This window comes from Nasonia vitripennis, chromosome 1 (genome assembly GCF_009193385.2).
Source record: "Nasonia vitripennis strain AsymCx chromosome 1, Nvit_psr_1.1, whole genome shotgun sequence".
NCBI lineage: Eukaryota > Metazoa > Arthropoda > Insecta > Hymenoptera > Pteromalidae > Nasonia > Nasonia vitripennis.
Genome location: NC_045757.1, coordinates 24910605 through 25453250, shown reverse-complemented (window position 1 = coordinate 25453250; position 542646 = coordinate 24910605). Strand labels below are relative to the sequence as shown.

General features: G+C 37.8%; 35 protein-coding genes, 6 long non-coding RNA genes and 2 pseudogenes across 99 annotated transcripts in view; 24 read left to right on the top strand and 19 right to left on the bottom strand.

The window, feature by feature from the left end:
* Or170 (odorant receptor 170) overlaps positions 1-21683 on the top strand; it is a 37389-nt gene extending 15706 nt beyond the window's left edge. Inside the window, exons 3-11 of one of the 2 annotated variants that reach the window (XM_031933509.1) lie at positions 457-659; positions 19146-19277; positions 19773-19890; positions 19957-20221; positions 20557-20685; positions 20758-20848; positions 21048-21184; positions 21263-21395; positions 21484-21683. In XM_031933509.1, coding sequence (XP_031789369.1) covers positions 457-659; positions 19146-19277; positions 19773-19890; positions 19957-20221; positions 20557-20685; positions 20758-20848; positions 21048-21184; positions 21263-21395; positions 21484-21534 — 1259 coding nt within the window. In that variant the 3' untranslated portion in view covers positions 21535-21683. Of the gene's footprint in view, positions 1-456; positions 660-19145; positions 19278-19772; positions 19891-19956; positions 20222-20556; positions 20686-20757; positions 20849-21047; positions 21185-21262; positions 21396-21483 lie in introns of those variants that run through there. The other variant, NM_001190627.1, reaches the window with a different exon arrangement.
* On the top strand, positions 28900-32364 carry Or171PSE (odorant receptor 171 pseudogene; annotated as a pseudogene).
* On the top strand, positions 32649-35484 carry LOC100115751 (40S ribosomal protein S3a). The gene is made up of 5 exons (XM_001601265.4): positions 32649-32805; positions 33440-33543; positions 34219-34541; positions 34798-34959; positions 35274-35484. The coding sequence occupies exons 1-5, from the start codon at positions 32744-32746 to the stop codon at positions 35424-35426; spliced, it is 804 nt and encodes a 267-aa protein (XP_001601315.1). The 5' UTR covers positions 32649-32743; the 3' UTR covers positions 35427-35484.
* On the bottom strand, positions 35310-51765 carry LOC100117837 (putative fatty acyl-CoA reductase CG5065). 2 transcript variants are annotated; one of them, XM_001601920.5, is made up of 9 exons: positions 51408-51765; positions 47198-47450; positions 38552-38715; positions 37810-37945; positions 37317-37516; positions 36961-37213; positions 36636-36826; positions 36045-36302; positions 35310-35962 (listed from the first exon to the last, which is right to left on the bottom strand). In XM_001601920.5, exons 2-9 carry the CDS (start codon positions 47411-47413, stop codon positions 35827-35829), a joined length of 1554 nt encoding a protein of 517 aa, XP_001601970.1. In that variant the 5' UTR covers positions 47414-47450; positions 51408-51765; the 3' UTR covers positions 35310-35826. The 2 variants fall into 2 exon arrangements, with proteins under 2 accessions (XP_001601970.1, XP_031789407.1); XM_031933547.2 differs by lacking the exon at positions 51408-51765 and adding an exon at positions 47644-48114 and having other exon boundaries at positions 35485-35962.
* A 7423-nt stretch (positions 51766-59188) lies between these two features.
* On the bottom strand, positions 59189-73255 carry LOC100117801 (putative fatty acyl-CoA reductase CG5065). 2 transcript variants are annotated; one of them, XM_008207487.4, is made up of 7 exons: positions 72987-73255; positions 70472-70739; positions 66378-66617; positions 65952-66216; positions 65065-65367; positions 61307-61514; positions 59189-60213 (listed from the first exon to the last, which is right to left on the bottom strand). In XM_008207487.4, the coding sequence occupies exons 2-7, from the start codon at positions 70673-70675 to the stop codon at positions 59904-59906; spliced, it is 1530 nt and encodes a 509-aa protein (XP_008205709.1). In that variant the 5' UTR covers positions 70676-70739; positions 72987-73255; the 3' UTR covers positions 59189-59903. The 2 variants fall into 2 exon arrangements, with proteins under 2 accessions (XP_008205709.1, XP_001601942.1); XM_001601892.6 differs by having other exon boundaries at positions 70472-70727.
* A 4139-nt stretch (positions 73256-77394) lies between these two features.
* On the bottom strand, positions 77395-81779 carry LOC100115711 (putative fatty acyl-CoA reductase CG8306). Its single transcript, XM_001601118.6, has 7 exons — positions 81233-81779; positions 80067-80318; positions 79688-79937; positions 79407-79599; positions 79083-79322; positions 78747-79004; positions 77395-78666 (listed from the first exon to the last, which is right to left on the bottom strand). Exons 1-7 carry the CDS (start codon positions 81422-81424, stop codon positions 78528-78530), a joined length of 1524 nt encoding a protein of 507 aa, XP_001601168.1. The 5' UTR covers positions 81425-81779; the 3' UTR covers positions 77395-78527.
* Positions 81780-83273: 1494 nt separating this feature from the next.
* On the bottom strand, positions 83274-90691 carry LOC100117760 (putative fatty acyl-CoA reductase CG8303). Of its 2 annotated transcripts, none has more exons than XM_016981312.3 (7): positions 89693-90691; positions 88581-88946; positions 87988-88241; positions 86392-86724; positions 85870-86127; positions 84084-84263; positions 83274-83517 (listed from the first exon to the last, which is right to left on the bottom strand). In XM_016981312.3, exons 1-6 carry the CDS (start codon positions 89885-89887, stop codon positions 84125-84127), a joined length of 1545 nt encoding a protein of 514 aa, XP_016836801.1. In that variant the 5' UTR covers positions 89888-90691; the 3' UTR covers positions 83274-83517; positions 84084-84124. The 2 variants fall into 2 exon arrangements, with proteins under 2 accessions (XP_016836801.1, XP_016836800.1); XM_016981311.3 differs by having other exon boundaries at positions 84088-84263; positions 89693-90688.
* A 3316-nt stretch (positions 90692-94007) lies between these two features.
* LOC100117683 (putative fatty acyl-CoA reductase CG5065) lies at positions 94008-129359 on the top strand. Of its 5 annotated transcripts, none has more exons than XM_016990064.3 (6): positions 94008-94682; positions 121390-122077; positions 122329-122577; positions 123101-123450; positions 123524-124120; positions 124207-129359. In XM_016990064.3, the coding sequence occupies exons 2-6, from the start codon at positions 121862-121864 to the stop codon at positions 124346-124348; spliced, it is 1554 nt and encodes a 517-aa protein (XP_016845553.1). In that variant the 5' UTR covers positions 94008-94682; positions 121390-121861; the 3' UTR covers positions 124349-129359. The 5 variants fall into 5 exon arrangements, with proteins under 5 accessions (XP_016845553.1, XP_016845551.1, XP_016845554.1 ...); XM_016990062.3 differs by lacking the exon at positions 94008-94682 and adding an exon at positions 105225-105523; XM_016990065.3 differs by lacking the exon at positions 94008-94682 and adding an exon at positions 113471-113631.
* A 3105-nt stretch (positions 129360-132464) lies between these two features.
* Positions 132465-145068, top strand: LOC100678630 (protein jim lovell). Of its 4 annotated transcripts, XM_031921043.2 has the most exons (8): positions 132465-132666; positions 133649-133818; positions 134160-134421; positions 134512-134598; positions 141978-142288; positions 142364-142711; positions 142807-143266; positions 143338-145068. In XM_031921043.2, the coding sequence occupies exons 2-8, from the start codon at positions 133657-133659 to the stop codon at positions 143607-143609; spliced, it is 1902 nt and encodes a 633-aa protein (XP_031776903.1). In that variant the 5' UTR covers positions 132465-132666; positions 133649-133656; the 3' UTR covers positions 143610-145068. The 4 variants fall into 4 exon arrangements, with proteins under 4 accessions (XP_031776903.1, XP_031776900.1, XP_031776901.1 ...); XM_031921040.2 differs by lacking the exons at positions 132465-132666; positions 133649-133818; positions 134160-134421; positions 134512-134598 and adding exons at positions 136972-137641; positions 141049-141136; positions 141223-141807; XM_031921041.2 differs by lacking the exons at positions 132465-132666; positions 133649-133818; positions 134160-134421; positions 134512-134598 and adding exons at positions 138576-138882; positions 141049-141136; positions 141223-141807.
* Positions 145069-148314: 3246 nt separating this feature from the next.
* On the top strand, positions 148315-156315 carry LOC100117560 (CUE domain-containing protein 2). 5 transcript variants are annotated; one of them, XM_031921048.2, is made up of 5 exons: positions 148315-148528; positions 149535-149624; positions 149757-150099; positions 150185-150358; positions 150700-156315. In XM_031921048.2, the coding sequence occupies exons 2-5, from the start codon at positions 149536-149538 to the stop codon at positions 150961-150963; spliced, it is 870 nt and encodes a 289-aa protein (XP_031776908.1). In that variant the 5' UTR covers positions 148315-148528; position 149535; the 3' UTR covers positions 150964-156315. The 5 variants fall into 5 exon arrangements, with proteins under 5 accessions (XP_031776908.1, XP_032452009.1, XP_031776909.1 ...); XM_032596118.1 differs by lacking the exon at positions 148315-148528 and adding an exon at positions 148585-148703; XM_031921049.2 differs by lacking the exon at positions 148315-148528 and adding an exon at positions 148933-149145.
* On the bottom strand, positions 155535-161617 carry LOC100117522 (chromatin-remodeling complex ATPase chain Iswi). Its single transcript, XM_031921045.2, has 6 exons — positions 160743-161617; positions 159994-160608; positions 159360-159919; positions 158653-159274; positions 158056-158526; positions 155535-157977 (listed from the first exon to the last, which is right to left on the bottom strand). The coding sequence occupies exons 1-6, from the start codon at positions 161266-161268 to the stop codon at positions 157700-157702; spliced, it is 3072 nt and encodes a 1023-aa protein (XP_031776905.1). The 5' UTR covers positions 161269-161617; the 3' UTR covers positions 155535-157699.
* Positions 161618-162563: 946 nt separating this feature from the next.
* On the bottom strand, positions 162564-166278 carry LOC100117482 (methylenetetrahydrofolate reductase). Of its 5 annotated transcripts, none has more exons than XM_008207474.4 (6): positions 165075-166278; positions 164963-165005; positions 163645-163871; positions 163172-163332; positions 162770-163092; positions 162564-162692 (listed from the first exon to the last, which is right to left on the bottom strand). In XM_008207474.4, exons 1-6 carry the CDS (start codon positions 165088-165090, stop codon positions 162614-162616), a joined length of 849 nt encoding a protein of 282 aa, XP_008205696.1. In that variant the 5' UTR covers positions 165091-166278; the 3' UTR covers positions 162564-162613. The 5 variants fall into 5 exon arrangements, with proteins under 5 accessions (XP_008205696.1, XP_016845555.1, XP_008205693.1 ...); XM_016990066.3 differs by having other exon boundaries at positions 163645-163862; XM_008207471.4 differs by having other exon boundaries at positions 164963-164992.
* A 685-nt stretch (positions 166279-166963) lies between these two features.
* On the top strand, positions 166964-174465 carry LOC107981895. Its single transcript, XM_031921046.2, has 9 exons — positions 166964-167174; positions 168060-168191; positions 171133-171250; positions 171321-171579; positions 172096-172212; positions 172299-172389; positions 172455-172591; positions 172739-172868; positions 173924-174465. Exons 1-9 carry the CDS (start codon positions 166986-166988, stop codon positions 173972-173974), a joined length of 1224 nt encoding a protein of 407 aa, XP_031776906.1. The 5' UTR covers positions 166964-166985; the 3' UTR covers positions 173975-174465.
* A 1668-nt stretch (positions 174466-176133) lies between these two features.
* On the top strand, positions 176134-180651 carry LOC103316018. Its single transcript, XM_008207469.4, has 4 exons — positions 176134-176496; positions 178188-178790; positions 179086-179361; positions 179975-180651. Exons 2-4 carry the CDS (start codon positions 178536-178538, stop codon positions 180176-180178), a joined length of 735 nt encoding a protein of 244 aa, XP_008205691.1. The 5' UTR covers positions 176134-176496; positions 178188-178535; the 3' UTR covers positions 180179-180651.
* Positions 180652-191788: 11137 nt separating this feature from the next.
* On the bottom strand, positions 191789-274217 carry LOC100679295 (microtubule-associated protein futsch). 4 transcript variants are annotated; one of them, XM_031921353.2, is made up of 10 exons: positions 273497-274217; positions 238037-238166; positions 212665-214868; positions 211180-211639; positions 210473-210573; positions 198722-206950; positions 197417-197880; positions 196521-197251; positions 196017-196385; positions 191789-195935 (listed from the first exon to the last, which is right to left on the bottom strand). In XM_031921353.2, exons 2-10 carry the CDS (start codon positions 238098-238100, stop codon positions 193990-193992), a joined length of 14568 nt encoding a protein of 4855 aa, XP_031777213.1. In that variant the 5' UTR covers positions 238101-238166; positions 273497-274217; the 3' UTR covers positions 191789-193989. The 4 variants fall into 4 exon arrangements, with proteins under 4 accessions (XP_031777213.1, XP_031777214.1, XP_003426224.3 ...); XM_031921354.2 differs by having other exon boundaries at positions 211186-211639; XM_003426176.5 differs by lacking the exon at positions 238037-238166.
* A 2807-nt stretch (positions 274218-277024) lies between these two features.
* On the top strand, positions 277025-297081 carry LOC100117219 (uncharacterized protein DDB_G0284459). 2 transcript variants are annotated; one of them, XM_008207466.3, is made up of 8 exons: positions 277025-277558; positions 288388-288577; positions 289273-289769; positions 290145-290309; positions 294282-294736; positions 295612-295727; positions 295813-295881; positions 295998-297081. In XM_008207466.3, the coding sequence occupies exons 2-7, from the start codon at positions 288397-288399 to the stop codon at positions 295857-295859; spliced, it is 1461 nt and encodes a 486-aa protein (XP_008205688.1). In that variant the 5' UTR covers positions 277025-277558; positions 288388-288396; the 3' UTR covers positions 295860-295881; positions 295998-297081. The 2 variants fall into 2 exon arrangements, with proteins under 2 accessions (XP_008205688.1, XP_016836707.1); XM_016981218.3 differs by having other exon boundaries at positions 295993-297081.
* On the bottom strand, positions 283185-297641 carry LOC116418382. The gene is made up of 2 exons (XR_004228397.1): positions 297335-297641; positions 283185-283512 (listed from the first exon to the last, which is right to left on the bottom strand). It is a non-coding gene; the product is annotated as an uncharacterized LOC116418382 (long non-coding RNA).
* A 4165-nt stretch (positions 297642-301806) lies between these two features.
* LOC100115668 lies at positions 301807-305994 on the top strand. Of its 2 annotated transcripts, none has more exons than XM_001600367.6 (5): positions 301807-302206; positions 302957-303053; positions 303142-303210; positions 303882-304291; positions 305052-305994. In XM_001600367.6, exons 1-5 carry the CDS (start codon positions 302042-302044, stop codon positions 305112-305114), a joined length of 804 nt encoding a protein of 267 aa, XP_001600417.2. In that variant the 5' UTR covers positions 301807-302041; the 3' UTR covers positions 305115-305994. The 2 variants fall into 2 exon arrangements, with proteins under 2 accessions (XP_001600417.2, XP_031789462.1); XM_031933602.2 differs by lacking the exon at positions 301807-302206 and adding an exon at positions 302463-302870.
* A 650-nt stretch (positions 305995-306644) lies between these two features.
* LOC116418376 lies at positions 306645-311335 on the bottom strand. The gene is made up of 2 exons (XR_004228390.1): positions 311123-311335; positions 306645-308146 (listed from the first exon to the last, which is right to left on the bottom strand). It is a non-coding gene; the product is annotated as an uncharacterized LOC116418376 (long non-coding RNA).
* LOC100679245 lies at positions 310094-314865 on the top strand. Its single transcript, XM_003426175.5, has 5 exons — positions 310094-310494; positions 311427-311535; positions 312702-312782; positions 313748-314034; positions 314163-314865. The coding sequence occupies exons 1-5, from the start codon at positions 310345-310347 to the stop codon at positions 314214-314216; spliced, it is 681 nt and encodes a 226-aa protein (XP_003426223.1). The 5' UTR covers positions 310094-310344; the 3' UTR covers positions 314217-314865.
* Positions 314866-315070: 205 nt separating this feature from the next.
* LOC100463241 (odorant receptor 49b) lies at positions 315071-323896 on the bottom strand. Of its 8 annotated transcripts, none has more exons than XM_016981325.3 (10): positions 323773-323896; positions 322930-323135; positions 321680-321808; positions 321337-321454; positions 320704-320965; positions 320445-320543; positions 320140-320230; positions 319935-320068; positions 319738-319870; positions 315071-315593 (listed from the first exon to the last, which is right to left on the bottom strand). In XM_016981325.3, exons 2-10 carry the CDS (start codon positions 323086-323088, stop codon positions 315543-315545), a joined length of 1176 nt encoding a protein of 391 aa, XP_016836814.1. In that variant the 5' UTR covers positions 323089-323135; positions 323773-323896; the 3' UTR covers positions 315071-315542. The 8 variants fall into 8 exon arrangements, with proteins under 8 accessions (XP_016836814.1, XP_031789458.1, XP_031789456.1 ...); XM_031933598.2 differs by having other exon boundaries at positions 322930-323118; positions 323773-323893; XM_031933596.2 differs by having other exon boundaries at positions 322930-323118; positions 323715-323881.
* A 15582-nt stretch (positions 323897-339478) lies between these two features.
* LOC100679204 lies at positions 339479-352493 on the top strand. Of its 18 annotated transcripts, none has more exons than XM_031921440.2 (16): positions 339479-339893; positions 339996-340616; positions 340691-340744; positions 340822-340916; positions 341005-341143; positions 341230-341337; positions 341659-341744; positions 343833-343925; positions 346955-347044; positions 347130-347303; positions 347486-347592; positions 347744-347896; positions 350724-350854; positions 351159-351459; positions 351562-351894; positions 352033-352493. In XM_031921440.2, the coding sequence occupies exons 1-5, from the start codon at positions 339656-339658 to the stop codon at positions 341011-341013; spliced, it is 1017 nt and encodes a 338-aa protein (XP_031777300.1). In that variant the 5' UTR covers positions 339479-339655; the 3' UTR covers positions 341014-341143; positions 341230-341337; positions 341659-341744; positions 343833-343925; positions 346955-347044; positions 347130-347303; positions 347486-347592; positions 347744-347896; positions 350724-350854; positions 351159-351459; positions 351562-351894; positions 352033-352493. The 18 variants fall into 18 exon arrangements, with proteins under 18 accessions (XP_031777300.1, XP_031777286.1, XP_031777294.1 ...); XM_031921426.2 differs by having other exon boundaries at positions 339491-339893; positions 340822-341143; positions 347744-347782; positions 347876-347896; XM_031921434.2 differs by having other exon boundaries at positions 339491-339893; positions 340822-341143; positions 351159-351346.
* Positions 352052-352360, top strand: LOC100679216 (coiled-coil domain-containing protein 115). Its single transcript, XM_031921024.1, has one exon. The coding sequence runs from the start codon at positions 352052-352054 to the stop codon at positions 352358-352360; it is 309 nt and encodes a 102-aa protein (XP_031776884.1).
* A 26286-nt stretch (positions 352494-378779) lies between the features above and the next one.
* LOC116415870 lies at positions 378780-385392 on the bottom strand. The gene is made up of 3 exons (XM_031921420.2): positions 379308-385392; positions 379066-379230; positions 378780-378990 (listed from the first exon to the last, which is right to left on the bottom strand). The coding sequence occupies exon 1, from the start codon at positions 380558-380560 to the stop codon at positions 379325-379327; it is 1236 nt and encodes a 411-aa protein (XP_031777280.1). The 5' UTR covers positions 380561-385392; the 3' UTR covers positions 378780-378990; positions 379066-379230; positions 379308-379324.
* A 43595-nt stretch (positions 385393-428987) lies between these two features.
* On the top strand, positions 428988-431414 carry LOC116415871. Its single transcript, XR_004226424.2, has 2 exons — positions 428988-429161; positions 430156-431414. It is a non-coding gene; the product is annotated as an uncharacterized LOC116415871 (long non-coding RNA).
* LOC116738482 lies at positions 430156-432021 on the bottom strand. Of its 2 annotated transcripts, none has more exons than XR_004344502.1 (2): positions 431546-432021; positions 430156-431458 (listed from the first exon to the last, which is right to left on the bottom strand). It is a non-coding gene; the product is annotated as an uncharacterized LOC116738482 (long non-coding RNA). The 2 variants fall into 2 exon arrangements; XR_004344503.1 differs by having other exon boundaries at positions 431560-432021.
* On the top strand, positions 432985-434652 carry Or185PSE (odorant receptor 185 pseudogene; annotated as a pseudogene).
* Or288 (odorant receptor 288) lies at positions 433808-439322 on the top strand. Its single transcript, NM_001190714.1, has 7 exons — positions 433808-433867; positions 437424-438047; positions 438133-438427; positions 438548-438647; positions 438711-438821; positions 438912-439067; positions 439138-439322. Exons 2-7 carry the CDS (start codon positions 437561-437563, stop codon positions 439186-439188), a joined length of 1200 nt encoding a protein of 399 aa, NP_001177643.1. The 5' UTR covers positions 433808-433867; positions 437424-437560; the 3' UTR covers positions 439189-439322.
* Positions 439323-446596: 7274 nt separating this feature from the next.
* Positions 446597-447715, bottom strand: LOC116738677. The gene has a single exon (XM_032602023.1). The coding sequence runs from the start codon at positions 447713-447715 to the stop codon at positions 446597-446599; it is 1119 nt and encodes a 372-aa protein (XP_032457914.1).
* A 2967-nt stretch (positions 447716-450682) lies between these two features.
* On the bottom strand, positions 450683-454745 carry LOC116738676. Its single transcript, XM_032602022.1, has 7 exons — positions 454697-454745; positions 453605-453784; positions 453273-453401; positions 452516-452650; positions 452067-452144; positions 451476-451613; positions 450683-450930 (listed from the first exon to the last, which is right to left on the bottom strand). Exons 1-7 carry the CDS (start codon positions 454743-454745, stop codon positions 450692-450694), a joined length of 948 nt encoding a protein of 315 aa, XP_032457913.1. The 3' UTR covers positions 450683-450691.
* An 11040-nt stretch (positions 454746-465785) lies between these two features.
* On the bottom strand, positions 465786-467550 carry LOC103316017. The gene is made up of 4 exons (XR_512171.4): positions 467014-467550; positions 466422-466940; positions 466155-466211; positions 465786-466079 (listed from the first exon to the last, which is right to left on the bottom strand). It is a non-coding gene; the product is annotated as an uncharacterized LOC103316017 (long non-coding RNA).
* A 598-nt stretch (positions 467551-468148) lies between these two features.
* On the top strand, positions 468149-473800 carry LOC100679129. Of its 5 annotated transcripts, none has more exons than XM_031933678.2 (8): positions 468159-468689; positions 468970-469057; positions 469425-469467; positions 469804-469988; positions 470268-470367; positions 471768-472257; positions 472548-472636; positions 472940-473800. In XM_031933678.2, exons 1-4 carry the CDS (start codon positions 468288-468290, stop codon positions 469916-469918), a joined length of 648 nt encoding a protein of 215 aa, XP_031789538.1. In that variant the 5' UTR covers positions 468159-468287; the 3' UTR covers positions 469919-469988; positions 470268-470367; positions 471768-472257; positions 472548-472636; positions 472940-473800. The 5 variants fall into 5 exon arrangements, with proteins under 5 accessions (XP_016836912.1, XP_031789538.1, XP_031789537.1 ...); XM_031933677.2 differs by having other exon boundaries at positions 471744-472257; XM_031933679.2 differs by lacking the exon at positions 470268-470367 and having other exon boundaries at positions 472940-473787.
* A 5972-nt stretch (positions 473801-479772) lies between these two features.
* LOC100679058 lies at positions 479773-483511 on the top strand. The gene is made up of 2 exons (XM_003426170.5): positions 479773-482891; positions 483088-483511. The coding sequence occupies exons 1-2, from the start codon at positions 482403-482405 to the stop codon at positions 483205-483207; spliced, it is 609 nt and encodes a 202-aa protein (XP_003426218.1). The 5' UTR covers positions 479773-482402; the 3' UTR covers positions 483208-483511.
* Positions 483512-486723: 3212 nt separating this feature from the next.
* Positions 486724-488325, top strand: LOC100116751. The gene is made up of 2 exons (XM_001601119.5): positions 486724-487475; positions 487702-488325. The coding sequence occupies exons 1-2, from the start codon at positions 486807-486809 to the stop codon at positions 487780-487782; spliced, it is 750 nt and encodes a 249-aa protein (XP_001601169.2). The 5' UTR covers positions 486724-486806; the 3' UTR covers positions 487783-488325.
* LOC100678992 lies at positions 487801-499716 on the top strand. The gene is made up of 7 exons (XM_032602019.1): positions 487801-487884; positions 489065-489634; positions 493583-493679; positions 496161-496206; positions 496475-497750; positions 497830-498693; positions 498957-499716. The coding sequence occupies exons 1-5, from the start codon at positions 487801-487803 to the stop codon at positions 496605-496607; spliced, it is 930 nt and encodes a 309-aa protein (XP_032457910.1). The 3' UTR covers positions 496608-497750; positions 497830-498693; positions 498957-499716.
* A 9929-nt stretch (positions 499717-509645) lies between these two features.
* Positions 509646-510480, bottom strand: LOC116415777. Of its 2 annotated transcripts, XR_004226352.1 has the most exons (3): positions 510370-510480; positions 510066-510203; positions 509646-510000 (listed from the first exon to the last, which is right to left on the bottom strand). It is a non-coding gene; the product is annotated as an uncharacterized LOC116415777 (long non-coding RNA). The 2 variants fall into 2 exon arrangements; XR_004344501.1 differs by having other exon boundaries at positions 510066-510468.
* A 5206-nt stretch (positions 510481-515686) lies between these two features.
* Positions 515687-519882, top strand: LOC100116636 (facilitated trehalose transporter Tret1). The gene is made up of 5 exons (XM_001601028.4): positions 515687-516175; positions 516243-516489; positions 516921-517141; positions 517814-518227; positions 518300-519882. Exons 2-5 carry the CDS (start codon positions 516455-516457, stop codon positions 519184-519186), a joined length of 1557 nt encoding a protein of 518 aa, XP_001601078.1. The 5' UTR covers positions 515687-516175; positions 516243-516454; the 3' UTR covers positions 519187-519882.
* Positions 519883-521054: 1172 nt separating this feature from the next.
* Positions 521055-522777, top strand: LOC103316026 (alcohol dehydrogenase 1-like). Its single transcript, XM_008207523.2, has 6 exons — positions 521055-521494; positions 521575-521707; positions 521780-521886; positions 521959-522132; positions 522219-522361; positions 522447-522777. The coding sequence occupies exons 1-6, from the start codon at positions 521402-521404 to the stop codon at positions 522586-522588; spliced, it is 792 nt and encodes a 263-aa protein (XP_008205745.1). The 5' UTR covers positions 521055-521401; the 3' UTR covers positions 522589-522777.
* A 536-nt stretch (positions 522778-523313) lies between these two features.
* LOC100116565 (transmembrane protein 214) lies at positions 523314-532072 on the top strand. Its single transcript, XM_001600974.6, has 9 exons — positions 523314-523623; positions 524231-524430; positions 524507-525190; positions 525273-525483; positions 525570-525715; positions 529423-529555; positions 529635-529900; positions 530712-530863; positions 531079-532072. The coding sequence occupies exons 1-9, from the start codon at positions 523491-523493 to the stop codon at positions 531203-531205; spliced, it is 2052 nt and encodes a 683-aa protein (XP_001601024.2). The 5' UTR covers positions 523314-523490; the 3' UTR covers positions 531206-532072.
* On the bottom strand, positions 531212-533736 carry LOC100116533 (putative deoxyribonuclease TATDN1). The gene is made up of 5 exons (XM_031921303.2): positions 533476-533736; positions 533063-533242; positions 532580-532973; positions 532248-532451; positions 531212-532172 (listed from the first exon to the last, which is right to left on the bottom strand). Exons 1-5 carry the CDS (start codon positions 533519-533521, stop codon positions 532067-532069), a joined length of 930 nt encoding a protein of 309 aa, XP_031777163.1. The 5' UTR covers positions 533522-533736; the 3' UTR covers positions 531212-532066.
* On the top strand, positions 533400-541516 carry LOC100678336 (telomerase reverse transcriptase). Of its 5 annotated transcripts, none has more exons than XM_031921301.1 (9): positions 533400-533455; positions 537886-538477; positions 538578-538885; positions 539175-539371; positions 539467-539657; positions 539734-539927; positions 540047-540271; positions 540360-540598; positions 540795-541516. In XM_031921301.1, the coding sequence occupies exons 2-9, from the start codon at positions 537944-537946 to the stop codon at positions 541004-541006; spliced, it is 2100 nt and encodes a 699-aa protein (XP_031777161.1). In that variant the 5' UTR covers positions 533400-533455; positions 537886-537943; the 3' UTR covers positions 541007-541516. The 5 variants fall into 5 exon arrangements, 4 of the variants coding, with proteins under 4 accessions (XP_031777161.1, XP_031777159.1, XP_031777160.1 ...); XM_031921299.2 differs by lacking the exon at positions 533400-533455 and adding an exon at positions 533977-534372; XM_031921300.1 differs by lacking the exon at positions 533400-533455 and adding an exon at positions 536164-536269.
* LOC116415835 (THAP domain-containing protein 11) lies at positions 534770-536947 on the bottom strand. The gene is made up of 4 exons (XM_031921304.2): positions 536864-536947; positions 535724-536212; positions 535202-535491; positions 534770-535127 (listed from the first exon to the last, which is right to left on the bottom strand). Exons 2-4 carry the CDS (start codon positions 535759-535761, stop codon positions 535120-535122), a joined length of 336 nt encoding a protein of 111 aa, XP_031777164.1. The 5' UTR covers positions 535762-536212; positions 536864-536947; the 3' UTR covers positions 534770-535119.
* LOC100116460 (dolichyl-diphosphooligosaccharide--protein glycosyltransferase subunit 1) overlaps positions 540615-542646 on the bottom strand; it is a 3184-nt gene continuing 1152 nt past the window's right edge. Inside the window, exons 2-3 of the mRNA XM_016990088.3 lie at positions 541944-542646; positions 540615-541737 (exon numbers count right to left, since the gene is read on the bottom strand). The exon at positions 541944-542646 is cut by the window's right edge and continues 122 nt beyond it. Of these exons, the coding sequence (XP_016845577.1) occupies positions 541508-541737; positions 541944-542646 (933 nt within the window). The 3' untranslated portion in view covers positions 540615-541507. The remainder of the gene's footprint in view (positions 541738-541943) is intronic.

The window sequence follows — 542646 nt, the reverse complement described above, 5'->3', positions numbered from 1 at the left end:
CTTTCAAGCCAAATACTACATGGAATCAATTTTTATTTCAATAAAAAAATTCTTTTGTATAAAAAGTCCAATAGAATACATTACAGATCATAACACAAGGAAGAATATAAAAAGAGTCTTGGCTTTAAAGCGTTGCAGTACATTCTATTGTAGTGATATCAATACCTTTAAGAATTTCATTAAAAAATCATAGTGGCAAACGCCACTCGTCCCTCGGTTTACCTTGCTTAGAGTTTTATAATATATTTCGAGCCAACTTCTATAACTGAAAAACGTATAAGGTCCGCTCGATTGAAAAGAAACTTTTCATTTATTATTCAAGAAGAACATACTGTTCGATTGTACAAACATACAAAGACCAATCATCATCATAGCAATTTAAATAATTGTGCGATTATAATAATAAAAAAAATAATAGTAATTTCTTTCCTGCGCTAACTCAGTGACTGATTGTAGTTCAAAAGACAATCATGGAGTTGAAGGTAGAAAGGAAAGCAAAATCAGGATTAAGGGAGGAAGATATTTTTAATAATAAATACTTTATACTAAACAAAAAATTGTTAGCATTAGTTGGACTTTGGCCTTACCAGGATGCTCGGTTAAAAAGAGTTGTAAGGATTTTACTAGTCTTATGCATTTACTCGATGATGATACCACAGGTATTTAATATTTATAAAACATTATTTTATTTCTGTATCTTGAAGATCAAGATGGACGATTAGCATTAACTTTTTCAATGAAATGCATTATTGGTTACTTTCATTTAATACCCATACCCGATTAATTAATACATCTATATTTTTATTCGATATAGTGATGCTACATAAACATTGCTTTATAAAAAATCAACCAAATGGTAGTTACGAGTGATTTCGTTTGAGAGATCGAAAATATTTAAGAAAAGTATACGCTTTTTTACTGGTCAGCAGTAGGCAACAAGAAACTTTTCTTTGTCCGCTAATTAAATTATTTTACTGCAAATTTTTTATTTTTTACCATATTTTAATATTTTTGAAAATTTTCTTTTTAAATTATTTATATACGTTTTATACAGTTTAATAATTTTTTCTAAATATTAATATTCTGAACTATATAAGTATATTATAAAAAACGTCTGATTTGAATCCGCTTCATAATCATGAAAAACGAAAAATTCATGTATGCGTTACAAAAACTATGATGAGCACCAAAAGCTAAGTCGGCTTATCGACCTCGTCTGGGCACTTAAAAAATAAATTAAACTCTTCACACTCAATGACAATTGTGACTCTTTTATGATCAGCGAAGTAAAATAGTACATTGTACAACAAGGGGCGAAAATGGGCTTTTCCAAGCGAGGATGATGTTTGAGCACGAGTGGTAGTCGAGGGCGCCCTAGGGGCGAAAACGACCTTTTTCGCTCCTCTCGATTTCCGATTCTCAAATTATTTTAGGCTCGTTCTACCTTATAGGGAGCGAAAGTGGATTAATTTATACATGTATTATGACCAGGGACTCTTGCTCTACATTTTGTTTGACGCTCGGGAAACCCTATTTTTGGTCCACTTTATAGGCGCCGAAGCAGTAAAATAGTATATCGTGTACCAGGGGCGTGAAGTGAGCTTTTTTTTAGACCAAGTGTGGAGCTTTGAGTACAAGGCAAGCCGAGCTAGCACGAGCCGAAGACGAGTACTGTAAGATTGGAACCACACGAGGTCAAAAAGCTAACTTAGCCCTCGGTGCAGACCATATTTTTTGTAAAGTGCGGATATATTTTTGTGTTCTTATACGTGTTGAGGGGGGATAACGTGACTTTTTGACATGGTAACCACGCTCTTGTTGGAACAATATAGTTAAGCAAAATTTTTCAACTTTTCAAAATCTATCTTTATCGGTGTCTATACATTTCTGATGTCTATTTTTATTATAACTCTTTATATTCAAGTCCACAGCTCTAATGGTTGTAAATTTATTTTCATGTCAGTCCATATTGGTTCCAGCACCTATACTTCTAGCTCTATTTATCTTTTTACTATATTCCTGTCTCTAAATACATTATCTTTATAAACATCTCCATGACAATTTTTTAATTTACCATTACCTTTACGTCTGTTTTGCTCTACGACTTATCTATGTCGTCATCTTTGTCTTTCTTGATCTTAAGACATATTTTTCTTAATACGTAAACATATTTATCTATATGATATTACTAAGTTTCTCTTCTAATTTACCTCAAATTTTGTTCATCTTACCCTGGTAGCAGCGTTCCCGAGAAAGTACCTGGAAACTACCGAGATTTTTCAAATCTAGCAGGTTTCCAGAGTAGAATCTAGACGAAAACCCCGATAAATCAGACATGATTTCTGGAAGAAATCTCGGTAGAATTTTTTCTCCACTATCATTTGTTCATATAACCTTACTTTTTACACCAATGGTCCTGCTCTTCATTGACATTGTTTGAAAATATTCATAAATTGATGAATATATATACCCTATAAATTCATCTACAATGTTTTTTAAAGGGGAAACATGATTTTTAAGGTGCACATTAATAGTGAAAACCTAATCCTACACATGCATGCTCTCATACATGACAGTATGTACAGCATTGTGTACTGACTGATTTTGTATTATTCGAGTACAATTACTGTGTCAAAAGTGTCATTGATGCACTCAAAGTCACCGATGATGAGGTTTGCACAGGTATTTCAATCTCATCAGTATGCAAGCCAGTTACTCTCAACCACCAAATCTTTCATAATCATGGTAAATCCATGATATTAAAGGTGGATGTCTGTTCTTTTGCGTTAAGACTTGTTCAATTATTTAGAAACAGACTGGCATATCAGTTTTTACTTAACAGTCTTGGTTCGGCTTTTCACCCTGAACACTATGGCTTCGGCGTCAAAAAATGCAGGTAGCTCTGTACATGAAAGTCGAATTCATATCAGCTAGAATTAATTCAACTCAATATATTGTTACAACATGCCAACACAAATTAAGTTGCAAAATTTCATCTCTCTAAGTATGATCGTTTTCAAATGAGAGCCAAAATAAAATTGTGAAAAAAGTAATCGAAATCAATAAAATTTGATTTTGCTCTCACTTGAAAACTATCATACCTAGAGGGCTGTGTATGGTTAGGTTTTCACTCTTAATGGGCGATTTGAAAATTATATTTTCCCTTCAAAATCATTCTAGATGAATTAATAGGCTAAATATTCATCATTCAACATTGACTGAAACTGTGAAAACTGTAGTTCTGTCTGCTATTGTATTCTGCTGTATAACATAGCAGACATCCTCTACAATACGCATCATATATTTCTAGTATGCCTATGCCTGACTTGAACCGTACGCGCATGCGCAAAAAATTAAGAGAACTTCTGCTACTCGGGTTTCAGCGTAGAAACTACGCATATTTCTTGACGACGGATTCTGGGTTTCATTTCTACCGAGTCGCTAGGGAGCGGATCAAAACTTATCGGCCATTTGCTACCAGGATAGTCTCTGTAATTATTCCTGAATCTATATATTATTCTATTTCTATCTATGCCTGTAGGGGGATAAGGAGAGCCTTAGGGTGGCTATTCTTCATAATATAAAAACAAACAAATTAGTGAATATATAGATATACTTTAATAAATAGGGTCTAATCGCTATGTGCGGAACCGAGAATTAGATCGCAGCGATCATTGTGATGGTTTCCGGTACTGTGGGGCCCACGATTACATTACTGTATGCAGGAAAGGAGTGAAAAATAATAAAATTGATGATTGTATCCTTCACGAAATGACGTCACGTTAACAAAGAACGCCTGGTGTAATAGTTGGATCTTTATTTTCTGGATAGTTAGCAAATACTGTATAATGAGCAATAAGTGTTGAAGTAACATAAGTCTCGATTATTTGCCAAACAAGTAAAAAATGTTTACATTGAACGCAAAGAAGCTAAAAGTGACAAGAAGAAAAAGACAAAGCAACAGACAAGTTATTAACCTGTTTTTTTAAATTTTCATGGCTTTTTAAGTATTAAGCATTAAGAAACCAGAATTGATTTAAATAAAGTATTAAGCAAAACATTTGAATTATATTGTTTAAAATTTTGTCAATTAAATAAGATGGTGAAAATAAGTTGAGAATAAACTCATTGCATAAGTTTAACTCATAATATACATCGTTTTTCTCTAATGTCCCTAGAAAATACCGATCAGCAGATCCTTTAAAACAACAGAATCCTCACATAGATTCTTTTTTAATTTGCCGTAGAAAAAATACCGTTTTACAAAAATAGAAAATAATTTGCGTATAAAGTTCTGTATACAGCGAATAGAACAAAAACCGAAACGCGATCTTTGTTTTTTAAGGCAACAATTCATTCTCTACGGTTTTAGTCAAATTCATGTCTCGAAGGGTGTGTACTTGATCTTCCAAGGATTCTATATCTATAAATTACCCTGGTAGAAACGGTATCCAAATTATTTGGAAGTATTGAGGTTGTCAATCTCAAAACTTGGTAGTTTTCATTGTCAGTTTTTGTTACAAGATGTAACGCTTTTTATCCTAGTTCTTTGGCAGTTTTTAGATTGAGTATTCTTAACTATTTTCTTCCAAAGATAGTTGGTGAAATAGTATGACACAGGTGCACGTGGTTAATGGCGATTCAAGGTTTTTTTTTTTTTTTACATGGCATTTGGAACTCGAAAGTTCATCGCCTCATCTACGCAAGCCTTTCACGCTGCCCTATCTTGTATCAACCCCACCCAAGATGCACCTCTCCGATCGACACCCACCCGTCCTATTTCTACTAGATCCGCTTTTACGTTGTCCTCCCATCTACGTATAGGTCTACCTAGAGGTCGCGTTACCATCGGCCTGCCCTTCATGACACGCGCTGCCGTACGGTCGTCTCCCATTCTCGCTACGTGCCCTGCCCATCCCAATCTGCGCGATTTTATTATTCTGTTAATATTTGGTGACGCGTACAGATTGTGTAACTCATCATTGTGTAGTCTCCTCCATTCCCCGGTTTCCTCATCTTTCTTCGGCCCGTATATTTTTCGCAAGACTTTATTTTCAAATACCCTAAAACGGTTGTCCGCCTGCTTAGTGAGAGCCCACGTTTCGCACCCGTACAGAACCACCGGCAGTATTATTGTCCTGTATATTCTTATTTTAACGTTTTTAGACAACAGCCTCGACTTAAGTAAATTACTCACGGCGTAGAAGCAAGCATTACCCGAATGGAGTCTCTTATTTATTTCGACATTAATCTCGTTTCTATCATTTATGGTCGTACCCAGATACCTGAATTCTCTAACCTTTTCAAAAGTAAAATTCCCAACTCTGAGATCTTCCTCCCCTCTGCAGATGCCTAGCTTATCCACAATCATGTACTTTGTTTTTGATTCACTCACTTCTAACCCTGTATACTCCACCGCTTTTATGAGGATTTCCGCGTTTCTTGCTACCGTTTCCCTACAATCCCCCAGTATATCCAAATCATCTGCGTAGCCTAGTATCTGCGTTGTTCCATTAAGCGTTGCACCCATCTGGCTAACCTGCATTTTTCTAACGGCATACTCTAACGTTAAGTTGAACAGCACCGTAGAGAGTCCATCCCCTTGTTTTAAACCATCGCGTATCATGAAGGGTTCTGATACATTACCGCCTACTCGGACCTTTCCCGTGCTTCCATTCAGACATATTTGAATTAATCTCACGAGTTTTTTCGGTACACCGAGAAGTACTAGAATTTGATACATTTTGCTTCGCTTAATAGAGTCGTAAGCTTTTTTAAAATCTATAAATAGTTGGTGTATGGTTTCGCAAAATTCCCACTTTTTCTCTAACAACTGTCTTATGGTAAACATTTGATCGCTCGTCGATCTGTTGCGCCGAAATCCGCACTGATAATCTCCTACTATATCTTCCGCGAATGGAGTGAGTCTAGCTTGTATTACGTTTGACAGAACTTTGTAGCACGTTGCTAAAAGTGAAATACCCCTATAGTTATTGCAGTCTGTCTTATCCCCCTTTTTAAAAATCGGTATAATGATAGATTCCTTCCAATTTTCGGGTATTGTTTCATTTTTCCAGATGGCACATACTAGTTTATAGATTTTGAAAGTGAGCTCGACGCCCCCATATTTGAGTAACTCAGCTGGTATAGAGTCATTTCCCGCGGCTTTGTTGTTTTTTAGTTTTTTAATCGCGGCCTCTACTTCTTGGTAGCTCGGTTCCTCCACGTGGGGTTCAGCAGTGTGAATTTCGTCCCCTAATTCTTCGCTATTTTCGTGCTCGTTTAATAATTTATCGAAATAATTTTTCCACAGCGACAGTAATTCGTTGTCATTTGTTACGAGGTCCCCGTTTTCGTCCTTCATCAATTGCGCTCTACTCCTAAAACCCTTTCTGATGGCGTTAATCCCTCTGTACATTTCGCGGGGGTTATTTTCCTTACTGTTAGTTTCTATTCTCCTAATAAGATTCTTTTGATACTCCCGCTTCTTATTTCTGTAGATCGCGCTCATCCGTTTCCTTGCGTTAGAATACTCTTCTACGGTCCTATCGCTTCTATTTTGTAAGCTATCTAATTTAGCCTTTTTGCGCCTTTCAAACCAGAGTTCGCACTCTTCGTCAAACCATGGTTTGCTCTTTGGCTTTTTCTTTTTACCCAGTACTTTGTTCGCGGCCTCTTTTATCGTTTTTTCGATGTCCCCCCATAAGCTATTCGGTTCGTCATTCCCCTCCGGCGATGTGTTTGCTTCAAGTGCCTGAAACCTATTATTAATTTCTATCTGGTACCTAATTCGCTCTGTTCTATCTCGTAGTTTCTCAATATCGAAGCTTTCTACCTTGTTTGCTCGCTTACTATTTTGATTCGCTACTAGTCTAGCTCTTAATTTGGCTACTACTAGGAAGTGGTCCGAGTCGCTATCTGCCCCTCTGTAAGCCCTTACGTCAAGAACATTAGTATGACGTCTTTTTTCAATGAGGAAATGATCAATTTGGTTCTGTGTGGCCCCGTCCGGCGATGTCCACGTTGCCTTGTGTATGTTCTTGTGCTTAAAACACGTAGTTTTGATTATAAGATCTTTTGCCGCCGCGAAATTTATGACCCTAATACCGTTATCATTGCTGGCTTCGTGCAGGCTTTCCTTACCTATAGTAGGCCTAAACATTTCCTCCCTACCTATTTTAGCATTGAAATCGCCTAATACTATTCTTGTGTCGTAAGACGCGAACTGGTCGATTACCTGCTCTAAAGTTTCGTAATAGAGATCCTTAGCTTCTTCTTCTTTGTCCTCCGTAGGACAGTGTACATTAATAAATACATATCTATACCATTCACCTTCGATAATGATGTACGAGAGCCTATCATTGACGGATTTGAAACTTTTAACCGAATGTATGATGCTTTTGCTTACGAGAAATCCGGTGCCTAGAGATCCCCCACTCCCGGCCCCATACAGGTACGTGAAGTTACCCGATGCTAGTACTCCGCCATCTGGCCACCGCGATTCCTGTATTGCTACACAAATCTAGATTGTACCTATCAGCTTCCTTTACGAGTTCTTTAAACGCACCTGCTCTGTATAGACTGCGAACATTCCAAGTTCCGACCCTTAAGTCCCTTTTGGTTCGGATTTTATTTTTTTTGAGCCATGATGTTATGTTAAACCCGCGCGCTTCGGATCCTGTTCCGATCGCAGGTGAGTCCACCGTTCTAGAGGTGATAACCCCCATACCTCTCTAGAACTAAGTATGAGAGCTTTCCGACTTTGACGAGGACAGTGTCAATTCGTCGTCAGACACACTACGGTTTCATTCTCGCATCCTAACGCCCCCCTGCAAGGCAGCGCGCCTTCGCTGGCATCGTTACCGCGTAAGACCAGGTGACGAATCATTCTATACATCCCCTTTCGGGGCAGTTGTCATCGCTCCCGCATCCTCCTCGGCAGCAGGATTTTGGCCCATTTTTGTAATGTGTGATGAAAGAGATAGATTGAGAGATAAGAGATAATGTGAAGTGTTTTTGTTGTTGTGGTGCTTGCGTAGTGTTTCTAGATGAATGCGTTCGACAGTGTGGGCTCATCACACCCACGCCTGTTCCTATCGGCTGTCCGCGGCTGCTTATTCAATTTATTCGCAGCTAACCTCTTTCTCAGGGGCTGTTCCTCTATCCGCAACCTAAGGACGCGCTGTGTAGTGGTGATAGGCACCCACCCGTCCGATCTGGACGACAACGCCCAAGACCCGCTTAGGGTAGCGGCATTGTAACAGGGCGATTCAAGGTTAGAATTGGAAAATCATTACTAGCAGGCTTGTATTCGAGTTTTTGTTTAATAAAAGTATATAAGAATAATGATTTGCATGCGAAATATCATCCGAAAAATTTCGAGTGACCGGGGACTCGAACCCGAGCCCTGCACAAGAATAGCCGCGCGCCTTAGCCAACCGAGCCAAGTAAACGTTGCCATTTGACCAACTATCTTGGGCATTACTTTTCAAAAACAGCTCGATCTAAGAACTGCCAAAGAACTAGGATAAAAAGCGTTACATCTTGTAACAAGAACTGGCAAATAAAACTACCAAGTTCTTAGCATTTTTACCATTTTAAATCGGCCAATTTCTACCAGGGTAGAACAGATAAAAATTTGAATAGTTTAATATAGCTCAGTATAGGCTTATTTAAGCCTTTAAGCATATTAATTGTTAACGAATTAGCCATATAATGACGCATAAACTGTAAACAATATTGTTAACGGGTGTACAGCCACACAGCTACGAGCAGGAAAGCAGAAAAGTACACTCCCTACAGACATTGTATCGGTGACTCTATACACTCAGGCATCATCCCTTTTAAAAACAGTTGATAGAGGCACCAAAAGCTGTGAAGGAGTATACTATGTCAATATTTTTGTGCGTAACTTTCTTTGACACCGTGAATTTGTTCAATATGGAAATTGTCATAAATCATTGTATTCTTGCGCGTTTAAGAGATGAAATTAATACTAATTAATTATATGACTTACATTTTTTTTTAATTTGATATTTTCATAATTTTTTATTCGATCATGCCCTATTATTTATTAGGATTTTCATTTAGCGCCATTAAAACAACCACTCATGGTGAATTTTTAGATATCAGCTACAGCGCCGCCATTAACCAATCGTATTTCTCGATTCATCAGAATTAACCAATCCATTTTTGGCTTCAATTTTCCGGTATTACTTTTTTAAAGAGGATTTTACTAATGATTGATACTATAAAACCTTTCGAAAAACTGTCATTGAGATTTAACTGACATACTTGATTTAATTAACGATTAAATGCTTATTATAGGTAATAAGGGCTTGTGAGGAATTTTATGCCGAAATCGTAAACTTAGCTATTATTATAGAATGTATAACTGGCGTATTTCTATGCTCAGCAATAACAGCAAGAATATTAACGATTATGCTGCAGGAATCAAAGGTAAATTTATGCAGAGACAACATTTCAGACATGATTTTATCAAAAAATACTATCTTAAAGTAAGTTTAAAATCAATATAAATATAGCGCAGTATATTTGTTAATGTTATGACGATACTTCGTAAAAAATAGCACGACATTTATATACTGTAAACCAAAGAAGTATCTTGGATACGAAGGGGTCTTATTGCTCTTGTGTGTTTTTTGTACCTGTTTCCGGCTTGCAATACGTATTGTACTGTGAACTCTTCACTTGGGCAATAAAAACTATCAAACTTTGTAGAGCCAGAAAAAAGTTTGATTGTATATACTTAAGTATTTAAGTTGTCTTTGTATAAACAAAAAATATATGTTTACCCTTAATAACTATATAACAAAAAATTTCGTGCAACAGATGCGATATATTTATGAAGAGATCACAAGACATTGGGAAGAAATAAATGATCCAGAGGAACATGCTATTCTTCAACGTATTTGCAATACTGGTCGTATATTAAGCATCCTTTACTGCGGTATAAAATGTTTATGTTTAACAATAATTACGTCTGTTGAACTTTGTAAAGAATTAAAATAATTTTTGCAGTTTATTGTCAAGTGACCGTTTTTATTTTTGTATGTACGCCTGCAATCGCTCCAATGATACTAAATTCATTACTAAATACAACTTATAAGAAGTCAACGTGCATATATGTTGAGTATTTTGTTGACCAAGATGAGTACTTTGTTTACATATTCAGTCATATAATGTTTGTCTCAGTGGTTGGAACATTACTTTTTACCACATTTGATTCAACATTTATTTTGATTGTGCAACACGCTGTTGCAATGTTAAAAGTTTTAAAGTAAGTATATCCTTATAAGTATATATTGTGTACCATAAGCGAAGGTGGGATATCACATAAGTACTAATCGCCCTTTAGCCCATGATACTTTTGCCCAATATCAAGAAATGGCTGAATCGAATATATTCGCTAGAGTGCATGTAACAAAGAGCGCAAAAGTAGCTATGTTTTTCTGCTTTAGAATAAAAAACGGCTTCTTTGATCGCATTTTACATGCGCATAATAAATATCATACTTTCGGTGCAGATGAAACAATTTTTTTTTTTATTATTTCGTATGCGCAATTTAAATCACGAAAAATAATGTTCGCTCAAGACTACAGAGTCATATGTGCGCCATATATGTTCAAGAGTAACATCTTAGTTGAATTAGCTTTAGCTTTAGCCACGTACAGTGTAGATAAATGTTAATATTTTACTCTTATTTGATAAAATGGAAAACAGTTTAACCAGACCTATACCCATTCTTTTTAACGAATTTACAAAAAACAACGAGGAATAAGTTATTTAAAATAAAACAAAGTGACATTTTCTAAATAAATTAGCAATTCATCATTACTACAATATAAAATTTAGATATTTTATTTTTTTAGGTATCGACTAAACAATTTATCGAAAATTTTTTATCAGTTGGAATATGATCACAGGGAAAATAATGATACACAAGAAGTGTCTTCAGTTTAGTATTTATAAGTGCATATCGCATTGAATCGCACGTTAATGTAAAATTAAAATGTATCAATGGAAATTTTATTACTGATTTCAGATTTATTAAAGTTATTGACAATGCGTATAACGCGTATCATTTTTTTTTATATTCAATGTTATTAACGGCTTTAAGTATTTTTACAATAGATGTAAGTATTCCACAAATACCCGATTATTATATAAGATGATATATATCATATAAAAACTTATAAATATGTCGTATACTCTGTTGCAGTTGATTATTAATAAACAAGACTATCTTCTGTTATTGAGATTAGGTTCATGTTGGATCGCTATTATAGTATATATGTTTTATTTTAATTGGCCAGGTCAAAAAATAATTGATGGGACCCAAGATATTTTTGTGAATATGTATGTTTTACATATTAAAATTCACCATATTTAATTTTTTTAATATTTTTAACTCGTTGTCACTCCGTACAAAGAATAACAGTTTAAATTTTCTAACGGAATCGAGCACAATTTGAAATTTGCCGCCAAAGAGTAGCACACTACAATTATGCTGCGAAGACTAGTATAACTCAGAAACTAACCCACAATTCGGGTATGCTCAATTGTGCTACTCTTCGCGGAAAATGCACTAGTTATGCTAGTCTTTGCGGCAAAAGCGTGAGTTCAGCGTTCGTCAAATGAGTTTTGTCATAGTATAAGTAAAAAATTTGAACGGTCTTCGTAGGAAGTGATGACATATTATAAGATAGTAACCGAGTTACTGATTTTTCTCCGAATATTTCTGCAACTGCAATTGGAAACAAACCAATTCATTCGTTCTGATGTGATGATATTGTAAATCACTTTATAAGCGGATAACTTGCAATATATAGCATTTTAATAGATAAATAGTTGTAATAATAAGTTTTTGATATAACATATAGAATTACTGTAGCCGGTGAACTATCTTAACATTAAGGTTAATTTCAACACACTATAAAAAATACAATCTTTTTACTAAACATAAGTCTTAATTTTATAGCTGTATGTGAGTTTAAGTTACGTTATTTTATATTTTTATATTTTATTATATAATTATATCCCAGAGAACTAGAGTCTCATGTTATTCTAAAGTTAATCAATAGAAACGTAATATTAAAATATTACCATGCATTTTCAGTTATCTTTCCAATTGGTATAGCTATCCCTTAAAAACTAGAAAATTAATAAAATTCATGTTTCTGCAAAGTAGTCATCGCACATTTTTAACATCTGGTATATTTGAAATGCGTTTGGAAACGGTCGGTCTAGTAAGTAAAAGAATATTTACTACAATTTATTTCGTTTATACATTTACAAAAAATAATTTAAAAATATGTAATCTAATCTTAATAAGTATATAGTCCTTTACAAGATATATCTATAACGATAGGCCCGCGGCAGGCTTTTTATAATAACATATTTTTATACCACTTTAACCCCAAAATGTCAACTTTAATGTGAATTTTCGGCTCTTGTGGTATAAAATATCGTTTGTAACATGTGCATAAAGATTGCATTTTCAAAACTCGTTACAGCACTCGTCTTCGGCTCGTGCTGTAAACTCTTGTTTTGCAAATGCAGACTTTCTGCACCCGTTGCATAATATACTATTAAACTTCAAATCTACTTATTGATTCAATTTGTAGCATTAAACAAATTATATACATTTCACATCAACCCGCCGTAGAAAATTTTTGCAAATTCCGTCAATCATGAGCTAATAAATATCAATAATCATCAAGACAGTTCTGGTTCGAAAAAAACTTAAAAGGCATAACAGATTAATGTAACTGTAACTTTGCACTTGGAATACTTATCTGAACATTCTTCTATACTTTTAGAGGTATTAGACAAGGAAAAAAAGTTCCAGACGGGATTTGAGAAAATTTTGCACGTCGTGACGTAAATTACATAATATATTATGTTTAAATTTATTGAATTTTATAACATGTACTATGTTGTATTCTCGATAATGAAGACAGCTTTATCGTACATGACTGTTTTTATTTCTTTTTTGCACTAAAATTATAAGAAACAAGATGTATTGTATAGTATAAATAAGAGAAAATTATCTTTTTTTCTGTTTCATAAATAAATCAAATAATAATATTGTTGTATCGATACTACAAAGAATGGCAGAAGTTAATTATAATGATGTAATGCAACGAAGAATATTGCAATTATTAATGGTTGATTATTTTGTTATTAAAGCTGTTTCAATATTAAAACACAAGTAAAAAACTAATTTTTTAATTGACCAAAATCTTCCAAAATATTCCTTGTCCTGATCCCATTTTTATATAGCTAATAAAAAATGCATTAATATTTAAAGCACTGTTTTCTTAGCCATTTAAAAAATATAAAAAATATGCTATATATAACAGAAGTACGAGAAACAGCTTGAATTTTAGGAAGAATATTTAGCTATATCTGCATAGGTAAAAAGCATAACCATGATGCATGCTAATTATGGATTTAATTTATCTCTTCAGATACAGATGAATAAACCAACCAGAAGTTTCGATCCATCTAAGATAATATAGTCGCTCCCTACAAAGAGTAGCACTGTTCAAATTTCCCGTCATAAGTAGCACAACTCATTTAACGCACGCTAGACTAGCACAACTCAAAATTTCTCTCGAAGACTAGCACAACTCAAACTTTAAACAACTAATTTCTATAAAAATTTCCCGATTTTTGAGAAACAATCACAAATAAACATTTTTAAATATTTACTATTTACAACTTTTTACCGAATTTAAAATTGTTTTCCCAAATCTATAAAGTTTTACAAACATTTTTTAAATTGGCGGTATTTCTGTCCTGTGCTACTCTTCGTAGGGAGCGACGATATAGTATATTACGATACGTGTGGCCTATAATTGGCACTTTATTAGATGGAACAGCCAATCAGAACAACTCTTCACTGTTGTGACGTATAAGCGCGTGATTCAAATTCTTATTAATAAAATCGAGTATATTCTATGTACATCTTATAAAATCATGTAGATAAAGTACAAAAGCATTTCTGTATTCTTGGTCACTTAACCGTTAAGAAAATAGAACATAAATTTAGAAGTAGTGGAAAGAAGGATGCCTTTGTGCAAGTATCGGCTCTCAGTTTTTATGTTTCATACGGACTGAGAGTTAGGGTGGTCAACACGTGTGCGCGAAGTGCGTCATCATGTGCTCGCCCGTTTTCCGAATTTTCCACCACCACGTAGGCCCAGCGGACCGACGCTGATTCAAGCTCGTAGTTCTGTAAGTCCGCGCGGAGTCGCTCTGATTTGTCAAAACTACATCCCTCCGTCAGGATCATGGGGAGAATTGACGCAACCAACATCAATGTGCAAGGTGACAGCAGATTACCACCTCTAGCTGTCACTCTCTCTTCCAGTGCGCTGGCCCGCTCCATCATCGTGGCCAAAGCCAGGAAACGCAAACTCCACACTAGCGAACTGGATGCTGCCCTACTGGAGGAAGCGAGAGCTCTCCACCCAAACCACCAGGGACTTATCAACATAAACGAGCTGCTTCCTCCAGACATTCACAAGCTGCGTATAAAGGCCTGGCTGGAGGCAAAGAAGAGGAGGGGGGGGATGCCGCTCTTTCGTGAGGGACGGGAGAGTCTACGTCCGTTCTGGCGAGGACAGCGAACGGGCCACCATCATCTCTACAGACGCTGATCTTGAGGCTTTTTTAGTCCGTACGCCGCCAACAACCAGCATGGATACCACACACTAACACATACACACATATCATTCCACCAAAACCACCATCTAAATCGTTCAACTCATCCACATCTGCCTCTAAAACGTATCTGTCCGAGGGTCTAAGGGTCTGTCATTTCAATGCGAATTCCCTTACGGGTTACATTGAGATGATCAGGCTCTTCTTGTCCACTCGTTCCCCCTTTCATGTAATAGCTGTAACTGAGACCTGGCTAAGTGACAAGATATCATCCATCCCTTCACTGGATGGTTACACTTTGCACAGACGGGACAGAAACAGGAACGGTGGAGGTGTGGTCCTCTACATTCATCTTTCATTGACGGCTAGTGTTATCTCGTCATCTGACGGCGAATGGTCAGGCAAGCTAGGTAAGCCGGAGTATCTTTTTTGTGAAATCACAGCTAAGGGAGTATCGCCCATCTTCGTGGGGGTTGTGTATCGCCCTCCTCACTCACCCTTTATCCAGGGATCTAATTTCATTGAACAACTAACAACACTTATGCACAACTACTCCACGAAGGTCATCATGAGTGACTTTAATGCTGAGCAGCTTTCTTCATCTGAAGACGCCAATTTCATCAGGGCCTTCATTGATGAGAACTCCCTCACTTCTGTGCCATATGGTGCAACCCATCACAGACAGGACTCTGACACCTGGCTTGACCTATGCTTAATTGATGAGCAGGATTGCCTGCTCTCATACTGGAAGACGAACACTCCTTTTATCAACGGACATGACCTTATCACGGCCACACTCGACGTACAGATTCCATGCCACGTACCTGCTACATACTCTTACAGAAACTACAAAGGTGTCTGTGCTGAGAAGCTAAGGGACTTCCTTAGCGCATGTGACTGGTCATCCTTCACCACGCCATCACTTGACGAATGCATTACCATTCTTAACGCTCACATTACGAACGCCATAAATCATCTTGCCCCATTAAAGACTGTGACACCTGGACGTAAACGTCACGCGTGGTTTACCGCGGCTCTTCGTGACCTTTTAACTGAAAGGAACAGACTCTACAGGCGCTTTCGCAGAAGTCGTTTAACTTGGGATCTATGCTTCTATAGAATTGCAAGGGACAACGCTCATAAACAGGTTGAGGAAGCCAGGCTGAATTACTACTATTCACGCTTGTCTACCTTGACCGACGTTGCAGAGATCTGGAAAGAGCTTGAAAATCTTGGTATTACTACCTCTAAATATCCTTCAACTGCTCGGTTCTCTTCAGATGCTGTCAACAAACACTTTAGCTCCATCTCAAACGACGCTCAAGCTCCATCTGTTGAGGAGTATCTGCGAACCCTGGAGAGTCTGGACCTCCCTGAACACTTCATCTTCAGTGCTATCACGGAGTCGGATGTGTCGGCTGCAGTATCACACTTTAACACCCAGGCCAAGGGAAGCGATGGCATCCCACAGGTTGTAATCTCCAAAGCACTGCCAATACTCGCTCCTTTACTTTGTCAAATTTTTAACCTGTCTCTGAGCGAGGCACGCTTTCCTTCAGCCTGGAAATCATCGATCGTAAGAGCACTAAACAAAGTTAACTCTCCAACAGCTGTAACTGACTACCGTCCGATCTCTCTACTCTGTTTCCTGTCCAAGGCGCTAGAGTGGCTGGTGCACAAGCAAATCTCTGAATATCTTGAAACAAGACTTTACCTTGACAATTTCCAAACTGGCTTTCGCACTGGCCACAGTACGCAGTCTGGCTTAATCAAGCTGACTGATGATGTGAGGCTTGAGATAGACAGGAAGAGGGTCACTCCGCTACTTCTATTTGATTTTAGCAAGGCGTTTGATACTGTGTGTCACGTCAAGCTACTCGGAAAGCTATCCTCTTTCGGCTTTTCCAAGCAGGTTATCTGCAGGCTTGCATCTTATCTCACGGGATGATAAGAGAACAGGCCGTCATTGGTGACAACAACGAGCTCTCAACTTTTCTACCATTAAACACCGGTGTTCCACAGGGGTCAGTTTTAGGCCCCCTGTTGTTCGCGTTGTACATCAATGATATTGGTTTTTGCCTAGATTCAGATGTGTCCCATCTAATCTATGCGGATGACCTGCAGATCTACGGCCAATGCCACCTCGAGGAGCTTGATTCCTGCTCTGTCAGGATGAGTGCTAACGCCGAGAGGATAATGGGCTGGGCTGCATCAAATAGTCTTAAACTTAATGTCCTTAAGACTAAAGCAATCGTCCTCGGCTCCCCCTACTATATAAATGCTCTACCTACTACTGCTAACATCTATATAAATATAGGGGGAGCTCGACGGGTCGACTACGAATCATCGGTGCGCAATCTGGGTTTGGTGCTAGACTCCAAACTCACGTGCTCACTCTTTAATGTACCGTCTCTATTCTTTTAGGAAGAGCACTAACCTGAGGTTGCGCCAACACTTGGTGCAAGCACTCCTATTTCCCATCATCGATTACTGTTCACTGGCTTACTGTGACCTAACACAGGAACTTGACTTGAGGCTGCAGAGGCTTGTCAACACGGGGATCCGTTATATCTACGGTGTGAGGAGGGACGAGCACATCTCCCCTTATAGGCGTGAGTTGCAATGGCTTACCACCGCCGGACGTAGGAAATACTTCATGGCCTGTTTTCTAAGGAAAATGGTCAACACCTCCGTACCTATCTACCTATTAGCCTATTTTGATTTACACGTCGCGCTCAGGCCTGTAAGGGGTGAGGTGACCCCCCTGGACATCCCGTCCTTCAGAACGGAGACGCTGAGGAACTCATTTTTCATCAGCGCTTCCTGTCTCTGGAATAGCCTACCATCTCACCTTCGCAACACACTATCCATATCACACTTTAAACAAACAGCTAAATCATATTTCTTTAAATTGGAAAATACACAAACATATACACCCATCCATCTCATTTGACCTCATTCCATTTACTCTTCACAATATCACTTCTTACACAACAATTGTTGATCTTATCTGTATTTTTACTATATTGAAATATGTACAACATAATGTACAACAATAAAAACATATAAATCTAAATCTAAATCTAAATCCCTCCATTCAAGGTCACGCCCTCAACTCCAGCAGCAGAGGTCTTGCAACATCACCGCTGCTCCGGAGGACAGTCAGAGTCGCGAGTCTGTAGAATCATCAGCTTAGCTTTAAAGTCAGATAATTAGTAGATTCTTGTATTTAGGTTCTTTGAGACAATATACATCCTTGAAACTGGTTTAACTACAAACACTGTTCTATTTTATTCACTACCTTGAAACCATTTCGTGATTGTAGAGAGTATTTCAATGCTCGTTTGAATAAGCCAAGATTAATATAGTTTGTGCTCCTAAAGACATCGCCTAGGTTTTGCGCGACGTCACATTGTCCTTCAAGATGGCGCGATAAATTTTTTAAGATAGGATTATATATGAAGTGAAATAATCTTGAAGGAAGCTACGTGCTAAAGAATTGGCAGCGGTTTTTTTAAATATCATACAGTGTTCATTTTAAATATTATCAAGTGTGAAAACTAGAATTTTTAACATTGTGTATCGAAATATTGATAGAAAGTGTTTAGATTTAAATATCCTCGAAACTTAAAAAAGTAAAAAACACCGCGCACATACATATACTGATAGCATTGAATTGAAATTTTCGATTGCTGTAACTTTCAAAAAAGCACAGATTGTCCAATCAAATTCTTATTTCCTTGATTAGTATTATGATTTTACATCATAACCTAGTTTTTCAAATAGATTTATGACATATTTTCTTCGTAATTATATCGATCTTTAAAGATATCTTTAAAGAACATACCGCTCAAGGGGTAAAAAATTATACAGAGTTATAGAGGACACTTAATAGAACATATTTAAAAAACTAGAAGATGGCTTAGCGAGCGTGCTGCACACATTGATTTTGTTGTTGTTGAGCTCTCTGAAGTTGCTCCCTGTTTCCACTGTACCCACCAATGAAATTTTTTGATAACGGTCTGTATTGGCTCTGTAAGAGCTTCAATTCGATACTATTGCAATCTCCTTTTTAGAAATGGATTTCAGCAATCTGTTGTCACGCGTGGATACACGTCACGGGTTTTCTAATTACTATAAGAGAGCGAGTAGAAGAGTGCAATTTTTTTTATAAATGATTTATTTGCTTAAAGATTACAATATGTGGATATACAATGGTGCAAACAAATAATTAAAAAAGCCAAATCGGTATGAGGAGTACGTAAATACGTGGTGGCGGTCAACAGAACGTCTGCCTGGAAAGCCAGAGGATCTCGGTTCAAACCCGGGGTCCGTCACTTTTTCGTTGCACTCTTCACTCGTAACACTGTATAAAAATTAATTTTTTGAGTGAACTACCTTAACACAGTTTTCATACCAGCGTCCTAATTTATCGCGTTATTTATTTGTTTTAGATGATGAAAGGCATTGAAGAATGTCGAGAGAAAAATCCCAACCCCGAGATTATTTTGGAAAATATTTCTGGTTTTTTTTATTTTCAAGGAGTAACTGCTAAATTTTTGACTGCAATCCTGACAGAAGATAAGGTAATCTTTTTTTTTTGTTGAAAAAAAAAAAGTATATCTATACGATAATTTATAATACTCTCATTGATGCCAAAATAATTGTTTTATGGATTGCAAAAAAATTAATCGAAATTTTAAATGTTTAAAAGGAATGATAGATTAGTATAGTAGCCAATTTTCGTCCAACTACATTAATCTAGGAATTGCTAGCTAGAAGATCAAATTCGCATTGCGCATCTATCTACCGAAATCTTGTTTTTTTTTTAATTATGTTATTATTGTTCATTATTTTAACAGAATTCACGATATGAAATTTATAATCTTTCTCCGTAGTATTGCTAGTATTCGAATAGGGACTTCTAAATTCTTAAATGACTTAGTTTTGTATAACATTTGTCTTTGTCTTAGATTCTACAGACATACACATACAGTTCATAATATAATATTAAAAATTGATAAGTTTAAGACTTTCTTAACTGTTCTATCATCTCACTTAATATTTTGTTTGTTCTGCAGCTTAAATACGTTTATGAAGAAGTTATGAAAGATTGGAAAAGGTTTACGGACAAAAATGAAATTGCAATTTTGTGTAAATTTGCTCATGTAGGACGCGTGCTAACAGTTGTTTGGTCAAGTAAAGAATTATTTGAGTCTCAACTAATTAATTTTATTTCTTTTTTACTATTATATTGTTTTATAGTATATGCCGCAATGAGCTGTCTATTATTTGTAACACTGCCTGCTGTAATACCAATGATTCTTAATATTATTTTAACAAGAAACGAAACGTTTAAAAAATCACTATGTATTTATTGTGAATATTATATTGACCAAGATAAATATTTTTTCTATATTTTCCTTCATCACATAATTGCTGGCATTGCGACAATATTCTTGACGATTGGTATTGACACTTCATATGTTAATTGTGTTCAACACGTACTTGCACTTTTTAATGTTTCGAGGTAAGAAGAATTTACATAACCCTAGAATATAAAGAAAGAAAAATATCGTAACTTGATTCTTGATTTTTCAATGAAATGAAAATCACATATTCATTTAAATAGTATATATTACACGATTAAGAGAGAAAGTTGGCTTTTTCAAATTTTAAAAGCTACGTTTCTCCTGTTGTACAATGTGTTTATTCTTTTACAAGGAATTCAGCATTTAAAATGGCCTGATTAGTATTTTTATAGCTTGAGAAATTTATTTGGCTTTAGTTGAGAAGCTCACTATTTCAGTCACTAGTTGTATTAACCAAATATTTTATTCTTTCTTATGTGTTTAAAAATTCTAGTTACAGATTAAAAGTAGCTTTTGATACAATACATCATTCTAAAAAGAACGATTACAATCTAAAAACTTTAGAAAACAACGTACATAGTTATGTTGTTAGTTCTATACGATTGCATCAGAGGTCAATAAAGTTAAGTAAAAGGTTGAAATATTATTGGATTAGTTGCCAATATATTTTCATAAAATTATCATTTTTTTATAGATTTGTAGACACTATTCAGAGTGCTTATAATATTGTATTTTTCATCGTATGCGCATTACTTCTTTTTGGAATAAGTATCATTACCGTTGATGTACGTATATATTATTATATGGCATTTGATAAAATTATAATTCATTTTTATTATTACACATAACAATGTGTACAAGAGTTACACTGATATTTTTATTATTGTATACTCAATTATTATAGGTTGTACAGCACATATTTATTAATTGTGCAACCTACTCCTATGCTCTTCCAAATTTTAATATTCATTATTTTATATATAGTTGGTATGGAATGTTCACAATCCAATAAACTTAATTAGAATCGCTTGTCTTTGGATGGGAACTATAATGTACATGTTCTATAGTAATTGGCCAGGGCAAAAGTTAATCGATAGCAGCAATGAACTTTTTGATGCGATGTAAATAAACTAATAAACAATAAATCAATAAATTTTTGCGCTTTATTATTACAATACTAATTTTAGTTATAATATTAGTTATACATGCGGCTGGTTCGAATTTCCAATGAAAACAAAAATATTAATCCGATTCATGCTACTTCGATCCATTGATCCATGTCGTTTAACAGCTGGTCCGCTACTTCAAATGAATTTTGAAAGTTGTAGTCTTGTGAGTTACACAAGTGAAGATTTTTTTAATCTTATAAACAGTAGTAATGTTTGGTAGAACAAGAATAATGTTTTTTATTTGTTTTCAGATACTTAGATCAGCAATGTCTTATTTTACTGTACTGGTTACTACCGGCTAGCAATAATAACATAAAAATGAAGTAGTATATTGATGTCTTAAAAATATGTGGATATGATATTTATTTGTTTGCCGTGTCAAACAATTAATGTTCTGCATGTATACACCCATTGTAAACATTTATCATATATATAACTAAATCTAAAAGTATATTAACGTAATATATCTTTAGCTTACTTACCTAAATCTATTTTAAAAATGCATACAATAATTTCATAATGCAAGGTGAGTATCAAACAACGCATATTTGAATAATAATAATTTACTGGAACCCAAGCTTGCACAAAAATGAGAAATTTATAATACTTATACTTATACAGATAAAATTTTGCAAAAAAAGAAATAATAACAGTGCATAAAACTGAATGAAAATTGCGGAGTTAGTTTCAAAAAGTAGGTGAAAGCTGTAAATTTTTTCAAGAGATGAGTCGACATGATACTTTAACGACCATTTCCCATACAGTGCAGAGAAACACGACACATGGTGTTTGTAGGCCCAACTCTGCCGATGACTCTCTGTTTTGACTTAGTTTAAAATGTACATCTTTTCTACCTTTAAATCTCGATATTTAAAAATTTAAGTTAAAAAAATCCTAATTTGTTTAACATAGACTTTTAACAACAACCATTATAAATAATAAGCAAAAACTAAACAATTACTAAACAAAAATTTAATAACTTAGCTTCTAATCAACATTTTTAAATCCTACAAATTCGAGCGAATACAAAAATTGTTAAAAACTCATTTTAAAAACAAATTTAAAGAAAACATTCGAAATTTTCAATCCGTAGGCCGAAAGACATCTAGAAATATTTGTTTAGTGCCTGGGAGGACCTCGGTCGGAACTCGATCACCTCTTTGAGACCCTGGAGACACCCTAACAAATTGTTTAAATAATCTAAAAAAAAATCTGCCGTATTCCTTGACTATTCGGCTACTACTAGGGGTCCACGGAAAATAGATACCTGAAGTTTGATGCAGAATGTGTCACCCTAATATATCTTCCTATATTATATAGTTATTTTGGCTATACTCCCCCCACACCCCCACACTCCCAAACCCCCGACAGCCCCCCATAAAATAACGTAATAATCGTTTATTTTTATGTTATTTTTAAAAATGTGTATGTCCCCCCCCCCCACAGCCCTTTACATAGCAATAACATGAATTTTATAGAATTAGCTTACTTAAAATGTACTGTTAGTTAACTGTCAATGTTTATGGTTTAAAATTATATAATATAACTGTCACTGTTTATGGTTTAAAATTATATACTATTTTATATAGTTATTTTGGATATAGTTATGAACGGTAAAAAGATAACCATCAGTAGACAGTTTTCCACACCACCCAAGGGGTACTGTCAGAAACACATTATTTCAGTCATAATGTACTTTGGGCGAGTTGATTTTTTTTTTATTTTATTGTATAAAAATCACCAATAATTTTCTGACATGATCAAATTATACTAAATTATAGTTATTGTTAAAAATGAATGAATTTTGTTCTTAAGATAATGCATTTGAAAATAAAATAATTAATACTGATTCATTTTTATACAATAATCTAAAAAAAAACGTGGAATCATCGCCGAGAGCCCTATAACCACGGGAATTTTTTCTGAAAAAAATAATGAAGTTATGGTAATTTTGAAAAGAAAATAATTTTATGGTTTCACTAATTTTGATAAATGTGATCTAATACATTGGCTATATTGATGATGTATTCAACATAAGACTCAGTATCATCTTTTAAAGCATTCGGGAATAAATTTTGTTTTTTACGAAACTTTAGAATATTTTGAATTGTTAATGTTATTTTTGTAGGAATTTCATCGAGTTCTGTAATTTTTTTTTGACGTGTTTTTTAATATTTCAAATTTTTCATTAAATTCAATTTCCGAATTTAAGTATCTCAAATCATTTTCATCATTTTCTAGTATCATCTATACTTAAGTTTCTTATTAACATAACAATTGCACCAATTTTCAAATTGATTTCATGTGGTGGTAATCTTTCACGAATCTTGTTTACTACTTCTATCGGAAAATTTATATAAATATTATCATCAGATTTGTCAACACCTTTGTATGTTGCAGTATCTATGCTATAATATATTTTTTCCTCGCTATCCATTTGACTTAAAATTTTTTTATTTAAAAAATACGTATATTCATTATGAGAAGTGAGTTTTACACTATTTAACGAAAAGTGACATTTTTTACCAAAAATTTTTGAACAAATCATTTGTTTTCCATTCATTTGGAATTTTAAATGTTGTAATATTTCCTTCTCTAATTTTCAGTAACAATTTTGAAAATTCGTTATAACATGAACGCATGTTTATATTTAACTTCAAAATATGGAAATTTGACCAAAGGTATGATGATTTTATAGTTTCTGCTATAATAGTGCTTCTATTACTATTTTTTAAAACAGGGAGAATTTGTTGAAAATCCCCCCCTAATACTATTAATTTATTTCCGAAAGGAATTTCGATATCACATAGATCACGTAATGTTTTGCCAACTATTTCTAAAGCCTTTTTTGGAATCATAGAAGCTTCATCCCAAATAATTAAATCCGTGTTTCGTAATTTTTCTTTGTCAGATTTAAATCTTAAAAATGAGACTTGGATATTGGTTAAATCTAAAGGTAAACGAAAAGTTCTATGACTGGTCATTCCCATTGGAAGTAATATCGAAGCTATACCAGTCCATGCCATAGATAAAATTTTTTTGTTTTGAGAAATAAAATAATAAATTAATGTTTTATATAAAAATGTTTTTCCCGTCAGGACATAATTAAATGTATATGACTATATGAATCAACTTTTTTGTAGAGTTTTGTCTAAAAAAATCAATTTTTAATCAATCAATCAATTTTTTTAAATAATTAAAGTTAAAGATATTACAAATCAAGTGGCGCGGGAGCGCCACGAAGGCGAGTTTGAGAAGCAGACGACGCCGCGGCGCCCGTGACACTATTTACTTCTATATTGGTCTCTCGAATTTTCAATTAAGGAAATAAATTATTTATCATTCATGTAACCAGCTAATTTTGATAAATGTTTATACTGGTATGCCAAACTATGATTTTAAACCAAAATATCAGCAATAAACCAGCTTTAACATAATAAACAAGTATGCAGGTGAACAAAAATGCTGAAATCACTTGCTTAATTTTTCTTCAGCCCAAAAAGTGGTAAGACCGTTAAGTTAGCTGCGTGCAGTTTGACCGAGTGGTTAGACTGTGAAGTTGGCCGCACAAGCTATTGAGCCTACATTGTCTGCTCCTCTGCTTGAATTATAAATGTGTGCTCCGTAGTATTCGGTGTTTTGGTGTAAAAATCTTTCAAGGAAGGTGTCTAGATAAATAGGGTAGCTGATGACGACGTCTAGGTGGTGCGCTCCGTGATTTTTGGTGTTTAGATAAATAAATCATAAGAGGACGGCATCTAGGTGTACAGGGCGGCCGATGGCGAGGTCTAGGTAGTTCGCACCGTGGTTTTTGGTGTCTAGGTGTAGAAATAATTCGAGGGCGGTACCTAGGTGTACAGGGTGGCCGATGACGAGGTCTAGGTAGTTCGCTCCGTGGCTTTTGGTGTCTAGGTGTAAAAATCATTTGAACGCGGTGTCCAGGTGTACAGGGTGGCCGATGACGAGGTCTAGGTCGTGCGCTCCGTGGCTTTTGGTGTTGAAATAATTCGAGGGCGGTGTCTAGGTGTACAGGGTGGCCGATGACGATGACAAAAAAGCTTTGATCTAAAGGTGCTAAATATGCTTATATTTTATTTCTACGACGTCGAATATGAAATACTCAAAAAATTTTACTAAAAATGATTGAAATCTCTAAAAAAAATAACTTTTAAAAAAGTAAAAAGTTAGGCAAGTTTAATATATTTCGCAACAAAATTACAGATTGAAAAGTACTAAGATCAATCAAACAAAGTCAAGTTTATTATATTTAATCGTGATGAAGCAAGGAACAACTCGCAAGATAATTACTACGTAACTTGCCATGCCCGTTTCATTGTACTTATGGTGTTTGTATGACGTTCTAATACATAAAAGGAAATTTTAGTTGTTCACCAATAAACAAAATTAAACGGGCATGGCAAGTTACGTAATAATTATCTTGAGAGTTGTTCCTTGCTTCATCACGATTAAATATAATAAACTTGACTTTGTTTGATTGATCTTAGTACTTTTCAATCTGTAATTTTGTTGCGAAATATATTAAACTTGCCTAACTTTTTACTTTTTTAAAAGTTATTTTTTTTAGAGATTAATAATTTTGGGTAAAATTTGAATATTAATATATATACATACAAAATACAATATTATTTAAAAAAATATTTATTTATCTTTTAAGATACATTGCTTGCTTAATATATATAGGAATGCCCTGACGACATCGAATCGAACTTCGTACTTTTTCTCGCTAGTGGGGTGCTATCGCACCACTTGATCTAAATAATGTACATACCTAAGACTTCAGAAAGGGATTTTCTTTTTATTTTCTCAACTTCGACAAACATTCAATCTTTTTTTATAATCCATAAAATTTATATAGAATAAAATTTTGAAAATAAAAATCATATAAAAACTACACTGGGGGGTTGGCGAGCGTAGCAAGCAGGGGGGCGAAGCCCCACTAGTGTGTATATATATATATATATATATATATATATATATATAGCCTCGGTGACGGACATTTTCTAAAAACGCACGGAACCGCACAGATATTTTCTAAAAACGCATGATTCGAACTCTAATACATAATTATTATTTTTTTATTTGGATGTTAAATTTTATACCGAAATGTCTTGGCCTACTCGATCATGTTTAATGTGGAACCCGAAAAAATGTGCTCCTCCCTGGTAGAAATGTAAGCCAACCCTTTGCCATTAGTAAGCCAACTGGAGTGCGTTGGCCAACAATTTTACAAACGGTCGGGTAAAAATGTACCTTATTTCGACATGGATTTATCAGGTTCATTGGCTTATAAATGGCTAATTTAAAAAATTAGTGAGAATGTTAATTACTCATGCTTTATAACTTAGAAATTTTCAAAAGTTTTTAAAATAAAAATTTTTTTTTAATTTTCCAACAAATTTTTTAATTTTTCCAAAAATTTGTTTAAAACATAATTTTAAAAAGTTTCTAACCGTTTGGTAACGGTTGGCTTATATCGAGGACAATCGTTGGCTTACGGGGTTGCCCAATAATTAGTAACCGAGTCATTTTAGTTGAGTTATTTTCTATCAGGGCTGGAATAACAATTTAGAGAAATTTCTAAAAAGCTAGTTAATTTATAACGCATTAATAGTAAAAACAGAGTACCGTACTATTATTTACTGCTACGATCTTATACGTATCAATTTAAAAATTAAAATCACTTCTTTGAAAACACTAAATTACTAGTCGTTTTGCCGTTAAAGCCACAAATGTATTTGTAACACTTAATTTCAAGATGTCTGAATATAAATACAAATTTTTTAAATATTAAAACTGTAATGTATAGCGATTGCTATGTTGTACAAATTTTATATATTTAATTCAATATTACTTTGCATACACTGAAATATAGTTCATCCATTCTTATACATTTATTTAAGTATGTAATTCACATCTAACTAACTCTTTGTTACAATAAATTCATAACAATATAATTATATAACACTAATATGAGGCATTACGATGATTCGCAAAATATCTGTAAGAATGTATTAATTATTACCAGATTAGAAAGATACTAAGGGTAAAAAAGATTTTTTCTCGCACTCTATACTCTGTATAACTGAAAACTGTATTGCTTAGATCTCAGCTTGCATTAAATAGATTTTAATCTACCCAGGCTTAATTCTTCTGTTTTTTTTTATATTATTTCATAGAAAAACAAGATTTTCGGTTTCGCATGTGCGTTTTTTTCGTGGGAATTTTTCGATTATCAGCGATTATAGACGCATTCCGCGAACCATCCTAACCGTTACAACTCGAATATAAGTATTGGACCTTGCAACAGGACCCAATGTCCCTGAGAAGCCGGCCTATTAGATTTGCGTTGCAACCGCTTGTTGCAACGCCCGCGGAGGCAGCGGTATTCGCGGCGAGGACGTATAGGGAACAGGAGAGAACAACTTGTGAAAATAAACTAATCTCGATATTAAAATAAAATAAAATAATGATATCGTCGCTCCCTACGAAGAGTAGCACTGTTCAAATTTTCTAGCGAAAAGTAGCACAATTCAGATTTGCCGTTTAAATTAATTAAAAAATGAAAAAATTGCATTTCCTATAAAAATCTTTAAAATGTTAAAATTTAAAAAACTTTTCGGCAAATTAATTAATTAATTTTGCCATTTTATTAGTTCTGCCTTAATAATATTTGTTTTTATTTAAAAAATAACGAATCTTTTCTGATTAAAAGAATCTGAATTTTCCTAGTCTTTGCGGCAAATCTGAATTGTGCTACTTTTCGCTGGAAAATTTACTGGAACAGTGCTACTCTTCGTAGGGAGAGATGATATATTGTGCGGCCAATCTTGTTTGTATACAAGTACACGCCGAGTCACATGAATGTTAACTCGGCGTGGAGAGTATCTTGCGAAGCATGCGCGCGCGAACGAGAAAACGGCTACTCGGTGCCGCTGCACCAAGTCGCAAAGACGCTGCTACTCCTGACGCGATATGCAGATAAAAGGGCTCAGCCCTACTTACTCACTGTCGACGTTTTCGGTAGGTGCCGCACCACAGACTCACATACACTCTGCGCCGGTGGTGTAGCTAGCTCACTAACAGGAGCCGACCTTTTTACAACCTTTCTTAAATAATTGCTGTAAATTCTTTGGCATGTAGCTTTTTTCAACATTATGTATTGCGCTTTGATATTTTTTTGCTTCTATTCTATTCTCCATACTTGCAGACTTTTAATACGACCTATTTTCGGTCTCAAGTCCGAAGGAAATGCTGAGAGAAAGCGTTGTGTGATTAAAAACCACGCCTTTATTAAATAAATTATAATCATACGACTCAAAAACGAACTTTAAGTTTTAAAGGCTAGATGAACTAACCTACATTTCTACACTCGGAACGTAGAAAAACCGTGACAGTTCAACTTATCTAAAATCTTACTATAATTAGTTTTATACAATGACGCTAAAATTAAAGTGTGCATAAATGCATCTAAGTAACTGAAAAAATTGTTGTTTCTGTAATGAATGCAACAAAATTTTACGTCTGATTGAAATTAATGTAAATCCATCACGATCTAAGATACGATTTTACTATTCTTGGTATTATAAATCACACTTGATAATATAACTGTATGATCATATTTATATTACTTTCTTTATTTATTTTAGATGATAAAAGGCATTAAGGAATGTCAAGAAAAAAATCCAAGTCCAGAAATCTGTTTGGAAAATCTTTCTGGTTTTTTTTTATTCCCAAATAATAAGTACAAAATTTGTTACGAGTATTCTGACCGAACACAAGGTAGGTGTTTAGTGTTTTACGTTAAGTTATATTATTATAACTTTAACTAGTTTCACTCATGCCAAACGTGTTAGTGGACTGTTCAACTAAATAACCACGATATTAAGATGGTCAGGGGCAACAATGTCTACATACTATACGATCAATCTGGATGGAACAAACTAAAAATTTTATTAAAAAAATTACTTATTTCTGTAATAGATTCTGACAACTCAGCGCTGATAGCTGCCAGATCTTGGTTAATTCTATAGGAAAAAGTATTGCTGTTAATGACATTTTTTACCGATGTATTTTTGATATAGATGACGCAGTAATTCTTTAAGATTAAAATTTCTTTTGTTCGCCAAGGTTAGGAACATAAGCACGCATCTATAGATATAGATCTACTTAGTGCAATATATCAAGTACAAAGAGCGAACTTTGTTAATAAATGAATTTTCACATAAACACATTAAACATTGTACACTAATTTATAATATTATTCTGAGGCGAATTAGTTTGCATTTAAAATTATCTAATAAAAATGTGTGTATCAAATTGATAGCACAGGCATACAATTCTTTTAGAAATAATTCAACGTATTAGGAATTTTATATGAATTAATTTTAATGAAAATCAGCTATAATTACTTAATGCTTATAGATAATGACGATGAATATATACCATACAGTGTTTATAGGATTATACTGTCCTATTTCCCTGAAATAAAATTGATCCAACCTAAATTCATAACAAAAATTATACTTGTTTTCCATGTTAAGACAAATATAAATAAGTAACAAACGTGGGAGAGTTAACCAGTAAATAATTCACTAAAACTATAATGTTAATGACCTTCGTTGGTGTGATATCTATATACTAACCTCCTCAGATCAAAATTAGAAAAATTACTAAGAGGAAATTCCTAGAATCAATCAAAGTGGGCTCACTCTCCCACGTTTGTGACTTCTTCATATTTGTGCATAACAAAAATGTTTTAACTTTCTACATTAATCTTTCTGTGTGCCAATGACAATCTCATATTATAGCAATTAATGCATTATGTAATACTAAAAAGAAGTCTCACATATTATAATATTTTGTTTATTACTATAGCTTAAATATGTTTACGAAAAAGGATTGGAAAGAGCTCTCAAACGAAAATGAAGTGGCGATTTTACGTACTTTCGCTATAATTGGACGCTTATTAACTCTAATTTGGTCAGGTGAAGAATTATTAAAATCTAAACTATAATTAGTTTTATTTCCTTTTTACCATTATGTTCTTTTACAGTGTATACCATAATTAGCGATTTAGCATTTGTAACAATGCCTGCTGTAATACCAATGCTTCTTAATGCGATTTTAGCAAGAAATAAAACGTTTGATAAATCACTGTGCATTTATTGTGAATACTTTGTTGACCAGGTGAAATACTTTTTCTACATTTTTACTTATCATATAATTACTGGCATTGTAACAATATTTATGACACTTGGCATTGATACTTCATACATGAATTGTATTCAAAACATACTTGCGCTTTTGAATATTACACGGTAAGAAATTTGTAAAGTATATTAATCAGAATATTGCATTTATAGAATAGTTAATGAGGAAGACCAATGTTGTCTTTGTCATTATATTACCCCCAAAAATGATGCTTGGAAATAAGAAACATTCGGGTTCCTCTTTGTTGTAGGCACTTGGCTGGAAAGCGAGCTCAAATTATTCCTGCCTTCCGTTATTTAAGGAAAATTTATTTATAATTTCGTAATTTTTCTTCCATTGAGTCGAAAAATAACATTTAATTGAATTCATCGCCGATACATAGATACAAGCAAATATCGAAATTGCGCAAATGCAAAAATTAGTTTGCAGAATTTTTATTTATAAAGTTGTAAAAAATCACCAACTACATTTTGCACAATTCAAACCCATAATTACACTAATTCGGGTTAGATTATATAAACCGAATTATTTCGAAAGTCATATATTGTTGACTGAAAATAATAACTATTGTTAACATCAAGGCTGTAGTACGTCATTTTGACTTTTATATGAGCCGGTATATCTATATTGTTGACATATTCAATAGTATATGCATTATACAACTTGCAAACAACGTACAAAAACGGGCTTTTGAATCAATAATGTTTGCCATACTGTTGAGCTGCTTTCTTTTTATACTTTTAATGTTTTAGGTACAGATTAAAAGTTGCCTTTGATACAATATCACATTATACTGCAAAAAAAGAATTAGACTTAAAAGTTATAGAAAACCAGACACATGATTACGTTGTCAGTTCTATAAGATTACATCAGAGATCAACAGAGTTAAGTAAAAAGTTTAAAATAATGTTATATGGTTATTTTAAACTAGATTATTAGAAAATTAATTTTTTTTTGTGTATGTTTATAGATACTATTCAAAGTGCTTATAATGTGGTATTTTTCATCGTATGCGTAATACTTCTCTTTGGAATAAGTACCTTGACCGCTGATGTATATATAAATATATATTACATGGCATTTGATAAAACCATGATTAATTTTTATTTATTTATTTTTTTTTAGACATGATTGCACAAAATTTACACTGATATTTTCATTATTGAATACTAAATCATTATAAGTTGTACAGCACATATTTATTAATTAAGCAACCTATACGCCTATGCAACCTTTTCTCAATTTTAATAATTATGTTATACATCGTCGCTCCCTACGAAGAGTAGCACTGTTCAAATTTCCCGTCATAAGTAGCACAACTCATTTCACGCACGCTGTACTAGCACAACTCAAAATTTCCCGCGAAGACTAGCACAACTCAAACTTTCTCACAACTTAAATAACGAATTTCTATACAAATTTCCCAATTTTTGCGAAACTGTCCCTAATGAACATTTTTAAATATTCACAATTTACAACTTTATAGCGAATTCAAAATTGTTTTCACAAATACAATAATTTTTTACAAACATTTTTTTAAATTATTCACTTTTTTTAGAAACCTTCTAAAATTTCCGAAATCTTTCTAAACTTTGAGGTTTGTCTGTCTTTGTCCAATGTTTTCATGAAATTAACCAACAAAATAACCCAATAAAAACGTAAAATACTCACATTTTAAGTAATATACAGTCGCGAGTTGTGCTACTCTTGACCGCATTTCTGAACTGTGCTACTCTTCGCGGCAAAACGTGAGTTGTGCTAGTTTTCGTTTGAAATTTTGAACTGTGCTAGTCTTCGTACGGAGCGACGATATATAGTTGATATGGAATTCACACATTCCAATAAACTTAATGAGAATCACTTGCCTTTGGATGGGTGCTATACTTTACATCTTCTATAGCATGTTCTATAGTGTCTAGTACACACAATATAGCAAACAAAGCAGTAATTCCTAGTTTACTTAAAAAAGGAGTACGTTAAGTAGTTATATTTATATAATTAAATCAGATCCTGATATTTGAGATTTTACAATCTTAATCTTTTGTTCTATTCGAAAGCGACACCTTGAAAATCTAAAATATTCTCACCAACTTATAATAAATCAAATAACCCGCTCGTACAATTCCAGATTTACTGACCTTACCGAGCGAGCGTCGTTGCTTCGATAGCTCGATACAGTCCACGTGAGCGAGTGCGTAGCATCGAGGCATCGACCAGCCATCTTCAGGTCGTGCCGCACCGCGTGCGGATTGCGCTCCTTTCCGTTTTCTAGCCTCAATCATGGCGGTGGGTAAAAATAAGGGGCTTTCGAAAGGAGGTAAAAAGGGAGTTAAGAAGAAGATGTGAGTAATCCATATTACCGTTAACTCATTATTTGATGCTTCTTTTAATTGAATTCACATAATGCGCCGATTAATGACCGGTGATGCACTTGATTTTTACGGATGAACTTAGGGATACGGGACTCGGTCTCCATGCTCCGTTTACGTTCTCTTACTCGACTTCGACTGTATCACTAAAATCCTGTACTTTACTATCGTAATACACTATTTCATTGTTTTTAAAATAACATACTCTTCTCATTGTTCTCGTTACGTATTTAAAAAAAATTGTCGGAGCTCGGAAAAACTTGTTTGTTGAACGTTAACCTATATGAGACTTGTTATTGATAGGTACCGCAAGAAGACGACGAGCGAACGATCTGTAATTTGTCTCGTCACTCTACTTGCGAAAAACAAATGCACTCACTTACCACATTACTTTATTTGTTTGGTATAGGTAATGTTATTTTGAGAATTGCTACAGTTTGGATATATTTAAAAGAAAATAGTAGTCACAAGTGTCAACGAGACGTTAACCTATAAAGCCGTTAATCGACAACTGTCCACATGTTTCGTTCAGAGCTTTTAGTGAAAATCCATGAAAAAAAGTTTGTCAGTGTTTCCTGAATACTAATGATGATTGTTTTTGTTTTAGTGTTGATCCTTTCACACGTAAGGACTGGTACGATGTTAAGGCACCGTCAGTTTTCACCCTCCGACAAGTTGGAAAAACCTTGGTCAACAGGACTCAGGGAACAAGTAAGTTAATTATTGTACTTATACTTTTTTTATATTTATTACTGAGATCATAGTCAACATCATTTTTGCTATCAGATTTTTGTGAATCCCTAATGTTTATTCCTTTAACTTGTTAGCTGGTATTCATTTGATTTGGCTTAATTTAATTGAAATAATTTTACAAAAGATTCCTTTTTTGATGCGTATTTTTTTTTATTTCATTTCCAATATTTTTGCCTTGCTTAACCTTTAATGAGCACATGGTAGTATACTATATTAAATTCTGACATTGGTATAATAAATATATATCTACCTGAAATATAAGTTTTTGTTTAATAAAAGTAATGTTAATGAATTTCTTTAATATTAGTAGAATCTCTGAAAGATTGTTCTTAAAAATGTATTTCTATTAAATTTGCAACTCCAGCTCCATGACAGTGTTTTTAACCGCTGTGGCGTTTCAAAGTTGCAAAATTAAATATAGTTTTTAGTTTTCGTCATTTTATTTCTAGAAATGGCATATTAAAAACTATTACATTGATTTCTGCAAATATAATTGTTTTGAAGTTTATGAATTAAAACTTTAGTATTTTAAAACCTTTTAATATAGAGTAAAAGTTAATAAATAACTTTTGCATCTCTACTTGCATTATAGTATTATTGCAGAGGTAATTAACACAAATTTTTAATTTTCAGAAATTGCTTCTGAGGGTCTTAAACACCGAGTGTTTGAAGTGTCCCTTGCTGATCTCCAGAGCGATAATGATGCCGAGAGGTCTTTCCGTAAATTCAGACTGATTGCTGAGGATGTCCAGGGACGTAATGTTCTCACCAACTTCCACGGTATGGACCTGACCACAGACAAGCTGAGGTCAATGGTCAAGAAATGGCAGACTTTGATTGAGGCTGTTGTTGATGTAAAAACCACCGATGGCTACAGCTTGAGGGTGTTCTGCATTGGTTTCACCAACAAAGACCCACAGAGCTCAAGAAAGACCTGCTACGCACAGCACGCTCAGGTTAGTTCAATAAATACAATAGTAAACCAAACCACATCCAATTTTCTTATTATAATACCGCAGGTCGACGATAGCCAAATGTCTTATTGTTTGTGCTGTCACTCTACTTGCGAAGAAAATATGCATTCTCTTACCACATTGCTTCATTTATCTTATATAAGCAGTGTTATTTTGTAATGCAACAGTGAAATTAAAAAAAAAATGTCATTATTAAATCTTATGGCCAAACATTTTTAGAACAACATTTTTTGTATAGGTCAGAAGCATCCGCAGGAAGATGGTTGAGCTTATTACCGATGAAGTTAACAAGAGCGACCTGAAGGGTGTTGTCAGCAAGCTGTTACCTGATGCCATTGCTAAGGACATCGAAAAGGCCTGCCAAGGCATCTACCCACTTCACGATGTTTACATTCGTAAAGTATGTACATTTTAATCACATAAGTTTTTTGCTTGATATGTTGAATTTTGTATTAACATAAGTGAAATAGTCAATTTGTGCTTATATACTCAAAGATATTATTTTTATATTTACAGCACTTAATGTATATTGAATGTATTTATGTCAATTTAACTATGTAACGTAAATTTTGATTTTTATTTCTTTTATTATTTTAACTTCTATTCAGTTTGCATATAAATTTTATTTTTCTTGAATATATCAAATCATTAATCCAATATTTTATTAAGAGTAGTGAAATGCATTTTCTACATAATATTTTTTTGCGTTTATAGGTTAAAGTATTGAAGAAGCCCCGTTTTGAATTGAGCAAGCTTCTCGAGCTTCACGGTGACGGTGGAAGCGCCAAGGGAGGAGAAGGTGGAGAAACCGGATCAAAGGTAGAGAGACCAGAAGGCTACGAACCGCCTGTACAAGAATCCGTCTAGGCGGGTAATGTTCATAACATCTTAAACGAAAATAAAATCCACTTAATAGTGAGACAAATGTGTTTTTAAAAATTTATTTTTTCCATCCATATTCTAAACATACATTATCTTTTATAAAATAGAAATAATATACAATGATTTCGTTTTAGATAGATATAAACACGAGTAGCCTCGCGAAAATTTCTTCATGATTCATATTTTTTCTTCAATTTTTCTTGTAAAAAGAAGCTTGAGGTATCTAGACCATGTATATGTACATACACAACTGTATTCGCGGAGAGGTATTCAGACTACTTTCCGTCTTAATCACCTCTGTTGCCTTAATTATTTAATATTTATTTGGTAAATTTACAATGTGAAGGTACTAAATATTAAAAAAAAAACTTTATTTGAGGGACAATTAATTAGTTAATGCCCGGTCGAGAAGCCGCCATCCACCGACAAGCAACGCCTTGAAACTATCGCTCCAGCAAGCCATTGTGTATATAAGCAGAACGAAAAACAGTATTTTCGTGACAATATCTACCCAGTACATTCTGCAATGAATAAAGTTACATTACATTAGTAATTAAATAAATTTTTCAAATCGCAAGTTTCATTATAAAACGTTGAACTTACACTCTCATATGTCGTCGAGCAGCAGGTAAAGTTTCCGGTGGTTCGTTCAAGATGAAAACCCTTGCAGCTCGTATGCAATTTTCAAAATAGTTGTCCAGATCCATGTCGTCCCCATGTAACTGGTAAAGTACTTTTTCTTTTTCATTTTGAAGTGATCTAAGTTCTGCTATATTTGCATTTTCAAAGTCCCATTGATTGTTTGCATAGTACTCGAATACTTCGAAGCCCTTTTGAATACGACGATGAACTCGGCACATTCTGCAATTGAGTCGACAATATGTTTACGTTGGATAAAGACAGTTGCATGGTATGGGTATACATAATATTGTATGATTTAGAAACTTTTTCGAGGAATCATTAATAGAAGATTCAAATTTGCTCGCGGATTCGAAATGATTCATAACTAACCAGTGAATAATTACAATAACTGAAATTTGTAAACGAAAACTTTATCTTTAGTGTCTGAACTGCCACAGAAATTTGCCAAAGTATAAATTATGAGAAGTACGCTTAAGAAAAATGAACTGAAATATGCGATTATGTCGATTGCATCAGTATGCAATATATATGTAAGAGTTATATAGAACTCACATGGGCTTGTGGCCGGCCAAAAATATGAGCATATCGATGAGGTATGCCGGTATCATGTGGAAGAAGAGCACGCAGATATTGTGCATCAGACGTGATTTCTTCATGCTGCCACCAGGGTACCAGACGACGCCGTTAAGCGGCACTTTCTCCGTGATTCGACGGCCTCGCTCGATAATCTCGGCCCACGAAACCTGCGAAATGACGTAAACTTTCAGACCTACATGTAAAACGCACATTACATTGCGTGTGATGCATTCAGACGTATAAGTATAGTCCGTTCTCGTTTTCTCTCTCGTATAAAACATTAAGGTTTATGCATAGTGACCTTGAATTCGCTGCTGCTGGTGAGATTGTAGACGCGCTTTTCGTGCTGCTTGTTGCCGATGTAGTTCCACGTGACGGCGAGGATCGCGTTTACACCGATGTCAACGGGCACGTAGTCCGCGTAGCCGTTCTCGTTGCAGTACATAGTTCGGATGACACCTTTGCCTGCGCCGATAAGCAGACCTGTTGGTCCGTTGATGTTGTCTGTCCAGCCGGCGACCGGCTCCTTCCAGATCGGAATCACAATACTTGGTCTGGAATTCACAGATTTTATGACGTGTACTTGTAATCATTTTGCGCTCTAAGTTTGCGAAGGGATCTACTTTCGAAAAATTTTGTTATAGTTTATATGCGCACCTCAGAATTATAGCAGGGATGTCGTTCATGACTTCTTCAACAAGTCCTTCTGATAGAGCCTTCGTGAAGGCGTATGTGTTCGGAAGATCTCCAAGAATTTTGTCCGTCATAGCTTCGACGACCTCGTCTTCCATCCATTCGACGCATTTGATTATTTTGTGCGGATCCGCCGGTGGAGGATATGGTTTTTCGCCCAAGACCTAGTAATGCCGTTATTTTACACTTTATATTCCTCACCCATTCATTTTATGTCAAATAGATGTGTCATGGAATATAATATAGTCTTAATGTCAGTACTTTCAATTAATCAAATTAAATTTTTAGGACTACGTTTAAATTTACACAATGATAAATCGTAAAATATTCTTCAGATTAAGAATATATACTAATATGTATATAATCTACAAGTAAATAACCAAAGGACTATGTACATACATTGCTAGTAAACTTTGACAGTCGTGTGTGAGAAATTGAAGCAAAATATAAAAATTACCTTCTCTTCAAGGTGGCAGTACGCCGTGCTTATGTGTGCAAAGAGTTCAAGTTTTTTCATATCTTTGGCCAGATCTAACATCTGTTTTGTGCCTCGTGTGTTTAAAATCACAGCCCGTTTCAGTAACTCGTCGAATCTATAAAATCAAAATTAATTAATTCTCGAAGTGATTGCTTTACATAATTACAATATTTTTGCTTTTAGACGCAGACAATTCGAGGTATCCGCATCACAACGCGTAATTTCGATTGAACAGCATAATGACAAAAACTTTCAGGTTTTGTCAATTTCAAAGACAAAATCAAGAGCATGAATTATTTTCTGATACAATGATTTGAATAATTATCATCATTAACCGAGTAATTATCTGAGTATTGCTGCTGTATGTGCGACAAAATCTTGGAATGATGTAAGCGAATTTTATTCAGAAAAAAGTTACAGCCAGTGATTCACCATAAGGATAACTACTCATGTAAGAGTTCAAGGGAAAATAAATGCATTCAAAAAACACATCTCATTCATTTATACGAAAAACTTTAGTTTATTTATTACCATGGCTCGATTGAAAATTTTTATCCGAGACAACAATTGCACATAAGCATCCTTCAGAAATCATTTTTGATTATCAGGTATGAAGGAATTTCATTCAGTACGAATATTCAAGTTATCATTACGGCTATCCAACTGAAATGTCAACCCTGCTTTGATCGAATTATTATACAAATACATGAAATATACAAACCTGACTGTGGCTGCTCCATGGTAAACTATGCTTATTCTTTCGCATAGCAATTTTCTATCCTCCGCTGAAATGCCCAAACCGGGATGCGAGACGTCGCCGCTGATTATCGTGACCTTCTTTTTCAGACCCTCGACGCCTCTTAGTTCTTTCACCTTTTCGAACAACTGAAAGCAAAGTATCAATGTAAATTAAACTTTCGCAGTAGTTTCATCTTTTACGATATTCATTCGTAATTTTTCTCAATGATTTTCAATTATACATGAGCAGGCATACGAAAACATAGTTTTCACGGTCAACTAATGATATCATCCTCATAAGCATATTTTTCATCTCCAATAAGCGTCTTCGAACGAATCTTTTCTTCCTCGTTTAAGATCGTACACGTATATATTACTTTGAAACATAATTTTCCAACAACTTTGTTCCTCAATTAGGCTCCGCATACGACAGTCAAAAAAGTTTCTTTATACATACGAACTAATCGGACGTCGATAAAAATTCATTTAAAAAAGTACGCACACGTGCGTTCGGTGATATCATCAAGCAGGTATTATTTACGGCTCAAATCTCGGACTATAAAAAGCCCGATAGGTGACGCAAACTTTTTTTCGAGCATACATAATAGCAATAATCCCGCGAGAGAATATTTTCAGTCAACATGCTCACTGTATCGGCTTCCGTGAAATATAAGTATCGGAGAAACCGCGCTGCGCATCTTCTGAGTCAACAACCTTGACAGCTGAGGTTGGCTGTAGTGAGGAGGTAAGGAGAACAACTTTTGATGTATATAGCGTAAGACTCGCTCTGATAAGCTCATGAATTATACGGGTTATTTTTATTGACACGCGCTCGATTAGAAAATGAGACGAAGTTTGGGCTACCTTGGCGAAAATCAAACGTCGTGTATCTGCGTATGAAAATTCTCAGACTCGTCGTTTTATGATGATAAACACGTATAAGAAGAAACTCCAGTGATCTATAAATTTGGCCGATTATGCAGGAGTGAACCGTGTTATTTATGAAGTTCTGGAATTTCATCGACGATGGCTTTAACCAACATCAACAAGTTAAAATTTCAATGAGCAAGTTCAGTGGTTATCTTAATTATATATTTCGTGTGCGAAATATAATAAACGACTATATGTATTTGCCTCTAAATTGAAATGCGCGACTTTGCTTCGTACACGCTTGGTTTTGCAACACCGAAAGTAGCCAATTTTCTTCTTACACCAACCTACTCGTCCGCGCACCATTTCTCTCTTCTTCGATTCCGTTTGCTGGAAGCTTCGCGAAATAAAAAGCCAAGGCTGGAGAAAACCGCCGGGGCTGCATCAACTGGTGCATCCGCACGGATTATATATACATGTATATAATATCGCCGACGGGCAGTTTTGCGAAACGCGCGCATTTACACGCCAGCTCTCTGTGTACAGCGAAACGAAAGAAAGAAGCCGATGCGTTCACGTAATTGGGCTGTATGCACTTGCCGCGTTTTCTATTACAGGTATAAGTATAATTTGTGCGTTTCGATGCGCGCGGGAATATTTATTATCTAACTTTGCGCGCCGAGAGGGATTTCGACATTTTGGGCCGCGGTCTACTGGCGAGAGATAGAGGGAAAACATGATTCTTCAATTGTATGTATAGCGTGTACGCGTACGTCGATAGTATAGGGACGTGCTTCTCGAATTCTGTGCTATGTGGAAAACGCGTAGCGATGTAGGGAATTGACGTGGAGCGTTGACCCTTTCATTTATGCCGCCAGATTATAACTCGTTTTTCAGAAATAAATTATAAGATTGTTGAATCATAAACTTTTTGTTGCGATAAAAACTCGTGGAGCAGGAAACACACTTTTGGCATAAAGATGTAATGTCAATAAATTGTATAAGCGCTGTAATAACTCGTGTAATATTGTAGGAAATTCCTGAATAAATTTTAAATCCTACTACTTGTATCCAGAACTATCATACATTATAATAACATACGTACCTGACACAAGGTTAACAAACTTATATTTGCATGAATATTATGTAACGACAATAATTACGGTTTTGAACGCGGTTGAAAAACGTATCAGCTGTAGCAAGTGCATTTTAGTATTATAAAAAATGAGTCTTTGCACATTCTCAGCTTTCTCGAGCTTTTCATATGCTCGAGTCGATTCATGCGCTCAACGTTATTATGTAACTCGAGGAAAAAACTTTTTTCAAGAATTACACACTGGGCCGACGTTATAAATATTTTATAAAAAAATCTGTTGATATTCAATCGTTTGCAACTATATCCTTCTCGCAGTCGATAACTTTAAATCGATCTTTCGCATTATAAATATAAAAGCAAGCTTGAACTTTTCCACGACTGCATCAGTCCAAGCTAACGCACAAGCATCGGATCCCATTCATTTCACGCGGACATTTTTAAACGTTCGCCGGCTACATTATGCGCGAAAAACATTAGCACGCTTGCAAATTCCTCGCGCGAGCCGCCGTGACCTCGATTACTTTCTCTGCCTCTGAGCCATGCATATAGGTATGTATACAAACGCGAACGCCGAATGCACCGATGGAAAAACTACCGGATACTAGATATACACTACCGGCTCTGCAAAAACACCTGTAAAAACGTTTCGTCGTTCGATGGCATAAATCATCCTGGCTATTGGACAATAGCTCCGTAAGACAACCGTTGTCGCTTAGTCTTAGGAGCTTTTCATTCCTTTTGTAGTTAGTGTAATTTTGAGGGTAGAAATAGATTCTTTTATTGCTTCGAGAACTTTATTTAATTTTCCCGTGAGTATACGTACAGTATTATATTGTGTTATTTAATGCAGACTGCACTTAACCTACTTTCTTTTCGAACGAGAATCCGCACGATCATCTGCGTTGCGCACATCAGCTGCGAGACGTTTTTCTCATTTGTGGTTTCAACATTAAAATATATATCGCCTCGCATAATCGTCCGGCATAATAGCACATGTGACAGCTTATTATCGAACCCTGAGATATTATAAACGACGTTTTTTACGCTTCGCGGGGCAATGTTGATTTTGAATCGAAAAAGCTGCTATAAAAGTAGTTTATTCTCTCGTTAAGTATACTTCGATCGAAAATCCAAACACTGGAATTTGCGCAGTGCGTCCTGCCTGTCAATGGAAATACAACGTTCGAAATTACACCGCTAACGAGCCGACTTTCTGCTTTGCCGCTAAACTTGATTGACTTCCGCGCTAGACAGTCCCGTAATGTATGTGCGCGCGGTTGAGACACCCGAGGCTATGGAACAGCTGTTATGCCTGTGACGATGGTACAGTCGATTCACATGCCACTAAAGTTTCGTGCACTTATTTGTACTATGTAATATTTCTCTGAAAAATATTCTTAACACAAGGGTTGCGATGAGGAAGTTTGGAAAAAAAATTGGCGTTCAGTGTGTGACAACGAATTTACGCGATCGACGCTGACAAAACTTCAAATGAATATAAATTAAAGGGAATGACTTGACGTCGATGATGTACACGCAATTATCGTCATCTGTACGCGAGCTTGAGGTGTTATCTAACAAAAAGAGAAATTGAATGATATTTTTTACCGACTCTTCCTTTCCCGCTCGCTTATTAGATTAAGCTGTACATAAATCATTCTAATTTTTGAAAGTGTTTTCGCGATTTCGAAAAGAGAGCCGCGGCTGAAAATCGATCATATACCTGTTAGGCGTTGCGCAAAATCTCTCTCGGCTTTTTATCTTGAGGAAAAAATCTTTTCTTAACACGTGCATGAAAAAGACCCGTTTCCATGCCTCTAAAGTGAATGGCAAGCTGCTCATTTCGAGCGTGCGGGAGGGAATTATTCCCTCCCGTTGCAGCGGGAGAGAATGGCTATTCCCTCCCGCTACTCATAAACACTCAAAAACACTCAAAAATAATAAAATTTAAAAAAATTTTTGAAAAATATTGATATTTTTTAAAAGAGTGTGGTTTACGACTCAAAATGCGCAACTTACCATTCCTATATGCATGAAAACGGATCTTTACAGGCACTTGTCAAAAAAAGTACAGTGTGCAACAAAGGGGGGGGGGGAGGACAATTTCTACCTCGGGTGAAATTTGAGCACTCCTCTCCGTCTCGGACGCTTTCGGCGCCCTCGATTCCAACTCGTGCTCAAATCTCACCCTCGTTAGAAATCGCCCTTCCCCCCCCCCCCCCTAGTTGCACAATATTATATTAGTTCATTCGTTAGATCGTTTTGTCATCGATTCGCGTCGATGGCTAGTAATTTAGAAGATAGTTGCGTAATTCCTCTTCTATTTTTAGAAGTAATACGTACTTTTAGCATCGTTTTTGCGTTATTCGTGATTTTGCATCGATGAATGAATGAGAAGTCTTATATATATGGTTTACGTTTGTATTATTTAAGAGAACGGACACGAATGGAGTAGTAAGAGATTGAGTATCTGCGACTAATTCCATAAAATATGGTGAACGTTTCGACCTCGACCTTTTCGATTATGACGTCCAATTTCCGTTACGTCAGTCGTCGTGCAAGACCGTGTCTATGCCAGTACTACGAAATAATCAATTAAAAAAAAAATGCTTTTTCGCTAATTGATAACGAATAAGCGAAAAAAATTCTATTTGCGAATGTCTGATCATATTTAATCTTTACTACTGGTTTCATTTATTTTATGCAGTTTCGAAGAATTCCCCTGCAGATCAATAATCGATGGAGCGATTCAATGTACGCCAACAAAGAATACACCTAAAAAATTAAGTATCCGAGATAAAATCACACATTGCAGTCACCAGCCAAGCATTGGCCTATAGTCTACAGTCGCTGTCCGAGAGACTTCAATGCGCGCGTGGTCGGTTCTGGGATAGGCGAAAGAGAAAGTGAAAAAAAGAGGCTGATTGAATCTCAGAGCCTACTATGCTTGTATCGTAAAGTTTAAGAAGGTGATTTTCTTTCTATAGTTTGTTGAAAAGCTTAGAACTTTTTGATTTATTAGAAAAAATGCACAGTCTTGCTTTAGTATTTTTCTGAATCTCGTTTTATATGGGGTGACCGTAAAAATGATACACTCAAAAAAGGTGCGAACAGCATGATCTCTGTTCACCTTAAAACAAAATGATCTCAAATAAAGTACAGTTATGATAAGTAGTATCGAGTATAAAATAACAAAAATGCGTATGAACAACAATTACGTAAAATTTGATGTCCCTACGCACACGAGCTGCATAATATAATTTAACTGGGTCATATATTTTTTACGGTTCTTTCGTCAACTGGAGAATAATGTATCAACCAGCAATCTTCTAAGAATGTTCCTCCCATAGTTGTCATCTCCAATAATTCGCTATATGTTCCACGAAATTCCTCAACATATAATTACACCAACACGCGCAAAATCACGGCGCATCCATACATCAATAACTGACACCACAAACCATACAGCCGCGTATAACCCAGAGAGCTGCTGAAAAAAGGCACACGGCGGCGCAGAAACAGAGTCAAGGCCTCTCGCGCGCATGCCGCGCCGGAGAGCATATTATCGCCCCGGCGGGTGAAAGTTATTCAAGAAGCGGTTAATACCGCGGTTATGTCACCTGCTCTCTCCACATTGGCAGCAGCCGGCGTGGCTGCTGCAATCGCGCTCGGCTCCGCTAACGCAACGCTGGACCGACCATTTTTCGCCAGTCACTCTCCTCTTGATGCCTGCCTCGATTCGAATATTATGCTGCTTCGCGTAACAAGGTTACACACGCGCGTACGACTATGGATTAGATTTTTTTGGAGGGAGCGACACGCGCGAAATTTTTTAATCGGATGATTTGGGAAACGAGCTATGTCGTTTGTAATTTTAGGAATTGCGGCAATCGCTGTTTTTTTTTTTTGGTACACGTGATTTGGAGACGAATTGAGCTTGTGTCGGCAAAATTATAAAGTATAAAAAGTTAAAAAAGTCACACACAACGAAAAAAGTGTATCCGTTTCGCAAACCACATAATATAACAAATTACTTTGCAGAAAATCTAAAGTGCGAAGTCAACGCCGTTCTAATCCATAAAAAGCTTGTGCAATTCGAAAAAAATGCGTATCCTGCAGTAACGAGCTAGAATGTAAAACAAAAAAAAATTAAATCACAATTATCCCTGCTCCGCTTTCCCTCCCAAATTGCCTCCCCCAAAATTACAACACTCCGCGTTGATCGTGCCGTTCACCGAATCCCATTATGATAATTTATCGCGTCTGTATGAGTCCGCGTATTTTCCTCGTCTGGTGTGTGACTCACTCAGATTTATGTATACACACGCTCTCTGTGAAATCCTGACGCAGACAGGATCCGCTGTGACGTCCCACACGAAACGAGAACAGAACTTCGTCGTTTGGAATTCCGAGCTGCGTCAGACCGGTCACGCGCGTGCCAAAATTCACGTCGTATATGTTGTGTTGATCTCCAGCAAAAACCGAAAGATATTCTGATAGATGATGAGGAAAGTGGAGACGTGATTTTGGTCACGATTTGAATTCTTGCTTGAGAAAAATAGAATACTCGTTAGAGATATACTCCTCTCTGCGGTTTGGGAAGGATTCGCGAGTAAATTAATTCTCCTTCCGAAAGCGTAAACACGAGTTCGACTGTACATATTCTCATGACGCGTGGACGGATGTCTAAAAATAAAATCGATCTAAAAATACACCACATCGCGACGATTTCACCATACGAATTACGTTGACAGTCTGGCGGAGATCATTCGTTTGCTTAGGTATACAAGAAAAACTCTTATACGCGGACTTGAATAATAATAATAAGTACATCGTGGATTCTACAGCCTCAGAAAACCTGAATTTCTATACTAATAATCCCGCGCTCGGATTGAGTCAATTCGCTACCTCAACACAGTACTTATATTCATTCATCTTTATGAATTCAGCGTTGCACAAGCTCCGAAAGCACGTGCGCGTATACATAAAAGAAAAGAAAAATTATTCACGCGTCAGAGCGAGAAGCGCAGAGAATCATCCGGCGCACATGCTTCACAGCCAGTCATAACCGCCGTACACAGAAGTCGAGCCTCCGGCTGAATAATAACTCCGAAATGTCAAATTCGGTCGTTGCGACATTCGCGATAATCTCTCTCTTTCGCGTTGCGCGAGTCTGTACGCCGCCACGGGGAGAAAAAGAGAAGCGTCTCTTTTGAGCATCGAGGCCAAACGCGCGGAGAGCTAAACACATCGCAGCAGCAGATAGAATGGCTTTACCGACGATGCTTGAGCAAGTGTATTGAGAGAAACGCAATGATATAAAAACTTGTACCTATCCTATACAATTGGCTCTGTGTTCGTGTAGGTTTTTTTATTCTTCGGGCCTCTTTTCACGGATACTTTCGCTCTTAATTTCGTAAGCGGTGTATTATAGGCGCCGTGTTCGCTTATTATATACTCGCGCGTGCGATTGAAGTATGTGCGTTATACAGTGGATATAATTACAAGCTCGTCATTAATTGCACAAGGGATAGCTCGAACTTCTTTTTACTTCTTAATTAACGCGACAAACGGGTTGGGTGAGGTGGTTTTTGGCTTTTAAATAGTGGCTCGTTAGCGAGAAGGTATGTTTAAGAGAGAGGCCGATTAACTCTCTGAAACGGCGAGAAGTCAATTCTTTTACACAAGTGTAGGTATTCCACGATCTTTTCTATGTGTATAAGCTTCAAGTTATACGATCGTGGAATACAGGTATGGAGTTGTATAAGGCGTGAATAATCGACTCTTAATTTTACTTTGTACATCGAATTCGAATGGTTTGAAGTCTTGAAGACACGGTGCTTTTACGTAACACGTAAACACGTTTATTCGCTGCACGCGAAGTACAGCCAAATAATTATAGACTTCAGATATTAGGATTATCGCGAAAATACCGAGCAAACTTTCAAAACAACTGTACATATTTAATAACGAATCGAAATACTTCAGGCGGTACAGGTCATTCTAATCCTCTTCAAAAAGAACTTTTACGACGATCGAAGTCTCAAGAGAAACCCCATGGGCGCATTATTGCGCACACATCCTGCCAATTATCGACAATGCACTCGCTCTTAATTAGCGTACACTTACATACACACCTCAACAAGCGAAAGTGATACATAGAAAGCGCGACATTTGACACGGCCAAACTTCCGTCTCGAAAAGAATCCGCTGCGCGATGTAGGTGGGTAAACAGGTGACTATGCGCACAGCGCGCCAGTGTGTGTATCGTCGAGTCGAGTTGCACAATTGCAAGGAGCTAGTGCGCGCGTGTTCGTGTAAAGTGGCCACACGTGTATAGCGAGAGAGACATCTCGCCGGCGAACGGACTTTCCCTCGGAGCAGCGCGACCCTTAATGCCCTATATTCTATTGCCACGCGCGCGTAACTCTTTCTGTGCGCTTTTGTCCATTCAGAGATTCGATCTGTGAAGTTTCTATGCGCTAAAGCTTCTGTGTTGCCGGTACCGCGTGTACCAATTTTGAAAATTACACTCTACAGGGATAATAGCGGTTTTTCCGGCGATCGACTATACGAAATAGTAATTAGCTTGTCCTCTTATAAAGTGGATCTTGTGGTGCTGACGCCTAATGACGAGGAGTGAAATTAATAAGCTTTACTCACCGCCGAGTTGAAAATGTCATCCAGTCTGTGCTTCGGGTCTTTGCCCTTTTTCGGCCTGACCAGCAGGTAAAGCTGATTAATCTCTGGCAGGCAACGCAGGAACTTTTCAACTAACACTTTTCCCAAAAATCCGGTTCCTCCGGTTATCAAGATGTCCCGACCTTTGAAAGTCGCTCCAATCCTATCGGGCAGGTCCTCCAAGCTCGTCGATGCCATTGTGTCTTGTCGAATCGATCTTCCCTCAAATTAGTCTCTGTGCAACAATCCAAAAGCAGCGATTGTTATTGAACGATATTATATTGCGCAATGAAGGAAAAAAATCTTCCCGACAAGTCGCTTCGACGCAAATTATACCTCACACGCGTATGAAAGTATGAAAAACAGTATGTATACTTCTGCGTGAAAATAGCATGCGAAATTGCAGTGTTCGGTGCGAGTGTACTTACATATTTTTATATCCCCCCGCCGATATACATGCACCAATTTCCCGCGCTGAAAATCACACAAACTAATGACGACCGATTTTTTTGCTTCCTTGTCCTCCAAACCATATTATAATCGCCAACAGATCGCGAAGAATAATGGAATAATTCCACACGTGCGCAATTGCACATCGGACAAAGGATATCGCGAGTTTCATAGGCCAAGGCAAAGTGAACTTCTGCTCGAGAGCAATTTTTGACGCGGCGGATTTTAAAATCCTCGCGAGATCTTATTGCACACTTTTATTATAACTGAGGCCGTCGCGCTCGTCATTTTTGCTCCGCCAAGCGAGCTATATGTCTCAAGAAATGTGGTTCACGGTTAATTCGCCGTGACACTTTTTCCGCGCCTGGCACTATATACAGACCGGTTTTTCGTCCGATCCGTTAACTTTTGTTTCGAACGAAAATTAAACGAATCGCGGTGGTGAATGAGTTAAGGAATTGTTTTTTTTTCAACGCAAAAACGTTGCGGAAAAAATGAGCAGCCTCACGCGCATATACCTATTATTAGCGTCAACCCGGTGATCTCGCGTGATTCCACGACAATTATGACTCTGCGTTTCTTCAAAATTCATTCCCAATCAGTACAATTCGAGTCGCGCGAGCATTGAGCAATACGATACAAAAAAAGCCACACAGCGTGCAAGTACTTCCTGAAAGCGTGAAATTCTTTCAACGAACAGATGAAATTTGTGAAAGTTCAAGCGGCAAAACTCTTTATTAGTCCCCTAAAATTAACGGAACGACAAAAGAAATCTAACCTTTGCGCAGTACCCATAGAGATAGTTAGAAGAAAAAGCACAACGTTGAGCCATTCATGTGCGAGCACGTGCACCGGTCACTAGCACTTTGTACCGTATTGTCCACGAAGCAGAACGACTATACACGTGAGCTCAAATTTTGGTGTACATTGTTATTCCTGCTGGTATAAGTATCATATATCATAAGAACAAAAGTGGAATGGAAACGGATTACGGAGATGATGGGAAAAATCTCGAAATTTCAGGTTCTATAGTCGCAAGCTCCAAGCGCAAGACTTTCTAAAACGTCATCAGATAAAGCATGGCGAATTTAGAAGAAAAAAATGCTCATCGTCATTACGAAAGTATACATACGTGTACGTGCATATGTATAAGCGGGCGAGCGGAGGATGATTGTTTGAGGAATTCACAGAACTCCCGCGACGGCATTACAGGTGAATGAATTATTTATTATACATAGGTACACGCTGAATCGGTGTTTATTTTTTGCTCACTTTTTGCTCCAATCAAATTTTGTTTTGATAGTTCAACGCTTGTTCGGTGTTGATTTTTCAAACAGTCAGTGAAAGTAAAACACTCGTATTGGTACATAGTGACTGAATAAATTACGCGAAGAGCACAGCACGGATTGTTGATTTTCGGTATAGATTTTCATTACAAAAACTACACACACGCATACGAGGAGATCTTCAAGTAAATAAAACGGTAAACTCATGGCGTTATATAAGCTCATTGTGATTATAATCATGGTATCGCAATAAACGCGCACGAAACTGCTTTTAATAGTATGATTAAACATATAGCTACCGCGAGAGATTCAGCTTTGTATAACGAATGTACTTGCAAAACAAAGCTAGCGTTGTGTAGTTTCGATGCATTGATTATCGCGCAAAAAATTGCCGCAACAAATTCTTCGAATTTTCAACAGCACGGTACGTTAACCTCGACATTTTGAAATCGCACTCCGAATACACGTCTTTTTCTCTTTTGCATTTCAGTATAGGTACAGACTGCTTAGTCATCGAAATTTCGACGAAGCGTTCGAATGTCGCGCTATACCTTCCGCGAAAGGCACGATGGAAATGATTAAACACAGACACAAGGTAAAAACCGTTAGAGACTTCCAACTACGAGATCACACAGATCATTATATTCCGGTCGTAAATCATCGATTTTTATAGGCGTTACAAAGTAATTTTTTGTCCACGCGATACACTCTCTCGCTGCATCTTTTTTTCGTCAACCTTTTTTAAGCACTTTTTATCCGGTAAAATTGAAATCCAAATGGTTCGTAGGGTGTTAGTTCCATGAGGAATTATACATATCTCCAGTACTCGTGTACTTATATATACTATTGATCTCGTGAACGCGAGAATTGGAGCGGGAGCGCGGGCCATGCATTTCGAGGAAACCTGACGCGCGCGCATTTTAAAATCGCAAGTGCTCGCGCTTACCTATGGAGAAAGAGACACGCGCCGTTATGTGACTCGAGGCTGCGATTCGAGAGACCGTATGCTGCGCCTGTGTGTGTGTACGGCGAAACCACGTTTCGCGAGATTTGCGCTGGTTATGTCGTTTATTTGGTCGTTGACTTTGCGATTTGGTTTTCGATTTGGTGGTGTGTATGTGTGTGGCTCGATAGAGGAAAACGCTTTTTTTATCATTATTCGGCCGATCGGAATATTTTCCAGACTCGCGAGCGCGATCGTATACGAGTCCTTTACGTAAGACCGTCAAAAGTAGCACGCGCGAACGTTTGTTCGGCGCGCATTATAGGTCATGTTTGTAGACCGTAAACGAATCTCACGGATGGATAATTCATTTTTTTATGCGTTATCGAGTGTTTTCTCGGCGGTTTTTTCGTCGTCTGTGGGAGAAAAAAATCGTCTAATGGGGCTGTGGAAAGTTCGGATCCATCGATCAATTTCTACTATTAGATCGGTACCGCAAATAAACAAAAGCAGCGGCGAAAAGTAATTAGCGGAAGAAGTGTCTATTAATAACCGGAATAGGTACATACATATAGACTCGTTGCATACATTCATTATTCATCGCGTTTATTAGAACGGTTGCATTTATCAGAGCGAATACAATGTTGGATTGCGCGCTGCGCCGATTTATATTGGCTTATTACGAAAAAGCGCTCGCGAGGCAAGTGCAATGAGAACATTTTGAAATCGCGAAATTATTTTTTGCACGACGGCGTTCGAAGTAATCGTTGCTTAAATTGAGACTTTATAATACTACTAGAAGGTTTGATATACTTCGTATGAATGTGGCTACTGGGAAATAATCGTTACATAAAAAACGACCATGCGACGCTAACGAATAATATCAAACCAGAAAACTTTTATTTTCATCACAGTTCTCGCTCTACACTCAAGGTTCACGTACCGAACACAATTTTCGAAACACACGCCGGGATTTCACTTTCAAGGCATTCCTCCTTTTTTATTTAGATCTAAAACGCTACATTTCGAGTATAATGCTTACAAAGATACGGAGGCTTGCTGTTTAGCATTTTTGCTGCTTTTTTATTTTTCTATTTCGACAAATGCGCATTGTCTTAATCGAGAAGACCTGCTCATTACTAAACGATCGTCGTTGTGCTCGGAATAAAAAGATGGAAGAATACAGCAAAATGTTAATTATACGGTGAATAATTTACGTAACGCCAAAGTTACAATGCTTTTTATCTGTTTTATTGCTGTAATATACACTGATTCAAATTTAATTCTTCTTTTTTTATAGACACAAAAAATATCTACACGTGTAAGATTCCTTGTACGCGATGGTCCTACAGACTGTTCCAAACGTTTTCCATCGGTAAAATTCCCGAGAAAAACCGTTGCGACACGACCTACCAATCTCCGTTCGAACGAAAACTTTTTCATCTCGGCTGGCTTCACGCACGGAAACTGCGTGTAAAATCTTAAAAATACAATGAATTACGATAAAACTTACGGTAGAGAGAAGCGATTCCCGCTGCAGGATCACCGGGCCACCTTGTATCGCTTGGTGCTCTTCTCCCGCGTCGACGCAGTAATTAAACTCTTTTCTCCCAATCAAGTACTCTACTCGGAAAAAATCAATTGAAGCTGGCCCCGCACGGCCGAAACAAAGTCGTGTGTGCGTGAATAAAGTCGAAGTACAATAAGTATCACCGAAAGCGTTGGTTTGCTTTCGACCGGCTGCTCGCACGAAACATCGAGTCCTTTCGCTCGAGCGCAATCGGTTGAACTGAGCCAACGAGTCGCGGCGAAAAACTGGCGAACGCCGTGCGAGCGCTCCGGTCCCAGGGCCGATCACGAGCGCGTGTGTGAGTGCGTGTGCGACGTGTATTATATCGGTGAGCTGTTCGCTTTTACTCCCAAACGGCGCTGCCCGAGAGCCCAGGGCCGCGCGAGAGATCGGTGAGGAGTCTCTTTTTCCCATCCCCGAACTGCGGACATTGTTCGTGTATGGCGGAGAGAAACCGATTGACCCCGGAGATTGATGATTTATGCGAAATTTCACTGATCTCGTTATCTTATATGGAGAGACGCGCTCGTATGAGCGCAATTCGTATGCACGACGCGAGGAGTGCTGTACCGCTTTTTTCTTTGCCGATTTTCGACAGTACCTCTTCATTCTGTTTATACTTATGGAGGAGCTTATTTTGACCCATCGGTTGAGAAGATGTTTGCGCAATCAGGCGCAGTACACCGTACGTTGCTCGTCGGCAGTATTTAAATACGCAAATAACAAGAAAATTAAACTTATTAAAAATTAAAATCTTATTTATGTTTATATGTTTCTGGGCTTGGTTTGCTATGCAAAAGTACATAAAACATATGTAAAAGATTATGTCTTTGCTATTATCGCGAAACACTTTCTAATTTTCGACTAATTTTGTTTTGGAATATTTTGTTTAAGGCATCAATCGACGTTGCATGCAAAGCTGGATGAAATGAGGAATATTATTATTCGTAAAAATAAAGATATTAGAAGATATAAGCACTTTCAAAACTTAATTGAGAATTAAGTATATGCATTTTATACGCGTGCATTTTACTTATTTGGATGCTTTTTGATATGGCTCACAGTTTATTTTACATTTACTTTTATAGCAGTGATTTCGATGCAGTACATTGATTTGATTTTTTCTTCGTGATTCAATTATATAATACTCTAAAGCTTCTTCAAAAAGTGATTGGTGTCAATATTTGCTGATCATTATTGGGCTACGTCGTTGCAAATATTAAGATTTCATAAGATATTGAAGCTCCATTACGCTGGCGCCAAGTGTGATATTTTTTTGAATTTTCTAGTACTGCTATGGATTACCGATTTAATGCCATATTTCTATGGTAATACAATAAAATGATACAGTCGATCGTCAAATATTAGTATACATGAATCAGAATGTAATAAAAACAAATATAATTTTTACTGGAATAAGCTTTAAAGTATACCTCTTCATATAAAAAACCAACATCTATTCAGTTGACTAACTAGTCTTTTAATTTATACTGAGTTCAAAAAGTTACACAATTGACAATATCACGGAGTTGTAAAGTAGATAGAATCAAACTTAATTGAAGTCGAATTATCCTTTTATCTCCTAAACTTTCACTTCTGAAGATTGCAAAATCATATTTACAAAATCTCTTCTTCGAAGCTATCAATTTTTTTTCATGCACCTGTAGACCTGATATGACAAACGTGTCATAATAAGGCTACTAAAAGACAGTTATCGATGGTAGAGACATACAGCGCATCAGTGTTTTTTTTTCTGTATGTGATACTTATCCGACACTTTCAAATATCATAAAACGTGTTTACTCGTCTTCCTTACTTAAAAGTTCTTTTATATCCATTCGTGCTTTTCACGAAACGTTTCGCAAAGCGCGATTAAGGTTCGCGAATTGCAGAAGAAATCCTGCTTTAGTGCGGGTGATAATGAACCAATCAAACATCATCAAACGCAATAAAGACCATACTCGTGCATCTCGATAAAAACATATTTCTCAAGAATGGAAAGCTGTTAATTATAATCTCAAGAAAAAATTTACTGAATAATTTTAACCTCCTTTATTCTTTTTAAAATGTATGATAATATAATATAACAGGTGCTCAATATTTAAGAACACTTTGACTGTATATGCTATAATTTTTTTCTATTATATAATATACACGATTATTCATTAACACGTTAAATCACAGGATAATTAATGAGGAATTAAATTAATGACTGGTTCTGATATGTAGTACGTATCTATATTATATTGAAAACAAGCATGCGTGCGACAATCCTAGAGATATCAATATATCACATCTTTAATTATCTACCATAATGCAACAGAATTATATTATGAATCGAATTATATTAGCTATATTATATTTTATACCGAATTAAATTCATATCACTTGCATAAAAGGATTCTTCCTTTGTTTTTACAAATCATAGTATATTGTGCAGGAATCGCATCTGTACGCTAATTTTAAATATAGCGTCGAGTACATCTATTTGTTCTTGAGCTTTTCTTATTACTAAACTTACTTTACTTCCGTTCAGAAAATAACTAACATAATTTTTTAATTTCAAATATAAGTTTGATGCATTTAATTCAACAAAATATTTATTAAACTTACGAGTATATTTGTTAACAGTATATTGTATTGTATATAATGAATAATTATAATTAGGAAATTTCGTAACGTATACTGTAGAAATGTTCAACGAAACATAAATTTTAAATGATGTCTGAAACTATTTCTTGCTTAGAATATCATTACCCTGTTATGCTTCATTTATTTCATACTCTTTTTGAGCGTACTTCTTGCATACGCGTAAGAAAAGAACAAAACCAAACTCAAGTCTTCATTTCTATATGTTGCAACGACATTAGAGAAAGTCGACTTGAGAAAAAAAGGGTAAGTCATGAAATTCACCAAAAATATTGCGTGAGTATATATCTTTTATTCGTATATGTTTTTATTTTTAATGCCATATTGCCATTTCCGTTACCTTTAAGTGAGACACAAGAATATTTTTGAGAAAACTTAGTTATTAGTACTAAAAATAAGGACTATATATTACTATATTATTATACTGGTATAGATTGCAATTAATCAAAATGCACAATCGTAATAAATAGCGAAACTTTTTAAGTTTGAATATGAAGAATATACACAATAATTCGACGCCTGAGAGGAACCAATCTCGACAGGGCGTTCAAAACCGCCGTATTCCGCCAGAGCTTTCAAAAATGTCTTGCCTTGTAAACACCTTATTTTAGAAAAATTTAACAATAACTGCCCTGCCCAAATACGTTTTGGCAGTTTTGGCATTGGTAGTACACCACTATATCTCGTGTCGGCGCGAATATTGTTATGAGATGGATCAAAAATTGCCCATGCACCACATATTTTCACTTTATCCAACTTATGTAAATTAAGTTTAATTTCGACTTGCAACAGTATTTAAAAAAAATTTTAGCACATAATAGGCTTCAAATTTGTATTCAAAAGGTCGAGATTCCCGCGACAGTAAAATAAAATACAACCATCTTTTTATCGAATTTTTTCAATTAGAGGATGAATAAATTATAATTACCATGTCTTTTCTAGAGCAAGAGGATTAAATAGCTAAGTCATAAAAATCGCATCGCTATGTGCGCTACACTTGGATGAATCAACTAAGTCAGTGTGTTGAAATACTGCAATATAAGTTAACAGAAGCATGTAGTCTTTTTCTTTCTTCTTTCTCGATATAGCTGTAGTCTTTTTCTTTCTTCTTTCTCGATATAGCTTTGTCATTCTTTGCACGATACATGTTCCGTTTACCTTCGGTTTTCCCTGACGCTTATAGATTTCAACAATAATAATTTCAGGTCCGCGGCGGTGACCTTTACCAAACGCTAGATTTCCGTGAACGAATTATTGCACGTAATCCTAAGCATGTATGCATCACGTAACACGAAATTCCGAAATCTATTCAGAGGAACTGATGCCACAAAAAAAAACTGAAAGCGTAAGAAGTGGCTGTATTGACGTGTTTGTTATTTAGGAACCAATTTTTCCGTTAACAATAAAATAAAGAGCTGAAAATATGCATTTCTCCTTCAAGCTTGAAACACGTTATGCTTTATTAAAAAACTTCGATTTGATTTTTATGTCATGCCTTCAAATCAGAAATAATGTTTATATGTTCACCTATAATTTTGTCAGTTATTATTGATTAAGAATTAAGTATGGAAGTTTTCATTATTTATTTATTCTAATAAATAGCAGTCTCCTTCGGTTTTTGATAACACTGTTATCTTTAGTCAACAATATTTTATTATGCATGCAATATTTTAGTATGAAATTTCCATACAAAATTTTTTTTAATTCGTCAAGCTATCTTGTATTATCTTTTATATCGTTATGAACAAAATCGAAGTAAAAAATAGTTCTATACATATTTTACAACGTATCTCAGCAAAGAACCTCGTCGAGTGTAAATATGTTTATTTGTACAATCATCAAATGATAAAATCCAGTGCAATCTTTCTAAACTGCACTTATGCTTTTTGTGCAGCTCAACTAATCGACCTATATTTCCTACTCGTACTACTCCCCTTGCATTACACGGTGCTCCAATCCTTTCTTTTTCTCCGCGCGCTATATTATTCAATTCTTCATTTTCTCTTGCCATCGCAATACAACAACAATCTACCGAAGGCGCAAAGTTAATATACTCCACCGCGCAAAAAAACACACACATCAGCAAGTCGGGTATTCCCCCACAAGCTCCGAAAGAGAAAAAGAAGGTCCACTCCCAGAATCCACAGGCTGACTTCGTGTAGTATGGCAGCATCGAAACCTCCGCGTACGCTCGGCGACGCTCGCACGTGACGCAATGGACTTTCGTGACCGCGCTCGCGGCTGGTGTCTAGTCGCTGTTTCGACACATTTCAGGATGCCAGACGGCTGGCTCATACGCACCTATACGCGCTCACACACAGATCTCCCCACGCGCTATCTAGTCTCTGCGCCATTGCTGACTTTTCCTCTCTTTTTCCTTCTTTTTTACTTTTCGATTTTATGTGCACACACCTCTCCGATATACGCGAGTGTATGGACCGAGGAAGAGAGAGAGAGAGAGAGAGAGAGAGAGAGGGAGAGAAAGTGGTCGGACGATTGAGCGAGACACCGGGTGTACTATAGAGAGTATTTGGTAGAGATATGCAAGTGCGTATATTGTTATTATTATATTATAGTGCGTATTGTTTCCATTTAGATTTTTTGAGACCGATAGTTGAGACAGATTCGAGAGCCTGTAGAAGTGTTGCCTGGTTGGCGCGAAATGCAAGAGATACGGTGATATTATTATCTACTGTAGGTATACATAGCTATACAGTATTGAAGAAAAAATTTCTTAAATATGACGAAAATGTTATTTCAGTTTGTACACATATATGCAGTATACTACAATCGTATGTCACCCTATTCACGTTATAAGTTTCCATAAATGTTTTATTGTATAATTACTTTGATTCATGATTATTGTTAAACAATTACATGGATTGCTCATTTATGGTTTAAGAATTTCTATAGTAAATATAAATATAATGTTCCGAGGGCGGCCACCAATTTATGTCGAATACGCGTAAAATACCTCGATGCACAGAGCGAATAAGTAGTATAAGAACTAGAATTATATGGAAAATGTTTTTTCTTAACACGTGCGTGAAAAAGACCCGTTTCCATGCCTCTAAAGTGAATGGCAATCTGCTCATTTCGAGGGAATGATTCCCTCCCGCTACTCATAAACACTCAAAAACACTCAAAAATAATCAAATTTTTGAAAATTTTTGAAAAATATTGATATTTTTTGAAGGAGAGTGGTTTACGACTCAAAATGCGCAACTTACCATTCACTCTATATGCATGAAAACGGGTCTTTACAGGCACTTGTCAAAAAAAGTACAGTTTGCAACAAGGGGGGAGGGCAATTTCTACCTCGGGTGAAATTTAAGCACTCGTCTCCGTCTCGGGCGCTTTCGGCGCCCTCGACTCCAACTCGTGCTCAAATCTCACCCTCGTTAGAAATCGCCCTTTCCCTCCCCTAGTTTAATCATTTAATCTTTATTATTAAAAAATGAATAAATTCCGTATGCAAAATTAAATATCATTATTACAATCGAAATTCTATTGCAACTGAATATACATATGTACTTCAAAAAGCAGGCCGACAAATTATTTCGTAATACCTTCCAACCAAAAACGCTCCGAAAGACGAAAGAACTATAGTGATATTTGGGCGCTATTCTTCATCGCGAATCGACATCGTCGCGTCGCAAGACGTGCCATTAACTCGCCATGCCGGAAGAACGATTACCTATGCTCTCGGATGCTGCTCCGTGAGCGCCTGTGTCAATATCACACTCGAATATCTATACGAGTGCATTAAAAAATGTCATGTCTCTTTGGAATTTTCATTCGTCGCTCGTCACTGCCTATTTTCCTCACTGATGCGCTTTTATATTCGCGTCTTCTAAATACTTCGCTACTTTCACAATGATGCGACGACTTTTGACGAGTAGCCCTTTAGTTTAAATTTCGCATTGCGAATCTGTGATGATGAATGATTGATCGAAAAGTTACGTCACTGATTCAGTCGTCTCTTCGTGATTCAGCAACAAAATTTGACTTTTATTTTTAATTTTCGTATGAGTTACATACTTAAAGCTGTTCTGAAAGCTTGCATTGAGTATATGGACAAAGTTTTATTAACCGGAAGTTTTGAAGACGTTAAAAAGATTAGTTGAGGAATAAATATCCGGCCTAAATATAGTTACAATTTTGAACTTCTAACCTCATTTAGCTAGTCGGTAATAGTACATTATGCAACAAAGGACTAAAGTCGTAGATTATTCCTACGGGTTAGTTTACTATAATCACCCAAGGAAATGATCGACTTTAGTTCCGTGGTGATACAAACTAAATTTAAAAAATTTTTAAATTTTACAAGATTTTTAGTTTTTTAAATTTTGATTTTTTTTATTCTTTTAAAAATCAAACATTTTTTAAATCATCAAAACTTTTATTCTTGTGTACACATAAATTCAACATAATATCGTCGCTTTCTAACGAAAAGTAGTACATTTCAGATTTTCCACGAACACTAGTACATTTCATTTTTGCCGCGAAGACTAGTACATTTCAGATCTTTCTCACATGAAAAAATCCAATTGTTTTGGAGAAAAACCAATCGTTATTTTGGTTAAAACTAATAAAATTGAAATATTTTCAAAGTTGGTAAAAAATTTTTTTTAAATTTCGAAATTTAAAAAGTTGTTATGAGATTATATTCGATATTTATTTTTTTTTAAATTAAAGTTTTAAATAAAAATTTTTCAAAAATTTTTTGGCAACTAAAAATATTGCAATGTTAGTAAATTCAACCAAAAAACTATTTTTTATTCTCCAAAACAATTGGATATTTTCACGTGGGAAAGATCTGAAATGTACTATGAACTAGCCTTCGCGGCAAAAATGAAATTTACTATAGTTTTCGTGGCAAATCTAAAATGTACTACTTTTCGTTAGGAGCGACTATACAATGTTGGTGTAGAGGCCGCATAATAGACTTATGTCAAAAAATTATTAAATTGTGAAATAAGGGTGTACAAATCAATAGAATAATAGTATTTTGTTTTTTGTTTTTTTCTTCTGTAGGATATCGATTAGGAACACAATAATAACAAAAATGATTTACGTTATATAATTTCTATTTAATTATTTATACCTAAATGTGAAATGACTTCTTTACAGCTGTATGTAAAAGTAAAAAAGCGCAATAAATACAATACATAAACAAAAATAAAAGATGTAATACTAATAGTACTTAAAAAAAATGCTATATGAAACATGAAATGTTAAAATTTATTTTAATTAATGATATGATAAAATTTTTAAAGGTTGCACAAAAGGCTGATTGTGTTTTGATCTTTAGTTGAATAGTATAGTACCTATACGAACTGGAATTATATGGAAAATGTTTTTAACTGTTTACGAATAACTATAATTTTTAATCATATTTACACATGAAAATATTGATAAATTAGTCAAATGATTCGAATTCCAACAATCTATGTAAAGTAACCGTTTTTGTCCCTATATACTTATGGTGAAGAATACAAGCATGGTACTACTATCAAAAGTAAATAGTATTGAGATTAAAACTCGTATATTTAATAATTTTCCTGCTCAAAGCTTCATGAATTAGAAAAAGTTTTTATCGTCTAATTTTGCTCTTTCTTTCATCATCTCCTTACGATCGATGTATCTGTATGTAAAAGGAAATCGTCTGGTAAACCCCGAAGCTTTTAAATTTAATAGATTCTAGCTGATTTAAATAAAAAATACGAGAATTCTATAACCTAATCGCGTATAACCGGACGTGTCTATTTATAGATCTTAAACACGTGTTTAGTGTATTGACATCGTCTCGAGCGCCGCACTGACAGTCATCTTGTAAGGTAATAAAAACCACGAGTAGATGAACCAGCAGCAGAGAAGACCGAAGCCAATCCTGACAACCAGATCGACAACGTAGAGGTAGGCAAAAACGCGTCGAGCCTGTGGTAGCGTCGAAGGGTCGTCCTTCAGGCAGTATTTGCGCGCTGCCAGGATATACGAGAGCAGATAGTCATCCCATACGATAACCTTGATGTCCATAAAGAATACCTTTCGGTCCTCTGGACTTAAGCTCTCTCGCATGGCTTTTAATCTGTCGTTCCTAAAATAAATGAACAAGATTATTATAAATTTATAGAATTTATTATTTTCAGAGACTATTTATCTGAATAGTTAATTTTGTCAGAACCTTTTAAATCAGTGTGTGACACTAAATGAAAGCTTGATAATTTACGAGACTATCGGTAAAAGGACCTTTAGTGCATAATTTAATGAAAATCTTCTCGAAAGAGAGCCTTTTAAAATTTAGATTTTCAAAATTAATTTCTAAATCAGAACTAAAAAAACGAGATTCGCATCCATATACGCTTTCACTGATTGCATAAGTACCTACACGTGCCTCAATTGCACCATAAAAATCAAACCTAATAAGTGTAAACAATTTGTCATCTCATTTGCAGTGAAAGCTGCACGCACCTAAGCGCAGTATAACAACTTTGCGCTCTTGCTAATATCCCGCGAAAGGTGACGAATAGAGAGACAAACCGCAGGCGTCAGTCGTATATAACAATGCACCCGCGGACGGTCGTAAAAAATTATCACCTTTGCAAACGCATTTACAAAAGCGCTTATTAATCACACGCATATACGAGCCGCTCTTATGGGCGCCGATTATTTTTAAATTGCAAATAGCCCACGTCGATTATTAACCTATTGACACCGAGACCTGTCGCCGCCGCGGTGTTCATGCGCAAATCTCGCGCGGCAGGAAAAACAAAAGAACAACAGAGAAAAATATGAATTGCAACCAGCGGATTGGTAATACTATACACGAAGCTATAATGACTTGCTACGATTGCAATTTCGTATGAAGCCGAAATGCTAATTTGTTCGGTGAACACGATTGATGCTTCTGAAACGGGTGGACGTTAATATGAAGTTGAACTTTGATTAGCATTAAATGAACGTATTGCAATTAGTCTGGTTTGAAGTTTATAAAACATTGTAGTTTCTGATAGATGGAAGAGATAATCACTTATTAAATTGAAAAATATTTGAAAAGATTATTGTTGTGCCTAGAATTTTTCTTAGGATTGCTCTTATTAATTAAGCGCTGCTTCTGAACAGATATTATTTGCTTGGAATTATTTCCACTTATTGTATTATTCTTAAACAAAAAAAAAATATTAACTTACTTGAAAATCCATTGTTTTGTAGTATAATAATAGACTAAATTGATTCCATAAGTAACTTTGGCTTGCACTTTTACCAGGAAAGGTTTGTTTCCAGTTAGTACGATGATACCATCCAAAAGGTAAGCAGGTATTGTGTGAAATAAGAAAACTGATATAAAATGAAGTAGTTTCGATCTAGTGAATCCTCCTCCTGGATACCATAGTGGACCTAGAAATCACAATTATTTTTTAGTATCCACACACTATGCATACTGAATTTGATCAAGGTATAATTTTCAATAATCACAGAATATTTTATTATAACTTAGTTAAGTAAATTAGTATCTGAAGTTTAAATGTAGACATTATAGAGATTTACATTAAATAACGAAAACAGTTCATGTTGTTCGCTAGTGCGCACTCAAAACTTCAGTTATACATCTTTTAAAAGCTTTTCATCAATGTATAGTTTAAAGCATTGAAATCTTAAATGAACATGGACAGACAATTAAAATGCATATGTATTCAAACACCGTTTATTTTTATCATTTACATCAAAAAATCAAAATGGGTCACATTGTTCACTAGTTCAAGAGCTTAAAATTTGAACTATCCATACTCTAGCAGCTTTTCATTGTGAAATTCGAAGTCAAAGTAAGCAATAAAAAATTGAAAGTTTACATGACCAGGTAATTAAGCTGCCTGTAATTAGTTTACGAAGAAAAAAACTAACAATTTAAGCACTACTCAACAGTAAGCTTTTTGTACCTTCGTCAAGCACATCCATTTTTAGAATAAGAGAAAAAATGAGTTTAAAGTTGTTTATCACAGTATTATTTTTGAAAAGCGTTCTTCTTGAACGGTATAACAATCTCAATTGACTGAATCATCTCTCGGAACACATAGAGCAAGTTGTGAAACCATATCAAGTACTGTTCTTTTTCTCGAATGATAATAAAATGTACGGAACAAAACCATAAACTAATAATTCAAAAAGTAAGTGAAAAAACACCATGTCGACATAGATGAAGTTCTTATGTAAAAAAGGAAAATCTTCCGTTAAGTCCTACAGTGTATCCAAAAATCAGAAACGTAAATTTAATAATCTTACTGGATAATGCAAATTCGAAAAGTAAAAGTCAAGCATTAGTAGATCTCTTAGTTGAGATATCGCCAAATGCAATCAGACCAAAGTTGTTACTTATATCCATGGATTCAATGTCTAAAGATAGTATTAACAAAATTTTGTAATACGCATGGTTACAGCAATTTTTAGACTTCACTATTTTAACAGTTCACTTTAATAATCAGGATCAATGTCCTGTTGATGCAATTTTGTATAATTATAATCCATATTATAACATTACTTCGGTTAAAAATTTTAGTTCCGGAAATCCCGTGTTTCCCTTTAAATTATCGAACGTAAACGGTTATCCTGCTAAATTCCGCAATCTGCAAAATCCTCCATTTTTAAAATTAATTCACCATAAGAATGGAACCGTTAAACAAATAGGATTTAATATTCCCTTCATCAAATTTTTCTATCAATCCATGAATTTTAACATGACATTTTTAAACGATGTATAGCCGTATTCTACGGTTGAAAAGTTCAGTAAACACATTATAATAAGTATCCAAAGAGGTGATACATAAATGTGGACATACCGATTGAATTTGCATGTACTCTTTAGATGGAAATATGGTATATCTATTTTGAATCATGAGTATGATAGTCTAGTTACGGTTGTTCGAATCTAATACGTCACAAAATTAAACTTTCCATATGATATTTTGATCTATATATTATGATGGGCATATATTCTTTTTTATTCTAACTTACGTAATTTGCTATTTTAAACTTATTCCTAACAAATGGACATTATTTGACATTTTCAAATTACTGTTGAACGGAGCGTCAGCCACAATAAAAACAACAACATTTTTTGAAAGAGTAATACATATCTCTATTATACTTTTATCAATGATTGGCGCTGGTTATTTACATGTGAGTCTCTTAAATATACAAGTTTTAAGTGAAGAGATACCTTTTGATACATATGATGATTTGATCAAAAGTAATCTTAGAATTAGTATTTTTCGCGCAGATTATGATCGCGTATTTAACCGCTTTAATGACGCTTCCTTGGTAAATATGAAAAACAAAGTGACCAAAGTGGAAATACTTAAGAATTGTTTAGAGAATTTATAAGACAAAATAAAAGTATTGCTTGTATTGCAAGCCGTTCCTTAGCAGAAATCTACACAGACCAATATCATGATTTTGATGGATCACCATTAATGAAGATAGAATAACCTGTTACTCCGTACGAAGACTAGCACAGTTCAAATTTTCACACGAAAACCAGCACAACTCACGATTTGCCGCGAAGAGTAGCACAGTTCAGAAATTCCGCCAAGAGTAGCACATTTTAGAATACCTCCCTTCACTCACGTATTTCCCGCGAAGACTAGCACAACTTGCGAATTATATTACTTAAAATGTGAATATTTTACGTTTTTTATTGGATTAGTTAAGTTCATAAAAACCTTTGACAAAGTCAGACAAACCTCTAAGTTTTAAAAATTTTCGAAAATTTCTTTAAAAAGTGAACAATTTAAAAAAATGCTTGCAAAAAATTATTGTATTTGTGAAAACAATTTTAAATTCGGTAAAAAGTTGTAAATTGTGAACATTTAAAAATGTTCATCAGGGACATTTTCGCAAAAATTGGGAAATTTTTATAGAAATTCGTTGTTTAAAGTTTGAGCTGTGCTAGTCTTCGCGGGAAGTTTTGAGTTGTGCTAGTCTATCGTGCGTAAAATGAGTTGTGCTACTTATGACGGGTAATTTGAACAGTGCTACTCTTCGTAGGGAGCAACGATATCTTCTCAAAGCAGGATCTGCTTACGCAGAAAAGTTTTTCGATACACAATCAAGAGTTTTGCAGTGCGGTATTTATTATAAGTTGAAACAATTGAAAGAAAAAAGCTCTAATAAAGCCATCAACTTGAAAAAAGTGACGATCATGTACATGTGAATCTTTTTAGAAAACAGTTGCTAGCCATAATAGTAGTAGCATATATCGTAGACGTGATTACTTTTGGATGCAAATTTTTGATTTGTAAAATGAAAACAACGATAATTGTGGCGAATAATAATGTATTTCCAAGCTTTAAAAATTTAAACTTAAATTTCATGTGTAATTTCATTTAATTAAATCGTTTCAAATTGCCAGTTTAATTAAGTGTATTATATTCATGGAATGGATTCTAATACATGACATAGACTACACGAGATTAATAGTGATTTTCAAAATCAAAACATATTAATAATAATGTTACGCATGATAGTTATAAGGTTTCTTCTAATAAATTAACATTTAAAGAGACTGGCTTTATTTAATTAGTCAATTCCAATCTTTAGAAGTTCAACATCCGAAACTTGATCGCCATTGTCCATCATAAAATCTTGAGTGCATCAATCGCCGAAATGCATTCTACAGCTAATGACAATTTTCGCAATGAATAATTATCCTGCTCCGGTATTTAAGTTCACTTTTATGAAAAAAAAAATGGTTTGCATTTAATTTATTAACTTTGCGTTTTAATTATTGAAGAATTAATTTAGCATATAACTGAAAGAGAGAGGTGTAAACTAATTTTCACAATTACCTGATCTGCTATCATTATAAAGTTTAATAAGCACAATTAATAAATATTGCAATATCTAAAAAGGGATCGAAGAATTACGCAAATTAAAAACAAACACATCGTCTTACCCGAAAATGGATTGGCAAGAGCATGTTTCTTTCCAGTCTCCAGAGCGTATTTCCATGTCATAGGATTATCGTGGCTCTCAGTGAGATTGATAACGACAGGCACTTCGGGCTGTTCAAGGCCGACCTTCCAGGCCAGTGCTATGGTCGCATTCACGGCCATGTCGCAGGGCATGATATCGACGTAATAGTCCGAGTTGCAGAGCATCGTTCGGATTACTCCTTTACTCGCACCAATCATCAGACCCGTTGGCCCATTCATGTTATCCACCCAACCCCTGTCTGGTTCCTTGTATGAACCGATGACTGGAAAATGAAAAATGAATTTGCTAAATTTTGACTCAACTTATTTTTTAGCGATGATCTTTGGTACTTTTTTTGCTCAAGCTTTGGTTCAGAAGATTAGAGAGTTATGATTAATTTGAAGACGGGAGACTATATAGTCTATCTATAAATATTCACATGAAACCTCTTGACTACAGTGAAAGTTCTGTTACTCTTTCAAAATAGTGTAAGCATTTTTGCGTGACACGTGCGTATGTATAAGAGGTAATATAACTCTCGCTAATAATTCATGAGTTCAAGTATATAAAATTCGTATTCTATAAAACGTTAGAATGATGCTTCAATACATTGTTACTTTTACATCCTATTGCGATAATGTTATGCTGTATACATGTTATGTATAAAAAAACATAATTAATCTGCAGCACACAATATAGGTTTATTAAAATACCAGAGGAAATCTCTACTATCATTCAATGGTACTGACGGTCCAAAGTATTTTTATAATGTCGTTTCAATTAACAATGACGCATCAGATACCGCGAAACCGGTAGTAGGAAAAATCGGTTAGTCTGCGATCTACTGCAAGATAAAATCTACGTTACCGATCGACGGTCGAGCGACACCTGCTGGTAAGCCACACCGTCTCACTAGCTCTTCACTTAAAGCTTTGGTAAAGGCGTAAGTATTTGGCTGGTCACCGAGAATCTTTGGAGTCATCGCTTTAAGAATCTCCTCGTCGGTATTGTTGACAATCTGCATCATTTCTTCGGGTGACGATGACATCGGGTAGAACTTTTCCTCGAGTACGGGTTCACCACAATGACAATAAGCAGTCGACACGTGGACGAACGAGTCCAACTTCTTAAACTGCAAACATGTGGTTGGATATTATAATTCCACCGTATATTTGCATATATATTTAAGAACTTTTTCCGGTGATTTAATTCATATTCAATTTATTAAAGGAAGCTTGTATTATCACGCATTCATTCAGTCAAGAATTAAAATAATAAATATCTTTATTTTACCTGTTTGATCAAATCAATGACGTTAGCGGTGCCTTTTGTATTCATATTGACGGCAGTCTTCAGAGGCAGATCAAACCGTACGTTGGCTGCCATGTTAATAACCACCGAAACATTGTTCTTTAAAATATCCGTTTCCTTCTCAGCAATTCCGAGTCCAGCGCACGTCGTGTCGCCGTTGACGGCAACTAGTTTTTTCAACATGTCCGGGTTATTCTCTCGCAGTAGTCTAAATGGTTCTTCCTGAAAATTCAAACCCGATATTAGAACTAATGCTATAAAATCGACTTGCGCATTCGTCATAGATATCGCATGATTTTCATTTGATTCATGCAAATCGAATTCTATTTCCTACTGTGATGATACAATGCGAAAGCTGAGTACATTGTTCGATCACAGGAAAAAACCTTCAGGAAGTTCATATATGGAAAATAATTTTTTTTTATCTCCGCTTAAGCAAACTGTTAATGAACTAATGGCTAATTCAGTTTTTCTGAAGCATTATTACAGTTTTGTTGATACGTCGAAATCTATACGAAGGAAGATATTCTAGCCATCGATCATCCGAATCGTAGTATATAATTGTACAAAAAAAATTAATCGTTCTTGACAAGAATTCAATATTTATTGCATGCCCACGTATTTCGTTTACTTTTTTCCTCATCATCATCAGACTTCTATAAGAAAAATATTTCAATATACCAGAGCGCACAAAGCAATTCACTTCAAAACCATCAAGTTCTACGTATACAGCTTATTCACAAAACTGAACAAGACAAAAGAGATCATCTGCATGCTGCGCACGCTCGCGCGTAGTCTGTCGCCAATTTTGACCCAAGTTTTTTGTTTCTCGACAAAAAAATCGGAAAGCTCCTGCGAATATTGTAAAACGTGAAGCTTATATAATTTTAACGACGAGCGAAGAACGCACTCGATCCGCTCTCGCGTGGACTCTGCAATGATGCGTTCCTCGTCAAAATTATACAAACGCGAACGACGTCACTTATATGGCTTATGCATTCGACGCTCGTTTACACTTGCGTATATCGACATCCTGAAACCGTTTGGACTTTACATCTAGAAACTTTTTAAACCTGTATGCAATAGCATTTTCGGCCTCTTACCCTTCTCTCGTCCGATTTCCAGCGTTTTTTTCTAACAGATTGCCTCATACGACTTCGATTTATTGAGTTAATCCGACGGATAAATGCGTTAGACATTCCACTGGGAAATTCTCGAGGCAAAGGAAAGGAAAACAGAAAGTCACTTGGTCATTAAGTCCGGCAATTACATTGCTTAACAGTTTTCTTGCTTGTTAGTTTCGGTTAATCAAGTGCGAGACTCCTATATGCTAAGGTGTTCCAGCAGTTCTCTAATACTATTTTTTTTTACAGTACGTAGTTTTCATGTAGTTTTTTTAAGAGAAAATACTTCAATTAAAAAACTCGTTGGTCTAATATTAGATACATGAGCAAGGTCCATGTACAAATCTTATTGCGTAAACTACAACTATAATAGTGTGGTATATCAAAAAAAGTCTCGGAAAAAGCGCTTCAACAATTATTATTAATTTTATAAAAAAACTATGAAGCATTTGATGTTTTTTCCTTAGTTTGCTAGTATTTCCGGTACTATACTTGATATTTCACTTTCAGTAATTTTTATTTTAAAAATGTTTTTATCACCGGATTATAATATCTGGTCCCGTGTATGTTATTATCTAATGTATTCCTGCGCTCACCTACACTGAAAAAAAAAAGACAGTCGTTTCTGCTGTAAAGTCCGGTAGTTTTAACCGTTCTGCCACCGTAACGACTGTTCAGTAAGAACAACGGTGTGCCACTGGTAGTTTTGTCGAGTCGCGACTCGTAAAATTGGTCGCTTACGCGGGACACCAGCAAAAACGACCGAACTGATTCTTTAAAACTGCTGAACTCTACGGTAATCTTGGCGAGTCTTCGTACAATGACGGATTACTGGTGCGAGTTCAGTTAAAATGGCTGTGTTTTTTTTCAGTGTAGATTATTCAACAATATGAGTGTAACACAGTAAACCACTACGTAAGAAACAAAAAAGGATCAAAACACCTCCAGATCCGTTCAAACTCGTTTCCTGACATAAACTATATACTATAACTTGTACGTTCCAATTTATGGATCGACTTATGAAATCATACTGTGCTTTGTTCGCTTGCCAAGACTTCGTGCTTTAATATGGCCTGTAATATTGATTGACTATGATGATAAATTATACAGTTTTTCCTTTAATGAACTTTTCAAATTTTACTATTATATGCTTTAAATTCCACTAAAAAGAAACATTGATTGATTCGTTTACAATCTGTTTTCCAAATTTTGATGTGCCAGTGCAAACAGGTTATTTTTCCAAACGATTCCATCAATTGATGTAGCAATTATTGTTTTAAAATTAACCCTGGCAGAAATTTTGTCCAGTGTTCACCAGTCATTGACCAATTCTGTCAAAATAGAGCAGTGACTGGCCAGTACTGGCTAATAACTGGACAATCTACTTATTTTTCTACCAGGAAATAATTTTCAGAGACCTAATGAAGCCAGACGAACCAAAGTAAAACGTTTAGTAAATCAAACTTCCCTGGTAGCTGCAGAGCATGTGTAAGTATTGTACCGAGAAAGCTTCGTTAAGACGCGAGACGACCTTCACCCCCCAGAAGAGCAACGACACGTACGATACTTTACTCGCATAATTTGCACGCACATTCTTCGTATTTACAAGAGCAACGTTTTGTTCATCAAAAAACAAGCAAGTCTACGGTGCAGGTGCACGCAGACTCGCCGATGCGATTAAAGCCGGTGCAGTTTAACGACCGGTCCGCGCTTGCAGGTCTCATATACAGATTCTTCGAAAGTCGATCTCGGAGTATACCCAATTCGCGTCTAACGATGTCAAGGATGTCCCAAGAGTATTCGATTTTTTATTTGCTTACTGCTCGGTCCCACCTTTGCGGATGCTAAAAGTATTTCCGCGCTGCGTAAAACTGCGCCATTGTGTTGTGGTCGATGAAAGAAGAGAAAGAGATTCTCCCAAGGCTATAAGGTATAGTATAAGTTCACCTCTGTGTTCCCCATGATTTTATCAAGGCTGCGTTGGATGTGCTGCGTATTTTTCGCGAGATGACGTTGATGATGTTGATGCTACTATACCGGCGCCGACTGCACCCGGGAATCCCAAGCGAGACTTGCTCACGCCTCTGGTAGATTTCCCCCCATGTTCGCGTCACGATGCAAAGTGGTTGGTCTCGGGTGATACTTAAACCGTTTTATTGGATTTGTGTGGCGCGCCACTGTGGTTTTATCTCCGAGACAGTTTACCGGCTAAAGGTATTTTCGAACCTTTTCCTCCTAGCTATGTGCATTTTGCTCCTTGATGTTTCTATGGGTAGCTCGATATATGTGGCATTTGGTTTATTTTTTGCTTATGTTATTAGTTACACTATTTGTATTTAAAGTTATTCTAAACTATAAGGATATTAATTCGTTCTTATAATGGAGGGGATTTTTTTGCACATTCGGCTTTGTATATTTATAAGCTACTTTTCCTTAATATTAATATTCATAAAATCACAATGGAAGGTAGATGACTTCGTCTAAAAATATGCAGGATAACCGAGCTTTATGATGTTTGTGTCAACGTCTGATGTGTCTGTGATAATAGGTAACCTTGAGTATAATTATATAATTTTTTTTAATTTCAAAAATATATAGCCAGAGATGCGACAAAACAAAATCATGTAGGTGAATTATTAAAACAAAATCTTTGGCATAAAATTATATGCATATTTTCAAAACATATAGTACTGACAATAACATGTTTTCGAAGCTAAACAAGAATCCGATATGTTGAAGAAATATCATGAAAATTTTAATTTTTATAAAATGTACACACTGCACCATCGAAGAACAAAATACGCTTAAATAATTTTGACTTCCACCATCGATGGTGCTTGGTAATTACTTGCTTCTCCATATAATAACAATGTCGATTATGATTATTTAAACATATTTTCTCCTTCACAGTATAAAATACAAAAGTCTAATAATAACCAAATTGTATCTTACCTGTATCAACTGTAGAAGTCTGGTTTTTGAGGATTGATTCCTCTTTTCTCTAATCACTACGTAGATTGTGTCAACATTTGGACAACTCATTAGTAATTTGGACAAGAGAACCTTTCCCATAAAGCCGGTACCACCAGTAACCATCACTTGTCTCCCACCAAACCATTCTGGAATAGTCGGTCTTTGCGTACTCGTATCAGCCATCTTTTTCCTTTGAAATTTATGTCCAATTTTGCAACTCTGTAGGGTATTTAACCTGCAAAAAAAACTTATAATAAAATTATAGTATATACATTAAAATATGATCAAAGCTTTAGAAAAAATACATTTGACTGAAGTTCAAAAAATAAAAGGCGTTTCGTATTCGCCCAATAAACTATACCATTGTGAATAAACAATAAGAGATCTATGCCATTCAAAACCGTTCTTATGATAAGATTGTATATTAGCAGGTCTAACTTAAATTTTTAGCCGGAGTTCTAGAATCAAATTTATGAACAGTAGAAAATTTGAGTTGAGTACACAGTCGTTAGCTATTCATTGTTTACGTTTTTTAACAAACGATAACATTTTCATTATTAAATGTGAAAGTATGAAAATACTTTATAAGAAAAATAAACGTTTTTCTATCATACGGACAAGCGTTTGAATTTGGCGCAATAACGAAATACCTAGAATAGTTTTTCTCTCTAACCAGCTGCAACTACTACACACACACACACACACAATATTACGTCAACGTCCAAATAATCAAGTGCGCTACATGTACGTACGTATATACGTATATAAATTCTTGCAGTGCACGCACCAATGATTTTCATAAGCTGACATAGCGTTGCCTCATTAGAACGTTTGACCGGCATCGGAGTGCGCGCGTATCTATTCCCGATTTACAGTCGCTATATACGTCAGCAAAACATTTTGGCCTTTGCGTATATATTGGCGTATTAAAATAAATTAAAATATCTTCTCGCAATAGACGACGCTAACAATCGAATTCGTCGAGCGATAACCGGTACAACTGCGTGTCAGGCTTTATTTAAAATTCATTATAATAATAGCTTTTTTGCTAGCGGATTTTGGTCAGGAAGTTTCCGAATTGGTTCCACATTTTCGGTTCATTAAGTGGTGATAAATGACAATGTTTCAATTTAAACGTCAACTTGTTATTCGTTCTGTTTTGCAGACACCGGGATTTTTTATGCCGGAATAAAATCAATTTGTTATTATAAACTTATGTCAGAAGTGAAATCAATAAAACCTTTATATTGTATGATTATAAATTGAATAATATCGCAATGCGGATTCTGCAAGTTTCTTGTAACAGAATTGCTTATAGGATGTATTCTTATTTATTGATGCGTTAACGCATCTGCTTCTGAATAAATTAATAAGAATACAAGGGTCACATTAACCTATCAAGCAATAACATTATTTAAATGTTGCAAACCACTTAATCTTACGTAAATGATTAAATTTTAAGATATTGTAATAAGTGTATAACTAAATTAATTTTGAAAAAAGTTCAAATATCTAAAAACAACGTAAATATGTTTAAGTTTAAGTTTTTGAAAAATTTTTTTCAAGTCTCGCCGAAAAAGTCAGCAAGGATAAAAGCGTGCGTGTGTACTTCTATACGTGATTTAAATACATGTTTTGATCCTGGACCAAAAAACTCCTATGCTTCCTTGATATGCCACAGTATTAATTACATTTTGACAACATCACTCAACATCAAAAAAGACTAGAATTCCATCTTAGTCTACGGAGGCAATTGCTTCGTAATACCATCTCAGTAAACAAGTCGCATTGCGTTCACGAATATTATTGCGCATATAACATAATGGAAGTTTACAAGCTCCTCGAATCGTAGTTCTAAAAAAATTGTTACAATCACGTGTGACTAGAATCTGATTCAATCCGACGAATAAATCTCCGAATAGATACGCATCCTATTCTAAGAATGAGAATACATACCTTCCGGTATAGACAAACTCGTTTATAGTAATTACACTCTACACGCACGGGATTTTCCTATTAGTATGCGATTTGCTAGGAAAAAAAAGACAAGTATCAGAGAATCAGCGAATCAATTAATAATGAAAATGTGTGAATATTAAGCTTATTCTAATTACTTGTTTTAGAAGACGATTTATAAAATACCGGCCAATTGATGAATTTCAATTACAATAATCTACACTAGAGTATACGAATCCGTCAATTGTAGACTTCAGAAAACATAAATTTGATTACTCGAACTGCAATCATTAGTAAGAGTCGCGTCAGTGCGCATACAACACATCACCCTACTGAACATTCGCATATCAAAAGTTTGCTACGTCTTATTGCCGTTACGGATTAAGGAAAAAAGAAGAATATACGGTGCAAACAAAAGCTATTTTTATAATAATATGCGACTGCCAAAAATAATGTTTTCAAACTGCCAAATACTTATAACTTCTTATAGCACTATATTTTATACAAGTGTAAAAAAGGTAAACGAAACATGAAATACCTGGCTAAAAACGCTGCGAAAAATGACTGTTTCAGTCTTCTAAACTACGGCTTCAAGAACTGCACGTGTGCTCGAGAACTTTAATGCGCTAGCCCGCATTTATCTAAATGTACTACGCAACACGTATCGGAACGCGATATCAGTAGCAAAGACCGTGCTGAGGTCCTCGCGATGTGTAGAACTACACTTCCAAAGGCCGAGACTGGACTGGCGAACGGCATGCGAGACGCGAGTACTTATTTACATCGGTCAACCGGTGACTGAGCTGCCTTCGGCGATCGGCTTACGCTTTATGTCCGCGTCTCGCGCGCTGCTCTCTGTTCAGGTGCTTATTTTTGCTAGAGGTGGGATTCCCCTTAATGAAAAGGTACTTGTTTTCGCCGAGGGTGGAATTTTTCTTAAGGAAAAGGTTTTGAACTGATGAATTATTCTTTTGAATCTCCCATTCTATTCTGTTATAATGATTCTGAGAAGTGTATACTCTGTAGATTAATTGTGTAAACTTTAGACTAAACATGCTGCGAGTAACTAATGAAAATGATTTTGTGTTTGTTGGCGCCTTTGGAAAAATTCGTATTAGAAGCCAATACGATCGTTGCGAATGCGTTGTGAATCATTAATAATGGACGAATGTTTAAGTTCGATGTTTGATCCCTAACAATTTTCTACAAACATAAATTAATTAATTGATTTATTCGATTGTTGGGTCAATGGTAATTATCAGTATTACCATGTGTAATGTATTATTTTCTGATGTACTTTTATACAATACGATGAATTATGAATTTTATATGGATAATACCGAAAGCATGTGCAATATCATTAATGTGCAAAAAAACAAGGTAAGGAAAGAATGCCATACGCATTTACGTATTAAAAGTAAAAGCATAAGAATAGAGGATATAAGTGTTTCGTGCACAGTCACTCTACCTTTGCAGAAATTTTCACATTTTTTACAACAAATGTTAATAATTATAAAAGCTCTATACATGTTGTATCATTATTTACTGACGCGCATAACAATGTCGTTTTTAAATAAAAATCTTTGAAAAAGGACTGGACAAAAAGTAAAGATTAATCAATTCAGAAAAGGTATTATCACGCTTTTGAATAATGTACATTTTGCAAAAATATTTGATAGCTACAATTCAGTTACATATTTCTAGTAAAGATGATTTGATAAGAAAAATATATGAGTGGTATGAAGGCATGTTTGAAACATAATAAGGACCTGAAAATATTTGCATTCCACGCACCCCAACCGAAAAGCCACTTTTCGCCTTTAAGAAGAGGGGTATTTATTATCGTAACTATTTATTTGTTTTTCAGTACATTACAATACAAGTGGCATAAATAGTCCATTACGGCACGTAGAGCTAAACACCGTACTGTGTCATATATACCATTTTTGCCACGAGTATAAGTATCGCATGCTATTTCACAGCACTCTCTATAAGCATAAATTCGCTGTCGCGCCTATCCGTGGAATCCCTAGTGGAAATAAACTAGCGCGCAAAACGCTTCGCGTTTTGCCTACAAAGCACGACCGCTAACGCCACGTCAGGCAGTCAATTAAAGCTTTTGGGCCAGATAGGGCGTGTCACACCGAAATTGTTATTCAATTATATGTACCAAAAATCGTTTCTAGGATTGTTGTTTATGTATAAGGATTTTGAAAAAATGTTTTTCACGGTAAAAAGTTGTGTATTTAAAATATCTACAACTTACGACCGCGATACGGAAGTGCCTTATTTTGTCATCGAAAAATGTGTGAGATGCGATATCTCACCCAATTTTCGACCGATTGGGCTGAAATTTTGGGAGGAGTCGCATCTTGCGCAAACCTAAAAACTAATTTTTTTTATCCCGAAAATTTGTATGCGAGCTCCTCTCGTAGTGCCAAATTTATTTTGGGCTCGATCCTGCATGTATACGCAGAATGCGGTCACATCCAAAAATCACTAAAAACAGTTTTTTGGCTCTAACTCGAATTCTATGCATTCTACAAAAAAAGTTATAGAGAAAAGTTGTAGATCTCGAAGAAATACAACTTTTTCCTATTTACACTTAAGCGTGAAAATGCTTTTAATTCGAGTTAACAGGCCAAAATTGATTTTTTTATAGCAATTAACAGTATTCATCATAAAACTTTGAGGCTATACATTATACATAAAAACTTTAAATATAAAAGTTGTAGATATTCTAAAAACACAACTTTTTACCGTGACAAACAATTTTTCGAAACGCTTATACATAAACAACAACCCTAAAAACGATTTTTGGAACATATAATTGAATAACGATTTCGGTGTGACACGCCCTATCTGGCCCAAAAACTTTAATCGATTGCCTGATGCTCGCGCTTCGCAAATATCGAGGCGAGCGCGCAGCGCGAACGTTAGCAGTCGTGCCTTACACGCAAAACGCTTCGCTTCGCGATGCAAGGCGGCAAGCCACCGTGCCCGTAGGCCCGCGTATGGCGCGCTAGTTTAGTTTCTTACTTCTGCTTACATCCTTTTACTTTTTCTTACAATTTCTTATGCATTGTTACATTTTATTATAAAATTAGTAATTAAAAAAATATATTGACTATATTAGGCGGTAATAAAATGTAATAAAATGTAAAAGAAAGGTACGAAATCCAACAAAAAGGTACAGTTTCTTACATTTTTTTACGTTTTATTACAATTTATTACAATTTATTACATTTTTTTTTGTCCACTAAAGATAAACAGTCTATTTTTGCACCATGCCGTTCCGCCCGACCGTAGCGAGTAACTTATTTTATTTTTCTGAACATTATAATTATAATAGTTTTTCTCATTAAAATTACTAATTCTGATTATCACAAGCAAAATAAAAGCGTTCGTCTTATTCCAAATTGTAGGAACAATAGCGCTACAACACAATGAATGCAAGGCTTTTTTTTACAGATAACAATTTATTGCTTTCATTACTTGCTCTTGATAGAATTTTCTTATTTTAATCATATGATATATAAAAGTTCCAAGCACTAATTTTTTCAATGTTTAAATAGCACATTACAAATTCAACACACTAGCGACCCCAGTGGGTTTGGCTCATACACTGCAAGCTTTCATAATATAAAAAGCTTTAACTAAACTACACAATGCTTCAAACTTTATCTTCTGTCGGTCAAGTAGGAAGTAAAATCATTTATTCTGCAGGTATCTTTCGTTGCAGTAAGTATTAAACTTTTTGAAATTAAAATTTTAAACTCATCAGATCAAAATAAATTACTGTTAAAAACAGTTTTAAATCTTTTTGTCTCGTAATTGTTTACATCTTTTATATCTGCTTATGATACTATAATCCAATACATATAATTAATTATTATAATTACAAATATTATTTTTAGGATCATTTTATTAAAGCAATATCAAATGAAAAATGTAACTGTTTGTCATAAAAGCTTGATCTAACTACAAAAATGAACTCTATGTTTTAATATCAGTGTAATACATTAAAGCTGTATTTTTGGATTGGCTAGCTTCTTTCTTTCGATAAAATTCTCTGAACATAACTTGTCTCGCTAAAATGTGCGCACGCTGCATTATAGCTAACAGTGAGCCATCTTGCCGATTATGTCACGATGAGATGGAATCAAACCCGCAGGTCACCAGCATGTCAATTGTATGCCTCACAGCCCGAGCTATATTTACTTTCGATATAATAAATTATGTGGATTCGCGGAAGAACCAAGTTAATTTTTTACGTTCTTGCAAGAACGTGACTTCCAATAATGTTTGCACGAACTGATCGGCAAGAGAACCAAATGAGTCGCCATAATTTAGCAGTTCAATCGCGTATTAATCATAGACTCGTAGAAGATGCAGCAGCACAATTTTTCAGAAAATCAGTATACACTTCTCTGAAATACTTTGTTGAATAAATGATTGTACAGCTGCAAGAACTTCTATCAGACTTGGCTTTTCAAAGCAAAATGTTGATATATATGTATATTTAGTGGCAAAATGAGGGCTTGTTCTGCGAAGTTTGATATACCTTCAAGTTTGAATCTTATAGGAGGTTCTTTTTGTAAGAATTTTAAATCTTATCTGATGTATAAGCTCGGAACGAACGAGATGAGATGTGATACTGACATATAGAGGTACTACTACTAGTAGTACTTCTACGGATACTGATTTACGATACTAATCAATCAACGGATTCAATGCACACCTCACAGGAGGCACCATGATTAATTGTGTAACTACCTAACCTTAGGTAGTTAAGTAATTTAGTTATATTTTAATGATTTTGTTTTTAGATGGATTTAAGGGTTTAAATTTAAGAAAACACAAAATTATGGGAAAAAGCCTTTTGGCATAAAAAACCCAGATTTATTGATTGCACAGCATTAGATTAAGTTCACAGAGATAATTAGTTAATCGAACAATAACGTTTCACACACACACACAAACTTTGTTCTCGCTTAGTTGGTATAGCCCGTTGGGCGCGATTTATAGATTTGAATCAAATCAAATCGGATAGCCCGATGGGCGTGATTTAGTCGTATTGCGATTCGTATGAAATCAATCAGCCCGGAAGGCGAAGGTGTATGTATAAGCCCGGAAGGCGTTGTATAAGCCCGGAAGGCAATAGTAGTTTCTGCCACCAAATGCAGTCAGAGTTTGAAGTATTCAAAATCTGAGAGCGAGGGAGGACCGCCCGCGAGTAATGACTGGTTTTGACAGACTGACTGCCTGCGCGTGAGCATGCCGTCGTGAAGCAGGCTAGCGCAGGGTGACCAGAACTACGACGGCGTAGTTCAAGGTTGCCACCGTGATGGTGTTTTGGACCTAGAAAAGGGTGCACATGCGCTCGTCATTGAAACTCATACATTCAGCGCGTTACAGAATAGGTTAGGTCGTAACAATGCACATATTATTTAACAGGGCGATATGACCAATATATAGTCATAAATTTGTTGCTTTGCGGAAACTCTTGAAAGAAAGAAAGATTGTTATGCTAGGAACTGCACTGGACTCATATAATATTAATTTAAATCATCAATATTTCTTTTAATTTTATTTTAATCAATCTAATGTATAAAATATAATAACTTTGTAAAAAAAAATCATGTTTAATGAGCAATATACTCGACAAAATTAATCAAACAATAAAACTTATGCACAAGTCAACTTACACCAGTCAATAGAACATAACACAAAATGTCTATTGCTTTGTTCATTCGTTACAAATAAATTAAAGATTCATAAAAGAAACCTCTATATAAGAAGATTTTTTAAAGATTCTATAACGAACTATTATACTTGTTTAAACATTATGCGCATCAACGAAAATAATAATATCGAACATTTAAACAATCATAAATGAAACAATATGAAATTACATTAATATTCAAAACGATTCATAAAGGTAGTGTTGTAAAAACTTTCTATATTGTATAAAAATCAATTCTCTCTTATAGGTTGTATCAATTTTAGTTGTTCATTAATTAATCTTAATTCTTACGTTACGCTTTTAAATGCAGTATAAAAAGTGTTAAATTTAAATTTACAAGAGACTCAAAATGTAATACGCTACTGGAACTATCATGCCAGTTTGTGTCCAAGTCATTCCAAGAATAGTTTTGAAAATCCACCAAATAAACGTCAACACGAACGCTTGTAACAAAAGGTGGAGTACCAGTAATCTAAAAAATAAATGACGATTTGATTAGTTCATAGTTTATGATGAAAAAAACATTGAACGTAAAGTAATTATAAATCTTACATTTTGTCTTTCCTCTTTGCCTTATTCAAATTCTTTAATGGCTCGTTATTTAAATAAACTCGTACGCCCTTCGTTAAATCTACAAAATAGGTTTCCCAATCAATCTGTCTTATATCCAAGGTGAACTTTTCTTTATCTACTTCAGAAAGTGAATCATGCAACTCCTGAGTTTGCTTGTTGTAAAACTTCCATTCTGTGAAAATGAACTTCTCCAGCCTTCCCAAAGATTTATTTACGTTTGTATGAAGACGAACCAATCTACAAATAGCATGAAAAGATGTTAGCATCAGTTGATAGAGAATGGTTTAAATGTTTAAGAAATTTGTAACAATTTACATGGGTCTTCCTCCAGCTACTTTAGTAACTGTATCTAAAATATAAGCCGGAATCATGTGTACGAAAAATGCAGAAATTTTGAACCACAGTAGGGAGGGTAAAAGTTTTAAATGAGGATACCAAACAGCACTAGCCAATGGATAACTATGCAAGTAACCATTTATTTTATCTGTAACGCTTTCCCACTTAAACGGCATGCATGTACTTGATGTTAGGTGGTACACTTTTACTGTTTTTAGCCTGAAACAAAATAATTATTTAATGTAGGAGATGACGGTTTGTATTACTACCTAAGATATCAATCAAATTCAAAGTAAAATTCACCTGTCTCTCTCAATTGAGTATGCAGCTACTAGGAGACTATTGACAACTACATCAACTGGAATATAGTCGTAAATAAGATTCTTAGCTACAGGTAAACGTCGCACAACGCCTTTGCTTGCTCCCATTAAAAATCCTTGTGGTCCATTTTTAGAAATTGTCCAACCAGGAATAGGTTCTTTCCAGGCTCCAACAACTGAAAAAATATTTCAAAAGTGTTAATTTAAAAAAAAAAAAACAGGTGTTGCTATATTCTCTAAATTAATTTTTATAGAAGTATTTACTCATTGATGGTCTGACAATTGCTGCAGCTAGCTTAGAGTTTGCTATCTCGTGCTCAGCTAATTGTTTTGTAAATGTGTACGGATTAGGATGATCCTTAATAATACTTGGTGTTGCTGCATTCAATTCTTCATCACTCAATTCTTCTACTTTTCTTAAAAGTTCTTTTACATCCATAGGAGCTGGATAAACACGTTCATGAGCCTCACTTAATGTTGAGTTCACGTATGCACTGGATACATGCACAAGGGCCTAGAATTTATTTGAAGTTATAATATTACATTATATTATTTATGATTTTTATTACATTAATGCATTTAAAAATATTGTTGTATTCAATATTATGAAGAAAAGAATAATAAAGAGCTAGAACTCGCTTACCTTCAGATTTCTTATTTCTTGACAGAATTCAACAACTCGTCGAGTACCAAGAAGGTTAATATTGACAGTGGATTTTAAATCTGCCTCGAAGTCCAATGTGGCTGCTGAATGAAATACAATTTGAACATGCTCCACCAAAGTCAGTCTATCTACAGAGGATAATCCTAAATGTTCTTCTCCGACATCTCCTCCAACAGCTATGATTTTTTTAAAAAGGTCAGTCTTTCCTTCTTGTTTAATTCTTTCGAACACCTGTTAGAAATTTAAAAAAATGAATTTTCCATTTTCAATTGCAAAGTTTTATATAAATCAAAATGAGTGAATTAATGAATCAATACAATTGTTAATTTAAAAAAGATAAATTAATTCAAAATAAGAGAAACTAAATTTGAATACTAAAAGCAGTAACTTGCTTGAAAATAGCTCAGCATAGAAATTGAAAGTGTTAAATAGCTATGGAGAAAGTAGCCTGGGCTTAAGAGTAAATAAGTTATGAAGTGGTTTTTTAAACAAAAGCTGTTTTTTCTTATTTCGCATAATTTTTAAAACTCTACATAAGATTCGTAATGACAACTTGCAATGAACAAATTCCAGAAATTAATATTATTTTACTACTCATGTACTTTCATTTATTATATTCAAGTTTCAAATAATGAAATAGTAAATATTAAGACAGAACAATCATAGTATTTATAGGAAATTCAATATCGATTCAAAAATGGAGATTCTATAATTACTATAATGCTCTGTGAGCAGAGTTTAAAATAGCTCTCTATTGATTTGTTTACACTGGCTAGAAATATTGATTGGAGTTCAGAGAAATTATACTAAAACGGAGCAACGTGACTCATTATTCAAAAGTTAATAATCCTCGAATAATAAACTACTTATGCGAAGAAGATTACATAATTATTCGCTGCACTCGCGGAAAGAGAAAAAAAGTAAACAAACGCGAGCGTTGCGATACACGCCTTGTAGGTAGTAGCCGCAATCAAGATAAGTAAACGTCGATAATGAAACCGCGATAATTCATCCGAGATCGGCACAGCGTCTATGGCATTGGCATACGCATCGACTAAAGAACCAGCTAATTCGCGAGTACAGGCACAAATGGCGCGAAAGTGCATATGCAAAGCATAACTCGCGGTCGGACATATTCAACTCACGGAGTTGTTGGTGACGTCCTGAAGTCTGTCCTGTGCGCTCTTGCCTTTCTTGGGCCTAATGAGCAGGTAAATGCTCATGACGTCCGGACAGCAGCGCAGAAGCTTCTCCACGAGTGAGATGCCCAGGAAACCGGTGCCGCCCGTCACGAAGACGCTCTTGTCGCGGAAGAACTCCGCCACCTGCGATGCCATCGCTGCTCAGCTGATGTACTCGCGTACCTGGCGATATACCTATACTCCGAAACGAAACTTAAACGGGAAACTAAACAAAAACACCGGCTGTTCGCGTCCGACAAACAGAGCACAATGTATAGCCGAGGAGACGAGGCGCGGACAAAAAAAGAGTCGCACACGTGCGTCGCCGGTTGCCAGGAGCCAACTGAGCCGCGAATGAATCGCCGCGCACGCGCTCGCCCTCGCGGAAATATTCGCGTAATACGAGCGAAACGTATGTAAGTACGTCAGCACTCAGCAGTGCGGCAGCTGCGCGTCGGGAGAGATGGAAAAGGAGTCGAGTCGGCTGTGTATACTATACGCTTCGGCGGCTATACTAGCCGTCTGCTGTGAGCGTATTCATCTTTTACTACAGCGCAGAGCAGAGCGGGAGTACCGTTCGTTCGCGAGAGGAGATGGAAAAAACGGTGATTTTTGAAAGACCACGCGAGGATTTTTAGGTTAGAATGCGGACGGAGAGATGCTGAGGAGGAGACTGGAAATTTGTGTGTATTGTATACGGCTTCGCGACGAGGTGAGTATGCTGTGCATATATATATATATATATATATATATATATATATATATATATACACACACACCTATACATAAAATAATACTGCGATGAGGCAACGTAGAGGCGAGAGCTACTGGCTCGCCGGCTATAAACGAGTTATGCGCTGGACGGCAAATTGAGGATGAAAAAAGCAAAGGAGGTGAGAGGGAAGGAAGAAAGAAATTTTCGAGACTTTGAAATGATGTTTGCTAATAGTATGTACCTACACGAGTCTCGGTTCAACAATGTGTTTCTTTTTCTTCGCTTGCACGGAGATCGACGTTGGGAAAGTTTTTTATAGGAGTGGAAATACCATAACTTGCATTGACGCTCGCGCTTTATAATTAGAATTCATAGTATACGGTTAAGCGATCGAGGATTCCCAGAATTTCTGAAATATAAATATAATGCACGATAGAAACTTGCAATTCAATTATTAAACGTTTGAAGAGCAATCCTGGTGGGAACCATTAAGTATTTCCAGACCTTTTGTTAATTTTTTGCAAAACATGCCATTAATAAACAATAATAAATCGATTACTCGAATAGAAAAAACAATAATAGCGCCGCGGAGAAGGAGAATGGAGTGAAAAAAGAAACTAAAAAAAGAACAATAATTATAGAGTGCACGTTCTACCTTGGGATAGCACTTTTTATTCAATTATTTGACATTGTGCAATTTGCTATGTAAGATTAAAAACTTTTAAAAAGTTAAAAATTGTTTGTGTAACAAACAAACAAAACTTCGTCAAAAGTATCAATACTCTAAGCGATATGATATTAATTAAGAGTCTGAGAGATTAATCTCGCGATAACGCCTAATTAATGCGTTTATTTCTGCCAACTTTGCCGCGTGTTTGATATCTAAAACAGTATAGACATTGAGAGCTGAATATTACCACGTTAATCGCCATAATGCTATCCATGTGAAAATCTTGCAGGCTCTTAATCTTTAAGCAATCTGTTGTTAAATTGTTTACACGCATAAACAATATATTTTACGCAAAAATAGGACAAAAACAAATAGAAAATTTGACCTATTTGTAAATTTTACAAACTCTGACAGCACAGCTGAATGTGTTCTCAAACATTAGAAAAAAATATTAGCTGTCATTGCGGAGAATGATGATGGAAGTGTGAAAACTGCCAGAGTTATAATTGCGTTTGCAAGAGAAATGAGTTCACGTGAAATTTCGCAGTTGTTTTCTTACCCAAAAAGTTCTAGATGTTACGAAAGTGTTTCTTAGGGTCATTACATGACATGTACATCAATGTATAAATAATTATTTTTTTTTATTAAATATATCATGTATTTATAAAATTTTATTGGTCAATACTATTCAAGTTCAGAAAATGTTGGATGATTTGCATGAAGCATTAAGTCTGCACTTCTTATCCTTAATCACTTTGCAATAACATGCTTGAGCATTTGATGTATATATGTATATAATTATAATAAGATATCCATATTATATAGCGTTGTAAACTTCATCAATAACAAAATTGTCGAATGAACCTGTAACAAAACAAATGCAGATGTATAATTTAAAAAACGTAGTACTGTAATTAGTTACCGTCGTATACACCACGACGCGGTTGTTCTTCAAAGCAACTTGTGCAGCAGTTACTATAGTTAGCTTCCCGTTAAGCCGGTCTCTGAACTATTTCTCCTTTTTTTCATTAAGATAACACTTAATTATTTTCGCGTTACAGTCTTTTTTCTATTTATTCTCGTAACCGTATACAAGTTCTGAGAAAGTTCTAGATCGAGTGCACTTTTCATATTTTCACCGATCTCTACGCCTTCGATACGTATTGTTGTGACCGAGCCTGAACGTTACGCGATTCGAACACCATGAATCGCGCATAGCTACCCTTAGCAACGAAATCAACGACGTCGCGAATGTTGTTGTTTAGTTAGAGTCTGATTCTGACAGCTGTTGAGAACAGTTGTGTTTACGTTTGAATAAAGAGTCCGAGTTCGAGTGATTTTCTATAAATAACGTGTTGTTATTTTTATTATCCGAACCCGGTCATAACAGTATATAAAATATGGATAAGTTAAAAACAGTTAAAAAATACCTACACGCATGATGTCCTCCGCAAAATCCGCATCAGCTCGTCTACAGCCAGACGAGTAGCATCACGACGAAGGCGGCTAGGGGCACAGCTATAGCCCAGTGAATACCCATGAGAAGCGCTAAACAGCCGCAGAGCCCGGTGAAACTCAAGACAGGCGAGAGCGCGGCAACTACGCGCAGCCTGCAAAAGTGAATTTTTAAGTGAGACGGCCAACAATCGCTAGCGCGGAGGGAAATAAGATTGCTGTCGCGGAAAAGCGTGACTAGTTTATAAGCGACGCCGTGTATTTGCTCGCTCGCTGCGGCGGAAATAACCGCGAGTAGAAAGCATCATTCGCGAAGTGTCGATGATTTTTTGCGAGGGTAATGCGAGTGATAATAATTATTTATTTTGATCAAGTTGATAGGAATATTTCTGATTTACTATGCGTAGAGTAAAGAGATATGAAAGACTGTAGCAGAACAAGTTTCTGATAAACATGAGCGAATAATAATGATATAGTTCATTTAAGCAGAGATTGACCGGAAAGACGAAGATAATAAAATAAGAGAAAGTTGACATTTAATTTATGCGGAATTTTTTACTTGAGAAGGATAAGGAACGTAAAAATTATCTCGCGTAATAAAGTAGATTCCAATATAAAAATTCAGTGTATATGGTATTTGTTAAATTATTATACTATTGTCGCAATTGCCCATTGTATGAAATTATTCTCTTAATTATCACTAGTTCATACTTTACTAATTGGTATATGTATATGTGCACGGACTACGGATTCGGTGTTAATCATGTGCAAGTGCTAATGGATATGAGCGCAGCATTAGAATTTGTGAAATATGTATACACACTATACACTTGTGATTTCAAATTACAAAACATGTCGATACACAACGAATGTGTTATTATTTTAGCTTGAACGAATAATAAGTTGCATAAAAGAGAATATTCAAACTTTTATAAAGTCGATTACATTGTTACATTATAGTCTCTTAAACAAGAATCACATATAAAACGATATAATTATATTATATTTATATTATTCATTCAGTATAACAATGTATTATTTATTGCGTTTTAGAATTACGAAAAATCAACATGAGTCGTTGATATTTTATAACGTTAGTATTGTCACTTTTATATTTAGAAATAATTTATTCACTTTGTTACTCCAAGTCAACAATAATTTTCGTATAAAAATTTAATCGTTGCAGTATATACATACGACTGAAGTTTGATACCTTATTGACATTTGCATATCACAATACCCGATTTCCTTATTTACGGTTTGTACAACAATATTATATTTTCCTGTAATCGTAACCTTTCATGCTTCCTCATTCGCATTCGGAACCGAGATATCCGCAATTTATTACTGGCATTATAATCGTAAATGACATCGACTTAGCTCGACAACATGTATAAGAAAATAACTTTTAAAATAACTGTACAATTGTAGAGATACAATTTAAAACTTTACTGAAAGATATAGCATCAAAAATTAGATTTTACGTAATAGACACATCTCATTCGTAAAACGTTCTGTCGAACCGGAAAACCAGATTCACGTCATCGGAGGCTGAATCGAATCAATTTTTTCATTCCATCGATCTTGGTCGGATTTTTAAAACTCAACGAACTTATGAGTGAGCCAACAAACTTTCCACAAAATCGATCCGCATCAGCAAATGCAAATTTGATCATTTCATTCAAATAACCGGAGATCTCGCACGCTTATATAACACAAAATCTACTAGATTAAAAAAAAAAACTTTTTCAACCAACTCACCTGGCCATTTGTCTCCTCGCCCTATCGGTGGTCTTAGCAGGTTCCTTGTGGAAGTAGGTCCTGGTGCCGATGACGCATCCCTCGAGGTACTTGTCCCAGTCAAGGAGCCTCGGATCCATAGGATGTCTATCGCGTTCTTCTTCCGTTAGCATAGCCGCGAGCTCGTCGCTCGTCTTCCTCGAAAACTGCCACTCGCGCACCGAGAAGTACGACGTGTACTTGCCGCCCTTAGCGTAACGCCGCTGAATGTCGATCAGCCTGCGGGCCGATCAGTGTTGTATGATTAGTTTTAAACTATAGTAGCTCGCGTGTGTGTGTGTGTGTATGTGTGTGTGTGTGAGTAAAGTTTTGATTGCTTCTGCTCTGCAGCTTTACGATATTATTATGTGTTGGGATATATGATCAATTATACTCATTTAAAAAATAAATTTAACGCTATCAGCCTAATGAGTAGTACAATAAATCCACAATGATTTATCAAAGTATGAAGTATCCGTCTAAAATGAAAGAAGAAAAACTCACGAATGCTCGGGCTTGGCGAGCTTGGCGAACAGGTGGATGAATATCGCGGGTATCATTTGAAAGATGAACATGACGAGCTCGGTCCTAAGGCGACTCTCTCGCAGAGTCGTGCGTGGATACCAGGCTACGGAGTGGCAAGGATGTTCCCTCGCGGCTTTGATGATGCCATCGGCGTATCGACCCCAGGTAAGGGGGTTGGCAGTACCGGAGGTGCAGTGAAGCACATGCAGACGCTCGGGTTCGAGCTCGGCCTTCCAGGCCGCAGCTAAAATCGTGGAGACCACCATGTCCACCGGTATCACGTCCATCACCATGTCTGCGCGTGCCTGGAAGCTGTAATAATCGTCGCGGGGGATGTATAGGCCTTGGATTATTATTGGATCGATGATGATCTGTGCCTCTGATGTTTGCTGTGCGAATACCTATGCTAATAGCGTGATTATGGTTGTTTTAGTCGTTTATGATACTTGCATTAGTGATACAGACAGTATAATGAGGCATAAAACAAAATGATGTGAACATAAAATATGTTTAAGTATTTATAGTATTCAAATGCAAGTATTAAAGTTTGTTTGTATTTCTAATAGTAAAAAATACTGGCATGGAAGTACAGTCAAAGGTTGGACACTATAATCCTTTTCTTGAATATTCTATAATGTTTTAGGACATAAAAAGTTGTTCTATCTTTTTTTTCTGTAATGCAATGCCCATAATACGTGGCTGAATTTACGTCTTTGAATCAGGATTGAAGTATTTTATCAACGTTACGCGAGGCCACTATCTACATACAGAGAAGTTTTATTAAATCTTGATGAAAATACCTTGATACCAAATTTTAAGTATTCAAACAGTGCGTGCAAAAAATACTAGGTATCTTTAATTTAGCGAATGCAAAGAATAGAAAATATTTTAACGAATATGATAATCCTTATACTAGATTATATGCATTTTTTTAGAAATCATAAAAATACAAGATAAAAAAGACTTTCTAAAATAAGATGACGTTACGCATAAAAATAATCTTCTTCCACATTGTCCGTAGAGTCTATGCGAAAACGTCCCTTCGATCACTATAATTTTGCGTATATTGGCTCAATAAAATAGATATAAAGGCTATACATTACAATCGATCGCTAACACGGTGTTTCGAAAGTTTTCTGAGTCATCAAACGCTTTTATACTCTCGGGGCTCAAATCTCGGAAACTCGAGGATTGTTGGTTTAAGCAGTGTCCCATCAACGTTGTTCTTTAAAGTTGTGAGAAAGAGAAAGACCGTCATAAGGCTCTTAAGGCTTTCTTCTTTATTCATTTTTCTCTTTTTCTGAGAGGATTGTATTTCACAATAATAGCTAAGAAGCGGTGGATTGAAAATTGTACACAATGTTTCAAAGATTTTCTTCGGTGCATAAATGAATTATTATCTATCAATAGGACTTTATAACTGATATTCATTAATTTCATCTTGAAAATTACAATTCAAATCTTTCCAGCATCATTTTTTATAACCCAATATATCTCACCCAAAAGATAAATCGTACTACAATTTACTGAATTTATCGTCTACGGATCAATGTCAAAAGATACCCGCCAACTCACGTGCAGAAAATTCCCTTGGCGACGCCGGCTATATATCCGCAAGCTCCGCTGTTAACGTTGTCGACCCAACCGACGAAAGGCTCTCGCCAGCTGTTCAAAATGACACTTGGCCGTACAATTGATAAAGGCACGTGACCCCTCTCCCGAGCTAGCAAATTCTCAGTCAAGTGTTTCGAGAAAGCGTAGGTATTTGGATGCCTCCTGATCAGTTCGCCGTATTCTTTCTCGACCTCTTGCGGGGACATGGTTGTCACCTGCAATTACGCGGATATTTATATTTCAATGAGTTTGAATATTCTTTACTTATACTGAGTATTTGATACGTTCTTATATTTTATGCTGTTGTGGAGCAACTGAGAAATTAAAATTTTTGGTAGTTTTTGTTTGCTTATAATTATAAAATCTCATTCATCATTTAATTTAAGAATTGTGAAATTAGCTATACATAATTGAACGGTTAATTACACGATTGAATTTAAAAATTCACCGTTTTCATTGCCGATTACATAGAATAAAAAATAATCATTTGGTACAATAATGTACGTTAATTACCCTAAAGTAAACCTTTAAATATAATGAACAAAACTACGCACCGCGTTCAAAACGTCAACCGGATCAACGTCGTACTCTACGGGATAGACTCTCTCCTCAAACTCGGAATTCTCAGTGCCGATGGTGCAATTGACGTAAGCCGAGGACACGTGCACCATCGCCCTAATCTTCTTCATTCTGCGAGCCAGATGCAGTACGGCTCGGCTTCCGCACAAGTTGATCCTGATGGCTTGTTCGAGTTGCGCCGCGAACGAGATGAAAGCTGCCGAGTGATAGACGTGCGTACAGTTGTCCACCAGGATTTGGACGTCTTTGGGACTCAGGCCGAGATCAGGCTCATTACTACCCACGTCGCCCTCCATTGCCTGGACACGTTGAAGCTTCGACGCTGGGATGCCTGAGAATAGCTTTGGGAGAAAAGTGTTGTTGTTGGGACTTTTATTTTAAGCTTTTTTGTTACCAAAATCTACGTCAAAAGACTGGTTGAAGTATTGAAAAAAAAAACATTTATTTTATCGATCTTAAATAATAATGGTATTATTTTAGATCCTATATAGCAATTCGCCTAAGTTATATATATTTACATTGACTAGTACACTACGGCAACTTATTATGTGTGAAGGTCAAAAGCCTGGACGATTACATCAGCATAGGCACATTAAAATTTCAACTATAAGGATGTAAGTACCGCAGAAGCATGTTATGAAATATTCCGCAATGAGAAATGATATTTTAGATAACTCAAAAGTCTCGCAAAGCGCAAACACAAATGCTTGCACGAAAAATTAACATCTGCACAAAACGTTCGATTTCTGAATTGTCAAAAGTGCACATTGTAAATATAGTCATGTATAAAAGGCGTCTGTAAATTTTACAGCTGATAATCCTACTCGTTCTTCCCGCAACAATGTAATTTATTTCGTATACAATATAAGATACCCTCCTCACGGCAGGTATTCTGCAGGATACGGAGATCGTAAATTTTACAGCACATGCGAGTAGGTTTGTGGCGCCGAGAGGGATCTCGCTGTTTATTGCCGATGCTCAGCAGATAGTGTATAAATACTGGCTCTGACCTTTTGTATACATTAAATCTCACACGTCGCCGCAAAATATTTTCTTTGATAACGATTATACGAAACATAAAACTTACCGGCGACGAGAACATCTTTTCCAATCGACTCTGAGGCTCGACCCCGAGTTTCCTGCGCACGAGTACGTAGACACGTGCTGGTCCAGGCTCGAGCTTGCAGATCCTCTCGAGGAGGCAACCACCGACGAAGCCGGTTACACCCGTCAGGAACACACAACTGTCTGCTGTCATCTCGCTGATCGATCTCGGAGGCATTTCTCTCTCGCTTTATAAAAAAAAAGAACAGCTTTCGAAATTTACGACACGCACACAATGATCGTCACGCGCTATCCGAAACAAGGCTCAGTCGGTTGTCAAAATCCATGTCCACGACGAACACACACGCCCAAGGCTTCCTCCGAGCAACGCGGACTTTCTATAACGAAAAGCCTGCTTCCTTCGGGCTACCGAGTCCCAAAACTAATGCTTACCGCGGGCCGCGGAACTCGACCGAGTGTAATACACGAGAGAGATCGAAATAAGCGCGGCTGTACTTCTCCCGTTCGTTGAACGGCGGCGGCGGCTCTCTCAACGACTCTCGGCGGTAGGTATGACTTATTCTTGTGCAACAGAGATGCGATGTACGCCCGAGAAATGCAGAGCCCAGCGAATTCCGGGCTGGGCTTTTTCGCGTGATGTTTTCAATCGCGGAACGGCTTGCGCAACCGCTCGGCGGTATAATCCCTTGTTGCATGATTCCTTGTGTTTATGTCGTTGTATATATAATATTGAAAAAAGGAGACGCCTTACGCGCGCGGTGAAACTTCCGATAGGAAAAAGAGTCGGTTTTGGTGATTGCCACGAGGCGCGATTTGAGTCACGGACTTTCACTGAATTTCTTTGACGTTAGAGTTACGATGCTAATGGTGTGTACGCTTTGGGCTCAGATTCACATAATCGCTGACGGATAGATGGAGGGGATTTACGAGCGGGATGTGGATTGAGCAAGTTTCGCGATGATAATAGGACGTCGGAGCTGTGCTCGCGCGTTGATCAGGATCACGCTTGTAGGCGATTAATAGACAGAAGGCGAGGTCGGGTTTAGTACGTCCGCATTAAAAAGCTGAGAATTATTTCGTTGTTTATTATTTTACGAGAGATCGTTAGGTGATCAGAGTAATTATTTATAATAATTTTAGGTCCAAGCGTGGAGTACGTTCGACGAAATTGCGTTTAGTTTCACTTTGACCAAAAAGTAGGCTTTTCTTGCGACGTCGCACGCTCGGCTACTTGCGCTGCTTATGCGATGATATCTGTAGAGTACACAGCAAATAAGCCAGTAATCAACGAGAGCCGCATGCCTTGAAATAATTCATAATGGCGTATGCACGTACCTACGCTGATTACCGCACTCTGCGCCACTCGGGATAGAAGATTTTGAAAACGAAGATACTTTAGTTTTATTTTGTACCTGTTTCTTATCAACGTCAATTTTTTAAAAGCATATGTGGTTCGATTTATTAAAAAATCAAGAAGATTGCTAAATAGATGGATTCTAATATTAAAAAACGTTGTCTGAAGTTGGTACGACTAACGCCGACTTTATCCGCCGAACACGCGACGTTTTCCACAGGCTTTCATTGCAATGAAACACGTTTACGTCAGATGTCGCGAGTTCCTGGACAGGTAAAGTCGATTCCTTCTTCTGCGCTTTATCTAAAATCACAGGTAAAAGTAATGCCTATTATGAATTCGACTACGTACATACATTGTTATGTACGTAGCAAGCTTGTATGTATAGACAATGCAGTATGTAAATAAAAAGTCTTGTTTTTTAAGTTTTTAAAATTTTGTTTCATATAATTTATTCATTTGTATGTTCGATTCAAATAATAACTTTTGTCACTATTATCGTTAATAGATGAAAAAACATACGCTTTGTTTAAAATAAAAATTTATATTTTTCACGACTTTCACATATTTTAAGCAAGTTTATCTGCTTACAAGTGACTCAAGCAAACTATTATACCGATTTACACGAAATAATTCCATTCATAATTCTTAAAATTCACTTCAATCACTTCTACCATGAAACTGACCTCAATACAATGGCATCGCGCGAGAAAAACCATCCTTTCATATCATACAGAGCCCATATTCACAGAATCCAAAAGACAGACGCGTCACTCAACAACACCTGCAAGCATCAAAAGGACAGATCGCTCAAGAAGAAAAACAAGAAAAATACCGGCGGGTAAAAAAGAATTCCCCAGCTCCGAAAAAAAAAATAAATTTGAAAAATTGATCGTGGCGTTTTGCCATCTCCGTTAGCGGTACAGCCAACCGCAAAGACGCTCGCGGTGATTGTACACAGCCTCTCGTGATTCGCTTCTTTTTTTCTCCTCGCTTTTTCCTCTCCTACTCGAGCGCAACTGCGATCCATAATAGGTAAAAGACCTCTCGGAATAATTTGACGTTAATGTGTCAATTATTGGCTCGAGCGAGAAACTAAGCCTACTCTGCGCATTACAATATCGAAGCGAACGAATTGGCTGGCCTTGTTCCACACTTGTACCGGAAAAATCGATTAAATCTCTATTTTTCGAATCGTCGTTTTTAAGTGCGGTTACGCGCTAAGATGAATAATAACCTGTGTACAGACGCAAGTCGAACGTAAACCTGTAACAACAACAACAGCCGCTAATAACAGCAAATTCATCTCGGCGCACCTTATACTTTCGATGCCGACGACTTTACAAAAGGAGTCAGGTGCATTACGAGCTATCCGTCCGCCAAGGATTCGACCGTGAGAGAAGCGTCCTGTCATTATATTCCGACAAGTACTCGAATTAGTCATCCCCGACATCAATCTCGAGCTCATTATCCTATATGGCTACTTATTAACGATTCCCTCAAGACTAGAATTTCCAAAGTCCGTAGCGTAATATCGCGCGAGTCGCTCACATATGAAGCAATTGAAGCAAGTGCGATTCCAAGATTTTTTTCTCATCCCCTCTCGATTGTCGCTTTGCATGCACACAGCCATACAACTGTCGCAAGTTGACATTTCGATGTTAGTAGGTCGTTTAGATATGCGTAACGAACTTATATATTATATAGAGGATATAATATCTGCATGAAAATCCACGGCGCGCGCGAACTATATATGACTTATTGCGCTGCGTCGTTTGGTGAAAGGATAATTAAGAAACGCAAAGAGAGAAAAATACATGTGTTTACGCGTACGCGTAAGAGAGCCGCGCTGTACAATAATGAGCGAGTGCATCGAACGCGGCGATGAGCGACGCAATCGCTGACGGATTTGGAAACTGTGCGTGAAGGACGTTTTGAATTCCACAGTTGATGAGTTTCTGAATTATTATAGAGAATTTCCATTATACGAATGAGCGAGTGCGTATCTATTCTTTTGTTTGCGAATAAGTTGAGCGAATGTGAGATATAAAAGTGTCGAACCTATATAATACTAGCGTTGTCATGAATTCCGAGAGATCTCTCGATGTTTCCGTTGGATTGGCTCGATTTGAATTTCATCCCGTCGGATGTTATAAACATGACTTTGATTGTGTAGGGGCCGATGCTGGCAGAGTCGTCTGGCGAGTGTGTACCAGAGCGTCTCTTGACTACGAATGAATGCATAGGTATTTTATGCATTTTTAAAAAAGCATCGGGAATCTCCTTCTGAGCTACTGTATCTCCTCAAATTCCGGAGTTGATTACTCGTTCGACTGAGAAAGAAAGCGCGTAACGATCTATTCATCAGGGACATGTTTTCGAAATCTTATTTTACAGCGTTAACTGATTTAGAGGTAGGATCGAGTACACACGCATTCTCGTCGATGTTAAACAAAGCCAGGGGGTATACGATCCGAATGACAGCCAAACAGCGAGGCCCGGTGTGCCAAAAACGAATAAAGACAGTCGAAGGAGACAATCCGAATAACGATTGCGATCGTAGCTCCGATTTGAAATTCAAAAGCCACACACTGAGAAAGTCAGTCCCTACGTCGAGCTATCGAACCACCTCGACTCTCGACTCACACCCCTCCCCTATCCGCGATTTCAACTTTCAAGCTCCTCTCGCAACTGCTGTAGAAACGAAAGCTCGAGCTCTCTCTCTCTCGTGCAAGCTCGCGCGAGGCTCGTCTCGACGAAGATGCTCCGAGCCCGAAATAAAGCCCTGGCCGGCTCTCTCTCTCTCTCTCTCTCTCTCTCTCTCTCTCTCTCTCTCTCTTTCTCTCTTTCTCATACACAAACGCGCTCGCGCGCCGCACCGCCTAACCCTACAGCCAGCATCGCAGACGCGGAAGCATATATCAAAAGACCGGAGAGGAGAGGGCCGTCGGTTGACCGAGCGGACGTCGAGCGGCGCCAGTATCGCCGCAAGCTCTGGCAGATGCGCGCGCTCGGCAGACGTGCAAGCTCTCGTGTCGCAGGCAGGCAGCGCTGAGAGAGAGGGCCGCGCTCTGTCTCTCGTCCAGAGATCCGAGCCTCCTACACGCGGCAGTGGACGAGCAGAGTGCGGGCGCGTCGTCTTCGTCGCGGACTCCTGCCAGAGAAACAGACGGAGAGAGAGAGAGAGAGCCGGTATCTGCTGCGTTGCGGTGCGGGTGTGCGACGTCGCCGGGTGGGTGGCGGGTGGCGCTATAATAGGGGGTGGCTTCGAGAGGAGCGAGCGAGAGCGAGAGAGAGCTGCAGCAGCAGCGGCAGCGGCGGCGGCAGCACAGTGTGCCAGTTGGCCCAAGATGGCGGACGACTCGGCGGTGGCCGCTGCGGGCGAGCTGGCCCTAGCGAGGAGCAGCAGCAGCGACCAGCAGCCGAGCTTCCGCGAGCGTGAGGCAGAAGCAGCAGCAGCATCGAGCCAGTGCAGCGAGTGTTGAGCGCAGGCAGAGCGGCTACACAGTGCAGCGAGCTTGCGAGCGTGTTCCACATCAAGTTCAGATCGGCGAGGGAGAGAGCCAGCCGCCGGCGGCAGCAGCACGTTCGGGGCCTCCAGCAGCAGCAGCAGCAGCAGCTGGCTCCTCATCTCTCGCGGGAGCGGGAGCTCGAAAAGGTGAGCGAGCACACTCTCTCTTTCTCTACCACCCTCGTTGTTCGCATAGGCGTTTATGGGGCGAAACACAGAGAGAGAGAGAGAGAGAGAGAGAGAGAGAGAGAGAGAGAGAGAGAGAGAGAGAGAGAGCGAGAGAGAGAGAGCGAGAGAGAGAGAGCGAGAGAGAGAGAGAGAGAGAGAGAGACAGAGAGAGCTTTGGGAGTGCGCGCGTGCACGCGCTCGATAGGCAGCCGCGCCTAACGCTCTCTCTCTCCCTCTCTTCCTCTGCTACCCTCTCGCGAGGCGCTTCCGTCCTCGGCGAGGCCGAGCTTTTTCAGCGAGCGCGTGAGCTCGATTTCGGGGGAGGCGCCCTCCACGTTGCCGCGACTGCCGCAACGGCTCGGAAAAAGTAGGTGTCGAGCTTTCGCTGACGGCTCTACTGCGAGCAGAGCTTCTCGCGGAACACCCGCGAAAGCGTGTACCGACGAGAGATTTGCTCCGGACAGAGACCATGAAAGCTCTCTCGGCTCGCTCGGGATTTTTTCTCCCATTTTCCGCGCTTGAATCCCTTCTAATGCTGGGGGTCTCTCTTGGCCTCTCCGCGCCAAGAGAGCAGATCTCGCAGAGGGACCAAGGAGCAGGAGGCTGCAGCGCCGAGGGAGAAAGACAGAGAGAGAGAATACAAAGTCGCCTCGCTGTTGTCTGCTAGAGCTCGTGCGCAAGCTCCGTCTCGCTACGCGCATCCCCTACTACTTATACTCTGCTGCACACTGCCGCTGCTCTCGCGACTGTCCTTCGCAAGCTCGCGGTGTTCTTTTCCGAGTACCGCCGCGACTATCTCTCTTTCTCTCTCTGGCATTTTGTCGAGAGCTCGTAGCGAGTCTCTCGTGACTGGGTTTGCTTGAATTTCTCTCGCCGCCACCACCCCCCGAAAGCTCTCTCGTTCGCGCAACCTCCTTCTCGCTCGCGGTACACGCACACTCGCCGCTGTACTTTTTGCGTTATTATTTTTCTAATCGATTAAGCGTTTGCTCGAGAGAGTGGAAGGGAGTGAAAGAGAGAGAGAGAGAGAGAGAGAGAGAGAGAGAGAGAGAGGGACTTTGTGTGCAGCTCCGCTCCGATTTTATTTTTCTCGCGGTTCCTACTGGGACCAGGCTGAGCTTTTTTCCATTTCGCAGTTTTTCTTGGTCAGCGAGGCGTGGGTGCGCTCGCTGATGTTTTGGCGCTGCGAATTGCCGGGTTCCATTAGTTGGCTGCCGTTTTGAATCCTACATACACCCTCCTCTTCGTTTAACGCATTGTTGATTTATTTTAACGAAAGCTCGCCTTTGTCGCGAGCGATTTTTTTTGCGACCCGGCTTGTCTCAAAGTCCTTTTTAAATCGTTGTTGAGCTGATCTTTGAAGCGGCTTTGCGGTGCGATAACGAGGGCCATTGCTTGAGGATAATGATGGTAAGCCGGTCCGAAAATTCAAACGTTACTCGTATAGTAATATAGTATGTACCAGTGCTTTTGCTGCGCTTCTGTGGAGAACAGGAGCTATCGCTGCAATCCTCACCGAGCATTGTTACTCGATGAACCTTTGTTACTACAGTCGAAAATTTTTTCATAGCGCGTGGATAAAAATGCACGTTCAGAGCTTTTTTTAATGCGATTCCCGCGTACTCTGGTTTATTGTAAGCGATTATTTTTACTACGAATTGAAAATCCATATCATAACTGGGAAACCAATGCTATCGGAAAATCAGCATCCGCAGCTCGCGCTGCACGTGTATCCGTATTTAGTACAGCATGTCACGTAGAAACTTGATTTAAGAATAACGATCGGCAGCGAATCCTCGCACACTCTCATCTCAGGAATACACTTTTCGAAAAATCTCATCATCTAAACGAAGAAGGCTATCTCGATCATTGCTGCGCACACGCAATCAAAAGAAAAGCTCGTCAACGGCGTCGCAAGCTCGCAAAAAAAGGATGAATATTTTAAGCTCGCGCTGTGTAGTAAAAAGACACACGAGACCAAAAGCTCGTACTCGAACGCGGAAGAGGAGAAGAACCGGAGAGAAAGGGAGAAGAGAAGCTATGTCTCGTGTCGGTCGTGCGATAATCTCGTTAAGTCATCGATATTCAGCGCCGAGTTGCGCGCGCGCAAGAGAGCGAAAGAGAGAGAGAGGCATACATGTGCGTGGGTGTCGTGTCTTTATCTACCGATCTCGAGAAAGCAGTGTGCAGCCTAGCTTTTTTTGCCGCCGCTACTTTTATCTCGAGCTTTTTTCTTATGCACCCACTGCATACACTTTGCGCGGAGTTTCGAACGTAATTTTCATGATGGAAAATCGCTGGTTGCAGTTTCCTTCGATAATAACTATGAAGAATACGAATGCTTATTTTTTTTTTTTTTTTGCCGAATACACATCGATCCTTCTTATTATTCTCGAACGAATCTTCTCGAGAATGTACGACGACAATCATGATTTATTTATTATTTTTCTATAAGAATGAGTAATAGGGGTACAAAAGAATGTGATTTCGCATAGGCATTGGCATGCTGCCCTGCGATGCGCTACTATAATTTTCCGATACTTTCAATTCGTGCATAAACTTCAAAACAAAAACTCTTCATTTCGAAATTCTGAGCTTAAGCGTATTTTAATGTCTGATGCGCGGCACAACCTTTTCGAAACAGCGCTACTTCTTGTTTCGCTGACGTTTTTCTCTCTCCCTCTCTCTTATATCTCGGCTAACACGGGCTACAAATTTGCTTCCCCGCTTACGAGAACGTCTGAGCTTTAAGAGTGCTACAAATCAAACTATTTGTGTTATATTTGGCAACGCGTATAGGTATTCCGTTATTACCTCGAGAGTCCCGTTGTAGCGGCGTTTCGGAACGTGGTGAGAAATGAAAAACGAACATTAAGTGATATTGGTATACTTTGAGAAAAAATGTTAGCAAAAACTAACATAAACTTGATTTCAATAGCATACAGTAAATCGAGAGCAGTTTTGGGCTTGCCTTTCTTTCGCAGATGAAACTCCGGGGTTCCGGACAGTGAAGATAGGTGGCGTACTGTTTCCCTTATCTTGATCAGCCCCAGTGAATTATACCTATAGTGGTGGGTCATCTGTGCCGAAACTGCCTTGTATTTCGTAAATGCTTGTGGGCCGCTTTTACTAGGGCTGCAGCTTGAGTATTATTGGACAGACTATTCCTGCAGTACACTGTCCTGGTGGTAGTCAAACTTTTAATCAATTTACAAGATATACTGACACGACGCAGGACCGAAAGTTTTCGCGCGCCGCGGGATTATATACGTGTACTTCTTAGCACTTTTTTTCTCCTCGCTCCACTTATCTTCCTCATATATTTTGTCTCTCTTATTCGCGCCGCTCGCTCTATCTATACAACGTCCAAGCGGCGGCGGCGTCTCAGTGACTTTATTGCTCATTCGCTCGTATCTTCGTCTTTTCACGGATGGACTGTGTCTGTGAGGTGTGTGTACATAGTAGACTCGTCTAGATTGACTCGTGTCTGGATACACATATATAGAGCAGTGTGTCTGAGTCATCAAGGATTAACGTATACCCTGTTGTGTGCTTTATATCCATTACTTATCTCTAGCGGCTTCTCGTTTTATCCAGTCTCCGGATCGCTGTATAATTGTTTCCTCATTTTTTTCCACGCTACTGCGGATGAAATATTATCTGCTTAATAGAGATCAGATGCGGATTTATGCTAATTGATCTGGATGAAATAATTAAATGAATCTCTATTTTTCGTTAAGTGTATTCGTTGAATAAACTACGAATTCAAAAGAGTATACACCAGTAGAGAACTGACCCAATCAGTCAAATACACCCGGAGAATGAAGTCGATTACCCGGGAACGCGTTTTTCGCCGATTTCCTATTCAACTTTACAGCGAATCCAGTTCTACTTAGTCGATTCTTTCCCTTTTTCTCGCAGTTCGAGCAGCGACGAGAGGGCGGCGACGGCAGCCCCTTTAATTTATTTTCGCTCATTCACAGAGCCTACTCTGTTCCTTCGCATTTAAAACGTGATGATCATCTATTCACGACTTTGGCTTTGCACTTGCGCCGCGCCAACTTTTTGCCTTTGCCCCAAGCCAAATTCCTCACTCGGTGTTCTGACATGTGTGTTTCTGCCTCTCTATATGAATTCTCTTTATGCGCTATACGAAGAGTGGAAATTAATTCTGTGTAATTAGATGTTTCGAGCTTTAATTAATTACGCGTATGCATTTTTTATTTTTGCATAGACGAAGCATCGCTGTGAATGTATAATTTTTAAGGATTTGTTTAGTTGCTTGGTCTGAGTTTATTATTATTATTTTCATGCATATACATTTTTATCACTTACATCTGTATGAAAAGTACTAATGTACAGATAATTTCTGCTAAATAAACACTTTATACAATCAATGTTAATGTTACCATGATACTAGTTGATGCGAATTAATAAAAAATTTATATATTTGTTACCATCGGTATCACTGGTTTGACTAGTGGTAATAAAAGATAAAGAAATCTATATTAAAATAGATTCAAGAAGGAAGTCTTATAAAGCTTACTTTTGGCGAAAATTACCTTATACATATCAAGGTGCTGTTATATCTCGTTAGATAATAAGACGATCAGAACCATTTGCTCACTCGTGTTTGATATTCAGAAGCTATAATGAAATAAAATTTAAAGTTTTTGTGCCTAATGCACTGCGAAAAATCATTGCCAAATACACGATATAATAAGTAGAATTGAATCAGAAGTTTTGATGATGATAAGTCTGCTGAGTTATTTGCGCTCGGATTAGTTATAGGTCCTGCAACTATTGGCGTTTCCATTTCAAGATCTATCTAGACCGGTGCAATAGAACTCGTACAACAGTCCAATTCACTAGCACTGAAACTTGATCTACAAGCAAGTCCAATGCACTTTCAGAGCGGTCGAGACACCTCGGAGAACAAGTCAATATTGACGCTTTCTCTATATAGTGACATATTCAGTTCAGATGCCCGAACGAAATAATTGTTTTGTGCCTCTGTGTCATCCGCTCCGCAAATAATGTGAACTGGAGATGTATTAAAAATACATCCCAACATGCGGAAATAAAGATTTTTGAATCCAGTATATTTTCAATAAATATACTGAAACATTTTTTAAACTGACGTTAATTCCTATAATCTGCGCAAAACAGAGACAATGCAAAAACTTTTTGAAATACAACCACAATTCTATTCGCCGTTAAACTATATCATTCAAGTCAGTTGCATTGTCGGGTACTACAATCTTCCGAACGGAAGAGCCCCGGGAGGGTGGCATTTCTGCCAGGGCAGTTGGGTGAACCCTGAGATTTCGGTAGCCTCGGTATACCCCCCACGAGAGGAAGGGGGAAGGATCAGTAATGTTCCGAGCTGTAACTAGTCCAGTGATTGAAGGACCATCCGGTTGGCGAAGATCAAAACTAGTATACCCAGGCCCTTGTAAGCTAGTCGGGCTCTAACTAGCTGCTTGGGACTCTAGCCCTGGGAACGCTCCGGCGTAATGTATGGTTGGCCAATGCCAGAACGAGTGGGACGTTTAGAACGTGGTAGCTTGCTTAGTACACTCCGGTGGAAATGTTTGTGAACTCTCTACTGGGGAGGATAAAATCAGTACCACGGGGTCGGAGAGCCGCAAGATAGAAATCCTGTCCCGACAGGGTAAAGGACTCGTGGTGGCGGTGGTTAGCCCGCATGCTGGGCAGAAAGTTTATATTTCGATGTGTGAGTTGCAGTGCACAACTCAGTGTGGGGAAGCTCAATGCATAGCCCGCACGTTAAACAACTGGATAATTAATGTCGGGTACTACAGTAAAAATATATCACAATAACGCTTAAATCTTCGCTTACATAACCGAGCCTGTTGACCCAATTTTCGTAATAATAAAAAATTACTCCCTTTTGTAACGTGCATGCAATTAAAAGCAACCGACGAGCATCAGCTCGCCATATTATTGCAAGCGAACTGGAGCGAACCTTTTGCCTCGAGCACAAGGCTTGTTAAATCGCACGAACAAGGTTTTTTTTCAGAATCCAAGTATATCGAAATCCGACAGTCCCCAATAAACCGGGGGAATCCCGAAATCACGTCGTCGCCGATAAAAGCACGTGAGCAGCGCACACTGCTCCATCTGGCGCGCGATCGATAACGACATTTCGCTCGCTCGTAAAATAATACCGGAAGAGAGTTGCGCGCATAAATAGCGCGCAGAGACACCCGCAAAGAGGCCCTTTCGATAAAATAAGGCCTTTTATCTTTTCAACGAACGAGAAAATCGAGAGATGATCTCATGCTTGATGGTCTGCGCACACGTTTTCGCGTCAAAGCTTTTTGGCTATATATAATATAAATATAGAAATGTCGTGTGGCATACAATGGTCTATACATAGTCACGTGCGTATACGAGCTTTTATACACGATTGAATTGGAGGACTCGTTATTTATGAGATGGTATTAGCTAAATTTGGACTTATACGTAGGCTATGGATTAACTTGGTTTCTTGGTTACAGAAGCGCGGGGCCTCTAAAGTTTGAACGGCCGAAATTTCAATAATTATGAATGAGAATTGATAAGCTCTTAAATTCAGTCCAATAACTATGGACATATATATATATATATATATATATATATATATATATATATATATATATATGTATACAGCTAGCGTAGTTCGAGTTCAATGCGAACTTTATTCGCATTTCGAATAGCCGATTCGTTTGCAAGCGAGATCAATACGGTCGTCATCAAATTCCACATACAATGTGTGTAACATATAATATTGATTTCTATTTTAAATCAGATTCAGCTAAACTAGCTTTAGTGTAAACGCACAGCACATTTTTGAAAAAAAAAAATCTTGAGAGGTACATAAAAATCGGTGCACATTATATCTATATATCCAGACCGCGATAATCCCGTAAAGCACGTAGTCTGTCGCGCGAGATCGATGCGGCTCTCGGCGTGTGTACATTCGCGAGAAAAAGAAGAATATGAGCAGTAGCGCAGTAGGTACGCGAGCTGCAAGTGCAGCACACAACAAGCCGGCGAAAAGAGGCAGTAGAAACGAGAAGCATATGTGCACACACGGGTTTCGAGAAGTGTTGTGCTGTAGAGTGTATGGTATATATTTTCTTTCGAGCAGTGGGAGCGTGTAGAACATTTTTATTCGAAATTTCTTTTAGGAAAAGTTAATTATTCAGTTTTATATTGAATTAATAATGAAATTATTGTTGCGCGTAACGATGGAAGTGCAAACAGTTTATAGTAGCAATATTCCATTTTATACATTCCATCGACAAAATCGGAGCATGTTCCTCTTGTTCAATCACGATTCACGAAGCAGTTCTATTTATATTCAGTGGGCAGTATTCATTCGTTGACTAGCTTACACTACCCCTAATACGGCATCAATGAGCGAAAATTACAATCTGCCTGGATTCTCTCCCCCCTCTCTCTCTCTCTCTCTCTCTCTCTCTCTCTCTCATCGAATACTTCACACAGACGTGTGAACAGTAGCAAACATGCCATTGTGGCATTAGCACCAAAATTCATATAGCTTGCTTTTTACGCTCGTATACCCAAAATATCCTAATGAACGAAGCAGAATATATATATATATATATATATATATATATATATATATATATATATATATATTCTTATCAATGCCTAAATGCGATGATTGAAAGAAAAAAACACACAAGAGTGAGCCATTACACATTAATTTGCAATAAAAAGAAGAGACGAGTAAATAAAACATTTAATAAGCCCGGTTTACAACAGAGCAACGCGTGCGAGTCGTTGAAAAAATTTATGAATGCAGCCGCATAGTAGCTATAAAAGCCGAGAGTAGACGAGCAGAACACAGCGTGAAAAATGTGTCGCGAGAAGGAAAGGAGCACCGCGGCAGAAATAACGACGAGAGAAAAGCAGTCTCGAGCGAGTGGGGGATATGAAAATTTTAAAAGGTGAAAATGGAGAAAACAGCGGTAGTCCGGCGCACAAAAAAAGCTCCTGATATATGCGAGGAGAAAGAAAATGACGAGCTTTTGTCTCACCTCATCCAGCGAGATCAATCGACCGAGAGCTTCTCCGCACATTTTTGGGCGCAGGCGAGTCCCTTCATTTTTTTCCCGTCGAGCCTCTATATTCTTCGCCAGCTAGTTCATTAAATACTTTCTTCATTCGGGTTTCCCTTACTTTGGGCGAGAGTAGACCTTCGGAAGTTTGGCAAAAAGGAGGAATAAGCTTATATCTCATTTTAAAGCGGTTTCGTCTTCGTTGATTAACCGTTTCGAAGAAGCAGTAGCTGCAGCTACGAGTTTGCGGCTTGTGATGTGATTACAGGTAGTAATGCTTCGTTGTGAATAAGTTTGAAAGTTTGCGTTTACACTTGTAATAACAGAGTTCGTGAGAACTACGGAGCATAAGCTCGAGGGTGCCGAATCGATTAGTGATCGTCATTTGGTTCGGCACGAGTTAGAGCTTCAGCTAATAAAGTTGAAATTGTTTGCGTGGAATCAAATATGGTCTTGGTTTAATGAAAAAATCGATTTAATTACACACTAGCTTGATTTTAAGTTGGTCGAAGGTTTCAGAACGTTGAATATTTTATCGCACAGTACACACTGCAGGAGAATACAGTATACAACTACTATTTCTTATACTTATTGAAATTGTCGCAAATTGCGTCGACATGTTAAGGTATTAATTTTAAAGTCAGACGAAACTAACAAAAATTTTTGATTTTCTATTCGCTTCTCAGAAATAAAAAGGAGCCTTTTCAACTGTGACGGAAAGCCTTATAGAACTAAGGCTAAAAGTCTAAATAAATAAAGTACGAGTTAATATTATTGTAAGTAGTAAATAAATAAAGTACGAGTTAATATTATTGTCAATTTTAAATATTAAAGGAGACAGTCAATTAAAGGGAAAATAGAAATGCATTTTTAAGGTAGAATATTAATAATAGAAAACTTCGTATACGCAGCAGCATAATAATGCGATTTAAATATTCAGTGTTAAAATCACATGATCAACAGTGACGTTAGTTGATATTAACAACACCGGACTTTCCTACGGCCGATCAATCGCAAATGAGTTCAAATAATAAATATTAATACCACGAAAAATTTACGAGCAACCTACAATTTTTTAGTGAAGTTAAACAATGGCTCAACGTCTTTCAAAGGAATGACGTAATCTTTGTCAGTTGACCGCAAGAAATTTTTAAATTATTAGTGAAAAAATTTTCACACTTACACGCGACACGCGCGATTTATAAAATACATTGGAAATTGACGTCAGGTCAAAAAAGGAAAGCAAAAAAATCACAGCTCAAGATCGAATCCACGAAAAAGGAACAAAAGTCGCAGGATATTCGACAAATTCGCTCGAAGCTTCCAATGTACGCGCGTGAAAGTGCAAAATCGTCGATCGCAAAGTGCGCAGTACATGCGTGCACAGAGTATCTGCTTCTTTCGCTTTTCACCTCCGACGTTTTCGCTCGGCTACCCCTGCGCTGCGATTTTCTCTTCGCTGCGGTATTTCCCGAGACGCCGTTCGCATAAGCCCTTGTACGGGTTTTGCCCAGGATGAGCGTATCGCCAAACAGCACACACGCGGTACTTCTTATATTGGATTTCTCGAGGCTCTCTTTTGCGACGTTTTCTTCTCGGCGCACGATATTTTCACTTAATTTCCTACCTCGTATTACAGAGTTGTTTATTAACTTAATGAGAAATGTATCACTCGTGCTTGTATGGAAGAAATAATTATTGAGTGCGTTGTGTAAAGAAAAGATGTAAAATTATTAGTAATTTCCCTACTCTATTCTTATGTCTGCTCGTAAATATGGATATAATATATAGCTATACCACTTTTTTAAAAATAAATCATTATTTCTCAACAATGAACACTCAAAACTTCAGCGACCTAAAATATGCTGCTCTAAGAATTTCTCGAGCAGAAGTATTTTTTTATGTTAATTTTTATTGTGAAATGACAAAAAAATTGGAAGTACTTTCTCCACACGTAGATTTGCCTATACGTAAAAAATTACGAAAACTCCTGTTATTAACATATGAAAATGCGCGAAAAATAAATTCGTTTCAAGTGACAAGTCCTGAAGGACCTTAGCGTATAAAACGCAAACAAAAGATTATAAAAAATTATTGACTCCTCGCATTGTTCAAAACAACAAGGAAAAACAACCACGAATCATTAGTTTTTTCTCAATGTTTTTCCACATTGCAATCATTTTGCCCAAGCTATTAATTTCACAAAAACCCTCGATCAAGAAAGAAAACTAAGCGACAACCAATCGTCCATCAATTCAAAGACAACTCGCGAATCTCCAGAAACATCTCCGTCCGCACATTGTACGTACCTCAGACGTCGCAGCTCCGATTTTCATTTCCGCTCTCACCATCTCCCTCGCATATACCGATACGTACACACACACACACACAACCTCTTTCTCTCGCACACGCGTCTCGAAGGTGCAGCTCGCGGTGGTGGGGCCGCGGTAGCGACGGTGGCGGCGCATCCCATTAGTCCGCTATAAGGGATATCGCGTCGGACCCAAGACTTCAGTACCGTCTTGTGGCGCTTTCGAGACGCGCGATCGTATATACACACCTCGACTTGCAGTTTCTCTGTCGCGAATACAGTTTGCACGTTTTGAACGACGGCACAGATTACACACGCTGTTGTCTGGAGTTTTTGGTTTTGATTTGAATATTGTGAGACTCGAGCTGGTGTGCAGTTTTCCTGGGACCTTCGATCGAGATGATGAACGCCGATCGGTTAGTTTCATTTTTTATTATACTTTGGGGCGAAAGTTCGATATGGTTCGATCGAAACTGATCTTCTTTTTTTTATATTAATACAGATCGGTAGGAGTGTTCAGCTTTCAATCGTTTATTGCAATGATAGAGAGACACGCACGGCTTTACGTGTAGATTGATGACGTTATATTATACCGCTGCAACTAGCGAACAATGACATCATGTAACTTTATTGAGCTACGCTCGATGACTCGATATGTGTCGGTTAATTTCAAGTGCAGGAGTATCCATGCAGGTATTTTCTTCGCGATGGCGTAGACTATTATTATCTCGGGAACACGTAAGCGCGCTAAAAGTCAAAAAATGTTCGCGATAAGGTTCAAATGTTCATCATCCTTTGAAATTCGTTCGAATGTCTAGCTGTCAACGCGAGACATCCATGATTCTAAGAGATACACTCGAGAAGGATTATTTTTGGATTCTCGCAGAGCATGTAAACTTATCAAAATTTAAACAAAGTTCTTGACGCAGGTCGTGATAAACAAATATCGCCACATATTGCCTTTGCAATCTTCTAAGTGACGACTATAGCAATCTAGTCACTTTGCACAAATTTTCGCATCGAACTAGGTATTTCTCGCAAATCGCTGATAACGTTTTCCACTATTTTTATCATTGAGTCGATAAGTCAATTTTTACAGACGTTCGTTGCACAAGAAAGAAAAAGACGAAGCACCAAGGCACGATCGAGACTCAATATCAAGATAAACATTCTATTAGGCAAAAACGAGCTGTACGCTTATAAATCCAAAATCGCGTGACTTACCAAAGTCTGTCTGGCGAATTTATCATGCCTCGAAAAATGGGCTATTTAGCGCACCAGAGCCAGAGCGCGCGCAGGTATCTATATATATATATATATATATATATATATATATATATATATATATATATATATATATATAAGCTTCTTCTCTCGTCGAGCTTGGCCGTGCCTTGTCTCGCTATCTCATCTTTCTCTTTCGCTCTCTGTGCCATGGCACTGAACTCGAGCACACCGTTACGTTCTCGCGCCTATAACACGCCTCTCTATACGTTCTTACACGAGCCGAAAAATCATCGGACGTATATGCTTTGAAATATGTCTGCGGGATTAATTTACTCGTTATTATAACGGGGCTGTGCAGAGTGAAATATATTTATTGATTTAAATAGTCTTCTATATAGTAGCATTTATTCACTGAGAAAACTAGATATTAAAATTTACCACATATGCAGGAAAAATTATTATATTATATAGTAACGGACGGTTATACTTGCTTTGTATTCAATTTTACTATCTCAGATAGTAATTTCTATACTGAAATTGAATTTTTTTAAATTTAATTTGTTTTTTGCTGGCCAATTTTACGCGCTTATTCGAATATGATTATTATTATTATTATTATTGATACTTAATGTTGTTAAGTGAAAGAAATAAACGAAAGAAAGAAATTTTTCTGCGGCGACGGGAATTTAACCTGGGCCTCTGGAATGTGAGTCGAGCGCGCTGACCACTTACCCAAACAGTACTGTTATGTACTAAATTTTAAATCTGATATATTAATCACATTTACTCGTGAGTTAATATTAATAATAAATTGACCAAAATTAATAAATAATAGCAGCGAATGATATTTTATCACTTAATAGTACCAGATAAACAAAAAATTATAGATTTTGGTCTCTGATTACTGCATAAATCAACTTTATAACCTCAAATTCTGTGACACGGAGAAATTCTTAAAATAATTTTTACTATGAATATAGTAAAAATCGTCATGGAGCGAGCATGACCTGCCGTTACTATCTAATGTAGTAATTTTTCCTACATATGTAGTAAATTTTAATATATATTTCTCTTAGTGTTAAATCAGATTAACGAAGCCAATCATTGTGTTAGAGTTCGTACATTTTTTACTGATAAGGTGAACGCCCGTTTTATTATGACTAAGTGCTAGTCTACGAAACTAACATTTTTATGCGATAAGGAGATTCCCTTCTGAGACACTCTGATGTCACCACGAGTGAGAATATAAAATTCAACTAGATGGCTAAATTTGATATTAGATCATTCCATAATCTTGAAATCTTGATTTGGGTCAACAGAGCAAAAGAAACCACGCCAATTTATGCGGAAATTTCTTAATTTCTACGTGTGTCTATTACGACTCCACAATAACCGAATTTCTTAATCGCCCAACTTTTTTAAATTCAGCACGAGTTCACCCTCGTGTACTTTATACACAAAAGCGTGCAGCCAATTGACCAGAAACAAGTCTATACTGGATCTACTGGTCAACTCGTAACTGAAGTTCCTGTGCTTGCATTTATAACGTTAGTTTCTTATCGCATTATTTTTTCATTCTTCCAGTTTGCCTTTGCGTGGGTTCCAAAGTGTGATTCTTTTATACGATGGATTAAGAGATATTATAATTCAACTGATACTTTGATTTCAAAAGATTTCCATTTTGTAATAATAGCTCTCAAATTAGTACTATAGAGTAGATGGTGAAACGTATAAAAATAGCTCTGACGAAGCAGAAAATGATCAAAAAGAAAGTCGAGTAGTTTTCGAAATCGAGATGACTTTTTATACCGTGGAATAATAACTTGTATTGCTCGTATAAAATCGTACGTCTGGAAAGGTATATAGAATTCCTATAATTACAAAACTTTCTATTTAGAATCGTGTTATTGGCACTTTTCCTATACAGGCCGTAGTTCAAAAATCATTGGAACTTTTATTTTTAACGGTTCAGGAAAACTGAAGCTAAACATTACTTTGACGTTTTCTTTTGTTGAAAAAAAGGTTTTAAAGCCAAAAAAATCATCATCTCTTTATCACTGAACTGCAGAAGAGGACAGAATTCTAATCGCGCAGTTTTACACACAATTTACCGTTGCGATTCTGCGTACACTACTGCAGCGGCACGTGACATCCGCAAACTATCGGAGCATCATTTCTCGCGCACATCAAAAGCGACGTTCTCGATTCGTGTTTCTTTCCTCCTCGCGTCTAATACACCGGCGTCGCGTTTTCTCTCCGAGTCGCCCGATTTTTATTGTTATGCATCTATATCCTAGTCCGAAGGTAGAGTGACGTAAAATAAAGAAGAAGAAAATCTCCACTTTTTTCCCCAGATTTTCGCCGACACAGGAGCGCCGGCTCTTCCATTGTGCGACGCGTCCACGGCATTTTTGCCCCTTCCTCTTTTTTGTTTCTTTCGCATTGTCGAGGACTGTGTGTGCACATAAGTAGGGCGTGACACCATTTCTCGCCGCTTGTCTTCTCTCGCTCGCTCGGTCGCTGGCGCGCGCAAAAAAGCCGCGCCTGCTCGCTTGGAATCATTTTTTTTTTATGAAAAGTTTTATTTTGAATCGTTTTTTTCTGCACGTCTTCTTGAGACTTGTCGGTGCAGGGTGAGGCGCTTTGATTTTTTTATTTCGATGAACTGACTAATTAGATTTCTATTATCGTTTAGGCTGTTTTCTATTGTAGATTAGTCGAATCACCTTCCCTGGTAGAAATGACCCTAAGAACTGGCCATTTATTAGGTAGTTACTAGGTTAAATCCCAAGAACTGACCAGTTACCTACTAGCCTGTTCTTAGACTCATTTCTACCAGGGTTATGTTTGTGATTTATTAATTCACTGCATGATAGCATTTTTTATAGTTTAGCAATCAAAGTCTCAAACTTAACTGTCGCGATATCTAGAGTAAAGCTTAAAAGCTTGCACAAAAGTTTCCATTCTTTGTCTCGTGTTGCTCTAATCTTTGTGCATTTATAGATTTCTGTCTCTTCTCTTCGTGAAATCGTTTAATTTTGAACTACTGAAAACTGACACAATATACTATTACGTCCCCTATTAGCTACTCACTGCTACTTTTGGCAAAGGATGACCGACCATCGAACCTGAAAGCTCGCCGTTCAGACGCATATGATTTCAGCGGTACACGAGGAAAGCCACTTAAAAAATAGCCACTCATTAAAGCGTTAATAACAAATTGAATTCTACAGGAAAATCTCATTGTATTATTGCTGGTAAACGTTTAATATACATCAACGTACCTTCAAGTACACAAACCGGACGTCATTGCACCGTCCAAACGAATGACGATTTTTCCTCAATCCATCGTCGACGATCATCCAGCTACACGTATACACCCGATCATAAAGAAACAATCACACATCCGGTGCATTATAAGCAGCATCGCGCATAATGACAGTATACTCCTAGCCTCGTACTCATCCATCCAAAACCATCCAACGCATCACTGTATTAATTAGCAAGCGACGATGATGATGATCGGGTCCGCGTCTCGATAATTGCCCTACGACGGAAGCTTTACCTTCACCTTTAGCGCGACTGCGAGCTCTCGACAGTCGACGCAAGGCCGACGAACTCTGTATAATGCACTCGCCGGCACCGCTGCTGCAGCCTATGCGATGATACCCCACGCGAGACCGGAACGCTCTCGATGTAACTGGATTGAGCGCCTCTCCTTTCGTGTACGTAATTTAATTGGACCAAGCGGCTATAGTGTTAACTCTACGTTTGAGAGATGATCTTTCGATGATCGGGACTGGAAATTCTCCGGTAGACAAGATTTTCTTATCTGGATAATACGTACTGCAATTTAATTCTAGATAAGATTTTGGCACGAGATCTCATCTAAGATCTTTCAATAGCGATCGGCGAACTCTGTTAATGGTTACAGAGCTGCTTAATTAAATACACATAAACACCCGCGACTGCATAGCCGGTTGGCGCCTCTCAATAGAAACTCCTTATTTACACGACAAAGTATCTGTTCGCGCGTTGCTTCGTTTTCGGAATTCCATTCACTCTGTATACCAGCTAATTACAAAGCTTTAGAATCGACCTTTTTCACTCTCCTCTATACCAACAATTAAATTTCGCATTTAATTAGCGCTTGTATTTGACACCTGCTTCCGCGCTCGTTAATTAAAAGCTTATATAGTCGGCGTAATGAAAACTTTTTAATTATTCCGTAAAGTGTGTACACAGACACGTATACGCACTTTTATATACACACTCTCGTGGCTTCACAACGTCAAAGCGCTTTGCGCAAGCTCGTAAAGGTCTTTACGATTGTTTTCTAAAATATACAGACAACGAAAAGAGTATAGCCTCAGTGAAATTAGCATCATCCTCGCGGCTTTAAGAGCACTCTGTTAACAGTACAGCGCCGGAAATTTATCCACCGTTGGACTAATATGGAAACAGATCGTCCTCGGTCACGTGTGCGAATCATCAAGAGCTGTGTAGAAAGCCGTTTTATAAACGGCAACGATTTTAGAGCGACGAATTGACTTTCTAAGCCAGTACGATCCTGCGATGACGAATGAAAAATGAACACGTCCGAGTAAACGGTATTTTTTATGACGTACACGTAGTATATATAACCGAACTCCACTTTCGGTTGTCCCGAATTCGTATGGTATACGCGGCGAGCAGCAGTGAAAATCTGTAACGAAATCGAGACAAAAAGTGTGTATGTAGTAACGGCTCGGGAAAAAAAAATCAAAAGCGAGGCAGAAAAAATTAGCAAAACAGGTTATTCGCAACACTTCAGAGGGAAGAGCCGCAGAAAGGATAAGAAAAAAGAAGCGCCGCAAAGAGGGTCAGCCGCAGAGACACATATTACGCCGGACTCTCCCGCGGCGAAAATAATCGGTCACGGGCGCTCGCGCACGTGTGTATTTATGTGTGTGTGTGTGTGTGTGTGTCCGAGTAACTGTGACACCAAACTGTTATACTGTTACTGTCGTTTCTAACGGTACACGCAGACTTTACCGGCTCTTCCTTACACTCGTCATACTATCTTCCGTGGCTGCGTATGAGTTTGCACATCAGGTGCTTACATTGAAATGCGCGAGACACCGGCTTGTTTGCATTCGCACCTTTCTTCCGAGGGAAAGAAAACGGATACACTTTCCTCATTGTCGCGAGAGAGTTCGCGCTTTATTTTTGTGCTGATTGGATATGCGATTGGCGGCCCAAGGTTTTCCTTTTCTTTAATTAACGATGACGCGATATTTTGTTCGCGGTGGTGGGAGGGAATCGAACATTATTGAAATTCCGTGGAGGATTTTATTTTTATTCGAGGTATTAAGAACAAATCGGGTATGGAAGTTGATTTCATTCGAAAAAACGGCGAAGCGACTTGCTCTGCGACAAGGAAAGTAAACAAGGAAAGCACGCGCGGATTTTTATGCCGAATGAGTAAAGTAGGTTTTTAGAGTAAAAGACTGCTTTACATTTCTGATACATGTACAGCTGCAGGACGTATTTCGCAAATCTCTAATCTGGACGAATTCTCGTTCACTCGAGCTGTGCGATGTAAATAAATTATAAATGCAATTTGGAATATTGACGAATCGGTGAAGAACTCTTCATTTCGATGTCGAATAATTTAAAAATGCAAATGAGCGACGCCGAAACAAACGAGTGCTGGTGTATTTATTTTCACACCTCGAAGTGTTGATAGCCTTAATAGATTCGTCAGAATATCGTGGGATAAGCAAATCAAAGTCTTTTTTTCCGATGAGAATAAATTTCGGCAAATTCTAGTTAATGTATTCTCGCGAACCAACGGAGCTTACACTTTGCTTCTTTTGACAATTTTTAGGTGACAGGTCGCCTTTTCATGATATTTGTTCTTTATTCCCGCTACTGTCTCGGGACACTCTCAAGAGCGCGCCTGCATTATTATTTTACTGGCATTCATGGATTATATGGATCAGGTCTTTGAACTCGTTCGTTATTTAAAACGAGATGATTCTCATAATTTACATAATTATCTGGCTGTTCAATTATCCGTTTCAGATTTGATATACATCGATCATGCGAGACTCAGATTCAAGACTCTCTGGTTCAACGAATTTATATAATAAAACACGCAGATCCATCCCTATTCCCCAGCAGCGGAAATTACAGCAGCTAATCTTATCGCGAATATAGTCAGCAAAGTAGTGCAGCCAAAAAATATGAAGCGCTCATACGGTGCAATCGATTGCCGAGTCTTATCGACGATTTTATCACTCAAAGCTGGAATTCCGAGCACGAGAGATCCCATCAATCAACCTTGGCTGATTCGAGGTATACGTTTCTCTTGGCGGATGTGAGTAATGGCGATAAACGCGTCGATCGCTTTACGTTTCACTCGCTCTTTTTTTCACGAGCTTTTTGGAATTCATCAATTGTACACTTGGACAATTTCAAAAAAGTGTATACATTCTTTATTAATTTTACAGCCACTTTGCGCTATCGAATCGATAAATTGCAAACAATGTCAAGTTCAAAACGGCAACTTGCAGACGGTATTCCGTCCTGTCTCTCATCACCCTTCGTTAATTGTGCTCCAATTAAATTCGTTTTCGCGAGAAGCGCAGTCGGCTGCGACAAATTGATGAAAAATAAATCAAATTTTGGCGTTTCAATTAGAGTATACTCGTATGTGGTCCACTACAGATCGACAACTGAATAAAGCTCTTTCGCATCGTCGGAATCCGCTGAAACTCGGTTACCCGTAAATAAAAATGACGACAATCACTCGATGAAATTTCGGAAAGAGTTTTTACCACCGCGCGAGAAAAAAGGTCTCGCGCAACAATAAAGTCGTCCCTCCACAATTACTTAACACAGAGTAGCAGCTCAATACACCTGCAGCATAGCAGTATATAGCGGTGTAGTTTCGGGAGGCTGTACATAGTGGGTGGGCTCGGTTCAAAGCTCCTATTACTTCCGATGACACGTCGTTAAGCGGCCACGACTTCCTCTCGCTCTTTTTTCCTGCCTCGTCTCTATATACATCGGAGAACAGCCATGACGACTTAATTAACGATGATAAGAGCTGGCGCGAGGTTGCGGAGATGATCGTGCAAGTCTGACAGTCGGTTCTCGCGACTCGTCGCGGTGCATCAGTGATGCCACTGTTTTTTCGGAAACAAGTCCGTTTGTGGAGACAGTGAAGTGCGCGCGTATAGCTGAATCCGTGCCAATGATGCAGGGACTTTTATTGATAACACTGCGCGAATTCTGTCGGGGAGAGATGACGGTATGTGTACACTATGGATAATTCGGATATTCGGATTATTAGTCACTTCTCCGATTCCTCAAAAGTAGGCTAATCGCGATCCTTCCTTCGCGGAACACATGTACAGTTAGATTCTTTCGCGACTCGATAACCTTTAGCTTCTCGGATGTTGCATAAATATAAAGCGGCTGCAGCCTCCCAAACCGATATCCTCGAGCGCATTCCTCGAGAGACGCGCGTGCATGCAGGTGCGGTTCTCCTCCTTTCTCTCCTCCTCGCACTGATCTCGCCACATCGCGTCACTCCAACCAACTATACATATATAGGTGTACATAGGCATACACGAGTGACTGTACGAAAAATCCCGGGTTACGGAGAGGACTCGAGCCGCGCGTCAACGGCCTCGAGCGACACACTTCGGGGTTATTAACATACATTCGCGGCTCTCCGGCGTGGTGTGCAGTGCACAGTATATATAGCACTGCCGGTATTTGCCTGCGATCTCCGCCTACTCTCTCCGCTCTTTCACTCGTCTATAGGTGTGTATATATAGGTATGTTTGCGCGCACACGTGCGCGACGATTCGCCGCGCGAGGAAACGCCTTGGCGTGTGCGGTTATTAGCCCCGTTTGTTAAGTTCGCGAAGTATATCGCTGTGATGTATTGCAGAGATAGCTTTGATGTTGCGCTGCGCTCTTCTTCTCAATTCGTTATATTAATGTTTGGCTTTTTTGTCTTCTGACTGGACGATTCTCCGCTGTGTGATTAGGAGAAAACAGTAAACGAGTGGATCGCTATCGATGCGTATGATATACCTTCGATCGACTTCCCATGACTCTCGAAATAAAGGCTCTCCTTATAGCCGTGAAAAAAAAAGCGCAGAATCATCGCCTACGGCTTATGTGGCAGTGAACTTCGACTACTATACCCAGCCGCGCGGTCATATCAAAAGGACACGGGTATACAGCTTGGATTTTGTTGGATAGATCGTCAAATATGTTAAGTTTGTCGCGTACTTCACAGCAGCAGAGTCCTTTGAACTCGCAGTTTCACGCGCGAATATCCAAAATCGGTGAATTAATTCGCGAGAGACCGGCTTTTCGCGCGTACACGCTAGATGAGCACATGCACGATGCGGAGGCGGTTATATTGCGTTTTGAAATTATAATATTGCTGCTGACGATGTCGGACTTTAACTTAACGGTTATTTGCTTAGGACGGATCATGTACAGAAATTTCAATAGTATACAATGAATTGTTTTGAGTGTATTGATTTTGCGATTGCGCGACATGGAATAATTTTGATTTACGATTGGATTCTCGCCTACAAGAAAAAAAAAATTTATCGCCATACTGACAAGCTGTTTACCAATTAATCAAACACTTGAAGCAAAAAAAAACAACAGGATAGCAGACGCGACCCGCGATAAAACAATTGACGCTTATCAAAATAATCGAGCAATCTTTTCTCACGATAGCGCATGAGCGCGCTATCGTAATCTTTCAATTAAAACAAGTTCCGCTTCGCAGGAGAGTCTTAGGCTACTCCAAATAACAGCTGCCAGTCCCATTTTCTAATCTTAATACTTACGTACAACATGTCACGAAAAAAGCGAAAATTCAAACTGATGGAGTGAGTCTATCGCAGTATAGATGCACATATCAGCATCGTCAGCTCTTTTTTGCCTCGCGTCTCCGGAGCAGCTCCGTAATACGGTACATAGTGTGCTTGCGTATACACATATATACGAGACACGCACGCACACACGTGTACCGTATGGCTCTGCCCCCTCTACGCGGTACTTTTTCTCTCCGTCTCTGTCTGGCTTGTCGAGTATAGAAAGAGAGAGAGAGAGAGAGAGAGAGAGAGAGAGAGAATCTCCCCCGTATAGTAGACGCCGAATAAAGAGGGTTCCCCGGGCCCTTACGGATTCAGTTTGTGGTGCTGCTCTGCCGCCGCTTCGTTATAACGCGAGAGCGCAGCTTTTCGATTTTCTCTATAACGTTACGCACTCGAGAATCGCGGGTGCCTATACGGGTGTGTTTGTATTTATTTATTATCATCGCGTTGCATCGAGCGAATCATTCGGGTAAGGCAGTATTTATTTCGCTGCGTGCGCTTGTGATTGTTGACAGTGCGATGAGTTGACAGTAGGTCCTATAGGAGAAGCAGATCACTGTACCTTTGTTCCTTCGACTCCGATTTCATTGTTCTCACTGTATTGGCGTCTGCGTCGACTGTGCGCCTCGCTGGCATTTAAACGTTCTCGGATGTGGTCTATAAGCAACGATGCCGGATCATGTAATGAAATTTGCGAAATGGTGAACGTATATACGCTCAAAATAAACACACGGCTTGCAAAATCACATAACCAGCGCCTCTATAGGCACGTGTCGTTCGGATCCCCGGACAACAACAACAATAACGCGTATGTAATAAAAGTTTCGCGAATGCAATCGGACTTTCCATATCGCGCAGACATACCTCTCGCCGCGCAACTGATGTATATAAGATGCCGAGAAACGTGAATAACCTCAGTCGCGTGCTGACACAATAATACAGCAGTGTATCGATTAAATGCGGCACATATTTTCACGGATGGTCTCTCCAAAAAATAAGCGGCTTTTTCTAGTGCCTCCCTGCCCCCGCGAGTGTACGTACACGCACGCACGCACAGCTCACATTCCTTGTGTTTCCGCCATAAAGAAGCTGCGGGGAAAGAGGCCCGACACGCGACGACGTTTCTTACACAATACACATCGAGTCGTTCCCGCAAAAATTACATAGATTTGTATGCCTAACGTTTTGTCGCGTGATTCACGCAGCCGGCTGCAATTACCCGCTTGCGAAAAGTTTTTTTTTCTTTCATATTAGGTGGTCGTGACCCCCTTAGTTGTGTCTTACGCGACGAAAAAAAAAACTGACCGATGTATAAGATACATATTCTGTAATGTTAACTTGTGTAATGCCAATCGAATAATAATGCAAGAGGCGCTATATTCGCGCGGATTTTTGCACTGCACACATACTTGTCGGGGTGTCGACGCGTCGCCTGCTATAATTGAGCCTAGCGACAAAGCTGAAGATCCTCTTAGTCTCTTCTTCTTCTTCTTCTTCTTCTCGCGCAGCGAAGAATGTTACAGCGACTCGTCTTCCCACATACATATATACAGCGTACGGTTACGTCACATACGTGTAAGCGTCGACGAGAGCGCTGCAATATGTATAACCTCATGTGCGCGCGATCGAAGAGCAGCGCGTGTATTATATCCTGCACGTGCGCGCGCCACCGACGTTGTTCTTCTCCTCTCCGCGGACGTGTACGTATCTTCTGATGTTCTGATGGTCGTCCGGCCAGATTTTTGTTTCGGATCTTTTTATGGGATTAGTTTGTATTTGGAGAACTTGTTGGGTGAGAAATTTAGTGCGCGCGAGTAGGTGATGCTGGATTTTTTTATTGTGGACGATCATCTTGTCTGTATCTATACTGTTAGATGCTTGCAGGAAGCTTGAACAATTTTTCGCGATTTTTGCGTTTGCACATAATTATATCGGGCTTAAAGAAAAAAGACGCCTATACGTGATTTTATTATTGCGTGAATGATTTGCAAAAATTTGTTGTTTGCTCGTCTATTTTTCCGAGTATTTTTTAACTTTTACATAACTCTACAATAAAGCTTACAGCCAAATCAATCCTGTTTTCAGTGAGGCAGCAAACTCCAAACTGAACTTCAATAATCCAGCCCCATTTAAAACCATTAAATCTCCTCCGTATACGTCCCAGAATCTACTTACCATCCTATAATTCATCGGACTTATCCGAAGGAACCGAGGTAAAATAATACCGCGTTACTTAATCGAATCTCATTAATCCCTACACACAGATCAGACGCTTAAACCGCAGTGCGCACCTAAAACAAACCAAAAAAAAAATTGAATCCTCATTTTCATCAAAATCTTGATCGATCGCTTTTCCAAGCCTCGCAAGCATCCCAGAGGGAGAGCTACGCGCAAGCGCGTCGTGGACTAAGTGTACTATATACACGTCTATCCCCCCGAAAACGCCAGCTCTGTACAAAAGCCCGAGCTGACTCTCTCGCTCGCTCTTGGCGATGCTGCATAACGGATCTCTCTCTCTCTCTCTCTCTCTCTCTCTCTCTCTCTCTCTCTCTCTCTCTCTCTCTCTCTCTCTCTCTCTCTCTCTCTCTCTCTCTCTCCGGCCGGCGAACGGGGTCGCCTTCCTGACCGAGAGCGCCGGCCTAGAATTCCGCGGGGATTATAGCACGCGCCAGCGAGAAATCCGCTTCTCTCTTTTTCTCTTCGATTATTCTTGCTCTTATATATATATATATATATATATATATATATATATATATGTGTGTGTGTGTGTGTGTGTGTGTGTATAATGTAAGGAGCTGTTGGGTGCGAGAGTCTTCTTGCTGAAATTATGGATGCGATTCGAATTGATATATACACGTAAACCTTGTGTATACTGTAAACGGATTATGCGTTAGAAGAGCGTCGTGATAGAACAATAACTTCAAACTCGATTACGTATCGTAAAATCGCTTCATACACAAACTCTTGAACGAGCTATGGCTATTACGAAAAAAGCTGTTGAAAGAAGCGACGATATCACACACGCATAAATTGCATTTGGAGCTAAAGTACCGTATTAAGTTTAGCCCAAGAATGCCAGCCGGCTATCCGGTAATCTTTGAGTTATCCAGTTGCGGTCTAAACTCGTATAATCTCTCTTTGGCGTTGCAGCGCTCCTGCACGCCATCGCCAAGCGGGCGCTAATTAAGTTTAAAAAGAGCTTGCAGACTCGGCTGTTTTGTACGCCCGAGCTTTTATTATTGCTTCGACTACGCGCTCGGCTGTACAACATAGCCCAGTGCTTCGCGTTTAATAACTGCGCAGCACTGCTGCTGCGCTCTGCGCATTCTTCTCTCGTTATAATCGCGCGAGCTTCCGGCCTCGAGTTTCTTTCTTTTTCCCGCTGGCTTTTTATTATCCTGCTTCCGATGCGCTTAATTTCGCCGCTGTTAATTATACGTGTATGCACTACTACTGTAGAGTGCATTTGATTGATCAGTCGCTATATCGGGATGATTAAAAAAGTCGCGTGAGCGTTGCGTATTATATGGTCCGTTAATGTGATTAAAAATCGCCTGCGAGATTTAAACTTCTTTTTTCAGTTTGCGCGTTACCTAGGTACTCGTTGTGCTACGCTTTCGTTCAATTAAAAAGAGGGATCTCCGAGTGGAAATGTGCTAATTGATTTGGCGATGCAACATAGCTGTATACTGAATATTTGTTTATCGAACATTATTTATACAATTTGATATGCGTGATATATTTAACGTTTATCTCTGGATCTCGTTTTACATTTATTTATTTATATATTCGCGTAATCGGGCTTCGAATAACAGCTAGTGTGTTTGTGTGTGTGTGTGTGTGTGTGGCTAGAAGCGTCTCCGATAAAAGCTTGAATTTTGGAGCCTACTCTCGGCGCGGTTATCGCGCGGTATTATTTGTACAAAGTGTGTACGCATCTATTGGCCTTTACTCATTTCAGTCGCGAAACGCGGTCGGCAATGTGCAAACATACTTTTGAATCGTTGCTTATTGACGATGACGATCTTCGCGAAGATAGACAAGAAGAAATGCAGATAATTTTCCGAAATCAAGTATGCATTTCACACGTAAACGCGGTATTTTCAACAACTACACGCAAACTGAATTACATCCTGTCTCGGAGTAGTTTCTGCGAATTCAATTTCTCCAGTAGGTAGGATATGAAATTCTCCAAGTTGGTTACAATTTAGCGCGAGGAAATCTTCGAGTCAAACTTTGCGTTGAGAGCCGGAGAGTTACACAGTTAAGTTCCGCGGAACTAAGATTAATGTACGAGGCGATGATTTTTCCTCTCATCCTCGCCTCAAAAGAACGTATAATTTTTTTACTCAACTCAAGAGCAAGAGAGAGTGCGGTTTGAGGCAAACGATAAACTGCGAGTTGACGGCTTACACGTGCGGCGCAGAGAAAGAGAGAATAAAGTCTTTATATTCGCACAATTGCGAGGGACATCCGCCTCCGCAGTTACACTTGACACGGAGTATTTTTCATGTAGTTAGGAATTTTTGTATACTTCCGCATTAAATCGAGAATAGCTGTGCGTCGCGCAGCGACTTCTTGTTTTATCGCGTGTATAAAAACTGAAACTCATTCGTATACGTATGTACTTCTGACTCTCGGTAATTGTAATGAGTACCTTGGCAGGTATACAAAATAACAACTTTGCGACTGTTTTCCTCACTTTCACTTGGCATCTCACATATGTTCATTTTATTTCTAAAAAATTTCCAATTCTCGGAATATAAGACGAGATTTTTCTCTCTCAACCAGTCGTGTATATAAAGAAGCGCGGAAAAATTCGCGAAATACCTCAATACACGCGAGACCTATAAGAAATAAAAAAACTCGCAGTCTTTATCATGTACCCGCGCGATAAGAAGCGCCGGCGTATAACACCTCGTGCACACGCCTTTTTCCGCGAGTATATAGCTATACACACACACACACACACACACATATATATATATATATATATATATATATATATATAAGGCACAGGCGAGCGGCGGCGCTACTGGAAAGACTCCGATTTTCAAGGCGACTATGCTGCAGAGTATAGGCGATCGATCGCGTTGTATGTATATGTATACAATATACATCCACGGTAGCTTTATGCTGTATATAGCGCACCGGCGAGTAGCGCATGCGGATGCGACGCGCCTGCGTGATAGAACATTGGTTATAACGAGATCGAGGGAGTCTGGGCTTTTTTGGTGGTTTCCGCTCGATCCATTGAATGTCAACGTGAAGTGCGAAGATGTATAGAAGAATCTTTTCGAATTCGTAATAACTGAGGTATTCATTTGGCTGTGAAAGTGATTGAATTTCTTGGAAAGTCACGTGAGGCCCGCTAATGAGGCGGATGTTAAAACACATGGAAATCCTCGGGGGTGGGGGGGGGGAGGGTGTGATACGCTTTGGGAATCGCTATATTACTTATTGTAGAAATAAAATTAATTAACACATTAAGGTTGAAGGGCGTATTGTTCAGCTTTAAAAACTTTATCCAAAGTACTAGTAATTAAGAGTATAGTTGCGATGCATTTCCTCATGAAAATCGTTTTGACGCTGTATAGCTAATGTAATTTCGTCTGTTTTATTCAAACCATTTATGTCGTTACTCAAATTTATCAAACAAAAATCATACATAAAATATTCATACGATAAGCAGTTATAAACTTCTATAATATGGTTGCAATTCCATTTTAATTATTATATCAACTTCTGCATACCCGAACATAATAATTCAGCGCTGCTCAAACCGCTAATCGCGCTTGAAATTATACACGTCGTTAACATTCGACAAACGATTAACATTTTCCTGCATCCGAGTTGGACCAATTACACGCGACATCGCACCTCTTCTCTCTGACATAGTTACCATATTTTTTCGTCGCCCACACACAACTCTCCTCAATTCCACGGCACCGCTTTAATTCAATCCCTGACTATACTGTACGCTCACTTGACTGACAGCTTAAACCGCTAAACGAATCACCTCGACCGAACGCAAAGTGGGTTAACAAAGTCCACGATTTCGGGGTTCCTTTTATTCGGAAACGTAGTGCGAAAAATTAATTTCAAAACCATCAATACAATACCTTATAATAATGTAAATTTTCCCTGTGTGCTTGCAGGCGCGGGACAGTCGCTGGTGCGAAATGAACGTGAACGTCGCGACGCAGCAGCATCATCTTCTCGCCAAGGTGTTGTCAGCACGGACGATTACCATCAGCAGCCGGCCTGAGGAGCAGCATCAGAGGGGCGTCTTTTTCCACGCATAGTAGTCTTCCTCGCTCAAAAAACGCACGTCCAACTTCTTCCCCTGAAAAGAGAAACTTGGTCTTCTGCAAGCAAATCTTCCTCTCAGCCACACACACACACACACACACACACACACACACACACAGAGGCGCAATCGAGCAGACTCAGAGTGAAAACGAGCGAAGAAGGATAGGTTGGCCGGACGAATTGGGTCTGGGTGCTGGTGGTGGCGGCGGTGGCGGTGGGGCCAGCAGTAGCAGCGGCGGCGCGAGCAGTAATAACGGTAGGGTGAGGAAGCGCAGGTGCCGCACAGGCAGGCGCTCCGCAGCAGCGAACAAGTGTAACATGGCGACGACGATGCCGGGGGTCGGCTACACATCCGTCAAGGAGTTCTACCGGGACCGCTCGATCTTCATCACCGGCGGGACCGGTTTCATGGGCAAAGTCCTCGTCGAGAAGCTTCTGAGGTCCTGTCCCGGAATCAAGAACATCTACCTGCTCATGAGGCCCAAACGCGGCCAGGGTGTGCAGCAGAGACTGCAGGAATTGCTCAATGCTCCCGTGAGTATAATTTATAGTCTTCTTTGTCTCGTTGCCTAATTTTCTACGGTCTGGGACACGTGAGAGTGTATGCCAAGCGAGCGATGCGCGGCGCGTCAAGCGCTTGTAAACCGTGTTCCGAGCTAGAGTGCGGAAATTAAAGTTCGTCATAATTACAGAGAGTTAATAATAAACGACGGCGACGGCCATGCCGCTGTGCTGCCAGATCATTATTATTATTTATGCAAGACTAACGGAGCTTGAAATTTCAGCTGTTCGAAAAGCTCCGACAAGACTGTCCGCATGAATTGTTGAAAATCGTGCCGGTGGCCGGGGATATTACGGAGCCGGAACTGGGCATCTCGGAAGCCGACCAGGAGCTTCTGATACGATGTGTCTCGGTGGTCTTCCACTCGGCTGCCACCGTCAAATTCGACGAGGCCCTCAAACTGTCCGTTACCATCAACATGCTCGGCACGAAGCGTCTCGTTCAGCTCTGCCATCGCATGCACAATCTTGAGGTGAGCTTTTGATTTCGATTTGAATTGTTATGATGCTATCTCTGCGGTGTCTCTTGGTCGTGTAATTCGAGATTGCTCGTTGGTCCATTATTCTTTTAGGATAAGTGTTTACCATAATTACTTTTTCTTTTTTTTTTATTCGCGAGTTTTAAGCAGTTACTGCAAAAAAATGTTCACTTCATCTGCAACTGGTTAATGAATTCGAGATCAAACTCCAACGTCTTCGATAACCCAATGTCCATGACTCAAATCTTTGTATATTCTTCGCCGAAAATTAGTGTAGCTGAAAACGACGTTGAGCTCACGCATTAATGACGAGCAATACGTCCAAGAATATTCGACAGCACTAGAGCCCTTTTCAATTCGCAATCACTCAACTGTAAAAAAAATTTTATTTTTCCAAAATATAGCTACTCAACAAAATCTCGTCAGTCAAAGTCAGCTCAGGCGAGTGACACATTCACCGACGAAAATCGAAACGCATAACAAAAACTGTATAAATAACTCGATTGTCTCGATGCAGGCCCTGATCCACGTATCGACAGCGTACTGCAACTGCGACCGTACCGACGTGGAGGAGATAATCTACCCGGCTCCTCACGATCCGGAGCAGATCATCTCCTGCACCACGTGGATGGACGACAGTCTCGTGGAGGAGCTGACGCCGAAGCTCATAGCCAACCGGCCAAACACCTACACCTTTACCAAAGCTCTGGCGGAGAGTATGCTACGGACCGAGTGCGGCAGTCTGCCCGTCGCCATCGTCAGGCCGTCCATCGTACTATCATCCTTCCGGGAGCCTGTGGCCGGCTGGGTCGACAACTGGAACGGCCCGACCGGTATCATCGCCGCCGCTGGCAAAGGTTTCTTCAGGTATGCATATCGTTGCCGAGAGAATTAAAAGCACGACATAATTCTTACTGGCAAGCAATTTCCTTCCCCTCAGAACGATGCTGTGCCACGAGGATAAGGTCGCAGACCTGGTGCCAGTGGACATCGTGATCAACCTGATGATCGTGGCGGCGTGGCGAACAGCGACGCACCGCACGGATCAGATAACCATATACAACTGCAGCACCGGCCAGCAGAATCCCATTACCTGGAAGCACTTTGTCGACCTGTCCTTCAAGTACAGTCGCATGCACCCGACGAACGGAGCGATCTGGTATCCGGGCGGCCGATGCCGGAGCTCGGCGTCGCTCAACCGCATCTGCGTCGCGTTCCAGCACATCGTCCCGGCGTACGCCCTCGATCTTCTGGCCAATTTGCGCGGCAGCAAGCCCATCATGATGCGCGTTCAGGCGAAGCTCCACAAGGCCGCCAAGTGTCTCGAGTACTTCAGCACGCAGCAGTGGAACTTCAAGGACGAGAACGTCAAGCGGTTGGGACAGCAGCTCAGCGCTGACGATCGGCAGACTTTCATGTTCGACGTCAAGCAAATCGACTGGCCAGCCTACCTCGAGAACTACATTCTTGGTATCAGGCAGTTCATACTCAAGGAGAGCCCGGAGACACTGCCAGCAGCTCGCTCACACATCACGAGGTTGGTAACACCTCATACCTGATAGGTCGCTTACATTTCTAACCTCAAAAATACTTTCTAATTTTTTATTTATCTTCTTTGCTCAGATTGTACTGGCTGCACAAAGCGGTCCAGGTGGGCACGGTGCTGCTCGTAATGCGGCTCCTGCTGTCGCATAGCACCTGGGCCCGAGGGGCCTGGTTCTCCCTCCTGTCGTTTGTGCTGCGCATGTGCCGCATGATTGTTTGACGACTCAGCAGTAGCGCGAGGCCGATCAAGGCGCCGCATAAGATCACCACCATAATTAACAACAGCAACCACATCAGCAACAGCAGCAGCGATAACTTCGAGCGGAAGACTATTATTAACAATAATCAACTGAACTCGGCTAGGAAGATAGAGCTGAAGATGCGCCTCCAGGTAGCAGCACCTCATCACAGCAGCAGCTTACGCGGTTTTGTACCCATACCTGACCTCAAGTTCTTGCTCACGTTCGTTCTGATGGCGACTTGAGCCGTGCCACCGCTGTTGACTCTCTGAACTTCGATACGACAAACGAGACCCTCACGCAACACTACTTTACAACAGTATATAAACAAATGCAGGCCAATGGAGAGGATGTCGGCTACACAGCGCCGGCCGTTTACGTAGATCGAGTCGAGAGTCGATTCAGAGCGAAGGGAAAAAATAAAAAGTATATAAAACGACAAAAAAATAATCATGGAATTGGATCTTGGTCTTTTTACCGCGGGACGACGAAGGAGCGTCTTACTGTGTAATAGTGAAGTATAAACGAAGGAATAACCGTATATGATAAATAGAGCACGCGCGCACGGGGGAAGAGAATTCTTATATGAGGCCGCGAGTTATTTAAGGTAACGGCTGATGAAAAAAAAAGTAAAGTATAACAAATAAGAAAATCGTACTACCCCGAGTGTGGTAAAACAAGTAGCTTCCAGTACCAAAAACACATAAATAAAAACGACAAAAAAAGAAGTATGCTTAAACAGATTTAACAAAAAGATAAATAATATAAAATAAAATCGACAAGCTTCGTAGTGCATTTTTTGTAGCGTGTCGACGTTATAAACAAAGAATTATAATGAGAAGTAAACAAAACAAAGAAAAAAACACACGAGGATATGAGTATCGCGCGTGCACTAGCGCGCGATGCGCAACTGATATTATAAGCGTTCGTTTTTAAAGCGCCGACGAAAATTTTCGAGAGGAGTGTGAACGAAGCCGAGAGCGAGAGAGCGAAAGAGAGCGAGAAAGTGTGTGTGTGAGAGAGAGAGAGAGGGAGAGAGAGAGAGAGAGAGAGAGAGAGAGCGAGTTATAAAAAGTTATTGATATTATATAATAAATTCAGAAAGAAGCCAGATTTTATGCTTCCGACACACATTTGTGAACGCGCCGCGCCACCACGCATTCGAACAAAAAAAGAGACACGTTGTAACATGCAGAACACGTACACGCGCATATACTTATTCCCGCTCGTCATTCTCCTCGAAGTCGATGAACAAGTTTAATAACGAGATATACATACCAGTGAAATATACTTATACAACAATACCATACGTTGCACCGGGTCAATTTTTTATAATGACGCTTGTAAAACGCGCGAGACGATGAAGACCGCGTGAAACACGCATCAACAATCACACACGAGATAACAAAAAATAATAATAATAATAAAAAGTAAAGAGAGCGAGCGGAAGAGCGAGAGAGAAAGAGATAAATAATAAAAACATATTTAATAAAGCGCACGCACGACGCGACGGTTCATAAAAAAGCGTCGTGCTCCCTCGGGTATTGTCGGTATCTGACATTCTTCTTATACTTTTACGCCGTGACGTAAGATACCTAGACGGATATTTTTTGCTACGTCCAATTTAGTAAAGATAAATAAAAATAAAAAACGAGAGAGAGAGAGAGAGAGAGAGAGAGAGAGAGAGAGAGAGAGAGAGAGAGAGAGAGATAGTAGAACAAAAATAATAATAACAAAGTATCGAGGTTGTTTGATCGTTGTCGTGCGCGCTTAGTATGTTTAAGAGAAGGTTTATTATATGAGAGAGAGAGAGTTTTTTGTCCAGGGCTTATCGCGCTGTAGTAGATAAATCGCGTTTTTTCGCAGCGTCACGCCCGATGTGTCTCATCGGTGTAGGCAGACGAGCGTGTATCGATTAAATTTTTAGATGTACATTTATTGAAAGAAAATATGCGAAAACTGGGTGACACACACGGTGTTGATTTTGGGAATTGCAACGAGATCTCGCGATCTCCTTGTATACTTTTTTCGTCGTTCTTTTGGAACGAAGATAATTCAAGCTCTATGTTGAATAGCCACGTTAGCTCCTTTCGCGACGGTCGTTCATGACCATTTTCTTCAATTCTGAGATGAAAGGGCGAACAAACTCGTGAAGCACAACACGCGTCTAGAGCAAAAATTTTTAGGACAATTTTCTCGATCTAAACCAGGCTTATGATACTTTTGTTTGTCGCTTTCAGTCGATGTAATTATTAGTATTTAATAAAGGCGTTAATACTAGTTCATTGACTTAACACATGGAACTTTATTAACGTGGACGACGCGGCAGCGATCGAGTTAACGTGACTTTTCGACCGGCCAATTGTTGTATTAAGTCGAGCTAATATACGCAGCAACACACACTTTTAAACAAAACGGCGCTCGGAGTAATTAATTCGATCTGCGCTTACAATTGCAGGTGCGAGTGTACCGCACGGGAAGTAACAAAATAATAAAGTATAAACATAAAAGTTTAGCGCAGCAAAAGTTATTAAACAAAGTATAAGAGATGGAAGCGGAATAATAATAATAAAAGCAGAAGCTATATCGCATACCTCGACCGAGAGTGAGGAAGACGTATATATTGTAATAATATTGTTGTTTGATTTTCATCGCAAAATACCTCTATGTATCTTACAGAACGCTATTATTATATTGCCGGAAATGTTATTGAACGTCACCCTCATTGCGTATACCCAGGCATGCATATTACACACATACACTTCATCGTTCATTCATCGCTTATCAATTTTGAAGACATTGGCAACTCGGCATAATAGTTACTACATACGTTGATATCGTGCGCGTCTTCGAGCGACCGTCCGCGTATACCCGCCCCCGATACCCTAAACAAATTTCTTTGTGTAATTGTACTAAGCTGCAGCGATTGATCTTATTATAAGTATATGAAAAAAAAAAACAACAAATGTAAACCGCAGCGGAGTCTCGCTCTCGTATTATTTGAAGAATAAAGAAAAAATGACGATTTAAGTATAAAAAGAAGTAAAGCGAGAAGTAAAAAAAAAGAAAATACTAGAAAGGTTAGATAAAATTGTGTAAATAATATATAAAGTAAAGTGACACCGATTATTAACTCGCGAGTTATTTAAAAAATAAAACGAATGTCATCGAGAATCTCACAATACTTGAGACACGACATACAATTGGCTCGATTATACTTGAGCGTGAAAGTGCGAGAGAGAGAGAGAGAGAGAGAGAGAGAGAGAGAGAGAGAGAGAGAGAGAGAGAGAGCGAGAAAGAGAGTTTTCTGCCTGATAAAAAGCCAGGGATCGACACGTCTAAATATTTCGGCCAATAATATATGATTTCCTTCGGTTATATTACATGCTATATATATATATAGTATGATATTGTTCGCGCTTGTAAATAATAGTTATTTAAGACTTGTATAACTTAACGTCATCAGCAGATTATAATGGTAGCACTATACTCTATAAGTTTGAAAGTCGTACGAAAAACTAATGACCATAAACAAGTTTGTACAAAATATTCAGATTTCCTAGTGACTAAGGATATTATATTGCATAGAGAGAGACTGCTAAAACGATTTTGTCACCTTTGCACAGTCATATTGATTATATTTCGTGAGCGTCCAAATAGATGTATTCGTAAAACTCTGCCAAATTACGGCGATATTATGAAGTCGTTGAATATATTTAGCATCTCTTTTATAATTTTTTAGTTCACCGTATACTACGTTGTGTGCGTACAATTATTTCATAATTTATATATATTACTATTGATATCGCATATAGCGTTAAGCTTATCATAGACTACGTTTGTATATAGGATGATTTTTGTATCGAGGTGACAAGTGTCCGGCTTTATATTATTATTATTATTATTATACAGATCCATGTTGCTTCATGTTTCGTTCTATTTATATTCTATTTATTCTATACTATGACTACAATTATACACGAACCGCTGAGTCAAGTAGAGCAAAAACGAAAGGGTCTTAAAACATTATTATTCGGCTGCAATTATATAAGTTGAAGAAAAAGGCGACGCTCGCCAAAACGAAAAATATTTAGACGCGTCCAGCTCTGCCTCTGTAATTTAGTTTTTCCTCCGGCGACTCACCAGGCGGATAACTTAACTAGAAAGACAGAAAGAGAGATCGAGTGCGTTCGTCATTCCAGTTTTCATCGCCGCGTGGCACGTGCGTGGTCCAGGACAGAAAATTAATAAAACGAAAATAAGAGAACACAAAAGTGAAGGATAAAGAAAGAAAAAAAGACTTTGCCTCGCTGCAGCAGCTCGTTTTCGCGAGACGAGCGATGGAGAGAGTTTAGAGAAGATTTTCGAGTGCGTCGCGACGTATGTATTCCGTATAATTATTATGTGACTTGGCGACGATAATGATATAATGATATTATTATTATTATTGTGCGCGCGGTTTTCCGAGTAACGAGGGGGAGAGAGAGGGCCGAAGCTCGTGCATTATAGCTTCGCAAAATATTATTATACGAATAAAGAAACGGAAACGTAAAAAGCTTCGATCACGCGCGAGAACAAAAAAATTATTATCATTATTATAATATATATATATATATATATATATATTACGATAAAGGGCTTGTGTTATATATTATATATTACGGCGTTTTTATCTTACGATGAACCTTTGTATACTTTCGTGCGAAATTCACGTTTTATTTTTCAATTGATGATGATCATATACCTATTTGTATTATACAAAGCATACTGTAATTATGTACGAGCATATATAATTATTCTATGATGTCGTATAGAGTTTTTCCTTTACGATATATTTTAAAAATGCGAGAGTATAAGTGAGAAAGAGAGAAAGAAAGAAAGAGAGAGAGAGAGAGAGAGAGAGAGAGAGCAGAGGGAATTTTATTTATGTGTATGTGTATTTATTGATTGTGAACCATTACGTATATATGAATAAAGGTTACAGACTAAAAATGCAAGTATACATGATTTTTCCCAGCTGTGCTTGCGCGAGAGTTCGTACATCACTGCTTCGGCCATCGCATGATTTATCTCCGTATAATATATATTATAACATATATTATACGGAGTATAATATACATTATAGTATACAATTTACTCTTCCGACGTAAATAAGTATAAATATGTGATTTCGTTTGTAATCGCCGATGTTTTCAAATCCAGATGCTCGAGTGAAGTGTGTAACAAACGAAACTGAAACTCTATCGTTATACATTATATGCATATAGTATGGTTTTCCTTCGATTTATAATTATAATTCAATATATACACACTCGCAATAACGGTATGAGTGCGTTTTTTAGATAAATCTATTAATATATATTTGTTGATTTTTCCTATCCTATACTGGACTGTATGTGAAACGAAAACAGAAAATAACAAATACTAACTTATGATAAACAATGAGAGTTTAGGCTTTGCGTCGCACGGGTCTTCCGCAAAGTTGCTTTATTCCGATGCTCGATCGATGGGAAAAACCGCGCGCCTCTTATTCTCCTGCATTTACATAAAAAAAGAGGCACGACCGAGAAGCCATTGTCTGCTCTGGAGAAAAACCGATTTCCCATACACTTTCGAGACGCGAAAGAGAGAACAATATATTAAAAAAAAAGAAAACAAGGAAGAAAAAGCAAACCACAGGCTTGAGTCCATATCCTGCGATTCGATGAACAAAAATAAAAAGACTTTTGGCCTTTCGACACGTACACATTGAGAGAGAGAGTGAGAGAGAGAGAGAGAGAGAGAGAGAGAGAGAGAGAGAGATTCGTCTTCTTTATATTATAAAACGAATAGATGCCAAGTAGCTTAAAGCGAGCAAATTTTGTAGTTTACGTTTACCCGCGTGTGTTTAAACAATAAGGAAAAGTTATGATAATAAAAGGAAACAGCAAAAAAATTGACTTTATTAAAAAAAGGCTTGCACAGCATTTCGCAAAGAGAAAAAGGAAGAAGAGCGAGAGATTTTGAGCGAAAGAGAGAAAGAGAGAAAGAGAGAGGAAGGGAATTGGTGATGTGTATAATTTGTGCCACTCGTTGCATGTGCCTTTAAGATGAACAAAAGCCGCAAAACCATTCGATTACGATTTTTATTCTTCCTTCAGCTTTTTTATTATTTGTAATTATATTATTATTATAGGAAAATATATACGAGAAACAAAAGGGGAAATGAGAATCTTGTCAGACGTGCATGTTTTTAATTTAAAACGAGTAGTAGTCGGCTGTTTCTAACCTCACATCCAATTATGCACCTCTTTTCCTTGACGTATGACCCTTTTACGAAAAATACTTTACGATTTGTCGTTCAACGCTGCCAAGAACACATAGAGAAAGAGAGAGAGGGTTAGAATATAGATGAAAAATGTAATTAACGAGATAAAAGTATAGGTATACGCGCAAGGATTTAAATGAGTTATTGCATTAAAAGACTTTGGAAAATAAAGCGAATATATGGGTGATCGTATACGCGCGCGCGCGCGTGTGTGTGTGTGAGCGTGCGCGATGAGAGAAAGAGAAACAATAAAAGAAAGTGAAACGGTATTAGCGCTATTACGAAGGTCACCAGCTAGTCTCGCCTGTAAAACTTACCCGGTCACACATGATGCATACAGCAAAATAATATTTGATATCATTAATTTAATTATCAACATTATACTGTATACACGATTATACACGAGATGCATTAAAAAAGAGAACAGAAAAGATGAAAATAAACTGGCTCATTCACTTACAAAACTCCTCACGACGGACGCACTGCTGCAATAGAACAAAATCACACCAAAGCGCGGTAAAAAAAAGTCGCGGAAAACATCTGCCGACACACACAGCTTCGGAAGCCATACACGTGAGTTTTAGCTTCGCGTGATTTTGACGCGTGCGAGAAAGCATGTACACCGGTGTATAAGTTCTTGGTCGCATCGGGAATAAACTATTATACAATGTATAGTATTATTCGCCTCTTTTCTTCAATCTTATGATAGGCTAGTATTGTCCAGCAGTGCAAGTACGAGATGAATTCGTTTATTTGTTATTACAGGTATACTACACACTTCGTTTTATTTAATTTTAAGGAAAATTTTGTTACATGAGAAAGCTATTCTGATTTTTGTCGCATTAACCTTTTTCTAAATATACATAAAAGAGTTTATTATTATTATGTAATGTTATTGTTTGCGTTTTACATTTTGTAGTTTAATATTAAATGCCAATTTCTGTACAATTTATCTTATTTGTTGTTATTTTTGTTTTTACATCACACTCCTCGACCTAACGCTTTACTTTGATTAATAATTAATAATTTTATTTATATACAATACATATCTATTTAGTACTGCGCCATAATGCGGATTGCAAAGTAAGTATGATAAGAAATTTACCGTGTATTATTCAGTTATATTATAAGGAATTATAAATATTTATAGGTATAGGTACACATGCATCGAATCTAAGTTATGGTAATCACCAATTATCATAATAGAATAGGAACATGCAAACAGTTATTAGGTGACTCTCTATATAACTAGTATAAGTGACATTTCATGTTTAGTACACGCCCACCACGCCCACTGAGCCGAGCCATTACGGCCTCACAAACATAAAAAAATTCGGTGCCAAAAGATGAAAAAGCCGTGTCACCAATCAACGGCACCACTTATAGATCGTACACCTATACGACGACTTTATTCAATTACTATCGCACACTCGCAACGTTCAATTAACGGCCCACTGCGTCATAAAAATATCACCTCAAACCGCACTTGCACGAGTTCATTCCATTCATACAGTAATCCACGGCTATTATCGTCCTCAAAAAAAAGAGTCGCATAAAAAATGCACACGCGCAGTGCAGCGTGCTCGATATAATAAAGCCTAATATAATAAAGTTACCCGAAATGCCCGGGTACCATTTATCGATCGCTGCGCTCAGCTACTCGACAACCGGGCCATCATAACGTCAGCTCTGTCGGTGCTGCGAAAGGAAAACAGTCACACGCGCTCCTCGTTGCCTTGGCTACTATACAGGTATAGTAGAGTGTACGTGCATGTGTGTGCGTACATAACAGTAGTGCGCAGTGCCGGATGCGCCGTGGCGCTGCAGACGCCGCTGCGACTTGGCCATTTTAAGCCATTTGCCATCAGTTGGAGCCCACGCGAACTGTTGCACGGATCCCCAGATTGTTCTAGAAGTGGAAGAACCTAGGAGTGTCCGTAAGAGGTCTTCGTGGCCTTTTTCGTGTGTTATTAGGAGAATCGGTTGAAAATCGTAAGTAAATACGTTGCCAAGGTCGTTCGTTAGAGTTGTGTGCCTGGTGTGTGCGTCGAGCTGAGAGACTGCTTGCGTTTTGATGCGTTTGATTTTGTGTTTAAAGAATTGGAGTATTTTTAAAATAGCTTGCAATTGATGAATGCGTTATCTGTGGGCATTAAGAGATAAGTGACGATTTTTATAGAACAAGCATGTACCTACACGAGATAAATTTTTATGCGGACAAGAAAGCGTCGGTTATATTGGATTACTGCCGGTCACGTTACGTTGCACATCATGACAGCAATTTTCACGCACGTATATTTGCCACGAGATTTGAATATTTGATTCTTTAGAAAATTATTAAAACTTACTGATATATTTTTTTTTAAATAAAGTTGAAAAATTATAAATTAATTAATTTTTTTAATTGTCGGATAACAAAAATAGCAGCTTGAGTGGATATTGTGTTAATGCCATCTGTCCTGACGCTTCTCGGATCTCGAATTAAAACGGTAAAGCTTTTCTCGGAAGAGTGCAATAAACTGCAGGTCAAGCCATTAGAATTTAGGACCTTTTCTGCTTGGTCTGTAGTATAGTACGGTTATAGTCTCTCGAGGGCTTTCTTTTGATTTTGCATCTGCAATATCCAAGTTTCCTTCATTATTTATTCTTTCTTGCTTTATGATTAGGGCTAACATGATCAATTGTCATATTATATTAAAATGGCACTAATTTTTGATAAATCTATTATAGTCTTGTGTAATTGAAAATTTGCAAGTATGTCTATTTCAAAAAATGAATTTTTTATTCATAAAATATAAATTAGTAAGTAGATCTGATCGCGAATTAAGCGAGGTTGACAATCGTACGCGCGTGATCGAACATTATTTTTAAACTCGTGCGCGTAAAGTCTGATTTGGCGCGAAACACGAAATAGTCATTTAATATACGGAGACAATAAATATTGTTTTTGATTATCTATTTAATTTGAATGCAGATAACAAGATGTCGACGGCAAGGAAATCCATAAAAACGTCGAGATCATATTACCCTACGGACGATGATGTAGAACATATTATAACACCTGTAGATATAAAAACAGAAATTTTTGACGACGTACCGACACACGCGCCACCTATGGTACCACGAATGATTGATGATCCAGAGGTAGGTGTAATTTGCAATAAACAAAAAGTAGTTCTTTGCAAAAATCTGCATAAGGTTTTTTCGGTATTTTTAAATTGTTACTGTTTTTAGAACTTTTTTCATAATTTTAATGTTTTACTGTATTAGTTTATGAAAACCCATAATTTCCTTTTGCTTCGCAAATCTGATACCCACTTTCTTAGCTCCGTTATAATTGCGATTATCATTAAGTTGAACAGGAATTAAGCTTCTCCAATGAATATATTTGTACAGCTTCAGTTCAAAAAATTTACACAATTAAAGCTTAACGCAAGCGTCCGAAAAATATATTCAAGGTTCCTCATTCATATTTTCTTTCGCAGATAGTAATATCAAACAAGGGCGGTCCGAAATTAATACACAAGGGCTATATGTATACTTTGCACAAGAGACAGCCAAACAGTATCCGCTGGCGATGCGTCTTGCGATCGCACCAGTGCCGCGGCAGTCTCATTACAAATCGCGAATGCAAAAAGCCTTACGTCAGAATGTGCCACAGTCATCATCCTGATTATGCAGCTGCCGAGGTAGCCAGGCAAAAGTGCAAGGCTTTCGGAGAGCCGCTTTCGCAGTTTTTTAACCCAGGTTAAGACTTGTAAATTAACTAATTGTTCAAGATCAATTAATTATTCTATGATATAGTATTTTATAATAATACAAATGCGCAAATTTCAGATGGAACGCTTATTACCCCGCCAGTCAATAAACCTTCGACAAACACTCCAAAGTATACCAAAACAATAGTTAACGACTTAACAATTGGTAAGTTTTTCTATCAACATTATATTGAAATGATTTGTCTCAATGTTGAAACTTTAATAATTAATTGATTTAGTATAATTGTAAGTAAAATGAAGTCTTTTTATGCCCATAGTGATTTAATTAGCATTAGGATTATTTATTATCTAAAAGGTATTTACAGAATACAATGCATAAAAATAAAATGCATGCTGAAAATATTTAATTTTAATACGTTGATATTAGAAAGTGCTAAAAATCGCTCAGTACTGATTTATTAAGCACATTATTTAAGGTACAATCAATACTTTACCATGCGATGTTATAATATTTTAGAGAAATGTATGTCATCACTATCGCCTGGCTGACCAGCTCTCGGACACATTTAGCTCTCTAATTCGCTAGCCATACAAACCACCGAACCCTAGTATAATGATTGCATCATATTAAAAATATTCGATATTATTCATTCGATCATTAAAAAAAAAGCTCAACGAGCCTCCGAACCTAAAGAAGACTCATCCGTCCACTCATACACACCGCCCCCCAAAAAAATCGTGCCATATCTCGATCGGAAATCGGAAATACCACGCATGCACACAAAGGCTCCGCTCCGCACATTGTCCCAACCGTCCTCGACGGTTCTCCGCCGCCATCGGGCTCTCATCGCAAGCAGCCACACGTGTACATGTATATACAGTCTAGCCAGCACTCACATATATAATAAAACGGGCCGTGCGCGCGAACGCGGCAACCGATCCCTCTCGCGCGCACGCACAATGCCGCATCAGGCGCCTGCGCCGGCAGCTGCCGGGCCGATCGATGGGGCCGCGCGCTCGGCCAGTACGTCGATCGAGCGAGCCTCCCCATATAGATATAGATATATATATATATATATATATATATATATATATATATATATATGTGTGTGTGAGTGTGTGTGTGTGTACACTTATGTGTATAAGCTGCTTTTCTTTCGACCTCGGCATGTGCGTGTGTATGTGTGGCTTAGTCGCGTGTGTATACCTATACGAGATAAAGGAGAACCGGAGGAGGAGGGTGCGCGATCCGGCCGCCGGGGTTGCTCTCGCTCTCTCGGGGGGTGCGAGGGGTGAATGTAGGGTGATGCCGAGTAGACCGTGTGGTGTATATAGTATACATGTATATATAACGTAAGACGCAATATCCGCGCCGTGCTGGTGGGGGGATGCTTTTGATATAGACTCGCCGTTGTGGACTCGATTTTTTGAGGATCGAATGCGTTGCTTGTATTTTTATCTTGAAAACGAGGCGAGTGATTTTACCATACAACGCACATTTAAGATTCCGTACATTGTCTGCGGCATTCGCCGTTATCGAAGGAAATTCGGTAATCGCGTGGCATAATCGAAGTGTATACTCGCGCGTTATCAAAAAATGTTTTACTGACACTGAAATAAATACAAGGCAGGCTCCTCAACATCAAGATATTGTACAATCGCACGTAAACAGTGTTACCGTTTGCGTCAGACACTCGAGGCTAATTTATTTTCACGTGTACTTAATAGTATAAAAGTAAAGTTGACGAATTTTTTTTTATCGACGAAATGAAATCGACGTCGCGACTTACAGACTCGAAGAGAAACTCTCCAGAAGACATCTGGCCGACAAAAAAGATCCGTCGAGATGCGCGGTGCATGCAGCATGCGAGGGCCATACAAGTCAGAGAGCGAGAGACCAAAGGCCGTCGTGTAACACACGTAACAAAACACAGGGAGCGATTCCGCGCGCATAAAGCGTTTTTATAATGGAAGAACGAGAAAGAGAGCAGAGGAGCATAATGGAGCCAAAATATGCGTGCAGGAAGCGACACTCACACACACACACACACACACACGAGGGACAGAGAGAGAGGGAGAGAGAGAGAGAGAGAGAGAGAGAGAGAGAGAGAGAGCACACACTTGTGAAATCGCGAGAGAATAGGAAGGAATAACGGCGAGGGCCGAGGAGCATGGCGTGCGCCGTCGACGTGAGGGTAAAAAGGATGCGTGTGTATGTATGTATGTTGGGAGCACACCTATATGTGGGACGAGAGAGAGAGAGAGAGAGAGAGAGAGAGAGTCAGCGGGAAGGAGTAGGACAAAGGGGATCTGGTCAAAAAAAGAGGATGAATGGAAGAAAACTGCGTTTCAGCGGAACGTGAATTTTTACGTACATACATAAAATAATATAACGTTCCGATGGAAGATAGAGCAAATTTTTACCATGAGTTTGTTCGAAAAATTTTAAATTCTGAAAATTCAGTTTAAACGAGACAGCCGATTGTGATTCACTCGCCGCGCGCGCGCGTATTTGCACAGTCCGAAAGATAGTATAGACAAAACCTACCTATACACCGCGATCTCCTGCCGAAAAAAGTCTCGCACGAAAAATCGTCGTAAATAAGAAAACCAAAGGCAACGATCACTCCCTCCAACCCCAAGCAGTATACAAGCAAGTAATCCCAACTCTTATTTCTCGCCATCCGTCGCTCTCGGCTGGCCTCATGCAAGTGGCATGTGCGCATCGTCGACGTACATATCGCAGAGCGGGAGAGAGAGAGAGAGAGAGAGAGAGAGAGAGAGAGAGAGAGAGAGAGAGAGAGAGAGAGAGAGAGAGAGAGAGAGAGAGAGAGAGAGAGAGAGAGAGAGAGAGAGAGAGAGAGAGAGAGCAGAGAGAAGGAGAGAGAACCCAGCGGCAGCGTATACAATATACTAGAGCAGCAGCAGCAGCCGACCGGCGGGCGGCTCGAGCCTCTGGCGCACATGCGCGCTTCGCTCGGCGCTCGCTTCGTCGTTGCTGCTTGCGGCTCGGCCGCCACCGATTTCGATTTTAGTCGTGGCCGGGTTCGGCTTGGGGGAAGAAATCGCTCTTTCCTCGCGCGGTATTCTTTCGCATCGAGCTCCCAGCAGACGCGCAGTGCCGTAGTTTTCTACTCCACGCTTTCGCCGCTACAGCCTGTCTACATCGATCGATCGTCGCATAGGAAGCTGACTGTGCCCAGCCGATTTTCCTCTCTCAAGTGGACTGCAGCGCTCAATATCGAAAAGTAAATATCGACGCCGGCTGACTCACGTTATCGCCTACGGATCGCGGTGCTCGATCGTCTTCCGTCAGCCGATTTTTCGCCTCGCGGCGCGGAAAAATCGTTAAAACCGACACCGCACACGAGGTACAAGCGAGAGACAGAGGCGTTGCGCGAGTATGAAAAACGAACGCACGAGGCAGTTCGGCGCGAGTGTATATATACATATATAAAGGAAGTATATAAAGCGAGAGGTCTCAGAGCACGTCGTCTCTTTTGTTCGACCGCGCGCGCGCGAGCGAGGCGGGCAAAAAAAGCGGGCGCTCCAGAGGAGAGGCACACCGAGAGAGTAGTATAGCGTATAGCAGACACCTATAGATCGGCGCGGCTAGTTTCGGCAATAGACGCTATAGGTATACGCAGGGTCGCTCGGCGCTGGCGGACCGGTTAGATTGTCGAGTTCCGCTCTGATCGCGCGTAGAGGCACACAACTGCAATATACACAAACTACTACCGGTCGTGTCCTTCTCTCTCTCTCTCTTACTCGCTCGCATACATACGCGCATCATCATCGTCCATTCCCGAGCGCGCGCGCGAACGAGACGACGAGCATCAGCATCACAGAGAGAGATAGAGAGAGCCCGTGGGTAAATCTGGAGGGACGGATATAGATAGCCGCCGGCGCGCAAACGCGAGGACCGCGCGAGAGAAGAGAGAGAGAGAGAGTCGGGGAAGTGCGGCAGAGGAAGGAACACCTGGTGGAAAATCGATCGCACCCTCGAACGCTCCACTCTCTCACTCGCGCAACGGTTCTCGATTTCCCGGACCGAGCGGCGGAGACGGCGGAGTAGGAGACACCGACGGCGCGTCTACTGCTCTCGCTCTGGCTGTGTGGGTTATTTGAGAGAGAAGGGAGAGAGAGGGGGCACGCGTATACACAGCAGACATAGGGGCAGAGAAGTCTTCCGCGTGTGTGTTATATACATACGAGTCGAGGGAGGGAGAGAGCCTATGCGCGCTCGGAGATCGGTCGATACACACGCGAAAGAGACGCGCGCGCGCGCGTGTTTTATGGACACTCGCTCTTTTTTTTCCGCGAAAATCGCGCCCAGTTTTTTCCCAGTGCGACAGTCCCGGCTGCTGGCCGCAGGTGCATCGCGGCACACACACACACACACACACACACCAAGGATCCCAGTGCGCGAGTGTCTTCCACCGAGTGGAACAAGTACGTGAGTGCAAAGCGCCGGCTGCGCGAACTGGAGGTACATACGCTTGATATTTGCGTGTATAGCTAACAGGCCGCAGTGAGAGTGTGTCATCCGTCTTTCTGCTGCCGGCTGCGCCGCTGATACACTCGCATGTACACCGATATATAATAATACAACGCACACAGGCCCCGCTGATAAGCTCTCTCGGATAAAAGTGGCGTAAACGCGCGCGCGGTAAGGGGACATCGTCGCGCGCGCGTTCGTTCGCTTTGCCGATAACGATTATTCGAGCACGGCGTTATATGTGTGATGCGACTCGGGCTGGCAGATGCGCAAACGCACTTTTTCGCCCTGTGTATATATATATATATATATATATATATATATATATATATACACACACACACGCACACACACACACACACATATACATAATATGGCAGGACGGGATATAAATATAATGGCTGCTGGAGTCTGCGCAGGGTTGCTCCGGACTCGTTGTTGTCGCCCGACGAGGTGTTGAGATTTTTACGTGCTACGTTGCTACGTGGAAAAGTTGTGCGCGGAAAACTCGTGCAGTGCCGAGGAAGTGGGTCATAACGATAACGTCCGCGAAAATTTGTAATGTATAATATAGGATCGGCTTGTGTGTATATTGTTTTTCCTCTCGCTCTCGCAATCGTTCACGCGCGTGTGTACTTGTTGTGTCGCTAATTAACGTCGCGCGCGACCTTTCGGGCACCTTTTCACGCGGTATTTCTCCTTTTTATTATTCGGACTCTAGCCTCTATATCGCCGAACAGAGGTTATTTTCGTCGGAGGGGTACACTGTTTATGTTTGTTTTCGATGGAGTTTATAAGGCCTGTGTAACACTGCGTGTCTCGACGACGCTCCAACGGTTGCATATGCGCGAAATTCGTTGGTTCTTTTATATTTGAGGTTATTTTTGGCCGTATCGGTCCACAAGTGTGCGCGAACTTTTTTGTTTTTCTTCTTTCCGCGCTTTTTTTAAAGAAATCTCCGACCCGATCGTTATAACGATATACTTGGCCACAGCGGCATCAGCGAGCAAATAAAGCTCGTTGCTCCGATTCGGCAAATTAAGAAGCTTGCGTTGTATTTTTGGGACTCGCGTGAGAGATTCGAGTTTTTCAGAGCGACTACTTTGCGGAAAACTTTAATAGTCGCTCGACTCGGCCGCGATAGTGTTGGAGTTATCTGTCTAATTGCGGAAATGGATATGGCGGGGTTACGATAAACAATACTGTGTGTACTATACCTCGGGAATTTTTCTCTCTTTCGTGTGTATTTTTTGCCGCTCTGTACGGCGCCTATTTTCGAGTTCTCGAGAAGCGATCGTTACGTAAGGACGACCGAATACCGATGTATCGACCGTCACGTATTTTCGGTGCCTTCGAAATCTGCATACAACGGAAGCAATTATATTTTTAGCGTGGAATCTGAGATGAGATTCACACGCCGGGACAGCTCCGATCGTCAAAGCGCCGCGTCGAGGAAATATAAAAACCGATACGTTCACGAAATCGGCAAGGCCACACGCGCAGCGACGACGACATCATCGTTCGATCGCAATCCCATTCATTCATCCACAGCGTGAGCGTCTGATCCTCTCGGTCTCGCATCTCACGTACGTACACGCGCACACAGTCCCTCGCACTCGAGAGCGTGTGAATTTCGCCGAGGCACGCGGGGCCAAACCTGGGGAAATTATCGCGATGGTCGTCGTTGCTTTTTATAGAACTCGCGGCAGCCGTGCTGCGAGCGATAGATACATGTGTGCATGTGTGCGTGTGTGCGCGCGTGTGTGCGTATGGGCGGGCAGAAGTATAGCGGGAGAGAGAGACCGGCAACGTCGCGCTCGACGAGCTTTCTGAAAAGATCGGCCGGCGGAAGCCGATAAGCCGCGTTGCCTCGCGGCGCGTTCGGACGATTTCGGAGCGCAACGCGCGAGTCGTCGCGATTCTGGCGTCGCGCTCGAAATGTTTTTTACTTTTTTAACCGCGATGTGTTTTTTTTTTTAAGAATTTTGAGCACGCAAAGGTGACCGTTTTTACTGGTGCGCTGGATCGGTGGCAGTTCATCACTGCTCTTTTTTTAGTTAAAAATCGGAAATTTCATTTGGCCACTGGTTAAATTGGTTACTTTGCATTCGATCGTCCGTTTCTCTGAATTAACCACGTAACCTTTTCTCCTTTTAGACGTTCTCATCCATGTCAAAGCTCTCGAAATCACGCCAAAGCGAATGGTTTAGAGTTCGGCTATGAGTAGAGGCTTAGTAAATTGAAGGTAAAAAAATATCCGAATTCAAACCTTAAAATCTGTTTAAAACGATCAAAAGCTGAACGCTATAAAAAAATTAAAAAATCACGCAGAATTCGAAGAACGAAACGCCGCTAGCGCCATGTCTCTAAAAAGCGGCAACCGGAACCTGGTCTCCACGGACTCGAAGCGCGCAGCCAAGACGATCTCCTGTATGCGAAACGGCAAAATCGCCTTTGGCAACTCATCCAACACCGCGTCTACCTCCCCAACCAAGCCCCACAACACCACTACACCGACCAACAACCCCAGCGACAACGACGAGGACGAGAAGAAGATGACGGCGACTACCCTCACCATGAAACAAGAGCCTGAGGACGAGGACGACTCCTGCTACTACGAGGAGGAGAACCTGATGCAATCACAGCAGCATCAGGCGAGCTCGCACTCGCGCGGCACCTATCCCATGCTGACCAGGGTGAGATCGCACTCGAGGAGCCTTCGAGCCATGGCTAACCCCAGTGCTGTCTGGGCACACTTCGATCTCTGCTCGAACGATCCGCTGAGAGCCCAGTGCAGGATCTGCGGAGCTGTGGTCGTCAGAGGTGGGGCTAATCCCAGACAGTGCGGTACCACTAATCTCCATCGGCACCTCAGGGTGCACCATGGCGGCCGGCTCATCGGCAGGAGATATCACGGTAATTCAGGAACTTTAAGCGCCTTCACACTGATTAATCCCGTTAATTTAGATACAGCTCATAAGATCCAAACGATCGGAGTTTGTACTTGGGCGAAAGACTTCATTTTACTTTACTATAATAACTAGGAGTTTTATTACTTAACTTAACAATTTCTTGCGAACTTTTAGTGATGAGCGAGTTCGGCAAGCGGGAGCACGACCAGCCGCAAGCCGCGAAGGCCCTGCGCCTAGCTACGCAGAATTTGGTGCGTCAGATGCGTCAGATCGCTCCTGCACCGATCGCCCAATCGAGTCCACAACAAACTCAGCAGCAGCAGACCTCGCAGCAACCGACGAAGACACTGGTGTTGAAGACCATACCACTCAAAGTGAAGCAGATCTCGCCGACGGCCATAAAAATGCAGCAGGCGAGACAGAACTTGCAGCCGGGGCAACCAGGAGTACCTCAGTCCATCTCGGCACACCAGCCACCTACTGAGGTGATTAGCTATTTTATGTTTTTAAATTGAATGTGAAATCATATAGTCGTGCTAACGTGAACCTTTGCACTCCAGGTCTGTCTAAGGTGGAACAGTTACCACAGCAACATGCAGCATAGCTTCCCGTCCCTGCTGGACAACGAGCAGTTCGTGGACGTTACTCTTGCCTGCGAGGGTCGCTCTCTCAAGTGCCACAAGATGATCCTTTCCTCGTGCAGTGACTATCTGGCTCAGTTGCTACGTGAAAATCCCTGCCAGCATCCGATCATCCTTATGAAGGATCTGAAATTCTGGGAAGTTGAAGCCCTGGTCAAGTTCATGTACCGGGGCGAGGTCAACGTGACCCACGATAAGCTGCCGCAGCTGCTCAACGCTGCCGAAGCTCTGCAGGTCAAGGGTTTGGCTGGTCCAAGTGGTTCTCAGGTAATTACTCCGAAAGCACTTCAGAAAGATCGGCATTACATTTAGTCTTCTAAAGATTTGAGATGATTGCAACTTTGTTCGTTTTTTTTTTCCAGCATCCAAAACCACCACTATTGATCCCACAAACCAGAAAAATAGTTCCTCAGCAAATAATTACCCGCGTCGCTAACGAAACCAAAGACAACAAGCCATCGACTTCGACTAGCAACAACACACCTAGCAGCACTACAGCTACTACCTCAACTCCGGCACCCAACGTCGCCAGCCCCAAGCGCGGCATAAAGCGTCGCCCTATACCCTCGGAGGTACCAGAAGCTCGTCCGTTTACCAAGATTCGTTTACAACGCCCGGTGTCACCTCAAAGCAAAGGCCAGTCGTCACCAATGGTAAAAGTCGAGCCGCTGGACATACCTCTGAGTCCCGGTGGAGGCATATACGCCGATGAGCATCGGGATGAAGAGGACAGCAGCTCGAATACCCAACAATTTGAGAGTATCATTGGCCTGCATGAAGACGACGATCCTGGCGGGGACATAGAACTCGCCGACGAATTAGGTATGTTAAAATCAATAAATTATCGCTATTTTTAGCACAGGTGAACTAAATTTTATTCACTTTTATTCCAGACCACAACGACGACTCGAACCAATATTCCGAAGATCAGATGGAATTTGTGCCAACGGATTTCCTCGAGCAAGAACAAGATATCACCGACGATCCTGAAGATCAGACGAATTGCGACAGTATACAGCTCACCGACGATGATTCCAAGCACAACAACGAGGAAGAGGAGGAGGAGGAAGAAGAGGACGACGACGACGATGAGGAAGAAGATGAAGGCGAAGAGAAAAGTGAAGAGGAATCGAGACCAGATCGCACAAAGAAAGACAAAACATAATAAGGGGCGTTGATGCGCTCATAGTCGTTGGCATTCTAAATTATATATGTAAAAAATATATTTTTTCCTTTTTTGGAAAGATGTGCGAAGTGAACTGTAGTTTCGCTATAGCGGAAGAGACAAATTACTCAGGAAAAGTATTAAGAGACTTTTTTTACACGAGCTTCTTTACTGAAGCTATTATGTTTTTTTTTTTTTTTTTTTGTTATACGGTTGTATAAATTCGTATGTAAAGATTAAATTTTTACATGTGATATTACAAAACGACATACAGTAATTTTTTATCGCTGATTCCGTTTTTTTGTAGTTAAGTGACGTTTTTTAAGTTTTGTATTCATGATTCGATCGTTTTGAGTAACTGCTGGATAATGATGAAAGTGAATTTTTCGTATGCATTTTCAAGCTTTTGAAATTCCTGAATAAGCGCTTGTATTTCGAATTATTTTTGTTGGCCAAACGTTTGATATTGTGATTTTCTTTATATTATTATTAATATGTGTACATATGAACAAATACGATTAGCATACAGTAATTTACTATTAAGTATGAATCGACATTTGATGAAGATAAATGCCATACTTTACTTTGAGATCTTTGTGTCTACTAGCATTGCCGAAGAATCATTTTAATATTTTATTCTCGACGTCGTTTGTATATGTAGAAAATGAATAATTTGTGAATTATTTAGCTAATAGAAGTATCTGCTAGAGCTGTATGATAGATAATATGATATTATACAAATGCCAAACTCCAGATTTTACAATTTGCTCATAACCAAGCTTATTTGATCAGAGTTGGAAATTTATTTGTATTAACGGAGCGCAAAGATTCTCAGAAGTATGATTTTTTAAACCAGTTTATTTATGAATTAATGTAGCTGTAATCGCGCTTATAATTGAAATAATAAGTACAACGTTAATTTTAGCTGTTAAAAATGCAAGTTTCTTATGATTTTTAAGTTATTATGGCATAATGAGCGATTATGCCATGCATCTTTTAAATAAATTACCAGCTCTGTATTGTATACCTGTGTGCCATTTGTAATGAAGTTTGCTTTAAGTTTAAAATTCTTGCATTTAAAGAGTAAGTTGCCGATAGTTTCAATAATGAATAATGTTCATTGAATGCGATCTACTACAGACCTGTATATTGCAGTGTTACATTTTATACTCTACAAAAACTTGACTATCTATACACATACAGTTCGTGTGTATCGTTCAGAGAACATCTAAGAGAATATATTTCTCTATGTTACAGTACATAGTAACCAAATCTATCTTTAACTTATTATAACAATGAGAGACTATTTAAGAGTCATTTAAAGTTGAGTATGTATGGAAAAATGCTATGTATAAGTATATACTGAATGAATGTTCATAACTTGTAAGTTTGTCAAAAGTTAAGAACATCATCCTGTATGAAACGATGACTTATAAATAAAAAAAAAGTGAAAGTAAAATAACGTTTAGTTTCTTTTTAATCACGAAAAATGATATTTAAAAACTATTACAAAAAAAAACAGAATGAGAATAAGCTTGAAGGAATATTCTTAATATCAGTTTGTAAATAGAGTGATTTAATTATTTTAGGATACTATACGCCACTTCTATCTCCGCGTTACTGCTGCACAATCCAATGAGAATATTTTTTCACGTATAGTTCAAGTCTCGGAACGTTTATTCGAAATATCGACTATTCAACATACATATGGAGCATGAACCGCGTATTTTACTTGCTAAAGGCCTTCGGAAAACGAGACAGCGATAACACTTTTCGATTCTCGGTTTGTTATAAAGTTCAGTTTTCACGAACGACGCTTTAATAAGGCGAAATACGCGTATCTATTCACGATAAATTTGTTTCAAATAAAAAATTGACTGAAATGCCTCGATAATAATCTTATTCGTCATCAGTAAAAACAAAAATCGATGTAATCGCAAAGTATATGCTGAAATATAAAATATTCCTGTAATGTATAGTTATTAGTTAAAATTCTTTTTCCCACAATAATTACATATTTATGACTTTAACAATGTAATATTTTAAACTTGTATTTTTTACTCTTTAAGGAAACGATGAATCTGTGCTATCTTTAAATTGTAAATCAAGGTTGCATTAAAGTCCATCCGTTGAACCTTAAAGAAATACAAAATCTCAGCGGAAAGTTTTCGAGCGATCTCAATCTCATATTTTCAATGCTCAAGTAACCTCGATAGTCCCAAAATTTTTCTGATGAAAACTTAATATATTCAAAATGCAATTTTTTCCTTAAAAACCCTTTATCAATATTATATCAATATAACAATCTAGAAGAAAAACAAAAAGATGCATTTTTCGATCACGTCAAAAAGCCCAACGAAAATCGTCGTACTTTCAATCTTCAATAAAAACTTTTCCAGAAAAAAGTAAGTACACAACATCTATACTCTTCGCAAGTCTGTCAGCAAACTTCGACACCAGCCCGCAACTCACCCATACATCCGCGACTAAGAAACTTGAAAACCCTTACAATTCGCCGAGAGCTTGAAAGCGCACCTAAAAATATAATATCCGCTCCAACTTGCTCTTTTTCCATCGCGTATCAAACTTCTGTACACCGCCGTTATACAGTATACATACAGCCGCGCCTATTAATAGTGCCCCGCAGCAGCGTATATAGTTCCGCAAAATTACACACCCGCGGCCTGAATAACCGACACGAAAATCCTCGTGGCCATCTCATAAACCACATCGCACTCGGGTCAAAGGGTCAAGGTTTTCGGCCGGGCTCCTCCCGGGACTTGTGGGGGTGGGCTTTTCGGAACAAAAAAATAAATAAGAGAAAATCCCCGCTACAGCAGTTCTCGCCGAGTGAGTGAGAGAGGGAGAGAGAGGTTATTGATCTCCGAGAGCGACCACAGGATTCTAGGAGAGCAGCGAACCTCTGTATGTGTTCGTCCTCCCCCGCGCTTCAAACTGTGTGTGTAGTAGTGTATACTGTCGCTTTTCCAACGCGGATACCCGATCGCCGGATGCTGTAATTATACGGTGAGCCGAGAACGCGCACTCACACCGGATTTGCCTGGAATGCTATACGCTGACTTTTTAATTTTTGCCCCCGTTGCTTTGTTGTTGTTGGATCGGCTATAGCAGCGTGCTATTGTTTACTGTGTAGCGTATTATTTTCAAGTTGCTTTGATGCTTACTTTTGACTCGTTATATCTTGTATGCGTAAATCGGGTTACGGTATTTTATTTTATTTTTATATTTCTTAGAGATTGATAAAAAATACTTTGAAGTTCATGTCTAAAGCGAATAATTTTATGCCTTAAACATATAATATATTATTCAATCTCAATATAAAAAAGTAGATCCACATGGTTTACTAATTCTAACACACCTATACTAAAATACTTCTTAAAAATACGATTTTTTTTTAAGGTATATTAAATAATATTCTTCTAGTTATAAGAAACCGTACACATTTATAACTTCATTTCTCTTCTATTTATAAAGTAATATATTGTTCAATGTCAGCTTCCACACCCCTTTAAGATCCATATAAACAGTCAGAATTCATGATCCCTTTCCATTAGCTTTTAATAATAAGTGTATATTACGTGCATTTAGAAAGGTTTTTTATATGAATTATTTTAAAGTTGTATGAAACAATAAATTAGAATACAATTAATATAAGACGACTTATCAAATTATAGATGTATCGCATCTATGCAATCGATTATTATTAAATTAATAGATGGCTTTAAAATGATGAAAATGTTTATTATTTGTGCGGCTTTTAAATTATTGTAATTATAATTTTCTCCAAAATAAACTAATAAGTATCACGCGGCGCTATAATCAATAATTGACTTGTAATAATAGATGGCATTATAAACACCGAGATCTCTGATCGTCTTCGAAGATTACTCAGATATCTCGTGAAAATCACATACATATGCTGCATTACGTACGTACCTACAATTACACCGAATAAACAAACACGACGAGCTATTATTATTATCCGCATTCGGATTTCATTTCGTAACATCGCGAATGAAGCATGTGATTCCCCGGATTCCATGCACCGTCGAAATAAGACAATAATTATTGGCTTAAGCCAATCTCCCCGAAAGCGATTACTTACTCGTCGAAATTCAATTTGCCAAACGCGCAGAACCGTGTCAGTTAGTTATTTTACGTACTATCTATTGTAGGTGAAATATACGAAATCCGCGGCGGGTAAAATTAGCTCGGGATATACAGAATTATACACCGCAAGCAAGTCCCTTGAAAAGCCCGATAGCTAGCAACACGATTTCTCCACCCCCGGCTTGCACAGCAGCAGCAGCAGCAGCGCACAGACTTTCCGAGGAGAGAGAGAGAGAGAGAGAGAGAGAGAGAGAGAGAGAGAGAGAGAGAGAGAGAGAGAGAGAGATAAAGACTCCACCCCCACCAATATCACAGCGCGCGCGGTAACAAACGGACAAACCCTCGGGTGCAGTGCCTGCGTATATATAGCAGTTGTATATATGTATACCTACATACACTCGGCTAAGTGGAGACTAAGTCACAGCCTATCTGGAGCACAGCGGAGCGAGACGGCGGCGGCGCAACGAGGACAGCGCATATACATTATACACATATAGATTCTATCCTCTCTCTCTCTCTCTCTCTCTCTCTCTCTCTCCACGATCAGACTGTGCGCGCGGACAAGCATCAGAGTCTGCCAGCTGCCTGCAGCGCCCTGCACCGAGCAGCAGTCGAGTAGCGGCGAGCAGAGCGAATTGTCAAAGCAGCGCCGCACATTCTCTCTCTGTTTGTAAACGCTGCGGTGCATCCTTCCGAACGTTCAGTTCTTCGGAGCCAAGTGTTTACCCTTATAATTCTGCTCTGCGATACTCGTCGAGTCGGTATCAGCGGCGTCCAGCGTCGAACAGGTTAGAAACAGCAACTGCAGCTTCTCTTTCTCTATACCTAAGTATAAGCGTATAGGTATATTCGATCCCTAGCTCTCGGCTGCCTTGCCTCCCCCCGAGAGAGATAGAGCAAAAGAGTCGTTCCACGTCGGCGTCCGCAGACTGTGTTGCGTGTGTTACCTGCATGATATTATAGGTACTCCGTTTGGCTGACGCAAGTGCGTTTTATTTGTGTTTTATTCCCGTGCAGCACAGCTTCGCTTTTCTGCATATAAGTATAGTATACATCAATCGGAACGACCCGGGGATAGGTCGTGCTCGCTCGCTCTCTATCTCTCTCTCTCTCTCTCTCTCTCTCTCTCTCTCTCTCTCTCTCTCTCTCTCTCTCGCTTACTCTCACTACCCAGTATATATATGTGTGTGTGTATGTACACCCAGTCGGTCGCGGGGTTGACGGAACGCAAATCGATCGAATAGACAGCCCCTTGGGCCACTGTCGATTTTTCTTAACCTACCTTTCTTATTCGACTCCTTTTACACCTGCGACGCGTTGCTTTGTCTCCTCTTTGTATTCGACTTCGTGCGCCTATTATCAGCTCTCAAGGACTGAGGTGTGTGCGCGTTTTTTTTTGGAGGAGGTTGGTTTCTTTGCCTGTTTTGTTTTGGGTGGACGACTGCCTATATATACTAAGTACCTACTGTCAAGTCGCGGAGAGCATTCGAGCGCTCGTGAGTCGTGGCGCTCGTTTTTCCACGCTTCGTTCCGTGAATTTGTAATAATTTCTATTTTTGTTACGCTGTCTACGTTGTACTGCTTAAGCTTTGACACTTTGGAGGGTATATTGAAAATCAATCGAGCTATTTGTGATCTGTGAAGCTGCAAGAGAGCTTGTAGTAGTGGCAGTAGTAGGTGGCAATTTATGAATCAAGGATTATTGTTTGCTAGCCCTTGACTATACTCAGTTCTTGGATATTGATGCAATTTCGTGTATGGGTTTTAGATTGTAAAGTTTTTATGGTTTTTTAGGATGAGCCGAACCATGAATGAGAAAGAGGAGCTGGTGAAGAAGTCATTGTTTAGTTTTGTTAGAAAGCAAGTGCCAACTGCCCAACTAAAGTGAGTGTAATTTTGTTTTTAGTATTATCAAGCCTGCTGTCACTCTTCACCTTGAAGATTGTAACAGTATCTGGGAAAGGCTTTGAGAAGAGAGATAGCGACAGCAGAAATAACATGATACTTTATTTACAGTTTGATAGATGATATTGTTCTGGGCTATGTGGTAAGCATGGTAGAAGAAAGCGCTCTAGAAGACGAACTGGATGTCGATGGTGTCAGCGAGATGGTATCTGCTTGTCTTCCTGAATTTTCCACTATTGAAAAAGATGCGGTATCTAAATGGCTTTTTGATATTGAGAGCCAGCTGCGCGAAGACAGCAAAGAAAGCAATGGAGGTGCTCAGCAACATGACCCATTGAGTTGTTTGAGTTTAGCAGCATTGCTTCCACCAGAACCACAGCGTACTGCCAGAGTTCATCATTTGTCAGAGACTAGTGATGCTGGTAGTGATTCCAGTGGAGAATATTTTGCTGAGGTATGAAATAGGGTGTTGCATTGTACTAATAAGAGTCTTTGCATATGTCAATATTCCACAACAAACATTTTCATGTGTTCGATAGGAGTCTTCCTGGGACCAGGTTGCACTTTTGCAAGAGATGTTTCCTGGTGCAAGCCCTGCAGAAGCTCGTCACTGCTTAGCAGTAGCTGGAGGTGATATTGCAAAGGCAGCTCAGCTTGCTCTTCATAGACAAGAAGCTGGACAGAGTATTGTTAGCAATCTTGCCTTCCTCACAGTAAGTAAATTATTTATACCTCAATTTCTGTGGATAAGATGTTTTGCAAAGAGATGAAAAATTCAAGGGTGTTTTTTAAAAATATAATTTAAGTCTTTTATATTTTTACTTTATCATATTGAGATAAGATTACAAGTTATCAACCAGTTTAAAGGTAAAACCAGGATTATTTTGCCTTCCAAAGTTAAATGCTATAGTTGATATTAATGTTCAACAAATTAAAACTGGGTTACCATGAAATAATGTCAATGCAATAAATAATTTCTTATGTAAAAAATTTTTCTTTCCATATTTTTGGGATCAAGTCATTCAATTGATAACTTCGCGGTTTTTTTTTACAGCCAAATAATCGAAATAAAGCACGTGTAAATGACGAGGAGCTGAAAGCCCGCATAATCAATCGCTACAGTTACGTGGATCGCGATGACGATTCTCGCGAGCACCGGCCAGTCGCCCCAAAGACCGAGCCGAAGAAGCTCGTGCGTTACCTGGATAACAAGATCGTGTCAGTGAAGGGTGAGCGCTTCACCGAGGTGAAGCGCGGTGGCGAAGACGAAGACGGCAACGAGGCAGGCCGTAAACCCCGGGGACACTGCCGCCCGTAACCAGTCACCCCGCCTCCACCCCCTGATCCACCCCCCTGGAGGCGCCTTCTGTTCGCTCGCGCGCCTCTTCCCTGGGACGATGGCGCACCGCGATTCTTTCTGCCGCCGCTGCTGCTGCCGCCACCGCCGATGCTGTTGTTGCTGCGTGACCGATCGTGAAACGAGGCTGTGGACGTCAAGGTGAACCCCGGCGAGGATTTCGCGGTTCATCCTCACCGATCCTCTCATCTCCGCCCGACTACTGCTTTATTGTTTCTCATTAAGTTTTGCTACCTTGTTTTGTAGTCTTTTATTTTATATTAATGACTGAGATATATAAGGATTCTCGAAGCTTTTATCACGACGAGTAAGAATGATAATGTTGCAATAACATTGCTCTCTTTTAAATATTCTTTATGTTAAAGATTCCATTACACTTGCATTTATGACAAATTATTGTATAATTTCTTGAACTGAAATTTTTACTTTGAGAATTAAAAGAGTGTGATAAAAAAGAAAATTTATGTTAATCGAGTATTCAGTTGATTGAAATATATGTATAAATTAATTAATTTTACTTTTAAATGATTTTAAAATTAGCATAACAAATAGCTGTGTGATTTCTTAAAATTTATACTTTTACGTGTTGAAAAAGTTATAAAATAGTATTTAATTAAAAGTGTGTATTGAAAATTAGATACTTATGTGATAAGAATACTTGGTACACAGTTCGTCAAAAATTCGAGAATTCTTTCCCTTGATTGTGGGAGCGAAGCTTTATTACTTGTTTAGTAACTTTATAGATGTTCCAATCATTAGTTATTACCGTATGTATCTGACGCATACGTGGACGCATTTACAACTGCTTTTGGTACAAAACCGATTGAAACACACAAATAATACGTGTATCAAATTTTGCAGTTTGTTATTTTTTGGTTCTCGTTTACAGAAAATCGTATTATAACACTCATACTATAAATTTTTCAATGTACTAGACAAAAATAACGTCTTGGATTTTGCATTTCAGTATAAGGAGAACTTCAAAATAACAAACGGCAAATTTTCATCTTTCCATTACTCGTTGTTCTTCATCTTACAAATTATATATTTGTACAGATCCTGTTGTAAAGTATTTATTTCTCTTAAGATGGTCTTTAATTTAACAATTATGTTTAATGATAAGTTTACGATGACATGCGTAATATCAAAGGAAAGTCCCTCCGATGTTAACTTTGACGTCCGGAGTTCTGTAAGTGTAAATACAGCGAGGACGTAGCGATTTATCCTTTCGCTCGAGCGTACAATGGCCGTGACGGCCGTCTGGTTGACTGCACACTTGCGTTTTTTTCACTTTTTATTTTTATTATTATTGTATCGATTTTCTCCGCATCGAAGCCTACATAGCTTTATTTTTGATTTATTAAGACTGATACGCGTATAATGGACTTTGTATTTATTTGTATCGCTCGTCAAAGTCTTGCTTTTTTTGCGGCGTTGCAAATTGAATGGAAATACATGAAACGGTTAAAAAAAATGTCTTGACTATGTTTTAAATCATTAAACAAAATGATAATATCGAAAACAAAAGATAAATAATGTATAAATGAGTAAGATGAGATTAGCCCTCCTACTCTAAAAAAAAATACATTGTAATCATTTTATTAGTTCTCTGATTGGCTGTTTGAGTGCATATGTTTGAATTTCTTAATAAGCGAAAATTGGCGAAAAAAATCACTTTACACGGATCTTACAATTTAATTTGCATCTTTGCTTGAAAATAACTGCAAAACTGCGTTTTATACTTTTACTAACAAAAAAGTTGTGTGATAACGCCAGCTTGCTGTAGTCTTTTTTTTTGTGGAACGGAAAATCAATGAAAATAACGCTTGTGTGCTGTCGTACCAACAGAATTGAAAAATGCGTTTTACCCGAATTGGGTATGTCCGTATCGTGAGTATTCAGAGCTCGAATATGCTATTGTATATAAGGCGACAGAATAACTAACTGAAGAAATCGATTTAGTAGTGATTGATAAAGACGCTTCGCATCGAAGTAGAAATGAAAGTTTGGTAAGACATACGCGCGCGCGGTTAAAGGTGATGATAAGAATAAGCTAGAAACGAATAAGGAAATTCCGGATAGGGGTGGATTATAATAAGCGGAAATAATGTGGGTGAGTGACGATGAGACGTACATACTCAAAACGACAAAAAATCGTTAGAATATTATTGCTGCGCGATCTTCCTCATGTCGATTCTACGTAAATACACTTTACACTCGCGATTCGCTTTTAAAATGAGCTGATAATCACAACCTTGATTGTTGATAATTTATGCCGAAGCTCGAAGAGTACATGTAGCCGAGTGTTATTGTGCCACATGTGGTCTCTTCAGATTTTTATAAATTGAAATAAAAAACGTTATGTTTTGTATTGGCAAAATTCTTGAAAAGTGGGTTGTATCATGCACGATTCGATTCGAGGAAGATCGATCCGTGACATAAATATCGCTTTTTAAGCTCGACAAGTCAATCGACCGACCGAATTCTACATCCAACTGAGATATTTGCATAAAAAATGACTTATGATGCTTAAGATCATCAATTTTACACTACGGTTGGCTATATTGCAATCTCGGTCACGTAATTTTTAAGTTATATAAAAAAGTATAATAATATAAGCGCGCTGCGCTCTCTCTCTCTCTCTCTCTCTTTCTCAAATAGCAGGCGCAAAGTCAGATTTAGTTTTTAATGCATAGCGATACAATTTTTTTTCTATTTTTATTTACACATATACGCGATATGTATCAAGAGAAAATCTTAGAAAAAAAGGAAATAAAAAAAGTGTATTGAATAAAACAAAATGAAAAAAAGGATAAACTAAAGCCTGTCGATCGTTGAGGCCGTGTACACGCTTTTAAAAAATTTGAAACTTCGCTGCTGACAGATGAGATCGTGATCCGTTTTGCAAGTAAATCAAACACTACGTAAAAAAAACTAAAACAATTTTATAGTCACGTAAGCGAACTTCAACCATTCAGCGGCAGAAGGTCTTTTAAGGGGGTTCTAAAGCGTTTGATAGAGCACAAAAATCATTCTATCTTCAGAATCGTCAAATTATAATAATCCGACTGACCTTTATAACAAAGTTGAATAAATATAAACTTCAATTTAAATTTAAACAATCGTCATCGTAGAGTACGAAGCGTTTCATAACATTTTTACGCTTTTTAAAAATCTTGCAACTAACTATCGTGCAAAATTTTATAGTGAATATGAACGTAATGGTAAAATAATATACTTATAGCGATTGATTTGTCACTGTTTTCGATCTGTCCTTTGGCAATTAATCGTAATACTAATCAAGTACTATCATTGTCGTAATTAAATAACTTGTCGACTGCACGTGGAAGAGAGCGCTCTTCGCCCACACAATATAGCTTTAGAGCCTCTTTAAGAAATAAGAGTAAACAAATATTGTGCCCCACAACGGATGCACTGACACTATGTGTTTCACTTTACGATGTAACGATTTTTTATATATACGTAGGACAAAAGGCCACAATAACGCCGAGCTGTGGGCGTCGACACGCGTATACATAGTCCACAAGGCTCTATTGATCTTGGGCGTTTTGAACTGTAAGAACAGGGGAAAAAATACGAAGAAGAGCTCTTTGAACTGTATATCAAGATGTCGATGCTACTTTAATACAGCACACCTTCGTGAGGACAACAAAATTCTTGCTAATAATATTGTACCTTTTTGCGAATTAAACGCCCGACGATTGATGCGTTTACAAAGCCATATTATTTACCAGTATTACTATTGATATATCTTCATCAATTATATTGCAAACTTTTGAGTATAGAAAAATCATGAAAATCCATAAGCGGATAACTGCAATGAATTGTTTCTTCTTCTCACCTCCTGTCACCACCGTTTATTAGCGGTAGGCTGAAATGTATTTTCTGTAGCACGATATAACTTATACGTAGAATGGTGAATATTTTACACTTTCCTTAAGAATAGTAGAGTTTTTAAATAATTGAAAACATTGGACGAATATTAGAGCAATATTGTTGCAAAAATATTTTCTAATGTTACTTTTATGTGTGATTTTTCTTTTTGTAACGCCAGATTACGACTAAATTTCATTTGAATAAACATATACGTATAATATTGTATTCAATTAAAAGAATGAGAAATTGTCTTATTGCTTTATTTACTTATATATTCCTAATAATTATTCCTAGATTTTTATAAATTTGTCTACCGCCGCCTGAAGATTGGATCAGACCGTTTTTTATCCAATCAATAATTATTACTTAGGCTTTAAGAGACAACCATGAAGAATTTGTAAGTTGCGTGATTTCTCGAAAATGTAGTCTGTCACACGCCCATTAGTTAGGCAAATTCAGTGTCTCAAGCATCCAACTCCTTATTAGGGTGCTTGTCATTAATCGTTAAGCAAACTTAAAAAGAAATTGTTCAAATGGAAAATAACTTGTTATTGTGTCCAAACTCTGATATTATCTAGGGTAAAAACACATGCGTATGTGCGCGACAAAAAACTTTTATGAATATGTCACACGCGTTTTTTTTTTTTTTTTTTTAATAATTTTGTGATGTGAAGCACCGAGATGTGCGTTGAATTATGACAGATTGTGGTTTGTTATGAATTTAACGGAAAGGTCTACATTTGAAAAGTAATATAATACAAATTGAATACAAATTTGTTTGTCTTTTCCTATTTGAAATAACAAAATATTAATCATCATGCCAACGTGAACAAATTGTACTAAATAGATGATTTGTATGTATTCAAAATATTTTTACGAATTTTCGTTTTACTTATACTCTGTAAATGAGTTGAAAATGTTGAATCGTTTGATATTTTATATTTGCTCTTTATCTAAATGGTCAAGAAAAACTCGCCAAGTGTTAACATTATAAACAGACTATTACAAATGTTCACGTTCACATAAACGCATTACCTACTGTACAATCGTCGTTTAAACTTTAAGGCGAAAGCAAATGTAAGGATTATAATAGTTTAAATGTAAAGGAAACATAAAAATCTATTTACAGAAACAGATTGTAATTGTTCACCGATGAACTGTAAAGAAAATTCTTTTACACTAAAAAGTAAACAAAGAAAGTTTGCAACGCATATAATTTTAATTATGTAAAATCAAATATTGCTTTGGAAGAATGTGTTTGGATTCAAACAAAACGAGCGTGGATGAAAATAATTTAGTAACTTGCATCACTTACTTTTTTAAATTTTCATTTTATTCTTCTAAATTAATAATACAACAACATCAGTGATAATTATAATTATGTTATTTGTATTAAAAATTATTTTATTTAACGAATCCTTATGAATGTTCTTTTTTTCCTGATTTTAGTAAGTATCAAAAGTATTTCATTAAAATTTTTTATTAAATACACGTGTTATTTTATGTTTTTTTGTAAGAAACAAAAAATAAACTCTCATTCATTTAACTAAAAAATTGTGCATCTTAAAATTCTTTTAGCTTAAGTTGATCAGACAGATTTGTTTTTGTATGTATATATACTTTCTCTAATTGTCGCTTTAATATTTACACGCATCTACTATCGATATTGAAAAATTCACTCGTAACCACATATATATTAATGACTTTACTTCTTTGAATGTTGAACTGCTATAGAGTATTATCCTCTGTGAATCTTTACAATAGAACTAACCATAAAACCATACAAATTTTTATTTGTACAATTTATTCAAGAGCTTGCTAATATGACATAATTTTTAAATTTTGTTTTGTATTCGCAGTATTTCATTTTTCTATTATACGTAGGCTCGGAGTTGTGCTGTTAAAAATAAGTATAGCAGCTGTAAAATAAGTATAAGCATGTATGGTGCAAATCTTTGTTTTTGTTTTATTCATTATTCGATTCCTTACATAGATTACACTAATACATTAAATAATGATAACATAAGTTGAAACCTTAAGGAAACATGAGTGTCAATGAATTGAAAAGTTATTGGCGTTTAATTGTCGTTTCGTTTAATCACAATATCTCACCAGAAACTGTTTTACGTGTGCATCGATTGTGATTTCAGTTCAGTCAACACACAATTTATGAATTTTCACTATAAAATTGATCGGACAGATGTGGGCATCTTGAATCCCGAAACTTTGAAACTGAGCTTTGTGTTAATTTACCAACATAGCATGCTTTTGTTCTAAAACTGGTAGCTATTATTGGAGTAACAAGCTCTGTAATCGATTACGATGGGTTATAATACTAGTTTTAAAATAAATTATAACTTTATAACAGTAAAAAGCAAAGAAAGCATAAATTGGAGTAGATCAATATACTACAATTGCATAATACATGATTCAATATTTCAATTATGATTTGGTAAATATCAAACTAACATATTGCAATGAGAATGTGATCTTACAATAAAATGTAAACTTACAGTGAATTCAAATTTCAATTAAAGTATTAGAGAAATTTAAATATTTCCTATCCCCTTCAAGTTCTTTATTACAACACAACTCACGCGTGTCATATTACTTAAGTAATTTACATGGAATAAAAGCTTTAAACGAAAACACGAATTTAATATTACCACAAAGGTTCTATTTCAAAGTCTAAAAGAAGTTTTCCCGCATCCGTCAAAAAGACACATTCTGTCGCACTTCACGGTATCACTCACTCAATTATGACTTAAGATTATTCGAAATACTTCAGTCGCCGCACACTCTACTTCTTTTTCTTTCTGGGCTGGGGAGCCGGCAGACTTTCAACCTTACGTTTCGACGTCGGCTTCGTACTCGTGTTTCCACCACCCTTCTTTTTTCTTTCTTGCCTCTCTCGTTCCTCTAATTCTTGGTTCTCCCTTTCGATCAACGTAATCAGTGTATTACATCTTCGCTGGAGTTCCAAGGCTGTACGTGATTTTACGAACCAGTCAAAACGGAACTGTGGTGCAGATCTCACCGTCGCCCTTAACTCTTCGTACACGTTCTCTTTGTCAAAACCTTATGAAAAACATGATTTTTAAATATTTTTTCGAATAATTATAAAAAAATTACTTGTAGGTTATTATCATTATTTACCTAATTTGTGAAGCATGCATACAAGGAATCGGTCTTCCTCCTCTGTATAGTTCTTGCCCTTGTTAGTACCATAAGCTATCCTCAGTTGATGGAATGGTGCACGGTACCTCGCCATTTTGGCATCCAAAGCTTTCTTGATACCGGCTCGACGCTGAATTTTTGCCTCACCTCGTTCAATTTGAGCCATCACACGGTCGATGTCTTGGAGCTCGTGGCAGCGCTCCCAGAAAACAGCGGAATATTCCATGACCTCTTCAGGTGTTTTACCCTCGACTTCTTTGGCGATATTCTCGATGTCATCTCTACCGTATTTTTCGTTTGCTTTTATAAATTGATTAAAGTCACGTTTGGTCCAATTGGTGAAACCCTGAGTGAGTAGCTTCTCTTTTTCGGCAACCTCTTCGTCAGTAAGTGGTTGAGCATCGTCGATCTTACGTTGCTCTTCCTTTTGTATTCTAGCAGCATCGGAGCCTGATAGAAATATTTTTATGATTATTTGAATAAAATGAAACTTATGAGTAAGATAGAATTATAGAATGAAGGTAATGTTTTGAATACTTTTAGTTTTTTTAAATATTACAGATTTTGATGGCTCACCTAATTCAGGATTCTTTGGCACCTTATAACCAACTGTTTGTCTGAAGTAGTAAATCTCCTGATCAAGAAGCTCAAAAAGCCTAGGCGGGAAGAACTGGAAGTCTTGCACAATTGGCTGTTTAGGTGGTCTAGGAGCCTTGGGCGCTTTAGGCTCTGATACACGCAGTGCCTCTCGGAAGTAGGCATCTACGGCATAATTTGCTTTACGCTCACGTTTTGGTGGTTCGATCCAATGGCCAATACCCAAGATTTTCTGCTTCTCTCTGTAATCCTGACCCTCAAACTGATAGACAGAGTCGGTAGGAGCGTCAACAGTGAAATTACGAAGGGAGGATTCTCCAAGGCTTTCGAGTTTCTGCTTCATCTCCTGAGTCTTCTCCTCGCCCTTTTGGAGGATAGTATCGATGTCTTCGTCAGTGATAGCACTATCCTTAGAAGCGAATACTTCATTCGCACCGTGACGAATGATGTTCAGCATTTCGTCCTTGTTGAGAGCGTTTTGTTTTGCATCGATTAGACGACCTTGTTGGATAACGAGCTTGTCCAGTCGAAGTTTTACTTCAGCACGCTCGACGATTTTTTCTTCTACTGTGTTCTCGGTGATGAAACGGAAGACGCGCACCTGAAAGAACAAAAAATTATGAATTAATTTCTAAAGGAACAAATTTCATTTTTTAATAAAGAGATAGTAACAAAAATTTTCTTACCTGCTTTTGCTGACCAATACGATGAGCACGATCCATAGCCTGAAGATCCATCTGAGGATTCCAGTCAGAGTCGTAAATGATGACGACGTCGGCAGTTGCCAAATTGATACCCAAGCCACCAGCGCGAGTAGACAACATAAAAATGAACTTCTCACTTCCTGGTGCATTGTACTCGTTGATCTGTCTTTGACGATCTTCGTGAGCTGTGTTACCGTCCAAACGGCAGTATTGATAGCAACGCCAATGGCAGTAATCTTCCAAAATGTCCAGCATACGCGTCATCTGACTGAAAATAAGTACACGAGATTGCTGCTGCTGAAGTTTCGGTAGCAATTTGTCGAGGATAACCAGTTTGCCGCAGTTGTAGACGAGATGCTCATCGGTAGTGTAAGGTGGTCCAGGTTCGGCGCCATCGAACAAGTATGGGTGATTACAGCATTTACGTAGCTGCATGAGGATGTTCTGAAGTCGCATCTTCTCAATCTTACCAGCACCGTTTACAATGTCGATGTCTTTCATGAGAACTTTTGTATACCATTCGCGCTGCATTTTGCTCAAACCTAAAAAGAATCAAACGTACGTTATGTAGACGATTTTAAAAACAAATACAGATTATAAAATAATTAATACCAACCTATATAGACTTTAATTTCTTTTTTTGGCTTCAGTGCCTTCTCTACTTCAGACTTCAACCTACGCAGCAAGAATGGACGAAGTACAGCGTGCAGTCTTTCAATGAGAGTATTATCTCCCAAGAAACTGTTTGTGTTGAACCAAGAATCAAAATCTTCAGAGCTATTGAAGACGTCAGGTAGTAGGAAATTCAACAGCGACCACAACTCGTGCAAGTTGTTCTGAAGCGGAGTACCAGTCAACAAAAGCCTGTTGGCTGTCTTGCACTCTCGTAAAATTTCGGAGAGCTTAGATTTTTCATTTTTCAATCTGTGAGCTTCATCAACCACCATATAACGCCAGTTGAACTTCTTGAATACCCATTTTTCCCTGAGTACCATTTCGTAAGATGTAACACATACGTCCCACTCTCCTGGCAACATTACATCCCTAATGAAGGCATTTCTGGTATCTGAGTCACCGATAAGAAAAACTGTTCTTAAACTAGGACACCACTTCTTGAATTCATTCATCCAATTAGCCAATGTTGTTTTAGGAACAACAACAATGTGAGGTCCATTTATATTTCTAAAATGCTTCATGTAACCAAGAAGTGAAATGGTTTGCAATGTTTTTCCTGAAATCAAGAGCGCAATCATGAGTATTTAGAAGTCTTTTGCAAAGACAGCTGATTGCTGTCAAATCCGCTATAGCGTTACAACAGAAGTTGTAATTGCATCATTGGTTAGAAGAGTTCAAACAGATTCTTACCTAAACCCATCTCATCTGCCAAGATACCGTTGATTCCATTCTCGTAGAGCGAAATCATCCAGTTGAGTCCTCTGATCTGGTAGTCCCTGAGCTCTCCAGACTTGATGTACGGCGGAGAGTTTTCAAACCTGGTAATAGGCAAGACAACATTGGAGTCAGCAGCAAGCAGCTCCTCGTCCTCCTCCTGCTCGGTCTTGCTGTGTCTGTGATCCGCAGCATCCTTGTCCTTGGCGTCTTTGGACTCCTTGGATTCCTTGGGCTCGGGTGGCTGGAGCTTCTCGTTGGGCGCGGGTGTCTTCCTGGGCCTGCCGGGCTTGACCTTTAGCGGACTGGTCTTATCCTTGGCATTGTTGGTCATGAAGTGAGAGAAGATCTCGGTCTGCTTGAGCAGGAAATCGAAACGCTTGCTGCGGTCGGTCTCGAGCTTCGTCTCGAAGTCGCCGCCGCCTCGCGACGAGGAAGTCTCCGCCGACGAGTCATTAGAATTATCGCCGGCGTCGCTCGCGTTCTCCTCCGCCTTCGACATCCCGAGGACGATCGAGTCGCGTCTCGCACAAGATGCTCGCTTGGCTGCGCTCGAAGTAACGTATAAACCTAGAGGCTTCCCGGGGACGACGCTGCACTGGTGCACTAGCTTGTTTTTGTTTTTTCGAGCTTCGGCTGGGTTGGCAGCTGCACGAGATGTCTCCCAGTGGACGACGGTAGTAGTCGCGGCTTCGGTCGCGCGTGCTATAGTACAGTCACTCACACGCTCTGCTGCCGATGATCGGGGAGCGATGCGACAACGCGGGTCGCGGCAAACGCCATCTTGATTCTCGAAAACGCGTCGCGGTCTCGAAGCGTGGCGCCTTTTTTCTGAATGTCGATTGTCGACGACGCCGCTCGGCGCCGCTGCGATGGAGTGCCCCGTTAGAAGCAGAGAGAGAGAGAGAGAGAGAGAGAGAGAGAGAGAGAGAGAGAGAGAGAGAGAGAGAGAGAGAGAGAGAGAGAGAGAGAGAGAGAGAGAGAGAGAGAGAGAGAGAGAGAAAGAGAGAGAGAGAGAGAGAGAGAGAGAGAGAGAGAGAGAGTACGGGTTAGTATTATACTTACGCAAAAAGTTTGAAGACAAATTAAGTAGCGGACCAATGAATGTCTCTTAAACGAAAACAATTCAATCCAGGTAAATGAAAAGGTTATGTTTGTTTGTTGACTTTTTTAGCCGTATACAGCAGCTATTTTTGTATCATTTGAAATTGCACTTCGGCATAGCATGTAAATATGAATATTTAGTTAAATACTTCAAAAATATAAAAATTGTATTAATTTTTTCAAATTATTGCTTTTATATTTTGGAATAGAGAAATTTCCAATACGTATAACTGAAATTATATATTTTTAGTTATTGGATTCGCATTGATTTCAATGTAACATACGTTTCGATTAATCGATGCGCCGCGATCGAACGATTGCCTGGCGCTACGCATGCGCAACTTTGAAAAAGGCGCGAAAATCTATTTTTTGGATAAAAATGCGCGCCAGCGCCTACTACTTTAGTCAGAGCGTATGCGCTTACATACACAGGGAAGCAAATACAAAGCAACAAATATCAATTATTACTAATAATATTCATTAAAAGTAAGATACGCAAGAACCGTTCAATCTGTTATTTACGTAAATGCAAATCAAATCGACGAAATTAAATAATTTTTGTTTTAACATTACATTTATACACTAATATTGTGTATACGTAAATATATTAATATAAATAAATTAGTTTCCGTAAAACTAAGTTATTACTTAATGTGTGATAGGAAAATTAATCATTCAAGTAATAAAAGAGCCTTTAGAATTTTCGATTCGCTTTTTATATAAAAAATAAATATAAAAATTTACTAGCTATTGCTCGCAACAAGTTGATCGATTTCATGCTGTGTATTCAGTTGGCGATGAACTTCGATTGCCGAGAAAGATCTGCAATAAAAACATAAAATTAAATTCAACCATCCACGTCGAAATATACATGCGCGTTTTAAGACACTAAAAGTTACCTGTTCAACGTATAAACGTGATATCCACAAAAATGTGCACTTTCTCTGATCTCCTTAATTAGTTTAACACTTAAATCTATCCCGAATTTACGGACCGCTTCGTCATCGTCTTCGATATGACGCAGCTCTTCCTGTATCCAGTCGGGAATGTTGGTATGGCAAATTTCAATCATTTTCCCGAGTAACTTGACATCAGTGAACGGATAGATTCCTGGAATTATAGGGACGCTTATTCCTACTTCCCGACAGTCGTTTACGAATTTTATGAACAGCTGAGATTCGAAGAAGAATTGAGTTAATATAAAATCCGCTCCTGCGTCCACCTGAAATTTAAAATATTTTTTTAACTGACTGTAGGAATAATAAAATAGTTTTGTTATATACAACAGATACAGATTGCACCTTAGCTTTGAGGTAGAAAATATCAAGTTCCTTGGAGGGCGAATGTGGATGCATTTCAGGATACCCAGCAACGCAGATACTGAATTGTTGACCATACCGTTCTCTAATGAACTTGACTAAATCGGATGCGTGATCGAAATCGCCATCATCCGAGCCCGAATCTGTAACAAAAGGAACAGTGTTACTTTTTGGATTAAAAAAAAGAACTTACATTTAAAAGAATCATCTAATATGATGTTATTTCTAATTACTCAACATCATCTTTTATAACACGTTATCTAAACCTATAGCGCGATAAAAGAGCCCTATCGCAACTTAGCTCTTGACCTTCGATCTCGTTCGACAAATAAAACCGTCAACGAACAATGTCCGTACACAATACATAATTACGCATCACACTTGTATTTTGACAATCCAATTCGTTCGTAAGGATACCTAATTGGTACCTTGACACGCATCTCTCGAAAGCTTACCTCCTTGAAGGGCAAAGATGTTAGCGATGCCAAGCTCTAGAGCTCGCGTTAAAATCATCTCGGCGTCGGTCTTTTTCAGTCCTTTCGCGGTGCAGTGGAGCAACGTGTTCCGGGGAAAGACTTCGGCGCTTTTCAAGGATGGAAATCGTTCTTCCCCGGTTGCCCAGCCCTCGTGCCAAGTGAGCGCGTAGAACAGCGGCTCGCATATCTGCGTGTCTCTGAAAAATCTTTTCGCGATTTTGTCGCTATTTATTTGGTTGCAATGCCTAAAAATTAATTTTGACTAAATTTCGTCAGATACATACATAGAAAGAAATGCGATCTTAAATTCAGAAGAAAACTCAACTTGCGACTTTTTTATACGTCGTATTTATTCAGCTAATTTATCACCTTCGAATTTCTTTCCTCAAAGATACGCGAGTGTCTCGTGTTTGATCCATAAAACATCGTTTTAATTATAATAACGAGTTGTTTTTAATAGTCTTTGCACACGGCATTATAAGAATGATAAAAATATACAATCGCGGAAACTATATTATTATGTAGTGTTTATCTATTTTTATGTTACAGAAAGAGCATCAATTAATAATAAGCGCTTGAAAGCCAATCGCTCGTGTTTATGAATGGGCGTTAATAATTTATGCATTACATAATTTTGGAGAAGCGTTTTCGATAACTTTGTCTGCAGAGTCTGCATATCACTTCAGCGGAGAAGTAAACAAAATAACAGTTTATTTATAACTTTTTCGATTTTAAATTCTGTACAAGTTTTTATAAACAAAATATTTAAGATATTTGTTCCAGCAGTTCTAAAGGATACGCGGGACTTTGATCGACCTTCATAAGCGTTAAAAATACATATTATAGATTTGCATTAAAGGAAGTTTGTTTATCAACAAAATCGTAGAATTTCAATGTTTGTAAACGAGATTCCGATAAATTTCAAGTTTTTGCGCGTTAGGCCCATCAGCGATTCACGGCCAAATTTAACTCTGCGCGTAAGCGAATCGATTAAAACGCTAATTCCTTAAATTTAACATAAAAGTGTCGTACAACTATACAGAGGCGTCGTTTCTTTTAATCGCATTAATATACACATAAGAATTCGATGATTATATTCAACTCTATCTATGTGCGAGTATAACAAACGATAACGAATTTCATTTGAAGTATATACTGCACGAGCAGATAAATGTTGTGCATGATACGCAGCGGACCCGTTAAAAACTCTATGCTGCTAGTCCAGTTTGAACAGAATATACTCCACGACCAACCGGAATCCCTCTCTACTCACCACTAGGCGTATATATCTATATACCTACACGCATCTCTACGTCTTCCTCTCCTCCTATAACATATACCTATATTATACATTTGCAAAGCCCCGACTATGAAAACATACAAAATAGCGTATGTTCGTTACAACATACCCCTGATAAACTCCATGGCACTTGGTCGGAAACAGCTCGTAGCTGCAGAAGCTCTCCCTCCTCTCGATCTTCTCCCTGATCAATCCTGCCAGATTGACGGGTGGTCCCGGGTCCAGAGTCGTCGCTGATGCTAAAACCGACTCCGACTCGTCGACTTGTGGCTCCTCGTCGCCGAGAACTCGGTGCCTCATTCCACGGGACGAGTCCAGACTGCGCCGAGACACTCGACCGACTGATGCCAGTCTACAGACGCGACGCAAATACATGACGCGATTTTGTCCGTATTTGTAAAAGTAGCTATATAGATGTGCGTGTGCGTATTATATGGAACACAATAGGCACACACTATATCGGAGCGACCGCGAACTCTCGCGAGCGACGAGAAAGTCTACTGCTGCTGCTGCCACTGTTTGCTGTGCTTCTGTTGTTGTAGTATAGACGCCGATGCAGTGTTGTCGTGATGCACATCGTACCGGTGAAAATGTGCATAGAAAGTGAGATACTGTATGTACACACGGGTTCGTCTCGTCCGGCTGATCGCGTGCTACTAGTGCGGCACGACAAGAGACGCGGCTTGTTATATGAATCGTAAGCGACGCTTTGAAATTTAAATGGCTGTACGAACAGCTGTTTTGGAGCGCGACGCCGCGAGATTTACGTGGGGAATAGCACGTACCACGTATATTGTGTATATCTATATATAGTGGCTGATGGCTCTGTTTGTAAACCGCACGCGCGGTGTGTGGGTAGATTCTATTATTGTTTGGAGGTGATGCTATATACACACGGCTTTTTGTCATCTCCGCGGGTGGCTATAGTTGCGAAAATTTATCAATGGATTGTTGTCGCGGTGAGATTTGTGTTCTATATTTATACGTATTAATTGCTGAACTTTACGAAAATGAGTTTTTTCTTGTTTTTATTGGTACATTACGACAGTAGTGGCGTAGGTAGAAGATCTTATTACACTACAGGACGGTGTGTTAAACGCCAAGCTATAAAGAGCAAATTATGATACAGGTAGATCAACTTTTTGCATGGTATTCATATTATTTTTTGTAAAATTTTGTGTTATTTCATTGTTAACATCGCACATGTTTTCTCGACAAAAAAGGCAGCGATAAAGTTTTTTTTTTAAATTATTATCATATTGAGCCATTATAGATTTATAATTGCGTTAACACAATAATATATAACATATTATTAATTTAATTCTAATTTTGCGCAAATGATCGATTATGATTTTAAGATGTGCACCATTAAACATATACCACGTACCATATTTTACAATTGTCTGTAGATTTATTTGAATACAAGCAATTTTGCAATTATGGTATATCACGCGCACCAGTTATAGCGAGGAAATAACCTGCGGATACTCCATATATTACGTGTAAATAGACACCCGAGCGCGAATGCTAGGGATGCAAACGCGTGATATGGGTTAACCGAATATCCAAGTACAATTTTTTTCTGATACCATAGAATGCACATATTTCTTTCCATACATCTGAAACAAATACAAATTTTATTTATCTTTCATTTAAATGAATATTCATGTTTTACTAACAAAAAACAAAATTTTAGTCACAGAGTTACTTACACCATTGACTTTAAAAAGTTCATTAAAAAATCATTGTCCCTCGGCTTGCCTCGCTTTCAGCTTTATAATATTTTTCGAACTTATGCTTCTATTATAACTGAAAACGCGAATGAGGCCTGCACGACTGAAAAGAAAATTTTCATTTATTATTTAAGAATAACGTTTTATTCAATTGCAGTGCAAACTCTTCGCAAAGACCAATCACCATCGCAGCAATTTAAATAATTTTACATTCATAGAATGCTACTAAACTGTGAAAGACTTTTTTTCTGCATTTTCAGTCACTGTTTTCAGTTCAAGAAAATAACATGGAGTTTAATATAGAAATTAAGAAAAAATCAGAACTAAAGGAGGAAGATATTTTCAGTAATAAATACTGCATATTTAACAAAAAATTGTTAAAAATAATAGGATTTTGGCCTTACCAAAGTACATGGGTAAAAAGAGCTATGAGAATTTTCATTATCGTGTCCATATGCTCGATAATGGTGCCGCAGGTATCTAATAGTTTTTAAACATTGTTATTTATGTATATGTTTTCAAGATTGAAATGGACAACTATATGATCGATTACTTGCGGTTAATGCGATCTAGGGAGGCACATACGCACTGCAACAGACAACCTGTGCGCGTTTGCACATGGATGTAATTTTTCTTCACTCTCATGCTTTGCTTGAAAAATTAAAGTACACTTGCTTAGCTGGATCAAGAGGGTGTGTGTGTGTGTGTGTGTGTGTGTGTGTGTGTATATATATATATATATTTATATATATATATATATATATATATATATATATATATATATATATATATATATATATATATATATATATATATATATATATATATATATATATATATATATATATGCTTGGACTTCTTGCCGCGTGTTACAGGTACGCTAAAGTATGCGATTGGCCTGCTTCCTGTACTGCAGATCTCTATTTCTTTTCATCAGATTTGATAATATATTTAGGTTAATTAAATAGTACATTACGATACGTGTGACTTAAATGGTTCTTTTTGACACGGCGCAGTTAGCACCCGAGCGTAGCGAGGGCGCTAAGCGCCGTGTAAAACTGAACCATTTAAGTCAAGAGTATCGTATAAAATTTTAATACACAGACTGCTAAAATCCGCAAGTCTCGCCTATTCGTGACTTAACAGCGGATTTTAGCCACACTGTGCTATAAAAGAATTTATACGTTCGATTTGTACATACTAACAATAAAAATAACTTAAATACTGTATTTAATATCAGTGTTTTTTGTACTCAATAAATAATTTACATAACATTTTACGTGCAACAGGATTTTACAAAACTGGATTGCCAAAAAACTTAATTTTTCATTCAATTAACTATTGAATGCTTATTATTGCAGGTAATAAAGGCTTATCAGGAGTGGTATGTCGAAATCGTGAACTTAGCTATTATTATCGAATGCGTGTCTAGCATTATTGTGTACGCAGCTATACTAGCAAGATTGGCCATGCTGGTAGTGCAGGAATCAAAGGTAAATGTATAGCTAGATGACATTGCATTTCCACGTTTTATATTTTATCGATAGTTTTTATAAGAGATATAAAGAGGTAAATTAAGATGGAATGTGATTGTACATTTTTCAATGTTTTGAAATCAGCAGTAATTTACCTTATAGATTTATAAACTTTATGGAATAAACGACATTTTTCGCTTAAAATAGCTGTATTGCAACTACTGGAATAGATACAATAATTTTTGTATACACGATTTTCGCGCTTTGCTTAACTTTGTGAACGGCACTACAGCGGCGTTTTCAGACCGGCCGTAAAAAATACAAAGCTGCAAATGTAATTGAATCATTTTGCCTGATGTTTACAACGTACAAAATGACAGAAGGTTCACTAGCAAATTATTAATTTTTGTGACACATATGAACAATTTCGGAGTTTTTTGTTTGTTTGGCCTATTAAGCAGATGTATTTCAGCCAAGCATGGTTTACTGCCTGCTATTCTTTTTTCAGTAAAATAATTAATTATTTTTAGTATAATATAACATAAACCTGATAGGAATTGATTATGACCTGATAAATTACTGGTGTATATGCAGTAGAATTGGTCAGTTTATGGTGATATTTCTACCAGGAAACATAAGTGATTGGAAAGTTACTAATCAAAATATAAAAGATTCATGGCACAGACGTATAGTAGTGATTCGTTTTATTTCTATTTATATTATTACGACGTATGAATCTTTATTCTTAAATCTTCAGTTAACTTTATTTTCTGGTGGTTGGACATCCTCTCATAATAAAACTAATTATAAACAAATAAAAATCTGAATCATATATAATTAAACGATTTATTATTATTTTTTTTTTTACATGGCATTTGGAACTCGAAAGTTCATCGCCTCATTTACGCAAGCCTTCCACGCTGCCCTATCTTGTGTCAACCCCACCCAAGATGCACCTCTCCGATCGACACCCACCCGTCCTATTTCTACTAGATCCGCTTTTACGTTGTCCTCCCATCTACGTCTAGGTCTACCTAGAGGTCGCGTTACCATCGGCCTGCCCTTCATGACACGCGCTGCCGTACGGTCGTCTCCCATTCTCGCTACGTGCCCTGCCCATCCCAATCTGCGCGATTTTATTATTCTGTTAATATTTGGTGACGCGTACAGATTGTGTAACTCATCATTGTGTAGTCTCCTCCATTCCCCGGTTTCCTCATCTTTCTTCGGCCCGTATATTTTTCGCAAGACTTTATTTTCAAATACCCTAAAACGGTTGTCCGCCTGCTTAGTGAGAGCCCACGTTTCGCACCCGTACAGAACCACCGGCAGTATTATTGTCCTGTATATTCTTATTTTAACGTTTTTAGACAACAGCCTCGACTTAAGTAAATTACTCACGGCGTAGAAGCAAGCATTACCCGAATGGAGTCTCTTATTTATTTCGACATTAATCTCGTTTCTATCATTTATGGTCGTACCCAGATACCTGAATTCGCTAACCTTTTCAAAAGTAAAATTCCCAACTCTGAGATCTTCCTCCCCTCTGCAGATGCCTAGCTTATCCACAATCATGTACTTTGTTTTTGATTCACTCACTTCTATAACCCTGTATACTCCACCGCTTTTATGAGGATTTCCGCGTTTCTTGCTACCGTTTCCCTACAATCCCCCAGTATATCCAAATCATCTGCGTAGCCTAGTATCTGCGTTGTTCCATTAAGCGTTACGCCCATCTGGCTAACCTGCATTTTTCTAACGGCATACTCTAACGTTAAGTTGAACAGCACCGTAGAGAGCCCATCCCCTTGTTTTAAACCATCGCGTATCATGAAGGGTTCTGATACATTACCGCCTACTCGGACCTTTCCCGTGCTTCCGTTCAGACATATTTGAATTAATCTCACGAGTTTTTTCGGTACACCGAGAAGTACTAGAATTTGATACATTTTGCTTCGCTTAATAGAGTCGTACGCTTTTTTAAAATCTATAAATAGTTGGTGTATGGTTTCGCAAAATTCCCACTTTTTCTCTAACAACTGTCTTATGGTAAACATTTGATCGCTCGTCGATCTGTTGCGCCGAAATCCGCACTGATAATCCATCTGGCCACCGCGATTCCTGTATTGCTACCAAATCTAGATTGTACCTATCAGCTTCCTTTACGAGTTCTTTAAACGCACCTGCTCTGTATAGACTGCGAACATTCCAAGTTCCGACCCTTAAGTCCTTTTTGGTTCGGATTTGATTTTTTTGAGCCATGATGTTATGTTAAACCCGCGCGCTTCGGATCCTGTTCCGATCGCAGGTGAGTCCACCGTTCTAGAGGTGATAACCCCCATACCTCTCTAGAACTAAGTATGAGAGCTTTCCGACTTTGACGAGGACAGTGTCAATTCGTCGTCAGACACACTACGGTTTCATTCTCGCATCCTAACGCCCCCCCTGCAAGGCAGCGCGCCTTCGCTGGCATCGTTACCGCGTAAGACCAGGTGACGAATCATTCTACACATCCCCTTTCGGGGCAGTTGTCATCGCTCCCGCATCCTCCTCGGCAGCAGGATTTTTACCCATTTTTGTAATGTGTGATGAAAGAGATAGATTGAGAGATAAGAGATAATGTGAAGTGTTTTTGTTGTTGTGGTGCTTGCGTAGTGTTTCTAGATGAATGCGTTCGACAGTGTAGGCTCATCGCACCCACGCCTGTTCCTATCGGCTTTCCGCGGCTGCTTATTCAATTTATTCGCAGCTAACCTCTTTCTCAGGGGCTGTTCCTCTATTCGCAACCTAAGGACGCGCTATGTAGTGGTGATAGGCACCCACCCGTCCGATCTGGACGACAACGCCCAAGACCCGCTTAGGGTAGCGGCATTGTAACAGAATCGATTTATTATAATATAATAAAAAATAAGAAACAACTATACATATATTATGACATAATAAAATTATTGTGCAACAGATGCGATATATTTATGAAGAGATCACGAGGGATTGGGAAGAAATAAACGATTCAGGGGAACGTGCGGTTCTTCAACGTTTTTGTAATATTGGTCGTAAACTGAGCATTTTTTACTTTGGTACAACATGTTTTATGAATAGTCTGTAAGAGTAGCTAATCTTTGTAAATAATCATAATAACTTTTATAGTTTATTGTCATCTTACCGTCTTCATTTTGACATGGACATCTGCATTAGGTCCAATGATTATAAATAAAATTTTGAATACAACATATAAGAAATCGCTCTGTATCTATGTTGAGTACTTCGTTGATGAAGATAAAAACTTTTATTATATATTTAGCCATGTATATATTTGCGCAGTGGTTGCAACATTTCTTTTTACTACATTTGATTCAACATTTGTTTTGATCGTGCAACATACTATTGGATTGTTAAAAGTTTTGAAGTAAGTATGCTTATAAGTGTATTTGCTCGCATAGTTCTGGCGCTAATAACGCCATGTTGCAAAGTGTTAAATATATTTTAGGTATGCAACTTTCATCGTCAAATATGTTGTGCACTATATTAAATGGGTCTTTTTGAAACCGTATAACATCGCGTTTTCTCCGCACTTGGTTTAATGTACATAACTTTATAAACCTTTTATAGGCAATACACCTACTATTTATGCATTTAATGTTGAAATGCCCCGAATAAAATAATAATAATAATAATAATAATAATAATAATAGTGTTTGGAGTCGAGGCAGGCACTACAGATGTTTAATACAGATACAAGTATTAAAAACATCTTATTCAGCCGAGCTATAAAATTAAATGTGCTTCTGTTAACTAATGTAAGGCATAATAAAGCCCTTTTTAAGCATTAGAAATGTAAAGGGACAGTAGCACATTTCTACTAAAAAAAGCAAGAAAAATTTGTAATTTATTTTACGATTTTAAGTTTGCTTTAACTTTTTAGGTATCAATTGAATCAATTATATAAAATTTTCGATTGGTCGAAATGTAGTCGCAAAGATGATATGATTATACATAACAATGTAAAGAGTTGCATAAAAATTCACGTGAAGGCTCTTGAGTTTAGTATATGTGTTAAAGACCAATTTTTTAAATAATCCAACGAAAAAATATATGCCAATAAAAATATTAATTCCAAATTTATAGATTCATTCAATTTATCGACAGTACGTATGACACGTACCATTGTTTTTTATATTCATTGGTTTTATCTGGTTTGAGTATTTTTACAATCGATGTAAGTATACGATATTGTTTATGCACTATAATAACCAGCTAATACTTTTGGTCACTGTATTACAGATAATTCTTAATAAAGACGACTTTTTTATTTTATTGAGACTAGTCCCATGTTTGGCTGCTGTCATAGTGTACATATTTTATTTTAACTGGCCAGGACAAAAAATAATTGAAATTAACGATGAAATTTTTACTACTATGTATGTTTTTTAGAATATCGCTAATAACTTTGCATTTATTATGATATTTTATATAACAATAGTCTGTAATTTATTTATCTAGATCGATCGCCCTTCCTGTAATTAAACCGCACATTATTTTATTACAAACTAACTATTAATTTTCAGATATCTTACTAATTGGTACTCTTTTCCATTACGAACTCAAAAATTAATGAAATTTATGTTTCTGCGAAGTGCTGATCACATATTTATAAAAGCTAGTATATTCGAAATGAGTTTTAAAACGTGCAGCATTGTGAGTAAAAAAATCTCTACTTGATTAATTTCGTGATATGTTCATTGCTACGTGTTTAATGAAGTTTTTATTACATCTGATCGCGCGATTTTCGTCTGTCTGTTATAAGACCAGCATCTATAATGCATACGAATATAAATAATGATATCTTGAGTTAGAAACATGGTGGTAAAAGATTTTATTCACTCCCGCAAAATGCGGGAATAAAGTAAATTTGCGGGAAATAAACTCTTTATTCCCGCAAAATTTTGGAAATTTTTGAAAATTTGAAAATTTTGAAAAAATGTTAAAAAGTGGACAAATTTATTTATTTTGTATAAATTATCATAATGATTGTTATTTTGTTTTATTATATATGAATTAAGTATAATAGAATAAATAGAAAATAATAAGAAACGTACATTTTCATTAAAAGGCCGATAGATGAGTATAGGTCCCACTTTTCAAGAAATAAAGTGACTACAACACAGTTCAGTCGTGAATAAAGCACTATATGCAAAACGAGAGTAAGGTCGATTATTCCCTTGGGTGATAAACTCTCACCCGCGGGAGTAATCAACGACTTTACTCCCTTGTTGCATAATGTACTATTGTAAATAAAAGTACGTAGTGTTCTATATACAATGCTAATAGTTATAATTTTAAATATACAAATATTAATTATTTAGTTTGGCAAGGCGCTCGATCGTCCTCGATCATACAGGTGTCAAGAAATCGCGTATGACACATGAAATTTCAGTTCATCAGATCAATAAAGAGCTAAAAAGTATGACTGTTCTTAAATTTTAGATATCACTTTTTCGAAGAAGGATAAATAGCAATCTACAGAAGAACAAAAAAAAAATTGTCTTTTAAGGCGTAAAAAATAGTACGCAGTAGGTGGCTTATGCTAGGCAGACTCGTTTTATAATTATTCTTCAAACTTGTCATAAATATTCTTGTTCTTATTAATTAAATTTGTAGCATTAGACATGTACATATTTATACATTAATAATTAATTTTATATATACTGTGTGTATAGTTAATTTTATATTATCAATTTATGGTGTTCCAGATAATGAAAACAGCTTTGTCATACATCACTGTTTTTATATCTCTTCTGTAGAAAACAAACAAGAAATTGTAGTAAATATAAATAAGATGTATCGTAAAAATATGAAAGAAATACTTCATTTAACACAAACCAATAGATTATTTGTAAAGGACGTTTAAAAAATGGTTCATACCATAGTATGTTGCTTTCTGTGTCCACCATCCGCTGATCTCTATTACCACTCCTTATATAAGATTATTATGTGTAAAAAATAAAGACATCGTAGGGATAGAGATCAAGAGATCGATAATTGTAAGTTGTAAGAAAAGATGTCTTGTATTTTTCAAAGATAATAAATATTATAAAGGCGCAACTAATAAAATTGCAACATCCTTCAAACTACCGAAAATTTCAAAATTTTCTATCTGAACTTCGAAATTGAGAAATTTAACTTTCAATAAAATGCGCTCTCATAACTTGTAATAACGAATTGTAACATGTACACCGCGATTAGTTGATCTTCATGATTAGATAAAAAAGACGCGAATTTTTTTCTTTCCTCTCTTAAAAAAATGATGGCCTTTGTTGTGAAGCATTTAATACGTTATTCTGATTGGTTGCTGGTTGGTTGCCTAGGCAACGAGATCAGAACCGCGCTTTAAATTCATAACCCTCAAAACAGTCATAACTCATAACCCTGGTAGAAATGTTTGAGGTGTTTAAAATGAAATGTTAAATTGATAACAGATAAAATATATGTAATATAACTAGCAAGAAATTTTAGGAAAAATTAATCATTACCAAGAGTGTGTAGTATTACAACATGTGTATTGAAAATTGGCACCCTAACCCTATTTGAAGTAGTCATAAAGTGTTTGAATATTATTTAGTTTTTTTTCTTTGAAATGTCAGTGAGAAGTTCAATTAAAAGAATAAAGAGTTTGAAGATATACTGTGTCTCTGTGCCGAAAGTCGCCCACGGTGAGGTTTGAGAGGTGAATTTAAAGAAAAGTTCAGTATCCGAGTCAGTAAGTTTAAATCTATCATTATACAATGCTCTTTGAATTGTAAAAAAGCTATTAGACAACTAAAATATGACACTGTCATTTCCTATGCTACGTAGAAATATGTAACTTAGATGATTCTGATTTAACTGTTTTCGTTCATATTTTCACATCCAGACTCATGAGAATTTTTTAATTGAGCAGGTCAAATTTTACTTATAGCCAGTTACGCGGAAACTACTATCTCTAGCACATTGTATTTCTGGTGTCTAGCATATTTTTACATGGAAAAAGTGATAAATGTTTTGGCTCTTTTGTCAAGGTATTAGGTAATTAGAATTTTGACTTTTAATAGTTGTGAGAGATTTTGAGACCGATACCTGTTTTTCCATTTTTTCTCATTCGAAAACTAACTAGTCTAGAAAGCTCATATTTTGCATATAGATTTCTTTTGTGATTGTGAAAAGTTATTTAAAGTTGAATCGACCTTAACTGAAAAACTTCGATTTCGACTCCGACACTGATGTGAATGCGAACTCATGCTATACGACTAAATAATAATTATCATGGGTGTTGTAGTCGAACACAAAAGTATTTCAGTTAACGTTGATTCAACTTTAAATATCTTTCCACAATCACAAAAGAAATCTATATGCAAAATATGAGCTTTCTAGACTAGTTAGTTTTCGAATGAGAAAAAATGCAAAAATGGAGAAACAGGTATCGGTCTCAAAATCTCTCACAACTGTTAAAAGTAAAAATTCTAATTAATGCCTTGACAAAAAAGCTAAAATACTTATCACTTTCTTCATGTAAAAATACACTGGAAACCAGAAATGTGCTAGAGATGGTAGTTTCTGTGTAACTGTTTACAAGGAAAATTTGATACGCTAAATTAAAAAATTCATATGGGCCTCGATGTGAAAATATGAATGAAAACAGTTAAATCATAATCATGTAGGTTACATGTTTTCTAGGTAGCATAGTAAGTATCTGTGTAAAATTTCAGTTGTATAGCTTTTTTAGAATGCAAATAAATGGCATTGTAATGATAGACAAACCCACTAGCTCTTATACTGAACTTTTCTTCAAATTCACTATTCAAACCAATGATGACGACATTGAGCATTATTAATATATTTATTAAAAAATAGTTTTGAGGGATTTAGTAACATGTTACATGCTTGTAGAATATTAGCAGACATTAGTGTGCCGCCCAACACTTATGGTAGATTTTCTACCAGTTTTATTAGACAGAGATAGAATCAAGATTCATCACTTCATTCCTAGTCTTTTTAAATAATGCACTTCCAAGATAGCACATTGCCAACGTAATATGTGATTGCATATACTACACTTGTATTATCTCTGCATTGCCTACAGCGAGTAATAATTAGTACTTACCAAATTATCAATAGGTTGCGCTGCTTGTAATTCTCGTTTTTGTACTTAAAATGTGTGGGAATCCCAAATGGATGAACTTATTGCAGTTTGTGACAGCAGTCAGTCAATAAGTCTAAAATAGTAATTGAATAAAAAAACAGAGTAGCAAGTGTGCATTGCGGCTAAAATATCTGCAAAAGCTGAAAGGTGAGTCTATGTGTATATAAAAATAGAGTTGCATAAAAACTCACGTGAAGGCTGTTGAGTTTAGTGCGTGTGTGTATATATATATATATATATGTGTGTGTGTGTGGGGGGGGGGGGTGTACATTATTATAGAACAATTTTTAAAATAATCCAACGAAAAAATATGTACCAATAACAGTATTATTTCCAAATTTGTATATATATATATATATATATATATATATATATATATATAACTTTAACTTAGAATAAAAACAGACTTTATAAGCTTAGTTTTGTGTATGCGATCAACGCTACGCATAACCAATAATAATGGATTTTGCGTGCGTTGGCACATTATACGACGAATAACAAAAGAAAATCAGGTATGAATTATAATAAATATTAAAGAAGTTAAGATACTGTATATATTTATTATCGCATGTAACTCTGTATAACTGAAATGTACGTAAGCTGACACATTTAACGAATTATTTAATATTAACAAATTTTTAAACAATTCTTAGTTGAAGATTGAGAAAATGTCCGACATCAAAAGTAAAGTGACTGAACGTCAAAACAAGATTACCGAAGAAAATCAAATGTACTATAAAAAGAAAATGAAAAATTTTGAATGCCCCTTTACATGGGAATTGGGTGAAGTGATGTATGTACAAGAAAATTGAATACAGTCCTAACGAGTATGAAGAATTCATCCCATTGATGAATTTCATACGTTACATCGTGAATGTGTACAGAGACGTGCACAACGACACAGACACAAAAAGTATATTTGATAAGTTGAACGATTGCGATAACATAATGGACGATATTAAAGAAAGGCAAAGTGATTCGTGCAGGTACCCTAGTGAAAAAAAATTCTGTGCCAAACTATGCCAAAACCGTGCCAAAACTATGCCAAACTGTGCCAATCTGTGTCAAAATTGTAGCACAACTGTGCCAAAACATGAACATTTTAAACATCCCCGATAACATCGACACACTTATGGCACAGTTTCGCACAATATTGGCACAGTTTGGGACAATTTGTCATACTGAAAATTAATAGAATTGTGTGCAAATTTTATCGCACTATCCGGCACAGTTTGGTACAGATTGGCACAATATTGGAACAGATTGACACAATATTGGCACACAATGGCACAGTTTGGAACAGTTTTGGTATAGTTTGGCACAGAACTTTTTTTTCACTAGGGAAGTTGTTTCAAATTATTAAAATTCATAAAATTCACATAATGAAGGCCTAAATAGGTGTTACCATCCGGATGATAACACCAAAACTGGTTGTGTGCTCCAAAATTTTTATTTTCCAATAATTTTATTTAAACAAAAGTTATACCGAATACTAAAAGGTATTGATTTGTGCCAAACGGTGCCAATATCGTGACAAACTGTGCCAATATCATTCCAAAATGTGCCATAATGCACGAAAATTGAGTAGAAAATTGTAATAAATCTGATTATGCCAAACTGTGCCAAAACTGTGCCACAGCTGTGCCAAAACTGTGCCAAACTGTGCCAAACTGTGCCATAAGTGTGTCAAATGTCCAAATTGTTCAGGTTTTGGCACAGCTCTGGCACAGTTTTGGCACAAATTGGCATATTTTTCATTTCCACTGGGCCACTCCACTTTTCATTGTTGAATTATCGTTGAACATAATAATTATACTTATATTTTTATTGTATTTCAGTGCGCATCAAGAAATTTCAATAGAAGCTGTGATATTCATCTTGAAATCTACCAAATGTTACGTTTACCTTCGTCTCAATATGGAGACAGATCAACTGAAACAATTGCTAGCTACTGAAACAAAAACTATAAATTGATCTAAAAAGAAGCAGGCGAGCACAATAAAAGCTTGTAAAAGCATCGTCTGGTCAAACAATCGACGATACGGAACAACGGAAGCCATCAAATTTATACGCGATGCAATTTCAGACAATCCCAACTGCGATCTTTGGCATTTCATTTTGGGCAAGCTATTGCGACGCGAAAGACACGATGTAAAAAGCTTATAATATGATGAAAAATCCCGTCTATGGGGTACGTATTCCTTGCCCAAGTTTATCGCGAGGAGAGCAATACATACAAAGTTCGGAGAATGTATGAAAGAGTTTTACGTGATAATCCTCAGAGCGATGCAATTTTGCTAAGAATAGCCTTGGGTTTCATGACTTTGAGAGATTTTCAGAAGCCGAAATTTTGTCTTGATAAGGCAGCAAAAAATTCCAGTGAAAAAAGTATGTTCCTGCATTATCAAGGCCTGTATCATTTTAAGCAGCAACAATACAGGGTAAGTTTGCCTCAAAATTTGTAATAATAAAATTAATAATAATAATACGACCGGATCGATATATGTCGATGAATCTTCACGCAAAAATTTACGAAGATACTAAAAAGTTTTCGTGTATTTTTTTCAGATATATTTTTTATAGCTATAACATTCTAACGAAAAAAATGCAACCATACTAGTACAATAAGATTGGCCATACAAGCCAAAAATAAATCTTTTCAACTTTCATTGACTGTTTCCAGTAGATGAATACATACCTGTATATTTCATTTAATTGTTACTCATACTTTTGTAGGAAGCTTCTCAATTTTTTAAAGAAACAACCAAACTTGAAAATCTGCCGGCCGAATATAATTATATGATTGCTATACTAAAAATCGACAGGCTTTTTGATGTCATGCATCAATTGCTACAAATGTTTGATAAGTACAAGAATTGGCCAAAGGATTCCTTACAAAAAATTCTGTTAGAATTAGCGTTTGTCTATTTCAAAAAGGATAGAAACTTAGAGGAGTCTCTGAAGTACTTTTTAGAAGCAATAGAAATAAACTCGGATGCCAAGTCCCTCGAGGTAAGCTCTTTCTTGAATTATCACCATAAAATAGTACATTTTGCAGCAATGGAAAAAATATAAGCTATTTCTAATAAGGGTAAGGTATTCAGCATGATGCGTAGTAGACCAATGCAAAAGATACCTTACCCAAGTCTGAATTGGCTTTCAAAAGGTTGAATAGGTTTAAGAATATGTAGAATAAAAAGTTTTCATAATTTTGTAAATCTGTTATAATAGCAACTATTATTTTTTGGAAGTTAGATTTAAAAAAATTATTGTTCTGATATTACCAAGCCGGTAGACAAATGATCCACACATCCGATTCTTATTCATAAAAAGGGATCTCTATTTTTGCCCTTATTGATAGTGTGAACCAAAGATGCCGTTGACTAACACACTCGTGCTCATCAAACAACACTATGTTATAGAAAGGCCAATCCTTCTTTCTCCACTTTTTTCCACCCATAGAGAAACGAATGCATTTTGTTTTAGAAATATTAACACCTTTGACAAACACGCTAAAATGCATAATTTTCTCTTCCATATTATAGGCATAAATTAAGTAGCCTATTTAATACACGTGTTGGAAAAAATTATGTTCTCCCAAACTAATTCATGTATTTTTTTTTAGGATTTTTCTTCTTGTCATTGCTACAACAGAGAAAAGAATATTTTTAAAATTCTGAGCTCAGATGCACTGCCTCTTGTTCTTAGGCAAACAAAGAAGTTTAATAAAAGAACGTGTGAAAGGGCAGAACAATTAAAAGACTATTGTTACAAGTATATGGCTGAATTTGAAGAGATTAATCATGCCTTTGGCAGACTTCGTTTCTGAAAGTAAGTTTTGTAAACTGGTGGCTCGACTATATTGTTTCAAGATTTTATAAATATATTCGTCCGAAGAAAAGAATGCTGTAAAGTCAAATACGTCGAAAAGCTTTTGGAGAACAGAGCTGAGCTCAGTTGAAAATACTCTATATGCCTTGGATAAAGATAATAGCAGGGTGGACCCAATGTTGCGGGGTCTATTCCAATCAAACAAAGGCTTGCATTTTCACAAGTTCAACGCATTTTACGAATTGTTGAAGATAAATGCTGAAGTTCACGGATCAGCTGATTTTCATGAAGACGTTGACAAGTGCTCGACCACAAGGCTAATGATGCTCGATTCTTAAGCTTAAGACTCATCAGCAACGCTCTGAACTTTACACATCCAAGCGACGAATTTTTTAAGAAGTCTCTGTCTTACTTTTGAATAAACGTTGACTATCTTGCCTTAAGTGGCAGGTTAGTTATTATTAAAAAAGAGATAATTTTGTTGAATTGAATAATTAGGATACTTTGACTTTAGATTCTTATGATTTTACACTGTTGGATAAAAGTTTAAAAATGAAAACACTTGTTTACAGGAAAAAGCCATTCGGCATAAAAAACCCTGATTTATTAATATTTAAGCAAACTGACACAATAAAAAGCGAAATGATATATAAAAGATAAAACGAGAAAAAACGCCGAACACGCACACAAAGTACTGATTGCACTCGCACGCACAGATACAGAAAAAAAACGCACTAATTTAAATCGTTCGTTAAGTTGATGTTAAATGCCAACAAAGGCGTTGATGTTGATGCCAAAAATGGCATTGATGTCACGTTATGACAGAGGATCGGAAATCTTCGTTGAATGTTAAGAAACAGTATATAAAGGTCGTGAATTTAAAATTGCTTCAATTTCAATCAAAAAGGTATTGAGTTGTTCATAAGTAAGAGTACTAACGTTTAATACACGTTTCAAAAGATGCTTAAAGCTTTTAACTGCGGCTTCCCAAATGCCACCGAAGTGTGGCGATAAGGGAGGATTGAAATGCCATTCAAGCGTAGAGAATTACTGGTCCCAAGAGACCAAGAGGATCGAAAATTTTTGAAATTTCGGACAAGAGCATTCTTTTGGTTGATATAGCATGAGGATCTAATGATTGCACCCCGTAGGTGAAGAAGTCTTGCCGGGAATCCCAAATAATTCCAAGCGTTTTTTGAATAGGGTTCTCTTTAGTTACGCAGTCAAGATTGAAAAGTTTTTTATCTATGTTATTTAAAGCAGATGTATGATTAGATGCCCACTGTCTAATAACGAATCCACCACGGTTTAACAACTCGATCATCTCATCACGAATGCTAAGGATCTCCTCAATCGAGTCAGCTCCAGAAATGAAGTCATCAACATAAAAATCACGTAAAAGAAGTTTGCTGGCACGTGGGAAATCCTTTGCCTCGTCGCGAGCAAGCTGATAAAGAGTTCGAATCGCTAAAAATGGCGCACAAGCGGTACCGAAAGTAACCGTATTTAATTTGAATGTCCTAATTTTGCCTCATGATACCACAGCGGTTTTTGGAATTTCCTATCATCTGGATGAACTAGGATTTGCCTTTACATACATTTTTTCAATGTCCGCTGTGATGACATAACGATGAATCCGAAACCGAAGAATTTGTTCGAAGATTGTATTCTGAATAGTGGGACCAACTAAAAGAACGTCATTGAGAGAAATGCCTGTAGACGTTTTAGCTGACGCATCATAAACTACTCTTGTGTTTATGATGCGTTCATGATGTCTTCGCTCGTTTATGATGGTTTCGCTAGACGTCTTTATGACAGGGTGATGAGGAAGATAATAACCACCATTGATGTCGTCCTCGCATAACGTCATATGACCTAACGAAATATACTCTTCCATTACCATTTTATATTCAAACATTGACTTTGGCTGTGATTGAATTTTTCTTTCAAATGAATAAAAACGTTTCAAAGCTGTTCCCCTAGATTCGCCTAGCAGGAATTTGCTATCCCTAAATGGAAGACATACGATGTACCTACCAGTTGCATCACGCTGAGTATGATCAACGTAATGTTTTTCGCAAGCTACATCGTCTTTAGATCGCACAGGCTCGTGGTCGAGGTCCTCGATTGCAAAAAACCGTTCAAGAAGTCTATCCAATTTAACGACATTACAAGAAGCTTTTTTCGAAGGAGTAAGTGTTTGAGCTCCCCCGGCTATGATCCATCCTAAACTAGTCTTTTGCAAAATGATTTCCGATTCCTTATGACGAAGTCTAATCTGACCAACAGCTAAAAGAGATAAAGTGATGTTAGAGGCTAATAACAAATCGACAGTTTTAGGTAAATGAAACTGCGGATCAGCTAATTGTAGACGCTTGGGAATGTCAAAATGTTCACGAGGAAATGTATCGTTAGGCACGGCGTTAGCAATTTGGTACAATTAAAAAATTTAATTGATGTTTTGAATTATTATACATTGAATGAAAAGTAGCTTAAATTTGATATTTTGAAACAGTGCACATACTGTTAACTGCTCCAATATTTACTGAACATGTGCGTTTAGGTAAATTTAAGAGTTTTGCAAATTTTTCAGTAATGAGATTAACAGTCGAACAAGAATCTAATAACGCACGTGCTACGATTAAATTTCCTTGCTTGTTCTGAATTTTAACCATTGCAGTAGTCATCAATTGAGACTCTGAAGGAAATGCTACAGAAGTGAATGAATAATGCGATAGTCACGCTGTTGACTCTCTGGACGAAGAACTTTCGTCTTTGGGTTTGGTCTCCTGATTCTTCGACGATTGAGCACCTGCTCCCTTTTCATTATGGAGTAAAGTGTGATGATTTTTATTACACTTCTTACAACGTTTATCGCTCTTGCAAGGAATTTGATGAGTCCAGAGACAGTTACGACAAAGCTTGTTAGTTTTAACAAAATCCCATCTCTCTTGAATGGCAAGCTTGTTAAATGCGGGACATTTAAACAACCGATGCTCTTCAAGACATTTGGGATAGGTGGATGAATTAGAAGACGTGAACGAAGAAGTAGAAGTCGTTACCAAAGATCGAGCGTTTGTTTTCGAGTTTTTAGTTTGAGATTGCGGAACTGTTTCTCCCGCTCGCTTCCTAGTTTTATTATTTGTGCGAGAGTCAGATTCAGAATCTATTGATTGCAATTTAAAAATCGTGCTTTGAATATGCTGGAAAAGATTCTCCAATTTTGGAAGTTTGTCCATTTCCAATTTGTCTTGCCATCTGTTCGATGTTGCGGGAGGCAGACACCGTTCTACAATTCGAACGACAAGCTCGTCACTTGGCTTTACACCAAGGCGATCCAAAATTTTAAGATGTTGACGAGTCTGATGAAGCAAAGATGCAAGACCATCTGTGGTTGCCTTGGAAAGATTTGGTAGATCAAGAATGGCATTTAAGTGTTGAACAGCGACTATACGTTTTTGATCGAAAAATTCGAGAAGAGCCTGCCAAGCGGCTTTGTAATCTTTCTCGCTGGGATCATAATGGGCTATAGTCTCTAGAGCCTTATCAGTTAAAGAAGCGAATAAGTGGCTTCATTTTACAGCATCGCTGAGATCAGTTCGGCTGTGCACAAGAGAAATGAATTTGTTTTTGTATGTCGCCCATTCATCACGTTTGCCGTTAAACATGGGTAGCTTAATTTCGGGAAGTCGAGGCAAATCTTGACGTTGCGTCACTGTGATGTTCCTAGCATTTAATGTCGAATTTGCAATAGGTTCAATTTCAATAGGTTCAATTCTAGTAACTGCACTAGCAACATCAAGGTAGCGCGATTCGACCTCTAGAAAATCTGTCAATTGAGAATTTTCGGAATCTAATTGGACTAATTCGTCATTGTACTTGAGGTATTCTTTGTACAACGCCGCAAGACTATTATACCGCATTTTAGCGTTGACAGGATCAGGGTCAGAACCCTTCAGATACCCTTCTAATTTCGCCACTTGCGATTCGAGAGATTTTCCTTTCTGCAGAATATACGCAACACGGGTTTTTTGCTCTGCGGTGAGAGCCATTTTGAAGAAAATGAGTAAAATTAATTTAAAGATGAGAAAAATTAAATTATTTGTTATTAAAAAATGAGAATAAAATTATAGATTTTGATAGACTATAATTAATTTAAATAAAATAATTCTACTATAAAATAATTATATTAATTGAACATGAATTGCAAATTATTTAATTAAAAATTGATGTTACTTTAAATTGTAAAGTTAAACGCAAAATATATATTTTTGAACAGTTGAACAGGAAAGAATTTTAAAATTAATAATGACGATTTGAAACAATAACGAGATTCAAATAACGAGAAATAAATGCGAGTCAATGTGTTCGAACGAAAAAACACCACACCCTTACACTCAAATCTCGCTAGATCTAAAGTTACAATAACACGAGGCTGCGCGGAACGTTATGTGCTTGCGCGCTCGTGTTTCGCTCTCCTCTCAATACTCGAAATCGACGCACCGCGCTAGCCTATAACAACGAAACCAAGAATTCGAAATCGTTATATTTGTCAAAGAATACTTAGCTTTTTTCGATGTCCTTGTTCCTCGACGTGGCTGGCAACTGGGTGGTGAGGCTTCCTTGTGTAGGAGCGACGACACGATGATGAAGATGCAGTTGAATGACGCAATTGACGAAACAAAGGCCGGTCGAATTTTGCTAGATGTTTTGGCGCACTCGCCGTCGCTGTTGCCGCGGCATGTGCAAGTGTTCAAAAGTTCAATCCTTGTGTGGGTGTGACGTCACTCGCGATTGTTTGTGAGAACAGACCTCATAGGAGGCACCATGAATAAACGTTGACTATCTAACTTGCCTTAGGTGGCAGGTTAGTTATTATTAAAAAAGAGATAATTTTGTTGAATTGAATAATTAGGATACTTTGACTTTAGATTCTTATGATTGTACACTGTTGGATAAAAGTTTTAAAATGAAAACACTTGTTTACGGGAAAAGGCCTTTCGGCATAAAAAAACCCTGATTTATTAATATTTAAGCAAACTGACACAATAAAAAGCGAAATGATATATAAAAGATAAAACGAGAAAAAACGCCGAACACGCACACAAAGCACTGATTGCACTCGCACGCACAGATACAGAAAAAAACGCACTAATTTAAATCGTTCGTTAAGTTGATGTTAAATGCCAACAAAGGCGTTGATGTTAATGCCAAAAATGGCGTTGATGTAACGTTGTGACAGAGGATCGGAAATCTTCGTTGAATGTTAAGTTAACGTTAAGAATTCGGTTGTAGTCGCGATTCAGATATGAACGCTGCCGAAGTCGTTTAACTAACTGCTCGTTCACGCGCGCAAGTTCGAGTTCGCAAGAAAGAGGCCTGTAGGGAGCTTCCGCCGCTAGTCAGGAGCGGGGAGCTCCGCCATGTTTGAGCGAGAGAGAGGGAGAGTGAAGGAGCGCATGTAGCCGCATGCGTGCGGCAGAACGTTTCAGGCGCTTGTGCCAACCAGACCTACAATAAAGAAATTTCATCCAGAAGAAGCGGGAGGACATTCTTCGTCCCTCAACTCTTAACCTTCAGCACGAGAGAGAGTAGGACTCTCCACGACGTCCTCTCTGACGTCCAATCTTACATTGGTGACCCCGACTTCAGAAGCGAGCGAGAGTGCTCTCGCCTCGCCGTCTCCAGGAGCAGCGCTTCTTCGAATTGTGTCATCTTCGCCGGCGGCCCTTTTGCCGCGGTCAGCCGCTCAGGCGACCGCCGTGCCCTGCTGCCGTGCTCATCACTTCGCGTGGCTTCCCAGCCGCGGTCAGCCCACTAGGCGACCGCCGTGCACCAGGTCAACGGTTCTTCTCGGCGACGACGCTCCCGTCGCGGTCAGCCTCCATAGGCGACCGCCTTGGTCATCGCAGTGTCCAGCGGCATCTCAGCCGTGGTCAGCCTTTTCAGGCGACCGCCGTCACCTGCAGCTTCAAGCAGCAGCATCAACATCATCAGCGGCACTTTGGCCGCGGTCAGTCTCTTCAGGCGACCGCCTCTCGCAGCGGCATCCCTGACAGCATTCGTCGACGGCGTGCAGCGATTCAACCCAGACATCATCTCCGGGTCAGCGCAGCAGTTCCAGCCATCACCCAGCTTCGTCCAGCATCGTCCACCGCGTTCTCAGAGGTATTTGTAGTGTAGCTAGTAAGCGCGGTATCAAGAATTTGAATCGAATTTTGGCTCGCTTCCGAGAATCGGGCGGCCATCTTGGATTTTAAATCGCGGTTTTCTTGTGGCGCGCGCGCATCACGGGTTGTAACGGTTAGGTGCGTTGTTCGCTCTGCCCGCTCTCGTCGCTCGCTTTCCGCGGAATTCTTTTCGTGTACGTGACATTTCAAATTGGAAGCAAATTTTGCGCGGCGCTATTTTTTGGAATTTTAGAATCCCCTGAGTTACACACGATCTCGTCTGCGCACGTTGATCGTTGCGGTTAGGCTAATCATAGTTTTTAAGTCAGCATTTTAATTCTGGCACGCCTGCGAGCGTGCACCAGGGTAGATTGTACCACGCATTGCGGCGTGAGGTTGCAGGCGATCATGGCGGACGAAACTCCAGAAGCTCGCGCTACGCGCTTAGAAAACGAGCTTTCTGCGGCCAATGCGTTATTAACTCGTTTAGGGTCCGGGCGTGTCGACGCATATCGTACTCCTAAATTGCCCCCCTTTATCAGAGCTGATCCAAATATGTGGTTCACCCAGGTTGATGCTTCTTTTCGCCACTCCAACATAACGGTTGAAGGTACCAAAGCGGATTTTGTAATTCAATCTCTTGATCGTGAGGCCATGGCAGTCATCATTGACATTGCGGCATTAGAACCTCAGCCCACAGACATTTATACCCAGATCAAACGCAGGCTCATAGCGTCTTTTGCCTCTTCTACAGAGAGCAAGCTTCGCCAACTCCTCAAAGGGCAGGTGCTCAATGATGGGAAGCCCTCCTTAACTTTGAGTAGGCTGAGGCACCTTGATGAAGGCTCTCGATGCGACGAGGCCATCTTAAAATCAATATTTCTTGATCAGCTGCATTCCAATCACAGGGCAATCTTGATCGCTTCAGGTATTGAGGATCTCAACCAGCTAGCCATCCTGGCTGACAAAATAGTTGAGAACACCCCGTCAGAAGCTCGATTGGCAGCGGTCACTAACGAGGTTGACTCGCCTAATATCTCTTCGGAACTAAAACGCTTAGCTGACTTATTCAGCACGGTCACAGTGAGGATCGACAAGCTTGAAAGCTCGGTTCAGGCTTCCAAAGCTCAATCGAATTACAATTCCAACAAAGGTGGTAACAGAGGCAGGTCCAGAGGCCGCTCCAACTCTCGTGATCCTTCAGGACTTTGCTTAGCACACCGTAAATACCCAAACAACCCCACATCCTGCAGGAAGTGGTGTTCGGAGTACTCTAAATGGTCTTCAAAAAACTAAATGAACCTTCCCTTGCGGAGACGTTTGGGGATGGTTCTTCCAATTCAAAACGTCTCACTCTCAAAGACCTAAGATCTGGTCGCAGATTTCTGATTGATAGTAGAGCAGAAATCTGTGTGCTTCCAGCTTGTCCCAAGGTCATTTCGAAACCCTCTTCTCGCAAGCTTTATGCGGCCAATGACACAACGATAGACACGTTTGGTGAAACGTTCTTATCATTAGATTTAGGCTTAAAGCGTCCCATAGCGTGGAATTTTGTTGTTGCGTCTGTGCCTCACGCGATCATAGGGGCAGATATTTTATTCCATTACGGTTTAACAGTAGATATTCGCAACCGTCGTCTCGTAGACTCGGTCACGTCTCTGTCGTCCGTAGGCATAATCAAAATGGTTCCATTTATCGGAATCCATGCTGTAGCTTCGAGCTCTAAATGTGCCCAACTGTTAGCCGAGTTCCCCAAAATAACTGGCTCAGTTCCGCACGATCCTCTCTTTGTGCCTGACATCGTTCATCACATTTATACCACGGGCCCGCCTGTCTCTGAGCGTCCTCGTAGACTGTCTCCCGAAAAGCTCAGAGCCGCTAAAGCCCAATTTAAAACTTGGCAGGATGCCGGTATTTGCAGACCTGGCAGCGGTCCTTACGCTAGTCAGCTGCACATGGCCTTGAAAAAGGACGGCTCCTATAGACCTTGCGGCGTGTACTGTGCTTTAAATGCGCAAACCGTCCCCGACAAGTACCCTACAGCGCACTTGTACGACTGCACCAGTGAACTGCATGGTAAGAAGATCTTTTCTTCTTTAGATCTCTTAAGAGCTTTCAACCAAATTCCCATTGCTCCCGAAGACATTGAAAAAACGGCGATAATCACGCCCTTCGGTTTATTTGAATTTATGTACATGACCTTTGGATTGCGCAACGCTAGCCAAACGTTTCAGAGGTACATCAATCGAGCGTTGGGAGATTTAAAATTTGTTTTCATTTACATCGACGATATTCTTATCGCCTCAGAGTCCGTAGAAGAGCACTTCAAATACTTGCGTTTAGTGTTCGAGCGTTTAAACAAGTTCTGTTTGCGCATCAATGTAGACAAATGTATCTTTGCGGTAGAAGAACTTGTCTTCCTAGGGTACTCTATCAACTCGCAAGGCATTCTTCCAACTCAGGAGAAAGTCAAAGCAGTGACAGAGTTTCCCAAGCCCAGCACTGTAGTGGAGTTGCGTCGCTTTCTCGGCATGGTGAACTTTTATCACCGCAGTCTCCCTCATGCTGCCGAGGCCCAGGTTCCGCTGAACGCGTACTTTCGTGACTCTCCCAAAAACGACAAACGTCCAATCGAATGGACTGCAGAGACTAGCAAAGCTTTCGAGCAAATCAAGGCAGATTTTGCCAATGCTTCTCTGCTCGTCCACCCTCGCTGCGGCGCAGAACTCCGCCTTGTAACGGATGCGTCCGACGTGGCGATGGGTGCTGTTTTAGAGCAAAAATCTCTCTCGAACAGCTGGGAACCTTCAGCCTTCTTTTCGCAAAAGTTCTCCCCAGCCCAGCAGTTGTATAGCACCTATGACAGGGAACTCACTGCAATGTTCGAGTCGGTGAAATATTTCTCTTACTTACTTGAGGGCCGTGACTTCGCCATTCTTACGGATCACAAGCCACTCATCTATGCGTTTATTCAAAACAATGAGAAATCCCCTCCGCGTCGTTTGCGTCAGTTAGGATATATCTCTCAATTCACTACCCGAATCGAACATGTCAAAGGTTCGGACAACGTCGTAGCCGATGCTCTTTCTAGAATAGAGTCTATTCGCTTTCCCTTAGAGTTTGACCTGGCAGATCTAGCCGCCAAACAGGAAGCGGACGAGCAGCTTAAAGAGATTCGTGAGTCTCCGAACTACCCTCTTACTCTTAAGCGTCTTCAGCTTGGTCCAGAGCACACAGTCATTTACTGTGAGTTGACTGGCGAAAGCCTGCGTCCGTATATCCCTGATTCGTTGCGCAGGTCAGTGTTCGACTTCTTTCACAACACTGCTCACCCTGGTCCCAAGGTCACCGATCGTCTCATTCGACAACGATATGTTTGGCCAAACATGCATCGCGACTTCGCTACATGGTGCAAGAATTGTCTTGCCTGCCAGCAATCCAAGATTTCCAGGCATGTTAAAACCTTTCCGGAGCACTTCGTAGCTCCGGATGGTCGCTTCGACCATGTCCATATCGATATTGTAGGGCCTTTACCGGTGCGTGACGGTTATCAATACCTGCTTACAATGATGATCGTTTTTCGAGATGGGTTGAAGCGGTTCCCCTTCAGGAAACCTCAGCCCAGACCGTAGCTCGCGCATTTTTTGACACTTGGGTCTCGCGCTTCGGCGCACCCAAGGTGATCACCTCGGATCAAGGGGCTCAATTCGAGTCAAGACTCTTTACAGCCTTGTTGTCTTTGATCGGGTGTGAGCGCATTCGCACCACTGCGTATCACCCTGCCGCTAACGGCATGATTGAGCGGTGGCATCGCACGTTAAAAGCTGCATTGATGTGTCACAAGGACGACGATTGGGTCCGGACTCTGTCCACCGTACTGTTAGGCTTGCGTTGCCATGTTAGATCAGATACCGAAGCTTCTCCGGCTGAATTTTTGTACGGCACCACGCTACGTCTACCGGGCGAATTCTTTATACCGGAAGACATAGTACCCGATCCTCACATGTTTTTAGAGGAATACCGTGAGCACATGCGTCTGATTCGTTCGATACCAGTGGCACACCATTACAAGAAACGCATCTTTTATTTTAAAGATCTGCACACCTGTACCCATGTTCAATTGCGGAACATGGCAAAAAAATCTCTCGAGCGACCGTACTCAGGCCCTCATAAGGTGCTATCGCGCGAATCCGACCGCGTATTCAAAATCGAGGTTAACGGTGCCCCTCGTAGCGTTTCGGTAGAGCTTTTAAAGCCCGCATTTTTCATTTCAGAAAACTTAGTCGACGATGTAGCAGGTCCTAGCGACAGTTTGAATGGCAATCAGCCACCTGTCCCGCGTCCAGTACTAAAAACGTACGCGCGTAATAACGTAAAATTTGCGTCAAATCTCAAATCACAAGCTTAGCTTCGTGACTTAGTTTGTAAGCAGCGTTTGACACTTTTGTACCTTAGTCTTAAGTTTACATATTCATGCGATTCTTTCTGTACTCTCAACTCTTCCGGTGCTCCTTGCAGAGCTTGCAAGTTGAGCAACAAGAATCTCGGGGGGGAGTGTGTAGGGAGCTTCCTCCGCTAGTCAGGAGCGGGGAGCTCCGCCATGTTTGAGCGAGAGAGAGGGAGAGCGAAGGAGCGCATGTAGCCGCCTGCGTGCGGCAGAACGTTTCAGGCGCTTGTGCCAACCAGACCTACAATAAAGAAATTTCATCCAGAAGAAGCGGGAGGACATTCTTCGTTCCTCAACTCCTAACCTTCAGCACGAGAGAGAGTAGGACTCTCCACGACGTCCTCTCCGCCGTCCAATCCTACAGGCCCCCGGAAGGTGCTGCCCTCTCTCACTACTCTCATTCAAACACACACATAACCTGCTCGTTCATACATGTGCATGCGTGTTGCGTGTTGCGGAATAGTTATGACGGAACAACTTTAGTAACGACGATTTGATGCGTTTATATTTTTATACTTGCATGAATGAAATATAGAATAAGTTAAAATACTTGAATATAACCAAATTATTTATTTATGTAAATGTTACTACAATAAAAAAGTTGCCTTTTTTTATTTCAATATAAACTTGCCTAATTATTGGAGTCAGTTATCAATAATTAGCAAAAGACTTGAAACAACTAACTGTATATTAATCACGCAGAAAAATAGGATAATTCAGATTGAAATATGACAAAAGAGCATAAATGCTGTTTTTAAACTGTATAATTATATTATATTATGTATAATTATATTATTATTATTTCTTTTCATTTCGAAAGTAAAATTGATTAATGTAGCTATAATAATATACTTGCAAAAATTGTTTTATCCATCTAGTGTAATAGTATTAAAATTAAGATAAAAAAAATACAAATTATAAAAATAAAGTTAAATTTGAGCCAATGGATACACAGATACCGGGAGAAAAAGAAGAAAATAAAACAAACCAGTATCTTTAGTAATTTTATTTTTCCTCTCGCAATGCTTATATTACAAAACATACTTTTCCAGACACATTGAAAATATGCTCTATTTACACTGGATGTGTAACATCTCGTCTTTACAGGAATAATTAAAATTGTAATATTATATAATAGGTATTCTCATAGGCTTTCGTACGATAATATATGATTATGGCAGTAAATTTACAATAGAGTCTATTATCATTCGCATAATTATCATATTTATGTTATACGTGTAATGCATAATTTCATTATATGTACCACAAGGAAGAAAAATCAAATAATCTATATTCTCGTTTTCTGTCTCTGGATTCAATGCTACATATATTTCGCTATATGCAAACTAAAAACAACCATTTTTCAATGTTACTTAAATCAATAGACTACATCAATTAACTGACATATTGCGATATGACTTCTAGACGCTTTGTCGAACACATTGAAAATGGGAAACAATGGAAAAGTAGTGAGGAATCGAAGCGAAGACTTTCTTAGAACATTACAAGCATCGACTATATAAACGCACGTCGATGACTTTAAATTTTAAATGTGTAAATTTTTCCTTATAATAAGCAAATTTTCAACAATCTCGGTCTTTGATTCTCTAAGATCCTGCGATATGTTGCGAAACCCGATAAGCTTAGAAGAAAAGCACAGAAGTCGATTGGACTTTAGGACAATTTAAGCCCAATCGATTAAATTTATTTACTTTTTTTATTATTTTTCTTTTTTTCTCATAATTTGCTTTGCCTATCATCACACACAGAGTCCTTGCACTAAAATTCAAACGAGAGAAAGAAAATTAACAATGCTTAAAAAACCAAGATTTCTCTAATATTGTCTAAGAGTGCCTTATAATGTTTGTTTTCTCTTTTGCTCTCGCCTTGCTGTGAATTTATATTTTTTTTTTTTATTTTTCGTCGCTTTGCATTTCATTCTAAGTTTACAAAGTTACAATTATTACAATATACGCGGTGTTTTGTTTTTCTTGTTTTCATGTAATTATACATCTTGAATACGATGAGAAAAGAAATGTACTCTCTACTGTTACACGCCAAGCAACTATGTATGTACAATGCATTTTTTATATCCTTACACCTTAATGTTACATTTCTTTTATTTCGTACAACATGCTATTTTTAAATTCACGTAGAAAAGGAAGAGTACTTAAATCAAGAATCGCAGACTTCGCACGATTAGCTAATCATGGTAAAATAAAATCTTAGATTAAATAGAAAGAAAATTAAATTTAATGTGTTGAACAGGAGCTCGTTGGCAGTAGTGCTTCGTCTCGACTAAAACGTAAGATGACTAAACTTAAACGCTACCTAAGAGTGCAAATTTACTGCTCTATAATGCAAGAATCACAAAAGAAAATTATGCTAACGGGTATTTTTTTGTATTTGTTTTCATCTAAGCTGGCCGCGGATACAACCCGCGGCTCTTGCGTACAAGGTAAGAAAAGGAGCTACACGTACAGGTATACGAATAAACCGTGGCTAAAAAGCTGCTCCTTTTTCTCTTCGCCGTCGTCTGTCGGCACGGATTTTTTATGTTTTCATACTCTCACTAACACTTCCTGCCATCATTATAAACACGCTACTACAGCTAATATCAGTAAACGATCTCGACGATTATCTCGTTGCTCAAAATAACTAGAAGTCGTTCGCACGCCAACATAAAGAATCACTTTGCAGCACATACAAAGTCTTTAAAAACAATATTGCATCGACCAAAATTTGCTTGTAAAATCAATAAAGCTCTTACTAATTTTTTCTATATATATATATATATATATATATATATATATATATATATATATATATGTGTGTGTGTGTGTGGGCGCGCGTGTGTGTGTGTGTGTGTGTGTAAAAAACTTCGTCACGCTAATAAAAAAAATTTTCCCCGACAAACTTTGAAGCAGCCGTCGTCCTCTATAAGAGTTTTCACGCCTTGTTCAATGTCATTGGAAACCAAGTCCTTTTTTACTACTTTAAACTACATACGTTGCAAACGAACATTAAGTATGTTCTCATTCACTCATTCTCCCTAAAAAAATCGACTCATCGCTCAAAGAGTTTTTACACAATCGTTTCATAAAAATTAAAAAGTGGAAGAAGCGTCTATACAAAAATAAGCTGTCATTTTGTTTCCCGCAATCTCAAGAGTTTTTAGTCATGAAACACGTATCAAGACGTGCTGTTTCTGTGTTTTTTACTTTTTCCCTTGCCACCGGCAGGAGCACTATTGCCACCTCCGGGGGATTGCTCATCGTTCTCACTTCTGCGACGTTTTTCCTTCATCTGTTTTTCCATGGCGAGCATCGTGATCATTTTTTTGTGCGAGTCACCGACGATCCAGCCATGCTGCTCCTGTCGGTCGTCCTCCTGCTGGACATCCAGCGTCGCAGTTGTGACAGGAACGTTGTTCGCTGCTGTTCCCTGCGCACTGGCTGCAGCACTAGCTGCCATCGCCGCCGCCAATTGCTTCTCCTCGTCTTCATCATCGCTTGAACTCGACCAGTAGTACAGCTGGTTGGCAGCGGCGCGTTTTCTGCGACCGATTGCGACTCCTACACCTTCGTCTACTTTGTTCCAGGACTTGGTAGCTTTTAGCTCTTCGTCGCTGTCAAGATCAGACTCTCGCTTGTTGCTCAGAGCCCGCGACTGTTGTTCTTTCGTTTCTTTCCCACGGTTCAGCGACGTTGGCCGACTCTTGGAGCGACTCGCATTGCTTGGTGATTGTTTTGACTTTTTGGATTCACTAGGTGTCTTCGATTCCGCCTTTTGTTGAGACTTTTTAGCTTTCTGGGGCGACTTGTTCGCCGGGCGTTTTTTCTTAGGCGGCGCAGCTTCGATCGAGGTATTCACTTCGTCGTTCTCGGTATCGGTGGTTGCTTTCATTGTGGATTTCGGCCGCTTGATCTTATTTGTGTTGCAGCTGTCGCTCTCATCGAGAATTTCACGGCTCTTCTGTTTGTGCGAGTGTTTCTTAGGACTGGCCTTGTCGTGTTTAGGCATAAATGTTTTCTCTCTAGTTTCTGCAGAAATTTCTTCCGGGGTAGGTTTCTTTTCGTCCTTCTCAGAGCCAGATGCCTCACTAGCAGCGCTTAACCTCTTCTCCTCAAGTTCGCGCATAATTTCCTCCTCAATAGCCTTCTGCTCTTTTGCGATCATCTGTTCGTGCTTTTTCTCTATATATCTCTCTTTGCGTTTTTCCTTGGACTCACGCTGCTTCTGTTTGTTTCGCATTTTCTCACTGTTGTCGCTTTTGTCGCCAGACTTCCTATTGTAGGGTATCGAGAGCTCCTCATCTGAACTGCTGATTTCCGCGAGCAGCCCCTGCTTGCCTATTGCGCACTTTCGCTGACGTCTCGTAGGCTGGAGATCTAGCATTATTCTTTCCTGCTCTTCGATAAGCTTTTTGAGCTCCTGCTGTTGCTTTCGCTTTTTTGACTCCTGTACTTTGCGACTGAGAAAAACGTGAAGAGGTAGATTATCAGGTTGACGCTGCGGCTTCTCGTTGCCGGATAGTTTCTCCGGTAGTTCATCTAGTTTTGTGGCAACAGCAGGTGTCGCCTCATCATCGTCCTGCGAATCATCGATCTCTTGCATTCTCTTGTCCTTCTGAAAGACATCGGGTGTGAATTGTTTAACAGCAGTGATAGTAGAAGAAGAGGATCGGCCCTTCTTTGAAGTTTCCTCCAGTGGACGATCAAGTAAATCCAGCGCATCTTCGATTGAGATATAATTTTCCGTAGAGGATTTTTTGTCCTGTAAAGATTGCGACGTTGTTTCAGGAGCCTTGAGCAGTGAGTTCGACTTGTCTTCAGCTGCGATTGATAATTCATCGCGATCTGAATCGGCGATCGAGCTGTCCTCGCGATATAGATCGTCCAGCTCAAAAGTGCGTTCTTCTGTCTCGTCATCGCTGTTAGTACGCTGCTCAATGTCGGCTGGCTCCTTGTGATTTTCGTCTATCACCAATGGGTGGTCCGAGAGTTCCTCAGACTCTGATTTTTTGTGATCATGAAGAGGCGAGTCGCTTTTCGCTCGAGATCTTCGCCAAACGTCCTCATGGCTTTCCACGTTCTGAGATTCGTCGTTAGCCAAGTTTTCTTTCTCCTTCGTTCCTTCTGTCCATAAAGAAAAAAAGTAAATTTTAGTATATCTTACACGCAGCCTATCAAATGCAAAAAAAGCGTCTATGATATTACCTTGTTCGTCTGTAACGTCGTTGTTGGGAGGTTCGGCAACAACGAGCTTCGGCTCGAAATCATCCTCATCTCCCAAATCCCTCTCGAATTCGCTCTCCGACGAAGTCGACGATATCTCCGCGAAAAGATTTTGCTTGCCTTTAGAGCAAGTCCTCTGGCTCTTAGATATTCCTACACCCTGTATATCGTCAGCTTTCAGTTTGGTTACGAACTCATCTGAGCTGTCATCCTCGTACCATGCATTTCGTGACTTTTTCTTAGCACCTTTTCCACTCTTTCTCTTCGATTTTCCGGCGTGTTTGCTAGATGAGCGTTCACCGGATGAGCGCTTCGACTTCTGTCGCCTTTCAACGAACACGTCCATTGGTCCTATGGATATTAAAAAAAAAAAAAAAAAAAAAAAAAAAAAAAAAAAAAAAAAATGAATACACACGTTGTGTTCAAGTTTGTAGTTAATACTTATAATTGAATGAAAAATATAATATTGTGTGTTACATCTCTTACCTCTGACATTTGGCTGTTGTTGTTTCTCTTCGCAGACCACAGCGTTCACCGGAGTCTTAGCTTTCGGCGCGAACTTCTCTATGTCTCTGAATTTGCGATCGACCATATTCTTCAAATTGTCACCCATAGCAGCGATGGATTTTCCGTTCATTAGAGTCTCTCCAATGGTCTTGGAGAGTAACGCATTCATGGTCGACTCTCTGCTCGGCTCATCGATTTTGGAACGATAGGACAAAACAGAAGTGAATCCAGGATCACTGACGCTTTCTTCGTCGTCGAAATCGTAGATATCCTTAATCTCTTTGGATTGATGGTCCTTCTTTTTGCTCAGGAGTCCGCCGATATCGCGGCGCTTCTTCCTCTCAGCTATGCCCCCACGGTACTGGCTCGTGCGAATTATCGGGATGTTGTGTTGCACTACCTTGACCTTTTTCTGCTTACGAGATTTTTCCGATGATTTTGGCGACGAGAGCTTGAGCTTCTCGAGCTGTTGCTTTTTATCATAGAGCTCTTTTTTGCGCTCGAACAGTTCTTTGATGGGATTCTTGGATTTTTTTGGAGATTTCAATTCGCGATGCGACTCATAGGCTGGTTCCAGGATCTCGGTTGATGTATCGAGCTCTTCGTGCGTCGGAGAGGATTTTGGTGGTTTTTCGGGTACCGTCGGTGTGGTGGAGGTCGGTGCTCGAGCGCAAGCTAATTCGGCTAAAAGCTTCATTGGCGCCGAACCGCTGTGAACGCAAAAGCGTGTTTTTACTTTCAAGCATTTATTTTACTTTTAAACGTCTTCGCTTAAACTATTTCAACACTAGTTAAAAAAAGATTTTTTATTTCTAACTATTTCCTTACAGTTTGTTCGATTAATAACAATTGACAATTTTATTAAAAATACTCACTTGTGATCGTGCTTTTCATTATGATGCAACAGGTTCGACAGCGCCTTATCAAGCAAGCCTCCCAACCCGTTGTTCATCTTAGTCTTCGACTCGTATCCGTAACCGTCGTAAGCCTCGGCAGCTGGTGCAGGACTGCTGTGCTTTTGACCGAAGGACGTGGCGATGAGATTCTCGCTTTCGCGCATCCGTTGTTGAATTTTGTTACGCAGCTTGTTATTGTGCTCGAATGCGACATCGAGGCTGTCGTCGTAGCCGAGGTTGTCGTCGACCGCTGCTCGCTGTACTTGGCTGTCCTCTGGACTCACCGATCGTTCCACATTGTGGTGGTGGCTGTGATGGTGACGATTGTGACCGTGATGGTGATGGTGATGGTGGTGATGGTGGTGATGGTGGCCACGACTGCGCTTGGTTGGGCTCGTCGAAGCGTATTCTTTCTCTCGGCTGTTGTAATCTTCGCCCAGCAGCTGTGGATTGGTAAAGTTGAGAGTTGAATTTTAGAGGCAGAAAATGGGGGTTTGATTTTTCGTATCATGCTTGTTAATTGATTTTCATTGAAAATACTCGAGGCTAAGCATCGGAATATTCGAATGATACTTTGACAAAGTGTATTCCGAAACAGTAACGTGAGAGTATACAATATGACAATAATTCAAATATACTGCCTAATACAAAATCTTTCAGTAACTCGGAACATCGTTATAAGTGCTCTGGTGCATACATTTTAATGATATATAGGTATAGGTACACATTAGTATTTAGTGATAAGAGTGAGGTGATTGCACTTATAAATGTGATGTTGTTAATATGAGAGCTCTCTACCTTTTTGCATGCATACCGAGAGAGACATTGTCTGTACAAAGCTGGGTCAATGGTCCTGTAAAAATGGTTTACAGAAAGATTCACACAGATGCGATGATTGGCAAAGATCATACATGACACTCATTTTGTTCCCCAAAAAAGACTTGTAAAAATATTAATAATGTGTATATAGCACGTATTACATAAGATGAGAATGCCCATGCAATGAGAAAATGGATAAACTAACAGTTACTAAATACAGCATTGCGCGAGACAATGTCGATGAACGTAAGATTAATAATCTTATGTTACGTATTCCGTTAACGTTATCGAATAAACTTCCATGAAAATGTAGCGCGAAATATTCTAAAAAGCGTAAAATAATGATATGTACACATCTAGATAATAATTTTCTAACTGTTTTATAAAACCGTCACCAGTTATAGATCTATGAATACAGTCCTACGTCTATTATGTTAAGAAATTCTGCTTTCTAATTTTTATTACCTGATTAACCGACTCCAGCAAGCTTCCAAGACTGTTCTGGCTCTCCACGTCTCTCCACCTGTCCTTCGTCGGCTTGTATCCGCCGATCTGCTCGTCTTTCCTGTGATGATGCTGATGATGATAAGCACTGGTGGCAGCCTGATCTCCGGAGTGATCGAGCTTGATCTTCTTGGCTCCTCTGAACTCCTTCTCGCTGGTGGCCTTCAACCTCGAACAGCACTCGACGAACAGTTCCTCGTCGAAATTGAGCACCTTTGTCGTTTGTCTCGCGGGCTTCTCCGGAATTTTCTCCACGATAGACATTTCTAGATCCAACGCGTTATCCTCAATGGCGTCAGTTGGTGCGATCGTCACCACCTCGGTTGGTCCGTCGGCGTCGGTTTCGTGACGAGCCAGTACTTGCGGAGACCTGATTACTACCTTCTCCGAACTTGTGAAACCACTGGAGACTCTTCGCGATATTTTCTTTTTCTTGCGAGACTTGCGCGACTCCTCTCTTGGCTTCTCCACGTCATGCTCGCTGCTGGAGGAGGATCGAAGGGTGTTATCTTCGTCTTCGCTCGTGTCTCTGGCGTAAACCGCAGACATTCTGCTGTTCAGCTCGTCGTCTTCGTCCTCCTCGTTTGTGTTGGTGTTGGTGTTCTCGACCTCGCAAGACTGAACTTTCTGGTGCCCGGTTGTCGACTGCGAGACCTGCGATTCCTCGGACTTATTCACGACCTCCCCATCGTCATCTTCCACGTTGCTCTGGTACTTGGCCTGCTTGGATTCGACGATAGACGAGTCCAAGTTCTTTGCATTGGTTCTCTTTTTGCCTCTCCTCGAACTGGATACCGCTCGTTTTTCAATCTTCTCATCCTCCTGTTCATCATCCTCATCGTCGCTCTCCGATTTGTCGTTGGACGGACTCATCGATTTCGCCTGACTCCTCCTTGATGATCTTTGAATCTTGCCACCCGGTACTGGCGAGTCGTCATTAAACGCTCTGGAAATTAACTCCTCCGCGCGCTTCTTGCTCTGCCTACTCCTTCCGCTAGCTTCTGCCGACTTCTTGATGCTGCCACCGTTGCGCAGACTCTTCCTCGACCGTGATCGCGAGTGTCTCGTCGATTTTTCGCTCTCACTGTCATCGGACGAGTTGTTCTCGGAGCGGGACTGCCAGTCGTCCAGGACCTCTTTTACTTTGTCGATTTTCTCTCCACCGAAGACGCGACCGAAGACGCTTTTAACAATTTTGTTCTTACTCTTTTGCAGCTTACTATCGTCCTCTTTTTCTTCCGCATTCTCACTGTCTTCGCTCAGGCTCGAGACATCGTTCACTACCTTGTTGCTGTCATTTCTCGACTTATGTCCGCTGCGTTTCTTCGACTTTTTGCCTTCTGCGGATTTCGAAGCTTTCTGGGATCTCTTGCTGACTGCTTTATTTATTAGAGTTTTCTTCACATCTTCTTTAGCCTCAATCTCTGTGGTCTCCTCCTCTGCGGTGACCAGAGAGGGCGTCGAGGACTTTTGCGTCTCTGGTTTTTTGATGTTGAGAACGTCGACGGGTTCGATGTTGTCGGTGCCCTGAGAGTCCTCATCGGGCTGCTTGGTGATTTCCGTTGTCATCTCTGGGTCATTGAGCAGTTTCTGTATATCCACGGACATGTTGGTGTCCAGAGAATTTTCATCGCTGTCAAAACCAGTCAACATCGACGCCGTGAGGTCGTTTTTCGAGTCCTCGAACGATTTGAAATTCTCACCACCAAGATGTGGGAAGATCGACGACTGCTTACTGTCGCTGTCCTTGGACGCAGATTCCAGATGAGACCTTGATGATCGGATCGGCAGAGATGGAATCGTTATCTCTGTTTGACTAATTAGCGTGTTCTCAGAGGCTTCCAAAGAAGACTCGAGGAGATTGCTCGGTTTTGAATTTTCGTCGTGGCTCTTTTCGCCCACTTGTTTCGCAGATGAAGTTTCTGAGAAGTTCGCTTGGTCAAATTCGTCTTTGGAAGATTCCAGTATCGATTCGTCTTTCTGTGCGTTCTTCTTCTTGCGCTTGTTTTGATTTTTCTTCGATTTTGCTTGTTTTTGATTAGTTATCGGTATTTCTTCAACGATGGGCTTTTCTTCTTCCATCTTTGCTTCATATTCCTGAATGGAAGCACTTTCATTTTCTACAGGCGTGGTTTTTGTCTTTTTGCCTTTCTTTGTCTTGACTGATACGTTTCCCTGTTCTTCGTCAACCTTTTCTTTGACTATCGATTCATCTGTTTCCACAAGTTCTGTATTTAATGTTTCTGCGCTCAACTCTGAATTTTGATCGACAACACCTTCGGCTTCTTTATCGACGAGTTTTTTGGAATCCTGTTCCTTGGTCGATTTAGCGCTTTTCTTTTTGTTTTGGTTCTTCTTTCCTTTACCCTTCTTCATAGAAACGTCCTTTTCGGCATCGGACGTTTCAGTTTCGGTGACGCTTGCATTGCTCTTGTCCCGCCTGGTCTTCGAAGTGTCTTTTGATTTTCTCAAAGACTCGTCGTTTTCGAAATCAGACTGATCGCTTTCAACAAGACTTAAATTACTTCTGTCCCGCTTAGGTCTTGAAGACTCTCGGCGGTCATTTAGAGGTTCGATAATATCAAAATCGTCCTCCTTGTAGCTCGGCCTTAATTGGTTTCTCTTTGGGCGCGAACTTTCCAAAACATTTGGATTTACATCTTGTGAAATATTTTGATTTTTACTGCGATTTGTTCGTTTACTTTCATTCTCTTCATCTTTTTTCGCTTGGTTTTTCTTTGATTTCTTATCCTTCTTGCTACTCGATTTTTTACTGCTTACAGGTTCAGATTCAACTTCAGCTTCGCTAATACCGTTCAACGATTCGTTGATAGTCTCCTCCTCGGATTTGTTTAAGATCGAATCTTCTTCAAAGTTCTTATCTTCTATCGGGTCGTTTTGAACGCTAGCATCCGATGGAGTTTCAGCTACAGCCTGTGAAACTTTAGTTGGAACCGGCGTGTCCAAATCGAGATGTTCGTCGGCTAAATTTTTCTTCTTCTTCTCTTTTTTCATTTTTGGAGCAGCCTTGATGATCGGAGCGGGTACTTTGGCTGGCGTCTCGACTTCCTTGACTGGCGTCGATGCGGCCTCTGGTGTCACAGGACTGACGTGATCAGTGAGCACGTACTCGTCGTGACTCATGTTCTCTGTAATTTTACAGATTTCTTCGTCGAGCATCTCGTCCTCTAACTCTTCCTCCGGTGATCGAAGTGGAGGTTCCCGGATGTGCAAAACGTTGGCCGGGATCGTATCCATGATAATGGGAGTAGTTTTGCCGATGCTCATGTTCAGTGGTTCCTCTACGATCTCTTTTTCAATAGCCGGTTTTCGGTCTTTGATCACAAGATTTTCTGGCGAAGTCTGCTCCAAATCTCTATTATAAACTTGTTGGTTTTCAATGACCCTATTTTCGTTTTCTTTTTCCTCTTCCACAATTTTTTCGTCAACATCTTTAGAAAGATTCACGGGTTGCCCAGAAAAGTCCTGTATTTGCTTGGATACGTCTTTATCACTGCTCATAGTAAGCTGTAGAATGTGAGATTGTGACAAGTTGTGCTTTTTGAGACTGCTCTTGCGCGTGAAGCTTGTTGCGCATACGTCGCAGAAGAACTTCGCAGCTTCCTTTGTAAGCTTTTTCTTCTTTTCAACGATGAGAATTTTACCGGACTTGGTGACGATCGCGAAATTGCCGGCCAATCGCTTTTTCGGCGTCTGTAGATCAGGATTCCCAGATTCATCGAGCTCCAAGGCAGAAACTTCTTGATTCATGGATAATTGTTTATCCGCGAGATCGAGAGTTTCGTCGACCGAGCTTAATTGTAATTCTGCATTTTCGACTTTGTCCGTTATTGGCATTGGTAGTGTTTCTGCAGCATCATCTTTTTTATTGGCATCCAATGTCTCTTCAACCTTTTGTTCATCTTTGTGCATTACTGCAGATTCCTCTTCTACTTCAATATTTTCAGCCGTCTCGATTTCCACAGATGGTTGTTTTTCTACTTCGTCCAAACTCTTATCGGCATTATTTTCAACAATTTCTTCGGTCACTGATTTGTCAATCTCCTGACTTACGGGTTCAGCGAAAACTTCATTATCACTGAATAATTCGAGATGCTCGTCAACAAGAGAAACGTTCTTTTTAGCTTTCCTACTTGAATTTCGCTTCTTCTCGGGCTTGCTTTCCGATGATGAGTTATTTTCATCGACAGAACTTACTGAAACGTCGCGGCTGCTGTCGACCATAGCAGCTTTGCGTTGTGAACGCCTTGGTCTTGAAGAATCCATTTCGTTGACAGAGGACACATCGGACTCGTCTGATTCTTTGACACTGCCGAACGCATCTTCGATTTCGAGTGTTTTGTTGCTGCGGGTGCTTCGCCTCGAAATGCGTTTAGGAGTGGATCGATCTTCCGATTCCGACATTGACGAATATTGGTCGAAATTATCATTGCTCAAGTCTGATTTGTCATCCAGTTTGTCGGTGGTTTCGTCTTCGTCCTTTTCCAAATCTTGATCGTTGGAGATCGTTTTGGCATTTGATTTCCTTTTAGAGCTACGTTTCTTCGAGGGTTTGGCGATTTCGGTCGATTCGGGAATTTTGAACGATTCATCGTCAGCTGCGACTGGAGACTTTTCGGTCAGTTCTGGTTTCTGAATTATGGAATTTTTCTTGGATCCTTTCTTCTTTCGTCTGGTAGGTTTCTCTCGAGCTCCGGTATCATCTGACACCGAAATTTGTTCTGTTACGTTATCAGTGCCCATATTTTCTTCTGTTTGCTCAGGCGTTTCTACTTCTGAGATCGGTTTTGTTACTAATGGTTCATCTTTTTCGATTTCAATATCCGGCTTTATAGATTCATCAATTTTAGTTTTTTCTACTTCTGCCATTGGTCCTAAAGTAATCGCACTTATTTGTTCCATAACGCCTTCATTACTATCACTCGTCACTTTTATTTCTATGTTTTCTTTTTCTAAAATTACGTTAGAATCATTTTTATCGTTCACTTCTTTGTCCGCACGACTTTCGTCCGCTAATTTAGAAATTTCACTCTTATTTTTCTTCTGACTGCTCTTGCGCCTCGACTTTTTCGTTAATTCGTTATCTTTTGTACATTTGATCGACGCAGCCGAGTCTTCAATACTCGTGCTCACAGAATTCAATTCCGCCTCGTCGTCGGGACTTTTCCTCTTTCCCGGCTTTACGCTCCCCTGTACAACTTCAGCCCTGGCATCGCTCTGCGCTTCGCTCGACTTTGGCCTGTCGATGAGCTTCATGATATCCGCCAGGCAGATTTCCTCCTTGTTATCGTCGTCGTCGTCGTCGTCCGCATTTTCGCTTTCCACAGACTTCTTCTTATTTTTCTTAGGCGAATTACTCTCGAAGGATCGTTTCTTCGACTTCTGCTTCCTGCCCGGCTTGGCCTCCATTTCTTTCTCTTCTACGACAGCTACTTTGGATTCTGACTCTACGGATTTATCAGAATCCATATTTTCGATCGCACCATTTAGAAGTTCGCTACTTTTCTCCTCTACTTTACTTTCAGGTTTGTTAACTTCCTCTTGAATTTCTACAGGTTTAACAAGCGTTAGTTCGGTAACATTAGAATCTTCTACCTTATCTTCCTTCGGCAATGCACTATCAACTACTACATTATTCTCGGGTAATACGGTACTTTCAGTATTATTTACAATATTTACCGTTGCACTTTTGCTCAATTTCACACTCGTGTCCCTATTTAACAAACTTTCAATTTTAATTTCCTCCGTTACTTTTGTACTATTAGCTTCTTGAATTTTCTTTTTCTCAACGTTCTCCAAATTCTTTTGACATTCTACCGAAACGTGTGCAATGTCTAAGTGACAACTACTCTCACCCTCGAGCGAGACATCCTTCTTTTTGGCTATCTTCGAGACGATCTTTTCTAAAAACGATCCCTTCCCTTTGGGTTTTCTTCTCGACAAATCCAAAATGATATCGTTCGCAGGCTGCTCGACAACGGTGACGGCCACGCTTGGTTTCACTTCGATGTCGTTCTTCTTCTCGGGGATCGGCGTCGCGGTAATCTTCTCACTTTCTTCGCTAACTTTTGGAACGTCCTGTTTCTCAGTTTTTGTTTCTTCCGGCACTTCTTTCACTTTTTCCTCGCTCGTTTTTTCTAATTCTACGGACAAAGGCGCACTCGCACTATCACTGGCACTCGTATCACAAACTTCCGCGGATATATTGTTACTCTCTTCGGCACTGGAACAGCTGCTCTCAACAGAAGGTTGCTCGCTGTTCTGGCAAGCGTTCTCCGGGTTGCTGTTGACGTCTGCATCCACCGTCGTCTGCACCGTCAGCACCACAGTTGCATCCTGCGACGACTCGACCGGCACGTTGACTCCCTCGGTAAGGATGCCGATGACGCTGTTTAGCGAGCGTTTGGTGCTCACAGCTTTATTGTCCCTGCGCAAACCTCTCGTTTTCTTCGGTCGAACGACCTTCAGTTTCGACATGTTAATTATCGTCTCGGACGAATTCTCTTTGCCGCTGTCCATGTTCGAGTTGGAGGACTCTTGTTGAAGGTGTTCGAGACTCAGATTTTGCAAGTTGCTGCTACTGCTGCTCTTCGAACAAGAATCATCGCCGGCGCTTATTTCTGCGGGTGTGGGATTTGGTTCTTCCGTTTCGCTCGTGTCTTTGGGTGGTTCGGCTTCCTCGGCTTTGACAGTTTCCTCGACGGCCACGGCTGTCTCGGGAGCTTGCAGCTGCTCTTCAACTTTCTCAACGACGCGCTTAACTCTGCCACGTCGCTTGCCGTGCACGGCCTTCTTCACAGCAGACTCGCTCGCATCTCCTTTGTCCTTGTCTTCCTCCTCTTTTTCGACCTTATCATCTGTTTCCTTTGGTTCGAGAGTAGCGGTAACGGCGACATCCTTCTTTTCACTGTCTTTAACAGGTTCCGTCTGTGACGATTCCTCAACTTTATCTTCCAATTTTGTTGCCGTCTCCTCCGCGGACTCCTTCACGTCCGAGTCCTTGTTTCTAGGCGACTTCCTCACAACTCCCACCTTCTCCTTTTTCACGGACGAAGGTGCTTCCATCGGTAATTCCAAATCATCAGATCTTTCGCTCGTGGGCGAGGCCTTCTTATCCACTCGTTTCGGTGTCTTCTTGTCGCTCACCTCTTTGGCCGTTTTCTTGTTCGCGCTTTCGGCAGCTGGTTCGCTTTTCTCCTTGACATCTCTCTTGGCTCTGGAGTTGCTACGCGTGGTGGATCCAAGCTTGTCTTCGGGCGACGGCGTTGGCGCAGGCGAAGCTTTCGAACTCTTCTTTGACAAATCCGACGAGGAGACGTCTAACGAGGCAGTCGATCTTCTAGTCTTTTGCTGTGCAGCGACAATCGATGACCTCCTGGTCTTGGGCTCGCTTGATGTCTCGGTATCATTAGCCGCTGCCGCTTCAGCCGCGAGCCTCGTCGCCTCCACTAGTTTCTTTGGTCTCCTGCCTCTGCCGCAATATACAGGCAGCTGTTCCACGGGTTTCTCCTCAATCGACGCGGTTCTCGACGTTACCTTGGCCGACTTGACAGCCTCCGGTTCCACGTCCTCCTTGTCAACGGATTTCTCGACTGCGTCGAGTGAACGTAACCGCGTGATGCGTCGCGAGATCTTGGTATGCTCCTTCCAGGCTAGCTTGGCCGCGGCGCGGAGTTTGGAGCGCGTGAGTAGCCGTACGGGGTCGTTGATCGAGCGCCTGGACTTTGCGTCGAGCGAGACCAGGTTCTTACGCGCGAACTTGCCGTCGTTCGTGCGCAGCTGCGATCTCGCCTTTAGCGAGGCGTTCAGCGACTCCTGTTGCTTCTTCTTCCTCGGCTTCACCTCCTCTTCCGGAGCTGCCTTCGCCGCTCGCTTCTTCGGCTCTTCTTCCTCCGACTGCTCGGCGATGGCGCTTCTGAGCTTGATGGTGCGCCGGGGCAACTCGGCGGCCTTGATATTTTTCTTCTTGCCGAGAACTCGCGCGTTACGCAGGTGCTGCTTGCGTGGCTGGACTGCCGCTGCCGCCTCTGCCACCTCGTCCGCGTCGGCAGTGGCGTTGTCTTCCTGCTGCTTCTCTTCGCGTAGATTCTTCTTGCGGTGGAACGACTTTGCGTTCTTGAGCAGCTTGTTGCGGAGCACTTGCTTGTTCTGGATTTGCCGAGACTGTATCTGGAAGCAGATTGAAATCATAATGAGTGCGACCGATTTGTCTTTAGCGACGATGTGAATGATAAAATATTAGTAGGAACGCATATGCATTTATCGGAAAGAATTTATTGCGATTTTGAATAATTTAAATTGTTTCGATACTCCCGTAAACTGAGTTATATGGCGTAAGTGATATCGTTTATTAATTTATAGCACAGTGTGGCTAAAATCCGCTGTTAAGTCACGCCTATCTGTGACTAAAGTAGTCCTTTTTTGCACCGTGTTTATCACACTCGCTACGCTCGTGCACTAACCTCACGGTGCAAATAAGGACTACTTTAGTCACGAATAGGCGAGACTTGCGGACTTTAGCAGTCTGCGCTATAAAATTTTATACGATACTCTTGACTTGAATGGTTCAGTTTTACACGGCGCTTAGCGCCCTCGCTACGCTCGGGTGCTAACTGCGTCGTGTAAAAAAGAACCATTTAAGTCACACGTATCGTAATGTACTATTTTAAGCACGGCCGCGGTACGGAAATGCCTTATTTAATACCAAATCACTTATGTTTAGTTGATAGTTATGAACACTGAGCTTTACAATCATTTTCAATAAATTATGTTTTGCTAATTTATGATAAACTATATTGAGCAAATTCAACGCGCGCTAAACGATGAAATTACAGGTCCGCGACAAAAATCAAACCTCCAACAGAGGTCAAACGACAAGCTAAGCACACACCGCGTAAATTAAGGTCTCGCCTAATCGCCAGGGCGTCATTCGAATCCGCGATTATCGGTGCCCTCGCACCCCCTTCGTCGAATCGATAACGCAGAGCCGCAGTGTATGCACAGTAGCGCAGCCATAGTCTCCATTCTCTAGCCGCACACATACGCGCACATCGCAGTCGTCCGTCTCTTACATTCGCATTATGGCGTCTTATCACGGGGCGCGCGCTCGCATTATCGCCCGTCGACCTTCTTCCTACGCGCGCTTTGTTTGCCGCGGCGACGCTGCGCATTTGGGTCAGCCGAGTAGCAGCCGCGCGAGACGTGGAAAATCTCGGACGTCGCCGACGCCGCGTCGAGAACTGACCTAAACTTATATACTACTCTCTCTCTCTCTCTCCAGTCGCGGCTCCGCGCGTTGAGTTCGCATTTTCCTGAGCAAGCTCTCCGTGCGATTCTTTCAACACTTGTTATTTTTCTACGGCTTCTTCTTTTTCGCTCTTGCGAGCGAAGCTTTCTATTTCTTCGTTTAATTGTTTTTTGCTGACTGGCTCTTTGTACGAAGGTATACACGGCGCTACGCTCGCTATACATACTTTTACGCGGAATCCGCTCGTAGATGGAACGGTTTCCTTTTTGCTCTGACTTATCCGGAGTAAGATAAAGTATTGTTTTTTCTTTCGCTTCGATTCATTTATAGGCTTGATATAGCTGCGTGAGAAGTTTCGATATTGAGCTATTTTAGAAAAGTGTTTTCGTTATCTAATCTAGAAAAGTATACACAATCTTGTAATGAAGGAAAACTATAAGGATATTTATAAAAGTGCATGTACGATCGATTTCTATTAGCGGAGTTATCCCGCGTGCTCTCCAGGAATCTGCATAACGAACCCGTTCACTCATTTATAATTCCATCTTATAAAGATGAATGTCGATCTTTATTCATTACCGAAAGTCGATACTTTTCTAAATAATTCTCCTTGATGCGACATTAAAATAAAAAGGAGTTATTTAATTAATTGAATGAATTGAACTCATTTTAAATATAGGTAAAGATTTATCACGATCTCTTCAAAGCCCCTCGATTCATAATCATTCACTTTTTCAAACTTCCGCAAATCTGCTCTCAAGAAATGATAAAATAAAACTTTGAATTTTAATAAAAGTATTTATCTTTCTCGCAGTACGTCCGTCCCCCCGACGTCCCTCTTCCTCAGCAACTTTATCATGCTTCTTTGTCCCTCTCTCTTCCTGCTGGGCAATTTTTCCTCTTCCCTTCTCATCCCATTTCTCCCGTGCGCTGCATCTTTGTCTTTTCTCTGTTCGTATTAGCATTTCTTTCTTTTTCGCGTTCCTCGCCTCGATTCTTTTTGGTCTCTCTCGACTCGTCTTAAGAGGAGATTGCAATTAACGCGCGGGGCTAGCCGAGAATTCGCCGTTAGCGAGAAAGTTACAATACAATAAGCGCGAACGCGGATAAAGGCATTTCTCGCCCCTCTTATTCTTTTTTCCCTTAATATTGTAGCGTTTAAAAGAGAATGAGGTCGTCGGTAGGTACAAATGAGCTTATACGATTTAAGGAAAATCTTCGAACGTCTGCTGCGGCTTTGTGTATCTGATTCGGCTCTGAGGATCCTACTTTATTAGAAGTGCGCTCGCGTGCGTATTATTGACCAATGAATTATGCTGTCATGAATGCGCATTCAAAATTCGACATAAATCATACAAAATTAATGAACCGAAGCGACTTATTTTGTTCGATTATTCATAACAGTACTGGCTTTCATTTTTAGCCTGAATTATAAAAAGTTACGAAATTCGGATCCTAAAAATAGCGCAATTCAAAACCAAAGATTTGCATGCCATTATCACGTTGAAGCATTATTGAGTCTGCATATCATGCGACGTCGAATACTCAAAATGATATAGGATTGTTTGAATTTATATCAATCATCATTTGTCAATTAATGTTGATGGCATAATTTTTATAATAGCGCTATCAACGTGACATGTAATTGGAATAAAAATAAAAATTAATTTTAAATAATTGTTTTAGGCATTTATGAAGATTAAATTATATCTAATAAATACTTCTAAACGAGCGATAATAATTCTTTCAAGCGCCTAAAGTTATTATAGCTACAAAGCGTATACTTATTGGGTCTCACACAAGAACGTCTATACGGATTATATTGTGCCGTTAAGTTTAGAGTAGGCGACGCGCAGTGTCCGGTTAATCGACTCCCGGAGAAAGTCTGGATATCGAAAATAGTGTCTTAAGCTCTGCCGGGAGCCAGAATGTAAAAGCAAATCAAACGGTTTTCACGCGTAAATTCTTTTACCAATCTATCGCACTTTCTTAGAGGTGTAGATAGATCGTAAACACGCAGATCGAATTTAAGAAAAAGCATATTAGGTCAGTTATCGCAGCTGCAAATTCGAATAGTATAATTGTTACGCAGCGAACATTCGGCACAATGGATGCGTTGACGTTTCAATTGTGCAGCAGCATGTTCATTCATTAGATGTTAACTTAACCCAATTTCGGCCCGTCAGGTGTTATAATAATTGCGCTCAATTATTAATCAGAGTACGAGGCAGTGAATCATCAAATTGTACAACGCGCTATATAATTATTGTTTAATGTCATTTTATTGAAGCGATATTAAGTGGAACGTCGCGTTAGAATTGATTCATATTTGGACTAGAATAAGCGCATTTTAGCAGAATGATGTGATGATTTGTTCCTTTTTTAAGTATATAGTTATTTATACAACTTTTTCGGGCGCAAATGACGACGAAGGTGAAACTTACATTTCGGAGTCGGCCTTGAGATCGTGCGGCGTTTTCTTGGAGGACTTTTCGTGTCGCTCTCTTCGCTGGTAGGTTGGCCAACATTTTTTGAATGCTCTCGCCTAAAAGTAAAAAAAACATTCTTCCTAATCTTTGTTTCGAATTGTTTTTAAATGAATTGCTATAAAATAGAGATTTTATTTATAAAGGTAACATTCAAAAGTCTTTGTAAATGTTTTACAAGTAAAATAAATTCGCGAACAGTTATGTACTAATAAATTGGCAGTCGATGATTTGTGCGTATTAATGATTTGAGATAAAGATGAACTTATGCGTATATTTATGCCTGCTTAAGTATATAGCATAATAAGCAAACAGATAAGAGTTTTATCCCGTAGGATGTGTCTTAGGCGTCATACGCATATCTAAGCTGTATGCAAACAAGTTACACCGGGACAATGTTAAATATACGCCCCCTTAAATGTTTCGATAAAAAAGCACGGAATTGTTTGTATCATTGTTCTTTCGATCAAATAGCGTTGGATTAGTGTTATTAATATGCCTTATAAATAGTGATTGGTTAATTCACCTCGAATAGAATAATACTGTTATATGAATTTGTTACATGGTATTAATACGTTAATGACTTACGATGACTGGCGAATGAAAACAATAAAAAACTCCAACTGATGATCAAGCAAACGAAAAATAAGAAAGATCCGACTAACACTTACGGTCACTGGGCCGGACCCGTGGCCCACTGGGTGGCGGCCTCTCCCTAGGCGCCGCGTTCCTGGGCGTCTGCGAGTTCTGTATGTTGCGCTTCATTCCGCGCTGCCTGCGGCGTCGACTGCGGCTACCGAATGGTCGCCACTTGCACTTCTTCTTGCCGTTGCCGAAGAGTCCGAGGAGCCAAGCCTGGTCGCCTCCGCACTCGAGCATGTGTCGGTGCAGCTCACCCAGACTGACGCAGCTCTTGGCGCATTTGGTGCAGACCTTCTCCGGCGACTGGTTCGCCGCGATCGTCTGCTGGCGCGTCTTCATGCTCGGAGTCGGACTGCTGCTACGGCCAGGTAGGAAGACCAGGTGCTTGTACAGCTCGCGCTGGTCGCCCGAGAACTCGAAGTGCATGCACCAGACGTTCGGATGCGACGCCGACTTGTGCTCCTCCAGCTCTTTCAGCGTCGTCTGTGGAAATGATAAACGGTTAGACTTCGTTGACTATTTAATCTGCTGAGAAGCGTTTGACTAAGAATTTGGAGCTATTATGCTTAAGTACACGTCGAGGCATTTTGTTATTGAGGAAAGTTATAATTGCGTCTCGTAGCTTTATCACTCGAATTAAATGAAAGTTAAAAATGATTTTAGAACGCGAGCAACTTCCTTCGGAAAGTCGAAAGTCAAGCGAGCAAGTTTTAGCAAAAAGTTCCCTGATGGACAAACAACTTTTGTCAGCGCATAGATCCTGCTATCTATATATCTATATATACTCGGGATTACTTGAACTTTATTCAAGTTTTGACTAGATTTATTACGCTTTTAGCGGAGAGCATTTTTGAGATAAACGAGATTTTCGTCGAACATTTACATAGAAAATCTTTCACGCCATTAAGTAAAGTGCCTGATGTATAATTTTCAATAATTCCATCGACTTCCTTGAAGCAACAAAACGGTACGCGCTTCTACACTGAGAGAAATTTATAGTAAATTTTACTATACTGGATAGGAAATTTTAATAAAAAGTTTGGTAATCCACTCACAGACTGACAGTCTAGTAATTTTTACTAAACTGTATAGTAAATTTTATAAAACTATAAATTTTACTATACTGAGTAGTAATTTTTACCCTAACTAAATTAAATATAAAAATGCACATAGTGGAAAAATTATTTTCAATTATTATATGGCTCTAAATTTTTATGGTTATGGAGGGTTACTCTTCTAACGCACTTCATTCAGAGAACATTATCGATTCACTCGCCGCAGTTGATTTTTAGAGACATTAAACTAACCTAGATACATTTCCTACAACTAAACGCTTAAAGGTCAGTTTTGTCAGTCTGTGACGAGATTACCAAACTTTCCAGTAAATTATCATGAACATATAGTAAAATTTACGCACTATTTCTCTCAGTGTAGCGATTCCGAGAACGTCGTTGCATAAGGCTCTCTCAAGCTTGGCAAAGTTGGAGAAAAGTAGCTTAAACACTCACGTATCTCTCGGCGCAGGCGCCGCATATGTAGACCCTCGGTCGGGACCACTCGCCGGTCAGCTCCGCGTAGACGACCTCCGCGTTCTTCTTCCTGTCGTTGCTGCCCGCGCACCACTTGTTAAGCCTCATGAAACTCTCGAACTCGCTGCTAAACACCGTTGCCTCAGCGTCAGTCGCGCCACCAGCGGCGTTAGCGGTTTCACTTTGCACAAGATCGGGAGTCTCATCGACGCTGGGTTTGTCGTCCTCGGGCAGAGGCGTGACGGTGAGCTCCTCTAGCCGATTGAGCGTCGTGCGTTCCTTGATGAAGCGCTGCTTCTTGCGCAGCGTCAGCTGCGTCGAAATGTCGAATTTGCTGAGATCCTTAATGGAGCAGCTCCACTGCTCCTTGCCGTCGTACTTGCGCGGGAAGTTGTACTTCTCGAATGAGACCCTGCGCGGCTGGGCGCGACCGCAGCTCTTGCTGGGCTTGCCCGCGTACTCGCTCGAGTTCTCGTAGTCCTCCGGGGCCGTCGGGTAGTCCTTGCTGTAGACCGGCGTCACGGCCGTCAGCGAGATGTCTATGGGCAGCTGGTACTGGGGCGTCTTGCAGCTGCTGCTGTTCTCCGGCGAGGCGGCCGCCTGGCTGGGTGGCGAGGGCGCGGTCCCGGCCGAGCAGCTCGGAGCGGCGGCGCCCGAGTCCTGGATCTTGCCGTCGAGGTGGTGCAGCAGGTTCTCGCGGATGTTGCAGCTGACACTGCTGTAGAACGTGCTGTCGAACTCGTGGGAGGGCTGCTTCGGCTCCTCCTTGACCTCCTTGACGGCGGGCTGCGGCACCGGCACCGGCGGCGGCGACAGCTTGACCAGCTCCTTCACCGAGGTGGGTATGGGCTCCTTGAGCTTCTCCATCTGCACGGTCACGTAACTGTGGATGTCCTGGATGTGCGAGGTGAGGGCGTCGCGGGTGAGGTACCTGGTGGAGCACTGCAGACAGCCGTGGTACTTGTCGCTGTGGCTGCCCACCATGTGCTGGAAGAGACCCTCGAGGTTCTCAGGGCTTCGGTCGACGCAGTACTGGCAGCTCTGCTGTCCGGGCTTGCGCGAGTTTCGCTCGGAGCGACGGCCCCTGCTGGCCTGGTGGACGCGCTCGGTGTGCCGCTGCCGCAACGAGATCGAGAGGAACTTGCGGTCGCAGTAGAGGCAGAGGTGCCGCACCGTCGGCGAGCTCGGTTTCGTCGGGCTCTTAGCGCTGCTGCTGCTGCTGGTCTCGCTGCTCTGCTGGCAGTTGGGCAGGACTGAGGCGACCTTGTCGAGGGGCAGGCTGCAGTGGAGGCTCTGCTGCGCCGAGCCGGAGTCGAGCTCCTTGTCGACGGGCGTGTCGACCGCCTGGAGGATGTCGTTGAGCAGGTGGTTGATCAGTTCCGTGCAAACCGTCCTGAGATCTTCGGTCTCGTCCTTCTTGGGCGCGCGTTCCAGCCTTTCGAGGATGATGGCGCCGAGCGTCCTGGGAGAGCCGGCCTCGTCCTGCTGCCCGCCGCCGGACGTGCTGGAGTCGGCCTCGAGGTTGGTCTCCCTCGGCTCGTCGTCGGCTCTCTTCTCCGGCTCCTTCTTCTCGGCGAGCTCGAGCACGGCTGGGACCGCGGCGTCGAGCTTGCTCTCGTGGGCCTCGGACGGCTCGAGCTTCTCGTCGCCGTCCCTCGAGGCCGGCACGACGGCCAGCTCCTTGCCGCGGGCGTCCTCGGGCTGCGCATCCTCCTGGTGGGCGGTAGCCGGCGCGTTGGCGCCGAGCTCCTGGCTACTGCTGCCGCCGCTGCTGCCGCTGCTGCTGTCCTGCTTAGCCTCGTCGTCGATGACACCGTTGAGCACCGTCATCACGTACTTCTCCAGCGTCTCCAGGTTACGCTCGACGCTGCTGCTACTGCCCGGCTGGTCGGCGCTGGCGGGCTCCGGAGGGGGCGGCGGGGGCGGCGGAGGTACCTTCTTGCGGAGGTTGTTGATGACGTCGCTCAGCCGGCTGCGCTTGTCCTGAGCGCTCTTGGCGTAGGCCGCGTGATGATGGTGGTGGTGGTGATGGTGGCCGGACTGATGCGGAAGGTGACTGGCACTGCTGGTCAGGTGGCTCACCCCCAGGTCATCGAGGCTGTGCGTCGACGCGACCATTTTCGACGCCCCGCAGGTTGCCGCACTGGCCACGTCCGTTGCTTTGCGCACCGCCACGTCCGCTTCTGAAATGCAGAGAAATTCGCCTTTTAATTCACGTGATGCATGCGTCTGCGCTGCGCATCAGGTTCGAGGAGTAAAAAGCGCCGTACGAATGGATGATTTTCTCGCGGGGTGTAAGCGCGCGCTTTTTGGTCGCGGCGATGCTGTGTGCAGCCGGAGAGGAGGAGACGCGCGCGCGGTCCCGGCATCGATTTTCCGTCGCGGCACGCTTTGTTTGCCGGAAGCGGTACGTTAGAGTTGAGAGAGAGAGAGAGAGAGAGAGAGAGAGAGAGAGAGAGAGAGAGAGAGAGAGGAGAGAGACGTGCACGCGATGGAGAGTGACATTCGAATCGCGGGGAATTGAAAAGAGAGCGCTTATTTGTCGGGTTCTGTACTGGGCGATGCTAACTGCTGAGGGCTTGGGTTTTGCTGCGAAAATGGGTATCTAATGTAAACGTAATCTCTCTGGTTTGTTATCCGAATTATCGTGTTCAAATTTTTTTCAATATCCGACTTTTGTTTTATTGCCGTGGCTTCATCATTGTTTAAGAAGGAAAAGAAACTGCAAAGTTTTATTGCATGCGTTAACTTTTCAGATAGTATCTAAATATGGTTTACAACAGCCTGCAGACGATAAGCAAAATTTAACTTAATTAGTTTCAATTAGTTTCGAACGTCCCCGGATTGTACCCTCTCAACACACAGGACGAACAATCGAAGAAACTTCAACTTCTATCCAACTAAAAAAAAACTCAGCAACTCCAATATAATACATTCGAAAAAGCTCTCCTACCCACCCACGCACTCACAAAAAACATCCACCTCGGGCAACAGCCCTCTCAATCCCTATCCACAAGCATCAAACTTTTTATGTCTCTACAAGTAGAGCCGCGCGTATCGCGTGCTTTTCCGCGCGCGCATCTGCGCGAAAGGGTCTTCCACCCTCAGCCCTCTCGAGCCTCTCCGCTTTCCCTCGTCGCGCGCGCGGCGCAGAGGTCGTAGACCGGAAGCAACACGGCAGAGACTGCCAATGCGACTGCGTCGCCGACGACGATAAATTCCTGGCTGCTGCTGCTGCCGCTGCAGTGCTGCCTCGCTCGACCGCAGCATTATCCCACTGAGTAAGCGCAACGGAGACTCGAGGATTAGGCTCGTGCTGAATTCATCGTCGTCGATCTACCTGTATGAATGATGTCTCGAGTGTTTATGTTAGGTCCTGGACGATTTTATCCGGCAAATTAAAATGGCTCTTTCTGATTCGTATTTACTATAGCTGTAGAAAACAACAACACAAAGCGGTAGTGTATAGAGGACAGGACTTTTATTTATAGACGAATCGTCGACGATTAGCGCATAGGTCTATGTGGAGAATCGAGCGGCGACACGGTATATGCTTAGTATCCATGCATTATTTATCGTGTATTGGGAAACGCTAAATGCGCGACCGCAGAGCAACGATCAGATTCGAAGGAGTTGATTGTTCGAACGTCTTTCCAAGTATTCAGGCTTCGCTATACTGATAATAGCGCGCAATTATTTAGATCCTAACCCACGAATGACATCACCGTCGTCTTTCACGATTTTTTCATGAACGATGAGCAAAACCGCTATACGCAGACTGATCAGATCCCTCAGTCTCGTGAGGAAAGAGAAATTCTCCGTGAAAAAGTGCGGAAAAACCGATCGAGCCACAAAAGGAGCATCTCTTCGAGCGAGAGAAAAACGACTCGATCGAGGCCACCAAGAGCATCGCCGCAGAGAGCAAAGACGAAGTGGACGTATTACCGAGGGACAAAGCGCGGCGAGGGGTCGAGGCGACACACACACGCGCGCACACACACAAACGTAAACGCGAGTAATGAGGGAAGCGACGCCGCGAATGCTCTGACATACTGAGCGCGTTATCAGTTATCGTCGTCGGCCCCCGCAGTAATGGCAGCCGGTCGCGCATGTCACGCCCGAGCTGTTATTGGGAATGCGCCGGCGTCGCGTCGTTACTGTATTGCCGCCGCCGCTGCTGCTGTTGCTATACCGACTTTTTCAACGCGCCGCAGGTGCGAGGGGACGATGAAAGTTAGCCTCATATACCAAGCTGTTTAATACCTTTTTCTCTTTAAAGCGCACTTCATACCGGAGGGAGAGAGAGGGATGAGATCAATTAATTTATATACGCGGAATTTATCTCGGCGCACTTTGCTTCATTATAGCCCCACCCCAAAAGCTCTGCTTCTTTCTCCGCGTCAAAGCTCCGGCGCTTGTCAAATCAAAAAAAAAAAAAATATATATATATATACACACACACGCGCGCGCGCGCGCAGTGTGAAAATTCACGTACAGCCGCGCGCGCTCGAGAGAGGCGGTCGTCGACCGCGGAAAGTTTGTCCCTCTCCTTCTGGGCCTAATCATTTCCTCGAGAGGAAGCTGAAACTCGCGCGCAGGCGGCCATTATATGCGTTCAACGGTACACGAGGCTGCGCCGCTGCCGCCGCCGATCGATGTGCTCGACTGGCTACCGGTAACCTCATTAACTTGTCTATTAGTTTGCCGCGAGAGTTGCTCTTTATTTCCAAACTCGGACCGCTGAAAATCGACGCGTGTCATTCATCTCTCGAGTGTTATTTGGCAGAGGCGCGCATTGGATGGAATTTTCATTGATGATTTTATGTTATACATGTATAGCTATATATGGTATGTCTGGGAAAGCGGATTGATCAATCAATTAGACTCGGATTGCTATCTGCGAATTTCGTTCCATCTCATCCTTGCTCTTTTATTTCGTTCTTTTATTCCATCTTGCCGTCGACTCGTTCTTTGTACGTTATATATCCGACCTAATGCCGCTCTTCTTTTACTACTCGGCTGAGAGAGAAAGAGAGGATCTTGATCGTCCTGCAATCGCTTTATTTTTCGTTTCTCTATATATCGAATCACTCTTCTATTTGCCGCGAGTTGAACTGAGTTTTTACTCGTATATTACAGTTAAATTGTTTAATTTACATGCCGTTGTAGCCATTAGATCGAAATGCTGAAAGATTATCAAAAATTTCTGGAATGAAAGCTGCTTGTGCTTCACAAATTTTATCGACAAATAATTTCACGCAATAGTTGCAAAAATTTGTGAAAATTCCTCAAGAGGGGCTCTCCTCGCTATCGCAGATTGTTCCATTATCAAAAAATCTAAGCTCGTAAATCTCTTTACTTTTTCGGGTAAAACACGAACGATCGATCAGAGAGCTCTCGCCCTCCTTTCTTTTTTTCTCTCAGCTATTTGGCTGGAAGTCAATGCTTTCAGGATCCAAAGGAAGCTCCTTCGAAAAGGGGTCGAAGCAATATTTGTCAATTGGAATTTCGCACAGAAGAAGCGCGAAATTAAAAGTCGCGCGTTAAGCGAGAAAATTGAGCTACTGCCTTATCGGGATTGGACGAAAATTCTAATGGGACACTCTGCCACTTACCGCCGATTAATTAGACGGCCGCGGGCGAGTTATGTATAATACGGAAGCAAACGGCACGAGAGAACGAGCCCCGGGACTTTTAATCGTTCGACATTTTCAGCCCCGCGGGCGAGTTATATTATAGGTAATACTCGAAGCTTTGTTTTTTGCTCATTTATGATTTTATTCATTTTGCAAGTAAACGTGTTGAAGCACGATTCGGCTAATATTTCATCAGTGATGCAATCGCTTACCTATGTTAGAGCGAAAAAACAAAATGAGCGTTCGTTGCGAAACCCAATGATTCACAGCAAAATACGGCGATTTAACGAGACGTCGGCTAATTTACTCACTAATGTATACTCAGAGTCCATAAACAATCAATAATTTCATGAATATTACACTCCTCGTTAATGTGATCCCGTCGCCCACATTGTCCTTCCAAAATCGAGTCATAAATCTAGATTAATCCCGCACAGTCAGCTCTCCCGCGCTTATTATAAGACGACACGCAGTTTCGAGTCCATAGATATAATCTCTCCAGTGTCGCGCAGACGTAAAAAACGATAATCGTTAATTTTCACTTTTACAAGGGAGAGAAGCTCTCGCTGGTAATGGCGGCAAATTGATTCAATAAAAACGCGCGGCACTTAATAAAAGTAAAAAGCCGTCCCACTCCGTATATAATACATGTACGCGCGCGGGAGAGCAGAGCATATCGCATACGTCATCGGCCCCGAAATCCTCCTCGTTTCGCAGACTCTCCCGCCTATAGCGTTATACCTATATGTATAAATATATATAGCGGCGCGTTTCCCCTCGCTGAGTATACGACTGCTTTCAAAAAGAGAGCTGCAGTAGGTTCTGCTCTCTTTTCGGGGGGTTTGAACTCCCGTTCCCATCGACTCGCGACTATTGTACGGTATAAACATTGCACTTTTTATCTGTTCATTAGCAGCTGGAAAAGGCGTTCGCATCTACATCAAAAACTATGATACACAGTATAACATTTCGTTCGTCACGGCGAAGAAAAATTCATTAATTTCAAATTTCGCGCAGCGACCGCAAGCGCCTCTCCCGCAAACGAAGAATAATGCACGCGCGTCATGAACAGCGAAAGAGAGAGAGAGAGAGAGAGGGCTTCTGGCTGTGGGACAGAGATAGAGCAATAGACGACATCACACTACGTATACAGCGTGCAGCAGCAGCGGCAAGAGCCGCAGAACGGCGGTAAACGGTAATCCCTTCTGGGCCCGGCCGTAACCTGCATGCCATAACCCTACTGCGATGTTCAATCCTCTCAACCATCATCTCTCTCTCTCTCTCTCTCTCTCTCTCTCTCTCTCTCTCTCTCTCTCTCTCTCTCTCCTCTTTACATATACATCCGCGCGTATAGCTATATATACGCCTCCCTCTCTCGTCGTTACTACATACGGGGGACGAGGCGTCTGCAATTTCGGCGTTCATGTTGTTCGGCCATTGGATAAGCGCAGTATCGATTCGTCGTATGCGTGCGTTTCTGCATATACGTGTGCTGTGGCGGCGACGCCGTCGATGGATGCGCATGAAATTAAAAGCTCGCGCTGGCTGATAAGCACGCGTATATGTACGGCTTCGATTTATCGCGCGTGTGTGCGCCGGAAGCTATAGTGAAATTATGGCACGTGGCCGGATTTGCTGCTGCCACTGCTGCTTTTCGCTCCGGACTTGCTCGTTAATGTTACGAGATGACAGCGCGAGTTTCGTTTTCGTATACGAAGCAGCGGCGGGGAGCAGAGCTTTTATTCAGGGTTTCTTTTGTATCAGCGATGTTAATAACCGTAAGATTGCGTATACGCAATCTTAGGGTCTTGAATTTCGCAACTATCCGCGGCTCGCTTACTTTCCTCCGCTTTCCCTCTCGCCTATACACCCGCCACAGCAACTCTCGCTTTTTTACCCCGTCCGCGAGCACTCACTCACAAGGGCCTTTCAGTTCTCTCGCACAACCATTGACGCTCGTATCAATTCCCTCTCCCGCACCTGCGCGCGCGCGTTTCTACTTTGTTTTTTCCGAGTCCTCTCTCGGCATCTTCTTCCTCCTTTTTCTTTCTCCCAACGCAGCGCGGCAGCAGTGGCCTTTGTATACTGTGTATACAATATGCCGCGCGCGAGCTTTTATCTCTCCGCGACGCTCGGCTGTCCGTTTTTCTTTCGCGCTCGATCGCAAATACACGCATACACAGTATAGCGCACGTGCGCAGGTCAAAGGCAGTATAGTTGCTTTATGTACTCTCACTGCACTCGAGTACGAGTTCTGTACCGCCACTGCAGTGGGTTATTTTTCTTTTCGAAGCCACGTCGTCCCGAGGTCAGAGGGAATCCGCTATCATTCTCCCATCGGTTAAACTCATCCAAATGGCTTTATAATAACGCGCAGCGTAGCTATATAGCTGCAGCGCAGCGACAACGGCGAGTATAGACTGTCGCGAGCAGCCGCCGGTCATAACTGCCGCTGTATACTCATATAGACATAGCTTCGGGAGCGAGCTGAAATGGGAATTAATTCGGTTGAGGATATAGAGCTCCGAATAGTGGATCAGACAGACGCGACTGCGCTCGCCGGGAAATATTGAGTGTCGCGCGCGAACGAGAAGCAAAGAAGAGCGAAGCTGAAAGCGCAAGAGCCGTATAAAAAAACGCTCTTCGCTCGCCCAGCGTAAAAACGCTGTACGCGTATATATAGATGGAGAGAGGAAAAAGTGTACACAGAAGTTGGCCCGAGCGAGAAAGACAGACGTCAGGATCTCGATCTCTCTCTCTCTCTCTCTCTCTCTCGCCGAATAGCTGCTATGCGCGCGCGGAGAAAGTGAAAAAAAGGGGAAGAACAGAGAGAGAGAGAGAGAGAGAGAGAGAGAGAGAGAGATGGGGAGCAGAGTAAAAGACGCGGAATGAGCGTGCAAATGAGAGTGAGCGGGAGAAAAGAGAGCAAGATGGAGAGAGGGTATAAGGTATAGCTATATATCTGCAGCGCAGACCTCGCTCCTGACGTCCTTTTATCCGGAAGTGTAGGTAGTGGGGAGGCAGCGGCAGAGTAGTCGCCGTATGGCCAGGCGCGCGGGGGCGGTTCCACGGAATCGATAACCGCCCCTGCGCTCTATGCTACTGCCGCCAAAGGGCTTCTCTCTCTCTCCCGCACATTGTTATATTCTACTTCTGCCGCTGCTGCTGCTGCAGATTTGCGCGAGATATGCAAGTGTGCGCGGAGCGTTTTGAATTATTCCCCGCAACCCTCCGTCCCAAAACAGACTCTCCTGTTAGTAACTCTTGATTTTTCCAGCGAGTACGTCGCTTCTGAGGAGACGCCAGAGGAATAAGCGATACTGTGTAGTAGTAGTACTCTATTTCTCCCTTCGTATCCCTGGTAGAAATGTCAACAGTTCAATGGCTTAGCAATGGCTTATTTAACCAATAACGCTAATGAACCGCTTAGAAAACCGCTAAATAACCGCTTACTGTAATAGAAGCTTATACACAGCTCCTTACAGTTCATTTACTAGTCATGTGTATACAATTGTGAGGTTAGAACTTTTATTAATAAATATAAATTTACCTATATAATTGATTAACATTGAAAAAAGGTTAGGAAATGCAAAGGACATGTGACAATTTGTAGAAAATATATTCAAGTTATATTTAGATAGGTTAAGAGGTTAGGATAATTACCAGCTTAATGAATAAGTTTGATTTTATTAATATTCCAGTTTTTACATTTCATACAATCATTACACTGAGAAAACTAGATATTAAAATTTACTACATATGCTGGAAAAATTACGATATTATATAGTAACGGACGGTTATACTTGCTTTGTATTAAATTTTACTATCTCAGATACTAATTTCTATACTGAAATTAAATTTTTTTAAATTTTATTCTTTTTTTGCTGGGCAATTTTACGCGCTTATTCGAATATGATTATTATTATTATTATTATTGATACTTAATGTTGTGAAGTGAAAGAAATTTTTCTGCGGCGACGGGAATTGAACCTGGACCTCTGGAATGGGAGTCGAGCGCGCTGACCACTTATCCAAACAGTACTGTTATGTACTAAATTTTAAATCTGATATATTAATCACATTTACTCATGAGTTAATATTAATAATAAATTGACCAAAAGTAATAAATAATAGCAGCGAATGATATGTTATCACTTAATAGTACCAGATAAACAAAAATATATAGATTTTGGTATCTGATTACTGCATAAATCAATTTTATAACCTCAAATTCTGGCACACGGAGAAATTCTTAAAATAATTTTTACTATATAATGTAGTAATTTCTAGTAAACACGTAACAAATTTTAATATAAGTCTAACAATTTTTACTATGAATATAGTAAAAATCGTCATGGAGCGAGTATGACCTGCCGTTACTATCTAATATAGTAATTTTTCCTACATATGTAGTAAATTTTAATATATAGTTCTCTCAGTATATATAAGAATTTCACATTTTTCTTGTCATCGGTGATTTTGGACCAAAATCTGAAATCAGTCAATTAAATTGATAACACAATAATGACCGATGACAAGAAAAATGTGAAATTCTTATCTAATGTACTCGTAGCCACAATGAGTGTTTAAATGGGTTCATTTTTAGTTTAGTTTTGTTGAACAGGGCATTTTGCACTTTTATCATGATAAAACAAACAATTTCTATTTATTTTATTTAATCAGACAGCATGACATTATGAAACAATAGTTGACGACTTGGTAGGGTCAAGTGAAATGAAGTGCAGTGCATGCGTATCATACAAATCTTGTTCAGATAGTGGAGTAAGACTGTATCAAATATAAACAATTGGAATATTAATAAAATGTAACTGATTAATTTAGCTGTTGATTATCCTAACCTCTTAACCTCAAATTAACCTCCGGCAGAAATCTTGAAAACTTAGCGTTTCCTAAGCCACATTTTTTGTTAAATTTTAGCTTAGCAACCGTTAAAGCAGTTAGCTAAGTCTAAAGGTCTTAGCAAATCCGAACCGTTAATTTTCTACCAGGGATAATTCACGCATTTGATACAGCCTAGCGCGCGATTAATCATCCGCGCGCGCATAACGTGTATCCGAAAGCGTTTTACCAGCAGTTGCGAATTTCACTTAATTAGAGTAGCGCTAGCTGCTGCGGGAGAATTTAATTAACAAAAGTTAGAAGTCGTGTCTCCTAGACCCACATACTTCAAGGTAGATCGTCGCGGCATCGTCGTTCTAGTCGCGTAAGGCTATAGGGAGAGCTGAGAGAGAGAGAGAGCGAGCGAGAAAATCTGAGAGGAAGAATTACCGGCGACGCAACTCCAAACTCGGCTCCGAGAAGGTCCCCCGAGCTGAGCTATCTTTTCGAAACGAATGTGTGTGTGTATACGGGATATTAAAGACATCCTTTGTCTTTTATTTTTAAAGGAAAATGCGCGCGCGAGAGAGTGCGCGGTTCTTATTCCAGCGAGTGCTGGAAAGATTCAGGACACCTCTATCTCACAAAGATTCCGGGTCACGTATTTTTTTAATTCCGGACTTCTGTTATTATTCCGGGACGAATTTTGAGTGTATACTCGCACACTTATTTCAACCGAGGAAAATTTTTTCGTTATTTACAACGTCGAGAGCTGTAAGGTGGAGAGTACACGCAATCACGGCATGAGCGAGTATCAACGAGAGAATTCGAAGTCATTAAGAGAGCCGCGGTGCAGGCGGCCGGCCGCGATTCACGTATGACAAAGAGCGCAAAGTAATAATAAGGAATTTTCTTTGGACCCTCCCTCAGGGGACATCGGCCGCTGCTGCTGCGAGAGTGAGCTAATTGCCTGCATTGCAGTGGCTCGAAAATTTCTCCTCTTCAGCTTCATTTGGAACATTTATAAAGAGCGAATTAACGAAATCTGTCCAAACTGTCGTCGCTCTTTATTCTCGACGTTATACTACTGCTACGCGAAATTCTCATTGTCTATTATCATCGCAGAGCGGACTGTTTTCGTGAAAAAGAGGGAGAAGGATAGAAGCGAATTACGCGTCGCACTGATTGCTCCTTGGACATATTTGTCACTGACTATATAGAAAGTGTGCTGTATCTATCGGTTATTTAAGTTCTTTCCACAATTTCTGGAGCTGACGCGCATGCAGTGAACTGATTATTACTGAACAAATGATCTATCGTATCTCCCATAGAAAAGAATGATTGCGATTATTATATTGTACCGAAAAATACCGAGTCCAACGTTCCCAGCGATACTGGCGACAAAAAAGATCAAAGTGCATACGTAATTGCACGTTATGGGGATCCCTCCTGCGGGTGCACCCCCAGGAGTACATCCTCAACGACGTGCTGTTACGGACAGACCACGCCGTCTATGCATAGAGGCTGCGCTATTTACAAAAAAGTGGTACTTTGATCTCAGCCAGTTGTATAGGCTGAGTACGACTATGCTGTTGTTTTTCGGCTCTTCTCATAGCTTAGAAAACCCAAAAACCTGAAATGGCATTCACCACCTATAGGCGTGATATAATGCCAATACTATTGATTTTGAAATGCGTTTTCACGTATCCCGACAATCATAGAAACCCTCAAATCTTTATATATTTTAAATTAATTTTGATTGAAAAAAAGAGAATAAATAATCGATCTATTACGAACATAAATTAACTAAGAACGTACGTGCAATACCTGAGCAACAATTTCGAGTTAACACGCGAGACCGTTTCGAAAATTTCTGAGAGTCCGACCATGCCACAGCTTCTCATCGGCGTAAAAAGCCATCTAATAACGTTTTCACGATAACCGCGCGCGCTCTGGAAGCTCGTAGCGGCAGCGCCATAACGATCGATCGAAGCTTCGCTGGCAACTGCTCCGGCGAAAGTTTTCCGGCCAACTTCGCACCACCGTGCAGCGCTCAGTGCTATATACCCAATCCCTCAGCCCATCCTAATCCCAGATTAGATTCGACGCGCTCGCTGCACTATTTTTGTCGCAGTTTCGCAGCGGCCCTTTTCTCCAATATTCTTCGGAGTGGTCCTTTTATTCATCGCCGATGGATGTAATTTTCGCTGTATTATTTCCGCGTACGTCGAGCTTCCAGTCGCACTGCTGCTGCTGTGATTGGTTGGGAATCACATATAAACTCGACGCGTTTGCTCGCTAAGTGAATTTTAATTGTGTTACAGTATATAGAACGAGTGCTAAAGTTACGACTCTGCGGACGAGGTCGAAATTACAGAGAACGTCAAAGTTACGAGTATAAATACAGGCGGAGAGGCTGCGGACAATGCGGGAGCTGTAATAATGAAGACCGAAAAGATCCTTAATTCGCTCTTTATTATAAACTTCAGTTCGGGAATAAAGGACATATTGTGAAGCAGCAGCAGCGGCAGCTCTATATACGCTGTGTATAGCCGCAAGAAAAAGCCTTTCTTTCGAACGTTTGTTCCGTCTTTTTTATCTGAGCGCGTTTAGCCTTATACTCTCGTCTATTCGTCCCTCTCTTTTGTCTGTCCGCTACTTTTTTCCCTCCGCCGTTTCCCTGTATATACACATTACCAACACGACAGCCCCTTAAGTTCAATTTTCTCTGTTCTCGAGCCAGGGCGACAATGAGCCACTGCCCGACCCTTAAAACATTAATAAAACATATTCTCTTTACGTTCTTTTTCAGCACTTATGCTGCCTCTGCTCTTCGCGTACGCGGTTATATGCGTATTTCTTTCTCTTTCTTATCTTTTTTGTATACAGCTTCGCGAGTCGATTAAATATTACGGAGCAAGAACCTTTGTACTATAAGTCATAGTATTATGTCACGCGCGTTATCCTGCTTTGAAAAATGCATAGCTCTATTGACTAATAGTTTTCGCGCGCGATCTCTGCAAATGCAGCCATTACTAACCTCAAAATGTTAAATCTAAAAAGCATTTTTGGATTGGAGATGCTCATCTACGATCTACCCGTCACCGCTCAAACTCTCAGAGTCTCTGGCGAGTAAAGATAGATGGCGCATGGTCAATTTCTTCATTTCTTTATCATGATTTGCAAATTCGATTTCGCTCATGTTATAACTGCCCTAGATTCTAATATCCGATCAATCTGGTACATTATTCTTTTTATCTCTGAAACGGGCGTATATGAATATACTCAACCAATTCATAAAATTCATCAAATAATAAACATTTCTATCTTAAGGGGACAAACCACTTTTGAGCCCTAAAAATAAGATTTATGATTGAAAATTACAAATTTTAAGTAAAATATTTAAAAAAATTTCTAGTGATAGTTGGTAATATTACCTCTACTTTTACCGTAGTAAATTATTTATTACAGCCACTTTACTTAGTATTTACTTACCTTTTATTGCACTTGGTGCAATGTTTTGGGAAACAAAGAGAGTATAAGTGGCTGTAATAATCAAGTTTATCACGAGGTCAGAAACAGTCCGATTTTCAGCGCAAAATAAAATACAAATATATACGGCAAGCAATTAAAAAATCCCTTTATTTCTCATTCCCGCAGCTGCAAACAGTATAACCGCGCGCGCCAGCGAACATTTATTTATTTTTTTTTCAAACGCCAGCTCTTTAAGCTCGCTACGTATATACAGCAGCGACATCAAACAATACGCGCTGCAGCCTGAATTGGATTACAAAAATGTTAACATCAGTTTAAAATTAACAGCTTTACGAGCGCCGTCCATTACCCAATTTCCACGCAAATTGAATGCAAACATCACCATCGCATCCCATCAAAAGGGTTATCTCTCCCACACTCTCACTTGTACAACGGCGACGTCGACGAACAGCTTCTCGCCGGAAAAAATCTGCCGCCATCAGCGACATCGGCGCTAAAATCGATACCCGTATTATCCTCCTATATAGCTATAGCCACACGAAACACGTCGATCAACCGGCCGCGCTTAGTACTCTGGATGCACCGACGACTTGTGTATTAAAAAATGCAGAGCCGTAAAGCAGACGCAACAACGGTGTCCTGCGCCTCTTCCGGTATCTCTCGGCTGAGCACACATACACACTCTATCGCGAGCGACATAAGGTGAGTGTACACACGCGAGTCCCGTTACAGGATGCAAAGTGCGCGCGTCGAAATAATTGCGCGCGCGTTGGGAGAGAGAAATGACCGACCGGCTGTAACAGTTTTTCGAGCCGGTAGAGCTTATATACGCACCGAAAGCGACGGAGGCGGCTTCTTGGATGTACACGCGGTATGCGTGTGTGTGTGAAGGGTACATGTGTGTGCGCTTGACGCGGTCATTAGCGCGCAATCGAGCGGACGACGAGAGATGCTTGTAAGAGCAAGTGATAAAGCCTGATTGACGTGATTGAAGGGGCCTTTTTTGCTGTTCAATTGCCTTTCGGCGCTTGGAGCACTGAGAGTCGACAGTGTATTTCGGGGGCGGTGAAAATTATTGTTTCGTTAAGTAGTGTATGCGAACTTTTTTGAATCGCGTTCCTCAAATTTCGATCTTCAAGTCGAATAGACGAGATTACCACCAAGTTGTGACAAGTTCCAACTGTATACGCTTGTTCCTATCCACAGAGAAATTATCTACTCGTAATCTTGTTAAGCCAGCGCACCGGTGAGCTTTCAATACGGCTTCTGTATTTTTCGAAATGCCCCCCCCCCCTGCGCCCAGTTGTTTTTCCATTACACGGCTCGTCTCTTCGCATTTTCATAATACCGAGCGAAACGCTTCTTCCTGCGCTGCGCACATCAAGTTTACGTATATATATTCAGGGACTTAGCCGCGGTGCAGGTATAAGAGCTGAATAAATTAAAAAGACATTTTCAATCGTCGTTTCTTTATAATTCTCTTTGCTTAAACTCGCTCGGGCGTACCTTAATCGACTGTAATAAGTAGGAGAGTTTATTTACATGATTTCAGTAAGTAAAAATGTAAAAGTGATTCGTACTGAGAAAAAATTAGTTCGTAATTTCAACTTCGTAATTAAATCTCACCATAATATCTCCGTATGCATAACCACGTGTTAATAAAGTTCTTCGCCGTTTACTTTGAATAAATCAGCTTCAATGAAAGATACGCAGAGTTAATAGAACATCAGATTAATTCAAGGATGCACACCAGACTAATGGATCGATATGCGCTCGTCTTATCGTTTTACTTTATCAGAAGTATTAATCTCTACGTCTTAGATTGTATTATATAGTTAAAAGAACACACGGTCTCGAGTGAATTCGAGACGGATTTGAAAAATTATCGAACACCGCGATAGCGACAGCTGAGTACCGTATAAGTATAATAATGAGTCTAAACTCTCCGTTAATTCGCAGTCAAGCGTTTAGTGATTTCTCGCAATCAAATACACTCGACCCTTCGTTAGCAACCATCCTAAACTCCAGCTTCCGACGACTCTCCCACTTCAAGCGTATTACCAGCGCAGGTAATCTTCAAGGCTTCAAAATTCAAACCTAAAAATAATACAACCCTCATCATCAACAGACAGACACGAGCCAGCGTATAGCGTCTCATTACGTAATTGTTTTAACGGACAATATCCGTCGCGCGACTTCGCGGGGTCCTCCGTCGTCGTTGTCCCTGGGGAAGACACGCTGTTTCGGAAGCAGTTTTCAAGAGGAGAGGCGCATTAAAGCTACGCCAGTGTACGGCAGCGACGACTTATCGACCGACGAACGTCAGCCCGAGTGAAAGCAATATGGACGTTCGCAGAGAACCAAGGAGAGCGAGAGAGACGCCAGTACAGAGTAACAGATGGGGAGAAGGGAGGGGAAAGGCGGTCGTCGGGCGCAGCAGTGATTAAGAGACCAAAAGAGAAATTGGGAGTGTGAAATATATACGCGTTCGCTCTCTCTCTTTCTCTCTCTCTCTCTCTCTCTCTCTCTCTCTCTCTCTCTCTCTCTCTCTCTCTCCGGCGAATTTCCCGACGAGGATTGCGGGAAATTGCCCCGCGTGTACGGCTGAATCTCCGCGGAGATGTGCCGCCGCGCACGGTTGTGACGACGAGGAGAGATATTACATGGTTATCGATTGTATTTCAAGAGATGTATTTAATATCAATTGGACTATCCGAAAGTGGCTCGCGATACACCCACAACCTGCCGTATCGTACACTCTCTCTAGGAGTTGTTTTCGCTCTCTCGTGTATACACGGCTTCATTTTATATCTATAGGCGCACAGTAAAGAGCTTTAAAATTCTGTTTACTCGTGCCCGCGAAAGCTCGTGTGTATATTTGAACAATTTATTATATTCGTCGGGCACTTATAAACCCAATGTTTTTTACTATCACCGCTGTTCAGTGCGTCAAACTTCGCGACAACTATACCCGACGCATCGGGGGTCAACCCTCATGCCCGAATTTAACGCAATTCGCGAAAAGAGAAGCAGAGCGGAGAGCTCTCTCTCTCTCGGCGTTTATATGAAAATTTCATTTTTAGCGCCGGGCAAATTATACGACCGAGCGCATATTAAAGCGGTGAAAAAACAGCGGCAGCCGCGCGGAGCTGCGGCAGCGAGCGCGCACAGGGCAATAATTTCATGTTGCAATTCGCACGCGATTTTACCACTGGTAATTCAAGCAGTCAACACCGCTATGTGCACCGGGAATATTTTAACATTCAAATTAGCTACGTGCGCGGCTTTTTAATTTTTCTGCGCTCTCGTTTTATTTCTAAGCTAATCGAACACGTACTGCAGACTTGTGGGATACAAATTAGGTTGTCTCTTTTTCCCGAGCTGTGCCTTGTGGATGTTTGAAAGTTTTTCAATTGCGAGGATTCATCAGCTTTCTGCGTGAATATTGATACTCGATATTCAAAATGCGTAATGCATGAGTAATACAAAGAAACCTTCCCTTTGTATCCTTCATATTTCATAACTCTAAATATTTAATAAATACATTTTAATAAGAAAGTCCTTTATCATCCATACACTTTTTGTCAAAGAAGAGAAAAAAACGTACAGCGGAAAGAAAAGCCCGACAAAGATTGCTGCGCAGCAACGGCTACACCAATTGCCTTGGCTCCGGATCGAGACCGTATACAACACACAGAAGGTATAAACGTGGAGGGAAGGGAGAAAGTGAAAGAAAAATAAGTAGACAGCGAAGAAGAGAGACGGTGCAAAAATGATGCCTCGCGAGCGAGTCGAGAGGGCGGATAACGTCGCGTTCGGAAGAGGAGACAGCGCAGGAGGGACTAGAGCGAAAACAAAAGGGTGAGCGAAATCAAAAGTAAACGAAACAGAAATATGTTCGTGTATATAGCTGTGAGAGACCAAGAGCCAAGCCGAAAGCCAGTGATATAACTAGAGGAAAGAGAATGGGCTGCGCGAGAGAAAGAGAAGTAGGAATTCTTTGAGACGTGCGAGAAAGGAAAAAAAAACACTTTGATAGAGAATCGCTGTGCGGGAGAGACATAGGAAATAGACGGATCGCGAAAATAATCGTTCCGGGCACGAAGGTTTTCGTCTGCTATCGAGCGGGCACGAAAGCGAATCGCCTACTCCACGTTGATGTATATAGGATGACTTGGCTCGAGAGCCGAATAAAAAGCATATCTTGCCTTTGACACCGAGGAATTCAGAATAAACGATGCGACTGATGGTTACGGGGAAACTGGCTTTTATTTTGAAAACTATCAACTATGCGTTCGTTAAAGTTTTTTCTGTTCTATCTATACACCCGAAACTAGTCAAGTACAAGTGACTCGCCTGCGATTTCCAAACGTGTAGTTTTTTTTCCGTTGATTACAGGTATACACATACACAGCGAGAGCTGGGGGAACAAGCAGCCACTAGACCTGAAGCTCTTGATTAACCGAAAAAAGGGAGCAAAATCAGAGGCACCGAAAGAGAGCCGAGGGAGGTTCGACCCGGCGCGTATTGAGCGATAAAAAAATTAAGCAAGAGGGTCGAAGCACCGCGTTGGCCTATACGTTGGCCTCGTGCGCGCGCAGGTTAAGAAAATAAAAAAGAGAAAAGAGCGCACGACGCCGCCCGAGGAGGGAAAAAGAAGCGAAAGAGAGAAACTCAGACAGCTGTCCGGACGCGCGATATGAAGAGGGACATCTTCGTCGCCCACGGCTCTATATATATAGACACAGACTTTTAATCCTTTTTCTCCGATATTCGGAAAATGAAGAGTCGGCGAAAATTTTGCAAGTCAAAAAGTTCGATCGCATCGTGGAGCGGAGTCAACGTCAATTATATACTTTCACGAAGTTTTGTTTTTAGTCACATAGAGGCGATGAGCTTCGCGAAATTCGGTTCGCTATAGTCGGATTTCAGGGACTTTTAAACTCACGTAACTACGGAACTGTAATGTCATTGCGTAAGGACTCACCTGAAACAGAAAGAAAATTCACATTAAAATGTACGCTCGAACGTAAAGAGATATGTAGATATACATGACTTTATAACTATTAATATTTATGAATATGAATATGGGAACGATTATGCAACTATAGCGATGCACCTAATGGACTGCATGACATTTTGAAAATAATTCGTAATGCATAATGAATGTAGTTCTATGTACATGTATATGTCAGTACGCGATTTGTAGAAACTGCGAGTTAACTATTTGCAACATCTAATTAGCGCCGATTGCAGTTTTCGAATATTATTCGTCGATATTTGCGTACTACATGTAGCTAAATTAATTTTGCCATAAATTATAACACACGCGTGTAATGCGATGGAAAGTTAATCAGCTAATATATCGCTAGTTTAGCCAAAAGGGCAAGCAAATTTAATTAATTGTGTATGGTGCATATATATATACTCGATGAGGGCTGAAATTTCAAGTAATTCCGAGTTCTAAAACTTAGAAAGGCGCAATATCAAAGCACACATACTATATATAGGTGTATACACGCATAGAGAATACGCTCCCAGTCGTGGCATAAAAGTCCTTAATTACAAAGGCAATTAAAAAACACCGTTGCTTCTGACAGCTGTGCGAGGGGACTGTACTTTCCCCCCTCTCTCTCTCTCTCTCTCTCTCTCTCTCTCTCTCTACTTCTAGAAGTTGCGAGGAAAGAAAATAAAATACGTCTACAAAAACAAGCATTGCAGCGAAAGTTAGTTTGGAAAAAAATTCCCGTCCGCGCTACTGCAGCTTTCCCCCCTTTTAATTGGAGATAAATAAATGATCGATCGACGATGAGAGTCCGTATCCCGGAACTTTCTTAATAACGGCGCAAAAGTTTCGAAAATTTTCATCGCAAGAAGCTCCTGAAGTAGCACCAGGCAGAGAGTCTTCCCGTTGAATTTTCGAAATAACAGAGAGAGAGAGAGAGAGAGAGAGAGAGAGAGAGAGAGAGAGAGAGAGAGAGAGAGAGAGAGAGAGAAAGAGAGGGAGAATGCCTGGCCGAGTAGGGCTTCTTCGGCTGTATACCATAATAGAGCGGCGGCCTTCCCAAGACAGAAATTCGATCCTCGAGACCCGGCGGGGAAGAAAACGCGCGCGAGGGACAAGTTGCCGCGCAGGACGCGAAAGGTGTGACTGATGTCTCCGTGCGCGCCTGTAAGATTGCGAGCAGCAAACAAGCTTCCCAGTATGTTTCTAATTTATTTTGTTTTTCACTGCCTCCTAACAAGCCAAGCTAATGATTTCCGAATATCGTGTAACGGCGTATACGACTGCAAACAAGTTCATCGAATATATGCATTGCAGTATATCATAACCTATCCCTGGTCTGACACTCGCGCGAGATAACGCGTTTATCTATCAACGCGCGCGCGTGTATATATATATATATATATATATATATATATATATATATATATATATATACACACACACATATATATATATATATATATATATATATATATATATATACACACACACACACACACACACACACACACACACACACACACACATATATATATATATATATATATATATATATATATATATATATATATATATAGCATCGATATCGTCACCTACGAGAGGTGAAACGTACAAAACACACACGCGGTCTTGTAGTCACGCTCTTATTTCCTTCAGACAGTCAGACAGTTACGCAACCGACGTCAGAGTCCCAGAAAACTAACGTCGAAGCAACCCGTCAGCCACGGCCTCCTGATCCATAACTTGAACCGACATCTGCCCCCCCTCTGACTCTCGAAAAAGGTCAGACCAGGAGCGAAAAACTTCTTCCCAGCCCAGAAAATTTTCCTCCGCACGTGTCCCTTCTCATCCGTCCTCATAATTATATCGATACAGAACTCGACGATCTCTTGGCTACACACACACGACGACCCGAAAGAGCGCGAGGAGTAGAGAAAGAAAAAGTATAACCGGGGAGAAAGAGAACCCAAAGGTAGGAAGGAAGCGCAATGGAGGAGCAGGTCGCGCATCGCGTGCACCTCATTCGCCAGAAGGAAAAGCAGGTCTTCACTCGATAAACACGCTTCTGTCTGGCAGCAAGAGAGAGAAAGACACACACACACACACACACATACATATATATGCCCTGCGCGTGCTCCTGTCATTGTGAAATGAGGCGAGCTGCAGCAGCGACGGCTCTTTCTATACTTGTCGAGGTCCCCGACTGCATGCGATATCTCGCGCTGCTGCGGGTGCGCGTTTCCTCTGCGAGAGAGATGTTTCGACACCGCGTATATATTGTGTATTACCCTCTCGCGTGCACAGTGTCATGATTATAAGTTTGACGAATTTCGCGAATGGAAAATGAATGAATCGCAGAGCGACTTTTGAATGTGTACACGTGCAGGAGGGAACATTTTTTAATTGAATTCTACGGCTTTGATCCGTGACCTGATGCGACTCTCTCTCTCTCTCTCTCTCTCTCTCTCTCTCTCTCTCTCTCTCTCTCTCTCTCTCTCTGCTGTTGTTACTGTTGCTGGATTCTTCAACGCGCGTTTGCGAAGAATCTTTCAGCCGTGAAAATTACCGTACGGCTTACATTCGCGATTTTCGCAGGGGCCGTTGTTTGAATCGAGAGAGAATGCTTTTGTTTCCAAAAATAGTTGTTTATGCGTACAATTAATATGATACTGTTTCGCTAGGTACCTAGTCATGTATTATAGCTTGAAAATAATTGTGTACAAACATCGTTTTGCGTTTTACACATGTGCGAATATCTGGACCGTAAAAATTAAAAATAAATCAATCAACAGAGAACATACTGAATTTTTACCATACATTTAAAAATAATGCCTTTCACAAACCCCCACAGAGAGGGACGAAGTCTCCCGTATAGATATATATTTATACGTTCATGCAAACGACAAGCGGTCGCGCGTCGAATATCGCAAATCGAGTGTGAGTTTTTATGGGATTCCGATTTTAAAATACACCGCCGCGCGTTTCTGTATACAGAACCGAAAGCTCCGGCTCTGGCACAGTGTACGTCTGATGAGCGCGAGTGACGACGATTCTTTCGGGTTGTGCAACGCGCGCGCGCCTGTTTTATTCATGATCAATTTCAGCTGGAAATTCAGCTCTGTTCGCGCGAGTATACGCATGTGTAGGTGCACGTGTGCGCGCATAAAAATGGAAATTTTCATTTTCTCATTACAAGCGCGGCGACGGTGGGCCTCGACGAGGAAAATAAAGCAGCGATTCTTTTTCGATTCGGTTATATATTGTTGTAGTGTATAGCGCGCACTTCTCGCGGGTGATTATTATTTGGATGCTGCTGGCTTCTGGCGCGAAATCCTTAATGAAGAGGGTGACGATAATTTTGGAAAAGGGGTTAATTGAGGCTGCATTTCTTACTATCCCGAAAGTTCGAGACGTATAACAGTTATCTTCCAAGTCAAAAGCACCATGGTAAAAATAAGCAAATAACACACGTTTAAAACTGCGAGTGACGAAAAAAATCATCGACTTCGCCTATCAAAATCGAATCAGAATTCCCAGCACGGCGGCGGCGAGCCTCCCGAAATTCCGCAAAATATCCAAGAGCTCGTAATTCTCCGGAGCGCTCTCCGCGCATATATAAGCGCATTATTGAAAGCCTCGAGGGCGCAGCCGCCGCTGCAGCAGCACACGTTCGGCTAAACTCTCACTCTACTATACCATACACCCCGCAGGCGAAAAGCGGCGCAACGAAAGCGAAGAAGCGGAAAATGACTGCGCGCAGCTGCTGCAGCAACGCGTGGGTCAGTCGACGATTACGATCGACCGGTATGTACGACGACGACGGCGACGAGCTGCCCCCTGGCAGAGTCGCGCGAGGGTGTAAACAAGAGTTGCGAGCGAGCGAGGGATGTCGACGATGCAGTCTAGGAAGTACGGGAAAGGCGGGGGTGGGGTTAATGCGCTGGTATGGACAGCAGTTCGCTCGGTTAATAACCCTTTGCCGCGGGCTGCTGTTGCTCTCTTTTGAGTTGGCCGGTGATTGGAATGCCAGGCTGTATTTTTTTTTGTGAATAGTCGTATTTGTGAATGGGATAGAGATATGGCAGAGAGTGCCTTTTATTTGCCAGAGAAAGAGAGAGAGAGAGAGAGAGAGAGAGAGAGAGAGAGAGAGAGAGAGAGAGCAATTAAAAAAAACTTCGTCGGATTTGCTATTTTTTTCATCAGTGTATGCGTGTACGGATTTTTGCGATATATCCAATCAAACCCGGAAGCTTGTTTTTGTAAACGAATAAACGGGAGAATTTATTGCGATGATGTAAAAATCATCTGCACATCGCGAGAGAAGCCATTCATCTCAGTACGCAGCAATAACAATAATACACCGTCATCAATCACAACTGCTCCCTGCTTACGAAGTTTTTCAGAACTACAGAAAAACACAGCAGCGGTTTTTCATCAAAAACGGGACCTTCTCTATAGGTCTCGATATTCAGATATATGCGCGCGATAAAGCTGCGGCGCATGTGTATCTATACATACACGTTACACACACACACACACACATACAGAGACACGCGAGAGACATTGAAAGCGATCGAGCTAGTGTGTGTACGTGCGCGAGCAAGGCTGTTTTGTCCATCGGACGCGCGAGCGTATAATGGATGCGACTAGCGAACGACTTTCGCGGGAGACGTACCTTGTGTCTACTGCTACGACGTGTTCCTTGATGAAATTTGAAATTTCTTCTATCGTTCGGTAGTGCAGAGCTTCCGATTTGGGTGTTTATCATAATTGGTTGTTGGGTATTCCATTAAAAAAGCATTAAACACTCGATACAGTATTCCATAAATACATTTACGCACACTATGAATACTGATGCAATAGGATTTAGGGCCCTGCAGTATGCTGTTAAATTGAAATTATCGTGTCAATAGAATCGATATGCCGAGCGCGTAAAACACTTTATAGATTCTCACATCTTCACGAGCCGCGTTGTTATTGTTGTTGCATCGAACATGCAAGTTCATGTTATATATCTCACGCGAAGAGTCAAAGATCGTTTCATCTTTCGAACGACGAGGAAATCGACATCTGTTTTCTTGTAACGCTGGATCAGATAATTTTTTTTCCAGTAGCGTGTTGATTGGGAAAAAGTGTTATCTCTGATAGAATCAATATTTCTATCGGTATAATCAGCTGGCATACGCACAAACATCCGAATCAAACATGTAGGATATGTTGTATCTACAGTGTTGATCATTAATATAGATTAACAAAATTTTCTAGTCCATCTATATCCGTTCATGCACTATATGAGAAAATTATACTATCAACAATAATTATACCATTATGTGCATCTATTATTTACAGGGTATATTGTGCCTATACCGTATTGGATCATTAGACGGAAATACAATGCTCTAGACAAGCGCGTATCGTGTCCGAGCAACAAAACTGTAATCGAAATTACGTATGCAGTATCGCAGACTGCCAATCACTCGAAAATTTACATGTGCAGCTATATCCCACGAAGTTCATAATACTAAATTTCAACAATACAGTCGACAAATTTATCCCTCGCGCGTTATTACGTAATATCTGAATCAAGTGCAGCGCATGATGCATATCACCAATCGACAAAAGTACACGCGTATTATATCGCATCAGCGTTCGAAAGATATACAACCGCGCGCAATCTAATCGAATGCTAATTTCATCAGTTCGCATGCCAGTGGTCGCGAATAAAATTGTCCACGGTAATCACGGCAAAGTGCGTATCCCTATCACTGCGAGTACATATCGAGTCGGGCAGCGATCGAAACTTCGGTTTTACGTAAATTTTCCAATGAATAAATTTCCGAACTGAGCATCGGCTGCTGTGCGCCGCACGCAGGTGTCGAATCGCGATTAGCAATACATTATACCTACTCTTTCAAGCGGCGCCTCATCGTCGTCACCAAGTCAGAATTTCACGTCGGGGGAAGCGGCGGCAGAGCAGCGCACAAAGACACGGGCTCCGCGTGAGCGCGGCTGTAAAGGGGTTAAAGCTCCCGTTCCAGTTCAGCCGGGGGTTCGTTCGATCGGCCAGAAGAGAGAAAGAGAGAAAGAGAGAGAGAGAGAGAGAGAGAGAGAGAGAGAGAAAGGAGAGCTAGACATGTATACAGCACAGGCTTATAGTGTAGGGGGGTACAGTTCGAGCAGGGCGAGTTCAACACATCGCTGCTGCGGTGTGTGTGTGGGTATACGTGCGTGCGGTGTGTGCGAGCGTGAGCAACACAGAGAAGGAGAGAGAGAGAGAGAGAGAGAGAGAGAGAGAGAGAGAGAGAGAGAGAGAGAGAGAGAGAGAGAGAGAGACACAGACAGAGGCAGAGAGATAGAGAGACAGGAGACTCACCTCCAGGTGGGGCTGGCGGGGCCCTCTTCGGGGTGTCGTCCGCAGAGGGGGTTCGTTCCCTCATGCTTTCCTAGGGACCCCTCAGAGCAGTCGCCCCTTGGCCTTGCGCGTACGGCAGTGCCGCGGGACTCTGCGGAGAAAAAGCACAGAAAAAAACATACACTGTGTGATCACTCTTCCTTCACGCGCTGCGATAGTGATTTTTATGTATGCATGTGCGATCTGTGCTGCGCTGGTATGGCTGTTTGAGGTTTTTTCGTTTATTTTTGTACCTTTCATCAGAGGCTTTTTTGACTGGTTGATTTGAATTTGAATCATTTTAAACGAGAAGAATTAGTTTGAGCTTTTTGCTTCACCGAATACGTTAGTCTAGAGGTACCGAACGCCAACCAATGAAATAGTGCAAATAGAGAGCTATGTAAATTTAGGGTCGCGGCAATGAATGAGAGTAAATTGAAGCTTTTCCGATGATAGTCCGCGAATCCCAGTTAATTACGTGAATTGCTGTTTACACACACACACACACAGCCAAACTCTTCGGCTTCTATTTTTACGCATCGAGTAATTTCAGCGAATCTTACTCCGTGAAAAAGAAACGATGTATAGCAGCTAATGATCGACCAGACCCAGCACTATACATTTCACGTGTGTGTGTAAAAGCGTCATCCAGCATCGAATAATGACGAGGGACCAACGACCAAGGCGACGACTGTTTTCTTCGTTTTTTTCATCATTATCCCGTGCACTCCATCGTGTGCACATCTATGCTCTGCAGACCCCGTTTCTCTCTGGTTTTCTCTCTTTTTTTTCGTCGTCAAGACCTTCTTTTTTGCGCGCGTCGCTTTGTTCGCTGCCGGGGAGAAAGATGCTTCGAGAGCGAGGTCGAGAAATTCGAGTGAGCGGATATGGCGTAGCTTTTTGCGATGGGTGTGTATGAATTATTGGTGCGAGATAGATCGGTGATTTTCGAGAACAGGTGTGATGGAGACAGAGAGCAACGAAAAACGTGGGGGTGTGAAACTGACGTGTAATAAAAATCATAAGCAATCAAATCTTTCTTTTACTTTCTCTTTTCATACACACACAAACACTTATCGGACGTAAAATCGACGCAGCTCAACGCGTTTCTCAAGACGTTTGAATTCAAGAAACGAGCTGAACGAGCGCGAGCGCCAGGATGAAGGGTTTCAGCACTGACCCGCATCCGGTGCAACAACCTTCATCAATCCGGCTCTGAAATAAGTGATCGCTCTGTCGCTGCTGCAGGTGAGCGCTTCGGACATGTATTACGCGTTCCAACTTTTTCTGTTTACCGCAATCATCGGGAATCGTAAATTATTTGGCGGAGAAAAAATGTACCGTTGCTCTCTCTCTCTCTCTCTCTCTCTCTCTCTCTCTCTTTGTCTTTCTTTCGCCCAAGAATTTGAATACAGGCACGAGAGCTGCAGAAGTAAAAGTTGGCTTACGTGCACGATTTTTCATAACTGTATTATTACACTCGAGCTTCGCATCATCAGCGGATGGAGTAGTTGAGCTGCAATTAGGTGTAATTACTTTCTTTATACAAGCGTAATTACGGCCTAATTGCGTCCAGCGCATTACCCTAAACTCAGATTTTCCAAAATCGAGTATATAATAACAGGCTCGAAGTAAGCATTTTCGTGTCCAAATACACTCTGCTGATAATTTGAACCATTGGCCGAGCAGCTCGAGCACAGAAAAATATATCAAGAATTCCACAGAGCGGCGGCGCCGAAGAGAGAGAGAGAGAGTGAGAGAGAGAGAGAGAGAGAGAAATTAAAAGCTCTGGCCACGTATGAATCTAGTTGAGCACCACTGGCACATCCAAGCCTACATCTATGGCAGTTCGCGTCCGAAGCGCCTTCAGCGCCGGTACATATACTGTTATACTCTCGGCTCGCTCCCGTTTCGCGTTTAGAATGAAAGAGGATCAGAACGAGAAAGAAAGACAGCGCAAAAAGCGGAGGAAGCTAGACGAATTCGCCGCGCGCGGCTCTCCCTCCCCGTACAACAATGCGTCCTAGCTGCCTACGCGCTTTTTTCGAGCTACAGTCTCTGAAGGCGATGTGCACGGCTTTCTGCGCGAGAAAAGCTCGTACATATAGCGATGCATACATATTCGATTTCAGCTCTCTCTCTCTCTCTCTCTCTCTCTCTCTCTCTCTCTCTCTCTCTCTCTCTCTCTTTCTCTTTCTCTCTCTCTCTCTCTCTCTCTCTCTCTAACAACGGAAGCATTGAAAAATTCAGTCGCACACTGAGAATAATCTCGATGACGCACAAAATCGATACAGATCAGCTTCGCGCGCCCGACCGCAGATCTACAGCGGCGACAAATAATGCGCGCGGAGGTAATCCTTAAGTATGAGATCGGGACGCCGCCGAGACTGTAAACTGACCTTTAACACGGTAACCGCGAGTGCAGCCGTCGTCGCGTCGTCCTCGAGCGGAAAGCTCCGGTGTGTATAGGATATTGCTCTCTCTCTCTCTCTCTCTCTCTCTCTCTCTCTCTCTCTCTCTCTCTCTCTCTCTCTCTCTCTCTCTCTCTCTCTCTGTTCTCTTGACGGCATAGCGCTGCGGCTGTGTGTACATGTGTATATAGGTATATATGTAGATAGAGGCGAAACTGGCCCTCGATTTCTGCTACTGCTGCTGTGGCGAGTGTTTCGAGGTTGCCGCACTTCCGATCCAATCGATGCCCGATGCTGTGGTCCATGCGGAGCGGAGCTCTTTTTACGGCTACTCTCTCTCTCTCCCGAGCTGGCTCTCTGACATTTGGGTTACGCGCTCGCCAGGTTGTCATCTAAATTTAACAATCGAGTCCGATGTCTGGCTTTCCTTTTTCTTCCCTTGAATTCTACTTGTAATTTTCGCTTTGGACCGTAAATGCTTTGAAACTTTGAGAAGCTCCTGGCTAATGCAGGAGAGAATCTGCTGAAGCTTGTACTCATGTGAATAATTGATTCGATACTTTTACGAGTCAAGACTTTGCAGTGAATCTAGGCGACCTCGATATATGAATGAAACATTCATGCGTCACACTACGTATGCATCCCATGACCGAGTGCGAAAAAGCGTCCGAAAAACAGCTGTCATATCAAGCGACGCGTTGGCTTCACATTTCGAACAATGACCGCATCGCTCACGCCGACATGATAATTCGCACGTCGACGCAATACAGCTTGACAAGCCGTCGCCGACGTCGACAAACAGAATTCGTCGGCAAATAGAAAAGCTCGAATTCGAAAGCGCGTCGTTCGATAACGCTCGCGCGAGCAAATATACCGTTATACAGCGCGAAATAGTCTTCTCTGCGCCATCGTCGTCGTCGTCGGGAGTAGAAGCCATTTACGAGAATGTCCGCGCGTTTTCGGATCACGAGAGCTCATCATCTTCTCCGTTATGGGTATGTGTGTGTGCTTATTGATTTCAGCGCTGATGCGAAGACAGTGGGGTTTTTTTCTACGAAACTGACATCTCTACTATATATCTGACGTTGACATTTTCCTAAACTCTGCAACATCTTCATTTCCATACGAGCGCGATCTTACTATCAGAGCTGAAGTAGAGCAGTTACCCGCAGCCTTACGCACTACAAACAGATTTATCAGGCCGCCCGTTAAATCAGAAACTCAACAACCTGACACAGCCGAGTCAAAGCCCTTATACTCTCGCCAACTCAACGATCAACATAGCAGTATACCTATACACGCTCCAGATACAGGCCAACAACGCTCTCGCGCACATACACCCGTTTAAATTACGGGAAATGCAGTGGCGCATACACACAATGGCATAAATCTTCGCAGTTGGATTGTTGTCCAGTGGCTCTGGAGATAGAGAGAGAGAGAGAGAGAGAGAGAGAGAGAGAGAGAGAGAGAGAGAGAGAGAGAGAGAGCGTTATACGCCGGGACGGTGTGTGTAAGTAATGCGCCATGCATAGCCCGGCTCTCTCTTGCGCCGACACATCACTAACCTCTTTACGGACGCATTAGCGGAATGTGTTAGCGCGAAATTCTCTGCTGCTGCTGCTGTGCAGTGGCCGAGATGGCCGCGCTGTTACGTCACCTTTTACACGTGACGGTGTGTTGTTCATCGTCGTGCGTGAGTTATGACACTTTTGTGATAAGTGTCGAATTGACGATGTTCGTTATGCGGGGTATTGAGATTTGCGTTCGCGAACAACCGGAGTCAACCGTGAGCAGTCGCGAGTGTATAATACAGAGCTCATACAAGGCGATCAATGCGACTGCCTTGATTATAATACCGAAGCGCCAATTAATTGTCGATTATAACGCTCTATTTCGAGAACTCTCGCCGATAGCCACTTCCCGGAGACGTCGATACGACAATTATCCTATATAGCTCAAAACCGAAATCCAGATGCACGCACGCCGAAACCGTCATCGCGTATAATATATATGTGCCAAAAATAATCTCTCTCCTCACCGAGTCTTCCTTTATCTCTGTCGGCGAACCTGCCCGTCACTTTCCTTCTTTTTTATCTAACACCGATAGCCATATCCCCGCCCAGTCCACGCTTCTTTTTTATCGCCCCTCTTTCCTTCCTATATCTCCGCCGCCTCGTCACGACCAGATTTTTCCCGATAGCCAATCGCGGAGTTCTACGGTCGAAATTCGTGACGCTGCAGGAACACACACCACACACACGCACACACACACGTACATTGCGTAATTGTGACATTTCGGGTATTTTCCAGCCGATGGCGATTGACCTTTCGATAGGTGCAAATTGTGCTGAGTTCGCAATATTGTTCGTTAACGGGAAATCGATCAATAGTTTTCGAAACGCGCGCGCGAGCAATTTCGACGCGCCGCTGCTGCTGCACGGCTTTGTTAGCGATAGTTTAATCTAATTGTTTTGGTTCGCCGGGGGAATCGGCGGCTCGTGCGCGACGTTTTTGCACTACCCGCACGTGTGTATGTATATAGTTGAATTACGCGTAGTGTGTGTATATAATATAGGCTCATTCGACAAAAGCGATCTCGTCGGCACGTGCGGGTGCGAGCTATTAGTTTTGCGCTTGTTTTTATAACGTGAACTGCAGAAGCGGAGAGTCGATAGGTCAAATCGTTTTATTGCAAATTTATGCGTTCTCGTTCGCGTCGCAAGCGAGATTAAATTTTATAAAATAATATATATTGGAGTGCATTTTGCATGTGTATATCAGCGGTGAAAGAATCGATAGTGAACTTATAAAATCAAAGCGAGAACATAGCTTATTCACAGCTCTATCGGAAATATTTAACGTGAATTCAAGACGAGAAAAAACGAAAGTAAGACGATGTTAAATAAATAAGTGTAGCTCAAAAAATTTACCCGCACCTTCCTCTCACCCTCGCGAATCTATAAGCCGCGCGCACGGCCCCCCCACATCAGTTTTCATTATCTTCTTATGACCCGGCACTATTCACCAACTTCCCGACGCCCATAACTTTTCCTTGCTGCCACAACCCGCGGCGCATACATCCTCCTTATGCAAAGCAGCTACGAAAATGTTCCTCCGCCACTTCCCGATCTCCTCCTGCGGGAGCACGTCAAAGTCAATCATCAACCTTGGAAAATTTTCCGCTTGACAATACATCTTTCTCCATCGAATTCTCTCCTGCCAAAGGTAAACGATCGAAGAAGGAACAATATTACAGCGAGAAGGAAAGCCGTATCGGATTTCATTGCCGAAAAGCCCGGCGACCGCACGAATTTTCCGTATGCAGAGAGCGCGCGTCGAGAGAGCTGCAGCAGCAGCGTAACGAGGGTCGGCCGGTCCGCTCGTTTTCTAATGCATTGGATTCCGGCGCGCAGCACGTATACGTATATAACGCTCGCACGCAGCGAGCGAGCTTCTCCCTCCGCCGCGCTGCATATGCAGCTTATCGAGCCGGTCGGTCTCTCTCTCTCTCTCTCTCTCTCTCTCTCTACGTGTGCTGCTGCTGCTATGCTGCGCGCGATCGATGTGTGTGTAGTGGAGTGGCAGGGACTCTCTGAAAATCGCGCGTTCGCTCGCTCGAGGCGGTTCTCCGAGCTTGTTAATTCGGGAGCGCTTCTCTGATATATGCCACTGCTCTGCTGCTGCTTCTGGGGTGTTTGCTTTAATGGCCGCCGCCTATGCTGCCGCTGCTCTCGATTTTTTGTGCCTCGTGTACGTGTTAATGAGGCTTGTGAGTATTCGGGCTTGGTTGGACGCGATTAGAGGGATTCGTATACGTTGGGTTGGGTAGCAAACTAAGATGAAAAGATATACTCGATTTGATCATGGCTGATGATTGATATTCGGGCGGTATACCTGTAGAATCGATAAACCGATTCGGTGGCGGTAAGTCGACGGAAACAATATCGAGAGATTCGCGACACGTGAATTTATATTGATCGGGCTGAAATCTGAGAGATGAGCACACCACAGTTTCAGGATACTGCGCTCTCTGTTTATCGCACGCGCGCGTGTATTACGCAATCGTTTACTCTCTAACCGCGAACGTTTATAATAGTATTTTCCGACTTTTTCACTACCGCTACTGCTGATAAAGCAGCGCTGCAACCACTGAACTTTTCCTTTCGATGCACTGTGTGTGTTCTATATAAAATTTTAACGACGAGTTAATTATAGACGATGCGGAGAGTGACTATACTTCTCATTGTTTATTAGCGCGCGATATGGAGCTTCGTACACGATTAGAGTATACACATACACGAGTTGCCGAGGCGCTTTCGGAAAATTGCAGGCCGCGAATATTGTTTATTTTATACACAACAAGCTCGCACCGCGCGCGTTAATTCGAAACTCCGCTCAAAGTCTCATCAAGACATGAACAGGCGCAGCTATACACCGGTGCGAAACTTTCCTCGAGGAAGCTTTCAAATCAAAGAAACTTGAAGATATTACAAACTTTTTCACATCAGACCGAGGAATCTCGCCGGGCGCTGAATGCAAATTACACTGCTCGCGAGCGGGATTCTATTTAAAAGCTGTTTCTCGCCGAGTTGCTGAAAAATCATCGCGTAAATCAAGACCAAAGGACTTTTAATCCCCGAGATGCCCGCGAGTTCAATTGAAGGCTTTTTGCATTTCGCGCGTTCTCAAAAAGCGCATAAAGAAAGCAGCTTATCGACGATAACGCCGATTCGCGTCTTTTCGGACCAGCTCACGCGCGCAGCTACGCGGAATCTCTCGAGCAGGAAATCAAAGCAGGCGGCGGGGAGGGAGGGAGAGAGATAGAGAGAGGCTCTCGTATATGTACATGCGCGCACGTAAACGCGCGCTCTGGAATAACGAAGCGCATATTAATGTAACGGAAGGAATCTTTAATCTGCTCTGGCGGCGGCGCTCCACTTGCTCCCCTTTTCCCTCTCTCTCGGCTTTTGCACACATATCTCTCTCCTGGTGCGCGCTGTAATCCTTTTTCTTTCTGCAACGTTTGTTTCAGCGCGCGAGCTACCGGCTACTGTTTTTCCTCCTACGACTGATGGGAGAAATGAAAAGGCGAGCGTTGAGGGTAGACTCGATGATGAATGTCGATGTTTCAAGGGAAAATCCGGGAAACGTATGATCGAAAAAATAATGAGAGAAGGTATAACAAGATTCGCGGTCGAGATTACCGCCGGCGAATCACCTAAATATATTGCGCGCGCTCAGGGCCGATAGAGCCGTTAGTAGAAGTTATTGTATCATTACTTATTGGACATTCCAGATACGCTCGGCCGCAGATAAAAGCCTGCTCTCTTATTTACTCCATACCGCGATCTTCCCTTATCATATTTTCCTCCTTCGGGTTGCGCAATGCACGCACCGACGAAGCCTACTACGCGCACACACCCGAAAATATGGCCATTCGAGGCGTTTCTCCTAATGAATTCGCGGAGAGAGCTTCCGCGACGAAATGTCTCCAAGGAGCCCCGCCCTGAAAGTTTCACATCGTATGGACTCAACGTAGTGGCGTCCGAATGGAAGACCAAAGATCCGTTCCCCCTTTCGACTCGGCGGGAGCAAATCGCGCGTCGTCGTCGTCGTCGCAGCTTTGCATCGTATTCACCGACGAGAGAGAAAGAAAGAACCTAAGATAGAAAAAGATCTAGTGCTAGTCGAGACTCGTATGTGCGCACGACACGGAATGAAGAGAAAAGCAAAACGCAAGCGATGCTTTCCCGTATGTCCGCGGGAAAATCGATAGCGAGCTGTATGTGCGCGCAGATAAACGAAATTTCTGCTAGCTGCCAGCGAGCTTGAAGCTGAAGAATAGCCGAGGAATTCCTATTCTTCGCTGCTGCTGCTGCCCTGCGAATTGGGTCGTTCGATTTCTTTTTCTTCTTACTTTTTTCGCTCTCTCGCGCGTCGCCCTCGTCTTCGCGATGGAAAGTTTATGTCGATACCGTATTTATCGGGCAAGTTGGAGAGAATATTATACAACGCTGCTTGAATTTCAACCGTATTTTACTAGCAGGATGACAATTCTTTCAATACATAAATAAGGAAAACTCTCGAGATTATACTGTTCCGGGTAATATTTTACGTGCGAGCCTGGCTTCGATCGAATCATTTAGCAAAGTTGTCGAGCCATTGCCAGAGCAGCAGCAGCACGAGTTATAAGCAACAAAAGGGTTAGTTAGGAATTAATCTTAGAGAGGATCCGAAATAAGCTGGTCCGTATAGCCCGGGTATACAACTGATTGTCATCCTGACAAGGCCAGAGAGTCCGACCGAAGGGGACTTCGCCCTCTCTCTCTCTCTCTCTCTCTCTCTCTCTCTCTCTCTCTCTCTCTCTCTCTCGCTCTCTCTCCCTCTCTCTCGCGTCGGAACAAAACACAGATATATAGAAAGCACAAAGCTCAGGGACTTGCCAATGTCAGGACTGTCCGCGAGAGGAAAATTCAGGATTAAGATTCGCGCTATTGACTATGCCGCGGGAAATACATATGCAATAACGACGTCAGTCGCCTGGATAAAGAGATGGCTTTGTACTGCTGGGCTCGTTATTGATTTTCTTGCTGAATATAAAGGTCGATTTTTCGTTGACAAAGTGTAATAACGTGGCCAAGCCGAAGAAGAGGAGAAAACGTGTAAACAAAACGAGCTATCCTTTGTTACGCGTGTATTATAGCTATACTGCTCCGAAAACAACAATTAAAGCAAATTCACTCGATCGGCCGTTAACCGTTTGCGTAATTCTAATTGCGCGATTCAACTTCGAACCGCAATGGCTTTTGTTTATTCAGGAGAGCTGCGTGTGTGTACGGATATGACCTCTGACTTTCGATAACTAATTGCGCGCGCCGCTAACTTCCCGCGTCCCTCTCGTATATTCGTTGAAATATGTATTATACGGCGGCAGCGGCTCTACAAACGAAGAGATGAAGTCATATAACGGCGTGTGTAAGTTATAACAAGGTCTGACGTCAGCATAAAACTTATCATAGCTACCTGTCTGGATGCTGTTGATGGTTTGCAAAATTAATACAGGCTTGTTTTTGGGCGTTGATTAATTTTGCAACTCGATTACAGGGAATCTCAATGCAGGATTTGTGCTTTTGGCCGCGAATAAACCATATATTAGTGGTTTTGTTCTTCCTGAAAATACACTCGCGCGCAGGAAAACCAGAAATCCCAGCGAGCACAGTGCAGCTCTCTCCGAGATCAGAATCATCATACCCAAAAACAAGCCCCCGAAGCTCGTTCGTTAGCGCGCGAGCGCAGTGTACACACCTCTCTCTCTCTCTCTCTCTCTCTCTCTCTCTCTCTCTCTAGCTCTCGAAACTGCACAACAACGCAACGGGCCCTCCTACTCCGTGCCCATATATCTCCATCCCGTTCTCTCTCGGCTGTACGCACGTAATACGCGTCGGGGTTGCGCTCGCGTATTTTTCTCTCTGCGGTCTCTCTGCAGCCCGTAGGTATAGGCCCATAGCGTGCGCGGGCGAGCGTGTCTGTGCACACAGCTGTGCGCGTTACACTCGTCGGACTTCTGCTCCCCCATCATATACGTGCGCGAGAGAGCGACCCCTCCGATGCTGGACGTCGGCCTGTGTGTATGTGTGCGCGCGCATTTGTACGCACGAAATTATTCCGGCGCGCCGGCGACAGACCCCCACAGAGCTCTCGTCGCTGTATTTCTTTCTCTTTTATTTCTCTCGCTCGCTCGCTCTGTCTCTCCTTCTTTCGCGGCTCACTCTCTCTCTCTCTCTCTCTCTCGATACTATATTAGCAGGGTCGGGGCTAGCTTGCTCGCTCTCTTCCTCTTTCTCTCATTATCTCTGTAATTCTCTCCTTCAGTGTTTCTTTCTGCGCGAGCATTCCGCTGCGGGTTCATTCTACTCCGCTGCTGTTGCGCGCAGCCTCGTTTCTTTGGATTTTTGTCCTCCGCAGACCGCAGCTCTTTAATTTCCTCAGCGCGCTTCTCTCCGCTCTTGTATAATACCCTGCTTTTCGGGCAGATCGAGGCAAAGCTTGTTCAATCCGTGAAAAGTGGCTCTCGAACCAGACTCTCCCGTATACAGAAAAAATAAAAACAAAAACGCGCCTATCAATCTCGAGCCGAGTTTTCCATCGGGACGCGTCGAAAAATTCGAAAGCCGCCGAAGCTAAAAATTTTCCATTTTCAATTACACGTCACCGCAGAGGGAGAGAGCGGGGGACGACGCGCCTCGCGAAAGCAATTTTCCGGAAAAATATTTGCAGCAAAAAGTGCCGCAGCCGCACAGAGTGCGAGTGAAAAGAGAAAAAAAATGGTTGCATCCTCGGAAAATCTATGCGTCCATCCATTTTCGCTCTCTCCTTTTTACAGCCGTTCGTGGACTGCAGCCGCGCGCGCTGCAGGCCACCATGTCCCACCATTTCCCTCCGGCGCACCGCGCGTCTCTCTCTCTCTCTCTCTCTCTCTCTCTCTCTCTCTCTCTCTCTCTCCATTCCTCATTGGATCCACAGCACGTACGCAACGGCGGCGGCGGCGCTGCAGCAGAGAGACACGACGACGACTACGACGCGAGCGTGCATAGTTGAATTGGCTGATGAGCATAGGCACATGTGTGTATGGAAGCACACCTACGGGCTCATTTCCTTTATACGCGCGAGCGCAACGGTCATGCCTCCGTAGGTAGAGTAATGCACTCGTTCCTTCGCTCCGTAGATATAGGGCATGTATAGCGCACTTTTACAAAATTCCCCTTCGGACTACCGAGCCGCAAGTGTAATGCCTAGGTATTACATATGCGTGTGCGAGTATAGACGCAGTAAGACACGCGCTTGATGCGACGGAACGACGATCCGTGTAATTTTTGTGCACGCGAGCGAGAGACGCCGCGCATACTTGCAATTTTTCGGCTGCCTGAGTTCCACGGGGTAAATATTTGTTTTGGCAGTGGATGTGTTGGATTCAATATTGAAGGACTTAAGCTATTTTACGAATCCATACCGACGTCCCATTTATCCCCGACGGCTGCACTTCTAACTTTAATTCCGTTTTTCATTCGCGCGTGCAACGACCTTTTGGATAATCGATTTATGCCGCTTCAGCTTGGCCGACTGTCAGTCGCATCTCCCATGAAAATACACATCATAACTCTCAACAATTCATGCTGCTGCTGCTGCTGCTTGGAAAGTATAATATTGCTTTTAGCGCGCGATTATGTACATTTTCAAGCGAAAAAAATAGATACGCCAAGTGGCATATATAACCGAGTTAGAACCGGTTGTTAGCTCCACTTTCCTATTAATAGGGTAATACGACGCAAAACACTGCACCTTCGGGTAGAATTCACTCGTCGGCAGTTTTTCCGCTATAACTTACTCATCAGATATCCCCGCTTCATCATCGCACAGCAACAGCAACAGCAGCAGCGGTGGCGGCGGCGGTGGTCGCGTGATCGACAATACTCGCGCGGCGCGGGCTGACGCCCAAACTATCTGAATCGAAAATTTAATATCCAGCATTACGAATTCATGCCGAGTCCACACACACACATACACGATTCGTCATCGTCATCATCATCATCATCAGGGCAGCCAACAGCGCCGAACTTCATTATCAGGGAGACGCGAGCGCAGCAGAGAGCAGGTCCGCTGCAACACAAACGCCCCCAGAATTTTCCATGACTCGAGGCCGACGGTTCGCTGCTCTCTCTCTCTCTCTCTTTTGCTTCACGTCCGTTTGTCCGAAAGAGGGGTGTGCGCTGCAGACTGCCTTTTATTGCGCTTTTCGCGTGTATATAGCCCGTCTGGCCTTTCGACACTGCAGCGAGAGACGAGGCAGTAGAATCTGCTCAGCTGCTGCTGCTGCAACGCATTGTAATCGCCGGTGTATGATCTAATGCATCTGAGTACGTGTGCGAGCTCACCCCTGCGCCAAAGCAGCTGTGTGTGTGTGTGTGTGTGTGCGCGCGGTAATGTATTAATATCAATGAAGAGTTGTCGGACGCATGGAGATTTTTTGAAATGAATTGCTGCTATGAGATTGAGTACCGGATTATGCTGATGCGGTGAAGGGTTTTGCCGAGATTTTTCGTTTGCTATCCTCATTGAAATTGATACATATATCATGTATTCGGACTCGGATGATTTCATATACTGATTAAGCGTAATTGACTGTATTTGTGAAATGAGCGTTTCGTTGATATAATATATAATTTATATCGAAATTATCATCAAACGTTCTCGAAAATTTTAACGATGCTCTCTCGTACTGCCAATATCAACAACGTTGCGTTTACTCTGGAAAATTTAGCCGATCGCATCGATGATTATTATCGAAGCCCGAATAGGAACAACTTGATAATGTCACAAAATTACCATACGCGGCAAAAATAATTCCCTAAATCCACGCGACACGGCTGTCCCCCGATGCTAAAGTGGCTAAGTGCGCGGCATTAAGCGAGTGACAGAGATATAAGAAACGGAAATAAGGGATAGGGGATTTAGTGGAGTAAGGGATGCATTAAACGCTTTCCGTCTCCCTCACTCGTTCCTTTCCCTTCTACAGTAATTTACTCGCTTGTTCGTTCAGAAACTATTGCATTATGTACACCTCCCGCAGCTCGGGACATCTCCCACGCATTATGCGTTCGGGTTGTACACACACGTATAGGTACATTCTTTAATGCATCCGTCATTAAATTAACGGAACGGTTTATCGATTCCATTGTCCTGACCGCTTTATTTCCCCAAAAAAGACTACATTATCGTGCGCAATCCAGAAAGGGAGGTATTCTAACAAGATTTCCGTGTTCGTTAAAGCTCGAATCGCGTTATAACTGTCAAGGTTTTTTACGATCCTCCCGCTGAAATGCGATCGATCAGTCGACATTACGTAGACGGGATATCTTCAAATAAGTGGCAAACGCATTTATAACAGCGGGAGAAAAACCTCGAATCCACATTATTCCGGTAACCTCTTTCCAACGAGCCTCGTAAAAAAACATACCTACACACACACAGCACATCCGAGCCAGCAGTCTCTCTCGGAACTTTCAATCATCAAAATTCAGAAGGAGCGTCATAAAAATCTGAATTTAAAATTCATCCGCGCTAGACGAGTTTCGCAAGCGGCAGCAGCTTCTACGCGCATCAGCAGCAGCAGCGGGACTCGTTCGGTGGATTCCTCGGTAAGTTTAATTAAATCCTCGTCATTACCATTCTCCCCGCTATCCGCATGTATATGTATAAGAGGAATCGAGTCCCTTCCCGCGTCTGCTTCTCTTTCTCTCTCGGCTCTCTGCTTCAACGGAAGGCGCGCGCGAGTGTGTGTGTGAGAGAGAGAGAGAGAGAGAGAGAGAGAGAGAGAGAGAGAGAGAGAGAGAGAGAGAGAGGCCGCAGCGGAGGACGACCATCTTTATCGAGTGAGTCTCTTCGGACTACTATCTGGTGTACACCGCTGGAATCCAACGCGGCACGGAATCTTTATCGGAGCTACGTGCCGCGGCAAGAGGTAAATCTTTCGAAGCTACCGCTTGAAAAGTGGCGCGGGCGCGCGGCAGCGGTTGCCGAAATGGAAAGAAGAGGGAAGAGAGCAGCTCGTCGTCTGGAGTGCTGATTTTGCGGAAGAGCGATGGCGGTGAAATCCTAATGATGTATGCTCTAGTGTAGCCGTGCAAGGATGTTGAATTCAAGGAGGTTATTTCAACGATGCCGCAGCGCCGGCTGTTTGTCTTGCAGCTGCGGCGTACGCGCGCAAGAATCGATTAGTGTAATTCGAGCTTCTCCGCGATTCTGTGTGAAATACTCGTTCCGACGACTACAGTTTCGATGATTCTATACGAAAGAGAAGCTTTTGCAGAGCTTCCTCGCGGTGAGTTTATTCCGTTTCCGCGCATCAACGTGCTATCTGAGCTTGAAAGGCTGCTGTACGTATGATCTCTCTGAAGAGAGGAAAATTAATAATGGTACACACAAGAGCTTGTTCGATAGAGTGGAGGCGGAAAAATCTTGTTTTTCACGTTGGCGCAGACAATGAGCGCCGCGTCGAGGAAACCGAATGGAAACGAAGAGAGTTGGAAAGAGTAAGAGGACTCTATAGTGCGTAGTTTTATCGTGTTTGAGGTTATGTTCCTCATAAAGAGGAGAGCAGAGCAGTTAGAGACACACTCCACTGACGGATGCCGGGTAGATAAAAGACGAGGGAAAAGATGTGATAAAAAGGAAGAATATAATATGACAAAAGAGCGTACGACCGCGGTGGGCGCGCGCATGCGCTCGTTCAAGGGCCGACGAGATGTGTGCTTTGCTCGCTCGACCTCCGGTTCTTTTATTTTTCGGAGGATTCTTGCAGTTCTGACGATGACGGAAGGATAGTTTTTTCAAAAAAATTTCCGACTTTTTCAGCCCGCATGCGAGAATCGGCTCTTTGTTCTTCAGAAATGTCAAATGTCAACGCACTTTTAAAACTCTACATCTTCCTCGTAAAAGCTCTTATAAAAAAACACACACCGAAACAGGCATCGAACTTTATTTTACAATCTTGTAGCTCTCCCGCAAGCTACAAATTTTTTCGTCGCGTGCGCACGACGAAAATAGAGCAAGCTCGAACGGCGGTGCCCGAGATGCGGTGTGGCGCGGCTGCTCGCTCGAGGAACAAAACGATGTTATCGCGGCCTGCGGTGGCTGCTCCACGGAATATATACCTATATACACGCGCTACATGAAACTCTATACAGGCGAGCGCGTGTTCGCGCGCTACATATTCGCTCCATCAGGCGGTCGAAGCAAGCGCGAGTGCCCGGTACAATGACCGCCGATAAATTGCCTGTTGAGAATCGGGAGATTATCGTATTATCGTCGAGCTCTTGCGGCCGACACCTCCCCGATTTTCTATGCAAAGTTCTCCACGCTTCTGTACCGGGTAAGTCTTCGGATTTTGCCGTGACTGACGTTTTACGCGCGCGGCTGCTATCTTAATGTCTGCAGTAGCTGAGACCTTTTCGGATCATTGTACTGCGATAAGTGGGCTAATCGACGGGCAACGAGTGTAGCTTGAGAATTCGTAGGACAAAAATTTTGTTAACGCGAGAATAAATTCTAACGCTGATAAATATAAGCGACGTTGCCCGCGACGCAAAAGTGTATTACGATAACGGCGTCGCGTAATTCATAAATCATAACGCGTTTTCTTCCACCCCCTCCATTGTAACGTTTGTAACGATAACATAAATCAAGCGCGCAACCCTAAATTACGCGCGGTCGCCTTATAACCCAGTTGAACTAATTACTTCTCATCATCCCCGTGACCGGCTGTTTAAACTCGTAAAGAGTGTACATACGCGAAGCCTCTTCTTATTCGAAAAACGGGTTCGCGATCAATCGCGCAACTTGTTGAACCGCGCCCAGGAGCAAACAAGTCGCTCCCTCTCGCTCTCGGAGAAGAAAGAGGGACAAGCTGCCTCTGTCTCGAAAACTTTCGGAATCATATAAGCGTATCAGAGGCCGAGCTTTATTTTCTTCGGAAATATAAAATCCCAACGTGCTTCGCATTACGAGTGCGCGACTCCAACTTCGGCCTCTAATTCCAGAGCACTGCCCAAAGCGATTAAAACGCTAATTCGATCGGAGCTGTCGCGCTATATACAGAAGGCAAGAAACTGTATATTATGCACGACCGTCGTCGCGATTTGAAACGAAAAGCGAAAGTCGTCTATAGTCCGGGCGGGGCGAAAGAATAAAAGAGAGAAGCGGAGCGCAATTACGCGCGCGCGCGGGAACCGAGCGAAAAAAATGCGAAGAAGCGAACAAAGCATAAAGACGAGCGAAGCCGGGAGTGCATAAATATTCGAAAAAAGCTCGCGAGCTCGCGAGAGGGAGAGAGACAGTCGACAAAGTGCTGCGGAGCGCATAGCGTGACGACGTACACAAGAACACGTAGCGAGACTACTACTACTATACCACAGTACTTCGGAGAGGACTTCGCGAGAGGGAGAGAGAGAGAGCGAGTAGATGCTGAATAGAATGAATACCGGTCGGCTTCCCTTCTAGCGAGCCTCAACTAACTTCAACTTCGCCGGCAGCAGCCGCGGCTGACATGTGCCTCGCCGCGCCGCCAAGTGCGGAAAACTCGGCCCGACTTGTTTGAACTCGAGCCGAAGACTCGACTATACCATATATATACTCCTCCTCCTCCTTCTCCTGCGCTGCTTTGGAGGAATTCGCTGCGCGCCGCATAAATTGTTGAGCACGCGAGCGCAAGAACTTTCCGAGCTCTACTCGGGTTCGCTCCTTCTTTTTTTTCTCCCTCGCTCGCTCTCGGACGGCAGCCTAGTTTTAAGATCGCTTCGGGTGAAACCGGTACGTATCGATCGCGCGAATGGATATAAAGATCTCAGATCTACAGAATCTCGCCCTAATACTCGCATACAATATTGTGGGTCTGTGCTACGGACGTCTACATGGATTACGGCGTAAACTGCAGCAGCAGTATATATAGCAGCAGCGTACGTATGTCGCCCTCAAGGTATACCAGAGGAGACACTTTGCTTCTCGCGCAGCGCCGGCGACATAACGTATAATACAAGGGAGAGACGTTCGCCCCCCGAGGCTGCGTTCATCCTCGCGAGCTTTCGAGCTTGCGCGCTATATACGTCTCTACGTAGCGAGAGAAGTGCCGCGAGATGCGAAGGATTTTTCACGGGAAGCGGGAAAAAGGGGGATCCTTGTAGTGCAATTTCTGGGGAAAATGCGAACGGTTTGATTTTTTCGGTGAATTATACACTGTGGGAGAAAAAGCCTGGCAAATACGCGCTGCTTTGTCCTCGGAAAATCGATGAGAGTGCCGAGTCATGAGTAGCTTGGAAAACACACAAGGAGGACGAAGGATATTAATAAAGCGTACGCGTCCGCACTGTATTATATACGCGGAGAGGGAAAAATATCGTTATCGCGATAAAGAGATTAGTTCGTGCGGGGCGAGTAGGGAAAGGAGCCTAAAAAAAGGCATTAAGCTAATTAAACTTCGTGAAAGTGATATATACTCGCGTTCGTTTGTACATTGTACGGCGCAGAAGTTTTTGGCCGGTACGAAACTTCGAAAGTACCGTTGTTATAAGATTCGTGTGTCCGACTGTGTTTCGCGCAATGAAAATTGTATACGAGTAGAGAAAAGCTAACTTTCGTACTATTCGAAAGGATATAGCACAAAAGCGCTTTGGAAGCCGCCGAAAAAACAGGAGGAAAAAAGAATAGAACGCAGGAACCGCGTTACGAAATTAACAGCGGCCGCAAGAAAAGAAAAGCGGTCGTAAAGTGCTAGAAGTGAATAATAAATTTCACAACACTTTGTCTGGATTTGTACCTCGAGCACGCGGAGGAGGAGGGATAGTCTCATGAATTTTTCGCAATGATTAACATTACAGGTTTAATTCGTCCGAGTGTGCAGCGTAAACGCGGATTTAAATTTTCACGCGCGTGTTCTCCTCGGACTACTTGACTTTGAAGTTTCGAAAATAAATCCAGCAGATCTTATCAATGTTTCGACGCGATTATTCGTAAATGGCAATTACTCGCGGCGGCGGATCGTTAGTACGTATACAAGCGCGATCGAAACGATTCGATGATTTGCGAGATACGCATCGCTCAGCGAGCCGCAATTATCCGGTGAATCAAATCTTCCTAATTACGTTACAATGTGTCATTATCCTGACAATAAGCCGCTCTGAAGACAAAATTCAATCACACACGCGCGCTCGCTTCTCCCGAGCCATTATCCCTCAATAAAATCTCTCTCGGAAAAGAAAGCGAATTCACCCGCACAGACTGCAGCCATTCATCCAACGGCAGCAGCAGCGACTACTCCACATACGCGAGATAGATCGCCTTAAAAGGGATCGCAAGATCAGCAGCGCTTAGATCCAGTATCTTCGGCTGTATGTGTGTGCGCGCGAGCGCTTATGTGCGTGTATCTTATACACATCTTCCCGACGAGCGCGCGAGAGTGGGGGGAGAGAGAGAGAGGCATTTGGCGGAGCGGAATCGAGCTCGTTCAGGTGCAGGCACTTTGCGAAGCGACCTACATTCGTCGCAAGAGAGCAGAAGCGGTATTTATATCACGCGGAAATCGCACCCCCTTTGTGCGCGAGAGAGAGAGAGAGAAAGAGAGCCTCGAGCCACAGCTGCGTGTGCGTGCGCCGAGAGGAAATGGTAGGTATTGTACAGTGGGCTTTTCGCGATGGAGAACGGACGCGGACGAGTGCGTTCAATTTTTGGAGGAGGACCCTTCATTAGCCACTTTTTCAGAAAAGCTCTCGTATAGAGTTTTTGTATCTCGCACTCGAGCCTATTCCGCAGCGTAAATACGGTAACGTATGCGCTATTAAATTATCCAAAGTTATGAGGCGAGATACGAGCCGTAAGAGCGTAAAAATAGCATTAATAAAAGGCTTTATCTCGAGGCATGAATTAATAAAAGGCATATACTCAACGCGCGCGGCGGTAGCGCGACTTTTCAATGATACACTTTATCGAGAGAGATAGAAAGCCGTGTGTGTTTCGTAATGCCTTCGCGCGCCCAGTATATCGTATACATTATAATAGCGCCGGCAAACAACAAGAAGCAGTCGGGCGCGCGCATTATGGCCATTCATCCACACGCGGCGAGATTTTTTAGCTCGACTCGAAGGGGAGTCCTAATTTTTTTTTGCTCTTTTAATGAATCCCTGCTTTTCGATGTATTTTAGCTGGACTATACTATACCGCTGATGTAATACTCGAGCCCGATTACAATTTCATACCGCAACGTCCCGATATACGAGACATTCAGAGCAGTCATCGCATCGACGGAGAAAAGAAGAAAACTAATCACGCGTTGGAAGCTCCTGGAACTACAGCTCGCTCTCTTTCGGCCGGACGAGAGCGAAACAAGCCAGTTACACAGCAGCAGTGGAACAACGACACGATAAAACGAGATCGACGGCTGTAAAGCATCGCGCGAAATAAAAGATCATCGGCTGCCCCCCCCCCCCATTCTCCCTCGCCGCTCCAAAACACGCATAACTCACCCGTAGCGTTATACATATACACATAGTTCTATCCCCAGCGAGAGAGAGAGAGAGAGAGAGAGAGAGAGAGAGAGAGAGAGACACGGCATATACACACGCGGTCGAAGAGATCGGAGCTCGTCGCGAGGCCGCAGATAAGAGGCCGCGCGCGCGGTGTGTTTACGAACGACAAGAGAACCGTTGGCGCGTGTATCGAGAGAGGAATACGAGGACTCGTAAAAACTTTGCGCGAGTCTTCCTTTTTCTTCTTCTTTTTTTTTATCGCCGCGTCTTTCCCGAGCGCGCGAGTTGGCGCAGCAGCTCTTTCTTTTTTTCGCCGTTACCTGCGCGCACGCCCGGATCCGCCTGTGCGTTTCTGGCTACGTGGCTATGCACGCAGCTCTTAAAAGCTGTGTATTAAGGGCCGAGTATGGCTGCGGAGTTTTTGAATTTTACGCGCGGCTGTAAAGCAGAGCTTTTCGGAGTGTGCGTGCGCGCGGCTGTAAATTGCCGATAATTAATGGCGACGCGGCGGCGGTGTGTGCCGTTTCTTTGCGGCGCGGATGTGATTTTTCATTCTTTTTTTCAATTCGATCGCAGTTCTCACGAAAATAGTGCTCAGTTCGAGGAAAAAACATCTCTCCCATTCGTCGCGTCGATTTTTGCTCATCCTTGAGTCTATACCGATCTCGAAGAGAAGCTTCTGTTTTCCGGGACAGGCCCGGTACTGTGGGAGGCTTTTGACCGCGTCACGCTTTTGCGCCGAGAAAAGAGCGGCGGAATATCTGTGGTTCTGATGCGCCGACGCTCGTCTATACGGAGGAGGGAATGACTCGTTTTCTTGGCCGCGAAAAATAGAAGATCCGTGGAATGGAGACGATTCCCGAGGGAGCATGGTATATTGTCTTATGATCCGCTATGAAATTGAGCGGAGGCGCGAGGAGAGATACCGCGAGTAAATATTAATGGCGTTATTGCCGCGTCGTGCATTAGTTCTTGCAGACAATAGGAAAATACATAAATAGCTTCGTTTCGCGCGCTTATCATCGGCGTTTAGCCGTCTGTTTGAATAAATTAGACACTAATCGATAACACGCGAGATAAGCGCGAGATATTCGATTATAGAAAACGCGCGCGCGATATTTTAATAGAATCATGTATAACGCCTTTTTTCTCTCGGGCTCCACGCGCAGCAGGTTCTGTTCAAGGTGAGATCAAGCGCGTTATGTAACGATTTCTCTCTCTCTCTCTCTCTCTCTCTCTCTCTCTTTCTCTATCTCGGTATAACCACTGGTTGTTAAACCGACTTCGCGGAGCAAAACCATCGATTGTTAGCTGAGAACTATGAGCACAACCAACGGTTAGCTCGGGAAATTATACTAATCTACTTTTTCTTTTGTACGCGTTAGGGTCCTCGCAAAGATTTCCGCTGCACTAATCAGAAAATTCGAATTTCCTAGCATTAAAGTCACGTCATCACAGCTAAGTCGGCAATGCGATAATAATGAAACCATGGAACATCGGCACTATATCCACGTCACCTCCGCCGTTAGATAACGCACTAGAGTCCGAATAATGCACGCGCGATTGCGTTACGTAACGCGTGCGTATGAGTGTGTGAGAGATGCTCGGTGCAAACTAGCAAAAACTTCAATTCCTGCAGTATTTCGGGAATCTGCGGGTTTCGAAAATACAAAAACTCAAATTCTATTGTATATTTCCCATTAGGGCAACGCGCCGAAAATTCTCCCCCGGCACAAAGTGAGAGAGAGAGAGAGAGAGTGATTCTCTCGCAGCGAATTCCAGTTGAATTTTCGACAATCCTCGCAGCGAATTCCCTCACCTGGCTAAGCCCGGCGGGGCGAAAAAAGTCATGCTCTCGAGAACGGCTCTCAAGTATAAGAGAGAAAAATCTTAATGGCGCGAGCTCGACCTTAGCGCAGCAGCAGCAGCAACAGCAGAGAGGCTGCAGGCAGTGACCCACTTACCGGCGCTGCTGCAGTCGCGCGCGCGAAATTTTCAGCGGCAAGCGCGAAAGGAAACGTTATATGCCTCTTGTATTATATCCTGCAAGGATTCGAGTCGTGCGCTGCTGCTGCGTTAGTTACGTCGACGACTGATTGCTTTTACTGCGTAAAGACGAGTTTAAGAATGTATATTATGGTCTTCGATGATTTAGGAGGGTAAAGGCCATGGCGAGAGGGAGAGAGGTTTGAAGGGAGGAGTTCAAGGGCTTCGCTTATAATTAAACGTTGGATTGCTGCTGTGAGTTATTTTACGGTTTCTCGCTTGTATACCTATATGTTTATACTCTCTCTCTCTCGAGACTTTTCTTCTCGGCCACAGAAAAACTGTATACGGCCGCGGATTGTTTTTTAAGTGTGCAATCAGACATTATTGAATTAAACATTCGCTTAACTCTGCAAAAACTTTACCTGAACCCACGCATATAGTATACCTTAATTAAGCGCGCGGAAAAACGACAGTTTATACAGTCTGTTCTCTCTCTTCCACCGCGCGTATTGACAATAGTCGAGAGGAAAAATCTGTTAAACTCGGTTTCATGAAAAAAAAATTTAACGACTTCGTGCTCGTTTATTCAACGCAGCGCGTGCACTTTCGTCGCGATAAGCGCGTGTCACTCTAACGACCTCATGCGGGGGAGCGTTTTAGGCGCGTGTTTTTTTACTGTTGTGTGCGGGTGTGCAGGAGAAAAAGTTCGGATTCCGAGAAATGACTTTATTACGTTCAAGTGGGTGAGCCACTGCATTTTTAGATTACTCGAGTAGTAATTTAATATGCAGTCGCTCGAAGTTCAGTAACAAGATTCTACAATCCAGAAACTGAGAAAAGAGTAGTTCGCTCATATCAAATGCAGTTCCTTGACTGCAATGTGACTTGGATATGATAGTTAACCTCTGAGCTTATAACTGAATCTCTTTTTTCAAAGATGCAATAAGTATGGAGATTTCTCAATAGTTAATGAATCTGAGCCGCGGTAATTTAGCAGTCCAACGAGCTATCCAAAAGCGTACCAACCATGTTCTCGAGACTCGTTTTAGCTGTACAATGTTTACATTATGTTTTCATCTCCTTTAATCTAAATTTTGTCCAAAAAGCATGAAACCGAGAAAATAGCTTTTAACTCGATTTACCCTAAAACTGGACTTGGTAGGTTCTTCCGAGAAACCATAAACGCATTGACCTTATAAAAATAGTCAATTTTTCCAGTACACGTAATCAGATGAAAAAGGTCGCATATGAGATAGATATCCGCGGGATCGTATATTTTATTCAGCCGCAGCAGGCATAAGTAATGCACCGCGATGCAGCAATCGTTAATACGTAACACAATTAGTACACGAATAATCGGCGTTTATTGGATTTTAGCCGAGCAGCAGCAGCGTTCGTTTCATCGGATAAAATTGCAGCTTCCTGAAAATGCGCGGAGGTCGCCGCGAGAGGCTGCGGCGTACAAAACTCTCTCTATTTTTAGCCATTGGTGAAAATCTCTCGGACAGCTTAGAGAGAGAGAGAGAGAGAGAGAGAGAGCTTCAACCGCGAGATAAAAGATATTTGCCTCCATTAAAGTTACTTAGAGAGATCAATTAGCGCTTCGCCCGCGCACCTCCGTTCTCGCAAGTACTGCACGACAGCAGTTCCGCCGCCACATACATCCGTGCAATTCAACTGCATCGATCATAATCAAAAGTTGAGATATCTCCAATTCTCCGAAAAAACAAAATTAATCGACAAAGTTCGTCGCGGCGGAGAATGTTTTCGCCCACAGCAGCGGCGGCTTTTTTCACTTGCGGTCTCTCGCGCGCGGTGGAGAGCCCTTGCAAAACCAGAGACGCGTCTCGCTTTACCGACTCGCTGCTGCTGTTGCTGCTGCTGCTGCGTGTGCACGTATATACACATCGGCTGTGGCGCAGCCGCTACAGTGGGGAGAAGAACGTGTATACGTGTATGTGTGCGTGGATGGGGCGGGGGCAGAATCGATTGCGAAAGTGAAGCGAGTTTCAGTGGCCTTTTTCGCTATCCACCGCTGCTGCCGCTGTGGCTCTTTGACGCCGCTGAATGTTGGCTTGTTATTAACTATCGATTGATATATCGATTTTGCGGATACACACTCTGCAGCTGATGGTTTAAATAATAGACTGCGTTTAATCTTGTAATTCATCGCCGCGCTTCGGCGTGTGCGATATACAATCGGATAACCAGATAGAGAAAAGGAAGCTGGACTATAAGTCACACGTGTGTAATACAAAATCGAATCCGCACGTGGCACGCGTTTAACCTTCAAACTCGTCGCGCGAACGGTGGCAGTGCAATTGATATCAACTGCTCGTCGACGATTTCAGCGCGACGAGTCCGTTCGTTCCTCTCCTCTCCGACATATGGCTCTGGGCAATATCTCTCTCTCTCTCTCTCTCTCTCTCTCTCTCTCTCTCTCTCTCTCTCTCTTTCGCTCTTCGCATCAGCGATGCTTCCGCCGCCATCGCTGCTGCCGTCGCGCGCGTTACGAAATCGAATCGATAAGAGCCGATCTCACGCGCGCGTACATCACTTGGAGTTTTACACCGTGCCGATGATTCTCTTCGATGGAAAGAAGCTTTATGGGGAAAAATTTCTTCAATAAATCCAAAGACAGAACTTTATCATTCATAGAATTCACGAGCGATTAAGACTACTGAAGACGCACGATTTTCTTGCTTTTCCGACACTGAGACCGACGTATTATGAGATTTCGCAAGTGTTATCTCTTAGCGAGAGATGCAAAAGCCGAGGAGAAAATTTGCATGTATTTATGCGCGACGCCGCAACAAAGTACAAGCTCAGCAGCGACGCACGAACGAACATTGCATTAAATATATATATATATATATATATATATATATATATATATATATATATATATATAATGCGCAAGGACCGGCCGTCTCTCTCTCTCTCTCTCTCTCTCTCTCTCTCTCTCTCTCTCTGTTTGTTTAACCGAACGGCTTAGCAGCCCTCTTTCTTCGAAGAAACAAATGCGAATTTGTCCCGAACACGGCGCGTTATCTGCGATGGAAAATCGGAGAATAAATTGCCCTACGGCTTTTTTCGAGGATTGCACTTTTCCAAGTAGTGCAGGAGCCGAGAGTAAAGAACGCGCGGATTATCGCGTTGGAGTTAATAAGTGCTTATGAAAGCCGTGGAAAAGAGCATACAGTGGCTCTTTTTCTCCTCTCTCCTTTGCGCTTTTAATCCTCTAGCTGATTAATAGAAAATATGGGGTTTTTAATTTAAATATTTAATATAACATCTCAGATTTTCCGTTTCATCGTCGTGCTTTCTCTCAAGCAGTGCATCAGTTAGTTTTGTTAATGGTAAATATATATCTCACGATACTATTAATATAATCTACGCTCTGCATTGTCTTTCTCTCTCGCTATAAACTCGCATAATTACAAGGTTATAACACGGCGCACACATAACCGAGAGTATTTTTATGATAACTGCAGAAATCTTCTAATAGCACGCTATACAGAAGAGACGCGAAGGACACGGAGTACAACGCATTTTATCACATCGTCGCGTTTTCTAAGCGTGTCCTCTCTTCTCTCTCGGAATCTCCTATTTTCAATAAAAAGAAATTCTCTCCACGCGTTTCCACAGCAGTATGGCCATCAAGTAGTTGCTGAATTTCTCATATTTATCGCGGCAGGAGCTCTCGGTTCTCCTTGCATTGTGATTGCTTGCACGCGAGCGGCCTTAGTTGGGAAGAGCTACTATAGTCGGTTTGATGATGATGTCAACAGCCGTGCGAATATACGCGTGGATTATGGTACTGAAGAGAGAACTGCAATGTCGGCGTTATCTAACCCCTTGATTTGGCTGGATGAGAATCGGCTCGTTTGTGAATCGTAACTATCCGCGGTTTGTATACTCGTTTATAGGACTTGCGTCGATAAACCAGTGTACACGTAATCACCGCAGAAAGTTTAACAGCATTCGAAAATCCTGGACTTTTCTTCTACTCCGGAGCAGAAAATTTTTCTTATCGCGCGCTGACTGTTGCCGCGTCGGGGGAAACGACGAAGACAGTGCAGAAGAGAGAGAGAGAGAGAGAGAACAAGCGAACAAAATTTGCCCAGTAGGCGAGACACTCTCGAGTGTACGAAGCAGCGGCAGCGCCCAAGGTGTCGCTCGCACTTTCGAAACGCCTTTCCTTCCACGTCGCGCTGCCGCTGGGAATTCTCGTTTCTCTCTCTCTCTCTCTCTCTCTCTCTCTCTCTCTCTCTCTCTCTCTCTCTCTCTCTCTCTCTCTCTCTCTCTCTCTCTATCTCACTCTACTCTTGCCTCTCTCGGCCTAATAAGAAGCGATGCGCGCATAGCGAACGGTTCTCAACTCGCGATCATTATCGCTGTCATTGTTGGCTTTTTGGCTGTTCTTTTGTGGTCGCTTATATTCGCGCGCGCGGTTCGCTTTGCGATTGTTCCTTCCTCCGAAAGGACTTGTATATAATATACATTTTTTCCCTTTGCTGGAGGATCACACCGAATCCGTGGGGTCGCGATCAAAGCATCGTGAAAATGAAAAGTTATATGAAACGTGGATGCGGTACTATAAATGAGTGATAGAGAATTATTCGGATGGTATTAAAACAGTGTGTGCATAGTCAAAGCACACCGAGCGAATTTGGAATTCTGAGCGAATTACGCTTCGGTAGAGCTACTGTGTATTAACTGAGCTGAAGCTAGTCGGACTCGGATGAATATAATACATATTACTAATGCGTGCACGGAAACATTCGCGAGCCGGCACGTCTATAATATAATTGGTTGTTTTCGTAATTGAAATAATTTTCGTTACACGCCAAGGTATTACCTTATGTATCTTTGATCAAACAAAGTAGCAATCAAAGTATGTATGATTGCGAATCGATGCTTATCACTCACAGTTATATCACTTTGTTAGGTGTACGACGAGCTTCAAATTCTTTCCCTCTCAAATACACACCGGGGGCATACAATCGCATACGCGCTAAGTAAATCTCTGCAGCAGTACACCCCCTGAAACCACCGCATTCGCATACACACACGCAGACAGACGTCTGGTTCGCGTTCATTTGAGCCATATGTCACTCGCGCGCAGCAACGCCGGATTATCCGTGCGAGCTAGCGTAGACCGGCCTGTGATACCGAAATCTCCTCTTCTCCCAGAAGAGAGAGAGAGAGAGAGAGAGAGAGAGAGAGAGAGAGAGAGAGGGAATGGAGAGTAAAAAATTAGCCTCCATATATATACGTTGGTTAATTTCGGAAAACGTTCATACGCGCGAAATCCGCTTAATCCTATTAGCGGAAAAATATAAATTCCGCGTATAATAATTACACCGTCCGCCGCCGCATATTTAACCTTTAATCACGACAATTTTTTCACTTTGCAAGAAGAGGTCACACTAATGCGCCGCTACATTGCAGAAATCTGCAAGCTGGAGAGAAAATTAAAGCAATTTTCGCGCCGACTTCTTCCATCAACTCTCCCGCCGCGCTGCCGCACTTGTTTACCGCCGCTCTCGCATGCCCCGACAAAAAATCATCGCGTTCTTTCCATAAGACCGCACGGCAGCAGCATTACCCATATCATCGGCCATTCGAGGACTGCCCCCGACTCGCTGCTCCTATAATCATCGCGCGAACTATTACAGCATTAACGAAAAAAAGCATCAGCCACGTAACTCGCGCGCGCGGCATAAACACCGGCGCGATCGAGAAAAAGAGAGAATATAAAGTGCATGAATTACACGCGCTGGAGGAATATTTAAACGAAGAATAATAGCCTCTGCGCGAGCGGCTCTCTGATACTTCTATTCTGCCTGCGTCACTGCAGCGGCGGCAGCGCTGCGTGCAGAAAAGAGGCTCGAGTCGCGGCGGCGGCCGTCGGACACACGACGTCAGAGACCCGTGTTTGTGCGTGTGTGTGTGCGTGTGTGTGTGCGAGGGGAAGCAGCAAGCAAGTAAGCAAGAGAGAGAGAGCCTCGATTCTATTCGCGTCTCGCTTCGCATAGTTCGGCCTGAGCCGAGAGCCAAGGCAGCGCAGCGGGTCATAGAGGCTCGACTGCGCTGCTGCCGCTTGCTACGGTGTGCTTGTACTGCTATACGATAGATAGATACCCACTCGGTTTCCGCCTACTATACAGACGCGCCAAAATCCACGACTGATGCTGCTATTGAGAGTATCGCTGTAGCGCACCGAGTTCGTGAAATCAAAGACGGATCGCGGTGGATCGGTCTGGCTTGTTATGCTCGTTTTGAAAACGGAAATGTTAACGTTGCGTTGTTAATATTAAAGGAGGAATTCAGTTGTAGTACTGCCTGAAAAATTTGGAATTCGCGGGCGAAATCTTTGTTAATCCGGGGTGAGATAGAGAAGCGCAAGAAATAGTTCGAAGCGAAATCTTTCGGGCGAGAGGAACGTGCATAACTCGGAGCGTGCGGAATCTTCTAAATCCTCGAGAGAGTTTTGAATCCGCACACAGTTTTCGTATTTGCCTCTGCTACTTTATCTCTCACAATTTTCCACGTGGAAACTCCGTACTCACACACGCTCGAACTTTTTGTTTGGATTTTCGCTTGATTTCTTCCTACGTACTTTATCTCTCTCTTCAGATAACGCGATCTCGTGTTTTCGCGTGTGTGTACACACTCTCGCGATATTTTGAATCGTTTAAACGTATCGCTGTTTACATTTTTTCGCTTTCCTCGAGAGACAATAATGGTTTGACACACGCACGTGCTCACACACAGCAGCGGCCTTCTTGAACTTTTCTCTTATCTCATTTTCGATTCATAAATTATTCAGCGAACGCCTCGACAATTAGAGATTCACACAAAGCGCGCACGTAAAACCGTTCAATTACTCTCGGCTTTAGTCAAAAGAATCTTTCCTCTCCGCCTCTTCCGCCCTGCCAAAAATGTACTATACCCCAGAATCATGAATAAACCTCGCCGCATCCCGGCGAAACTCAAAAGGAACCCATCGATCACAGCGAATACCAAAAGAACCGGCGAAAAAAAGGTCGAGCGACAATTTCTCTCCCGCTCAAGAAAGATCAGTTCGGTGGCGTTGCCAAGGCTCTCTCTGATTTATCAAGCGAGAGAGCGAGCCGTTGCTCGATTTCTATGTACGGCCCGGGCATACCCGACTGATTATGAACGAACGCCACCGATAACGCTATCGCGTATGCGTGTATGTATTTGCTGCGAGTTTTCTCCGACTGTGTGGACGGACTATGCGTGCTATACTGTCGCGAAGAAGTTTGTGGGGGATCGAGCGTCGCTGATAAACTGAAATTATATGTGCTGGTATATGCGGATGATTGCGGTATAGTTCGGTTGGCGGGATCGTTAATGAACGGCGTGGCTATGGATTAATTGAGTGAATATTTATGAGCTACTAGAGGAGCTACTGGTTTTGGCTTTTCGAGCTTGGGGACCTGGAGTTACGAGCAATTACAGCTGCTGCGATCGAGAAACTCGAGAGTACACGAAATATTCTAATGTTACTCCACGCTGAGCCCACGTAATTACAGCGTGTGCCTATTATCTCCCATACACTTCCACGACGCTTCGTTCTGATGACAATGGAATCTCACGAGCCCTATATAACCACCTTTAAGACAGTAGGTTAACGCTACAGTGTAATACCCGCATACTTCCAAACTCTCCTTCGTAATACACAATCGAGCATCCGAAATACGAGAACAAAAAAAAAACGAGCCGCGAAAGATCGTCCGCAAACAAATACATTATGAATCGCGCACTATCTGGCGCACGAGTGCGCGCGCGAAAGAGGCCTCCGTATCTCTCTCTCCTGCAAGACGCGCACACATTATACGCGTTCGCGCAACACACAAGCTCTCCGCCAACCACTGAATAATGCAAGTTAAAAACCGATCTTTCTCCGCCGCCTGGCCGCGCGCGCTAATGATTTCGTCGATTACCGACGCGACTTTTCGGCATCGGCATCAGCGCCAAAAACACGCTCGGACTGCGCACGCGCGGAGCCGAGAGGCGCGCGCAGAAGAAAATGAAAGAGGCGAAAAAGGAAGCCCGACTCTCTCTCTCTCTCTCTCTCTCTCTCTCTCTCTCTCTCTCCCCCGCTGCTAATGCATATGCAGAACCGCCGCGCGCGACATAAATTCCGCTCTCTCCCTCTCTCGCTCTGTGTTTCCTCGTCCCTCCCTCTTGCTGCTCCAGCCCTACTCTTTGTCTCTATTTGCTTCTCTCGAGCGCGCGCACGCGGATAAAATGCCCGTCGTTGCTGCCGCTATGCCGCTGGACGACGCCATTTGTTTGGATGCCGGCTTAATTTATCACCCCTCTGTAATTGCAATGATTAGTATTTGTTATTACGGCCGCGGCCACAAGTGCGGAAAAGACGGATAGAGCCTCGCCGATGAACTTAACACGACACGCAGACTGTATAGCTCCGGATCGTTTCAAATTTTAATCCATCGTCGTCGCTTGCTTGCTCGAAAAAAATGTTTCTCTCCTCTTCCGCAGCATATCTCTAGCTTTGTTCTTAACCCTCTCTCATCGGTGCCGCTGCTGCGCGTCAAAGACCAAGGCGTCCTCTCCGCGCGCGTTCTTCAAAAGGATTCTCAGACTTTGCATATACGCCACGAGAGAAGCTTCTCTCGAAGGTTTTGGCATAACTATGCCCGCGCGCGCGCCTTTTAACGATCTAACCGCGCGGGGAATTAACGAGTGCAGCTTGCTTGCTATACGGGAACACGAGGTTAGGAGAATTTGCATCCGCAGGAGGAATTTATGCGGCCTTAATGCCGATGCGATTGTATAATTGCGTTTACTCGGGGCGAGCGTATGGCTATAATTGAAAAGCCCCCATATAATGCTTCTCAGCAGCTATCGACGGATCGAGAGATGGAATCTCCGCGCGCAATATTAAATCATCTCGCTTTCTATATTCCGCTAATGCCTTCGGTATACAGCAGCAGCGGAGAGGAAAGCAATTCCGCCAGTCTCTGCTGCAGTCGAGTTCGCACTCGAGGAACGAAAGCGAAAAAAGACTTTCTCAATCTTGATTCGATATATGAAACAACGGCACAGGGCAAAGGATATAAACGGGCCGCTTCAATCTCTTCAATGCGATATTGCAGAGCGCAATGCAATCAAGCGTTCGTTGAATATGGACCAATATCGTGCGTTATGGGGTGGAGAGCGAAAAAAGTGTCCGCGCGCAATGAAAAAAAGATACTGTTGATTGTTTACGTTCGATGAATGGATTTTTCTATATTCGAGATTAAGCCACGATGTAATGAAATTCCGCGTGTATACACATACACAGTGTGTAAAAGGTAATCCAATTTTCAGCGCGTCAGCCGTGTCCGCGTTTAATGTAACACGTGTACAGTCCTGCGATGACGACGTCAAGGTTCTGGTAAGTGTGTGCGGCTAGAACATATGGGTCAACACGTTGTTGCGAGCGCGCGGAGAATCAACTTTGTAATTATCTCATTGTGCGAGGATTTCAAAATTCCCCAGGAGAATCATGAACGCGCGCACGCGCGCGGAATTGATTGGGCTTTAATGGATGATTTCCCTGATGTATGATCGGAATTTTTAACCGTCATGTACGCACGTGGCACCACAGATCCGAGAAAATCTTAAGCTACGTGGCTTTTAGAAAATCGGCGCAAAATTTCGCACGGAACGTCCACGAAAGGAATTTCCAGGAAGGCAACGAAGAAGGTAGTCATTCTAAAAACCGGTAGCTAAGCAAATAAGTCTGCGCGCGACGAGAAAGAGAAAAAAATGTCCGCTGTAGTGTGCGTGTGTGTGCTGAACGCGTCGCTTTAGGGAGCCAATCGGAATATTGACGAGTCCCTTCAAGAGAACGGTGGCGGCGACGGCGGCGGCGGTGGCGATGACCGAGGAAGAAAGGAAGATAGCACTGCGGGGAACAGAGAGAGATAAGAGGCAAATAGATACTCGAATGGCTGAGCTATGTTAGTCGATATAGAGCACGTTTAAATATTGAAAAATTGTTTTTGAACCATTTTCAATCATTTTGATGTTCATCGAGGCGGTACGTGTCTTGTCGATTCGCAAGTGCGATTGTGCATACATAGGTACTTGACTGAAAAATTACCATTTACCGCGAGTGCGTGCGTTCGATGCTGCAACGGGAAAATATTCCCTCTACAGAGTTATATAAGAATGACATGTCGAAAGGCGCGAACGCGCGAGAGCAGGTTCACGCGAAATGAGAGAGAGAGAGAGAGAGAGAGAGAGAGAGAGAGAGAGAGAGAGAGAGAGAGAGAGAGAGGCGCTGAAGACGTTGTACGTACTTTAATGCGACTGAGGGAGAGCTGCAGCGCAAGATTGAACGACAAATCTACCTCATCTTGTACTTTAGAGCCTTGTAAATGAGAGAGCCTTCTTTTTTACGAAGGTATGAAGATATTTACGTCGCGTATATACATAGAGGCGTGGACAACTCGCCCACGAGCTTTACGCGCTCGTCTATATAATATTTACTGTTATGAGGTTATATTCATTACCATGATGCCGCAGTACAATACGCCGTATAATGTGGCGCGCGCGTTAAACTTTGAATGAAAACGTCAAGTGCACATACATGTATTCTACAACGTTATATAAATCAATGTTAATTTTTTGATTTTCCTCTCAACAAATCCATTATATTACACTAATCCTCGTATATACGCTCGTATGAGATTACGTTTTGAAACCATACGTCGTCGTCGCTGTTGCGACCACAATAGACCGTGTATTTTCGAGCAAATCGTCCGCCGAAATTGAATCGGCCGATCCCGCAATATTCACGCTCGCGGCATCCGATATGCGCAAACACAGACCAAAGTATCCATAACAAGCTAATAACCCAATTAACAACTTGCCGCCGCAACAAGACGCAAAAACCAAAGCTCTCGCTATCGGCGAATCAGATAAACTTGTAAATAATTGAACCAGCCGCAGTGGATAAAAGGAAAGAAAAAAATGCTCGCTGCTTCGACTACAACACAGGCCTAAAGAGAAGAGCTAGAGTATAGCGGCAGCAGCAGCAGCTCGGAAGAGGGATCAGTGCCAAGAGTCTCATTTCGGCTCAACGCACACACACACATACATACACGCAGCACTATCTCTTGCTAGATAGGAGCGCAGCGAAGAGCGTCGAAAAGCCCCCGCTCTGCACACACACACACACACACATGCCTCTATACATAACACGCTGCTCTTGGAGCGCGAAAAAGGCCTCGCGTCGGGCCGAAACGAAACAGGTTTGCCGTGGTGGAGATCGCGGCCCGATCTTTTCTTTCTTTCTCTCTTCCTCTGCCTCGTATACCTCTCTCGCTCTCCTGCGGCCGAGAAAGAGAGAGAGAGAGAGAGAGAGAGAGAGAGAGAGACCAGAAGAGAGACGCCCGTGTCCCTTATTACTAGTTCGAAGGAGATTCCTCGAAAAAAGCGAGCCGCCGATGCACGGTCGAGGACGACGAGAGCCGAATTTGTTGTACACCACGGCGTATAGCGGCCATAATACCAGCGCGCGGCTTTTCTGACAGCAAAAATGTAAACAACTTTCTTGAGGCGTGTTTTATTGATGCGCGACGAAAAGAGTGTGTGACTTTTTGTGCTTTTCAAGTTTTCGCTTCCTTTGAGATCGATTATTTTCCTGTTGCTTTCTCCGCTCTACTCGCCGACTCCACGTTGCTTGGCAACATCGAGAAATGAGAGAGCCCTTTTGTGAAGCTTAATGTTACGTAACAAAGGCTCATTTATTTTATACGATTCTGCGCAAAACGCGCGCGAGCCGTTTGAGACCTCCGCATTTGAGAACGTTTTATTATTTCTCGCTTTGGTATATGTATGGGAAAGAATGAGTTGGCGTCGTTAGAGAATAATTAGAAAAGAGAAGAATTGTAAATTTTTTGCATTAAGAATTCACTTTGGCTAAGAGCAGGAGAATAATGAATTATCAACTTGCAAGCGAAAGCGAACCCACACATGTGACATGATAATGGCAATTTAAAACTGAAACATCGAAGGTTTCAAATCCGAGTAAAGTCGGCGCTAAAATTTGATGGAATGCTCTTAACCGCAGTGTTTAGGCAAACGTGGACATTTCATTTATAAAATAAATACTGAAAATGTTACAGTAATCATCTCGGTCTGTAAAATACGTCTCTGGTGCATTTTAATTATAGTATGATTAATTTAACATTGTAATTTAAAATAAATGAACTACTCTCGTCGTGCTTGTATTGCAACTGACAACTGCATTCGCGGTTTCTATTTCTCATAAAATAACTGTATTGCCGGTATGCGAGTTGTAATTTATCAGTAATTCAATTAAATAGTATGCTCTCTTTCATCCTTCAACACACAATTCAACAATGTCGTATAATAAACAAAACTAAAACAAAATATAATAATCATGTTGCGTGATGTCAAACAAAGGTATGTCGAGCGTAAAAATGATATAGGACCTGCAAATAAAAAAGGGTGTCGGCGCCGATATGAGGGTGTACATTTGATGTACATATGTATATTTAGGAGTATATTATATTATTATCATGATGTAATATATTATGTGCAGATGACGACAGTATAATATTCGTGAGGTGATGGTGAATGAATCGCTTATCGAGTATACGTTATACAAATTTTCAACCGAGAGAAAAAGGCGTGTCGCTCGGCTTTGGAATAATCTCGAAAAACCGCTGTTACGAGCCTCGCACGGCACGTCGCGAACTTTCGAAAGTTCAGGCCCAGCCGATATGGCTCTGAAATTCTCAAGATTTTGGGTATTAAAACCATTGCAAAACAATCGAAAGTCCGAAACGGACGTACCGATATCGACCAGCGCTCGTATAAGAATCGGTAAAATCTTTATGGCAATGCTGCTTTGCTCTGCAGTGCAGTGTATGTGTGTAAACTCTTGGGAAGAGAAAAAAGGCTCGCGAAAGAGAAATCAGCGAACGACACGCCTTTGCTCAGCTCCTAGACCCAGTTTACTTTTTTTTTTACATCCAAGACCATAGCATGTTCAATTACCTCGGGCTCGCTCGCATTAGCCTGCGAGAGGCTGTTGTTTGTTTTTTAGGCAACGCACACACGAGACTATTGTGCATAATCGGGTAATGAAGCGGCGCCCGATCGATGAAAATGCTATAAATCAAAATCGATGAATGAATAATGGCGTCGAATGCGGCTGTTGTTTAGCTGATGATTGGCGCGTTTAATATTCTCTCGACAATATTTACACGCGGCTCTTTTCTGCAGCGCGCGCGAGAACAAAGAAGACGGACGTAGGTGCGTTATATAAGAGCGCGTGCAGGTCTGTATTATTTTTAAGTCCGCGCGAAATCACGTCGTGTCCGCTCGTAAATTGTTCGATTTTCGATGCGGCTTCGAAGGGATGCCTTGTTTAGAGATATGAATAATTTTGTGTGCGCTTAGGCAAGGTAAATGTCAAGGAAAGCTATTTAACGGCTCTATTTTATTGCACGCTGACCGTCATTCCAAGTCATAAAATAAAAATTCCTTCGATACGCTAAATTACTGCACAACGCGTACGCAATACCGTCTACGAGTGCAAAGCGCACGAACGTCCGGACCTATACGCGATATAGATTATAGCCTCTCAAGGGTCAACAACATGACACAGACCGACTGGAAAATTGAAACTCCCACCCCCTCGCGTCAGCCCAACATCAATCCCGACCGATCGAGCGGGCCGGTAGCCGGAAAAAATTCTCCATATGTCGCCGGCCAGTCACCTACGTCCGTGTCCCTTTGTTTCCGAGAGCGGCCTGCGATCGACTTTTGAGCCATCGGAGGTACGCGATTCCTCGAAGGGATACCTATATAGGTATACGCGCGATGTGCACCTAGAAACCACCACCAAAACAACGATCAGCATCAGAGGTGTAGAGAAAAGAGCTACTCACGGCATCATGTCGAAGGGCAGTACAGCGCGGCGCAGTGGCCGCTCCTCTCTCAGACCGGAATCCTCTCGTTCTCTCTTCGGTATCGAGTGCCGGCTGCTGTATTTGCGTATATTTTGCACAGGAGCACTCACATCGCGCACTGATTCGAAAACTCGTGTTATCTATGCAGCCATCAGTCGGAGGAATCGGCACACACAGACATTTATGGAAACGAGACACTGAAGCGCGCACTCTATACCATATATTATACTCGTTCCTCCGTTGCGGGGGGGGGGGGGGGAAAGTCCAGCGACGGCCGCCGCCCCGGACTCCTTCGCTGCACCGCACTGCTGTTTATTTACACTGCACTGGCGCAGAGCCGCTGCAGTTCCGTCGCTTCAACTCTGCTGCTGCTGCTGCGTTCTCGTGTACATAAGTATAGCTATATACTGACACTGCGTTGGCGCGGCCGTCGGACGCCGCGATGCGCAGAGGGACACACGGACACACAACGGGGCTTATGAGATTATCATAGCTCTCGGTACTGTTGACTATACAGACACTCGCGCACACACCGATACGATATATATATATACATATATTGGGAGAAGTCGATGCAGTGAGTGCCGGATGCGGGCCGAGAGCGAGCGCGGCCGCCGCGACTCTGTGCTGCTGCTGCACACACGACTCGGTTCGCTACGGCAGCGGCGTAGGTAGTGCCTCGGTGCAGCAGACTTTCCGAACTGAGCGGCAGCAACGAGGCGAGCCGTGCCCCGCAAGAGAGCAGTGCTGCCAACCGGCCTAGGAATTGGCCGGGGAATGGAACTAGGCGAGCGGGGGGTGGAGGCCGGCGCGGGAAGCCCGATGGGTTCGTGCGGCTTTTAGGGCCGGTGGGCTCAGCCGGGGAGGATAAAGTTGGCTGTAGTAAGGAACTGCGAGGGAGGAAGGCTGCCGATGCTGGAAAAGGTCGGGATAACAGACTTTCGGAGATGATGCTGGCGCCCGTCTTGGGTTCGAAGTTTGAGACTTGAAAACTTGGAAGACTGAGTGAAGGAACGAACTAAGAAAGACCGATCGATAGGTAGAACTTGAAAGCGATATACTCATGACGAATTCGCTGCAGTAAACATTGCATAAAGCAGAACTGGTGAAAAATATAGGACTTTTGAATTGTTAACGGTCGTTCGCGCGCGGCTCGGATGAAAATCCGTTGAAAATTGTAATGCGTTCACGGAATTTCAAATAAAAATAGCACATGTCATACTCATCAAAAAGTTGACGCTTGTTCAAAAGATCAATAAATCATAACATTCGCGACGATTCGTGATGCTCTATTATAAAATGAAAGAGATTTACTCGCAATAATGAAATTTATAAATCAATAAATATTTCCAAGTCGAGCTGGCGCAAGTTATTTGATAGTTTTGCTGCGAGCATAGCAATCATTAAAAGCGAAAAATGTCGATTCACCAGTAAAACTTTCACTCGGGTCACTGACCTCAGTGGCATTCATAACATCGCCGAAATTCGATTATACATATTTTCAAACCTGCAAAATAGCGTAAGACCGACTTATTTGGCTGAGCTACGCATTATCGGAGGCACCTGGCGATGCAAACCGCGCGCTGCGATCGCCGAAGGTCAAGACTGATGCGGAACAGCGTGCGCGCGCGAGAGAGCGAGCGAAAAATAAGAGACAGCTCAGACAACGTGCGCGTGCACGTGAGTTGTGCGTGGGCGAGAGGCGATGATTTCTTCGCGTGAAGATATTATGAAGTACAGGAGATCCGGCGAGTGGCTCGATCGATGATTGCCGCTGATGATGATCGCGATAATTCGAGGGCAAGTAACGCCTGCTATTCAGTGGAAGGGCTATACGTGAGATGCAAATCGTGAGAAACTGCGCGCGATGCAGATCATTTTCGATGGAATATGTAGGTGAGCAGAGAGATGGTCATTGGGTTATGAGACTTCTGCGAAATTTCGATGGATAATGGGGATAAAATTGTAACTCTGATTAAGGCTGGTGGATGAATTAATGTAAAAGATTCTAGCAGAAAATGTTGTGGACAACATTACAAAAATACTTTGCATAATATAAAGCTTGCTGTTGGAATATTATTATTAAATAATTTTTCAGGGATTAGCCTTTTATAACTATACAAATATTATATCAATATTTATATTAAAACAGTGAATGATTTTATAATGTCTTATATTTGATGATTATTTTTCTGTATCATCAGTTCACGTACACAGTTTTGTACCTCAGAGGTGTAAAATGTATCCTTTGTTACTGTAATTATTACTTATAAATATTTATGTAATATGACTTATTGATGGGTAAAATTTTAAAAATGAAAAAAATGTGTGTTAAATCGTTAGCAATTGCTAACAATTAAATAACAAAATAAAAATTTGAATAACTCACAATTGGAGAGCATTATAAATTAGACGAATCATAAAACCTTACTTGTTTATCTCATTAATTGAATTGGACAATCACTGTAACTTCAATTACTATACATTTGTTACGTCCAACTATACTCACTTCAAACCCATAGGCATCATCCTCTGATCAAAACCGTAAATTTTCCTCAAATTTCAAACATCTCTCGCCGAATAATCAAGGCCAATATTGGTAACTCCAAAAAAATTTCGAAACGGCCTCATCATGCCGGGTCTAGTGACACTCGGTCTAGGTTGGCTATTCTGCGCGAACGCGATAGGCCGGCTCGGTGTCTCCGCCCTTCTCCGATTGGTCAACGCTACTTGCCATGGCAATGGGCGCGCGCGATTCGGGTTATTCGACGAGGCAAACTTCGCCGTGACGTGGCGCCGCCTCGTCGCAAGTCGTTAAAGCTATACTCGACGGGCAACGTACCGACCGGCTGTAAATGTAGCGACAGCTCGCGTGACGTTTTGCACAACTGTGCAGATCGAGTGGCGTGTGCTAAATTTTTCTAATTTTTTGTGACGGATTCCTTTTGATTATTAAAGAAGGGGTTGTTCTTATTTTATCCGAATGATTTTGATGTTTTTTTACTCGATTTATAATTTTTATTTTGTTTATTGTGAGTATATTGTTCGAGCAACAAGTGTTTCCTATATGAATATGCCTCTGTAGTATCGACTTATTTTGCATTAAAACAAAACTCGTGTTTTCAAAGTGTTAACAACGTGCATCGCATATCGTCGACAGTAATCTATATGAGTTCGCAAACCCAAACCGTCTTAAAATCCATCGAATCCTGGCACAACCCTAAAAAAGTCCGAAACCCATTTCGGAGCAATAAAGTTCCCGCTGCTCCAAAACACAGCTGACCCCCGGAAACCCGTCTCTGACCGTCAACTGCGCGGGTGATCCGTCCCTCCCGTAAACAATGATTACCCGAAGAAAAGCCCGGCTAAGGGTAGGTAGTAGGTAGCAGCAGCAGCGGCGTCCAATAAAACGAGCAACGAAGACACAAGACCGCAGTCAACAACAAGGAAGATCTGCCCGATAAGCGCGTAGACTATACATCGCGCTGAGAGAGCAGTGCGCGCGCGCCTACCGCAGCAGAGCGAGCGGGAGAAGGAGAAAGAGAGCGAACCAGTCGAGTAGCTGGTAGCATCGCGCAGACTCAGAGAGCGAGCGGCCGCGAATCGCGGTCATCAAATGTGTACGCGCGGCAGCAGTGACGACGACTGTTCCGCACCTAACCTCACTTTTTCATCAGCGCCGCAGACGACGCATCATCGGTACACGGCTGCAGCAGTACAGGTGCGACCGCGAGTGCAGTGCTACTCCACGACGGTGTCCAGGAGGCGATAACCTCCCGGGAAGAGTTTTCCGCTTTTTTTTTTGCCGTGCGCGACCAGTGGCGGAGGGAGAAGCTGCGGAGAGGGACGGATAGATACTCGGAGAGATAGATAGATAGAGAGAAAGGGGGCCTGTTAGAGCGAGAGTCGGTGTATTCTCTCTGCTGCTGCGTGTCTTGCAGCGAAGAGGAGAGAAGCGCGTCCTCCAGGAGAGAATGAAAAGCTGATCGAGCAGCAGGAGGAGGTCGGAGAGAGGATTCACGAGCCCGAGCGTCCACCCAGGTAGGCCACGACCTGTATTTTCTGCCATTGCTGCGTGCGTATATTACCTGCTTGACTACGGGATTTTCCCCCTGTGTTTGTCCTACGTGCTTTCGCTGTATGGCAGCGTGTTTTTTTTTTCATTTCACGGTGTTCTCGTTCGACCAGGCTGAGCATTATGGGTAGACACTGAAGAATGTGGTGACGGTGCTACTGCTGCTGGTATTGTTGACGTCGCTGGGATTCACGCATGTGTATGTGAGCATAGCCACTTGATCATTCATGGGTGAAATGGGGCGACAGAGTGCGCGTGTATGTCTATAAGTATATAACCATAGCGTCGTGTGGGTTACACCGTATATACCGAGAGAAAATACACCTGTCTCACGCTGCTCGTCGTTTGCCACCACTTTTGCGACACGATTTTCGCATTAGAGTCCTGCTGGGAGACGGAGGAAAGCCATGGCTGTTTATGTCTTTACAAATTTTTATATACTGCTGCCTTGCACGCGGGGCATATAACTTTTGAAAGTTCCAGCGTTATCAGAAATTCACTTTTTATAGCGAAGCGTGAGTTGTAGGCCGATAATATTTCGTTATGCACTGCACTGTCGAGTATAATAATACACGCAGTTTCTTACGGAACGGACTGGGGGTATAAAGAAGTTTCGAAAAACTCGTTTTATTCAAGGAAAAAGTTGCGTCTCTTCTGAATTACCAATTAGAGTGCCGGTGGAAATATATTTTACTTTTTTTATTAGGCTAGAAAGCTTGTAAAGTATAATTTTGCAATTTTTTAAATGCAAGCTGATGTTATGCACGCATGGGTATCTTCCTGCAGCTCTACCATCAAAGGAATACCAACAAGACTTGCTATATTCCTCTCGACTCGTTATTGCGGTATTTCAGTATGGAGAATGTTTACCTTGCCGGTCGAGAGGCTCTTTCTCATTTTTAGTTTTTTGCGTTTGTTATTACGACGTGCGGGCATTTTTAGACATGAAAAAAATTTTTATCGGATGTTAATTAAAATGCCGTTATTATTATTATTTTTTCTTTTTAATAATACCGTTGGAGAGTAACGAATTTCACTTATGATATTATTGTATTCATATACAGTCTGATGAAATTTTCACGTTGTAATTAGGTCCGCGCTCTTGTAGGTGGACGCTATTTGGATGCTTCAACGCGCGTTGCGAGTGTTACTTTGTGCTCACGGCTGGAAAGTGTTAAAACCATTTTTAAAAGCTTCTTGTGATGTAGCACAAAGTATTTTAGGACGCGTTTTTAACGAGCACTGATAAGAATACAACATTTTTCTGAAATTCTTCTTCTTTTTTGGAACTAGCTTACAACGGGGAAATGACATCAAAGCTGTAAAGGCCGCATATTATTATCTTTTTATACAAGCTAGTTTTTTACTCTAAAAATCTTCCATATATATTTATTGCGTGATAACGTATCGAAGATTGTTATTCTATTTTTTTAGTATTGGTTTCTTGCATTCAAAGTTCTAAAGAATAAGTCGAGTATTTTATCTGTAAGCGGGTATAATAGCAGTGCCGATAATTCGTATTTTTACATTCAGTGTCATCGACGGAAGTATTATTTTCAAAAGTCAACCCCATAGTTCTTCAACTAATACTTATTTTTTTTCAAAAGTCATTTTATTTTGATAAAATTTAAGATGTGCATTGAATGCTACACTTCATTAAATGTTATCTCAAGTAAAATTTTTAGTTAAAGAAAATTATAGCTACTCGATCGGCTTCCTAACATTAATTGACTTTTATTGTTCGATTAAGAATTTCGCTGGTTATTTAGTTTCAATGCGTAATGATGATGGACTACTGCAACTTTTTCTTTAATATATAACTTACTTTACTAACTCTCTTACCGATACTACCTATTCTAATTGTAGAAATGTTTGTATTAATAGTGCAAATGAAATTATACAATAATTATGTATTATTTATTCTATTTTTTTTTCAAAAATGCCTACCTCATAAAAAATAGTTATATTAATAACAATATTCATATATATATATATATATATATATATATATATATATATATATATATATTTTTTATATATATATATATATATATATATATATATTCGAATGCAATGCAAATTTTACATATAAATTAGTTTTATATAAACTAATAATGTGCACTAAAACTGCCTTAAAATAGCAAATAACTTGAATAGCTTCGTATAGAGTTTCAAACTACAAACTTGCATGTAAGCGCTTTTTCTTCTTTAATTGTCCTTGAACGCAGCCCTGCAATTATTTTAAATTAACTTAATAAGTAAAACTAACGGAACGGGATGTAGGTAGATCCGCCGTTGCACAACCGTAATCTAATTGTACAGAAATAGAGATTCTTTTATACAATTTGTTTACCTCTTAGCTTATGCAGCGCATTTTCCTGTTCCAAAACTATACTAATATACTATCCCCAAAGCATAGTATAACGACTGTAAATGACACGCTCATTAGCGCTGAAACAGTGGAAATGGACTCCATAACATGACCCGCATAAATGGTCAAGATTAGATCCTCGCCTCTTCTGAGCTAATTAGCGAACCGCACTTAAATTAAATATCCACCTATAATAATACATATGCACCCAACACATTAGCGATCCTCTTCGTCCCTTTGGGTTTCAACTTCGTGAAATATTCGAGAACTTGCGTAGAAGACTTTTCAGTAACGTCTAGCCTTCCATCCGAGCAGTGCAATTCACTCAACAGTATTGCTTACAAACTACACGTTTAAAACAAACATTTTACATACCAAAACTTTTTTCAGCGGTATAAAATCCTTTCAGCTTAATAACTTATTTTCATCGATTAACTCTACGAAAGAGGCTTCATCATTTTAAAAGCGTTTTGCTTTTACAATAAAGCTTCAACTTGGCCGGGAGGGACTTAGCGATTGACCGAGCGTCCGGCAGTTAGCTTGGCTTTCGCGCGTGGATTTAATTTCCTGAAACGACACACGCACTCGCTACGATCCTTTGCATTTCTCCGGCGGCGCGTAACAGGCGTGAAGCTGTCTTCTTGTGAACTATTCGTTCTCATGCTACGATATTATTTTATTATATTGTGGTCTCTTCTTTAAGCACAGTATTCTAGTAAATAAAAATTTTGGCAATACGTTCACATATTCGCTTTATGATTGCAAGTCGCAAATATTGATCCTGTACATATTCGACCTTCAACTCAAAAAGGCCAAAACCAAAGTCAGGGAAACAGGAAATTTGTTGAGCATGTACAGGGCCCAGACATCATATGCATCCGCCCCGCATAATACCAGCATAAGCGAGACGTCATTCAAGTCATACTACGGCTACAATATCTCGTAATTCTGCCCAGCAAGTTTCCATTGTGCCGACCAACCGACGAAGCACGCCGAATATAACACCTCGGCCAGTCAGACCACGTGCCCGCGATGCATCACACACACTGCAAGTTCTCCTCTCTCTGAAGCCCATTATACTCTCGGGCTCGACGCGTACATATTAGGACGTCCGTCCGAGCCTAGCCTCCCTGGACGAGACACGCTTTGCGGTGGCGACAAAAGCTCGCAGATTAGAGCTCGGCCGATTGTGTCGAGACGGCGACGACGAGGACGATGGACGCTTGTGTGCCAGTCGAAAAGAAATAGAGACAAGCCTTCTCCCTCGGGAGCTCGATCGAGCAAAGCGTCGCCCTGCTGATGGCTTTCCGCCACCGCGACGTCTCTTTTCTCGGTCTCTCAGTTTCTCAGGGTCTAGTTCCTTCGTCGTCGTTTTCTCTTATCTCTTTCGTGTGCATGGTCCCTTCGAGGCTGCTTTCGACGGACGTTCGAGAAGCTCCACTTTGCCAGAGAATTTCGGCTTTTTACAAGGGTATTTTCCCTGCTCTCGTCGTTATGCTCTTGGCTTGTTTCCTTAATGCGCTGCTAAGCTCTTCTGTTACGCTGAAAATTTTAAGCGCTTGGTTATTACTTGGGCCTGAGATGAATATTTCGACGGTGTTATTATCAAGATCATTCTTTAAAGAATTATTTCACTAGCGATGATGACTATATTATTATTAGGTGCAATCCAGCAACGTTGTACAGAAGCACGTCACTTCACCTCTAAATAATTGATGACAGCTATATAGACCCTTTGGAAGACGACGGATACTTTGAACCTCGAGATGTCATTATTTAGTATATCCGACAGTTATATCGGCGCTTTTGTAAGAATGTTCAAGGCTCGTAACACGTTCTAATTGACTGTGCTCTATTATCTGAATAAATGATAACTCCGTGGCATTGTAACCTAGCTCACGTGCCGGACGATGAATATCAATTCTTTTATTTTAAGAACAACTCACTCTATATTTCTCTGCAGCCAGTGTCAAAAGACCTTTGAATTGCTGCAGACAGAGCATAGCTTTGAATCGACAATCACTTCTTGGTAAATTTTGCTATCTTATAAGCAATTTTCTTCATTCACGCAATAAGTATTAATGAATGACTGCCATGATAATCTAATTATGGTGTTTGCAGAAAATAATAAAAAAAATTGTGTGTCAGAGCATTCTTTTACAAATTTGATTATAATTACTATTTAATAAGAGATCCGCGAGATCGAGAATTAAATTAAGTCTGTAGCCCCTTTTAATTAGAGAAAGTTTAATTAGCGCTTGATCTGTTTGCGCCTCGGGCACTTCTATAACTTCTTCAATACAATTTTCTGCCAATAGTCGAAGCGAGCGACGCCTCCCTGCTGCAATCTGAGCACATTATCGTGCAGCCAGAAATTATAGTTTAACAGACTCTATTATGGATTTATCGATGCTTGTAACTCAATATATTTCATATACAATCTAAAGTTTAATTCACCAAAAATATTTAATAATGAAACGGAAACGATATTTTTCAAAAAACACAGCATGTCGGATATTATAAAAGACTTCTAACGTAAATCTACGTGAACTAAATAAATTTTATTTAACGTAAGCAGTAAGCACCTTAATTTTTCGAAAAAATATACATAAAACATTTCATGTACTTGAGAATTTGAAATGAAATAATTCTTCAACATACGGGTGTCCAAAGAGAGTAAACACTTCAAAAACGCTCTTTCATTCTACAAAAAAATTAACACATCTCCTTCCGTTCAGGCTGCACAAATAGGTCCCTTATACATTCAGCGATTACGATCGAGCCATCGACTAACATCCCAAAACCATAAAAAAATAATCCGTCACAGCCATATATCAGCTCCGCTCGCGACTTTCAATCGCAATCCATCAATCCGCACTGAGCGAAACGAACTCGTTCGCAATCCAATTTCAACTTTGCTCTCCATGACGACGAGCGATACAGAGAAAAGCTCAGCCCTGTGCTTCTCCAGCACACGACTGAAGCACCATCATCCGCAAAGTCCTAGAGAATAACAATTGCGCGCCGCTGCATCGTCAAGAGAAAACTTGCATCCTTTGCTCCCTCTACAGCATATACATCTATACAGAGTGTACACTCGCTCGGATGAGCCGCGCCGCCGCTGTACTATTGCAATTGCGCCCGGAGCGTTGCGGTATACGGTGTCAGTGAACCTGCAACGCGTGTGTGCCGCAGCTATCTGCCTTGCTCGATCTTTGCTCTTGTTTCCTTCCTTCCTTCTTCTTCTTCATCTTCTTCTCGCTCTGGGTCTTATGTACGCCTGTTACTTCTGCTTCTATTCTGCCTCCTCGTCTTCCTCGTCTTCTTCTTCTTCTTCCGAATTTGCCGCTCTCAAGAGCTCTCTTTTTCGCTCATTATCTCTGCGGTGGGGCGAGCCGCGCTATACTACGAGGGGTAAAGACCGAGAGTTTTTCAGATTTCGAGACACGTAATTGAAAGTCGACACAGTCCGTTGATTCCTTTCCGCGATGAATCAGGCTGCTGTATGCTGTGGGGCGTGTGAGGTCGCGGGCCGGTGATGATGGGTGTCTGAAATTCAGAGAAGTGCATCAAGCGTTAAATTGAGTAAACGAAAGGATCGTTAAACACTGCGTTTTTCAACCAAAAACATTCGAGTTTAACGTAGAGGTATACGCGGGGACAAGTGTACGATATATTACAAATTGAATTTTATTCCAAAGCAGCACCGCACGTATCGAATCAAAATGGCTTTATTATATGCAGCCCGCGCCGCTCTGCAGCCTGACACAATTCCATAAATATAATTAAACTCGACCGGCCGGCGCTCGACCAATTTTAACCTCTAGTGTATATCAGCGCATGTTTGCGCTAATTTCGACGCAATCTGTTTTACAACTGGACGCGGTGTTTGATCGCGATTCACCGCCACGTACAATAACAGCAGCGAGTCGCTCTCGATAAATTAACCGTCCGCTATATAGTTTATTATATTCCCTCGTCGAACAAATCACATTACGCCTGTTTGCAGGGGATTAAATTCAATCGTCGCACTGAAGATCTCATCAGACGTACCTTCGTTCGAATCGAAGCGAATACCGCAGAAAAAAACAGCCGCGCGCAAGCGCCACAAAGACGCAATTCCCATTTAATTCGCGGCCCTTTGGAAAAACCAAAGCAAAGCCATTCGCTCTCTCTCTCTCTCTCCCTCTCTATCTCTCCAACAAAACCGCCCCTCGATCTTAATAACGAATTGAAAAGAAAGTCGAGAGAAGCGCTCGTTATACTCAGCCGTTTCTTCGTCGCGCCGCTGCAAACAATCGGCCTCGAGAATCCAGCTTATTTACATCGGTGTGTTGCGGCGCAGTCAACGTCAATAGTTACCCGTTCGAGGGATTGTCTCGAGAGGCAATCACGCCCGGCGTCCCTCTCTCCGCGAAATATTGCACTCGGATTATAATAAAACGAGCGAAGATCGCCGCCCTCGCGTGGCTTTCGCTGGAGCCTTGTAATCTGTGGCGTGCATGTTTCCCGCATCTGCGGGGCCTGGCAGAGAGCGTTCACAACGTTCTCGAGTTTTCGCCAAGCGGTCCCTCGCTTTATTGCCTCACCGCAATAAAGCGATCCGCCGCGCGCGCGTTCGCTAATCCCCCAGACGAGGCAGTCCCCGGATTTTCGGCAGCCGAGCGGTCTGTCGCATATTGCACTTAGCAACAATAAAACGATCGGCCGCGCGCGCTCGATAATCTTCGGAATTCTCAAAAAAGCACGCGCGCCACTCATCCGCTAAAGTGCCCAAGCTATCCCTTCCCTTCGGGCCTCATGAGCGAGACCAACGTCTTCCCTCCGAGGCCTGAAGGGTGGCTTCGCTGGGGGCACTCAGCACTCTTGCTCGAACCAGAGACTTGCACAGACCTAGGCCCTCCTGCCTGTCCTGCGGTCTGCGTTCTGCCGAGCCAAGCGAAGTTTGACATCAGTATTTCCAAGCTCTCTAAATAATACAAAGTTCAACCGAATACACGTGTCCAATTTCTCCCTACCTCACCTCTACAAGCGCTAACAGACTAAAAATCTATCGCGTTTTGATTTTTTTTTTCGGGAGTATGGTTTTTGATGATATCGTCAGAGCTGGAACTTGGAAGAGATAGCATGGACTTTGCTGGTTGGGGTTCATCAAGCTTTTTGGTATCGTTACAAGATCTTTTTTTTTAAAGGATGCGGCTGGATATTGGATTTATTTAATACGTCGAGACTATTTGAGTTTGCGCTTTTCTGAACGTGGTAAATAAATGCACTACGTTATGCATCGAGAAATCAATATTGTCATCCGATGATGCACAAAAGTTATTTCATTACTATTTTAAATAATGATGAATAATGAAACTGGCTTCTATCATCTGTTTTCTTTATGCTTGTAATTAAAACATTCTGTAAGCATTACCGATCAACTGAAACATATTTTGCTGCAACATTCGATACTCTCACGAATGTTCAGTCTCATGAAGCTAGATTTTACAGTCTACTTTTATGGCTCGCAGCGTGGAACAGCTCACAATAAACTTTGAGCTTTTGTACCAACTCACATTAAATATATGCACGTATTCGAATTGAAGCTATAGCAATATAATTCAATAAGTTTCGCACGCATGCGCGAATAAGCTATGGAACAGCCGAAATGACATTTCGAAGCAATCGTGATCGCGGGTCGCATAATGCAATATCCTGACACAACCCTGGTAGAAATTGGCCGATTTAAAATGGTGAAAAAGCTAAGAACTTGGTAGTTTTCTTTGTCAGTTCTTGTTACAAGATGTAACGCTTTTTATCCTAGTTCTTTGGCAGTTCTTAGATCGAGCTGTTTTTGAAAAGTAATGCCCAAGATAGTTGGTCAAATGACAACGTTTACTTGGCTCGGCTGGCTTGTGGCGCGCGGCTATCCTTGTGCAGGGCTCGGGTTCAAGTCCTCGGTCGCTCGAAATTTTTCGGATGATTTTTTGCATGTAAATCATTATTCTATAAACTTTTATTAAAAAAAAACAAAACACTTATACAAGCCTGCTAGTAATGATTTTCCAATTCTAACCTCGAATCGCCATTAACCACGTGCACCTGTGTCACCTATTTCACCAACTATCTTCGGAATAAAATAGTTAAGAATACTCAATCTAAAAACTGCTAAAGAACTAGGATAAAAAGCGTTATATCTTGTAACAAAAACTGACAAAGAAAACTACCAAGTTCTGAGATTGACAACCTTAGAACTTGCAAATAACTTGGATACCGTTTCTACCAGGGAATCGTACAAATTTGAACCCATCAAACTATGTAGAGCACAGCGAAAGCGCTGTATTATTAATGTGTTTGTCGCCGTTACCTCGTCCGATCGATACCAAGCGCGGTATGTGGCAACAGAGCAACTTCACAGCTCGCAATTTTATTTTAATTACTGCTATAGCTATCCCGATTTTCACTACGAATAATAGAAAAAAAGTCTCTCCGCGATAACTTCGACATTTTTACTATCTAATTTTCGCGCTCACCGATAAACGCAACCATAAAATTTGAATCATCGTTACACCCTTAACCGTACACAATTCAAACAGCGCGATAATTCACGGCCCAGATCGCGCGCCAGGCTCGAGTATACGCTTGAATTCACGCGCTTATCTGCAACGCCGAGAAATAACGTGTAATTGCGCGCGAGTATGTACGCGCTTTTTTTGGCAATAAGCCGACTCGTGTAGTTCGCGACGGGAGGTCTTTTTTTTAAAGCGTCGGTGATGGGATGGCGCTTTGCGTGGGATAGCCCGCGCGTCGAGATGGAACATGTGCCAGGGACTTTTTGCCCGGCTGATGTTATTTGCATTAATTCGTCTCGTGTATGTGCAGCGGCGTCGTGTGAGTCTCGTTCTTTATCCGTTTTTGAGAGTCGAGCGAGCTGCTCTGTTGACTTTTGGAATAAAATAATAAACGTTATTATTTGATTACAGAAATTTTAAATTAAACTGATCTTTAGCGTCGAGGCAATCGCCACTTTGCACTAATCGTCGCGTGGCTAAAGACGCTATCGTCGAAAAATGAATCGGGTGGCCGATGCGGCACTAAATCTTCGATCGTAATAATTTCCATAAAACTTGCTGTAAATCAACAAGCCAATTTCCCTCCCGTTTACGTGCGACAAAAATCCAATCAATCTTCGCCATATCTCACGATCTCCCATCCTGCTACATTATACTAAGCGCTATTAATCGCGCGAAAATATCACCGAACTTCGCGTCAATTAAGTCCGCTCGTATCACGCGTGTAATTGAAAAGAACGACGCTATACGACGCGAATTTGCCTGAGCGCCAGATGTAGCCGAACAGGATCTCGCATCAAGCGCTAACCCCCTTTTTAGGCGCGCGAGCCTCGTTTTTTCTTCAGTCTCTCTCTCTCTCTCTCCCTCTCTCTCTCTCTCTCTCTCTCTCTCTCTCTCTCTCTCTCTCTCTCTCTCTCCGCTTCCCCTTTTCACACGGACGACTTCACTGGGCTGCGGAAAAATACTGCTGCAGTTTTGCACGAGCGCATATCCGCGCCGCGGGCTTTGGGTATATGTACATACACTCGCGAGTTTTTCAGTTTGATTGCAACGTTTTTTTTTTTTTTTATTCAAGAACTCTTGTTTTTATGTTACGGGGAAAATTCCAAGAAAATTATACGCGTAGTCGGCTCGGTTTTTTTTCGCGAAAGAGTATGCGGGTTCTTTTCTATTCGGATGTACAGCTTGGCGCTGTGAATCTTTTATGATTTTATTCAACGCGGTATCTTTTTGATTTGTTTTGAGATACCTATACGATGTTTTTGATTTGCGCGTGGCTGCGAGAAGTTACGTCGGAGAATATTATATTTCAAAATGGAACTTCGTAGCTGGAATTTATACAGAAACATATTTTTTTTTTGTGTGCAAAAGACGCAAAATCGATATACTTATACTTGACGCGTGATCTAGATGCGCAGCATCGGCAAAGCCGCACCGAAGGTGTCAAGTGCTCCAGCTCGGTTACAAGAGATGTTCTAAGCCACTGAGCCCGATCCGCTTGCATTCGCATTATTGTGCACTTATTACTCCATACTTTTGTAAAAGTCTTATCTATATTCGTCGTCTCAATCTACATTTCACGAATGAAAATTCTTTAAAAGACATTCACTTCAACTCTTATCAAAATCGTTAAAATCCCAACAGCGAAGTCATCCATTCATCGCCCTGTCAACAGCACCCTTCCAGCCGCACAGAAAAGTCCAAATAGCGTCCAATCAAGCCCCACTAATACAGATTAATTCTAGTAGCGCCGCACACAGAAGCACCAAACTCATTCCGGCAAGAAAACAAGAAAAAAAGACAATCATCCTTTCGATAATGGTATTAGCTCAATTAAAGCCAAGTCGTTACGGGTTTTTTGTTCCAGCGCGAAGCAATGAGTGGATCCAGGCTCGGCAGGGGTCGTGTAGGCCGACTCGCGTTACTTGGCGGCGGCGCCCTTAGCATCGTCTTCATCGTCTATCTTTACCGCTCGACGAGCGCCGAGATGGCCAGGCTGCGCGATCTCCACGTCAAGTGCGCCCAGCAACAGGAGGCACTCGCTGCTCAACTGCAGGGTAAGCTTATATCCTTTCATTTTGGCTTCTATACTTTTTTGCTTCGCGGTTAGCCTTGCTTTTTTACTATAAAATACATAGAAACATTTTTCATATTTCTTCGTTTATTTTTCAATAAAAACGCTTGTGTGAAAGCACGGCTATTATATACTGATTTGTAACAAAGTAGAACTTTTACTTTTCTTAAGTATATAGGGGTAGCTATTTGATTCGCACTTGCTTGATATAAATAATGCATAAAGCCACAAACGCACTTTTATGAAATGCATGAGTGTAAAGAGAGTATAGAACAATGCGCGTATCTACTTTTTAATAGGTAGAAATTGTATTACACAATTATATTAATAACCGCAGTCCGGGGTTTTATACTCGCGCTTGACTTAATAATGAACTCTCGCGCGGCACATACTTATCGTCCTTGAGCTCGATCAATTACGCGGGGGTGGCATATAGGATGCAATTTGCCACTTAGAGCCAGTATCTATGCCCCCCTTCGAGGTGAAAATAGTATCTCGCCAAACGTGAAATTGTTAAAATAATAATCCTTGCTCTAAAGCCGTTAGACGTCATATTCATCTTCATGAATACTTATAAAGCACTTCTAACAAAAAGCCCTCGACGACCACAACGTTTCTCAAAACAACACAAAAGCGCCGCCTCCGCGACTGTACAGCTAATAGCATCATTGTCCCCAGTTTTGTACGAGTACAAGGTGCAGCTGGAGAAGACGCTGTCGAACGAGAAGAGCTCGAACGCAGCAGCTAAGGAGGAGCTTCAACAGAAGGCTTCTCGCGAACGTTCGCTTCGAGACAAGGACAGTCTCGAGGCGATGCAACGCTTCAACTCGCTGCAGCAGAACTACAAGCTGCTGCAGACCGAACACCAGGACCTAAAGGAGGACTGCAAGAAGAAGGAGGACGTGGCGCTGAACAACATCAAGTCTCTGGAGTCGAGGCTCCAGGAGGTCAGGGCTCAGCTGCAGGAGTCCAAGAATCAGCTGAAAAAGGCTGGAGAAGAGAAGGAGAAATCGATGGAGAATCTGAAGAACAAGTACGAGCAGGTCGTCCAGGATAAGGAGACGATCGAGGAGAAGTACAATAATCTGAAGAAGGCCACGGGAGAGAATAACGGCGACGTCGAGAGGCTTCAGAAGCAGGTCATTCAGCTGCAGCGCGAACTGGAAGAGACCAAGGTAAAATGTACTGTTGATTGATTCGCCGGGCGTTTGATCATAAAATGTTAATTTTTTTTCAAATTATAAGTGCCTTTTGTCGTCGGTACGGCCGCTCTGGGATTGTCGAATGTGGAACAGGTTCCTTTTCCAAGTAGTAGTACGTTGTGATCGTGACGTTACTTGATTGTTTAGTTTTAGTTAGAGGTTGCCGCTATATCTGATACCGACTATTCCTTGCTGTCAGTTGCAGAGTTTCAAATTTAAATCATGCCTGTGTCAGATCCGAAATGATTATGTCATCATTGTACCATAATTCCACCAATGTTCATTCTGAAGATCTTTCGCAAGCGAGAGTCGTGTGGTTGTAAAACAACAAAAATTTCTCACTTACAGAAATCCCCGCACTTCTCGGTTGGCGGTTTGCCGGTCGAAAACTCGCAGGTGATGCCAAGGCACGCGAAAGATGTTGACAACAACGTCGCCGACAACAGCGTCAAGTCGGCCGCCGCCTTACAAAACAATCAGATGCAGGTGGTGCGGCCGTCGTCTCAGCAACAGGTAAGTCGACCCAGCGACGAACTACAAGGCGGTCAAAATCCGCTGCCCCTTCAGGCGCCCCAGAATCACAGGCACCTAGACGATACCGACAATACCGTCCATAATAACAACAATAAAGTCAACAAAGACGATAGCGCCAATAATATCAATAACAAAAACGACGATTCCCTGCCGAACGAGCCGAAAAGCGACGTTAGATTCGAGAGTAGAAATGGTAATATCGTGCCAGTCGGGCCCAACGACGCTCGGGACCAGTATGCCTTGCCCATACCTTACGAGAACCAAGAGCAGCAGAGACTAAACAACGAGCAACAGAAACAGGTCCTGGCGCCACCGAATAACGTTCAAGAAAAGCCAAACGACGGAAAGTCGGAGAAGAAGGAAGGGCGAAACGATTTATCTTCTAAGGGACCCATGATGGTGCCGATTCTCAGGCCGCAAGCTGCTCAAGGGCAGTCGGGACAGGTCGACAACGAACAACTGTCAGTCGGTGATCCTAACGATTTCGATTGAGCGATTGCGAAACTATAGTGATAAGATAGCGCATGCGTGGGGCATCGAGTTCGATGATTTTATTACATTTTAAGATATATATATATATATATATATATATATATAACATACCTTGTGCAAGGTTATTTTCAATTCACCGAAGAGAAATTTCGTGCATTTATCATAGAATTAATAACGTCCGGTGTATACGAAAATGTCCCATAGTGTTTGTAGTGTTACAGTGTACGAGACAATCAAAACTTCTGCGCGTCATGATAAGAAGTTATGTTTCGCAGAAGTACTAGACAAAAGAATGAGAATTTTTTTGAAAACTGTATGCATGGCATTGTTAATTCAACATTTAAAGCAGATTTTAAAACTTTATAGTATGAAAGTTACGCGCAGTCTTAAAAACTGTCAATCGAATACGACTTTTCATGTCATTTTAAGCTTTTTCCCTCTATTTTATATCGAGAGAGCAAAAAAGCGTGATCGTTTGCTAGTTGGAACGGTTCGCCAGTTATTTGTTTGGTTATCAATGACCTTAGTGCAATAAAGATTCGAAACTTCTATTTTGTAAATATACAGAATTTTATATGTGAACGTGTGACCGGCGAGTCGTTCGCTAGCGCAATGAGCCATTTAGAGCGTATATTCATTTATGTGTGCGTGTTTGTAATTTTAGTTTGTTTTGCTTTTGTATTTCTATGATTTTAAATATTTGTATGGGTTTACCAGTGGTGCTTTTTAATTTTTCCGTACTTTTTGATCTCTGTAGAAAATCTTCTCAGCGATTTACTTATAGTTTGTGCTGAATTGAAAATCCCAAACGTCGAAAGCTTGAGAGCATGTCATTTTAATCACCATATCACAATGATATATTTTAACAATAATAAGAGTCGATAGTCAGGTCCGTCCCGAGATTTTTACAAACTTTGTTATTAAGGTATCAATGAATTATATTCAATAGTCAGGAGAGATGATGCATTTAGTGGTGAGTATCGTGTATATTACCGAGTATTTTTTTTTAATTTTTCATGGATATAGATTTTTGTTGTTAACAATGGAGGCTTAGTAGTTTTTGAAAGTAAAGTGTTGTCAAACTCAATCGAATATTAACTGCCTGAGCTTTGAATCAATAAAAAATGAGCTTCGCCCATAACTTGTATACTAAAATATGTAGAAGCTTCATTAATATTTATTTTAACAATCGTTACGTATTCTTTACTATTTATATGTGATTGTACCGTCAATTCTTATAGGACTTGCTTGGCACACACTGCTCACCACCAGATTACTTATCCTGTATAATAAATACACGTACTAGAAACAATGTAGTTTAACAATACATTGAAAATCTCGACAATCATAAGAAAACAAAGCGGGTCACATGATAAATGAATCTCGGAACGAAGGAGACATAGATATCTGAATATCAAATAATGATACAACGTGTGCCTGTATCTCCAATCTGTGTTACTTAATTAAGTGCATTAATAAATTGTTATTATTTTTACTTGTTCGACTTTTTTTTCTTCTTCCGCCCTTTCGGAGAATCCGACACTTTTACCGTCTATCTCTGACTTTCTTTCTTGCTCTTTTTTTTACCGTACTCGTGGCTTCTTTTTTCTTTTCCCGAGTTATAACCGACGATAGATCGAAGAACTGCGGGAGCCGAAGGGAAGCCGGATGGGACGAAGCCGAGGCGAGGATTAATCGAGTTTGCAGAAAAGTTTCGATGTGCTGAATTAAATATTTTCATGGATTTACACGACTCTCGATGCTATATATATAACACGGGCAAAAGATTGTATATACGTAACATGTGCTGAGAATAATTTGTTTTTCTTGCCGCAGTGGGTAAAACTTCTCTCTTAGCGTTTTAGTCTCGGATTCTCAGTGTTTTTAATCCTAATTGTTCTTCGATTTTTTCGTGGATGCATGACATTTTTTTCTTGTTGTTTTGTAGTTTGCAATTTTTTATTCAACTGTTAGCTGTAACTGCACTGTTGTTTTGTTATGGCTGCTTTAGCGGCTTGTATAATTTGAGGTAAGTTATTGAAATAGTTACGTCCACTTTGTAAGGAAATTACAATATAGGTCAGTGTAGACTTAATCTGTGATTGTGATGGAGGTGAGAGGAGAGAATTTAATGAATTTTAAACTGCGTAAAAATTTTTGAATATATTAAATATGATAAATGAACGACGTAAATACATGTCTGAAAAAAGAATATAACAATGTTTATGATGCTTCACATATATTGTAAAACGTGTCAGAATAAGAAACATATATATGCATATGCAGTACATGCATTTTGTGGTTATACAGTTATATTATTTTGTATAGTACACGTGTAAGTATATTATACTGCCTTATTACTTTTCTTTTACGGTACGCATTATGCGATTGAACATCCTCGATACTTGTAAATATATCATCATTGTAAACTATAGATTCTTCTTCACCCAAAATTCATGTCGTATGTAGGTATTGAGGTGTATCTATATATGTTAAGAATAAATGCGTCGAAAGGCAAAAGTACCATGTTAAAAGAAATCCATATGATATAGTATATTCAATATATTGTGTTCTGTAGTGTCAGCCATAAGTTGTAATTATCAGCTTAAGTGTTGTTTCGTTATTCTTTTTATCGATCCATTCAAAAACTCTAAAAACTGTGATTAATGTAAACTGAGATTCGTCAATTTTTAAATGACTATAAATAATCTCGGCACTATCTTCCACTGTAAATACAAATATTTCTGATAAACCGACAAGTTTGGAGCACGAATCAATCACCGCATTTTGTGCTCCTAACGCCGCTCCATTAATCTAGCATACCATATCGTCGCTCCCTATGAAGAGTAGCACTGTTCAATTTTCCCGTTATAAGTAGTACAACTCATTTGACGCACGCTAGACTAGCACAACTCAAGCTTTAAACAACAAATTTCTATAAAAATTTCCAATTTTTGCGAAAATGTCCCGAATGAACATTTTTAAATGTTCACAATTTACAACATTTTACCGAATTCAAAATTATTTTCACAAATGCAATAATTTTTTACAAGCATTTTTTAAAATTGTTCACATGTTTTAGAAATTTTCGAAACTTTAAAACTTTGATGTTTGTCTGTTCTTTGTCCAAGGTTTTCATGAACTTAACCAGTCCAGTAATCAAATAAAAACGTAAAATACTCACATTTTAAGCAATATAGAGTCTCGGGTTGTGCTACTCTTGGCGGTATTTCTGAACTGTGCTACTCTTCGCGGCAAATCGTGAGTTGTGCTAGTTTTCGTTTGAAAACTTGAACTGTGCTAGTCTTCGTGCAGAGCGACGATATATACCTTAGCCATTGCATACCATCGCATCTCTCTCTCTCTCTCTCTCTCTCTCTCTCTCTCTCTCTTTCTTTCTCCCTAAACTTTCCCAAAGCAAACAGTTCGGTAAATCAATAATCCCTCGTTACATTTCAGACGGGCATCTCCTCATCAAAGCTCTCGGCTGCAGTACCTCCGGCGTTGCAAAGTCCCTCGGAAAGCTCGAGCAAGTCCAGCTCGTCGTCGAGCACAAGCACCGCCAAGACACCGACGAAAGTGAAGCTACCACAGGGTGTCCCTCCGATCCCCCGTCTACCCGAGCCAAAACCGGAGGAGGACCAGCCACCAGCGGAGAAAAAGGAATCGGCGGGTCAGGCACCTCCGCCCCTAAAACCAGCCGTCGAGGTGCCCGTCATCGCCGCCGAACCGGATCAACCTAAAAAATCGGCCGACGAAGTCGCGAACGACGAGCTTGAAGCGCAGCCTCAGCAAAACGCACAGCCCAGGCACGTGGGCGAACAAATCCTCGACAGGCACGAGGCTGACAGCTGGTACAAGGTCAAGCCTGGCGTACAGGAGGTCGGGGACCCGCATCATATCGATAAGAACGGGTGAGTTGGACGGGAAATGAGTTTGGTCGGATCTGTTATTTTTATTTATTAATAAACACCGAGGAGGTTCTCCATGAATAGCACACGTCGATAATGTATAGCCAAGAGAGGTCGATCATCGAGTAATGCCCTGCGGCGACTTATGTTTTCATCAAACACTTTGATGTTTTCGAACCACGGCTTGCGGATACTACGCGCAGATTTTCGCGAAACTTTCGAGCTTAGCAATGGGCCCTTTTCACTTTCTACTCGTGCAAATCATCGTCGTCGATGTCGAGAAGAAGATAGCGTAAGAAAATTGCCGGGACAAATGCCATTATGCGCCGTGCGGCTTTACGTCGCGGTATAGTGTAGAGGCGAGCGCTAATGGACCCATTTGACCGCGCAATAAGTTACGTACAGCGTTAAAAGCCAGTCAAGCCGGGAGAAATCAATAATGAACCGATCCGAGAGCTATAAAGTATCTATAGGAAAGTTGCCGTGATAACAGTTTTTATTCTGAGATTCAACGATTTAGTTTATTCACGTATATATACGTTGAACTTTTAGGATCGATGCTTTCCTAGAAATTTGCACGGCTAAGGTTACAGTCCTTTGAAATGTTATATTTTTGGGTGATTATAAAAGCTTTGTAGTTCGCCAATATCGCCATGAATTCGTCAAATTACCGCAGATTCATATTTTCTTCTGGAATTACATGGTTTAGCTTTTATTGACTAGCGTATCTCTGAACATGTTTCTGTTAGTGTTGCAAGCAATAATTTATAAATCTTTTTATGTATCTTTTTTTGTATAGAATGTTATTGATTCTCTACAATTAAATAATTTGCGTTTTAAAATATTCTTACGTTTGTTCATAAATTTTTTTATTTCAGCTTTGAAAATGCAGGTGGCAACGAAGACGTTGAACAATACGACGATTACAACTACAAAGAACCGCAGAACAAAAATGGTGATCTCCATCTAGAAGAAGGAGAAGATGAACGCGAAGGTTTGTAAACTTCTTTTAAGTTGAAATGATCAGTGCACACGATTTTTAATATACAAGAGATAATTCAACCTATTTTCTTTTTCAGATGAAGACGATTATATGCCGAATATGAATGCCGTCAAGCACGAATAACACGAAATTTAAAAGTATCAAGGTGAATTTTTTTTTTACTATTATCATTGCTTCTTTGAATCTTTGGAAAGCCTTTTTACTTAATTCCTACCATAAAAAATGTGCTGGTTCTTAATGCTACTGTTTTTTTCAGAATAGGAGGCAGAAAGACTGTGCTTATAAAGTAACCAACAAATGTAAAAAGTAAATAGACGATCAGCTTGAAATGCAATAGCAACTCTATTTTCTCTGGGCGAAAAACTTTAATCTCACCTCCATGCAGAAGTGAACTAAAGAAGCAAGAAGAGAATCTCGAGTCATGTTAACGAAGTTTTCAAACCCAGATGACCGAAATGGAAGAAATAATAGACTGTATTTTTCTAGATTAAAAAAAAAATTAACTCGAAATATAGCTAAGCTTTAATTCGGGTTTCTTAAGCACTTATAATATACTTAAGTACGCTATCTAGAATGTTTTTGGAACTCTATTGATAGCGAAGAGGAAAAATTAAGAGTGTGCAAATCACGAAGCACGATGCGAATGTTAACAAGTGTTTGAAAATAATTGCGATATTCGTGCTACTTGACTGCCGTTATCGCTTACTGATAATATAGTGTGAATTGCGCGAGTTATTGCTATGTGCTGCGTTATTGTTCTTAACTTGTTCGAAAGCCCAATTTTTTATTTCCAAAAAGTATTATTTATATAATGTAAAATAGTCATGGCTTTCGAGTTTACTATGTAAAAAGCTATCTTAAATTTAATGAAAAATGTAGAAATGGTAAAAAATTTCGAAGATTTTATTGAAATTGACGGCAACATTATTTGTGTAAAAATTTCTTAGTCATACATTTGAGGAGTATTTAACTTTTAATATTTGATGTATTCAGCCGAACTCTGTATGCGTGAAAATAATATGTGCAATTTTCAAACAATTATTTTTAAAAGTATCACAACCTTAAATTTAAAGCAATAAATATAGACTGTTAAAATTCTAATAATTTTAAGTAAACGCAAACTTGAGGTAATCTTGTCATATTATTTAATCGATTAACGAGCTAATCAAAATGTCTATATTAGGCGCAATGTTAAAACCAAAAGATTGAAGAGATGAATATGATTGCATGAAATTATTACAAATATATTGATATTTGTTATGATTGACTTTATGTATTCAAGAATAACGACTGCGATACAAATGTACATAAAATTTCTTTCATAATAAAAAACGTAAGATAATTATTTATTTTATTTTTTACTTTCGGAAATTCGCATTATCAAAGTACAAGCTTATAATTAGTTTATGGTATAAAGTTTAAAAGGGTTAGTAAAACGTTAGTATTTATTTATATAGTATATATAGTCATTTATATTCGTAATATTCGTGTAAAGAACGTGTCTCTAAATATGTCAAATATTTCTCTTTATCGGTATACGCTACTTACATTAAATACTAAGAAAAAAGGCTGCTTTAATTGGAAATGTGCGACGTTACCTTATAGGTTGATTGACTTTGTAAACACGAGGATGGCGATGCGCAATGGGATCTTCAAATTTTGAACAAGCATAAATACGCACTAGCTTGTTCGCGAAATTGTTCCTCAGACGCGAATGAAATACACACTTCTAAGTTTATCTCTTGGTCCGATGATACATCGAACACGGCTTGACTGTGCGGTTAACAGATCAGGACTATCCGATTTTTCCGTTGCCGAGCTTCAGCTTGGTCCCGATCTATACACAGTATATACAGGTGTAGCGGATTCGTCGGTGCTGCTCTCACTTCGAAGAGGATCGGCTGTTGGGTCTTCTCGTTATAGACAAACGGAAATAGTACAAAAAATTAAATATTTCAAATGTGACTTTTTACATTCTTAATATTTTTACTTAATCACCGATGATGAGAGCTTGTTCTTGTCAATAATGTTAATGTTAGAAAAATGAGATTTTTTGAAGACTATGAATCCAAATGGTCACTAATAAGTTTATCTACATTGTTATACTTTAATTTTGAAAATTTTTTTAATCACTTTTCGTACACTCCCAGATAGTTAGCGACCTCTAAGTCGTCAAATCATTGTCTACTATATGTATTTATTCTATTGCACGTGATTGTTTCTGAGACACACGCAATTACTTTGTTTCGTAATTAATTTAGAATATATGTAACTGATAAAGTCTACGCAACAGATTAATGCACATCTGGAATAATTTAAAAGGTTGCGTACAATGGGATTGAAACAAAAATATAAATGTATTCTAATATTTATATTGATTTTCATGCATCTAGTGATTTAAATCCGAGCAGTATTAATCTGATCAAATATACATTAGGTTTTATAAATAAAAAAATACTTTCCACAATTAATCCCAAAGTAAATGACTTTTATACTGTCGATAATTACTTAATAATTTTAGCAACACTAATTATGTCTAACATTAGGTACACTCAAATTACGCAGCAATGAAAAACGCGTTGACTTTAGTGGATGACAGAAGGTGACTAATCTGCTCGTGTAAAAGTCGTTAGATGACTTGTACTAGAAGTCTGGCTTCTTAATCAACGTTTCAACAAAAAGTACTTCCTGCTTAAAATCATGTTAGTTTTTTCTGCCTCTTCGCAATAACATAAAATCATTTATAAATACAGTCTGCAAAGTTGAGCAAAAATTTAATCGAAACAAGTTGAATAATTAAATTGTATTCTAGCTGGGCCTTTATTTAAACAATACTCGTTACAAAGCTTGGTGCACTGATCCAAAAAGCTGCTTTATTACCATACATATCGACCGTATACAATGTACCATACATGTATACACGCGTATACACGCTAAAAATAATAACGAATTGAAAACAAAGCATATGGAGGACGCGAAAACGTTTTAGTGTACGCAGACATTCATGACGCATAATGGATCGTGCTCGCAACTGGAGCTACAATAATACGCGCGCTGCACGCTTCTGTCTTCTAGAGGCTAATTCAGCAAATAAACACTTGGGAAATTCCAGTAATGGCGATGAGAAAGTTCTCACATGAAATCCCATGCTCTGTGTGTTAGCTGCATTGAGAGTAAGGGCCATCCTGCTTTTTTCTGGAGAAACGACTTATATTAGTTATCAAAACATGTTGGTGTGGTGTATTTACGTTTCACCGTGTTTTGAATTCGTTAGCTAATTTTGACTCATACACTTCAGTGTCGTGATCCTTATAGCAATTGAAAATGTTTTGAATATTTAATGGAGAATTATTTCGTGTTAAACTCCAAAAGTAAAAATCTCCTGAAGAAAGAGTTCATTGGCTTTCGCGATCTCGTTCTATTGCTTTTATTTTTTCAATGATAAAGTGAGACAATGACGTGCTCAAAGATAACTTCAATGATGGAACCGTAAATATCATAAAATATATACTCCGTCATAATTTTCAAACGATTGTACATCGTATGTATGTACACGATTTATCTTGATAGCTGAGATGTAAAAAAATAATAATTACAACAATTGCTTTGCGTTGCATTGCATTGTCGAGGAAAGTACAACCTTTCCAAACTAATTAGAACAGTTCACCGCTAGGCTCGATTTCTCCTCGGCAAAACCTTTCCCAACGTTCGCAATTGATCGAAAAGAAAGAAAAATCGTCGCACGCGCGTTACGGCATCGTCACCGGAAGCCTATAATAACGCACGATTAATATTTCCATCCACGAGTGATCGCCCCGTTAGTCCCGATCATCACACGCGCATAAATCGGTTGTATAAAATGTGCTCTGTTTGCTGCGTTATTACGGTGTCGCCTGATGATTTTAGTCGTGCTGAACATCTTTGGCTCGATCTGTGCAAAGATATGTACGAAAAGCTCGCGTACGCTTCTAAATAGTGAGCTTATAATAACCTGATGATGTCTCGATGAACTCGAGAAGCTGATGGTGACCCACTGAACAAACAACAGTTTTAATTTTTGATTCGATTTAAAAACTGACCTCATATCATGTGTTTATAGTCGCTTATTATTATTGGTATTCAGGGTAAGTATCAGGTGAACCGTTGGATTTCTGTTTTAATAATATCCATTCATGTAAAATAAAATTAATGATGAATGGTAAATCAGTACATTATGCATTAAGAGCCGAAAGTATAGCAGACTTTATTCAAAAATAAGTTTGCCGCTCGGACGATGATATTTTCCTCAAGGGTGCGTGCTGCGAAAAATCTTTTAGCGGGGGCATATTATATAGAATTTCCGACATAAAAGAAATGTTTGGATTTTAAACAGCGGGTTTGACGCATTTTTTTTATTGAAAAAAAATATATTGGTATTATAAAAGATGGGGTAGATACATACATGCGGTGATCTTATACATATTGACGATGGTCTACTCAACCCCCTGGAAAAATCCAAATATAGAATGCAATGAAAATAGCTTTTACGTTTCGCGTTCGGTTAACTGCAGGTCTGGGCCGGGTGTTGACATATAGTCTCGCTTTTGAGGCTGATGCTGGATCACGGTGCTAGAATAACGGATCTTAGTCTCCTAAATTTAGCATTGTTCAATAACCGATGCGGATATGTTCGGCGAGAATCTATACGCTGATTGCGTGTTCTTTATCTTCTATCAGCACCTGTTCAAACTCTTGGCGCTGCAGGAAATACAAGTCGAAAGAGGCATCAACGCGCAGATGGGTCAGCTACAGGTGGGCGTAACAGATCACTGCACCTTCGGTATTTACATTGCCTATATCGTGACTGGCTCTGTCGCTGCTCCGAGAAGTCGAATGCTACGAGCGAGAGAAATAGTATAGGCAAGAGCTGTCCGTCGGCGCTGAGAGGATGTCGTTTTACGCAAAGAATAAAGAGGTAGTGCCAAAAAGGGCATGTTCCCATGTAAGTACCAGGATATGCTGGAGGCGAAGCTTGACAGTAGGGGACTCGAACGTCGAAAGCTCGTCGTAAGCGCTGTTGCTTTGTTGCACTACACTCTGAATGAATTTGGAATTCACTAATTAATTTATGTATTAAAAGGAACCACTGCCAATTTGTTATGTGTTCGAATGTATGGTAAATTTTTAAAAAGTATAGAAAAACAATAACTGAAGACGCATAAATATATTTACTGTGAAAAAATATGTAGTGCACACTTCAAAACAATTTCATTTCAGAATCAAGTGAATAGCGTTGTTGTTGTTGTTGTTGTTGTTGAAAATATGATTCATTTGTTCATTTATTCGCTTTGTTGCACTTTGTATGGATAAAAGACGGCAAATAAATAATGTTCTACTAAATTTCTTTTTTCTATGTATATAGGTATGTACTGCAGTTATTATTCAATTTATAAATAAATTCTTCAGACATTATACTATAATAATTTAATATAAATTAACGGAGTTATTAGTATTTATTATTTCAGTCTATTTAACATAACATAACACTTCAAAAACATTCTTATTCTGTAGATAGTAAACTAATAATAGTATTCTCAGTTATATGTAAAAGGCACTTTAGCCCGTTTAATTTTTAATAAATAAATAAATAAATAAGAAAGATTCACGCTTTGATGTCGTTAAACAGTAATGGTTCAATCAAACGACAAGTATTTTACTAAAATTAATAATCACTGAAGTAATACTGCCCAATTAAATTGCCATTTTTTTGTTTTTTTTTTGCCGGACAATACAACTACACTTGGCACACCATAATGCATAGTATCGTGAGACAACAGCAACCTGAATTCGAGTATGTCATCGACGACATCACTGACGCTTTCAATCATAAAGATTGTTTTCATCTTCAATTTATCCATGCGGAGATTGTCAGCGAGTTGAAAACAACCGATGAGATTTTCTAGACTCAAATTTTTCACACCCGATCTGCGGTTCATTTATTCTTAAAAAACAATTGTCCGCGGCGTCTGCCAATCGACGTAATACGCCGATAATTCATGTATAAGTGCCTGTCTAGTGTGTCACGCCGCAGCCGAGCCGCGTCGTCCCCACCATCAAGCGATGAGCTGCGGGCACACATATTACCTATACCAAAGAAGAGAGAGCTCAGAGCGGGGACGCCAGGTCGCCAGCAGTCTCGACGCGCTCGTCGACGCGGCATCATCACACGCAGTTCTCCGCGCGAGTATAGTAAGCAGTGCCAAGTTGTTATTGTTATTGTTGTTGCGCTAGTGCCAGCAGGTATATACATCTAAAGCGAGACGAAAATGGGCCGCCTCGGTTTCAACTTCATGCAGCCGAAGGAGCAGAGCAAGAGCGTCGAGGATGGCGAACCCGACGAGCAACAGAACGAGCAGAACGAGAAGAACGAGAACGTCGAGATCTGCGAGCTGCTGCTCACCATCGAGCAGAGAAACAGGACAATCAGAACCGTGAGTCTCGAGAAATTGGCCTCCTTCGTTTCCGTTGCCGTTCCTGATGTGTGATCTGCGCACGAGAAGTAGTTTGCCGCGTACGTAAATCGAGGTCGCGCGCGGATTTGCGTTTTATGCTATAGTGTACGGCAGCATCGCACGTCGTGGGATCGGATCACTGCGTTTGTGTTGCGTATATATACACATATATAGTGGAACACATGCGGGCGCTTCGTTCGACGTGGAATCGGGATTTTCTTCTCGCCGCTCTGTTGCAGTCGGGAGGATTTGAGGCGCGTTTCTCTTTCTCTCTCGCTGCGTTGTTTCCAATCTACCGGGTGTCCGAGAAGCAACGGCTCCCCTCGTTCGAGAGCTCAGGCCACTTTTCTTCCTCGAACGGTTCGGCAGCTCGTCGGTCTTCTTTGACGCTGGTTTTTTCCGCTCGCGTGCAAACATTAGCCGCTATAACACGTGTACGTATATACTGCGATTCGGGGAATCGTGGCGATCGGTTCTCTGCGTTCGAACGGCTCTTGTCGGGGGGAATTGCATAAAAGTATGAAAATCATTATAGCTATCGGTAAATTAACCGCACAGACAGTCGAGCTTTATGTCAAGCATGAAATTCAGACGTTCTTCCTTACGTAATACGCGACCGATCGAGCGTTCGAAGAAACGCGCAGTATGTATTTTTTTGTTGCGAAAAACTAAAACACAACGTCGAGATTTTTAATGACAGCAAGAGTAATTTTTCTTCCTTGTATACAGCTGCGCCTCATGTTGATCAGCTTAACGACCGTCATAATTGTGGCATGCGGATTCATCGCGCTCACGCAATCCAGAGTTTTGCACAACGAGCAATCAGGTAACGAAAAAAAATATTTCCGTTTCTCGTACATGTCGATACACTTGAATTTCCGAATGACTTTATAACGAAATGGTTTATTTTTCAGCTGCTCATAATATCAATAAGCTGGAGTCGTACTCTCAACACTTCGATGCTCTACAGGGCCAATACGATGGTAAATATTGACTTCGGAATGTTCAGAAAAATGTATTTGGAGTTTTTAATTCAACACTGAGCACACGTTTGTGTTTATATAAAACGGGTGGGCGATTTAAATTTCACTTGATGTTGATTTTTTTAATACTGATGTAGGATGCAAACAAAAGAGCTTTATCTTATCATCGTCTTCGTCACACTGAAGAGTAAAATGATAGGACACTCGTGCCTCGACGCACGCGTTGGGCTTTCGTTAACGTAAAATTCAGCTAGTTCAGCTAGCAGTGCAGAAATAAAAACGTTGCTCTTCCAGAAAATTTCTAAAAACACGAATACTCAGATAGAAAATCAACCGAGTTTTTTTGTTTGGCATTTTATTTTTACATACAAAGTTATGATTCAAAACCAACTTGATCGAATCATCTGCAGAAAATTTCCGACAACGCAGTCTGTTTTTGCTTAAATTACAAAGCTTGCATATTTGCACTTTTGTGAGTATTCTTTTACTATCTCAGGCTCAGAATCGTTTTAAAATTTTTCAACTTCAAAACACAAAGTTCAAAAAATTAAACTTGTATTTACGGGCTTTGAATCTTGAAAAAAGAGGCCTTGAAATTGAAATCGTCTATCCTACTCCCCCACCAAAACAATTTCCTATGATAAAAACACGAAACTTCTTCGCTTCATTAGCTGTGCTGGACGCAGTGAGAGAGGAACGCTCGCGCAACTGCACGCGCGACCAAAACGACGCCCTGACCAAGCTCGAGAAACAGCTGACGGAGGAGCGCGCTGAGCATTCCAAGGAGATTGAAGGCGCATGCACGCGTTACGACGTACTTCGTACGAGCTTCGAAAACCTCCAGAGGGAGACGGAAATCATCAGTAGGCACTGCGGTCGCAAGGAGACCGACCTCAAAGCGCAGCTGAAGGCAGCCGAGGACGAACGCGCTGAACTAGTGGCCAAACTCGAGGAAAGCAATAAGAAGCTCAGAGTAGCCGGACAGAGACAACTCGCTGCCACGACGCCGGCGCCGTCCCGCAGCCTTTTCGATCCCGAACGGCTTAAAAAGATCAACGACATCGTCAAGGATATCGAGAATGTAGGTCGCATTTTTGGCAGCGCTATAGCCGATGCGTTCTGAAATGGAGTTGATATTCCAAAAGTATATTGTCGATTATCGAACATGTACATAATGATTATTTTTGTGTTGAATTCTTGAGATGTTAGAGTTTTGTAATTCGAATTTTTAATATAACAATAAAGTCCGTATGTCAGATTTTCAATAACGACCTGTCTATTATGTAAGCTTGAATCATGTACTTATTACTTTTGCCACGAGGATGCGCATTGTTTTTTCACTCACGCACACCTGAGGGTCGAATAACTGTCGAGGAATTTAGTATGTAGCAGTAATGTTTGTATGTACAGCTTAGTTTTATGTTGTCATTTTACTGTAAAATCTAACGAATAGCATTATAACGTAGATTACTCATCTATAATATTAATGTTCTCTAGACATTATCCTCTGTTATAAGATCCACCAGAAATTAGTTGATTCTAATTAAAATTGATTATTTGCTTTATCAGAAATATAATTTATTCAAATCTAGTTATAGATTTGTTTTTTAGCACTTATTGTGATAGATTATTCTGCAGTTTTGATCTTTTATCGGTGAATCGCAGGTGTAAAACTTTAACATTCAAAGCTTTACAACGAATAAAAAAGTTTATGAGATTCTAAAACATTAATTGGAATTAAACGCATTTTTGTAGATTAGCTTTTCATGCTTACAATATATAAAAATCTCTAATATTTTTACTTTATGTAACTTTTATTCACAAGCATTAATATTTTTCAGGGCGCAGCCATTTTTAATTTAGGTGGCTTTATGAAGAAAACTGACGAAGCTTTCCGATCATAAAGGACCAACGAGAAACATTTTTACGAAGTTTTTTTATGTTATACTCATGCCAATTACGAAGAGATTTTAAACAAAGAAAGTTTTGCTTGGAAATTAGATGTAAATTATAATGCGTATGACTCACCAGTGAATTAATGGGATTCACTGAAACGTTCAAAGTTTAAACTTTTGTAATGTTTGGGAGTCCGATAAAATTAACCAATATATCGAATTTTTTTACTGAAAAAAATCGCTAGTATTATGAGTAAAAAATTCACGTTAAAAATAAGTAGTTTATTCAATTGGGTCGGTAAATTTAGTGGCCCAACTCATTACGTATTATAACTAGATACAAAAATATGTTTAAATCTGTTGAAGTATGAATCTCTCGAAAAATTTTAAAACATGATATCGTAAAATTTTACGAATATTAAAAGGCAGAAAATGTACAATTACAATGCTGGAAAATCAATCAATATATCACGTATTACATAACAATCTTCCATTTTTTATAACTATTTTTGATTATTTTCTCATAAACTAATCAAAGAAAAATTTCGTACTAATACATGAGATAAAAGATTATATATAGTTACATTTTTATAAAAAAAAATATATGATCGTAATATCATTCCACAATATTTCTCTTTAAGGAAATGCCAGAAAATGGCACTCGCCTTTACTGCGTTTCATAGTCAATTTGACACAATGGCATTTTTTTGGTTAGTATAAAAAACTAAACTAGATACTAATGTAAGAAAACTTGTTTAAAGCAGCAGCTTCTTACACAAGAAATGTTAACACTTGTTGCAATCATCGAACTCATGTATTTATATTTGTACAAAATCCAAATATTTTGTGATAAAATAAGATGTTTTGTAATAAATTATTTTTATGGTAAGACATCAGTACATTTATTGTAGTTTAAATAATTGTTTTTTATCAAGTTGAAAAATGAGATTGATAATTGTATTTGTTTATTAATAAGCTTTGATTATCTTTAGTTATCATTCTGAATATGACATGTATTTGCATGTTCAGATCACGTTGCTACATACATTAAATATCAGAAACGATGTGGCTGCCAGTTCACTTGGCAAGCTTTTAAACTAAAAGAATAAAAGATACATTGTTACAAAGAAAAATCTGATAAAGCGTGGCAGGTGAAGACGAGCAGGGCTTTGATTTATATGTAACTGCTAAATAACATCATCATATATATATATATATATATATATATATATATATATATATATATATATATATATATATATATATATATATAAAATAAGAAAATAGATAAATTAAATTATTTCAAATTATTTAACAGTAAAAGAAAGACATTGGAAAAAACGAATCGCTTATTGATTTTATAAATTTGCATTTATTTTTCCTTAGAGATAAACGAATATAGACTCATACCAAGTCTATATTCGTTGATATTACAATTTTTAGTGTACCAAGATAATATGTTAAGAATCACATTATTTTATTCTGAATTATACAAGAAAATACCTTTGCCTTTTCTTACTTGATTTATTTTGTTAAAAATGAAAAGTTAGCTAACCCGTGACGGTATTAGCTACGATAGTTGTCGAAATTGGTTTATATAAGCTAACTTTTTTACCAGAGAAGATACAAATAAATACTTGAAAATCTGTTGCATTAGAAATAGGTCTATCCATTTACTTACATTATATTTAGCAATCAAAAACCGCTTAAGTTATATGTATGCTCATAGATTTTATAATTATGTATGTTGTGCAAGCACTCATCCTAGGAAAATAGAATAGTTCGAAATAATTCAATGATAGTTATAAAACAAGAACGCATCTACAAAACTCAGATAAAAATAAATTGTTGGAATAAACAAATAATATTAATCACGGAAGTTCATTGATTTCAGTTTACATATTGAGCTTATTTATACATTGTTGTTTAGAAAATTTGAATAAACTGTCAAGTAAACACGTAGATAAACTCGACAGGTTAATTTTTTTTTTAATTTTTTCGAACAAACAGTTGTAATGTGTGCCAGAAAAATGAGTAAAAAGTATAGGAAAATTTACTGTTAGAAATGTTAGAAAATCAATTTTGTTTGCAAAGTGTGTGAGGAAAAACGCGTGCCTACAAAGTTTGTTCTCCTCCACTTTCTCGCTTTACTGTACTGTAGATTTTTCATTGAATTTGGAATTTTTAAAAAACTTCGCAGTTGACCAAAACTACTGTATTCGTCAAGAAGTACCTAGGTTCATCAAAAAGTGCAAACACGTTTGCAAAACTTTTATGTCACTGACCTATAAATATGACATTTAAATGCGCATTGCTCAATATTTGTATTATAAAAGTTATTGCACAATGTGTCGAAACTTTATACATCAATAGTATGACAGTGAAAAAGGATTATTTATCGCAAGAAACTGTGAGTACCTTTATCTATTATAAACTTAATACTTTTTGCTATACAGCAGTAAATCATTTGAATTATTATCCTAAGATGAGATTTGATAGTAGCTGTTTTGTAGAAAATATGAAACATGCTATTGTTTTGGTAAACCGAGATGATACTTCACTTTTTACAAAAATCGTGTTTGATAACCAATCTCCAATTTATCTGTTTGAAATTAGCGAAACAGAAAACTTTTAAAAAAAATATAGACGACAAAAAGTTCTTACATGGAACACTACTCATATTGAGATAAAAAACAACCCTATATCTAGCGCATGTATTATTGTTTCGAATGTTACAAAGTTTCCAATCATCTTATCGAAATTAAGAGACTCACTTTGATGGAACCATCAAGCTTACTTTTTCATTGTCAATTTCAATTCAGTGAGTAGTTGCAAATGGCAAGCGCATTTTTAAATATTGCCTGGTCTTACAATCTTTTATCGGTCATGTATCTATGTAACAAATCTGGACGGTCAAAAATTCCTGTATAGTTTAATCCGTATGCAAGTGTAGCTCCAAAATCATGGATAAAGGAATCATCGTCGTCATACCATTTTGTGGGCACATCTTGGACGTTGTACGAACTTCCCTGGAACCAAGCCTGTGAAGTCAAAGGTGATAAAAATATAATTCAGATGTAATTATTTTATTTTGAAAAGACAAAACTTATCACTTTTTAAATTCCGAAACAGGCAATTTATTTTTCAACAAGATAAAGCAATTGGATGGCTACAACCTAAAAATAAGTTTAAACAAAGATGATAATATCTTCCGTTATAACGATTTTCATAAAATCCTGTGTACTGTTTTTACACACGTAAATGCCACAGTTACGGTTAAGGAATCAGCTAATGATGGTTCTCATTGATTATGTCTTCACGAGACATGAAAATCATAACACTAAAAAGAGCAATGGCCTTTACAGATGAATTAGCAACTATATTTTCACTGAAATTTTACATGCTTTTACTTACAACTGTTTTAGTTTATGCAATAATTTTAAAACAAATCTTGAATACGTCGGCATCAGAAGCTGTACTAGAATTCATACAGTTATTTATCAATGGTTCTGTTTTAACTTTACCACCTGATTTACATGGAAAACTTTTATTGATTCTTTGCATGATTTTGGCATTTGCAATTAACACTTTTATTCAAAGCATTATTAGCGCTATTTTTACAGTTTGTACCTTTTCGAACATAGATACAATTGAAGACTTAATCAAAAGTAATTTAACTGTTGCTGGCTATGGATATCTTGAAAGAATTATAAGTGACGATAGAATTCTTAAACCTTAAGTCACGAGTTGTGCTAGTCTTCGCGGGAAATATGTGAGTTGCTACTCTTGGCGGCATTTCTGAACTGCGCTACTCTTCGTGGCAAATCGTGAGTTGTGCTAGTTTTTGTTGGAAAATTTGAACTGTGCTAGTCTTCGTAGAGACCGACGATATTGTGTCAGTATTTCAAGAATTGTCGCTAACTATAAAATAATATATCGTGAACCAAGGACGAGAGATGAGCTTTTCGTCTAAAAAGAAACTTATTTACGCCCTTTGGTATGAATAACAATACACCTTATATATTATATCTTTGCTTCACAATATACGCACATAAGCCTAGCTTGTGTAAAATTTACCATTTAAATTGAATTCACAGCAGAACAATGAAGAATTGTAAAGTGCCTGCAGCTACTTACATTTATGTTATACTATATTTATCTCGATAATAATATGTAGACTATATCATTCTGACAAAAATTAGGCATAGAATAAGTTTCATAATATATGTATTTCGTAAATTAATGCTGTATGATGATTGCGAATAAACTAAGCACTCATGTAATCTATGTACCTATATTGTGTGTATACCTATAGTCAGAGAAACAGATTATAAAAAGAGGTCTATAGTGTGCGTGTGTGTGTGTGGGGGGGAGGGTGGAGTTGAAACGTTGGTAAGTCGCACTACAAAAATTTTTTCCTTCCTACCAATAGTATATTACAATACGTGTCACTTAAACGCTTCTTTGCGCAGTTAGCACCCGAGCGTAGCGAGGGCGCTAAGCGCCGTGCAAAACTAAACCATTTAAGTCACGAGTATCGTATAAAATGTTATGACACATACTGCTAAAATCCGCAAATCGTGCCTATTCGTGACTAACGTAAGTCCTAAATACCCCAAATAGCGTCGAAATAATCTAACGAATCACTATCATAAATACATCATATCAGGATAAGTTCGAATATACTGGCGAGTCTCGATGGCTTTTGGGCTCCCTTTTGACACCATCCACCACCTCCGGAAACAAGAAAATCAAAACCGCATCAGTCCCTCTGGTCGTTTATATCCCATGTGTAGGAAACGCAACGCTTCACTCCAAAAATCAATCAGTCGAAGTACGTGAACCGCATAAGCGATTGACCGCCTTGTACCCTTCTTCCCCGCGCGCATGCCAGGCTCAAAAAGTTTATTTACCTCACGATCGAAGGCGCGCGCAAGGAGAGCGTAAACACTATATAGCCAGGAATGAAGCACCACCGCGCGTGTGCGACCCCATCGTGTATATACATGTATATATACAGTATCGGGAATCCCATATCGTAGCTCGCGGGGGCGCCGCCGCAAGGCGCGAGTGTAGCAGTTTCGATGACGTAGGAGAGAAAGAGCGCAAAAGAGAGCGAGAGAAGGGGGCTGCCGCTGCACGCCGGCGCAGGACTAGGACGGGAGCGCTCGCAGTCAATTCGGGGCGTTCGCGGGCTGCCTGCTCGACATCATCAGAAGAGAGTAGTAGACCGCACGCGATGGGGCGGCTGGGCTTTAACTTTCTACGACTCAAGGAGCGAAAAAAGGATGTCGAGGCCGGGGCCACTCGCACCGGCTCCCAGAACGAGAGCGCCGAGCTCGACGAATTCGTCCAGGCGATCGAGGAAAAGAACAGGCAAATCAAAAGCGTGAGTCCCTTAACGCCCACCTTTACACCCACGCACACTCTCTCACTTTCTCTCTCTCTCTCTCTCTCTCTCTCTCTCTCTCTCTCTCTCTCAATCTATACTTCTAATTGACACGAGTCCCTGTTGCTCGCTGACCTTCAGCACGCCACTGTGTACGCGCTTTTCTATAGAATATGGGAGTAGTCGTTCTCTGGCGTCATTAGGGGATGATTCTCGCTTGGAACTCTACCATGCTCTCGATGACTTTTGAGCCTCGAAGCACTGACGCGCTGCGCGTGAATTTATTCGCCCACTGATAATACCGTATTGACCCGATAGCTCGCGTCTCTGTAAGCTGCTGGCACAATGTAGCGCGACAAATTGGAGATTGCTCATGGCTTTATTTTATTATGATGATACAGACGGAAAACGCGGCTGGGGTGATCGAGGTGGAGAGTTAATTTTAGTAAACTGTGAGAGCGCATTAATATTATTCTTCATATTATTTTGACGGATTTAATTATCAATGTTTTCATACGCGACAAGCGACACACTCGCAGGATTCAGTTATCGATTAGGGGATTTTAGACCGCTTTGTTGATTTTTACGGGCAAAAGGTGTCATTCAATTTATTGATTGCTCTAATTACTTTAATCGCATGTTGTGTTGTCACCTTCGTATTTTTCACTTTCGATCGATACAACGACTTGAATCCTTTTTAAAGGGATACACTCATACGCGTTAAAAAAAACTTCTGATTGCGTTGTTTACACTATATTGATAACAAAAAAAAAAACGCTCGATAATCTGCGTTTAGAATAACTTATACGTCAATCTTCAGTCGATCTATTCTTTACGCAAATAGCACATTTTTCAAACAATATTTTATATTTAACCTTTTTTTTTTAAAGGAAAGTTATGGATTTTTTATACAAAAATAACCTTTTCCGTAGATACGAATACTCTTGGTATCTTCACTGACACTAATCATTGTACTGGGTGCTTACATTATTTTCACACAACCACGAACTTTCCGCAAAAGTACGAGCTCTGAAGATGCAGGTATGGATATTTTTTCTTTCAAAGAATTGTTGTTCCAAATTAGTGTACTATAGATACTACTTTTGTACGCACGAATAATCAAAACAGTAGGAAATAATGAAAATAACAACTAACAATAATTGGAAATCAATAATATGCTTTCGACCCTTAAACAAGGATGTGTATTGTGTATTAAGGAACATTGAAAATCTAGCTGTTATATCTAATGTTCAAACGTTTATTATTGACGTGTTAATGTATCTTTTATAAAGTCTAGTCCTTAATTATGTTTTAGGCAAATAATACTGATGATAAAATCAATTGACAACCAGCAATAAATACTAGATTTTTTTCAAGTGTTCCTATTAAAATTAAAATGTCTAGTTTGTGTCAGGAATTGTTTACCAGTGAAAGTTTAGCATTAGCTTTTAAAACGAACATCAATGAAATATCATTTTCCATATCTGATTAAATTATTTTTTAATTTCAATATTATTATTTGAATATAGAATATCAAGGTTTCCGTATATTAAAAAATAAAAGGCATCGCTAATACCTCGAATACTTTTTCCATAGAGTCGTTTCTCTTCAGATAGCATAAGAAAATTGCTACAGCAATCAAGTAATTTTTAGTAATGTCTCAAATTCTATATATAATCGCATGAGTATACATGTGCGGCACAGCGTCTGCTAAACGTTTATTTAGTCTGAATCTACTTTACTGACGATATAGCAATTATATTCTCACGTTGAACGTATAGCAGACAATTATTTAGCTATCGAACTAGCGTCTTTGAATACTAAATTGAAACAGGTGAAACTGTGGTGGGGGTATGAATAATCTAATGAGTTTAAAAGATACTGCTAAAGAATACCTATATGAAATATGTATAGTGTATTAATTTAAATCCCAGTACTGTAAAATATGCGCAGAATTGTGAATTAAATTAAAATATAGAGTGATTATAATACTATTCAGATTTTATCGCTCGTTTTATCGAGATTATTTCAGAATATTCAGAATTATAGACGTTTAAGTAGACACTCAAGCAATTTTTTTCATAGATTATTCGAATGTTTATTAATATTTGTATACTTTTACAATTAAAAATATCGAATCAAAGGCCGGCTAAAATTCGTACTATTAGAACATTTCTTAATTTCTATTATCGTAATATTTGTTCTAGCTGACACCGAGCTAAGCAAACTTCAAGAATTAAATAAGCAGTATTCTAATAAAATAACTGACCAAGAAGCACAATTGCGAGGTAAGATTACCACACGTACATATTGTTTAATTCATACAGTCCGATTGCATTTTTTTTAACTTCATGTTCATTTATTTAAATTTTTTATTTAATATATAATGACAATATTGATACTATTCACAGGGTTTGTTTATACCTACCATATTTTTACACGCAAAAAATTTTGAAATATATTATTCTAAACATACATATTGATAGAACTCTTATTCATGAATTATATATTATTTATAACACTGGGTGACATATATCAGCCCCTTTGTAACTGCATGGTGCGAAAATGAGCTGTTAATGCCACGGGTAGGCGTGACGGCGAATTGATGCTAGTCAGTGCTATAAAATAGCGAATGATATTCGTGGCATAAATCGTCGCTCCCTACGAAGAGTAGCACTGTTCAAAATTTTCAACAAAAAGTAGCACAATTTAGATTTGCCGCGAAGACTAGCATAATTCAGATTCTTTTTATAAGAAAAGATTCGTTATTTTTTAAATAAAAACAAATATTATTAAGGCAAAACTAATAAAATGGCAAGATTAATTAAATTGCCGAATTTTCTTTTTATTTTAATATTCTAAAGATTTTTATAAGAAATACAATTTTTTAATTAATTCAAACTTCCTATATAAAAAACTTTTAAAAATTTTTCAGCAGTTTAAATAATCTTGCCATTTTATTAGTTTTGCCTTAATAATATTTGTTTTTATTTAAAAAATAACGAATCTTTTCTTATATAAAGAATCTGAATTATGCTAGTCTTCGCGGCAAATCTAAATTGTGCTACTTTTTGTTGAAAATTTTGAACAGTGCTACTCTTCGTAGGGAGCAACGAAGTAATCCAATACGCTGCTCTCGGGTGCTGATACACGCCGGGCCATAATTAACTATTTATGTCATCGTAAATATACTATTATACATTATTTCATGTTTGTTTAGACAATATGAATCAATTATTTATACATTTTGCAGCTATGAATTCATATAAACTTAATTTAGAGGCTCTAAGGCAGAAAATTAAAAGAGATGAAAACCACAAGGACGAAGCAAAGGAAAATTATGTTTCATTAAATAACAGATTCGATTCATTACAGAATGAATACAACGATTTGAAAAAATCGTATCTGCAACTTTTAAATGAAAATGCGGAGTCACGGCTAGAGTTTTCAGATGAAATTAAGGATTCGATGCCACAAGATGAACTTAATACTAATGCAGAATTAAATGATTTTTCAAAGCTGGTAGACGAAATAGAAAAGGTTGGTGTTTAGTTAAATTAGTTAAAAAACAATGTCTATATTATTTTTTGCTTTTTATTTATATGTAACTTTCAAAACTATAAACAAATTTTATATGTACACATTAAGGCTTTCACAATTTATTGCAGGCGAATGGCATGGCGTATCCGGATCTGTGGAGAAGAATCAGTGAGCTTTCCTAGTCATTGAATGAAAATATCGTTTTTCAACTAAACCTATAAAAGATATTACATTGTATGTATATTAAACAAAAAATAAAGTATATTCTACTATGATGTTAATCAGGGGATAAAACATTTCTGTATGCAAGAGGAAAATAATTTTAAATGTTGGATTTTGTTAGTTACAAAGATTTAATATCATATAACCGTTCCATTTCATCTGGAACGTGAATTATGAAAGTTAAAGTTATTTGCGCCAATATTTTAAAGTTATGAAAATAATTAGATTTCATACTTTTTATATGATAAAAAAAATTGTTCATATAAGTTAAAGTCTTTAATTTTAGTATGAATAAAGTGTGATCATGATATGATGCCTCTTGATAGCAGAAATATTTCATTCAGTGATATATACGTTTAGTCAATTGTCAACAACGGAAGAAATAGATAAAAGTATAAGCTCACAAGATTATTTTAAATATATATTTTCTATAAGAATTTATGCAAGTGTAACATATCTAGCATTAGAGAAAAGCGATTATTATTTTTTGTATTCACCAAAAATCATATATTAAAAAATAAATGTTATTTTTTAAATGTAAAAATAAAGAATCTATAAAGGATGTAACAAATGGAAAAAATAAAAGTGTACTATTGTACTTTTGATAATTTCCTGTTTACACATAACATTCATTTTTACAGTCACATATAATCCTTTGACATAAATTCGAAATATTCTTTTTCTCATTTGTATACAATTACACATTGATTTTATGAAATATTTGACGTATAAGAGTAATAAATTTATCAAACAAGTGCATAGGAAAAAGTAAAAACTGACCGATAAAAATGCCAAAATATAAATGATAATACGTAAACAAATTATGAAGATTGAATATAGAGTTCAAATATATTTTCCCAACACGCGCATGGAGTGGGCGTTTTGATTGGTAGTCTGCTGCGATCGTTAATTTTTATGATTGCCAGAAAGACATAGTTTGCGCTGCTTTTGAAGAAAAGTCCATTGGTTCACGTCTGTCGTGGAAAAACTGTCATCTTGAACGCAGATGTTTGGATGGTTGATCGTTGAAAATTATTTGTTTCAAGAAAGAAAAAGGTCTGTCAGGAAATTAAAAACGCCCTGTTGTTTTTATTCAAATAGGACAGTTCATCTGTCAGTTTTTGAGAAAAATATGTGTGTCGTGTGCTGTATTTTTGTGTGAATATTTTTTGGGCATTAATATAATATTGTAAATTATTACAATATGAATTGTGTTGCGAAGCAACATTCTTATTTTATTGAGATAATATAAGAAAAGCATATATACTTTTTAAACTGCTTTCTTGTTAACGAAATGAAGCTAAGACAGCTACATAAGACATAGCAGTTTTGATTATCTGTAAAACAATAATTCAATATCAAAATCGATAATCAGTAAACATTCATGCAGTTGACATTATATCGTCGGTCCCAACAAAGAGTAGTACGATTCAGATTTGCTACGAAGACTAGTATGGTTCAGCTTTGCCGCGAAGACTAGTACATTTCAGAGCTTTTCTACATGAAAAAATCTAATTGTTTTGGAAGAACAACAAATAGTTATTTTGTTTAAAACTAATAGAAGTGCAATATTTTTAAAGTTGCCAAAAAATTTCGAAATTTTAAAAGTTATGAGATTTAATATTAATTTTTTTGTTCTAATTAAAGTTTTTAATAAGAATTTTTTTAATTTCGAAAATATTTCAAAATTTTTTTGGCAACTGAAAATATTGCAATTTTATTAATTTTAACCAAAAGAACTATTTGTTTATCTCCAAAACAATTACATTATTTCATGTGGGAAAGATCTAAAATCTACTAGTCTTCGCGGCAAATCTGAACCGTACTAGTCTTCGTAGCAAATCTGAACCGTACTTCTTTTCGTAGGGACCCACGATATAAATATGGTGTCTGAATTTGGATGTGATATTCAAATGTGGTTCATGAATTTTTTCTTTTAATTTATATTTTTGTTTAATATAACAGTTTTTGGCGCATTCTTGAGAAATTTTATCTACAGTTTCAGACAGTTATAGCAATTCAAACGTAATATAGAGACCTCAAACATGAGATAGTTTTAACTATACAGGTGCATGATGCACCGATGTCGGAAATAGGAAATCCCTTGTGTACATCTATCTCTGCTAGTTATAGGAAAAATTTTGGTCGTTACCGAAACGGCTTTGTTTTGACGTATTGCGCTGCTTATACACACAAATCGAAATTAAGTTAAGCTCAGATTATATTAATTTTGTCCTTTCTTTACAAAAGAGCGCCTATATATTTTCTGATTCTTAATTCGGGAAATTTTTTTTATGATTCTGTCCATTTTATGGTCATTTTATGGCCATTTTTCGATTTAAAAAAATATATTCGCTCCTTTTTAATGATATAATTTATACAATATATTCAACAATAGTGTATCTAAAAGAGCATTAAATTGCCTACTTTTTCCTGCAAGATTTTCAAGATTGACCGTTCCGTTCAATAGGGAACACGCATTTTTGTAGTTATGATTTTAAATGGTAGTTTAAGGTTGTAAACTCAGATGTACTTGACCGATTCTCTTGATATCGCGTATTAACTTGGTAAAACAATATTTAAATCATTGTAAAATCAGACAATGATTTGAAATAATGTCACGTGATGATGACGTCACTGAATGTGAAAAAAGCGGTGTGTTCGTAACGTCGTGTTATGACGGTCTGCTGACGACACCTTAATATTTGAACAAATTAAAATAAATACCCTATCATTTAAAGGGAACTAAAACAAATAGTTTTATTTATAGGAAATCGTGTAATGTAACGATAATATCAACAACTGCAAAAATGTCCGAAAAAGAAAAACAGTCCAATCAAAATTGGTATAAATATTGTTTTGTGCCCGAGTGCAAAAACACAGTTATAACTGCACCGGATATGCATGTGATTAACATAACCAAATCAACTTTTAGCGAGTTCTGAGGTGTACCTTGAAGAAACCCTTTATTCATTGTTTTGTGCACTGTTGTGGAAGATGGTTTTCTACCTTACTCGAGGTTTTTTGCACGAGCGAAGCGAGTAGGAAAACATCTCTCACAATAGTATACGATATTTTATTTTATAGCACAACAACCTTAAAATCAACAATTAAGTTGTCATTTTGAGGTTAGTGTGTTATAAACAAATTTAAAATTAGGTACACTCTGTAGTAGATGGAAACGTCAAACTGTGGTATTCTATTGTCCTAATGAATAGAGTGACCGTCACAATACCTGGTGAAACTGCTTTCCTTGCAGATTTCGTTACGTCATAATCACGTGACCTTCATTCAAACGTTACTTTTATTGTTACTAGACTTGGCGCAGTGCGCTGCGCGCACTGTAGTAGGCTATACTTTCATTAACTTATTAAATGGAATATAAATGATTGATATTTTTAATATTTGTTTTCTATCACAGAAATATATCAAACTTTACAATATATGATTCATTTCGCGCTCATATAAATTTCAAAATTGCCGCGGTTTTGTCGCCAACTTCCTTTTAAAATTTTAAGGTTATGTCTAGAGAATAGAATAGTCTCGAGAGTAGAATGTCTCTAGAATATTATAAATACACAAATTATAATTTGATATGTATTATAGTAGTATATTACATTTTTAATATTAGAATCAATTTTATAAATCAAAAAACAAATCAAAAAATTCTAACGATACTTTTGACGCATGCGCACTACATGAGCCAATCATATTGACGCATTCTTGGCTTCACTTCATCCGGTCATGACTTTTTTATATAGGGATTTTTTATATAGGGATAAAAACTCAATCATACATAAAAAATTTTAATGAAGATATTTTTATAATATCTTTTGCAAAATTAATATTTTCAATGATTAAATACTTAAAAAATTTATTTGCGGACTCATGCAAGTTCCCTATTGTTATAATAAAAAAGGTGATTTAAAACAAAATTTAATAGTTCCAAAACTATATCATCAAACATTTTGAAAAAATTTGTGACAATAAAAAACGATAATATCTATTTGTTGTAAAAATTTTAAGCCAGTTTGGCAACTAGTTTTCGAGCTAAAAAACGAAAACAAAAAAAAAACTGGATTTTCTATGTCATACGATTATTATTTAAGAAAACTTTAAATTAAGTTGAAATTTTGGGAAAATATCGATCTTTTGATCACCTCGGCTAGGTTCTTTTTGCAGCTTATAAAACCGTTTAGTTTAAAAGATATCAGGATTCAAATACTTTGTCTCATCATCACCCTGTATACCCTGTATAACTGAAAATTACTATTTTTGTTAAACTTTACAACTCGCTAACGAAAGTTCAGAATGTTTTGAGAAAATTCATGGTTTTATGAGGTTATGAGGGCCCTATAGTATTCAAAATATTGAGGTTTTAATTTTTGCATGAAAATTATATGATTTGACATTGTGATGGATGGTGGACGGAAAAAGCGCTCGTCTAACAGCTAGTCGTGTTATTTAGGTACAGGTAGTGCGTGGCTCAGTAGTAAGAGCGTGCGCCTTAAGATTTTGGAGACTATCGAATCTTTCTGATTACAATAGTCTTTTGCTAAGACAATTGTTTCTTTAGTAAAATAATTAAGATTAAAAATATTTATAAAAAGCATTAATTCACTGTATATTCGAACAATATTTTATCTATTGAAACTATATATTTAGTCGGAGGAAGCCATGTGCCAAAGAATTGGCAACGAGTTTTTGTACTATATTCATTACAGCTATTGACAATTTTGATAAATTAAACTATTAAGATTGTCCCTAGTTATTTTTCAATGAACTGATACTAAAACGTAGAAATTTATAAGATAAATCTTTTACGGGACAGGCAATAACCTGGTAAGTATACTTTCACAAGGAAGCATTGTTGTACCGTATGTCTGGCACAATAGCGTCACATTTGCCCTAAAATATTTATGAATTTATAATGCGCTTATATACGAGATGAAATCCATCTTTTGGGTTTTTCCAAAAGTATCCTACAAAAGATTTTTAAAATACTACTAATTATGTACATTAGATTTCAAATTTAAATATGGCGCTTATTAAATCATATCAAAACTTGCCACGGAAAATAACACAACTTAGAGTTTCCGATTCGCAGATTAAATCGTGAGGTGTGCTCTATCGATGGCAAGTATATAATCCACACTGAGTAAACTTTCTGAAAAAATTAATTTTTGGAGAGAGAAAGCTTTACTCTGTTGAAGTTTTTATTTTCACGTGCAGGTTATCTGTCCACTTGGCCTTGAAAATTAAAAAACTCGCTCATTCATAGAGATCAAACTCGAAAAATTTTAGCCAGTTGCAGGAAGAATATGATTAACATCTCCTTTTTATACTAATAGGACATTCAACAATTTATGTTTCAAGATATAAATAAATCGCATGTGCAGAAAACGTACATTTGAACACGACAACCCAAAAACAGTTCTTTTGAATAATAAATGCAACTTATAATTTAGATTAGTACATTACAATGCCATAATTTTCGTAGTTCATAATGTATAATCCTCCAGCGGTTAAGACAGACGGTTTAATACATCGTAACATCATAAATTTTAATAAAATTTTAGATTTCTTTGATATCAAATACCATTCATTCGTATACCTGATCACGGAAAACCATTTGAGTTTAAAAATTGAATATTAAAAAGTCTTTGAAACATACTTACGATTCCTGACAAATGCTGGAACTGTAATCTAAAACTTTTTGTCCTGGATAACTTAAATATAACAAGTGAATCATTACACCAACTTCTATCATTGCTAATCTAATAAATTGCATTATGTTCGTTTGTTCTATAAGCTGTAAAAATAAATGGTCCATAATAATACAAAAAATATTAATACAGACACGTGTTAAATATCAAAACTTACTATAACACCTCCAACACTTAGAAATAGTATTGTGTATCCCAAAATAATAAGAAACGTTTTGCGGTAAGACATTTCAATGAGATCATTAAACCTATGTTGAATATTTGATTAAATATATATTGTTAGAACAAAATAATAATTGATTTATTTAGCTTGTTTGTACTATTTAACATAATATGTTTTATTTTGGTTTATTTTAACTCTGTTACGTTAGATTACAATAATGACATTTAAAATATATAATAATAAATCATAGATAAAAACTAAATCATAAGATTAATTGCAAACAGTTTTTATATACTTACTGTAAAGCACTATTATGCAACCGAATAGCACCAACGATCAACTCATAAGCATTATCTTTTTTTTCATTCGGACGTTTTGTGACAGCATTCAACCGATTCCTATAAGAATAAATAAATAGAATATTATGTGCACCCCTGCCGAAACTTGAAATTATGTGATATAATTTAGTATAAATTATTGTGCATCGAGTGGACTGAGCGATCGGAGTTTGTGAATTTTTTGTATCAATTAATTGGATTTATAGTGAACATGTCTTACTTAACGATAGAGAATACTCCGAGATTTTGATAAACTATTGATGAGAATGCAGTATCAATACTTATTAGCACAGTCAAGTTTACAAATGTCAATATACAATATGCTCCATAAAGCTCAAAATAATACTGTAATGGGTCAATAATATATTCTGCATGTACAATAAGAATTTTTGGTCGGGACTCATTTAATGGCCAAATATAATCAAGAATCACAGGCACCATTGACACTTGAGAGAAAGCAAATCCTGCGGCATACAAGTAAACTAAAAATAAATTCATTTGTAGAATGACCTTAACTAAATATGGCATGAAACGAGTTTGTTTTATTTTTTTTCTTGATATCTTTTGAATTTTAATAAGTTAAAAAAAGTTAAATCTTATAAATACTTAAATAGGTATTTATGAAGAAACTGTCATTAATTTGTAATGCTCGATAAAATTGTTAGTAAATTTTATTTGTAATGATGCTAGTTTATATGAAGAGGTTATACTGACTTTTGTCTTGTACTTTTATGTACAACAAAAAGATTATAAATCAAAATGTTATTATTGGAAATATGAAAATTGTTGTATTTGCCTGCTACATACCAACTAATATAAATGAACAAAGTTAATAAATAGAAACATATCGTACCTAAATAAAGAATTGTTACTATTTTGCCTTGTTTAGAATGCTTGATTAAAATTGATTGTTCTTCACTGTCTGTTAAAGTTGACCAATTTTTTGCGATTTGTTTGTGTATTTGCATTATCTTCGTAAGAAAAGTATAAAGTATTATTAAATTAATATTCCAAACTTGTGGTCTTTCAAAAAAAAAAAAAAAAAAAATTTCTGATTAAATAAAATTAACAAATTAGATTCTTTAATGCATTTTAGTTTAATATCGTGCAATATACCATTTATTATTTTCTTTCCCTACATACTATAAAGCCACAATAGATAAAACAATAAATGATTTCATTTTCCTTCTACATACCCTAGGTTCGCTCAAAATCGTAACGTAATATTTAAGTGTTACTACACCCAAATATAATACACCTTCGAAGTTTTCTCCGCATAAAACTAAATCCATATTCTTGCCACACCACGTTCTCATCCCATTTATCTTGAAAAAAAATGGATAATTATAAAACAAATAAAAATTTTATTAACCGATAAAAATAGTTTTTGAGTTATACCACTAAAGTTAATATCAATAATACTATATGTATATTAGTATGTTTTAATAGAAAGTGCTAAAAAATTGATCCTATACAAGTAAAAATGACTGAAAACCACAGGAGTATAGAATGGGTGATGCGAGTAGTGCTTACTTTTGCCTCTAGGAAAAAAAACACTTTCGCCTCAGATATATGTGAATATCTATGTGTCGGTGTCTTTATATGATTATGTACACACAAAAATACTAAAACGGCCTTTCGCTTCAGGCTTGAAAAACTCTATTTTCGCTCTACTTCTTCGTAGGCGAAAAACTGTAGTTGACAACTCGAAAAACTCTATTCTCGATCAACTTCATAGGCGACAAAAAATGGTCTTTCTTATATACTTGTTATGAAAAATACGGTGAACAACAGGGGCGAATGTGCTGTTTCATACTCGGATGATGTGTGAGCACTCGTGTCCACCTCGCGCCTACGACGTCCTCGACTACCACTCGTGCTCAAGCATCATCCTCGTTTGGAAAAGCCCATTTTCGCCCCTAGTTTTAAGATGTACTATTTTGCCTGCCCGTCAAAAAAGTCACTTTAGTCCCGATTAATAGGTACAAAAAGCCCAAAAATTAAAATTGTACATTATTTTGTAATGCAATCGTAACAGCTAAAACATATGCTTATGAAACAAACAAGTATTTTAGCAAACTGCACAAAGATACAAAGCATCAGTTAATTCATTAGCTTATAGTATAGGTAGCTTTAAATTAATTAATAAACAATTATTCACATATATGTAAATATATTTATTAAATATAAGCTATGTTATGGCATATTTTTAAAAATTGATATCAAAAACAAAAGTTTAATCATTTTAAAAAATTGCAACTTTTAATAACAGTTCTATTATTACAAATCAAATACATTTAGATTAATAAAAGGTATTTGTAAATAAAAAATCCTTAGTCATAGCTAACTTCTTTTAACGAACAATTTGATACGAAATAAAGCTTGCCTGGAATCGTTAACTAAATATGTGTTGAAATACTTTAAAATTAACAATGCAGCAGCTTACATGGGGGAAAATGAATATAGCCATCATTATGAACACTATTGTTCTACGAATTAATTTTTCTTTGATTGGTCTATATGGCCACAATCCGGAGTGTATTTGTAAAGTTTTGTTTATTCTTAAATGTTGATCATAAACTTCTTCTACTTTCTGGACATCCATATTGTATTTGATTCTTATAGTGTAGCCTTTCTAAAGTAACACGTTTTCTTGCGTAATAATTATTAATATTTTTTACTTTAAGAACTAATAATAATTAACAAATACTCATACTAGTACATTACGATACTAGTGGCATAAGTCGTACTTTACGGCACGGCGTGTATAAGCGCCCGAGCGTAGCGAGTGCGCTTAACGCCGTGCCATGAAGATCGACTTATGACGCGTGTAAGTATCGTATGATATTTTATAGCACTGACTAGCATAAATCCGCTGTCACGCCTATCCGTGGCATTAGCAGTCCTTTCTTGCACTGTGAGGTTAGCTCGATATGCACGGTGCAATAAAAGACTACTTATGCCACGGATAGGCGTGACATAAATGCGGATTTATGCCACGCAGTGCTATAAAACAATTTTCGTACAAAACATTATCGAAATTAGTATATTTCAAATTATAATAGAATACTAATGCTACTAATTTAACTTCCCTTATCCTAAAAATATTTTGCAAGAGTAATTTTGTAAAAATATTGTAATCTGAAACTTTGAAAATGAATATAAATTCAGGTTACAATAGGTGAACAAATTCGCACTTCACTTTACAAAAAAGTCTGCACATACACATACACATGCATACGACATAAAATTTAGTTATTGCTTATACAAATCCTAAAAATATTTTTACTTTTTACTGTAAAAACGTTTTAATATGATTGCTATAAGTTTTTATCTGTTTTAATGGTGTGTTATTACAGGAATTGAACGGAAGGAGTGATGTGCGAAACAAAAGCAAGTGCAATTATTAAAATCTTTAGCTTAAACCTTAGATAATAGCAGCCGGGATATAGGGTCATCACAAATGCAAATGGGTTGGGTTATAAAAAGTTTTTAATGTGCATGGTATTTAAGTAATTATTTTGCGTTATAGACTAATTTTTTGTAATTACGGAGTTATTATCTATGGCGCTTTTTTGAATTAAATATCACATGTAGAAAAATATTGGCATCATTGCAGGCAACGTGGCTTTTATTAGAAGCATTATTGCAGTCAATGTGCGTGGATTCTAAAAATATTGAAGAAATGTGTACACATAATATGTAAAAATAGTAAATAATATAAGATGCTGCAAATGAAACCAGATCGTGTGAGAGCCATATAAGTCAATACTACACTTAAACAAACGCGGTTATGCGTACGCTGCATCGAAATAACGTAAGCTAAAACAAGCTTTGCACCCACCATGCCAAAATAATACGAAAATGTTATTTTAGCCGTGTGTAAATTTTTGTTTAACCGCTATACAATGACAAAATGACATTCTCGCGCTAGTATCAAACTGTGCATTTTACAGTACTGATAGCTAAATCCAATGCGCGCTTTATGTGCTCAATTTTCTTGAAATTAGAAGTTAAAAATCGAAACTACATTCAGACCGGATGTTCGTTTTTCAATAAATCAAGTTGCTTTATTACTTCAACGGCTTCACAACATCCAGTCATCTCTCTTTTAAGAGAGGATTTTTTTTCTATTAATAATTTTCATCAATTTTACTAGAATTTCTTTCTTCCTTAAGTATATTATATAATCTAATGAACTGTCATAGCTATATGTATTTGTAATTATGTTCTTGCAATAAATATCAATGATCCGCACATGTTTAATGCAAGCGAGCACACCTCGCGCAAAACGCTATGTTTCAAGATTCGGTTTAAGTGTGAGAATCGGGTACTTTGCGCATGCTTTGTAGACACAAGCTTTAATAAATTATGTAACATTTTACAATTGAATAAAAGGTATGTATATCAGAATCATCATGAAGCGGTTATTATTAAATATCCCTGTATTTGTAAAATGAGTTTGTCGAATTTTATTTTTATTTTATTTTCATCCAATATGAAAACTGGATTAAAATAAAATATTTCATTCAGTATGTTTATTACTATAGTTATGCTGAGTCAATCGGTCCCAATGAATCGTACTGCCAGACCATTTACAATCACTTTATCAAACTTGCTGGACACTATCTATTCCGCTACTATTTTATTACTCCACAGCTATTATTGCGAACTGGATTGCTGAAATACTTACCACAATTGTAATATAGGTACAAAGAATCATTTAAACAATTAAAATTATTTATCTACCCTCAGCATACAAAAGCACCGTCCGGCTTAAAGCAGCGTCGCCCATAAAAATCAGCAAAGTTTTGGAAAACGAGTAATTTTGGGACCTATTAAAACAAAGGACTAATCCGTCTGCTTGCAATGTATCTTCAGAAAAAACTACTTTGTGTCTGCCATGGTACGTATTACCGGTCGGACTTATTATTATTAATTATAATAACAAATCAGTTTTAACGCCTTTTTTTAGAGCGTAACTTTCTAGAATAGTTAGGTACATATTTAACATATGAGAGCCATTAGCAACAAGAATAAATGGGTCTCATGGTAATGACATTTCAAATGGAAGGTACGTTCGATAATTTTGTGCAGGTGGATGACGATTCTTCGCCTTTTTCAAAGAAAATAATATGATGTTAGTTCGATTGTTTAGAATCAAATAGAGTAACTAATAGTACATTGTATACTAAGGGCGTAAAGTGGGCTATTTTAGGCCGAGTGTAAAATTTGCAGTACAAGCTGATGGGTTGTTAAAAAAAAAAAAAAAACGCCCGCTAAAATTTTGTTTGCCCGTTGTTCTGAAAAATAGTACATTATGCAACAAGGGAGTAAAGCCGTTGATTATTCCTGCGGGTGAGAGCGAAGCTCGGGCAATAAATCACCCGAGGGAATAATCGACTTTACGTGTTGCATATGGTGCTTTATTCACGACAGAACTGTGTAGTCACTTTATTTCTTGAAAAGTGGGTCCTACAACAGCTAAATTAAATAAATTAATACAATTTTTTTAAATATTTAAAATATTCAAAATTAAAAAATTTTTTTTTATTATTTTTCTACTTTTTAACATTGTTGCAAAATTAAAAAAATTTTCCGCATTTTGCGGGAATAATGAGTTTATTTCCCGCAATATTCTTTATTCCCGCATTTTGCGGAAAAAAATTATGAGGGAATAAAATGCTACTTTGGTACCGCTTTTCAGCGAATAAAGTGGCTATTATAGGTCAGTCGTGAATAAAGTTACTTTACGCCTGCTTAATAGGTATGAAAAACGCGAAGATCGTTCTTGTGTTACAAAAATCTTTTTTCTAACGCATGTACTGATTTTCGCGTTTCAAACTGCTCTTGTTGAATTTCACACGAGTTTAGAAGATTGGCCAATGAATTGAGTAACGGGCGCAAAAGTACTTTTGCGCCCGCTGCTGCTTTTTTTGCCCGCCGGTCGGAAAACGACTACTTTTGTCCCTAATTATAGGTCAAAAAACGTGAAAATCGTGCATGTGTTACAAAATAGTACATTTCATGCACTCAGAAAAAGTTTTGTGTTAAGTATCATAATAAAATACCTGAGGTATCATCATCGTATGAATAGCTAAAATGATAAATGTATTTACAAATATTCTCAAATATTTCTTTTAGTAAGGCCAAATAAAAATTACGATCAACATTTTCTTATTCAATATGAAATATTTGTTGCTAAAAATTTCGCTTGAATCCAGCATTTTAGATAGCTATGGAATAATATCCACTATCTTTGTGATATGAACATTTCCTTCTTCTTTTTCTCCTTTAGATTTTATTCTTTTTTTTGCACGCGCGCATATCTACAATTGCTTTAACGATGAGTGACACATGTCGATGGTTTGTAAATATTGCCTATGCATAATGTCGTAGTTTGTCATTTATTATAAATGAGCATTATTCTCTTTACTTTACGAAAGCGTTTATAGGCACTGCTTGAATTGAACTACTACTCTATACTATTCGTAATGAAATATGGTTCTATAATAATCGCATACTGCAAGCTTCTATTTTAAAAAATTTTTAAACTTTTTTGTGTGATGTAAACTGCAATTATATATTCGCTTATTTATAAAAACAGGTAACTATAAAAGCATGTTATTAGAACAGTATATTACGATACAAGTGCATAAATAGTCCATTACGGCACGGCCTGTATTAGCACCCAAGCGTAGCGATGGAGCTAAACGCCGTGCCGTATCGGACTATTTATGCCACGAGTATCGTACGCTATTTTATAGCACTGACTAGCATAAATCCGCTGTCACGCCTATCCGTGACCTGAACAATCCATTTTTGCACCGTGCAGTTAGCGCCCGAGCGTAGCGAAGGCGATCAGCACGGTGCAATAATGGACTATTTATGCCACGGATAGGCGTGACATAGATGCGGACTTATGCCACCCAGTGCTATGAAATAATGTACGATCTACGTGTCACAAGTCATTCTTCATGGCATGGCATAAAGCGTACTCACGACGCTCACGTCGTGCCGTAAAGTACGACTTGCCATTATAGTATTGTAATGTAATATAAAAACCTTCTCTTAGCTTATAGTTGAAACTTTCACAGGACACAGTACTTATATGTGTATCATTTTTCTAAACGTTAAAACTCGATTACACTGATGCTGTATTTTTAAAACACGCATGTTAGACTAGTAGTGGTGCCGGTAGACAGCGGAAAATGGATAAATGCGGATCAATGGTCTTGCTCTCAGTTTTTAATTTACATCACTAATTATAGATTTTGAATCTTCAATATTGATCGAATAGTGCTCAATAGAAGGTATAAGCTTAAACATTTTTCCAAAGTATATCAAGGAAGATTTGTGTTAGGTTGCAAGCATCGAGAAGTGAGATCGAGTGTGCTATTATGGATCCAGGAAATATCAGTAAGCATTGAATACCTGGTGACCCTAAAACGATTTATAATCTCTCGTACGTCCTTCGTCATAAAGAGGACAGATAGATGGATCGACGCGCCGTACTCGGGGAAACTCCAAGAGCTATAAAAGCTACAGTATTCGACGAGGCGGCACGCGCTAATACTCAGCCACCCACAAAGTTCGCTCATAAAAATCGGTTTCTTTAAGACGAAGGCACTAATTCGGCTGGTCACAGCGTATCTGTGGGAAAACTTATAACAGTCGTAGGTTAGTGAAATATACTATTCTTTGCAAATATAAGAATGTTCCTGATGGATAAATGCGAATGCGTATTTATGTAAGCAGTTCACAGTAAAGATGGGTATAGATAAGTATGTGCGATTTTAAATATATTATGGCAGTTTATATCAACTTAAGCGCAGCGCGCGCGACAGCTAAATTATTTTTTTGTTTTGCGTTTTTGTTACATTGAAAAAAAAACTCAGCCATTTTAACTGAAATCGCACCAGTAATCCGTCATTGTACGAAGACTCGCCAAAATTACCGTAGAGTTCAGTAGTTTTAAAGAATCAGTTCGGTCGTTTTTGCTGGTGTCCCGCGTAAGCGACCAATTTTACGAGTCGTGACTCGCCAAAACTACCAGTGGCACACCGTTGTTCTTACTGAACAGTTAAAACTTCCGGACTTTACAGCAGAAATGACTGTGTTTTTTTTCAGTGTACTAACACATACCGCTTAAAAACGTTTAATTTAAATGTTGCTGTCCATTTTTTCCTCTACTTTCGGACGGTGTTATCGGATTTTCCAAAACTTTTTATTTTTACCTTGAAAACCTACAAAACATACTACATATATAACTTAAAAAGTATATTTTTAATATTTATTACTATCATACAAAAGTTCTGTTACAATGCCGCTACCCTAAGCGGGTCTTGGGCGTTGTCGTCCAGATCGGACGGGTGGGTGCCTATCACCACTACACAGCGCGTCCTTAGGTTGCGGATAGAGGAACAGCCCCTGAGAAAGAGGTTAGCTGCGAATAAATTGAATAAGCAGCCGCGGACAGCCGATAGGAACAGGCGTGGGTGTGATGAGCCCACACTGTCGAACGCATTTATCTAGAAACACTACGCAAGCACCACAACAACAAAAACACTTCACATTATCTCTTATCTCTCAATCTATCTCTTTCATCACACATTACAAAAATGGGCAAAAATCCTGCTGCCGAGGAGGATGCGGGAACGATGACTACTGCCCCGAAAGGAGATGTGTAGAATGATTCGTCACCTGGTCTTACGCGGTAACGATGCCAGCGAAGGCGCGCTGCCTTGCAGGGGGGCGTTAGGATGCGAGAATGAAACCGTAGTGTGTCTGACGACGAATTGACACTGTCCTCGTCAAAGTCGGAAAGCTCTCATACTTAGTTCTAGAGAGGTATGGGGGTTATCACCTCTAGAACGGTGGACTCACCTGCGATCGGAACAGGATCCGAAGCGCGCGGGTTTTAACATAACATCATGGCTCAAAAAAATCAAATCCGAAACAAAAGGGACTTAAGGGTTGGAACTTGGAATGTTCGCAGTCTATACAGAGCAGGTGCGTTTAAAGAACTCGTAAAGGAAGCTGATAGGTACAATCTAGATGACCCACAGCTCTAAAAGAAAATAGCTGTACGTTTATCGCGAATCGTGAAAAAAGCTTATCATTTGTTCAATGAATCTGGTAACGATGATAATAGCTTTCATAGAAAATAGCAAAAATTACATAACAGTTTAAACGAGAAATCATACTTTTTCTCGGTAAATAACTTGAACAAAATTTCGAGTAGAAAAAAAGTGAACAACGATGGCGAGAAGACAGCCGCAATGCAATGCAGCGGACCAAAAATATCGCCTTCATCCCGACAGACGGTTCGTTCAGATTCACCTCGGCAACCGAAACCCTGCCTCCGGAACTTACTTCCGTGATCGAGGGGATGTTGACTGAAAGAGCAACTATCGCGGACCACTGTGCAGCGATATCAGGTAAGCTGCCTACTTTTAATCGAAAGTAGGCGGATTCGTGATCTATGTGTAAATGCGATAAATTAAACTGATGCAAACTCGAATAAAAACTTATGCTATCAACTTTTCGATTTTGTCTCCCCGAAATAGTTACTTTTAATCCTTAAATTTGAATCCGGTTAATATAGTTATCGTATTATATGTTCAAACGATTTTGTCTTTTTTTATTATTTCTGTATTATATTTGGTTATGGATAATTTTATAGCAAGCACATAATTATATATTCCTTGGTTAATTTTGCATCCGTAAGCAGTCGTAAAAATAATCGGGATTACAAAGATTTTGTTCGAATTTAATTCGATAGTTGTCACTTGCGCGAGTAATTATCATGCGAAAGCAAGGTAAAAAAATTAAAAGTAAATACACATACATTTTAATCGGAAATTCAGTTACAAAACAGCATTACTGACGCTGCGTCACCTTTGCAGACGATCGCTAACGCCGCTTGCCGATGATTGTTTCCCTCGCTGAAAAATCACTACGGGAAACACGACTATATTTTTACAATAAACGTGGAAAATCTGTAGCTCAACGCAATTTTTTGTTTTATCACGGACGAGTGCTAGACTTTCTAGTGGCATTTCCTCTAGTTGCTGCCAACGGTACTCAGAAAGCTTTTTTTATCAAAATCGGGATAGATTTTTATATTATCTTTTTCTGAAATGATAAGCTTTATCAGTCACCAGTCTTCGTGATGGTTTTGAACGACTCGAAGTTGCCAGTCGAAGGATAGTAACGTTTCGCGGTTGCTTAAAAATATAGAAGCACGAAGGACGACAGAGATTCTAAATAATAGATTTGGGCGCCGACGGTGCTTAGCTATCTCCGCGATCCTGAAGAACAGCCGGAGACAACTGTCCGAGAGTACCCTTGCGAAATGGGAGGGATGCGTTATTGGCCTATTGCCGTACTGAGTGACACTTACCTTTATCGTCGTTAGGTCCGGACAAGTTCGCCACCTGTTCGTTTTCTCAGTTGTTGTTGTGAGGCGCGATTGGATCGATGCAGGAAGGTTTAGGAGGCCGCGAAATAATACACACACATACACGTATTAAGTTGCAGAGTTATTTAATTTGCTTGAACTGTTTAATTTAATCACAATAAGGTTACACTGACGCACGCACGAATGTTCGGAATTCTATGAAATATGGCCTTTTCGAATACAGCAATACACGGCAGCGATACAAGACGATTAAGTTTTTACTTCCAAATAAAGAGACGGTAGAGAAACGGGCAGAGCTTGCGCACGGTCCACGTATTTTATAAAAATTGAGAGTCCCCTCGGCTTGCGCTTCAGAGTTTATAATATATCCTCCGCTTCCTTGTAATCGTCTTTTACTAATTTACCAGAGGGGTGAGTACTTGGCTAATTAGATGCTTAGACGTCGATGTTCTCCTCTCGGCATTTGAATTTTGGAATATGTGGACCAACCTGAATTTTATTATTAGTTGATAAAAATTTCTCCTCTTCTAGTAATGCAACTGGTCTTATTCTCGCCTTCCGATGTGTTCCCAAGCTCTATTATCTAATTTATCACGACTTTTACGACCTGCTCAGCGCTCGGTCCGTACGTTCGCAATGGTGTAGACTACGTATATCAACGACTTCTCAGCTTTGAAACACGTGCTTCTTCCTTTTATTCGCGGTGTGTTTGTAGTATACTTGTGGGTAAGCGTCATTCTTATCGTCGCTTCGTCATGGTGTTTAATTTATTAATATCTTTGTAGAGTGCATTCTCTTTGTTGTTGACGGATTCGGATCGTGATGAATTCTCTGAGTGTGCGATAACTTTACATAGTAGTTTTATGTGAGCGGACTCGATTCTATTCGCGAGCGTTCAATAATATTTTTAGTTGTTTTTTTTTAATAAAAGTCTAATAAAATGGTACAAAAATGTCATAAAGTAAGTGAGAACTCAAGGAGCCATCTTTCTGACAGATGTCGGATATTCGAATCTCCCCCTTTTCCTGAAGGATGAATCTCCCTCCGTCCTGGTCTCCAGCGTTTATGTAAATGGCTAAAAATATACAAAATACCCATTAAAAGAACTTAAATTCGGTAAAGTTGGAATGGTAGTCAAGTTGTTTGTCGAAATTTTGTAAGTCCTAAAATAGCCATTTTAATAAGTACACGGAAAAAAATGGTTAGTAACAGTAACAAAGCGCTTGGCAAAATACGCACCAACTATTTTTTTGGTTAATCTTACCAAGTACTTGGTAAGTATAATAAAATAATTGGTAAGTTACCTGCTTTTTTGGTAACATTTATTAAATTATTGGTTAGGTTAATCAAAAAAATAGTTGGTGCGTATTTTGCCAAGCGGCTTGTTACCGTTACCAACCATTTTTTTCCGTGTACAATTACCGGTGGCTGTACATCTTAAAATACCGAGTGTAAAGCTTCTCAAATACTTCCTGGGAAAACGTGTAAGCGAATCGAAGAAAAAGAAGATTATTTTTTCTTTTTGAAGTCAAACTTATATGCAATAGTCGCAATGAAATCGTTAAAAGTTTTATAAATATGTCAGTAGGAAGTTACTTATTTTATCTTCCAAGCCAGTTTGATCAGAATTCGGTTATCCATGCTGAGAGTTTTGACACGTTTGATTGATTATTTTATTCTTCACCTTTGGAAGAAGGAACCCGAATACAAAATGGTGTAATAATTGCCTCAAAAACAGGTAAAATTTGTGAGAATCATAAGTGTCTAATTTATGTCTCTGAGCTTTCAAGAATTTTAGCAGAAAAAATTCTAAAAAAACAAAAGGGATGGTGTTCGCCGTTGATCTATCCTAGATCCGGCCTGCTCCGTGTGTGCCGATGCTGGAAGATATCCGAGCAGCTTGTACTGAACTCTGAGGTACTGAGGCGGTGGTGATGAACCCCGGTGAGGTGCTTGAAGTAGAAGGTGTAAGTGTAGCGACGGATATGACCATACTTCGTATGATTGCATATAGAGAGGTGTCGGACAGAGTCGTAAGATTCACAATAAGCTCGGCAGCCGGAGTTGACCATCTCGATAAAGACACACTCTCGAATTAGGAAGTACGACTTCTATAAACAACAATGTTTATTCCAGTTCTGACGTCAGAATGTTTTTTATGCAAATGGGGCCGAAATCAAACACATATGATTCCCGTATAAGATGCACCTGTGATACCATGTCAGAATCATGGAAAAAACTTGCAGGTTACTCATACATGATTACCCTACAAAACAATTTAAATTATTTTACATGGACGAAAAATTTGATAACCTTATAAGAAGCATCGATAACTGAAAGACAGTCAAAATTGGTTTGACAATCATTCGAATTTTCTCGGTATCATGAACATGAAAATTAAATCCTGTTTTCACTCCAGTGAGCGACTATCGTGCAAAAGGAAGGTGACAGGGAGTTATGAGAATAAGAATTGAGCGAAGCTGAATTTAAATAATTTATTTCTGTTCAGATGTAAAATTGTTAGTCGTACAATCAGGCACGAGGTTAACAGCTTCGTGTCCTGAACAGAACTGAGCTGCTGCTACAGCCACCCTCACCGAGCCGAGCCGCTGCTCGACCCGATCGTCGCTGATCGTTCGAAAAAACACACACAACCGACTCCATATTTTCACGCATACAAAGGCTCGATTGTACTAGAAAAACTCAGGAAAAACCCCGATGCTACGTCGGAGCTGTTCCCGCATTTGCCCAGGCCGAAGCCTGTGACGTAGGGAAAACTCTCATTTTGTTTCACGAACAGAAAACCCACGTCAGGAACCTCGATTACATTTTTCGAATATTAACTGCGCACGCGAGCGTTGCCGACTAATTTACGTTCTCAATCACAAATCACGCTTGGTACTAAATTTATACACGCAGGCCACTATCAAGCGTACTTATTCCACGGATAAAACGCATCTGCGGCCCTCTAAGCACAAGAGCGACACTTCGCCTCTCTTGTCTTAGTGCCACAGGGCCAGTGTAGCCTCTCCTGCTAATAAGTCATTTCAATGACTAAGGGAGAGAAAGCGGCACTCACTCGATAACTGTAGAATTGAGTGAGCCGCGAGCCTACACTGTGGCTTCTGTAGATCCACGGTGCGATGCGCTTATCTGCAAAATTGTGTATATCGGGAACATTTCTCCCCCCCCCCCCCCGTACAAAATCACGGGTTTTGTACATCAGCGAATTTTATCAGCTTTCTAGTAGGTCTCTTCAGACTACCATTCGCGGTTCTGACTTCAGCCACTCGGACTTGACTGTCAGAACCCGGAAAGACTCGTACAATCACATCCTTACGCCATTCATTTCTTTCGGTTTTATCATCTAACATTAAAACTATATCGCCTATTTTTAACGGCGTCTGCTGTTCTCGCCATTTCTTACTCGGGATTAACGTAGGAAGAAACTCTTTTAACCAGCGTCGCCAAAATGAATCCGCGAAAAACTGTGCTATTTTCCAGCTTTTCGTAAGCACTTCGACTGAAAATCGAACTTATTTATTCTGAGTTGACCCGATGATGAACCCAATAAAAAATGATTTGGTGTTAATGCCTCCTCATCGCGTGAATCAATTGACACATGTGTCAACGGCCGAGAATTTACACTATGTTCAATTTCGGCTAGCAACGTCAAAAGAACTTCTTCTCTAGGAGCCTGTTCCCTCAATACTACTGCCAATGAAGTTTTAACTGAACGAATCATGCGCTCCCAAGCTCCACACGGGTGGAGCTTGGGATATGGATACCGCTTCGCATATGGATGCGAAGCGGTCCGCGGATTAAATTTAAAGTCTACATTATTTTTGATAGCAAAATTGTCGATTTATGTGCGATTTATCAATTTTATAACGTCAGACAACTCTTTGGCCATTCCCCTAAAATTCGCCCCATTGTCCGAATAAACACATACAGGCGTACCTCTTCTAGCTGAAAAACGGCGTAAGGCCATTATCGCCGAGTCGGTACTCAGACTATGTGCCAGTTCAATATGTATCGCGCGGGTAGTTGAACATGTGAATAACGCGCCCCATCTTTTCTCACGTCTACGACCTATCTTTACTTGCATCGGTCCAAAATAATCCCCCATCGGCCCATTTTCGGACTTGCGATGTCTATTTGATTGAGAAAGTTTTAAGAAAAAGTGGTGATAGAGTTTGTGTAAAATGGTTAGGTTTTGACGATACTCACAACAGTTGGATTAATAAAAATGATATGTAAAAAAATAAAACATTAATAAATTATAATTGATGTCAAATTTATTGTTCATTTATTTACATTTCCTTCAATTTTTTTACAAGTACTGGCAATATAATTTCATTTATTTGTAAAATTCTTTCCTAAAACGTTCTCGATCACGTGCAACCTGCTCCCACTTGCTATATCGAGCTTCATGATGCGCAAATTTCCATTTATACATCAAGTGTATGGTTGGTTCTTCCTTGAATCGTACACGCTTCTCTTTGCTGGAATCAGATGTTTCTAAATTGAATTTTACTTGAAATATGTGCGTATGTGTATAATTCGAACTTACCCATTTTGTAATATTTTATAGTGCCCCCTTACTATACTTTTATAGTATCAGTAGTATTATCTTGAAGAAATCTTTTATCATCGTAAGGACTGAGAGCAATCTTCCTCTGTCTAATGGTCTCCACCTTGTGAAGTTTGGATCTTATAGCGTACTGCTCTCGACTCTGAATGCGTGAATTTCGTAGACAGTCCAAATAGTCATTAAATTCAATGGTTTTCTTTACAACTCAAGCTTTGATACCCTTGATTTTTTTCATACTATCTTGATTATTAACACGTGTACTGTACATTTTGCTTCTCAATCCAAAAAATTCTGTAAGAATCTGACCATTACATTCATCTTTCATAAGTCCTACGACCTTTTTATTAACACATGGCATATTAAATACATTGTCTGCCGGATAATCTGATGTATCGAATTTATGAATATTCTTCTTCATATCTTCATAAAAATCATCACATTTAACAGCATATATAAAACTATCAGTATCTGTGTATAATAATTTATAATTATCTTTGTACATTTGCCGTATATAATTATAATGAAAATCATACATCAGTGTCTTGGAGAGATCTAAAACTACAAGCCCAACATAGAATGGCTTATTCATAAGTATATCAGTCTTATTTAACTGTATTGCAACTAGATTCTCATTAAATATGGAACTACTGTGAAAGTTTGGCTTCGAAATTTGAGCGTCGACAACATATCTTCCATCGTATTTACTCATTAGTTTGACTGTAACTCGTTTTCTAATATTTTCCATGGTCTTGCCAAATACAGCATTATTCATTAGTTTGAAAAAGTTTTTTCAAATTCATTTTTTGCTACTGCCCTCATACTAGTGTTCAAAATATATGATTTGAGCCAGAGAGACTGCTTAAATTTTAGAATTTTATGTATTTTAACGAGTCGAAGACCGTTTGAAAGAGCTTGTTGCAGAGCAATATAATGAATAACGTAATTTCTTTTAGGTTGAAGTGTAGCTAAAAGTTTTTCCTGCTTAGATCCCGGAGGTTTTGCATGTTCTGGACAGAATGGTAAATCATTATGATCATCGTGTATTTTAGGAGGATAATCTAAATCTACTTCTAAAATATAACCATGAGAAGCGTCTGATGCGATGGAAAACAATTCAAAACTTTCACAATTTTCAAGCCACTGAAATTCATGATACGGAAGACACTGTGAAAGCCCAAAACCGTATAAATTATTTGCATCTAAATAAATCAAGTATTCATTTGCTTTATCTTTATCATACTTTTCAAGCATGTACTTATGATTAGCTGCTGCATACCGATTAGAGCACTGACTCAAACCACCTCGAATTCCTCGTTCTATAAAAAGTACCATGTCAATGTCTGTTAGAAGTTTTAATTGTACACCTGTATGTTTGAGCATAGCGTCCCAGGAAAAGCCTGGAATAGTTTAATAATGAGCAGGATCTCGATTATAAACATTCATGCTCTGATCTCGAAAATTTTCGAAAACGTCTGCTAACAGCAAAACATCAGTCTTCATATAAAGATCTGAGTACTCGCCAAGTGTTTGTATATTAAATGTACTCCATACATTTTGTGCATGCGCATAATCTCGATCAGATATCGATGAGTCATTGAGAATGCTGAAAAAATCCTCTTTTTCAGGCAACTTACACTCTTCTAGTTTTTTTCATGAGCTTATATACTCATAGGGTAAAACACCTTTTCTTGTTAGCAAGTTTATTTGTGTCGTACTCAGATCACTAAATTCTTTATTAACAATTGAATAGTCTTGAAGATATGATGCTAATTTTTCAAATGATGTAGGCATAAATCTAAATGAATCTAACGAATCTGGTCTAGAATCTAATCTAGGAAAATGGTTTGATACATCAGTAATAATAAAGTGTGCATCATAACCACTTAAATTATGAAACACAACTGGAACTATTTTTGAATCTTGATAGTTTAGATTGCAGGTTGCATGTGCAGGTCCTCGATATTTTCCAGTGAGATGACAGTGATCACGCACCATATAAATCACTTATTTTTTTTCTATGTTTCTTAACTGTTCAGCAAACCATTTTGACGCTTCAGGTCCTCTATAAAAGGCATATTTTGATAGTGAATCGTTGTAACTACATTTCAGATAGTAACCTATACTATAAATTTCATGACTTTGTATTGGTTGCGTGTTTGTTTTTTCATCTTGACTTATTGGTTTTAATAACCATTCACAGTCTGCATAGATTATGAAAGGTAACTTTTCATTGTAGCGATGATTTTTAAACATTATCAAACTATTTTCTTCATTAGGCAGTCTAATTCTACATTTATTTAATATTTTGCAATGCTCTTTTATGCTTTATTGTCATCTTCTTTATAAAAAAACTTTAAACATCTATCGCAAACATAGAGTTTCTTTTTTCTATTTGTCAAATTATTACTGATTAAACGTGACAGACTTTTAATGTATACATAATGTGATTGAGATAAAAACTCATCACTTTCATCAACATCACCACCATCTAAATTATCATTTTGAGTAAAAGAAGATTGATATGATTACTCTTTTTACTCTATCTAGACCAAACACATTTATTGATATTGCATTATTTTGTTTTTCAAATCTTGAGATACTTTTCAATGATACTGGCAACTCAATACCTTTCATATTTAAAATGTTTTCATACTGAATATAACTATTCAATCTATTAGAATGATTTCCATGTTTTACTGAATATAATGCAGATAAAATTGCCCATATAAAGCATTTGTTATCATAATTTTTAACATTTATACATGCTTTCCTTTTCTCTATGAATGCTGTAATGGTATATAAGAGCTACCGGCACGCATTGGATTAAATTTATTTATATTTATCTGTATGTTTTCAATAGAATGTAGAGTCTAACCAGAATCACGTTCTTGAAATTCTTCAATATCTGTGAGTAGAGGTTCAATAAAATTAGACTTGAACCATTTGTTTACCAATGTTGTAGATAAAATTTCATGATTTTTCGTGTTGAAATATTTAGTCTCAATGCATTCTCCTTCTTTTTCTTCGACATTTTCATTATTCTTTACACATGTTTTTGTAAATTTACATGATAAAACAGTGTTAATTTTAAAAGCTTTATCATTTGAATGCATCACACTTTTTATTCTTCGTGAAAATAATATTGCAGTCTCGTAGGAAATTAATTATATCAATGTGTGTCAAATTTGCTATAACAGCAGTCCTCATGCGGTTTTCAAAGGCGTTATCCATATCAATCCAACGCACGCAATCAGTGACAGTATTTTGTTTATTTACTTGTACTCCAGCACTGCTTTTTCTTCTAGTCATAATTTCAAGTCTTGCTCTCATACATTCTATTTTTCCCATTGTACATATAATGCTTTGTCGTCTTGAACGGTAAGCTTTTTATTACTCAAAACTTTACGAAATGTCTTTAATGTTAAAAGAAATTGATGGTTCCATCGTGTTACAGTGGATAAATCAACTGTACTTGTAGCAGAAAATAATAATCTTCCGACCTCTTCTAAGAGCTTAACTTGCTGTAGGCATTCATTTATAATATCCTCCATTTTCACAGTTGATATCAGTAGTATATGTGCAAGGATAGGGACAAGATGGCGGACAGAGTGGTTGGCTTGTGTACCTCTCCCCTCTAGCCAGCGATAAACCCCCCCCAGTTCAGCCCGCAAATATGTATATACATAAATAAAAAAAATACTATTGGATAGATCTGAATTTGCTCAGTCCACCCACGTTATTATTTTAATTTGCCCCGCCTTGGTCTTTATAGGAAAAATCAAAATAAAAAATTGAAATATTTACAACTTTGGAATACTTGTATCTCACTAAGCGAGTATAATAACAGAATTTTAAATATGGCAAAAAATTGCTCAGGGGCTATTTCAATTTGCCCTGCAGCCAAATATCAAAAATATTCAATTATTAATAGAGAATTCCGACATTTCAACACGTCACTGAGACACTGAATAATCGAATAGTAGTATCGATAGATCGAAATATAGACCTATACGAGATACATATGATGTTGACATATACCTAACCTCATTTTGCAACTTCTATAGACTCTCTGATTAGTACAACAGGTGTTTATTGCAATATAATAAAAGCCAGAAATAAAAAAAAAGTTAATCATTAAACAAAATTTAAAAAAAGATGGAAAGTGTGTACAAACGTAGACGTGGAATAGAGTGGGAGAGTTGTTTGTACAAAAGGTTGATAAATTATTTACGATCAAATCAAATGTGTATTGACAACATCAACATTTCTATTGAAGATGTCAAAAAGTTAAGTGTCGAAATTTTTCCCAAGCACGGTCATAGAAAAAAGTACCAAGACAATGTTTTGGATTTTTTGCAGCAATATTCAGATATTATCACCAAACATGTTTCAGGTATCTAAATTATTCTTCAAATTATTCGTTGAACTAACATAATTTTTTCATACAAAAACGCAGCTGTTGTATATAATTTAATGTGTATATTTAATTTCACAGCTGAACCAAACAACACAATCAGTGCACCAAAATTAAAACTATGGTTGGCATATAAAGAAAAGCTTGTTTCAGCAATGATAAATGCCAATGTGAGAATGGAAATAACTCAATTTGTCAAGGATCATACTTACAAGATTCCTTACAATATACGAAGAATAATTATCTGCAATATTTATAATATTCAAGATGAGCAATGTGAGCAGTGGATGATTCAGTACTTGATAAATGTACTGTCTTTCAATCGACAAGAAATTTGTGATGAATTGAAAAAATTACTTCAAAACTGTTCAACTATAAGCAGTGAAAGTTTGCACGAACCTTTTACAGGGTTTGCAGATGATGAAGTACAAAAGTCTAAATCTTATAAAAATACTTTTGATACCTTTGTTAAAAGCAGTGAAAGTTTGCATGAACCTTTTACAGAGTTTGCAGATGATGAAGTACAAAAGTCTAAATCTTATAAAAATACTTTTGATACCTTTGTAAATAAACAATGTGTAAACGATAAAGAAGTTTCAGAGATCATATTGACTAATATGGAGCACGTAATACCAGAAACAAAGACTTCTCATAAGGATAAAACTTCTATTAGACAAAGAAAATGTACAAGAACAAGTTTAGGTAAATAACAACAAATATTACTCTAAATTCGTTCATTTAAAACGTGTTACATTTAATATTATGATGATTTGTAGTTGAACTTCGTGACAAAATAACTCAAAACGCCATTCAGTTTTTTGAGCTAAAAGGTATATATTGTATTAGTTTGTGTTAAAAGTAATTATATTACTTTTCTGAAAAGTAATAAGTTGGCTGTTTTTTTCAGATGATGAGAGTGAACAATTATTGCTCTTAAAGAAGCTTATTATTCTAAGTATAGTGACAGAAAACAATCCTGATTTTAACCGCTTTATGAGTAGTGTGAGTAGAATATCTCGCATTATTAAACAAAGAATTTTAGAAGCTCTGTTCCAAGATGATTTCAATGAATATCATTACTCATTACTAGATCTCATGATGCCATATAGATGTCAAATTCGAGAAAAAAAAAGAAATAAAAGCTTTGTTTGATATGCACAAAATAAATTTTCAAAGTGAGCTGCGTGGATTCGAATTCTTCGATGATTCAGAACGTACATTCTATAAAGGTATTTAATTTTATATTTTTATGTAGTTTTGGAATAATAACTCATTTTTCACATTGACCGATGGTTTACACATATTTACTTTGCAGTGCTTGGCCGAATCAACAAGTGAAACAGACATACAGTATGCTGTCAAATGATTATTGTTAATTTATGAGATCAACATGGACGCTACAACTTTCTGGGATTAGGATTAAGTATTAATATAAAAAATTCAAACCCCATTATTATCAAATATAATTTTTATTGAATAAATATTGGCTTTCACAACATTAAGACCATACAACTCTTATCTCATTTTATAATATTGATCTTTCATTATATATTACATTTTTTAAAATCTTCATAAAAGAAATTTGTTATATCTATTTAATCTTGAATTACATTATTATCTAAAATGTTATAAAATTCAAATATTCACTTACAAAAATATGGAACAAATATCGCCCTCTACAATTGAAAATTTCATATATGCATGCAGCAATAGATTACATTTTTAACCTAACCTACAATTTTAGTTCTGTGATGACTGATGACAACGAAACGGCTACTTATGGAGCGATTATTTTGGAGCTGCTATTTGGAAAATAATTGCACGCTAGGAGTAAGTTATAAGGTTTTTACTTATTTTTTAACAATATATATAACGTATCCTAAATATTTTGACTCTTTACATAGAAAATTCCACTTATTTTAACACTTTTCAAGTGTGCTTGTACTGATTCTTTGAATTTAACCAGATCATTCCGTTCAATCCAATTGCCATTCATTCTACAATATGCAACATAATGACCAAGCCCATATTCATCCGGAGGTGGTACATAATTTACAATGCCACATAAAGTAAATGATTCTTCTTTAACAGTGATTCGTGTGGGTACTTGGTCTAATGTTGATTTCAGATTTGCTGCATCAATTTTCAGTCTATTTGCATAAGTTGATGCTCTGTATGCCTCATCTACATCAATCCATATATAGGGTCCTAATGTGTATTGACCCAAAACACTTATATCTCTGCAATTTTCGCAAACAAAACTTTTATCCTTGAATTAATTATTTATTTCTTGTTCAAAGTTTCTATATTGGTGTGACCAAACAATTTTCAAATCTGGTAGTGGAATAGTCAATACTTTATTTTCTTCTCTGTGTTGACATAGACTGCAATATCTCACTAGCATTGTACAATCATATGGATTCATCAATAATTCAAATAAGCGAGTTACGTTAACCTCACAGTTTATGACACTAGTGTCAACTACAACATTAAATAATGAGTATAACAAATGGGCACGGTTTGTATACAATACAGTATTTGTTCCTGAGATTGAGTGTTTTATTACCGTACTCGCATAGCATAGATATTTTTTAGCTTTTTGATCATGTACACTATTTTCAATAAAATTTCTGAAATCTGTGATATTACAGCAAGCAATACTCAGGATTTCTGTAATTGAATCAAAGCCACAGGTATTTGTAAACGATAACTTTTTTCCTTTCATAGCTTTTTCTGGCTGTTTATTTCCATTTTGAATGTTTCTTTTTTTATCTTTTGCTCCTTTTGAATCTGGTCGCTGGAGACGCAAACGGATTTCTTTATCTGGGCGAACATGAATTCCTCGTTGTTTTTCTTGATTTTTTTTTGTTGGATTGGAAATGCATTGATTGACAAGCAAATCTTGTGCTGTGCATTTTTCATTACTCTGTAATGATGAAGAGTGTAGTTCCATGCCATTTCTAAAATGTGTGTAGTCGTGGTCTGCTAGCGAAATATCTTCTTTGACATCTTTTTGATTAGAAGTATACATACTCTCAGAGGTGTATACAATCTCTTCTTGTACAATCTCTTCTCGTACAACCACTTCTTGCAAAATCTCTCCTCTCACAATCTCTTCTTGGAATGGTTCAACTGTTTTATTGTCAAAGCAATTATCCGTTTCATTATTTTCTGACACAATAGTGAAATTATTTAAAAAATCTTCATGCTCCATCTTTGAATATTTGTTCTTCCATCTTTCCACAGCATGCAAATGTTCAGCACTGCTGTTTACTCTAGGCTCCCTTGTAACACATTGCTCCTTTTTCAAATTATTTAAAGCAGCTCGGGCTAATTTCATGTCAGCATCAATATTTCTTGCATGCATGACAAAGAGTTTGTCCTCTCGCATAATACTTTCTAAGGCAAGTTTTAACTCTCCAAAATATGCTTCGGATCGAGCTGAAGTCGCTACAGCATCAGAATTATTAAAATATTTGTTCATTACACTCGACCAACATACAAACTCTTTACATAAATTAACAAATCTGTTGGCAAAATCTGGCAAGTGATAGTCGTTACTATGAGTTCCAACAGAATCTTTTTCCTTATTAACTACGGTTAATACATCTTTCTTGATGTTTTCAATAAAAATGTAAGTTAGTTTACATTTCTGATCAGGATTTTCTTCTGTTAAGGCTGTTGGATCATATACATTGTCCTTCAGTTCATGTATTTTTGAAATATTTGCGTCAAAGTTGAAACTCTCTATCCTTGCAACTAGATAATTGATAGCTTTTTGGCAACTTTCATTGTTCACTTTACTGTACGCAACAATAAAAACACATTGCAAGCATTCTACAAACTGTTCTAAATTTTCTATAGTAGTCATAAATCCAACAGACTTTATATACAATAATTTTACTTTTGAATTTGCAGTTGAGAAGCAAGGCCATCTGGTTACTGCGTGTTCTACATGAGCTATGTCGGTTCTCATCTGTGTTGGAATATCCACAGATGTTCTTTTACCAAGTAAAATTTCTAGACATAGATCATTATACGCATCAAAAGTCATTGTATTAAATGCCAAACAAGCACCTATTTGTATTGCTTTACCCATATCAGTTGTTATTGTTCTAGGTTTGTGTGCCCCAGATTGTATCCAAGTCTGTAGCCAATATGTGTAGAAACAAGTATCGTTCTTGTCAGACATAGCTTGCGTTAGAGGCACAATCATGTTATTGATGTGCGTGACCATAACTGAAAGATAAACGTCACTTGAATCTCCACCAGGTCTTTTAACTTTTAGTGTTATCGATGCTGTAGCATCCAACGATACTGGATTATCCAATTTATTTAAGATATCATTATTGATACTGATTTGCTGTGGTGACCAGTACATCAAATGAAACTTATCGTATCCAATCTCTCTAATAAATTTGTTAAATTCACAACTGTTTTTTATTTCAGTCAGTGAATCAAACAAATTTATTCCACGTTTTATACCTAATTTTTTATTTTTGGCATCTTGCCTGGCGTTTTGAAGCTGAGACAATTTGTACAAATGTGCTGGTTCAGGATCATCATCATTCATTTCTATTCTAGCATTATCCCTCCTCCATTGCTTAGGTAATGTATGTATAACTTCTTTTTCTACTTTGGTTTTTGCTGATTTTTGCAAACGAATTTTTTTTGAATGAGGTATTGCCCTTGCATCTATGGTGCTGACAGTAAACATTACAGGCTCATCTAATACAGGCTTATCACATACAAGATTAATCTGTGATTCACATTCAGTACAATGTCCGTCTATTTTTATGTAAGCATTATAATTATCACCTACAGTGTGTCGATCAAAGCTATAAGCACATGGTAATTTTTTACAATCCCATATTAATTTTCTAACAGTATCAGTCCGACCTTCTTGTAGTGATTCAGCTTTGCACCCACTTACGTAAACTTTTTCGATTGGACGTATTGCACACCATTCATCACTCGGTACTACGATATCAAATGTTATTTTGTTTTTATTACACTTATTTATCAGCTTCTTTTTCTTTTTCGGAACTTCAACTTCATCTGTACCACTACAGTCGTTATAGTCCTTATCTTCTTTACTACTAATTTTTCGTTTTCTTGGTGTAACTTGTACATCTTCATCAATATTTGATAAATCTAAATCATCTATTTCATGATCATTTTTGTCAATAATCTGTTCTCTTAACCCCTTGTGTATTTTATAATAAGTCAGGATGTTGTGTCTATCTTGACGAACAAAATTATATAAATTAACAGGGTTAATCAAATTATTTAAACTCGCACACACTTCCTTCCACAATTTATCTTTCCGAGCAATCAATTCATTGTTCTCATAAATTTCAAATTCTTTTAGTTTTTCTAATATCTCCTCAGAAGAAATTGCAGCTTTTCGACCAACCATTTTAGTGCATTATCTATACTTTTTTACATATTTTAGAACATGTGCTGCAATAACCTTGAATAACAAGTATTAAAATACTTTGTTTGTCTTTTGTTTTTCTATAAATTCGAAATTACTGTGAGCTTGAACTTGCAATATGCCTACATCTCGATCGATTAATCGAAAGATTTTTGAATCTTGATGTTACTTGTTATAGCTGATGGGTGGCGCCACAAAATAGCGATACAGTGAAACATAACCTCAAACTAGTCAAACTGTAGTACAATACAAAAAAAAATCAATACAAAAAAAAAAATCAATACAAAAAAAAAATCAATACAAAAAAAAAATCAATACAAAAAAAAACTGTAGTATATACAAATTTTTCGATATGTACTTTTAACACAAAAACTGTTAAGAATTGGGTGAATAATTAACTCTTAACTTGCGATGTTCCAGTAAATAAAAGATTTATTTATCTCTAAGATTTACATATTTGTTCGTGTGTAGGAACAGAACAAAAAAAAAAAAAAAGGGAGCGCGTGAAGACTAACCTATATTCATAAGAGGTAGTAACTTAAGAAAAACAAAAGGGGTTGGTAGCACTACAAAGTGCAGACTACCTCTTAGTTTTACATATTCATATAACAATTATAAGATAATAGTTGAATTAGATATTATTGAAACTTATATTGTTATTTTAACACTCCCCCTGTTTCTATAATATATGTTTATTTTAATTAATCACTGTCTGGAGATCGTGTAATAAAAAGCTTCTGTGTTGTTCAAACTGCATCTTGGCCAGCGCTTTGGTGAAAACGTCTGCTAGTTGTTTGTGTGTGTTGATATATTCCAGTTCAAACTCCTTCTGCTCGAATTTTTCTCTTACATAGTGAAACTTGATGTCAATATGTTTTGTACGTTTATGGAAGACTGGATTTTTGATTAGTTTAATAGCACTTTGGTTATCAAGATGAAGAATTGTGTCCACGTGCTTTGTGTTACAAACTTCTCTGACCAGTTTCTTAATCCACATGATGTCTCTTGTTGTTTCACAAGCTGCAATGTATTCTGCATCGGTTGTAGACAAAGCAACAGTAGATTGTTTGCGGGAGTTCCATGTGATTAGACTATTTCCCAATGTGATAAGACTTCCAGATGTTGACTTTCGAGTTTCTACTTCGCCTGCATAGTCAGCATCACTATATGCATACAATTGATCGTCTTCAGTGGGGCTGAATAACAATCCTAGAGTTTGTGTCCCTTTCAGGTATTTTAGAATTCTTTTTACAGCATTCCAGTGTATCTTATTCGGGTTTTCCATATATCTGCTGGCTCGGTTAACAGCAAAAGTGATATCCGGTCTGGTCCCAGTAGAGAGATACATAAGTTTACCAATAGCTTCACGGTAAGGTGCATTGGTGGCTTTTGTTTGATCTCCTGAATGCATAGAAACGCACATCTCCTGGTTAGTATCAGCAGGTATGGTAACGCTGTTTGCATTATTCATATTGAACACTTCAAGTATTTTTTTAACGTAACTTGATTGATGGACAAAGAATGATCCATCTTTCAGACATTCTATTTGTAATCCTAAAAATATATTTACACAACTATGTGTTATTTCAAATTCTTGTTTTAGTTCTGCCAGAAGCTCATTTACTACAGCTTGACTTTGTGCTGCAATGAGTCCATCGTCAATATATATGCCTAGAATAAGTCTTTTATTCTCGTTAGTAGAAACAAAAATGCATGGATCAGCATTTGTTGCTTTGAGATCATGCTTACTTAGAAAGGATGTGAATTTTTGGTTCCAGCATCTGGATGATTGCTTTAAACCATATAGACTTCGAAGTAACTTACATACTTTTTTGGATCCGTCAGAGAAACCATGTGGCTGTTTCATGTATATTGTTTCTTCGATGTTGCCATACAGGAAGGCTGTTTTCACATCAAATTGTCTAAGGACTAACCTCTCTTTTGCTGCTATGGTAAGTATTAATCTGATTGAATCAAATCTGATGACAGGGCTAAAGGTTTCTTTGTAGTCGATTCCTTCTCTCTGCAGAAAAACCCTTTGCTACTAAGCGAGCCTTGAATCGTTTAATATTATCGTTGGCATCTCTTTTCAACTTGAATATCCAACGACTCTCCATCACAGTTTCTTTTTTAGGTGCATCAACTAAAGTCCAGACTTGATTTTTGCTTAGGGAATTAATCTCCTCCTGCATGGCACGCTTCCATTCATCAGCATCAGGACAATTTGTGGCTTCGTGAAAGGTAAGAGGTTCTTGAATGTCAGTAATAAAAAGTTCTTCGATGTCTATTTCATCAGGATCTATATAATCATCGAACCTTTTTGGTTTACTGCATTCATGTTTCTTCCTCAAGTTTCTTCTTACAGGTAAGTTTTCTTCTGCTTCTCTTTCAGGTTCAGCTGGTACGTTTTCTTCTCTGTCATGGTTATCAGGTAAGTTTTCTTCTAATCCTATTTCAGGTTCATCAGGTACGTTTTCTTCTCTATCGTTTTCATCAGGTAAGTTTTCTTCTCTTTCTCTTTCAGGTTCATCATCGGTTTCCTTGGGTAAGTATAAAATTATATCATAATTTTCTTCTATTCTAGTTTTATTTACAGGTTCAGCTATACCACTGAATACTACATCTCTAGCAATTTCAATCTTGTTTGTTTCTAGAATTAATATCCTGAATCCCTTTACATATTGTTCATATCCCATAAATAATCCTGGTTTTCCTTTGTCGTCTAATTTTCTTCTTTTTTCTTTGGGAATGTGTACGTACACTTTTTCTCCAAATATATGTAGATCTTGAATCTTTGGCTCTTGGTTATACCAAAGTTCATACGGAGTCTTATTTGGTATTCGACTAGTACCTGTACAGTTCATAACATGAGTAGCAGTGTTCGTGGCTTCTGCCCAAAATTTCTTTTCGAAACCTTTTCCAGCAAGGATGGATCGGACAGCTTCTATTAGGGTTCGGTTCTCCCTTTCAGCAGCTCCATTTTGCTCTGGAGTATAAGCCACAGTTCTTTGATGCTCAATCCCATACTTATTTAATAATTTTGAAACATTCTGGTTGACAAACTCTAATCCATTGTCTGTCCTGATAATTTTGACTCCTTTAGGACAATGTTTTTCAGCTTTCTTGACATAGTCTTCTATGCAATTGTATACATCTGACTTTGCTGTTACAAAATATACTGTGCGAAACTTCGAGAAATCATCTTTAAGTAATAAGAAATACTTAGACCCTTTGAGAGATGCTTCTTGCATAGGTCCACACAAGTCAGCATGTATTATTTCTCCTATGCGACTAGTTTCAGATTTGCTACCATGAAAGGGCAATCTGTGAGTCTTACCTATTGCACAGGCATCACAGAAAGGTTCATTTTTGTCCTTTAATACTATATTCCGTTGACTTAGTATTTGCTTGACTCGCTGGTAGTTTTGGTGCGCAAACTTCTCATGCCATGTGGCTAGCGAATGTTCAGATGCTACCATGGCTTGATGTGGAGCATTTGATGCATCCTCAACTTTCAGCTTCATTACAAATAGGTTTCCTATTCGTTCACCTATAACTATGGTTTTACCTCCTTTGGTAAATTTGCAAGTGCGGTTATCTGAAGAGAGCATTAAACCTTTGTCCATGGTTACGTTTGACGAAAAAAGGTTATACTTTAAATCAGGTACGTATATTACATTGGATAAGTGACTAGGATCCCAACTATTTCCATTGTACGATAGTACATTTATGTCCCCTGATCCACAGGCTTCAAGCAAGCTTCCATCTCCTATACGTACCCAAGTTGGCTTTTTGAACGGTTCATAGTTCAAAAACCAATCCTTGTGGTGTGTCATATGACTACTGGCTCCTGAATCTTTATACCATAAATTTGTATGGTTGTCACTACTTTGAATTGACGCAAAAGCATCAATCATTAATGCATTTCCATGCGGTTTACTTTTTGACTCAGTAGATTTTGTTCCATAATTTTCTTTATCATTCGACTTTTTACTACGGCATTCACGAGCCCAATGACCAGGCTTATTGCAATTGTGACATTTACCTGGTTTCCATTTATTTTTAGATTTGTCAGCCGCTGGTCTTTCAAAATTTCCTCTTTTGTTGTATTTATGAGAAGCTAGTGCAGTTTCATCTCGAGAGGATTCTCTCATTTCTTGATTAATCAGTCTTGAAGTCAAATTTGCTTTGGTTCGCTCAGTCTCTGGCGTTGATTCCCATGCATTGATAAAGTGGTCATAGCTTGGTGGTAAGGTTAACAAAATCTTTGTAATTATCATGTTATCATTCATAGTTTCACCAGCAAGTTTCAGGCGATGAGCTATATCTTCTAGTTTTGCTATATGTGTAGCAATGTCATCAGACGGTTCTTTTGTGATTGTGAACCATTTTTGTTGTAACATGTGTGTTGTAGCAAGTGATTTTTGTTCATATACTGTTACAAAATTATCCCACATACTTTTAGCGGTATCGCAATTTATTATGTGTAGCATTGCTTGCTCTGAAACTGTTGTAACGATGATTTTTTGTGCAAGGGAATCATCTTTATTCCATTTTTCAATACTTTTCTGGTTTTCAGTAATTGCATCTGCAGCTGCGGTTGTTGCAAGCGCACCTGGACACGTTCTTGTGCCCGAAACCACATCCCATACTCCACTGGATTTTAAAATTACTTTTACTTGGAATTTCCATATACTCCAGTTATTTATGTCTCTGAGTTTAATTATTCGAGTTAGTTCACCTTCCATGGTTTTTACGTGTTGAGTACTTTCACTTTTGCACAACGTGGCTGGATAACCTCAAACGTAAGATTGAACACCCTTCTATTTTTGCTCCAATAGTGGAGAAGTAAAAAAAATATAGTGTTTAATTCGTAACTGGGCCCATAACCTGTTAAGAATTGGGTGAATAATTAACTCTTAACTTGCGATGTTCCAGTAAATAAAAGATTTATTTATCTCTAAGATTTACATATTTGTTCGTGTGTAGGAACAGAACAAAAAAAAAAAAAAGGGAGCGCGTGAAGACTAACCTATATTCATAAGAGGTAGTAACTTAAGAAAAACAAAAGGGGTTGGTAGCACTACAAAGTGCAGACTACCTCTTAGTTTTACATATTCATATAACAATTATAAGATAATAGTTGAATTAGATATTATTGAAACTTATATTGTTATTTTAACAAAAACATTTCAACATTTCAAGTAATTGTTAATAATATGTCAAAATCGTAGAAAATTTTGATGAGTGGATAATATTTTAGTTCAATACTTACGGTATTTCTAACAGAATTTCCAACATATGAGAGAAAAGATAGGTAATTTTTCATAAGAGCATATTGACATATTAATATATTTTGCATTATTTTTCAGAGATCTCCCTACGTGTTTACGAAACAACAATTTTCTACGTAAGGAACCATCATTGTCATTTTTTGATGCTGGCTTCAGGAGGACTTTTTGAGTTCACACTTAAAAACTCAAAAAAATTTAGTCTGTATAAGGTAAATTTGTAAGGTAGACTCAATTTACTTATTAATATTGTTGTAAGGGAAAATTTTGTTAAGCTAGTATGCAAGTAAATACGAATACTTAGTATTGAAAAGGGTTCTGAAAAAATTCCCTACTTACCGTACTGAATTTTGAAATAAATAGATTTATGCCTACTGAAAGTGTGTTTAAAGAACATTTTTAAATTTATTTATAAAACATATTTTCATTATAAAATCAATTTGTTCTTATGGTAATTTTAATAAACATATTTAATCATTCTTAAAGTTACTAACAATATTTTTATTTACTTCTAAGGTTTTGGACCTCCCGTCAGATTGTTGTAGATTCCTGACTCATTCTATACTGCATCGCTAAGTAATCGCATTGCAAGCAGAAGAGATGAAGATAAAGCAGTGTTATTTGACAGAGACCCAAAGATTTTCTGTTATTCATAACTACCTGCAAACTAAAGATATGGACCTGGAAAGTGTAAATATATTAAGGTACGAAGCTGACTGTTTTAAAAAAGCGCTTCTAATTAAAAGACTGATGCTTTGTGAAGATTTGGCTCAATCTCCATGTGATGTTTAATTTTATGATTTTTTACCTACTCCAAGTGAGTTTTAATGAAAAATAATTATATAAATTTGAAATTGATGTTTATTAATAGATTCAACGAACTAGCACAATAACAGAAAATATTTAATTTTGTTTTCAGTTATCGTTCCATTGATACTTTATTGAGACCATTAACCATTAGTATCGATAGAAAAGTGGAATCTTATTTCCTATGTCAGTCAAATGAGACTATAGTATGCTGTTACGGACTGCTGGCTATATAGAGGCAAGGGTCCAACCTATTTAAATCTATTGCATACTCCAGCTCGTTGGTGGCAAGCTCAATGAATATTCGAGTCTACTGAACAAGTGGAACGGCGTATTAATCGGTAGTGGATTGAACGACTTGAATTGTCAGAAGGTCTCGTAAATTTCCCTGACCAAGGAAAATTCAACGAATATGTAATTTACCGGAAAACTGTGATAACAAAAGGTTGTTAATAGTTTTCAATATAAAGAACTTTCAGATAGAAATTTATTGTAGTGTAAATAATGAGCGAACAAATGCATATCCAGAATTTAAAATATTTTCTATTTGTCACTAAAAAAGACTAAAAATGATTTTTTGCAGACTTTAGATAAAAGCCTAGATGAGGTCTGCGAAGCACTGGACATCGCTTTTTGATTTAGAAACGAGCTATAGTAAGGGCGAGCAAGAGAAAATCAAAGACATTCCAAATTTAGATATAAGTTTGAAGAAGTCGAACAAGGAGGAGGAGACGCCACAGGATCCTATCAAATGGTTTGGTGTTCTAGTACCACAGAGTTTGAAAACCGCGCAGAAACATTTTCAGGACGCTCTTTACCTCGCTGTAAAAATTGCCAATGTACAAGCTCAGTTGACAAAAGTCACAAGTCAGTCTGAGTCTTTGAAATTGCTAAAAAAAGTCGCTATATGATTAAGATATTTTTGAATGAAGTTTTTGTAATATATCAGAGATGCGTATTTTTCTATAAGGTCTAATTAATTTTAAAAAGTACAGTGGCTTGTTTGTAATATACTTAATAAATAGAGAAAAAGTTCAGTTTTATATAAATTTTATTGTTCATTTGTGATCTCCATACTTCAACCAACTATCCCTTTTTTACAACTATTAACTTGAGAATCAAATATATTTGTACATACATTATTAACCATTATTCCATATAATAGTGAAAAAATAAGTTTTGTACCGAGTGTATTAACCATAGATAAAACAAAAGTAGTAAAAAAATAATCCTTGTCAAATGCACATCCTTTAAGAATTAAAAAACCTATAGACACAATAAGTGCATAAATGATCAACCAAGTTTTAATTGTAAAAGAGTATGAAAAAATCATTAAACCATCACAATTTAATATAGGCACCATTGTTTTGATAAATTAGTATTCGTGAATTTCAACAAGAATATTTAGTACAGCTAGTACTATACATAGTTTGATCGCTCATTATATATATTATAATATAAAATAAATTAAATTGCCTATTTTTTTTTACCAAATGAATATAAGTAGTTTTCTCGTTAAACTTTACAGAGTTTAATAAAATAAGAAAATACTGTGTTTTTGTCATATTTTTCATATCTAACAATTAGATATTATGTTTTGTTAAAAATATTTGATTGAGGCAACTTAGTAGAACGTGTAATACCTTTACAAAAAAACGTTTAACAGTTTGTTTCCGATTTCTCTTTAACTGCTGGAATGTCTTTGGTGTTTATCAAGTAATAGAAAAATATGATTTCTATTCTCTCTTTAAAAAGTATAAACGTGTTTATCGTGTGTTTTTGTTATTTTAAGAATTTCTTGCAAATGTTTGCTACTCTCTAAACCAAATTCGTCTATTAGTATGCGAGACATGACAGCAATTCCGAAAAAGTAAAGCTAATTAATACCTAGTATGTAGAAATTAGAAATAAAAAGAAGTTGCCGTATTTACCTTCCTCCTGAAAGATTATACAAAAATTTCCAATACGAAATTCTCAATTTCTGTGGCTCTACAATAGCAGCATGAAACAAAACTATTTTCCATAGAGTACTTTATTTTTCATAGGGAAGTAGCTTCCAGCGTGTATTTCGCGAGAATAACGTATACCGAGTAAGGGTCTACATATGTGCTCGGCAATTAATATTATGATCTATAGAAAAGTGAATCTGTGAATCTATGGGTTCATTTGTCCGCTTATTGAAGAAGGCTTCTCATCGATTAACTTCACGAAATAATAGACATTAAATTATATTGATACGAGTGGGACACGCTCGGTTTAGTAATATCAGTATAGGTAAATGTACAAAGTAAATCGATGAGTTCGTTTTTGTGTTTATCGAAAGAGGTTTTTCAACGATTTACTTTATAAAATAACGGGAATAAAAATTACATTAATCCGTTCCAAATAAGTATGTGCTATTAGTTTCCTGATATTTGATCGGGGCATATATGCTCTAATTTTTAGTATTATTTGTATTGTAACATATACATAGTAAATCGATGGGTTCTTTCATCCGCGTATAAAAAAAGGATTCTCACCGATTTACTTCATAAAATAACGGGGATATAAGAATTATATTGATCCCTTAAACTAACTATTAGTTTCATAACATATGATTGGGACATGCTTGGTTTAGTAATATTATTATTGAGACATGTGAAAAGTAAATCGATTATATTATTATAAACGTGAGTGAATTTGAAAAGTTTTCTGGTATCGGACACGACAGCGAACCATGCGCAGAATAATGACGCAGTTGCAACGAAAAATCTGTAATGTCGGAATTCAGGGAGTTATAATCTGCAATCGTTTTTCTATTTTTTACATAATAATAATTGAATATTTTTGATATTTGGCTACAGGGCAAATTGAAGTAGCCCCTGAGCAATTTTTTGCCATATTTAAATGTCTATTATTATGCTCGCTTAGAGAGATACAAGTATTCCAAAGTTGTAAATATTTCATTTTTTTATTTTGATTTTTCCCAAAAAAACCAAGTCGGGGCAAATTAAAATAATAACGTGGATGGACTGAGCAAATTCAGATCTAAACAAAAGTATTTTTTTTATTTATGTATATACATATTCGCGGGCTGGACTGGGGTGTGCGATAAAGCGTGGCTGTAGCGTCTGTGGGAGTTACCCCCTCCCATCAGCAGCTGTCAATGCATCGTGTACATATGGCGTCCTTTTAACTATGTGTTGGTGAGGTAGATTTCTGCACCTTCTAACACGTATGCATACATATGTGTACATGCACGTACGTATGCATACATATGTGTACACGTCCGTATGTATGCATATGTATACACACATCTCCACATTCAGGCATATGTGTGCGTGCACGCTAGCGCCTGCTCGAGAGCGTCTATACACGCTCATATGAATATAATAATAATAATAATAATAATTATAATAATAATAAATATCAATAATAATTACGTAAAACTAAATAAATAATAGGTGCAGGATACATTTTCAGTTTCGGTAAATAAGGAAAAATGTAATAATAAATAATTTTTAAACAATTGCAAATGTCTTTTACATTAATTTATTCAGAAAAGTAGTATAAAATTTTATAATATTTATTTTTAATAATAGTTATAATAGTGATAATTGGAATGTTACATACAAATTGTTTATAATATTTTAGGTTTACAGGATTGAATACAATATTTCGAATGACGTTTATGACCACTACCTACATGATATTTATATTTACTACTATTTTTAGATTTGACTGTGAAACCACGAAGATGGTTATAAAAACGTTCTACAATTTTATCATGTCTCTTATAATCAGTAGTGAATAATTTACAAAATCTCTCTAATGAATAACCACGTTTCATATAGTCTAAAAACATCAGACAAAACTGACCACACACTTTAGAGTTTAGACTTTGTAATTGTAGAGTATTCCACTCATAAAAAATAGTATTACGCTGCACTGCTCTTATATGGTGTGGAAAAACAGGCGGTACTCCATAGCTGTCAAAAAAGACTCCGTGGCCCCGTCTGTCAATGTATAAAGCGACCCAATGAGATCCAGGCTGTGTGTGTATATCTGTATTAAATATGCATCCCGTCGGTCTCGTCAATGTCCGAGGAATCCTGTCGGCAGGGGATACACCCGCTGAAGGTATTCTTAATAAGCGTAGAGCATCCCGTATTTGACTCGTGTTCATCTTGTATATACGTAGAGTTTGTTTTAGGCGACGGTACTGAGTTTGTATAATAACCACTGTTCGAAACCTCGTCGTATATTGGTTCTTCTAATGTGCGACCAGGTGTTGGAGGTCTTGTATATTTAATATTTTTCTTCTGTTGTTTTGAATAATAATAATCCATAGTACTAGATGGTTCAACACGTATACTCGTTGAAGACCCGCTAGCTCCTGTATAATCAGCGGGTGTTCGATAAACGAGTCTTGGATCCGAATAACTGTAGTGAGCATCCAGGGCAGTCAAAAGAGCAATGTTCTTGTTAACCCATGCTTTAAGTCTGTAGGCATTATTTAAAGCACAATTATGAGTACCGTAATGTAGAGATCCGTGATAACAGCAGAAAATATCTCGTTTTGGTAAATGATATGTAGATGGGCAGTTATAATCCTCCAAATTTTCTATATGGCGTGTAGTTATACTTTGTATAAGTTTTGTCTCTTCAGCACCACGAGCAAAAATCTGTCTTGCTGTTCTTGCTAATTCTTTAAGATTAGCGTGTAGCTGTCGGTATGGAATATCTCCTTCGAACCACTCTATACCGTGAACGTTACTTGTAAGCCAATTATTGTGTACTTGTATTTTGATAGGTAAGTCTGAGAATGAATGGGATGCAGTCGCGATCCAGTGAGTAATATACTCTTTATTTAAAGAAACAACAGCAACTTCTTTGATCATGAACTTGTCAGCACTGTCACGAAAACCCAAAACGTCAACTATATAATCCATGATTTCGAGCTGTTGTAGATGCGTAGAGTAGGAAGCACAAGACCTTTCTAACTGCTGGTCATATTAAGGAGTTGTAATTTATACCTAATGCCGTACAACGTAATGAGTTTTGTTATCAGTAGGAGGCCTAACTTACGTAGTGAAAAGGGTTAATTAGTGGTCATTATATACAGTAAGTGAATCATAAAATTTCTAATAGCTAGCCTCCAAAATCAACGATGACTTGACGAGTTGAGTCAATTTCAAAAATATTGCCGTATTCGGCATATAAAATGCAATTAACCGATTGTTGTAGAACACTTTCGAATCGTAATTCTAAACGAATGGTGCCATTTTTTATCAGATTCCAGTGTGTATTACAATTTGCCGATAGATCAGATGTGAGGTCAAACGCGTATAAACAATAACCGTGGGGATAATCTGTATTCTCGATATATCGTTTCCGTCGTTTGCAAAATGAATACCCGTGCCACTAAATAATGTATGATAAGCATCTACATATCTATCTGGATAGTTCGGCTGTATAGCTCTACTAGGTATTTGCATCCCGTCTACACTCATTGCCAAGTAGTTTAAGTTGAAATGTTGAAAATTGAACGGATTCTCTTTTTTACTGCCGTTAAATGCTTTATTTGAAACTAAGCCTATTATTATACGTTTTGGTATTTGACCGAGAATAATGTTGTCTAAAGTTTCTCCGGTTATACCAGTGTGTAAAGTAAAGGATTTTACTTCAACACGCGTTAAAGGGTATTTAGTTGTACCTTTAGATAAAGCTTTTGAGTGTGCAAGCAAAATCCCGGGATTAATCTTAGCACGCCGTACTCGTAATGAAGCATCCAGAATTTTCACTTTTACATTTTCAGCCTCGTAGTTTATTAAACAAAAAGCATCTATAAGATGAACTCTAACTTCCACTCCATTGAGGAGAAATTTCTCCTGATTGAAAACATCAGCGTGTAAATGGCCCAGTAAATCAATAGTTTTACCACCTTTAGTGTAGTCACGACGAGCACAAGCCCCTAAATTAGTGGAAAAAACTGTTTTTCCATCACTGCTAGGTGTCTGTAGAGCTGCATCCATATGGCCAGGTGTATCATTACACTATAGAGCACACGTCAAATGGGATTTTTTAGCTTCTTCTGAATAATTAAGTAATGTTTCTATGTATGCACGATAAGCGTAAGCGTTACTCGGAGGTGAAACTGCTTTTTGATTAAAAAATACGTCCACTTGGTTAAAAATACTATGCAGGAAGTTGTTAACAGGAGCAACTAAAGTCTTATCTTCTATGGGTGAATCTCCTTTTTCAAGACGTACACTGAGATTTATCATAGTATGAGCCAAATCAATATAATCATCTGAGTTTCCAGGAATAAGAAATTCTAAATATGAATCTTCAGAACTACTAGTCACAGGTTTATACTCAATCCATTGAGTACCTTCTATAGACATCTGAGTAGGCGGTAGAGTGAATAAATCAAGTTCGGATTTTGCACACTCGCAAGAGTGAGCGTGAAGAAAAGCCATTTTTCTTAAGCGGGACCAAAAATATCACGTACTGAACGCGTTTTCTTCTTAATATTCCGTGTCTTTCTTTTCTTGCTTGATTTTTGACTGACTTTCTTTGTTTTCCTCGTCTTTGCTTTACGTGTAGTGTGCTTTCTACGCTGGTTAACTTTCGACTGGCGCTTACGCCGCTGTTGTCTACTTTTATAACCAGATCCCTCCATGAGACTCTCTATTTTTTCTTCAGCTTTTCCTTTCAAATTTAGACCTGATTCACGGGCTCGCGAACGTAGAGCTTGTTTGAATGTGGATTTATTTTCACTTACATCATCTATTATATGCATGCCTGCTCTGAGTGCTTCTCTTCCTACTGCGCGAGCATCTCGTTTCAGAAATGGCAACGCCCTACGAAAGAGACCTCCGAGAAAACTACCTATACCACCATGACCCTTCTGATACGGGGCTCCTGTATATACATGCTCGACACCACCACTACCGACTTGCGCCTCATAATAATGATCGTAATGCGTCATGTTAAATAAAGTTATGTAATTTGTCTAAAATGAAGTGTCACCGTCGACGTTCCACGCTCAAATGGTATTACAAGGCCCAGATGATCTCTTATATCTATTGTAATGGTTCGAAAGCAATTCCTTATTAAAGGTACGTAGTTTACAGGTGTAAAAGATTGATACTGATTAGAAGCAAATACATAATCCTTGTAATTGACAGGGGCTATACACAGTAGAGCTGCTTGTACGTCACCAACAATCGTTGGTTCACATACATCTGTATAAATATACAATTGTCTTGGTAGTGCATTCAGAATACTAGCAGGGCGAGTTGCTATAGCAGGATTACTGTCTACTTTTATACGTTCAGAAACCTCAGCAAAGCCTAGTATATCTAATGCAGCACGATTCATCTGCACTGAATGTTCAAAATTGCAGAGCTCATCACTGCATGTGCGTTCGGCAAAAACATAGGTATTGTTATGCTCAATTGAAAATATAAATATCATATGTGAATTGTTTATTAATAGAATTTCATTTAAATGCTCTAAAAATTCTATAAAATTATTATAAACGCCATAGGGAATAGATGCGGTTACTTCTAGGTTATGAACCGGTTGGTTGCCGTATATATCTCTATATAAAGGTGATATAGTTGAAAACATTGTTATATCTCTAACTTCTTTTCTTAAATGTAAAAATGAGCGCGGGAAGTGTATTTCAGAAATTCCTACTTCCCACGAGCCGTGCAAATTCATTTCTTGAGGTAGCTTCGTGACATAACAGGCAGTGGTGTTCTCTGGGTATACTTTCATACTACTATTACTAGGTAAAATCATATAAAACTGGTTTTTCTTCATTTTGTTTAGATTTTTTTTATATCTTTAGCAGGTATCCAAGAATTAAGGTTACTAGGGTAGCCAACCCAGCTAACAAAATATTTTTTCTTTTTACCTTTACCACTTGATTTGATAATTTTATCTATTTTGTATTCTGTGTTGGTTAAATCTTTTTCTATGACTGCGAGTTCTTCCTCATAAAATATACCGTCTATGAACTCACCATTTAAATCCTCGAGCTCGTAAACCGGTGGTTTTCTATGTTTTAATACTTTGATAATTTTAAAAACTTCCTCTGACCAGTTAGCCTCATAACCTTTCTCGAAGGTACCTTTTGTTTTGCTTATACGTACTATGTCCCCAACTGAGTACTTGGGTTTTCTCTCCTGTGTTTTATACCTGAGATCCATGTTACGCTTAGCCTGTTGGGCATTATATATAGTAAAAGCTGCTGGCGCCATCTTAATTTTGGAATGTCTAGAATCATTGTAACCATAAATTAGATCTTGCAGAATATCGATGTAACGTTTTGTGTTTTTATGTGTAAAATAACGCCACATCCGTTCTTTTAAAGTACGATTAAATCTTTCAACAATAGCTGCTTTAATGTCTGGATTTCTAGTTACCTGGTGAGTTATATTTCTTGATTTTAAGAAAGTTTGCATTTTAAGGCCTAAAAACTCACCACCTTTATCAGTTTGAAATATTATAGGCGTTCTATCATTACTTCTCGAAAGAATTTTTTTAAACGCCTCTGTAACGGTTAAACAAGTTTTGTCTTTAATAGGTTCGACAAAGACATATTTACTTAGTACGTCGATAACCACTAGTAAATATGAAAAATCATCGTTATTAGTTTTTAATGGTGTAAGCTCTATAAGATCACCCTCCCACACAGAATCTATAGTCGGTACATTATAATGAAGTCTTTGAAATTTTCGGTGTACTGGTTTATGCAATGTATAAGCATCTTGGGCTCTTAACCACTTGTAAATATTATTTTTATCTGCTTTATTCTTGATTTTATCGACAAGGCGATAGGCTCCTGCGTAGCCTGCTTCATCTTTTGGGTTATAATAAATTTTATTTAAAAACTGATTAGCTTCATCCATATTTATTTATTTTACAAATTACATAGGAAATTTTAACCAACCACCTGCTTGTATAATATTACTACCACTACTGTTTTTACCGATTTTTCTTCTAGCTCTTTTACTTCATACTCTGTATGAACTGTCAACGGCGTCGTCGTCGGAGGCCACGTTGTCTATTGCTGTATTTATTATTGTCGAAGCATCCGTATATGAACTATTATTCAAAGACGATGAACCATTAGCTGATTTTCTATTAGATATAGGTGCAGAAGTGTATGGCGAGTTTTGAAGAGTCGATTGTTTAGATAAAAGACTACTGTTGTTAGACCTCGAATAAGGTAAATTTTTTTCCTTCTTTATATAATTCAGTGTTCCCGATAAATTCTAAAGGCATCCCGACATCGAGTAATAACCAAGCGAAATGTTCGCGTCCTGTAGCTCTCATGCCTTTTCTACTACGTACAGCATCATTTATAAGATCTATGATATTTGAATTTGGAAGAGTAACTCCATCTATCGTTACTGTCCCGCGATCATTCCAGGTTAAACTTGATGAGTTATTTGAGTTTTTTAAAAATTGTAGCATTAACTCCGCTTTATGTCTATAGCTTACTGGTACTGACATAGCAATGGTTGCCATGTCAATGCCATACTCCTGCTCTTCTATTTTAACACTTGGCGTGTTTGAAATTTTAATATTCTTCTTTAGATCTTCTACAAAAAATAAATATCTTTGTAACACCTGTTTGTATTTTTGCCACTTTTCTCTCTCGTCTTTTTCAGAAGAATTTAAAATTTCATTCATTTCAAAATCTAGTCGTGATAAATGGTTTCCAGAGGTTTGTACACTATTTGAGACCGTTACGACCTCGTTTTTGCTTAGTAACATGTCATTATTCAGGGGCTGCTGCTGCTGTTGTTGTAACTTAGTTATACTGTCATGAGGTACTAGTACCATCTTATGAGCGTGTTGCATTTTTACTGCCTACTTGGTATTAATGCCGAAACAATTGTACCTATAACAGGTGCTAGTAACGCACCTATAAACCCGTCACCTTTTTGAACAATCAAACGTTTTTTATTTTTCCAGCCTTTCGATTTGTTGTCTGATAAACGACGTAAGATTGATTTATGTTTTTTGAGTTTGACTTTTTGTACTGCGTTTAAAGGTACGTTACCTTTCAATGTGTTTAAAGCACATTCGCAGATACCTTTTATTAGATTCCGGTTTGCTTTTTTCAGTACAGCTTTTCGCTGCTCCTTGTTTAAGTGATACAGAGCATGTAATATCCTCGCTGTTTTAGCATCGAGTGACGTTCTAGATGTTGACGGTGCCATTATATAATGTATATACGCAGGACTGGTAAATCAGTCTCACCTACGTTTCTTTTTATATTACGTGGAATATAGACATATTGATGCTTGTCATCAGGAACAATGCATGTGCGCACTCTACATGATTCAGGAGTATCGAGGGCATCGAAATAAGCTTCTTGTAAGAATTTCGAATTTTCAGGATAAACTTGACGCGCCATATGCTGGATTTGAGCACGATCTCGTGGATTTTTTAAAATAACAATATAGTTAGCATTTAACGATATATCTCTTTGTTTCGGTCCTTGATGAAATAAATTCTGTGAGATTAAAATACATGATAAATTTCGATGATGAGAACCTTTTGTAAAAAGATCACAAATCGTATTGTTGGAAGATTCGCGCATAAGGTCATGGATAACTATTAATTTCGGTCTAGAATCCGACACAAAATCCTCATCCTGTGGAAGGCCTTCATGAAATTCGACGTCCTTACCGTATTTTAAGTAACCATCTTGCCATTCTGAATAGTAAAGCATTTTACGGGCAAAAGGTGTATCTGACATGACATCTATATTCCGAAAAAATCGTTTAACAAAGTGCGTCTTTCCGCAGCCTGTCGGGCCACATATCATAGAGGTCCAAGGGTGTTTCCATGGTAGACTCATTTTTATTTTTCAGAAAAAGTTTATTTGTCGAGCAGGTCACGCACGCGCTCCGGGTACTCCACAAGCTATTATTTAGCTAATATACAAGTTCACTTCGAGGCCGCTACTCTAGCAATGATCGCTATCGTTTAGCTTCTTTCACTTTATAAGCTTGTTAGCGTATGTAATATTAATAATGTAATTCATAAGGTAAGCTATTGAATTTAGAAATAATTTACACATTAGAATTATTTAAAATTATTATTTATTAAATTTAGCAAATACACAAAATATTACATTTTAATAACGATGTTTCTTCGAAAAAGGCATTATTATTTTTTCATATGATAAACCACCACAAGTTCTATACATATATCTTAATTTTTTTGTTACGTGTATTGGACAGTAGGGATTATCTGTAAAACCATATATTTTTTCAACGTTGGAAACCATAAAGTCGATTGACGTTACATCATATATCTCGATCATTTTTAATAAATGACTAATATGTCTATTTTTTAATGAAAAAATACAATAACGTTTATCAAGAATTTCATCGTCCACCATGAAACTACAGTTGTGTATTATGTACCGACATTGAAATGAAAACAAAATGTTAGTAAATTGTGAAAAGTATTTCAAGTTTTTAACATATCAACGTATTTTTCCTTATTCTCTTTTTTCATTAGTAAAAGTGTATGTACAATACGATGCCATGCCAGCCCTTCCAATGATTGTTTATACTCAGGAAAGAAGCGACAGTTAGATACGCTACAGTTTATGCAGAATTTTTCCTCCAGGTTAATTTTTTTAGGTACTGGAAATAAGAATAAAACAAACACATTAAGACAAAAATAAAGTGCTAACTCTTTAAACTTTATTCAATTTTATTAAACATTAAAAATAATAATCTAAACTAAGTTTTGGGTCTCCTTTTTGATGATTACAAAAATACTTATCACTATTAACGTGTATAGGACATCTATGGTTATCTGTACATACTCCAATATCATATTTGTTATCTATAGTAAATTGAATAGATAGTACATCACAGTAAATGATCCATCGTAATAAATCGGTGACTTTGGCGTTGTTTGAGTAAGTACAAAAATATTCATAGTCTACTATTGTAACTCTTCGAGGACAATCATCGGCATCGCAAAATTTACTATTACATATCATACACCACTCACACTTGCTTTGATATTTGACTTGGGCACTAAACTTTACATTGCAGACCTTCGCAATTACACTTAATTCATCTAAATATTTTTTATAATAATTATTTTTCTCCAACTTTAACCTAAGTAAATAACCTATAGCCTGTCTCCAGGCTATACCCTCCAAACTCTGCTTGAATGTAGGGAAATAATGACACGTCGGTACGTTACAAGTAGCAGTGCTCTCTGAATTTAAAGCTAAAACAAAAAATTTTTTTAAAATTAACATTATGTATATATAGAATAAAAATAAATTTTTACATTCTTTAAAATGGTTTCCGTGTATTTCGAATTTTATTACAATTTTAGTTGATTTATATTTCTAAGCAAAATATTTACAATATATACATTTTATAAATATTTCTTAAATTTTATTTACAATAAAAAGTTTATTAAACTTAATTATTTATACGTCTTTTTTTTAAATCCATAAGGACTTGATGAATTAACGCTAATTGAGCGTCTTTTCATGCTCGTTAATTTACATGTTTTTGACTCGTTACATGTAACGACATCATGCATCGCCGTACGCCTGATTGAAGTAAAATTATGCACAATTCTATCACCCTTATTTAAAACTAAAGATTTTATTTTTTCATGGTTAATTTTACTATTTGTTGAATAATTTAAACTAATACCCTTAACTTTACACACCTCATGCGTGGAACCATCGGTTTTTTTAACTTTATACGAATAAAATTTGGGTCCTGCTGTAACGAATGACTCGATATAACTTTTCACACCATAACTTTCAAGCTCATCAGTCATATCACCTAAGAAACATCCTGTAGGTACCTTGTACTCTCCAGGGGTATTTTTATTTAACTATATACAGGAGTCAGTGTCATAATACAGCACTCTCCTACCAAGTTTTTCTAAATAAGAGTATAGTTTTAACCTAGCCTGAGCCGTAGTATTAGCTAAAAATCTTAAGCCAGGATGTTTAGCTATTTTTTCTCTATCTAATTTTATACCCTCTTTTCGCTCATATTCTGAAATATAGTTCTTACGTGATTGCGCGTCGTTACAGTCACTGGGGTATCCAGAAGCTTGCTGTTTTAATTTTAAAAAAGTATTTATATAATCAACAAACAGGCCCGATTCATTCTTCTCTGGATTATACTGTTTAACTTTGTATTGCCATATTTCATATATGGCAGTAATTTTATAACCTAAACTAACGGCTTTTTTCATCTCCTCCGATACCCAAGTGCCTGTAAGCTCTCTATTTCGTCACGTTTGAGAAAGTTCTTACGAAAAACTTTCGAGCAAGCACTAGCAATTGTCGATGCTTCAACAAACGGACATGTACCACCTACTTCTACAAAACTTTTTCTAAACCCTGAACAAGCTTTTCTAAGAATGTCAACATCGGTTTTACAATATTTTAAAATTTCAGTTTGAAATTTGAAAACGTAATTAGATTCTCGCATCTCTTTATGCCACGATTGAAATTTTTCTCTCTCGTGAACACTCATGGAGTCTGGAGAGAAAAATTCTCATCAGGTATAGTTCCTTCGTAGTTATAATATTCCTTTTTATTAAATAAATGCGGAAACGTACCTTTAATCAGATCATCGGAAAAACCAAAAGCTTTTGGTAAGTCAGATAATTTTATATGAAAATAATTTAAGCTGTCAACAAATTTGAGCCCTTCACCTATAGTCATAAGCATGATACTAGTACCATTCATTATAACTTTAGGTGTAATGTTTGTTTTTTCAACAAAGTATTTTGTGTGTGTGTGCTATACACACAATTTCTTTTATATTTTTTGGTTTTGACGCTTCTGCATTTATTATATATTCAATAAATAGTTTTACGGTGTTGGTGCCTTTGAACACAACAGTTACACCACCGCCACAAAACTCGCATTCTTGATTCATATTTGAATCAATACATTTTTCGCAGCATAACTGCGCTACACCTAAATTTACATTATGTTTAAAACAAGTTTTACTGAGACCTTCGAACTCTTCCTCTTGGGTAGTTTCAAAGTCATAAAAAAGAAAAGCATGCGCTGGTTTTTCTATGGCTTTGCTATCTACCGTATTCTCAACATTTTTTTTTAATTTTATTTCGGACAATCGGTACATAACACAAATGATTATACGGTCTTACGCATGTGCAAGTGGGGCAGTATGATTTGCCGCATTCATGAGCGTTCTGTTCAACGGATATGATATTATTACAAGTGCTGCACCTTTTCACAGCAGCGCAGATGCTGATATTTTTATTAAATGAGTTTATTTTTAAATGTCTATTGTAACACGCTTCACCGTAAAAATTAAGTGAACAATCGCGACATTTTATTATTTCGGTATTTGTCGGGCACATAGGCGTGGTCATACGCCGGTCACACGTATACGCGCATTTGTGCGTTGATTTACGATTTAATTTTTTGTTACAAAAGGGACAGTAATATCTACAAGCTGCTAAACCAGTTAAGCTGGTGATAACATCAAAGTGACCTACCTCATTATCTATTTGCTTATATAGTATGTTTAAAAAATGTTTTGGAGTTATATTTTCAGATTTTACATATTTATAGCCATCAAAAAATATTGAGTCACCAGTACCTAATTGCTCTAACGTGTATATGTTAATTATAGTCTCATCTAATTTTAAAAAATCCTGAAATTTTTTTTATTTCGGGCAACCCACAACCAAGTGTTTCATTAATATCAACACCTGCGTTTCTACACAACTCTTCAGCTTTTTCCAGCTGAAATTTCAATTTACTTTTTCGTATCCGCTCCCACTCGCTCTTCACGATAGGTGAATCTTGCTCCTGTTTTGCACACTGCGCTAAGGCTACGACTAACGCGCGCGGTAGACATTTAGCGTCTTTATTAACTATGCTAACTACGGATTTTGATTTTATAATATCATAATTTGTTAGGGACCCTCTACCCGTAGGCGGTGTGATGCTAATTATTCTAATACATAACGTGTCATCGACTTTCAATTCACGCGAACTCTGAGTGATAAGATCTATCATCCTCCAGTGATCGTTGACTTGGTAGTCGGTCAACAATCTAAAATTATGCGTCATATATCATTCCTACGTCATCAGTCGACGCACATTTTTCAGTTATATAACTAAATAAATTCCGCATACATCTCTGTAAATCATCCGGTCTATCGCTAACTAAAACATCTTCATTTATTTTTAAATTAACTTCCCTAGCATTAGTCTTAAATCTAGGATAGTAATCTATACTATCCGAAACTACAGCAAAGTACTCACTATTTTCCGGGGCGGCTGGTTTGGGTGCTCCTGGAAGGTCTGCAGCTGTTGGTGCGGAAACCCCCGCTGCTGCGGCCTCTTGAAGCTCTGCTGCTACCTCTTGAACCTCAGCTGCTATGGCTGCTTCTTCCAATAGCGCGTCCGGAATCTCCATAGACTCCTCATCCAGGTTCTCCACTGTGCGTATTTTTTCGTACTCATTGAAGCAGCCACTCAAATCACTGGTCCAGCCACTGCCTAGAATTGAGCCGCCCTCACTAGAGTCACTATAATCACCTATGCTATTCACACGTTCTTCTTGATTTTGACGATGATGATTAGAACTTGCGTCGTCAAACTCTTCCAAAACCATCAATTCGGCGTCCCGATGGTCCTCGTCATTTAAACCGAATGATACGTCTCCAGGTAGCTCTGCATTCAGAGCGTCGAGAGCATCATTCTCGCGTTGTAGACCTAAAATAAGTAATAATATTAAAGCCGCGGTTTTAACTAATACATTACGAATTTTAATAATAAATATTTACCCTCTCTCAGTCGAAGTAAATAACCCATCAAGGCTCTTACTTCAGGTGCGTTTTCGGTTCCTCGTGCTCTAAGCACTATAGACACGGTTTCTAAAGAGTCTAAATCCTCTTTAAACACCCTGTGTCTATGTAAGACACCGATACACACCGTGCTTTGCGCCTGGATAAATTCCCGGAACAACCTTCTCACATCCCTGACAGCATCCCTCAGAGCCGTGGTCAGGGTGCGGTTGGTCCGTTCTCCGCCACGAGGTTGATAGGCTCTCATATAGAGTTTCACTTCGTGAAGTTCATCCCGAATCCTGCGTATTTCTTGAATACACCCGCTGTCACCTCTAGCGTGGAGTAATGCCACGTCCAGGGCATCTTTGAAGATTTTGAACAAAGACTCCGTCTTGAAATCCATTTTGTACACTGAAGAAGTTCTCTGTGACTCAGATAGCTGCACAACACACTAGACACTGTGCACAATCCGCACTTGTAGACAGTAAGTTTAGAATAGTAAACTAAACTACTCCTTAGGGCCTTGTATACCGATATTTTTTCCACTCTGAACCTCCTGACGATACCGTTCTTTAATAACAGCGGACCATCCTTAGCCATACGTATATCCACGAAAATTATTTTATTATATGCAGCCACTTTAATGCACCTGTAATAAAATAATTTTGAAGGATACTTTTCGGGCTACAAAATGAATCTTTGGAAATTCAGACGTACGTTCGGCGGGGCTGGAGAGCGCTGAACCGACCCGAGACCTTTAATGACCTATCGAAGTGACCGTTTAGGAAGTTTAATGGTCTACAACGTCGCGCTGTGTATGAACCGTTAATGACGTGCTTAGGATGGACACAGACTACCCATGCATGGTATTGCGACTGATGATCTAATAATAATAAAGTCATTTAGACAACCGATTCCTAACTAAAAGAACGATAACGATGACGACATATGTCTCGAAAACTATCATGTAATTAGTTCGGAAATATTCCAATGGAACATTTCTTGAAATACTTATGAAATAATTCTTTAATATTTTATTGGAACTCTTAAAATAAATTTTAACTCTAGCTGCCTGCGCATGAATTCACACTGGATCAATTATGTGTTTGTACCTGCTGTCAAACTATGGAGTTATTCTTTATATTCAAAAACAAAAGGGGTTCGAATTAACGAATTAACAGTTTATCCGCTTACATGATTTCAATTATTTTTCGTATAATTTGATCCAAAAGTTTAATATTACTAACATTAACTAGTTTACGAAAGCCGATGGCGTAAAAGCAAAGATACAAACTGTTTGTGTATTTACTATAATTATATATATATATAAAATAAGATATATTCACGGTGTCGTGGTACAGTCGCCGGACACAATAACTTTGCTTTACGCGCCACAACATGGCGGCGGGTCTCTTGTTGATTGGGCTTTCAGAACAAGGTGGCGCATCGGCTTCACAGTCGCATAGACAGCGAATCACGGCCATAAAAAGAAGAAGAAGAAGTAGGTTAGGACGGTCATGACGTCAGATATCGCTTTCCTGACAGTCATGACCGATCTAAGGAGTCCAATTAACAAGAGACCCGCCGCTATGTTGTGGCGCGTAAAGCAAAGTTATTGTGTCCGGCGACTATACCTTCAAGCAATTCGGGAACATTTGAAGAATATTTCACGGAAGATATGTGGAATATTTCTGAATTATTTCAGGTGAAATATTTTATTAAATTTTTCAGAAATATTTCTGAATCATTATTTCACTAGTAACTTATAGTGATTATTAAACTTAGAAACATTTCAGAAGTGTTTCTCACATCTAGGAAAGAAATATTTTATGAAAGCTTTCTTGAATGTTCCGGAATTATTTTACTGCAAATTTTCCAGTAAATATTAAACACAGAAATAATTCTGAAAGAAATCAGAATTATTTTAAAGAAATATATTTTGGAAGCTTGCTTAAATATTCCAGAATTATTTCAAATACAAATTCCAGGAGACTACGGGCTAAGATATAATTTTGAAATGTTGCTTAAATCTAGGAAAGAAATATTTTATGAAAGTTTTCTGGAATATTCCGGAATTATTATACTGAAAATTTTTAGGATAATATTGAACACTGAAATAATTAGGAAATAATTCCGAAATATTTTAAAGAAATTTTATTGAAGTTTTCTGGAATGTTTCGGAATTATTTTACTACAAATTTTCCAGTAAATATTAAACACTGAAATAATTCAGAAATAAATCAGAAATATTTTAAAGAAATATGTTACGGAAGCTTGCTTAAATATTCCAGAATTATTTCAAATACAAATCCCAGGAGACTGCGTGCCACAAAATAATTTAGAAACATTTCAGAAATATTTCAAGGAAATATTTCATGAGAGATTTGCAAGGTGGGGCATTTTATGAAATGATATTATTGCAGTAATATTTCTGAAATATTTCATGAAAAATTTCAGAAATATTTCTGAATTCTTTCAAAAAATATTTCAATATAGGAATTCGAGGGATATAACATTATTTTAGAAATATTTCGTCGAAAGATTCCTGGAAGATTTCAAATATTCCGTTCCAATATTTCCGAAATATTTCGGAAATATTTCATGCTGTGTGGGAGAGAGATAGCTGCTATGTCACTAGCGTAAGAGAGAACCGATTGGTCCAAGTGGTAAAACAGAGGTCTACTGGATACCTGCGGATACGACTGCATGAATGTGACTAACGTAAAAGAAATTCGAATGATCTTTTTGTAAGAGCGGTCGTTAATAATGGTGTGTGTATGTGTACGTGTGTGTGTATGTGTGATTTTGTGTGCAAGAAAAAGTGGAAGAGGACGAGGATTAATAAATTAAATAATACAAATGTTATTAAAACTTTGTTTTATTTTGGTATAAAAAATCTGATTTTATACTTACTAGGAAATTGAAGTGCGCTTCGCGCACCACTCCTTATCATGTCATAATTGACATTTAAATTTTGCTGCCTGCTTAGCGCCAACAGTTTGAAGCGTTTGTAGGTTATATAACAAAATCCGTATTTCTGATTCGCGTTCCTTAATTCTTGTACCAGGCGACCGATTCTCAATTAAATGCTTCACAACAAAGCCCATCACTTTTTTAAGAGGATAATTACAATACTAAATAAATTCAACAAAAAATACAACTTATTACAAATCTTATCGTATTTTTGAATTCTTCCTCGTTTTTTCTTTATTTTGGTTTAAGGCATGAGGAACATTTGAGGCTAATTTTTGGATTACCTTCATCTTTTTTAGTTTTTTTACAATTTTTTGGTTTACTTTCAGCTGATTTCCGTTTCTTTCCTTTCTGCTGCTTCTGAGGTTGCTATGTGATTGATAATTGCAAGAATGATTCTAAATGTTTGTTCATTTTTATAAGTTCACTCAATATATTATTATTTTGCTGCTGTAGTCTTTTTACCGACTCTTCTATCTTTTCAATTAATTTTTCAATAACTTATGAACTAATTATCGACCAGGATTGCGTGAATTTTTCATGACTAAGATCACCTTTATTCTCTTCTTGCGTCTCTGTTAACTCAATTAAATCAATTTGTTGTTATTGTAGTTGTAGTTGTTGCTGCTGCTGTTGTTGTTGTTGTTGCTGCTGTTGAAATTGTTCTTGTTGTTTTTGCTGCTGCTGTTGTTCTTGTAGTGTATCTTCTCTATACTCATTATCTAAAGATTCGGTTAAATTTTTGTATATTTCAAGCACTCTCTCGACATATTTACGATTTCAGCATTAATAATGCTATCAATATCGATATCCTGTTACAATGCCGCTACCCTAAGCGGGTCTTGGGCGTTGTCGTCCAGATCGGACGGGTGGGTGCCTATCACCACTACACAGCGCGTCCTTAGGTTGTGGATAGAGGAACAGCCCCTGAGAAAGAGGTTAGCTGCGAATAAATTGAATAAGCAGCCGCGGACAGCCGATAGGAACAGGCGTGGGTGTGATGAGCCCACACTGTCGAACGCATTCATCTAGAAACACTACGCAAGCACCACAACAACAAAAACACTTCACATTATCTCTTATCTCTCAATCTATCTCTTTCATCACACATTACAAAAATGGGCAAAAATCCTGCTGCCGAGGAGGATGCGGGAGCGATAACTACTGCCCCGAAAGGGGATGTGTAGAATGATTCGTCACCTGGTCTTACGCGGTAACGATGCCAGCGAAGGCGCGCGGTGGCCAGATGGCGGAGTACTAGCATCGGGTAACTTCACGTACCTATATGGGGCCGGGAGTGGGGGATCTCTAGGCACCGGATTTCTCGTAAGCAAAAGCATCATACATTCGGTTAAAAGTTTCAAATCCGTCAATGATAGGCTCTCGTACATCATTATCGAAGTTGAATGGTATAGATATGTATTTATTAATGTACACTGTCCTACGGAGGACAAAGATGAAGAAGCTAAGGATCTCTATTACGAAACTTTAGAGCAGGTAATCGACCAGTTCACGTCTTACGACACAAGAATAGTATTAGGCGATTTCAATGCTAAAATAGGTAGGGAGGAAATGTTTAGGCCTACTATAGGTAAGGAAAGCCTGCACGAAGCCAGCAATGATAACGGTATTAGGGTCATAAATTTCGCGGCGGCAAAAGATCTTATAATCAAAACTACGTGTTTTAAGCACAAGAACATACACAAGGCAACGTGGACATCGCCGGACGGGGCCACACAGAACCAAATTGATCATTTCCTCATTGAAAAAAGACGTCATACTAATGTTCTTGTCGTAAGGGCTTACAGAGGGGCAAATAGCGACTCGGACCACTTCCTAGTAGTAGCCAAATTAAGAGCTAGACTAGTAGCGAATCAAAATAGTAAGCGAGCAAGCAAGGTAGAAAGCTTCGATATTGAGAAACTACGAGATAGAACAGAGCGAATTAGGTACCAGATAGAAATTAATAACAGGTTTCAGGCACTTGAAGAAGCAAACACATCGCCGGAGGGGAATGACGAACCGAATAGCTTATGGGGGGACATCGAAAAAACGGTAAAAGAGGCCGCGAACAAAGTACTGGGTAAAAAGAAAAAGCCAAAGAGCAAACCATGGTTTGACGAAGAGTGCGAACTCTGGTTTGAAAGGCGCAAAAAGGCTAAATTAGATAGCTTACAAAATAGAAGCGATAGGACCGTAGAAGAGTATTCTAACGTAAGGAAACAGACGAGCGCGATCTACAGAAATAAGAAGCGGGAGTATCAAAAGAATCTTATTAGGAGAATAGAAACTAACAGTAAGGAAAATAACCCCCGCGAAATGTACAGAGGGATTAACGCCATCAGAAAGGGTTTTAGGAGTAGAGCGCAATTGATGAAGGACGAAAACGGGGACCTCGTAACAAATGACAACGAATTACTGTCACTGTGGAAAAATTATTTCGATAAATTATTAAACGCAATAAATTCACACTGCTGAACCCCACGTGGAGGAACCGAGCTACCAAGAAGTAGAAGCCGCGATTAAAAAACTAAAAAACAACAAAGCCGCGGGAAATGACTCTATACCAGCTGAGTTACTCAAATATGGGGGCGTCGAGCTCACTTTCAAAATCTATAAACTAGTATGTGCCATCTGGAAAAATGAAACAATACCCGAAAATTGGAAGGAATCTATCATTATACCGATTTTTAAAAAGGGGGATAAGACAGACTGCAATAACTATAGGGGTATTTATATTTATACCTTTTATACTTTTAGCAACGTGCTACAAAGTTCTGTCAAACGTAATACAAGCTAGACTCACTCCATTCGCGGAAGATATAGTAGGAGATTATCAGTGCGGATTTCGGCGCAACAGATCGACGAGCGATCAAATGTTTACCATAAGACAGTTGTTAGAGAAAAAGTGGGAATTTTGCGAAACCATACACCAACTATTTATAGATTTTAAAAAAGCGTACGACTCTATTAAGCGAAGCAAAATGTATCAAATTCTAGTACTTCTCGGTGTACCGAAAAAACTCGTGAGATTAATTCAAATATGTCTGAATGGAAGCACGGGAAAGGTCCGAGTAGGCGGTAATGTATCAAAACCCTTCATGATACGCGATGGTTTAAAACAAGGGGATGGACTCTCTACGGTGCTGTTCAACTTAACGTTAGAGTATGCCGTTAGAAAAATGCAGGTTAGCCAGATGGGCGCAACGCTTAATGGAACAACGCAGATACTAGGCTACGCAGATGATTTGGATATACTGGGGGATTGTAGGGAAACGGTAGCAAGAAACGCGGAAATCCTTATAAAAGCGGTGGAGTATACAAGGTTAGAAGTGAGTGCAACAAAAACAAAGTACATGATTGTGGATAAGCTAGGCATCTGCAGAGGGGAGGAAGATCTCAGAGTTGGGAATTTTACTTTTGAAAAGGTTAGCGAATTCAGGTATCTGGGTACGACCATAAAAGATAGAAACGAGATTAATGTCGAAATAAATAAGAGACTCCATTCGGGTAACTGCCGGTGGTTCTGTACGGGTGCGAAACGTGGGCTCTCACTAAGCAGGCGGACAACCGTTTTAGGGTATTTGAAAATAAAGTCTTGCGAAAAATATACGGGCCGAAGAAAGATGAGGAAACCGGGGAATGGAGGAGACTACACAATGATGAGTTACACAATCTGTACGCGTCACCAAATATTAACAGAATAATAAAATCGCACAGATTGGGATGGGCAGGGCACGTAGCGAGATTGGGAGACGACCGTACGGCAGCGCGTGTCATGAAGGGCAGGCCGATGGTAACGCGACCTCTAGGTAGACCTAGACGTAGATGGGAGGACAACGTAAAAGCGGATCTAGTAGAAATAGGACGGGTGGGAAAAATAGCAAACAGTCAATAAATATATAAGATTACTAGCAATAGTTTGAGATAGATAGTGATAGAGAGAAAGAAATTGTAAAGTACACGTGTATGCATAGAGCGTGTAGCTTGTGTGCGAAAAAGAGACAGAGAGAGAAAGTATAGATATCTGCATGTCTTTTCAGTACGAGGTAGATGAGAGAGAGAGAGAGAGAGAGAGAGAGAGAGAGAGAGAGAGAGAGCAAGAGAGAGAGAGAGAGAGAGATAAAGAGAGCAAGAGAAAGAAAGAGCGAGCGAGAGAGAGAGAGAGAGTGAACGAGAGAGAGAGTGAACGAGAAAGAGAGCAAGAGAGAGAGAGAGAGAGAGAGTGAACGAGAAAGAGAGCAAGAGAGAGAGAGAGAGAGAGAGAGAGAGAGAGAGTGAGAGAGCGAGATAGAGATGTATAAAAATTTACTTACTTTATTCTCCATGCTGATGTTGATGATGAGGATAATTTTTTTTTTAAATCACTTGTATAAACAAAATTTTTTTAACTGTTTCGTATTTGTTTACACATGCACCCACACACGTACGAACGAAGTTACTTCACCGAGAGCTACGATTCGAATGGTTGTATCGACTTGCAAGTGTATCCAAAGCATTTGGCTCTCACACATCTGGGTGCAATAATTGTCAAATATACTAGCCGTATCTGTTTAAGGGATTGGGAAAGTTTCGACCAAAGAAATTTGAGCTTTTGAGTGTTTTAGATGCTTCGACTCAATTCTATACATTCAGAATACTGATATTTTATAGACGATAACTTTTAGCTTAAGACTATGTCAAGGAGTGCGGTAGCGCCCCGATAGCAAGTATAAGTTGTATACATTGTACCGTTGGGAACGCCCAGATGCCAAGTATAAGTTTTATATACTGTGCTGTCGGGAGCGCACTGCGATCTCATATATACATTTATTTTGTATTATTATTATTTATTTATTTATTTATTTATTTATTATTACCAGAAGAAATTTACAAGGTATGTATTTCATACCTGGAAACCTGCAGAGGTAAATAAAATTACCTGTTGGCAGTCTGGTTACGAAGGAAAAGAAAAATATAAACAAAACTTAAAATTAAAACTTAAAACTAAGATATATATATTTGGCATTAGCTTCTAATAACAAATTTGTGTATTGCATACAGAAACAATTTTTTTCTTTTATTATTTTTCTAATAGTTGTATCGTATCCAGTCTTTTATGATTTTCTTTTGAGGGTATTTATTTATATTTAATACTTTTAGTCGATTAGGAAGCTCATTATATACATTAATTCCTTTCATATAGCTGTTCTTATTGCTGGTTCTCTTATTTGTTTTTAGTATAATAATACTTCTATTCCTAGTAACACTATCTGATGCTAAGAATTTTTCTTTAAGATCATAGTAGTGTAGTTTAAGAGCTTCGAAAGCAAACAGGTGTCCTATATTTAATGGATTGTCTTGTAACAAAAAGTTATTTTTATTGATGATTTTTAAAATTTTGTTTTGTAATTTTTGAACTTGGTCTCGGCTATTCCTATGTGCACCGCCCCAAGCAATGATGCCATAAGTTATAATACTATGAAAAAATGCATAGTAAATCATTCTGAGAGTCTCTATAGGCATTGATTTAGAGATTTTATAAAAAATATAGACTAGGTATTTAATATTTTTTTTTTAATATTTTTACTTTAAATATTTAGGAGTTGTCTTTGATAGTAATCTAAAGTGGGATAACCACATTGAATATATAGTTGGAAAAACTAAAGGTCTCCACCCTAGTTATACTTTTATCAAGAATTTTAACATTTATCTGAGCTGGTACGCTTCCAATATTACTTCCAAAAGTCATGCACACTGTTTTTCCTACATTTAAGGACAACTTGTTTACTGCCAGCCACTCGGCAATTACACTTAAGAAATTGTTCATGTTTACTTGAGCTTCTATCCAGTCTTTACCTGTAGCTATAATAGTAGTATCATCTGCATAAGAAATTATGGACTCGGGGGGAATCTCCTTTAAGACATCATTAATATACAGAATAAATAGTAGCTGTCCTAATATCGTTCCTTGCGGGACTTCTGTGTTAACTAAAGTTCTATCACTTTCATTACCGTCTATTTTGACTACTTGATATCTATCATTTAGATAGCTGGAAAGGAGATCCAACGCTTGACCCCTGATTCCAATACGATATAATTCGGCCAGTAGTATACTGTGGTCAACAGTATCAAAAGCCTTCGCCAGGTCAAGAAAGGTTATTATCGTAGGCTTACTCTTATCGATATTATTATATAATACATTGGTTAGGTAGTTCAGAGCATCCTTCGTACCAATCCCTCTCATAAAATCAAATTGTTGCTTAGAAATCATATTACTCTTTTCTACAAAATCATTTATTCTATTATACATAATTCGCTCAAGAATTTTTGCAACATTAGCTATAAGAGAGATAGGTCGATAATTCGTGATCTTATGTTTTTCGCCTGATTTATAAATCGGCACTACTTCAGCACTCTTTAGAGCATCAGGCCATACCGCTTTTTCAATACACTTATTGAAAATATGGGTCAGAGGACCTGCTGTATGATTACATAGTAATTTTAAAGTCTTGGCATTTATCTTATCAAATCCCCCATTTTTCAGTTTTAGCGTATTGATTATACTTATTATTATTATTATTTGCTAAATTCTATAATTTATACTAACTTTAAGGATTTTTGATATGATAGATATAATTACAAAAAATGGATTTACATAGAAACATTAACAACAATGGATCGATGGATGAGTGTTTATAGTCAAGAAAAAATGGCACAGATTTATACTGCGTTTAGCTTTAGCTGTTTAGTTGCGTACTTATAATTGCATTGAAATGGCCACATCAACGTATATATATATATATATATATATATATATATATATATATATTTGGGAGGGAGGAGTTAAGTATAGGTTAAGTATATATATATATATATATGGGAGGGAGGAGGCACAAGAGAGTGAAGGAGAATGTGAGGTGAAGAAATCGAATAACGCGGAACTTTATGTTTCGGAGTGTCGTTTTATTTGTCGTTGATTCGCGTGACAAGATCTGGAGGTGATGCGACTCGTGTCGTGGCTCCAGTTGAACTGTTTTCTGGTCGGCTCCAGCGTCGACCATCGAAGGTCTCGATCGTTCCGCCTCCTGTACCGATCGCCGATCGGATTGGCAGGGACGGAGCACGCGCGTTCCGGATAGCGCGTCGGTGGCGAGGGTAGCTGGCCCAAACGTCCGGCCGTTTACTGTTTTATTATGCCAGGGATTACCCGCGCCGGTGAGCTTTAGCCGCCCGCGTCGAGGTGTGGATGACCGCAATAAAAGGATTTGAGCGCGGGCCCGAGCGTTTTACTGCTTCCTCGATGCGGAGGACTTAATTGTCCAAATGCACTCGGCCGGGCCGGAAAAACCGAGTTCTAGTCCGGGCCGCGTCGTTCAAGGCACGAACGCTGGAGTCTCTCTCTCTCTCTCTCTCTCTCTCTCTCTTTATCTCTCTCTCTCTCTCTCTCTCTCTCTCTTTATCTCTCTCTCTCTCTCTCTCTCTCTCTCTCTCTCTCTCTCTCTCTCTCTCTCTCTCTCTCTCTCTCGCGAATTCTAGCACGGAAATTGCGAGCACGGTAAATCAGATTCAAGGATTAGCGTCGATTGACAAAACAAACTTAACACAGGCCCGACGGACTCGAAAATTAAAAGTAGAAAACCAGGTTAGATTCGCTGCCATCAAACAAAAAAACAACCGCGGAAATATGAAAACCTCGGAGAAAATTACAAATTAAAAATCGAATTTAAAGTTCAAGAGTCATGAAAGCGAATAAAATGAATAATAGAGGCATCGAAACGTTGAGGTTCCGGAGCAAAAAATGTATAACCTCACAACTTGAACTGCCCGAAACGTAAATAAATAATCCAAGGGAGGAGGGATACGGACGAACAAAATCAACAGACGAGAAAATTCCCTTTTTTTATATGTATATATTTATTTATTTATTTATTTAGTTATAAATCAACGAGCAGGAGTGCCCTTACAAAAATATAAAACTCAGGTACATGAAATATTACAAATGAACGAAAAATGTAAAAGTAACAGGATAAATATAAACCAAATTTCCTAACTAAATGCCGACACAAACGATTTGAGATTCACTTTGAATTCTGACAATTGCTCGATGACAGTGATACGTAGAGGGAGATAATGTATTTATATGTATGTATATATATATATATATATATATATATATATATATTTTATTTAGAAAACACTAAAATCAGATTCGTCTTAGTACATAATATATTAAGAAACGCCAACGGCTAGAGCAAAAAAAAGGGGGTCTCCAGCCCATTGACTCCGACGCCAAGAGTAATAGGAAGACGCAAGGCAGCAAACTCTAAGAAATAATTACAAAAGGATATAGCAACTGTTATAAATTATACATGATACAAAAACAACGGAGACGTTAGTAATTAAATTTGACAAAAACTGCTAAATGGAATTCAAAATGACTAGGACAAACTACGGGAGAAAGGATGCGGGCGGATGAGAATAAACATGAAACAATCAGGAAATTCTTTTCATTTTAAGATTTATTTTGAACCACACAAAAACAAATACATATGAGTACATAAAAATGCAAAAAAACGACACTCTAACACACAGATTCATACGAAATACGGACAATAAGCATAGCACGCAGTATAGAAAACATTATGACAAAGTATCGCACGCAGAACGCAATTACAAAATCTTAAAATAAGTCGGCGTCGCTCATCGCTGGACAGCACTTGCTGCCGGGAATGCGAATCCAGTTCTGTAAACAAAACAAAAATTTCTTATTAGCCACAATCATTGAAACAGCTGACACAAAAAAAACAAAAATACTTACACCCTTGCCCCGGAGACGCATCATGTGGGGTGGATGATCAAGGCGGCAACGGCAGATCGAGCAGATCCTCCAGACCGTGTGATCCTCCCAGGACTCGTGGTGACATTAAATCCAGGAGTTGGGGAAGGACTCCCGAACAACAGGGGACCAGGAATCAAAGACGAACTGCAAAAGAAAAATAAGATTAAATATACCGAGCAACAATGAGAGGTCAACTTTATATATATATAAAAACACACTACATCTTAGCCTGTCATAATCACGATAGTACTCCCGATGGTCGGAGGAGTGTGGTGTGACTGACGGCATAAGGGGCAAAAAGACCCGATGTCAATCCACCAGGGAGTCTGTGTATGGCATAGTAGAGTAAAGTCTTCATTACAGGTAGTTCCTGATAACAAGTGCTTTCTTCTCTCCGGTGTACTTCCACTTGCACGCATTTCTTTAAGTGTACTAATTCGCCCGCAACTAACCCTATGTAGCCGCTCTTTTTAGTGATTTGATACGCGAATAAATCCGGTGCCGCTGCTGCGATGCTGAGCGCGTTTGCTATTACTCTCGAATTTACATACGCGAATATGTCCAAATTATTTACTGACGGATCTTTTACAGTTCGAAAGTATTCTGTTTGCAGACCTTCTAAAAATAATAATTTTGGGTGCTGTGTACGTACAAGGTCATATCCGCATACGTTTACTGTGCCGACCGCTGTGAACGCGAACGTGACTTGCGATGATTCCATAATATACACCGGTCTTTGCGCGTTTCCTTCGCCCGTAACTTTATTTACTTCGCCTGCGTATAACTCCGCGTATTTATTGAACTCGCATGTCGTTGGGGGTACCGGGTCCCAAAACGCGTATCCGTCCTTTATACATTGGTCTTGTGTGAGTGTGCACCTCGTTCCTGACCTCAAAACTATCTCATTCGTATTTAAATTAACTGATGCTTCGTATTCTTTTAACGTTATTTTAAGGTATCCTGAAATCACTACTTTGTCGTATACCCCGTATGGGTCCATGTACGTGCCTGCTTGTTCGCAATTCCCTGCGTGATCTATTTTTCCCGCGAAGGTCATCGGGTGCATCGTAGTCGCGTTTATTTTTAAGTTAGTAATCATCTCATCGCGAAATTTGTGCGTTCGATGCCTATGCATTGTTTTGCACTCTTCTCCCGTTATCTCGTCGAGGAACTTGACCTCTCCTCTAAACACGTCGCTTGAGTGCGAAAATGCGCCGCAGGTTCTTGCCGTTCTCTTTATTTCTACTTTACAGAATCTTACGTGCGTGTTCGTAAATTCATTTAGTTGCAATAGTTTTACGAATACTCGCGTTGTGTTTACTGCCGGCATTTCTATGTCGCATTCTCCGACGTTAATTAGCGAGAAAGTTGTTAAATTAGAGACTTGCTGCGAACAGTCGTATGCTATTATCGCGGCATCCTCGATGAAAAGTTGAGAAATTGCTGTTAGCCACAAAATCCAAATGTTTATCATCTGTAATCATTGTAATTGGTTCATTAAACGACGTGCTTGTTTTTTTTTATTACATTTACGTAAAATGAATAGCATGCATGCTTGTTGTTTGCAGGAACGGCTTGCGCGTGTATAGCGTGTTTGATTTTGTTATGGTTTGCGCTGAATGTGGATGAATTTTACTGTGCTTTTCATGCATTACTTGCGAGGTGCATACAACTATGTCGTGGTTCTAATTCTACTTAGCCTTATCATTTTTATTTTCTATATGCGACATACGTATATTGTCCTTTATATTGATCCTCGAATTTATGCGGTTTCGGCCCGCTTAATAGCCACACGTGATTTCCGATTTACAGCGTTTTAATGTTTACTCGTCTGTCATAATATTGTTTAGCCCTTTCCTTCGCTTTAATCGAGTTTTCTTTCGCCGTCGCTTGGAGATTACTGAAGCCGAGTCACCAGCTCCCTCATATAACCATTAAAGGTCGGTAGTAAATCTTCCTCTTCAAGTTCGCCTTCTTCCGGCGTGCGAGCTAATCTTCCGAATACGAGCTCGAACGGCGTGTGCCAAGTGGCCTCACTAACACTGGTGTTAAAATTAAATGTCGATAAGTCTATATACTCGTCCCAGTCTCTTTTGTTCTTTTGCACGAAAAATTTCACGTATTCCATCAAGTTGGAATGCGAGCGTTCGAGTGACCCGTTCGACTGCGGGTGAAACGCTGTCGTTTTTACTTATTTAATTCTAAATCGTTTCATTAGTTTGCTAAGAAAATTTGTTCCTTGGTCCGTTAATATTACTCTCGGTGCTCCAAAAACACAAATGACCTTCCGTATTAGTACGTTCGCGACCGTTGCTGCCGTAATGTCTCCCAATGGTTCTGCTATCGCGAATTTTATCAGATTATCTTGAAACGTTAGTACGTACTCGTTGCCACTATCCGTAGGAGGTAGAGGGCCTACAACGTCCATGGCTAATTTTTCCATGCTTACTGTTGGTGTGTCCGTGATAACCATAGGAAGTTTTGTTTTTATTCTAACTAATTTCTTTAATTGACAGTCTAAACATTTTCGCACAAAAGCTTGTATTTCTTCCTTTAAATTTTCCCAATAATAGTTTTGTTTAATTCTTTTATAAGTTTTTGTCACGCCGCGGTGTCCCCCGATTATTGACGCGTGCGCCGCTTTTATTATCGTTTCGCGATCCTCCGCCAATGGATATTTTATAAGTCCCAAACAAATTATCAGTTTAGTGTGCGAGCGAGCGAATGGAGCCATTCCAATTCTTCGATTCTTTCTGTTTTTGCTATACTTATTGATTTTAAGTCTACTTGTTTTAGAAATCGTGTTAGATTGGTGCACAAAATCTCGATGTTGTGTCGTATCAGGGTCGGCCCGATTCGCGCCTCATCTCGTAGTGAAAGCGCTATATGCGTTTTATTATTTACGCGTATCGACGCTGGAATCCCGATCTGTAATCGCGTGAACATCGATAATTTTCCCATAATTTTCAATTGTCTTGACTCTTCATCGCAAGGCTCTCCCTTTGTTGAGATAAATTACATGAAGTTGTCTTTCCGCATAAACATTTGTTCTCGGCACGTAATGGCTTCCTCTGAGTTTTGAGTATCCCGTTGGCTTCCATTTTTAGTCGTGTTCAGGGGTTCCGCCCCTTCTCCCGGGTCGCCGCTTTCACTCTCATCGGTCCCCTGTTGCGTTTCCCTAATGTCGCTCTCCGATTGTACCTCCCCCTCGTTTGAGTCCTGTCGCGTCCCCGTTGTCTCGATTCTGAGTTCCTCCGATCCCAGCTGCTCGTCATCGTTCTGACCCTTCACGGTGGTTTGCTTTATCTCCGGGCTTTCTTCCTGACTTTCTCCTGAAATATCTTTTTCTACCCGTTCTTTTGAGCGGTTTTCTTTTGGCCTGCGTTTTCTTGGTGCTAGGGCTGCTATTGCTTCTTTATATTTTGTCCCCTGTAGTCTTCCGCCTCGACCGCGCGTCTGCATTGTGTGCGTTGGCGCGGTGTCTTTACCGCGGGCTGGTTTGCCTCCTGCCGCGTCGTCCGCCGATTTGTCTCTCTGTGACTGGTTTATATCTTCCGCCGCCACTATATTTATAACCCTTTCTACCGGGTTTCTTTAAAGCGCGTCAGCTATGTTCGTTTTTCCTGGTTTACAGATTATGTTAAATTCGAATTCCACGAGTAATAATCTCCATCTGTTAACTCGCGAATTCGGGTCCCTATGAGTGCGCAGCCATTGAAGCGCTATATTATCCGTTATCAAGTCAAAACGTCTCCCAAATAGGTACGGCCGGAAATGTTTGATTGCCGATACTAGCGCGACGAGTCAGTTACTAGCGTGAAAGGTTTATTAAAATCCGGGAATGTTAAAATAGGTTCTTCGCACAGTTTATCGCGCAGAATTTCGAACGCCTTCTGTGCTTTTTCGGTCCATACAAATGCTGCGTCGTTTTTCAGCATTTCTGTTAACGGTACTGCTATATTTGCAAATTTGTCAATGAACCTCCTGTAGTAGCCCACAAAGCCCAAGAACTGTTTTATATTCTTTTTATTGCAAGAAGCGGGATATTCTTTTACAGCTTCTATTTTCCTAGGGTTCGGTTTTACACCCGCTTCCAAGATTATGTGTCCGAGATACGCTACCTCTTTCTTTAAAAATTCGCATTTATCTGCCTGTAATTTTAATACGTGTTCTCTTAATCTTACGAGCAAGTGCCTGATTCGTTCTAAATGTTGCTCTAATGAATCCGAATGTACTATTATGTCGTCCATGTAAATGAAGAGTTCGCTACCTGTAAGGCCTGCCAGTGCTATTGCAAGCGCGCGCGAAAATGTCGCCAGCATTGTGCGTAGACCGAAACTGCCGTGCGTAAAATGATATAGTCCGCTCTGCGTAGCAAATGCCGTTTTGTGCCTGTACTCTTCTGCTATTTCTATTTGGTGATGACCCGACTTCAAATCGAAAACCGAAAAATATTTGGCTCACCCGAGTTGATCGAGGATGTCAAGTATATTTTGCATTGGATATTGATCATTCAGTGTTTTAGCATTGACTTTACTGTAATCGATAACTAGTCTGAATTTAACAACGCCTTTGGAGTCAGGCTTTTTTGGAACTAGAAAGCACGGGCTGCAAAAAGATGACGTGGATTTTTCGATAATGCCGTCCTTGAGTAGTTCTGCTATTTGTCTTTCCTATTCTTCTCTCTCCTCGGGTGAGCGTCGATAAGGCTTAGTCGATACCGGTACCTCGTCGACTGTAGGTATTGTTAATTTAAGTAGCGGTGTTTTTGACAGTTTTTCCCCTTCTACATGAAATATGTCGTGGAATTCTTCCAATAACCTCCATACCCTGGTTTTTTCTCCTTAGGAAATATGCTCCAAGCGTAGTTGCTCGGTCACTTTATCCTGTCATTATTTATGGTCGGGACGGGTTGACAGTATACGCATGCTTCTACCCGTTCGTTCTGCCCCTCCGCGTTTTTGACAGTTGCTCGTGCGCCGTTTCGAAAATACCGTGAAATTTCGCCTCTAGACAGGTGCCCAGCCTAATTGCGTCCAATATATTTTCTAGTGCTACCCTTGTACATACCGAGCTGTACCCGGTTAGGCTGTTGAGGCTTAGGATTACGCTTATTGCTTTAGTGTGCATATTAAAAATAATCTCCTCTATCTGCACCTCTTTTTTTATGATCCGTTCCGTGTCTCTCAAGATTGCTTCCAGTTTTTTAAACACATTTTCTTTTTCTGTTGAATTTTCTCTCCTCGTCTTCTCAAGTTCGTTTAATTTTTTACTTCGTCCTCACTTCGATTTAGATTTTTGGCTGTGCCATGATTTCGTTCCTGATTTAGTTTTTCTTCCGGATTTAGTCCCTTGATTCTCGCCTGATTTTGTTCTCGGATTAGCTCCCGATTTTGTTCTCGATTTTGATTTTCGTTTTCGCTGATTTTGTCCCGAATTCGTTCTTGATTGCGATTTTTATCTTCTCCAATTTCGACTTGCTTTTGTTCTTGATTTTTATCTTTTCCGATTTCGACTTGCTTTTGCTCTTGATTTCGATTTTTATTTTTTCCGATTTCGACTTGCGTGATTTAGATTTTTGCTATTCTCAATTTTGACTTGAATTCACCCTTGACTCCGATTATTGGTTTCGCCGATATCATGTCGATTTTCTCCTTGATTTAGATTTTTTATTTCGCCGATTTTGTCTCGATTTTTTTCTTGATTTAGCTCCTTGTTTTCCTTGATTTCGCCCTTGATTTAGAATATTCTCTCTATTTTCTCCTTGATTTAGATTTTTTATCCCCCCTAGAGTAATTTGATTTGAATTTTTTGTTATTAGCGCGCTCTGTTCCGTTTCTTTGTGTTCGGTCTCTGTTTTTTCGCTCAACTCGATTTCCGTGATTTCTTCCCTTATACCTCATTAGTGAACGCGATCATATGTTCTCCGATTTTTAAGCAATTATTTTTGTAATCGATACTTGCTCCCGATTGTGCGAAAAAGTCGCACCCCAACAGTCCGTTTTCTTTTATTGGAAAATCGTTGTTCACCAAATGAAATTCTATTTTAAAATGCGCGAAGTATAATGTGAGTGTGCCGAGCGTCTGCGTTACTCCTGCTGTGATGCCTCTTAATTTAATTATAGCTTTTTTATTAATTTTGACGCTTTCTATGCATTCGCTTTCTTTTAATAAGTTCGGTCCTGCTCCTGAGTCTAATATTAACACGATCTCTCTGCCGTTTAGTGGATTTATTAATTTGATTGAAGGTAATTTCGCGCACAAGCTGAGTTTTACTTCGCTGATACTTATTGTTGCTCGCGGTGGTTGAATCCCTGCGTCGGGCGCGGCCTACTTTCGGTCGTTCGTCCGGCACCCTGATACGATTGACCCGCTTCGTTTCCCTGCGTTTCACGCATCTTGTTGTTATATTCTCTTTTTCTACATTCTGTTATGAAGTGGACCTCTTTCTTGCAGTAATTGCATGTGGGTTTGTTCTCGGCGCGCGCATTATCGTTCGGGAAAGTTACTCTTTGTCTGTGAACGTATTGCTCCCCTTGGTTTTAGGGCGTAGTTCGCGGCGGGGGTTGGCTTCGCCATGGCGTCTGTCTCGCATCCTGCATCGCGCTATTATTAGGCCCCTCCCTCGGGAGTTCGTTTGCGGTCGGACTGGTGATCTTACGGTTTTGTTATTCGGAATCTGATTTCTGTACCAATATTTTTGTGCTGTATGGCCTTTATTACTACAGATTTGGCATTTTTCTATAGCTTGAGGGTTTTCTATGCAATTTTGAGCGGTATTATTTTTTTGATCGTGATTTTCCTGATAGCATGCGAAATCACGCTCTATTTCTATTGCATGGATAATTACTTCGTTTACGTCATTAAATTCGCCAAGCCGCGTGCTTATTGGCCAATCTACTCCTTTCTTGAAATAATATATTAATTTTCGACAAAGTTCCGCGTTAAAACTTGGCGTACTTGGCGTTGCTTTTCTTTCTATATTCGCTGCCGCCTTGATGTTCACGTCCAAAATTCGGATTCTATTAGAATAAGTAACGACTTTTTCTCCCTTTTTTTGCCTTATTTTCGCGAGTTCTCCGAGTAGTTCGTCCGTTGATTTTCCCGAACCGAATGTTGATTCGAGGTGCTTACTAATTTCTCTTACTGATCTGAATCTTTTATTGATTGTGGCGTTGTATGCGTCGCCGTCTAATTTCGAGTAAATTACTTTTGCAAGTTCGAGTTCTCCTTCCGCAGTGAGCGCGTTCGCGGCTTGTTGTAAGCGCAACACGAATACGTGCACAGGTATGTTTTTTCCGTCAAACCTCTGGTGCTGTAGCTCGTCTCAAAAGGCGCGGAGTTTGAAATGTAATAATTCGTACGCAAGGATTAAGTAATTGAGAGAAATGATTTATTCAACTCGTCAGATTATAAATGGTACAAGGTGCAAGTCCTCGACTGAGTACAACTCTTGTCTGAGGTAGAAATATGACCAAAAACTTGGTGAACGCTCTGACTCTAAGTCCGATTACAGAAAAATAGTTTAAGTCGCGAGTTCGGCAGAGCTTCGCCCTACCAGTAAGAACTCCGGAATACGAAAAGATACTCCTCCTTGCTCTCGATTGGTATTTATAGAGATGAGGATAATGCATAAGCATAGGGAAGGTTCTGGCCAATCAGGATTTAGGGAGGGTGTACGTCTCAGCAGGGGTGGGCGCCCCTTTTATTCATCAGTGTCTCTCAGTGCGTGGCCCTTAGCCTGGCCAGCTGTAATGGTTTTCTTTATTGTAATCTCCCTCATTGTCGTATCGATTTTCACTTTTTGGGTCGTTTGTCCGAGATTTATGGCCTCCTTATTGTCCGGTAGCTCTGGGGTGTCTCCCCTTGTTTGACCTGGTTTATTCAGGATCGTTGCCCTTTCATCTGCCGCCGCGCGTGTCAGTGGCTTGGTTGTTTTGTCGTGCTCTGCGTTGCCGACCGTTGTTGGTTCGTTGGCCTCTGTTATGCCTGCCGTGGAATATTCCCAATTACCGTGGTGAGGTACTTCGTTGGTTGAACGTGCTATCCGCGTGTGCGTTAACCGGCCAGTCTAGGTCATAGTAGGTTGACGTGACAGTTTCAAGAGATTATACCGGACTGAACTCGGGCAGAGCTTTCGCGTGGCGACGATTTTTGAAGCAGACTGAGGACGCGAGGACCTGTTGCTGTGCTCTTTTATGCTCTCGTAGCAGAGGCGATCTCCGATTTTCGTCTCCTCGGCGAGGTGGGTGTTTGGCCAATTATTTGGAGCGTTTAATGTATGTGACGTTGCAGACAGGGCCAATCAGAAAACCAGAGTAAAAATCCTCTTCTCTAGTACATCGAGTCCCATTGTGCTCCTCTCCTGTCAACTCGCCTCTGATTTACTTTTTCTTATCTGCAGGCTTATAGAAGCTCCTCTATGCATTTTGAGCCGACTCGCGCGGTGTCCTCTTTGGCGGCTCCTCGAGCTTCCAGAGCGCGTGACTTATGTGTCACTTGCCGATAGCGCTGCGCGCTCCGTGTTTTTCCCCTTCATTGCACGTGCATCGCTTTCGGATATACGCGCTTCATGATGTACAGTAGGCTTCTTGTTTTTTTTCTACTTGCGTCTGCTGTGTTCCCGCAGTGGAGTCGTGATGTGTGTGTGCATAATGTGTGCGTGCATATTGGTGTGCTTCGTTTCGTCTTGTGCCTCTGCTGTAGGGTCGCAATGTGTGCGTGCATATCGGTGTTCTTCACTTTTAATATATCGAAAATTCGAAAAGAAATGAGCATTTCACAAAAATCAAAGTTGGTAGGGCGATAAGTACTTAACCAATTAGAAGCTTAGACGCCGATATTCTTCTCCCGGCGTTTGAATTTTGGAGCCGGTTGGTCTAATGAAAATACATTAAAATTATATTATTTGTTTGTATTTAATACAATTTATTGTTATCGATAATGTAGATTTCTAAATTGCCTTACTGCTTCAAAGCACGGTTGGTAAATCACTGATCATTGTTGACAATGGAAAACAGTTAATATACACGGTACATTCCCGCTTTTGTTTTCAAGTTATTTTCGTCATCAGGTGTAAGCGATCAGCAATGCACGCATTCTAGCGGAGATATCGACCATAGTAGCACTGTTTGACGCGCGGAAATCCCCACTGCTGCTATAGGGGAAAACCAACGTAAAGTGGCCTGGTGGGAGGCAAGAGGGTAGCATAGCCTTCGCCAACTCAGTAAGCTTTTGGCCTCCGTCAAGGAATGTCACACTATGTCTTCGATACAGAAGTGAATCGCGAAAATGTCGCTTTTGGCACAGAAGAGACAGTTAGGATGACAAAAAGCAGATTTAAATGCTATAATATCAGATTTACGAAAAAAATTAAGTCAGCTTACTTCAGAAAATAAAAAATTAAAACATAAGATTGCATCGACAAATAATGATGACGACGACGAAGAAACGACCAAATCTATATCAATACTCTCGTCATCTACTACCACGTCCACTTAAGACGTCAGATATTTTCCACCTAGGGTATAACTCGTTTATAGTACTTTTATTTATAGCGATGAAATGTTAAATACAACGTTTAGTGCTTACAAGGCAAGGCGGGATTAGAGCACCCAACTTTGCTCAATCATTTTTAGTTATCTTTTTTTAACAGACAACTAATACTTTTGTGACATTGCGAACCTTTCAACGTCGATTAGCTGGGTCTACGTGGTGGTGAAAAATCCCAAATGCGAACAAGTACGCACGATGCACTTCGTCTCAGTCCTCAGTTTTATCTATTATAAAAACTGAGTTTTTAGACTACCATCATGGCAGCAAGTTTGTCGTAAACTCTGTGCGAGCTTTCCGAGCACGTACTCACTATAAGATCGTGCTTTTGTACTCTCTTATGAAAAGAATAACGTATGCAGTTATGCATGCACTGAAATATAGATTTATACATTAAATTTGAATTACGCGCTTTATAAAGATCACGTGATAGCCCCATACGTTGCAACGAACGTAAGTAGATGTATCAGTTTTATGGCGATGAAAGAGATCTGGAAAGTTTGAGTAAGATAGAGGTAGAGAGAGGCCTTGATAATTGCAAAAATATCGCACAATCAATTTCATCATATATATTATTGATTTTATAAGTATACATAGTGATTAAATATATGTTTTACAGTCCTCAGATTCTATTACCAGCTCTATGGATTTTCAAACAATAATTAAAATCTTAATGGAAGAAATGGAAGAGAAACAGAAACGAATTTACGAGGGAGTTCACTAAAATTCAAACATTTTTTATACTTCTATTTTGATTTTTTCTATACTTTTCACATAATTTGGAATTTGGCCAATTAAATGGACCAGGCTAAAACATAAAATTAAGAAATTAAAATACAAGCCTTCTTTGGTCCATGCGCAGTTGGCGGATTAAACTTCCAATCTATATTATTGCAAATCTGCTTCGTACAAAATTAGGCACGTAGATCACTTTCAAACGTACCTCTTTCACTGGTACGACTCATTTACGACTCTCTAAGCACGAGAGCTAGGCCTCGCCTCTCTTGCCTTAGTTGTGGATGGTCGGTAGAACCTACACTGCGGCTTCTATAGATCCGCAGTGCCAATGCACCCACGAAAGTGCGCATATCGGGAATACAACAGCTTGTCTAGAGCAGCAATAGACCGGCACTTACTTCAGGCCACATTCCGAGCTAGCCCGTTCCGTAGCCAACAGTTCACAAAAAAATGCGTCGTTTCTTTGTCCTGAACCTTTTGCCTTATCAATCGACTGCCTGATTGGGGAAAGAGGAAGGGCGATCCCAGAACGATCCTCTCTATCGTTGAGCACGCGCCTAAGTGTATTGATTGTTTAATTACTACGCTGGAACGTCTGACTGCCGGATTTCACAACTTCAGACCGACCCTCTATGTATGTCGGTAATGATCTTTGTTCTAAAATAAGTCCAGAAATATTCTTAACATATCATCTTGATGAAATTTTTAATTATACAATCATGCATTTTAAACAAAGTCAGCGTGATCTTTGAGGTATTTGTTAGATTATATCGATTGAATGCGAATGTATAGAATGAATGCGAATTTGACAGTTATATTTTTAAGGTCCTTCCAAGCACTTTTATATGACACACAAGTGATATTTTTTATACAATTATATAACCAGGGAAACCTCTACATATACGTACTTCTCATACTTTTTTAAGTTTTTAAGGTCCTTCCAAGCACTTTTATATGACACACAAGTGATATTTTTTATACAATTATATAACCAGGGAAAAATCTACATATACGTACTTCTCATATTTTTTTATGAATATTTTGCAAGTTTGTCCTACTTCAATAAGTATACTTTGAATAAAATTAGATAGCAATCTGGGAACAATATTTTTCCACATGTTCATAAAATATGAAGTCTTAATATAATTCGAAAATCAGAAACAAAATTTTTATATTGCTGATGATATCTACTGTAAAAAAGTAGATTATAACGTTAAAACTTTTCGCATTCGAATAATTTCGTGCAAAGAGATTAAGATTTGTTCCACAAGCAATTTCAAAATCGTTTTTACCATACCTTCAAGAATCCTGATTTACGACTAGCTAACTTCTTTGGAAGCCCGAGAATTCATAAATAGCCTACTTGTATGCAAATGGTTGAGAACTTAGGTCGCCTAAAGTATTGAGACAAAATGCCGGAATCTGGCTTGAATATGCATTCCACCTTCAGTGCTCTTATTTCTCTGGGTCAATACGTGCAGTCGGTAATAAATTATACTTTCAGCCGTGATACAAGAAGATGCATCATACATTTTTATTAAGCAATGCATAAATCAAGTATGAAGTTGGACGATAGTTGGCATTGTTTACAAACAATTTCGGCATTAGAATTTGAAAGCTTTGAATTTATTGCTTACATCGAACGTCAATAAACTTGACACTTCTAATATATACTGCTGCATATGTATAAATGCAGCTGCTGCACAAATTGCGGTATAGGATCACCGCATGATACACGCGCTTCAAGAGCGCAGAGAAAAGCGTAGGTTTTTTTCTCAAAACATATGACATGAATAATGCATTGTCTCTCTTTCTCTCAATGTATTCTGTATGTATAGCGTTCAGTAAATTTCGCTAAAAAGTTTTGTAAAATACTTTTCTCTTATTTCTACTCTAGGAGACGAGTTGCAATATAAGTAAACGAGGGTAAACAGCAGCTGGAATAAAGGCAATGCCGTTCAAGGTAGGCAATTTCATTATCCTAGCCTTTTTATAGCAGTGCGCTATGTATATACGTACAGCTTATCGTCAACGACCACCGCGAGTTGCCTGGCGAAATGCTCGCTGGGTATAAATCTTATATACATATACGTACGAGTCGAGGATTTCCAGCGCTATTAACCTGCAACAGGCAAAATCGATACTTAGGATGCCTCGATAAAACATTCGGCTTCGCGTGACACGATGGATAATAGGGCCTCTTTTGCTCTTCAGCGCGTGTGACGACAGGGTGTGGCTTTGCAAATGTTTTACGCGCCTCAGAGTGCATTTCAAAGTTTAACAAAAAAACCATGTATTTTGTATATACGAAATTAAAATTATTTTGTACAATTGTCTATTTTAAACTAGAAATACAAATTATTATAAACCCTCGATTTGTCAGTATGATGGTATAACCGTATTATGAAGACCATAAATCTGCAACATTAATGCTGCAATCGAGGGCGCACGAAAATAAGTGATAAATAAGAAAGGTTTACCGATCGAACACATGAGGAAGTTGGGAGATCGGTCTTACATAACGCAAAGGATATAACTGTATGGATCTGTATGACTCAATATACCCGAATGCAACTACAGCGGATGTACATAAACTTGTGTACACTTCTCGTGTTATTGCTTTCTTCGGCAGAGGTTTGTGACAGCATGCCGATTCACGTCTGAAATTTCAATACGAAATCCGTTATACTGCACCAAAAGATAAATAAAAAAAAAACTAAGAAAGATCCATGACAGCTATTTCGAACGAAATGTCTGCAGCCTGTTTAATATTGTTATATCCTAGGCACGGCGGTCTTCATCGGACAGTAACGTTTCGCGGTTGCTTAAAATATTGCACGGAGGACGACAAAGACTCTCAATAATAGATCTGAGCGCCGACGGTGCTTCGGTATCTCCGAGTTCCTAAAGAACAGCCAGAGACAACTGTCCGAGTACACTCTTAAAACGACAAAAGTCGACGCATGGACTAATAAATCGATAGGACGTGACCCTTCGCCGTCACGTCATTAATTTATAAGAAAGAGGAATCACTCGGGTAATAATAATTTGACAGAGAGAGAAAAATAGAGAAAGAGAGAGAGAGAGAGATGTGTCATTGGCCTATTGTCGTACCGCAGTAACACTCACCTTTACACACATTAACACTTAAATTATATAATATCCACTTCTACATCTTCTTCGGCACCTTATATTTTGATAACCACCTCCCCCCTATCGAGAAAAAAACCGGAGAGCGGGCTAGTCAGAATATACACGTACCTTTTAGCTTATCAGTTTATATACCTCTAACGACAAAAAATACTATCGATATACTTTACTTATAGAATAATCAGTTTACCGTGTTTATTTGAGATAACAAATCAAAATATTTTAAAGAACTTACAAGAGGGAGGACAAAAAGCTCGGATTCATCGTATCGAGCCAGAGTGCGCCCGACAGTAAGTATAATAACATGTTATGTCCTAGACGCGGCGGTCTTCATCGGACAGTAACGTTTCGCGGTTACTTAGAATATAGGAGCACGGAAGGTGACAATTACTCTCGATATAGAGAATATAACCGCCGACGGTGCTTAGCTATCTCCGCGATCCTGAGGAACAGCAGGAGATAACTATCCGTGAACACTTTTGGAACGACAAGTTAATGCGCGGACTAATTATTTGTTAGGACGTGACCCTTTGCCGTCATGTCAATAAGAAAGAGGAACTCTCGGTTGAAATTTTAAAATAATGGGGAAAATAGCGAAAGAGAGAGATATATTGAGGCCTATTGCCGCATTTAAAATTGTTTAATTGACTTCGATTTGTTTATTCGGTTTACAAGATAGTTCGTTACACACACGAGTATTAAAATTATTTAACACAGAGAAAGAACAAAGAGCGTTTGTAATAATCACAATTCGACTATACGAGAAAGAAATTGATGGATTTTATTTGTCAGTGCCGCATAAATAATTTCAAGAGAAAGGAAAAGTATGAGAGTCGATAAGAAAACGGGCAGAGGTTCCGCACGATCCAAGTAACTTTTAGAAAAATTAAGCGTCTTTCGACTTGTGCCCCAGGTCTTATATCCTCAGCTTCCTTGTGGTCCTCTTTCTCTAATCTTCCGGAGGGGTGAGTACTTGACCAGTTAGATGCTTCGACGTAGATGTTCTCCTCTCGGCGTTTGAATTTTGGAGTAGTGTGGACCAATCAGAATTTTGATGCTGATTTTATTATTCTTTAACAGCGAGATCGATTTCTCTTCCTGTTTTAAAATTTCATGTTGAATCGCGGTTTTTAGCACGGATATTTTTCTCCCACATCTCCTATTCTTCCACGGAACGTTATTCAAGTTATTTTTAGTATTCATTTTATTTTGTTTACGTAATTAAATGCTGTCAGTCACACAAAGGATAGGGAAATAGATCGCTATTCAAAGCAACGTTCTGCTTGTCAAAGTTTGTTAAAATTTTAGCAGGTCGCTAGCTAAAGCGATTCTCTGCTCGCGGAGATTTATTGAAATTTTAGCAGGTCGCTAGTTAAAGCGATTCTTTACTCGCGGAAATTTATTGAAAGGAGAAAAGATCGCTAATTAAAAGGATTCTCTGTTCGTGGGGTTTTGTTGGAAAAAGAACAGGTCGCTAATTAAAGCGATTCTCTGTTCGCGGAGTTTTGTTGGGAAGAGAACAGGTCGCTAATTAAAGCGATTCTCTGTTCGCAGAGTTTTGTTGGGAAGAGAAAAGGTCGCTAATTAAAGCGATTCTCTGTTCGCGGGTGAGGAAAGAATAAGGAACTGAGCTAAATAATTATCATTTTTCTCTATAAATTTGTTTGGTTTAATATGATTTAAATTTCAAAAGTTTTTGAAAGTTTTCAAAATCAAGCGGTTTTTTTGTGTTTCAAAATGGTTCCCGGAAGTGATGCACGAAAAAGTTAATGATAAATAACCTGTTATGTCCTAGACTCTGCTTGATTCTTTTGGCCAGAGTTATAAGTGTAAAGTCTGTCTTCATAGATTATGTAGTCTGGATGTTTGGGTCTGAATGATTGTCGGATATACTTCACTTAATTTTTTATTACCTTTTTCTATCCTGTTACGTCCGAATGAGCGCAACCCACCAATATACTTACGGTGTGCAGAGTTCCTATCTTAAGTAATTATTATTGTTATTAATTTATAAAGGAAATTCCTTTTGGCTACCGCAGACGCGGTCACTGTCTTTCGGGAAAGGGAGCTGGATAACGAAATCACTTTTACACGGGGTTAGAATTTAAAGCGACTACTACGTTTTATTCACTCGAATTAAAAGAAAAGAGAAAAGTACCTTTTTAGACGTGTGTGTGTGTGTGTGTGTGTGCGCGCGCGCGCCAGCAGGAGGTTGCAGCTGTAGGTCCCTGGCGCTTGGTTGCCTTGCGTCGTTGGTTCAGCGCGTTCAGGCTGGTGTGCGTGTCAGTCCTATGGCTCGTTCCTCCTCGGTGCAGGTGAAGAGAGATGGGCGCCTCGATGCCTCGGCTCTCTTCCAGTGACGAGAGGACAGTGCGTCTCGATGAACGTGGGCAGTAGTGTAACTTTTTCACGACTGAATTTTTTCATGCGGACTGTTATTTTTGACTAAGTCCCTCGATAACTCGAAACTTATTCACTTCGATGATAATGTAAGTTAAACTAATTTGGCCTGCGACTGGCAGTGACTCGATATCGACTGGAGATTAGATGTAAACTGAAGATCTGATCTGGCGACTTGCAGCGATTCGATCCGTATGGCAACTTCGGGAAAACTGACGAGCAAAGTAACGATCTGTTTACGTTCTGCCGGGAAAACTGCCTTCATCACCCCTTTGCTCCCAGTCTTTATATACTGCTTCTTTCTTCTTCTTTTCCCATATTAGGAGTGCCTAATATGAGATATTCTCACGATTTTCTGTCTAATATCACGTGACCTCGTAACATTTCATTATCGTCGGTTTTTAGGAAATCGACTCGTGACAAGCCCTCTTGCTGCTACCCGTCGCCTGTGCTCCGTCACGTGTGACTTTCCCGATTTGTTTTTATTTTGGGAAAGCGCGCTTGTCCGGTGTTTGCTTGTCATCTTCGTACTGTTGCCTCTGTACTGTTACTGCTTCTTGTGGCTGCTGCGATGGCGGTGCTCGTGAGAGTGTGTATGTGTATCTGTTTTGTGTGTAAAAATATTTGTGTGTCTCTATTTTAATTGGCGTCGTAGGCGCGTAATGGAATCGGAGATTCCATTACAATCCCTACCTTTCCCCTAAGTTCCTTCTTCCGTCCAGTTTTATTTGTAATTTTTCTTCGAGTGTCTCGATAGTCTAGCCTACTCAGTTTTCCTGCACGTGTTCGTGTCATTCGACCCGTCGTTATTTCGTCCGTCTCGGATGCGCCGGTCGGTGGAGTCTCTCCCGTGTTTGTCTCTACCTTAATATCCGCGTTCTCACTAATATGCATTACCGATTCTGTAGTTTCATCTATCAGATTCCGAGACAGCGCATCAGCATTAAGATTTATTCGACCTGGTTTATATATTATGTTAAAATTATAATCAGATAATTTTAATCTCCATCGCGCTGCACGTGAGTCTGGATCGCGAGAATCTTTCCACCAGCATAACGACAGATGATCGGTACGAATTGTGAATTTAGTGCCTAACAAATAATGTCTAAAATGGTGAATACCAAAAACCATTGCTAACGCTTCTCTTGAATACGTGTCATAACGAGTTTCAGCATCATTTGATACTCGAGAAGCATATGCGATCGGGCGGTCTTGGCCTATAGTGCCTTAAGAGAGCACAGCCCCAACGCAGGTCAAACTAGCGTCGGTAGTGAGTATAAATGGTTTTGAAAAATCAGAGAAAATTAATAACGGTTCTTTGCACAAGTTTTCTCGTAATATATCGAAAGCTTCTTGTGCCTTCTCATTCCATTTAAAGGGCAAATTTTGTTTGAGTAAATGCTTAATCGTTTAGCTATTTATGAAAACTCGTCGATAAACCTCCGATAATAACCGGCTCGTCCTAAGAATTGCCGTATATTTTTAACAGTTTTTGGTCGTGGAAATTTTCTTACGGCTGTTATGTCCTAAGCTATTGAAAGCTGTGAGGACAAAGCTTCAGAGCGAACTTATCCGAAATTTTCTAAGTCCCGAACTGTTAAAATGATTCTAAGTCGCGAGACACCGAACCGAACTCGGGCAGAGCTTGCGCGTGGCGATGATTTTTAGAGTAGACTGAGAACCTGAGGACCTGTTGCTGGGCTCTTTTATGCTCTCGTAGCAGAGGCGATCTTCGATTTTCGTCTCCTCGGCGGGGTGGGTGTTTGGCCAATTAAGAGGCCTAGATGCAGTTTCTTGCCTTATTTAGAGCATTTAATGCATGTAACGTGCAGGGAGGGCCAATCAGAAAACCAGAGTAAAAATCCTCTTCTCTAGTACATCGAGTCCCCTTGTGCTCCTCTCCTGTCGACTCGCCTCTGATTTACTTTTTCTTATCTGCATGCTTCTCTATGCATTTTGAGCAGACTCATGCGGTGTCCTCTTTGGCGGCTCCTCGAGCTTCCAGAGCGCGTGACTTATGTGTCACTTGCCAAAAGCGCTGCGCGCTTTGTGGGTTTCCCCTTCATTGCACGTGCATCGCTTTCGGGCATGCGCGGTCCATGCTGTACAGTCGGCAACCCCCCCCCCCTCGGCCCAGCCTGCGACTTTGCTGGATTTTAATTTATAAAAATACTAGTCGATGGTTTTTAATTTGCGCAGCAAGCCTACGTTATTCTTTTATTTTGCCCAGCTTTAGTTTTTACAGGAAAAATAAAAATAAAATAAAATTCGAGTCACTCAACTTTGATTGTTTACAACTTTTTAATCAAGAGTGGGCTTTTATATTACCATGGCTAAAAAAAATTGCCCCCGACCTAATTTAATTTGCTCAGCCATCAAATGTTAAATTTAATAATTATTTAATAATCTAATAGTTAAAAGCTATAAAATTCTTATCGCGGACAAATTCTGGACAAACTTGAGTGACTCATGCGAGCGAGAACTTTAACTCCTTCATTTGAAAATTCACCTGCATGTTTACTAAAGCAGAAACATAGCAGAAAGAGGGAAACATAACCTCTGAAAATATAAAATTTTTAAATCTATTCAATTATCAATTATTAACAGTCAAGAATTTTAATAACGATTAGAGTTCTTCATTGGCATTTTTTAATTGCTGGGAGAGGAGCTGGACGACGTAATGTCGTTGAGATTATTAAGAAATAATGGAAGAAAAATGATTAAAATAAGAAGAGAAGCGTGCAAGGAAAATGCAAGAACAAGAGAATTTAAAACAAGAGGCCGCAGCTGTGCCTGCTGTTCAAGTGCAGCAGCTAGTGCTGGTAGAGGTAGAGGAAGTCTGCTGGAAAAACTGTGCAGCAAAATGACACCAGGAGTATAAGATACTTCAACACCTATACCGTCTACAACAGCCAGTTACATCTGTGCAAACCACATCTACCGCAACAGCAGACCGAGGAACACTCGTTAGGGCATTGATGAAAAAGTATGTTTTCTACTGTATATTTTTTATTTACATGTTTTATGACTATTACTTTTTTCTCGCAGGAATCACTGATAGCATAATAAGTGATTTCCTGATATAGTTTACTTTCTTGATATAGCCCAACATGCCTGATTAGGCAATTCTGGGTAATTTTCAATTATTATGTTGCACTGCACTGATTCTCGACATTCATTAGAAACTTGATCCTTCCTTAATATACTGCTATTTGACAAATTTCATTTCATCATGTTGGTTTTAATTGTAAAAAATATTGATGTAACCTAAATTAATTGTTTTTTATGATATATGGTACTTATCGCTGCTGCAGTGTGCAAGTGTGATATTGACAATTTATACCATCCGCAGTTTTTATTTACTAATTTACTAATCATGATTATGAAATGTTCTGTTTAGCCATCATCTCTCAGCCATTTGTTGAAAACACCAAGGCAAGAATAGAGGGTCTGCCAAAACTAATGAGTATTGGTAAACATTAAACAACATACGTGTGTTGAAACTGAATCAGTTTGCTATGCTTATAAACCATTGGAAAAACTTTGCACGTTACTCATTACAACAAAAGTTAGTAATATTTTGGCGGATCTGGAAACATTACGTCTCTTTGCTACAATAGTAAGTGTCCTTGTATTTGATCATTTTTTAAACTTTTAAGCTGAATATTACATTAGAGTAATAATCATTATTCTGTCTAGATTCCAGAGTATTGTAAATCCATGGATGAATTGGAAATTGCTGAAAATGCATTCAATTTAATATTTGCTTTCGATGAAATAATTGCTTTAGGATACAGAGAAAGTGTTAATTTAGCGCAAATCAGGACATTCGTATAGAAATGGATTCGCATGAAGAGAGAGTTTATCAAGCTGTTAGATTTACGCAAGAACGAGAAGCTAAAAACAAAATGAAAGAAATGCCTGATTAGCCAGTTCTGTGCACACAAAGAAATCAAAGGAATTGTAATGATTTTGTTGAAACTCTCAAAGCTGTTTGTCAGAAAGTTAGCATCTGAATTGGTGATCCTCGGTTGGGATAATTTTCCCTGCGTTCAGACGAGATAAATATGCAGAAGTTAAAAAGTAAATATACAGCTTTGTTCATAATTAAAGTTAATTTTTTACGGATTGTTAATATTACTATTTTATATTTCTAGAGTTTGCTGTATGTGTTGCAGTGGACAAGAGGGGAGTGCTGGACATAAATTCCAATTACATATATGTTCATGCAATGTTTTAATGGTGTTTAAATCCACTCTAATCCAAACTTTGGACAACGTGTGTGATTTTTATAACAGACTAAAGACGATTGTACTTCTCGAATAAATAAAATAAAGCCCTCGAAATTAATGAGTCACAAAATTGTGTAATTACAAACATGACAATTTCAATAAACGTAGATCTTACCTGCTATGTGATAAAGACTTAGAACTTTAGAAAAATAATAGGGAAAACGTTTATGTCTGCACTTAGAAAGTTTTCGATCATAGCAGTTATAATTTATTGAAAAAAATAAATAAATAAATGAAAAATAAACAAAATTACGTATAAGGTCAAATGAATCGTAAATCACAATTTTTGAACTCGTTGCTAAGAGAAGTAAAAAGTCAATAAAAATGAAAATTACACATAAGAATCAGCAAAGCACATACCGCGTGTAAATAAATAATAATTTTACAAATTTCACAATGAAATTTTTCGACTCAACGAAGATTAATGTATAAATGTATGTTATGTACGCGAGTACAGAGAATCAAAGACGAACGCAATTTTTAGTTTGATTATTCTGTAATTAAAGCAGTGCATGTAAACGTCACAACAACGCTCTGCTCATTGATCTAAAGATCGCGCCTGTTCATTAAATTATGTACATACATATATTATAACACTTGTAAGATAAAGTATAAATTTTCATTTACCTTAATAAAGAATATACAATAAGAATTTTCTTTTTTATTGAAGTCGCTTGCTCATTTTTCCATTTCGAATTCCCTTTGTGGTGAACACTTACCTCAGAATGACTGGTGCATGCGCATTGTTCAGTTATTGTTTATTCATACTCATTTTTGTCTCTGCTCTCCATATGAGTGAGTAACAATGCATGATATAGGTTTCAGAAAAGTTGAAAAAAAATAAATCACATTTGCTGTATGTGTTGCAGGGGACAAGAGGAAGGCTGGACAGAAATTCCAATTACATATTTATCACAATTTTTTGTATTGCAATATATTTTATTTAAAAAAAAACTGTTAGGATCATATAAAATTTTACATTTTGGCTATGCGTATAAAAAGTAAATTTGATATTAGGGACACAATATTTGAAATTATAAAAATCTATAAAACAATGTACTATTAAATGATATAAAAAAAATGTTCAGTATAAAAGATCAAAGTTTATATAACTGCATGCTTAAATCTTCAGATATACGAAGAAAATCATCCCTCGACTCTTCAACAGTTGAATTCCACAATTCTTTTAAAAATTCTGTTCCATAACATGCTGCACAAGATTCATTTATTCCTTCTCTAACTTTCGTCATCAAGTTTTCTATAGCTTTATTTATTAAGTTTAAATGGCTTGGCAATAAAACTAAATAAATTTTGGTTTGCTTTAAATACCATGTGCTCATATGACCTTGGTAATTAAATTCATTATCGTCTTGGACAATAGCTATGATTACATCCTCCGACAATTGAAATATTCTTTTGATATTTGGAATGATGCTGTAATCCATCTCAAAGACAAAATCAGGTTCTTCATCATCTTCATAACAATAAATTGGAATGAATCCATACTGAGCGCATCCAGTGACAAAAAAGCAATATCTCTGATAATAATTGTTCCCTAGATTCACAGTAATTGGTCTTGTATAGACTTTTATGAAACGTGTACTATTCACTCGTAGAATGAATGTTAATGCAAACTCCATTTTTTCGTCATAGTACTTGCAATTGAAACGTTTATTGTTTAAAATCAACTGCAGTTCTTGTGGATTCATATTTTTTATAAAATTCTATGTACAACAATCACACGAACTGAATAACGTCGAATTTTTGAGACGATTATAAAATTTCAACAACATAGAAAAATTGAAACAATTGAAAATCGCATTGTGATTCGAACGCCACCTAAGTTCGATTTGAATTAGATTTGAATGTGTTTTTATACTTTATTTGTAATACAAACATCACATAACATTACATAAATATATATTATATAATAGCGATAATGATGAAACAATTTTAATTAGATTAATGTATCGCGCAATTTAACGCCTTATCATTATTTGCAAGGACATACTTTTTGGCGCCATTCGCAAGACGGAAAAGAATTAAAAAAATTTCGCGCCTCTATCTGGTTTATGGAAAAAACAAATGAATTAAGTTCACTATTGTTTCTTGAATTCATGCACATTCTTGACTGCATTATACAAGCTCTGTGTAAAGAATAGATTGAATTTTGATTTAAAGTGAAGTATTTGTAATTGAAAATAAATACCAAGATTGTTTTTTTCTCTTAATAAAAGTAATTGCTTATAATATTTTGGGATGAATGTAATTCCAATAAATTGGTACGTAGCTGTAGAGACAGATGAACCTGTGTTCAAAAAAAGAAAAATGCCAGTCAATAAGAATAAAATGTACAAACTTACCTTTACAATTGACTTATCAGTTGAACAATGGCATGCGATAAGTCCAATTGAAGTTCAGTTTAAGGATGGTCGTAAAGGTGAATCTTTAAAAGAAGTTTGGCCTACACTTATGCGAAAACTAATATATCAAACTGCAAAGTTGCCATGTTCATACAGTTTTCATAGACATGTTATAGGAAACTATGATTTTTACATAAAGATGACAGGTACCTGTATAGTATGTGATGGTAAAGTTCATATCTTTTGTGAACAAATACCTACTATGACAGAATCTATCAAGTTTACTGTAACTGCTGTAGACGCAAGATCTATACTACATCCACAGAATATTAAACCTCGATTACAAAAATCAGCCAAAAATCACCAGAGATAGAAGAAGAACTGATGAATATAAATCCCAAGCAATGGAGACGAGATAAAGCTAGAACTGAAATGGTAGATGGTGATCCTGAACCACCATACCTCTATAAATTATCTCAACTCCAAAATGCAAAACAAGATGCAAAAAATAAAAAACTGGGGATAAAACGTGGATCCAATTTATTTGACTCCTTGACTGACATAAAAAATAATGTCGAATTTAACAGATTTGTTAAAGGTATAGGATACGACAAATTCTTTCTGATGTATTGGTCACCAGAGCAAATTAGTATTCACAATGATATTTTATCTAAACTAGGTAACCCTATAACATTAGATGCTACAGCATCTGTAACAATGAAAATAAATAGATCAGAGGGGGACTCTAGTGATATTTATTTGTCAGTTTTGTGCACACATATTGGCAACATGATTGTTCCACTGACACAAGTTTTATCAGAAAAAAATTATACGGCTTTCTATACTTTCTGGCTACAAAATTGGATTCAATCAGGTGCAAAACTTCCCAGAGAAGTTACAACTGACATGGGAAAAGCAATCCAAAATGGCATTTCCTTATCCTTTAATAACATGACCTTCAGTGCCTACAATGACTTGTGTCTACGAATTTTACTAGGACAAAAGACACTTATAAAAATTCATACACAATTGAGAACTGACATTGCACATACACAACATAACAAAATGGCCTTGTTTTAAAAATATACCAAAAAAGTGGTTTTGTTCTACAAGAAATGTTTTGGCTTTATGACAACCATAAAAGAATTTGAACATTTTGTGGAATTTTTAAAACATGTTTTTATAGTTGTGTACAGTCAATTTTACCATGAGAATTTTGAAAAATCTATGAAGTATATAATAGCACGGATCCAAACTTTTACTTTTGATGAAAATTTAACAAAAGAAGATAAACTAGAAAAAAATTTAACTACTTTGGAAACTTTTGAAGACGAAAATTCTGATAACACAACGCTTACTGCCTTTTTTATAGAAAATATTCAGAACACAGTGAAATCGGCTAAAAATGATTTATACATTGGAATGCAACATAATGCTTATTACCTCCCAGATTTTGGTAAAAGATTTGGTAATCTATGCAAGGGATTCGTGTACTGGTCAAATGTAATGCAAAGCTACTTTGATAACGATCATGATGTAGCTTCCTCTGCTCGATCTGAAGCTTACTTTGGAGAACTTAAAAGTTCTTTAACAGCTATCATGAGAATTGATAAGTTTTTTGTTGAAACTGTGAGAAACATTGATGCTGATATGAAGTTGGCTCGTGCAGAGTTGAATAATTTAGAAAAAGAAGGAATTCTTAAACATAAGATCAAAGTCAATGATAATAATTCTAAACACTTATTTGAAGTTGAACGATGGAAAAAATACTGCAAAATTGAATATGAAGAAACATTTGAAGAATCTATTGGTAAATTTGATGATTTGAGAGAAAAAAATGAAATAAAACATAATGAGGAAAGCATCGATGCTGTTATTGAGACAAACGGACTTGACATTACTAAACCTGACAATGACTTGTATGTAGGCCAACAAGAAGTTATAAGTACTAGTACTGATGTTGAAAGAAATGATCAAGGTGCACTAATAGAGAATGAAAACATTTTAAATACCTTGCAAGATCATGACTATATTGCATTTGGAAATAATATGATGTTGAATTCTTCATTTAAAAGTAATAATTTAAAGAAACCAAATCTTCTTGAAAACCAAGATCAGCCTACAAAAGTAAAAAAGCAGCGAGGCTTTTATGTTCGACCAGATGAAGAAATTCTCCTTCGATTGCAACAGGTAGATGGTTTAATTGGGGCAAAAGGAAAAGGCAACATCCAGAATGGTAACAAGCAACGAGAAAGATCTGTTAATAAAAATAAAGTGCAACTTCTCAATACTTGTGCTTTTGATACGATCAAAGAAATTCTCAGTAGTGCATGTTGTGATAATGAAAATTTTCGAACTTTTATTATGGAAAATAGAGATGAAACAAAAGCTAAGAAATACTTATGCTATGCAAGTGCTATAATAGAATATTCAATCTCAGGAGTTCATAATTTATTATACACAAACCGAGCACATTTATTATGTAAATATTTTAAAATTGAAAATAGTAATATTATAAATTGCAACGTCAACATTAGCAGATTATTTTCACTATTAATAGATCCATACGAATGCTCTACAGAAAAGAAAAGTTGCACTTTATGTAGTTTGGCAACATGATTATAGCAATTTAGAACAAGAATTGAATAGGTATTTTGAAGACAAAACTTTTCATTGCCACTCCTGTCAAGAAGAAAATTTGTTATGCCAGTATAGAGTTGGGCATTACTTGTGGATTGATACGGATGAAGCCTACACAAAATCTACCTATGCAGCTGAAATGAACATTAATTCCCAAGAACTAACGACTAATTTGAATTCAATTCCAACGAAAATAATTGTGAAAAATGAGACCTTTATTTTATGTGGAGTAGTAAAGTATCTACCACCTTTCGACGAAAGAGGAATGGGCCATTATATCGCAGTTTGTCATACCAATAACAAGTGGATAGAAAGAAACGATTTAACAAAAAATAAGAATTTTCTAAATGCATTATCAAATATTAAAATAAGTGGAATATTTTATGTCAGAGTGAGAACCGAAAGCGCTTAGATTGCTTTAATAATTTATAATAATAAAATAAGTTTTTGATGACATTAAATTTATTATTTTTCTAAGATCCCTTTTCATTTAGCAAATAGAATAGAAAATCTAGAGATATTGATGAACTAAAAAAAGAGCTATCTAGCTATCTCAATGCCACTTCTAGTTTCGAACCAACTCCTTTTCTTCTTGTTAAGGTCCCCTCCACCTAGAAACGATAAATAATAATTAGTATATGAGAATTTTTTTTTTTACATGGCATTTGGAACTCGAAAGTTCATCGCCTCATCTACGCAAGCCTTCCACGCTGCCCTATCTTGTGTCAACCCCACCCAAGATGCACCTCTCCGATCGACACCCACCCGTCCTATTTCTACTAGATCCGCTTTTACGTTGTCCTCCCATCTACGTCTAGGTCTACCTAGAGGTCGCGTTACCATCGGCCTGCCCTTCATGACACGCGCTGCCGTACGGTCGTCTCCCATTCTCGCTACGTGCCCTGCCCATCCCAATCTGCGCGATTTTATTATTCTGTTAATATTTGGTGACGCGTACAGATTGTGTAACTCATCATTGTGTAGTCTCCTCCATTCCCCGGTTTCCTCATCTTTCTTCGGCCCGTATATTTTTCGCAAGACTTTATTTTCAAATACCCTAAATAGAGTCGTACGCTTTTTTAAAATCTATAAATAGTTGGTGTATGGTTTCGCAAAATTCCCACTTTTTCTCTAACAACTGTCTTAAGGTAAACATTTGATCGCTCGTCGATCTGTTGCGCCGAAATCCGCACTGATAATCTCCTACTATATCTTCCGCGAATGGAGTGAGTCTAGCTTGTATTACGTTTGACAGAACTTTGTAGCACGTTGCTAAAAGTGAAATACCCCTATAGTTATTGCAGTCTGTCTTATCCCCCTTTTTAAAAATCGGTATAATGATAGATTCCTTCCAATTTTCGGGTATTGTTTCATTTTTCCAGATGGCACATACTAGTTTATAGATTTTGAAAGTGAGCTCGACGCCCCCATATTTGAGTATCTCAGCTGGTATAGAGTCATTTCCCGCGGCTTTGTTGTTTTTTAGTTTTTTAATCGCGGCCTCTACTTCTTGGTAGCTCGGTTCCTCCACGTGGGGTTCAGCAGTGTGAATTTCGTCCCCTAATTCTTCGCTATTTTCGTGCACGTTTAATAATTTATCGAAATAATTTTTCCACAGCGACAGTAATTCGTTGTCATTTGTTACGAGGTCCCCGTTTTCGTCCTTCATCAATTGCGCTCTACACCTAAAACCCTTTCTGATGGGGTTAATCCCTCTGTTCTGTTCTCTATTCTCCTAATAAGATTCTTTTGATACTCCCGCTTCTTATTTCTGTAGATCGCGCTCGTCCGTTTCCTTACGTTAGAATACTCTTCTACGGTCCTATCGCTTCTATTTTGTAAGCTATCTAATTTAGCCTTTTTACGCCTTTCAAACCAGAGTTCGCACTCTTCGTCAAACCATGGTTTGCTCTTTGGCTTTTTCTTTTTACCCAGAACTTTGTTCGCGGCCTCTTTTACCGTTTTTTCGATGTCCCCCCATAAGCTATTCGGTTCGTCATTCCCCTCCGGCGATGTGTTTGCTTCTTCAAGTGCCTGAAACCTGTTATTAATTTCTATCTGGTACCTAATTCGCTCTGTTCTATCTCGTAGTTTCTCAATATCGAAGCTTTCTACCTTGTTTGCTCGCTTACTATTTTGATTCGCTACTAGTCTAGCTCTTAATTTGGCTACTACTAGGAAGTGGTCCGAGTCGCTATCTGCCCCTCTGTAAGCCCTTACGTCAAGAACATTAGTATGACGTCTTTTTTCAATGAGGAAATGATCAATTTGGTTCTGTGTGGCCCCGTCCGGCGATGTCCACGTTGCCTTGTGTATTTTCTTGTGCTTAAAACACGTAGTTTTGATTATAAGATCTTTTGCCGCCGCGAAATTTATGACCCTAATACCGTTATCATTGCTGGCTTCGTGCAGGCTTTCCTTACCTATAGTAGGCCTAAACATTTCCTCCCTACCTATTTTAGCATTGAAATCGCCTAATACTATTCTTGTGTCGTAAGACGCGAACTGGTCGATTACCTCCTCTAAAGTTTCGTAATAGAGATCCTTAGCTTCTTCTTCTTTGTCCTCCGTAGGACAGTGTACATTAATAAATACATATCTATACTATTCACCTTCGATAATGATGTACGAGATCCTATCATTGACGGATTTGAAACTTTTAACCGAATGTATGATGCTTTTGCTTACGAGAAATCCGGTGCCTAGAGATCCCCACTCCCGGCGCCATACAGGTACGTGAAGTTACCCGATGCTAGTACTCCGCCATCTGGCCACTGCGATTCCTGTATTGCTACCAAATCTAGATTGTACCTATCAGCTTCCTTTACGAGTTCTTTAAACGCACCTGCTCTGTATAGACTGCGAACATTCCAAGTTCCGACCCTTAAGTCCCTTTTGGTTCGGATTTGATTTTTTTGAGCCATGATGTTATGTTAAACCCGCGCGCTTCGAATCCTGTTCCGATCGCAGGTGAGTCCACCGTTCTAGAGGTGATAACCCTCATACCTCTCTAGAACTAAGTATGAGAGCTTTCCGACTTTGACAGTGTCAATTCGTCATCAGACACACTACGGTTTCATTCTCGCATCCTAACGCCCCCCTGCAAGGCAGCGCGCCTTCGCTGGCATCGTTACCGCGTAAGACCAGGTGACGAATCATTCTACACATCCCCTTTCGGGGCAGTTGTCATCGCTCCCGCATCCTTCTCGGCAGCAGGATTTTGGCCCATTTTTGTAATGTGTGATGAAAGAGATAGATTGAGAGATAAGAGATAATGTGAAGTGTTTTTGTTGTTGTGGTTCGACAGTGTGGGCTCATCACACCCACGCCTGTTCCTATCGGCTGTCCGCGGCTGCTTATTCAATTTATTCACAGCTAACCTCTTTCTCAGGGGCTGTTCCTCTATCCGCAACCTAAGGACGCGCTGTGTAGTGGTGATAGGCACCCACCCGTCCGATCTGGACGACAACGCCCAAGACCCGCTTAGGGTAGCGGCATTGTAACAGAGTATATGAGAATAAGCACTGAAAAAATAATGCTCACCTGTTCTCAGTTTGCGGGAAATAAACGTGCTCTCCAGCCTACCCAAGTCCAGCTTTGGTTGTATAGTCCTGGTCTCGTTGATTACATCTATTCCAGCATATATGAGTAGGAGTTCAAGATAAACTAGTGTTATAATGGCACATACAGCCGTTATGCTCATTGTCAAATGAGTATTTAAAAAAGTAAACTCACTCTCAATAGCTTGTTTAGAGCGCTCCATGAAAATTGTGCCAGCACTTGGATGAAAAGATGGATCAGAGTCCCAATCCTCAGGCTCTCTTTCGCTTATGTGTTGGAGATTGTTGATACTGATTTCACCTTCGGGTAGGTGTTCCTCGAGTCCCCTGGCACCTCCATCGACTGACAGCTCTCTCCGTCCAAGCTGTGGACTAGAATAGGCGCAACAACTATTCTTGTTCCCCATCTTCTCTTCTTCTTCTCAGAGTAACTACCCTTGGCATACCTGCGCACTCCTTGGCTCCTGATAGTCATGTCAATTCAGCCCCGGACATTGAAATTCTTTCAAAGAAACCGAAGAGACTTACTTGACTTCTTAGATCATCTCGGACTCCTGCGTTGGTAACCTAAAAGTATAAGAAAAAGATTAAAAACTAGCCAAGTAGATATCATTTTTGAACTTAGCCTTTTTGGTGGAGATTGTGAGAAGAGTCATAATCTGAAGAAACGCTCCAGCTGTTTTTGAAAGACAGCAGTCTTTCTGCATTTATTTGTTGAATTTCTTATGATGAAAAATGCACCACTGTTTTACACCACATTTTTTAGAATCAAATCACTTTGGGTTGAATTAGTTAACTTTATAGTTTTACTTATCACTTTCACTCATTTTGCATAAACAACACTGTGTTCATAGGTTATGTTTCCCTCTTTCTGCTATGTTTCTGCTTTAGTAAACATGCAGGTGAATTTTCAAATGAAGGAGTTAAAGTTCTCGCTCGCATGAGTCACTCAAGTTTGTCCAGAATTTGTCCGCGATAAGAATTTTATAGCTTTTAACTATTAGATTATTAAATAAATATTAAATTTAACTTTTGATGGCTGGGCAAATTAAATTAGGTCGGGGGCAATTTTTTTAGCCATGGTAATATAAAAGCCCACTCTTGATTAAAAAGTTGTAAACAATCAAAGTTGAGTGAGTCGAATTTTATTTTATTTTTATTTTTCCTGAAAAAACTAAAGCTGGGCAAAATAAAAGAATAACGTAGGCTTGCTGCGCAAATTAAAAACCATCGACTAGTATTTTTATAAATTAAAATCCAGCAAAGTCGCAGGCTGGGCCGGGGGGGGGGGTGTCGGCAACTTATTTTTCTCTCTACTTATGATGTGCTGTATTCGTTATATTTTGTAGCGGCTCGGTTTTAGTATCGGTGTGTTCTGCTTAGACTCCTGCCGTAGAGTCGTAATGTGTGCGTGCATATCGGTGTGCTTCGCTTGGTCTCTTGCCGTAGAGTCGTAGCGTGTGCGTCCATATCGGTGTGCTTCGCTTGGTCTCTTGCCTCTGCTGTAGAACCGCAATGTGTGCGTCCGTATCGGTGTGCTTCGCTTGGTCTCTTGCCGTAGAGTCGTAAGATGTGCGTGCATATCGGTGTTCTATTTTATCCTGATCGTTTTAATTATTGAATTTGTCGAGTTTGCTATAACTTACTATACACTGCATTCTAGTGGGAAGGTTATCGATTGATTTACTTTATAATAACTAATCTTTCTTGTTTTTAATATATTATATTGGAAATGGGTTAAATAATTTATATTAAACTCAGAATATTCTTTTATATTAGACTTTTATTCTGAGTAGCACATAGAAGAACTACGGAGCACATCTAGACTCTATGAGGCTCAGTCGCAGACTAAACGCCTAGTGCGTATCGGCGGTGCATAGCGATGCAGTGAAACTGCCTAAAAACAATGTTCCTATTCTAGCCCGACAGACAGATTCCAGATGGCAAGTACGGTCCGAGATTTAGTTTTGTAACTAGAATATTTCAACATATTAAAAATCCGTAAGAAAGTGAGCTTTTCACAAGATAAACATCTCTAGTATTTATTTCTTGCTTCAACTTCTCCTCGCTGGTGTTGTTTTCCATGAGGAAGGCATTCATTTTGGTGGGTAGGAAAACGCCGAAACTTGCATCCAACTCCAGCACCATCTTCGCGCCAAATTTTGTCCGAACTTTCTTATATTTGGATATTTTATACTTAATTTTTTTCGTCGGCAGGAATGGTGGAGTTTTTGTCACAGCGTTTAGCGACTCCATCCGGTAAAAATAATGAAACAATATGTATAAGCTTATTATATTTATGTATTAGTTATAAGAATATATTAAACTCACATAATAAATTATCCTTCCAATGTTGACGTTGTTGTATCAGAATCAGATGAGGTATAATTATCCTCAAAGAAATACAGTGGGAAGATAAAATCTTGATGTACTGCGCGGAGCCACTTGTTTATTACGCGAACGTTTTGAACTGCGCAATTCTCCTTCCAGTCAGGAAGGTGATGTGTACACACCAGCGGAGGTCGAAATCCTGGTGTCTTTATGGATGGACAGCCGATATCTTCTATGTTACGGCCATCCGAAAAATATGGCTGCAGCCACTACTTTTCCTACACACCTTTTACCCAAACAATGAAGTTTCTCGTCGGTGATAAGTCAAGAAGGCTGGAGCAAACTTCATCTACCTTGTCATATAGAAGGTCACCATCGCTCCACTTCAACCCGTGGAAAGAATACTTTAGCCACAGAATGGCACACTGGACATCGCTCGACAAGTCGTACCAAGAGGGCGGTGGTTGAAACGTTGTTAGTTGAGCTACTACTGGCTCATTGAGATGAATTTACGCCAAAATATACTCGAAATGTGTGAAATATACTCGAAAACCCCTTCCACTAAAAAAGCTTCTCAAGCTCGATTTATTGACGCTTGCGACGTGCAACATCTCTTTTCATGTTTTTTCGGACGGCATCAGCTACCATCTCTCTCATACGTTCAAATGCGTTTCCCATAGTCCCCACTCAGGCGTCTACAGACGTATTTTCGTTCAAAGTGCACGAATTCTCTATAGCGCACGGTGCAGCAAATACAGCTAGATCCAAGGATTTTTCGACTACCCTCTCTCTCGTACTTTTAAATGCGTTTTCCATAGTTCCTACTCAGGGGTCTGGAAGCGTATTTTCGGTGCATCGATTTCCTACAGCGCGCGGTGGCGCCACCGTCGGATGCATGACAGCAGCGCTATGAGTTACAACACTTGAGCTACTTACGAAATTAAAGTAAATATTACAACATTGGCAAGGCTGTTCAAGGAGGCTACGCAGGTCGGTAAGGTAAATGAGGGCGCTACTACCGAAGGGGGGATCGGCATGCACACAAAAACCTACGAATATACCCCGGTCGGTAAAACAGGGATTTACTAATACAAGTTATTATAGGTTGGTATTCAGTGGCCCAAAACCCGCTTGGCCAAGTAGCCGCGCAGCCCCTACTACTCATTTGTTATCACACCCTATACCATACTTTTTTTTACAAATAAAACAAAATATATAGTATTAGTTATAAATCATTTATTTATAGTAATTAGAATCTTACAGTGTATTGCAGAGTTTCAGCCCACATGTGTAATTATACGTACACGTACTCTTATTTTCATTGGCGTCGTAGGCGCATAATACAACTTCTTTCATTATTTTCAAACATGCAGTATATATTTTTGAAATATTTTTTTACGTACAATACGATGGCGCTGTTCCTTTTATCATAAAACACAACCTTAAAGCACTTGAACTTTTCCTTGGAGTTCTTTGGTGCGTATGAACGAATTTACTTGCATTAGTAAAAAACGAAACACATAAAAAAGGCGACGATCCATAGCAGCAAGATTTAATCAATCAAAAAGTTTTAAATCTGAAGTACTAAGTCTTGACTCTAGTTATGTTTTCTTCGGCATAAAAACTTTCTTATAATCTTAAATGAAACTGTGCTTGGAAACTGGAAAAGTTGGTGAAGAACGAGGTTCTGACGGATAAGCTGAAAAACTTTCATGAACATTTTTATAAAAAAATTAGTTGAGTATGATTATTTCTTTTGAACAAAAGATGAGTTAATATTTTGTATACTCTTGAATTAATTATACAGCGTATAATTAATATATGTAATTGAATATTATATATATATTATATATGTAATATATATTATATATGTAATAATTTATGTAATTGAACTATATAGGTCTTCTCAAGTCAGTTAAAAAATAAATTAACATAGCAACTTTTTCATCATTTGAAGGGTATTTGTTTATATCATAAAAAACACGTATAAGTATATAAAAAACATAAGTGACTGATGTTACGTTGTACAAGTGAACGAAAAAGTGCCTAGATAACCAACTTACTAATTCTGTTTCACAATAAATTTGTATAGAGATTTGAAAGCACTCTAAGCGATGTGCAATCCATTTCCTACAAAGTAAACTTCGAAACGGCTTAATAATGATGATAGATATGCAAGTCTTGGTAATTCATATTAAGTTGGCTATGGACCAGAAAAGAGCTTTTGCAACACAACTTGTGACGGTTTTTAGAAACGTAAGGATATTAACATATAAATCATCAAAATTATGTATTTGTAAACCAATCGGAAATAGTGGACAAGAACTAATTACAGAAATCAAACCGCGCATGAAATTGCATTTCTATGAAACTGTAATGAACCAGCATAACGAAACTCTTAGTTTCTAGAATAGTATAAGCAATGTTGCGTGATTATCTGAGCTTCGAAAAATAGGGTAGTCTTGCAATACGTATGAGAATCAATAGAAACAATAACTTCGTTAGCTCAAACGGCTTAAAAGTTTTACCGCGGAAATCGTACGTGCAAGTAAATGGAACATCGCATTTCTACAGAGACAGCGAGTAAAATAATGTCGTATTAGCTACACTTTTAACGCTGCAGTATAATAGTAGAAGCAGACTAAATATAAATCTTAAGAAACGAATCGTCTAATCCCAACATGTCACAAGCTTAATTCATAATTAATAGCCAAAATGCCTGCCTTCTGATTCTCGCAATTACGCGAACACTTAGCGCTTCACATGTAACATTTGACTCGGCGTGTGCTGCGCTACAACAACCACCTCTTCAGAAATTTTGCGCTCAGATGTGCGCGTCGCGACGCTCAATTCCGCGTCGTTAGCTTTCGACACATTCCCCTCGAACAAAGAGCCGACACAAGTGTATACTGCTTTTCTCTTTAACGCCTGTCGTATACGTACCTAGAACGCAAGGGAAAAAAAGCGAATCGGAAAATAATGATTCGGACATTGTTTCGACCGCAAGCTGCGAGAAAAAAGAAATAGGGTGGAAAATGGGCTTGGAACTCAGCCCAGGTCTTGGGAAGATAAAACGATGAAAATGACAATGTTGCAGGCGCAGTCGCTGCTACCGAGAGGAAGAATGGATTATAGACGCTTTTAAATCTTCGCTTTTTGCCAAGGAAATAAGCACCCGCGTACCTCCCACTCGTTATTGTAAGCAGCGGAGACTGGCATACGACACACCCTTCGGTCGGATTTTAATCGTGGTTTTCATTATGAACTTTATATCGACGAGAATTACGATTATGCGTGCTCTCGGCTTTGGTTACACGCGTTCGCTCATTAATTTTGGGTATCAAATGTTCGTTAATTATGGACATGAAAATTAGAAAACTCGTAACGAAAAGGATTCTCGCGTGAAATTACGAAATGTTTTGGCAGTTTTCAGCACAGATACTCGGTTACCGATGGTGGTTATTTTCATTAAGAAAACTTCTGCAGTTTCGTGATATACGGTAAGAAGTCAATAACAGGGATTTGAGGTCAAGCTTCAAGAATTGTTTTAATCCACTTTATGCTTTTTGGCGAGTTAAACTGAACTGGGATTGTTCCTATCTACACTGAAAATGTAAAAATTAGCAGCAAATGTTTTGAGTGCAAGTAAAATATTCGTTGGGTCTTTTTCGATTTCGCATTATCTTTTTCTAATTATTCCATTCCATTATAATAATACCAGCTTGATAAATGGATGAACGTTTTCTCGAGTCTCTCGGGGGAGATACTATCCCTCGCAGTTTTTTACTCGACAAACCTCTTTGAGTATCTCATCAGAATGCACGATACAAAAAAATTAGACTTCCGACCATAATTCACATTTTACACTGACTAAGTAAAAGGAGTATCCGGTCCAACAAACTGTATAATACGCTTGCGGAAACACTTACTTTGCAAAACTGAGTCCTTTCATGAATCACTGCGCAAATTTTTCAAAATCTCACAGGTTATCTAGATTTTCGCAAGTGTGCAATTCCTCGCGTAAGATTGTCATATTTTCCAAGGTAGATTGATGATTCGTATGAGTGAAATAATTTCAGGAAGTGCATAAACAAACCAAAGCGCTTAATTCAATAACGAGAATTACCCCCTCACTTATATAAACACGTGCTGAACTCAATCGCTTCACTGTAAACAATACATTCCGAGAATTGATATAAGTCCGTTACGTATCTTTACGTAATTTCGAAAATATTTCATTCGTATATCGTACCGCATATCATCCAATTAGAGAACTAGCCTAGAAAGAAACACGCGCACACATAAGAAGGGATAATTATCACATACCATAATATTGTTCATTCATAAATACATCCGTATTACGGAAACTGTAAGTTTCAGCACATCGGTTACCACTAAAGCACTAGGAACAGTTTCGCAGCCATAAAGTTTTCTTAGACACATAATACACGAGCGACGCGCGCAAGTGAATTCTCGAAGAATCTCGAGGAAAAAGGAAAATATTGATGGACTAGTTTGCACGGAGAAAGCAGGCAGGCGACATCTCGGAGAGAGGAAGATGATGAAATGGCACTTGTGGGAAAAAAAATGATGATCAACCTAGCAGAGGGCGAAGAGTACGGTCAATATTAAGAAGATGCTAAAGGCGATCGATATTTCTGATGTACCATCAGAATCACAACAATGGGGTAAGGAAAATCAAACGTCTAACGAAGCGCGACGAAAACGAGCTTTTTTAATATATTTTGCAAAATGTTTAGTAATGTTATCGAAGAGAACGAATTCCGCCTTATTTCTCCGATACACAATAGCGTCGCAGTATCGTTCTGTCTACAAATCGATGGCCGCGTATGGTTTCAAGCTATTCGTCTGAATATTCCGCTTACGCGCAGCCAATCGGACTCGATCCTTTTTCTACGATCAAGTGCGATGTGTTTCTCTCGACTTTTGATAAAACAAAATTTCCCGCACGTATCCTCCAAGAAAATCACAAAAATAAAATGATCAACACACCGAGTTTTGTACGAGCCTTGTCAAGCAAAATCTACATAGCAAAGCGAAATTACGTAAAACACACTGGGTGTGCCTTATCCCCCGGCAAGCATTTAAATCCGCATCAGAGACACGTGTACAGCCGCCGGACGGGCAAATTAACCCTTCCAACTACTGCATGCATCGGCACAAAGAGCGATAGTCCATCGTAAACTATAGCTACACTGTTATCTCCGCTCTAATTTCAATCGCGTCGCGCACAACGCCGACGCACAGATATCCGCTCCCCGACGCGTCTCGAAACCGCGAAAGGCGAGTTAAGCGAATTCCGTTAAACGGCTGAGAGGGCGAGAGAGTCGCACATCGACTCGCAAAAAAGCAGCTCGTCCTATTTTCTCAGTGTCAACGCTATAGTGCCCTATCTATACATATATATATATATATATATATATATATATATATATATATATATATATATATATATATATATATATATATATATATATATATATATATATATATATCTTTCTCTCGCTAGCTGTCGCGCGCAATGCAAGTACCTATATAGCGTACGTGCAGAGGGCGGACGAGACGGCGCCGACGCGGAAAATCGCTGGCGCCGCGCGCGCCAAGCCAGTAGTCGCCCTGTGACCGTTGACAAGTGCAGTTGTTCTCGCCCTACGCAGCCATGGCGTATTACCAGGATGACACGGGTCTCCAGCCGTATTCCCACCACGACGAGGTGTCGGCTCAGCTGTCGCGGCATCGGGACCTGGAGATGGGACTGAATCGCATGGCTGAGACCCATACAGGTGCCAGCAACGGGCCAGTGCTGGCCGAGATCGTCGCGCAGGAGTGCAGGGAAGCCAAGATAAGGAGACAAGTGAGTGCGATCTAAGTCGATTATGTTTTTTCATTATACCGGGCTTTCTTTTCACTCGTCTATGTAATATCAGATGAAACTAATACGTGCGCTGACTCGGCGATATTCTTTTCTTTTCTTCTTCTTCTTCCTTAGTTTTACGACGCGCCGGGATTTTAGCGCGCGCTATCGCGTTTTCGCGCCGAGTTGAACGAACGACGCGCTTCGCATATTGGAGAACCGTTAAGTTTTAAGGCTTTTAGTATATCGATTGAATAATTGTGCTTCGCGAAAAAATCTAGTTCACTTCACCGAGATTCGTTTCGCCAACAATGCTCTTCCCTTGGAATACGGCCAGTTGCTACACACGCTCTGGAGAGCTTTCTGAAAAGCGCGTATAAAGAGATGATGTATATGCATTTGCGAATTCGCGTACTGGCTCTTTTGGGCGTCCAAATGTTCGAAAGCTCAAAGTATCTGTACGCGAGTAACATTTTAGAGTGGAAAGTTTTCGAGCTGTACTCATCTGAGTTGATCCCGGAAATCTGCATAGAAAGTCGAGTGTTTCTTCTTGCACAAGCAAATTATCAGCTGTAAGATTTTGTTGCTTTATTATGGATGAAAACGCAGTGAAAGCTTAACTGTTTCGCCGTAAAACTTTATACGCGCGAAGAAACTGCCGGGGAAATAAGAATGTTGGCTCGAGTACCAGATTTTCTAGGACCTCATCCAAGAATTAAAGTAGTAATAGGCGATATAAGTCAGACGGATATACCCAAGTTTTATGGCCATGATCTCCCGATATATTTTATCAAAGCTTCTGCTTCAATCTCATTTCTTCCTTTCTCACTGCATTTTCAAATCTTTTACGAACTGCCGAGCAATATCTCAGAAGCTGGCCCATAACAACATAAGAAGAAGAATGTAGATTCAACGTATATTTGAACTGTTCAGACAATTGTTTCGAAAATCAATGGGTTATTGAAATTCTAGCAGCGAAGCGCTCGCATATTATAAAATACGTAAGGCATTCATATTTTTTTTTTCAATCAATACTCCATGTGACAGAGAAATACTTTGATCGGATATTCAGTGTTTTATGAAAACCATGATGTGTTCAATTTTTATCACAAATATGATAGCAATTTTTCAATATTTTATAAAAGCTATATCGAAGATTGACTTTAAAAAGGACCATAAGCGTTCGTAAAAACTTTGCTGTCATGCGTTTAAAAAATGCGTGAGTTGCTTTAAGATTCATCTTAATTTTTGTTTTGTTTCAGAATAAACAAATACTGATTTCGGTTGGCGTATCCATAGCTTTAATCGTGGCTGTAATATGGTTCGTTGTGTCGAGATGAAGAAGAGGTAAATACAATTTTTTTAATAAAAAAAATTACAGTCGTTTTATAGCTACCATAACAAGAGACTTATTCAGACTTCATTAACAGATTTCTATAATTTTTCATAAGAGAAATTCATTTTAAAAAGAAAACTTATATCATTTGTAAGCCCTTTATAAAAAGCCTAGAATAATGCATATGTCGATATTCGAGAGGACATCATTTTATTTTAATCAAATTAAGAATCCCAGAACAACTGACTTTTAAATACAATTTACTGCACCGATAAAATGTGGGTCGTCGCGCCCACGAAATATACGACCAGCTTTTTTCTTCGGTTGGATGAACGCGTATTGATTCGAACTTCAAAATCATAAATCATAGTGTAAAAGAATCGCCTTCAACGAATTTTCTGTTCGTATGCGTATACTAGATTTTTAGAAATAAGGCGCACTCATTCGAACTTTTTGGTAACATATTAGTAATAGTAATCAAATAAAAAATATGATTATACATGCCTTTTTTTTTATTTTCAGAATCCATATCCTCAACCTTTGAAGATTCATTGAAATCGAGACGAACTATATGGTGCCAAATGTTATTTAATATAATGAATAATTATTACACTAAAAATAGCCCACAATTTTCCATAAACTAATAGAAACTCAACAGCTAAATCTAAATCAATACATACAATTATATGATTTGCAATGATTGATTGTAATCAAAATCATACTTCTTATCTTTGTATTGCGGTACAATAATTCACGCATGAATAAGTAATCATTAATTTATGTGCTAAAATATTTACGCAATAAGAAAACTTTTGATACCGTCCTTTCTTCAGTTTAATTTAACAACTGTAATTCGCTAAACTTCTACAGTTATTCCGTACTATTTTAAAACCAACAGTTTTTTTTAAACTGCAAAGCAGCTGAAAGTGTTCCACTTATTAATATTACATAACTTTTTATGTTCATAACAAAACATCAAAATTACAAATATAATTAATGAATGAGAATTGCAAAAAGTCCTTTGATGAAACTTATTTTGATTTTAAATAATATTATTAAATAAATACAGATAAGAGAATATCTGAATTGATTGAACAATAAATACAAAATTCTTCACTACGTTAATCAAAATACCTATTAAAAAAAACTGCCTATGAGTACAAATTGTATGCGATCAGATAGTAATCGTAACTAACCGCACCCATCAAGGACGATATAGAAAAGTAAAACAAAAATGTATGGTGATTTCTCAGCTATAGAAAAACATTTTTAGTTGAAAATAAGTCAAACGTAAAGTTAGATTGTTGGAATTAATTTGAATTGCACTAAATTCTATACATAATCAATTTTATTTTAAAAAGTTAGGGTTTTAAATTAATTATTTTATGATTTATATTATTCTTGTGATTCCATAGCGTTATACATTAGCTCGTGTAAAATTCTGTAATACATTAAGAGGCCACCACACCAGTTATATAGATATACTACCAATGTTAATTTACGCTCCCAACTTCTGGAAAAACGAGAGCTTTTATGACTCACAAAAAATTACAGAATCTAGTTGTCGGTACAATTTTTGGGTGGAAGTGAGCTGGACAGCATTTATCAACAGACTCCCAGGGGAAAAGGATACTTAAGATATGTCAATTATTTTGAGTTAGATCAGATCGATCGTTTATTGTTTTTTTGGCTAAGGATAGGCGCTCGAAAGGAAAGCGTAATTTAAAGTATCTTTTTCTCCAGGATTCCGTTGACGGCTATTATCCAGCTCGCTTCCGCGCAAAGACGGTATCAAAAACTATAACCGGTAATTTTTTTAGACTTCTATGTACAGCCGTTTTTCTAAAAGTTGGGTGCAAAGGAGCGCGTCAATTTAACACGGTTAGTATATCTATATAACTGGTGTGGTGGCCCCTTAAGGGGCTGTCGGAGCGAACTTTACTGATTGTGACCTCACTTCGTGCCGTAATTCTCATTATTTGCTTTTAATATACTGCAAATCAACGAAAATCAAATTGATGATAGTTCCTTATCGTGTAAGTGACCTCTGAACACAGAATTTTTAGCGATTTAATGATTTAAAAACTTTATATCATGAAATATTGTACGAGAAAATGACGGTCATCTTACTGATTCTCACTTTTATCGTCGCCTTCACCTCGCGCCATAGTTCTCATTGTTTGTCTAAATAACACATTGGTATACATATTTAAGCGCTTGTAAATGTACAATTTTATAATACGCACCTTGGAACACTGCGTTTATGTGCGATAAATAAGTTTATGTACTTATTATTTATGATCTAAAATATTATAGAGGTTAAAAAAACCAGAACATTTCGACCAATCAGCGTTGCTCCAACATCCCCTTAAGCATAGTTAGAATATTAGAATCAATGGATTTGTTTTGTTTTAAAAGCAATCCTTTAAAGTAGGTAATTACAAAAATCGTTATTTTCTCTGAAATGTTTTATAATATCATAGGAAATAGTTCAGAAATCAAATAATTTTTATTTTATATGATCGTAATTTCATATAATAGCTAATCATACTGTAAGATTTTTGGGTCTAAAATACTTTGTGTATTAGAATTGTAGCATTTACATTAGCAAAACAATGTTCATTATTTATATAAGTATACCATTATATAAATGTGATTTTAAAGAAAACAAATTTCATTCCGTGAAAAAATTTTGAATTTTGCAACGTTCATTGTAAAATGCGAATCTGAAGTTATTCTGATAATATATTTTTGAATAATTATTATACCACACTCATATATATTATGGTTTAAGAGTATTAAACAAATGTATAGTATCGTACAAAAATTATATTTAGAAACATCGTTACTTTTGATCATTCATTTACAAAACTAATAATTGTTCAATATAATTAAAGCGACGAACGTTTTTCCAGATTATAATTTGTCAAATAGATTACTAGAATTATAATCTTTTTTTGTAAATTATGAAACTTGAATTTTCTTGTGATAATCAGAAGCATATGAATCTGTTTACCCTTTAAATATATACTTATGATATCAAACATTTTAATTTAATACATATATAAACTATGTTATATTACAATTATATATATATATATATATATATATATATATATATATATATATATATATACAATGATATATATAAAATTGTTTGTACTCTTAAGATTAGTATATTAGTAAAATAAAAAATATTAATACACATTTTACATTTATAAAAAATTGAAATCTTTATTGGAAAAAACCAAATGAAATTAAACTATCTCCAAATATAAGAAAAATAAAATTATAAAAAAACTTCGTTTATTACCTCGCACTTTAGAGATATTAAAAAATTTGCAAAGGCTATTATCTTTTTAAATTAAAAATCAGTATGCATACGCAAGTTTTTAGGCACGACTGCGACACGGAAGTGCCTTATAGTTTCGTGTGCGAAAAATGTGTGAGATGCAATATCTCACGCAATTTTCGACCGATCGGGCTGAAATTTTAGGTCTCCTTTTGCAAAAGCTAAAAAACTATTTTTTTTATCCCGATCCTCTACGTCGTTTTGAAATGCGGGCATAATTTGTTCGATTTTTAAGCGTTTTTTTAATAAAAATTTTCCTGTGATGCGATTATCTCGAAAAGACTAATCAATCGGGCTAAAAATTTGTGTGCGAACTCCCCTCGTAATACTAAGCTGACAGATTTATTTTGGGCTTGATCCTGCACATATACGCAGAATACAGTCGAATTCTAAGCATTCTACAAAAAAAGTTAAATGGAAAAGTTATAGATCTTTGAAAAATACAACTTTTTCCATTAACATCAAATCATGAAAATGCTTATAACTCGAGTTTACAGCCCAAAAAGGATTTTTTACAGCTAAAACCCAATTATTTGCCATAAAACATTACGGATTTACGTTTTACATGAAAATGTTAAATATAAAAGTTGTAAATATTTTCAAAATACAACTTTTTACCGTGGCAAACATTTTTTTAACACTTTTTGACATACACAACCCTAAAAGCGATTTTTTGATACAATTCAATAATAACTTCGGTGCAACATGCCCCATCCAACCCAATTATTTTCAGCAATTTTCGTATATTATTAAAAGCTGAAAGTTATATTTTGGCCTTTATCTCATACATATATACAAAATTAAACCACTTTTTAAATTAAATTATAAAAAATGCATAATTTAGGAAATACGTAATCGCCGAATACAATCCGCGTAACTTGGCATCATATAACGACGTACGCTATATTAATCAAATCTTTTAAGCTGAATCAGTACAATTCACTTTCAAAATTCAAGTGTATATACTGAACTAGAAATACCTAAACTCAATAAATAAAATTGCTTAGATTGAAGAAAAGCTCTAAGTAGCTTACTACATCCCTCTAAACTATGCTAAATACCTAAACAATCAATTTTCTAATATTCTAATTGAAATCCTACAAACGAAATATCATCCTTTTGTTTACTTCCTCTTGAAAACTGCGATACAAAAGTGTTGTATTATTTATCTGAAATTACAATGGAATAAAATTAAAATAAGATATATTTTAAGAATATCTACAAACAAAAATAAATAATTGATACAAATACAAATAAGTTACTAATTTTCCAGTAGTTTTGATGATAGTGTTGATGACCACCAGAAGAATACCAATCAAAACTTTGACAACAATATTGAAAAAAAAAAAACAGGATAATACTGTATAAGCACCGACAGGCATTACGAACTCGAAGCGCGAGCGTTCTGCGTGCCTTGCATCGCGATGCAAGGCGGCAAGCCAACGCGGCCGTAAGGCCGCACGTGGCGCGCTAGTTTTAAAATAACATAATTTCTATTATAATTTAAGCAAGTGTAATAGTTTACTGAACTACGAAGAGATTTATACATCACTTGCATATATATATTTATGTCTCGAACATAATCATGAGTTATGGAAATTGGATGAAATATATCGTTATGTATGTACATGTAACATAAGGCATACCAGGTAGAAAATAAATTTTTATAAACTTTTAATGACGACAACGCATATTGTCTCAAGAATTAATATAAAAATTGTGATTAGTGGGTATTTCTCAGCTTCTCGAAGACTTTCGCGCGAGTACAACCCAAACAACGCGTCTCAAACGGAATGAATGGAGTCGTATTACACATCGTTTTTAATACTTTTGCGTTTATTCAAACCACATATCATTTGTATGCACACTTCAAATTATTTCATTGAACTAATATCAAAATCATTGTTCTAAAGAAAATTGATGGATTATATTTATTATATATAATATCAATATTTATTATTTTAAAAATTTTTACGAATTAAAAAATTATACACCGTACATTTTTCGAAAAATATGCAATAAGCTACAAAGTCGAACATCAACTATATTCGATGAATGATTTATGAAACTCAAGATTTCGGAATTGCGCTTATCAAACTCGCACAGGCAGACGCGTTGACTCCGGTAAAACATAGGTCTGGATTGCCGTCACACGGCGCCTTTTCGGCGACTATGCCTCTCACAAGTCTGTACGTAGGGTCGGCAAGTCAGACCGCGCGAAGCTGGTTTCAGTCGTTGCGAAACCTTTGAAGAGGCTTCGTTATTCGATCGAGCTGCCTATAGCCATCATCGGGATGACGGTCAAAATGCAAGAGCGGGATCTGGAGGCGGGTATACAACGCTTGCAAGAGGCACCTGCGACCGCCACTGCAGACCCAGTTCTTCGGGAAATGGCTCAGAATATAATAAGAGAGTGCCAGAAGGCGAAGCAGCGGAGACAAGTGAGTGATTTCTGTATAAGGTAATAAGTAGATGCATACGCTTGCTTGGATTTAAGTTGAACTTATGTTTGCACGATTGCTTCTTCTTTTCCTTTATTTCTACTATTTTTGCAAAACTTCAAGATTTTGAAATAAACTGATTAAGGTAATAATTTTTATTTATAGAACAAAGCAATGGCATCTTGCCTCGGTGCCGTCTTCGGCCTCATAATAGTGTTGGTGTTAATCATTGTTAAGATGTAAAAAATACACACATGAACGAAATAAACACCTACTAATCTGTTGTATTGTTTCAGATCGAATCAATTTACAATAAATTGAATGTATACAGTCAAAGAGATGCTTTAAATGTTTCAATACGTTCGTAAACCAAACGATGATTAATGTGAAGTATCGCTAAATGATAGATTTTTAATTATGCGACAAGGCTAATTAAACTTAACTATATTGATAGATATCATTGTACATTACTCTAGTTGTTATAGAAAAGGATAAAGAGAGAATGTATGATTAAAAGAGTCGCGAACTCTCTAATGAATAATTCGTGAATTAACTCAGCTGCTGCAGGCAAGGAAAATAATAGATATTTCACACAGAGGAAGAGAGCGAGAGAATGAGAGAAGAGGCGCTTCACAGAACAGAACAAAAGGGCATGAAAAGAAGTTTCTATGATCATCAGTCCTGGATCTCAAAGTCTAGCTACATAATAAAGGAAACGGCAACAACTACTGAGAAGCAACTTGAATTTCAAGCACTAATATGCCAGGAAGAATATTTTGCACTTTTTACATGAATGTGGAATAATTATTATTTTCATAAGAATTCTTATACCCTCAGTAAATGCAATGACTCAGAAGTGATTTGTATTTTGGGAATGTATCGTGTATGAATTTAATGTAGATAATTTTTTTTAAGTATTGTGATTGTGATATTATGTAAATGTAAAAACTTAAATTTTAGCTATTAAGTATAACGATATCTACATAAATGCGAGCATCCAAATACTGTAATCTATTAAACTTAGTTTACAAAGAAAAGTTCTATGTCTATAAAACAAAACTTATTTCATCAAATTATTTTCTTAGTAAAAAGAGTTTGCTACCATGTCGACATTCATATGTTATTTTTATTATTTGTATCCACTGTTCATAACATTCATGTACTAGTTCCAATCTATTGTAAGTATTGCAATCCTTAATGAAACGCGATCAATCTCCGAAGAACTCTTTATTCATATTATTTTAGATACAGTACAGACGCTGTATCTTTCAAGTGTTCAATAATTTTAAAGTTTTATTTATTCTTTATACAATTTTTCGTAAAAATGTTGCTACTTTCAGAATAGGACCTATAATTTTATTTTTTTATTTTTTTTTTACATGGCATTTGGAACTCGAAAGTTCATCGCCTCATCTACGCAAGCCTTCCACGCTGCCCTATCTTGTGTCAACCCCACCCAAGATGCACCTGTCCGATCGACACCCACCCGTCCTATTTCTACTAGATCCGCTTTTACGTTGTCCTCCCATCTACGTCTAGGTCTACCTAGACGTCGCGTTACCATCGGCCTGCCCTTCATGGCACGCGCTGCCATACGGTCGTCTCCCATTCTCGCTACGTGCCCTGCCCATCCCAATCTGCGCGATTTTATTATTCTGTTAATATTTGGTGACGCGTACAGATTGTGTAACTCATCATTGTGTAGTCTCCTCCATTCCCCGGTTTCCTCATCTTTCTTCGGCCCGTATATTTTTCGCAAGACTTTATTTTCAAATACCCTAAAACGGTTGTCCGCCTGCTTAGTGAGAGCCCACGTTTCGCACCCGTACAGAACCACCGGCAGTATTATTGTCCCGTATATTCTTATTTTAACGTTTTTAGACAACAGCCTCGACTTAAGTAAATTACTCACGGCGTAGAAGCAAGCATTACCCGAATGGAGTCTCTTATTTATTTCGACATTAATCTCGTTTCTATCATTTATGGTCGTACCCAGATACCTGAATTCGCTAACCTTTTCAAAAGTAAAATTCCCAACTCTGAGATCTTCCTCCCCTCTGCAGATGCCTAGCTTATCCACAATCATGTACTTTGTTTTTGATTCACTCACTTCTAACCCTGTATACTCCACCGCTTCTATGAGGATTTCCGCGTTTCTTGCTACCGTTTCCCTACAATCCCCCAGTATATCCAAATCATCTGCGTAGCCTAGTATCTGCGTTGTTCCATTAAGCGTTGCGCCCATCTGGCTAACCTGCATTTTTCTAACGGCATACTCTAACGTTAAGTTGAACAGCACCGTAGAGAGTCCATCCCCTTGTTTTAAACCATCGCGTATCATGAAGGGTTCTGATACATTACCGCCTACTCGGACCTTTCCCGTGCTTCCATTCAGACATATTTGAATTAATCTCACGAGTTTTTTCGGTACACCGAGAAGTACTAGAATTTGATACATTTTGCTTCGCTTAATAGAGTCGTACGCTTTTTTAAAATCTATAAATAGTTGGTGTATGGTTTCGCAAAATTCCCACTTTTTCTCTAACAACTGTCTTATGGTAAACATTTGATCGCTCGTCGATCTGTTGCGCCGAAATCCGCACTGATAATCTCCTACTATATCTTCCGCGAATGGAGTGAGTCTAGCTTGTATTACGTTTGACAGAACTTTGTAGCACGTTGCTAAAAGTGAAATACCCCTATAGTTATTGCAGTCTGTCTTCTCCCCCTTTTTAAAAATCGGTATAATGATAGATTCCTTCCAATTTTCGGGTATTGTTTCATTTTTCCAGATGTCACATACTAGTTTATAGATTTTGAAAGTGAGCTCGACGCCCCCATATTTGAGTAACTCAGCTGGTATAGAGTCATTTCCCGCGGCTTTGTTGGTTTTTAGTTTTTTAATCGCGGCCTCTACTTCTTGGTAGCTCGGTTCCTCCGCGTGGGGTACAGCAGTGTGAATTTCGTCCCCTAATTCTTCGCTATTTTCGTGCACGTTTAATAATTTATCGAAATAATTTTTCCACAGCGACAGTAATTCGTTGTCATTTGTTACGAGGTCCCCGTTTTCGTCCTTCATCAATTCCGCTCTACTCCTAAAACCCTTTCTGATGGGGTTAATCCCTCTGTTCTGTTCTCTATTCTCCTAATAAGATTCTTTTGATACTCCCGCTTCTTATTTCTGTAGATCGCGCTCGTCCGTTTCCTTACGTTAGAATACTCTTCTACGGTCCTATCGCTTCTATTTTGTAAGCTATCTAATTTAGCCTTTTTGCGCCTTTCAAATCAGAGTTCGCACTCTTCGTCAAACCATGGTTTGCTCTTTGGCTTTTTCTTTTTACCCAGAACTTTGTTCGCGGCCTCTTTTACCGTTTTTTCGATGTCCCCCCATAAGCTATTCGGTTCGTCATTCCCCTCCGGCGATGTGTTTGCTTCTTCAAGTGCCTGAAACCTGTTATTAATTTCTATCTGGTACCTAATTCGCTCTGTTCTATCTCGTAGTTTCTCAATATCGAAGCTTTCTACCTTGTTTGCTCGCTTACTATTTTGATTCGCTACTAGTCTAGCTCTTAATTTGGCTACTACTAGGAAGTGGTCCGAGTCGCTATCTGCCCCTCTGTAAGCCCTTACGTCAAGAACATTAGTATGACGTCTTTTTTCAATGAGGAAATGATCAATTTGGTTCTGTGTGGCCCCGTCCGGCTATGTCCACGTTGCCTTGTGTATGTTCTTGTGCTTAAAACACGGAGTTTTGATTATAAGATCTTTTGCCGCCGCGAAATTTATGACCCTAATACCGTTATCATTGCTGGCTTCGTGCAGGCTTTCCTTACCTATAGTAGGCCTAAACATTTCCTCCCTACCTATTTTAGCATTGAGATCGCCTAATACTATTCTTGTGTCGTAAGACGCGAACTGGTCGATTACCTCCTCTAAAGTTTCGTAATAGAGATCCTTAGCTTCTTCTTCTTTGTCCTCCGTAGGACAGTGTACATTAATAAATACATATCTATACCATTCACCTTCGATAATGATGTACGAGATCCTATCATTGACGGATTTGAAACTTTTAACCGAATGTATGATGCTTTTGCTTACGAGAAATCCGGAGCCTAGAGATCCCCCACTCCCGGCGCCATACAGGTACGTGAAGTTACCCGATGCTAGTACTCCGCCATCTGGCCACCGCGATTCCTGTATTGCTACCAAATCTAGATTGTATCTATCAGCTTCCTTTACGAGTTCTTTAAACGCACCTGCTCTGTATAGACTGCGAACATTCCAAGTTCCGACCCTTAAGTCCCTTTTGGTTCGGATTTGATTTTTTTGAGCCATGATGTTATGTTAAACCCGCGCGCTTCGGATCCTGTTCCGATCGCAGGTGAGTCCACCGTTCTAGAGGTGATAACTCCCATACCTCTCTAGAACTAAGTATGAGAGCTTTCCGACTTTGACGAGGACAGTGTCAATTCGTCGTCAGACACACTACGGTTTCGTGTACCGCGGAAATAGCACATCCATCCATTTTTTAAAATGATTTTTAAAATAAGACCATTTTGGCTATACAGTTTTTGTTTTTGTTTTTCCGAAAGCGCTTTTACGAAGTCGATGATGTCACGCACACCAAGTCGGATAAACCCATCAAGAGTTATAAACGTATCAGTAAAGTCAAGCTTCGACCAGTTCTCTCAAAGTAAGCGGCGTGAGCGTCTTACATTAACCCGAAACATTAACCAATAGGGGCAGCTGGAATTCAAATAATATATACATAGTGTGTCGGCCTCGCTAACCGGAGCCGGGCCATGTAAAAATGAAGCAAAATTTTCAGCCGGTTTTGTGGCTTGGTTCGTTGTTTGGAACGAAGCGTGGAAAGATTGCTCTTCTGTAGCGTTTGAACACAGTGAAGACGTCCTCGGGGAAACAAGGCACGCCTTCACAGCTAATCACTGCAACGAAACTCCTATATATAGACTGAGATCTTCTTTCAGCTCATTCTCGTAATTGGCGCAGACATCCAATTTATCTGATAACAGGAGTTGTACGTATAATATAAATGCAATGCTCGTTATTTTGATTTTACTTGGAGTTAAGTATTCGACAAAGTGCAAATAATGCTTCAGACGCGAAATCAGTTGCCAAAATTTCGAAAAAGTAGAAGATTACCGCTAGGCGATCCCTTTATGTAATCAAGCTTTCTATTCAAAGAGGTGTCAGAATTTTGACGATGCGTAAGAAAAGTGAGTGTATGATTCCCCCCCCCCCCAAAAAAAAACGCACTCCAGCAAAAAAAGTATCTGCGAGTAAAGTCGTTGTCGGAATTTACATTGCTAAAAATATCTGTCGTAAAAATAAGGATTTCGCTCAGCCTAAAGAATAGTATATTGTGCAACTAGGGGGGGAAAAGGGCGATTTCACTTCATTTTAGAAATTGCCCTCCCCCCCTGTTGCACACTGTACTTTTTTTGACAAGTGCCTGTAAAGACCCGTTTTCATGCATATAGAGTGAATGGTAAGTTGCGCATTTTGAGTCGTAAACCACTCTTTTTCAAAAAATATCAATATTTTTCAAAAATTTTATGAGTAGCGGGAGGGAATAGCCATTCTCTCCCGCACGCTCAAAATGAGCAGCTTGCCATTCACTTTAGAGGCATGGAAACGGGTCTTTTTCATGCACGTGTTAAGAAAATATTTTTTCCTCGAACATACCTTTTTGTGTTTCTACGTGAATAAAAGGTATAGATGTGATGATGTAAAAAATTATGATCGATCATGCATCATGTGGGAATGTAAACATACGTAAAAGTGAGGTAGATATAGAAAGAGCATCTGTAAGTGGTGGTAAAACCAAGAAAGACGCAAATACGCAACAGCTGACCGGCAACGTCGCTATGGAGATTTCCCGTCCTCCCGCCAAGCGTCATTCTTTCTGAGTATACCAAAAGGGATAAAGCGAGTTTACAGCAGCGCAGTTTCAATTCGATCTCGAACGAGTGAACGTCCAAAAGCTATAGACAACAAGTGTATTTTTATTGAGTGCACTTTCAAGTATATTCCTATTTTTTGTTAGACTCTGCATAACCCAAAATTAAATACGGATAAATTAAAACAGTTTTTTTATCATACGTGCACGAAAAAGGCCACTTCCATGCATGTAAAATGAATGGAAAATCGAGTTTTTCTTAGCAGCGGAAAAAACTACTCCCTTGGGAGGAAAAGGGAGTAGTTTTTTCCTCACTCTGCAGCCTATCTAATGGATGTGTGTGTGTCTGTATAAGTATTTTCAAAATTTTCAAAATCTTTACAATTTACGAAATTTTCAAAATTTTCGAAATTTTCAATATACTATTGTTTTACTTTGAAAAGTCCTCGAATTTCCCATTCCTTTCATATGCATGATAAGAGGCCTATTCGTGCGCCTATCATAAAAAGTACGGGGTGCAACAAGGGGGGAGTGGCTTTTTCTAGCGAGGGTGATGTTTTGAGCACGAGTGGGAGTCGAGGGCGCCTACGGCTCGTGCTCAAAACATCACCCTAGCTAGAAAAAGCCAATTTTCTCCCCTAGTTGCACAATATACTATTGTTTTTATACATCAATAATCTTGATGACGATGCACTATACTGCGACTTCAAATATTCAGCTTTTTAGATTCAAGATAATAAACCAGGACTTTCGCTCTATCCACTTCCGATATTAAGAAACTTCTTTTTTCTCTTTGAAGCTCGGGTGATTTTACTCACAGATTTGACGCAGTATACGCACTCTTCGAGTCCCTTCGGGCTTAACGATCAGAATTAATTGCTTCTAGTTTATCGTGGTGTTAAAAATAAGCTTTTGCCGCCATTTATCGGACAGATAATGTTGCTTAACCCAAAAAGCAAAATAATTATAGATATATTAAACTAGCCGTGCTTTTGCCTGTATAAAATGCTTACCATGTCAAGAAAATATAATAAGCAATAATCATAACATTATTTATTTCCATATACTACACCACATCCTTGGCGCTAAAGTAATCCACAATATTGTTAACAATTGCAGCTCTTCAGGCACAAATTCTTTATCACAACTACCAACACCGATACTGTTTAAGGGAAGTCTGCGCAAGCGTCATGCGTCATCTACTTGCTGAAGGGTTTCGTATTACGGAATAACGGCGCCGAGTCTCCAAAGCTCGATACTTCTGTCTGGTTTTTTTATGAAATAAGAATTTCCAAACAAAATGGGCCATCGAAGACACGAAGATCCGTTTGATAACATGGTGCGACACATGTGCAAGAATGATGCTCTGGTACATAATGTGGAACAGGTGTCACAATTGAATAGTACACAATGCGATCCGGTTGTTGTGCAAATGGCTACTGAACTTTCAAGAGAACTTAACAAAGCTAAAGAACGGAGAGCGGTAACCAAGAGATTTATATACTTATTTCTACTGATTTATTTTATTTACTTAACCCTGGTAGAAATGAGTCTAAGAACAGGCTAGTAACTGGCCAGTTCTTAGGGTCATTTCTACCAGGGTAAGAATTAAAAGGAAATAAAATCGATCACGACTCGTAAAAAATCTTACAAATAATATCTGAAATATCTGAAATGATATGAATTTTAGTATTCTACAAAAAATTATTTTTATAATATACTAAATTGTAAGTGGTCAATTGGCATGCATGAATATCGATTTCAGTTTATATGCTATTTGAATAATTCTACAAATTTGCTAAATTATTTCTATATGATACGAATAAATGTTTATTATGCCTGTCTAAAATTTAGTAACTATCATAGAATTGACATTTCTAGCTATCCTTTGTCAAATACATTTTACATACTTGCATAGGAATTCTCGATGCCTTACGTTCGAGCAATATCGAGCATTAGAGTTTACGTTCTGTTTGACTCAACAGTTTAAATTACTATTATATGTGAACTTGTGTCTGCGCATATACGAAAAAGACTATGCGTTTGGAAAAATCGATGAAAAGAAGTCCAAGAATGAAGTTGTGATACACAATCTGGAGCTGATGACAATGAATAGAGGGCAATATTATCCAGTTGCTGTGCAGGTGACTATACTGAATTTTCAAAGGTACTTTTTAAAAAACATTGAAGGTTAATTTTTGTACACACTTTAATTTAAAAGTAGATTATTCTAATTTACTTTTTTTCTCTACTACTACAAACGTTTCAATTTGCTTAAGCGACATAAACACAAATACTATATTTTAAAAATAAGTGATACATGAAAGTAAATTGTGTAGTCAAAGCTAGGTAATAATAAAATTCCAAACATGATTAAACGCCGTGGTTATTTTTTACATATCCCAAGCTTCTGTTTCAACTTCTGTAATGATATATTATGATTTACTGTCTGATTCACATCTTATCTAAAAATTGGACGAAATTGAAGGGGATGATAAGTTAAACGTACTTGTTTTTACTTACTCAGTTGATGCTCTCCAAAAACATTAATTATATTATACCACCGAGCGTAAAGTTTGCGGACATCAAGGATGACGTTGAGTGCTGTGTGCAACAGTCCATGTCCCTATCATCGTCCACTGCAGTTGGCATATGACGCTGAATTATATCTCAACGTAATAATTAAATATCTATAAATATTGTTTCATATTCAATTTCGATTAAAATACTTTGGCGAAGTATTTCTTGATTATTCTTAACTGTAATTGGTGGTTCGATAACTTTCTGAACTAATACGTTGATGAATACCGATGGAGTGTTTCCGATACAATATGTTCATTCTGACAATTACACCAGCACACAAAATAAAAAAAGTTGTCTGCGCGAGAAATCAGACCTATCTATCTTTATGTTTTTTGGGTCACTGAATTCGAATAATCAATCAGGAACTAGTTGAACAAATGTTGGAGAATTTAAAAAATTTGGGTTGCTTGATGAGTTATAAAATGCATTTCTTACATTCCCATCTTGATTACTTCCCTCTTAATCTAGGAGATGTCAGTGAAGAACAGGGAGAACGATTTCATCAAGATATAAGTGTAATGGAGAATCGATACCAAGGAAGATGGAATGTCAACAAGATGGCCGATTTTTGCTGGACACTGAAGAGAGACATTAAAACAAATAACAAAAAGAGAAAAAGAAACCCATTGCATAGGTCATTTGAAGTAAAAAGAGTTCGTTACAAGAGAAAAAAGGAGTAAAGAAAGACATCGAGAGTTACTAAGCTAGTGGAAAAAAGCAAAATAAGAAAAAAATATAAACGAAAGCAACGTTTCTCTGTACACAAGGAAGATATTATGTGATTAAATAAGATTTTTTACAATTTTTCGGTATCTTTTTCCATTTTTGGAAAGTTTTGATATGACATTTTAATCGGTTTAAACTGTTTCTTGACCTTGAACTGACCTTGAACCTGACGAGATGGGGCCAAACTGATTCCGGATTTGGATTCAGCGACCAAATAAACATAAATATGTGGCATTTTAATTTTTTTAACCGTTACTTCCCAATTTGACCTCGAACTGACCTTGAACCTGACGTGATCGGGTAATACTGACCCCGGATTCGGATTCAGCGACCGAAAAAACATAAATGTATGGCATTTTTATTTCTTTTAATCATTTCTTCTCAGTTTGACCTTGAACTGACCTTGAACCTGACGAGATGGGGCTAAACTGATTCCGGATTTGGATTGAGCGACCAAATAAACATAAATATATGGCATTTTAATTTTTTTAAACCTTTTCTTCTTAATTTGACCTGGACCCGGAGAGGTGCATCTTGGGTGGGGTTGACACAAGATAGGGCAGCGTGGAAGGCTTCCAAATGCCATGTAAAAAAAAAAAAAAAACTTATCAAGTTCATGAGTAAATATTAACATTGACAGGTTGTGGTATTCCTGCTTTTCTGTTATTTGTATGTATCACATTTCTTCTGAGAATATTTAGCAAACAATCTTTGGACCAGTGTCTACAGGGCTTTCCCTATTATCTCAGATCTATGGTAATCAACGAAAAGACATGCAATTTGCAGATCTGCGTGCATTGCAGTGTTGCCATAATACTCGCTAGCTTTGCATTTTTATCAATCAGTGCCACGTGCATAACGAGCGTCAAACATGTTTGCGCCCTTTACAGTATTGCCCGGTAGTATTTTACATTAAAAAAATATAAAAGATTTCATTGTGAACAACAGTATTTTTCGACAATTTTTTTATAGTTGATTGTTTTATTTTTGCCACCGATTGCGAAATGCAGAAGTATATTTCAAAGATAATGGTCCATTAAAAGATTCAATAGAAGATACGCCGATCATTCCTAGTTTGATTAAAGTTATCGATATTCATAAAAAAGCACTAAGGTTAAATATACCTAGACTGGTAAAAATTAAGAATGATTCATTTTGTTAGAATAGTATATTCAACAATTTTTATTCGTAGAGGTATTCAGAGGATTGAGAAGTACTTCAGTTTAGGCTTTTTTTCGTGAGATTGGTGCAGTATTAGCGTTTCTTGCAGTTCTCATGTTTGAGGTGAGCAAGCAATCACATATCGTGACGCATAAAATATACTATAATTTTTATACATCATTCAAACAACAATAAAAAATCGTTATATTTATTATTTTTTATAGGTTAAATATCACGGAGGAAATGTTAACGAATTGTTACGATTTTCACCAATATTATTGATTGCTGTAATATATGTATTCTTTATAAACTGGTGTGGAGAACAAGTTAGAGAATCGTGTAACGATCTTCGTATATCAACGTAAGTGTTGATTTAACTTTTTATTGTGAAGAACTGCCGCATAAGAATTAACGTATGGTACATTTAATTACACGTCTTTCTGTATATCGTAAACTATTGTTATATTTATTATAACCAAAAACGTTTACTAAAAGTCACGTAATAAAAAAATTGTTTTAAGCGTTTGAGAAACATATGTAAGCATCAAAATTGTGATTGTAGTATACGCAAGTAACTCTTGCTAGTATCTTGGGATCTGCAAGTGAAGCTTTACTGCAGAGTTTAAGGTTTTTTTTATTAGACTGCCAAACATTTTTTAGTTCTTCCGACCACGTACCTCTTGTAACAACAGAGAAAATTTGATGATTTTTGAAATATTTTGTGTAGTACATTACAATCACCGATAGTTACGTCAATTCTTGCATTACACCTTTTAACCTTTACGAAATATATAATTATTTTAATTTTTTTAGATATAATATTGATTGGTATAGAATATCTTCAAGAGTTCATATTTTTGTGCTCATGATTATGCAAAGAACTGCTAAACCTAAACACTTAACAGCAGGGACCGTAATGATGTTATCTATTGAAAACTTTGCTACAGTAATAAATGATAAAATTATTAGGAAACAGAAAAATGTTATTATTCATGCGAGTATTGGTAGCATGGATAATATTGTGTTCTTATTCATGTATACAATGTTTGCTTTTAGATAATAAAGACTGCATGGTCATTTGGCATGTTATTGTTGACTACTCAAAAACAAGGGAGAAACAAAGGTGCAAACTTCTTAGAATATTAGTCCACATTCAGTTGTTAAAATTAGTTCCAAGAAAGTTTCGCAAGAAATTCTTTACTTTACATTTCTATTAACTATACTATAAGAACTGAAATTGATTTTTGAGCTTGCATATTGTTGTGTACAAATACGTTTCACTTGATTACGTGATTGCGTGTTTTCCAAATACTGTACAATTGAACTATAATTAATTCAAATAACGGAGTAAACAGTGCACTAAAATATTTAATATTTGTCAGTGCATGCAGACATTTTTTCTGCTAAAACGAATTATGTGTCATTAATTTCAAATTAATCAATTAATTTTAAGTATTTGTGCCGGCTTATGGCTTTATCAAATACAACTTGAGAAGTGAATTTCTAATTTTTCTGGAGACTGTTATCAGCGTATATTATAGGCATTTGGCAATTGTTAGTTATTGCATTTTTCTACAAGTATCGTTGAGTTACAAAAAGGGTTGTTAAACCGCATGTTTTATTTGGTTTATATTATGACTTCACTATATATGTATGTGAAGAGCAACTATGAATTTTCCACTCCTGGACCATATTTTATCCAGACTAAACCAAATTAAAAAAAATAAAAATATTCTGTCTCCCATGTGCCAACTATTGGTCAAATAATGTTTATACAATTACAACTCGAACCTCAAAATCACAACTTTAATGCGAATTTTCAGCTCTTGTGGTATAAAATATCGTATGTAACGTGTACATAAAGACTGCATTTTTAAAACTCCAGCATTCGCCTTCGGCTCATGCTGTAAACTCTCGTTTTGCAAATGCAGTCTTTCTGCACCCGTTGCATAATATACTATTTTTTGTAAAATTCAATTTTTTTTACAAAACTCAAAAAAATAAATACTATAGAATAATCTTACTGATTTCTCGTTATTTATAAACATGTATGTGCTGTGGCGAGCTGAGCAAAAATCTTCCAAATTTTTTAGCATTAGTAGCGATGATAACATTAGATATTTAATTTCCATCCTAAATTCGTCCATAGATTTAATTAGGCAAATAACTTTAATTCTTATAACAATTGTACATGCAAGACGAATACTGCACAAAGAACAATATGAATGTGCATTTATTATACATTCTTATGTATATAAAAACAGACTTTATTACGTGGACACAGTGCATGACAATAAAATATACGTTAGTTCATAATCAATATAGAAAAAAAAACTATTTCTAAGAAACAAAGTTTTGTATTATTAATTGCATCTGCTATTCCTTTTTTTTTCCTACAGCGTTATACTTTTTTTGCATAATTTGCTTCGATGTATGTACTTTATTCTTTATCATACAGCCATCGTTATAATAAAAATAAAGAATAAGGTTCAATAAATATTATATGTATGAATTGATCACATCTATACATTGTATTTTTCGAAACCGATCAATTTAATGAAATAGATAGGACAACATTATGTATTAGCATCGAAAGAATTTATTGATACACAGAAAAATATGCTAGCCTATTTACTTTAATTATCATAAAAAAACTGAGAAATAAAACAAACATATTAAAAACACTGCATTATACGTATAATAATTTTATAACGTACCAAATAGTTAAAAATAATCAGAAAATTTTGAAAAATTGCATGATTGGTAGAATTTGTAAAAAGAGTGTTTCTGCAATGACTTTGATGCTGCAGTTGAGAAAAAATATACACGATTTTGATTTTTTAAACAAAAAACAAATTAAATATTGAATCGCGGGATCCATCCGCTATTTTTATCATGAAACGGAAATTAAATCATAGTTTAATTAGCCAGTTTTATCAAATTTTAATGTAAAAAAATAAATTAAAATATTGCTAATATTTTAGTGATGCGTATCTATAATACCACATTAGTATTATTATTAAGTTAAAAATTGTTTTTCCCTTTTTTGGCATTAAAACGTATATATGTCTTATTACGAATATTAGGATTTTTTACGATTGTAACGTATTTTTCTACAATTTTTGGATTGTAACAGTTATTTGACAAATTTCAAACAAAAGTTTTGTTTTATCATGAGTTAATGCGTCATATCTATGCATTTATAACGGTTAAACGCTTATTTAGTTAAATCGTTAACCATAAGTTAGCTAAGTGTCTTCAAACTTAGCTTATTAACCGTTAACATTTCTACCAGAGTACCTGATTCATTAAATATTTTCACATATTCATTACATTTTATTAATCAATCCAAATGTAAACACTTACTTGTGCGAGATTCTGAAATTCAAGCAGTGTGCTAAGATGAAATCTGTATAGATGAAATAATGATTACGTTCGTTATATTTATTTTTCAAATAAATTCTTCTAAATAATTTGAAGCTACTCAGCGTTGGCCATTGACCGTAGCTTCATAGTAATGAATTAGAAATAATTTACCGGTTAATAATTATCAAGATATGTAAAAATAAGATAAACAATGTGGTTAGTCTTGTAAATATCTCAAAGTATTAATTACCTCTTCTTCAATATCGTCAATATGATTATAATAACATTTGCTATTTACTGTGCGAATAAAAATCGTATGTAAACATCTGAGTTGCATGTTGTTCGTTAGACGGCTTCTAACAGAATGATGTCGTGCAGTCATAAAATATGTTTCCGATCATGAGTAATATTGAATGAGATCTTTCATCGCTTATGCGCATAGTAAAATATCGCGATCATGGAAAATTAGTACGTAGGTGCATATGAAATTAGCATTCAGGATCTTGTTAGCATTACCTAGTGGATTGATTTCCGTTCGTTTTGAATTACAGATAAATGTTGCATAAGCTTCGATACACATTTATTCAGTTTATCGGAGGGAGCTTCGCGAGGTAGAGCGAATATTTATCAGTACAAACATAAGGATAAATATTTTTGTTCATAAAAGTAAATAACAGTTAAAGCAAATATGAAGAAAACAATTCTTCAAGAATATGACAAAGAGAATCAAAAAGCTTTTGATGAAGCGAAAACGTTGATAACGTGGAACAAGTATCTCATGTCGGCTTTAGGCTTGTGGCCGAGCCATCGCTATGACTTCATTTTCGTAAGTCTCTTTTGTTACTATATCTTCCATTTTCTGCTGGATTACGCAGCCTTCTACTTCGCACTAAGGAGTTTCAATTTGATAAAAATAATCGGTGCAACTATGGAGAACGTAACTATGGCGCAAATTTTTTTGCGGCTATACACGATGAGGAGATACAACAGGCAATACGGAGAGATTCTAGAGGAATTTACTAGGGATTTCTCAGTGAAAAATTACAAAAGCGAAGAGGAAAGAAATACATTCTTGTCTTATAATTCGCGCTCGAAATTTTTCATTAAAATTGTGGTCATATTCCTGGGGGTCACGGCTATTCTGTACTTTACAAAACCTCTAATACGACAATTAAGTTAGTAAATTTGAGTCCAGTTTACAAATTAAAAAATGAAATACTATCATTATACAAATACAAAGAATGTTGTGTTTCTTTGCAGGTTTGTCGAAAAATGTGAACACAACAAAAGCGTTCACTTATGACCTGCCGTATCGAATACATTTGCTGTACAAAATAACAGATATTCAAACGTATATCGCCACATACATTTCTCGGATTCCAATTTTGTACATTATTGGGTTTACCCAAACTGCAATGGATTGCTTAACGTTAACCGTGATAGCACACCTATGTGGCCAATTAGGAGTTCTTTCCATTAGGATTAGTAATTTAGATGTTGTTAACAAATCCAACGAATTGAATGAAATCATTCAGAGGCATCAAAAATTAATTAAGTATGATTTGCTTTGTCCTAACTGAAACAGCAATCAAATTGTCGCCTCAGTTAAAACATTTTAAATAGTTTTATGAAAAATTATTGGTTATACTCATTAAACTGGAAACAATTCTTACAGAATTGGATTAAGACTTAGAAGAATGTATCGGCTCTGCTTACTTGGCCACTTCCTTGGGGCTACTATAGCGATTTGCATTCTTGTTTATCAAGTATTAATAGTATGTATTTTAAAAGTGTTATGAATGTAAAGAATGACCATTTATATAAATTTATTGCCTTAGAGCATAGCTGCTGGACAAAAAACAAACTTGGTTACTTTCTTTGTTTTTGGTTTTCTCAACATCTTTCGACTCTATACGCATTGTTGGGTAGGAGAATATCTGATTCACGAGGTGATGGGATTTTAATTGTGCTAATTGTGTAAATTAAGTTTTGTAAAAAACTATAATATAATAACGTTCTGCACATTTATATATTCGTAGAGTATCAACGTTTCTCATGCCTATTACCGTTGTAAGTGGTACAAATTACCGTTGAAGGATCAGAAAAGTTTCATAATTTGTATCAAACGTTCGCAACAGCCTCTTTCTTTGATGGCAGGGAATTTCAGTCATTACTCTTTAGTAATGTTCACGAATGTAATAAGATTTTACTATACAGAAATTCACTAATCGTTATTTTGTCTTTTAATTTGCATACTATTTCTAGGTTATGAAATCAGCGATGGCGTATCTTTCTTTTTTACGTAATTTTATATGAATATGTTTTTTCGTTAATAAAAATGCAAACGATCCAATGTCACATACTTTTTGTAAGTTTTTGAATATCTTATTATTAATAAACTATGTAAAAAAATAAAGCACTATTAATAAACTATGTACATACATCGTGCAAGATTTTGTTTTTTCAAAAGATAAAACATTCGTAAAATACTTGCTTTCGCAATAAAGACTTCAATTCGTCACAATATCTTAATTTTATAATATTGAAACTGTTATCATTAAAATTTCTATGTGAAACAAAGTCACGCATATGACGTCTGGTCAACGTTAAAATCTCGGAAATTCTTGTACTGCCGTTCAGTAAAAATAGAGAGCTACGATATGCGAGAATAAATTGACCCGACTATATCTACAATAATATTGCTTCAGCGCGCAGTGATAATCGCAGAAAGCTGTGGAACGTGATGTATCAGTCGTATCAAGAGCAGTTGTCTTTTGCTCTCAAGGCATTAAACAAGTGAAAACAATGCCGGGGTTCGGAGACGAAAGCGAAATGGCGAGATCGATGGATGAATTATACCCACAAAGAGAATTGGAATTTTTGAATCAAAATGCAGCACAGGATCCTTTATTATTTAAAGTGTCGGAACTTATCTTTCGGCAGTGTCAGAAGGAGAAGGAACGAATAAAAGTGCGTATAGAATAGAATAAAATGGAAAGACGTTTTTTTTGACCAAATCAAAATATTATACACTAAACATGTTGTAGGTCAGCTTTTAATGTTAATGTATCCCAACTAATTCAATGAACTTTTTTTAGCAAAAGAAAATTGCACAAAATATTACAATTATAGTTTGCTGCTTATTTTTTTCATTGATGATTGCTCTTGTGGTAGCGCAAAATTTCGAAGATGCAGCCCTTATTAGTAAGTTGTGCATAGTTTATACTTATTTTATTCTTTGTTTTGAGCAATGGTGTTTTATTTGAAATTATTCAATTCAAGCCTTTAAAGTCTGCCTTATAAACGTTTATAATCGAAAATGTATCATTTTATACTGTTGTATATTAATTTATTATTATCTAAATAATATTGCGAACTAAAATGTAATAAATCCACAACTTTAGATAAAAATTATCTTTTTTACATTTTATTATGTTATATACGAACATAAATATATAAAGAATATTGTACCATTTGATATGATAAAATTAAATTAGATATCACAATATTAAAAAGAAATATATATTTGCATCTTAAATCTAATTTTATTACAGAATTGGGTATATTATTTTTAATAATATATGTAGAAAGATATAAATTTAATATTCAAAAAGGAATAATTTACTTTTCAGGCAGAGCTAGTTCGATAATGAATATGACGTTTTATGAAAGTCTCAAAAATAAATCTGCAGTCCCGAAACTAAGTTCTACCAGTGGGTTTTCCAGTTTGTTTGAGAAGCTTCATGCTAATATCATATCACCATATATTACAAACACTAATTCTACTACATAAGGTTGGTTAAATAAATAACTAGGTTTATTTGGTATTAAATGTAACAATTATATAAGAACTGCGATATACGTCAATGCCTACGTATGTGCATGCAATGTGTAAATTAAGTGTAGTTAAAATATAAGATGATCCGACTGTTAAACTTTATAACATTATTCAATTAAAAATATAATTATAGCTTTATGATCATACACTATTATTTTACAACTTCTATGGATTTTTGTAAAAAAGTTATTTAACGAAGTCATAAAACATATTTTGGTATGATCGGAAATTGTAAAATATGCTATTATAAATTAATTATTTATGAAATGCAAAATTAAAAATACATATATTTTTATAAATCTTGATAAGAATTTATACATCATTTTCTACAAGCGTGAAGCGTGCAGTTAAGCAATGCCCTTTTTTATGAGACAGATGTTTTTTTACGAGACGAAGCAGAGAATGTTCTATTGAGGAAGTTCTATTAGCAAAAGAACTAACATTTATCCTCAATTCCCTTAGGAGGTCTACGTACGAACTTGTAGCAGCAAATGGACCTACAATCGCAAAATCAGGCATATATCGTAGGTCGTATGTCGCCTTGACTTATACTGCAAACTCCACACTCGATCAAAAAAAGTCTACTTTACACTTTTGGTGCACAATATACTGTTATCGGACAGCAGATGTTACACATTATGAATTTCATTAAATTGAATTTTTAATTCTAGTATTTTATTGCATCTATTATTCAGAAGTTTATAGAATCGAATTCCTATCAAATAAATTTGACTTTGACTATCAAATAAACTTAATCATCGCATCTTCAGGTATCTTCAGATTGAGTCATATTTCTGTTCATGCGTCAATTTTTTTCATATTTTTCCGAATCCAACAAATGCTCTTGTTTACTTACGTTGTAATAAATCTATTTGCGCAGACGCGGTATATATTTTATCCAGACAGGAAAGCAGTTGCGCTTTTAGTGCCTTTCCAGCCGTCGTAGCTGAAGGTTATCACACTGGCGAGCAATTTTTGTTTATTTCCTGACATGCCGAACAATAGTTTAAGTTTTGACAATTATCTCTACGATTTACCATCAAGTAAAGAAGAAGTTTGCTTAAATAGTAATGAAGAGCAGACACGAACAATAGAAACTAGTTTAGATACACCTGGACCTTCTCAGCCCTCTCAGTCGCCTCAAATCCTTGGAGTCTCTGAACAAATGCAACTATCTCAACCTGTCATAACTTACAGAAATCCATATTATAGTAATCGAGTCCAATATGAAGACTGTTCTGATTTCTGCTGTAAAAAGGGAAACCATTTTTCGTGTACAGTAAGACTTTGACTAAACATTTAATGCAAATAGAAAAAGTTTAATTTTTTGTTAGTATTCAGTATTTATATTGTATAGTACTTTGTCATCTCTCGGATTGTGCTTTTTTAAAGCTAGTTCAAAAGTTATTACTAATACTAATACAATATATATTTTTCTGTTTAGCGAAAAATCATATTACCAGTCATTATAATAGCATTCTTCATCACAATTCTCATGATTGCATTTCTAAAAGCATTTCTAGGGCATTTTTATACTTAAGGAACATTAAAAAGATGATGACATGTGAAGGAAACATAACATATATAAGACTGGGGATATTAGAAATTAATGTTTTATCCAGAAACGCACTGTAACTTATAGAACTTATTATAAAATTAGATAAGACAATTAAATTTTAATTGGGAAATAACAAAGATAACCTAAACATACGACAGTGAATGAACAGGAGGTATTAATAAAATATACTAATATGCAAATTTTTATCATGCACAATCTTGAAACAATGTTTTCCTGGAAATTACTATTTGCATTAAATACATTTTTAAAAGAAGCTCTTAATATAATATGCGATAAAATAAAATCGTCTGTTATATAAATATATAACATAAAAGACTTCAAAATAATAAGAAATCCTAGGTATAAAAATAATTTTTATATTTAATTTATACCATTGAATATAGAAAATGTATAGAATAACAATAAAACATGAATTATATAACATTCTACATTTTCCGTATACTTATTTGTCTTATAGAAATTCGTATCGTCTACTCGATATATCATATATACAACAGGGTATACTATTTTGACGCAGATTTCCTAAATTAACAATAAAAGTAAAAGGATAATTCATGTGTACGTTGATCCTATTATTAATCAATGTATTTGTCTGATTTCTTTTCTTTCTATTTGTTTCGAATCCTTTCGACTGTACCTGGTGATTTAAGCCTTTTGTAACCCTTGGGCGGGTTGCCATGGCGCAGTCCTAGACACTATACAATCACTCCTTTATGACCCTCCACCCAGCAACATGCGATAAGGACGAAAAGGCGCGACTAGACGGCGCCAATATAGGGGGTAGGAAGATACACACGCCCTCTTCCGGCTTTGACCAGAAATTTTACTGACCTTGAATCAATCTTTAATTAAACTGAACTATTATACTGATACTTGAAACTAAATATTATGTATTACATGATTCAAATTTAATTTCAAAAGTTTATTAATTTTGTATGTTTTTAAAAATTTTGACCATAAATTTAATGTTTAAGAAATGACTGAATCGCAATCAAGAAATCATAAATCAGTTATTCTTATGACAATCCTATCCCAAAAAAACTTTTTTCAAAAGTAAAAACCTTGGCAACAAAAAAACTAATAAACGTAGTGAAATCTCTAAATATTAAAATGTTAAGTAAATGTTTTTTGCTATACGCATTAAGATATCATTTTTTGGGAAAACTAATTTTAACTTTAATTTTATATCTTAATGCGTATAGCAAAAAACATTTACTTTACATTTTAATATTTAGAGATTTCACTACGTTTATTAGTTTTTTTCTTGCCAAGGTTTTCACTTTTGAAAACAGTTTTTTGGGGAGATTCCACATCTTTTACAAAGCATATCCTCCTTGCTATTGCACTTCATGAAATCTTGATCTATTCGATAGACAATAAGCTACTATTGCTTTAGACATTGATCGCATTGCGCATATAATCGTATAGTATTATTATATGCATATAATCGCGTGTGTCGCCGAGTAGCAGACGAATGCCGGTCAAGTAGATAAACCACTTTAACCACTCGTGTATAATACCTAATATAATACTCACCGGAAGTCAGGTGACCGGAGGAGACGAAAAAAATCGGGAGAGGATGGAAACTCTGAACGAAAAGAAATATACCGAGCAAATTTTCAACTTGCAATATTAAGTTAATAACTTAATATTTTTGGATCTCAAGTATGTGCTAATTTGGGACTGACTATTTTGAGTATATTAAATATAAATATAAGTATTTGGTACATCAAATTCTTATACTTATATTTAATATATTCAAAATAGTCAGTCCCAAATTAGCACATACTTCTAATACATATTACCAGGTAAATTACATGTTTTTAGTTCGTACTAAAAATACGTACAAAAAATATGTATTTATTTTCAACAGGGTGTTGTAGCAATAGATATAACGATTGTGTAGAGTTTTGCGATAGAGTGAAATAATGAAAAACTTGTATAAGGGAATTTTGGTGTGCAGTAAATATCTGAGTAAAATTATTCCGTGTAGGGTGTAGAGTTATCTTTGGCTAAGTTTTTCACTTCTAAAAGTAGGGTATACGATAGTGCAGAGTATTACTATGGAGTACAATAATGAAACTTGTCTGTAGAGAATTATAGTGCAGTAAGATTTTTCCATAAGAGCTTAAGTGTAAAAATAACAACAGTTGTCAAAAGAAGCCAGTTTCAGGATCAATTCAAGAAAATAAAGTCAGGTTAAGTTTCCAAGGCAGCACAATAAAATTTATAGTATAAAATACTAAATATGATTTAAATAATAATATCAAAATATTATAATTGATTTTATTGACAATTGTTGGCATTTTCACAAGATTTAAATAAATTACCTGCTAAAGAAGTAAACATGTTATAATATTATGATATTATTATTTCAATAATTTAGTATTTTTATACTATAAACTTGATTGCGCCGCTTGAAGAACATAACCTGACTTTAATTTATATATGTTATTTATACTTTTAAGCCCTAGGGAATATTAATAATTCTATAAGGCTGTATGGAAAAAACCTGCTGAGTAATCTATGTGAAATCATACCCATAATTCTGTAGGGAAATGTGTAATTAAGTGCATGCAGTTATTTGCACATCAGTGCACGTGCATAGACATAAGAGAAATAGACTGCGTATATAGGTTAGCAAATGTGGCATCCATTAAGAGAGAGACAGCATATACCTTCTGTTCCATTTTCTGTCTATGTATTAGAAGGTATATGCTGTCTCTCTCTCTCTCTCTCTTAATGGATGCCACATTTGCTAACCTATATACGCAGTCTATTTCTCTTATGTCCATGCATGTGCACTGATATTCAAATAACTGCACGCAGTTAATTACATGTTTTCCTACAGAATTATGGGTATAATTTCACATAGATTCCTCTGCAGGTTTTTTCCATACAGCCTTATAGAATTATTAATATTCCCTAAAATATAAATAACAACAGGATATAGTATAAAATACTAAAAATTATTCAAAAAATAATGTCATAATATTACAACATGTTTACTTCTTCAGCAGGCAATTCATTTAAATCTTATGAAAATTATTCCGTGTAGGGTGTAGAGCTATTTTTGGGTACAGATTTTCCAGCGTCAATCCACTTCTACATCTTAATTTAATTTACGAATTTCATATGTGAGTGATAAAATAACTATAAGCAGTTATTCAGTACAAGTTTATTTAACAAAAAGGCATGACTTTGAGTCTAACAATATAGTTGTTTAGAATATTTACAATCCAATATTTTTTAGAATTTATATCTATTTTTAAATTTTTAACTGGATGTATAGTTAATAAACGCATACAGACAAGTATACTTATAGATATTCTTTATAGTTTTTTATGTTTTTGACATATGCAGGATATTTATTAATAGAATTTCATTACTTTGTGTAGGTTTCATAACCCTACTGAAAAATTTCATATGATAATCAGCTGATTTTTATCTAAGATCACAAAATCATTTAATTGAGTAACGATATACTTGTATCTCACCAACTAGACATAAATATAATAGAATTTTTTAGTTATTTAAATAATAAGAACGAAGAATAGTCACAAACGTTCACGTCAATATTTTACTTGGTAAATTAATAAAAGGAACCATCTTGTCCATCGTATGATTAATTTTTGAACCCTCTTATACTTAAATATTAGTTAGAGAATCATTTAACTTACACAATATACTTGTGTCTACTGACTAGATATAAATGTGATAGACCCAAGTGATAAAGTTTTAATTTCCCTTTAAAAACCTATGTAAGCATTTCATCAATGAACATAATATTCATATGGGTCTTCAGAGAGAAATTAAAAGTACATCACTTGGGTCATATTCAACTTTAAATAATGTTTTATTAGTGCGAAAGAAATGATCTTATTGGTATTCGAAAGCCAACCAAAACTAATAAGTATCGTATCCAGGGATTTCAACTCCAGCTTTTATGAATGAATATTTTTATAAATGCATAGAGTGACAATACAAAGTAATAGCAAGTTTCTTCGTGGAAAAATACACTAGAAACCAGAAATATAACTTCCCTGAGTTAATATATCCTCTGTATCAATTCATCTAAGAAACATGACTCGCCAAATAGAAAAAAAAGGTTTATAATAGGACTCGGGTGACAATCTAACTAAGACTTATGAAAAATCTGATGTTGGGTTATAACTGCTCATTCAGTTTTTCATGTATAAAAAAATATAAAAGCTATAAAATATAATGGAAACTTTATTTTAATAAGAAAATACTTAATACATAATACTTCGAATTTATAAAGTAATAAACAGTTTTAATTGAATGTATTATTTCAACAATTCAAGTTCTTCATTTGATAAATGATTTAATATCATTTCTAAACATGGTCCTGGTAACTTCTGCTTGTATAATAATGGTACCATTATATCCTTTGCACTATTTAATAAATTAAGTCTTGTCTTACCGATTCGATATTTAATCATTAGTAAACCATGGTATTCAGGAAACTTGGTTTTGAAATCATCTGCTTCTAGAGTACATTGTACAGTAGGATTTCTGCATAGTGCAGCAAGTGCATTGATATCTTCATTGCAAAGCAAACTCATCAAAGAAAAGTTATTTATTTTCATCTTATCTATTTCATCTGTGAATTCACTTTTGATATGCGCAATGTTAGTGTCAGAAAAATGTATCATACCTGGATCAATTACCCATTTATTTGCTAAAATCAGTGTGCATAACTCATTGTTGAATCCATCAACATGATAATTTATCAATTTTAATTTTTCTACATGGCTCAAAATATTCATATAAAATTCTGCTGGTAGAAGTGAATTGTTTAAAATTGAATCTTTATAATAATTTAATGGCAGAGTACCATTGCTGTCTGAAATATTGATATCCGCACCATATTTCAACAAAAAGCGAAGCATACATGGACGGTCGCAAAAAAGAGGTGTCTCTCCACTTATTAACCTATGGTTAATGTCGCAATTATAATCAAACAGTATTGCTATCCAACAATCATCGTACCAGTCACCAAAGCATAACAAAACATGATATGCATTTAAGCATAATGTGTGGATTATTTGGTGAACGTTAGCACCACATTTTATTAAGAAATGAAATAAATCCTGGTGTTCATATAACATTGCGATATGCAAAGGTGTTCCTATTGATGAAACTCTGTGAATATCTGCTTCATACTGTAGACATAATTCAACTAAATTCAAATCATTGTATTCTGCAGCAAAATGTAGTGCTGTATAGCCAAGAAAATGTTCATGATCAGTATCTGTAGCAATAACTTCACTGTTTTCATTGACTGGAGTATTAACTAAATTCTTACATTGTTTAAAACTATATACACTCAAGAAATTTTTTATAACAGTTATGTTACTATTCAAAGATAGCAATGTATGAAATTCTTTCACTATTTCTTCCATGGTTATGTTCGTTTGTTTATATAACGATACAATTTCAAAAACTCTTATTGTCTGCAAAATAAATCATAAAAATAAAAGAAAATGAATAAAATTTTACCCTACTGCAATAAATAAATAAAATTTATCCCTACTGCAAAATCTTACATGAGATCTCAGATGAAACATTGACGTGCGATCTCAGTTGAAATCTGATGTGAAATCACAGTTGAGATCTGATGTGAGATCTCAGATGAGATCTCATGTCAGATTTTGCAGTAGGGATAAAAAATATCAGATATTTACTATGAATCTTACGTTTTTTTCGTTCGTTTGTACAAGCCTCAGAAATCTAATTAACTAATTATGACTAATAATTATTAGAAAAAAAACTTTGAAAACAAAGAAATAGCATCACGTGCATAAATACAAGGAAAAGGAGGTGATGACCTAGTGGCGCACTTTCCACGTGCAGACTCAGAAAAAAACCGTTGGGGCTTATACTGAAAACTTCAGTAGAATCTACTGGACGAGTTAGGTTAAGAAATTCCTGCGCGATAGACGCTATTCGAATGCGCAGAAGGGCCCAAATGCGTCTAGCCCCGCCTACCGCCACTGCCGCACTTGTCCCCTCTCTTCTCGCTCGGAAATTTTGTGCTGTTTTTTTCTCAGTTTGAATAGGACGGGTCCCGACTTTCAGATTTTCTCTGATGTCGCTACTTTCGACACGGTTAAATGAAAATGGATCTCTTGATAGAAAAAGTTAATAGAAGTTGATAGAACTCAATAAGATTTCATATCGACTCTAAGTCTAACTTTTAAACCCACTTTTTGCATTAGAGCTCGATAAAAATCTATAGAATAGATATAAATCGATAAAATTATATACGAAAAATGACCATTAAAGTGAATAATGGTCAATCATTGGTACTATGAAACATCGTTTTTAATTGTTGTTTTACGTATGGAAATTTATCGATTCCTATTGATTATATCGATTTTATTCCCTAGTGGAAAAAAAGTTTTGCACGCTACTATTTTTATCTTAGGATTTCAGAATAAACCAGAAGATAACTGAAGAAAACAGAAATTAACTGCAGAAATATGTCAGAATTCAGACAAAGACATCAGTTATTTACAGTTATCTGCAGTTTTTGTTTCAGTTTCCGTCAGTTTTCATCAGTTATCTGCAGATATTAACAGTTATCAACAGTTATATTATCTTGTTACTTTTTCGTATTATAGGCACGTTTTTTAAAAAATAAAGAGAAGAGCAGAAATCTGAAGATATTAGTTTTGGTTGGAAAAAAACTATTGAATACAGAAGACAACAGTTATAAATTAATGAAAACTATAAAATAAGTCTTGTCTTCAATTATTAACAGTTATTATCTGTTATACTCAATTTTTAATTTATTTACAAAATCATAAAATTTCATACCCGTAGAAAACTGAAGAAAACTGGAAAAAACTGAAGAACACTGAATAAAACTGAAGACAACTGAAGATTACTGTTATCTGAGTCTCAATTTCGACATTTTTCTGCTGTTATCTGCAGTTAATAACTGTTTACTTCAGTTTTTTTTTTCATTTTTCTTTTTCGCTAAGGTTCGACTTATAATACAAAAAGTGAAATTAAGATATAGCTTGTTGCTAATATTCGAGTAAAATGAAGTAAAAGGAAGCGTTTCGTCCACCGTATGATCCATTAAAAAATGTATCTCACTAAGCAATAGGAATTTGTCAATAGTTTTCAATGAACTCAAACCTTCTCCTTCCGTTTACAAGCATTATAAAACACGTAAATCTGAAATCTTATTTAACAAAACGTAGATACGTCATATGACAAAATAAGAGTTCTTTTCTAAAGCTTAAATCGCTTTTGCTGAGTTAACATGTGATAACAGAATATTAAAAAAGAATTCTTTCCTAATGTTAAACTAACTACGTGCATACAAGTGCATGATTGTAATTTGTTACATATTTCTCAAATTGTTTATTATAATTTGTTTATAAGAATATTGTTGTAAATAATCATGCAGAAAAAACTTGGCTGTCGTGAGGAATCGAACTGGGGACCCTAAAGTTGAGAAGCAGTCGCTTTGCTGTTTACGCTAATTTAACTTGTTCGAGGAACCAACGCGAATCGTCTTCGTTAGTTAAACGAGACTTTTGTGTTTGTGTACTGGGGCTACGTCTGGGTGTGTAGGGTAACCGATGACGAGGTCCAGGTATAGTCATCACCTCGTATCTTCTAGTGTGCAGGTGCTCATGCAGTGCGTACAAGGATGGTATCTAGGTAAGTAGGATGGTTGATAACGAGTTCCAGGCATAGCGCTCCGTAGCTTTTATTGTGCAGACGGGAAATGTCTTTCCCGAATGTTCTCTTTATATGAAGGATCCCCGATGAGGAGGTCCAGATTAAATGATGGCCCGTAGCTTTCGATGTTTGGAATATATATCCATTTGTAGATATCAATGGCCACGGTGCAGCACGCTGTCTGGAATTCGTCACCGGCAACACTGTGTACTTAATAATTAGCTCGGATAGATATCGAGATTAATATATTCTCATTTAGGCTTCGGAATCCACGAAGCGAACACTCTGCGCCTAGCCATTGTCATTCCACACGTATATCCATGAACGCCGTCCTACTGTGCACTTTGTACCTGGATTTGGAAAAAGAACTACGAACTGCTTTGCTCAGACACACTTACAGCTTTAAGCACAATTACCATGGTGCACAGCTGGTATTTTTGAAATACATAAAACTCCTTAAAGTCTTTTCAAGTCTTTTCACAATTTCATACTATAACTAACAATAATTTAATTATAATCATATTCAATTAATTGTTCAATACGATAAAAATGTATGCTATTAAAATTAATTGAATGAGAGTAATTATATAATGACACAATTATTCATAGGACCAGTATCATCGTTCTTGAACAATTATAATGGTAGTATTTATAACTTTAACAACTTTTTAAAGAAGAATTTACGTATTTGCTTTATTTTTGTGATACATACATCGGTAGTAATAATAAAAATTCTTTTTTTTTAATTTATACTTACATTTACTTAGCAATTTTCCAGATCTCAATTTATGTGTTTCGTTTCGCATCTTTTTATTTTTATTAGTTTGAGATTGAGGTTGTTCATCCGATAATTGCTCAACTTCATCTTCTCCTTCCTTAGAATTACTTGTTACTGCTTCACTATTGTCATTTATATCATCTGTACATAAAATTTAATGTTATCGTACTAAGTAAATAAAGGAGTGTGAGAATGACAGAGAAAATCGAGCAAGGGAGAAAAACACATTTCATTCCACAGCAGTCTTATATGATATTTTATAGCACAATAACCTCAAAATCCACAAAAAATTCGCATTTTGTGGTTAGTGTGCTATAAACATAATAAAATGATGAAATTCTTTTGAAAAATTTTTGATTTCAAAAATAAGCATCTAAGTATGATAGATTAGTTTTGAATTCAATTTCGTTAGAAAAATATATTGATTTAGGTTTTCAGACTAGGGCAGAAACTAAGCATTCATTATCTCAATCTATAAGGTCATCAAATTATTTAGAACAATGTTAACATATCAGATTTTACATCAATGTTATAGCTGAGAATATTATTATATTAGAGTTCTGTGAATAAAGTAAATTTTTTTTATAAAATATGCCCTCATCCACTGTATGATGTGTATTCTTATCTACACATCATACACTGGACGAAGGTCAGAATAGACGATGAAAATAAAAAAGTAATGTTACCTTCACTAATATACGTTTCATCGGAAAAAACATCTTTTGGATGTGAAGTCTGACCTGTTGCGTTGAATGCAACATTATTTGCGATAGTTGAAACTTGATTGTGTATCTGACAGTCGGTTTCAGTAAGTGTCTTTCTTCCTGAAATAATCATTTACTTGGTCAAATATATATGATTATGTTTGCTGAATAATACATTTTTGAAATTATCGTACTTTTAGAGTTTCATTATATTCTCAAATTACAAATCATTTAAAAAATGTATTTAGCAGAAATATGTGCTTTTCTAAAGGCGAACCTTATTTCACACAGGAAATTAAATGATAATTTTTACATTTCATAAAATATACTTAAAAAAAAATAGATGAAAGATATCCTTTATTATAATAAAATTTACAACATTTATATTTTTCAAGCATAAAATATTAACTATAAATAAAATCATCTTAGAATTAAACATTATAAATCCACAAAAACAGCATTATCTAAACTAATTGATGTAACTTTTTACTCTAATCGATTAAAAACAATTTCAGTAGAAATAGTATAATTTAGATGCATTTATAGAACTCAAATAGATTTGTTGATTATTACCTGGATTATGATCAACATATTGGTCATCTGTTGCATTATCATCCTCGTATACTTCAAAATGATGAAAACTTTCATTGCCTGTGAAAATAATTCAATTTTAAGTGTAAAAATAATTAAATTTAAATTAAAAAACTACATTTTACATGTTATAAAGAAAGGTTGCAAAGGAGAAAAGATTTAATAAGTTTATTTAATAACAGAATAAAATTGACGAGGTTAAAGTTAGATACTTTAAAGTTAATGTTAAGCATGTGTTAGATAAAAATATTGAATTAGGTTAGTCAGATGAAAATATAATGTTGAACTACTGTTAAGATTTTAAGTATTCATTATAATATCTTTAAAATTTAAAGCTGAAATTCAACTGGCAATCTGGCGCAAGATTTAATGTAATTCTTTATGACTGGATTTAAAAAACACGAATATTGAAAATAGAAAAGAAATGTTACCTTTATTAAAATCTGATTCTTCTTGGGAAATAACATCATCTTTTGGATCTGATGTGTGACCTGTTATATTGGGTACCAAATCATCAAGATACAGATTATCCATCTGTCCTCTACTTTCAGTTAAAACCATTTTTCCTGTAATAATCGAATGTTTCATCAAAATGGAAAATAGTATATTATGAATTGTGGGAGATGGTTTTCTTGAGGTTTTTGTTACAAGCAAAGCAAGTAAGAAAATCGAGCAAGGTAGACAAATACCTCCTACAGCAGTCTTATATGATATTTTATAGCACAACCCCAAAATCGACAATAAAGATCGCATTTTGTGGTTAGTGTTCTATGAACATAATAAAATAATAAAATTCTTTTGAAAAATTTTTAATTTAAAAAATAAGTATCTAAGTATAATAAATTAGTTTTAAATTAAATTACGGAAAAAGATGTTGATTTAGGTTTTCAGACTAGGGCAGAAACTAAGCATTCATTATCTCCATCTTAGGGGCCGAAAAAACCCTGCAGGATTTCCTGCAGGAAATCCTACAGGTAATCCTACAGGAATCCTGTATGATATGTAAGATATCCTGCAGGAAATCCTGCATGTATTTCGCGGTTTTACCTGCAGGATCTCCTACAGGATCTCCTGTGCTCTATATAGAGGTACCTCTTCAAATTATTTAGAAGAATGTTAACATATCAAATTTACATCATACAGTGGACGAGGGCAAGCATAGATAATAGAAATAAAAAGAAATGTTACCTTCACTAATATACATTTCATCGGAAAAAATAACATCTTTTGGATCTGAAGTCTGACCTGTTGCGTTGAGTGCAACATCATTTGCGACGATTGAAACTTGATTGTGTGTTTCAGTAAGTGACTTTCTTCCTGAGATAATGATTTATTTTATTAATATGGTCAAATATCATTATATTTGCTTAATAATACATTTTTGAAATGATCAGTACTATTAGATTTTCATTATTATATTCTCAAATTACAAATCATTTAAAAAATGTATTTAGCAGAAACATGTGCTTTCTGAATGTTAAATATTGAAGGTGAAATTTCACTGAATGTATTTTTATTACCTGAAACATTTAACACATTGGGATGTTTGAAATTGCTTTTTTCTAAATCATTAGAATTTGTTAAACTTGATGTTGATACAGACAGGATATTACTGTTCAGAGATTCATCAAGAGTAATTACCACTTGTGGCAAATTTGTGTTCAAATTGGTTGCGATTTGTGTAAAAACTTGTTTGTCATCTATAAGAAAATGTAATAATAATTTTATAAGTATAAGTATGAGAAATAATTTTGAACCTTTTTACGCTGAGAGAATTGTTCCCATATCCAAATTTAATTGGTAGTACCTATTTGATAGTTCCTTAAGAGATTAAGATATTTCTTTAAGAGAATAAAATAAGCAATCAATCAGATTTTCTGCCAAAATCAAATACCTGACAGTAAAATCACACCACAGTAACAATTCCCCCAGTGTGGAGAATGAAAATTTTCAAATAATAATACATAAAAAATATAACTTATTGTTATAACCAATTATTTCGCACTCGATTTTTTTTTCCTTTGATTTTGAAAGATCCTTTATTATTTTTAATTCCCCTAAGGTGTTTTGTTAAGATTGTGTGGTAGCGCTCATCTTTTAATTGTATTAAAGCTGCTTTGATGTTATCCATCGCATAATCTTTTTGAGCTTCTTCAATCCAATGTAACGTTATTATTAATATATACTTCTTCTTCTTCCAAAGGCTGCGTCAGTACATCCGGTGCAAGATAGAGACAAAGAGAGGTGGTTCGTATTTCACTCTTCCTTTCCCCACCACCATCTTCTTCTTCTTCTTTAGTTGCGACTTGTTGGTTTTCCCCACCACCAAATTAGTGTGATTAGGTATAAGTGCGTGCGTCCGAAATCTCCACCAGGCGGCGCTAGTGCGGACCGATTACTATAATGTTACACACTAATATTTTTGCATATTTTTAGGTCAAATGGCATGTTTAACAAAGCATCTACTTTTCATTAAAAGAACCTTATTTATGGAAAATTTAATTGTTTGGGCTCAAAAAAAATAAAAATATTTTACCCAATGTTTTGCTTTATCATAGTGTATTCAGTCCGCAGATGCGCTACAGGTGGTGCCCGAGGAGGGAAAGACGAACCACCTATCTTGCACCGTGGTCCACAATTCGCCTTGTCGAAACCTCCCATGAGAGTAATGTATTTCTTCCCTATTTTAAATGGGCCAATGTGGCGCTAGTGTGCCTTCGACAAGGCCAATAACACACCTGATTCAGGTCTACTCGGACCCGAGTCTACCTAAGAGGCCGACCTTAGACCTAAGAATCTGCGTTCTGCGAGTTAAAGTGTTTCAGCTCGATTCCGACAGAGGTCGTGTCAACGCTGTAAGTTGGAGTTCCCTATAGTAATCACGACCATTTCTTCAGCAAAAATTAGTCCAATCCACACTCGCGTATCGAGTTTCCGTTTCATTTCGGTCCGTTTCTTTGTTTCAGCGCGTTACTACGTATTCAAGCAAATTATGTAGCGCAACATTTAAAAGTTTTCTTCTGTTTGAGATTGAAAAGTTTTAATTTTACTACTTGTTAGTATGTAAGTATTGTTAGTACTTTTAAAAAGTCATTTTTCATAGTGAACTCTCAGAGAAAAGGGCATAACAGTATACAGTTATTCAGATACAGATTATTAGAAAAAATATTAAATTAAAATGAGTGAAGAACATTCAACTTTTCAAATGATGACTTTAATGGATGACATTGCAAAAGCATTAATTATTGACCCTTATCTTAACGTAAAAGTTAGCAAAGTTGGTCTTATAATGGATGTTGAAGATATAATTTGTTGTCCAACGTCCAATTTTATGTCAACAACGTTAAAACAGTTTACAGAAACTCTCAATTATGATAAGACTGTACAAACCTTGCTCACATGCTTAAATGACCAAATTTTTAGCATCATATACGAAGAATACCTTCGAAGTCATATGGTCTGGTATTTAAAAGTACTTGATTCAAGTAATGGATTTTTAGTAACAAAAACTTCGCAGTATAAGGGCCAAGAAAACCAAGTTAAAATTGTTGCTAGTAAAGCTGTTTCTAAGAATACAAAAGTGGATGTATTATATGGAAATTATGTAAAAATTTCGCCTCAAGAAGAAACATTGCTTAAAAAATTAAACAGCGATTTTTCTATTATGTACAGTTTAATGTACAAATGTTCCACAATTTTACTTGGTACCATTGCTTTTATTAATCATGATTGCAATGAAAATAGTGCCTATTATTCGCTTAAAGCTAACAAAGTAAAAATTATTACAACTAAAAACATAGAAATAGGTGATGAAGTGACAGTACGATATAGTAATGACTTTTTTGGACCAAATAATGAATCGTGTGAGTGTAAAACTTGTGAAAATGCTGGCAGTGGCGCATTTAAACCAAAAAATGTTTGTATTAATAATAGTATTAAATTATTACATTTTTACTACATTAAATTTAGCTTTGAAGTTTCATAACTATATACAAAAAAATACAACTGAATAATTATTTATTTTAATATTATAATAATGTTTATTTATTTCAGAATAATGATTGTAGGAATTTAAATAACTCAAGTACCTTTCAAATGATTCCATCCAGTGAATTTATTGATAATTCAATTAAATATAAAAAACTAATTGACGAACATATAGATGATGGTAGTTTGACAAAGAAAGAACAAAGGCAAGTAAGCGATAAAAGAGATAATGCTGGGTTAGCATATAATAACAATTTATATGGAAACTTGATCAATTTCCTTAAAAAATCTAAAAAATTTGATCTGGAAAACATTGAAGCTATTGATCCAAGTGATATTACCATATGCGAAATTGCCAATAAAATTTATAAAGAGAAACACAAAAAAAAATAATCTAGCTCTCTTAAATTTTATGACAAAGTATAAAACATCAATTTTGAACGATGTTAAAAGTAAGTAACTAAAATTAACTAGTATTTATAATACAGAAGTATGCACAAGTATATTTCTGTATTACGCACAATTGTGTGTAATATTTATACACACTTTTCTATTTTGTTGTAAATAATTATTATTAAAACTTAATTAATATTTTATAGATGATACGACTGACATTAATGCACCCGAGAAAAAAAAATACCGAACTCTATGAAACTAAATTAATAGAGGTCTCAATATTGCATTGCCATGAAGATTTTTTCAATTGTATCTTTAAATGTAAGCCATTAGACCTGAAAGTGAAGAATTTAATTTTTAATAAGATAAAAAATGAGACTGATGATATAAATAAACAAAAAGGAAATTGGATAATTATTTAAACTTGTACAAATTACATTTACAATTGAAAAGTACAAATATCGTTAATTCAGGTAAAGTATTTAGAACAATGTTATTTCGATTTTATATTAATGCAACAGCTGAGAATATTATTAGAGTTCTTTGAATGAAATGAATTTGTTTTTATAAAAGATGCCCTCGTCCACTGTATGATGTGTAGACGTACCAGATTGTGTGTGTGTGAGGGTTAGGTTGACACTCTTAACACGTATGTTTAAAAAATAAATTAGTACTATTATATGTTTTGTTAGTTTTTCAGCAGTGAACCAGCACTGGCCAGTCGTGTCAGACTGGGCATAGACTGCCGAACCATTGCTGAACGTTTCTGCCAGGGTAATGACTTCTAAAACTTTGCTTAATTATTATTTTTGCAGACAATTTAATCATCCAAATATATTCCTGGTAGAAATGATCCACAGTTTTTTAGAAATACATTAATTATTCTTATTTTTTTAACTTATAAAAAATATAAGTTGTGTAATGTCCAAAGCAATTCATTGAGCGATATCTAAATTGTTAATTTTCTACCAGGAATACTTTTTGTAGGTAAGTCTACACATCATACAGTGGACAAGGGCTAGCATAGATAATGGAAATAAAAAAAGGAATGTTACCTTCGCTGATGGATTTTAAAATTATTTTTAATTTTTTTAATAGAAAGAAAACGTAAAAAAATAAGAATAATTAATGTATTTCTAAAAAACTGTGGATCATTTCTACCAGGAATATATTTGGATGATTAAGTTGTCTGCAAAAATAATAATTAAGCAAAGTTTTAGAAGTCATTACCCTGGCAGAAACGTTCAGCAATGGTTCGACAGTCTATGCCCAGTCTGACACGACTGGCCAGTGCTGGTTCACTGCTGAAAAAATATTAAAACTAACAAAACATATAATATTACTAATTTATTTTTTTAACATACGTGTTAAGAGTGTCAACCTAACCCTCACACACACAATCTGACATGTCGTACAATACGGTATAGAGACTGTTGGTACATTAAGATGGTAGCACTGCACAGAGCCATCTTTGCACAAAAAAATATCTATAGCTATATCTAAAAATTACGCTAGGTTTCTTAATTTTTATAATAACGATTGTACTTCAACTGTATCCTGTAAGTATATTTTTTTATATTATTAACATAAAATTTATGAAATTAAATGTTGAATTTAACCTTAGCTGAAGCTTCATCATGTGCAGCGATACAAGGGTTGTCTGTTCAAGATATAAAAGATTACTCAGATAATAGCCTAATACATAACAGTTCTTCTGAAGTGCCTAGTAATAGTAGTAGTATGAAAGATTTATCCATGGACACAATTAATGAGATTTTAGGATTAAATGGTAAGTGTAAATAAAATAGTTTATGTAAAATAAAAAAGAGTGCATCTGGCAACTGTATTCGATAAATTAATTATTAAAATATTTAAGATTCCATATATTTCTGCTGGCCACTTTGTAATAAAATTTGTATTTGATATTAGGTAACGACCCTGAGCACTTCTTCGTTGAAATGTTCATTAAAATCGTATCTGATGCAAATAAGATCTTCGCAGATCTTTTAGACAAAGAGCAACCACAATTTGGTCATGAAGTAGGAATGCTTAATAGTACAATGCAAGCAGATATAGATTTCGAGGAAAAATTAAGGTATTTATAATAGATTTCAAATATAATGCATTGATACAAAAATAGTAAAGGTTGTAATAATAATCATACAATATGAATTCTTGCAGAGAACTTTGGACAAAAATGAACCAATTTTATGAGTTGAATATTGCTATTGTAAATGATATCTTTATCGAGAAATTTGACCATTTTATAATTCAAGATGTTTGTGCTGTTTTAATTATATTGACGAGCTTTGGTAAAACTGAAACTATTAATACTTGGTCAATTAAAGAAATGCAACAAGACTTCATCAAACGAGATAAACTGAGTATGTATAAATATCCTATTATTAACAACTTTAAAACTAGTAATTTTTATTCTGATTCGTTCACCCTATCGGAAAAAAATACATAAACATTATTATAATGAATAACCTTTTTGAGAAAGCAAAAGTGACGGACCCTGGCTTAAACCAAGGTCCCCTGGTTTACGAGGCAGGAAATATATTTAATAGGTATGCTTTTTTCTACAGATCATACAGTGGACGAGAGTGTCTCTTATTCATAAAATTTACTTCATTATTAACGACGATTTTTTCTCTATTCGTGGCAATTGTTCTTTACTAAGTACTATCACATTTATATCTAGTCGGTAAGATACAAGTATATATTGTAAGTTAAATGATTGTGTAACCAAGTAGTAGCTAGGTTGTAAGTAGCTATAGGTTCGGAAATTGATCATACAATGGACAAGACGGTTCCTTTTTTTTAATTTATTCGGATATTGACGTAAATATTTGCGACTATCCTTGATTATTATTTTTCAATTGCGATCCTACCTAAATAATGCATGGCGCCATGTTGCAACACTTCCCAACAAGCACACTTTTTCGATAAAAAATTCTGTAAGTGTTAACGAATGTCCGCAATAATTTCATACTTTAATTAACAAATTATTAAGTAGATTTAGATTAGATTTATTGATTTTCCCATGTACAGTTATATTACACTTTTTACGTAAACCCAGCTCTATATAACATAATACAATTTGATAGAAATCAATAAGATTTTTTATTGACTTTGAGTCCAACTTTTATTACAATTTTATGCATTAGAACTTGATAAAATACAATAAGATCGATTTAAATCGATAAAATTCTATATGAAAAATCACAATTAAAAGCTATAGACTCAATATTCTTAAACTTTTAGCAATTTCTATTGAATTTTTTTATATACAAAATGTTATCGACTTATATCGATTTTAATTAAGTTTTAATGCACCAAATGGTATTAAAAGTTAGTGTCAAAGCCGACAACGAATTTTATCGGTTTGTGTTAACTTTTTTCACTAGGATACTCACTCCTCAATCAATTCCCTTGCTTTCCCGCAATACCATATGTGTACCAAGTTTTTCTCCCTATCCCCGCACAGGCTGCACCTAAAATCCTTGAAACCCTTCTCTCCTTCCTTTGTTATGCTCCCAAATCGTATTACCTCTTAGTTTGCCTGCTCTCTCAGTATGCCGTCCACATCCTTCTTCCAGCATATACAGTAACTCCTATATTTTGAATTTTTAATTTTTACCCAACCCAATTGAATCTCCTGTCCCAACTCTATCTCTAGCTTCTGCTATTAAATCAATAGTTTGCGTCCGTTCCCTATTTCCCTCAGTGCATACTGCCATTTTTTCCCTACCTCGTAGACTCATTATTCTTTATTTCCCTATAACTTCCTCCCTTAAGCAAATCACCTACTTTCTTCCATTATTACGACTTTCTCTAAGTATCTCCCGTTATCTTCCTTGCATCTAGCCCTATGCTTCTCAGTCCTGACTCCATTCGCCAGATATAAGCTGGCGTGTTCATATTTATGCCAAAAGCCATCTAGTTTTGTCAATTTCGCTTGTATCCTCTCTATTCCCTCCCTCCCACTCCACCCTTGCGCAGGAGGCGCAAGGCGGTGACGTGGCCTGTGCGGATAGTGCAGGTGGCGTACCAAAGTCCTGCGGCTGGTCAGCAGACTCCAGGTAGGCTGGCTTGAGGGATGCAATGGATATGGTATTCAGCACCCATTGACCTCGATGACATAGGCCTGCTGGTTGATGCGTCTCAGCACCCAGTACGGCCCTGTATAAGGGGGGCTGCAGCGTCGTCCGGAATGTCTCAACCCTTCTGAATATAAACGGACGGGCACGCAGGTCGCTATGGAAGAAGGGAGTATAGTGAGGCATATGTCTGGACCCCAGCATGGCCTGGAGTCTGTTCATGAGGTCTCGCAATTTGGCAACGAAAGTTGGTGCGTTGACATCAGGGTGATTGGCGAAGAGCATCTCGGCAGGCGATGCCTGCAAATCTTGTTTGAAGGTTATCCTCAACCCCAATAGAACAGCAGGGAGGGCGGCGGGCTATAGCGTCGGCGCGCAGCACATCAGAGCTGCCTTCAGATGAGTGCGATGCATCCTCTCGACTAGGCCGTTGGACTGCGGATGGTTTGGCGCCGTATGCACTGTTAAAAGACTTTTGTAGAGAGTAGCAAATTTACGGAAGTCTTTTTACAGTGTGGTTAGGGTGATGAAGAGCCTCGCCTCGAATTACGCACCCTGGTCAGTGATGATTGTGAGCGACGTGCTGAACGAACTTAACCAATACTCGAAGAAAGCTCGTGCCACGGTGTCTACCTGTTGGTTAAGAAGAGGAATGGTATGAGGCCACGCGGAGAATCTGTCGACTATATTAAGGCAGTATAGCTTGATGAGGTCAAGATGCAGATGGTCCAAAAGCGCTTTTGAAGAGGCGAAGTTGTCAGGGTCGCACGGTTGTGTCGATGAACATTTGAGGGCGGTGCAGGACTAAAAAGCCTTCGCGCAGCGGCCGATATCATTCTTCATGCTAAGCCAGAAATATTTCTGGACGATGAGCAAAGTGGTTGCTTGGACGCTTGGGTGTGAGAGGCCGAGGAGCGTCTCGAACGCCGCATTTCTCAGATCGCGGGGGATGTACGGACGGATGACGTTGCCATCTATCGCGCACCTGAGCGAGGAGCCTTTAATATTCAGTGGCTGCAGCCAAGGCAAGTCATCTTCAAGGAGATGTGGCAGGTCAGCGTCTCTAGCATATATGCTCCCGGGCGCATGTAGGAAGGTCCGTACAGGCTAGCACCTTGATCGCTTCTACTCTCAAGAGCGCGTCTGCTGCGGTATTGACAAGTCCCTTTATGTACGCTAATGTGATTGGGAACTGAAACCGATAATCTGATTGTCTGAATTGCCTGAGCGAAGCCCTCTCTGGTGGCCGTTCTCCTGCGAGGGACAGCAGTTTATGCTCGGTCAGTACGGTGAAAGGCCGCCCCTCAAGGATGCTGCTGAAGTCTTTAACGGCTGACATGACATCAAGGAGGTCCCTGTAGTAGATGCTGTCCCTGTTGAAAAAAAAATACATATTTTGTGTACGTATCTTTAGTACGTACTAAAAACATGTAATTTGCCTGGTAATACGTATTAAAAATATGTACAGATTTGGGACTGACTATTTTGAATATATTAAATATAAATATAAGTATTTGATGTGGCCATAAATGGAAGTACCATAAGAATAGTAACACCATTTATGGCCACATCAAATACTTATATTTATATTTAATATATTCAATTATTCAAAATAGTCAATCCCAAATCCATACTTATTTCCATACGTGTTTATCATCATAACCTCACGGTGCAAAATAAGACTGCTTATGACACGGATAGGCGTGACTGCGGGCTTAGGTAGGGTGTGCTATAAAATTCTATACAATACTCGTGACCTAAGTAACACTTTTGCACGGCGTAGTTAGAACCCTCGCTACGCTCGGGCCCTAACCTCACGACGTGCAAAAAAGTGCTACTTAGGTCACATGTATCGTAATGTACTATTAGTACGTACTAAAGATACGTACACAAAATATGTATTTTTTTTCAACAGGGGTAGCGCCACTAGGTGTCCAAGAGCTTCCTGGAGAAGAAACCTAGAGGCTTTTAGCGTCCGTCGGGATCGTGATAATCCCGAAAAGCACCGATGGCTATTTCAAAGGCATCAGCGAGAAGCCGCAGCAAGGCGACGTACGTGGCAAAGCTAGAACCCACGTAAAAAGGTACACATGGGTCCCATGTGTGCCTTTTTACGTGGGAAAGCTGGTGCTGGCTGGGTCAGAGAGTACTTGTTTGCTGGCAGCGAAAAAGTCTAGGGCTTTGTTGGTATCGTTGACGAGGTTGTCTTCTATTTATTAATAAAATTAACGTGCATATTAACGAAGACTCAAAGTCAAAAAATCTTATAGTTAATATCTTAAGTAGTAAAATTCAGAAAGTGATCATACAGTGGAAAGATCCTTCTTTTTAAGTAGTCAAAGTAGTCCGTAGGTTTTTTTCCAAATCCAGGTACAAAGTGCACAGTGGGACGACGTCCATGCACATACGTGTGGAATGAAAATGGCTAGGCACAGATTGTTCGCTTCGTGGATTCCGGAGCCTAAATGAGAATATATCAATCCAAGATAATTTTTAAGTACACAGTGTTGCCGGTGACGAATTCCAGACAGCGTGCTGCACCATGGCCATTGGTATCTAAGAAATGGAAATATTTATTTCAAACATCAAAAGCTACGGGCCATTATTTAATCTGGACCTCCTCATCGGGGATCCTTTATACGTATAGAAACATTCGGGAAAGATATTTATGTGTGCACAATAAAAGCTACGAAGCGTGATGCCTGGAACTCCCTATCAGCCATCCCACTCACCTAGGTACCATCCCTGCTGAAAATCACAGATTGGAATCGATTGAATTCGATTAAAATTTAATCTACTTTAATCTTTTTGAATATAACCAATCGACATCTCCATACATAGTTTTCTTTTTTTTCTCCAATGAATTTCTGGACATCGTCTACGAGAATACCGGGTCACTCGAACATCATCTTCGAGCAGAACTAACACCTACACGTACATGGTTATAAATTACAATTTCAATTAACACTAGTTTAAAAAATGTCTCGTGTAATTAATAAGGACGATTCGAATTATCACGTACAACCAGTTGTGATAGCGTAGTCGGTAACGTGTCTGCTTCTCAATCTAAAGGTTCCTGGTTCGATCCCCCACGACGGCTAGATTTTTTTCAGTTAAAAAACGTTAGCGCAAAATGCGTTTGAAGCAAATTTGTAAATTAGCGCGAGCGAAGTAACAAACCCGTAAATTAATTAATATAAAAAACATTTAAACAATGAGATTTAATTCATAAAAGCATTGAATCGATTCTCAGTCTATATCTTAATTCCTTTTTAAACATTTCAAATCGATTCAATTTATAAAATTATGATACTTATCTAATTAAATTGATTTTAATCGACATTTTTTAATCATTTTCAATGGACTTCTATATCATACATTTTACACTTCAATCAATTTATATACCTTTAATTCCTTTTAATTGTAATAATTGGTATTAAGATATAGTCTCAGAATCGATTCATTTTTTTCTATCAATTTTAATCCGGGATTTTTAGCAGAGCTCATTGTACCCACTGCATTAGCACCTGCACACCAGAAGATACAAGGTTCATTATACCTGGACCTCGTCATCGGCTACCCTACACACCCAGATGTATAGCCCCGCAGTACACAGAGACAAACGTCTCATTTAACTATAATGAAGACGATTCGCATCGGTTCCTCTAACAAGTTACATTAGGGTAAACATCAAAGTGACTGCTTCTCAACCTTAGGGTCCCCGGTTCGATTCCTCACGACAGCCAAGTTTTTATTAATGATTAATTACAACAAAATCCTCATAAACAAATTATAATAAAAATTTGAGAAATATGCGACAAATTGCAATCATGCACTCGTATGCACGTAGTTAGTTTAACATTTGGAAAGAATTATTTTTTAATATTCTGTTATCACATACTAATTCAGCAAAAGCGATTTAAGCATTAGAAAAGAATTCCTATTTTGTCATATGCTATATCTATACGTTTTGTTACAAAAGATTTCTGATTTACGTGTTTTATAATGTTTGTAAACGGAAGGAGAAAGTTGAGTTCATTGAAAACTATTGATAAATTCCTATTGCTTAGTGAGATACATTTTTTAATGGATCATACGGTGGACGAAACGTTTTCTTTTATCTCATTTTACTTGAATATTGGCGACAAAATTTCAAATCAGCCAATTAAAATGATATCAACTCTAGGCATCGCTAAAAAAAGTACATATCAAGTTATTAGAAAAAATTCAAAAAAAATTTAAGCTTTTCGGCGTCCTTTTCAATTTTTGGATATACGAATATTCTAATAGCTTCTGAACTGTAAATCTAAAGGTATGGATATGTACTATTTTTGGAAATGCTTAGAGCTGATACACAAGTTAAAAGACAGTTCATAGTGATATTATTTTAATTTGCTGATTTTAAATTTTGACCAAAATCACTGATACCCTACTACACCTTTTATCAAACTTTCCAAATACTTATAATCAATATACTGCATTAATGCCCTGCTTTTTTATATAGCACTGTAGATTTTTTTCTTTCTTTTAGGGTTATTACCTATAAGCCGTATAACCAAAAGATAGTACACTTACTGTAAACACTTATTATACGCACACTAATAAACTTTATTGAAATATTCGCTCTTTATTCCAATATTATGCACTAAGATATTATCTGTGTTTATATACAATAGTGTTAATTGTGTGTTTACATAGTATAAAGAGATCACATTTCCTAATATTTTTAAGAAATTCTTTTGCGCTTCTTGTAACAAGGATATTTTCAAGCACAATCAATCTGAATAATATGTTCAGATCTCTGTTTTATATTGCCTAACTTCTCAGATGTTATAGCTGAATTTAGATTTAATGTATGTCAAAATTGTGAACAAAAAGCAGATTTGATTAATATAGACATAAGTTATTTACTATGCCTAGATGTATAAAATAGTGTACAAAAAACAATTAATTTGAATTAATCAACCTGAGAATTGAGTTTAGAGAACAAGCATTCGTACTCATTGGTGTCATTGATTTTAAAGAATCAATATAAATAAAGTTATGGCACACAGTGTATGATCGTACACAGATTTCAAAAAGAGTATAGAAATTGCAAAAAGATAAATTTGATATTCAAGTAATTCTGGCAATAAACGCTGAGTATGACATTTTGAATAAATAGCAAGTAATAAAGTATACATAATATAATATAATGTTCAATTAAAATGTAATATTTGCATTTGTAGAAACAGGCATTATAACCTTCTCGCTTTATTAACACTATTCAAACACTATATAAACAGGTTCTAAATATGGCAAAAATCCAGATTGCAAAGCAGCAGTTACAGATGTCAAACTTATTCTAAAAGAGGAAAAGATCTTAGTCCTCGTTTTTTAAAACTCAATATTTCATTTGTTAATGAGAGGCATAAATAAATTAATCTATGCTAGTTTGTTGAGATGTCCTCCAGATAATCTGTGTACCAATTTCATCGTATAGAATCAACAGATTTTTGTGCTGATATTCCTATAAAAATAAATAGACATTAGACAACTATCATAATTATCATAATTGAAGTGAGTTCAAAACACTGAAACTAACCTAAAGCAAACATTGTGAATGCTAAGCATGCGGCCTCTTGAACACGTTTGTTCCCATCTAGTATTTTATAGTTTAAAAGTTCAGTCATTAATGGCAACTAGGTTATAATGGATCTAGATAAATGTCGTGTGACTAAGCACAAAAGTGGGCTGAGAGAATTGATCAAATATATATATACTAAAAAGGAAAAACTAGATTTCGTTAATTGAGATTTACCTAAACTCGATTGCCATGTAAATAGTTATCATAAAATGTTCACATACTTACAGTAATTATGATTCAAGTGGAAGAGTATTAGACGCTTTAATTTCTCATGTCAAGTACAGCTGCAGAGCACTTTCTTAAATTTCAGTTACCCAGCGAAGTGTTACTGTCACCTTTGTCTTCAGATTCAAAATCTTTATCGTTGTAGCTGTCATTCGAAGTGCTCATCCCACAAGCATCTATCCAACCCCCTTTTATGTATTTTTATGCATTATGCTCCAGTCTTGATACACTCAGTTAGCTGGTACACATTCGGTTCCAAACTGATGTTGGAAAATTTGTAAAAATACCTGGCAACATTCTTTAGAAAATTCAGTCATGCACTTTTTGGCATTATTAGCAAAGAGTAGCAACTGCCTGTGATGACGGGCAGACAATGTGTGACACTTAAATGTATTCTCATCTCTGCACTGTTTTTTATGCATCTTTCAATACCAGCCTAACTTCTGCAGACCCAGATGGCTTTTATTTTATTTGCAATGTACTTGGATATTCCAAGCTTGTGTTGCCAATTTGGTGATCCTGAAAATTTTATTCAGTTATATTTAATTTTATACTTTATCTTTTTCAATGTCGTTAGCAAATTATTACTTACCTATTGTGAATTTCCCATACTATCTAAAAGTTTGTAATTTGATTTTCTAAGAAGTATTTCTATTTTATAAAATATTTGGCATTTCATTGTTGAGCACTGTTTTTTGCTTTGCCAAAGTATCCATTTGATCCATTAAGTTAGAATAATTAAATCATTATTGTATTATTCTTTTCCTCTATCTTCACTTAACAACATTTATTTGAGGTTAAGTCTGATAAGCAGCTGATATTCCGTGACGGCAATAATTTGTGTAACCGGTGAACTGGCTCGGCTAATACTAACATTAAAGTTAATTTATATTTAAATAATCATCGCAAATTATAGTCTTATAACTATTATCTGCAATTTGCAATTAAATTGCAAACAGTTCTCAGCTTGGTTTCGTCCCTGAAACAGGAGTGCCTATGTTACGAATACCAAACCGTTTTTTTATTTTTCAGGTCCGAAACTTTTTTATTGCACTTTCACTCGCAAAAGTATTATTCTTTATACAGTGGAATTTTCTGGTAGATGGAAAAATAATGGCCAAAAATAGTCGCAAAATTTTTCGCCAATATTTGAGTAAATCGTATAAATAAAAAAAGTAATCGTCTCGTCCACCGTATAATCAATTTCTGAATCTTAGATTAGATTATTTACATATAATAATAGTATTTTGTAAAAATATACAACTGCCAGGATCACACCAAAACAATTTCTTATACATTTTTTATTTTAAATATTTATGACACAATAAAGAAAAAAGAATATTGTGTGTCAAGTTATATTCAGAAAATTATGTTGACACTTTCATTAAAGTTGCAAAACTTATGCTGACATCCACTCAACACTTATGTTGTTTATTTAAACTTATGCAGACAAACATTCGACACTTAAGTTAACTCGTCTGCATAAATACCTATACACCTATAATACTTTATGTTGCTTACAACTTTGTTGTAAATAAAGTTTGAGAAGTATGTTTAGTATACATCGCTTAAGAAACATTAGTTTATCAAATGTATATTATTTTCGGGTCAATTTATTTTCTGTCTACATAAGTGCCCATACATATATATATATATATATATAGACACACACACACACACAAGCACTCCGGTTCATTCAAATACAGAGAACGTATTTGGTCACGTGACGAGAAGTCCAACGGCGCAGTCGCGATACGCTTTTTGGAAAGTAAAGAATAGCAGACGCACTCGCAACCTCAGTTGCTTCGCAGCTGTCGTAGCTGCAAGTTTTTACGCAGTGTACGTCTTATCGTTTCATCGTAAAACATGTCTCGGAGCAATATCGGTAACGCTTCTAGCGATCTTCCACCTAGTTACGATGAGGTTTGCTCAACAACAGAAAGACGAGGCTCATCACCATCAACAAGTAGGAAAACGAAGAGTACTTCAAAATCTAAAAATAATAAAACGGCGGCGAAGTTTTCTCCAACGGCGCCACCACGAGATATTCTAGAGAATACACAAGTTCCCGAACCTACAAGGTTAGAGGATACGTCTATACCGATAAACGACGGTATAGATGATATAGACTCCCACTTGAGGACGCTAACAACTAGAATTAATACATACCAGCAGATACCTCAAGGGCTGGAACCGCAGAATAATGCGCGATTGCATCAAAGGTTGCGTAGAAATATTTCGTACAATGGTATCGACGACGGTAAAGTTGTAAGTATTAAACAATCATTCATCGCGTTTATTGAACTAGCAATTTTCAAGCGTCGCTTATTAGCGCAGAACACTGCGCGCACTTGCATACTTATAACTTGAAGGAGCGTTTGGATGACGATTAATGCCTGAATATTTAACTTGATTTTATAGCAAAAATTCTAAATATTTTATAACTACATGATTTTTTTGAGATTTAATGATTAGAATACAAGATAGAACCTTTAATATAGGAGAAATTTTAATTTCTAATTAATATTATGTGTATTTTTTTCTTTAGGTGAAGTATATTGTTTACACTCTTGCTGGAGTTTTTGCTGTTTTCTTCATAATAGTTATTCTTAATAATATGCCTTCTTCGTCTTATAGTAAGTTTATATATGTATTGATACAGATCGATAACCATAAGCATTGGTCAATACCTAACTATTCATTTACTTATAAATTATTTCTTAATAATAGTTTCAGTATATGCATGATATAAAAAATATTTATTTCAAAACGGTAATATAACGGAAGTTTATAAATGAAAAAGTGTTGAATACATTACGCAAACTTTTATTTTCAAATTGTGTAATAAAAACAAAATATATTGATAATTATTTTATAATTTGTCCTAAAAATAGAAATAATGCTTAACGATCTAATAAATATTTAACTTAATTAATAAGCAATAATTAAAAATGCTTGAGCGATATACTATCATTAATTAAAATCCTTATTATTTCTTTGTAGCGAATTACCTTGAGTCTGAGGAACATTTAAAATATAAAAAAGAGTAAGTAGTAATATATATTATTTAATTGATGGCTGCGATTAAAAGTAAAATAAGTTTGAATACGGTCCTATTTAAAAATGTTCTATAACTATAATTATCTTTTTTCTTGACTATGCATTATATTAAAGTTGTAAAAGTATACTCTATAAAGTATATATGAAAATCATTCTATTACTTTCGCGATTAGCGTTTTCGTACTTGATATTTACGTATGCACGAATTAATTCTAACAAAGTGAAATATTATAGTACCTATACTGTAACAAGAAAGTGCGAAGACACCTACTAAGTCGCTATTTACTACTATTATAATCATTATTAATTTTTCAATTTACAGAATGGACCGTCTTTTTGAAGGAAACGATTATCTCAGCGGAAGAAGAGATATGAAAAAAGATGGGAAGGAATTTTTAGCTAAGCTTCAAAATACAACCTTTTTAAAACGAAAGTAACAGACAAAACTGAATATTTGCTGGTAATCTATTGTCAAAAACATCAAATGGAAATACTTAATCCTAAGAGGTACCTTTTTTTATTGTATGATGCTATACAATTTTTAAATTTATGTGATAAAGTCTTTCAAAAGTTTTAAATATAAGTATCTTTTATACTAGTCTCGATGACTTCGTTTTTAAAGCGTGAAAAATTAAACTATCCTAGTTTTTAATTAAGGTTTTCGATAGTGATACACGTAGACTATATTTATTAAATTAATACTTTTTAGTAACATAAATTCATATATAATTAGCCTGTTTAAAATTTTAGTTCTATGTATATTTGTATTTTTCTCAATAATTATAGTCACAGTAGGCAGATGAAATTAATACATTGAATTGCAAAGAGCCAGAGACATTCCCAATGATGAGTATAGTTTTTATAAGTACACCTACAAACTGCATAGGTCTGTAAAAGCCAATTTTAAAATACTATTAATAATTTTAACTTACACTCATAAATCTAATGGCATTTCTTTTACACGTGTAATATATATAACATAAGGAAATGAAATTATATTTTTGAAAAGTTTCTATTATGATTAAGTTTACATTCTAACAGTTCTCTATTTTCTGTAATATTATAATCATAAGATATCAAGCGTCTGAAGTATCTCATGTGCAATTTTGTACAGCAGGTATATATCTGAATCTCTCTCTCTCTCTCTCTCTCTCTCTCTCTCTCTCTCTCTCTCTCTCTCTCTCTCTCGATCCCTCTCTCTCTCATGCATATCATTTTTTTCTATTTATTGCTCATTGTTTATAATAAATTCAACTAATGTCATAACTTTACCTATAAAAGATTGCCACGTTAGAAACAAATACAGAATAATTTTTTTCTATATAAGGCTTTTATTTTAAGTATATGGAAAAACAGGTCATTTTTCATTATTGCAATATATTCGTTATTTCTCTGAATTTGCCACTTGACAACGATATTTGTAACCGACAAATACGGATTTTTATTCCACATCTTTCAAATATCAACGACAAAGTGCATTTCATGGACACGACGTTGTGGCTTCTACCTGTCTTCTTTGTGTCACAGCATAGTGCTCTAGTACTTCATCATAAAACTTAACTCATCAATATCAAGCCTTTAATTATATCAAACGTTTAGTGCTCTGCTATGCATTTTTTAAATCTTTTGGTGTTGGTATCGTGCGACAACTTTGCATTATTATTAGTGAGCATACAAGGAATTAGGCACAAAATATTTTTACAGAATTACGTCTGAGATAATTTTTTTTTCATACGTCTCATGTTTACTCTTCCCTTTTGCTTTTTCCTGCACACGTTTCTCTATGATGTGCTCAAAATACTATGGACTCTTTGAGATTGAAGATAGATCCTGGTATCCATACGAAAAAATACTCTGTGTCTAGATGCTATTCTAATAGATGCCTATCATATACTTATAAAATTAGTTCAACTGAATTAGTCATATAGATTAACTCATATTAATCAATTCCACACAATCCTCTCGTGTACATGTTATCATCTGGGCTCAAGTATACTCCCAATCACGTAAGCGTTCCGTTCTGTCCGGGTGTAGCAAACACTGTTAAAACTTCGCAACGGAAAAATCGACTGCGCAGACGCAGCTCTTATTTTGGAAAGTCCGAACAGCATACTCGCATCGCTACTTTAGTCGGCTCACAGCCACCGAAGCAGTTAGTTGTCGCGCTCGCTTCACGGCGGTATTAAAGTGCTCTCTGGTGTCTCACGACATGTCACGGACTAATTTAAATAATAATAACAATTATTACTCTCCTCCGCCCAGTTACGAGGATGTTTGTCAGTATAGATCATCGACTTCAATCAATCGGACTGGAGAACACGAAACGATTGCATTTCCGGGCGGAGACACCGCAACGCCTACGTCTGAAGATAGGGGGAATAGTGTAAGACTTACGGATGGAAGAACAGATGAATTCTATCGTATAGTACCAACGATCGAAATTACAGAGGCTGGTGAAACACCAGAAAATCTGAGTGCGAATCGGTATGATGTGTCGATACCGATTTACGACAGTGAAATGGACCAAAGTGAATTACAGACGTATGAAAGAGCGATTCGGGAGTTCGACAGGATGTCACCGACATCCAGAATAACGAGATCCCAAGAGATACCCCAAACAATAAGGATAGGACGCCGTAATAACGAGCAGACACCTCGTTCGGCAGGACATACACCATCTAGACAGACGTTGAGTCAATGGCAAGAATATTTGCGAAGAAACGAACAATTAAGATTCAGAAATGGATTAACTGTTGACGAGGAAGAAATAAAGTTTGTGAGTTTGAGTTCTATCTATGTCTTTAATAACGACTCTCGCAACTGCTTGATGCTTGTTACAAAAAACTTTTGATTAATGTTTAAAAAAGTACAATAACAAACTGTTAACTTTTTATCATATTTTTATTACATATTTTATAATGTATAAGAATATTCTTTAATGTTTTTGTCCAATAATAAAAATTGCAGTTAATTAGAAAATCAGCATACACTCAATTTGTATCTTAAGACTAGTATTTGCATTCACTAAGTATATATTATTTAATAAATGATATTTTTTCTGTTTAGCGTGGTTATATACTTGGAGTAACGCTGGGAGCTTTCTTGTTGATTTGCTTCATAATTATGATATGTAGATAACCGGTAATCGATAAATTGTAAGTTTTATGAAAATTATATTATACTGGATGCAAGTTAAGCATTATGGTGTTCAATGGTACTTAATTTATAGCTTGATTATTAATTTCGTAGAAATGTTTTCTACAATACAATTAATTTATTATAATATATAGTATAGAGTATTGTGTAATAACTAGTTGATTATTTCAATTGATTTATATGTGTTCATAAATTAGAAACTTTTTTTGTAATGATTCTTATTTGTTGTACGAACAATAATGCACTTGGATGATTTGATATATCTTTAATTCTGATCTACATAATTATTTTTTAATTTACAGGATAGACAAGATTATTAAATAGTTAAATAAGAAGAGAATGCGGAATGAGGCGTAACAAATAGTTACAGGAACAAAAATCCGCGCACAAAGTAACTCACAGTGTGATATAAATACTTGTACAAATATACTTATACAATGTCATAAACAATTATGACCTGACAATGTATACAAGCATAAAGATTAAGATTATTAATTTTTAAATTTATCAATCACGAATAAACATTAATCAACCTAAAACTATAAACCGGGAATATGTAAAATATAAAACTATTATTATTGTAACGAGAAATTTCTAAATTTGAGATCACTTTTTATATTAGATTTAGCTACTGAGAACTTTATAAAAAACATATGAGTTGCTACAATTTCATAATAAATTATGTTCCATACTTGTATTAGGTGAACAAATATTGTATAAAAACAGAAAAATGAATATTTCAAATTATTTATAAATAATTGTATGTATAATAAAAGAGTTTACATACCAACTTAAAGTTCAGTAATTATGGCTTAGATCATAAAAAAATTGTTTATAGAAAAGTAATGTTATGCTAAAATTTACTAGAATTGTTGACCATATGTTGATGGTACAATTGACTGACTGTTCTACTATCGTCATAAAAAGTAATGTATTTTTATATGCGATACTATATAAGTAATTATAATAAAAAGTCAAAGCCAAGCGGCAACACCATTAAATGTAAAAAAACACTTTGCCTTTCCGTCAATATCTGTCTTTCGTTAATGCACCGTATAAGGATTAGATATTTATATCAACCGAAATTTTGTTATACGATTTCAACGCGACAATGTAATCATGTTTTTTTAATAAAATTTTACAAACAGTATTAAAATTTTAAACTTTATTGAATTATTTTATCATTGTTACATTACATCTTTCTCTAAAAAAATAACACTATCTTAACAATATAAGTCGTAATCATGTAATCATGCACGTACATTTGCATATTAATTTATTTTACAATAAACAATTAAATCATACATAGGTTCTTATTGTAATATGTGGCGAGTGCTGTAACGAGTTTTGAAAACGCAGTCTTTATGCACACGTTACATATGATATTTTATATCACGAGAGCCGAATATTCATATAATAAAGTTGTGATTAGAGTGGCATAAGTCCACACATTTTTAGTTACACGTTATCAATTTGTGTTAGTACTTGAAAATACGAAACCCCTGTCGCACGTGCTGTATACTTTACATTCCCCTCTCTCTTCGATCTTGTTGGGAAAAACCCATGTATAGTAGGTACGCATATTACGATGTCGTATAAATACAGACTGGCTGGGCGCGTACAAGGACGCGTACAAAAATATTCTCACCACACAAATTTGACATCGCGATCTGTAAAATATTCAATGTTCTATACTAAAAATGAGATTCTCTTCCTCTTCCTACTTTTGTACATAATTAATAGCTTTGTACTCCGGTGTTTTAATACAAAATTGAACAATATATTATATTTATATATTTCAATACTAACCTTTACAAACTTTTATTGAACCATAATTTTTATATCAGTCACTTACCTATTTAATAACAAATTTTTTGTTAAACAAATTAAATTTATAATCGCCCTGATTCAATAATCATTTTTTTATCTTGTATAATTGTTCAAGTACACTCGTTATGATAACATCGAAGCTACATCAAAGAATCCTGTTTTTATCTCATGACAAAAAGACTCAATCGCGCAGACGCAGTACGCACGTTTTAGAAAATGTCATCAGCCGCAGTCGCGTTTGTTGATTCAGTCGTTTCACGGACGCCAACGCTGCCAGATCGCGATTTACTTACTTGCTACACTACTGTATACTGTTCTATGTCTCTTACAGCATGTCAGATGACTACTGCAATAACGATTATTCTTGTGATTATTCTTCACCAAGTAACGATAATTATTGCTCATCTTATACGACAGCAGATCAAGACACCTCGACCTATACATATACTGCAACAGCACCAGCAGATAATCGGACGGAACAACAAGAAGTAACGACGCTATTATTTTCGGATAGGTAGTGCGAAATACCAGAAAATAATTCAACGAAAGACCACAACACAACGACATACATGCCTGCCAGTGATACAACAGAAGAGTATACTCCAACAACACATTTATCTGATATTATAGAGACAAGAGAAGTACTTAATTATAAAACAGACGATGTAGTGTTGCCAATTTTTGATTTTCCAAGGGAAAGAGAATATACAAGGGTGAAAGATTACAACAGAATTACATCGCCACCAACCAAGATCCATCGGTATAATCAGAACAAACATGTAAACAGTGCGATTTAACTAAAATATAAAGGTCGTGATCAGATAGACAACACAGAGTTTCTACATAAAGAGTGCGTTAAATATACTAAAAGATGCGCCAAAGCATTATTTTTCATGATCTCTGTCCTCGTGATCGCTGTTGTTGTGCTATATGTAACTTTGTGATGAGAGTTGTACGTAAAATAACTTAAGTAATAAATATCACAATAGAGCTTCAGCTGTTTACACCAAGCTGATGGTCAGCATCAATTATGATTAACACATAAGTTTTGACATGAGTATATATTTTTAACATCAGTTAAAGAAAAATAGTCATAAGACAAAGTTAGGTATTTAGAAAAATGTTCCGTATAATAAGTATGTGTAGTGATAACTCAACAACTAATTCTAGTATTAATTTTTGTGATGTTGTATAATATAATCTTCTACTGCCAAATTTGACCTCTATCGCATTGTAAGCTGTAAAATAATCCAATAGTATTTTTACTATTATAAAATTATCAATTAAGAAAAGTTGGTACTCGGTAAAACGACTTTTGATTCCGTGTTTCAATATGCTCACAACAGTTTTTAAAAGTAAGATATCGGCTAAAAAGACTTTGTTGTGTAAATTCCAATCATTAATAACGATAATTTAGAAACATACTGTCATAAAATGTATGTATTACCAACGAGAAACATGAATTCATTTTGGATTAAAAAATTATTGGGTTATATTATTTTAACCACAAATTTGTTTATCTTTATTTATCTTGTCTTTTATAAAATGTTCAAGTACACTCGTAATAATCATATCGTCGATCCCTACGAAGAGTAGAACTGTTCAAATTTCCCGTCATAAGTAACACAACTCATTTGACGCATGCTAGACTAGCAAATACAATAATTTTTTACAAGCATTTTTTTAAATTGTTCACTTTTTTTAGAAATTTTCGAAACTTTTTAAAACTTTGAGGTTTGTCTGTCTTTATCCAAGGTTTTCATGAACTTAACTAACCCAATAATCTAATAAAAACGTAAAATACTCACATTTTAAGTAATATAAGTCGCGAGTTGTGCTAGTCTTCGCGGGAAATACGTGAGTTGTGCTACTCTTGGCGGCATTTCTGAACTGTGCTACTCTTTGCGCCAAATCGTGAGTTGTGCTAGTTTTTGTTTGAAAATTTGTACTGTGCTAGTCTTCGTACGGAGCGACGATATAAAAACTGTATTCCGGTTTATCCGTCTTCATCAAAGAACACTGTTTTTATCTCGTGACAGAAAAACCCAATTGCGCAGACGCAGCTAGCATGTTTTGGAAAGTCCGAACCGTAACCGCGTCTACTACTTCAGTCATTTCGCGGCCGCCGAGGCTGCCAGATCGCTATATTTACGCGCTTTACACGATATACTGCTCTCTGTCGCTTAAAACATGTCAGACGACGGTTGCAGTAACGACGATAATAACTATTCCTGCGATTATTATTCACCTACTAACGACGATTATGGCTCAGCAACAGCAGATCAAGACACGTCGACTTACGCGTATACTGCAACAGCACCAGAAGATGATTGGTCGGAACAACACAAAGTAACTGCACTATCGTTTTCGGATACGCATTACGAAATACCAGAGAATAATTCGAGCGAAAACTACAACCCAACGACGGACACGCCTAACGGTGAAGCAATAGTAATTTTCCAAGGGAAAGAGAATATGTGCGGGTGAGAGAATACTATGGTGTTTCATCGTCACCCCCCCCCCCCCCCAGGATCCATCGGTACAAGCACCTGAATCACGTGAGCAGTCAGTTTCAAAGAGAATGTCAAGCTCTTGACCAGATAGACAGCTCGAAGCTTTCATACGCTGAGTTCATTCAATATACCAAAAGATACGCAGAAGTGCTAGATGCTGAAGAGAAAAGGCAAAACCAGAAGCGAAAAGAAAAAAAGGAGTGTGTAAGTTCGTAAACAGTTTCTGAAATTAATTAATACATTCAATACGAGGAACAAAATTTATATACAAATAAAGCATATTTATGCAGGGTCTTACTTATTTGTTCATTTGCAAAAAAAAAAAAATTGTTCTCTTGATTAAAAATATTTTTTTGCCGTTTTTAATTTAATTATAACACATTTTTTCTCTTCAGAAAAACGTACTGGTAGTACTCATTAGCATATTGTGCGGCCTCTTACTAGCTGCAGCTCTGATATTCAAAATTTCAATGAATACAAATGCGAGACTTTAAACTCATCAATTTGGATGCAAATGGCAACATACGCGATAAAACAACAAGAAGCTGTATATTATTGAAATGGTTCAGTATAATACACATCAAAATGAGGACACGGAAAAAAAGTCCAGAAAAAAATTATATATAGAGCAACGAAAGAATTGAAGAAATAAATATCATATCGGAGCTTTACTATTTCGTACCAAGCGGGAGGTCAGCATGAATTATATTGATTGAAACATGAGTTTTGCCGTTATATATATATATATATATATATATATATATATATATATATATATATATATATATATATATGAAGAAAAATAATCGTAAGATATGATTTTAGTACGGAATAAGCGTGCCAGTTTTCTCTAAACTGCTAATACCCGGCTCAGAGGCTACCAGTCAGCTACGATAGTCTAAACTCGCTAGTCGTTTATACAGTTGAATCACGTTTTAAGCTTAAAATGCCATATTTTTATGAGACAAAGTATAATTTTGTCAGTGATGATTTGATAGATAAATAATTGGAATAGCATGCAAGTTTATAGATTTACTCGATAGTCTGATGCTGGAATACCTCCGATAATAAATTAACCGTTCCTCCCTTCCTTCCCACTCCTTCACTATGCGAAAGAGACAGACTCTCATATACTCGGGTCGCATCTCTCTCTCTCTCTCTCTCTCTCTCTCTCTCTCTCTCTCTCTCTCTCTATTTCTTCTCTTTCTTCTCTTTCTTCTTTCGTCTGTGGCACCGCTATATACATGTACTGCCATCAACTGTTGGTAATTGAGGAATCCACAGCAGGATAGAGAACGTTTCAAACATTTTCTACAGCTGTATTTAAGTAGGCACCTACATCCTACACATTAAGCACAATCGCGCAGTCGGAGCTCTTCTCGAGAAAAACTAAACTTCGGGATTCGGCGAGGAATATCTAATTCCTGACCGTTTGTGAGCAAATATCTTTTCTTACCCTTTGAGTCAAGGCCAGCTCTGATCTTGTATCTTTTTTTACCCAAGCTTTAGCAAAACCTAACACTGTGAACGCAGTGCATATTTTAGGGGAAGTCCGTGATGTAAAAACGCATTGGCTGTATACCTCAGTCGTTTCGTGACCACCGAAGCAGTAACTCGCCACGTCCTATACGGTGTTTTGAACACAGGCTAAAAGCATGTCTCAGGCTTATTTGAGTATCGATAATAACTGCTCTTGCGATACTCCACCCAGCTATGGACTGTCTTAACAGCAGATCAGGACAGCATAGCATTCGGGAATGTTGAAGCATCTAACAAGAAATCAACGAAAATACAGGGAACAAGCACGCAGTCTACTGACGATAGAAATGAATCGACTAAAGGAAACACAATAACTTACAAGTTTACAAATGGTAATCAATTAACTGCCGACAAAACAACGCAAGACCATCATAATCCGACGGTTCCGTCCTACGATATTATAGAGTCAAGCGAAACACGCGATTATAACATTTTTAAAACAGATGATGTGGCAGAACTCAATGATGAATTTTCAAAGGATAGAGAATATCAGAGAATGAAAGAATGCAATCGAAAAGCATCGCCAACCATCCTCAACCTTTCACACACTGAGTTCATTGAATGGGCTAAAAAAACACACAGGAGTTCTAGAAAACGTTTATAATATGAAATATAGAATATCACAAGAATTATTGGTGTAATATTAATGAATATATAATTGAGCTTTATCAGTTTTCATCAAACTGAAGCTCAGTATCAGTTATGATTGAGACATGAATTTTGATATAGACAAATTTTTTATGTTTAATCGACGTATTTATAATTTAAACATTGTTTGTTAAAAAATATAATCATGTCTGATACTGTAAGAAGCTTATAGAAAATCCAGTATTAGGTTTTTAAATCTTAGTGTTAGTATTAGTTTATAAAATCTTGAAATACTATACTAAACAACTTATTGTTGTTTCGTTCTATTTAAATGTATTATTTTGTAGTAAAAATAGTCTTGAAAAATTAGAAATACCATTTGATAAAAGAGTCTCAGTAAAATGTTATAGGGGCACACTGTATAAGGGCCCTCGCGAGCATATCGCTATAGACATACTGTAAAGGAGAACTACTGTATCTAGGGCCATGAAAAAAGTAAATGATATTGTTTGATATTCGCTTAATGCGCGGAAGCGAGCTGAAATGTCTCCATGAACTAGATATATATATATATATATATATATATATATATATATATATATATATATATATATATATATATATATATATATATATATATATATATATATATATATATAATCAATTTCTGTTGTCTTTTAGGTAACTTTGAACGGATAAAATTTGAGCGAAATTGTTTTCAGCAAACTCTGTTTATTTCGAGATGTAAAAACCGTCGGCGCAGACGCAGTATACTTACGTTTTCGGAAAGTCCGGATAGCCCAGTGGCTTCGCAGCCACCCGAGTAGTCGGGTGATCTTTGTCTCACAGAATGTCACGGATTAACTTAAATAACCCAAATTATAACGATCCTCCACCCAGTTACGAGAATATTTGTGGACGTAGTGCAGCACCCAAAAACAATCGGATTGGAGAACACGAAAAAATTACACGATCACGTGGAGACACCGCAACACCCATATATGGAGTTACGGAGTGTAGTGTAAGACCTACCGGTGATGGAACGGACGAGTTTTCTGGGACAGTATCGTTACCTGAAATAGAACAACATCATAATCAGCAAACAGCGTATAAAAAATCAAATAAAGCATTCATTTTGTAGTTATACTGACTCATGGCTTGATTATAAATTTCATAATTCACGTACTTACTATTGCAAATACTTTTTATAACTGAGGTGTGGTGTATAAGTAATGATTTTTACATTTTCTTAATGAAATTATGTATTTTCTCATAGAAAAGCACGAAACAATACTGTTTATTTTGGGATATTTGATTTTTTTTAATTCAGAGAATAGATAGGTTCACTGAATATTCAAATGACAAGAGAAAATGGAGCAAGATAAATATACATAAGTAATAATTATAATAATTCATAGAATAAAAAAATAACTGCCAGAACAGCTGATGATAGCGATTTGTCTCGGCTTTAATGTATACATTGTACATACTATATACTGTTTTATTTTGAAACTTATATCGAGATATAAACACTTGCTACCATAAATGTCTGAAATTTTTAATCTCACAGCATAGTGATATATATTAGTAGTAGGTTATTCTTAATATGCAAGCAATAAACTATTTTTTTTATACGAATAGACAGAAAAAATCTCACAAAAATTTTGATGAGCATTTGTATTATTAATGTCTAGTCTTTGATTTAGGACGTTGTTCATACTGTATAAAGAGCAAAATATCAACCCATTATATTTAAGACGATAAGTATAATAGATTTGGCCACTAACTTGTTCAAAATTAGAGCAAAATCTTTGCAGATATATCTTAGCTTTGTATTTAAAAAATAACAACCCAAGGCAACTTCTGTAACATTTCGTTCATTAGATAAGAGATCGCCTAATGTGTTAGTATTCGTCACGAGAAATGAAATGCTCTAGTCTCTGTTAGGAGTGACAATATTTTTATGACAATTGTACAAACATTGTTGTATAATCTTGACAGTAATCCTAAAAAATTAACAACATTGCATTATTCATTTTTTTTAATTATTTAAAGAATAAACTAGGTATATCTGGCGCGAGCAAGCCTCCATTGTGCTCGCCTATGGGTAAACTTTTGTTGACTATTTTATCTATTTAAGAAATATATCAGCGTAACATCAGATAATTGTTTAAGTAATTATAATTTCTATAGCATATTTTATAAAAAGTATTTATGTTAGCGTAAACGTAAGTAATAAATAAAACAGTCATGATCAACTTTCGCGGTCATCTCCGAGATTTTCGATGGATCCCCCAACTCGCCAAGTTAGCCGATGAATTTATTAGTTTGATATAAGACGATAGAGTTACGAGATGAGATTTCGATACAAATTTGAGATGGATTGTTTCCTCGATTTATATTATGGATGGAATGGATATAAAACTAAAACTCGACATTTCATTTTTCTACAAAATAAGATATATTTGCTTATGTCTCCTTGATGTGCGTATTTTATACTTAATTAATTATCATCACGTATCTCTTCGATACGCTACGTAAATTATATATACATATATATTTTTTTTCTCTCTCCCTCTCGCTCTGTTCTCCCCACCTTTTCCTCCTAGCCTTTCTCCTTATCTCTATCTTTCTTTAATTTTGTCAGCCTCTTTGGAAAAACCCAACATTTAAAGTACTTACAAGGACGTTTGTATAAGGTATTTCTGTTGGAACATTTTACGCATCCTACATAGAACCTTTTGTATTCCATCTCAATGTATTCTAAATGAATCAATATAAGTTTGGTTATTTAAGCTATTAATTTCGCAAAATAGTAAAAAGACAATTTATTCCTCCTCTGTTATTTGTCTTTCGCATATAATAAAACTTATATAACAGTGAATTTATCATAAAAAATTTGTGTTTACCAATATTATATTTTTATTCTGCTTATCGAGTTTTGTCAAATCATGATTCTCGTATTGATCACTAGCATCTTTAATGACGATTAGATTATTAAACGAACTTCAATTAATCTCATACAAGTCTTTTGTACATCTTCTTATCTGAGTGGGTTTAAGTACGCACGATATAATCAGAGAGCATTGCGGTTTATATAGCTTCATCAACGAATGATGTTTTTATCTTGTGTTGTGATAAAATCCATCAACGCAGACGCAGTCCCCAATTCAAAAAGTCCGATCAGCCGAACGCGTTTGCTATGTACCTCAGTTGTTTCGCGACCGCCGAATCAGTAAGTCGTCACCGGTCGTCACGCGCTATACGTCATTGAATGTGTAATTAGTCTCAAAACATGTCGAAGACCGATTCCAGTGCCGATAATAATTGTTCCCGCGATCCTCTGACTAGCTATGGCTGGCGGGTACCGAAAGACAACACATTATGTGGATACAGTGCAGAGTCTATCAAAGATTCAACAAGAGTATACGAATCAGCTACGCAGTCATTTGGCGATAACAATGAGTTGGCAGAAGGAGACAAAAAAACAACACACACTTACAATTTTATAAGTAGTGATCAAATAGCCAGGGACAAAACGACACAAGACTATACACCAACGGCTCCGGTGTACGACATTACAAATTCAAGAGCAAAATTTAATTATACAAAAGACGATGTAGCGGTACCGATTTTGGAATGTCCAATAGATAAAGAAAATGCGAAGATAAGAGAATACGATACGCAGGCGGCGCCACCCAGGATTCACCGATATAAACAAATAACGCCTCACGTAAATAATAATTTGCAGATGAGGCGAATTGAGCAACAAACTAGCGACCGTGTGAGTATAACATCGTTTATTTCAATAAATGCGTTTGTATTTATTTATTTAATTTACAATTCTTGATATATGTATACATAATTTTAAAAATAAAATCGCTTGCAATCATTTTTTTATCGCCAAATAAATTTTAAAAAATTAAGAAATGCAATATTATAGAATTATTTTAATAATCATGTTACTTTTTTCTGTCTAGGATTGCCTACCAGTTTATTTAATATTAGCAGTTAGCATATTTTGTGTCACCATATTCGGCGGTATCATATTAATCGGACGCTATAATGCACGTCATTATCATGAGAATTCTACTTCATAGAGAAATTGTAGTAAGCAATAAGCACAAACCTTTCGAAATTATGACGTTTATGCAATAGAAATATGAAAGAACAATACAGTAGATATCGAGGTACATATGGAATCGAGATGACATAAAGTAACACATGGAAAATTATGGTGTAAAAATACTAGAATAATAGATCAAAAATGTAGCTGAGTTTCATCAGTCTGCACAAAATGTGAAAGGTCAATCAATTGTGACAAATACATGAATTCCGACATCCACATAAGTATTGTTGCTTCCTGCCAAATAATAAAGCTTTATAATCAGAAGACAAATATAATTTTTATTATTTTTTTTAATCGTACTATAAATGTGTTTGGAAGTGTCATTATACAAAAAATATTGTTTAAAAAAAATTTATAGTAAGTTTTACGCGGTATAAATTTATATATTCATAGGTATAAAGCTCTCAGTTTTACGCGATGGATTTTTCTAAACCATTTGGCTAATTTTTTGTTTTTTTTTTATTGAACGTGAGATACAAATTCTATTTTATAGATTCCTTTTCATTTTTTAGCAAATGTTTATTTTAAGGAGTCAGTATAATTGTTTAATCCAAAGAAAATATTCACCCGAGAAAACATGAATAACTATTTCTTTGCAGTTGAGCTTTCTTAGTATCATTTACCGTTCTTTTGTTATATAGAGCTAAGTACTTTTTTCTTTTGAGCATTATGATTCGATAAACAAACTGTAAAATACAATGTAAACTATTTAAGTCAATTGGACGGAAAATATTCTTTAAAGTAATAATAATAAAGTGTGCTACTTATCTTTAAAACTGTGCATAAAGTTTTTGAAGACATGTTTTAGTTTTATGACTTTTAGAAAAACACAAATACTTTAAGGGTTTGCTACTGTTTGGGTGAAGGCCGTAAAGTAAAGAGCGCAATCTACTTATTGGAAGTGTTGCAGGACCGCGTCCGGGACTCGACATTGTTAGCGTTGCCATCGAGTGCTGACAGCTCGAGGCCAACTGAGCATCAAGTCCAAACTTGGATGAAGTTTTGTATACATCGGACTTAGCAAAAACGCGCAGTTAAATTAAAAAGCATAGGTCTTTGGCATAATGGTTTCTGAGCGTTTTCCCAGATGCGTTGGGGGAATACCCATGCAGCGCGGTTTTACCTCGAGCCATGTTTATACTGTAGCCATTTCATGCGACCAGCCGCGCGGGAACTACGTACTTCTTAAACTTGGTTCGACTGTTATCAGCTGCACATAATCTTCATTCTAAATGCATGTGTAGTGACATTAATTCGAAAACTTTCGACAGTAGTTAATTATGATGATATTTATAAAGATAATTTTTATTTCAAACACCAGTCTAATATATGATAAATATAGCATAATTTATATTATAATCATTTTTAGCAGAATATTATAATTTGCAACAACGCATTTATTTAATAATACTAGTTAGGAAATCTAAGTGCACTTCGAGCACTCCTTATCATGTCAACAATTATATATCTTTCCAGAAAAATTTTTAATCTTGCTGCCTGCTGAGTACTAATAGTTTAAAGCGTTTGTAGGTTATGTAATAAAATTTGCGCTCCTTAATTCTTGTACCAGGCAAAAAATCATCAAATAAATGCTTCATAACAAAGTCCATCACTTTTTTAAGAGAGGATTTTCAAATATTTAATTGATCCTTACTGAAATACTACAAAATAAAACAAATCGTAACTATTTTATATAATTGTATAATGTAAACTTAAAACAATATCACTTTCTAAAGGTAGTTACAGAACGTCCGTCGGGAATATATTATTTTGCACTCACCATCACGCAAGCCGGTCGGTTTATCGGGATACACACAAAATGTTTGTATATATAGTTAAAACTCCGCTAGCGCAGGCGCAGTACATGCGTTTAAAAAAAGCTCGGCGAACCAACGCATTCGTATTGCTATACCTACGCTTCAGTTGCTTTGCAGTCGTTGAAGCTGTGAAAAGTTACACCGCGTGCTATACTGGATTTTTTACGTATAATCTTGAAACATGCCGCAGACTGATTTGAGTACCGGTAACTACTCTCAAGATCCTCCTCCAAGTTACGAAGAGGTTTGCTCGTCGATGACGCCTGGGAAAGTTATAAATAGTGAAGAAGGTACTACCGGCGAAACGACACAATACCATATCCAAGCTATACAGGATGGAATATCTGAAAACGTTGTACCAGAAAATAGAATTAATATGGGGATACCAAATAGTGGATTCCCTCAGAACGTAAGAGCAAAAGAGGGCCTTGAAAAGGCTGCAACCACTGGGCATGCACCCACTAAAGCTGAGTTGCACCGTAACTTGCTCGAGCTAGAAGAAAGCGAAAGAAGGGCAGAGTTGGCAGAGGAACACTTAAAACGCATAAAAAGAGAGATAGATGCGATGGATGACTGCTCTGGTTTCTGTGTGATTCTGTAACATCTTTTTTAACTCATTTTATTTGAAACGACTTTAATCCTCGATACAAGAAAAAATCAGTCCTCGAATCAGCCTGTAATCCATAAAAATATAAATATTGTATATTATAATATTATGGTCTTGATTTTTTACAGAACTGTAATAAGATTAAAATGTGAGAATTGTACTTTATAGAGGAGTACTATATTACGCGATAAAATTAAAAACTATAAAACTTCAGATGCATAAAGTTCTATAAAAACGTTATCTTATATAATATATGCGATTGACAATACCCGCAGTATGTATCATTACACGTGAACATGAATACAAAAAGAATGCTTTTTAATGACAAAGAAAGATGAAATAATTTTTTTTTTTCTATTAATTTCGTCTGTTAAGTATTATTTAAATAACTAGCTCGAATTTAACGTATCTGCAGTGGTGTCTCGAAAATCTTCTATACTAATTATTTATGCGATATAATCGTCTAATGACAGGATTTTTACCCCAAATTGTTTTTTAACATTGTAAAATACTTGTAATGTTTGTATTTAATAATGTAGAAGATTATGTACAACATATTTTTACCGCATGGTATTTAATTGTAATTACGAAATACGTTATATTTTTTTAGTATTACAATGAATTCTGATATTGTACGCACACAATAAATAAATAAGTAAACATTTTTCGAGATTGTCTCTTTTGTTATTATTACTCAATAGATAAACTATATTGTCTAAATAGAAATATATCTGCAGAACATAATGCTAAATATTACTAAGCGCTTGCCGGTATGTATAAATAAAAATATAAAGATAATTTCAAGAAAATAACTAGTTTAAAAGAGTAATAATAAGCGATTTTAAAGACGTCCTCTTTATATTTTTAATACGTTATTTACAAAACTTAAAACAGCGCGTATAGAATTAGTTGTCTTTGATAAGCTATGCTATTAATAACTTTGATATCTACATTGATGAGGCTGATTAAAATGACATTGACATCTGGGCCTTACAGCGTCCAAGAATATCTACATTTTCATGAACTCAAGTCGCTCGAGTCTTTCCGCTTGCGGCCTATTCGACGCCGACACACAAAGATCGTTCGCTCGTGTATTTCCACGGCCAAAACTCGGCCGGCGCAGGCGCAGTACACGCATTTCAAAAAATGCCTCAACACCAACAGACGCACTCGTGTATCAACTATCACTACGCTGTATACGTCAGTCGCTCGCAGCTGTCGAAGCTGTGTAGTCTGTCGCGTGCTATAGGAATACGGTATTTCCCGCACTTATTGTATATACAGCCTCAGAACATGTCGCGGAGTAATTTTAATACCGGTCATCACCCTGACGACCCTCCGCCCAGTTACGAAGATATCGTTTGCTCATCGAATACGACTGAAGATGCGAGTAATTCGTTAGAAGAACTGGCAAAAGCGAGACACACGCGGTTTATAAATGGTGGTAGGGTACCTACCGATAAAACAACACAAGGCCTTACTCCGACGGCGCCACGATGCGAAGCTATAGGGGGTGGAGTATCCCAATACGTCAGAGCAGAAAATAGGAATTTTTTGGCTGGAACAATTCTCGAAGTTCCAATAAGCGATAGCGAATATGCCAGGGCGAGAGAGTACGGCAGAGTGCCATCGCCGTCGCCCAGTACTCATCGATCGCCTCGGATATCTCGAAAGCTTTCGAACTCTGAGTATCGCGCATTACTCGCCAGGAGACAAAGAGCTATAGAAGCTGAAGTAAGAAGACTGGACCAGGCAGAGCAAAACGCACATCCCGCACAGATACCAAATCAAACTAATGACTACAACCCTCCATACGTAAGTGTGTCGCATAGCTTTCCGAAATGTTTCGTTTATATTACTTTAATCTCTAATACTGCGAGAAAAAATTCAATTTTTATTACTATATTTCGTGCATGATTTTAAAAATATAATCGATTTTGATAAATTTTTAATTTTATTTTTCGCAATTATGAAAAACTAATGTGTGTATTGTTGTACAAAGAACTTATTTTAACGTTAATTTTATATTTTTTCTTTACAGCTAAAGCCACTGATTATAGTAGCTTTAATAATTTCTGGTATGATATGTATGGTATGTCTGTTAATCAGATTTGTTAAGTGAGAGAGTTAAATGACGAAAATGCAAAACTTCAAAGGTATGAAGTTTGAGAAAAACCTGAATATATACACAATGAAACAACAAGACTGCAGTATGGATCTATATGTTAGTTCATAAAAAGAAATACACGAAGAAAAACTTCCATAATATTAGAAAATGTAATATATAGAACACAAAAAAAAATTTAATTTAGAAATATGATAAAGCTACATTCTTGGAAATATTTGAAGAATAATAAATGACTTACTTCGACGGCCATACACACCTATATGTAAATAAATAAGTGAAGCCTTAAAATGTATCTACATTATGAGATATAACTGTCTATATACTGCCAGATTTTTATCCTGAATCTTTTTTCAAGACTGTAAAATATTTCTTGTCTCACAGCAAAAGATTATGCACAACGCATTTGTTCAACATTTATTATGCTGTAAAATAAGAGGAGAAAAATCTTATTTCATTGAAATGTGAAAGAGATGTTTATGTATACTATAACAATTTTTGAAGTACAATAAGCGAATAAACTAAATTTTTTTAAAGGTCTCTTCTTTAATTATTATTTTATAAATAAACTGCATTGTCTATCATACAAATTGAATCATGTGAATAAGCTTAAGACTACACTAAGTGCTTGTAAAAAGTATAGTCATCGGCTCAGACGGCGTGAAAGCTTACATCACATACAAAGAATTTTCTATGGCAATGGACTACGATGTAGTTATACTTTTAGCAACCAGACTGATTGGCGCGGCAGTTTAAAAATCAGAAAAGCCTGCGCTCTCTTTTTCAATAGAGAGCTTATAAAATTAATAGTGTAAACTAGTAAACGATTTGAAAGAGAATAATATATTTATAATTAAAAGAGTTCTAGAGCGTCGTTTATTTGTTAAAAACTAAATGCCATTATAACTTTGATATCTGCTTTGATTGTGCTGATAAAAATGATGTCACTATCGCCGGGGTTTTCCAGCATCCTCGAAAATCTAAGTTTCTACACACACGAAGTCGGGCAAACGTTTCGTTTTATCCGCCGCAGATATGCACAAAGATCAGTCGATAACGTATTCCACCGTCCAAAAGTCTCCGCCAGCGCAGGCGCAGTACACGCATTTAAAAAAGCCCGAACGCATTAGACGACCAGACGCACCCGCATCGCTGTTCGCTATACGCTTCAGTAGCTTCGCAGCCGTCGGTGCTGCGAGTTGCCACGTGCTATCGGGATTTTGTATTTAGAGTCTCAAATCATGTCACAGACAGATTTGACTACCGATAATTACTCTAGCGATCCTCCACCCAGTTACGATATTGTTCGTCGAATACGACTGAAGATCATTGCAGCACGACATATGGATTCAGTGCAGCTCCCGATAACAATTGGACGGAATCACACGAAATAACCACGCAAACATTTGGCGATAGAGGGGATTCGACAGACGGATACACGAACACAACACACACGCGCGAATTTTTAAATGGCAACGAAGTTACCGCCAACACAACGACACACGACCAAAGTCCGACAGCACCTCCATCCGAAGCTACAGGTGGTGGGATATCCGAATACGTTAGACCAGGGTATAGGGATGATGTGGTAATACCCATTTGTGGAACGACATTAAACAGTGGGATTCCCGACTATTCAAGGACGAGAGATTACAACAGAGTCATACCTCCTAGAATCGATCGGTATAGTCACATAACTCCCCGACAAAATGTCAAATTTGAAAGAGATTGTCACAATCTTAATCAAATAGACACTTCGAAACTTTCGAATGCTGAATTCCTTAGCTGGGTTGATAAATATGAGAGGCTCCTAAATACTGAAGAAAGAAGACAAGCAAACAAGAAACTCGTAAGTACTACATTTTTTGCCCCCTCCTAGAGGAAGCATTGTACTAGTAAAATTTTGAGTTTCGTCAAAACTTCTAGAAAATACTTTTTGGTGTGTTAGAAGTTCAAATCAAGTGTTTTTAGAAAATGTCCGTATGGATGTGTGTGTGTGTGTGGATGTGTGGATATGTGTGTGTGTGTACCGTAATATTTCTGGAACTACTCGGTCAATATCAATAAAATTTGACATGCATGTATATTTTTGGATTCTGAATTCGGGAAAAACATTTATTTTTTATTTTTCTAACTATTTTTTTTTATGACCAATTTTTGATTTTTGAAAAACACTGTTTTGCGTTTTTTTCAATCATCCCATCGTTACAAACAATTCAGCTAATATGCATTTGAAAGAGAATAAAATTACCTACTTTTCCCCATTTGGTCCTCGGGATCGACCGCTTTGTTCGGCAGATAAAATGAAAAAGGTGATTTTTTTTTAAAATTCATATCTCTGAAACATGTTGATGGGTCACGTGTCAAACTATATCCCATTAAAATTTCAAGTGATTTGACTACTTATTTTTTCAGTAAAAAATCGAAAACTGGAAAAAATAAGTTTTTTTGTGCCTCGATTACGGAAGTAAAAAGGCTTTATTGCACTTGAGATTTTGGGAAAATAGTACATTGTACAACAAGGGGCGAGAATGGGCTTTTCCAAGCGAGGATGATGTTTGAGCACGAGTGGTAGTCGAGGGCGCCGTAGGCGCCCGAGACCGACACGAGTGTTCAAACATCATCCGAATCTGGAAAAGCACATTCGCCCCTCGATGTTCACCGTGCTTTTTATAACAAGTGTATAAGGAAGACCATTTGGGTCGCCTATGAAGTGGATCGAGAATGGAGTTTTTCGAGTCGTCCACTACGGTGGGCGTGTATAGATTAATATATATGTGTGTATATATATATTTTTTTATTTAATTATTTTATTTATTTAAATATATTTTTAGTAAAGCTTTTAAAATTTAGTAAATCAAAATTTTAATAAAAAAGAGAATTTTGAAAATTTGAAAATTTGAAAATTTTGGCAAATTTGAACATTTTGAGCAATTTTGAAAATTTTGATATTTTGGAAATTGTTTCAACAGTTTTTAACGATTTAAAGCTTTAGTAAGGAGATGAACAAAAAAAAATGAATCGAGCGAATTCGCCTCTAGAGGCGAAAACGACCATTTTCGGTCCGATCGATTTCCGATTCTCCGATTATTGTAGGCTCGTTCTACCTATATAGGGGGCGAAAATGGATTAATTGATACATGTATTGTGATCAGGGACTCTCGCTCTACTTTTTGTGTGACGCTCGGAAAACCCCATTTTCGGCCCAGTTTATAGGCGCCGAAAATGGTCTTTTTTATGCACGTGTTATAAAAAGTAGATTTTATGTGTCTTGGCTAAGTTCATTGCGCAGCTTTCAAACCCCTATGGTTCTTAAGATATCAAGGTTTCAATTTTTTTTTGAAAATTTTTTGACTCCTCATATCTCTAAAACAACGCAGTCAAATGCTTCAAAATTTTATTTGGTGATTAACCATAAAAAAAGCTATTTGCTGTTAAAATTCCTGCGAACAGGAAATACTGTTTTCCTCTGCAGGATTTGCAGCGTTATAGTGTGTTATTGTGTGAATAATATCAACTCTGTATCGGATGCAAATGTTTGTAACTCTGGAATTAAATAATAAATAAATTTTAAACGATTTCGTCGAGCGGTTCTCAAGTAAAGAGCTAAAATGTATAAACTGATTTTTCTTAAAACTTTTTCTTCTTCTTATAGGGGTGTCGTTGCACGTCGTTAAAGTCCCTCTCTATTAATTTATGTCAAAATTATATATATATATATATATATATATATATATACACACACATCAGTATGACGTATAGTACATGAGTACTGCCAATCTTTGCGCAGATGGCTTGCTTAAACGCAGTAAAAATACTTTTTGGAAATATATTGAATTCAAATTATATTTCATTTACATATATTGTATATTTATTAAAACGATACATTTACAATTTTTGAATTATAATTTTAAACTTTTTCGACGATTTCACCCGTTTCAGATCCACAAGATTTGGAACCTGATAATTTGATTGATTTGGTATTCGGAGTTCTGATATACGACACTGTGTATGAATAATGCAAATGGTGAATCAACTTTCTTAAAGAAGTGGTGTAGAGTAAAAAAATAAAGTCTCAAGACATTCACTTGCTTTTTTTTTATTAGAAAAATAATAAAATATACATTTCTCTTTTGTTTATAATCTTTGTTGTACATAATACACTAGTTTTATTATTGAAAGTTTATCAATGATTATGTATAATTAAAGAGGAATGGGAATGAGTCGTTGGGTTTTTGAAATAAGAAACACATCAATTTCGCGGAAAATTGATCGGAAAAAAAGCAATTTGAGTCATCACATAAAGTTTCATGACAATGAGAAACAAACACGCAGAACATGTGGTAAACAAGTGCGTAATCTATATAAACATGAGCAAGATGTGCACTATTCTAAAAGGATGAGGTGCGAAAAGTGTAAAAAATATATAAGGAGTGGATCAATGAAACGGCACGTTGCTACTTGTGGTTCAGTGTGTACCATTTGTGATCGAAAATTTACGTCTAAGAGATATTTAACGCAACATATTAATCACAAACATTGACATATTGTAAAATATTAATAATACAATTCAAATATAAATAAAACTTTAAAATAAAACTTTTCTTTTGTAGTTGCCATGTACTCAATTCCAACTTATTCTGATCCACAATATTTTGTATTATTTTTTAATTGCTCCTTCAGCAAAATAATCGAGATTGAAAATATTTAATAAAGCATTAACATTGTATATTTAAATAATATTTTATCTATTGGAACTATAAATTTAGTTGGAGGAAGCTACGTGCCAATAAATTGGCAGCGGTTTTTTAAACGTTATCCGCTCCCTACGAAGAGAAGCACTGTTCAAATTTCCCGTCATAATAGTAGCACAATTCATTTGACGCACGCTAGACTATGACAATTCAAAATTTCCCGCGAAGACTAGCACAACTCGCGCATTTGCCGCAAAAACTAGCACAACTCAAACTTTAAACAACGAATTTCTATAAAAATTTTCCGATTTTTGCGAAAATGTCCCTAATGAACATTTTTAAAATGTTCACAATTTACAACTTTTTACCAAATTTAAAATTGTTTTAACAAATACAATAATTTTTTACAAGCATTTTTTTAAATTGTTTACTTTTTTTAGAAATATTCGAAACCTTTTAAAACTTTGAGGTTTGTCTGTCTTTGTCCAAGGTTTTCTTGAACTTAAATAACCCAATAATCCATCAATAAAAAAGTAAAATATTCACATTTCAAGTAATATAAGTCGCGAGTTGTGCTACTCTTCGCGGGAAATACGTGAGTTGTGCTACTCTTGGCGGCATTTCTGAACTGTGCTACTCTTCGCGGGAAATACGTGAGTATTGCTAGTTTTTGTTTGAAAATTTAAACTGTGCTAGTCTTCGTACGAAGCAACGATATATTGTTGGGAAGGATTCAAATCTTGGAGATGCAAAGAAAAAATGCGCAAACATCAAATTTTCACAAGTTATATTTTTGAATACACTTGATATTTTTTTATACTAAAAGCCTTCAGACGCTTTGCGCGACTTTCGTGTTTTCTCAAGTTCTACATTTTGAGGGTGATCTGGAACTATTATAAATAAATCAGAATACAATAAAAATAAAAAAAAGTTATGAAAACCCAATGCAATAAAAATTTTACAATATGGCACCATCCATTTTTTTAATGAAAATCTGCTTATATTTTGTTTGCATATTTTGGATTAATCTACACAGAAGATTTTATTAAGTTTTTAGTTATTTTAGTTAGTTCAAAATATTAATACAGTTCTCTTTTATTTAGAAACACCAGCTCCTCAAAGGAATACTTATACTTTGCTTGGCCTTGATCATTATTGGTGCATTTATAGGAATGATGCGCACTGGTACCCGTAAAAGTGGTAAGAATTTTGAAATATAAAATTTAATAATTACTATATAAGGCTTGAATATTAGTTACAAATGTAATCACAACTATTCATGCAAAAACAAGTATCTTTCTTATGTGTATTAAGTCAATAAGTCGAACCCTAAATAATATAAATGTTACCAAATTATTATGTATATTTTTTTATAATTTGTATAAGGTACTCCTTTGTTATAAGACACATTCATAATTGATCAAGCACGCTGAAAAGATATTGATTTTGATTTAAGAAAGCAAAATATTTGTAATATATTGACATCTAAGCAAAAAAAAATAGATTACGAACCGTCTTGACGAACTTGCTCTACTCATTTGCTTTGCTCAACTCGGAAATCACTGAAGATAATTGTTATGTCCTAAGCTATTGAAAGCTGTCACCGGACAGTAACTCTATGGGTTATTTTGCTTTCATAAGCACGGACGAGGACAAAGCTTCAGAGCGCGAAGCTGAGCGCCGTCGGTGCTTGACTACCTTCGCGATCTGTTTAATAGGACGGCCTCCAGTAGTCGCCGGAAAATCTTTCGAAATTGCACTGTTTTCGTTATACGTACTGATTTTAGTTAAACTCTTTAACGTTGATTCCGTAAACTTCCGATAAATTTGTGGTAAGGACGTTACTCTAATTGTAATGTCGTTATCGCGAATATGGTGGGCTAATTGAGTTTCTAATTATGAGAGAGAAAGAGAGAAGTGCGCGATAGAGGCATGCAGCCTATTTAATTAAAATCACTTACCTTCTCCTTTATCTTTGCGATGGGCCTGCTCTGCTTCCAGCATGTCCTCAGTGGCTTTGGCTTAGCTTCCGAAACGGATGGTTTCGATTTGAACGGGGGCGACTGGGATCAGGAGATTTCGGATTAATTATTCACTCGCGATTTAAATTTTAATGCAGTTTATTCAATTTGCCACAGAATTTAGATAACACTCGCTCGCAACTATCAAAAACTTTTGAATTATTTATCAAAAACAAGGAACCACAATGTAAACGTTCTACGACTGCAAATTATTCAAATTTAAATGATAGAAGTTTTCGAAGTCTTTTTGCTAGTTGAAATATTATAAGTCCCGGATCTGAATTTTCCTAAGTCCCGTGTTGTAAAATTGCCGAAATAATTGTAAGTCCTGGCGCGATCAAAAATATTCAAGTTTAAGTTTTTGCACTGCCCGAATTATTCTCATAAGTCCCGAACGGTCGAAAATATTCTAAGTTCCAAGATGTTATACCGGACCGAACTCGGGCAGAGCTTTCGCGTGGCAACGATTTTTGAAGCAGACTGACGACGATGTGAGGACCTGTTGCTGGTCTCTTTTATGCTCTCGTAGGAGAGGCGATCTCCGATTTTCGTCTCCTCGGCGGGGTGGGTGTTTGGCCAATTAGGATGCCTTATGCATATGACGTTGCAGAGAGCGCCAATCAGAAAACCAGAGTAAAAATCCTCTCCTCTAGTACATCGAGTCCCCTCGTGCTCTTCTCCTGACAAACTCGCCTCTGATTTACCTTCCTTATCGGCAGGCTCATAGAAGCTTCCTCTGTGCATTTTGAGCCGACTTGCGCGGTGTCCTCTTTGGCGGCTCCTCGAGCTTCCAGCGGGCGTGACTTATGTGTCACTTGCCGATAGCATTGCGCGTTCCGCGGCCTCTCTTCATTGCACGTGCATCTCTTTCGGGTATGCGCGGTCCATGATGTACAGTAGGCCTCTTATTTTTTTCTCTCTACTTGCGTCTGCTGTGTTCCCGCCGTGGAGCCGAGATGTGTGCGTGCATATCGGTGTGCTTCGCTTGATCTCTCGCCGTGGAGTCGTAAGGTGTGCGTGCATATTGGTGTGCCTCGCTTAGCTTTGAGCTTCCGCTGTAGAACTGCAATGTATGTGTGCGTATCGGTGTGTCTCGCTTGGCTTCTTGCCGTAGTGTCGTACTGTGTGTGTACATATCGGTGTTCTATTTTATCCTTATTGTTTTACGCGAATCTACTATTACTATTACTTTACTTTGAGTTTAACTATTTTTTCGTGTTTACTTCGCCTTACGTTGTCGTTCCTTATTCTTATTAATTCAATTAATTATTGAATTTGTTGAATTTGCTATAACTTATTATATACTACATTCTAGTAGGAAGGGTATCGATGGATTTACTTTATAATAACTAATCTTATTAGTTTTTAGTATTTTAAGAATGCGAAATAAAGTGAGCATTTCACATAATGATTTTTAAATTAATTTTTAATGTATTAATTGTTGTCTTTAAAAAATCACGTATCCAACAAAATAAAAATCATGTATGTACAAAAGAACCATAATTGATTTTTTTCCAAATTTTTAATAAATGAATGAAAAAATTCGTTTCTGTTTTTGGTTGATTTTATTAATTTTCATTTTAGCAATAACTTTTAAAACAAAAATTAGATCTGCGTATGATAAATAATTTTTTTATTTATTATTTATATTCAATTACAGCGAATAGATATCTTCATGGACAAGGATATATTGGAAATCGAGAAGAGTAAGTCAAACAAATTACTCAATTAATGCACTTTTCAGATATTGAAATAAATATACCAATCATGCCCAGATTGAAAATCATGCATATTCTGATTACTACTTAGCTAACACTTTCTTTATGAAAAACAGAAGTATATATAAATAATTTACAAGCTTATTGTGATTCGTATGATTTCAAAAACATCCTATACAAAAAAAAATATACAAAAAGATGCAATAATGTGAATAAAATATTTGAGGTGTATTAATATATATTTTACTGTTTGCAGGAGTGATGTAGACAGAGTCTTTAGAGTGAATCCATACTTAAACGGTGAAAAAAGTTTCGAAGACCTAGATGAAATGAGAAAAAGGATAGATAAGCAAATCGCTGATCTACAAAGAATCCTAGATAATCATTAGGTTAATCCTTCGTTTCTCATCGTAGCCCTACATAATCTTAGAGTGAGATAAAAACAACGCTAAAATTACGGAAAAACCAGAATAAGTCTAGGCTTTTCACTACAGTTTTGATGTTGAATTATATAAAGACGATTTAAAAAATGTGTACATAATTTACTGCCTTAGTTTATTTATGGCATTAAAAGAATTTATTATTTTTTAACAAATTATTTTCATAGTCAAACGTACTATTACAATAAGTATTTAAAATTGTATTTACAACACTGTCTGCCTGAAATCCGCTAAGACACGCGTACCCGTGCCAGAAAATGCCACTTACGCCACTTGTATCGTAATGTACTATTTACGTCTCACTGAAACAATAAATTATATGAACACTTGAACTCTCGGTAACATTTTCAAATAGCCCGCGTCTGTGTTTACACTATAGGTTGTGTCGAAGATAGCACACTATAGCAAGTTCTGTTTATACCACATGATAGCAGGTTTACCATCGCAGACACAGTTGAAATGTCGGAAATTCCGAGTAAAATAGCCATATAGTTATAGCCACCGCGTCGGTTTAGTTCCAAGTGGTTCAGTAGCTTTGCAGCTGTCGTAGAGTCGTGAGCCAGTGCGCGTTGCAGTATTTTAAGGCCTATATCTCACGACATGTCGCATACCGATTTAACGACCAAAAATTCAAATAATGATTCGTACGATCCTTCATCGACCTCCGTGGCCGTTTCTTCAAAAGTTTACTCCTGCAATCCATCTGAAGATCCGCCTCCATCATATTTCGAAGTTGTTTGTTCAAAAAACTCTTCTCACAACCCTCTATCCAACCACACACATAATCGCTCAAATAATTACACTAGCGAACCCGTATCAAACTATGGGACTTGTAGTTTAAATACGCGAGAAGGAGAAAATGTGCCGGCGATCACATTTGAAACTATAGAAAATATAAAAATTCCCACAGATGGGTCAATAAGAGAACAGCACAGATCTACATGCACATTGGATACTACAGAGGACGTAATAGCAATAACTGAACATAGAAGGGGTTTAGCATGGAGGTTTCCATTAGTTTTCAAAAGAAGGAAACCTCCTTGTACAGGTCCTTTTGATAGGTACTGGCGATACGAGAGAAAAAAGATCAAAGTAAGTTAAAACGTAGATTACTTGAAACATTTTTCATGGCTACCATCAACTGACTATAATAACTATCTCAAAAACACAGACAATTCCCACAGATGGAGCAATAAGAGAACAGCACAGATCTACCATCACATTTAATACCTCAGAGAAAATAATAGGCATAACTGAAGATAAAAGGGCATGGAGATTTACCCATTAGATTTATTCCAAAAAAGAAAACATCATTGTTCAGATCCTCTCTATGATCTCGAGGAATGGGAAAGAAGAAGGACCAAAGTTAAAACGAAGATATCTTGAATAATTTTTCGCAGCTACAATCAACTGACTATAATAATTATTTGAAAAACACAGAACAAGAAACACATCAGATTACTTTCTTCTCTCCGAATTAGAAAACTTGCATAAAAAATCCATTAGGTCCGTCATGTGCAAGATCAAAAAATTATATTTTTATTTTTTTGCTTACTCCTACCGGGAGCTTTATAATAGTAAAATTTTCAGTTTCACTAAAACTTTATAGAAACGTATTCAGAGGTGTTTGAAGTTCGAATCATGCGTTTTTAGAAAATGTCCGTACGGATGGCTATAAGTGTGTGTGTGTGTCCGTCTATGTATACCGTCATGATTCTGGAACTACACGACCGATCGTATTAAAATTGGACATGCGCATGTATGTTTTCTGATTCTTAATTTGGGAAATTTTTTTCATTTCATGGCCATGTGTGTGTGTGTATATATATTTTATAAAATAATATATAATTTTTTATATCAGTTAGAAAGCACTTACACATTACTTTATAGGCATGCAAAGCACCTTTACTTTATAATCACATCAATATATTTTTTTCTATTTAGAGAGCATATATTGGAATCGCAATTTATTTGACTGTAATGATCATTGGTATTTCGATTGTATTAATTCTCATGTCTACAAAAGGCACAGCACGTAAGAATTCTATGAATAAAGATTTAATATCAACTGTTGAGTGTAAGTTAAGCATCATAGCATAAACGAATTTTTCACTAATAAATGAAGTTTTAATTAATTTTAAATTAAAATTGATTTGAAGTATAAAAGAATTAATAATCGTTCATATGTACAAGTAAATTCTAATGCATATGCTTGTATGCTCATCAGTAATCTTTGATGTGGAATAATTACAAGCATGATTATTCAAATTAATTTTAATCAATTTACATTTTTTGCAGTGTACAATTTTATTAACTGGAAAGATAAAGGTAATGAAGAAACGCAGGTTAAAAAGTAATTAGAAAAATTTATCAAATCATAGCAGACAAATTGAAGCTTAATACACACAACGACCTATGAAGATTTTTAAGCGAGTATGAGTGAAGAGCATTACTGTGAATTGTATTATAGATTTTAGCTATGTCAAAAATCAAAGCCTACTAGTGATTTTATTGTTTAAAATTAATATTTTTTTTTTTGTAATTTTTTATTGTAAACATCATAGACACATATTAGACTTACTTGTTTATATTCAAAATTAGTAAAAATTTGGGCCTGGCATTCGAATAAGACTCTTTTGGCACAATCGAAAAAGAAGAACAAAAAAAAAAGAGACAGCATTTTTAGAAATTCAGTAAGGAATTCTTTTTTATTGAAACGCAACTTAAACTAGAAATTCCTGCACCAAGCAAGATAAGCCAATATACAATATAATGTTGCTTATTTTTATATGTGTGTGTGTGTGTGTGTGTGTGTGTGTGTAGTAAATATAAGCGTAAAACTTATATTACGGACTGCTTATAATAAAATATGTAATATTGACTTTACATTCTGAGTAAGATTATTCTTAGTGAGATGCTAATAATATAAAAGCCGTACTATAAAGGACTGTTTATGCCACTTGTATCGTATATTCTACTATTTTTTTAGATCTAAGATGTATTTTCTATAACTAAAATATTTATACTTTTATATTAAATTATAAACCTATGCAGTTTACATTGTTTACTTATATTATTCTTTTACCAAATTCTAATTTACCCTATTTCTGGACAGAATTTCTAGTAAACTCAAATTATATAATGACATTCACTTAGAAATTCTAATAGAAATACTATGAAAGTAATTTCAGATAATACCTTATTTTAAGAATTTCGACCGAAATTCCTGCTCAGAAATATGGTTAATTATTCTCCAGGGAATTTATATTCATATATGGTGAATACGAATTCATGCAATTTTCGCATTCGCCTTCACTAGATTAGAAATAGCTTATTTTCTCCTATTTTGTATTATGTGTTATGTTTACCCGCTGTTTCATGATGATTGATGTTGATTTATTACTAACATTTCCTAACTCCAAGCGTAGTCTTTTCAATTTGTCGTTATCGTCCAGACTACTTTTATGCAATTAAAGGTACCTTTATATCCTTTTACCTAATGTCATGCTCTCAACACTAGCCAAAGACATCCTTTAACTTTATCGCAGATCCAGAAAATCATAGTTGACCGTTTTATCTTTGACTTTGCATTCCAATGCATCTTTGAATTCTTATAAATCCCGCTTCAAATAAACAGGTGCTCCAAAAGACATCGTGTTTGCGCAGTATCGCGTAAGAGTATGGATTTACCGACACGGACACGCTCGCGCGTTGGGAATTCCAACATTATAAGCTATATAGTTGCGACGCACCGGCAAAGTCCAAGGAAGTCCAGTCGCTTTGCAGCCGCTACAGTACATTGAAGGCGCATTTCTAGTCTTATGTCGCAACATGTCAGCTGAGAATTGTACTAACGATTCCCCATCCAACTACGAATCTAGTTGTTCAAATAATTATTCTTGCGATACTACATCAACCTCGATACCCCCTTGTTCCAATGATCCTTCTGGCGATAATAATTATTCTTGCGATCCATCATCGGCCTCGGTACTTTTATGTTCAAATGATTATTCTTGTGGTCCTCGATCTCACGCTGAAACTGCCAATCAAATGACTATTCTTACAATATTACATCCAACTACGAGCATGGAACTACGAGAGGTACAGGAGAACCTAATAGAACTTTAGAAATAAAAAACAGAAATGTAAATAAACGTATTTCTTGAAACATCTCGCATGACTATAATTAACTTTGAAAGAACATAATTGTTGTTATCTTAAAACTACGGAACACAGAAAATGCATAATAATATAATGTAGATGTATCACTCACAAAAATGCTGGCTCATATTTAAAACAATAATCCGTTAATAACAAGAATCAATTTTTGTGAGTGGTATACGATTTACAAGAGGATTTTATAGATCTTAAACCATTTTTAAGTCTGCGGTCAAAAAGTAGGCACACATTTATATGTAAAAAGAGCCTCAGTACTTTGTAATTAATTTTTTTTTTAATTTAGAATGAATACAATTAGTTTATTTTTGATCATCCTCTTTGCTGTTGCGGGGATATTATGGGTGAAATTTTTTCACTAGCTCAAGATATGAACGTGAAATAATTCATATCACGCGCCTGATGCATCGATGCGCAGGCGCATAGTTTACTTTTAAGAGTATCAACCCTCATCGACTCAGTCGCGCTCCAGCCTCCCTGAGCTGTTATTTACCAAGCGATAGCAGGTTTCGTAAATTTTCTCACAACATGTCAAACACTGTGCAAAATGGCGATAGTTATTCATACGATCCTGAACCCTACACTCCCAATACCTATGAAGATTTCTGCCCGAATACAACCAAAGATCAAGATAAAGCGAGACATCAAGGTAGAAGAGAGGAAGACTACAACGTGACAACACAGGAATCGATAAACTCGGGGTATAGGGAGATGCCTGAGCAGCCAGGTGCGGAGTCCAATACTAAGTCGGAGTCCATGGAAAATTTTGGCGGTAGTAAAAAAAAGAAAATAGTAAGGCAAACACAATTGTTTTTATTCCTGCATGCTTCGATATGAGAATTGAATTAAATTATGGGTCTGATAATGGATTTAGATGGAGTTGAAATCGTACAAAAGCTTAAATCTTAAAGAAAAATACATTGAAATAAATATTTGACATATACTATACATCGAAAACTTAATTCGTTTTTTTTTTAATATAATCAAAGTAAACATATGCACTAATAAAAATATAAAGTGCGGATCTTAAATTCCGTTTGGAGGTAAAGAACGTCTTGAATTTTTGTCGAGATGTTTTTAACAATAAAATATTGCAATATATTGCAAAGTTATGGAAATCAAAACATGAGAGTAAAATCAGTTACTAAAATTTAATGGTAAAACCGTATACATAATAATGATCGTACATTCAATTTTCGACTATTGAATATGTTCTTAAACAATTCAATTTTTTCTTTTACTCCTTAATTATACCGGTGTAATGATTTAACCCTAAAATTGTCAAAAAATTACCCAATGTTTATTGTTGACGTTGCTGACAGAGATTTTATCTTTTATTTTAATAATCTATCGCTGATTTATTAATCGATTCGACTTTTTAATTGGCAAGAGGTGATTGCGGCAAAGTAATATATTTAACGGGGCCGCCGTACCTTTTACATCGATACATAATCAATGTTAATTTACCCAATCATTTGCTCCCAACTTCTGGATCAAAAATGACTTTAATGACATTTGAAAAATTTCAGGGCCTAGTTGTCGGTAAGTACATACAATCTTTGCGCGGAAGTAAGCTGGACAGCATTTACCAACAGAATCCCAGGGAGAAAAAACTTGAAATATACTTTCCAGATAATATGTCAAATGATTTAAGTTAGATCAGATTGATCGTTTATTGTTTATTTTGACAGAGATTAGATACTCGGAAGGAAAGCATACTTTGAAGTATTTTTTTCTCCAGGATCCTGTTGACACATAAGGTTTAGCTCACTTCCACTCCACGCAAAGATTGCACTCACAACTACTAAACAACACAACACTTTTTTCTAGAAGTTGGGAGCAAATGATCTCATGAATTAACATTGGCAGTATATCTATGTATAAAAAGTACGGTGGCCCACTGAAGCTGCTTACTAGCTCTGATTTATTTATTAATTATTATTATTTTAACTTTTTTTAAATGTGCAACGCATTGTAGTTAAACTATTAACATTTAAGATTCAGGACCATTCTGGACTCCTACAATATTTTTTCTCATTGATTAATAATCAACATTTTCTATTTTGAAGAAGTCTTCATCCAATTGTTATAATGAATCCAATTTTGTACAACTATTGTATATTTCGATGAACACCAAATTCGCCTTATAATAACACTGTATTTTTTCTGTTTAGATCATGAAAATTCTTGCTTGGATTTTAGGACTTATCGTTTTGGGCTTTATATGTTATTTCTTTGTTATTTATGGTTTTGGAAGATAAACAGTAGAAGTTAAACTTAAGTTATAGGGTTCGAGTTAAAAGCACAAAATTATAATTCAAGTCCGTCGTTTTTAATAATAAAATTCAAACTATCACTCAAGCGACAAATTCACATTCGTGCGAGTATTAAACCTGTATAACTGTAATTTGAAAGAAGTCTTAGTTTTGGTTGTGTCAGGGGGGGTCGGAGCCATGCTAATTGGTTTAAGTGTTATTTAACCTCAAAAATTGTTTAGATCATAAATAATACATAAATACACTTGCTTATAGCGTCAAAATGCAGTGTTCCGCGTTCGATGTTATAATAAATTATATGAACTTAGTCTCATTTTTGTGTAAATATGCATAATTTTTGCAAATAATGTAAACTACGATGAGAAGTAAAGACAGCGATATCAGTAAGATGACCGTCACTTTCATATACATTATTGAATAAAATATAATTTTTTACTTATTGAATCAACAAAAACTCTGTGTTCCGCGATAACTTACACAATAACAAACAATTATTAATTTGATTTTTGATGGCACGAGGTATATTTTAAACAAATAATGTAAACTACGACTCGAGGTGGAGGTCACATTTGGTTCCGACATCCCCTTACAATTTTTAAATTAATTATTGACATTCCTACAATTCTATAACTTAGTATTATCACGCATGACTTTCAAGTCAAAGGCGTTAAATCCTTAGCCAGTAGAAAATTTTATCTTACATTAAAGTACAATAATGTTTATAAAATATGTAGAGGACGGACAAAATAATTTTTGAATATTTTCTGGTATCATTAATTAATGTATAGCACTAGAAAATGTCTCGATTTATCCAATGTAAATTTCATTCTAATTTGTGTACAAGACTTATAATGTTTGTCTTTCAAATCAGAAAAATACAGCTATAACATCAAATTTTAATTGTCCAATAAGAAATTGGCTTTTGCGCTATAACTTAAACTAAAAATAGCCATACCAGTCGGCAAGATCGAAAAATGTTAAATAAATAGAATACGTACCCGCAATATTGTCCAAAGTATAAAGTTTGTGTTCTTCATTTATTAATGTTGTTTCTAGCGTGGTATATAAATATAAGCGCTAAACTGTTTTTGTATTAAGTATATACATGCAAATAATCAGTGTCGATTTTAAATAATAATAATAAGAAGCTCTTTGAAGCTCTTAACAGTATTACTAATAGCTTAGAGAGAACATTAACCAATTAATACAAGTCCGACAAAATTTTTCAAAACTGCCCATATAATCGATATGTTTACTATACAATATGGTCAAGATCACCAACGGTCATTTTTTAATGTTAAATAAGGTAGCTCATTAATGTATTTAAAATATTAAAATTGAACAAAAAATAGTTAAAAACCTCCAAGATACACAATTTATTTTAGAATCATTTTATTAGTGCTTTCAAATTATAATAACACGGCGAAAATCGTATGGTTTTGTATCAACAATTAAAAATAGGTCGAAAACGTTCAGTAGCTCATAATCAAGTTTTTAAAAACTTTTTTTATCTTAATAATGATTTATAGAACAAAATTAATTTATTTGAATAAACGTAGGTGATCTAGGCAATTGTGTGTCTCGTTAAGTGTTTGGACATAATAAACACATAAAAGGATGCTATAACGAATAATGTCATGGAAGCAGCCTTAAGACTGACCCAAATCGATTACCATTGGCGAATTATATCAATCTAGGGGATTACCGTTTTGCTATAAGACATCTAGTCAGTGTTCTTTTTCTACATAATAATCATATATTTAATTGTAAGTATACAAGAGAACAGTAGAAAATTATTACGGAATTAACTACGCTGTATTAAGCAGTTGCCGTAACAAAAAATTTTTGTACTTTTATATTAAACTGTTGTAGAATGCGTTTACTTTATTTAAATTGTTACCTTATAACTGTATATGTTTTTAGTATATTAAACAAGTGTTGAAATAATATTCCAGGAACCACTTTAACAATTAGTTATCATGTATATTCCTTATGGCAGAAACATTACCAAATCATACGTCAAAACAATATGGTTTGCTTATATTGATCGTAAAATTTTCAAACTTATTGTAATAATATTTAACAAAAACTATTTTCAAGTCCATATTTTACTTTTTATAACGTTATGCATTAAAAAAATAGTTGGATTTCTCAAGTACTTATGTAGTTTGAAACTCTATAAAATTAATTTCTATGTGTACTCTCAAATTTGTTGACTATAAGCGCACGTGTTGGGTCTGAAAAGCCCATTCTTAATTCATATATATTTACGTTTGTCACTGTATACATTTATATTTTATATTTATATTTATTTAGTCATAATGAATTCAACAATCGAATTTATAAATATTCCTATATTTAATACATTTTTAATGTTAACACTATAATATTCAAACGTGTTTGTTATTTATTTTATTTGCAAAAATTATACATTCTTTAGATTGTATGATTCGCTTTTATGTGACTAAAATATATAACAAATTCATAAATATTCTCACTTATACAAATTTTTGTAATGTAATTTTAACTTGATACAACTCACTCTAAATAATGTTTGTTACTTGTGAAAATTTTGTAAGCAATCAACATATTTGTATACATCAGTCATCAAAATATCAGGAAGAAAAAAGAGTGACTGAAATCAAGGATGTTCCTGTTTTTTTGACTTTTGTTACTTCAACGACATTTATCAACGATGAGTTTATCAAGAAATTCAACATATACATTCTACAACAACGAGGATTTGCATTTTAATGTTTTTATTGTTGACTTGTAAAGAGTAAGTTGAGCATAATTTAAAATAGAATAAAAGAAGTAGCTAAAATTCAAATTTGTATGTTAATTTGTTAAAAAAATTTTCACCTAAATTCTTGTTTTGCTTTGTAATGAAATGTCTATGTTATGCCTGTATATGGAATTTAGTCTGTAGGCATAACTAAACGCAATATAAAGTCTTTCTATATTATAAAAAAAGTTTCGCCGCCGCCGTCACCGGTTTAGAAATTTTCCCTATATCGAAAGTCACGTGAGCGCGTCCGAGTGTGTTTAACCCTTTCACCCTGCCCTGCGCCCGTATAAACCTAATTATTATGATCTTTGTGTTTATCCAACCCCCCTCCCAAAAAAAAAAGAAATAGGTGCAACTTCTATTTGGAATAAATCATATTTTCACATAGATCCTATGATTTTTCCTATAATGTTTCCTTACGGAGATATAGGATGGAATTCAATGTTTAAACAAAATCATAACATTGATAAAAATGTATTTCCTTTGCAATATTATTCATATCGATCAGCTTATAGGCCTATATCAAAATTTAGTCCTTTTTTATATTATGGAAGATTAACTCAACAGTATATTATTCATGCTTATATCATGTAGAATAATTGTAGACTGAATTTTTTAAGATATAATCAGAAAAAATTACGTATAGAATGTTATCAAGGTCTTGTTGATTACGTAACAAAAAGTTCGCTTAACAATAATAACAATTTTGTAAATAACGAAAGATTAGGTGATTTGTTTGTTTTGCCATCAACTTGTATAAAAAGTCCTAGATACATGCACCAAAGTTTTCTTGATTCAATGGCTATAATGCGAAAAATAGGCAGCCCACCGGATATATTTGTTACGCTAACAACTAATCCAAAATATTATATTTTTAGAAAAATTACTGCTTATGTATACGTAATTGAATGTTAAAGAAGAGGTCTTTTGCACGCACATTTATTGTTATTATTGGATCATAAGTCAAAATCAACAAATCCTGATAAGATTGATGAACATATTTCAGCTTAAATTCCTGATGAGAATGGTGTGGAATTACAAGAATTAGTATTCAAACTTATGTTACATGGACCTCATTATAAAAAACTAGCGCGCCACGCGCGGCCTGACGGCGAAGCGATGCAAGGCACGCAAAACGCTCGCGCTACGCGTTTTGCGCATAAGGCAAGACCGCTGACGCTCGCGTTCGTAATGCCTGTCGGTGCTTATACAGTATTATTCTGTTTTTTTTTTCAATATTGTTGTCAAAGTTTTGATTGGTATTCTTCTGGCGGTCATCAACACTATCATTAAAACTACTGGAAAATTAGTAACTTATTTGTATTTGTATCAATTATTTATTTTTGTTTGTAGATATTCTTAAAATATATCTTATTTTAATTTTATTCTATTGGAATTTCAGATAAATAATACAACACTTTTGTAGCGCAGTTTTCAAGAGGAAGTAAACAAAAGGAGGATTTTTCGTTTGTAGGATTTCAATTAGAATATTAGAAAATTAATTGTTTAGGTATTTAGCATAGTTTAGAGGGATGTAGTAAGCTACTTAGAGCTTTTCTTCAATCTAAGCAATTTTCTTTATTGAGTTTAGGTTTTTCTAGTTCAGTATATACACTTGAATTTTGAAAGTGAATTGTACTTCAGCTTAAAAGATTTAATTAATATAGCGTACATCGTTATATGATGCCAAGTTACGCGGATCGTATTCGGCGATTACGTATTTCCTAAATTATGCATTTTTTATAATTTAATTAAAAAAGTAGTTTAATTTTGTATATATGTATGAGATAAAGGCCAAAATATAACTTTCAGCTTTTAATAATATACGAAAATTGCTGAAAATAATTGGGTTGGATGGGGCATGTTGCACCGAAGTTATTATTGAATTGTATCAATAAATCACTTTTAGGGTTGTGTATGTCAAAAAGTGTTAAAAAAAAAATGTTTGCCACGGTAAAAAGTTGTATTTTGAAAATGTTTACAACTTTTATATTTAACATTTTCATGTAAAACGTAAATCCGTAATGTTTTATGGCAAATAATTGGTTTTTAGCTGTAAAAAATCCTTTTTGGGCTGTAAACTCGAGTTATAAGCATTTTCATGATTTGATGTCAATAGAAAAAAGTTGTATATTAAACATGTCTACAACTTTTACATTTAACATTTTCATGTAAAACTTGTGTAAAATTTTTAGCCCGATTGATTAAAGTCTTTCCGGGATAATCGCATCACAGGAGAATTTTTATTAAAAAATCGCTTAAAAGTCGAACAAATTGTGCCCGCATTTCAAAACGACGTAGAGGATCGGGATAAAAAAAAATAGTTTTTTAACTTTTGCAAAAGGAGACCTCCTAAAATTTCAGCCTGATCGGTCGAAAATTGCGTGAGATATCGCATCTCACACATTTTTCACACACGAAACTATAAGGCACTTCCGTGTCGCGGTCGTGCCTAAACACACTATGTTATGATGTAGTTAGAAAAACTTGTTTAAAAAAATTTCCAAAAGCTTTTTATTATGCAACGCACTTTGAAAAGAATGGTTTTCCTAGATATCGTCATCGTAATAATAAAAATAAAAACAATGTCTATAACAAAAGACTTTATGGTAAACTTGAAAAGGTCGATAATACAATGATTGTTCCCTGTAATCCAACTCTTCTTAGAAAATATAACTGCCATATTAATGTAGGAAGGATAGATGCATGTGAGAGAGAGCATGCGAGAGACTGCATGCGAGGGACGGTTGTGAGCATGAGGATTAGAGCGCGCGACGGATTATGAGTGAGAGCCGAGCGAACGTTTTATAGGTTTATGGCATGAATGACGGTCTGAGAGAGCGTGTCCGAGATCATGGTGTACACGTGGGGAAAATGTGAGGCCCGGCTGAGGCCGAGAGCGAATGATGCACGAGTGAGGCGAGTGGAAGGGGCAGGTATAGCCGTGGTGCTGACCGGCAACCCCGAGGAGCGTTAGATCTAAGTCTGCCACCGTAGAGTGAAGACGATATAACCGTTATACTTATAATATATTTGACTAAACTGAAAGACTCTGTGACTTGTTTGCACCTTCACCTCGCCTATTCCTACATTAATGTTGAATATTGTGCATCTATTATGAGCATCAAATATTTACACAAATATTTACACAAAGGACATAATCGTGCTTTTATAAAAATGAGTAAAAATAATGAAGATAAAGCAATGTACGATGAAATAACAGAATACATGGATTATACATGGATTGTAGATACGTAGGGCCAATGGAAGCTGTATGGCGTATTCAAGAATTACCAATTTGTGCTTGTTCTCATAGTGTGGTTATGTAAAGACCGTACTTGGTGTAAAGACGGGCTGCGCAAGTATACAAAAAATTATTTGAATTAAAAGAAACTAGCCTCCGGCTCGTGAGCCTTATATTACTGGAGTTACGCGTGAACGGCAAGATCTAAGTATGTCCCACGCTACTCGTCGGCACGGACGCGTATTTGTTCGCGGACGGTAGTTTGTCCACGCTGCCTGCTAAAGCGGACAGGTTCGTTTTGCGCGGACATTGTTGGTATCCTGCAGCAGTATTGTCACGCTGTAGTATCGCGGACTAGGAAATGTCCGCGACTATGTTGCTTGCCCTTACCTTGTGTGGCTTATGATGTTGACAGCAAGTGTATTTTTTCCTTCTATTCTCGTTTCAATGGTTTTAGGTTGTTTTATGAATGTTATTGATTATTAATAATAATTATAGGCTGATTAATTCTTATTATTTTTGTTTTATTGGAGACAACCCAGAACTCAGCAAATGTTACAGTTTCGTATATTTTGGTTATTATAGTATTGTTGTTATTGCGTTGTGCGGTGGTTTATTTGTAATTACGTTTGACGCTTTTATATAATTGAACTCAACTTACAATATATTTATATATTTGCTCTCTATTGTGACCTGGATACTGGAGGCTCTTTCGTGGCACGTCAGATGCTGATTGGTCTCAATTCTACACGATTACTCGTGGCTAATTAATGTATGGTTAATCTAAGTTGCTCTATGGTTTCCCACTAACGCCGGTCTGCTATCGATGGGTCCTACGCCTATTGCACGATGCAGACACTGGAACCAGAAAACAAGGAGTTTTTCTATGTCTTGCACACAGAGTTTGAGTGTTTTCTACGCACTCAATAGGCGATGCGTACAGAGGGATAGCACTCGTACTCCCTGACCGGGTACAGCTACACGACAACAGGTTACTTATTCGCTCTGTGCGTTGAGGTATTTTACGCGTATTCTACATAAATTGGTGGCCGCCCTCGGAACTAAACGGTTGCAAAAATGTATAACTTATATAGGAAAATGACAAAAAATATTTCTTATGAAATCTCTAGGTGTTTAAAATGCTTGTAAATTCTTGTATACATCAAAGGCACTGATATTTATCTTTCAAAAAAGTTTGCTCCGGTTTAAGCAATACCAATTTCTCACCAAATTATTTTATATAACTCTCCATATAAGCCAATATGTTTTAGCAAACCAACTGTTCTCAGTTTTACCGTTAAAAGTGGCGCTGATAGAAAATTGTGCACAACGCGAATACAGAAGGCACTCCGTAGATGGTTTCCTGGCTTTTTAAAGCTTCGGTGACGATTCAAGGAGTTATGAAATTAAATGAAACGCGGCAACGATCGACCAATCAACATCTGACGTGCAATGATGATGTACAAAAGTAAGTCAGTAATACGCGCGTAAGAAGTGCTGACTCGTAGGTCAAAGCACTCGCTCCGATGTTCGACGATCGGTTTCGTACTGTGGCAACATTGATATAGATTCTCTCAATCACGAGACAACTTTAACAGCATGATTTGAACTAAATAAAATTGATGATTATGCCAGAAATTTTTGGTATTGTGATATACCAGAACATTATGTTTTTACGAAAAAGAAGTGGGTTAGACGTAAAAACTATATTCAAATACTTTAAAAAGATTAATCTGTATGATTCCTAACGAACAAGAGTTATTTCATTTAAAATTAATATTATACAGAGTTAAAGGGGCAACCTCATTTGATGATTTAAAGAAATTTGAAGATAAAACGTATTCAACATTTACTGAAACAGTAATAGCCATGGGATTAGTTGAAAATGATAAAGAAATTTTTCATATATTTGATGAGGCATGTACAATTATGTTACCAGAGCAATTGCGTTTGTTTTTTGCTTGGTTTTTAATCGTAAACAAATTACCATTAGCACAAACTGTTTGGAAAAATAAAAGAATTTTTTGTGAAGAATTCGTAGTAACTTGAATTCATTTGCATGGCATGAAAATCGTAACGTTTTTTTGTTATTAAAGTAAGCCAAATAATAACTAAAAGTTTTATAGCATAGCTTGCTTTTCTTTTTTACCTTCGCTTTACTTTATCAATTTCTGAACCAGCGGCAGTAAAATTTTTTTATTATAAAAAAAACGCGTTATCTTCGAAGACACTGGCACACCAATTTGCAACGAACGTGAGGGTTGCCGAGCGAGTAGGGGGGGGGGGAGAGGTACTCACCTAGTAAAATATAAATAAACATATGCTAAAATATGATTATCGTTTTTTTCACTAACATATCCAAATAGTTTAAAACAATGAAGTGATAAAATCTATACATGGCTGAAAGGTTGTTGTCGCCTCCACGGCGCCCTCCACTAACACTCGTGCTGAAACATTATCCTGGCTTAGAAAAGCCTATTTTCTTCCGTAGTTATGTAACATGTACTATATTTTTTGAGATTTAGGATCCCTAAAAGTACATTTTATTTTTTAATTTCATGATCATATAAATGGTAACAATTTAAAAAGTAAATAATAAGTTCGCGGTTCTTCCCAAAGGTACACTATATGAATAGGTTTACATCATTACCTATGTTATATACTTGATAATGTATTGAAGACACCACAACTGATGAAGATTGAAATCGCAAATACACGAAGTGTATGATAGTACACTAGCATTTTTAAAAGGATGATTAAAAAAATGCTGCATATGGGTATGTATTCAAAATGAAAACGAAGTTGTTTATTATATGTATAAGTCATAATTGAAGTTATTGATCTTCGAAATCTTTCTGTATAGTAGTAAAGTAACTATGACGTCATCAGAGACTACACCCCTTGAAGCGCCGCACGCCGTTTGTCGAATCGAGCGTCGAGCCTTGCGTGCGCCTTCGTACTTTCGCATTCGCTATAAGCAACATGAGATTTTTTGTACATAAAAAGTTATTTTCGTTCTTTTAATGATATTACGCAATAATAATTTTTAACAATTTCGTTTGACAAGGGTTCGCTTTTTAGAATTAAAATTATACTTGATGATTGAAAATAAACCGTTAATAATTAAATCATAATTGCACTGTTAGAGTTAAAGCGTTTTTATTGAATAAATAACAATCATTGTAAATTTCGTATCCAAGGTCTAATTTTATTCTAATGTTAAGTTCGTACGACAATTCACGATGCCCTAGCACGAAAGAATGATGTGTCTCTTTTGTGGTCAGTCGCCTTCGTGCACAGAGAAAATTAGTGTCTCTGGGGCCGATGAGATCGAAAGAATACAGGATTCTTGTCAATATTTGGCGGAACTGGTTTGAGAATTGTCGCGATAATAAAAATAGAACCGTAGCGCATAACCTCCTGTTGGGCCGCGGTGCCCCGGCGCGGAATAAAGGTGTTATTTCGTGGTCGGCCGTCTCGAGCACGAAGAACGACTTTGATCTTAATTTCAAAGAATGTTCGGATCGAGCTCTGTAGTGACGATTTGGCGCGTGGGTTGCCGGGGAGGGAAATGCGTTGCCATGAAAGATCAACAGTTTCTTTGTTTTTCTCGGGACGTGTTAAACGGAGCCCTTTGACGCGAGTCAGTTAGTTGAGAGCTTGCAAACGAATCACAATATTAAAACAGTGAATAAAGTCTTTAAAAGTTTTCTGCGACTTGTTCTTCCTCTACATCATTTTTAAGTTTAAACCGGTTTTTCCTTATCACAATGAAGATATCAAGATCTTCTGCAGGCGATAAACTTACACACTAGGCCAGAATAACTATGCCGATTACAGCGGTGCTAATTTTAACCAGGTAAGACGGACGCCGTCATTAAACAGTCTGCAATATGGCTACGAAAAAGAAGAAAAGGTAAACAATTTATATTGTTAATCTGTCCGATTTGGACGAATAACACAAAAGGTCGTCGCTTATACGATATATTTTTTTCAGATTTGTTTCAAAATTACTATAATTATTATCGCTATGCTGTTTATAATATGCATAATCCTTAATGCTACGTTGTCCGGTCATGGAAGCTCGTGTTCGAATTCAAGCTACAATGGTGGACATGGTATGACTTACTCGAATAACTATTGGATTCATAGTGCAAACTCAATATACGGACGTTCGCGTAGTCGTAGTAGTATTAGTAGAACCAGTAGCCATGAATCCAGCAGCCATGGTGGCCGCAGGGGCGGCGGTAGAAGTGGTGGTGGCGGTGGCCGCCGTGGTTAAAAAGTTTCTTCTTTATTTAAGGTAAAACTAATTTTATACGAAAATTTATGTGTTTGTGTATGTACATGCATATTTTTTAATACCGCTCCAGGTGCCTTGGATTAATAAAGTCGTACTATTTGGATCTTTTTCAAAAATTCACTCGAGAACATTTTTAATGTCGTTTTATGTAATAAATAATAATTTTGCAGTATTACATTTTGTTATCACTTCATTAGCAGATTTTCTAAACTCACGTGAAATTTAAAAATACAAAAATATATGTACATACGTGAGTCACAGAAAATACGAAGGAAACCGAAAGCTTAATGGGTTTTTTCACCTAATCCGGTTACAACACTACTCGTCTGCACATTCGATCTGAAAAATCCCTACTTTGCTTCCTAGGTCTACAATATACTATTTTTGTAAATCAAAAATATCATATACTAGTTAATAAAATTAACTATATGATAAAATATATATTTCTTTTTTTCATTCAAATGAGTATTTAAAACTAAATAATGAACTAAACTCAAATATTGCGGCTTCTTACATCGTGAAACGAGATGTTTATAAATCGATGATCGTATAATTGTTTTCACTAGATAAGAAAACAGGGAAAAATTATGCTTGGTGCATTTATTTCGTAATAACGAAAGTCTCAGAATAATAATATTAACTTTATTTCGTCGCTCCCTACGAAGACTAGCACAACTCGCGACTTATATTACTTAAAATGTGAGTATTTTACGTTTTTACTAGATTATTGGGTTAGTTAAGTTCATGAAAACCTTGGACAAAGACAGACACATATAATATTGGTTCATCTCTATCGATCTTCCCGAGGCAGGTTGTGTGGTGAGAAAGGAGAGAAAGAACTTTAAGACATTTTTTCTTTTCTTCTCAACGTTTCGACGGACAGTGCCGCCCTCATCAGGAGACTGATGTGAAAAAAATAATAATAAAGACAGACAAACCTCAAAGTTTTAAAAATTTTCGGATATTTCTAAAAATGTGAACAATTAAAAAAAAATGTTTGTAAAAAATTATTGTGTTTGGAAAAACAGTTTTAAATTCGGTAAAAAGTTGTGAATTGTGAATATTTAAAAATGTTCATTAGGGACAGTTTCGCAAAAATCGGAAAATTTTTATAGAAATTCGTTGTTTAATGTTTGAATTGTGCTAGTTTTCGCGTCAAATGCGCCAGTTGTGCTACTCTTTTAAAAAGGGGGAAATTTTAAGTTGTGCTAGTCCAGCGCGCGTCAAATGAGTTGTGCTACTTATGACGCGAAATTTGAACAGTGCTACTCTTCGTAGAGAGCGACGATTTATGCCTGGACGCTATTCTGTTACGTGATCAGAATATTTAATACTATGCTATTATGGCGAAATTACTTTGAAAGACATTATTTCTTATTATATATTTTTGCAGATTTGAAGAAATATACTTGAAATCATCACAGATATTTATTATCAGAGTCTGAATAAACAGTAATAGGATCCCCGTCTTTTGAACCTACCTATGACTTTTCAAGAATATCCGCCGCGGGAATTCAGTATTTAAAATCAGAGTGGTATAAGTAATAAGTAGATTTAGAAAATCTCAGTTTACTTAAAATAAGTTGAATGTGAAACAAAAAGACTGAACCTACTTACTTATGATGTGGGACCGATAAATCCATTATTTTATGCGATTAATTTGTATTATCCTGACTGTTAAGTATGTTAATTTAAAAATAATCCACTTATTTTTTGGTATTTGTAAATATATCAACGCTAGTAGATACTTCCACTATTTCATAAGATAAGTTTTTTGCACGTTTTCTTATAAATGTAAAATATTTTAAAAATATTTAAATTGAGATAGCAATAAATTCTATATGTACATATAAAACTTTAAAGTGCTAAACCAAAGTCATAGTAAGGTAATTACTTAAACTTTAAATCAAAATTCTGTAATAAATCGAAAAGATTTATAGCATATAATTATTCATAAGTATTCCACTCAACAGTTTTACGTATGGTGCGTGTACCAAAATATCGCAAGTAACTTACTAAACGAGACATCTATCGGTGTCGATTTATAACAATGTTCATTTAAAATTCACTCGAATGATAATATACTGTTGAAATTAATAAACTTGTTTGCGTATCTATCGGGTATGTAACTCATTCAAAAATATGTACGAAATTTTCGTAATAAAAATATAAATAATTTTGTTTTATACCCTTCGAATATTTTTAATGATTCCTTTTTAAATTTTTGGCAGATTTCAAGATCGTATAAACATTAGTCATATTATACGAACTTCGAAATCAACTTAATCACATTACATGAAATAACTGCTGAAAATTGTACATTGCAGATAAAAATACTAAAAATCGAATAAGCTTACCTAAAAATATAGAATGACGATTTTAAATAAAAATATACTTAAAAATTACACTAGGATCAATATTCAAATATTCATATGATTTTTACAGATCTTTATTATAGCGCCATCTGCAAATATCTCTTAGACGAACTTGTTTGAAAAGTTTATTTTTGATTTGTTTGTGCACGTGTACATAGCTGCATAAACATAGACAATCATGTATTGAGAAAGAATCTTGCAATTGCTAGCTCTCTTATCTTTAGTGTGCATAAATCAGCTTTTTAATTATATATCTATTAAATGCTCATTATACTCAATTTAGCCGCCATATTTTTAACGCCCAGACCCGGAGAACACATGATACTCACTTTCTGAAAGCCAGCACTTGCAAAAGGTAGAAAACTATTCGTATCTTATATTACATTACCGCAGTACATAATATTATATCGCTCTCTAAAAAGATCAGCATTAGTCGCTGCAGCGCTGTCGACTGTGGATAACGAAGTTTTCCTTTGACGATATGAAAAGAAAAATAGATTGCCTTGAATAGTACATTCATATTTTAAAGAATGGTGACAGTCCATAAAAAATTATTTGTTTCGTACACTCTTTTTCACTTTGAGTGATTATTATTAAATTATTGCGCAACAAACTATTTTTAACATAAGCTAAAATGGAACCTAGTTCATCTAGCACAGCCTCAAATAGGTGAGTGTAAACATACATTTGGTTTTTTAAACGCTGGCGCGTAACTTATGCTTTTAAGTACAAGATTTCTGCAATAGATTTTATGATAAAAAAAAATAAATAACTTCAACGAAATACTCTACGCAATCACACTTATAAAATGTATAACGTATTTTATAAAATAATTAAAATTTGTATGCATGAACAAATTAATTTTCTTTCCATTTCAATATTTTATGTCGGCTAATAATAACGTGTCGTACGTTTGATAATGTAATTTGCACAGATGGCTTAGTTTAGTAACATATTCGAAAACAACGTTTATAACTTTAATAAATTTCTCCATTTCATAAACTTGAATTATCGATCATAAAAATATTTATAAGTTGATTAATGTGCTCACAGAGAATTAAAAGTTCACGTTTTTTGTATAATGTAATTCAATATTTCAGACATAATGAAATTAGTTTGGAAGACAACCAATTACACGAAGTCCGCCAAATCCCAAAATCAAATTTAAAGAGAGCCTTATGCCAATATTGTGCCACACTATCATCAAGTCTATTAACTCTGTCAATCGGTATGAGCATTGGATTCTCTACAATTTTGATTCCTCAGTTGTACCAAAAAAATGCTGAAATCATTGTCAGTCTCGAAGAATTGACCTGGATTGGTATGTTAATATTAGTATTGATAACAAATTTTCCATTAATGTTAATTTAATGATTTTTGTGTAAATATGACATCTGAAAAAAATTTAATTAAACATAAATGTACATGTCTCCTAATCCTTTGTTACATAATTTACTGTATTTTTACACTGCTTGATTATACTCGCTGTCTTGAAACAAGTATTATAGTTATATTATAAAATAAAACTAACTTTTGTAAGTATAATATCGGATCAAATAATTATACGATATACGTTATGAATCAAGCATATATTTATAATATTATACCGCTGAGTTGCTATTCGTAACGTACACATTATAATCAATTTGATGAATTATACGCATAATTTAAAAATTGCAAATCATCGTTTTTTAGAGGTGTGAACATTATATAAATATACATAAAATCCGTCATAAACATATCTAATGCTCTCATCAAATACGCGATTTGGAAAAGTACTAATATTCAAAATCAATGAATGTTGTGTGATAATTATAATAATAATATATATTTCCAATTTTCATAGTGTGCCAGAGTTATCGATAAGCTGCAACAAATTTTCTTTACAACTATCCTTTCTATCTTCAGATTATTGTTTAAACAAACCATTTTAAAATATTTAGCTATATATTATACAACAAAGTCGACTGGCTGCATAAATATAAATTTCCAGGCAGCATGAACTACATCCTCACAACCGTTGGCGCCATCGCAAGCGGCATGTTTGCTCAGTGGCTCGGTCGAAAAATTATGATAGTTCTCTTGACCATGCCCTACATAGTATCTTGGTTGATTCTCCACTACTCCACAAATTCGTGGATGCTCTTTACCGCCCTGACACTGACTGGACTGTCAGGCGGTCTTTCAGAGGCACCTATTCAAACCTACGTGGCAGAAATCAGCGAGCCAGCCTTACGCGGGTCGTTATCCGCCACTGTATCCATGAGCATAATGATCGGCATATTTTTGCAATTTCTCATTGCTGGCTACCTTTACTGGCGAACCCTCGTTCTCGTGAATCTCGCTGTGCCGATCGCTTGTCTACTGCTGATGATTATGATGCCCGAAAGCCCACATTGGTTGATCAGTAAGAATCGATGCATCACACTTTAGAGTTAATTGTAGTTGGTATATATTCATGTTCCTTCCCGCTTTTTAGCTAAGAACCGCTTTGACGACGCAGAACGAGCTTTGTGCTGGTTGCGCGGTTGGACCACGGCTAGCGACGTGAGGGAAGAATACCAAACGGTGTTTCACACGCCCGCAACATCGAGACCTGTTAACGAGATCATCATCGATCGCAAATCATCTCGCAGTCAGTTTCTGAAGAAAGTCATCAAACCATATCTCAGAAAAGCGGTCCTACTGCCATTTTGCACAGTGTCTTACACATTTTTCGTGAGCTGCTTCAACGGTAGCACTCCTCTTCTGATCTTCGCTATTCCGCTGTTCGAAAAATTCAACTCGCCGATTAACGAATACACCGCGACCATGATAATGGGACTGCTCAAAGTCATCGCGTCATTGCTTCTCATTCTTCTCATTCGTTATACCGGGAAGAGAAAACTCATTTTTCTATCTCTAGCCGGCACTGGAGCTTCGCTGCTAATCGTAGCGATTTACAGTTACGCTCGCGATCATTGTGAAATCGATGTTAAGGACTACACGTGGATACCGACAGCTATGATTCTCATATCTGTGTTCGCTTCGACGCTTGGAATCAAAGGCATCCCTTGGATAATATCCGGGGAAGTATTTCCTACGGATGTTCGAAGCGTCGCGAACGGATTAGTCAGTTCTACGTGCAACGTTTACTCGGCGATAGCTAGCAAAGTGTTTTTGTACATGATCCGGGATATGACCATGGCTGGAACTTTTCTCTTCTTTGCGATGGTCAATGTCATGGGTCTGATCGTGCTATACTTCATACTACCCGAGACTGAGGGTAGAACGCTCAAGGAAATCGAAGATCACTATGCGGGTGTTTGTAAATTCAAAGATGCATCCAAACCGATGGATCAGGCACCTGTAAATAACGTGGCCTAGCAATGTGCAACAAAATTGAAAATAAGATAATTTAAAGAGATCTCGACGTAAAGTGTCATGCAGGAATTATAAAAATTTATTTGAATCGTACGAATTTTACGCATTGATTGAAAGAAATTGTTGTTTGACAGTATGTATAAATACAATGCGAAAATTCAGTATTATATGAGATTCATTACACTTAAAATTTTCATATGATTTTGTATTAAATGGCAATTACATGGTTGGCAACTTTTTAACATCCTAAAAAATGCAGCTTTTATACATTTATGGAGATACCTTTTTAAATATTTGATTTCACTTGTGCTAATTTGTTCACTACAAAGAAACTGGTTGATAAATTATTAATTTATACGTTTTTATCCCAAGAATAAACCGTTACCAAAATAACAGCTATGGATTAAGCAATATATCTACTGATGCCAGTCTTATCTACTTTTTAATAATTTTTATAATACATATATTATATTTAATGTATAGGAATCATTCAATGCATGTTTGTACACTCGAAGAAATTTATCATCAAGGTTATACCTTAATTTAATTTATTCAGTATACGTAAGCTAGTGCAACTTATAGCATATGCTTAACTAGATTTACACCAGATCTGACTTTAGATCTGCATAGTTGTACAAAAAAAGTAAATTACTTGGTACATTAATTTTTATGGTATTTTAATTTATATAAATCGTTGGTTTTTATATAAGTAATTATTTACGATTATAATTTTTAATAGTTTGAATATATATAAAAATGTAAAATGGAATTGTTTTGTGTAAATCAATATAATATGAGTGAAAAATTTGTAATTTAAAGAAATATGAGTCAATATGTTACTCATAAATTAACATTTTGTTCAAATGCGTTTTAATTTAATTCAATTTTTAAAAAACAAATGAAAATTTTGGCTTCAATGCAGAAACGATGTAAGAGTAATTTTTTAATTCTGAATGGGCAGACATAAAACGGAAAAAGTAACCTTGCAGCAACAAAACCGGTTTTGTAGAAACTGGAAGCTGGCACACAAAACTGATCAGCAATTATTGTATTCTTTTTTTTTAATATAAAAAAACATTCAAATTGTGATAATACTCATAGTTTTTAATAATATCTGACTTACTTTTAATTATTTTTTGATAATAAACGAATTCAAATATCGGATGGTTATTCTGAGGTGAAAACTATTGTGACCGGTACGATATGGCAATAGACATACTTTTGTAAACATCCTTTTTCCCGTTTCTTTCAAAATAAGCCGTTATATTGTTTTTAATTTTGATTACCGAACTGCCTTTACATTCAGCAATACATTATCAGTGATATTCAGATGATTATAAATATTGATATCAAGCATGCGGACTGCCTCAATAGCGCACACGGTCTCCAATGTACGTTCGGCTCGCATAACTTTTATTTAGCATTGTAACACCCAACATACGTAAAAATTATCTTATCAGCGACGAAGGTGACAGTATTTAGAAAAAATTTCATCAAGTTACAGCATCATATACCGAAAACATTTTCATTGCAGAATCAAAGGTAAGTGTTTTAATTTTGTTTAGACGAAGGTTTTGGCATATAAACTTAGCAATACTCTAATTCACTGATCAAAAATAGCTATATAACTATTCAATCTGTCTAAATGAAATGGTTTATAAACAAAATTAAATAAACGATACTTATAACTGTAAATATAATTATCAGTGTAATATATACTTTTTTGATTAGTTTTAAAAAAACGTTTAATTATTTGCTACGTGTGTTACAGATTTTTAGAGTACAATTTTTTTAAGTTTAGACTTTAAAGTTTCGGTATATTTACTTCATGCATATTGGAGATTCAAGAAAAAAATATATAATTTACAGGATAAAACATTACATTAGGATAAAAAAACATACGATGGTTACAATCCTGATAGACCGTTAATACGTGTACCCGTTAAGTTATTAAGTAACAAATAGCTAGAACTGCGGCCGCTAAAAATTAAGCAGGTTCCTAGGTAGAAACCCGTTAAAACGGTCGCTCTGATAGCAGCTTTTGGCTAATTTTAGGCTAATTTTAACGAGTATCGCGCATATTCCTAGCTGGAAACCCGTTAATATTTCTACCAGGATATAATGTATTATTTTTTTCCAGGTGCTGTAGCGAATATCGCCGTATGAACCTTATTCTTGCGTATATTATACTTATAATCAAGAAATCAAAACTTAAAATATGTATATTAAAAACAAAGTCATTATAATTACTGGCGGTCTTGGAGGATTAGCGACGGCTACGACACAAGTTTTACTAAAACACGAACCTAGAGTGCGTATAGGCTTATCATTTTCTTTAAATATAATATGGAAAATATTACGTCGGCATTTGTATAATCAATTAAATTTTAGTACATAGCTCTCTTTGATACAGAAGAAAAGAACAGCTATGCTGAACTTCAATTAAAAAAGTTCGAGCAAGAATTTGGAGAAGGTCGAGTCGGCTTTTATGCAAGCGACGTGAGGAATCAACATCAGTTCGAAGGTACAATTACAGCCCTTATCTGAACGTAACTGTTTACAGAAGATATAATGATTTTTATTGCTACAATTTTAGAAAAATACGACCAAGTTTTGAAATCTCACAAATCGGTCGATATTCTAATCAACCTCGCAGGAATTTTATGCGATGCAGACACAGAGTTAACAATCGATGTTAATTTCGTAAGTATATTATCATAGAATTATTAAAAAAATAATCAATCGAATAAAGTTTTCATACGCTGGAATATTTAGAAAGGTTTAGTTTTCTGCACTCTAACGGCCATCGATAAAATGGGAATCCATCGGGGCGGTAGAGGTGGAACGATTATTAATGTAAGTTCTATTGTTGGATTGATGTTTCACGAAGATTTTCCGGTTTATGTGGCAACTAAACATGCTGTTGTGGCATTCACGAATTCTTTAAAGGTAAAAAATTAATATTGTAACACACTCGTGCTGGGAAAATGTACATTAAAAAGAAATATTGATTTGAGATTCAAATGTATTTACAGTCTCATTATGCAAAAACTGGAGTTCGTGCGATGACTATGTGTCCAGGACTGACAAGTACATCTATGATTAGAACAGACATCGCCAAGCCTCTTTATTTCGTTGGTAATTCAAGTAGTGCTTTGACTAACAGTCCCTCGCAATCGTAAGTTCTGATGGTTTGTTATTCATGTGTAACCATATTAGAACACTTTAATATCGTATAATATTATTGCATTTATGCTGTTTAGACCAAAAACTGTTGGTTTGGCCATAGCGGAGATGATCGAAAAAGGAGAAAGCGGTGCTGTTTGGGTCTCAGAAGAAAACAATCCGCCGTATGCCGTTAGAGATTTAGAACTTTATAAAGATAGGGCTGTTCCAATTCCATGAATTCGCGTGAAACCATTATAAATATACATATACCTATAATTTATATTATATGGCTTATGCGACAGCCGACTGATAACATGTATGACGAGTGAGACTTATTCGTCTCCTGTGCAATATTTTTGTTTATTTATTTAATATGGCTTGAGGAGGTCCCCACTAAGGACGAAACGTTGCCGGTTATTTTTATATAATTGTTGTTTGAGAGAAGTTTATTCACAACCAGGGTTATCCTCCCACTCTTGCCTATTTTAAATTTTAATACTATTAATATGGAGAGGAAAAATAATACTTATATTATATTATTTGCAATGCGATATAATAAAATACTGTAATAGCTGATGAGCTAAATCGCATCTGCACTTGTTCTGAATTGTTGTATCTATAAATCGATAATAGATGGAACATATCGACAATAATCAATGTTATTTGTATCATTTGATATTTCACAGTTTTGAATTTTCAAATTTTTGACGCGACAAGTATGACTAACCTCAAAAAATGATAATCACTATCTATATATCGCACATTCTGCCGTACACTATGGGCGTTTTAAACGTAGCGAATATGTTGAAAGCAACTTAAATATTGTTTCCTCAAAGCCGAACTGTTGCAAGCAAAGCCGCAAGACATATACTCGAACAAAAAATTGTATTCTTCTAAATCCTAGGGAATTCGTGACCTACACGTGGCACAATCTTTCGTCGCTTTCGCTTCGAAAAAGTAACCAGACGATTCGCCACGTAAACTTCGGGTGGATAGCGCACTCAGCTGTGAGCGTCCGCATAACCTGTACCTATACGGGTCGCGCTCCAATATTTTCTTTAATTTTTAATTGAAATACAAACCCTCGAAGGTTGCGTTCCTTTTTCCTCGGCTTTTGCAAATAGAGACTGCCTTTCGCCATGTATTCCGGAGGCTGGGAAGTCGTCACCAAGAACAAGAAGGACAAGACCGCTGCATCAGCGAAGAACGGCAAGCTCAGCAAGGCTGAGAAGAAGAAATTTATCGAGAATGCGCCTAAAGTCGAGGATTTTCGTAAGTTATTTCGCGTTAAAATTAATTTTTGGCATTGACATACGTTAAAGGACCTTTGACCGGTGTCTTCGCCGATTTTTCAAATGTTTTTATGTCATGAAATCAGCAGACAGTGGTCGCACAAGTTTTTGTTCGACATTGCCGTCGCGTTGTTCCAATTTGCATATTGTCGTTGAAACAAACGCGCTAACACGAATCTAAACCCAATGTAACAATTCGCAGCCACCTGTATTATTATTGTTGGGTTTATGATTACTGTAAGTCAGTTTTCATTGCAGTCAATGAGAGCATCCCAAGTATCAATATTGCAGAGAAGTTATACAATGTTTTTTGATAATTCACAATTTCGTTAATGTGATGAGAAAGATGTAGATGTAATCCAGCTGTCCACAGCATATTGTAAAGATTTTATAGTTTCTAGATAGATCAAATGTAACAAATTCATGATTGGATTTTGTGAAGTGTGCAACTTTCTAATCTGACTTATCTCAAAGCTGCTGCAGTTAAATGTTCCTTTGGCATGAACATTCTTTTGTAATTCAATGATTAGATATACTATAGCCAAATTAACTAGTTTATACTTATCAAATATATTTATATGTTACAGTACCTTTAGATCAAGTTAAGACTTTATATGACAACTTAGATGGTAATAAGGAGAACAAAAAGCCTGTGAAGGAGAAGGAAAACAAAACCAAGGAAAATGAAGAAAAGAAAAAGCAGCAGAAGCAGCAACAAGCTGAGAAGAAAAAAGATGAACCACCTAAAGAAAAACTACCAAAGTCAATTGAAGAAGCTCTCAATTCGGTAGCAACTTAGATTGTTTGAATTATTTTAAATGTAAAATTTTGTTGTCTCTTCTCATGAATGACTTTTTTTGCAGATTAATGTAGCAGAAGTACAAAATTTGTTAGCAACTAATCAAGCCCATTTCCCAGATGCACCTCTGGTGTGGCTAAAAACTCTTGTAGCTTTTCTAAACTCAAAAATACCTGTAGAAAAGGATGATCCTATTTTTTCTAATAGACCCGATGGTTATCCTCTGAATGTTGTACCAAAGAGTTTGCGGGTTGTTTTGGAAAAAGCAATTGACAGTGCTGGTGCTACAAATACTCGCCTTTTCTACGAATTTATACTCACAGCCATGGCAATGGAGATGTCAAAAGCTGTACCTGTTGTGGGATATAAAATATTTGTACAGCTGATGGCTAAGCATGATCCGAAACTTAGCTCTAGTAGTATAGCCAAGCTTACTAGTATGAGAAACTCTTATCAGAACAGAAAGCCTGTTGGCTTATCTCTATTGTGGTCCTTTAACCAAGGTGGAAGAGAAAATTTGGCTGTTGGCTTGAAGGTTTGGCATGAAGTTTTGGCTCCAATGCTGGAAGCAAAGAGCTATGCTAGTTACGTCATGAAAATACTGAGTGATTTACTCAAATGGCACAGCGATGAAGAAACTCTGCAGTCTGATCTATACCTAAGTATTTTTGAAGACTTTTTCTCCGGAAAATTAAACATTTCCCAGTCGGTAATCGATGAAGGGATTCCACATTTACAAAAATTAAGGGTTTGTAAAATTTTAAATAATAGCGAGACTTGATGTAAGTAACTAACCAAATGAGCACTAAAGTATTTATTGATTTTTTCAGACTATACTGTTTCAAAATAAGAGTATGAATTACCGAAAGTTTTTTGAAACTTTACTTCCCAAAGTGACCTCGAAAACGCCTGAAAATTATAAGAATGAAGTCGTGAGCGCACTCACAGGCTGTCTTAACGCTGATGACCGCTGTTTTGCTGTGTGGAAATCGCTTTATATGAAGAATTTATATATATCTAGCATACTTTTGACACATATTGGTAAATTTATATTGTTTTGTATTTTGCGTTATTGTTTTAATTTCTATTACATGATTGCATATAACCTACTTTTAATGTTTCGACAGATTCCAATTGGGACTCACTAAAACCATCCATTAATTCTAAGCTTTTAACGGACGTTCTCTCTGCTTTTCAATTATCACAAGAAAAGTCAAAGAAGGGCAAGGGCAAAGATGACAAATATCTTTATTCCTGCAGTAACACATCTGAGGTAAATTTAATTACATTCTGATCAATATCAAAAGATCTATTAAGCCACTGTCAAAAAAATTGATAGCTAACTGATTTTGCATGAATGCCTCGATATATTCGAAAGAAAACTAGACCAAGAATCTTTTCAATTCTGAAAATCGAGATCAGCGTTTAGCGTCAACTTTCTCCTGGCCATTTACCTACTAAAATAATCGGCCTTTAAAAGCTCGTGTATAGACAGACAGACATGCGTATACCTACACATATAGGCCTAAGTGTTCGCGCACGTATAGGCGCCCACTTCGGGCAGTTACATACCCACGCGTGCCGTTCGCGCTCGTATTTACATACGAGTGAAAACTTTTCTTTTTTGTTTCTAAAGAGATATAGAGAGACATAGTCACCCGACGAGTTTTACGCGTTTTTATTCCGTCAGTTTATTGTATGATAATTTACCGCATTGTACACAATGTACAAGAATTTTTTTTATCGAATCAGTTTGAAATTCTCATTTGTCGGTATTTCCTAAGGGATATGACCCAACAAGAAATATTCTTTGAAAAAGTCCAATATTAAAAATATGTTACCACTTTACAGAACTGTATGTAAAATAGTCGCAAGCACAAACTTGCGGCGATCGATTGAACGGTAAAAGAGTAGAACTTTATTAGTTGGCTTATATTATCAGCCACTGCATGTATATATTATAATACCACAGATATGAGTAAAAGGTCGAAGCTACAATGTAAAAGCTCAATATGCTTTTCTATGCTGTCTACTTTGAAACCTACGCGAAATTATTTTCTATTGGAAAATTGCGAAATGATGAATGATTTTAAAAAGAGATATTTATGTTTAACGCAAATATCTGGATATGCGCTGCAGCATATATATTTATTATTTTTATCGCATTATTTTTCATCGTTATCGGTTAACGCGACGATGCAGTATTGTGACCTGTTTATATAAAAAGATGTCTCCTATATATAAGCATCTTATCCTTTTTTTTAATGTTATTGTGTACATTCTCTCGATTTTATTTCCATTATTTCCGCTATTATATCATATTATATTATGGCTATTGATTATTTTATGAAAAATTGCATATATATTATTGATTGATTTTTCAAAGTACATTCACGAACACGTGGCTCCAGGAGAATTTTATAATATATAATAATATTCAAATTTTCAGAATTTTTCAAAACTGATGATAAGACATTTAATCTTAAAGAAACAGTATAATCGAAAATGAGAGAGCTAAAGAAACCTTATAGGCTCCAATAGTTTATTCAAAATTATAATGCATAGCAATGTCAACGTCGCTTTTTAATTTTATTTTATTTTTAGTTATTTAAACGTGTATGAACGGCGAACATTTAGATTTAGTTTGTATTTTATCGTATAAAAGTAGCCGTATAGGCTTGAGCGTGTTTTAGTTATACCAATAAAGTATTCATTAATAAAAATTTTGGTTACAGCTGTATTATACTAGATGTAAAAACAGATTTATACTTAAACGAATTTCAAATTAGTTTCAAGCATATTACTCGAAAGGAATCCGTTAATATTTCTCCCATAAAATTATTATAGGAAAAAAACGTTTAAAAGGGAAAGTGGCACGCACGGCAAATTTGAGCCTACTTAAGTTTGGAATGCATTTGATGCAGCTTACACACAGGCTTGCGTCTAAGTACTTGTTCAGCTGTAGAAATTCTACGACGATAAATGAATCGATTCAACAATGCATATTAGCGCTCACTCGTCGTAATTGTAAAATATGGTTCTAAAACTGTTGCAAATACCGATTTTTATACGTACGATAAGATTTATCGCGCACTGCTGTAAAGAATTCGCGTTCAAACATTTTCTCAAAATTATTTATCCGCCTCGCTGTAAAAGGTCATTCGCTTGTATTTAAACTTTATCAATGACAATTACCGAGAGGAACTCACTATCATTGAGTGTATGCACTCGCATAAAAGCACACGCAAGTGGCTAATGATCAACAGCCGACGACGAGTTAATTTCTAACTGCACTGTACACATCGTTCTTTTTCTTTCTCTATCGCCTATCTATCTTTCGAGCTATACCAAATGAAACAAAGTGTATGTACAACAAGGCTTATATAGACCGTCGAAGCAAGCGAATGAATGAAATCAATCCCGCGAGCGCATATCCGCATCGTCGTCAGTCTGCGTTACAGTTTACATAACCGCATATATAGAACCGGTAAAAAAGGCAGAAAAGTTCAAGAAGTGTTCGAATTCCAGTGGAGCGCGCGTCGATTGAAGTTGCCGAGGTCGAGCTGCGAAGACACGCTTCTCGGAAAAACGACTCGCCGGCTGCTCCGACGCTTCTGTGTATACGTGTGTGTAAATAGTCGTAATCCAAAATTCACTCATTATTGATCGGAGCGCCGCGTGACAGGGTACGTAGGAAGGGCCTATTGATCCCGAGCGTTTTTTCGGTTCTTTGCATTTCTCTGTACATACATCTCTCGCTCGCAACCGGCTCCGGAGGAGACTTTCGCCGCGATACCTCTCCTTTCCACACGCAGCAGCGCAGGAGCAGGTAAAAGTGAAAATTCTTTCTCCAGTGGTTTATGTATATAGCTATAATAAAGCGGCTCCAGTCTAGTCTGAGCATACACATCATCACATCAACGTACTAACGTAGTGCGTCCAGTGGTTAGACGTGTGTTGGTAAGCCGCAATGGCGTCAGTTTCATTCTCGAGGCTCGAGCCGCGTCGCCGCCGCTGCTGCTGGCCTGCTGCTGTCACTTGCTCGCGAAGGCGCGCACGTGAATCACGCCTGTCTGTGCTGCTGCTGCCTGCCTCATCGTGTGTGTGTGTGTGTCTATATATATATATATATATATATATATATATATATATATCTCCATTATATACATATTCATCTAAGTACGGGATTCTTTTTGTTCCTCGTATACTATACTTGACTGGCTCTTCTCTCTACACTTGCGTTACGGGTCTGCTGCTGTGCTGTGCTCTTCGCGATCGATTTTTCGCGCAGACTCGCGCGTCGTCGCCCTTTGCTCTCTCTCTCTCTCTCTCTCTCTCTCTCTCTCTCTCTCCTCTGTTGGCGTCTATATATAAATATATACCTATACGCGTATAAGGGATCGTCGAGTCGGTTGTTGAGTATTGCAGTGCAACTTACTCCACTGGTTTTGTTTGATTTTTCAACTTGTTTTTGCCAAGTGTACAGCAGAGTGTGCAATTGTAAGTTCGTGTAAGACTGATACTAGGCTTGTCAAAGGAAAGTGAGAAACGACGTAGAAACTGCATATTCTACACGTCTTTTTTTCACGCCCATTGATTTTGTCGGTTGAATATTGATTTTTTGCGTTTTCGCTGTGACGCCGTGCTCCGAAACTTCTCTGCGATCGCAAATGAAAAAAATGTTGTGTCACGAACTCACTCGGGAGCTTGACGGAAAAATATCGACTGATTATTAGCGTTTATTCTGTGCATTCATTATCGCAGCGATAGATGCGGCGGGTATGCCTGTCTGAGAGACAAAATGACTAGTCATAGTAGTTTTTTTTTCCAATTTCCATAATCCGTGTAGTTGTTAAATAACTCTGCGACTCGAATTTGAAACAAAGAACGTTTTTTCGATTTGACAAAAACTTGGTTGATTGTAAAAGAAGTTACAAAGTTTTAATTTTCTTCTTTAAATTAATAACTGTTCTGTTTCAGGCACTAATTAAAAAAATGTCATCCAAAAAGTCCAGCAAGGGAGGTTTTCCATGGAAGACTGGATGCTTCTTCCTGCTACTTATAATTGGAGCAATCGTTGCATATGACACCCACAAACATGGATCATTCGAAGGTACACTTTTTTCATATCAAACACTTTTGATGCTGAAAATATTGAATGTTCACTTATACACAACAATTTTACTCAACAGCAACAAGTACAGGAAAATTCATGAGAGAAAGTGGAATCACAGATTTTGCACAGAAAACTTGGGTTTCTACAAAGTTGTATTCTGCAAAGGCTCTTGAATACCTTGAGTCCACTTCACCGGAATACTACAAAGCTGTTGTTGACTTTTCTACGCCTTATGTTAAATTAGCTGGAGATTTTTATCTTGTTGTGAAAAATTCCTCTGTAAAGCTGTATGACAATGTATCAACTTATGTGGTTGCAAAAATACCAGTAATTCAGGCATCGGTAAGAATATATATATATATAAGATTATATCAACTCAATTAGTATATTACAATACAAGTGGCATAAATAGTATATTACGATACATGTGACTTAAACGGCCCATTATTACACGGCGTGTAGATAGATTTACACGCCGTGTAATAATGGGTAGATTTGAGTCACAAGTATCGTATACTATTTTATAGCATCTGCCTGCCCTAAATCCGCTATGTCACAACTATCCGTGACATAAACAGTCCTATACTGCGTGCGGTTAGCGTCCGAGCGTAGCGAGGACGTTAAAGCACGGTGCAATAAAGGACTGTTTAGGTCACGGATAGCCGTGACTTAAACGCGGACTTAGGTCACGCAGTGCTATAATAGTCCATTACGGCACGGCGTGTATTAGCGCCCGAGCGTAGCGAGGGAGCTAAATGCCGTGCCGTATCGGACTATTTATGCCACGAATATCGTACGCTATTTTATAGCACTGACTAGCATAAATCCGCTGTCACGCCTATCCGTGGCCTGATAAACAGTCCATTTTTGCACCGTGCAGTTAGCGTCCCGAGCGTAGCGAAGCTATTTATGCCATCGATAGGCGTGACATAGATGCGGATTTATGCCATCCAGTGCTATAAAAATTTATAATTTTTTATGTCGACATAAAATTTACGAATAGTTGAGTAAATCTCTTATAAAAGCACCTAAAAGAAACCAAGTTTAAAATATTCATGCAAATCATTGACTGTTTTGAGACAGCTTACAGCTTTCAAGAAATGCAAAACTTGTATGTATTTCAATCTAAATATGCATAAATGTATGATTTTAGGTTGAACATTACGTCCCTGGTTTACTGGACTCTGTACAAAAAAATTCACTGAAAGGAGTAGAAATTGTAAAAATTTATTCTGCGTGGATCGCAGAGCAAACTGTTGAAAACTCTGTTAAGGCAACTAGATGGCTGAAAACAAACGTCTTTGTGTAAGTATTATAAACCAAACATGATGCTTTTAGAATAATGATTCTATTACTTAGGAACAGTACATATATGTTTATTCATTTATATAATTTTTACAAATAGTTCACTTTAAATTTCCATCAAAACATACATAGCACACCTTATATAAAAAATATTGACGTCGATAGTTTATAACTTGCAAATGTAATACTAAACAAATTGTTTAATTTTTTTTCAGTGGCAAATTGAGTCCGGAGAGTTTGCAAAGCTATGCCAGTCAAGCAATCAACACGACACATACTTTTGCTAGCCAGACGTATGATTGGGTATATGAAAAAGTGCAAACACTCTCCAAAGTTGAATAAAGTGAATCTTGAGTATCGTAACTATGAATTCCAATGGCAACATAACTCCTTTACATCTATGCATTTGTTTGTTAGAACAGGAGTTTTATGTTGCATATTTTTGACGGTCATGACTACAACGGCCATTTACCTGTGATATTAAAAAAAAATGTATCTTGTATCTACGATACATAATGCAATAGTATCTGCAAACAAATTTTTAGTTACTGAACTACTAACTTTATGATGGTGGATACAAAATGGCAAAATATTTTCGATTTGGACATCTTAGTATGACTGTTACAGGAATTATGTATGATAGAAACTCTCTTTGACAATTTTTTTTTGTATTATCATGGATGTTTTCTTTATATAAATGGATTGAAAGAAATGTAAAATAAATAATTCTTTTTTGTATAAAAACGTGTAAAATATTTCTAATTATTTCAGTGCTTTTAGAAAATTAAAACTTAATGAATAACTTAACAAGATAGGAAAATTAAAAATTACAGAGTGGTATTAAATTACGTATTATTACTGGTAATAAAAAATAATATTAATAATAATATAATAATTGTGTTGATTACCGATGTATGACAATAAAACTCAAATAACAATAATATATCAGGAAATTACATCGAAAGAGATCCTTCAAGTATATTGAGGCTTACAATTCACGTCGGCACGACTTATCGCATATGATGATGTACAAATCATCTTCTAATTGCAAAAGCACTTCTATGAAGTCAATACTTTGTGTTCCGTATCACTTTCAGTGTAAATTCAGTTTTTCATAATGCACGTTTCATTTGTATACAATAAGATGCACTTTTCATTGTACAGAATAGATGTCTGCTTCATGGTTGATTGTGTGAATGCAGGTTACAATTCGTATGGAAAAAAGAGTTTCATCGTGTTCTTGTATATTTGATTACAAAGATATTCCTCCTCCTCATCTCTTACACTTGCTAATATTTCCAATATTTGACTGAAATTGTTGATTTCAATTTATATAAGATGTTAAAATATATGGCTTAATTAATAATAAATCTAAATTACTTACACAATATTGCAAGGCTCGTTTCGTCCTTTAACCATTCGATCAGGTTGCCACTTTTCCTTCTTTACTGAAGGAAACTGTGTTACTACATCTTTGGCTGAGGCATGTGTTGGCCTAACTTCACACCATGGACAATCTGTTTCTATAACAAGTCTGTCTGATGGTATTGTCGTCACAACAAAAAGATTTTCTTCAGTCTTAAGAGAGCTAAAAAATAGTTAAAGCAAAGTACTCGATAGGAATTCATTAATTTAAAAAATTGAGTTATTTGCATGGACTTGTATATTTTTTGTTGCATGCAAAATTAATTGAAAGATTTTTTATGCAATGCTCACCATCCATTGATTCCAATGTAAAGTCCTAATTGTAACATACTGTAGGCATCTTCAGTATTACCATCAAAAGAATGAACAACACCGGCCGTTAACCTATCCTTATGTTCCCTGAGTATACGTACAAAATCTTCGGCTGCATTTCGACAATGTAAGAACATAGGAAGTTTGAGAGTCGAGCACAGAGACAGCTGCATCTCGAAGTACTTCTTTTGTGTTTCTTTGGAGCAAAACTGCAGTCTGTCATAGTCAAGACCCATTTCGCCTATTGCTATGATTTTATTTTTGTTATTGAGAGCCAATTCGCACAGAGAGTCCAGATACGCTTCTGGATCTCCGGACTCCTCGAACTCGTTGCATCTTGTTGGATGACAGCCCACCGTGGAAAATAATCTGTCTATAATTTGGAGCAAAAAGAACAAGGAGTATCTAACTATACATAGACAATAAATTGAAGAAGTGATTGATAGTTTTCTAGTTACGCACCATCGGTTTTCGCTATTTCTAAGGCTTTTTTACTCTCCTCAAGACTGCCAGCAGTGATGATGATTTTTGACAGATTGTTATTCCAGCTGCGCTCCAAAACTTTGTCGAGGTCCGGCTGGTGTTTCTGCGAGCCATTGTAAATCCCTTGGTACATGGAATCCGTTAAGTTAGCACCGATATCTGGAAAAGAAATAACGATAAAGCCTGGTAAAAGAGCATTATTTTATCCGAATTTTGATCGCGCGATAGAACGAGAATAGATAGGATATATATGTATACCCAGACCGAAACAGTGTTTCCCCTCTCCTAGACCTAACCTCGAAAAATCAAACAAAGCCAGAATGCTTAGAACGAGTCGGTTAGACAGTGCAAGGAAAAAAGGATTAGGCAGAGGTGCGTAAATTTCCGCATACCTATGAATTTCCGCAAATTGATCATTGTCCCCGTTCTCGTTATCATGAAAAAAATTTGTGGCGATTGGGCAGTCTTCGGGGCTACAATCGCCAAGGCGTCCCAGAAAGGTTAGCAGGTGTCCGTCTCTCGACCCATGATATTCGTCGATATAGAAGGTACATGCATTCCCGCCCCCATCACGCACGCGAAAAACTGCTGTCATCGAGCAGCATATAGTTGCTGCTGCTAACTGCCGTACACTTGCTGCAGCGCGACATCTTTGACTGGTAGTCTGCTGAGTCTGCTCGGGCAAATAGAAGCGCTAAGGAGTTACTGTTTTGAAAAATATTCATAGTTTTAATCGCTAATAAACGTGAAATATTCATATTAGGTATTTATTTTCCTGACTATAAAAAAAATTTACATTCATCCTCACTTTTTAAACAAAGTGTTGTTAGAGATATATGATGACTTTTGCAACAAAATTATTAATTAATTAAATCATAAAACTCAAAATTTGTAACTCGAGTGTTCGAGTCAGTTATAGCGCCATCTTTCAATTTCGAATTTTCATACATAAATGGGCATATACGCAGGGGTTAGAGCATTATATGTGTAAGGCTTTCAATATCCGCAGCATACAAACCTGATACAGACCAACATGTTATGACTTGCACATATACCTATAAGGATCAGAGTCACCATAGTTGATTTTGATTAGTGATCAGTGTGTCTTCGTGAGCCGCAGACATCGGCATCAGGCGTTGCTCACAACGAGATTTTTGTTCTCACCTTGCGTTTTTTTTGTCAGCAAATATACTTATAGGTATTTTAAACAAGAAAAGGTCAATACACAAAAATCACATTGGATTTGGATGAAAAACATTTGAATGTATACAAGTATATATGAAGATTGAGTATGTAATTTTATTATACTATCATATTTTATATAATTTGAAGACACTTGGAAATTGTGTTCAGCAAGATTATATGAATTTTTTTTTAACACTGAAAGGATTTTAAGTTTTTACATTATACTTATATTGTCAAAAACCTGGATGAATATGCATGCGATTTTAAAGATTTTTTTGCATTCCTGACTTGTTTGACTAGAAAAATCGTGATGATAAAAAGTAATTTACATTTACACATATACACATGCAATTATAGAAAAGATTTTTTAAGTAGAACGCATCTATGTAACTTTTTTGTTTTGTCAAACTCTTAAGAGAACCTGCAATATCTAACAATATTTCATAAAATATAAAAGTATATTAGGGTTGATTTAGTTTTATTTATTTAATAAATTAAAAAAAGAGTTGTATAAAATATTTATTTTTCCTTAATGCATAACGTCTTTGTTAGCTAATACTTATACATACTAAATACGCGTAATATCACTGATCTCATCAAAAAGTTTTAAATGAAGAAATTTTAAAGATGTATCTTGCATTACTTCCTCTCAACATGTATACATGTCTTTACTGAAACTGTAAAGTACTGTTTGACCACTTTCTTTAGTAATTTATGGTTTCAAGGCAAAATGGTACATTGACTCAAGTAGAACAAAGAAAATGAAAATGTTCAATTTTCTGTGTTGTTAGAATCTAAATCTCAAATTATTTTAATGTGATGATTTCTTCACATTCACCGTTCACAAAATCTTAGGTTTCTTAAGAAAAAAATTAAGAATTGTTTATTTTAAATCTTTTTTAAGTGATTATCACACTGCTAAATAATAGTTACCATTCTGCGTATTGTCAACTAAGATATTATTAGTCAGACCATGTGCTGTGTTATCGATATCGTCAGTACAAATTTCTAGAAAATCTGTAATACTTTGTTCAGGTTCTTCTTGGTTTTGAGCATTCAATCTTTTACACCTTGCTTGGTCACTTTTTTGCTTTACATAAATTTTAGGAAAGATCGTTGGGTTGTACGAAGTTTTTCTTGGATCATTTGATTTTTTCCCTCCTTCAAAATGTGCACTACAAACTCTAGAACTCTCTGTTGGTCTCCAGTCCTCATCCGGATTTCTATAAATAAGTATAAAATAAATAATAATTTGCCAACGCTCCAAGCAATCATTTCAAAGTTTAGATATTCATTTAATATTTTATTAAAGTTGAATGAGACTTAACCTAATAATTACAGGGTGATTTCGTTTAAGAATTATTTAAACTACTAAAACTTTACATATTTCATTACAAATAAAGACAATCCTACAAGATTTGAAAAATCAACAAACCCTTGCACAAGTATACTTACGTTTCACTTCCGCGACGAGCGGCTAAAAGCCATATCATTTTTTTTCAGCTTCATAAGGCTGAAAGGGAAACCTATAGAAGTGGAGATCCCGATTATTGCGTTCTGAGTTATTGCACCATACTACACAGCATTTACGATATGCACCGCGTTTTTCGCTACATTTTTTATTTTTCCTAACTAAAATTTTGACACTTGCTGCAGAACTTATAATATTTTACGTCTTCTGCTACAAAATTGTATATATGTTTTGCTAAATGTATCCGCGTGGCGGAGCAGTCCCCGATACGTTTAGCCTTTAGGATATGGCAATATAACTCTCGGTCGTGACGTCATCAACATGGACGCCCAGGCCATGAAAAATACATTAGTAGTATACAAAGCAAAGCAGTTTTTACTAATTTTTGACAGAAAAATAACGTGACAGCTCTTAAATTTTATATATGTAATAACGCATATAATTTACTATAAGATGATGGTACTTTTCCCTCCCTGAAATTGTTAATATGTTTTATTTAGGATGATCAAAGCATTGTATAGGTTATAGAGGTAAGACCACAATTAAGTATTTGTAGCTAGAAATAGTAAAAATTGATAAATATTAATAAAAAATTATTGTATATTCAAGCAACATGGAATGTAATAACCAAAAAGAGGCAGGCATGCAATTTTCACAAAAAAAACCAGTAGTAGAACATATTGTTGTGTTTCTGGATGCACTAGTAATGCTATAAAAAATCCTGTTACGTTTTCACTTTGCCCTGCTTTACATGAGCAATTAAAACTAATAATTGAGCCATTTATTCCAATAACTCCACTAATTTCATGAGGTGGTCCTCTCAAATTGGATATTTGTAAACAGTATGCGCGTATATTTAAATTCTCTGCCGATTCTAATTTACCACATTTCAATATGTGCTTAGAATTAAGCACTCTTTCTCCTTTAATAAAATTTCTACTTGAGCTTGTACACTCAACAAATTAAAAAATTTCTCGAAGTGTTACTATCATTGTTTATCGTGAGAGGTTATGCTCCAAAACGAGTTTTTCTATTATTAAAGAAAATACAATACTGTCACGCAAAAAAAAAAATTAATCTACGTATTTTCTGATGTTATATTAATGCACCAAAAAAACTATTACTCTATAGTTCACTGCTTTACGTAAAAAATTAGAAAATACTGCTCTACTCCGTATACTGACAATGTATTCTGCATGGCCTGGGTGTCCATGTTGATGACGTCACGACCGAGAGTTATATTGCCATATGCTTAAATATGCTTTAACGATGTATTGAGATTATTATATTTCTTAGCGTAAATGGGACATATATTTGAGTAAATCTTAAATTCTTCTCGTTAACTTGATCTGATTAGAGAATACTCTTTACTTATTTCATATGCTTATCTGTTCAATGATGCACTGAATCGTTTCTCGCTTATAAAATTTTATATCCGACAGTTGTTTTTTACTAAGTTACCAAGAATTTTTAAATAGAAAATTTTCTTACAAGCTTTTTTATAAAACGTGCACTTATTTGATTAAAAACTGATAAATATTTAATCCTACTCTTTCTGAAAATACTTGAAATACAATGCTATTTCGTCCAATCGTTAAAAGCGATTTTTTATTGGATTCATGACATGCTCAGACAAATAGCAAATACAAAAAAAAAATTCAACATTTTGAAAATTGTGTCAACGTAAAAGACAAACCACGTAAATTTATTCTTCGAAAAATGTATGGTATAACAATTATACCGATTTAATGCTCAACGAAATGTGGAATTGCCGATTTTTTTCAGCGTTAAATATAGATCAAATTTTTGTCTTTTCTACTTATATATATATATATATATCACAGCTATCTATGTATATGTATATATTTTTTAGGCATAAACTTAGTTGATAATCTTGAAGTCGGAGTATCAAAGTATAGCTTAAACTACTAAAATCAAGTAATATTTATACAGAATTCGTAAAATTTAAATAGGTTATTCAGCAAATTCAATTTATAGGTCGCGACCCGCTACCGACGTCACAGTGTATAACACTTTTATTTGCCATCGGGGCGCTGCCGCGCACCTTCATTTTTCGCTATTATACACAGTTTTTTATTTCTAATCCTTTAAAATATGCAAATTTATGACATCTTTTTTATTCCAGGCGACTCTCTTTTATATAAATGCTGATTGTGTTGAATTGGTTTAAACACTAAATTACAATGGTTCCAATGGATTTGTCCATAACTTTTCCAACCGGACCTGAATACAGACAATCACTGAGTGATTTAAAACAGTTACTGTTCACTGAAAAAATGGGAAACTCTGACCAGATTTTGGCCAGCATTAAAAACGCGGATGTAGGACATGAAGCTAATCTTCGTTTCCAATTCTTAGAAAAGCGCGAAGTCCCTACTTCAGAAGTTAATAATATTTTTTATGAGTTTCAAAAGAGACACAAATCAATGAATTACAATGATCTATTCAAGCAAAAAGACTCAGCTTCCAGTTTCTTTAAAAGAAGAAAAAGAACAAAAGGTGAAACCGTTTATCGCGAGTCGAAACCTCTCGTCAAAAATCAAGCTCATCCTGCACTAATTCGCGAGAGCTATGCAACAATTATGCACCGAGTAATGACTCCTAAAATTATTGGGAACAATCGAAACAAGAAAAAGATCTTGAAAAGTTTATTTAGATTCATGCAAACCGCAAAAACAGAATCGTTCTCCTTGCTTCCTTTAGTAAAACAAATCAATGTAATTTTGTTTCTCATTTTTCAATAATTGATGTGCATGATCTATTATAATAGCACATATTAATTTTTTCTTATCATTATTTTCTTGCTGAAATTCGAAGATTGAATCTATTTTATGGCTCACCATCGAAGACCAAGAATTGAAATTGATTTTTGTTGCTAAACTCATGAAGTGGATGTTTCGATTTTTTGTACTCCTCATATGCAGGTACTTCATTATTACATACGTTAAAGAAGAGAGAGTTTTCTGTTTCATCAAAGAATTAAACAGAGACATTAAAAGAGATTTAGCAACAAAGATTAAGAAGGGCCTGCTGGAAGAATGTTCAGAAGATAGTATTAATTCTATTGAAACAAGAATGTACATGGTGCCAAAAGCTGATGGTTTTAGAACTATCACTAGACGAAAGTACGTATGTATAAAAGTAGAAATACGTTTTATTCATACGGATATGTATGTGCAAATCCATGACGGAGTGGAAACGAGTTGGATGCTAAAAGCTGAAAGTGTAAATTGCAGGGCACTTCAACCTACTAGATCATTTTCTTCGGTTCTTTAAACCATTTAATGCTTCAAAATGCGCGCGTACATCGCCGATTGCTTGCCAAACTTTTTTGCAGGACAGTTTAAATTCTCTTATGAGGATTTGCACATATATGTTAATGTGCGATAATAAACGTTTTAATATGCTTTTTAGATATCCTGCTGATGAACTTAAAAGTCTAAGAAAATCTTTACGTGTTTTGGATTTTTTGTTTGATAAATATTTGAAAACTCCTGATAGCGTATTTAATGATGCTTACGTCGACGTTACAATCGAAGCAAATGAATCATCGCAAAAATATTACGTTACGGTGACTGACATCCGCGATGCATTTGGATCGATTATACAGAGTAAATAAGTCGTATTATCGACGCCAGCTATATAATTATGAGAAACTTTCAAATCCTAAAAATGTATATGACAATGACAATATATTTATTTGTAGATAAACTGTTTGATATTTTGACAGCGTTATTCGAGCTTTTGCCGGAAATATTAGAATTTACTGCATTCTATGGTGGTAAAAACTACAAATACGGTTTCCCACAGTTTATTAATGGCAAAGGTGGAAAAAGAGTCACCGCACAGAAACGCAACATTTTGGCAATGATAGAAAAAACTATTTTTAATACGAAGGTAATTTATATTTGTGATTTATCTATAATAATTAAATAGATTTTTTTTCATCAAAACAAATCATTCGCTCTCATAGGTCGCAATGCACAACAAACTGTATAACGTTTGCAAGGGTGTTACGCAAGGCTCAATTTTGTCGTCAAAGTTAAGCGATATTTATTATTTATCGATGCAGCGAAAATACTTCGCTGATTTCCGAAAATCTGGCCGGATATTTAGTCATGTGGACGACATCATATATATCACAGCGAATGAAGAGTTTGCAAAACAGTAAGTTAAATACATGCAAGTGTCAAGAGTGTCACTGAAGACACGCATATCGTACTGGTATTTACCTTTTTTTAATTGGATGAAATTCTAATGAAAGGTTTATTGATTTTTTGTTTTAGATTCTTAAATCGCGTAGAAAAGGGTATTCCCGAGTACAATTGCTGGTTTAAGAAATCAAAAATTGTGTCCAACTTTAGCAGAGATGTTGCTGTTTTTGGTGAGAGTCTGGAAAACACAATCAAATTTTTGGGCTGGTCGATTGACGGTACAACGTTGGAAGCAGAGCCATATGTAAAATGCTCTATCCGGCACTCTATCTCGTATTCTGCATCGTTAGATATTATGCACGTATAATTCTATGTTACTCATACATATCTGCATATAAATTATATACAAAATAACTATTTAAATTGAATTTGTGTGCATGCATAGAAAATTAAAGAATAGACTTAAAAACCTGGAGTCAATAAAAGTAAAGGAGCCAGCCTTAAGCAAATATATTAACAGCAACAACAAAATTTTAAGTAACATAAATGTAATTGCCAGATTGCAAGCACAACGGTGCTTTGCAATCGCAAACAGCCTCAGTGATACTACTATTTTGACTTTGGATGCCATTGCTGAGACCAATAATAAAATTATGAAGAAAATCAAGAAAATCACCAACTGGAGTAAGCAATTTTTTAGTTTTTAAATAACTAAATTTAATTTTTATTATAGTAGCTAGCCTTTAAATACGACATTACGGTCTGTGATGTCATGACGACGTGAACTTATCACTTTCAGGCATTTTTCAAGCCCATGTACACTGATGTAAACTTTAACTATACAATGATACATTTGTAAAATATTCAAATTTTTTTATAGCTAAAACTGAACAGTTGGAATACAGCAAAGAAATTCGACATATTTTTTGGAAGGCATATTACGCAACTTTTATTAAAAAAAGTGATCTTTTTCCAAACCTCATCAAGACGTTTAGAAAATTGACGAGAAAAAACAATGTGCACAAGAAGCGTAAAATTCGAAAATTCGTAAAAAGATCGTCATTAGTTTCCAAAAGGGCCAGACATATGTAATAATGTTAGATTGCCTATATTGTTTGCTTATTGTAATTTTAATTACAATAATGTACACAAGAATGTACTGTTTTCAATTTATTTGGAGATTTAGTACATCAAATTTTGTGATAATCTGCCAAATGCCTTTGTATTTTAATAGATTTCTCTATTATTTTTTATTTTTAAATAGTAATTAATGAACAATTTTATGATAAAAATAAAAAATGTCCGAAAAATTGTTTTTTTTTTATATCTATGAATTAAAAAAGCATTATGTAATTATATAAACTTTCAACTTCACATACACAAATTCTTATTTTATAATTGTTTTTATTACAAAGTTATAAGAATATCTTATAAAGCTCATAACACATAAATGCTAGCACTCAAATGAAATGTAACAATGTGACTTATCGCTGAAAACATGACTTCAAACGTGAGTTTTTTTCAATTTAAAAACAGTTCTATGTTAACTTTTATCACGTCTTTTTGAGTAAGACATTAAATATAAAAGTCCTTTTATTGTAATGACTTGACTATGTTATTTATTCGCTCCACGCATTCTTCTTTCTTTTTAGCAATAGCTGATTCAGCTTCAACAAACTGTTGTCTACCAATTTTTCCAGGCACTAACTTGTCAACATACATTGACTGTTGTTGATTGTAAAGATCTTTAAGATTTCTATCATGTTTTTGAAGTTCTTGTACTCGATCATAAACATCACCGGATTCCCCTTTCAGTTTTTGAGCTGCACAGATAAAAGATAAAAATCTAATTACACAATTGGGAAATAATATAATTTACTTAACTTTATTTTAGAAGTAACCAAATTATTGTTTCAAGAAACAACAATTATGCAATTTAAAATCCTGTCTTATAAAAACAATGCAAAGTACTTCAATAATTTTATTTGTTAATCTTAAGTTCAGTAAGTAATTATCCAAAAGCTCTTACCTAATTCTGCAATTGCTGCTGTTGCATTCTTGTACTCTTGAGTGATCCCTTTGACTACAGATAAGTAAGCATTAACATCCTTGTTTGTTTTTAAGTAATTTAGTTGATCATCTAATTCATTGTAAGATGTAACTCTGCGATCTTGTGCAGCCAAGATTTTTTCACATTGCCCAGCAACACGCAGCTTGCTTTCTGATGCTTCATCTTTATCAATAGAAAAATCTAATCGTACATAAACTATTACAAGTAGGAACAGAAGGTAAAGTGCCACAGCAACCAAAAGAGGCTCTTGTAACATAAGCAACTTTGGGAATGTGTATTTCAGTCTGAAGTTTTGAATGTGATTCTCCACCAAGTTCTTCTTAGTAACGGATATTACTGTACGGCCAGTAGTATCCAAGTAAGTGTAGTGAAGAGAATCAGGCAAACGAGAAGCTTCATATGGAAGTTCCAATTTGATACTATGACATCCTTCAGGTAGAATAATCTTGACAACCATTTCATCAATAACCATGTCATCATAAATGTGGTCTATCAGTCTCATATTCAAAATATATTCATCACCAGAGTTGTAGAGGTATTCATAACTTGGAACATTGTATCCAATAGTGTAACGGGTTTTCCAACCACCAAACAAAGGGAATCGTGGTCTTAGATTTACTTCGACTGAATCTTTCTTAACTCTGGTGTGAGATGTCGAAAT

What these genes read in the sequence shown, in the direction of transcription:
- LOC100115751 (XM_001601265.4), top strand. Translation starts at nt 32,744, where the DNA reads ATGGCGGTGGGTAAAAATAAGGGGCTTTCGAAAGGAGGTAAAAAGGGA. An exon ending in GCTACGCACAGCACGCTCAG is followed by an intron (nt 34,542 to 34,797) that starts GTTAGTTCAATA and finishes TTTTTTGTATAG; the next exon opens with GTCAGAAGCATCCGCAGGAA. An exon ending in ACGATGTTTACATTCGTAAA is followed by an intron (nt 34,960 to 35,273) that starts GTATGTACATTT and finishes TTGCGTTTATAG; the next exon opens with GTTAAAGTATTGAAGAAGCC.
- LOC100117837 (XM_001601920.5), bottom strand. Translation starts at nt 47,413, where the DNA reads ATGGCATCGACGAGCTTGGAGGACCTGCCCGATAGGATTGGAGCGACT. An exon ending in ACTGCCACCTTGAAGAGAAG is followed by an intron (nt 37,517 to 37,809) that starts GTAATTTTTATA and finishes CGGCATTACTAG; the next exon opens with GTCTTGGGCGAAAAACCATA. An exon ending in GCTCGACGACATATGAGAGT is followed by an intron (nt 35,963 to 36,044) that starts GTAAGTTCAACG and finishes TATTCATTGCAG; the next exon opens with AATGTACTGGGTAGATATTG.
- LOC100117801 (XM_008207487.4), bottom strand. Translation starts at nt 70,675, where the DNA reads ATGGCTGATACGAGTACGCAAAGACCGACTATTCCAGAATGGTTTGGT. An exon ending in TGTCGCTCGACCGTCGATCG is followed by an intron (nt 65,368 to 65,951) that starts GTAACGTAGATT and finishes TTCATTTTCCAG; the next exon opens with TCATCGGTTCATACAAGGAA. An exon ending in TCTTGCCAATCCATTTTCGG is followed by an intron (nt 61,515 to 65,064) that starts GTAAGACGATGT and finishes TGTGATTTCTAG; the next exon opens with GTCCACTATGGTATCCAGGA.
- LOC100115711 (XM_001601118.6), bottom strand. Translation starts at nt 81,424, where the DNA reads ATGGCATCGCAGGTGGCGGAGTTCTTCCGCGACAAGAGCGTCTTCGTG. An exon ending in AGGACGTCACCAACAACTCC is followed by an intron (nt 80,319 to 81,232) that starts GTGAGTTGAATA and finishes AATTTCTAACAG; the next exon opens with GTGTTCGAAAGAATTAAACA. An exon ending in GCAAAGAGGAAAGACAAAAT is followed by an intron (nt 78,667 to 78,746) that starts GTAAGATTTATA and finishes TTTATTTTTTAG; the next exon opens with ATTACTGGTACTCCACCTTT.
- LOC100117760 (XM_016981312.3), bottom strand. Translation starts at nt 89,887, where the DNA reads ATGCCTCCGAGATCGATCAGCGAGATGACAGCAGACAGTTGTGTGTTC. An exon ending in CGGTTGACGTTTTGAACGCG is followed by an intron (nt 88,242 to 88,580) that starts GTGCGTAGTTTT and finishes GCGTAATTGCAG; the next exon opens with GTGACAACCATGTCCCCGCA. An exon ending in GCCAAGGGAATTTTCTGCAC is followed by an intron (nt 86,725 to 87,987) that starts GTGAGTTGGCGG and finishes CGATTATTACAG; the next exon opens with CTTCCAGGCACGCGCAGACA.
- LOC100117683 (XM_016990064.3), top strand. Translation starts at nt 121,862, where the DNA reads ATGGCGACGACGATGCCGGGGGTCGGCTACACATCCGTCAAGGAGTTC. An exon ending in ATCGCATGCACAATCTTGAG is followed by an intron (nt 122,578 to 123,100) that starts GTGAGCTTTTGA and finishes GTCTCGATGCAG; the next exon opens with GCCCTGATCCACGTATCGAC. An exon ending in GCTGGCAAAGGTTTCTTCAG is followed by an intron (nt 123,451 to 123,523) that starts GTATGCATATCG and finishes CCTTCCCCTCAG; the next exon opens with AACGATGCTGTGCCACGAGG.
- LOC100678630 (XM_031921040.2), top strand. Translation starts at nt 141,252, where the DNA reads ATGTCTCTAAAAAGCGGCAACCGGAACCTGGTCTCCACGGACTCGAAG. An exon ending in CATCGGCAGGAGATATCACG is followed by an intron (nt 141,808 to 141,977) that starts GTAATTCAGGAA and finishes GCGAACTTTTAG; the next exon opens with TGATGAGCGAGTTCGGCAAG. An exon ending in CTGGTCCAAGTGGTTCTCAG is followed by an intron (nt 142,712 to 142,806) that starts GTAATTACTCCG and finishes TTTTTTTTCCAG; the next exon opens with CATCCAAAACCACCACTATT.
- LOC100117560 (XM_031921048.2), top strand. Translation starts at nt 149,536, where the DNA reads ATGAGCCGAACCATGAATGAGAAAGAGGAGCTGGTGAAGAAGTCATTG. An exon ending in GTGGAGAATATTTTGCTGAG is followed by an intron (nt 150,100 to 150,184) that starts GTATGAAATAGG and finishes TGTGTTCGATAG; the next exon opens with GAGTCTTCCTGGGACCAGGT. An exon ending in GCAATCTTGCCTTCCTCACA is followed by an intron (nt 150,359 to 150,699) that starts GTAAGTAAATTA and finishes TTTTTTTTACAG; the next exon opens with CCAAATAATCGAAATAAAGC.
- LOC100117522 (XM_031921045.2), bottom strand. Translation starts at nt 161,268, where the DNA reads ATGTCGAAGGCGGAGGAGAACGCGAGCGACGCCGGCGATAATTCTAAT. An exon ending in GGCAGATGAGATGGGTTTAG is followed by an intron (nt 160,609 to 160,742) that starts GTAAGAATCTGT and finishes TCTTGATTTCAG; the next exon opens with GAAAAACATTGCAAACCATT. An exon ending in ATGCATGCTTCACAAATTAG is followed by an intron (nt 157,978 to 158,055) that starts GTAAATAATGAT and finishes GTTTTTCATAAG; the next exon opens with GTTTTGACAAAGAGAACGTG.
- LOC100117482 (XM_008207471.4), bottom strand. Translation starts at nt 165,340, where the DNA reads ATGTATTTGCGTCGCGTCTGTAGACTGGCATCAGTCGGTCGAGTGTCT. An exon ending in TGCCATGGAGTTTATCAGGG is followed by an intron (nt 164,993 to 165,074) that starts GTATGTTGTAAC and finishes TATATGTTATAG; the next exon opens with GAGGAGAGGAAGACGTAGAG. An exon ending in AGACGTAGAGATGCGTGTAG is followed by an intron (nt 163,872 to 164,962) that starts GTATATAGATAT and finishes AATCGCGAAAAG; the next exon opens with ATTTTTCAGAGACACGCAGA.
- LOC107981895 (XM_031921046.2), top strand. Translation starts at nt 166,986, where the DNA reads ATGGAGTTTAATATAGAAATTAAGAAAAAATCAGAACTAAAGGAGGAA. An exon ending in GCTCGATAATGGTGCCGCAG is followed by an intron (nt 167,175 to 168,059) that starts GTATCTAATAGT and finishes TTATTATTGCAG; the next exon opens with GTAATAAAGGCTTATCAGGA. An exon ending in GTTTTAAAACGTGCAGCATT is followed by an intron (nt 172,869 to 173,923) that starts GTGAGTAAAAAA and finishes ATGGTGTTCCAG; the next exon opens with ATAATGAAAACAGCTTTGTC.
- LOC103316018 (XM_008207469.4), top strand. Translation starts at nt 178,536, where the DNA reads ATGGGGTACGTATTCCTTGCCCAAGTTTATCGCGAGGAGAGCAATACA. An exon ending in TTAAGCAGCAACAATACAGG is followed by an intron (nt 178,791 to 179,085) that starts GTAAGTTTGCCT and finishes ATACTTTTGTAG; the next exon opens with GAAGCTTCTCAATTTTTTAA. An exon ending in CGGATGCCAAGTCCCTCGAG is followed by an intron (nt 179,362 to 179,974) that starts GTAAGCTCTTTC and finishes ATTTTTTTTTAG; the next exon opens with GATTTTTCTTCTTGTCATTG.
- LOC100679295 (XM_031921353.2), bottom strand. Translation starts at nt 238,100, where the DNA reads ATGAGGGAACGAACCCCCTCTGCGGACGACACCCCGAAGAGGGCCCCG. An exon ending in CTCAAGGCCGACTCCGAAAT is followed by an intron (nt 206,951 to 210,472) that starts GTAAGTTTCACC and finishes ATCTGCTTCCAG; the next exon opens with ATACAGTCTCGGCAAATCCA. An exon ending in TGCTGGAGTCGGTTAATCAG is followed by an intron (nt 197,881 to 198,721) that starts GTAATAAAAATT and finishes ACCAATCCACAG; the next exon opens with CTGCTGGGCGAAGATTACAA.
- LOC100117219 (XM_008207466.3), top strand. Translation starts at nt 288,397, where the DNA reads ATGAGTGGATCCAGGCTCGGCAGGGGTCGTGTAGGCCGACTCGCGTTA. An exon ending in GCGAACTGGAAGAGACCAAG is followed by an intron (nt 289,770 to 290,144) that starts GTAAAATGTACT and finishes TCTCACTTACAG; the next exon opens with AAATCCCCGCACTTCTCGGT. An exon ending in AGGAGAAGATGAACGCGAAG is followed by an intron (nt 295,728 to 295,812) that starts GTTTGTAAACTT and finishes TTTCTTTTTCAG; the next exon opens with ATGAAGACGATTATATGCCG.
- LOC100115668 (XM_001600367.6), top strand. Translation starts at nt 302,042, where the DNA reads ATGGGCCGCCTCGGTTTCAACTTCATGCAGCCGAAGGAGCAGAGCAAG. An exon ending in TCTACAGGGCCAATACGATG is followed by an intron (nt 303,211 to 303,881) that starts GTAAATATTGAC and finishes TCGCTTCATTAG; the next exon opens with CTGTGCTGGACGCAGTGAGA. An exon ending in TCGTCAAGGATATCGAGAAT is followed by an intron (nt 304,292 to 305,051) that starts GTAGGTCGCATT and finishes AATATTTTTCAG; the next exon opens with GGCGCAGCCATTTTTAATTT.
- LOC100679245 (XM_003426175.5), top strand. Translation starts at nt 310,345, where the DNA reads ATGGGGCGGCTGGGCTTTAACTTTCTACGACTCAAGGAGCGAAAAAAG. An exon ending in TACGAGCTCTGAAGATGCAG is followed by an intron (nt 311,536 to 312,701) that starts GTATGGATATTT and finishes TATTTGTTCTAG; the next exon opens with CTGACACCGAGCTAAGCAAA. An exon ending in TGGTAGACGAAATAGAAAAG is followed by an intron (nt 314,035 to 314,162) that starts GTTGGTGTTTAG and finishes AATTTATTGCAG; the next exon opens with GCGAATGGCATGGCGTATCC.
- LOC100463241 (XM_031933596.2), bottom strand. An exon ending in AGTAACAATTCTTTATTTAG is followed by an intron (nt 320,966 to 321,336) that starts GTACGATATGTT and finishes ATTTATTTTTAG; the next exon opens with TTTACTTGTATGCCGCAGGA. An exon ending in TCCAGCATTTGTCAGGAATC is followed by an intron (nt 319,871 to 319,934) that starts GTAAGTATGTTT and finishes TTCCGTGATCAG; the next exon opens with GTATACGAATGAATGGTATT.
- LOC100679204 (XM_031921435.2), top strand. Translation starts at nt 339,656, where the DNA reads ATGGAAAGTGTGTACAAACGTAGACGTGGAATAGAGTGGGAGAGTTGT. An exon ending in ATGTACAAGAACAAGTTTAG is followed by an intron (nt 340,617 to 340,690) that starts GTAAATAACAAC and finishes GATGATTTGTAG; the next exon opens with TTGAACTTCGTGACAAAATA. An exon ending in TCAGTTTTTTGAGCTAAAAG is followed by an intron (nt 340,745 to 340,821) that starts GTATATATTGTA and finishes TGTTTTTTTCAG; the next exon opens with ATGATGAGAGTGAACAATTA.
- LOC100679216 (XM_031921024.1), top strand. Translation starts at nt 352,052, where the DNA reads ATGAGGTCTGCGAAGCACTGGACATCGCTTTTTGATTTAGAAACGAGC.
- LOC116415870 (XM_031921420.2), bottom strand. Translation starts at nt 380,560, where the DNA reads ATGATAAACATTTGGATTTTGTGGCTAACAGCAATTTCTCAACTTTTC.
- Or288 (NM_001190714.1), top strand. Translation starts at nt 437,561, where the DNA reads ATGAAGAAAACAATTCTTCAAGAATATGACAAAGAGAATCAAAAAGCT. An exon ending in AGGCATCAAAAATTAATTAA is followed by an intron (nt 438,428 to 438,547) that starts GTATGATTTGCT and finishes CAATTCTTACAG; the next exon opens with AATTGGATTAAGACTTAGAA. An exon ending in GAGAATATCTGATTCACGAG is followed by an intron (nt 438,822 to 438,911) that starts GTGATGGGATTT and finishes ATATATTCGTAG; the next exon opens with AGTATCAACGTTTCTCATGC.
- LOC116738677 (XM_032602023.1), bottom strand. Translation starts at nt 447,715, where the DNA reads ATGGAAGAAATAGTGAAAGAATTTCATACATTGCTATCTTTGAATAGT.
- LOC116738676 (XM_032602022.1), bottom strand. Translation starts at nt 454,745, where the DNA reads ATGGGAGGTTTCGACAAGGCGAATTGTGGACCACGGTGCAAGATAGGT. An exon ending in CAATGTGTTAAATGTTTCAG is followed by an intron (nt 453,402 to 453,604) that starts GTAATAAAAATA and finishes TCATTATCTCAG; the next exon opens with GAAGAAAGTCACTTACTGAA. An exon ending in TGAAACGTATATTAGTGAAG is followed by an intron (nt 450,931 to 451,475) that starts GTAACATTACTT and finishes TTTTATGTACAG; the next exon opens with ATGATATAAATGACAATAGT.
- LOC100679129 (XM_031933678.2), top strand. Translation starts at nt 468,288, where the DNA reads ATGTCTCGGAGCAATATCGGTAACGCTTCTAGCGATCTTCCACCTAGT. An exon ending in GTATCGACGACGGTAAAGTT is followed by an intron (nt 468,690 to 468,969) that starts GTAAGTATTAAA and finishes TTTTTTCTTTAG; the next exon opens with GTGAAGTATATTGTTTACAC. An exon ending in TATGCCTTCTTCGTCTTATA is followed by an intron (nt 469,058 to 469,424) that starts GTAAGTTTATAT and finishes ATTTCTTTGTAG; the next exon opens with CGAATTACCTTGAGTCTGAG.
- LOC100679058 (XM_003426170.5), top strand. Translation starts at nt 482,403, where the DNA reads ATGTCGAAGACCGATTCCAGTGCCGATAATAATTGTTCCCGCGATCCT. An exon ending in AGCAACAAACTAGCGACCGT is followed by an intron (nt 482,892 to 483,087) that starts GTGAGTATAACA and finishes TTTTCTGTCTAG; the next exon opens with GATTGCCTACCAGTTTATTT.
- LOC100116751 (XM_001601119.5), top strand. Translation starts at nt 486,807, where the DNA reads ATGCCTCAACACCAACAGACGCACTCGTGTATCAACTATCACTACGCT. An exon ending in ATGACTACAACCCTCCATAC is followed by an intron (nt 487,476 to 487,701) that starts GTAAGTGTGTCG and finishes TTTTCTTTACAG; the next exon opens with CTAAAGCCACTGATTATAGT.
- LOC100678992 (XM_032602019.1), top strand. Translation starts at nt 487,801, where the DNA reads ATGCAAAACTTCAAAGGTATGAAGTTTGAGAAAAACCTGAATATATAC. An exon ending in GACAAGCAAACAAGAAACTC is followed by an intron (nt 489,635 to 493,582) that starts GTAAGTACTACA and finishes TCTTTTATTTAG; the next exon opens with AAACACCAGCTCCTCAAAGG. An exon ending in TATATTGGAAATCGAGAAGA is followed by an intron (nt 496,207 to 496,474) that starts GTAAGTCAAACA and finishes TACTGTTTGCAG; the next exon opens with GAGTGATGTAGACAGAGTCT.
- LOC100116636 (XM_001601028.4), top strand. Translation starts at nt 516,455, where the DNA reads ATGGAACCTAGTTCATCTAGCACAGCCTCAAATAG. An exon ending in TCTAGCACAGCCTCAAATAG is followed by an intron (nt 516,490 to 516,920) that starts GTGAGTGTAAAC and finishes TCAATATTTCAG; the next exon opens with ACATAATGAAATTAGTTTGG. An exon ending in AAGCCCACATTGGTTGATCA is followed by an intron (nt 518,228 to 518,299) that starts GTAAGAATCGAT and finishes CCCGCTTTTTAG; the next exon opens with CTAAGAACCGCTTTGACGAC.
- LOC103316026 (XM_008207523.2), top strand. Translation starts at nt 521,402, where the DNA reads ATGTATATTAAAAACAAAGTCATTATAATTACTGGCGGTCTTGGAGGA. An exon ending in TAACAATCGATGTTAATTTC is followed by an intron (nt 521,887 to 521,958) that starts GTAAGTATATTA and finishes TGGAATATTTAG; the next exon opens with AAAGGTTTAGTTTTCTGCAC. An exon ending in ACTAACAGTCCCTCGCAATC is followed by an intron (nt 522,362 to 522,446) that starts GTAAGTTCTGAT and finishes TATGCTGTTTAG; the next exon opens with ACCAAAAACTGTTGGTTTGG.
- LOC100116565 (XM_001600974.6), top strand. Translation starts at nt 523,491, where the DNA reads ATGTATTCCGGAGGCTGGGAAGTCGTCACCAAGAACAAGAAGGACAAG. An exon ending in CCTGCAGTAACACATCTGAG is followed by an intron (nt 525,716 to 529,422) that starts GTAAATTTAATT and finishes GTTCTGTTTCAG; the next exon opens with GCACTAATTAAAAAAATGTC. An exon ending in CTGAAAACAAACGTCTTTGT is followed by an intron (nt 530,864 to 531,078) that starts GTAAGTATTATA and finishes ATTTTTTTTCAG; the next exon opens with TGGCAAATTGAGTCCGGAGA.
- LOC100116533 (XM_031921303.2), bottom strand. Translation starts at nt 533,521, where the DNA reads ATGATAACGAGAACGGGGACAATGATCAATTTGCGGAAATTCATAG. An exon ending in AGAAATAGCGAAAACCGATG is followed by an intron (nt 532,974 to 533,062) that starts GTGCGTAACTAG and finishes TCCAAATTATAG; the next exon opens with ACAGATTATTTTCCACGGTG. An exon ending in TACATTGGAATCAATGGATG is followed by an intron (nt 532,452 to 532,579) that starts GTGAGCATTGCA and finishes ACTATTTTTTAG; the next exon opens with CTCTCTTAAGACTGAAGAAA.
- LOC116415835 (XM_031921304.2), bottom strand. Translation starts at nt 535,761, where the DNA reads ATGATATGGCTTTTAGCCGCTCGTCGCGGAAGTGAAAC. An exon ending in GCTCGTCGCGGAAGTGAAAC is followed by an intron (nt 535,492 to 535,723) that starts GTAAGTATACTT and finishes ACTTATTTATAG; the next exon opens with AAATCCGGATGAGGACTGGA.
- LOC100678336 (XM_031921301.1), top strand. Translation starts at nt 537,944, where the DNA reads ATGGTTCCAATGGATTTGTCCATAACTTTTCCAACCGGACCTGAATAC. An exon ending in TCTGCATCGTTAGATATTAT is followed by an intron (nt 540,272 to 540,359) that starts GCACGTATAATT and finishes GTGCATGCATAG; the next exon opens with AAAATTAAAGAATAGACTTA. An exon ending in CAAGAAAATCACCAACTGGA is followed by an intron (nt 540,599 to 540,794) that starts GTAAGCAATTTT and finishes ATTTTTTTATAG; the next exon opens with CTAAAACTGAACAGTTGGAA.